Genomic DNA, 576,716 nt, shown 5'->3' with positions numbered 1-576,716 from the left:
TAAAGGGCTGGACATCCAGGTTCACACCGGATGGCCTTTGCCCGCCTCCTTCACCTTTTTCTGTCTCCTTCATTCCCTCTTCTTTCCTTGCCTTCCGAATTTCCTTCGGACCCAGCGGTCAGACTCATGTGACTTGCTTTTTAACTCTCACTTCTATGTAGTGGAGCTAGGCTTGCAGGTCTTTTTAGAAGCCTTTCTAGTCCGTTCTGAATTGGAGCGGTTCTCCCAAACTCACGGCCCCTTTTCCCCCACCCCCCGCCTCCCTGTTACATTGGAGTATGAGCCTTCCGATTTATTAACTATAAACCTAAACCTATACGTATGATCCCAGCTATAGACTTTAAACTTACGTTCTCATGCAGTTTTTACTGCCAATAGTAGATATATTGACCTAACACCACACCAGACAATTGTGGTTAACTTAAGTTTGCATAAAAAAGGACAGTTGCTTACTTATTAACAAAGTACAGATTTCTTGAATAAACATTTCTGTGAGTAACATGGATTCTGAAGCATATTTGTACCTTTGCTTTTTCTTAAAAAAATCAAGCAAGCAAAAAAGCAAACCTGCTTTTTGAAGGATCAACAGGCTGGCACACACTCTAATCACCTTGACTTTTTCCTCCTACACAGCACACATTTAATATAGTACAGAGTAGCTATATGGGATACATTTATTGTTTCTCCTTTTTTGTGAAGTACTTTTAAAGTATTTGTTACAAAATAAGCAAAATACGTTGTAATCATTGCACTTCTGAAACCAGGAAAAGTACCTGGTCTTAGGAACAATGTAAAGAAGAACTTACTCTCATGTTTTGCTCTAATCTAAGCAGTATGAATTTTTTTATACACAGGTATTACATTCTCTATATTTTTAAAAGTTTTATAAAATCCAGACAAGCCTGCAGCCTAGAACATTCCTTAGTATAAAAGCACCCCATTGTAGCAATTTAAGGGCAGCATAGAATTGAAATAATTACTTAAAATTCTTTTTTTTAATGCTCCGCGTGGTATGTGGGATCCTAGTTCCCCAACCCCAACCAGGGGTCAGACCCATGCCCCTTACATTGGATGTGTGGAGTCAACCACCGGACCACCAGGGAAGTCCCTGGAATAATTACTTTATAAGTTAGTTTTCTGTGGGACAACGTGGAAATAAAATTCTAAAGTTGCAGATTGTGCAGTCAGTGAAATAGTCAGGTAAGAGAAATTGATGGGCTATTTTCAGAGTTTAGCATTGTCAACAAGGGAAAAGAAGCTCTAAGAAGACAGAATGTTTAACTCAGGAGATAAGCTTCAACAGGCAGTCAGCTCGAAACTAGGGACTGAATCAAACTTGGGTCTTTTTTTTTTTTAAGATATATTTACTTATTTTATTTTTTAGCTGTGGTGGGTCTTCATTGCGCACAGACTTACCCTAGTTGTGGCTAGTGGGGGGCTACGCTTTGCTGGGGAGCCTGGGCTTCTCATTGCGGTGGCTTCTGTTGTTGCAGAGCACGGGGTCTAGGGTGCGTGAACTTCCATAGCTGTGGCGCATTGGCTTAGTTCCTCCGAGGCGTGTGGGGTCTTCCAGACCAGAGATCAAACCTATGTTCCCTGCACTGGCAGGTGGATTCTTAACCCCTAGATTACCAGGGAAGCTTCCCACTTGGGTCTTAACCATATCTGTCATGCCTTAACTTTCTACCCTCTGACCCAGTGGTTCTCAGTCTGGACTGTATAGTAGAATCATTTTATGTGCTTTTACATTTTAATACCCAGGCTGCTTGTGTCAGAGATTCTCTTACTTTTGATATGGATGAACCTCAGCCATAGGGGTAGTCTTTAAAGCTCCCCAGGTGTTTCCATTTAGCAATAAGGGTTGAGAACTACTATGTCAGACTACATACATAGTAGTACTACAGTCTAAAAAACTGTCCAATCTAATAAACTTGTGTTGTAGACTCTCCTAAATCAGGCCTGCACTCATGTGTCCAGCTTTCCCCCCACTGCTTCCCAACATGAGCCTCCTCGTGGTCCCACACATCAGCAGTTCAGATCCTGGCTTTTGTTAGTGATGTTGGTCTTTTCTCAGCATTGGGATACCCCCCTGTGCTCCCTCTCCAGTGACTGTAGTTTAACTCTACTTTAATGAAGGTTTTCCTGGACTGCTCTCTCTCATTCCTTAGTGGTTGGCTCCCTTTGAACTTTTCATCGACATATTGTTTAAGAGACTCCCTTTATGCTTACATCACCTGGTAGTTTAGCTTCTTTTGTGTTTGTGTTTCATTATTATTAAACTTGATGGCAAGGAGTGTTTTATTGTTTGCCCTTCTAGAGCAGTTTGCTTTGAGTCAGATTGATTTGCTTTGAAACCTCCCCAACACTGCTTGCAGCCGTAGTTTCAGGTTTGATTCCATTCTGAATGTTTCTATGTTGGTACCTTCCTCACACCTTAATTCACATCAGAATTCACGTATGTCAGTTTCTCCCATGTCTTTTCCTGACTTCTTCAGTAAGTTGATTATTTTCTCTTCTGTGGTCCCAATAGCAGTTTGTACTTATTTCTCTGTTAACACCAATCACATTGCCCCTAAGTATGTGTTTATCCACCTCCTCTATGAGCCTGCTACCCCTGGAGCATCCACATTGAAGGCTCCAGGAGGTATAATTCACACTGTATTTTTGCATACCATTGTAACCTGGTGGAGATAGAACCCCACCAACATAGCAACTGTGTTCTCTCATCTTCGTACTTTCGGGACCTAAAGTAGCACTAATTATTAGTAGGCATTCAAAAAGTGTTTGTTAAGTGTGTAAATGACTATTGTGTTATATATTATGTGAAGATAGCCATATGCATCTTTAGCATAGGTTGAATTGGCATTAATTGATTTCACCATTAAATATTCTTTATGTCCTATTATGGATTTGTTAAGGATTAATGGAATTTAAGTAATTGTGGTTATGACGGATCCCTTAAACATGTAATCTTTTTTCCAATATGCATGGAGATATATACCTTGAGTCTTTTACTCTGAACTCTGGAAGTTGACTCTTGTTATCCATAAAATATTTGTGTAACGCTAAAAGAAAAGCTGTTAACTGTCCAATTAGATAATTTTTCTTTTTCTCATTAAGTTTTCCATATGGGTACAATTGCACTACTTCAGAAGGCCAGATCTTTTAATTAGATCAGTAGGGGATGATAAGTTGTTCCTATTAATGTGCTAATACTGTGTTTTTAATTCAGTTCATGAAGTATTTATTGAGTGTTTACCATGTGCCCAATACTCTTAGGTATTAAAGAGAATATAAAAGTAGTCAATGGTCTGGACTCAGCTCTCAAGAAGTTTTTAGACTTATTGGGAGGATTGGGGAACATCATATCAAATAAGGGACTGAACACAATATTCATTAGCTAATTTAAAATATGTACTCAGAATTGATGCTGCAGTGATGAATACCATGGAAAATTAAGAGAAGATATTCTTAATCAACATTTATCACCCCCATACTGAGTATTAGTTGTTAAGGATACAAATGTGGAAGCTTTGGTTTCTTCCATTTAGAAGTTTATAATCTACTGGGAATACCCAATAAGAATATAGAGTGTATTTCCTCTTAACACTTTGTGGAGTGACAGGTATGAAGGCATGGAAATGAGAGAGGGCTTTTCTTGATTAAGGAGCTGCAAGTAGATTGTTGTGGTATGTTAAAGGGCATGGACTTTGGGGTCAGACACGTGTGGTTTGCAAACTTTTATTCCTGAGAGATCTGAGCCCTCACAGACCTTGTTTGCGTAATGTGGCAGTAGTGTGGTAACTTCGCTGCTAGTGTTAATAAAAAGAGGTACCCCCAGGTTCAGTCAGTTCCCACCTATGCTCCTTGTGACTTCCTGTTTGTCTATTAGCTGGCTGCATGAGGAGCCTTAGACAGTCTTCCCTCCAAATTAATTAAGCCATTATTGGGTCCCTTGGCAAAAACATTCTCCATTTAGCTACTATAATTTCTTGAACAGCAGGCATCCGTAGTGAAGGGGACAGGGAGAAGAAATTTGTACTGTAACCATGAGAGGTACCACTTCTACCTCTACTTCAGTTGCAGGATAAATTTCTCTTTGGTTGTGAGCAACAGAAATTGCTTTTGGCTAACTTAAGTGGAAAAGGGAGATTTATGGATACATACTGGGTAAGCGCACAGAAGTGGGAGGAAAGTCAAATATGAAGCCTTGGGAAGACCAGAGAAAGCAGCTTCTAGGATCACATGGGCCTATGGGGCTAACGCAGCCTCAGCCAGTTTCCTTCCGTGTCCAGTCCTGTTGGTCAGCCCCATGCCCATCCCTGGGGTGAACCCACTTTTAATAGTCATATCAGATCTCAGGAGTGAGACAGAGAAGCTCTCCAAAAGACAAGTGAGGTGGTATTGCCAGAAGGCCCCAAATAAGACATTTCCTACAGAGTTCACAGGATTTGGCCATGTGGAGGTCTTGATGTGTGAGCTTGATGTAAACAGTTTTTGGAATAAAAGCCAGATAACAGGGAGTTGAAGAGTGAATAGCAAGTGAGGAAGAAGGGACCCTGAGTAGAAACTGTTCAAGGAGCCTGATGGCAAGGAGGGAGAAAAGAATAGAAATACCTAGAATCTGTGGCAAGGTCAGAAAGATAAAAAAGAATTTTAAAGACTTTTAAATGGGAAAGAATGAATGTATTTTAATGTTAAAGCACTAGTAAAGAAGGAGAGATTAATAATATATGAAAGATAAGATATCCTTTTGTAACAAGATTGCTAAGAAGTGCGAGTGATAGAGTCCAGAATAAAGGTAGAAGGTGAAATGTTAGCTGGAAATATTAGGGAAGGTTTTGTAGAAGACAGATTTCACTGGGCTTTAAGGAGTTAATCTGGTTTGGATAAGCAGAGTAAAACGGAGAGGTTATGCCAGTGGGAAAATAGTATAAACTTAGCAAAAAGTAAACTAACTGGTAAGGAGCATAGGGAAGAACCTGTGTGAAGTGGGGAGGAGGGAAGAGTTGATGACGTGATCAGCTGTATAACCCTGCTCCTCTGTGTGTTGTACTAAGAGATGTGGACAAGCAAGCCTGGCCAGAAAAGATGGCAGTGTGAAGCAGGGTCAGGAAAGGCAGGACCCAAGAGTTTGGATTTGATGCAGTAGGTATGGGGAAATGGTACTGCTCTCTGGAGCAGGAGAGGCACATGATGGGTTGCAGTGCAATGGAAGGATAACAGAGACACTGGAGTATAAAATCACTGAAGGATAGGGAGAGACTGGGAGCAAAAGACCTCTAAGTCCCAGACCTGTGTAAAAGAGAGACTACTCTAAGGCAGTAACAAACATTAGGAGATGAGCATTGTGAAACAAATTGATAGGATTCAGTGAGAAGATCTGAAGGTCATTTTGGGGTTTAAAGCAGGTTAAAATTTTGGTGATGTTGATAAAATGGAGATTGGAAGTAGTTCTCTTAAGAGGCAAGGCCATTTTGACATGTTGCAAACAGACTCTGGTTTATTGCTTCGAAATAAATTGTTCTGAAGTGTTTTGCCTAACCAAAGATTTGGAAGAAGATCAGAATTGAAATGTTAGCTGTATTGTGAAAATATAGCAGCTTTTATACAGAAAGAAATTGAAACTTTGTAGGGAAAAAGCAAATAGGAAAAAACATTCATCCTTGGAAGTCAAAATGAGAGAAAGACAGGATTCATGTTAGAGAAAGATGATGCATAATTGGAGAGAGGAAGACAGTGTGGGAGAGAGAATTTCAAGCAAAAGGAGAGATCAGCAACCTCATGCTGCAGAGAGGAGAAGGCCTCTGGCTTGTTGAAAAATAGTCCCTAATAGTACCGCTAAGAAAGTAGTTTCGATTGGCAGGAGCAGTCAGAAGGCATACCACCATGGAGTTTAGAAGAGATTGGCCAGTGAAAGAAAGCTGAGTAGTTTCATAGAAATAGGAGGAGAGAAACAGGATGATAAATAGAAAAAGCAGTAAATACTTGTTTAATATGAAGAAGCAAGAGAGAAATGGTTAAGGAGGGAATATAGTACTAAAGAGGAAAGAAGTAGAGAATCTCTCTCCACAGATGGTGGAGTTAGCTTTAGGATGCTCTGGTAAGCTGAACGGACAGATGTATAGATTGAGGTCTGTTGTGATAAATGTAGGATCTAGTTAAGGGACTTGAACCAGATGACCTTTATCTTCCCAGTGAATTAGGGGGAAAGTGGAAGAAAGGCAATTAAGGTGTCTTGATCTCTTGCTATGTACCAGATTACTTTGCTTGATCCATTCCTTATATTATCATGTAAACTCTTAACAGTTCTTTGAGGGATTCGTGATAATCTGCCAGTTTTAAATTTGAGAGTGCTAAGACTTCAAGGAATACTAGTTTTTACATATTTACATATTTATTTATTTGGCTTCTCTGGATCATAGTTGTGGCATGTGGTATCTTTAATTGCGGCATACCAACTCTTAGTTGTGGCTTGTGGGATCCAGTTCTCTGACCAGGGATTGAACCCTGGCCCCCAGCATTGGGATCATGGAGTCTTACCCACTGGGCCACCAGGGAAGTCTTAAATTTTCCTCTCTCTTTTTTTTTTTTTTGGCTACACCATGAGGCACGTGGGATCTTTGTTACCCCCCCAGGGATCCAACCTGTGCCCCCTGCAATGGAAGGACGAAGTCTTAACCACTGGACCAAGGAAGTCCCTTGAATACTTATTTTTAAAACCAAATAGCTAGTGAATGTCAACTTTGAGAAATGATGCTTGGTCTGATATCAAAGGGTAGTCTCATTACCCTCTACCATTCATTCATTAATGTGAGGTGAAGAGTGTCGGGGCCTTGAGAGCATCTGTGTTACTGACTACAGTGGCTGTGTCTCAGAAGCATTTGAGGGGCTTTAAAAATTCCTGTACTTTACCCCTGTCACTCATTCCTTTATCAACTTACTCCTTGATTATCCACTATATTAGTCAAGGTTCCCCAGAAAAACAATAGGATATATGTCACAAAAAGAGTCTGGAGCATCATACAGTGCCAAAAGATAGGGAAGTACTACAAAGCAGGCGAGGAGGAAGGGGAAGGGCATGGAAAAAGAACAAGTGGCCAAAGTTTGAACAGTTTGACCAACAAAATAACTATAGCATTAAATTTTGACCCAAAGAATAAAATAAATATCCTGAGTTCATAATGATACAAGTAAATGATGAGTAAATGATTGAGAGAGAGGAGAGAATCTCCTTCATAGAAGAATTCTGGAAAACGTGTATTTTGATACGTCTTCTCCAAGAGATAGAGATTTATTCTCCTCTCTTTGAGTGTGGACTCGACTTAGTAGTATTCATTTTCATAGACACTATAAAGGAAAATATAGTAGCATTACTGTAACTACTTGAATAGTGTTCACAAAAATTTGAGGAGGACAATTGGTGGGGATGACTACTACTCTTACAACTTAAATTCTTCAGAATGGTTTGAGTAGTCTAATATAAGGATGTTTTATTGTATAATGAAAACAAAAATCTAGTTAAGTAGCACCAAGAGTAAGAAAAATAGGAGAATAAGAACACATCCTTACTAGTGTTGAAAAGCTGGGAAAGGTGTCATCTAAGGATCAGAAACATTGAGGACTTTATGCAAAATGAAAAGCACATAGGAGCAGAGCAGTTTGATGATAAAAGCATACAGCATTGAAAAGTCTGCAAACCAGTATAGATTTGAAGGGGGGAAAGCTAGAAAAGTGAGTTTTCCGATACAGTTCTGGAAAACTCCAAAGCTCAGAGACTGAAAAGTTGAGGTTGGTTGTCTTAGCCCATGTTGGTTGCTTTAACAACATACCATAGACTGGATGACTTACAAACCACAGTAACTTATTTCTCACAGTGTTGGAGGCTGGGAGTGCAGATCAGGATGCCAGCATGGTTAGATTCTGGTGAAGGCCTTTTTCCGGGTTACAGACTGCCTTCTTGCTGCAGCCTCACAAGGTGGAAGGGGCAAGCGAGTTCTCTGGGCCTTCTTTCTTAAGGGCACCAGTCTCATTCATGAGGACTCTGCCCTCATGACTTAATCATCTTCTAAAGGTTGCACCTCTTAATAACATCACCTTAGGGATTAGGATGTCAACATATGAGTTGGGGTGGGTAGATGCAAATATTCAGATGATAATAGCGGTCAAAAGGTAATTAATTACTAGATTTTGGAACTGTATTAGGAGTAATTAGAATAGCTAATAACAGTGTTTACTCCTGGGCTAACCTACTAGAACTTATTTATATAAATTAGGTGTATCCCCATTGGGCTTGAGGGCCCGAGAGAGAATCAGGATTATATCTCAGAGAACTTCTAATTGCCACTGTGAATGTGGGGCTCCTCTCTTTACAAGTTACCCACCTAGCTGCTCCCCTCCATCTCTGCACGGCACTCTTGATGGGCAGAACTCTCATTATCAGCATACATGTTCATGATCCAGAGAAGAGTGCTATTCACACCTATTAAAGCAGTGGTTCTAAGAGGTGGATGACCATTAAAATCACCTCGGCCATTTTTTAAATTTAAAAGTGATTTCTATAGTGCACCCAGAGCTGAGAACCACTTGGCTGGGGAAACCAACTTTAGCAATCAGTTCAGTTAACTGAGACTCACTGAATATTTAAGGAAAATCAAGAGGGTGAAAGAGGGACACCAAACTGAACAAATAGAGGAATCGATTTTGGGGTAAACAAATTGAACATAATAGATAATATTTGTTATTTAAAAATGTCCTCAAAGATTTTAGGGAATACAGTTTCCATAAAATAGCAATGGGGCGCTATAAAAGAGAAATAAGAGCAAGAAAGTTTTTGGAAGTTGAAAACATATTTTCTGTGATAAAAAAATTTAATAGCACGTTGAATAGCAGCATGGTTGTAATAGATTGAATGAATTAATGAACTGGAAGATGAGACCCAAGGAGTTCTTCTGAAATATGGTACAGAAGAACAAAGAAGAAAATTTTAAGTTGTGAGACATGAAATACATATCTAGAAGCAGAACTAACACCTTAAGCTAAAGTTCTGCACAATTTCAGTTAAGTCTTTGTCAGAGGGGAGATGGTGCACATTTGGTGGGTAAGAATTAAAGTATGTCACAACTTCTGTATTGATAGAAGAGACTATAGATACTGTTTTTTAATATGAAGAAAATATATTTAAATTCAGTGCTAGTATATCTTAAGTTATCGATATGTGATTCCTCTGCTGTTGGCTTTATTCTCTAAGCTTTGCTTTTCTTTGTGTGTTAATTTCATCCTCAGACTGGCTTCCCTCTTTTGGAAGATATCTGCAAGTGCAGTATTTGGAATCACATCCTTTTTCAAAGGAGTGAGAGTATAACTACCTGCTTCATCAAAGAAAAGTCCTGAGCTTTGCTTTGATTGGATCAGTTGGAGACCATTAGAGTCAGAAAAAAATATTTGCCAAGACCTGCCAAGGCCTACTGCTGAAGTGCAATGACTGGGCTGGGGAGGGGTACATACTTCAGTGAAAATCAAGGAAGTTCATGAAATGAACAGAAGAAAATGTATAACAAGTGTCCATACAATATGTTTCTTAAAATTGTTAAGGGTGTTTATGAATAGAATAGATATAAAAGGAAAGATGATATTGAGGAAAATAAAGAAAAACAAAAAATCAGCCAAGGAAAAGTAAAAAGATAGTGGAAGGGAAGAGAAGGGAAGTGGAGGGAAGAGAAAAAAACCAAAATATTGTAGCAATGCAATACATTCTTTCTCTCTTTTTAAAGGCTCTTGAATTATATAGAAACAGATCTTCAGATTTGTGTTATTTCAGACAAATAGGAACAAAATAATGCAGAAAAATTAAAATAATATAAACACATACACACTCCAGGCAAATGTTGAATGGAAGATAATGCATAATAATTTGTTATCAGACAAAGTTTAATTCCACACAATAAACATTTAATTGAAAACTAATTGATAAAACTTTATATACCTAAGGAGCTTAAAATACATACTTTTCTCAAATACTCATCTAACACATAACAAAAATATGTCATGTAACAGGGCTACACAGGAAATCTCAAATTCTGAAAAATTAGTTATTGCCAGTCATAATGCAAAGAAACAGACATACACACACACACACACACACACACACACACACACACACACACTCTTAACAAAAGGGGAACCAAAAAAGAAGAAATATAACTATTTGGAAACCTTTTTACTTTAACTCAGTTTGAAGAGGGTATAGAAGTTGAAATTATAAGGAAAGAAAATTCCAGATAATAAAAACAAGCAAATTCTGGAAAAATAAATATAAATGATTCATAACATGTGAAATGATATTCAGCCTCTGTAGTCAAGGAGGTGCAGGTTAAGCAATAATGATATTTTTTGTTGCTTTGAATTTAAAAACATAAAAGATATTGATTGTAGCCTTTTTTGGTCAGCATTGTTTTTAATAGCAAACCAAGTGAAACAAAATCCATAAATAAAAAAGGAAGAAGGATCAGTTCAGTCGCTCAGTTGTGTCTGACTCTTTGCGACCCCATGAACTGTAGCACGCCAGGCCTCCCTGTCCATCACCATCTCCCGGAGTTCACTCAGACTCACGTCCATCGAGTCCGTCATGCATCCAGCCATCTCATCCTCTTTCGTCCCCTTTTCCTCCTGCCCCCAATCTCTCCCGGCATCAGTCTTTTCCAGTGAGTCAACTCTTCTCATGAGGTGTCCAAAGTACTGGAGCTTCAGCTTTAGCATCATTCCTTCCAAAGAAATCCCAGGGTTGGTCTCCTTCAGAATGGACTGGTTGGATCTCCTTGCAGTCCAAGGGACCCTCAAGAGTCTTCTCCAACACCACAGTTCAAAAGCATCAATTCTTTGGCGCTCAGCTTTCTTCACAGTCCAACTCTCACATCCATACATGACCACAGGAAAAACCATAGCCGTGACTAGGCGGATCTTAGTCGGCAAAGTAATGTCTCTGCTTTTCAATATGCTATCTAGGTTGGTCATAACTTTTCTTCCAAGGAGTAAGTGTCTTTTAATTTCATGGCTGCAGTCACCATCTGCAGTGATTTCGGAGCCCCCAAAAATAAAGTCTGATACTGTTTCTACTGTTTCCCCATCTATTTCCCATGAAGTGATGGGACCAGATGCCATGGTCTTCGTTTTCTGAATGTTGAGCTTTAAGCCAACTTTTTCACTCTCCTCTTTCACTTTCATCAAGAGGCTTTTTAGTTCCTCTTCACTTTCTGCCATAAGGGTGGTGTCATCTGCATATCTGAGGTTATTGATATTTCTACCGGCAATCTTGATTCCAGCTTGTGTTTCTTCCAGCCCAGTGTTTCTCATGATGTACTCTGCATAGAAGTTAAATAAGCAGGGTGACAATATGAACTGAACAGCTAAATAAATGATGGCTCATCCATGCTACACAATTCTATGCAGGTATTAAAAAGAGTAAGTTAAAAAGATGTCCATAGTGTATTTCTAAATTAAAATAAAGCATATTTCAGGTTGATATAGACCATGATTAAATTTTTATAAAAAATTTTTGTGCATATGATAAGATATATATGTAAATGTACACCTATAGAAAGATCAAGAAAATTGATATCAAATTGATTACCAGTTGGTAGAGGGAGGGTAGAATGAATAGGTTGTACTGGGGACTTTAATTTTCTTCCTTGGAAAAAGGGATGTGGTTAGAGGTAATTTTTTTGTCTTTTTATTTTTCAGTATAGCAAAGAGTCAGACCTGACTGAGTGGCTAACACCTGAGTTGGATAGCATTTTAAAAATTATTTAAAATTTAACTGAAACTATATAAACTATTTAGTCATTAGTAACTTGAAAATACTACATATCAAAATTTACAGGCTATGGACAAAGTTGTACCTTGAGGAGATAGTATAAATAAATGCATTTATTAGAAAGATAAAAATTAATTCATAATGTATACAATGTGGCAAAACTTAAAATTGCGTATGAAGATATCCCATGTATCCTGTCTCCCATTTCCCCTGTGCAGTCCTTCCAGAGGAATTCTGTGCCTCATTGACTAGCTGTGCGTTATTTACATGTTCTTCTCTCCATCCCAAAGGATATATACAAGTTTATTTGTAAAATACATACATACATACATTAATTAATTAATTTTCTAGGACTGCCACAACAAAATACATAGGCTGAAGGGATTAAAAAAGAAAAATTAATTTCCTTAAAAGTTCCTGAGGCTCAAAGTCCAGAATCAAGGTATCAGCAGGTTTACCTTTTTCTGAAGCCTCTTCTTGGCTTGGAGATGGTTGCTTTCCCGCTGTGGCCAACTCTCCGTCTGTGTGGCCTGCATTCTAAATTCCTTGTCTTGTGAGGACACCAGTCATCTGGGGTGAGGGTCTATCCTAACGACCCCATTTTCACTCAACTGCCTCTTTCAAGGTCCTGTTTTCAAATGCAGTCACATTCTCGAGTATTGGTCCTTAGGACTTCCAGCATGTGAATCTGGGGGAGATACGATACAGCACATACAAACACATAAATTCATACATTTGACTATCGGTACATATAACTGCCTTGTACAGGTGGAGCTATTAGATTGAACCACCTGAAACTGCAGTTTCTAGAGGCAGAAAGTACGAAATATGGGCAATTTCAGGTGGTTCTATATGATCCTGTGACATATTTAATCAGTCTTCTTTTTGATGAGCCTGTCCTTGTCTTTTGCTACTTGAATATCCTTGAATAAGTATCTGCTGGCACATACATGAATATACTTGTAGGTAAATTTCTAGGAGTTGTTGTATTAAAAGAGTTATGTGTTTCTGTGAACCAGATGTGGGTCCATATTATGTCAGGAGGGAGTTGGTCTGGGCACTGAGCCACAGCCCTTCCTGACAGGACAAGGGCACCTCAGCGAAAGAGATGGGAGCTGTAAGGACAGAGACAGAAGTTGGGGGTGAGCAGAGTGCAAGAGATTGTGTGCTGTGAGGCACTACTCACAATAACGGAACTGTACTGATGTATTCCCAGTGGATTGTTTTGTAACTAGAAATGACTAGACGATTTTTATTATGTCGTTGTGACCAGTAAAGTCATGGCATTTGCCCTGATTTTTATCCAAGGAGTAGGATCACCCACCAGAGGAGATTTGAAGTGGGACTGGGAAGGTATTTTATACTGCTTGCATTTTATGTGTCCTTCTCATTTAGTTTAACAGTTACTAATATGTGCATAAGTATTTGCTTAGAGATGGGTCACAAAGAGTCGGACATGACTGAGCAACTTTCACTCACTCACATAGGAAAAATATTTGGAATTGATATTACTGGATTGTTAAAAGTATAAGGGCATTGGTACTTTATATACATACATCTGTGCTGTTTAAAATTTTACAAAGAGCAAGAATTATTTTTTGCAACTGAATTAAAAAAAAAAATCCTGAAAGCATGAAGTTCTCTGAATTTAATTATGATACAGTTTCTGAGCCAGAAGTTTTTGTAGTTTGTATGGACAAGAGCAAGGAAATGGTCTAAAAAATGCCAAACTCTTTATAGTAGGTATTCCTGAAGAGTGCAATTGTAGAGCTAAGTAACTTTTTCATTTAACTTTATATATTTCTAGACGCTTCAAAAATGATTTTTAAAATAATACTGTATTGAATATTTGGAGACTGCTAAGAGAGTAGAGGGTGTTTGCTATGACCAGTGCATTTTCTTGGCAAGACTCTATTAGTCTTTGCCCTGATTCATTCCGTATTCCAAGGCCAAATTTGCCTGTTGCTCCAGGTGTTTCTTGACTTCCTACTTTTGCATTCCAGTCCCCTATAATGAAAAGGACATCTTTTTTGGGTGTTAGTTCTAAAAGGTCTTGTAGGTCTTCACAGAACCATTCAACTTCAGCTTCTTCAGTGTTACCGGTTGAACTGCACTGGGAAAGGTCAGTTTTCATTCCAATCCCAAAGAAAGGCAATGCCAAAGAATGCTCAAACTACCGCACAATTGCACTCACCTCACACGTTAGTAAAGTAATGCTCAAAATTCTCCAAGCCAGGCTTCAGCAATATGTGAACTGTGAACTTCCAGATGTTCAAGCTGGTTTTAGAAAAGGCAGAGGAACCAGAGATCAAATTGCCAACATCCACTGGATCATGGAAAAAGCAAGAGAGTTCCAGAAAAACATCTATTTCTGCTTTATTGACTATGCCAAAGCCTTTGACTGTGTGGATCACAATAAACTGTGGAAAATTCTGAAAGAGATGGGCATACCAGACCACCTGACCTGCCTCTTGAGAAACCTGTATGCAGGTCAGGAAGCAACAGTTAGAACTGGACATGGAACAACAGACTGGTTCCAAATAGGAAAAGGAGTACGTCAACGCTGTATATTGTCACCCTGCTTATTTAACTTATATGCAGAGTACATCATGAGAAACGCTGGGCTGGAAGAAATACACGCTGGAATCAAGATTGCCAGGAGAAATACCAGTAACCTCAGATATGCAGATGACACCACCCTTATGGCAGAAAGTGAAGAGGAACTAAAAAGCCTCTTGATGAAAGTGAAAGAGGAGAGTGAAAAAGTTGGCTTAAAGCTCAACATTCAGAAAACGAAGATCATGGCATCTGGTCCCATCACTTCATGGGAAATAGATGGGGAAACAGTGGAAACAGTATCAGACTTTATTTTGAGGGGCCCAAAAATCACTGCAGATGGTGACTGCAGCCATGAAATTAAAAGACGCTTACTCCTTGGAAGAAAAGTTATGACCAACCTAGACAGCATATTGAAAAGCAGAGACATCACTTTGCCAATAAAGGTCTGTCTAGTCAAGGCTATGGTTTTTCCTGTGGTCATGTATGGATGTGAGAGTTGGACTGTGAAGAAAGCTGAGCGCTGAAGAATTGATGCTTTTGAACTGTGGTGTTGGAGAAGACTCTTGAGAGTCCCTTGGACTGCAAGGAAATCCAGCCAGTCCATTCTGAAGGAGATCAGCCCTGGGATTTCTTTGGAGGGAATGATGCTGAAGCCAAAACTCCAGTACTTTACCTCATGTGAAGAGTTGACTCATTGGAAAAGACTCTGATGCTGGGAGGGATTGGGGGCAGGAGGAGAAGGGGGCGACAGAGGACAAGATGGCTGGAAGGCATCACGGACTCGATGGACGTGAGTCTGAGTGAACTCCAGGAGTTGGTGATGGACAGGGAGGCCTGTCGTGCTGGGATTCATGGGGTCGCAAAGAGTCGGACACAACTGAGCGACTGAACTGAACTGAAAAGAGTAGATGTTAAAAGTTCTCATCATAGGAAAAACATTTTGTGACTGTGTGTGGTGATGAATGTTAATTAGACTGGTAGTGAGCATCTTGTAATACAGACAAATATCAAATCATTATGTTGTATACCTGAAATTAATGTTATATATCAAACAGGTTACAAGTGTAGCTTAAAAATAAAAAAAATAAAAACTATGCTGAGCAAATTACTATACCCTTGGTTTATTTCTTTTTCATGAAGTATTGTTTCACTCAAGTGCACAGTGAAAGCAGGACTTCATTGTTTCATATTCGTATGTATGTCATAGCATCTCAAGGTTGGCATTTATGAAACCTCCATGACTGATGGCTCACAGCATGATGTTGAGGAGGAAGGAGCCAACAAACATTGTTAAATTGTAATATTTCTTTAATGGCAAAGGAAATTGGAATTTCTGATAACACTTACACAAAGCAGGACACAACACAGCACCTTCATAAACAGCTCCTCAAGTTCCCACCGAGATGGAAAGCAGCTGCTGCAACCACATGCATAGAAGGATTCTTTTGCACATGAAAAGCACCTCTGTGCTATTTTGTACTATTAATACAGATTTAAAGACTTAATGAGTTGAATCAGGTAGACCACGTAGGAATTTCTTAATCTAAAATGCTGGACATGGTAAATACAAATAAATAATAGCTCATCTCGCAAAATACAGAGGGCAGAGATGCCTCAAAGCATGAATAAGATGATAGAGTACATACATCCAAGATATTAAACATAAATGCTGTAACCATAGTTTTGAACGACATGGAAAAATGCCCACCTTAAGTGAAAAACAGAACAGAACATTGCCCATGGCCTAACATTTTAATGGCCGTGACCCAAACCAGGGTTTATGCTTAATTGTGTTGTGATTCCATGGGTCATATTCAGTAGTGTGAGTCATTTTGATTGGAGAGGACTATGGATTTATTATAGATCTCATATAAAGAAATGGAACATATTTTACAACTGCATACCCACTCATCAAAACATTTTAAGTAATTGTAAAATATTTAGGAATGCATTCCATGGTAGCAGAACAGAAGTAAACACAGAAATTGAAAAGATTTTTCTCAACTCATGGACAAATAATGTTCATGCAGTGTGCCATAAAATATTTTCAATTAAGACACTAATTTCAGTTTGAAATTTTTGTGGTTAGAATTAGGTTTTTCTCTTCATCGTATCTAAAGACGCAATTTAAATAAACTTTTACCACTAATTTGCTTCTCAATGGGAAGAAAACACAACTTGCCACTGAACAGTTAAACTGAGTTTTCTCTTAAATGCTGGTACTTGTTTTTGGTGGTTTTCCATTTTTCCCATATTAGGGAAATTGGGGATGACTGGTAACTAAGTAGAATTTGACGTTACCTGCTGAAAGAAAGCAGGTGTACAAACTGCCGAAAAGGATGAGTGGTAGAGAATTTCAGATTACCCAAAGAGGCTTCTATTAACTGTTTCTTTTTATTTTTAATTTTAAGATCTGATTGAGATATAACTGACATACCATGAAGTTTACCATTTAAAATGTAATTTAGTGGTTTTTAGTATATTTATGGAGTTGTGCAGCCATCACCATAGTCTAATTTTAGAACATTTTATCATCCCCCAAAATCCGACCCCTTCTCTCCCTCCCACTCCACCATTAGCAGTCATTCCCCATCCTCTTTAGCCCCTGGCAACCACGAATATACTTTCTTTCTCTATGGATTTGCCTGTTATGGATGTTTCCTATAAATGGAAGATATGAAGGTCACAATATGTGACCTTTTGTGTCAGACTTCTTTCACTTAATATAATGTTTATAGTATAAAGGATCACCCATGTTGTAGCATGTATCAGTACTTCATGCCCTTTTATTGTCAAATAATATTCCACTGTGTAGATATATCACGTTTTATTTATTTGTCATTTGGACATTTCTCTTGTTCCAACACTTTAGCTGTTAAGAACATCGCTGCTACAAACATGTACACGTTTTTGTGTGAACATGTGTTTTCAGCTCTCTTTGCTATATATCTAGGTGGAATCACTGGGTTATAGGCAACTCTGTGTTAACTGTTTGAGGAACTGCCATACTGTTTTCCAAAGTGACTACACCATTTTACATTCATACCAGCAAAATATGAGATAACTGCATACTTCTGAATGTATGCATTTTTTCCAGCTTTATTGAAGTATGATTGACAAATTAAAGTTATATGTATTTAAGGTGTACACCAAATACCAGCCAAGTAAATTCCAACCACCGGCCAAATAAGGAAATAAATATTTAAATAAATGGGCTTCCTTCATAGCTCAGTTGGAAAAGAATCTGCCTGCAATGCAGGAGACCCGGGTTCAATCCCTGGGTCTGGAAGATTCCCTGGAGAAGGAAATGGCAATCCACTTCAGTATTCTTGCTCGGTAAATCCCATGGACAGAGGAGCCTGGTGTGCTACAGCCCATGGGGTCGCAAGAGTCGGACACGACTTAGTGACTAAACCACCACCGCCAAGGTGTACAACATAATGCTTTGATATTTGTATACATTGTGAAACAACTATCACAGTCAAGGTAATTAACACATCTATCACCTCACATAGTTACTTTTTGTGGTGAGAACGATTAAGATTTTCTCTATTAGCAAACTTCAAATATATAGTACTTTATATTAACTACAGTCACTGTGCTGTACATTAGGTCGTCAGAACTTTTCATCTAATAACTGAGTGTTTGTACCTTTTTGCCATTTCCCCCTGGTAACAAGAGTTTTACCCTCTCATTATGAGTTTGATTCTTTTAGTTCCCACCTAAAAGTGAGATCAGTATCAATAATCTCAGAAATATCAATAATCTCACATATGCAGATGACACCACCCTTACGGCAGAAAGCGAAGAACTAAAGAGCCTCTTGATGAGAGTGAAAGAGGAGAGTGAAAATGTTAGCTTAAAGCTCAACATTCAGAAAACAAAGATCGTGGCACCCAGTCCCATCACTTCATGGCAAATAGATGGAGAAACGGTGGAAACAGTGGCACATTTTATTTCTTTGGGCTCCAAAATTATTGCAGATGGTGACTGCAGCCATGAAATTAAAAGACGCTTACTCCTTGGAAGAAAAGTTACGACCAACCTAGACAGCATATTAAAAAGGAGAGAAGTTACTTTTGCCAACAAAGGTCTGTCTAGTCAAGGCTATGGTTTTTCCAGAAGTCGTGTATGGATGTGAGAGTTGGACTATAAAGAAAGCTGAGCACCAAAGAATTGATGCTTTTAAACTATGGTGTTGGAAAAGTCTCTGGAGAGTCCCTTGGACTGCAAGAAGAGCCAGCCAGTTCATCCTAAAGGAAGTCAGTTCTGAATATTCATTGGAAGGACTGATGTTAAAGCTGAAACTCCAATACTTTGGCCACCTGATGTGAAGAGCTGACTCATTTGAAAAGACCCTGATGCTGGGAAAGATTGAAGGCGGGAAGAGAAGGGAACAACAGAGGATGAGATGGTTGGATGGCATCACCGACTCAATGGACATGAGTTTGAGTGGACTCCGGGAGTTGGTGATGGACAGGGAGGCCTGGCATGCTGCGATTCATGGGGTCGCAAAGAGTCGGACATGACTGAGTGACTAAACTGAGATCACACTGTGTTTGCCTGTGTCTGGCTTATTTCATTTAGCATGTTGGCTTTCAGACTGATCCATGTTGTTACAAGTATCAGGATTTCCAGTTTTTTTAAGGCCGAATAACATGTTTGTGTAGGGCTGGGGGGCTTTCCATATGTGTGTGTGTGTGTGTGTGTGTGTGTGTGTGTGTGTGTGTGTGTTGAGCTTTCCAGGTGGCACAGTGGTAAAGAACCTTCTGCCAATGCAGGAGATGCAAATGATGAGATTTAGATCCCTGTGTTGGGAAGATGACAAGATTTAGAACCCTGGGTTGGGAAGATTCCCTGGAATAGATAATAGCAACCAACCCACTCCAGTATTCTTGCCTGGAAAATTCCATGGACAGAGGAGCCTGGTGGGCTATAGTCTGAGGTGTCGCAGAGAGTCAGACACGACCGAGCATGAGCATATATATATCACATATGATATATGAAATCATACATTCATATAGTACAGTATTTTCTGTACCCATTCACCTGTCATTGGGCACGTAGGTTGTTTTCGTATCTTTGCTACTGTGAGTGATGTTGCAGCAAATTAGAGTACAGAGATTTCTTCGAGATAGTGATTTATTTCCTTTGGATATACATCGAGAAGTGTGATTGCTAGAACATATGGTAGTTCTATTTTTAATTTTTTGAGGAACCTCCCTGCTGTTTTCCATAATGGCTGTACCAATTTATGTTTTCACCAATGGTGTCCAAGGATTCCCTTTTCTTCACATCCTTGCCAAACCTTATCTTTTGACATTTGATAATAGCCATTCTAACAGGTGTGAAGTAAGATATCTTTATGGTTTGATTTGCATGTTCCTGATGATTAATGATGTTGAGCATCTTTTCATATACTTGTTGGTCATCTGTATGTCTTCTTTGGAATATATATTCTTCCTTGAATATAAATATATTTTTAAAAGAAACTTCAGAGGATTAAGTGGCAGTGACCTTGAAAGAGCCTTTTGAGATGCTGGTAATGTTCTATATATTGATCTAAGTGGTGGTTATATGGTTGTATCCTTGTATAAAAATACATGAGGGATTTGCTGATGGTCTAGTGCTTAGGATTCTGGGCTTTTGCTGCTGTGGCCTGGGTTCAGTCCCCTGGTTGGGGAACTGAGATCCTGCAAGCCGTGCAGCACAGTCAAAAAAAAAACAAAAACAGAGAGAGAGAAAATAAATAATAGGTGATTAGAGTGAACTTAAATTAGTGACTTATTGTATGTAAGTTATATATCAATAAAAAGAAAAAAAAATCCTAACTGCATTGTCCTTTTTTCCATTTTACTGTAGACTAGGGGACTTCATTTTACTTCAGATCAGGGCTAGGCTAGTTTCTGTGGATTGCTCTTCAAGAACCACTGATTTTAAGATACAATCTGAACATATTCATTAGGCATAAAATATTCCTTTATAGTCTGGTCCAGGTTCCCTTTCTGCCCCCAACCCCCCACAGTAGAATTCTCAGATAAAACATTATAAAGCTCTGTGGTGAAAAAAATAAATGGTTGCCCCTGTGGGAGTAGGAGAAGGGATTGACAGGAAGAGTCATGAGAGAACTTTCTCTGATGATAATAATGTTCTGTGCCTAGATAGTGGTTGTGTCACACAGGTATATGCATTTGTCAAAACTCACTGATTATTATACTGAAATGTGTGCATTTTACTAATATGTAAGCTTTTTTGTTCATGGGGAAAAAGTTACCTCATGGGGAAAAAAGATGATTTGGGGACTTCCCTGGTGGCCCAATGGTTAGAACTTCGCCTTCCAGTGCAGGGAGTGCAGGTTCAAGTCCTAATCAGTGAGTTAAGATCCCACAAGCATCACAGCCAAAAAACCAGAATATGCACAACAGAAGCAGTGTTGCAACAAATTCAATAAAGACTTTACAAATGGTCCACATCAAAAAAAGAAAAAAGATGTGATTTTTGATGCAGGGGATCTGAAGGCCACACTTTGAGAACCATGTGGATCACAATAAACTGTGGAAAATTCTGAAAGAGAGGGGAATACCAGACCACCTGACCTGCCTCTTGAGAAACCTGTATGCAGGTCAGGAAGCAACAGTTAGAACTGGACATGGAACAACAGACTGGTTCCAAATAGGAAAAGGAGTACGTCAACGCTGTATATTGTCACCCTGCTTATTTAACTTATGTGCAGAGTACATCATGAGAAACGCTAGGCTGCAAGAAGCACAAGCTGGAATCAAGATTGCCAGGAGAAATATCAATCACCTCAGATATGCAGATGACACCACCCTTATGGCAGAAAGTGAAGAGGAACTCAAAAGCCTCTTGATGAAAGTGGAGAGTGAAAAAGTTGGCTTAAAGCTCAACATTCAGAAAACCAAGATCATGGCATCTGGTCCCATCACTTCATGGGAAATAGATGGGGAAACAGTGTCAGACTTAATTTTTTTTTGTCTCCGAAATCACTGCAGATGGTGACTGCAGCCATGAAATTAAAAGACGCTTACTCCTTGGAAGAAAAGTTATGACCAACCTAGATAGCATATTGAAAAGCAGAGACATTATTTTGCTGACTAAGGTCTGTCTAGTCAAGGCTATGGTTTTTCCAGTGGTCATGTATGGATGTGAGAGTTGGACTGTGAAGAAAGCTGAGCGCCGAAGAATTGATGCTTTTGAACTGTGGTGTTGGAGAAGACTCTTGAGAGTCCCTTGGACTGCAAGGAGATCCAACCAGTCCATTCTAAAGATCAACCCTGGGATGTCTTTGGAAGGAATGATGCTAAAGCCGAAACTCCAGTACTTTGGCCACCTCATGAGAAGAGTTGACTCATTGGGAAAGACTCTGATGCTGGGAGCAATTGGGAGCAGGAGAAGGGGACGGCAGAGGATGAGATGGCTGGATGGCATCACGGACTCGATGAACGTGAGTCTGAGTGAACTCCGGGAGTTGGTGATGGACAGGGAGGCCTGGCATGCTGTGCGATTCATGGGGCCGCAAAGAGTCGGACACGACTGAGTGACTGAACTGAACTGAACTGAACTGAAGTTTCACTAATTTCAGAAATAACTTTCTTACCATGAAAAATAATAATCCATAGATTACTAATGTAACATTTTGACAGTTTTCTTTAAAAATTCACGATACTTTAAATATTTTAAAGGGTGTATTTGTATTTGGTTATATAAATATTGTATTAAAAATGCTGTTTCCTTATTAGTAGAGTAATAAGTGGACAAGGATTCACGACAATATTATGTAGTTCTTTGTTCCAGTAAAGAACTTTTTCTTTTTCAGTGTCAGGAATGCAACTTTAATATCAGGAAATACTGGACATGGAAGTAATTTTGTATTGAATTAGGTTAACTGAATTGGTTAAAATGTGCTTTGAGATGGATATTTATAGTGACATATGGTAAACTGGGTGACTTTGATTTAAGGTTGTATTCCTCTTTGAGTAAACTGCTGGCTTTCACCCCAGTGCAATATATAGATTGTATCTACTTATGTGATAGGGCTCTATTGTCATTTGCTTTAAGATTCTTGATGTTTAAAAAAAAGTAACACTTTTACTTCATGTATCTTAATTGTAACATGAAACTGAAAAGTTTAAAAAAAAGAAAAAAAGACAACTGGAGGGGAACAACTGGAACAGTGATATTAATCACCAAATGCCGACTCATGTGGGTATGAGGCAAATCTGACCTTACTGGTTTATATCTGGTCAACTCTCATACCACATCCCAAACAATCTCTCCTGCAGTAAAGTATTGGTCAGCTCCCTGAATTTCACCAAAATAACTGCCTGTGCTTTCAAGTTGTCCTGATAAGAACCACCTGGGGGCACTCATTAAATTTCAGGCTACTACCTTGGAGATCGGAATTCCTTCTTTTGAGACAGATTTAGTGCATCTGGGATGAGCTGAGAATCTATATTTTTAAACTGTTACCTTCGGATTAATAGGAATGTTTAGGAAATACTGACCCACTCCAGTGTTCTTGCCTGGAGAATCCCAGGGATGGGAGCCTCGTGGGCTGCCGTCTCTGGGGTCGCACAGAGTCGGACACGACTGAAGCAACTTAGCAGCAGCAGCAGCAGCCCTGTACAAAAAAAAAGAGGACGAAGAAAACAAAAAGAAAAATCACAAAGAGATCTTTTTGGAAATACAGATTCCTGGGCCCTCCTTCAGTTCAGTTCAGTCACTCAGTCGTATCCGACTCTTTGCAGCCTCGTGGACTGCAGCAGGCCAGGCCTCCCTGTCCATCACCAACTCCAGGAGTTTACTCAAACTCATGTCCATTGAGTTGGTGATACCATCCAGCCATCTACTCCTCTGTTGTCCTCTTCTCCTCCTGCCTTCAATCTTTTCCAGCACCAGGGTCTTTTCAAATGAGTCAGTTCTTTGCATCAGGTGGCCAAAGTATTGGCGTTTCAGCTTCAGCATCAGTCCTTCCAGTGAATATTCAGAACTGATTTCCTTTAGGATGTACTGGTTGGCTCTCCTTGCAGTTCAAGGGACTCTCAAGAGTCTTCTCCCAACACCACAGTTCAAAAGCACCAATTCTGTGGCCCTCCTTAGCACTTCTCATTTGTCTGGGATGAGGCCCCCTCTTTTTTTGGTCAGGGGGAGGGCATGCTGCAGGGTTTGTGGGATCTTAGTTCCTTGAGCAGGGATTGAACCTGGGCCCACGACAAGGAAAGTCCTACCTGCTGGATGATCAGGGAATTCTCCCCATGTTGACATTTTTTAAGAGCACATACAATGTGCAGATATGAGAGCTGTCTTCCTGATGCCTTTCGTGGAAGGTCCTTGAGTAAGCCTTCAGTCACTCTCACAAGAGAGAATGGGGAAGTAGGAGATTGAAGGAAAGATAATTTTAGAATTGAGGACAGTTAGTATAAAAGCTAGGCTGAAGGCAAGTGACAGTGAGCCATCATAAGAAAGGAGAGACTCAGCTCCTGGAGATGGTCCAATGGCTGCTGTGCTACCATTTTTATGGGGGTGGAGCATGCATAACCCACTGGGAAGTGACTTTTGAAAGCAACTAGGTTCGTTAACTTTTAAGAGGTACGGAGAATTCAGGATCACCCTGTAAGCCACGGAAAATCTGCCTGCCTGGCCTAGGTTGCTAGTCCTTGTTTTATTTCATGCTGCTAATGGAAACCTATAAACATTCACCGATTTTTCTCTTGTGTAGTAAGAAGAAAACATAACTTATAGACCATCTTCTGGCAGAAGATGATAGATTTGGATCAGAAACGGGAGGCGTTGGAAGCCAGGAATCAAAAGTGAAGAGATTCTGCAAGCCCTTGGGTGAGAAAGGTGACAGGGATTGATTTATTTACTCACATGTCCCACATTATGTAATGTGAACCTGCTTTTAGGCTGATCTGGACTTCATAAATGTTAGGGAGAAAATGGAATAAGTAAGCTGCCAGAAATAGATCTAGAGCACACGCTTCTCAGGCTGATTCAGTCAGAACTTTCTGTCAGCACCTTGTCTGCACCTACTTCTACTTCTTTCCCAGGACTCTTCCCCCCCTTTCTAGAGCTAAAGCCTTAACCCGAAATGCATCATCTGTATCCATGGCTGTTGTTGTTCAGTCACTGAGTCATGTCTGACTCTGTGACCCCATGGACTGCAGCAAGCCAGGCTTCCCTGTCCTTCACTGTCTTCTGGAGTTTGCTCAAACTCATGTCCATCGACTCTGTGATGCTGTCTGAACATCTCATCCTCCGTTGTCCCCTTCTCCTCTTGCCCTCACCCTTTCCCAGCATCAGGGCCTTTTCCAGTGAGTCAGCTTTTCCCATCACGTGGCCAAAGTATTCGAGCTTCAGCATCAGTCCTTTCAATGAACCTTCAGGGTTGATTTCCTTTAGGCTTGACTGGTTTGATCCCCTTGCTGTCCAAGAGACTCTCAAGAATCTTCTCCAGGACACAATTTGAAAGCATCAGTTATTTGACTTTCAGTCTTCTTTATGGTCCAACTCTCACATCTGTACATGACTACTGGAAAAACCATAGCTTTGACTAAACAGACTTTTCTCGGCAAAGTGATATCTCTTCTTTTAAATACACTGTTTAGGTTTGTCATAGCTTTTCTTCCAAGAAGCAAGCATCTTTTAATTTCAAGGTTGCAGTCACCATCTGCAGTGATTTTGGAGCCCAAGGAAATAAAGACTGCCACTGTTTCCACTTTTCCCCATGTATTGGCCATGAAATGATGGGACTAGATGCCATGATCTTAGTTTTCTGAATGTTGAGTTTTAAGCCAGCTTTTTCACTCTCCTCTTTTACCCCTATTAAGAGGTTCTTTAGGTCCTCTTTGCTTTCTGCGATTAGAGTCATATCATCTGCATATCTGAGGTTATTGATATTTCTCCCAGCAGTCTTAATTCTAGCTTGTGATTCATTAGCCTGGCATTTTGCATGATGTCGTCTGCATAGAAGTTAAATAAGCAAGGTGACAATATACAGCCTTGTTGTACTGTTTTCCCAGTTTGAACCAGTTGTTCCATATAAGGTTCTAACTGTTGCTTCTTGGTTCATATATAACTTACTCAGGAGACAGGTAAAGTGGTCTGGCATTCCCATCTCTTTAAGAATTATTCAGCAGTTTGTTGTGATCCACACAGTCAAGGGCTTTTGCATAGTCAATGAAGCAGAAGTAGATGTTTTTCTGGAATTCTCTTGCTTTTTCTATGATTCATCTGATGTTAGCAATTTGATCTCTGGTTCCCCTGCCTTTTCTAAATTCAGCTTGTACATCTGGAAGTTCTTGCTTCATGCACTGCTGAAGCCTAACTTGAAGTATATTGAGCATTACCTTGCTAGCATGTGAAATGAGCACAGTTGTACAGTAGTTTGAACATTGTTTGGCATTGCCCTTTTTGGGGATTGGAATGAAAGCTGAACCTTTTCCAGTTCTGTGGCCATTGCTGAGTTTTCCAAATTTGCTGGCATATTGAGTGCAATACTTTAACAGCATCATCTTTTAGGATTTGAAATAGCTCAGCTGGAATTCTATCACCTCCACTAGCTTCATTCATAGTAATGCTTCCTAAGGCCCACTTGACTTGACTCCAGGATGTCTGGCTGTAGGTGAGTGACCACATCATTGTGGTTATCCAGGTCATTTATATCCATGGCTAACATTGATTAAATCCTTACCACAACTAGGCACCATGCTGTTGTCCTTTCCTTGCATTATTTCATCTTTTCTTTCTTGAAACAACCCAGTGATCTAGATACTGTGATTATGATCCACTTTCTAGATGAAATGTCTGAGTTTCCAAGAGGTTACACAACTTGCCCAGTACCTCCCAACTAGGAAATGACAGAACCAGATTTTAAACTCACCCTGACTCCAGTTCCTTACTTTCTGCCTTCAGAGAGAAAATGGGAAACTGCACTTGCAACCTCTTGCAGTGTATCAGAACAGGTAGCGCAACTTGACAGGCCTCTTTTGAAAGATTGCCAATCCCTGGGATTTAAAGGCATTAAAGTTATTGCAGAATTCTTGAAAATCAGAAAAGAGAGATAAATCACCTGTAATATTCCTGGGCTTATATAACTTTGTTTAATATTGTAATACATTTGCTTTCAGGCTTTTTGAGTGTATTTCCATATAATATATGTATTCTTTAGTATCATGGTATTTTAAGTATTAATGGAATTTTCATGCTCAAACTCAGATTTTAATGATTCTCAGCTGATAGTGTTTAAAACTTCTAGCAGTTTGAAATGAAAGAAGCCCAGCAAATGAGTAAATGAATGAATGCTTGCTTCCATATATGGGATAGCATATATTTGTGTACTTGTCACTTTTGGTTTTTCTGCATTCAGAGAGAATGACCATTGTTTTCAGTTTTGTATCATGAGCAAAGAACATGTTCTCCCAACTCAAGTATGTTTTACCTGTCTTTCCAGATCTTGCTCAAATCTGTACCCCCTTTAGGCTTTTCTTGATTTCTAAATCTGTAATGATCTTTCTCTTCTCCAGTGTTCTGAAGCACTTCCTGGCTATATCTCCCATTTGACATTCACCATGTTCTCCACCTGCTGGTTATAATATTTTTTGTCCTATCTTCTTATACTTTTTTTTCCTGTCCACAATACCTAATCCAGTGCTTTTTCATGATGTCACTTTTATTTTTTTAGCATCTTGGTATTCAAACCAAATTGCTATTAATCAGTTTCTCCCAGATACTAGAATGCCTTTAGACTTTCTGACATGTCTTTTCATGCTTTGTAGGTTCCTATCACTGTAACCATGCCAGAAATGACAGAGAATGAGACTCCTACAAAAAAGCAGCACAGGTATGAAGCCACAGAATAATACAGTTTTGGCAGATAAGCAGAATTGGTCCCCACTTTTTGAAATAGGTAGTCCTTTAGGGAACTTTAATTTGGATGTCTAGAAAACCATTACTCTTCAAAAATAGCCGTGGATAAATATAAATAGATATACAGAAAGGGGTATATAGTTAAAATTTACCTGTCCTTTGAATTCTGCTAACCGTGTAAGTGGTTAAATGACTATCAGTAGTTAAAACAATATAATACCTAAATATATGCTAAATGTTTAGTTTCTTCTGAGGTTTTTACTTGCATTCAATATTAGTCTTTGTGGTGGATGCAAAGCTCACTTAGACTGAAGTCAGTTTGAAGAGACATTTTGTGATGTTACGAACCATCATTTTGGGCAATGTTTCTGCTTAGAATTGCATAACCAGTGGTTCCATTATTAAATATTACAATCTTTGTTAGAGATTAGATAGGCATTAGAGAATGCTTATGTATTGAATAATGGTATATACGGGAAAATTGGTGATTTTAGTAGATCACCTTTTGAGAAAATGTAAGAATTTGGATAACCTAACGTATATAAATGCAAAAGATGTCTCAGATGCCAGTTGTTAGTGTATGAGTGCCAGTGCCTGCCACACTTCCCTCCCTGGGATTACAAGGTTCCTCTTTACTGTTTGTCTTCTTTACACAGTCACCCCAACCCTTAGCCAGTGCCAGAACAAACAGTGGAAATCAGCTACAGTTGACCCTTAAACATAGTGGTGATTAGGGTATAGCCAGACCTCTTATTCACAGTTCCTCCATATCCGCTGTTCATATCCATGGATTCAACCAACTCTGGTTCCTATGGTACTATAGAATTCACTGTTGAAGAAAATCTCTGTATAAGTGAACAAGTCCCAGATCATGTTGTTTAAGAGTCAACGGTACTTGGCATATCACTTTAGGAGTTGAATAGCTCCTTAATTACATTTTTCAAATAGGTCAGTTTTCAATGACTGAGTTACTTCCCAACCAATTACTTTGGGGTAAGAGAAAATAGAGAATAGTAGTTACTTTTAGCAGTTGTGAATTCTGAATTTATACTGATGTATCTGCAGTCAGGTTTTTATACCATAATCTATTATTGAGAAAATTTTCTTTAAAATGGCTTCTTATTGATTCAACAAATACAAAATCATCAAATTAATTTTTATGGTTCTCAAAATATAAAGTAAAATGTTTTCTTATTATTTTCATGTTCCTATTATCTATATTTTTTTGTTTCAGAAAGAAAAATCGGGAGACACACAATGCAGGTAGAAACAATACTTTAAATTTTATTTGTTAGCATTTTTTGTATTCAAAATGAAATTATACTGTAGCTGATTGTGTTTTCATGTTATGAGCACAGAATCATTATTCATTACATTCTAGGAAAGTATTCTTTTATTGTTTGGGATTTTATTTTTCATTTTTTAAAGTTGAAGTAAAGTTGATGTCCAATATTATATAAATTACAAGTGTATGACATAGTGACTCACAATTTTTAAAAGTTATACTCCATGTATAGTCATTATAAAATATTGGCTGTATTCCCTATGTTGTACCATATAGCTTATTTATTTTATACGTAATGATTTGTGCTGTATTGTTTTTAGTTGACAAAGTACTCCCTAAGTCTCGTGAAGACTTATAGTCTAATTAGCTATTTAGCTATTAGTAGACAGAGAAGGCAATGGCACCCCACTCCAGTACTCTTACCTGGAAAATACCATGGACGGAGGAGCCTGGTGGGCTGCAGTTCATGGGGTCGCTGAGAGTCGGACATGACTGGGTGACTTCACTTTCACTTTCATGCATTGGAGAAGGAAATGGCAACCCACTCCAGTGTTCTTGCCTGGAGAATCCCAGGGATGGGGGAACCTAGTGGGCTGCTGCCTATGGGGTCGCACAGAGTCGGGCACAACTGAAGCAACTTAGCAGCAGCAGCAGCAGACTATTAGTAGCTATTAAATAGTAGCTACTAAAAGTCCACTATTAGTAGACTAGTCTACTATTAGTATTACTAATAATACTACTATTAGCAGCTATTAGTAGTATTACTATTAGTAGCTATTAGTAGTATTACTAATTAGTCTACTACTAGTAGACTAGTCAGCTATTAGTATTACTAGTCGACTATTAGTATTACTAATAATACTATTATTCAGTTCAGTCACTCAGTCGTATCCGATTCTTTGTGACCCCATGAATTGCAGCACGCCAGCCCTCTCTGTCCATCACCAACTCCCAGAGTTCACTCAGATTCACGTCCATCGAGTCAGTGATGCCATCCAGCCATCTCATCCTCTGTTGTCCCCTTCTCCTCCTGTTCCCAATTGCTCCCAGCATCAGAGTCTTTTCCAATGAGTCCACTCTTCGCATGAGGTGGCCAAAGTACTGGAGATTCAGCTTTAGCATCATTCCTTCCAAAGAAATCCCAGGGTTGAGCTCCTTCAGAATGGACTGGAAACATCTATTTCTGCTTTATTGACTATGCCAAAGCCTTTGACTGTGTGGATCACAATAAACTGTGGAAAATTCTGAGAGAGATGGGAATACTACTGTTAGTAGCTATTAAATAGACTATAAGCTATTAATAGCTTATAGTCTATTTAGCTATTTAGCTAAATAGTCTATTTAGTCTATTTAGCTAATCCTTATTAATTTAAGGATTAGTATACCGCTGGAGCTAGTGTTTTAAGTGATTTCCCCACTGAGGAATTCCAGGTATACTCCTTATGGAAAGAGTGAAGAGTATGTGTCTGCAGAAATTTTAGAGGAGGCTAGCTGCCTACAGGAGTTGGGAAGAAATGGCTGTAGATTTTAAAGATACTTGAAATGTGACCAGTTTTAAATTAAGCTGTGGAATCCTCAATTATAAGAAGAAATATAGAAAAAAAACTTTGCTTTTATCTTAAATATCAGAATTACAGGCCATAGCCAGGTAAGCATTTATAGAAGTAATTGTGCATACATTGACAATTTGATATATTGTTTAACGTTTTATTTTCATCAGGGACTGTAGTCAGATCTAAATATATATATTGTTTCTTTTACTCTATAAATAATATCTTCCTTTCCCTAAGGAAAGGAACCTGGGGAAAACTTTATGGAAAGAAGTGTTGAACACTGATGGGACACTGCTGTTCCTCAGAATGGGAGTTCACTGCATGTCAATTCCCTTTTATCACTGTGGATAGAGTCTTAATGTTATTACTGTTGTTTTGTCTACACACATTAGAAAATATGCGCTTAGGAAACAACAAATATTATTGTTAGAGCATTCAGAAGAATGGTGAGCTCTATTTTATCACTCTGTGTGGTTTTTTTGCCCTATCAGTACATCTAAGTTTTTTTTTTGCCTTATGAGCTAAATCTTTTTATTGGAATTAAATGTCACATGGGACAATAAATATGTCCTGATAGTAATTTATTGAGAAAGTAAATCACTGTCATTCTCACTGCTAGATTATGAGGCAAAAATATATATTTGTGGAATAAGACCTACTTATGCTATATCTGAAAGGTCATCTTCTTAGAAGCACTGAAATCCTTTGTTAAAAGGAAGATTTTAGAAAATTAACAAAATGTAAACCAGTTTTTCTGTTTTCATTATCTTATAGAAACTGTTTAGATCATCTCTTGTATCTTCTTGCCTTTTTCATACAGCTTTTAAAGTTGTAGCATGCACGCCTGGAACATTTCTCACAAGTCGTCAGTTGTCTAGCTCCTAACACGGGGCAAGGTGAACAGCATAGACACCATAGAGAAAAATAAGCCACTGCCTTTTCTCATCTGTTTAAGTCACAACTAATAGCTATTTCTACTCCAAAAATGCTGTCTAGTCAGCATAAAAGGTGTTTTAAAGTTCTTTAATCTGCCTGGAAAGGTCTAATTTGCTGTTTGCTATAAAGCAGCAGCTTTCTAGTAACATAACTAGTAGCGGGTTCTTGAAATTTAGTTATCATTAGAATCTCTAATAATTACTTGAACTATATTAATGACCTAAGAGTAATATAGTATTAGTAATTTGTTTTTGTAATTTGAATTTAATTATTACAGATCCCTTTATTTAAAATCCAAATAAAAGGTGATTAAAGGTGGAGAAAGCTCTTGGAGAGGTGGGGGAGAGGGAAAAAGAAAAAAAAAGTATCGCTTGTATTGATTTCCGTAACACTAAACTTAGAATATGACATTCTTAGAAATCTTCTTATGGTTATTTGTATTCAGTAGACGCTGTTTGATAAGACTTGCTTTGAGATTTCTTTACCTAAAATTTCTTTACCCTTGGAGAATGAGGCACTTTGGCAGCAGTACTGCAAGGTTTGATAAATGAATTTTTTCTCTATCTAGTGGAGAGGCATAGAAAGAAGAAAATCAATGCTGGGATAAATAGAATAGGAGAGCTGATCCCATGCTCTCCTGCACTGAAACAGGTAAGAAATCCTCTTATACTTTAACCAATTGCTTGTGATCAGATAATTCCCTAAGTTGTTTCTGTGCTCAGAATGATTATTTTTGTTCCCTGTCAAAAAATGTTTTTTCAGAATTAATAATTACCTCATGGTTTTTCATTTGCTCAATTTTTTTATGTACATATCTCTAATTCTTTCCACACCTTCCAACAGTCTCATAGTGTAATTTCTGCATGGTCAAATTGCCATGAAATTTCATTTTCCCTATTTTTCCTTTGAGACTTTACTTCTGGAACCCTCTACCCTTCTTTTTTCAGTCTCAATTAGTTGGTCTCTTTCAAATCTTCTGTTTTTTGTTTTTGGCCAGGCGGCATGTGGGTTCTTAGTTCCCTGACCAGGGACAGAACCCACGCCCTCTGTAGTGGAAGCACAGTCTTAGCCACTGGATCACAGGGGAAGTCCTCAACTCTTCTGGTTTTAATTTCAGCTCTCATATTTTTAATTCCCACGTCTTTTTTTCTTATTGTCTTTGTTCCTTTTATGTTGTTTATGATGATGCAGTATATCTCATCTTTGAGAATAATATAAAGGGTTTTGGTTTTTAAAAATGTTTCTCCTCTGTTTTGACGTTCTGTCTTTCTTTTTGGAGACATTCCTTAAATGTTTAGTGACACCTCAGCTGGTTTTTTCACATTTGAGAAGGAGGCGTTAAAAAGCTGATTGAGCAGGTTATCTTTTGGTGGTCCTAATGGTTTAGTGATTGTCTGATGATCTAGCGTTGTTGCAGTTGTTGTTATTGAATGAAAAACTGCCAACATTTATAGATTTTCTTCTTTTGGAATTAGCTATTAATTTGTATTTTCTGGAGAAAGATCCTTTACCACCCCACCTAGCAGTGGGGATGGTGGGAAGAGGACTGACTCGTTGCCATTATTCTGGGAGCTGGGGCAGGGAGCGGGCACTGGAGAGTCTCATGTTTTAGGAGGCATCGTTTTACTTCCCCACCCACCATGTTTTTGCTTAGGAGCCTCATCTTACCCGCTTCTGTGCCATGAAAGTATCTCTGAGGCTGAAATCCTTGGGTTCAAATTTCACAGAAAAGAAACTTGTCTCCTGTGGTTGGGGAGGAGTGGAAGTCATCCAGTTGCATAGGGTGTGTGTGGGGACTGGTTCTTATTACAAAAGAAGAATCTTTCTACCAGTTTCCTCATTTTTAGCCCCATGCCTCACCCCACCTTCCATGGTCCCTGGAGCTTCCCAGTCCCAAACCATCCCAGACATTTGTTGGGGAGGGCCAGATCAATTTGTTCACTTCTCAACACTGTTTGCCTCAGCAAGTTCTTATAATTCAGTTTATTTTCATTCTTCCCTGCAAGGTGGTACCCCATCTTGCCTAAATGTGTTTTTCAGTCTTCTTAAAAATATACTTTTTGTTTCCTTGACACAAAAGCAAACGTAAGGGCTGGCATTGTGTCTCCTGATTGTTTTTCTTTCCCCATATCTCAGTGTATAGTAACTGCTCAGTACGCTTTGTTATTTGCCTAGTGAAATATTCCTCCTCTTGGCTTTTATTCCTTCAAGTTTCTCTGAAAGGAAACCATAATCATTTCTTTCTTGGTGCCCTAGAGTGTGCAGTGGAAGTCAGTATTGGTTTCTAGAAGCTGAATAGATTTAGACTTTCTTCACTTTTGCCTCATGTCCCCACCCCTGTCTGCAGTAGAAAACAGCAGGTGGGCATTATCAATTGCTTTTGTCTCAACTTTTGGGTTAAGAAAGGACATTATCTTAGTTTTAGTTTGATGTAGTCTGTTTTGTTTATTTTTGCTATTGTTTCTCTTGCTTTAGGAGACAGATACAAAGAAATATTGCTACAATTTATGTCAAAGAATGTTCTGCCTGAGTTTTCTAGGAGTGTTATGGTTTCCAGAAGTCTTTAATCCATTTTTGGTTTATTTTGTGTATGGTGTGAGAAAATTTCCAATTTTATTCTTTTATGTGTAGCTGTCCAGTTTTCCCATGTACTGAAGAGATTGTCTTTTTTCCTCAAAGTATTCTTGGCTCCTTTGTCATAGATTAATTGACCATAAATGGATAGGTTTATTTCTGGGCTCTCTATTCTGTTCATTGCTCTGTGTGTGTGTTAGGACAGTACCATATTGTTTTGATTACTGCAGCTTTGTAGTATAATTTGAAATAAAGGAACATGATACCTCCAACTTTATTCTTTTTCAAGATTGTTTCCATACAAATATTGAAATTATTTGTTCTAGTTCTGTGAAAAATGCCATTGGTATTTTAATTTTGCATTGAATCTGTAGATTGCCTTGGGTAGTATGCTCATTTTAACAATATTAATCCTTTCAAACCAAGAGTGCAAAAATTACTGGCCAATATCATTGATGAATGTAGATGTAAAAATTCTTAACAAAATATAAGCAAATCAAATTCAAAAGTACATTAAAAAATCATAAACAATGATCAAGAAGGGTTTATCCCTGTGATGCAAGAATGGTTCACTCTCTGCAGAGCAATCAATGTTTTATACCATATTAGTAAAATGAAAAATAAAAATCATATGATCATCTCAATAGATGTAGAAAAAGCTTTTGACAAAATTCAACATCTGTTTATGATAAAAGCTCCCAACAAAGTGGGTATAGAGAAAACATACCTCAGCATAATAAAGCCATATATGACAAGCCCACAGCTAACATACCCAGTGGTAAAAAGCTGCAAGCATTTATTCAGGACAAGAATGCCCACTTTTGCCACTTTTATTCATCATAGTATTAGAAGTGCTAGTCACACCCCAGTATTCATTGCAGCACTATTTACAATAGCTGGGACATGAAAGCAACCTAGATGCACATCAACAGATGAATGGGTATATATAGATGGAATATTACTCAGCCATAAAAAAGGAACAAATTTGAGTCAGTTCTAGTGAGGTGGATGAACCTAGAGCCTGTTATACAGAGTGAAGTAAGTCAGAAAGAGAAAAACAAATATCATATATTAATGCATATAAATGGAATCAAGGAAAATGATACTGATGAACATATTTGCAGGGCAGGAATAGAGATGCAGACATAGAGAACTTGGGGACACATGGGGGAAGGAGAGGGTGGGATGAATTCAGAGAATAGCATTGAAGCATTTACATTACCGTATGTAAAATAGTGGGAAGTTGCTTTATAACAGGGGAAGCTCAACCTGGTGCTCTGTGACAACCTTGAGAGGTGGGATGGGATGGAGGGGTAGGAGGGAGGTTCAAGAAGGAGAGGACATATGTATACTTAGGGCTGATTCATGTTGTTGTATGGCAGAAACCAACACAACATTGTAAAGTAATTATCTTCCAATAGAAAAAAAGTGCTAGCCACAGAAATCAGATAAGAAAAACAAAGAAAATGAATCTAAATTGGAAAGAAAGAAGTAAACTTTTACTCTTTGCAGATAACATGGTATTCTTCATAGAAAATCCTAATGATGCCACCAGGAAACTACTAGAACTCATGAATGAATTTAGTAAAAGTTGTATGATACATCTACAGGATACAAAATTAACATACAGAAATCAGTTATGTTTCTGTACACTAAGAGCAAACTATCTGAAAAAGAAATTAAGAAAACAGTCCCATTTACAGTTGCATCAAAAGCTACAAAATACCTAGGAATAACTCTTAACTAAGGAGGTAAAAACTTGTACTTGGAAAACTATAAGACACAGGTGAACAAGATTAAAGACGACACAAACAAATGGAAAGATATACCATGCTCAAGGATTCAAAGAATTAATATTGTTAAAATGACCATAATATCCAAAGTATGTTTTCAAAAATTAAAACATGCTTAAAAATCTTTTTATTGAAGTATGAAGTAAAAGTCGCTCAGTTGTGTCCGACTCTTTGCGACCTCAGGGACTATACAGTCCGTGGAATTTTCCAGGCCAGACTCTAGAGTGGGTTGCCTTTCCCTTCTCCAAGGGATCTTCCCAACCAGCGATTGAACCCGAGTCTCCTGCATTGCAGGCAGATTCTTTACCAGCTGAGCCACAAGGGAAGACCAAGTATACTGGAGTGGGTAAACTACCCTTTCTCCAGCGGATCTTCCCAACCCAGGAATCAAACCAGGGTTTCCTGCATTGGAGGCAGATTCTTTATCACCTGAGCTATCAGGGAAGTATTATTGAAGTATAGTTGGCTGATAATATTGTGTCAATCTCTACTGTACAGCAGAATGATTCAGTTATATGCATATATATATTTCTCTTTTAAAAATTCATTTCCACTATGGTTTATCCCAGGGATATCCCTGTGCTATACAGTGGAATCTTGTTGTTACGCATTCTAAATATAATAGTTTGCATCTACCAACCCCAGACTTCCAGTCCATCCCTTTCCCTCCCTCCCTCCACCTTGGCAACCACAAGTCCCATCTCAGTGTCTGTGAGTCTGTTTCTGTTTCGTGGATAGGTTCATTTGTGCTGTGTTTTAGATTCCACATATAAGTGATACCATATGGTATTTGTCCGTCTCTTTCTGACTTACTTCACTTAGTATGATAATCTCTAGTTGTATCCATGTAACATAGTTTATAGTATCCTTCTATTTGGATTTTTTTAAAAAGATATGTGTGTGTGTGTGTGTATACATATACATATATATAACATATACATGTATTGGCATGTAATATTTCTGGAAAGATACATAAGTAACTTGGTTGACTCTGGAAAGGGCTTTAGAGGACTAAAGTCAAAAGGAATGTGCTTTTCATTATATATCTCTTCATTATTTACATTTTTTGCATTATGTATATATTATGTTTTCCATTTTAAAAATTTGAATAAAGAATACATGGACTTTGATGTAAAATACAACCTTTCTGTAAAAGCTTAGAAATGGAATATACTAGGAGCATGGCACCAAAACCCAATCAAGTGCCATTGTTATCTCAACCTACTGTTTAGAATAGTTTGTAGTTGTGGTTGATAGAGTAAAGGATAACATTAAAATCTGAAATTTTTGCATGGTCTTAAAGGCCCTCTCCGGAGAAGGCAATGGCACCCCACTCCAGTACTCTTGCCTGGAAAATCCCATGGATGGAGGAGCCTGGAAGGCTGCAGTCCATGGGGTCTCTGAGGGTTGGGCACGACTGAGCGACTTCTCTTTCGCTTTTCACTTTCATGCATTGGAGAAGGAAATGGCAACCCACTCCAGTGTTCTTGCCTGGAGAATCCCAGGGACGGGGGAGCCTGGTAGGCTGCCGTCTGTGGGGTCGCACAGAGTCGGACACGACTGAAGCGACTTAGCAGCAGCAGCAGCAGCAAAGGCCCTCTCTGCCCTGTCTCCTCCCACTGTTTCCCTGTATACTTGCCTTTTGTCTCGTTCATCTCATTTGTCTCATTCTGTTCCTCCAACATGCCAAACTCAACCCTGCCTGGAGGCCTTAGTCCTTGCCAGTCCTGCTGCTTGAGCCTTCTTTCTGCAGATGTCCACAGGGCATGCCTTCTTATACTCCCTTCAAATTTTTGCTTAGACATCACCTCACAGAGAGCCTTCCTCAGCCTCCCGTTATGAAATATATTGTAGCAGAATGTCTAAGTCAGTTTGGGTTGTTCTAAGAACATCCATAGAATGAGTGACTTAAGCGACAGAAATGCATTTCTCACAATTCTGGAGGCTGGGAGTCCCAGACCAAGGTGCCAGCTGGTTGGTTCCTGATGGCCTTCTTCCTGGTTGTGTCCTCACATGGCAGAGACAGTAATCACCTCTCTCATGTTTTTTCTTCTGAGGGCAGTGAGCTCGTCCATGAGAATAGACCCTCATGACCTAATTATCTTCCAAAGGCCCCATCACTTCAGGGATTAGGGCCTCAACATGGATTATGGGGGGACACAAACATTCAGTCCACAGCACAGAGTAACCTCTGCCATCTCTGTGACTCCTTCCTTACCCTTCTTTACTATTACTTTTTTTTTTTAATATCTTAGTCAATTGTACCTCAATAAAGTTTAAAAAAGTAAGGAATAACAACATAGTTCTTCTAATGAGTCCAAGAAATAATGCATTTGAAGTACTTAACATAGGACCAGATATATAGTAGCCACAAGTACCTAACACTTATGAAGCACTTTTTCTCTATATCCCATCGGGTTCGAAGAGTCTCTCTGTATAAAGCCTTTAACATTACCACACCTTCAAAGTAGACATTTTTATTATCCCCATTTTACAAATGAACTGAGGTTTAGAAAGACTAAGTTACTTTCCCAAGTTACAAAAATGCTAAGTGGAGGAGCCTGCGTTCCCACCCATTATGCTATGTTGTGATTCTAGCATACAGTAAATATTCTAGTAAGAGAGAAACAATTCCTGCAGTTTACCCAAAGTGAAAGTGAAGTGAAGTCACTCAGTCGTGTCCGACTCTTTGCGACCCCATGGACTGTAGCCTACCAGGCTCCTCTGTCCATGGGATTTCCCAGGCAATAGTACTGGAGTGGATTGCCATTTCCTTCTCTAGGGGATCTTCCCCACCCAGGGATTGAACCCAGGTCTCCCGCATTGTAGACAGACGCAGAATTCTAGAACAGAGAGGCCCATAAAAGAGTTCCTGGAGAAGGATGCGTCTAAATTCAAACTGGAGCCTGGAGGGGAGGTGACTTGATTAAAAGAGTAAAAGACCCTACTTTATTTTTCTTCATAACACTTGTCACCACCTGATTTTATTTGTAAATATAAATATTTTTATATAATAATTCCTCATAAACAAGTAATATTCCTCAAGGTCAAGAACTTTGTCCTTTTTGTTTGTTACATCCCCAGTGCCTAGAACAGAGCCTCAATAAATACTTAATAAATAAAAGGTGAACAGTAGAAGTTTTTGAATTACAGTGCCAGTTTTAAATTGTGAAAAGATATGTATCATACGTATCGGAAAAACCAAAGCTTTAATTTTCTTCTGGCAAGTTCTTAACCTCCAGTGAAACTTTTAAATGGTTGACTTTCTTTCACAGAGCAAGAATATGATCCTGGACCAAGCCTTTAAGTACATAACAGAACTGAAAAGGCAGAACGATGAACTCCTGCTTAACGGAGGAAACAATGAACAAGGTAAAGATTTTGAGATTCTTTCTTTTCATTGTTTTTTCAGTGTTCAGGCCTTTGTGACACAGTGCAACTTACGAGACTGTATTAGGATACAGAAGGTTTTTTTGCCCCGAAACATTATTAAGACCATGTATTCAGTGGGTCTGTGAGAATAGTGTTGTAAATAAATTCAGCCTTTATTCAAGTTTATCTCTTCCCCAATTCTTACCTTGTAGGCATACACAATTTTTTATACTCTTTTTTGTACTTTCTGTTTGCTTAACTCATGAATAGTTCTGTTTCTCCTTTATTCTAGATGGATCTCCCAGCTAGGGAAAATCCCATAAGAGGATGTAGGGGGAGTCCTGCTCAGTGTAACTTAAAAACAGGTATATGCCTGTGTCAACCCTCAACTGTGAATTAACTCAAAAGGCCAAAGCATTCAGTTCATAATTGTGTGTACTGCATGTATTGTGTGACTCAGATTTCCTGATCATTTAATAGTATTAATTTTTAGAGGTGACTTTTTTAATGCTGTCAGATGAGTTCTGTTTTCCCACTTGCACTGAAGGGAAGGTTTCCTTTTGACAGCTGAAAAGAAATACACCCCAGGCAAGTATAAAGCTCTGAGGGGTAGGGCAGTTTGAGCCATGTTTCATTTATGTCTCTGAGAATAGCAGAGAGAGAATCTCCTGTGACAGCTCAGTAGGTCACCTTAAAAGGAGAGAAACAAAGGCGGAATTTGTTGAGGTGGAGATGATGCGAACCAGTGATTATTGTAAGAAATGAGGAGGATACTGGAAAGCACATCTAGAAGGTCAGCGCTCTGAATTCTTGTTTACTTTTAAGTTAGATGACAGCTTACCCCACCTGCCTCAGCCAGCTGTCTTTTATGGTCCAGGTCCTGTTTTATGCTGCTGTCGGGCAATTAGATACATAATCAATGTTTGGTAACCAATCAATGTTTGGCACCCACAAAAGGGATGATAAGGCTAGAGTGGTGTATACGTTTCTAGTGAGGGCTCCTCTGGTTTCATAGCCCAGTGTCTGAGGCCATCGAGTTACCTTAAGGAGAAGGGAAACTCAAGTGGCATGGGATTCAAGAGGAGCTGAATAGCCAGACCAGGAGTTGGGGGCCACCTGAGGCCCCTCAAGTCCTATTGTGTTGTCATTTCTGTCATCATCCTTTGTGTGTGTGTGCCTCTGCTCTCTCTTCTTTTCTCCTCCCAACAGCTTCCTCCGCATACTCACTGTCCATGTGACAGTCTCGCGCCGTGACCACAGCAGTGGCCTTGGGAGTCAGGACCACCAGGGTTTGAGTCTTGGCTTCCGTTAGTCAGCGCCAAGTCTCAGTCTCTCTATCTTAAAATGAGGATAATTGTAACATCTATCTGGTCAACTTTAAACAAATTATATGGTTATTCTGAACCTGTTGTTTTACATCTAAAAGTAATGATGACAAAGGGAGTTCCCATCTCATGGTTGTTATGAGGATTAAAAGAGATAACACAGGTAAAGCGCTTAGAGTAAAGCCCAGAACATAGAAAATGCTTAATAAATGTTATCTGTTATCTCTTGTTGTTACTATTTTTGTTATTATTAAATGAGACGGTGAATGAAAAGTACCAGGCATATAGTAAGTGTCCAGTAAGTGAGAACAGTCATCTTTATTATTTAGTCCATGATAATTGTCCTTTAATTTCTGATGTCTGTAGCACATTGGCATCTTTCTTCTGTGTCTCCTGTTTAAATACCTGAGAAAAGAAATTTGATAGTCTCAGCTCCTCCTTGTTGGAACAGAACTTTTTATTTCAGGCTACCATGTAGGGTATTGGTCTTGAGGATCAGCTGCCTTTGGTGGAGGGAGTGGTGAATGCCTACCACTATGACAAGGCAGGTGGAGCTATATAGGGTCACAGAGCATAAATACCAGCAGCCAAGCCTAACCCTTAGTAGGATCCATGAGTGAGGCTGTCTCTTTTAAAATGGTTTAGGGCATCACGGACATCTTCATTCCTCAGTAGAGTACATGGCCCTACCAAGGAAAATACAAGTTTCACCATTGATGCTTTCTTATCGCCCTCCCACCTTACTTCTTACATGTTCTACTTGGTCTCTACTGTTTCAAAGCCATTTATAAAAGAGACTGTCCGGAGTTCCCTGGTTGCCTAGTGGTTAGGATTCTGAACTTTCCCTGTGTGACATGGGTTCAGTCCCTAGTTGGGGTACTGAGATTGCACAAACTGGGTGGCAGGTGTGGTCAGTTGGGGGAGGGGGGAAAAGACTGTTACCACTATAAGTAATGTTTGTTATTTTAACATTGAAATGCTACTATATTGATATTCAGTGTTATTTTCCTAGCACGTTTCCATGATAGCATTATGTCTTTCCTTGGTTCACCTTTTTAGTTGCCCTATTCTGAATTTGGTAATTTTGAGATTTCTACATTATGAGTAATTTTTGACCTTTGAGTTGTTGATCTTTAAAGATATGTACCTTTAAAAGGATTGAGTAGAGGTTTGAGATACCATTCTAAGAAGAAGAAAGAACATATATTATAAAAGAGCTGAAGATTCTCAATTGAGGTATTCAGGTTGCTAAAATTGGAATTCAGTAGCTCAGTATACAGCTCTTTCTTAAATTAATGTAAATACTGACATTTTGAGGTAATTAAAAAATTTTTTTCTTTTTGATATTATAGCTGAAGAAATTAAAAAGCTACGTAAACAACTGGAAGAAATTCAAAAAGAAAATGGCCGATATATTGAATTACTGAAAGCAAATGACATATGTTTATATGATGACCCCACAATCCACTGGAAAGGAAATCTTAAAAATTCAAAGGTCTCTGTTGTTATTCCCAGTGACCAGGTTCAAAAAAATATCATTGTTTATTCCAATGGGAGTCAGCCTGGTGGAAACAGCCAGGGAACAGCTGTTCAGGGGATAACCTTTAATGTTGGTCATAATTTACAAAAGCAAACTGCCAATGTGGTGCCAGTGCAGAGGACTTGCAATCTTGTGACTCCTGTGTCTATTTCTGGAGTTTACCCTTCTGAAAACAAGCCATGGCATCAGACCACGGTTTCTGCATTGGCTGCCAACCAGCCTGTTCCTCTTTGTCTTCCTGCTGCTCTTTCTGCTCAAAACATTCTCGAGCTCTCCACCTCCGAAAGTGAGTCGAGTGTGCTTGGTCCCACCAGCAGCTCACTGATCGCTGTTCCTGTTGGGCCTGAACCACCCCAGCATCGTTCATCGCACACGTGTCTAAATGATCAAAATTCTTCTGAAAATAAGAAGGGGCAAGAAAGCCCCCAAGTATTGAAGAAAACAGTCCCTTGTGCCACAAGCATCTCCTCCAGCTGCTCAGCAACTGCCACTCAAGGACAGCCTGGAAGCGAGTCCTGCCTGAGCGCACAAGATCACAGAAGTGATCTTCAAACCACCCTGGTTGTTTCCGTCACCACCACAGTCTGCTCCCAGCCTCCCAGACCTGTTGGTGATTCTTGTGTGGCAAGCAGTAGCAAGGGTGCAGACTCCGCAAGTGTTACCATGGTGGTGGCCCCGTCTGTCCCTGGAGGAGGGATGACTGCCATGCCTGTAAGCACCCTTTCTGCAAACCCTATGGACAGTGGTTGGACTCTTTCTTGCTCTTTGCCTTCTTCAGCTGTCAGTGCTTCAGATTTGAAAAACATGAATAGCCTTACCCGAATTTCCTCAGCTGGAAACACACAGACAACGTGGACTACTTTGCAACTGGCGGGAAACACTATTCAGCCCTTAAGCCAGACACCGTCTTCTGCTGTGACCCCGGTATTAAATGAGTCTGGCACTAGCCCCACCACAGCCAACCACAGTAGATGTGTGGCTCCAGGCATCAGCTTGAATAATTCCTTTCTAGCAGAGGGGCAGCCAGTTGAGCAAGTAGTTGTAACCTTGCCTTCCTGTCCACCTTTACCTATGCAGCCACTGATCACCCAGCCACAAGTTAAGTCTCAGCCTCCAAAAAGTATCCTCCCATTGAATTCCACCATGCAGGTGATTCAGATGGCTCAGCCAGTGGGGTCGGCTGTTAATGCAGCTCCTGCTAATCAGAACGTTATCATTCTTCAACCACCCAGCACCACCCCATGCCCAACAGTGATGAGGGCAGAGGTTCCCAACCAAACAGTAGGTCAGCAGATAGTCATCATCCAGGCAGCTAACCAGAATACTTTGCCACTTCTCTCTGCTCCACCTCCTGGTTCTGTTCGACTCCCTGTCAATGGAGCCAGTGCTATCATAGGGTCTAACAATTCAGTGCAAAATGTTTCCACCCCGCAGACTTTTGGAGGAAAGCACCTTGTCCACATATTACCACGACCTACATCGTTATCAGCATCGAATTCCACACAAACGTTTTCTGTTACTGTATCCAGCCAACAGCAGCCTCAAACCATTTCTTTAAATGGACAGCTCTTTGCTTTGCAGCCTGTGATGTCTTCATCAGGAACTACAAATCAAACCCCTATGCAAATTATTCAGCCCACCACCAGCGAAGATCCAAATACCAACGTTGCCCTGAATACATTTGGCGCTTTGGCCAGCCTCAATCAAAGCATATCGCAGATGGCTGGGCAAAGCTGTGTACAGTTGTCTGTTAGCCAGCCAGTCCATCCTCAGACTGCTGCAAATAGTCAAATCACCCCAGCTAACTGTATTTCATTAACAACTGTAGCACCTCCCGTGACAACAGATAATTCAGCCACACCACCCAGTACTTATAACCTAGTGACTACTCCCTCAGTGAACACTGTGGCTTGTTTGCCTAACACGAAGGCAAAAAGGTTGAATAAGAAGCCGGGTGTCAAGAAACACTTAGCCACTAACAAGTCAGCCTGCTCCCTGAATCCAGTCAGAGATGGGGGCAAGTCAGATGGCCCCAGCACTGAAGGTTCCGTAGAGCCATCCTGTAATGATGGACTTCTGGAAAGCCTCCCTGGTGTGTTACCATCTGCCATTGTGTCCCAGACAAATAGTGTAAGTGTTTCTGGTTCACATTCTTTGAATGTTCTGAATTCTGAATCAGTGATGCCTGAGTCTGTACCCAAATCTAAGTCAGCCGAAGAGTCTAGCTCACCCTCTCAAGAATCTGTAACAAGTGAACAATTTACAATGGCCCCAGCAAAATCCAAAGATTTTCTCCCCATTTCGCAACGAGAGACATCTCAGGATAAGCCACCAAGTAGTTTGGCGTTGCCAGAGGCTGCCAAATCCTGCACGTCGGCCAGTGTGTTGATTTCCTCTGCGAATGATGCCCCTGTCTTGGCCTCTCAGGTTTCTCATCTGTCATCTGCCATGAGCACTACAAGTACTGACTGTGTTTCTGAGGTAGAAGTCATTGCCGACCCTTGCAGGGCTGAGCAAGAGTCATCAGGTACAGTACAAACCGCAGGTCTCTTAAAGGGGCAAGGTTTAACTGCACTGCTGTCTGGTCTTGCTAAAGAAAAAGACCCTCAGAAATCATCTCTTTCAGTCCAGGTGGACCATCCTGACTTCTCTTCAGAAAATTCTAAAATAGTTGATTCAAATGTTGAGTTACATCCCAAACAGGAGCTGCTGCTGATGAACAGTGATGATAGAGATCCAGGACAGCCTCATTCCTGCATCCCTGACCAGGAGGTTATTAATGGTTCTTTGCTCACCAGTAGGCAGGCTGACTCGCCCATGTCGACCAGCTCTGGCAGTAGTCGTAGTTTCTCGGTTGCATCTATGCTTCCTGAAACAGCCAGAGAGGATGTCACCAGCAGTGCAACGACTAATACGTGTGACAGCTGTACCTTTGTGGAGCAAACTGATATAGTTGCTCTTGCAGCACGAGCTATTTTTGACCAGGAGAACCTTGAGAAGGGAAGAGCTGGTACCCAGGTACCAGCTGATATACGGGAAGTTCCTTCAAAGCCTTCTGAAGCATCCTCTTTAGAGGGAGACCAGCCTTTCAAAACACAGATATCTAAAGAGAATGGTCCAGGACAGGTAGAAGCAACACCAAATGAATTTAATTCTCAGGACTCAATTGAAGCCACTGTGGATAGGCCCCTTGAAAAACCAAGTTGTTCTATAGGAATGAAAACATCAAATGCCTCTTTACAGGTTTCGACTTCCCAACCACCAAGCATCACCAGTTTAAGTGTGAATAATCTTATCCACCAGAGTACCCTCAGCCATCCTCTGGTCAGCTGCACTGGTTTATCCCAAACTTCAGGGCAAACAGCTGTTCCTACAACAGTGAATCTGACAGTTTCATCTGGCTCCTATGGCAGTCAGCCTCCTGGACCATCCCTGATGACCGAATACTCCCAAGAACAGCTAAATACTATGGCTGGTACCGTACCAAACACACCGATTCCAGAGCCACTCTTAAAGCCAAGTCACGAAAGCCGTAAAGACTCTACTAAGCGTGCTGTCCAGGATGACCTTTTACTGTCTTCAGCTAAACGTCAGAAGCATTGTCAGCCAGCCCCACTCCGGCTTGAAGGTCTGTCCCTGATGAGCCGAACTCCAGACAGCATTTCCGATCAAACTCAAATGATGGTTGGTCAGATCCCTCCCAACTCTTCAAACTCAGTTGTGCCTATTAGCAACCCAGCACACGGGGACGGCCTTACCCGATTATTTCCTCCTAGTAACAACTTTGTGGTCCCCGCGTTGAGGCAGACCGAGGTTCAGTGTAGTTCACAGGCTTCCATTGCTGAGCAGCAGCCAGCCCAGGCCGGCCAACATCTGCAGGCCCTGCAGCAACATGTTCCAGCTCAAGGGGTACCTCACCTACATAGTAACCACCTCTACTTAAAGCAGCAGCAGCAAGCAGGGCAGTTGAGAGAGAGGCATCACTTGTATCAGCTGCAGCGTCACGTACCTCACGCAGAGAGCTCTGTCCACTCTCAGCCTCACAGCGTCCACCAACAGAGAACCCTGCAACAGGAAGTTCAGATGCAAAAAAAGAGGAATCTTGTTCAGGGCACTCAGGCCTCTCAGCTGTCTTTACCACCCAAGCATCATGGAACTGACCAATCCCGACCTAAGAGCGGGCAGCCGCACCCACACCATCAGCAGATGCAGCAACAGGTGCAGCAACATTTTGGAACCTCCCAGGCAGAGAAGGGTTGTGAGAACCCTTCCACCAGCCGGAACCACCAGAACCATCTGAGTCAAGATATTCTGCACCAGCAGGAGGTGGGAAGCCGGCAGCAAGCCCCGGGGGTTTCTTCTGAACACGTATCTGGGCATAATCCAATGCAGAGGCTGTTGACATCAAGAGGCATAGAGCAGCAAATGGCATCCCAATCGAGTATTGTGACGAGACCTTCAGACATGACCTGTGCTCCACACAGGCCGGAGAGAAACAGAGTTTCAAGTTATTCTGCTGAGGCACTCATTGGAAAAACATCTTCTAATTCAGAGCAGAGAATGGGTATATCGATTCAGGGTTCCAGAGTTTCAGATCAGCTTGAAATGAGAAGCTACCTTGATGTTCCCAGAAACAAGAGTTTAGCCATTCATAATATGCAGGGTCGTGTGGACCATACTGCCTCAGATATCCGCCTTTCTGACTGTCAGACATTTAAACCAAGTGGAGCCAGTCAGCAGCCCCAGAATAATTTTGAAGTACAGTCTTCAAGAAATAATGAAATAGGTAACCCTGTATCATCCTTGAGGAGTATGCAGCCCCAAGCTTTTCGTATTAGTCAAAACCCTGGTCCACCACCAGTCGACCGCCAAAAGCGATTACCTTATCCACCAGTTCAGAGCATCCCAACAGGAAATGCTATCCCAACAAGGGACAGTGAAAATACATGTCACCAAAGTTTCATGCAGAGTTTACTTGCCCCTCACCTGGGCGATCAGGTCATTGGGAGTCAGAGATCCCTCTCAGAACATCAGAGGAATACACAGTGTGGTCCCTCCTCTGCAATTGAATATAACTGTCCCCCGAGCCATGAAAGTGTCCATATTAGAAGGGAGAGTGAGAGTCAGAGTAGGGAGAGCTGTGACATGTCCCTGGGCGCAATTAACACCCGGAACAGCACCCTGAATATTCCATTTTCAAGTTCTTCGTCTTCAGGAGATATTCAAGGTCGAAACACAAGTCCCAATGTTTCTGTACAGAAATCCAATCCCATGAGGATTACTGACAGTCATGGGGCCAAGGGCCACATGAACCCTCCAGTCACAACCAACATGCATGGGGTCGTAAGGCCAGCTTTGCCGCATCCGTCTGCGTCTCACGGAAATGCTGACCAAGGGCCTCCTGTACGTCAAACCAGTTCTTCAGTTCCCCAGCGATCAAGGCATCCATTGCAAGACAGCAGCGGTTCCAAAATTCGTCCACCTGAAAGGACTCGCTCTGGAAACCCAAGACATAGCAATGTCTTTGATCCAAGTCTTCCTCACCTTCCTCTGTCTACTGGTGGCAGTATGATTCTTGGACGCCAACAACCTGCTGCAGAAAAGAGAGGAAGTATTGTTCGTTTCATGCCAGATAGCCCACAAGTACCTAATGATAATTCAGTGCCTGACCAGCACACGCTATCACAAAATTTTGGTTTTCCTTTTATCCCTGAGGGTGGCATGAACCCGCCAATAAACGCTAATGCTTCTTTTATTCCACAGGTTACTCAGCCTAGTGCCACTCGAACCCCAGCCCTCATCCCTGTGGATCCCCAAAATACTCTCCCCTCCTTCTATCCTCCATACTCTCCTGCTCATCCCACGCTGTCCAATGATATTTCAATCCCATATTTTTCTAATCAAATGTTCTCAAATCCCAGCACAGAGAAGGTAAACAGTGGAAGTTTGAATAACCGATTTGGATCAATTCTGTCTCCTCCCCGACCTGTTGGCTTTGCTCAACCAAGTTTTCCTCTTCTTCCCGACATGCCCCCAATGCACATGACCAACTCTCACTTATCCAATTTTAATATGACATCTTTGTTTCCAGAAATAGCTACAGCTCTTCCTGACGGCTCAGCGATGTCCCCTTTGCTTACGATAGCAAACTCCTCTGCCTCAGACTCTTCCAAGCAGTCCTCCAACAGACCTGCCCACAACATAAGCCATATCTTAGGTCATGATTGCAGTTCAGCTGTTTAAATACCAACTGACTAAACATAAGTGTAACGAGTGAGATTACAAATATATTTGTGTGTGTGTTCACACATACATGCACAGGAAGAGAGAGATTGTGTGAGTGTATCTCCTTGTGTTTGTCTAATCAGTTGCCAGTTATCTTCTGAATGTAAGGAAGCCATGTCAGAGATGAGGCACATACTAGGTTGTCAAAAAAAATTTTATCTTTCATTTTTAACTGCACGGTGTGTGCTTTAAATTTCCCAAGCAGACTTAACATTTTCAGGTTTGATTCTCTAGATACTAATCAACTGGAAGTTGGGGGAAGTCATCTTGGCGTCATCACCTAGATTTTAAATTTGATTGTTGACAGTTGGTAAAATAGATAGTTGAGATAGTTGAGTTGCTCTCCAACAATACAGACATTTCGATAGAACACAGTGGCTCGTAACCAAATGCTGGCCAAGTGTATTCTGGAACAGTCTCTTATCCATGGCAGGTGTTGAAATAATGTAGAATGAATGTCCATGATTCAAGTCAAGCAGTTAGCAAATAGGTGAGTTATTGAATCAACCTTTATCCCCAAGGTTTGGTTTAGGTAGATGCTTCTTCCTTAATTATAACAATTCATAAATTATCTGAATTCCATGTCTTGTTTTCCAGATTAGGGAACCGTCAGTTCAGTTTAGTCAGTCGTGTCTGACTCTTTGTGACCCCATGAACCGCAGCACACCAGGCCTCCCTGGCCATCACCAACTCCCGGGGTTTACCCAAACTCATGTCCATTGAGTCAGTGATGCCATCCAACCATCTCATCTGTAGTCCCCTTCTCCTCCTGACCTCAGTCTTTCCCAGCATCAGGGTCTTTTCAAATGAGTCAGCTCTTTGCATCAGGTGGCCAAAGTATTGGAGTTTCAGCTTCAACATCAGTCCTTCCAATGAACACTCAGGACTGATTTATTTCAGGATGGACTGGTTGGATCTCCTTGCAGTCCAAGGGACTCTCAAGAGTCTTCTCCAACACCATAGTTCAAAAGCATCAATTCTTCAGCGCTCAGCTTTCTTTGTAGTCCAACTCTCACATCCATACATGACTACTGGAAAAACCATAACCTTGAGTAGATGGACCTTTGTTGACAAAGTAATGTCTCTGCTTTTCAGTATGCTGTCTAGATGGGTCATAACTTTCCTTCCAAGAAGTAAGCATCTTTTAATTTCATGGCTGCAATCACCATCTCCAGTGATTTTATCCTTTAATGTGCCAAGGTCCTGTAAAGCAAAGGTCTTCCTTAAACAAGTAGCCTTAAAAGTGGAAAGCTTAACAGCAGAGTACATAGATATTTTCCATTTTGTCCTTGAGTTTTGCATCAGGCCATAAGGATGATAGCCAGTTGTATTGGGAGATTTTGCATGTGTTCAGTTAACGATTGTTTCATTCATTGAGTTTTGTTGTAGAATTCTCTCTTTGTTCCAATTATTTGATCTTGAAATAGGTTCTTTGACATTTGTTTAATCATCAGGGACTGAGTGTGTTTGGAATCTACAGTTATTTGAGCCTTACTTTTCACATATTTCTGAACAGAGTCTTAAGTTCTGTCAGTATTTTCACTTACAGTGAGAAGATGAATTTGTTCATTGCTTTTCCTGTTGGTAGATGTGAAATGGTGCTTCAAAAAATTATCTTTATATAAGTTCACGTGTGTGAGTGTGTACCTGGACATAGATTTTAAGGTATAAACTAGCTCTTTCAAAATAGGCCTGCCATCTGAAAATAGGAAATTGGCACCTGAGACCTGCTGAAGAGTAGAACTTGATATAGAGTTTTTTTTTTAAGCCCCACTGAAGTTAATAATGAATTTTGAATTTTAAAGATATATTTCAAAATTCATGTATTGCATTTTGAAAACTTTATTAAAAGTTAAGAGAACAGTTGATGTGTAGTCATGTTTCAAGCCCATTGCTTCTTGTTATATTTTGCCAAAAATGGAATGGAGTGAGAGATATAAACTGTTCTGTCTGCTCTGTTAACAAAGTTAACCCACGGACCAGTGTTTTGGTTTTATTCTCATTAAAAAAAAAAAAAAGCCTCCTAAGGCTTGGTTGGGGAAAGAAATGGCAACCCACTCCAGTATTCTTGCCTGGGAAATCCCATGGACAGAGGCGCCTAGCAGGCTACAGTCCATGGGATCACAAAGAGTCAGACAGGCCTAAGCGACTGAACACACACAGAAGGCTTGGTTACAGCAGATAACTCTAGCAAATACCTCTACTATAGCAAAAGGGTCTCAGCAAAAGGGTCATCTGTGCCTCTTTAGCTGTTCTCACCAAACTCCCCTGCTGCTGGCAGAGGCGGCAGCCTCGGCGCAAAAATATACTGAAAACAAAGAAAATGTCTGTATTTTCTTCCTTCAGAATGGTCATGGGGAGAAATAGGAGAGCTTCATGAATAAGTTACTTAAGTAAACAGTTAAAACATTTAATTTAGAAAAATATGACATTTATAGCTTAACTGAGTTTTAAGCTTTAACATTCAAGTTTTTCCTGGTACTTCAAAGGTCTAATCTGCCAGTTTCAAGAATTGTTCTTCGAGTGTTCGGCTATTCATCCTCTCTCTTTCCTGCGTTCTTTCTCTTCCCCCTGCGTGCACGCACACACACACAGTGGCTGTTGAGTTCTGAAAAACTGGGGACTGTTAGGTAAAATCAGAACTAAGGTAACAGGCCAAGGAGAAGCTGAATTTGAACATTCAGTGGAAAGGCCTCAAGCCTGGTACTTGCAGATATTTCTCTGTTGTCTTGATTGTATTTTTCTGCTCAGCTCTCTTCAGAGATAATATTTACATTCCTCAGAACTTTCATTCCAAGCGTACAACACTGATTCCAAATGAGTCTCTACCCCTAAGAAAGGCTCGTTGACCATCTGAGGAAAGATGTGACCGTCTGCAAATAATTTGGCCCCTGCTTCCATATAGCTCTAATTGTCTTACAGACATATGCGTGTGTATGTGTTTATATACAAACTCAATTCTGAAAATGTTCAGAGCACAGTAATCTTACTTGATTTATAAGCATGATTATATGAGATTTACCAGCAGTATTTAGTATTTGATAATTAGAGCTACGTGATTTGGGCAAGGAAATTTATTATTTAATATATAACAATCTGGATTTTTTTTGGCAAACAAATGGCAGAGCATAGTTTTGGTTATAGTAAATGTTATTCAAGGCTTGCTAATATATGTCTACAGAATGTAAAGTCATTTCTGCAGATAAATTTGTAATTTCTAGAAATGCACAAACATGTATGATGCATAAGTGAATCATTGATTAATTTCTCTCATAGTGTTATTGATCACCTGGAATCAATTTCAGAAAGATGTTGATTCCTCTAAACATTTAACACAACAACTTCTGATAGGGTAAAAAATTTCATATTTCTTATCATGCAAAAATTTCTAATGTGTCAATCATGGATAAAAGATGTCATTTCCTTTTTTGGTACATAAAAGTTGTTTGGGGATATTTTATACTATCCCAGGAAGTTTGTTTTTGTTTTTATGTTAAGACCTTTGGGTTGTTCCAGCAATGGCACCCTTTTTCTAAGTAGAGAGTGCGCATTCCAGAGTGATCATGCTTTATAAAATTTAATGTGTCAGAACTGTGGAAAGAGAAGAATAAGGAGGGAATCTTCTTTTTCAGTAATTTTTCAGTCACATTTCAGGGTGAACTGCAATGAGGATTGACTTTTTAAAATTAGCCTTCTTAATATACAAATTATTTACATATTTTAAAGATAATTTATTTGCCCTGCTCTTGCCTTCTAACATTAGCCATTTCATGGAGAGGCTGATATTTACACTCCAAATAAGTGTGGAAATGCGTTTTAATGGGAGTGATGCTTTTAGAACTTGAGAGAAGGTTAGGACTCTTCTTAGCTGTGTCCTTCCTTTGATGCAGTGTACCTAGGCTCTTCTTTTCTTCTGTCTGCTCCATGTCAAACAAGTGGCAGGGAGCCCACTCGTTTCTTAGCAGAATGGTTACTCCTCTGCCTTGAAACATTTATTGGGCCCAGCGTCATTGGATCAGTGCATAATAGTGACTCATACTCCCAAATCAATTCTATTAAGGGGCAAAGAGAATTTCTCAAAACAAAAAGTAATTCAAGACTGATTGAAAATATTTTATGTGCCATATAATTTTGTTCCTTGTTTTGGAGAGCTTGTTTTTTTCTCCCATGGAGGAGTAAAGAAAGGGCAAAGGTGGTACCAAAATCAGATGGCTTTGGGTTGATATCCTTAGGAACCTAGCAGTCATTGTTCTAATTCTGCTGTCTCCAAATCTGCCTTTGTTGATCACCTATGGCTGTGTACTTCCAGAGGGCAGTAATAGCAAGTGATGATTTTTGATACACTTATGCAAATTAAAGGCCAGAAATTAGTTTCTTCTCTGATAACTTTTTGGCTGAATGAAACCATTTCTCCTTCCCCTGTGAGTTCAACAGAAAAGGGTCCTTTATAACTTAATCATATTCTCCTTGTATTCTACACTTCTGTGTGAGCCTAAGAGTGTTTCTACTAGAGTCTGTGGGGGTCATCAAGTTCAGATTGAGGTGTTCTGGGAAGAAGTGTTGAGGACCTTCTTAGACACAGAACTTCTAGCTGTGCCCACATGCCTCTACCCGGAAACTGCACTTTACCTGCAACTGTGCCTCTGGTCCTAGGACCAGCCATTGGGATGTACCACTCACCCACTCCTCTGTTATGGCAAAGGACCAGCCTGGCACATGCTGTGTGATCAAACACCTAGATGACAAATACAGCTGACGTTTCTCACTGTTGCCTTACCATTCTCTGAGCCATCTTTAATGCTGATCTTATATTAAAAAAAATTTACTAGTTAGATGCAAGACTCCTTTTAAACTCAGAGCTTGTATGTGGTGGCCATTCAATATTCTTATTTCTAGATTTGCACAAACCTTGTCAACTGTAGTCTTTTTCTGGTGCACGCATGTGTTCAGATGCTTCATAAACATGAGCCTACCCAGGTTGAAAATATTGGGGATAATATTGAAAGTGGTGTTATTTTGGATGATTGCATACTCTGTCACTAGGGATTTCATGAGACATAGAAGATAAGTCTTCATTTGTAATTTGACATTTAAAAAAATAATGAATTCTTTTTTCTCCCCCCTCAGTTGTTATGTACAGGTATACACCATACTATGTCATAGGAACTTAAAGTTTACTCCATGTCAATCCCCTCTTCACTTTTCTAGATCTCTATTCCCCCACCCCCTAAGTCTTAAAACCGTTTTTTTATCTGTGAGGTCATTGAGGCACTGGACTTGACTATATCGGTAACTTTTAGGGGGAATTGAACTGTTGATCTTCCAAAAGAAAGGGACCAGACAGTGTTGCTTAAAATGCTGCAGTTGTGTTACTGTGAAGAAAAGATTTGCTTCCACTTTCAACAGGAGATATATATATACACACACACACACACACATATATACACATATATATCCATTTCAGTAAAAGTGGGTGGAAAAATCTGAGAACATAGTTACCTTCACACATTATTTATAGATACACTGGGTGAGAAGCTTACTGTAGGGCAGTCACCAGAAAAAAACCTAACTGTAGTGCTTTCAGTATATGTAATATTTGTATCTATCCCCATGCCAGCAATGTCTGCTGTGCACTGTGTCCTTACTGTAAATCACCTGGTTTATTATTCTAATGGGAACTAATTTGTTTTGTAATGAATTCAGAGCAGATATGTATAATATGGCCAGGATTGTCCTACAGTTGTAAATAAGAATAGGTCCTGTTTATTTTGACATCTTTTTACAAATGCATTGTATTAGGGTGTGAATATTCTGAACCATGCTCTTGTTTAAAGTTTTGAAATTTTTATTGGTAAATGTAACATTTTAATGGTTGTAATAATTATTTGTATAGATATGAATATAGTATTTTATTTAAGAAAATAAACTTTGCATTTTTGCATTGTGAATTCTGTCTTTTCTGATCATTGCATGTACCGCTTCAAACCTGGTATTAAAATGATTTGTCTTGCATGCTGAAGTTTTGTATTCGAGTAATCTTGAAATTTTGCCAAAATTTCCAAAAATGATATCATGGCACATTGCCCATGAGGATTGTATTTCTGATCAAAGAATCAACCTCAAATCATAATTATGATCAGTGCTGTACTTTTGCAGTAAACTGTATACCTCTATACTTATTGTGAAAAGTAGGATTAGAATTTCAGGTCTGGAGAGAACTGAGAGATGATTCAATTTAAATTCTCCTCGTATATTTATAGTGTCGGAAACAAGCACAGAATCACTTTGGGACAAGAATTAGGCCTTTCATTACAACTACCCACATCAACTTGTCACATCTCACAAGCATGAAGTTTGAGGGGAAAAAACAGATCACTGAGGAACTTGCACAGTATAAAACTATTTACAGTTTAAATGCCTATAAATCAAACAATTTGTTCTTCAGGGATAGCCTACAGATGTGGTAAAAATTATAAATACAAGAAATGATAACCCTGAAGTTCAGGGTGATGAATCTTTCCTAGGAAAGGGGGGAGGGGGAAAGTACTGAGAGTGGTACTTGTAAAGCACTGGTCGGGTTTATTGGATTGGAGAGCAGATACCCAGGTGTTCATCTCACACCTGACATGTTTGTTTTAGGAGTGAATAAAACAGCCTAATACTAAAACAGGTAAAATAAGGACCTTAGCGCACACTTATTCCCTCATGTCCTCCGGAAAACTAGTGCTCACAGTTTCCCTGGTCGAGCTTTTTGCGAGTTCAGGTTAAAGCTCAGTATTCTGACTATTGAGGGTTTAGCATTCTTTCTGCTGTTGCCCACTGGCACTCATTTCAGGTTATAGATGAGTCACACGTTTTGATTATACAGGTAGCCCTAATAAGGCATAAAGTGTATACAGCCCATAATAGTGCGACCACTAGGCATAAATTCAATCTCCCTAAAATGAATGTGCAGATTATAATAGCTATATACCGTAACATTTTGTTAGCTTTCCGATCTAATTCGATGTTTGGAGGAAGATTAGTGACTTAAATTTCTTTAAAAGCTATCTAGGGGCTTTTCACTTTTAGGTAAAATTTAATAGCAAGTGGCAGGTTCACAATCCCACTGCACCAACTAGAACAAAGAGATAAATTAGACAAATTATTTTTAAATGTATTTTTTATTGATATCCAGTTGAATGACAATGTTGTGTTAATTACTGCCATGCATCAAAGTGACTCAGTTATATTGTGTGTGTGTGTGTGTATATATGTATATAGGTGTGTATATACATTCTTTTCCATATTTTTTCCATTATGGTTTATTACAGGATATTGAATATACAATAGGACATTGTTGTTAGAAAAATTATGTTTTAAAAGATACTAAAACCCATCGATAAAGAGGACAAAATTCCTTTGACTAGGTACATAGATCTGAACAAAACTCCAGAGAGAAAAAAAGTCCTCCCTACTGTGAGATGAGATCTCCAGCCTCTCTTTCTTCTCCTGGGGACATTGGATGAGTATGGGTTGAAAAGGTAGTGTGAAAGTTCCCACAGTTTTATGAACCTTAGGAGACAAATTCCTGCTTAATGAAGTCATCTCACCATCTAGATGCTGAAAACCAGAAGAGAACTATATCTCACTGCATCTAACTACAGCTGCATCTGAGCTCTCACTCAGCTCAACTCTAACAGAAGAAAAGTGTGATTCCTTTCTAGTGAAAAATAACTTCAATCTCTGCAGTTCATTTATGTACAATATGCAGGAAATATATACAGTGTCCAATACAAAAAATGTGACCAACAAGCAGAAGAAAAAGCAGATGCATGACAGAGAAAATCAGAAAACCCAAAAGCTGATTTTTGGAAAAGATTAAAAAGCAAACAGAGCTCCTAGAAAGACTGATTGGGAGAAAAAAAAAGAAAATATAAATAACCAATAAAATGAATGGAAAAAGGGACTTCACAAAAGAGCATACAAAAATTAAAATCATAAAACATTATTTACAACTTTATGACAACATTACTGGCATCTTAGATGAAATGGACACAATTCTTGAAAAATACAATTTACCAAAATGAATGCAAGAAGAAAACAGAAAAATTTTAACACCTATACCCATTAGCCAAATTAAATCTGTAAGTAAAAAACCTTCCTACCATATATAATTCCATTTCTATGAAATGTCCAGAATAGGCAAATCTGAAGAAACAGAAAGTGGCTTTGTGGTTGCCCAGGGTTGGGGAGTTTGGGACGTGACTGCTAATGTCCATGCGGTTTTGTTGGGGGTGATGAAAATGTTCTAAAATTTTGGTGATGATTGCCCAACTCTATGAATGCACTAAAAGCTGTTGAATCATACACTTTAAATGGGGGAATTCAATGATGTGTGAATTACATTTTGACAGCTGTTTTGTTTTTTTGTTAAGGTATTCCCACAAAAAAACCTCAAGCCCACCAAATTTTAGTGGGAAATTTCTCTAAATATTAAAGGAAGAATTAACATCAATCTACCCAAATTCATAAGAAAGAGGGATTCTTTCCAAACCTCGTTTAGGAAGTTAACATAACCAAATTGATACCAAGTCTGTCATAACATTATAATAAAAGAAAATTATAGCTCAATATCCCTAATAAACAGGTGTAAAAATTCTAAACAAAATGTCAAATTGAATCTACTGATATAAGAAAAGAATAGCGCATCATGACCAAATGAGGTTTATTTTTCAGGAGTGCAAAGTTGTTTTAACATTTTAAAGTCAATTTATACAGCTTGTTGTATTACTAGGATAAAAGAGATAAAATATGATAATTCGAACAGCTGATAAAATTCAGCATCCATTTATGTTGGTCAATCTCAACATCTGCTTTGACCTTTACTTTTTCCCGTGAGAAGAAGATAGGAAATGGCAACCCACTCCAGTGTTCTTGCCTGGAGAACCCCAGGGACGACGGAGCCTGGTGGGCTGCCGTCTATGGGGTCGCACAAGAGTCGGACACAACTGAAGCGACTTAGCAGCAGCAGCAGCAGCTAATTTCCTGCCTGCATAAGTTCAGAAGTCAGGTAGGTTGGTTACCTAATATAAATGTGCCACTTTATTTTTCAAGTAACCACATAAGCTACAGATTTGGGGGTGACACAAAAATCCAGTTTTTAACTAAGTGTGTGCTGTGTAGGTCCGGTCTGGGTGGTGTTTTCTTACATTGCTTTATCACAGGTTTGGAAAGAGACTGAAGCCTAATAGTAGTGGCGGAGAACTTACTGCTTCAGGGAACTTTCCTTCTGGGAACTCATTATTCAGTTTGGTTAAACCCCATTAAAAAAGTGCTGCTGACTGGCAAATGTGCAAATTCACATTATTATGTTTTGAAAGCCCAAGAGATAGCGTATAGTATGGGAGAAGAAAATTGGTTCGTATGTCAGTGTTTCAAACCAAGTCATATTGCTTTTTGGAGTTTTTTTGGGGGGGGGGGGTGTTTTTTTTTTTTGGTCTTTGTCCCCATTATCATTGTACCCCTAATTGAAGATTTCCCAGTTCAATGCAGTCTAATTCCACTGCCTTACTGTGGTGAAATGACACCATTCCCATCGTTAAAAAGCCACAAAATTAAAAGATGCTTGCTTCTTAGAAGAAAACCTATGACAAACCTAGACGACATATTAAAAAGCAGATCACTCTGCTGACAAAGGTCCATATGGTTTTTCCAGTAGTCATGTACAGATTTGAGAGTTGGACCATAAAGAAGGCTGAATGCTGAGGAATTGATGCTTCCAAACAATGGTGCTGGAGAAGCCTCTTGAAAGTCCCTTGGACAGCAAGGAGATCAAACCAATCAATCCTAAAGGAAATCAACCCTGAATGTTCATTGAAAACACTGATGCTAAAGCTGAAACTGAAGCTCCAATATTTTGGCCACCTGATGTGAAGAGCCGACTCACTGGAAAAGACCCTGATGCTGGGAAAGATTGAAGGCAGGAGGAGAAGGGGATGACAGAGGATGAGATGGTTGGCTTTGCTGATTCAATGGACGTGAGTTTGAGCAAATTCCGGGAGATGGTGAAGGACAGGGAACCTTGGCACGCTGCAGTTCATGGGGTCGCAGAGTTGGACACGACTGCCCGACTGAACACCACCACCACTCCCAGTCGCCAGGAGCAAAGACAGTTCAGCAGTCTTTGTTGATGGCAGTCGTAGATTCTGCCTGGTCTACTGGACCAGCATAAATCAGTTTCAGGGCAACTTTGAGAGACTTTTTGACTCTTGACAGTATTTAGAGTTTTTGAATGTGTTTTAGGAAGTTAAAAAGACCACTGTATTCTTGTGATTTCCCTTCACTCTTAATTTTGTTTCTGAACCAACAGGCTCCCAGTAGAGACCTGACAGCTTAGGCTACGTATATTTTAATTTAAAATGAAAATCTTTGGGTCTTCAGGGTTTTGCCAAATGTAGTCAGTGAATGTATAAGAAGGGCTTTGGTTCTTAACTGTACAAACTTAGAAACTGAAGCAAGAGTCCAGTTTAGGGAGCCCACATGATTCAAAGCCGCAGTTTTATTTTGGTTGGCTTTCCTAAAGCACAGTGAGTTCAGTGTCACTCAGGTTTATATAACAAACACCTGAATTTTGGAAAAACTTTCTCTTTTTGTTAATATGTTCAGGGGTTATACAATTCCAGGCTGTGTTTTGCATATACAGAAACAAATAAAAGCTACAATTTATCTTGCCTGTCTCTGTTCTTGTTACATAAACCACTTATTTCGATGTTTCAGTTTTCTCCATCTGGGAAAGGGGGATAATAGTAATAACACAAACTTCAAGGGGTTAGTGGTGGTAAGTATTTCAGGATCAGTGTATAGAATGTATATAAACCTTTGGCACAATGCCAATGACACGTTTGCTGTTTTAATAATCAGTTCTGCCAACATTAATCTTGTAGAGGTTGGAGATGAAAATTGAGGGCAATAGTTTCCAATAGCAAGATCCCACTGAAAAGGCACACCTCAGACCTCAGTCCCATGCTTGTCCTCCAGCAGGGAGGGGTTTTTGCAGTTCCTAAGAATTAGGGAGATGGAGCTGTTTTTGTTTCTTCAAGGATGAATTAAAATGATCGCCACCTCAATCATCTCTCTTTTTATGTCTCTGTCCTCTGCTTGGATTAAAACTGTGACTTTTGTTTTTCTTATGGAAAACTGAGGTTGTTGGTTCCAAGTATTTGTCTTATTTTTCTGATTTCTTCCCTTTCACTGGAGAGGACTCACTTTTCTCTTCCTCGGGGTATGACAGGCAGGTTGTGAGAGCCCAGCAGTGTAACCTTCCTGTGAGTCCAAAGTGACATTTTCAAGTACTGCCCCGCTCGGCAGCCTCAGCTCAGAGGAGCCTAAGGGTCTCTTTCATTTTGCTTTCAGTCTTCCTGAAAACAAAACCAAACTCACAACTGGACCACATCAAAAGTGTGTCCATCCTCCTTTGGCTCAGCCCCCTTCTCTGACCATCTTTACAGAGTTCTCACTAAAACAACATTCCCTAGGCTCTTCCCATCGTGTGTGCCACCAACACCACTGCCCGGTGCTTCTCCGGAAGGTAAACGACTTTCTTTCCCTTCTAATTTACTCTTAAACTTTTGTTACTCAAAGAATCAGCTGTCTTCCCCTCTGTGTCCCAATCAAGACTCAATTTACCCTTTTGTTTAATGCCAGTTTCTTAGGGATGGGTCAGGCTGAAATCTCATTGGTCCCTTCCCTTTTAAGCTTCCCAGAAAACACTTCTGCTTGAACCAGACCTTTGGTCGAATCTCAAGTTGGTCTCTCAGGTTTACGTTTGCTTATTCTTGCCTCATCTCAGCTTTTCCTTCTCCTTAATTCTTCATGCACCTAGTTATAGCATTGTTCTAGCACTCGAAAGTCAATTTGAAATTCTGACATAGTTGACACAATATTAGCAATAAGCTAATGTCTTCAAAGTTGTACGTTCCTGGGAACTATTCATAGCACCTTCTCTCTGACACTGAGCAGAGTGCCTCCAATTATTCTATTTCTCTGCTTAATCGTGTGGTAGAATTGGCAGCCACGATGGCGAGAACCTACACCTCCCTGCAGAGGTCCTCCTGGAAACCTATCAGATATTTTCTTCTAGGAGTTTGGTTTTGAGAGTTGTATCAGTAGTTTAGGGGCTACACGTCTGGGCATAAATATTGCTGATAAATATTTGGACTCTCTTTGGGTCTGCATTAGGCCATTCTCTTCTTGGAGCTCTTTGCCTGCTTATAATGAACTTGTTTCTCCTCTTTTGGAGCGTAGACCCATGATGGAAGAGACTGTGTTTAGTTCATTGCTGTGCTTGGTTCCTCCCGGTGCTTGGCCCAGATAGTTCTTGACTGACTTTTCACTGAAGCAGTGTTTCTGATTCTATATAAGTGAACAGAGAGGTGGTGAGAAGAAGATAAAGGGGAAATGGATGCCCTAAAAAGCAAGTGACTTGACAAGGTATCCCACACTGAGAGAGAAACAGGGTGAACCTCAGGCCTGAACTTGTTCTGTTCCTTGAAGAGGCCTGCCTAGATCCAGGTACTGAACTTTGTGAAAGGCCCAGATAAGCAACACAATAAAAATCATGAAACACAAATCAACTTTTTTTATTTTTCTGTGGTGGCAACATTAGAGCACCCTAACAGGGAGGGCTTTTGAGTTAATTTGGATAATCTTCTCTTTAAAGGATTGAAAAGCTCTAATTCACAAAGAATGTAAAGAGTCAGGGGAAATTAGAGGCCCAGGAACCAGCCACAATGGGATTGTATGTTCTGACTTGAAAATATTGCAGTGTTTAAATTTCTTGTCTTCTGAGTCATAACTATAATGCCGGGATAAGAAATGGGACACCCAGACATTAGCATAGCTGTAATGTGATATGACTTCAAAGCTATTATATGGTGGTTAGCTATTTTTCATCTCCAGTGAAACGGATAAGCCTTAGATGACAGGGACTTCAAGGCAATGCAAAAGAGGTAGGAGTTAAAATTCTTAGTTCAGGGGAAATCATGAAAGCTTCTAATACAGATATTTAGAAAGAGGGAAGGGTCCCCTTATACCGCCTTTTAGAAACTAATTGGCAAAGGCTGATCCACCACCCTAACCAAGCTTATTTGAATTCATTTGTTAAAGCCTAAGATTTAGCAGGTGATTAACCTTATTGGGCCTTAATATGGAGGAGACATTTGAACTTAGCCACACAAATATATCTTGTTCCCACTGAAACTGTTGGTAATTAGTCAAATCCATTTCCCCTGCATTCCCTAATCGAGGTTGTTTTAAGACTCCCACGTCCTCCAAGCTGCATGTGGCCCAGACAATAAGTAACCTGTTTGCCTGAGATGTTTTCCAGGAACCTGGAGTCAGTGGCATCTAGCTCAGCTGAACTGGCGGAAACTAGGTGGGACCCCTGACCCTCCAACTGGGCATGCGCTCTTTGGAATGTGCAGCGGCCCGTAGCCTAGTCACGCCTGCAGGAAAGATGTCGACACAGGTTTCCCCCATCACCTATTCCCGCCTCGCCACGCTCTGCGCCCCAGCCCAGCGTGCATCGGGCTTCTTTATCCCCCATCCCAGATACACCCCGCCCCGTGCCTTCGCGGAGGAGGGTCTGAGGTTCGTTCTGCCGTCTACTTGCAAGGCTGCCATGTGGATAAACCCTGTCTTTGCTGCGAGCCTCAGCGTCTCGGCGTTTTGGTTGCTGTATGTCAGGTAAAATGGACCTGGTTTCGCAACACCACCAAAGAGCATTAAAAGCAAAGCCAAAAAAAAAAAGCTGGGCAAAATTATGGTAAACAAGGGCTTGACTTTACTTCGGGCAGATGCCGGTTCTAACTTTACTCGTAATGATCTTCGTTAGTTTCACCAGAGACGCTCCCAGGCCTCCTCTGGGACCAGTTTCGTCACCTGCAGGCTGAACATCCCGGCTTTCTCTACAGATAAGGGTGGGGAGGGTCAGGGGAAACGTTTGCATAGGGCATCCCCTGAACCGTGGGAGCAGTAACTGCTGGGGAGAGGAGAAAGTCTAGGTTTTCTCTGAGATTCCCAGGGCAGAGCTGGCAGTATTGAGGTGTGACTTTGTGCACAGCCAGACTTTCCACTTGGCTGTAGCTTTGGTAGCGATTTTTCATCTGTGTTGCAGTCTTAAGGGCTGGAGACAGTGAAATGCAGCTTTAAAAGGAGAAGGAGGGGAGGGAGATATTTGTTAACTCTAGACAGTTCCTCTGGAGGTGGAGAGGCCTCCCAGCCCCTTCAGGGCATCCTGGGACTGAGGACAGATAACAGCACAGCTGGTTTCAATGAAGGGCCCGCATGGGTGAGAGATGCCATCCAAGTACGGGAACCTGCCACCCTGCAGGATTCAAGAGGTGCAGGTGAGGATCTTCTCTTCGCAGGCACTGCTCCTCCTGCCCAGCTCCATGGAGTGTCAGGTAGACGTGGCAGGTGAAAACCAGAGAGTTCCAGTACTTTGCACAAGGTCACACAGCAAGCAGGTGAACATATCTGGACTAAAGTCTAACTCAAGAATTTTTCCGAGACCCAACAGGTCCTTCTATGAAGAATGTTTATCTTTGTTTTCCCCCTTTCCCCAAGTTTTTAGACAGTCTCCTAGGAGGAGAAACCTTTGGGTATTACTGTTCCCCTGACACATACATTTGTGACCCCACAGATCATTCTGGGGGCTGCCTGGAGCCACAGAAGCAGCAGCTGCCACTGTCATTGCCCCAGGTGCTGACTCCATCTCAGCCATGGAAAGTCCCTTCCCCAGATAGACTCTGGTTTTCCACTGGCTACTCCTGCTGCTAAAATAAAACTAGGCTGATCCCTCTACCACCCAGTGCTAACAGCTGGGGCTGCCTGCAGCTTTCGTCAGAGGTGTGAAGAGCCCATTTCTTATGTGCCGTTTTGCTCCTCTGGTTGCCACGTCTCTGCCCTCCAAGTGAACTGCTCTCGTTACCCTGTGCCTCTGCCAAGATCCTCCTCACAGGCTGGCTGTCTTCCGTTACCCTCCTGTTGAACTCAGAGTTGCCTTCCCCTCATGTAAAGAGAGAAGTCCATGAGCACAGAATTTGCACACGCCTGTACTAAGTGTGGACGTGGGACCACTATGAATAACTCTGGCCACCCCCTCCACCCTGAGTTCCTATCAACCCAACAGACACAGTCAAATACCTTTCTTGTATCTTCCTACCACTGCACAAATCAGCACAATAGAAAGAGCTAACAACAAATACATTTAGGATTGATATTTATAGGAGCAGGCTTGGTCTGGGTTTTCAGTCCTGCTGCAGAGAACAAAACGGAACCACAATATGTGAGTTTATAGCACTCGGCAGACACTGTCAAAAAACAATACTGAAGAATACAGCAGCATAATCCATCCATTTCTACAGGGCCCCCCTCTCCATTTCCATGGACATATTTCCCAGACAAGCTACCGAACAGGTTAAGTGTCCTCCAGTTTATTCACTTCAGGCCACAGGGGTGCTTGAACAAACTTTGTTGTTCACATCCTGCCCCCACCTTTTTTGGATACAAAATCCTTTAGTGCATTAAAAATAAAAGAACTAGGTCAACTCAGCAAAGTTAAACGGGTTTGAAATTTGTTTTAGATGTTAGATTGATAGAACCATTTACTAGGTGGCCTTCATATAGCCTATGTGTTGAGTTCAGTCGCTCAGTCGTGTCCAACTCTTTGCAACCCCATGGACTACAGCATGTCAGGTTCCTTTGTGCATGGGATTTTCCAGGCAAGAAAACTGGAGTGGGTGTCCATGCCCTCCTCTAAGGGATCTTTCAGACCCAGGGATTGAACCCATGTCTCTTACGTCTCCTGCTTTGGCAGGTGGTTCTTTACCACTAGCGCCACCTGGGAAGCCGCATGTGGCCTATGGAAGCCAACAATTTTTAAGAAATAAAGAATAACAGAAGACCAATTACAAATTTGGGAGCATTTTAGAAAAAATGGTCACAGTGCTTCATTGAAAGCATCTCTGTTCTTAAAATTAGGGAAAGTTTGCTATTTAAACTTCAAAAATGTGTTTTGAACATTATTTTAGAGAAATAATATATTTTTAAAAGGGTGGCTGATCCATTTCTCTAATGAAAGATCGGGAAAGCAGAGGTGAGAAAGTAACTTTGATTTCACAGGCAGACATACCTTTGAACATGTGTTTGCATGTACAAGTTAAGATAGCATCTAGCCCAGGTAACAGGGGAGTTTGGTCAACATGGGACTTTCTAGGGGCAGAGCAGCCACCAGCGTGAGAGTGAGGGTGGGGACTGCTGAGCTTTTCAACACTGTCCTGGGGAGAGAATGTGAATCCAAGAGACAATCCCAAGCTGGCTGAGCTCTCTGCAGCTGGAGAGGAGGAGGGAGATGCGCTCACACTGAGGCTGGCCTCCAGAGAACCTCGGGGGGAAGTCTGGAGCCCTGATGTGCATGCCGCCGCAGGGGAGGGCCATGGTTGGTGGCACAGCAGCCTGAGAGCTGTGGCGCTGCGGAGAACACTTATGTCTTCCCCGAGGGTGATGTGGGCACGGGATGGAGCTATTTGGACTGGAGGTACCGTTGCCTTTGCTAAATCTGTTCCAGCAGCCCAAGTCTTCGTGCGAGGCCCATTGGCCCGATGCTGGTGTCACCAGTCTCCTAGTGCTGCCGGGCGTTCCTCCTGATGGTGGAAGAATTTCCCATTTCCCCTTCCACCGTGGAGCTGACCTGTGGAGAGACGGGGCCTTCCCAAGAAGGTAGAGCCTGAGTCATGGGGTCAACACACAACGGTGGGATGGAGACGCAGGGAACAGGGAAGCACCCACACCTTGGTCCCAGAGACAGTTACCTGCCCAGGGTGTGTGACGACCTGGAGCCCAGCCTGGAGTCTTCCTAATGCTTCCAGGAACCTGAGGGAAGCGCACAGCATTCCTGCAATGGAGGTGACCAGCTGGCGCTGCAGAACATCTATCCCAGTCGGGCAGGGCCTTGGAGCCACCCGTCTACCAGACTTCAGGGAATCACATCATCCCAGGACCTTGGAGAAGGAGGCTGTTGTCTGGGGATATCTAGAGCAGCGGATGTTACAGAGGTGCGCAGCCTGGGGTTTCTGGGCAGGAAATCTGGGCTGCTGGCCTCTCTGGGCAGGGAGGCAGGTGGAGGGCAGAGTGTGGCATGGTTCTGCCATGGCTGGCGAGTCTCAGGTGAGGGTAGCAGGAGTCCCAAGGTGGTTGACTTTGATGCAGCTTGCCCATGTCTAGTTCAGAGTTGCAACAAAAGGGGATGGTGGGTGTTTCTGACTCTGGAGGGCTCATCTCTGTCCACAGCTGCAACTTCTCTTCTGCTTCCCTTTCTTACAGGTTTGGGTCCCCCTTAGCTCCTCTCCTCCCTGTGGGAATGTGTACAGAGCTCACCCGTCAGTGGGCGAGTGGAGCATTTGGCAGTGGTGACTTTGCTTCAGTCCCTGTATTTTTCATGAAACAGCACCAAGATCAGTGGCTCGCTCTCCCCAGCTCTCCATGCTGGAAGGCTTAGAAGACAGGAATCTGGTCTCTCCGAACCAAATCCAGGTCGTCATCTAGGGTTAACAAAACCTGAAACAAGACGGGCAGAAAAACAAGAGGAATGCACAGTTGTGAAAAGTCCCTGTTTTCTAAGACTCACAAGTGTACTTAATTGTTTTCATGTCTTCTGCAGCGCTCTGCTCTTAATAGACACTTGTAATTCCGCAATTCATTTATTCAAGTATATATCAAGGGTCTACTAAGTGCTATTCTAGATGCTAGGGATACAGCTTAGGATAAAAGAGAGACAAAGGTCTACCCTGAGGGAGCTTACATTTGAGAGAGGACTTCAGACATGAAGCAAATGCATGAACAGAGGCTACTATGTTAGATAGCAGTATGTACTAAGGATAAAAATTAAACTGTGGAGGGAATATGGGGAGTATGGGATGGGATGAGGTAAAAAAATTTTGGGGGGTGGCTGGGGACATCATTACCACTTAGAAGGGGACGTTTGAATGGGGACCTAAAGGGAATAAAACTTTGTTGCAATAGAGTATTGCTACAAGAATTGTTCCCCCACTCTCCATTTATAGTTCCCTCCACCATCACTCTCTCTGTGATGTAGAGGGAACTCTTAGCTCTACTTGTATTATCTCTGTCTCCCCAGAGAATGTGACGATTAAAGAGAGCCTTAAGGAAGAATGTTTATGCAGTCTGGTTAAACTTCCCAAACTGGCCACTAGGAGGCGGCCCCACTCCACTCTTGAGGTTCCTTGGCTGAGACTAAAGTAAAGGGTCAGAGTGAACCCAGGAGGCCCCATTACTTGTTAAAAGAACTTGTGTGCAGGCACCATATACGTTTATTTTGGAAAAGTCAAATTTAAGATGGAAGTATGCTGGGAGTTGTCATCCTGGGTTGTTATAATATGCACAGCTTCAGGGAACGTGTGTGGGCAAAAAACGAAGGGACTGCAGATTTGAAAGAGACTGGTTAGAAAGGCAGCAAGAGGTCTGGCTGCTATCCTGAGCCACTCCAGGAACTTGTAAAGTGTTTATATTAAGGTATGTAGTGAGACTGGAGGAGAGGGAGGAATGTGGTATGAAACATGAAGGAATAACCAACCTAGTGTGGCTGAGATGGTAGCAAGTGCCACCGAAAGCGCTTCCTGGGGGAGCTGGGCACGTGAGTTCTAATCATCAGTGCAGTCCAAGCATTGTGCAACTAAAGGAAAACTATTTTATCACTGTGTCTTAAAGTTTCGAAGAGTAAAAGAACAAAATGAAGATTTAACTAGAGGATACAATGTTTTAAAAAAAAGATAATCTGTACATTGAATCATAATGAAGACTTGGAAATTAAAAATAGGAGGATGTAAGTAAGGGGGGAAGAGAAAAAAAAGAATGCAAGATGTAAAGAGAGAAGCAAAGTTTTCATAAACTCACCAAGAATGAGAAAAACAGGGCAGTAGCGGAGAGGAAGTGCCAGATGTCATGGTCGTCAAAGAAATCCAGCAGGATGCACTCTCGGTTCTTCTCCCGGGACTCGGCTGGCGTTCCCTGGGAGGAGGTGAGGCAGGATGTGGGGGAGCAGTCCCACAGTTCAACTCCTCGGAGCATCCAGAAACCTACAGTCGCTACTAGATGCCTGGGTCACTACATTATTATTAGCTTCCAAGAAAACATATGTCCACACAAAAATGTGTCCACAGATGTTCACGGCAGCAGCGTTCATAAAAGCCACAAAGTGGAAACCGCCCAAATGTGCACCCACTGAACATCTGCTAAAATGAGGCAGGTTCATACAATGGAATGAGAAGTGAAAGTGCTAGTCACTCTGGTGTCTGACTATTTGTGACCCCATGGACTATAGCTGACCAGGCTCCTCTGTCCCTGGAATTCTCCGAGCAAGAATACTGGAGTGGGTAGCCATTCCCTTCTCCAGGGGATTTTCTCGACCCAGAGACTGAACCCTGGTCTCCTACATGGCAGGCAGAATCTTTACTGTCTGAGCCATTATTCAGCAATAAAAACACATGATGTACTGATAGTGACATAATGTGATCTGTACAAGGGTGGACCTAGGAAACGTTACACAGAGAAGGCAGACTCAGACTGCATATGATTCCATTTATGTGAAATGTCCAGGACAGGTAGATCTATCGAGACAAAAGATAAACCGTTGCCTCAGGCTAAGGGGTTAGGGAGACATGGGGATGGACGTAGGATGTAGGATTTTTCCTGGGGTGATAAAAATGTTCTGACATTGATTGCGGTGGTTATGGTGATGGGGAGCTTAGACTTCCTCCCTGTTCTATGCCTCACATACATCACCAGTTTCCTAGGCCTCAGCTTTCCTATCTGTGAAATGGATTTATATACACCTGTACCTGGGTAACTGTTTATGGATGATGACTATGATAAGGTGGCGATGATACACTGATCAAGCTTTCTGTACATATTAAGCATCCATTGGGAACAGGATTGCAATGATAATACAACATGCAGTGAAGGTCACATTGGCAGTGGGGATAGGGCTTCGTGTTTAAGAAGTGCCACCCCAATAATGATGACATGGCATTTATTGAGCATTTATGTGTGGATATTTATATAAAACCAACCCCTTTTAAAAAAGCTTTCACATTAGAGAATATAAAACAGATAAACAGCAATAAGCCCGTGAAGAGGGAGGTAGGAAGGTCAGAAAAGCAAGATGGAGAGAGCACATTGTCCAGGAGACAAACACTGTTCTCTTACCTCCCAGCTGCTGAGATTCTGGAAGAAAAAATACAGGGCGGCAGCCCACACTACAGCGGTGGCGACAATGCAGAAAAACGGGATCAGGAGGATCTTCTCGGAGCTGCGAAGCTGTGGGTGAGAAGCACATGCTGCCAGGCTGCGTGCACCACCTGGTCACCTGAGGAGGGCCCGCGGCGCCCAGCCAGCAGCTACTCTTACCTTCATGATGATGTAAAAGGCCAGGTAAAGCAGCAGGTTGCCGATGAAGATGCCCAGCATGTAGGAAGCGAAGTCCCTGGGTCGGTAGATGAGTCCAAAGAGGGCGCTGAGCACACAGAGGAATTGTTGTGTAGCCAGGAAGCTGGATTTGGGGTATTACCCACCCTTCCAACCCCCACCCCCATTTCTGGTGGGAGGGGAATTAAAAAATCTTTTAACTTTCAATTTATTAAATCCCTTTCAGAACATTCATTTTAATGATTATAAAGTTCCTATCCGTGGATGTACCTAAACAGTACTCTCTGGTTGAAATGAGTTTTCTCTTTGTCCTTCAGTTGTTCACTATTATAAAAAACTGCAACCATGAATACCTTTAGACATATCCTGCTTTTTTCTTTTTGCATTTAAGATGATTAGATTACTAGACATAGAATTGCCTGAATAATTGGTTTGACACATATTACCAATTTTTAGCTAGCTGTCTAAATACTGAAGTGTATTTGGTTGGGGTTTGACCTTAATTTTGTTCCAAATTTCTGCTTGGTTGTAACAGAAATCTTTATTATGTGGGGCTTCCCTGGTAGCTCAGATGGTAAAGAATGCCTGCAATGCAGGAGATAACAGAAATATTTATTACATAGCTCTTTCTTATCTTGTGACTTTGAAAGCTTGTTTTTAATACAGACATACTGCACAGGTATGATATAGTTGGATTTCTGGCCTCTTCATTGTGATTCACTATAATTTTGACTCAGTGCCTCACCATGTTATTATTGTTTTATAGATTATCTAACATAGGTTGTCAGATGTAGTTTAGTCGCCAAGGTGTGTCCGACCCTTGTGACCCCATGGACTATAGCCCGCCAGGCTCCTCTGTTCAAGGGATTTTCCAGGCAAGAATGTTGGAGTGGGTTGCCATTTCCTTCTCCAGGGGAATCTTCCTGACCCAGGGATCGAACCAGGGTCTCCTGTACTGCAGGCAGATTCTTTACCAACTGAGCTACCAGGGAATTCCCAACATAGGTTAGGCTAGCTTAACTATCCAATATGGTAACCACATGTAGCTATTTAAATAATTTAAAGTGAATTTTCTCAGTCAGACTCCATTTCAAGTGCTCAATAACCACAAGTGGCTAATAAACATTTAAGCTTTATTCCAGAAAGTTCTGTTGGATAGTGCTAGGCTGTCACTATACACCTCTGTGCTTTCTTTCTTTCTTCTGTTAATCCTTTGCAGACACCTTTGAAAATTTTGTCTAGGTAAATAAATTTCAAAAAAAAAACCCTATTAACTTAGTTCCAGTTTCTGATTCTAAATTTGTACATTACTCTGAGAACTGATATCTTTACAGTAGTTAATCTTCTCACCCAGGGCATGCTATCTTTCTTCATTTAGCTAAGTTTTTGTCTGTATCTCCTAATGGGGTAGTTAAATGTTTTGCAGAAAGATCCTACATATCTCTCAAAGTTTATTCCTAAGTATTTAAAGTGTAAAGCTGTTATTAACCGCCTTTGTTCATTTTTTAAAGTATATTTTTCATAAGTATAGTTGATTTACAATGTTGTGCTAACTTCTGCTGTACAGCCAAGTGACTTGGGTATACACGGACAGCATTATATACACGGACGGCATTATATACACGGATTGCATTGGATGCATCCATGCTGCTGCAGATGGCGTTATTTTCATTTTTTAATGGAGGAGTATTCCATTGTAAGTATGTACCACACTGTCTTTATCCATTTCTCTGCCAATGAACATTTAGATTGTTTCTATGTCTTGGCTATTGTGAGTAGTGCTTCTATGACTGTATAGGTGCCCCTTTCTTTTTGAATGAAAGTTTTCTCCAGATATATGCCCAGGAGTGGGATTACTGGATCATATGGTAATTCTATTTTCAGTTTTCTGAGGAACCTCCATACTGTTTTCCAGAGTGGCTGCACCAGCTTACATTCCCACCAACAGTGTAGGAAGGTTCCCTTTTCTCATTACCCTCTTTAGCATTTGCTGTTTATAGACTTTTTAATGATGGTCATTCTGACCAGTGTGAGGTGGTACCTCATTGTAGTTTGATTTGCATTTCTCTAACAATTAGTGAGGTGGAGCATCTTTTCATGTGTCTACTGGCCATCAGGATGTCTTCTTTGGAGAAAACTCTATTTAGGTCTTCTGCCCATTTTTTGATTGTTTTTTTTTTAAAATTGAGTTGTATAAGCTGGTTGAATATTTTGGAAATTAAACCCTTGTTGGTCGCATTGTTTGCAAATATTTTCTCCCATTCCATTGGTTGTTTTGTTATGGTTTCCTTTGCTGTGCAAAATCTTGTAAGTCTGATTAGGCCCCATTTGTTTGTCTTTATTTTCATGTCTATTGCCTTGGGAGACTGACCTAAGAAACCATTGGTATGATTTATCTCAGAATGTTTTGCCTATAATCTCTTCTAAGAGTTTTATCAAGTCATATGTTGTGTTTAAGTCTTTAATCTATTTTGAGTTTATTTTTTTGTATGGTGTAAGGGTATGTTCTAACTTGACTGATTTATAGGTGGCTGTCCAGTTTTCCAAACACCACTTACTGAAGAGACTTTTTCCTATTGTATATTCTTGCCTCATTTGCGGAAGATTAGCTGCCTATAGATATGTGAGTTTACTTCTCGGCTGTCTCTTCTGTTCCATCGATTTCTATGTCTGTTTTTGTACCAATATCATGCTGTTTTAATTGCTGTAGTTTTGTGGTATTGTCTAAAGTCTTGGAGGGTTATCCCTCTCGCTTTCTTCTTTCTCCTCAGAATCATTCTGGCAATTCTGGGTCTTTATGGTTCCATTTAATTTGAGGATTGTTTGTTCTAGTTCTGTGAAAAATATCTTGGTAACTTGAAAGAGATTACATTAAATCTGTAGGTTGCCTTCGGTAGTATGACCACTTTAACAACATAAATTCTCCCAATCCAACAGCATGGGATAGCTTTCCATTGATTGTTTTTTAAAAAAAAATCTTTTAAACTCACTCCTAAATAAATATATAAAATATTTAGGAATAAGCCTGACAAAGGAGGTAAAACATTTATATGCTAAGAACTATAAAATGTAATAAAGGAAATTAAAAGATGGTTCAAAGAAATGGTTTTGTTCAATTTTTATTTCAACTGACTTTGTCTTATATAATATAGGAAATTTCCTCTTCTCACAATTTGAAATCTTCAGTGTACTCTAAAGTCTTGTATACTTTTCACACAGATTCATCAGTTATTAGCATTTTGCCACATTTGTTTGATTTTCCCACTCTGTCTCTCCATATGTATACATACATCTCTCTCTATATGAATATACATACACACCACTGTTGTTCTTCAAGGACTATATGAGACTGACTCAAGGTTATGTTCAGCCATTCCGTGACTTCTGTAATATCCATGGGAGACTCAGGATGGAGAGCCTTAGTGGGGAGGTACCGCCCCCTACTGGGCAGTCACGGTACTAGTGTGTCCTTGTGCCTCATTTCCCCAGACCCCGCAGGCGTTGGTGTCCCACAGAGCTCCTGCTAAGAAGAGAAAGGCCATACACCTTGTCTTGTGAGCAGACCTGGTTTGATTTTAGTTCTACAAGAGGCAGGGACAGGCCAGGTGATTCTGACCCTGTGGACACTGTCATCGGTTTTTCGTTATCGTATCTCCTGCCAGCACCCTCCACCCTGTCTTACAAAATCACCAGGACTGTAGGGTCTTCACTAAAAGGGTGGCCAAGCGAACATCACAGGTGATCACGGCCAAGAATCACCCATCTTGACGTGTCCCTCAGTGAGGCACAGTCCTTCACAGGTATGGACCTTCCCCAAGGTAACCCCTGGGGCAGCAGCATTGTGGGAAGTTTATTTTGGATGCCCATGGCCCCTAAATAAGATTCAAATTCTCATGACTTGATTCTGGTTTTCCGGGGATCCTTGATTCTGTTTTTCACATTTTTAAAAATAAGCTGCAAACACTAGATACATAAAATATAGCTAGTGTAAACGTGCTTTTGCTGCACTGTTCTACTTTGAGGTAGGTCACTTGAGGAAACAAAGGGGCTTCCCAGGTGACTCTAGTGGTAAAGAACCTGCCTGGTAAAGACGTGAGAGACACGGGTTTGATCCCTAGGTTGGGAAGATCCCCTGGAGCAGGGCATGGCAGCCCACTACAGTATTCTTGCCTGGAGAATCCCATGGACAGAGGAGCCTGGCGGGCTACAGTCCATAGGGTTGCAAAGAGTTTGACGTGGGTGAAACAACAGCATGCACACAGGAGGAAACGAAGCCGAGGTAATAATGAAGGAAAAGAAAAGGAAGAAGAATGATACATGCAGAGCAGGAAGACTGAGACCTGGAGGGAAAGAAAGAAACAGGAAAGAGACACACACACACACACCACCCCACTTCCTCCTAGTAAGAAAGAGATGCCTACTGGGTAGCATTATGGAAAGCTCTGAAAAAAGAGTTTTAAATGGTTGCATTTTTGACTGCTGGCATAGTTAATCTCTCTCTATAAATATGTGTGTATGTATATATATATATATGCATATACAGCTAATCTAATTTATCCACATAAATATAGCAAATTTGACGTTTGTCTTGTTGAACAAACGAGTTCCAGGCATCAACGTGTGGGACTCATTGCTTTAAGGTAGGCCACTGCTAGAACACGAGTGCATTTTTTTTGCAGGACGACAAATAGCTTTCTTTCGAGTCTCTAGAACAAGCACAGTCTCACACTCTCCTTAATTTCAGATTTCTCTGTAAAAATGACGGCCAAGGAAAGCTAAGCCACAGTGTTACAGAGAAATTAGTAAAGAGAAAGACATGTTTCCTAAGACTACTTACAAGGACCAGTTAACCAGGTTCCCCACGATGAGTAATACCATCCTGTCCTGGAAAGGAGGAGAGAAAACAGTGAATGAAAGACTGAGTGCACTACTTCTTACCATACGGGAAGCGTCAATTATGAGAAAACTGCGTCAGCAAAAACAGTTTTTCCATCGATATAGGAGAGCTGTGCCTATGAATGAACACTAATGCTCTAAAGGACTAAATGGCAAAGCCTCCGACTTCAAGCAGACAAGACCTCCTCCCTGTAAAAGAAGGCCTGGTAAGGAAAGCAGAAGTCTTGCTGTTTCCTTCCTGTTTTTAAGGGAGCTGGGCACATGGGATTCTTTCCCTGAGTTGTGGTGACTGGTGGGACCTAAGGCAGCTCTTGAGACACAACTGGAAGTCATTTCATTACTCTGCCTCCAAGGAGGTCCCGCAGCTCCCCGGCTCCTGGTTTCTGGACACACGATTTGAACACGTTATTGACTGGAGACGTATCAATACGTTTTAGAGAGTGATACAATTGACATCACTGTGAGAAGCTGTTAGCACCTAAAATTGACCAAGAGCTCATAATATAATTCACGATTGTCACTGTCGTTCACATTTTGCTCCGTTTGGTTTTTGTTCCAATCTTGTGTATATTGTTCGCTCTTAGCCCAGTTGGTAAAGAATCTGCCTGCAGTGCAGGAGACCCCAGTTCGATTCCTGGGTTGGGAAGATCCGCTGGAGGAGGGATAGACTATCCACCCCAGTGTTCTCGGGCTTCCCAAGAAGAACCTGCCAGCTATGCGGGAGACCTGGGTTTGATCCCTGGTTGGGAAGATTCCCTGGAGAAGGGAAAGCCTACCCACTCTAGTATTCTGGCCTGGAGAATTCCATGGACTTTATAGTCCATGGGGTTGCGAAGAGTCAGACATGACTGAGCAACTTTCACTTCACTGTGTATATTATAAGCTCAAGTGTATTACTATACATTTTTTAAAATGACATATCATGAACTTTTGAGTGAAGAAGAATTTTTTGGTGAATTTTATGCAAATACTTTCTCTGATTGAGCGACATATATACTAGTGTCTGAGAAGAACATAGTTCTTCAGAATATGGATCCAGATGATGTGATTATTAGACCAACAAAAAGACAAAAAACTTAGGGATTGATTCTGATACAGAAAGTGACAATGAAATTCATGGTGCTAGAGAGGACTTCACAGGTGTGTCATGTGTAACTATTGCATGTAATGACCTGCATAGTGCTGGTGAAATAACAGAATCTGGGGCTGGCCAAAATAAAAGTTGCCAGCCACAGGCATTAGTTTCTGCAAAAATCCCCTGGTCAAAGATTAAACTTATTGGTAGGGGAGAAAATAGAGAGGTAAGGTTCATCTCAAAGGACAATTACTCTAACATATTATTCATAATCTGCTTGTAACACTTCTGGGTGCTATCTGATTATACTTTAGTCTGCATGGCCACTCCTCTGTTTCAAAGTAGTGATTCTCTTTGTGGGTAATCTATTAAATTTTCTTAAATAAAATCTATTTAATTTTAATAAAATTAACTTTTATTTAAAATTTTTTAATAAAAATCTATTCAGTAAAATCTATTAATATTAAATAAATCTATTAAAAGAAATATCTTCCTTTTTAAAAAATTAATTCACCTACTAGAAAGACCAAAATCCAAAACACTAACACCAATTGCTGGCAAGGATATGGAGCAATAGGTATTCTCATTCATGGCTGATGGGAATGCAAAATGGTCCAATCATTTCAGAAGACAGTTTCCTAGAAAACTAAACATACTTTTACCATATGACCCAGCAATTGTGCTCCTTGGTATTTGCCTAAAGAAGCTGAAAACATGCCTATACAAAAACCTGACCACAAAATTTTATAGCACATTTTTCATTTTTTCATAACAGCCTAAACTTGGAAGCAACCAAAATGTCTTTCAATAGGTGAATGGATAAATAAACTATAGTACATCCAGAAAATGGAATATTAGCACTAAAAAGAAATGAGCCATCAAGCCATGAAAAGACATGCAGGAAACATAAGTGTATACTGTTAAGCGAAAGAGGCCACTCTGAAAAGACTACATGCTGTATTACTTCAGTCATTTGACATCCTGGAAAAGATAAGACCAAAGAGACAATAAGAAGATCAGTAGTTGGGGGGGCGTTGGGGAGGGAGGGGGTGGGAAGAATAGGTGGGGCACAGAGGCTTTGTAGGGCAGGGAACTACTTTGTTTGATACTGTAATGATGAATATATGTCACTACAAACTCATCAAAAAACCCATCGCATGTGCACCACCAGGAGTGAACTGTAATGTAAACTCCAGACTTTGAGTGACTATGATGTGTTAATAGGTTCATCAACTGTAACAAACTCGCCCCTCTGGTAGGGATGTTGATATGGGGGAAGTTGTGCCTGTGTGGAGGACGGGCATTTGGGAAATCTCTGTATTTTCTTCTCAATTTTTCCCTGAACTTAAAACCTTTTAAAATACTCTAAAAATAGTCTATTTTTAAAAATACAGCATGCATCAATTAATGTAAAAACAAAAGCACTAATTTCCCCATAAGGTTCACATCTGAGGCTTGTCTCCCATAATACTTTCACAGGTCCTAATGGGATTTTACATTCTCTCCTGAGTAAAACCCTCCAGCCTCAATTTCCTCAATTTTTAGTGCCTATACCTCCTGCCCAAGCTCTACAGGGTTTAAGACATTCGCATTTATATATTCTTTATATAAAAATCCTTCTGATTATAAACTATCAGCAGGAATTCAGTGAACGCCTATGTGCCAGGCCCAAAGGGGATCACTGGTTCTGACCACAGGCCTGGGTAAAGGCTGGGGCAGTGGATCAGAGGAAGGATGAAAGTTCTCTGGGGTCCCTGGCCAGTGAGCCAAGGCAGCTGAGACCAGCACCCTGATCCCTCTGCTCACTGTAGAAACATGTAATGTATTGAAAACTATAAGGCAGAATATTTAACAGTGTATTTTTACCAAGAGCTATAAATTTGATGAAAGCATTCCTACTCACTGTCAGAATCAAACAGTACACAAAAAGCAAACAAATGAAAACTCTAGAAAGTATAAGTTCTTGATGAAAGTGATTGGAATGACAATATGACCCAGTTGGCTTGGGACCATCCAGGTGTCATCATTAATACTGCCTTCTATTCACAAATGAAATAATCATACCTCTTTGGATGATGCTGTTATAGGGACACTCTGTCTTGACCCTCCCTCCCTAGCAATCATCACTGTTTGACAGTTTTATATATTTTTTCTTTATATATTAGCAATTTGTATGTAAAAAGGGCACCATTCCATCTTGTCTTTTAAGAGTGAGAAGAAAAGGAAGCAAGATGCCTCTTCCCTCACTAATTGGACCTCAGCCACCCTAGGCCATCTGGCCCCCTTGGTTTGGGGAGCCTTGAGTGACTGCCCTGCTGCCCTGTTGTCTGGGAGAGGGCCAAGGGACCCAAGGACATGCACGTACCATATACAGAGGCCGGCTGCGCTGCTGGATGCAGTCGGTGTAGAACACCACAGCGGCCCGCCGGAACATTTTCCAATCTGCTGGCGACAATCGCATGGTGAGAAGGCTTAGTCACTGACAATGCAGAACACTCCACTGTGGCCCGAGCTTTTGTGGCCAGGATGAAGATGTCCTCACCTCATAAAAGCCATGCTTTGCACCTAATAGGTCAGTGATAAATACTTGCTTTAAAAAATACACCCCCCCCCCACGGCCACCAGGGATTTCATGGCAGGTGGGCCTTATCTGCACAACATCCCACAGAAAGGCAAGCAAGATGGACACGGGACGAATACGCACAGGTCACTCGGGCAGCTGGCCAACCCACCTACGATCTCCTGCAGCTAAGTGTCCCTCTCTTGATGGTTTACTTTGGTGCTGTTTTCTTTACAGCAGAGATGTGATGGGGCCGCTCAAAAGTCACCTCAAAACATCTGCTCTCTCTAGACCATGGGAAATCGTAGCTTGTAAAAATTCAAATTTGTATTTCTCAGTGTGGTTAAGTCAGTAAAAATTAAACCAGGGGATACTAGGGGCTATTGAGCATGTCCAGAAAGCCTGAATGTGGATTGAAACAATAGTCAAAGGAACATAAATGGGAGAGAGAGAGGCGGGAGCTTTTTTTATTTTAATGCAATCCTTCAAAAGGATGGTATGAAACACAGTGAGTGTGCATGTCATAATTGTTATATAAACAGGACCAGACCCCCAGGTGGGGCTGTCCTGTGAGCCATCCACATGTAGCTGTCACAGGCAAGGCTGGAGTCTGCCTGAAGTGAACATTTCAGTGAGGGTGGACCCCAGGTCTATTGTGACTGCTGCTACTCTTCAAGGCCAACCCTGGGTTCAGCTGAAGCAGCTGGACTGGATACAGTCCAGGGACATGGGGGGCGTGATGGGGCCTTAGAGGGATGTGCACACACTAGCCCAGAGGAGGTGGGCTGGTTGGGGTGCATACCTGTCTCTGAGTCTCTCTCTGCACCCCCTTCCCACAAAATCCTGCCCAATCTGGAAGGCGTGTTCAGAAAGCAGACTTGGCAGGTCAGCTAGGCAGGGTGTTTTGTTAAGAAAACAAGCTAGAAAACCCCAGGAAGGACAGCTGAACATTACCTGTGTCAGACACATCTGAATCAGTGGGAAGCAGAGAAATGAGAAAAACAAAAAAAGATTTGTAAGAAGGAAGCCAAACAGGAAAACTACTGATTGTTTTATTTTCCTCTAGAAATGGATGACTTTAATTTTGTTTTCTGATTATAAAAGAAATGTTTTCTCATAAAGAACACAGACTGCTTCTGCCCGTCTCACACGTTCAGAGCATGAGTCAGACTTTTCTCTCCCTGTGTCCTTTTGTGCACCCCTTGCAGCTTATAACCCTTCCTCTCTCTGTGGTCCTTTTGGGGAGGCAAGGGACACAACAGTGATTTGGGCAAGTAGCTCTGTCGTTTTCTGTCTGGGTTTCCCTGGTGGCTCAGATAGTAAAGAATCTGCCTGCACACCCGGTTTTGATCCCTGGGTCAAGAAGATCTCTGGGAGAAAGGAATGGCAATCCACTCCTGTATTCTTGCCTGGGAAATCTAATGGACAGAGGAGCCTGGTGGGCCATAGTCCATGGGGTTGCAAAAAGTTGGACATAACTGAGTGACTAACACTATGCAATGGTCTGCCTCCTTGCTGCCACTGTTCCTGTGTCCACATTTATTTTCAGGTGAGGCTGGAAGGCCACAGGGAAAGGAGTCTGTGCTTTTGAGAAAGCAAAGGCAGTTGTCTGACCACTCTCCACTAACCCAACTTCCTGCCTCTGGACTAAATGTAGATGCCGTAGTGAATTTTCCTTTTGACTCTGGTAAATCTGTAACCACTTGGGGAAGACTCCCTAGGTACAGGAATTTAAAATCTTCAGATAAGCTATGTGAAGACTATCCTCCCTTTGCTTCTCCAGACCCACCTGCCATGTCTCTGTCCCTACCATGCCTGGGGAGGCTGACTATAGGGACCATGCAGTGGGTCCCCTTAATTCTGTTGGGTTTGGACAGTGAGAAGCCCCAGCAGGAGACTGCAGGGACAGAGAAAGGACAGTCAGCTCAGAGTACTACCTGCCTGGTGCCCGCCCTGTGAGGCTGCCTGCCAACCAAAGGACACTGATCCTTTCCTGCTGACTTGCTCTCCATGACGCCCTCCTTCCACATCTTGGTAACCACTTCCTCTGTGTCTTTTTGGGCTTGTGGATAGTAAGCTTCTCTGCTCCTAACCCCAGGTTACTTTCATTCTTCTCTACCCCACTCCTATCCTATGGAGAGTCCCTTTGTGAATAAATCATTTGCCTTTGGGCATGGCATCTTTTTCCTGTTGGGACCCTGACAAACTATTTCATGGTTATAATAGACTACATTAAATTCCTCTTTTTTAAAAAGGTATGGGGCAAAGGTGATATAAATATATTAAAAGCCCCTCTATCTATTAATGGTCATGACCATTACATGGATCTATATTCAGTTTTATTTTTCTGACTTGGAAAACCCAGGAAAATAGTGCTTAAATTATTTTCCTTTTGAGAGTTTAGTTTGTACAGTTTCATTCACTTCTGAGTATGGAGGATGGGACATGAACAGAGAGCTGTACCAGATGTCCTACACAACTAGCTCATGACGCTTCCACTGGAGGAGCTGGAGGTACCCTGGCCACGTTAACACCAAGCGTTAATCTACTGGCCATGCCAAAAGGGAAAATTAAATTGCTAAAATGAGAGATTGTTTTATTTTGTTGTCTAGTCTTAAAGCTGGGCTTCTCTGGTGGCTCAGATGGTAAAGAATTGTTTACCCAGACGGTAAAGAATCTGCCTGCGATGTGGGAGACTGGGTTCGATCCCTGGGTTGGGAAGATTCCCTGGAGGAGGGCATGGCAATTCACTCCAGTATTCTTGCCTGGAGAATCCCCATGGACAGAGAAGCCTGGCAGGCTACAGTCCATGGGGTCAGACATGACTGAGTGACTAAGTACACAACACAGTTTTAAAGCCAATTGTTACACAGAATTGCTCTTAGATCTGGGCAACAGGGGTGCCATATTTGAAAGGCCCTCATTCCTCAGTGAGTGAGGAGTCTGCAGAGCAAGGGGACTGCTCCTCCCAGGCCACATTCTGAATTCCTGGACCCAAGAATTCTAATGGCCTTGAGTTTGCTCTCAGAACCTGCATAAACTTTTCCCCTGGTTTATTTTCCTGAGGGCAGTATGCACTTCTAGAGGCAAGGAATGGCCAATTGGATGTTGGACAAGTGTGTCCATATGCCTACCTGTGAGACCCCTTAGGATGCAGGACAGAGCCAGCAGTGGGAAGAAGAGGAGCAGGGGCTGGAGACCAGCTCTCCTGTACAGCTGTGTTCTGTTCTGTATTCTAGGGTGTTCTCCCATGCACCTGAGAATTTTAAATTTGAGCTTGTACCTTTTAGGTTGTAATAAAGGTATATTTATCAGTTGTTGGTCTGCTTTCTTTCTTCTCCATAACAACAGTGTTTTTAGTTTTCTTTATAAAATAAACATTTTCATATGTATGGTGTATAGGCTTTTATTTACGATCTTGCCTTGGCTCTGAAAATATTAGGGATGAGCCTCTGTGTTTATATATGTTAGTTTTTTACTTGCCAGACTTTACAATGATGGGTGAAGTTCAGATGCTCTAATATGACTTGCTTCCAAAATGGAATGTATGCAGAAGCTGATTTCCACAGGACACTAGGCATTCTAACACGATCCATTCACAATGTCAGAGAACATTAGGCAGGTATCCTGCCTCTGAGATTGGCAAGTTGGTCTCTGAAAGTTCCAGTCCCAGAATTTGAAAAGAATATATAAATTCTTGATAGCCACTTAGCATGGTTAGAGAAATATTCTTTTTAAATACTACAGACTGAGAAATACTCTTTTCGGTGGAATTAGCGGTGTGACGATCACATTGTTCTGCAAACGCACTTTCAAAGCCTGGTGAATTGTAAAGCTTTTGAGGCTTGGAGTTTGAAGGATTCTGCAGCTCTGAGCTAGCTTAGTTTCTCAGCTGAAAACAGAACTAGTGATAATAAGTTGCTGAAATTTTGTATAGGAGAGGAAGCTCTTAGAGAAAATATATGCTAATAAACACACACAATTCAGAGCACGTGTTCATGGTGACCAGTAACACTCCCATTTAGGATAAGCAGGACAATTTTTTCTTGGGGGGGGGGGCATTAAATGGCATGTTTAGTATAGGGGAACCGGTGACTCACCTATCTTGAAACGACCCATGTAGTAGATCTGGGTGCTGAGGGCCAGAGACGCCAGAATATGGATTGCAGAGAAGATGAGCCAGAACCACATGCCATTTTTCCCGAACACCTAGAAGTAAAGATGGAAGTTACCATCATCCATTTTCCCCCCCAAAGAACTCGTTAAAGTTGTTCCGTCTCTTGCGCATGCATACGTTGCCAAAAACCGAGCTGTGTGTATATTTTGGATTTCCCTGTCCTCTGAGCTCTCGGGGATCTTACTACAGTCAGAGAAGGAGAAAGAATGGCTACCTGGCCACATGAAAAAGAAAGAAATGGAAAAGGACAGCAGTGGGTGAGGCAGCAGTTGAACAGGCAGTCAGTTGGAGGCTGATGCTTTCCAAATAACGGAAGACAACTGACACTTGTCCACACATGTTTGGGAAGTGGCTTCTGTTCTTTCAGGTCAGTCTCTGTCCCATTAGGGCCTATGTGTGTCTATTTCAGTTTTACCTAAGTCTGGTCCCAGCTCTATAGTACCACTGTCCAGGGTCAGTTATACAGGGATCTGTCACATTATCAAAAATTCTAGCTAAATAACTAAAATGCTGTGAATGGGCCAATGATGAGAGTGTGTCATGGGCCAAGGATTATGGTTAATTAAACCTGTACACTTGAGGTCCAAAAAAATAAAAAACAATAAAAAGCCTCCCAAGAGGGCTGCTGGCCATGGGGAGGGACACACCACTCCGAGGACGGTGAGTGTGATGACCAGGGCAAAGGAGGCGTAGGCGGCGTAGGCGCTGGCGTTGATGTCCGGGTGGCGGGTCTGGTAGAGCTTCAGCATGCAGAGGCCGGCGATCATGTACATGAAGGAGGTGTCTGCGGAGGAGCCGAGACAGTCAGGATCCAGGAGGCGGCAGAGCAATCTTTAGAGAACCCTGCCCTCCCGGCCTTGGAGTATTTGCTGCCCTCAGCCCGTGTGCTGACCTCCAGTGTGCTAGCCTCCCCAGACACATTCGAGGCAAACCCTACACACTCCGCTTCTCACCTCCTCCAAGAGCGGGGCTCCTAGCTCACAGAAGAAAAGTATCAGATGATAGGATGAATAACTGACTCGCAGAGATAAATGCGTATAAACGCCCCTCTCCAACAGTAAAAGAACCCCTAACGGTGACAGGATAGTGTGACAATAAAGAGAGTCCTAGTTGGAGGCAGGAGGTCCTTCTCAGCGTCCTGAAACATGACCACGCTTATTACTGCTCATGTACACAGCTTTCTAGCCTAGGGACAGGAGACACCTAGAAACTACACATGGCTTAGCTGTATGCGGGTTGTGGTGGTTTAGTTGCTAAGTCACATCCAGCTTTTTTGTGACCCCATAGACTGTAGCCTACCAAGCTCCTCTGTCTATGGATTTCCCAGGCAAGAATATTGGAGTGGTTGCCATTTCCTTCTCCAGGGGATCTTCCCCACCCAGGGATCAAACCCACGTCTCCTGCATTGCAGGCGGATTCTTTACCATCTGAGCCACCAGGGAAGTTCCAGGAGGGTTAGGGAGCTGCAAATTAAAACAACAATGTAATGTCCCATGCTACTAAAAAATGTGGCAAACTGTAAATATCTAACAATAACGCAAATTAGTGACATGGGGGAAGTGGGAACTCTCACTCAGCTAGTGGGAGTGCAAACTAATACTCTGAGGAGAAACTTGGTGCTTTTTTTAGTAAAATGGAAGATGCATAAAGCAGGTGATCCCCAAATTCTAATTCTAGGTGTTCCAGGGAACCTTTCTCACATGTTCACAAAGACACATATATGAAGATATTCATTGCAAAATTGTTTGTACCTGACCTGCCTCTTGAGAAATCTGTGTGCAGGTCAGGAAGCAACAGTTAGAACCGGACATGGAACAACAGACTGGTTCAAATAGGAAAAGGAGTACATCAAGGCTGTATATTGTCACCCTGCTTATTTAACTTCTATGCAGAGTACATTATGAGAAACGCTGGGCTGGATGAAGCACAAGCTGGAATCAAGATTGCCGGGAGAAACATCAATAACCTCAGATATGCAGATGACACCCCCCTTATGGCAGAAACTGAAGAAGAATTAAAGAGCCTCTTGATGAAAGCGAAAGAGGAGAGTGAAAAAGTTGGCTTAAAACTCAATATTCAGAAAACAAAGATCATGGCATCTGGTCCCATCACTTCATGGCAAATAGATGGAGAAACAGTGGAAACAGTGGCTGACTTTATTTTCTTGGGCTCCAAAATCACTGCAGATGGTGATTGCAGCCATGAAATTAAAAGACGCTTGCTCCTTGGAAGAAAAGTTATGACCAACCTAGACAGCATATTAAAAAGCAGAGATATTATTGCTTTGTCAACAAAGGTCCGTCTAGTCAAGGCTATGGTTTTTCCAGTGGTCATGTATGGATGTGAGAGTTGGACTATAAAGAAGGCTGAACAACAAAGAATTGATGCTCTTGAACTGTGGTGTTGGAGAAGACTCTCGAGAATCTCTTGAACTGCAAGGAGATCCAACCAGTCCATACTAAAGGAAATCAATCCTCAGTGTTCATTGGAAGGACTGATGTTGAAGCTGAAACTCCAGTACTTTGGCCACCTGATGTGAAGAGCTGACTGATTTGAAAAGACCCTGATGCTGGGAAAGATTGAAGGCGAGAGGAGAAGGGGATGACACAGGATAAGATGGTTGGATGGCATCACCGACTCAATGGGTGTGAGTTTGAGTAAACTCCAGGTGTTGGTGATGGACAGAGAGGCGTGGCATGCTGCAGTCCATGGGGTCCCAAAGAGTGAGACACAACTGAGTGACTGAACTGAACTGAGGTGAACTGAGCAAACTATTGGCAACCTTGAAGTGCTATTCAACAGAGAAATTGATAAATGTATTATATTTTTACTACATAGTGACAATCTTCAAGAATGAATGAACTGAATATCCTCGATTCATTACCGATAAATCTTGAAAACATTGAATGAAAAAAGGATGTAGAATACAGTGTGATAAATTAGTATTGTGTTATTCAAATTAAATGAAAAACTATTCAAATGAAGAAAAATTATAAAAACAAACTAGAAGGATAATATAAAATTGATCATAGTTGTTGCTTCTGAGGAAGGAGAGACTGGACAAATTTGGAAAGCAGTTCAAAACAGGACCTCAACTTTACACAATGTTGTATTCCTTTAACAAAGTAGATTAAAGCAAATATTTTAAAGTGTTGGCATTTGTTCCTTCTGAGTGGTGAGTGGTATTGTTCTCTATAGATTTCCTCTATTAAAAATGTCTTCTAATTTTAAAAGTTAAAATATGACAGAATTTCTGTGGTGTTAAGAGCTGGAGGCTAGAGGACAAACACCAAATGACTGCTTTCAAAACTCACATCCTCAAGTGTAGAGGACATTGTTAATTGCCTTCTTCCAGCATCAGCTATTCCTGCTCCATCCTAATAGCATGAAGATGCCAACTCAAATACCTCAGCTCCGTTTCTGTTCAGAAATGCATACCTCACAGCCGGTTTGCTTAGGAAAGCTCACAGCAGTTACAGGGAAGCAGTTACAGGTTACAGGGAAGCATCTCCCTTGTCTGAAGCTAACTAGCCCTCCTTTGGCACAGTGATTGGTGTAGCAACCCTGGCCCAAACTAACCCACACACAGAGAAAGAATCTGAAGTGGACTCAGGACTGTGTGAGCTATTGAGGAGTGAGGGGCTGTCATCTGGGGAGTCTGGGGAAAAGAACTTTCCTGGATTTCAAATGATCGCTCCTGGAAGCCAGCTTGCTGCCTCCTCCAGACATCATGGTATGGAGACAGGAAGCAAAGACCCAATGTAGCTATTTTTGCCACCAGAAGGAAACACAGCCAGAGAAGGCTAACATGCAGTCTGGGTGCAGCCAAGGCAGGTGGTCACAGAGAAGAGGAGCCAGGACCACCGCTGGACTTGCGCTGATAAATATACTTGTTATTTAATCTGATTTGAATTGGATTTTTTTTATTACTTTCAACCCAAAGCAGGCAAACTGCTAAGTTCAGCCAAGCTACACTGAGGGAGATTTCTAGATGCCTTGTTGGTAGATCTACCTGCCCTGCTGCCTGACGCCTACCCCACTGCCTACCTGCAGACCTAGCCATGAGATCGATACTCAGTGTTCAGCGCTTTCTAGTCGATAAAATGTGGTCAGGGAGGAAAAAATGATACTACGTGGGAAAATCATGCCCTGTGGCGAGGTACCCTCTGATCACTTCAGCACACGTAAATGTCATTTAATTCTTGCAAGCGCGACTTTGGCATTTTTGAGAGAGTCCCAGGATAAGACTCCTGTACCTCAGATCTGTGTAGCTGATGTAAATTGTGATTACCGAACTGGAAGTTGGAGTAATTGGGGCAGACGTGGTAACAAGCACTGAGCACCCCTTCCATCATCAGTGCAATGCCCATGGCATAGAAGAGACCGAAGTGTTTGGGAATCCCGTATTCCTGAAAAAGCAGGAAGCGTGGTCAGTGGGAAGATCCTCATTAGTGACTGTGCTGCAGAACCCGGCACCCACGCTCTGGCCCTGTGTGGTCCCTTACACGTGATCCATCATCACACCCGATGTCCCTCCTACTTGCAGCTCCTGTTTGGAACCTAACCCTTCCTAGCTCCCACCTCCCTCTACCTGCCCTCTACTCACCGTGGCAAAGATGTCCTTGGCTTCCAGAGCTCTTCGATGGAGAATGTCCCGGTGCAAGACTATCAGCAGGAAGAGGCAGCCCAGGAGCACGTGGCCCAGGTTACTGAGAATGTTGTTGAAGGCACTAAGGACAGAGAGACAGTGAGGGAGTCAAGGCGTCTGAGAGCTTCAGAGACTGAATGAAGGCATGGAGGCGCGAGGGAACTCAGCACTGTTTGCCACCAATAACCTTTCCATGAGACTTCAGGACTGAAAATCATCAGAGAGCATCTTTGTCCTACCTCCGTGTTAGGATGCTTTGCTTAGCCTGTGATAATGTGTCCATTTCCTCCCAGGGATGCCTGTTCAGCCTCCCTAACACCCACTGATCCTCTCCTGTCCCGGTGGCACTGGCAGGGAATGAATCCTAGGAAAGAGAGCTATTCTGCAGATGGGCAGCTGGGTCATTCAGCTAGCTGCGAGAGTGAATTCAAATACCTGGACCCATGTTATATGTCCATATTCAGCTGTGTAACTGTGAATTTCAGGATAAGTGTCAACTGGTCACAGCAGATTTCTTTCAGAAAACTGAGACTAGTTCATTCTGGATGAAGAAGCCAGGCTCCCAACTGCCAGGAAAATCCCTCTTTCCACTTCACCATGTTCTGGAGGATGGAGCACAGCCTTAGGGGCAGCAGGCCCAGCTATGAGGCCCAAATCACTCACAGGTGAGGGAGCTTCTGCAAGTCCTTGCCTTTCTAACTAAGCCTTAATATCTTTATCTAAGTGAAGTGAAAGTGAAAGTGAAGTCGTGTCCAACTCTTAGCGACCCCATGCACTGCAGCCTACCATGCTCCTCCATCCATGGGATTTTCCAGGCAAGAGTACTGGAGTGGGGTGCCACTGCCTTCTCCTATATATATATATACACACACATACATAAACACATTATGTATATACAAATATAAATATATGTATATTTATATATATAAATTCAACTCAAATTCTCAATATATAATGATATATGTGTGTGTGTGTGTGTGTGTGTGTGTATAATTTTATTTTTCACGTTTTATTGGCCATGCCACATGTGGGATCTTAGTTTATCTGAAAATGGGGGTAATGAGACTTCTCTGGTGATTCAGTGGTTAAGGTTCTGCACTGCCAATGCAGAGGGCATGGGTTTGATCCTGGCCAGGGAACTAAGATCCCAATGCTGTGCAGTGCAGCCAAGAAAATAATTTTTAAAAATGATAATAATAATTAAAAATAATCTCCTTAAAAAGAGCAATAAAACTAAATAAAAAACAGTGGTAATAATAATCATATCTATCTCATGAGGTTGTTTAGTGGATTGAATGTATTTGCAGCTCATGCCCATAGACAAGGGTCATCACAGCTAGGGACTTGATATTTTCAAACACATCCCACCTTCTCCTTAGCAGGTTATTCTTAGAGCTGTTTCCTGAGCTCCTCCCTCCCTCCACCCCATACAGGAGTGGGAGAGGAATACCTAGTCTCAAATCCTTGATTTCATTCCTGTTTACCCTTGATTAGGGCTTCCCTGGCGGCTCAGATAGTAACAAATCTGCCTGCAGTGCAGAAGACCCAGGTTCAACCCTGGTGGGGGAAGATCCCCTGGATAAAAAAATGGCAAGCCCACTCTAGTACTCTTGCCTGGGAAATGCCACAGACAGAGGAGCCTGGCGGGCTATAGTCCATGGGGTCCCAAAGAGTCAGACACGACTAAGCGACTACACTTACTTTTTGATTGAGGTAGTTTCCCACAATTGTTTCTAGTATTTTTTTAAAATACACATTCCACACCACATTACACAAAAAGGCATCTCTCCTTGCCTCATGGGCAACCAGAGGACTGGGCTTACCTCAAGACACCCAAGGGGTGAGCACAGAGGAAGTTGTAGTAGCAGATATCCTGGTTGCCAGTGACGTTGACAACCTGTAAAAGCAAAAGCGAGAAGAGGAGACGCTGTCTGCCTCCATCCCCTGAGCCTGAAATCACAGAAAGCAGACGACAGTGCTCGCAGTGATCAACTGTCAGAGATTTACAGTGTAACCAGTGCTCCTTCTCAGCAGGGGATGAGTTGTTATCTCCAGCCTCTACACAGTACAGACACATTTCGTTTAAATGCTACCATCTTGCTTTGAACTGAAATATTCTGTGCCCCTCATTAGGTGGCAAGGCAGAATTCAACTGAAAACGTTTCCTTTGTTTCATTGTAAAAGGACTCTGAAAGGATGCTAACATTGGGGCCTGCCTATCAGGACTGTCACAGTACATCCTATTTTCTCGATGAATCCTGGAAGGGTAAAGAACTGTCCCATCCTTTGTACTGAATTGATAACCACAGGGCAGGTGGACATAAGGAGATATGTGGTCAGTTTTCCATATTTATCACTATCATTAAGAACCTTCCTAGACCACAGCACAGCTGTATCTTCCGACAGAGCCCCAAAGTATTCAGAGAATATTTAGAGTATAAATCATGGTGCTCAAACCTTATAAAGTCCTTGTCCTCATCACATATTAAGTATAGAGTTGGTGAAATGTTATTAAACTGTTGACTCTCTAATGTGGGTGTATATTGGAATCATAAGGAGTTTCATCAATATTGATGCCTGATTCCACTCTGATCTAACTGCTGGGGGGTACAGCTTGGACATTGTTATTTTTTAAAATCTCACAGATGATTTGAACACACAACAAAGTTTGAGAGCCATTGTATTAGAAACACCTTTAGCCTGGTGCTATTCTAAATGTGCTTTTTCATGAATAATAGATCCTAGACAAGATCACTTATGTGACCTGGACCCTAGGATTCTACAAACATGCAGTGGGGATTCTCAAGCTGTTTTAATTATTGTTTTGTGTTTTTTTTTTAAAATTCTGATTGCCTTTACAAAATCTATTTATTTATTTTTCATTGCAAAGGATCTTTGTTGCTACACGTGGGCTTTCTCTAGTTGCAGCTAGTGGGGGCTACTCTCTATTTGTGGTGTGGGCTGCTCATTGTTGTGGCTTCCCTTGTTGTGGAGCATGGGCTTGTGGCACACAGGCTTAGTTATTCTGTGGCATGTGGGATCTTACCAGACCAGGGATCAAACTCGTGTCCCCTGCATTGGCAGGTGGATTCCTATCCACTAGGAAAGTCCTTTGTTTGTTTATTATTTATTTTATATTTCCTTTTCTTTTAATATTTTATTAGTGAAGCTGTTCTTACTTTTACAAAAAATATTTACCCTCAATGATGGGACACTGGCTAAATTAGACATCAGGTTTGTTTGTTTTGGTCTGGAACTTTACCCATCATCCCACGATGATCAAAAGTTCAGACTGGTTAAACAATAGACATAGCTGATAGAACCAAGACTAAATGAATGCAAGGTAATAATTTCAGATTGGTAGACAAAGTAATACAAGAGGTCTGTGATAAAACACTGGGGAACTAGATTTAAAGCTCAGTCAAAGACGACCCAATGGAGAAATCCTGTGGGAATCTGAATGAGAAATTAATTCTTGAACAGAGCTCTTTATACCTTTCTCTGTAAATTACAGCAAAGGTCTTTCTCTGCTGTGTGAAAGCTGGGATCTTGGGATTTGAGGCTGCACTTACTGTTTGGTAGGTGATAACCAGCTGGATCACAGGCAGTGCATAAAACACAGCAATGGTAATGATGTTCCTATGCAGACAAAAGGAACCGCAAATGGTTATTTCCAAATTAACAATGGAATTTTTGCTCTTTTATTTTCTTTAGGTATCTTTCCACCCCATAACTGCCTGCTTAACTCACAAAAGTGATTAGAAACTGATTACATGGTTCCTGTTTCTCTAAACTTCCTTTCATACAATCATTTGCATAACAGTGTAAATAATACTTCTGGTTTAACGAAATTATCGATAAAGGCCTCTCTCTCTAGGATATCATTAGATTAAAAATGATCAGAGAGTAGGTAATGGGTGATGGATCACATGAAGGGGATGTGGCTCTCTTAGCTACCTCTTAGTTCCAAAACACTGGTCCCACTATGCTGTGGAGTTCCACGTGACCCTCACTGGCTGGCTCTTGTTTCCCTCTAGCATCCTTGTCCACGTGAAAGGTCATACTTCCAGAGAAAAGAATGAGAGGAGCTGCCACAGCTGTCTGTCAGGGTTTCTGAGGGAAAAGAGGGGACCCGGCCAGGCACCTCAGACTTTCTGCCTGGAAGGAGGCTGGCTGCCTCTGTGTCGTCCATTTATCACTGGCTGATGGTATCATCTTCCCTTGGGGTGATTTCTAGCTATCCTGAGGTGCTCTAGGCATCTCATCCCAGAAATCACTGGCTCTCCCAAGGGTAAGTCCTGGTGAGAGAAGAGGGAATGGTCCCAGCTTAACATGCCTCCTGGAAGATGGTTTTGGTATCTTCCTGGAAGAGGTTTAGTGTCTCCCTAAAAACACGGGATTCCACTATTGTTCTTATGCATACTTTGTGTTTATTTCATTTAGGACTGGTTGCCTTTGATTGTGTTTTGTTTGTGTGTGTGTGTGTCTCCTTAAACACTGAAACCTATGATTTGGTTCACTTATATGAATCACGTAAGTTCACTGTGGCTTTTACAAAGAAAATTTTAATTTTACTAAAGAGAGCCATAGTCCTTCTCGTCATCTACTCACCAAAAATAAATCTTATACTTTTTGCTGACAATTCTTCGGTCCTTCCTGGACAGATCTGACAGGTAAAGGAACATCTGGGATGCCAAGTAAAAAGAGAATGCAAAACTGTACTTGGATTTCTTGCATAAAATACAAAGAAGAGCTTTACACATTTCAGTCTAATCTCTCATTAGGGATTAAAATTATTAAACAAGACTTTTCTCGTAATTTTGCTTTTCCTAGGATGCTTTTAAAAATCCTAGTATTTCCCTTGGCTTTAGGGAAACTGGCTGATGTGAGAAACCCACTGGGAATTTTGAATGCTTCTTAAATCTCAAGAATTGGTTTCCCAGTTTTCAGAGATGCCCACTGTGTGATTCTTGAATTACAGAGTTGAAACCATGCCATTCACCTTCATGTCGCTTACTGGGTACAACATAGTCTGATACATATGAATCAGAAAGAAGTGAGCTTTTACTCCTGAAGCATTTTATGTCTGGAACCAGGGAGTTTTTCCAAGTACACCCTTCAGTGGAATCTTTTCTTCCACCTGGTTGGAACCCTTCCTCATCTTTGTCCGTAATCAGCCACTTCAGACCCATGAGCATTTTAGTGGGTCTGACGTTAAATGCCACGAGCATTATGGCATTATGTGCTCTGTTCTCTTTACTGTTGTCACTTTTTCCCTCCAGAAAGGAGTGTTAATTAACTGAGTATTGCTTTTAGTAGGTAGTTAAACTTTATCTAAAAAGCCCCCTGAGAACTTTGACTTCCCCTGAAGAAAGAAAGAAAAAAAAAAAATATATATATATATATAAAGGCAATTGAGGCATTGTTGAAGTTGTATTTGACCCCTTAACTTTCTGTCCTCCGGAGGGTATGACCAGGCAGAGAGAGGTACCTTGGTGCGGATGATGTTCTTATCGCTCTCAATGTCTGGCATGGTGTCAAAGTCACTTTCCTCCACGGAGCTGTCAGTGTCTGACTGGCACGGCTGTCTACCATCAGAGGAGGACATTTGCCTGCCAGGACTGGAGCTTGACTCATCTGAAACAGAGGAGACCCTTCTGCCTTCCCAAGCTGAGAAGAACCCATGGAACCCATCTCTCTCTCTCTCTGCAAAACACAGTGCTGACTCATTCTTGGACACGTTGTGTTGGTAAAAACCAACTCCTTACCCACAACACATGTTCTCTCAATTCTTCCTCAATGGACTTCTGATTTTCCTTGTCTCCTATTTTTATGTTTAAATCACCTATTTCTAGGGCTGAATACAAAATATAAAGGCATCTGCTCTGTTAACTCTTTGGATGCAAAGATAATGTGCTTATATTTCATGTTTCATACTTTGAAATATGAACATAAATATATAAACATACACATGCATGTACTTATGTATAGCATCTACCACATGTATATGTAAGCACCCACATATCCAGCAGCTATACATTTCTCATGGATAAGGTATTCGTACACTGAAATCCCCCACATGCTGTATCTGTGATTATATAATGGAAACCACATTCTCAGGAAGAATCCTTGTGTTCCTGTGAATGTTTCCGAGAGCAGATGGGAATTTGTGCAGCTTAATGAGCACATGAGCCAAGCCTACCTTCCACTTTTATTTCTTCTGTTCAGATGGTTAAAGAAAAAAAACACAACGAAACCCTGTTCTTGCAGAGCCATAAATAAGTCTCCGGCACTGAGCCCACATGCTTCTCAAAGTTACAGAATAACAGGGCAGGAATACAGGATTCCCAGCCCCTCTATACTGACAGCTTAAAGCACACCATTCATAGACCTGTAAGCATCATGGAAGTGTGTGGAAGCATCAATGCCCTCCAACGCTAACAGGACAGGGATCAGAATTCTGTCCCCTTCAGGCCACTTAACCAGCCTGGGGGTTGCCATGTGAGTGACTGGGTGGCAGTGAGCAGGTTCAGTTATGAAGTTAGCCCAAATGGAGGATTGCTAGGCTTCAGTCATGTTCACCTGCTGCACAGCCTCATCTTCTGAGCGCCCTTACTCCACTGAAACCTGAGAATGAAACAATGGGTCAATCGATGTTGGGCTCCCTGACATCAGACTCTTGACGCATTTTCCACACCCTCCACTCAGTCTGGGTAGGAAAAAAAACCCACAGGAGTTGACAGCAATGGTCACAGAAAATTCTGCTTGAATGTGGCTAGCAGACTCAAGAAACAGATCAATAGAACCAGAAAAAAAGCTGGAAGGAAACTTCCAGATCACCCAGTCAATTAATCTTATATGATGACCGCCTTGCCCACTTTCACAGTTATTAGTGGCTGGAGGGCCACTTGTATCCTATTCTTGGGAGAATCAGGAGACACTTCCATGAATGGACTCATTGTAAAAATACCTATTGCCCCGTAATTGCTCCCTTCAGGGGTACTGGCAGCAATGGGATTTGACACCGACATATTTCCAGAGCCTGTTAAAAAGAAAAACAAAGAGGTAAACACTTTGTGTCTAGTTGCTAGAATGAAAGGACACAACTCTAAATAGTTTGATTTTCTTTTCACTCTAATATAAGGAGTCTGCAGGTCAATTTTATGGTCTGCAGGCCAAATCTAGCTCGCCACCTGTTCCTGCATGACCCTTAAACTAGAAATGGTTTTAAATTTTTTTAATGGTTGGAGGAAAATCAGAAGAGAAATACTATTTTATGACAGGTGAAATTTTAGATTTTAAGTGTATATAAAGCTCTACCAGAACACAACCACTCATTTGAGTCTGGCTATGGCTACTTTTGGCCACCAAGGCAAAGAGAAGCAGTTGTGACAGAGACTCCAAGGCCTGCAGAGCCTGAAATATTTACTATTTAGCACTTTCCAGAAAAAAAATAATGTTGCTGATTCCTGCTTAACAGTACTGCAGAATCACAAGGAGTGTGGGTCCTGGAATCACTGTGAGAAAGGTCACCCCCGAACATAAACACCAGAAATAAACTTCTGTGATTAAGGCACTGTAATTCATAGGTTTATTTGTCACAGCCATTAGCCATTAGCAGTACTCTAACTGTCCGTCTAGTCAAGGCTATGGTTTTTCCTGTGGTCATGTATGGATGTGAGAGTTGGACTGTGAAGAAGGCTGAGCGCCGAAAAATTGATGCTTTTGAACTGTGGAGTTGGAGAAGACTCCTAAGAGTCCCTTGGACTGCAAGGAGATCCAACCAGTCCATTCTAAAGGAGATCAGCCCTGGGATTTCTTTGGAAGAAATGATGCTAAAGCTGAAATTCCAGTACTTTGGCCACTTCATGCGAAGAGTTGACTCTTTGGAAAAGACTCTGATGTTGGGAGGGATTGGGGGCAGGAGGAGAAGGTGACGACAGAGGATGAGATGGCTGGATGGCATCATTGACTTGATGGACGTGAGTCTGAGTGAACTCCGGGAGTTGGTGATGGACAGGGAGGCCTGGCGTGCTGCGATTCACGGGGTCACAAAAAGTCAGACACGACTGAGCGACTGAACTGAACTGAACTGTAGACAAGGTTAGCCCTGACAGGAAAGAAATTACTGCACTCCTTGGAACAAACAATAGTGACTACAGGAGCTATGTACAGGAATACGGGTTATTTGGGACATAACACGGAGATGGAATGGACTTTCCTGATGGCTCAGACAGTAAAGGATCTACCCGCAATGCAGGAGACTGGGTTCGATCCCTGGGTCAGGAAGAGTCCCCTGGAGAAGGGAATGGCAACCCACTCCAGTATGCTTGCCTGGGAAATCCCATGGACAGAGGGCCCTGGCAGGCTGCAGTCCATGGGATCACAAAGAGCTGGACACGACTGAGCGATGAACACTTTCACTTTTTTTCAGAGATATAATAGGCGTGTCTGTTGCCGAATGGCTGTTGGCAGTTAGAGAAAAATATTTCCAAGATGGTGCTCCTCAAACTATTCCAGTGAGGTTTGGAAAGCCCCAGAGAAAACTGCCTCCTAAGCTTCTCACTGCTTATTTGAAAAGATGCTCTCCCATTGAGTTTGTCCACTTCTGAGAATTAGGAGGAGCTGAACAAAGAGAACACAAAAAGGACGCAGGCATCTAGGCAGTTTCTCTGACTCTGACTTAGTGCCGCAATATTTCCGGAAAGCCACAATCATTTGTGAAGACACCTGAGAACATTTCTCTGCTGCCTCCTAAGCTTTGTCAGGATCTGGGATATTGTCAGGCTGGTGGGAATTTCCATCATGTGTCTTCTTCCTGAGAGGTGAGATTGCTTGTATCACACTACAAGTCTGTGAGTTAACTAGTCAGTGTCTTGTACTCTTGCAGAGAAATCTATTTTCAGTGAAGACATGTAAGACAGTGTATATTCTCATTGCAAATATATTTCCATTTCTTCTTTGAAAATATCATGTTATTCTTTACATTAATGCTACAGTATGCAACACACGGAAAAGAACCAAAAGCCTCAGACAATTCATTTATTTGTCACAATCAGCTCTTTTCATCCAGCTTTCAAACTTCATTCCCACTGGTGGACAGTAAAAACATTCACAGTTTGGGGAGCCAATCTGTAGGCTTCATCATGTTTTTACTCTTTGTGGGTCTATTCCTTTCCTCCATGGAGAAACATAATTAAATCTTAAGTTCAAAACATTTAGCCAGTGATGAGGAACAAAGCAATAGCCTTGGAGACTCAATTTCCTCCCTCCTTTTGGTAGCCTAGCCAAGAGCCAGCTCAGTTGGACAGCAAGGCCTCTGGCTAATGCAACATTCCTGGCAGGCAAGGCTATTCCCAGGGCTCTCACAATGGACCTTGGCATTGTTCCTAGGCTTGGAGACTCCTTGATATAGTTCTTACTATTTAGAGAGAGTAGATGTTCCTTGGCTTTTCTTGGGCTTACCCATAAATATGTAACATGGTATCAACACCATCTGTGCTTTTCATCCAACTTCAAGGCAAAGAAACAGGTTACTTTCAGACTCTTAAGAGAGAGAGATTAAATCTTTTGAGCACAGTAAGAGTATTATGGGAAGATGCCATGTACAGTTTGACCGACTGTCCTTGGCCAAGGGCAGATTTGGCTGTCGTTTGGGCAGAGCACTTTGCTGCCGCCACTACTGAGGGTAACAAGTACTATTGCCACTATTACCACCACCGCTAGTACTGCGCCTAAGGCTTCCATACTATTGCTGCGCTCGCTGCTGCTACGACTGCTGTCACTACTGCTGCCTAACATAGTGTCTGACACACAGTAAGTTTCTGATAAACGTTAGGCAGCAGTAGTGACAGTAGTGTGTGTCAGACCCTCTTTTAAGTTCTTTCCAAGAATTCATTCATTTTTCAATAACCTTGTGACATGGGTACTATCACTATCACCATTTTATTTATTTATTTTTTTGCTTGTTTTTTTTTTTTTTTAATTTTTATTTTTACTTTATTTTACTTTACAATACTGTATTGGTTTTGCCATACATTGACATGAATCCACCACGGGTGTACATGCGATCCCAAACATGAAAGATGACAAAAAGGAGGCACAGAAAGATCAAGTCATTTGACCAGAATCACTCAGATAGTGGATAGATAATGGTTCATTGCACTGATCTCAGTTAAAATTTATCTTCTTAATTGAAAAAAAAAGGAAGGGATTTTCCTTTAATGTATGAATAACTGGCAGCGAGTGTGTTGCTTTTATAGTGCTCATTTTTCAAAAGAGACAAGGAGTTGAGGCATATTTGCATTTCCACTCATATATTCAAAAAAGGTACCTAAGCACAATATTTGTTTTTTAGTTGGGCTGCTGCTGCTCGCCTATAATTCCTTATAGTGTCTTCTTTCTATCAAGGTAATTGTGTGTGTGTGTGTGTGTCGGGGGAGGGCAGGCAACTCTCACAGAAACCACCATTCTGGTCTCTTCCTTAGGTGATGTAACTTTCACATTTCCCTTAGTATCTTTCACATTTTTCCTCTTTTCAAGCCTAAATTACCTTCTTTTAATCATTAACTTAGGTCCTTGTTTACAGTGTAATTTAAAAAAAAATTACATGTGCAAATAGTGAAAATGATACTAAAAGCATAAACCGCAGAATTTCAGATCTTTTCTGTTCCTAGGAAGCCCTCTGGTATGGGAAATAGATGCGTGCGTAGGATAATGCTTGAGTTCCACCGTGGTGGGGGGTTGAAGTGGTCTGTGGGAGGCAAAGTGTTTTTGTGTGTGTGATCAAAAGAGGCAAAAAAAATGCGCAAACTAAAATCAAAGCAAGAGTGCAAACAAAATCACTGTTTTGTTAGGCAACAACTTCACTAAAAAGAAAAAGCCAGCTGTGTAGGTTTGTTCAGACTTGGATGATTTCCGCACTCTACTCTGGCTCACAGTTGAACAGGACCTGGTTTCAGTATAGTCCCCAGTCCCTTGCACTCCAAAGCAATCACAACATCAACAATTCTGTGATGGACAAGAGCATCAGAATTTTCATTTGCAGTACAACTGTTTCAAATCTGTGCGCTTTTATATGCACAATTAAATAGGAGATTGGCCAACACAGGATAACAATATTCTGTTAACTTTTCTAATGTCTAGAAAGGCAAGAACCAAAGTACTTTCTCCCAAACTTCAAATGTGATTGATGCTCCCAGAAGGCAAGCCATATTTCTGTTTAACTGTATGGTATATAGAAAGCAGAATTAAACACAATATACCAGTTTATAGGACAGACTGAGATGTTCTGGCTGGGAATAAGCAAACATATAAAGTTGTGAATGAGCTCATCTTAATGAGGAAACTTGTTCTGGTATGTTTTTCTTTACACGTGAGCCCTTTGCCATCTGTCTGCTTTGCTAACTTAGAATAGGATATGCTTGCCTGCCTGCCTTTTATATTAATTGCTCCATGTGAGGAGAAAAACTTCATTTCATTTTGAGCAGGCTTGACTCCTTCAGGGACTTCACATTTATAACTGTCCTGCCCCCTTCTGTCTCTCGCCTTAGAAGGTTGGAAGCTAAGAAGGAGTCAGAAATGATGTGAATGAGCTGCTGTGAGGTTTCATTTTTAAGCCAGTTGACTACCTATTCCAGCTGGTGTCATGTACTAACATGTCAAAACTTAAGGAGAAAATAAGGAAGGCCACCCATCTTTTCAAGCATGTAAAAGTAAAATTCCTCTAGAAGAAACAAACAGGCAAGCAAAATCAAGGAAATTTGGAAAAATCAATCAGAGAGTCAATACGAGAGCCGAGACCCATTACTACGGATTCTGAGGATTGGCCTGTGCCCGCCCCCCACGCCCCCCACCTCCGACTCCTCTGCACTCAGCACACTGCTTGGCTTCTCCCTGCCAGACCCTGCTCTCTGCTGGGAGGCTGATTCAGTAATAGCTCCATCCAGGGAAGGATCTGATTGGTCATTTGGTTTCTCAGTCTACAGACTTGTCAGGTTTGTCCAGCTCCCCTTCTTGAGAAAGTACCCTCCTCTTAGGCTGCACGCAGCATCATGGTGACAGCTCACGTGTCCCAGAGGCCTGCGAGTGACGCTTCATCTGTCTCTCTTTCAAGGTGGTAACTGAATTTCTGAACAGGCTCTTTAACAGTGATGCAAAGTGTAGGGTTTCTCCACTGACAGAGTCCCTGAGTGAGAGAATGGCAGTTGCTCGGGCATGTCTGACTCTCTGTGACCCATGCATTGCAGCCTGCCAGGCTCCTGTGTCCCTGAAGGAAATGTTTCTAGAACACAGAGGCTTGCCTGGTGCCCCTCAGATCACCAGAGAGGCCCCTGTCTTAAGTGGCAATGGAGAATACGGGGTCCATCCAGTCACACCACAGTAATCACGCCCCTTCTCACCCGAAGCTTCTCTTTACAAACACTATTTCCACTTCATCTGGGCTCCAGGGTCTTATCTCCTTCTTCTTCCCATGAAGTATGAAAGAAATTCTTTTGCTTTTTTAGTTCAGTTGGAGCCAGTGTCAACAATTTTCAAATAAGACTTACAAACTGCAGGATAAATCAATGAAAAACAAATACAGGGGAGCAAACAGATTTTCCAGACGCAGCTGTCCTATTGTTACTACTGTAATTAAGAGATGCCAACCATTCCTCGAATTGTAGGGACCTGGCTCCATTTCCTCCACCTCAGGCACACCTAAGGTGAAAGCATCAGGCCCAGTTCCTCCGATGTCTAGCTCCACCTTGATTGAGGCAGCCAACAGGCCAAGTCTAGTGGGATCCCCTCTTTCAGACTCTGCTCCTAGCATTTTTTTCTAGGCTCTAGCCCCCAGGGCACTTCCTGTATCTCTGAGCTCAGTTAAACTTCCTGTAACCTCTGTGGGCACCCTGATCCTGGCCCTTCTGTGTCCTTGCTCTTCTCCAGAATTTCCTCCCCTGAATCTCTCACATTAGACTACAGGTAAAATCCCTCACTTGCTTCTGTCTCTTGCTCCAGACAGGTTTCTCAGTGATCTGCTTCCTATGATCAAGAGTCACTAACTGGTTCTTTCCTAGGATGGAGATTGTCTTCTCTGCTCTTTTTTGGAGCACTTGAATCTTGTCTCACCAGTGGTCATGCGCCGTCTTTCCCCATAGCCTCTCTGCATGACAAAGGTTCCTTTCATGCATGCGTGCTCTGTCACTTCAGTTGTGTCTGACTCTTTGTGACCCTATGAACTGTAGCCCACCAGACTCCACTGTCCGTGGGATTCTCCAGACAAAAATACTGGAGTGGATTGCCATGCCTCCTCCAGGGGATCTTCCTGATCCAGGGATGGAACCCACGTCTCTTGCATCAGCAAGCAGGTTCTTCACCTCTAGCGCCACCTGGGAAGCCCACAAAGGTTCCTTGCTGCTGCTGCTGCTGCTGCTAAGTCGCTTCAGTTGTGTCCGACTCTGTGCGACCCCATAGATGGCAGCCCACCAGGCTCCCCCATCCCTGGGATTCTCCAGGCAAGAACACTGGAGTGGGTTGCCATTTCCTTCTCCAATGCATGAAAGTGAAAAGTGAAGTCGCTCAGTCGTGTCTGACTCTTAGCGACCCCATGAACTGCAGCCTACCAGGCTCCTCCGCCCATGGGATTTTTCAGGCAAAAGTACTGGCGTGGGGTGCCATTGTCTTCTCCCAAAGTTTCCTTAGTAAGTAAGTAAAGTCGCTCAGTCGTGTCTGACTCTTTGCGACCCCAGGAACTGTAGCCTACCAGGCTCCTCTGTCCATGGGATTTTCAAGGCAATAGTACTGGAGTGGATTGCTATTTCCTTCTCCAGGGGATCTTCCCGACCCAGGGATTGAACCCGGGTCTCCCATATTGTAAACAGATGCTTAACCGTCTACTTCCTCCTAATTTCAAAGCCCTTTGGCATGAACATTTCTATTTTCTAACTAAGCTAGGATTTTGTTCCTGTATTCTCACCTGTGCCTGGCAACCCACATTTTTAAGTCAGTGATTCTCAGTTGGGGGTAGGAGTAGGGGGAACATTTTGCTCCCAAGAGGACATTTGACAATGTCTGGGGATATTTTCTGTTGTCAAAAGGAGGGAGTGTATTACTGAATTCTAATAGATGGAGGTGAAGAATGTGGTTAAACATCCTACAGTGTATAGGGCAGCTCCCAATGACAAAGAATCATCTGACTGTAGTGTTGAGTTTGAGAAACCCTGATCCTAGAGAAGGATAACCTAACCCTAATTCTATAAGCAGGCTTGACTGATCTTAGGTAAATAGATTCCTTTGCAGTGACTGGTTTAGAAATAAGTGTATGATCCACTCTAGGCCAATGAAACATGAAAGAAGCTTTTAGGTGCTTCTGAAAAAGCCCTTCCCTCTGGACATTGTCAGTGAGGACCCACCTCACCACCAGCCCTGGGGGAAAAGCAGAACCAGGGGAACGGCAGGCAAAAGGACCTGAGCCACTGGATTCAGTGAATCCTGAAGCCCACCCTTTTTGCTCAACTTTCAAGGAGAGGAAACACTCTTTCTTGTTTAAGTATGTTTGAGATAAACTTTGTTGTTACCTGCAGCCACATGAATCCAACTGATGCATCTTTATTTATTTATTTTTTGGATCACTCATGCATTTCTGCTTGCCATCTGAAGGGTACCTCTAGCTCTGAGCTAATTTTCAGAGCCTTCTTGATCTTGTCAACACTAAGTAACTCATGCTGATTTAGGCTTTTTAGAAAATAGGACACATAAAAGGTACCAACTTCCAGTTATAAAATATAAGTCCTGGGGATGTACGGTAAACATGGTGACTAGAGTTAATAATAATGTATTGCATATTTGAAAGTTGCTAAAAGAATTGATCTTAAAAATTCTCACCACAAGAAAAAATTATGTGTGGCAATGGATCATCTTGGGCTTCCCTGGTAGCTCAGACGGTAAAGCATCTGCCTGCAATGCAGGAGACCTGGGTTCGATCCCTGGGTTGGGAAGATCTCCTGGAGAAGGAAATGGCAACCCATTCCAGTACTCTTGCCTGGAAAATTCCATGGATGGAGGAGCCTGGTAGGCTACAGTCCATAGGATCACAAAGGGTAGGACACAACTGAGGAACTTCACTGGTGGTGATGGATGTTAATTAGATTTCTAGTGGTGATCATTTTGCAGTCTATACAAGTATAGAATCATGTTGTACACCCAAAACTTATGCAGTGTTATATGATTGGTTCTTACTAACTCTGCTTTCTGTAGAAAGACTACAGATTAGACCATTCTGGGGGGATGGGAATCAACAGAGGATTTGGAAATCACAGAAGTCAGAGAGACAGAAGTACCAGATGGGATATTATCTTTTACTTGACATCAGTTTGAATTGAAACCAGGGATTTTTCTTACCATCATTGGAACCAAAGCTTCCATCGGTGGATTTTCTCCGAAACCTGCAGACAAGACATACACATGTTCCTAAGACAGCAAAAACCTCAGCATTTTACGTTTGTTCCCATAGCCTTTGTTGCAGATTTCTCTGCTGGGATCTCAAATGGGCCTTTGGATGTACAGAAACTGGAACTCTAACGCACTGCTGGTAGAACTGTAAAATGGAGCAGCCACTTTGAAAACCCATTTGGCAGTTCCTCAAAAAAGTAATCCTACAGATGCAATGCGACCCAGCAATTCCACACCTAGGCACAGACATGCCATTTGTTTCCACATTCATTTATTTTCAGATCATTCACATGCCATAAAATTCATCCTTTAATGTGCAGAATTCAACCAATTTCAGTATGTTCGCAAAGTTGGGCAACCATCACTATTCTCTACGTCCAGAACATTTTCATCATCACCCAAAGAAATCTCAAACAATAGCAGTCACTCCCCATTCTCTATTCCCCCCTACCCCGGGGAACCACTAATGTACTTTCTGCTGCTATAAAATTGCCTATTCTGGATATTTCATGTATAAATGGAATTATATTGTATGTGGTCTCTTTGGCTTCTCTCACTTAGCATAATTCTGTGTGGTAGCATGAATGAATACCTAAGTCTTTTTTAAATGTTTAATTTTACTGGAGTATAGTTGATTCATAATGCTGCACTAGTTCCAGGTGTACAGCAAAGTGATTCAGTTGTACATACACACACATCATTCTCTTTTAGGCTCTTTTCCCATATAGATTGTCACAGAATAATGAGTAGAGCTTCCTGTGTTACACAGCAGGTCCTTGTGGATTATCTACCTTATGTATAGTAGTATGTGCGTGTCCATCCCAAGCTCCTGATTTATCCCTCCACCCCATCTTTCCCCTTTTGTAACCAGAAATTTCTTTTTGATATCTGTAAGTCTGTTTCTGTTTTGTAAACGAGTTTCATTTATATCTTTTTTAAAAATGAGATTCCACATAAGAGTGATATCATATTTTTCTTTCTCTGTCTGACTGAGTGTGATAAACTCTAGGTCCCTCCATGTTACTGCAAATGGCATTATTTTGTTCATTTTCGTGGCTGAGTAATATTCCATTATGTGTGTGTGTGTGTGTCTGTATACACACACACACACACACACGCACGCACATATACCATATCTTCTTTTTCCATCCCTCTGTTGATGGACACTTAGGTTGCTTCCATGTCTTGGCTATTTTAAACAGTGCTACAGTGAACATCTGGGTGCATATATCCTTTCAGATTATGATTTTCTCTGGATATATGCTGAGGAGTGAGATTGCTGGACCATATGGTAATTCTATTTTTTCTTCTTTATTTTTTAAACTATGAAAGTATGATAACACATTTATAAGAGACTCCAAAAATGCAAAACAAAGTTACATATAGTTCCACTATATATTACAATTATTTCTTAAAGTAGGTAAATTAAGATTTTTAGTTGGAGTTTCAACATCAAACTCTCAAAAATTAGTAGAATGTATAGACAGAAATGTAAAAGGAAAAATCCCAGAGGGATGGTATGGGGAGGTGGGAGGGGGGTTCAGGATGGGGAACGCATGTACACCCGTGGCGGACTCATGTCAATGTATGGCAAAACCAATACAATATTGTAAAGTAATTAGCCTCCAATTAAAATAAATAAATTTATACTAAAAAAAGAGAAAAATATGGAACACTTCACGAATTTGCCTGTCATCCTTGTGCAGGGGCCATGCTAATCTCTATCTCTGTCTCGTTCCAATTTTAGTATATGTGTTGCCCAAGTGAGCACTGGTAGTTCTATTTTTAGCTTTTTAAGGAACTTGAATACTGTTCTCCATGATGACTGTATCAGTTTACATTCCCACCAAGAGTGGAGGAGGGCTCCCCTTTCTCCAAACTGTCTTCAGCATTTATTGTTTGTAAACTTACAAAAGTGCTCCTTTGATTGCTTGCAGTCTCAGTTGGAGCACTCAGGGTCTTCTGCTGCAGTGCACAGACTCTGGCTGTGGTGACGGGCTCAGTAATTGTGACGGGGGGCATAGTTGCTCTTCAGCCCAATCAGGGATCAAACACACATCCAAGGTGTTTGATACATGTTTGATCCCTAGTTGCACTGTAGGGTGGATTCTTAACCACTGAACCAGCAGGGAAGTCCCTGTTGTTTGTAAACTTTGATGATGACCATTCTGATTGGTGTGTGTTGATATCTGTATGTAATTTTGATTTGCATTTCTCTGATAGTGATGTTGAGCATCTTTTCATGTGCTTTCTGGCCATCTCCATGCCTTCTTTGGAGAAATGTCTATTTAGATTTTCTGCCCATTTTTTTGATTTTTTTTTTTTTTTTTAAAACATAGAGCTGCATGAGCTGTTTGTAAATTTGGGGGATTAATCCCTTTTTGGTCACTTCATTTACAAATACTTTCTCCCATTCTTTGGGTTGTCTTTTTGTCTTGTTTAGGATTTCCTTTGCTGTGCAGAAGCTTTTAATTAGGCCCTGTTTGTTTATTTTTGTTTTTATTTTTATTACTCTAAGAGGTGGATCAAAAATAGATTGCTACAATTTACGTTAAAGGATGTTCTGCCTATGTTTTTCCTCTGAGTTTTATAGTGTCCAGCTTTACATTTAGGTGTTTGATCCATTGTAGTTTTTGTGTGTGTGTATGTGTGTGTGTGTGTGTGTGTGTGTGTACAGTGTTAGAGAATGTTCTAATTTTATTCTTTTACATGTAGCTGTCCAGTTTTCCCAGCACCACTCATTGAAAATACTTAAATCTTTTTATGGCTGGATAATCATAGCTATTGTATGGATATACCAAGTGTATTTGTTTATACTTGATGTACACTTTGACTGTTTCCACATTTTAGCTGTCATGAATAGCAATGCTATGAATATTTGTGTGAAATTTTTTTTTGTGGATATGTGTGTTAAATTCTCTTGGGTATATATCTAGGAATGGAAGTGCTTGGTATGAGGTAACTCATTAACTTTTTAAAACTATTTTCCACTGCAGCTTGATAGCAAGAACTATTTTATATTCCTACTAGCAATTTAGAAGTTTCTAATTTCTGTGACATCATTATTAACTCTTGTTATTTTTCTAGTAAAAATTTTTTATTGTAGCCATGCTAGTGGATATAATGTGATATCTCATTGTAGTCTGACTTGCATTTCCCTGATGGCTAATGATGTTAAACATCTTTTCATATGCTTATTGGCCATTTATATATTTTCTTTGGAGAAACATCAATTTAATTTAAAAAGGCCCTTTTAAAATTAGGATATTTTTATTTTTATCCTTGGGTTGGAAGGATTCTTAATATAGTTGTGGATACTAGACTATTATGGATATATGATTTACAGACTTTTTTCCCATTTTTTTGTGTTGTATTTTCACTTTCTTGATAATGTCCTTTAAAAATACAAAAGTTTTAATTTTGATGAAGTCCAGCTTACCTATTTTTTCTTTTGTTACTTGTGCTTTGGGTGTCATATCTAAGAAACTATTACCTAATCCAAGGTCACAGAGATTTACTCCTGTATTTATTTTCTTCTAAGAATTCTATAAATTTGACTCTTTTATTTAGATCTTTGTTCTATTTGGAGTTTACTTTTTTGTATGTTCTGAGGTAGTGCTGAAGCTGAAACTCCAATACTTTGGCCACCTGATGCGAAGAACTGACTCATTTGAAAAGACTCCGATGCTGGGTAAGATTGAAGGCAGGCGGAGAAGGGGACGACAGAGGATGAGATGGTTGGATGGCATCACTGACTCGATGGATATGAGTTTAAGTAAGCTCTGGGAGTTGGCGGTAGACAGGGAAGCCTGGTGTGCTGTAGTCCAAGGGGTCGTAAACTGAGTGACTGAACTGAACTGAACTGAGGTAGGGGTACAAGTTCATTTTTTTTCATGTGGAAGCCTAAGTGTCTCAGTAGTATTTGTTGAAAAGAATATTCTTGTTTCATTGAATTGTCTTGGTATATCCTTGTCAAAAATCAATTGACCATAAGTGTAAGGGTTTATTTCTGAACTTTCAATTTAGTTTCATTGATCTATATGTCTTATGTCAGTGCCAGAAGGTTTTCTTTTTAATATTTATTTATTTGACTGCACTGGTTCTTAGTTACGACACCTGGGATGTTTTAGTTGTGGCATGCGAACTCTTAGTTGAGGCATGTGGGATCTAGTTCCCTGACAAGGAATCAAACCCAAGCCCCCTGCACTGGGAGTTCAGAGTCTTTGTTCTTTTTGCCATGATTATTTTTCCTATTTGGGATCCCTTGCATTTCCATATGAATTTTAGGATCAGCTTATCAATTATTGGAAGAAAGTCAGCTGAAACTTTCATAGGAATTGTGTTGAATTTGTAGATCAGTTAGAGGAATATTGCCACATCTTTTAGTTTATATCGCTGCTATAATAAATTATCACAATATTATGGTTTACAACAATACACATTTATTATTTTCAGTTCTGGATGTCAATTCTAAAATGAGTCTTATGTGGCTAACATTAAGATATCAGCAGGGCTGCATTCCTTCTGAAAACTCCAAGGAAGAATCCATTTCTTTGCCTTTTCCAACGTCTAGAGGTAGCCTGCATTCCTTGAGGCATGGCTCCTTCCCCATCTTCATATATGTTACTCTAACCTCACCCTTCCTCATCATACCTTCTCCTAGTCTGACTCTCTTGCCTTTCTCTTATAAGGACCCTTGTGATTACATTAGAATGTATAATTACATTATACACTACACAGATAATCTAGGATAATCGCCATAATTTTATCACATCTGTAAAATCTCTTGACATGTAAAGAACATGGTCACAGGTTCTAAGTATTAGAACATGGACATCTTTTGGGGGCCCTATTCTGTCTATTATACCATTTTAACAATATTACGTCTTCTAATTCATGAATATAGGATGTCTTTTCATATATTTAGATTTTCTTTAATTTCTTTCAAGGACATTTGCAGGTTTCAATGTACAAGTCTTATATTTAATTTGTTAAATTCTTTTCTTAAGTATTTTTTTTTGATGCTATTGTAAATAGATCATTTTCCTGATTTCATGTTTGAATTGTATATTTGCTAGTATATAGAAATACAATTGATTTCTGTATATTGATCTTGTATCCTATAATTTTGGTAAACTCAGGGTTCTTTTCAGAGATAATGAAAGTTAGACAGTGGTGATGGTTGTGTAACTATGAATATACTAAAACCATTGAATTTTTAAAAGGAGCAGAGTTTACGGTTTATGAATTATATCGTAATAAAGTCACTAATGTGTTTGTTCTCTAGTTGAAGTTTTTTGTGTGTGTTATTAATCGCTTGCCTCCTTATCTGTCTTCCTTTTGTACAATGTAAGTTCTATTAGAGCAGGGATCTAGACTGTCTCATTCATCACTGAATCCCTAACCTTTGGGACAGGGCCTGGCACCCAGGAAAGGATAAGTAAACATTTGTTGAGTCACATTGTTAAGGAGAGCAGTTACAATTGGGTCTGATGGGTCTAGCTGGCAAATGAGGCTCTAGTGAAGTCCCTCTAAAAAAAAGCAAGTTTAGTGATATTAACTAGCAAGCAATTATACAAACTGGTAAAAGATGATTGGGTTTGTATTAATGGGCTTTACCCACATTTGCCCTAGGTTTTGGAGCTGATAAAATTCTTTATTAGAGAAGTTCAGTGATTTACAAAGCTAATGTGAGGCAGGCAGTATATAATGAAGAAAAGAAAAAAGAGTAAATGAGAACTATTCTAGATTGGTTGAAAAATGGCTACACTTGTTCTTGTATTCAGCCCATTCAATCAAAAATGGAGTCTGTATCTTCACCTCTTGCATCTGGACTGGGCTCATCACTTGATTTGACCAAGGACACCAAGGGGGAAGTGATATTGTGCCCCTTTAAAGCCTACACTTTAAGGAAGCCCTGCATTTTTGTGCAATTTCTCTTGGAGATACAGTAAACCAGGGCTCGACTGCTGGAGGATGAAGGGCAAAGTACAGCTGAGGCCAGTCTGGAAGAGCCAGTGCTTCTCTAACCTGCCCAGCAATTTCACATTATGACCACCCCAGCTGAGATCTCTGAAACCTAGTGCATGCGTGCATGCTAAGTCACTCAGTTATGTCCGACTCTGTTCAAGCCTATTATGGACTGTAGACTGCCGGGCTTCCCTGTCCATGGGATTCCCCAGGCAAGAACACTGGAGTCGGTTGCCACGCCCTCCTCCCGGGGATGTTTCCGACCCAGGGATCGAATCCACATCTCTTGTTTCTCCTGCACTGCAGGCAGGTTCTTTACCACTAGTGCCACCTGGGAAGCCCCAGAGCCTAGTCCAGAGTCCAAATTAGCAGAATCATCCAGCTGACCCATAGATTTATGAGCAAATATAAATACGTATTGCTGTATGCCATTGAGTTTTTATGGTTGATTTTTATGCAGTGTTATTGTGGTAACAGGTAATTAATACAGGAATCAACAGGACAAGTAATCAGTATTATGCACTTTGAATTCAATGTCTGGCAGGGTGACTGAGAGGATGGAATGAGAGACATGGATGCAGTCAGTGCTTGACTCAGAGTATCATTGCAGGGGCTCCATAAATACTTGTTAAATGAACTGTAGCTCGGAGGTGGGAGGGGAATGGAGTTGAGCCAAAAGAAAAAAAAACATTAAAAAAGAAAAAGAAACACCAGAAAAAAGCATAAAACCACTTTGGATTCTGAGCTCCCTGAGGACAGGAGCCATGTCTCTAATCAATGTTTTCACCCTCATCTCATAGCATGTGCGGCAAACACTGCAGGTATTCATAATAAGGAACAGGAGGCTCAACAAGCAAATGGTATTCTGCTCCAGGACTGGCTTCACTTACTTTTGTAGAAAACTTTGTGATTTCTGCTCAGTTCAATGAGGGAAGAGTTCAGTTAGCATTTTCTCTCATTCTGTTTGCCTAGTTAGATGCCAAGAGTTCTCATGTCTCCAGATCTCTATTTTCAGTTTGCCTGTATTTGGAAAAGATTCTATGTTTGTGCAGCTGACTGTAGCACAGTAGTCTGGAGTGGCCAAAGGTTTCAATAGAGCCTTAGGCCACAACTTTTAAAAACTGTGTTCACTTCAGCAGGCTGCATAACAGCTTTAGAGAGATTGATATCCAGTTATTAACTTAATTTTTCTGTCTGTCGTATTGTTGATTATGTCTGCTAGGTAACTAAGAGGTAAAATCCTATTTTCTAAAATCTAAAACATCAGTGGTAGAGACAGTTTTCCTAAGAGAGGCAGAAAAGATGAACTTCTTTTTCCATGACACTAGAACTCATCTGAATCAAAGTTGGCAGATTTTTGGACCCTTTTTAAATGGAATCCATGCTGGGGTGCCAGGCTTTGGATCTAGTCTCCTTAATTAGGACTGTTCTTCCTCACATGCCCTGCCTACTCCGGTCCCTTCTTGACCTGCTTGCTTTAGGAGCTAAGACTCTGGAGCCAGACTCAGCTCAGTTCAGTTCAGTTGCTCAGTCGTGTCCGACTCTTTGTAACCCCATGAACCCCAGCTCACCAGGCCTCCCTGTCTATCACCAACTCCTGGAGTCTATCCAAAGCCAGGTCCATTGAGTCAGTGATGCCGTCCAACCATCTCATCCTCTGTCGTCCCCTTCTCCTCCTGACTTCAATCTTTCCCAGCATCAGGGTCTTTTCAAATGAGTCAGCTCTTCGCATCAGGCGGCCAAAGTATTGGAGTTTCAGCTTCAACATCAGTCCTTCCAATGAACACCCAGGACTGATCTCCTTTAGGATGGACTGGTTGGATCTCCTTGCAGTCCAAGGGACTCTCAAGAGTCTTCTCCAACACCACAGCTCAAAAGCATCAATTCTTCGGCGTTCAACTTCCTTCACAGTCCAACTCTCACATCCATACATGACTACTGGAAAAACCATAGCCTTGACTAGACGGACTTTAGTCGGCAAAGTAATGTCTCTGCGTTTGAATATGCTGTCTAGGTTGGTCATAACTTTTCTTCCAAGGAGCAAGTGTCTTTTAATTTCATGGCTGCAGTCACCATCTGCAGTGATTTTGGAGCCCAGAAAAATAAAGTCTGACACTGTTTCCATTGTTTTCCCATCTATTTGCCATGAAGTAATGGACTGGAGGCCATGATCTTGGTTTTCTGAATGTTGAGCTTTAAGCCAACTTTTTCACTCTCCTCTTTCGCTTTCATCAAGAGGCTCTTTAGTTCTTCTTCACTTTCTGCCATAAGGGTGGTATCATCTGTGTATCTGAGGTTATTGATATTTCTCCCAGCAATCTTGATTCCAGCTTGTGCTTCATCCAGCCCAGCATTTCTCATGATGTACTTTGCATATAAGTTAAATAAGCAGGGTGACAATATACAGCCTTGATGTACTCCTTTTCCTATTTGCAACCAGTCTGTTGTACCACGTCCAGTTCTAACTGTTGCTTCCTGACCTGCATACAGGTTTTTCAAGAGGCAGGTCAGGTAGTCTGGTATTCCAATCTCTTTCAGGATTTTCCACACAGTCCACACAGATCACAGTTGTGATCCACACAGTCAAAGGTGAGTCAGTAAAGCAGAAATAGATGTTTTTCTGGAATTCTCTTGCTTTTTTGATGATCCAGCCAGACTGCCTGGGTTCAAATCCCATCTCCTTCATTTAGTGGCTGTGAATTCTTGGTCAAATTACTTAACCTCTTAATACCTCAGTTTTCTTAACTGTCAAATCATAATAATAATACTAGTACTTACTGTTGTCGAGATTTAGATGAAATAATCTACTTAGAAGGTCTAGTGCAGTGCCTGGCATAGAGCAAGTATTTGTTCTGTGTTAGTTGTTATAATCTAATCAATTAATTGAGCTGATAACCAGTTAGTGTATATATACTTTCCGGGTATATTTGCCTGTAGACTGGTGTTTTTGTTTTTAACATTTTTTATTTGAAAATAATTTCAAATTTTTGGAGAAGCAACGTATTGTTACCTAGATTCACTTATTGTTAGCATATTACCCCCTTTGCTATACCATTCTTTGTCTTTGAGTGCATGTGTGTGTTTTCATATATGTGTGTTAGTCGCTCAGTCATGTCCAACTCTTTGCAACCCAATGGACTGTAGCCCACCAGGCTCCTCTGTCCATGGGATTTTCCAGGCCAAAATACTGGATGGGTTGCCATTTCCTTCTCCAGTTTTCACATATAAGTATATATAAATTTGGGGTGAACTATTTGAAAGTAAATTGCATATGTCATTAATTTTTATGCCTAAATACTTCCAAGAATACACGGAAGAACTGTACAAAAAAGATCTTTGTGACCAAGATAATCACGATGATGTGATCACTAATCTAGAGCCAGACATCTTGGAAAGTGAAGTCAAGTGGGCCTTAGAAAGGATCACTATGAACAAAGCTAGTGGAGGTGATGGAATTCCAGTTGAGCTGTTTCAAATCCTGAAAGATGATGCTGTGAAAGAGCTGCACTCAATATGCCAGCAAATTTGGAAAACTCAGCAGTGGCCACAGGACTGGAAAAGGTCAGTTTTCATTCCAATTCCAAAGAAAGGAAATGCAAAAGAATGCTCAAACTACCACACAATTGCACTCATCTCACATGCTAGTAAAGTAATGCTCAAAATTCTCCAAGCCAGGCTTCAGCAATACGTGAACTGTGAACTCCCTGATGTTCAAGCTGGTTTTAGAAAAGGCAGAGGAACCAGAGATCAAATTGCCAACATCCGCTGGATCATGGAAAAAGCAAGAAAGTTCCAGAAAAACATTTATTTCTGCTTTATTGACTATGTCAAAGCCTTTGACTCTGTGGATCACAATAAACTGTGGAAAATTCTGAAAGAGATGGGAATACCAGACCACCTAACCTGCCTCTTGAGAAATCTGTATGCAGGTCAGGAAGCAACAGTTAGAACTGGACATGGAACAACAGACTGGTTCCAAATAGGAAAAGGAGTACGTCAAGGCTGTATATTGTCACCCTGCTTATTTAACTTATATGCAGAGTACATCATGAGAAACGCTGGACTGGAAAAAACATAAGCTGGAATTAAGATTGCCGGGAGAAATATCAATAACCTCAGATATGCAGATGACACCACGCTTATGGCAGAAAGTGAAGAGGAGCTAAAAAGCCTCTTGATGAAAGTGAAAGAGGAGAGCGAAAAAGTTGGCTTAAAGCTCAACATTCAGAAAACGAAGATCATGGCATCTGGTCCCATGACTTCACGGGAAATAGATGGGGAAACAGGGAAAACAGTGTCAGACTTTATTTTTCTGGGCTCCAAAATCACTGCAGATGGTGATTGCAGCCATGAAATTAAAAGACACTTACTCCTTGGAAGAAAAGTTATGACCAACCTAGATAGTATATTCAAACGCAGAGACATTACTTTGCCGTCTAAGGTCCGTCTAGTCAAGGCTATGGTTTTTCCAGTAGTCATGTATGGATGTGAGAGTTGGACTGTGAAGAAGGCTGAGGTCCGAAGAATTGATGCTTTTGAGCTGTGGTGTTGGAGAAGACTCTTGAGAGTCCCTTGGACTGCAAGGAGATCCAACCAGTCCATTCTGAAGGAGATCAGCCCTGGGATGTCTTTGGAAGGAATGATGCTAAAGCTGAAGTTCCAGTACTTTGGCCACCTCATGCGAAGAGTTGACTCATTGGAAAAGACTCTGATGCTGGGAGGGATTGGGGGCAGGAGGAGAAGGGGATGACCGAGGATGAGATGGCTGGATGGCATCACAGACTTGATGGACGTGAGTCTGAGTGAACTCCGGGAGATGGTGATGAACACAGAGGCCTGGCGTGCTGGGATTCATGGGGTCGCAAACAGTTAGACACGACTGATAGACTGAACTGAGCTGAACTGAAATACTTCCAAAGAATAAAATAGTCTCTTATATAATCACAGTGTAGTTGTCAAATTCAATACACTTAACATTGATATGATATTCTTATCTTGCCTGTATTACAGTTGTGCCAATTGATCCAATAATGTCCTTTACAGCATATTTTTCTTCTATAAAAGATCCAGTCTGAGATCAGATATTGTGTTTAGTCATCATGTGTCTTCAGTCTCAGTCAATCTGGAACATTTCCGTAGCTAATTTTTGTCTTTTGTGACATGTTTTAATACAATGTTCAACATTTTGAGTTGGTCTAGTTTTTCCCTGATGATTATAGTAAAAATGGGCTTTTCTGGCTGGAATACTACACAAGTGAAGCTGTGTCCTTTTCAGAGTATCACACCTGGAAGTGTCCATCTTCCTTTGGTCATATTAATATTCATCACCCTGTCAATCATCCAATTTCTCCTCTGTATAGTTAGTATTTTTCCCCTATAACTTCCAAGCTTTTTGTGGGGAATCACTTTGAGGCCATGCAGATATCCTGATCCTCATCAGATTTTCCTCCTAGCTTTAGTATTCATTGATGATTCTTAACCTGATCTATGCAAAATACTGATTTTCCAATTCTGGGACTCTCTCCTTATTTACCAGTCAGTGTTTGGTGTTCTGCTGTAGGCAAGGGTCCTCCCTCCTATGTCAATATTCGCTAATGGCTCCTTTCCCTAATGTAGAAATGTTTTAGTAATTTTGTTGAATTCATTGAATGTATATATGCAAGTATTTAGGTCTTTCCTTTCCTCCTACCTTCCTCCTTCCCTCCCTCCTCCCCTCTCTCCCTTTTTTTCCTTCCTCTCTCCCTTATTGTAAGGATTCATGAATTTCTTGTTTTCTCAGTGGTTTATAATTCACTATTCTCCTTAATTATTTTGGTGCTCAAATTGTTCCAGATATGGTCAATGGTTTTTGAAGTCAGTTTCAGTTGCAAAGCTTCATAAAGGTCAAAGAGGGATTCATTTCAGAGGTGGGCCTGTATCACTGAGAAGTTGTATTGCTGTGGTAGCTGTGAGGTTTTTCTACAGATGAGGCTAATCTTTGCCAATAATCTGAAAACTCTACATTGGCTTTGTTTACTTTAGATGCTCAAGAGGAGAGAGAACATTTGTTTATTGTACCTCCTGCCATTCCTTTGTAGTTATTTCACAGAGACCAGGACAAACTATGGAATTCTTAAGTTCAGGCTTGTTCAGAGATACAAGGAAAGACTGCAACTCTTTTTCACTGGGGGCTCCACTCTTGGGAAGGGAAATTTCCTTGGTCATGATTATCTCCTTTTCTCCTCTCAGGGAATATTTTGACTGTAAAATTGATGCTGTAACAGTTAAAAAGCACCTAGAATATATTGTCACAACATATTTATTACTCCTGGCACTTATTATACCACAGGATTTATTTTAGGCATTAATTCTACTTTTTGATGGAATGTTCAAAGCTGTTTCTAAATCTCCATGTTAGGTAAAACTGATTTCCTACATTCCATAAGATCTACACTGAGCATTTTCTGCTCTAAAAAATACCCAAGCTGCCTTTCTGTTGAAGTTTCACTAACTATGAAAATAGGTATCACTACCAACACTTACTCTGTGTAGGACATTGATATAAACACTGCACTTATACTGATCTGTGAGGTAAATTATTATCTCATTTTACAGATGAGGAAAGTGAAGTACAGAAAGATTAAGTAACTTGCCCAAGATCACACAGTGGCTAAGGTAGAACTGAATCCAGTCAGTATGACTCTGAAGTCTAATGTGCTAACTGCTAAGCAGAGACAGGTGAAGGGGCTTGACATTTCTTGAAGCTCTTGACATACCTGATATAATGAATGAATGCAACAAACAGGCATCCCAAGTAGAAGGAGAAGAAGATGAGGAAACTGAGAAGAATGGATTTCACATAAACGGATCCTGAGGGAAGAGAAATAGCTCTGGTCAGGATGTCCTCAGGAGAAAAGAGAACCGTGTTTGGGACAGGACAGCTTAACAGGCCCATCTGCATCATACCCATTCTTAAATCCTAAGATAATCCCATTCAAAGCAGGGAAGCTATTGGAGGTCACCTAGTCATTGTCCATAAATGTCTGCCTTTCACAGTGATGACTTCCTCAGGGAAGCTGGGAGGGACTTCCTATACACGAAATCATAACTGACTTCCCCTTCTTTCTGTAAGGAATTTAACAAAATGCTTTGATTCTCTCTTCTATCTCTAAGGTAAATGTTAGTTTTCTTGTGATGTTTCTCTGGAAGGATGACATTAGCACTGAATGACCTGATCTCCTTCCTGACAGGAATCTCTCCACTAAATGCTGGTACAAGGAGAAGAGGGCAGCAGAGCATGGTGGTTAGAATGGACATGAATCTGAGCAAACTCTAGGAGATGGTGAAGGACAGGGAAGCCTGGTGTGCTTCTGTCCATGGGGTCACAAAGAGTTGGACACAACTTAGTGACTCAACAGTAACAACCAAAACTGACCTTTAATGGAAGGAACAATGGTCACTTGAAGATTCTTTGCACGTTGTAGATTCCAAGTCTGGTTTTCCTTTTCTGATAAAAAAAGAACAAAGCACAATGGGTCAGATACTATGTTCCTGGCCTCTCATCTGAACAGTTGTTTAAAAACTATCCAGGATGAATTCTGGTTGCTAAATTTTCTTTTAGCAAGAGCTATATGAAAACCAAACCACCAAACCTTCAAACCATCTAATACTCTTTGGTTAAAACTTTCCATTTGACCTTAGTTTGGGTGCATTTTGGTAGCACTAAGTGACTTAATTTAGAATGTAGCATTTCTTAAATGAAGAAGCCTTGACCTTTCTGCTCATATCACATATAACTCAATATACCATGGAAATCTGAAGAAAACAGCTGCAAAAATAGAGAGCTCCTTCATCTTTTGGTTTGCATTTTTCTAGCCAGTGAGAATTTGTTTTTCTTATATAGCCATTAAAGGATTTGTAGTTTACAAAAACATTGGATGTTGGCAAAACTCTAGAGCTATGTAACTAAGATATTAAAAAATATATGAGGAGGCACAACCGGGAGGGGATATATGTATACATTCAGCTGATTCACATTGTTGTTCAGCAGAAACTAACCCACAACATTGTAAAGCAAATATATTCCAATAAAAATTAAAACAGGGCTTAAAAAAAGAATACATGAGAAGAAGATTCACCTGAATACCAAGAGAACAGTGTTACACTCAACAGTAAACACTCTCCACGTTGGTCACATATGGCCCATCAGCTGTTGAGGGGTCCATGTTTTCAATCAACAGCCTTTTCCATTGCCATGGTAATTAGTGGGTAGTTGCCCACAGCCACTGTATTGTGCCTAAGAGCTTACACATTGGGTAGGTTGTCAGTTGGGATAAGTTGCCCTACTTTGCTTACTTACTATCTTGAAAGGTACAATTTTGGCAGTGGGGATTGAGAATTCTGACTTTTCCTGGGGAAATGATGACTACTGATAAATATAGGTGGCTCCATTACTGCTAGCTACCAAAATGATCTTAGAAAATGGACCTCGATTTGCTGTATTAAAGTCATTGATTCATGTGTGTGTGTGCGCACGTGCACACGTGTGTGTGTTAGTCACTCAGTCATGTCTGACTCTCTGCAACCCCATGGGCTATAGCCTACTAAGCTCCTCTATCTGTGGAATTCTCCAGACAAGAATATTGGAGTGGGTAGTCATTCCCTTCTCCAGGGAATCTTCCTGACTCAGGGATTGAACCTGGGTCTCCTGCATTGCAGGGGAATTCTTTACCATCTGAGCCACAAGGAAGCCCCATTACTTCATAGTAGTAAATATTTGTTGAGTAAACAGCCAACTTACCTCATATAGTCTGAGGAAGTACAAGACTTTGAAAAGATTCAAGGTGGTAAATGGTATTTTGAAGTATCAATAATGTCTTGAGATCTATTATTTACTTCCCTTTATTTTTTTCTCAAGTACATCTCAGACTGCCTTATCAAGCCGTTGCTGATAACCCTGACTTACTAGAGATGGTTGAAAGGGATCAGAAGGGGCCAAAATGAACTTTTTGGTTACTTTCCATTCCATCCCATTATGTTTTTCTACATAGCCAAATATTCCTCACTGTTGCTTACCCTGGATGAAGAAAGATCCTCCACAGGCATAATCTTCAGGCTTTATCACAAACACCACAAAGAACTGCTCACCTGGAAAATCCTTCTTCTGCGTAAGACATAAAGATAGAAGTAGGGAGAAAATTCATAGTGGTGGGGGCAAAAAGAAGGAAAGAGAAAAAAAGTAAAGTTCACCCCTCTTCCTAACTCCTTAGGAAGGATTCACACATTCCCATGATCTACTCCAGGTTATCCATAATAAAATAATTGTTATATCCAAGAAATTATGTAGATACACTATTCTGATTTCAGTCTGTCTTGTGCCCACTTGAGTGCTTAGAATTGTATAAAATATATGTCAACAGCCTATGTTTAATAACTAATACTTACATATTAAATTCTTTAATAAACTTTATTTTTAGAGCTGTTTTAGCTTTTTATAGTGTTATAGCTTTTTGTAGTGTTTTTATCTTAAAATTCAATGATAAATGACTTTCTGAAAAGTCATTCAGTCAGCAGACAAATAAATAATTTAGGTCAGGGAAGCAAATACTCAAGTTAGGAGACTTGAGTTATAGTCCTGACTTTGACTTTCTCTGAGTGAGCTTCTCTGTGTTCCAGTTTGTTATCCATGAATGAAGCACGGTTGACAAGATAATCTTTAAGATCTAGTATATTTATACAATCTTGACTTTATATTATCCCAAATTTCTGATGTTTAACCTATCCAGAAAATGGCCCAAGACTGAATCAGGAGTCCAGAGAGACGTACTAATTTGTTGCCAAATACATTCAGAGTGAGAAAGTACTGATACACTTTGTTCTTCATTAATTTACTGTCCAGATGGTGTAAAAATCTGAGTTTCCTATTATGCTTATTTTTTGTCCTTTTAAATTTGAGACTATATAATGCTGAGGTGCTAAGGAAAAAAATACTAAAACAAGAGCAGATATTTGAGGTATCAAATATGAGACATTAAAAATTAAAGCCTGACTAATAGAAGGTTTTAGTTCTGATACTTAAATTATAATTAACCCCTCCTCACTCATGACCTGCTATTCAATAAACAGTATCTCCTTACCTAGAGAACATATCAAATTGCAGGTACCTCAAGTAAATACCACTCTAAAGGCAGGAAGAGAATCTCTTTGAAAATATGCTGACATGATGTGTATATATTTTTGCTATAAAATTATCACTGAAACAAAAATTTAATTATAATACCAAAAGGGCAAACTTCTACACAAATGTGGTTCATATTCCTTTGAACTTACCCATTCTGTCCAGAGTTAAGTCCTCTTTTGGTTACTGTCACTAGTACAAATTATCAAAATATGTGTCTTTTAAATTGAAATCTTACTATTTTCAGGTGTCTCAGTGGTAAAGAATCTGCCTGCCAATGCAGGAGATGCAGGAGATTCAGGTTTGATCCCTGGATTGGAAAGATCCCCTGGAGGAGGATATGGCAACCCACTCTAGTATTCTTGCCTGGACAATTCCATGGACAGAGGAGCCTGGTGGGCTGCAGTCCATAGGGTCGCAAAGAGTAAGCAACTCAGCATGCATGCAAACATAGCTGATTTACAATAATGTTTTAGTAGAATATATTTAGTTGTTTTAAATTGATCAGATAAACTTTATGCTAAATTGGCACCCCCTTCATTAAGTAGACTGGAATCTTTCACCCTTATCTCTGTAAGCAATCTGTCAGACACCTCTCCTGCTGCATCACAGGTTCCCAAGATTCCCCAAGGGGAACAGGGCACCTGGTAGAGTAGCATTATCCACCAGGTATAGCAATCTTTGTTTTGAAATCAATCAGAAAGGAAAGAGATTCAGTGTACACAGTGAGCGGTAGTCCTTTAGGTTTCTCTAAATTCAGTGGGTGACCAAACTGGTTCAGTAGGTAACCTGATTATAAACTGTGCATTGTCATTGATGATGATGCCCACAGAAGTGATGTCTCACCTGTAGTGTGATGGCAGCTTTCTTAGTCATGGACTGGTAGACACCATTAAATTCCACATTGTGGTCAAGATCGTATACTGGGCACTGTCATGTGCATGGGGGATAAAAAGGAAAATATCACTGTTATCATATATACATACCACATATACCACCTGGATCACAGAGGAGGGGGTCCTTACTGAGCCAGAAACCATGAAGAGTTTCCTCCCAGAACAGTCATGAAATAGTTTTCCTAAAATTTGGTGCCTTGTCCTCTGAAGTCAAGGTCACTTAATATTAATATTAAAGAGAACATAAAAGATCTGTCTTAAAGTATATCACACCTTTCCCATATTTTATTAATACTTTATGAGACAGAAAGGGCCTAATGACACAACAAAAAATTCAAAGCTTAGAACAAGCAGTAGGTTTCTGTTTTCCTTGTGCAGTTCACAACTTGGTCTTCCTTATTCTCTGTCACGATCCTCCTTCCCTCCCTTCCTTTCTTTGTTTATCTTGGTGAAGAGTCAACTTCTCTCTATCTCCCCAGATCAATGTCTATAAACACATACTGTGCACTTGCATGCACAAGATACAGCTTTTACTATTTAGCAGTCTTGTCAGCAGGACAAAGTAAAAGGATGAAATGGTGCTCATGCTCTCTCTCATTTATCCTAAGACAATATAAAACTCCATATTGGAAGGTTGACAAGTTATGAAACTCACCATGATATTTTGGACTGAGACAACAGAACATGGATAAGCCAATGTAGACACGACTTTAATGATAACTGAGTCTACGTCTTCAGGAAATTTGTATAGGAAATACTGAGAATAAAAAAAAAAAAAAGGATTTGTTAATGCTAAGGAATGTTTACAGTCGCAAACTATTTTCTCATGAATAAGGTGGTTTCCTCTAATATGAGGCATAAAGTTCAGATGTAAATCTCAGGAAGCCTCCAGTAATTCAGCTAGCCATTCATCTCTTGCATATTGAGCAGATGCTCTGTGCAGGGCTCAGATACTAGGAATACAGCCATGAGCAAGACAAAGGAGCCATTTCATACAACATTGCTGTATCATTTTTTATGATATTTATTTCTCAACTAAACTTTGCTACACTTCATTCCAATTGCAACTTAAGAAGATACCCCCACCCTTTGAATCAGAGATATGTGAAATGTAACAGGAAACGAAGTTTACCTCTGTGTGTTCATTTTGAAATATGAAGCTCTTCCTTGAAAGGCAGACAAGCTTGTTCTTCAAGAATCTTAACCACCTTCCCATAGGCAAGAATTAGCACTACACCCACCTTTCCCCTAGACTTTTTGTGTTTTGTTTTTTTTTTTTTTTTTGCCAAAGAATCTATTTCTTGGCTGGAACTCAGTGAGATGATATTTAGATTCAAAGACCAAGCCCTACATTTAGGCTCCTGAAATATGTTCACAATTTTGGGCAGGCTAAGATATCTTTAAAAGTATTTCTCAAACATCAGAATAAGGAAGCATTTATAATAGAGGTTATACTATTTACCTACTTAGATTATCAATTCACCAGAAAAATTTATTAACTCTAAGTTTTAAACACGTTGCTAATAACAAAGAAAGGGGACTTCTTCCCAGTAATTATAAATATAGTAACTGGTTGAGAAGCTTGACATGAAATACATGAGTAAGACTTTGAGGAAAACCAGACAAGATGCCACAAAAAAAGAAAACTACAGGCCAATATCACTGATTAAAATAGATGCAAAAATCCTTAACAAACTTCTAGCAAACAGAATCCAATAACATATTAAAAAGATCATTACCAAGTGGGCTTTATCCCAGGGATGCAAGGTCTCTTCAATATCTGCAAATCAATCAATGTAACACACCACAGTAACAAATTGAAAGATAAAAGACATATGATTATCTCAATAGATGCAGAGAAAGCCTTTGACAAAATTCAAAATCCATTTATGATAGAAACCCTCCAGAAAGCGGGAATAGAAGGAACATACCTCAATATAATAAAAGCTATATATGACAAACCCACAGCAAACATTATCCTCAATGGTGAAAAACTGAAAGCATTTCCCCTAAAGTCAGGAACAAGACAAGGGTGCCCACTCTCACCACTACTGGAAGTTTTGGCCACAGCAATCAGAGCAGAAAAAGAAAGGAATCCAGATTGGAAAAGAAGAAGTAAAACTCTCACTGTTTGCAGATGACATGATCCTCTACATAGAAAACCTTAAAGACTCCACCAGAAAATTACTAGAGCTAATCAATGCATATAGTAAAGTTGCAGGATATAAAATTAACATACAGAAATCCCTTGCATTCCTATACACTAACAATGAGGAAACAGAAAGAGAAATTAAGGAAACAACAATTCCATTACCATTGCAACGTAAAGAATAAGATACTTAGGAATATATCTACCTAAAGAAACAAAAGACCTACATATAGAAAACTATAAAACACTGATGAAAGAAATCAGAGGACACAAATAGATGGAGGAATATACCATGTTCATGGATCAGAAGAATCAATATAGGGAAAATGAGTACACTACCCAAAGCAATCTATAGATTCAATGCAATCCCTATCAAGCTACCAACGGTATTTTTCACAGAACTAGAAAAAATAATTTCACAAAGTGTATGGAAATACAAAAAACCTCGAATAACCAACACATCTTGAGAAAGAAGAATGGAACTGGAGGAATCACCCTGCCTGACTTCAGGCTCTACTACGAAGCCACAGTCAAGACAGTATGGTACTGGCACAAAGACAGAAATATAGATCAATGGAACAAAATAGAAAGCTCAGAGATAAATCCACACACCTATGGACACCTTATCTTTGACAAAGGAGGCAAGAATATACAATGGAGAAAAGACAATCTTTTTAACAAGTGGTGCTGGGGAAACTGGTCAACCATTTGTAAAAGAATGAAACTAGAACACCATACACAAAAATAAACTCAAAATGGATTAAAGATCTATATGTAAGACCAGAAATTATAAAACTCCTAGAGGAAAACATAGGCAAAACACTCTCTGACATAAATCGCAGCAGGATCCTCTATGACCCACCTCCCAGAATATTGGAAATAAAAGCAAAAATAAACAAATGGGACCTAATTAAACTTAAAAGCTTTTGCACAACGAAGGAAACTATAAGCAAGGTGAAAAGACAGCCTTCAGAATGGGAGAAAATAATAGCAAACGAAGCAACTGACAAAGAATTAATCTCAAAAATATACAAGCAACTCCTGCAGCTCAATTCCAGAAAAATAAACGACCCAATCAAAAAATGGGCCAAAGAACTAAACAGACATTTCTCCAAAGAAGACATACAGATGGCTAACAAACACATGAAAAGATGCTCAACATCACTCATTATCAGAAATGCAAATCAAAACCACAATGAGGTACCATCTCACACCGGTCAGAATGGCTGCTATCCAAAAGTCTACAAGCAAGAAATGCTGGAGAGGATGTGGAGAAAAGGGAACCCTCTTACACTGTTGGTGGGAATGCAAACTAGTACAGCCACTATGGAGAACAGTGTGGAGATTCCTTAAAAAACTGGAAATAGAACTGCCATACGACTCAGCAATCCCACTGCTGGGCATACACACCGAGGCAACCAGAATTGAAAGAGACACATGTACCCCAATGTTCATCGCAGCACTGTTTATAATAGTCAGGACATGGAAGCAACCTAGATGTACATCAGCAGACGGATGGATAAGAAAGCTCTGGTACATATACACAATGGAATATTACTCAGCCATTAAAAATAATACATTTGAATCAATTCTAATGAGGTGGATGAAACTGGAGCCTATTATACAGGGTGAAGTAAGTTAAAGAAAAACACCAGTACAGTATACTAACTCATATATATGGAATTTAGAAAGATGATAACGATAACCCTATATGCGAGACAGCAAAAGAGACACAGATGTATAGAATAGACTTTTGGACTCTGTAGGAGAAGGTGAGGGTGGGATGATCTGAGAGAATAGCATTGAAACATGTATATGATCATATGTGAAATAGATCCCCAGTCCAGGTTCGATGCATGAGACAGGGTGCTCAGGGCTGGTGCACTGGGATGACCCAGAGGGATGGGATGGGGAGGGAGGTGGGAGGGGAGTTCAGTATGGGGAACACGCGTACAGCCATGGCAGATTCATGTTGATGTATGGCAAAAACCACTACAATATTGTAAAGTCAGTAGCTTCCAATTAAAATAAATAAATTAAAAAAAAAAGACTTTGAGGAAAACAAACAAAAAAGCCCCCATCTCCAGGCATTAGTAAATCTATCACTTTGAAGGAGTGGCAAACCCATTAAAACTTCATTTTGCATTCCATCATCCTCTTAACTAATCTTATCCTGAGAACCAGAGCAATGAAAATAGAACTTTTCAACAATCCAAAACCTTCCAAGTAGGGAAAAACTATCTTAAGATTAAAGAGTATCAATCATTAATGCTACTGTTTGGAAGTCTGTTCATGCCTTGTAACAGATGGCAATGCTCTCAAGAACCCACTTCATTTTGCGCTTTTATTTTGGAGCTTGATTCAAATACATAGAATACAGGGCTCTTCCAAAGGTGAATACTCTGGAATTCCGAACATGTGTTCTTAGGGAACACATGTTCTTAGGGAAACCATACTTTGTTATCTCAAAGGCATTATTATGGCTACTATCACCAAGATAATCACGATGGTGTGATGACTCACCTAGAGCCAGACATCCTGGAATGTGAAGTCAAGTGGGCCTTAGAAAGCATCACTACGAACAAAGCTAGTAGAGGTGATGGAATTCCAGTTGAGCTATTTCAAATCCTGAAAGATGATGCTGTGAGAGTGCTGTACTCAATATGCCAGCAAATGTGGAAAACTCAGCAGTGGCCTCAGGACTTGAAATGGTCAGTTTTCATTCCAGTCCCAAAGAAAGGCAATGCCAAAGACTGCTCAAACTACCGCACAATTGCACTCATCTCACACGCTAGTAATGTTCAAAATTCTCCAAGCCAGGCTTCAGCAATAAATGAACCATGAACTTCTTGATGTTCAGGCTGGTTTTAGAAAAGGCAGAGGAACCAGAGATCAAATTGCCAACATCTGCTGGATCATCGAAAAAGTAAAAGAGTTCCAGAAAAACATCTATTTCTGCTTTATTGACTATGCCAAAGCCTTTGACTGTGTAGATCACAGTAAACTGTGGAAAATTCTGAAAGACATGGGCATACCAGACCACCTTACCTGCCTCTTGAGAAATCTGTATTCAGATCAGGAAGCAACAGTCAGAACCGGACATGGAACAACAGACTGGTTCCAAACAGGAAAAGGAGTACGTAAAGGCTGTATATTGTCACCCTGCTTCTTTAACTTATATGCAGAGTACATCATGAAAAACGCTGGGCTGGAGGAAGCACAAGCTGGAATCAAGATTGCCGGCAGAAATATCAATAACCTCAGATATGCAGATGACACCACCCTTATGGCACAAAGTGAAGAGGAACTAAAAAGCCTCTTGATGAAAGTGAAAGAGGAGAGTGAAAAAGTTGGCTTAAAGCTCAACATTCAGAAAACGAAGATCATGGCATCTGGTCCCATCACTTCATGGAAATAGATGGAGAAACAGTGGAAACAGTGCCAGACTTTATTTTTGTTGGGGGGGGGGGGGAGGCTCCAAAATCACTGCAGGTGGTGATTGCAGCCATGAAATTAAAAGACACTTACTCCTTGGAAGGAAAGCTATGACCAACCTAGATAGCATATTCAGAAGTAGAGACATTACTTTGCCAACAAAGGTCTGTCTAGTCAAGGCTATGGTTTTTCCAGTGGTCATGTATGGATGTGAGAGTTGGACTGTGAAGAAAGCTGAGTGCTGAAGAACTGATGCTTTTGAATTGTGGTGTTAGAGAAGACTTGAGAGTCCCCTGGACTGCAAGGAGATCCAAACAGTCCATTCTAAAGGAGATCAGCCCTGGGATTTCTTTGGAAGGAATGATGCTAAAGCTGAAACTCCAGTACTTTGGCCACCTCATGTGAAGAGTTGACTCATTGGCAAAGACTCTGATGCTGGGAGGGATTGGGGGCAGGAGGAGAAGGGGATGACAGACGATGAGATGGCTGGATGGCATCACTGACTCGATGGACGTGAGTCTGAGTGAACGCTGGGAGTTGGTGATGGACGGGGAGGCCTGGCATGCTGCAATTCATGGGGTCGCAGAGAGTCGGACACAACTGAGCGACTGAACTGAACTGAACTATTAGCAGAAATGAAAATGAATGCCATTGTGCAAGTTGTAGACCTCTACTGAAGTCTTATCTATAAGCCAAAGCATTACCAATCTTCTGCTTTTGTAAATTGCCTTAAATTTTATTAATTTAATTACTTGGCTGAGCTGGGCCTTTGTTGCTACATGCAGGCCTTCTCTAGTTGTGGCAAGTGGAGTGCCACTGCACTCTCTAGGTGCAGTGTGTGGGCTTCTCATTGTGGTGACTTCTCTTGTTGTGGAGCATGGGCTCTAGGGCACGAGGGCTTCAGTAGTTATGGCGCAGGAGGTTAGTTGCCCTGAGGCATGTGGAATCTTCCCTGACCAGGGATCAAACCCGTGTCCCCTCATTGGCAGGCAGATTCTTAACCATTGGAAGAATCACCAGTGAAGTCCCACCAGTTTTCTTTACCTCTAAATTACCATAAATCCCAAGTAAATAAACCCATTGTCTTGATATTGTACTTTTACCAGAAAGAAGCAAATGAGAAGGATCTAAAGCAATGCCTGGAATTGAGGCTAAAAATCACCTTCTTACATCCTGATTACCTAACCAGTTTCTGTAACCTGCTTCTATCTATAGGAACAGAGGTAAGCAGTGATGATGCAGGTTGACTGAGTCTGTACAATAGTTTGGATGAATTTAAAGGTACAGAAATTCTTTCCTACAGTTGAAGAAGATAAAAAATATAGGCCAAAATGGGAACAGTTATGAGTAAAATAAGACCTTACAGGTGTCAAAGAATTTGTTTTGTTTCATGAGTTTTTCTAGGTATATTTTACTCTAGCTTGTAATTTATATACAAATTGTTTGGACTTTAGTGTTTAATAATTTTTTTTTTAATGGAAAGAAGCTGCAGTATATAATCACCACTGGTTTTCAGTCTACAAAATCCATCACGACATTCAGGACTCTGGACTGGACTATTAGACTGTACTCCTTCTGCAGTTGGGGTGCAAGTTTTTCCCTTTCTATCTAGATACCTCCCATTGCGCCTCTCACTTGGTGCTTTCAAACATTTCATGAATTACGTGACCAATACTTTGAGGTCAGTGGACTGTGGTTCTGTAGCTCTCCTGTCACCGGGTGGCAGCATACACGCACTGTGGAGACTTACTGATGGGACCTGTGACTCTTAAAGGTGTGTGGGTGTTGGCTTTGGCAGCTTTGGGGAGCTGACTGTGCACATGGATTTCCAACTCGGTGTTCCGTGATGTCATCATGGCAGTCTGAAATCGGCTGGGGTGGAGGTATTTACACTGCAGAAATGGGCAAACTCTACAAAACAGGGCTTCGCTCTGAGAACTGGTTCACTAGCTCACGAGTGATGGTAATAGGTTTACAACAGCATCCATACAATATGCTAATCCCAGTTCTAGTATATCCAAGGCCACTTTTGACCAAAGTTGTATTGCAGCCTACTGAAAATTTACAAGAAACACCAGGACATTAAATAAATCTGCTTTAAACTTGGTTGTTGCATGAACCTTACTCTTTTAGAATCTATGAAAGGAAAAAGGAAAGTAGCTAGCAGTATCAGTAGAAAAGCAGCCTGAATCAAAGTTTTAATCAGTTTATTTGGTTTACAATTATGGCCTAGTGAAGAGCATAACCCAAGTATCTAAATCTTCTGATAATTTTTGTCAGCATACCTGTTCTTTCTTAGTGATGGGAGAAATGAATTTTATCCATAACACTGTAGATATTAAAATCTGTCTCATTTTTGTTATATTTTCCAGATCAGTTGTTTACTTTTGTATCTGTTTAGTGGTGGCCTTCCACTCTCTGTCTCCCCATCCCCATCCTAATTATAAGGTCCGTGCAGGCAGAAGTTGCACCTCTCTTATTCTTCATCCTTCTATCCCTGGCACCTAATACAGCTTAACACTGTACCTGGTGTGCATAGTTGGCCCACAATCTGATGAATGAAGGTTAAGACAAGGAATATCTGTAAACATGTCACGCCTCCCGTTTCATACCAGTTCAAGTGATAAGGTTAATGATGTGACTAAAATCTCAGTTATAAGAACCACATTCCAAAAATACAAATATAGCTCAAGTTGTAAAAGATTAAGGGCAACACCACATGCTAACTCAACCTGTTACCATGATTTCTTTGGGTGAGAATCATGATAACTTTGAAGCCTTCACTTACCTGAGGTTGAGAGGGGCTGGCAGTGAAGTGAAAGGCAACATTTGTCCTGAGAAATACAAGGGAAAGGGGGAAAAGTGAAAGAAAAACATAAGTTAGCAAGCAAAAGTTATTTCTTAAAAAAATCTCAAACTAGATACAAGAAATGCCCTACCCTTTGAGAAAGGTGTTCTGTTTGGGCCCATAAAAGTGACAAAGTACACTGCATGGGAACTTGGTGGTTTCAGCTGTCAAGAATGACCAAGTTGGGGAAGGGATCGATTTTATGTCTTTTATGTCTTTAAATAAACCCATAAAGTTATACCTATACAAGTAAGTACTTCGACTTTTATAGACACATTTGTCTTCAGATTCTCTTAAGATTTTATACTCAACTATAAGTTTTAGGTGTCAGAAGTGGGCTGAAAGAGAGAGGAAAAGAAGGCTTGGGGTTCTTTTGCATAATTCAGATAGAACTTAAAAATAATTTTGATGTATCCATGGCAAAAATATCACTTTAAAAAAAAAATGAATAGATAATCACCATGGGAGGGTCTCTAGGGATAGAAGCATGCTCTTCCTGCCCCAAGCACGCCACAGTTGTCTACATTTCCCTCCAAGATCAGGTCTTCTTTGGGTTAGGCATTGCCTTCTAAGACCCTTCTTAAAATACACACACCACCAAAAGCATATAATGAAGCTATTTTCTTTTCAATTATCAATTTTCTAGAAATTATTTTATTAGATATTTGCATCTTCTGTGAAAGACAGCAGTGATCCAGCACTGAGGAGAGTGAGGAGGATATGGGAAACATACATTGGTAGCATAGAGTACTGGAAAATGCAAAAACAGATTAGGTCTTCTCTGTAGTCATGCAAGGGCTTTTGTTCTTTCTGGTTCTTGGCTCATCTTTAATTGTGAGGATCACTCACACATACTCACTGTACTCTCCATGCCTGCATCAGGAGAATGGCATGAGATTTTTTCACACAACCCTTCAGTGTGACCTGCACTTCTGGAAACCTGAATTTCTGGGGCCCCTCCACAGCTTCATCCCCTGATGCTCTCTAAAGACTCTTGTTTTATCCACTCCTAATTTTTCCTTTTATAAAAATTAAACCATTTAACATTTTTACTAAAGATTCCTTTAGAAAGGGCATGTCAGGACATTTGACGCATGAAGTGTGTAATTGGAGGTGTTGTTTAGAAGTCACAGATTTCGAGCATTGTTTCTAAAGGTAATGACAAACGATTTAGGCCATTAGCAGACTAGACTTAGAATTTAGCAGTAGATATAATTTATATATATATCCACTCTCAATAGCAATCATCATTAGAGTCAAGGGTTGGTTCTGCTGAAGCATGGTTAATAACACATGAACTTATGTCACATAAAGAAGCTAAAGTTGGTGTCAAATCCAGCTCTGCGTGTGCTCTGAGACTCCTCAGCCAGAGTCAGGAACCACACGCTGTGCATGGCTCTCTGCAGCATGGGGAATGCCATCTGCAGTTACCAGGGCAACACGGGCCCTCAGTTCTGTCTGTTGCCAGGTCAGGGGAACGAAAAGGACAATGGTTTTCTTGGCTGGCAACAGACAGGTTAAGATTTCCAGAAGCAAAGAGTTGTCTTTGGCCAGAAATTTGTTTTTAAATTCTCCCCTGTCATTTGTATTCCAGTTAAGACATTGAATGTGTGGACATGGATAGGAATTTTCTATTTTTTTCCCCTTGTTCTTTCTGTTGTCTTTACTAGTACAACACATACAAACTTCAAAAACATAGTATTTTCCTTAAGACTATCCCATGTACTCTCCTCTTTCTCCTGGAGTCAACAGTGTGTGCAAAATAAACATGGTGTCTGTTGCAGATGAAAGGTTCTGCTTCCTTCCCCATAGGCCTCCAGCAGAGGTGGAGAAGGTTTATTTTATCAGGAGTCATTAAACAACAGGACGAGTCTAACTGAGACACATGTACACCTTCAGTTTTAGAGAAGGAAGTGTATAATTTTTGACTTACTTGTTTGAAAAAATTAAACACAAGAAACAAAAGTTTACCTAATAAATAAGAAACCCTAAAAACTAACTTTGTTTCCTCACTGTGGCTAGCTTGAGGAAGAGTGAAAGAGAAAAAGAACAGAGGAGTCGAGAGACGGGAGAAGAGGGGAGAGGGGTCCATGGAGAAGGGGTAGAGAGACGGAGTGCGGGAGGTAATGAAACAGAACAAGGAGAGGGAGATGGGGAGAAAGGCTCAGTGGAAAGACAAAGTCAAAAGCCAAGTCATTTTTTGAGGTGAGTTCAGAGAAGACTCTGAGATTCATATTCATCTTATTATATGACAGCAAGCCCCTAGCACAGAGCAGAGCGGGGATTCAAAACCCTCCCTTTGTTTGTCGAAGGAAATTACACTGGTTATTCACCTGGACTGTGGACTTCAGAGTATCGTTTCCCGTTATCTCCTTCCTGCCATCTGTCATGCACTGACTTGGTTTACCACAAATCTCCCCACAGCCCTCCACCATCTGTAGCCCTCCACCTCATGGCTCTGGTCAGAGGATAAACTCTCCATGCATGTGCTAAATTCTGTCCTTTCTTCTCTTCTCTGGGACTTTGCTTCTACAAAAATCGAACTGTCCTATAAACTTTATTTGCCTTGCTTCTCCTTGGTTTATAAACATACTCTAGTCTCAACCATTTTCAAAATAAATAACAAACAAATGCCCCCAACAAAGTTGTGCTGTTTCCCCTGGATTTCCCCCCTTCGATGTCATTCTGCATCCTCTCTCTCTTTCACAGACCAGCCTCTTCACAGGGCACTGTGCTCCCATCCCTCATTCACCCTTTCCCTTCCCCACTGCCATCAGGGTTCTTTCCCTATCATCTCGCTGAGATTGCCAGTCACCTCCTCTTGGCTAAATCCAGTGACTTAATCCCTAACGCTCCTTCCCTCTTTGTGACATTTGACACTGACTACCACACCTTCTGCCTTAGAATTTTCCCTCTCATGGGCTCTGTGACATCTGCTTTCCTGGGTTTTCTCTCATGCATCTGCCCATGCTGACTCAGCTTCTTCTGAGAGTTCCTGTTTCTCAGACCATCCCTTACATGAGAATCTGACCCACAGTCCTGTTTTTGATCTCCTCATTTTCCTTAACCATATATATCTTCATTCATATATGTATAACCATATGTTATAATTGCCATAAAAATCTCATATGTATGTATGTATGTATGTGTCTGCACACGCACACACACACACACACACACACACACACAGTTGCTGCAACAATGCCAGAGAATCACAAGTTTCCATATTCAGCCCAGGGCTACATCCAGAGCTCCACTCACTGAAGAGTGCTTCTCTGCTGGACTTCTGCACTTCACTGTCCCTCAAGGCATCTCAAACTCCATATATGATCAAAATGGAATGTACTCCCCTTTCCTTGACCCTTATCTGCCACATCTGTCCATAAGCCTCGCCTGAATCCTGATATCATTGTTGGAGTCATCTTGGATTCCCCTCCACAACTACTGCTCACTCTGTCTTACTGATTCTATATAATTGTAACTCGTGAAGCACTGTCTTTGCTCAAGTAACATTCAATAAGAAAACGAACAAACAAAACATGAAAAGCAATGTAAATCATTATGTAGTCTACCCCAAATATCAAAGGGCAATTACATAGGATGACGCATAGCAAAATGGTCTAAAAGCCTCTTCACCCATCCATTTCCTCAAAAATCTATTGCTATTTACGGCATAGTAGCTGCGCTAGCACACTGAAAACTCCCTCTCAAAACAGACTCAAGATCCCACTTAGAAGGCTACAGGAGGGTTGAAGGATTCAAGTACTGTATTTTTTCATGACTGTCTATTTAAAATTTAAATTTGATTTGTTTTTTTAATTGAAGGATAATTGCTTTGCAGAGTTTTGTTGTTTCTCGTCAAACATCAACATGAATCAGTTGTAGGTATACATATGTCCCCTCCTTGTTTGATCATGCCACATGTATTTTTTGGATTTGTAAACTTTCCCCATGTGTGTTATTTGACTCTTTTTCTACATTATAACTTTGTTGCTGCCATAATATATTCAGGTTCTGATAATTTTTTTATTCTTCTCTATTCAAATAAGTTCTCATTTGCCTATTTGTCTCTACCCCTGCCTCTCCATTTCATCTTCCACATGGTTACTAAAATCATCTCAAAGATCAGATTCATTAGTGGCTTCCATAACCTGCAAGGTGAAGTCTAAACTCCCTGGTACAGCATAAAGATCTCAAAGAGCAAGGATGGGGTACTGCCTGCTTCTCCCCTTGTCTCTTGTAATTCTGCCTTGGGCACCACATGGCCCAGCCTTCCACGTGAAGCTTCTCTTTGGTGGGCGCTGTGTCGCTCAGCCCTCTCTCCTGCGCATTGCGCTGGTATACATTCGACACTCTGCTGGGTACCTGCACTTCAAGTTCAGCAGGAACTTATCATCTCTTCCTTCCCTCCTCAAAATTCTCATTTTCTCTTAGAGGCACCGCCATCTACAAGTTATACGGTCATCCTTGACTCTCCCATTTCCCTCACCCCAAATATTCAATCAAGCTTTGTCAACTTCACCTCCAAATTCTTCCATTCATCTCCTTATTATTTATCTTGATCACAGCATCAGTTCTTTTAATTTCTCTACCTCCAGTCTTGCCCCCTTCAAATTTAGACACACCTATGACAATTTAGACAACTGTCCAAATTTCTTAATGGCCCTTCCAAGCTCCTCCCACCCCAGGGTCAGGTGTCTGCCTGTTCCTGCAGCCTTCTGCTCATCCCTGTCTGCAGCATCACACTCTGGCACACTGAACACCAGAGCAATGGTGTCTGGGAAAAGGAGTGAGGGAAAAACTGGTGTGTGTGTGTGTGTGTGTGTGTGTGTGTGTGTGTGTGTAGGCAGGTGCAGAAGAGTTAAGACAGTGAGGAGAAATGTTTTAAAGCATAATTTTATTTTTTAAGCTGGATTTAAATAAAGAAATGCTTCTTGGAATTGAGAAATATTTTTAGGTCAACAAAAATTCAGAAGGCAGTTTTAAAACAGAAAGTAGAAATAGCATGTTATAGTGGGAAGAACTCAGACCTGCAAGTCAGAGTCAAATCTAGTCTTGATTTTGCCCTTTCCCAGCTGTGTGAGTGTGTACAAATCACTTAACCTCTCTGGGCATCAGTTTGCTCATCTGTAAAAATGAAATGAGTGAGTTCAATCCCCAAATGTCCTTCTATTCTTAAAATTTATAATTCAAGAAAAAAAAATCCCCGGATATGTTTCATGTACCTTCTAGTCTGACACAGAAAAACATACAAGAGAAACTTCAATGTTAGGAAAGTTGAGTTAATTCTTCAGTGTTTCTCTCAGTACCTAGAGTCCAGATGTCCCCAGACCTCAGCTCTTGCCTGATCCATCATTCTATGGATTTCTGGGTTTCCAGCAATGCAGGATCGCTGGTTCTATCCCTGGGTCGGGAAGATCCCTTGGAGAAGGAAATGGCTAACCACTCCTGTATTCTTGCCTGGAGAATTCCATAGGCAGAGGAGCCTGGCAGGCTACCATTCATGGGGTTGCAAAGAGTTAGACATAACTGAATGACTAACACACAGCAAGGCTGGTGTGGGACAATCCAGGGCCAGGAAGGAAGGGACACATAAAGTTCCATCTCTTCTCTGGCTTATTTTAGTCTCAGAAAAGCACTTGTAACTATGTGCATTTTGAAACAGTCTTGAATGTCTGGTTGCTGAAGTCAAGTCACATTGTGAGAGGCAGAAACAAAAAACAATGTGAGAATAGATTTGCAGTTTCACTACATGAGAATCATTCATTAACACTCGCAGACCTGTGACCTTATGACTTCAGTTTTACAGAATTCAGTTCTCCAAAGCGTCTAATTAGCCTTAGAGATACTAGCCCTAGGATTCAGGTACACTGCTACCAAGTGACAGTGACAGGGTAGACACACAGAGGCCAATTAGTAGATGCAGGCTTCTCTGAAGCTCAAAATGCCCTCTGTTCAAGTAATATGTGCCACGTCCTTTAGGTTATGAGCACGCATTCCCATATGTTTAATATCACAAATAAATTTAAATATTAAAACAAACACAAGAACCACATTTAGAAATTGCTTAAAGGTAGTTGTTCTCAACTCTAGCTGCACGTTAGAATCACATGGAGATTCTATTAAAAATATATATATTATAATGATCAAACCTCCCTCCTAGAGACTGATATAACTGATCTTTTTCTGCCTTTTTTGGGGGGTAGGTAGGTGGTTCTTTGCTCTTGAAATCATCACATCACTTTTTTTACTCCGTAGTTAATGGAGGGACTTGTAAAATGCTCTAACTACTTCTCCATCCTTCTGAACATTCATTAATCCATCTGTCCATCTATATCCAGGTATATATACACTGTCACAGGGTACAGAGAAGACCAAGATAAATATCTGATTGCTATTAGCAACTCCACTGGCTACAGACTCCAGAATAAACTGCCTGAGAAAATTTAAGGAGAGTTTTATGATAGAGCAGAATATTCTGATCAGAAAAATAAGCTGCAAAAATACATTTCTCAATAGCTAATAATGCATTTTGCATTAAGGAATATCTCATATCATATGATATACTATATCAACTTTCTTTTATTTAGTATCAGCATGATATTTCTTTTATTATCTTTTATTTACATTCATACATTCTTTTTAAAAGATTGTACTCTTGTAAGCAACATATAAATGGACTCAAATATGCCAAGTAAGACTAGTGGGATTTAGAAAACCCGTCACATATGTATGTTGTTCATTTACATTGGGTAAATATAAACATTAATTCTCCTCCTGAGATTCTTCTGACTCTGTCCCAAAGTTCTAGTGAGAGGTCAGAGTTGGGATTGTTTTCTCAGGTAGTTTCTGGCCCTGAGAGCTCCTCATTTTTGCCTCAGAAAACCTATTCACTCCACTGAAATGGAGTCTGAACCTGAGCAGTGCTCAGACTTGTAGGCTCTAAGATCCTCAACCAGAAGAAGCCAGAGCCACTGAAGGGTGGGTGATACTGGAGATGGCAACCAAAATCTTGCCAGTGTTTTCTTATTGATTTGCAGAGGTTCTTTATGTATTCTGTATATGAGTCCTTTCTTATGTGTGTCGGAAACATGTGCTCCAGTCTATGGCTTGTCTTTCTGTTCTCTTAATGATACCTTTTGATGAGTACAAGTGAAAATTTTAATATAACCAATTTGATGATATATTTTAAGACGTTTCCTTAGAACACTGAAAAGGGAGGAAATGGTTTGAACCCTTGAGAACCCTTGAGCTTAGAGTAAGATGGGACAGGAAACTCCCTGAAGTTTTTGACCTTATTAAGGAATAACTTTAGCCTTTCTGTTAACCTTTTCACACAGATTTATGCAATATTTTACATGAGTAACCTCTGAGAGGGAACAGAACCTTAGGAGACAATGCCCTCCACTGAATTTGTTATACTCCATGTCTAAGGTAAACAACTTGAGATGATGTATCCTGACTGATTTGGTTTCAAAAGACAGTAGTGCAAGGAGAAGGAGGAAGCAGTCATTATGTTTTCTACACAAAGGACAAAGCCACGTAAAATATTATTTTCAGTCTGTATACATTCCTAACCAGAAAGAGAAAACTGTAATAGTAACAAGGAAGAGAAAACTAGCTTAAGATCTTCCTTAAAACAAAACTAAGACTGCCTTCACGAAAGTGGCACTGGAGAGGAACACAGAAGTACCCATCATTAGTGTTTGGACATCACTCTAACTTGGATGACAGACAGGAGGGGGTCCTCACAGACCCCCAGGAACGGATACGCCTGTCGGGTCCATCTCTCTCCCCTCTGCTCCAGTCCCCTTCTGCCTCCCTGTTGCACAGATTAAGGCCCTGCTGCCCAGCTGTGAGCAGGGGAGTTCTGAAGGTGCCACAGACAGTATGTCAAGTGGCTGACTTCCTTCGGGAGTGCTGATCTGGGAAGGTGGAAGCAGGACAAGCACGCACAGCACCGGAAGAGCAGACAGGCGAACAGAGAAGGGCCACAAGGAGTCCTGCTTACTGCAGCTGGAAGTGCTTGAGCTTGGTAACCAGCAGCTTGTACTGGGCACCCAGGGGCGCCATGGATGCGACGTCTACAAATATCAGTTGCTCCAGAGGTCCTGTTTCATTGGTTGCTTCGGAGGGGCAAAGGGTACGGCTCACTTCCTGGTAGTTGTAGCTCCTCTGGTATCTGCAGCAGCCAGGGGAGGGAAAACCAGCGAGAAGGAAAAGGACACTCAGTGAACAAGCAGGGAAAGAAACATTTTCTTTCAGTTCTCTCTGAATTTCTTTCCAGGTCCTTATATTTAAAACTTCATACTGGACCTACCAACAGTGATTTTTACAGCTAAAGTACTTGGCACAGAATTGTGTGACATTATAACACAGATAAGGGGACTGCTGAGGGCCCAGTTCACTTAGGCTGTGTCTGCCTCACCATATCACCCTCCTAATTCAATCAGAAAATTAATCAGATTTTGGAAGGGAAATTGTTCTGATAAAACAACCTGATTCCATTTTGCCACTCTTTAAGCCTTTGCTAAACGAATATAAAGAAAGCCCCAGAGTCCGAGTCAAGGCATCAGAGTGAGTATTTCAGTCCTCACGTTCTTAGCCTCCGAAATGATCTCACACTGTGCTCCGTGCCCATGTCGGCATGCTTTCTGGTTTGCTCTTGCTAGTGCTCTAATGCCCTATAGTGTTCCCTGCGAAAATAGAAACTCCATGAGGAAGAGACTTCATTGTTGTTTTCCACCATTGTATCCCCAGCATCTATCATTTAGTAATGCTCAATAAATATTATGGGATAAAGAAAGCACACTGGGTGAACATTGTGAAGAACGTAAGGTGTTACTCAAGGTGACTGCAAGGCCTAGCCCTGTCCTCCGTGGATGACCCACTAACCAACCAAGACATTCTTCAGGTGCTACAATTCTAGGTTCTTATCAGAGATTATCAAAGAGGAGAGAAGCTGGACAGAGCTGAACCAGTCAGGGAATGTAGCATGTCAACTGTTTGCACTCAGCATGCATACTATGTCAACGAGTTGAACATCTGATTTTTCTAGGGAAAAGAGCAGTTGAAGTCTAGGATGTTGAAGGAAAACAAATGTAATGAAGCTGTCAGGGCAAGATCCACTTACAGTCCTTGGAAGAGCAGAGGAACCTGCCAGGACAGCACCTCTTTCTGCTGGCGAACCACAACCAGGACCGGGTAGTCAAGGTTTTCGGAGGAGCTGTTCACGTACACCCGCACGGCAGTCACCTACGAGCAGGGCAGAGACACAGCAAACACAGATCACACGCGCACAGACATGTACATCACAGCTGCCACCAGAAGCTCTGAAAAACCAGTTCTTATATTTGCTGCTGACCATAACCCACTCCAGTATTCTTGCCTGGAGAGTCCCATGGGCAGAGGGGTCTGGCGGGCTACAGTCCATGGGGTCACAAAGAGTTGGACATGACTGAGCAACTAACAGTTTCACTTTTCACTTTCATAGATACTCCAAATATCCCAGCTGTCTTCTCCTCATTTATATTGTAACCACAGTCAGTTTCAACACTGCTGCACAATCCCCAGGGGAGATTAGAAAACAAACTGATGCCTGGGCCCAACCCTCAAAATTCTGATTTAAGTCATTTTGGGTGAAGCCAAATTATGGAGGTGTTGAACGGCAAGCTGAGGAGTTTGAATTGGGCAGTCAACACAAGATTAGGAGAATAAACCCAGAACAGAAAAAGAAAGATGTCAGTGTGCTTCTCTTCTTATCTGAATATAAATGGTAAATATACAAATACCTTTTAAAAGAAAAAAAAGACCTACAAGTGCCTCAACTGCTTACAAACTTTAATTTTGGCTTGTAAAATCATTCTGTGCTTTCAACCAAAATGTTATTGCCATGTTTTGTTAAAGCCTAGCAGATGGCCTGATGTTCCCCTAGCCACAGATATGATAGGGGCTGAAGAGTCTTCTCTTTTCCCTTATCCAAGGTGTAATCAATCCCTAAAAACTTTTTTAAACCAACAGCTCCTTTGTTCCCTGGTGGTTCAGACGGTAAAGAATCTGCCTGCAATGCGGAAGACCTGGGTTCAATCCCTGGATGAGGAAGATTCCCTGGAGAAGGAAACGGCAACCCAATCTAGTATTCTTGCCTGGGAAATCCCATGGACAGAGGACCCTGGAGGGCTATAGTCCATGGGGTCACAAAGAACCAGACACGACCGAGAGACTAACACAAACAGAAGGATAGTTTTAAACAACTATCATGGTTGTTTAAAAGATAGGAAATTGAATGATGCCCCTGGATCTAGATGGTTCTAACATTTTCACTTTTTATAATATTTATACTATAGACAATAGAAAAAGGGCAAAGTAAGAAAAAAGTTGATCTTCCATATGAGATGTTTTCTCCCTAATGTATTTAAGCCTTGAAAATGAAAGTGAATTCTCTTAGTCGTGTCTGGACTCTTTGCTACCCCATGGACTGTAGCCTACAGTCAGGCTCCTCCATCTATGGAATTCTCCAGGCAAGAGTAGTGAAGTGGGTTGCCATTTCTTTCTCCAGGGGATCTTCCCGACCCAGGGATTGAACCCAGGTCTCCCGCATTGCAGGCAGATGCTTTACCATCTGAGCCACCAGTGAAGCCCATTTAAGCCTTAGTGTTCTCTTGAAAAGTAGGGGAAAGAAATGAAACAAGAAAGCCTTGCAGTGAAACTCTGAAGATCTATGACCTGTTCATAATGGAAATCGAGAGACAACAGGGTATCATGGGTATCATAGATTATTACTATTCGGGTCTCATATATCATCCTTGATGAAGCCAGTTTTGCTTTTTAATGTTAACAATAGTCCAAGATTAATTTATTAATTAGATAAGAAAGCTTGCTCACAAAGGAAGTGTTTTCTTGTGCCCACATGCTACATGTTTCCATGGAAATTATGTTGCAGCTGATCACGGCCAACACCATGTCTCTAATGCAGACTTCTTTCCTAAGCTCTGGATGTTCCACAGGCACAAAGACAAACTGAAGTGGAACCTGTCACTTCCTTGACCCCTAACTTTAATATCTTCTGAATTTCTTTGCTTTTTTTTTTTTTTTTTTTTTGTGGAACTTCCCTGACCAGAAATCAAACTCATGCCCCCTGCAGTGGATGTGCTGAGTCTTAACCACTGGACCATCAGGGAAATTCTGAATTTCCTTGCTTGTTAAATGAACCACACAGCCAATCTGAGCCTGAGTCATCCCTGATTCCTACTTCCGTAGCATTCTCCATCAGTAGGTCATCAAGTTCTACCACTTCTACCAACTTCATAGTGTCCATACCCAGATCCTCCCCTCCCCCATCCATGACACCCTCCTGGTCCAGTCCTTGACCCTCATTGATGGTGCCTTATCTAGCCTTCTTATCCCCAGGGCTATACCCCCTCAGAGGCCAATTTCAGCTTGGCATTATCCTTGCTTACCAGGCCTTTAGTGGATCTGAGAATTTTCAGATTTACTTCCAAAGGAATGAGAAGAGTATTTTTATGAAAAGATAGAACAGAATGATGAACACTCATAAACTTATCACCCAGCTTTTGTTGTTCCTGTTCAGTCACTCAGTTGTGTCTGACTTATCCAGCTTTAATAATTATTTTTAAAAGCGTACCATTTTATTTTATTTACACCTTTTCATTCCAATCCCAAAGAAAGGCAATGCCAAAGAATGTTCAAACTACCCCACAATTGCACTCATCTTACATGCTAGCAAAGTAATGCTCAAAATTCTCCAAGTCAGGCTTCAGCAGTACCTGAACTGTGAACTTTCAGGAGTATGTACAAGGCTGTACACTGTCACCCCGCTTATTTAACTTATATGCAGAGTACATCATAAGAAATGCTGGGCTGGGTGAAGCACAAGCTGGAATCAAGATTGCTGGGAGAAATATCAATAACCTCAGATATGTAGATGACACCACCCTTACGGCATAAAATGAAGAAGAACTAAAGAGCCTTTTGATGCAAGCGAAAGAGGAGAGTGAAAAAGTTGGCTTAAAACTCAATATTCAGAAAACTAAGATCATGGCATCTGGTCCCATCACTTCATAGCAAATAGATGGGGAAACAGTGGAAACGATGAAATTTTATTTTGGGGGGCTCCAAAATCACTGCAGATGGTGACTGCAGTCACGAAATTAAAAGACACTTGCTCCTTGGAAGAAAAGTTATGACCAACCCAGACAGCATATTAAAAATCAGAGACATTACTTTGCCAACAAGGGTGTGTCTGGTCAAAGCTATGGTTTTCCCAGTAGTCATGTATGGATGTCAGAGCTGGACTATAAAGAAAGCTGAGCGCCAAAGAACTGATGCTTTTGAATCATGGTGTTGGAGAAGACTCTTGAGAGTCCCTTGGACTGCAAGGAGATCCAACCAGTCCATCCCAAAGGAAATCTGTCCTGAATATTCATTGGAAGGATTGATGCTGAAGCTGAAACTCCAATACTCTGGCCAACTGATGCAAAGAATTGACTCACTTGAAAAGACCCTGATGCTGGGAAAGATTGAAGGTTGGGGGAGAAGGGGATGACAGAGGATGAGATGGTTGGATGGCATCACCACTCAAAGGACATGAGTTTGAGTAAGCTCCGGGAGTTGGTAATGGACAGAGAAGCTTGGTGTGCTGCAGTCCATGGGGTCACAAAGAGTCGGACACAACTGAATGACTGAACTGAACTCCATTTCCCACACACATCTTTTTTTGATTATTTTAAATACCAAAGATGATACCATTTCATCTGTAAATATTTCAATCCATATCTCTAAAAGATAAGGCCTCCTCTTTTTAATATAACATATTACCATTATCATACTTAATAAAATTAATGATAATTTTAAAAGTTATCCAATACCAACACAGGGATTCCCTAATAGCTCAGTTGGTAAAGAATCTGCCTGCAAATCAGGAGACCCCAGTTCAATTCCTGGGTCTCGATGATCTGCTGGAGAAGGGATAGGGTACCCACTCCGGTATTCTTGGGTTTTCCTTGTGGCTCAGCTGGTAAAGAATCCACCTGCAATGCAGGAGACCTGGGTTCAATACCTAGGTTGGGAAAATCCCCTGGAGAAGGGAAAGGCTACCTACTCCAGTATTCTGGCCTGGGGAATTTCATGGACTGTAAAGTCCATGGGGTCACAAACAATTGGACACGATTGAGCAACTTCAGAAGAACACAGTGTTTGAATTTCTTCATTTATTTAAAAATTGTGTTTTTCAGTATTAAAAAAATTTTGAGTACAAACAAGATCCATATATTTCATTTGGTTGATAAGTATTTTGAATCTCTTTTAATCTAAAGGCAACACTCCCCACTGTAACACTCTTTTGGCATTTATTTGTTGAAGAAAGCTGCTCACAAAGCAGTAAAAACCTGATACACTCATATTCTGGATTTTGTTGGTTGCACCTTTTGGTTCCTTTATCCCTTGTATTTTTTACAGACTGGCAGTTAGAGCTAGAGGCTTGATTAGATTCATGTAACTTCATCTCTCAGTCTTTTCCTTGGATTTTGAATTAGAGTCCAGAAAGTTTTCACCACTCCAGACTGCTGAAGCCAGTGTTTTCTTCTAGTACTTTATGATATCATATTATTAATACTTAAATCTCTATCCCTTTGTGATTAACACTAGTATATGGTATGAGGAATGATTTTGTCTTTTTTTTTTTTTCAATATGGCTCTCCTGTTGTCCCAGCACCACCTATTAACAAGTTTATCTTTTCTCCACTGGTTTGAATCACTCAGGACTTTTCTTAATCACTGTCTTGTTCTCTAGTTTATTTGCCTGGTAGTCCCTCACATGCCTAATTCCTTGCTGTTTCTCAAAAGGGCTATGTCTCCGATATCTGCCCTTTTAATTTCTTTTTTTTTTTTAATTTAGTTATTTTACTTGGAGGCTAATTACTTTACAATGGCCTTTTAATTTCATTCTCATCCCTAATGTCCTTTTTGGGCAAGTCTTCCTTGATATTTCTCTATCCCATCCAATAAATGGATGTCCCTCTCTTGGAGGGGGCTGTGTGCCCTCTGATTACCTCAGTACAGCATGTTAATACCGCAGTAAAATAATAGGAAAAAAATGTGGCCTTTGCCCCCAATTCCTGAAACAGAGTTCCTAAAACCCTTGTAATTTCCTAAGTGATAAAGTCCTGGGTGTTCCTTGGCAGGACTGATGCTAAAGCTGAAACTCCAATACTTTGGCCACCTCATGAGAAGAGTTGATTCATTGGAAAAGGCCCTGATGCTGGGAGGGGTTGGGGGCAGGAGGAGAAGGGGACGACAGAGGATGAGATGGCTGGATGGCATCACCAACTCGATGGACCTGAGTCTGAGTGAACTCCGGGAGTTGGTGATGGACGGGGAGGCCTGGCGTGCTGCAATTCATGGGGTCGTTCATGGGGTCGCAGAGAGTTGGACACGACTGAGCGACTGAACTGAACTGAACTGAACTGAAGAGCACTAGTAGCATCTTTTGTTCTACTATTTGGTCCTATTTCTGGCTCCTGACAGAGCTCCTAAATCCCTTGGAATTTCCTGGGTGATAAGAGTTTCTTTTGTTCTAATGAAGATTCTAGGTGGCCTTCTGGATAACTTCAGAATGGGAGCTGGTTACCCAAAAAACCTAGCCATGATTAGTAGCTCAGAACTTTCGGCTCTGCCTCCATCATCCAGGAAGTGGAGGGGGCTGGAGATTGAGTTAATAATTGGTCATCCCTATGGATGAAGCCTCCATAAAAATTCCTATGATACAGGTGTGGAGAATTTCCAGGTTGGTGAATGCATCCCCAATACCAGGAAGGTGGAGAACCCCAACTCCATGGGAACAGAAGCTTCTGTGCTCAGGACACTTCTGGACTTTCCCCTATGCACCTCTTCCATATTGCTCATCTTGAGTTAAAGTGAAAGTGTTAATTGCTCAGTCATGTCTGACTCTTTGTGACCCTATGGACTGTAGCCTGCCAGGCTCCTCTGCCCTTGGGATTCTGCAGGCAAGAATTCTTGAGTGGGTTGCCATTTCCTACTCCAGGGGATCCTGTTTATAATAAACAAGTAATCTAGTAAATAAATTGTATTTCTTCTGTGAGCTGCTTAGCAAATTAATCAAACCATATGGGGTAGGGTTGTCACAGCAACCTCTGGTTAACAGCTGGTTGGTCAGCGCATGGGTAGCAATCTAGACTTGTGATCAGCATCTGCAGTGGGAGGTGGGTGGTCGCTTGGGACTGAGCCCCTAACCGATGGGATCTGATGCAGACACTAAGTAGATCCTGTCGGCATTGAACTGAATCATAGGACACACAGCTGGTGTCACCAAATTGCTTGATGTGTGTAAGATCCACACATCTGATGTTGGAAGTATTGGGTGAAGAGAAGAAAACAGAAGTTAGCTTTTCCTATAGACAACCCCAAACCTTTTTTTTTTTTTCATGTAGTCAAATTGACTCCTTTCTTGGCCATTTCTCCCATCACTTTTTAAAACTGAGACATAGATAACACCACACAAATCACTCTCAAAAGTATAGAATTCAGTAGTTTTAGTGTATTCACGGAGCTATGCAACTATCACCACTACCTAACTCCAGAATACTTTATTGCCCCGCTAAAGAAGCCCTGTACCCATTGGCAGTCACTCCTCATTCCCTCCTTCCCACAATGCCTGGTAACCAATAATTTAATTTCTGTCTCTGGGGATTTGCCTATTTCACGTAGGTGATTTCCTATTCCATATATTATGAAATAATATATATGCTTTCTTGTGTGTGGCTCATTTCAGTTAGCATGTTTTCAAGGTTCTTCCATGTTGCAGTATGTGTCAGTACTTCATTTTTGTTTATTGCTCAGTAATATTCCAATGGCATGAATAAAGCACATTTGTTTATTCTTCAGTTGATGGAAATTTTGATTGTTTCTACTTTTGGGCTATGAACATTTGTAAAGAAGTTCTTGTGTAAACAAGTGTTCTTAGTTCTTCTGAATGCATCCCTAGGAGTATAATTTCTGGGTGACATGGTAACTCAAAACACTTTACTTTTTTTTGTTTTTAATTTTCGACTGTACTGGGTCTTCCCTGCTGCACGCGGGCTTTCTCTAGTTGCAGCGAGCCAGGGGTACTCTCTGGCTGTGGTGCGTGGGCTTCTCCCTGCAATGGCTTTTCTTGCTGTGGATCACCGGCTCTAAGGGCATGCAGGCCTCAGTAGTTGTGGCACTCAGGCTTAGCTGGCCCACAGCATACAGGATCCTCCAGGACTAGGAATTGAACCCATGTCCCCTGCATTGGCAAGAGGATTCTCAACCATGGGACCATCATGGAAGTCCTCCTATGTTTAACTTTTTGAGGAACTGCCAAAATGTTCTCCAAAGAGGTGCATCATTATACATTCTAGCAATTTACATAATCAGCAATGTAAAAGTTTCTGATTTCTCCACACCGTTGTCCACACTAACTACCGTCTGTCTTCTGCTGCTGCTGGCTGCTGCTGAGTCGCTTCAGTCGTGTCCGACTCTGTGCGACCGTCTGTCTTCTAGATAATACTTAATCTTAATGGGTATGAAGTGGTATCTCACTGTGGATGTGGACCTCCCAATATTCTAACAGTTAATTTAGCTTGCCTGCCTGACTCTTCTGGGAAGCTGAAAACATCATCATTGGCACCTCTGGTGCTAGCACAATGAGTTAGCTTAGAAGCAGGCTCATTTTTCAGGTTCAAAAACCAACACCAGCATTACCCACAGCACATATGTTTAGAGCACACTTTCGTCTGGCTTAAATCTATAGTAGTCAGAACCAAGGTAAAAGCCTAAGGAAAGCTGTGAACAAGCCAGCTTTATCTTTAGCTTGTCTGCTTCCCTTCTCATTACCTACGCTGAAGACTCCTCCTCCCTTCTTATGTACTTAATGCCAGAGGGATTTCCCTCCTTTCTTTTTTTTTTCCAAACGTCACTCTAAGGCAGTAGTTCCCAAATTGTAGTGTGCTTTTTAGCATTCAAATCTCTCAAACCCAACCCCCAACATTTCTGATTCAGCAGATCAGGAATAGAACTTTAAAATAATGTGCGGGGAGATTCTGATCACATAAATTGCACCCATACTTTGGGAAGTGCTGTTCCAAAGGAACCATCTAGTGGATGGCCCTACTTGTCAACACCTTGCCAGTTGCTCTTGTGGGATTCCCTGATGGCTCAGTTGGTAAAGAATCTGCCCGCAATGAGGGAGACCTAGGTTTAATCCCTGGGTTGGGAAGAGCCGCTGGAGAAGGGAAAAGCTACCCATTCCAGTATTCTGGCCTGGAGAATTCCATGTACTGTATAGTCCATGGGGTTGCAAAAAGTCGGACACAACTGAGTGGCTTTCACTATCACACTTCCTCAAGGTGCACCATCATGAGATCACCAATGTCACCAGCATGTCTGGAAGCTAGTGTGTCTGGTGGGGCCAGCTGGAAAGAGGTCTGCTTGAAGAGAAGCAGAGCAGATGTATTACTGCCATGGTTACGCTAACCCACTCTTTATCTCCACACTCTTTTATTCCTAGTCTGGCTCTCATAATCCACTTACCTTTTTATTTTTGAATAACGATCTTACTAATTACAATTTAAAAAACCTCAGAAGAGACACAGATATAAAGAACAGACTTTTGGACTCTGTGGGAGAAGGCAAGTGTGGGACGATCTGAGAGAACAGCACTGAAACATGTATATTACCATATGTGAAATAGATGACCAGCCCAAGTTTGATGCATGAAACAGGGACTCAAAGTCAGTACACTGGGACAACCCATAGGGATGGGGTGGGGAGGGAGGTGGGAGGGGGGTTTGGGATGGGGGACACATGTACACCTGTGGCTGATTCATGTCAATGTATGGCAAAAACCACCACAATATTGCAAAGTAATTAGCCTCAATTAAAGTAAATAAATTAATTTTTTTTAAAAGCCACTGTGTTGGCTTCCCCGATAGCTCAGTTGGTAAAGAATCTGCCTGCAATGCAGGAGACCCTGGTTCGATCCCTAGGTTGGGAAGATCTCCTGGAGAAGGGATAGACTACCCACTCCAGTACTCTGGAGTACTCTAGAGAATTCCCTGGACTGTGTAGTCCATGGGGTTGCAAAGAGTCAGACATGACTGAATGGCTTTCACTTTCACCTGTTTAGGCTTCCCTGGTGGCTCAGACGGTAAAGCGTCTGCCTGCAATGCGGGAGACCTGGGTTTGATCCCTGGGTTGGGAAGATACCTGGAGAAGGAAACGGCAACCCACTCCAGTATTCTTGCCTGGAAAATTCCACGGACGGAGGAGCCTGGTAGGCTACAGTCCATCGGGTTGCAAAGAGTCAGACATGACTGAGCCACTTTGCTTATATTCAATAGACACATAACACTGTAATTATCATTCAATTAAAAATTAAAAACAAAAAACCCAACCTCAGAGATACTGGCATAATAAACTGCAAAAAATATATTAAGAGTAAGAGATAGAAAACACTGGGCAGTTTTTCAAGATGAGCAGATAATGCACCCCTCCCCCAGGAAAGGATAAAAAGTCCTGTTCAGATGTTGCTTTGCTTTTCCAGAGGCTAATATTCAACTGAGAAAGTTAGATTACCTTTGCAGCAATGAAGCAAGCCATGTAAAGGCAAAACTAAATGAAGGTATTGAATTCATAACGGACTCTGATACCTTATAAAAGACCACTCTTAAGAGCCAAGATTTCCCCTTCTGTTGCTGCTTCCTGTTGTCATGACAACAAAAGCACTTTTATATATATAACTTGTTAACTATGTTTGCTACAAGTAGGGAATTGCATTATAATTATGAGGGAAGAAGTACTGAAGTATTCCCATCTCTGATATATAGATCACAATTATGAAAGGTCTTAAAGCTTAGAGAGTCTCTTTTTAATCCTTTAGAACATGTCAGTAGGGAAAAGTTCAACATTGCAAATAATGCAGCTCTGTTGCAAAAAGAGGGTAAAAGTGAGTTTAATTCAAGATCTAGTTTGGTTTTGCTAAAATAATGAGACTTTCTTAGAACATGAGATTAAAAATCAGAAATTCAGTTCAGTTCAGTTCAGTTGCTCAGTCATGTCTGACTCTTTGCGACCCCAAGAAATGCAGCATGCCAGGCCTCCCTGTCCATCACCAACTTCCAGAGTCCACCCAAACCCATGTCCTTTGAGTCCGTGATGCCATCCAACCATCTCATCCTCTGTCGTCCCCTTCTCCTCCTGCCCTCAATCTTTTCCAGCATCAAAGTCTTTTCAAATGAGTCAGCTCTTCGCATCAGGTGTCCAAAGTATTGGCGTTTCAGCTTCAACATCAGTCCTTCCAATGAACACCCAGGACTGCTCTCCTTTAGGATGGACTGGTTGGATCTCCTTGCAGTCCACATGAGATTAAAAATCAGAAATTGCTGGTTTCCATTACTAGGGCTTCCCAGGTGGCACAGTGGTAAAGAATCCGCCTGCCAATGCAGCAGATGCAGGTTCGATCCCTGGGCTGGGAAGATCCCCAGGAGGAGGAAATGGCAATCCGCTCCAGTATTCTTGCCTGGGAAAGCCCACGGATAGAGGAACCTGGTGGACTACAGTTCATGGGGTTGCAAAGAATCGGACACTACCGAGCACACACACAGTTATTAGGCATACCATTGTTTTATGACGTGATCTCGAAAAGCTGATTCTCCATGTAAAATGGCTACAATAATATTCATTAATGGTTCCTCTTCTTCATGTCACAAACATCACAGAACAAATTTTTTATAAACAAATACAAATGATTTGGTAACTGTTTTAATAACTTATGTTCATTGGGTGTATATTGTCCTTCTGTCCCTCCTTCATTCCTTCCTCCCTCTCTCTCTGTCTTCTCTGTTTCCATCCTTTCTTCCTACCTGCCCAAGCTCCCTCCATCATTCATCAGACATTCACTAAATCAGGAGCTATAGGAGGTACTAAGGATATGCTAGAGGCAACCCTGTCCTTGTGTAGCTCATTATCTAGTCACAGAGACAGATGGTGTTATTATCAAAAGCATAATGTGATGGTGTTATAGTAGCAACATGAGCAGTGCTGTGAGCACCCAGAGGACAAAGTGGCTACCCATGCGGAGGAGTTAGAGTGAGAAACACAGAAGCTAGTCAGTCACTTACCAAGTTACAGTGAAGTGGAGACTGTTCGCACAGGTCCTGCTGTTGCCTGGCTGGTGCACATAACCTGGACTGATAGTGTTAGAGAAACTTACATCTGGGAAGGTACTCAGGGCGATCATCTAGTCCAAAGGTTCCATTTACAGAAGAGGAGCCAGAGACTTTATTTTCTGGGGCTCCAAAATCACTGCAGATAGTGATTGCAGCCATGAAATTAAAAGACGCTCCTTGGAAGAAAAGTTATGACCAACCTAGACAGCATATTAAAAAGCAGAGACATTACTTTGCCAACAAAGGTCCGTCTAGTCAAAGCTATGATTTTTCCAGTAGTCATGTATGGATGTGAGAGTTGGACTGTAAAGAAAGCTGAGCACTGAAGAATTGATGCTTTTGAACTGCGGTGTTGGAGAAGATTCTTGAGAGTCCCTTGGACTGCAAGGAGATCCAACCAGTCCATCCTAAAGGAAATCAGTCCTGAATATTCATTGGAAGGACTGATGCTGAAGCTGAAACTCCAATACTTTGTGAATAACTGACTCATTTGAAAAGACCCTGATGCTGGGAAAGATTGAAGGTGGGAGGAGAAGGGGACAACAGAGGTTGGATGGCATCACCGACTCAATGGACATGGGTTTGGGTGGACTCCGGGAGTTGGTGATGGACAGGGAGGCCTAGTGTGCTGTGTTTCCTGGGGTTGCAAAGAGCTGGACACAACTGAGCGACTGAACTGAACAGACAAAGGATCAGTATCTTGAATATATAAAGAACCCTGAAAACTCATAGAAAAACACAGTAACCCAATGGAAAAAAATGGGTAAAGAATATAAACATCAACTGAAGAGAAGAATGACCAAAGATCATGTGAAAAGATGGGAATACTGTATACTCATCAGATAGGTAAAGACAAAAGTATCACAATACCACATTTCCAAGAATGGAGAAAAATAGGAACTCTTGCATATTGCTTATGAAAATGTTTGGTACAACCGTATCAGAGAGCAAATTGGCAATATGTACTAAAGCTGAAGATGGTTTCACATTACATTCCAGCATTTCCATCCCTAAATTTGTACACAAGGAAAACTCTTACATACGCACAAGGAGTCATCAACAAGAATGAAATGAATGAACTAGAATATGGATGAGTATGAAAAACTAAAGGAGATAAATTAAGAGGAAGTTGCTGAAGGATACATACTGCATGATCCTATTTATAAAAACTTTATAAATAAGCAAAACAGTATCTATCTACTTGTCTGTCTATATTTCTGTCTTTAATAAAATATATATATACATGAAAATAATAAACACCAAATTTAAGACCATTGTTTTAAAAAACTTGAAAAAATCTGAGACTTTACCCCATTTGCCACAGCTTCATCAGTACTGATAGAAGACCCAGACTCCTGGGTTAGAGGCAAGGACTTTATTAGTCTGGTCACAACATGGGCAGAAAGCCTGCCTGACCTTTGCCCCAGAGGGGGACACCATCTCTGTCTTCTGAGGTGTTCACTATATAAATGTCCTTGAAAGAATGGTATAGAAAACTTTCAGTCCTTGCTTTCTTGTAAGATGTGCATAAATCAAGAGACCTATGAAAAATAACATCCCTATAATGGTTACTTTGGGGGATGAAGGAAGAGGACGGGCAGGGGTAAGCAGGGAATTCTGATAATCTTTTTGCTTCCTAACGTTGTGGGTACATAAGTGTTTGTTATATTTTTTCCATTCTTGTTTATTGTATGAAATATTTCAACACTATCATCATCATCCAGAAGCCCTGGTGCACTAGCATTTTGTGTTTGCCCACTTCTGAGCAACGACTGTCACTCTTACATTTTATACAGGTTCTTTGTTTTTGTTTTGGCTACACGACTTGTGGAATCTTAGTTCCTCAACCAGGGATTGAATCCCAGCCCTGGCAGTGAAAGTGCTAGGTCCTAACCACTGGACCACCAGTATTCTCTGTATACCAAATTCTGTATACAGGTTCTTTGTTATTCAGGGACGTGGCAAACAGTCTCCAAAACTTACCCTCATTGCTCTCCTGACTCATTTTGCTATAGTCTGATCTTACTAGTGATTGACCTGCTTATATTAACTTCACTGATTACAGCCTCCCTCTCCCTCTCTCTCTCTCTCTCTTTCTCCCTCTTGACTGGCTGGAGAACCTTACATTATCTTTGGTCTGATGAACATGGCTCATTTCTGCATTGCTCTTCCCTGGAAAAGGAAAATGAAGATGAAGCCAGTACTGCACTGGACAGTAATGTGCCAGCCTAGAATTCTGTGTTATTAGGTGCATGAATTTTCTAGGGCTGCCATAAGAAAGTATCACAAACTGGTTCTTAAAACAACAAAAATGTATTCTCTCACAGTTCCAGAGAGTAGATCTGAACCAAGATGTCGGCCAGGCCACGCTCCCTCTGAGACTTTGGTGGTGTCCTTTGCTTTCTTGCCTCTTGCTCATCCTGGTGGTGATGGTGGATCCTTGAGGTTCCTTGGCTAGCAGCTGCATCAGTGCAGTCCCTGTCTCTGTCATCATGGCGTTCTGTCGGTGTGTGTGTTTCACACTCTGTTCTCCTCTCTGTGCATGTCTGGGTCCAAAATCTCTCTCTTTTTATAAAGATTTCAGCCACATTGAATTAGGGCCCATCTTAATGACCTCATCTTAATCTAACTACATCTGCAAAGAGCCTTCTTCCCAATAAGATTACATTCACAGGTCCTGGGGGTTAGCAGTTCAACATTACTTGGGGAGGAGGGCATAAGTCAGTCTGTAACATTAGATTTGTAGACTTTTTAGGTGGTGAAATCTCCAGGACTCCGCACCTTTTCCTGACCAGCAGCTGATCTCCAACCTGTATCCCCTTGCCAAGAGCCTTCATGCTGAATGAAGGGCGCCGCTGACAGAGTCCATTATGTGACTACTGAGTGAAAAGAGCTGCCTTGGAGCAAAGTGACCTTGCAGTTCTGAATTCTTTTCTTACTCGAAGCTAGAAAGTCCTAGTAAATGAAGCATTTCATCCATGGGTTTCATAACTACTGCAGGGAACTGAGTTGCTTTAATCATACTTTCTTTCTTTTTTTTTTTTTTAGATAAGCATTAAAGTGATTCCTGTAGTTATTGATGTGATTGTTTAAAATTCACTTTGGCTGATGCAGCCTTAGAAAACCATCTTCTGTAAACCTCTGCTATAATGCAAAAAGACATGTAGACCTGGATTTTATTTCTGGTATGACATCTACTATCTGGGTGACTTTGGAAAAATCACTTGAATTCTCAGTTTCCTCAACCGTAGAATGGGAACAGTCACACCCAAACTATCCATCTCCCTAGACTATGGGTGACCATGTTCTGTGACCTGCCGAGTATCCGGCAGAATAGAAGGCAGAGCTGCCCTACCCGGCTCTGGGTTGGGACGGTAGTTTCCCACTCTTGCACGTTCACCAGTTAATCAGCTGTTGACTGACAGTTTTCCATGTGTGGAGACACACAGGCCCAACTACCCCGGCAGAGGAGAAGGCTGTGTAGTCCATCTCACGTAGGATATTAATTTCCTTTCACAGTCTGGCTTCCAGCTTTCCTGGAGGAGCTCGTTCATCCCATCGAAAAGAGCAATTTACCCCTTGGAAGCTATTTATTCCCTATTTTAGATTCTCAGCATTTCGTATTCAGAGCACTTTCCTAAGAATCATGCTTTACAGACCTTGTCTCACCCATGTCATTATGCCAGCAATAATCTGGACAGAAATACATTTATATACTCTTTCCTTATTTGGCTTATGACTTAAATTTTATTTTAAACATTTAAATTCCAGTAAAAACATGAGAAAACAATGACGATAGGTATAATAATTGGCAGGCTAGGAATATAGAACAATACACAGTCTAGATTGTAGCTCCTTTAGGATGGACTTTGTTCATTCAGTAAATATTTGACTCCCCACCCTGTGCCAGGCATTGTCCCAGGCACGAAGATACCTTACTAAGCAGTGTGGACATAGCCTTTGCCCTCACTGAGATCACATGTTTGCACACGGAATGCCAATTCAACAAGCAAGTGTATTAACATTCAAGTCGCTGTGGAAGTGCATGGCACAGACTTTCTGGGAAATACCTTCCTAAAGGATGAATAGAAATTAACCAGAAAAATGCAGACAAAGCAAGAGAAATGTCTAAACAAAACGAACAATACCGCAGACATAAGGAAGAAAAGAGAAGAAAGAGGGAAAGAGAAAGAGAGAGAGAGAAGGCAAGATGCAAGTCTGAAGGATTAAGGGAAAATCGGGTTTGCTGAAGTATGAAGTCCTGAAAGGCCATGATGGTCCTGAGGAGTCTTAAAGTCACAATAGGGAAGTTGGAGCTTTACTTTAAGGACAATAGAAAGCCTTTGGGAGGTTTTAAGTTCTACCACCCCTTTGCCACAACCATCCCCGGATGCCCAGTGCTGCCTCTGTTGCTGCTGAACAGCTGCCTCCCTGGATCACTGGCTCCATATCAAAGTCTGGGGAAAGCAGGTCTGATAAGCACACTGAGGCCACACGCCCAGGTCTGAGCTTGGTGGGTGTGTGAAAGGTGTGTTTGAGAAAGCAGATGCCTGCTGTTCTGCTTCCCTAGTGGAAAGAGCTCTATCTCCAGCAAGGACGCATGAAATGAGGACTTTCCCCCAAATATACAGGAATGGGGTTCAGATATTGGGCGGTCAAAACATGGCCAAATTTCACTACGCTTGGAATCCCTTTTACATGCAGCACTGAGACTATTCCACATAACAATGTTCCATAGAACACATTTTGGGAAATTCTGTGATTTTTTTTTTTTCCCCCCACAAGAACTGGTGTCAAGTCTGGTATGTCTTGAAGACTCTTAATTCACCTTAATCTCGTCGTTTAATATCATAAAACTGATGAACTGTATGAACGGCCCTACCCAATTTAGCACTCAATTACATCATATTTTCATGTTTCACATTTGCTTATTGTTCCATGTATTTGTTTTGTCTCTCTTTGAGGACTTTATCTGTGACATATTTGGAATCAAGCATGTATTTGACACTTAGTTCCGTGGTGGCTCAGGTGGTAAAGAATCTGCCTGCAATGCAAGAGATCTAGGTTCGGTCCCTGGGTCAGGAAGATCCCTGAGAAGGGAATGGCAACCCACTCCAGTATTCTTGCCTGGAGAATCACATGGACTGAGGAGCCTGGCAGACTACAGTCCATGGTGTCTTAAAGAATCAGACACAACTGAGCGACTAACAATGCTAACACATACACCACAGTTATTGTTTTCATACGACTGGAGGTAGTCCAGCTAAGGTTGTAGCCTTTCACAAATCTTAAAAACACCTCAAGATGTCAGGGAAATGGCTGTTATTGATTCTTCAGCATTATTTCTACAGATATTCCTTTCTCTCCATTTGTTTTCTTCCTGTGAGACCCCCTACTATTTGATGTCATACTTGGGTCTGCCCTCCCAATTTCTGAATTTTTCTCTTTATTTTTTCTTTTTAATTTCTACATCTCTTTAGGTAGATCCTCAGCTTTATTCTCCAGTTCTCTAATCCATCATTCACTTCAATGTTCAGCCCATTGCTGAGGTCTTTGTGTAAACAACATTATTTTTTAAACCTGGGATGTCCAGTTGGTTCATCATTATAACTGTAACCTGTTTCATCTGAACAGTGCCCTCCTATTCATATCTCTTCCAGGATATTCACTTTGCTTATGATGATGACTTATTCCTCATGTTCATTAATTCTGCTACATCTGATAAAGGTTGATGTTTCTCATGTTAGTTCCCTCTGCAAATCTGTTGTTATTTTCTCCCATAAGCTCTGATTCTCTGAGGCATCATCCACCTAAGGCAGCAGTGAGAACCTCAGAAGAGAGACGCTAAATGCAGAGTGAGTGCAGTGTGGCAGGGACACCGGAAGGGTAGAGAGCCTAAGCTGACCACACCCGTCATCACTCCTCTAGCTTCTTTGTCTCCCACCAATTTTACTTCTCCCCTTCTCCCCCACCACTTCCCCGCCATTCCTGCTCCCATCCTGACCTGCTGGCCTCTACCTGGAGAAGGCGGCAGTGGGGAAGCAGGGGCTGCTCAGAGTCAGCAGGTCAGTAGGCATGGTGGTTACCCTGCTCCCCTCCAGCCTCCACAGACATCATCCCACAAGCCAGCATCCCCAGGTGGGTGCTGCTTGCTTCCTCCCTCCTGATGATGACAAGGCCGGGCAGGTGGCAGTCCACTGGGGCCAAACCAAGGGAGGCAAGAAAGCTCTCCCCCATCCTGTTCCCTACCCATGGCCTCATAAACTGTGGGCAGCCATTTGCCTCTCAAGACAAGGGCTGGCCACCTTCTCTCCAGGGCCTCTCACAGCCTTTGCGTTAGCTCCTCCATCCAACATCCCTCCCTCAGGTTGAGGCATCTCCAGCCTGGGCTCCTGGGACAGAACCAGGGGTTTCTGTTGGTTCACCAACCTCTGAGGCATCTGAGTGTGCTCATCTCTGTGTGTGATTTCTCTTTCCTCTTTATCTTTCCTTTGTCTCTCTATTCCCTCCTTCTATTCCTTCTCCCATGAGGGGGTTAAAGAGGGAAAAATGATTATTTTTCCGATTTGAGACAGAACACAAGAAGCTACTCCCTGGCTTTTATTTATGTGCTGAATGATTGCACTGCAGGCATGCTTCTTCTAGAGCTGTTCTGGGGCCTACTTAATTAATGCTCTAAAGATGGAAAAGCACTATGAAACTGTGATAATTGTTTGAGAGTTATGATCCGACACTTAGCAGCTGTTTATTTCTGTAGTGGTATTCATTGCCAGACCGGTGCCATTTATAATTTTAAATACGTATTGTCAGGACATAAGTGTAACCTAAAGTAAACTGCTTCCTAAACAAGACAAAGCTAGTCATCTGCAAACATCTTCCTCTTCAAAATCTTCAAAGAAAATTTCCCGAGACAAGCAGAAGACATCTCAGGGAGGACCATATTTAAGAGACAAAACTATTTCTAATTGTGGAGTAAACACTGCGGCAGAGATGATGTATTTATGACTTGGGTTCTACTCTGATGCTCAGATGAAATACTTCTCATTAAATGGGCAAAGACAGAAGCCCTTGCTAGCCTAGATCTCGTCCCTTCAGTCCCTGATCACTTATGTCTGGGTCCATGTAGCTGTCTTCCAACAAACATCCTCCCTAGAGACACCCCATGAAAACTTTAGTGGAGTTGATAGTGGTGCTAGTGATAAAGAACCCACCTGCCAATGCAGAGACAAAAGAGACGTGGGTTCAGTCCCTGGGTCAGGAAGATCCTCTGGAGGAGGGCATGGCAATGCATTCCAGTATTCTTGCCTGGAGAATCCCATGGACAGAGGAGCCTGGTGGGCTACAATCCACCGGGTTGCAAAGAGGTGGACACGACTGAGAGACTTAGCACACACAGGGACAGAGGAGCCTGGCAGACTACAGTCCATGTGGTCACAAAAGAATCGGACATGACTTGGCAATTAAACAACAGCAACCAAATGCCTTGCTTGTTTTAGAGGAACTTCCTCCCCTCTATCGCACTTGTGCGTTTGGTGGGAGGAAAGACTCCCTGTAGATGCCACAGAGGCCAGATACAGGAGCCACGCTCAGATGGTTGGATGCTCTCACCTGGTACTTTCAACGGTGATTAAATGATACAAGATGAAGGGAGAGTTTAGCATTCACTGTCAGTAGTGGCATCAGTAGGGACCGTGACAACAGGGCCTAGGGGTGACCATGTCTAATGGCTGAGAAGGTGGTGGTGCCTAGGTGAGCATCTTGGCCACAACATTCCTGCTTCATGACTGTTGTTATTTCTACAGTGTATTCTCTCTTGGTCACTCTAGTGGGAGCTTGGGAACTCAGGCTGGGTGCTACCCAATATCCGTCTGGTAAATTTTTTTTCTGCTTATGTTTGTTAGTTGATTTCTGTTGATGTAGCCAAAAGCCTTGCCTGACCCCACACCCTCTTTCCTTCTCTGTCTGCTTTACTCATACCCTGCAGCTAACTTGAACTTTACTATCTACGGATCACCCTAAACCACCTCTGCACACCCAGACTTCCCTCTGTTTGCCTCTCTCATTATGCCCCACGTTTGTCCCTTTAATACCCAGATAAACACAGTCCTCCTAGAAATCTTCAATTTCTTCACTCTGGTGAAGTCAATATGGGGAGAGTTTGGGGACAAATACAAGATTCCTTTTTTGTAAGTATTAGAGAGGATCAAATAAAATGGTGAGCATTTATATGCTAATTTGGGAGGGAGCATAATATATACCACTGGTTAGGTAAATTAAAATAGTTGTGAGTCACTTCATCCACAAAAGGTCAGTTAGATCTAAAGGGACAGAGTAGTCAGTTATTCCTGTTTGCTATAGTTTATCTTCATAGCTTATTTCCGGACTCAGTGGGGATCTGGAAATACCAGTTCTCGGGATTAATACTTAATGTCTTAGGGTAACAGGTTAACTGCTTGGGTCTCCAAGCTGCACTCTCTCTGTGCAAAGGAGGAACCCAGCATCAATGATGATAAAGCACTAAAGAGATGAAGATTGGTCCACAGGGTCAGGGTAGGCTCATTGTTGGTGGGAGGATGTGGCTCCGTGAAACACTGAAGGAAGTCTGTCAGATTCACAGCTGTACTTATTGTCAACTCTGCTTGTCTGACTTACATAGGCAAAGAGATGTTTAGACAATCCTTAGAAGAAAAACAGAAATAAAAATTCTGTTTCAATTTTCAGTAATTGTAAGGGAGTCAGACATAAACCTCTTAAATTGTATGATCAAACGACCTGACTGTGGAAGTATGACTATAGTTCTTAAAAAGTGTGTTTATTGTTGTTGATAATCATAAAAGATGTGCTTTTATGGGAGGCTTTAATAGAAATATCCCAAGGAAATGTCCTTAGGAACCCAAGTTATGTTGCTGGCTTTGCTTCAAACTAGTTACATAATTTGGGTAAGTAATTTATTTTACCAGCTCAGTTTTCTCTCCTGTTAAGAGGAAGAGATTGGGTAATTTATAAGGTCCTTTCAGCTCTTAAGTTTAAATTACAATTTTCTCTTTCTTATGGTTTTGCGGGATATTTTATATTTCTTTTTGGAAAGGATAGAAAAAAGTCTCAAATGCAATCCCAATGATGCATTTCTGCAGCTAAGCAAACTTGACAAAGAAAATCTTGTTAGCATGAATAAAGGCAAAAACAGCACATGAAGTCAAGACAAATATACACTGAATCCCCAAATAATATATGTTCTTCATCCTCCACCACTGGTATTAATAAAATTCTATAGCAAAACCTTAAAAATTGAGAGACCAGCTCTCCAGTGAATGAGAGGACCCATCATGACTCTGAATCAGGAAAGAAGCAACAAGCGTATCTTCTGAAATGAAGGAGAAAGAATATTTCGCCAGTAGCAAAGCTTCAAAAAGCCAGAGAAGAGCAAGAACCTTGGACTGGAAAGACAAAAGGGATGGAAAAAAGCAGAGAGGCATAAGATACATAAAGCAAAGGGGCAACAAGAGACTGGAGGTGGTGGTAACAGGGAGCAAGGTTGGGAACAATAGTGAGGACAATGAATCCCAAAAAACGAGCTGCTTTAAGCTCTTTGGTCCAAGATAGGCCATAAATATACATGTAAGACTGAAATCCTAGGGCAGTCTTTTCAACAATGGTGCTAGAACAATTGGGTATCATATGCAAAACAAAAACCAAACAAAAATTCTAGACAGAGACCTTACACCTTTCACCAACACGTACCCCAGATGAATCACAAACCCAAATGTGAAATTCCCAACTATAAAATTTCCAGAAGATAACACAGGAGAAAATCTAGGTGATCTTAGATTTTATGACAACTTTTTAGATACAACACCAAAGGCATGACCCATGGGGAAAAATATTGATAAATGGTAATTCATTAAAGAATGACTGCTCTGTAAAAAATACTATTAAGAGAATAAGAAGATAAGCTCACAGATGAGCGGAAGATATTTACAAAACTTGTGTCTGATAAAGGACTGCTATCCAGAATCTATAAAGAACACTAAAAATTCAACAATAAGGAAACAAACAACCCAGTTTAAACGTGAACAAAAGATCTGAGAAGATGCCTCACCAAAGAATATATGCAGATGGCAAATAAACATATGAAAAGATACTCAACTGCACATGCCATTCGGAAGTTGCAAGTTAAAACAATAAGATATCATCCTACACCTATCAGAATGGCTGAAATCCAAAGCACTGACAACACAAGATGCAGATAAAGATGTGGAACATGAACTCTCATTCCTTCCTGGTGGGAGTGCAAAGTGGTTCAGCCACTTGGGAAGACAAGTTTGAGAGGTTTCTTTATTAAACTAAACATACTCTTACCATATGATCTAGAAATTAAGCTCTTGGGGAGTTACTCAAATGAGTTGAAAACTTGTGTCCATACAAAATCTGCACCTGAATGTTTACAGCAGCTTAATTCATAATTGCCAAAAATTGGAAGCAACCATTAAACAAACTGTGGTACACCCAAACAATAGAATATTTAGTACTAAAAAGAAAGAAGCTATCAAGTCTTGAAAAGACATGCAGGATCCTTGAAAGCTAAGTGAAAGGGGCAAGTCTGAAAAGGCTACATGCTGTATGATGTTAATTATGTGATGTTCTGGAAAAAGTGAAACTAAAAAGAGAGTAAAGAAAATCAGTGATTGCTGGGGTCTGAGAGAAACGAAGAAAGGAAGAGTAGGTAGAATACACAGGATTTTTGTGGGAGTGAAATTATTCTGTATAATCTACTGTAATGATGGATATATGACATGATGCATTTCTCAGCATCCACAGAACTGTACAACACCAAAAGTAAACCTAATGTAAACTATGGACTTTAATAAATAATTAAGGTCAATATGACAGCAATATTACATTAATATCAGCTCATCATTAGTGTGCCATGCTAATGCAAGATATTAATAATAAGGGAAACTGTGTGGGAGGAGAGAGAATATATGGGAACTCTCTGCATTTTCTGCTTAATTTTTCTATAAACTTAAAACTGCTTTGAAAAATAAAGTTTAGTTAAAAATATATACATATAGGAAAACAGTGAGGAGGCTAACAAAGTTGGAAATCTTTTGCATCCCAGATTAGGCAGAAAGAAAGGTTAATTTTTATCTACACTCTTCACAGTATCAAGTGTAAGTTCCCAGGAGGCCAAAGGATGTTTTTATTCAGGACAACATGTTACTTGATGATGTTAGATAAACTTTAATTTTGTCACCATTTTTGGAAAATAAGTATTTTATTCAAATACTTCAAAGTTTAACCAAAAAAAGGTGATCTTAACTTTTAAATAGGCAACATTTCCATAATTATATACTGACACCCCAACCATCCTTGGGATCAACTGTAGAAGGCTGGGTCCAAAATAAAGTTCCTTCAAAGTATGGGTTGACAGCTAGCCCCTCAAGAGCTTTTCAGTGGTTCATGCATGCAAAGTAGCTTCAGTCATGTCTGACTCTTGGCGATTCTAGGCTCCTCTGTCCATGGGATTCTCCAGGAAAGAATACTGGAGTGGCTTGCCATGCCCTTCTCCAGAGAATCTTCCCAACCCAGGGACTGAACCCACGTCTCTTGTGGCTCCTGTATCATAGGCAGATTCTTTACCACTGAGCCACCAGGGTTAGAGAGAAAATGTCCCAGGTCTTGGGAACTGTGACAGGGAAGTGGATTTCTACCAGTTTCTTATCAGGAAAGAAAACTTATATGCAGCTTTCTCTGCACACATTTTCTCAATATGACACCTTCAAGTCAGCCTCACTCTTCTTGTTCAACCAACTGAAAATTCCCTGTCAAATCTTGTAACAAAATTAACATCTGCACATAACTTCTTGCCAGTAGTAAAATCAATTTCTTTGGCTGTTATGGTCACTTCAAATAAACTGAGGGGGTAAGGGGAATAAAAATTTGAAGTAATTACTTAGTACAGCAAATTAATTTTAATTAAGGCTATTATTAATAAAATTTACTATATAAGTTAAATTTGCTACACAAGACTCACAGCTTTGCTTTTTAGGAATGAAGTGCTATCTTGTAACATGTAAATCAACTGCTTCTCCTATACAATTTTTACACACATTCTTAGAAACATTATATATAAAAGCCAAAGGATCTTAGGCTGAGGACTTAATGGAATATGATGCTCTTATTGCTGATCTTAGGTTTTGAGCAAAATACAAGTCCTTCAGTTTTCTTTCGGTTTGTATTACCAACTATGTACCAGAAAACCTCAAAGTTTCCATTTTCAAAATATTCAAGAGAAGAAAATCAATGTTTATAAATTTATTTTTATTTTAAGCAAAATAGAAAGGACTGTGAATGTATTATCTGGTAGCACACGGTATATTTGATATTTTTCTTACCAAATAAACAGAAAGGGTGGTGAGGTCCAATTCTAATAGCTCATTAGATGCGCCTTTAAATCATTAACGCACCATCTTGATGTGTTAAGATGGAACTTCAGTCAGCTTCAGTGTTACACAGTGCAGGAGGAGCTGGCTAACATTCTGGGTTGCTGCATGGCAACGAGTAATAGTATCAACAAGGTGTGATTACTTCTATTTGAAATGAAGAAAGAAATGCTAGCACTTCTAGCAACAAAGAGGTTTCATGGTATCTTCAGGTCAAGCTGACAGGAATGACCTAGGGGATATGTCAGGTAACACATGGAAACCAAGTTCCAGGCAGTGAGGAGCCCTATGGGAAACCCCTCAAAGCATACAAAAGAGAGTAGTTTTTTGGAAACAGTAATTTAAAGTTTCCATTTACTTGCTTTTATATGACAAAGAGAAATAATCTTTTTGGCAAGAAATTTCTAGTCTATAGTTAAAAAAATCTACAATCTCATACATGGTAAAAAAAAAAGTCAGAACACAGAACCTTAGTTCTTGAATAAGGATCAGAACTGCAATGTTCTCCTCTTATCAGTGGGAAAAATGAAGTTCAGGGAGGTCAAAGAATTTGCTGAAGGATCACATGTAGTAAAAGGGATAGAAAGACATAAGGGTAGAACACACAAGGATAAAACACTGCCCCAGTCAGTGCTTCCCTTGCCTTGAGTAAAAGTAAAATGTTATTTTCTTACTTTTATTATGAAATATTTATTGTATTTATTGTGAAATGTTTGGAAAGTACAGAGAAGAACATTAAAATTCTCCATAATCTCACCACCCAGAGATAGTAGATAAACAACAAGGGCCTGCTATATAGTACAGGGTACTACACTCAATATTTCATAATAATCTATGCTGGAAAAGAATCTGAAAAAGAATATACATATTTATGTCAAACTGAATCACTTTGCTGTATACTTGAAACTAATACAATGTTGTAAATTAACCATTCTTCAATTTAAAAAATTCAGAGAGACAGACAAAACTATTCTGGCTCAGAAATGAAAAAATAAATGACCTAACTCAATATTATCTTACTGTTCCTAATGAATTAATGAAACTAGACAATCGTGATCAATACATTATGTGTTGTTATGCCCAAGTCTCGAAATCTCCCAATGACCACCAGGGAGCTGGTATCCGATGCAAAAGCAAGAGAGTTTTTATTACCAAGCTGGAGCTGGGGCTCCCACTGTTACGGATGCAGTGGCTAAGGAGAAGAGCCCCAAACTCTGGGTTATATTGCTTATATAGGGTATTCTCGCGAGAAAAATTCAAAACACGGGAGTTTCCGGGTTGGGAGACGTCTAATTGGTTACCTTCTGTGGAAGGGTTAGGTATTGGGTTCTGATTGATTCCCATTTCCCGGGCTTAATTCGAATTTCCCAGGCAGGTCATAAATCCTGAAGGTAAAGTCAGGAGATCCTGATCTGGGATCTGATTGGCTCGCAGGTGGTGGGGTGAGGTCAGGGGATTTCCAAAGACTCTTTCCTCAGAACTCTAAAATGGAGTCTTTTTTAATAAAATGGGGTGGCTTAGGTTCTTCAGTGTCGCCTGGTAGGAATATATACTACTACCACCTCTGATGGCAGTCTTGCCAAAGAAGAAATAGGGCATATTCTTCTGTATCTGAACAGTCCTTCCCCTTTCTTTGTTCGTATCCAAGTTCTACTTATCTATTTTGACCTTTTCAAGCCTCATTTCCTCTGACAAAATTATCTGTAGGATGTATGACTTCTCTAAAGTCTTGTAGTCCTGGGACCAGTGCTGTCCAATAAAAACATGAGTCACATTTTGCTTTCAAATTTTCTAAAAAAAAAAAAAAATTTCTAGAAGCTACAGTAAGAACATAGAAAGAGGTGAAGTTAATTTTATTGATGTATTTAACTGAATATATAAAAATATTTGATCAATAAAATGTTAATGACACATTTTATGTTGTTTATTTCACATTGTCTTCAAAATCTGGTGTGTGTTCTACATAGCACATCTCATTTTGTGACTAGCCACATTTCAAATGCTTGATAGTCACGTGTGGATAGTGGCTAAAATATTGGACAGCACACACAGAATCCATTATACAGTTTAGCATACGACTATCAGGTCAAGGCAGGCAGAACATGGGTCCCCCATAAAATCAGACTCCTAACTGGAGTAATGTCAGCCTCTTAAACACCCTTGCTGCCACTGCTGCTGCTGCTGCTGCTGCTAAGTCGCTTTAGTTGTGTCCAACGGCAGCCCACCAGGCTCCCCCATCCCTGGGACTCTCCAGGCAAGAACACTGGAGTGGGTGGCCATTTCCTTCTCCAATGCATGAAAGTGAAAAGTGAAAGTGAAGTCACTCAGTCGTGTCCGACTCTTAGCGACCCCATGGACTTCGGCCCACCAGGCTCCTCCATCCATGGGATTTTCCAGGCAAGAGTGCTGGAGTGGGGTGCCATTGCCGTCTCCCTTAAACACCGTTATGACATGTCAATACTTTTTTTTTTCCAGAGCCACACAGGAAAAAAGTGAGAGATAACGCTATGGACTGAATGTTTGTGTACCCTCGCTCCTCAAATTCATCAGCTGAAGCCTAATCCCCACGGTGAGACAATTGGAAGTCAGGGCCTTTGGAATGTAATTAGATCATGAGGTTAGAGTCCTTATGATGGGATTAGTGCCCTTATAAGAAAAGACAGGAGAGGGACTTTCCTGCTGGTCCAGTGACTAAGACTCTATGCTCCCAAGGCATGGGGCCTGGGTTCGATCCCTGGTCAGGGAAGTAGATCCTCCATACTGCACCTAGAGATCCTGAGTGCTACATCTAAAACCCAGCAGAGCCAAATAAATAAATATTTTGTTAAATTTAAAAAAAAGGGAGAGAAGAGACAGGAGAAAGCTTGTTCCTCTCTCTGCTGTCTGGGCTACGTGAGGACGCATCTGTAAGTGCTGTTTACAAGCCCAGAAGCCAGCTCTCACCACATGCAAGTCTGCCAACACTTTGATCTTGGACTTCCCAGCCTTCAGAACTGTGAGAAATCAGTGTTTTTTTTTTTCTAAGGCACCGTCTGTGGTACTCTAACAGTCCGTGCTGACTGAGACAGTAACCAGCCACTCCGATACTGTGCTAACGAGATGAATCTCTCTTCATACACAAGCACCAGTCCAGTTCAGCAAGGAGGTGGGGGAGGACAGCAGAGTGGCTTTTCTGTTGCAGGATACATAGGACACAGGGGAGACAGACAAGATGGGGAGAGCTGAGGCATCAAGATTTTAAAGGCGTCTTTGTAAGCAGTAATATACATGGCTAGAAGTTAGTCCTGCGATGTCCTGATAGGTATTTCATCGTTCACGGGAACTGGATAGGCTTTTTGAATCAGGATCTGAAAAGCTGCTATAACTGGTTCTAGATACTGCTAGATATTAATAAAGCCAAGCTTTGTTCCTTAGGCATAGAAACATTTATGTCATTAAAAAATAAATGCCTCAGTTTAATAAACAAAATACGTCCAGAGAAACATTCCAAATTCAAAAATCTATAGCATGCGATGAATTCTGTTATTGAAACAGAAGACCTCTTGTTGGGTGATGTTCAGACTTTTATTTAAGGGCTTCTTATCACCATCTGGCTCAAACAGAAATATCTGATTGTTGTTACCACCTGTCTCTACAAGAGATTCTCATGTCCTAATAAACCTTTTAAGCTCTGTGTCGTAGTCAAACATATCCCTGGCAACTTTCTCAACAAGGTGATTTCCTCCTGGTTTGGCCCCATCCAGCCTCGTAAGGGGTATAGAACAGCCTGACTGACGCAATGAAATCCTCGCCCCTTAAAGGGAGTCTCCAGACACTGCCCTCCAGGGAACTGAAATGAATCATGATCTTGCCTAATCTGTACCTTAAATAGTTATTTTCATTATTCCTTTTTTAAACCAGTCACTCCATTTTTTCAGTGGTTTTTCTTTTAATGGCAACTGAATATTTACATTACTTTGCCTGGAAGGCATGTAGGACTTTTCCTGGTGCTTGCTTAGCTGATTAGCATGACACACTTGGCTGAATAGTTCTGGGAGACAGAGTTTGGTATGGGAGATGCAGTGGCTGACAGGAAAGATTAGCAACAAAGTCTCCCATGGCAGTTTCCTCTCTCCACCAAAGTCTAAACTTAGAATAGCCTTTCTCTTCCGAGATAAAGGAAAAGTAATGACAAACCTATCAATGGCTTGAGGAGATAAAGAAGATAAAATGAAATAAAAAATAGCCTTTTAATTTCTAAATCAAATTCTTTTTTTTTTCTTTTAGATGGCACTTATCCATACTACTTTAATTTCTTCTTCCTTTACTTACAGTGTTATAATCAGTATTTTCAGATATGTATTTATAGGAAATATCCAGGGTCTTTTCAAAGTAAAAATCTTCGTGTCCACCAGCACAAATATAAACACTGTTCTATGTATTTCTTTCAATATTTTTCATTTTTCCAATTAGAATATACCTATGTCTAAACCAAATTCTTAGTTGTGTTGAAGAGGAGTAGATGGGAAATGACCTGTGCAGGAGAGAGAGCCCTGACCAAACCTTTGCTTGGGCTAAAGGAAAAAGGTCATGGCCAAGCTTCTGTTCTTGGGTTCATAGATCTTTATTTAACAGAGTTCTTCAGTAAGTGTGGAGTTGGTGATGGAGGCAAAACTGCTTGATGTGAGACAGTAACAAAAATTGAGAGACTGAGAGGCCAGCATGTGGGGTGAGGGGTGGCCAAGAAAGTGGTAACAAGCCAGGGCCTAGAAAATAGTGCTACTATCTTGACATTTCTTCTGGCGGGGGAATAGCTGGTAAATTGTTATGACAGCGTTGCTTAGATTTCAGATTTTTTTAAAGGGTATATTAAAATTTTTTTTAAATTTAATTTTGACTGCACTAGGTCTTTGTTGCCGAGTGCAGGTTTTCCTAGTTGAGGTGAGCAGGGGTTTCTTACTGTGGTAGCTTCTCTTGCTGCAGAGAATGGGCTCCAGAGCTTGGTGTAGTGGTTATGGCATATGGGCTTCGGTGCCCCTTGGCATGTGGAGTCTTCCCAGACCAGGGATCAACCCATGTTCCCTGCATTGGCAGTCGCATTCTTAACCACTGGGCCACCAGGGAAGTCCTAGACTTAATCTATTACCTATTGATTCAATCTGTCGCCTCAGTTCAGTTCAGTTGCTCAGTTGTGTCTGACTCTTTCTGACCCCGTGGACTGCAGCACATCAGGCCTCCCTGTCCATCACCAACTCCCGGAGTTTACTCAAACTCATGTCCATTGAGTCGGTGATGCCATCCAGCCATCTCACCCTCTGTCATCCCCTTCTTCTCCCATCTTAAATCTCTCCCAGCATCAGTCTTTTCCAATGAGTCAGTTCTTTACAGTAGGTGGCCAAAGTATTGGAGTTTCAGCTTCAGCATCATTCCTTCCAATGCATTTTCAGGTCTGATCTCCTTTAGGATGGACTGGTTGGATCTCCTTGCAGTCCAGGGGACTCTCAAGAGTCTTCTCTAGCACCACGGTTCAAAAGCATCAGTTCTTTGGCGTTCAGCTTTCCTTATAGTCCAACTCTCACATCCATACCTGACTACTGGAAAAACCATAGCCTTGACTAGATGGATCTTTGTTGGCAAAGTAATGTCTCTGCTTTTTAATATGCTGTCTAGGTTGGTTGTAACTTTTCATCCAAGGAGCAAGCGTCTTTTAATTTCATGGCTGCAGTCACCGTCTGCAGTGATTTTGGAGCCCCAAAAAATAGCCTGTCGCCTACTTTCTGATTTAATCTATCACCTACTCTGCTATTCAGTTCCCTCAGGCTATTCCAAACCTTCAGTAAAATTCTGCTATATCCAACTGGATTCTGTTCATGGTATTAGAAAGAGGGGGTGCTAGTCACCTACTCTGCTATCCACTTCCTTCATGCTATTCCAAACCTTCAGTAAAATTCTGCTATATCCAACTGGATTCTGTTCATGGTATTAGAAGGAGGGGGTGCTAGTTTCCAAAATAGGGCAAAAGGGACCAAAGAAGAGAGCAAGCTACCCAGAGAAACAGAATAATGGTTTGGATGGCTAGGTCAGAAAAATGCCATCTTTGGAGAAAGCATCTGGAGTACTGGACTAGAGAGAGAGAAGGGCAATTTTCTAAAGTAAGTGGATTGAGGGTTCCACTGTCTAATTTGCACATTAAAGAGAAGTTTCAGAAAGCTGTAAGATTTGAGGACATCTGGTTCATATTATTCCATATTGGCATTAAAATAATTAAAATACTTGAGTCCCATGGTTCCCCACTGTATTTCTCAGACTAGTAAAATTTAGGGACTGTCAGTATTTTATTGCATCATGCAAAGATATTTTAAAAGCTAATTATCACCATTGTTTCACAAAATAAAGGGCATTTTAGCGTACATAAAGGCAAAATAGGAAGAGCATAACCTCAGAATGATTTTTTTGAATTTTGTTTTTATCTGAAATGATCTCACAGTCAACCTACTAAAAAGCATATATTTTATTTAGTTGTAGCTTAAAGATTCCTTAAGGTTTTTTCCTACCTATTTATTCATTTTTTCAAAAACATTAGTAAATTGATATGTGCCAAGCACTGTGCTAGGTACTAGGGTGGGGAGAATGTAGCAATACAGATATAAAAATGGATCAATATCTCATGGTTTTCTGGGAGAGTCAAGTAGGTGATCCTAACTGCAAACAGTGTGACTTGTGCTGTGGTAGGGGAACTCACTGAATACTACCGGCAAAAAGGTCCAAACAACAGCTTAAAAAAAAAAGTCACTCTATTTCTAAGCGGAAGTGTAAGAACTATTAAAGCCTGATGTTAGATCTTACTCTGCATCTGTCATTTGAGTTTCCTTACCAATGATTTAGAGGGAAACTGACAGTACACCCCAGAGATCATGAGGTTTTTCAGACTTTTATTTTTTTGAGCCAGTAACAGGGCTGGGAACATGCTTCAGTGCAATGTCAGCTGATCCATACAGCACACCCAACCAGAAGAACTGGGTTAGGAGGAATGTAAGGAGTAATGGAGAAGGCAATGGCACCCCACTCCAGTACTCTTGCCTGGAAAATCCCATGGACGGAGGAGCCTGGTAGGCTGCAGTCCATGGGGTCACACAGAGTCGGACATGACTGAAGCGACTTAGCAGCAGCAGCAGTAGCAGCAAGGAGTAAAAACTGACACCCTCCCCCTCTTGTCTACAGTGGAATGGCTCTGCACACAACCACTCTGCTTACTTTAGGATGTACAACCTGAAGGTCCGGGAGGGACAGGACAGGGTAAGAATATGGTGACATGGTCCATGGTGAAGACCAGGCTTAGGATCTGGTGCCAGACTGGAGATGGAGCACCTGCTCAGTACACGCACCGGGGAAATGTCTGGGAGTGGTGATGGGCACAGTGGTCCCTCCGGCTCAATACTACTCCAAGCTACCAGGTTTCTCAGTTTCTATCCTAAGTGAGAGTTAGGAAGGCACATCTTGGTATCTCAGTCTGGTTCTGAATTTCCCGAGGGAGTCGGGAATGCTGGCCCAACAAGGGATACATACACATTCATACAATTGTATACATACATACACACAGTCATCCACAGACATTTATGTGAAGAAGAACCGGAGACAGGTACACTGGGGAGTTTTTCTGCTGTGCCTCAAAGGGCACTGTGTTAAAGGGGGTAAGCTAACTATGCATTTTCTCACATCGTACAACCAGAGTATATGTGTCAAACGGAGAGATGTTGGAACAGTCTTTTCCTTTCCTCGTCTCACCTCAACTTTGGTCAGAAATAGGTCTAGAACTTGCACTCAATTATCCATCTTTATATAAATTCAAAACCTCCATAGATCGGCTGAGGGCTTCAGCTCTGGTATCTCTGGCCGGGTCTTCTGGCTTCTCTGAAGCACATGCGTGTGACGACGATACAGAAACGCAGGCAGTGGCTCTTGCACACACACAGAGGTTCGGCAGCTCTCGTCCATTCTCACACATTCCCATTTTAGATTCTGAGCAACTCTCCCTCCCCAGGCGCTATGGAATAGAAGGGTCTGACAGAATCAACCAAAAGAGATGAGGTTCCTTCCCCACGGGGGCTTGGGAACAGAGGTGTGGTCATTTTCTTTCTCCGCTTTAAAAATTGTGACCTCCCTAGAGAAGGGCCGGTCAGGGGACCGGGACCCGCAGACGGTGCGGGGAACCGGCGACCCTGCAAAGCCCAGTAACGCCCGCGACCAGGCCGGGGAGGCGGGAGGGGAGGCGGAGTTGTCCCCGAGGCCGGTGGCGAGGATGCAGCAGCTCGGGCAGTGACTGCTTTGAAGGGGCAAGGGAACGAGGGTTCCATGGTCCCCGAGGTCTCCCGAGGTCGACTCCCCGGAGATCCAGAGCAGCGGCGGGGCCCTGAGGTCAGGCAAGTTCCTGGGAGCGCGGGGGAGCGAGTGTCTTACCTGGCCGGGCTGGCTGGTGTAGTTGAAGGAGTAGATGTTCTCGGTGGGGAGGCTCACCACCCCGCTGTAGATGCGATCGAACTCTGCGCCCCTGGCGGGGTTGCGGGGGTCGCGGCGCAGCGCTGCGGGTGGCGCGGGGCGCCCGGGTGCCACCAACGGCAGAAGCCAGGGCAGCGCGCAGAGCAGCGCCAGCCGCGTGCAGCCACGCATGGTGGGCGCCGCGGCCCGGCCGCTCCCAAGCCCAGCGGCCCGGGGGGAGCGGGCGAGCGCAGAGTCGGTCCTCCCAAAGCCCCCGGCGGCCGCGCGCTGTTTTCAGCGCCGCGCTGGCGATGCCTGGCAAGCCCCGCCGACGAGTGCTGGCAACGCGCTGGCGAAAGGCTGATCAAATATTGATGCAGCCTCCTGGGGTCTCCACGGAAGGTCACCAGGCGGAGGTAGTGGGTGCGCAGCAAAGGGGGGCGACCGGGGGCTCCTGCCGCCTTCTGTTTCCTCCCCCCTTTCTCATTTCTGAGAATCTCTCACTTAGCCAACCAGAATTTCAACCGATCTCTTCCCCCTCAACCTCAAAAAGAAAAAAACAGCATTGGAGACATTAAAAGGAAATACCCACTAGTCTTGAAGAATAAAGACCAGCCATTGAGCAGGAAATTCAGTCCGTTTTAAATAAATATGCACCTTCCTGCAAGTGAAGGAACAGAAAGCAACAGAGCCTGTCCCCGAAGGGTTCGCATTTCCAGTCTGCTACCTGCAGAGAACTCCTGCTCGTCTGAGAGATGGTTATTAACTCTCAAGTGTCCCTTCTCGAACAGAATTCTCACTTCTCCCTTCCCAGTCACCTGCTTTATTTCCTTATCACCTCCTAATCTCAAGGAGCCTCACGTCATCACTTTCCCTCTCCCTCGCCATATGTGAACATATGTAAATAGGTACAGTCATATAAAAATAAATATGGTAAAGAAAACAGTCTTAACACTGCCTTGAGTCGAGTCCTGAAAGTTGTCAAGAAGACCCAGAGCACCTGGATTTGTGCAGAGGACACATTCTGCTCCAACTTCGGGTCTACTTTGCCTCTGCAGTGACTCTTAGATCGGCAGAATCCCCAGGATTCTGTATTGTTTTTCAAGAGAGAAACCACAACCCAAATCAAAAGGAAATACCCTTCAGGCAAAAATTAGGAGATTCAATTTAAAACAATTGAAGAGGCAGGTCAAGAGTGGGTTGAAACCACCAGGATATTGTAAAGTAATTATCCTCCAATTAAAAATAAAGTAAAATTTAAAAAAAAAAGAGAGTGGAATGAGGAGAGGATCTCTGGCAAATCCTTTTTGAGCACTAGATAATCCCAGATCAGGAGGACTCTGTTTCATTTCAGCTTCAAGTTATTTGTAAACTGGAAGAGAATATAATTGAGATCAACCTGAGGGAACATTAAAAAAAGAAGCCACAAAGAAGAAAAAAGTTAATGTTCAAAGAGTTAAGATTGCAGATTAAAATCCCAGCATTTACCATTCAATGGATAGGGTTTCTCTCTCTTTTTTAAACTTCATTGAATTCCTACAATTTATTAAAACATTAAAAAATGAGTGTAATACATTTGATATACAGTTGGGTGATCAGAAAACAATGTAGATAGATTTAGATGACTTCCTATTAAGACTTTAAAAACATTTTTTACTTAAAAAATATTTTTGAAAATCTTTGGGCATGAGGACAAAAGTGCTAATTCAAAGAAGAGTCTGGGGGGTAAAGTTTAAAATAGAACTGAGGTTCTTTTTTTTTTTTTTGAGAACCATAATTTCAAGCAGAATTTGAGTGATGTGAAACTGCTGTATTTAAAATGTCTATGTCTCTTTTTATAACTTAAAAAAGTTTCATAAACTTGGTGTTTGTAATTCCCTTTGAGATTAACTGGCCTGGCCAGTTCAAGCACTTTCTAGAGGTGAAGGATCATGGATATTTCACCCTGCTTATTTAACTTATATGCAGAGTACATCATGAGAAACACTGGGCTGGGTGAAGCACAGGTTAGAATCAAGATTGCCAGGAAAAGTATCAATAACCTCAGATATGCAGATGACACCACGTTATGGCTGAAAGCAAAGAAGAACTAAAGAGCCTCTTGATGAAAGTAAAAGAGGAGAGTGAAAAAGTTGGCTTAAAACTCAATATTCAGAAAACAAAGATCATGGCATCCGGCCTCATCACTTCATGGCAAATAGATGGGGAAACAGTGGAAACAGTGGCAGACTTTATTTCTTTGGGCTCCAAAGTCACTGCAGATGGTGACTGCAGTCATGAATTAAAAAACACTTGCTCCTTAGAAGGAAAGTTATGACCAACCTAGACAGCATATTAAAAAGCAGAGACATTATTTTGCCAACAAAAGTCCATCTAGTCAAAGCTATGGTTTTTCCAGTGGTCATGTATGAATGTGAGAGTTGGACTATAAAGAAACCTGAGCACTGAAGAATTGATGCTTTTGAACTGTGGTGTTGGAGAAGACTCTTGAGAGTCCCTTGGACTGCAAGGAGATCCAACCAGTCAATCCTAAAGGAAATCAGACCTGAATATTCATTGGAAGGACTGATGCTGAAGCTGAAACTCCAATACTTTGGCCACCTGATGTGAAGAACTGACTCATTGGAAAAGACTGATGCTGGGAAAGATTTAAGATGGGAGAAGAAGGGGATGACAGAGGATGAGATGGGTGGATGGCATCACCAACTCAATGGACATGAGTTTGAGTGAACTCCGGGAGTTGGTGATGGACAGGGAGGCCTGGCATGCTGCAGTCCATGGGGTCGCAAAGTGTCGGACACGATTAAGTGACTGAAATGAACTGAACTGAACTGAGGATCATGGAGTCTTACTCAAACACTAAGAAAGATGAGGAATTGGCCCGTTTACAAGGTGGCCCCTTCTTTAGAGGGCTGTGAGCTGTGCTTAGTTGCTCAGTCATGTCCAACTCTTTGTGACCCCATGGACAGTAACCTGCCAGGCTCCGCTGTCCATGGAATTCTCCAGGCAAAAATAGTGGAGTGGGTTGCCATTTCTTTCTCCAGGGGATTTTCCCAACCCAGGGATCAAACTCAGGTCTCTTGCATTGCAGGAGGATTCTTTACTGTCTGAGCCACCAGGGAAGCCCTCTTTAAAGGGCAAGTGTCTCATTACTAGAAAGACATTTCACATTTTAAATTGAAATGTGCTTCTCTTCACTGGTGTGAGGTCTGCTGTCTGGAGCCATAGGAATAAATCTAATGCTTCTTCCACGTGACAGCCTTGTAGGTATTTGAAGGGAGCTATGACTCTTTAAGGCTTTATCCTAATTTTAAGTAATGAATTTAGAAGCAATTTGAACAGACTGTTTATCATACAGAGCCCAAAAGATCTATTTTAAAGCCTTTATAGATGACATCTATACCAGACAACTTGAGTGTTATATTGCAAATCAGCCTATGCTATGACTGACTAATTCAAGCCCCAATCCAATGAATGACCTTAGGTAATTAACCTCCCCAGTTTCACAAGATTGCTGTAAGGATAAAAGGGAGAAAGAATATGTTTGAAATTATATTCAAAAATATAAAATGTTACACAACCAAATATTACTATATGACAGTTAAAGTTCAATAGCTAAACAATGAAACATGGTCTATCAGCCAGGTTTGAAAAATATCTACAATGCCGAGGTTTCACTGTGAGAGACTGAACATATAGACAATGGCCAGACCATATATGAAGAGACCCCTGACCCACAGCCTCTGCAACAGCCAGTCCAGGAAACCAAACCACAAACGCTGTACCAAATGGCCCCAAACAGTCAGGACTTGGTCAGTGACTGCCAACTTCTCCAAATTTAGCCCTGCTTCCAACTCAGGATCAATCAGAGGAAGCCAAATATGTTCCACAAACCGTAAAACGCACCTGACCCTAGCTTCTCCGTGCCATCAAGATCCAATCAGAGCACTGCTGAAGATGTCCTTTTTTCTGTATAAAGCTTTCCCACTTTCCTGTCTGCCTTTGAGTCTCCACCAAACACAGGTGGTGGTTCACTATAGCAAGCTCTGAATAAATAACCTCGGTTTGATTTCTTTGCTGCTGCTGCTAAGTCACTTCAGTCATGTCCGACTCTGTGCGACCCCACAGACGGCGGCCCACCAGGCTCCCCTGTCCCTGGGATTCTCCAGGCAAGAACACTGGAGTGGGTTGTTTTCTTTGGGTGGTCTTTATTTCCACAGTTTTCCTGAAAGTTCCATAGGGATGTCTGCACTGCCTGTCACCAACCAGCTCCAGATTTCGTGGAATGCTGCCCCTTGGGGCCAGTTGTATGTGTTGACCTGGTGATTCACACCGAGTCTGAACTCTGCTGTTTGCTTTGAGTACTTTGGCTATTGAGTTTCAGTTTGATACCTCAGTTTTGTTATTGGTTTCCATTTGTTTGACATCTTTGGTGGATTCAGGCCATTCTTTTATTTTTTAATCCTTTTTTTTTATGCTCTCTTTTCTACTTCTGTTTTGTGTTGTGATAACTAGAAGTGCTATTTGTCATAGAAGAGAATACAAGCATAGACCTTTTAAGCCTTTTGTTTAAGCTAGTCTTGCAGACCAATATGGTTCTCCCTGGACTGGCATTGGATTGGCATTCTTTTGGACTAAAGTTGCTTAGCCTAAATAAGACTATCCTCGTAGGGTTTTTATTGTTGCTTTCTTTTTCTTTTTTTAATTCTGAGAGTTTGACTTTGATCCATAGAGAGCTTTCTTTCTGACTCTGCACTGGCCTTGAGGTGTAGGTTGTTGGGTCTATATTTGGAAGCAGCTACCACCACACTGGAGCTCCCAGGTATCAATAGTGGTAAAGAACCTGCCTGCCAATGCAGGTAGACATAAGAGACACGTGTTTGATCCCTGGGTCGGGAAGATCCCCTGGAGGAGGGCAAGGCAAGCCACTCCACTATTCTTGTCTGGAGAATCCCGTGGACACAAGGGCCTGACAGGCTATAGTCCATGGGGTCACAAAGAGTCAGACACGACTAAGTGACTGAACACACACATGTACACCATCACACTAGGGGCTCAAAGTGCACCAGCATCACTTTCAACTGACTGTTGCTAGGTCTTATAGGGTCAGCTAAGTCTAATTCCTCTCTTTCTTCTAGAAAGACTCCTACTTTTTATATGTCATAAGTCTGCTCATTATAGTTCTAATTCTTTTTTTAAAAAATTACTCAATTAATTAAAAATTTTTCTGGACATGTGGCATGTGAGATCTTAGTTCCCCCACCAGGTTTCTAATCTGTGCCCTGTGCAGTGGAAGGCAGAGTCTTACTTCCTGGACTTCCACAGAAGTCTGTACAGTTCTAATTCTTGCACCTGTGTTTCAAATGGCATAACTGCACCAAGGATGACCTGGGCCTTCAATGGCCACTGTGTGGAACACTGGGTTTACACAAAATCTTTCATTTGAGAGGCACCTTAAAAAAGAAAATAAACTTCTCAGACTTAATGGAAAGCATTTTTTTTTAAACTGGTTTGCAGAAGACTTGAAATAAAACTGTTAAAAAATTGCTTCCCTAAAAGATTGTTTGGACAAAGCTAATTAACAAATTTGACAAACTTAACAATGTAGACTCATTACCATAGCCTAGTCCTCCCCTTCCTTGTCTTCCAGTTGCCTTCCTATAGCCGGTTCCCCCATCTCCTCTTATCTTTCTACTCTCTTCTCTTCTGCACATGTGGCATGTGAGATCTTAGCTCCCCATCTTGTCCAGACCACCTACCTTTTCTCAACAACTCTTCCAGAATCCCCGAATGCCAGTTACTTCTAAGAGCTCATCCTTCCCATAAGCTAGGTATACAGACAACAGTAAAATTTAACCTTGTACAGAGGGGGAATTAGTAACTATAGTGAAAAATTTCCCTGAACCTAAGCAATACCAGCAAATATTCATGGAAGAATTTGGAATTCTTTTGGTGCATATGACCCAGGGTTACCTGACCTATATCAACTTGTACTCATGTTGATCAGAACCTTATGATGCTAAATTCTGGATTGCAAAACTGATTGGACTGATGTGGAGAGGGACCTACAGAATCCCTCTTTCCATGATAAACCTCAGGGTCAGAAAAAGGCCCATCAGTTCAAGTCAAACTCTCCTAAACGCCATGCCTCAAACATTTCCAATAAAGATTGATTGGACCATAGACTATAATTCAATCGTCAACAAACAAAAGGATGAAACTAGAAAATATCTTCTCACAACACTATCTTTCTCCATCAAGTCCTGCCATCTTTGTTCAGTCTCTTCTTTGGAGTAAGCATAGCACACAAGTGATAGGTATTTAAGATAACCCACAGATTCTTCCTTAACTACAACCCTTGAGTCTTTGACTCAGAAACATTCCTTCCTGCTCTGTGATACCACCCCTACATATTTATTATGGAGAGATATAGTTTGCAAGTGGAAGGGTAATATTAAATGCCCGCAAGAGGGACTATTTCTGGTTTCAGGGGGTTGCCTATTCATAATTAAGTTGTGTCTGCTCTGTATAAACCTTCCCTTCTCCACTATATTTCATGTGTACTCCAGATGAAGATCTTGACACTACCGGACTCCCTATGGGCTAAAATGTTCATGGGAATTGGCATAAGAAAAACAATTTGAATGAAATCTATTAAAGTCCAGATAAATCCTACCAAACTCTTTATCCAAACTTCCCCAAAAGAAACTGCCTACAATGCAGGAGACCCAGGTTTGATCCCTGGGTCAAGAAGATCCCCTGGGGAAGGAAATGGCAATCCACTCCTGTATTCTTGCCTGGAGAATCCCATGGACAGAGGAGCCTGGTGGGCTACAGTTCATGGGGTCACAAAGAGTCAGACACAATTAAGTGACTAACACACACACACAGAGCAAAGGAAAGCCTCAAATCTGTTTTCGAGGGCCTTATATCTAAAGGCCTTTCGTAACCTGCACTAACCCTTGTAACATTTCTGTCCTGCCAGTAAAGAAACCAAATGGACAAAGATATTGATTTGTTCAAGATTGCAGGGATATCAATACAATTTTTATCCTTTCTTCCCCTTCCAGTTCGGTTCAGTTCAGTCACTCAGTCGTGTCCGACTCTTTGCGACCCCATGGACTACAGCACAACAGGCTTCCCTGTCCGTCACCAACTCCTGGAGCTTACTCAAACTCCTGTCCAGCGAGTCGGTGATGCCATCCAACCATCTCATCCTCTGTCATCCCCTTCTCCTCCCGCCTTCAATCTTTCCCAGCATCAGGGTCTTTTCAAATGAGTCAGTTATTCACATCAGGTAGCCAAAGTATTGGAGTTTCAGCTTCAACATCAGTCCTTCCAGTGAATATTCAGGCCTGATTTCCTTTAGGATGGACTGGTTAGATCTCCTTGCAGTCCAGGGGACTAACCTAACTTAAATACTATGCTATCATCAGTTCTTCCCCACATGACCTGCTTCACTGCAGCAGACTATTGCTCTGTCTTTTTCAGTGTGCATTTTCTACACCAGGATAGTCAATATCTTTTTGCCTTCAACTGACTGGACAACACTCAAATATGGGCAGCTAGGCTCCAGGGGTTCACTGATAACCCCTCTTTTTCTGTGTGGTTTGTAATCAGGAAGTAAAAGATTCAAATTGCCCTTGTGATTCAGTTCTGATAAGAATATGTAGATGATTTTCTATTTTGTTCAGAGAAGCCTGTAAAAGGAATTTCATTTACTTGTTCTCAGCCTTAGTGGAATGGGTGCATAAATTTTCGAAAAAAATAAATTGCATTGTGTCAAAACATAGTCCATTATTTAAAGCATGACCTAGTTAAAGGAGGGAAAAACATTCTCTAGTGGTGGGATGAAGACTATCCCAAACCTGTCCTAGACTTGTCATAAAACTTCCATTGAGATGACATCTAAATATTTCAGCAAGTTTTTCTAAGATTGTGACATCTCTTTATGAAATGGCTAAGTCTTCAGTAAGAGCCACTGTCTTTAGGAAGCCCAAGTATTAAACAAGCCTTCTAGAATCTGAAGAAAGCTCTTCAATAGTCTGTTTCCCTGCTGCTGCTGCTAAGTCGCTTCAGTCATGTGCGACTCTGTGCTATCCCATAGACAGCACCCACCAGGCTCCCTTGTCCCTGGAATTCTCCAGGCAAGAATGGTGGAATGGGTTGCCATTTCCTTCTCCAATGCATGAAAGTGAAAAGTGAAACTGAAGTTGCTCAGTCGTATCTGACTCTTTGCGACCCCATGGACTGCAGCCCAGCAGGCTCCCTTGTCCCTGGGATTTTCCAGGCAAGAGTACTGGAGTGGATTGCTATTGTCTTCTCCAGTCTGTTTCCCTAGACATCCCGAAAAACAATAACAACAGCAAACACTTGTCTATTTGTACATGAGTGTTCTAGACAAAACTCGGTGTTTTAAATGAACATCATGAGAACCGTCAGACACCCACCACTTGCCATAGCCTTACTCTTACTCCAGTTGCAAGGCTGACCCTTGTCCTGGTGCAATGCTGCCACTGCAGAACTTGTTGACGCTCCTGCTGAATTCATTCTAGGCTCCATGCTTGACCTTACAGATCTACATGGGGTAAAGACTTGACGAAGAATATACAATACTGCGAAGTCAGTCACTTAACTTCTTATGAATTTCTGTTGCCAGGAAATGACAACCCATTGCAGTATTCTTGCCTGGAGAATCCCATGGATGGAGGAGCTTGGTGGGCTGCAGTCCACGGGTCGCAAAGAGTCGGACACGACTGAGCTACTTCACTTCACTTCACTTCACTTCTCCCTCTCACATTACTTCTCTGTCTCTCATTAACTGTGCAACACCCTGAATTTTGCCACTCTTCTGCCCTGACCAGAAGAAGTGGAACCTCCAAATTGGCTTGCTTCAATTAGAGCCTTTCTGTACCTTGCTAAACTTTATTAGAGAGGATTCTCCCATTGAGAATCCTGATATAATATTTGTTGATGGGTCATACTTCAAAATAGAAACTGGAGATGATCACACTATCACTAATTTCAATCTATCAGCATAGTCCTCTACCTGAGAGAAAGCTAATCCAGATGACAGCATTTATAAACACTTATTATTAGAGACTGTCAACTAGCTGAGGACCAGAGAATAAACACATATACAGATAGCAGGTATGCTTCTGGAGTGGTTGGTACATGACATTTCAGAAACAAAAAGGATTTCTCACTTCTGCTGGAATCCCCCTCAAAAGTGGACAACTAGTTAAAGAATTTTTAGATGTACTTCAGCTTCCCAGTGCGATGGCTATTGTAAGTTTGAAGCCCATGGTGCCAGAGATAAAAAGATCAAATGGAAGTTAAAGGAGATGCTCTAGTAGATTGTTTTGCCAAACCAGCAGGCTTAACCAAGGTTATGCTATTAACTAAACCCCCAAAGGTAAATCTCTGGACTGAGTCAAAGAAGCCATGATCAAATATCCACATCAAAAACCCTGCCTATAATTTGGAAAAGGAAGAATGGAAGAAGTGTGATGCACCCTTCACTTAGATAACTGTTGGGACTCTCAAGATGGCCATGTGACTTCAAATGGATATTAGCTGAATTTCTCCACGACACTACTCATCCTCTTATGGTGAGGACAAAATACTTAACTATTTTAAATCAGCATTGGTGGGAAAACTTTAAAAACACAGGTGAGATTATTTTGGGGCCATGTGCAGCTTGTGAACGATATAATCCTGGAAAAACTGTAAAGGTGAGGCATGGCCAGGAACCCCATGTACACCTTCAGATGGATTTTATCCAGTTCCCGCTCTCCATGGGATTTATTTATTTTTAGGATGGGTTACAGCATTTCCTTGCTAAAAATCTTTGCTGAACATTCTTTGCAGTCTCTAAAATGCTGCTTGATTTTGTGTTTCAAACTTGGGGTATACCAACTTTTATGTCAACTGACCAAGGCACACAATTTCATGAACCTCTATGAAAGAACTTAATAAGGCATCACACTTTCTCAAAAACTATATTATCCTTACCACCCACAGACTTCTGGGAAAGATCAAAAGGACCAATGAAATCCTTAAATTAAAGTTAGGAAAACTCTCAGAAATCCTTGAGCTCTCTTGGCCAAAGTTACTCCCACTAGCCCTTTTGTTCATATGTCTTAGAGACACATTGGTTATATCCCTATGAACTGTTAATAGGAAGGCACATACTTTTGGAAATTTCACCCCTGATATTAGATTCTTTTCTGCTGCATGCAGATGTGGCAAAATACTGCAAGGGAGTCATGTGCTATACCCAGTCCTATGGTGAACTTGATAAGGTTGCTTCCCTTGACACTTCATAGACTGACTTTTCATGATCATCAGCTAAGAAATTTCATCTATTGGAGGAGAGACTGGAAAAAGTCTCTCTTGAACCTCAACGGACGGGACCTTATTAGGTACTGTTAAAAACTATTGAAATACCTTTCTAGGCCCAAGATGGAGTCACTCCTGCCAAGGGTGCCACATTAGTAAACCAAAACTTAAATAACTTTTTCATCTCTGTAAATGCTCCAGTTTACCAGAAATGTAGTATATCTAGTCAGTCAATCCCTAAGTGCAAGCCAGCTCTTGGCCTTCTCACCCAAACATGGTCAACTGTGTGGCCCCAGCTAATCATATTTTCTATTTTTCTCTTTTCCATAGCCAATAAAAGCTTCCTTCCTTCTACTCCATTTTGTGGTTCTTCACAAGGAGACTGTCTACTTCATGAAGTGTTATGTATAGTTTGTTTGCATCACCTAAGTTGTCTTCTGTAATCATTTTTAAACAAAAGTATATTAGTGAAACATTAGCAAGTCAATTTTTGACTTAACTTTTCACACCCAAAGAAACAGTTCAGTTCGGTTCGATCACTCAGTTGTGTCCGACTTTTTGCGACCCCATGAATTGCAGCATGCCAGGCCTCCCTGTCCATCACCAACTCCTGGAGTTCACTCAGACTCACGTCCATCGAGTCGGTGATGCCATCCAGCCATCTCATCCTCTGTCGTCCCCTTCTCCTCCTGCCCCCAATCCCTCCCAGCATCAGAGTCTTTCCCAATGAGTCAACTATTCGCATCAAGTGGCCAAAGTACTGGAGTTTCAGCTTTAGCATCATTCCTTCCAAAGAAATCCCAGGGCTGATCTCCTTCAGAATGGACTGGTTGGATCTCCTTGTAGTCCAAGGGACTCTCGAGAGTCTTGTCCAACACCACAGTTCAAAAGCATCAATTCTTCATTGCTCAGCTTTCTTCACAGTCCAACTCTCACATTCATACATGACCACTGGAAAAACCATAGCCTTGACTAGACGGACCTTTGTTGGCAAAGTAATGTCTCTGGTTTTCAATATGCTATCTAGGTTGGTCATAACTTTTCTTCCAAGGAGTAAGCATCTTTTAATTTCATGGCTGCAGTCACCATCTGCAGTGATTTTGGAACCCCAAAAAATAAAGTCTGGCACTATTTCCACTGTTTCCCCATCTATTTCCCATGAAGTGATGGGACCAGATGCCATGATCTTCATTTTCTGAATGTTGAGCTTTAAGCTAACTTTTTCACTCTCCTCTTTCGCTTTCATCAAAAGGCTTTTTAGCACCTCTTCACTTTCTGCCATAAGGGTGGTGTCATCTGCATATCTGAGGTGATTGATACTTTCTGCCATAAGGGTGGTGTCATCTGCATATCTGAGGTGATTGATATTTCTCCTGGCAATCTTGATTCCAGCTTGTGCTTCTTCCAGCCCAGCGTTTCTCATGATGTACTCTGCATAGAAGTTAAAGAAGCAGGGTGACCATATACAGCCTTGACATACTCCTTTTCCTATTTGGAACCAGTCTGTTGTTCCATGTCCATTTCTAACTGTTGCTTCCTGACCTGCATATAGGTTTCTCAAGAGGCAGGTCAGGTGGTCTGCTATTCCCATCTCTATCAGAATTTTCCAGTTTATTGGAGATCTAAATATGTAAGTTCTTGGTTTTGACTTTATGTTGTGATAAAGTCTTTTTTTCTTGGATTTCCATGTGCCCCTTTAGGCTGCTACTTCCTTTGCAAGCACAGCACATGGTCTCGTTTGCCTCAGACCAAGACTTTATGCACTTTAGTAATAGTATTCTAAGACTTGTTTATGCACCAAGACTTTAATTCTATAAACCATCAACGATGGAAATTCTGACACAGATACAAGCTACAAAAGGAGACCACCCTTGATTGTTCAGATACTGTACCTGACTCATTGGAGAATTTGCTGACTTATTGTTTATTCTAACAATCAGAGCAGTCTTCTTAATGGAGAGAATTATACAAGTAGAAAATATTATACAAGTAGAAAAGATTAGAAGGTGAATTTATCATTAACTTTGGCAGTATTAACTAATGTTTTGATGTAAACTCTACAAGATTTATAAATCACTCTCAACTCATTGACATGAGCAGTGGTGGACAAATCACATTTGCTCTAGATCTTGTTTGCTGGTCATGTTGGTGTCTGTGACTGAATATTCAAACAAACAATGACCAGATGATATATAACAATAGAACTTGACCCACAATCTCTGTAGCAGTCAGTCCAGGAAGCCAAACCATAACCTCTGCAACAATCTGCCTAGAATTGTCATGATTTGGTTATGTCTGCCAGTTTCCCTATTTTTTGTTCCTCACTACCAAGCAGAGATGTTTATGATTTACAGCCCAGTTTAGGTATTTCTGAGCTTCCCAGGTGGTGCAGTGGTAAAAGAATCCGCTTGCCAATGCAGGAAATGCAGGAGATGCAGGTTTGATTGCTGGGTCGGGAAGATACCCTGGAGCAGAAATGGCAACCCATGCCAGTATTCTTGCCTGGAAACTTCCATGGACAGAGGAGCCTGGTGGGCTACAGTCCATAGAGTCGCAGAGTTGGACACAACTGAACACACAGTGCTCTTAGGCATTTCTACATTTCAAAAATCAGAACATACGAAAAGTGATTCTTCTCAAGGTAGTACTGAAGAAGAATCTTCCCCGTATTAAAAAAAAATGTCATAAAGAATAGGATCAGTTGTGGAAACAAAGACTATTGACAGGAGAATAAACAGACTATTAATTCAGCATTTGGTATAGAAAGTATCATTTGCATTTGGCAGAGTCTCAAAGACAACAGGGAGTGAAAAGGTTAATAGTGAAATACCGGGAAGACTTCAGAAATACTCTGATTATAATCTGAGATGCAGAAACTGGAGGTGGGCTAAGCAGAAGTGGGGCTTGTTACGGCTTGGGGAGTTTTCTGGCTCATATTTGGACCACCCAGAGAAAGCCAGATAAACAGCTTTCTTGAGGTATCATTGACACACAACAAACTTCACATATTTAAAGCATACATATCACCTGTTTTATAGACAAAGTATTTAGACTATTTACATTTAATGTAATAATGTATATCTATTAACTTGCTTTTCTATCTCTCATCTGTTATTTCTTTTTTCGCACTTTTCTGCCTACTTTTAGATTAATCAACTATTTTTAAACACACTGGGAATAGTATAAGTGTCTTACAATAACATACTTCCTCTGACTTTTGTTATTGCTGCCATGCATTTTACTTATATATATATTATAAACCTTACAGTACATTTTTATTATACTTGTTTAAGTAGTCAATTATATACATATATTTTAAAATATTATTTATATTTTTTGGCTGCACTGAATCTTCCTTGCTGCATGCAGGCTTTCTCAAGAGTGGACTTCTCATTGTGGTGGCTTCTCTTGTTGTGAAACAGAGACTCTAGGGCGTGCAGGCTTCAGTAACGGCAGCATGCAGGCTCAGTAGTTGTGGCACACAGGCTTGGTTGCTCAGAGGCCTGTGGGATCTTCCTGGACCAGGGATCGAACTCAAGTCCCCTGAATTGGCAGGCAAATTCTTAAGCACTGGCCCACCAGGGAAGTCCAAAGTAGTCAATTATTTTTTTAAGCGATTTTAAGAGTAAGGAAAATAATCTATATATTTACTCCTGTAGCTGTTTCCAGTGCAGATTTTCCATTTTCCATTTTCATTGTATAAATTCAGATTTGCATCTGGTATCATTTTCCTTCTGCTTGAAGTATCTACTTTAACATTTCTCATAGTGTGGGTGGGGGTTTGCTGGTGATAAATTCTATCAGTTACGTGGGGAAGCATCTTTTCTTCCTTCACTTAAAAAATATATTTTTGACAGATATAGAATTCTAGGTTGACAGCTTTTTTCTTTTAATATATTAAAAGAATGTTTTAACGTATTGTTTTCTTACTTGCAATATTTGTTATCCTTATTTTTGTTTCTCTGTAATGTCTTCTGTCTGACTGCTTTTAAGATTTTTTTCTTTATCACTGGATTTGATTATTATGTACCTTGATGTAACATTCTTTGTGTTTCAGATTTTGTTGAGTTTGGAAAGCAGGTTCATGGGTAAAGATGCTGATAGGTGGATTGAATTAGTGCTGGGAGCTTATGGATATTTTCTTCATATAGCTTCAGTGTTGTCAGTGAAGTAGAGAGCAAGGTCACTGGCTGAGACTCAGGACAGAAGAGATGTTGGAGCATAAGAGGAAGTATAAAGTTGTCATCTAGGAGGGTAAGAGAATTAATGGAGTAGAGAACTATAATATGGTCTTCAGTCATCTTTAAAGGGCCATTTAAAATTTGTGATCATGAATTTAAAGTCAGTATGGCTGAGTGTTTTTCGTCTTCCAGTTTCACCTGCAAGGATATAGGCACTTAGTAAATACAGTATTGAGTTAGCCAGGATTGTGGTTTTGCCAAGTTTACAGTAACTCAGAGAAGGGCAGGGAGTTGAAGATGTATGTGTGTGGGGGGAATGATTATATTGATTGCCCATTGAATATAACTATATCAAACTTCCTCAACGAGAGCAGAAACTATCAGAAGGCAGTTCTCTGCATCGAGAAGATGTTGAACATGTACTTGGTGACCCATGTACAGGTGAGTCCTTTCAGTTGAAAACCAAGAGCTAAAGGAGGTTGCATTATTGGAGCAAATTTACTGTTAATCAATGAAATGCTTTGTGAAGATCTTGACATGGGCCAAACAGCTTTTGTTTGTCTTGGCTTCCCCCAATTAGGACAGCCTTACCTACATCAAGCTCCCACTGCTCTCTGAACACCAGACATACTGGACTTCTTCCACTCCCTTGCACTTGCCACACACCTTTGCATATGTGGCTCCCCCTATAGGAATGCTTTACCTTTCCTTGGTAATTTATTCATCCGTTTTTCAGCCCTTCTAGTAATTCAAATAGTTCTGTAAATTTAGTATCTAGTTAGTATGCCTAATGTTTAGTGCTTGTCACAGTTTTAATTTTATTTTTGTATTGTTGATAGCTATTTCCGATTATACCATAAGCTTCCTGAGGATAGGGACCCCGCTGTTAACAGTCTCTGGCACACTGGTAGGTATTAATAAACATTTTTGAATAAACACAAGTAAAAGCAAGTAAATGTGATATGTGAAGCTTGGTGTGGAGAGCTACATCTTTCTTTTCGAGAATTCACAAGAACCTGACTAATGCTATTACACGCCCATCCTCCAAAGCTTTGCCCGGAACTCTGCTCTGGCACACCCGGCCAAGGCAGGACACAGAAAATCCTTTTAATCCCTTCAGTTAAATTCAGTCGCTCAGTAGTGTCGGACTCTTTGAGATCCCCTAGTAATGCCCTGGGTTTCCTTTATAGCTCAGTCGGTAAAGAATCTGCCTGCAATGCAGGAGACCCGGGTTCGATTCCTAGGTCGGGAAGATCCCCTGGAGAAGGAAATGGCAATCCACTCCAGTATGCTTGCCTGGAGAATCCCATGGACAGAGGAGCCTGGCAGGCTACAGTCCATGGGGTTGCAAGAGTCGGACACGACTTAGCGACTTTACTACTAGTAGTAATTCTCCTGTGCTTCCCTGGTGGCTCAGAGGTTAAAGCGTCTGCCCGCAATGCGGGAGACCTGGGTTCGATCCCTGGGTTGGTAAGATCCCCTGGAGAAGGAGATGGCAATCTACTCCAGTATTCTTGCCTGGAGAATCCCATGAACGGAGGAGCCCGGTGGGCTACAGTCCACGGGGTCACAGAGTCGGACACGACTGAGCGACTTCACTTTCAGTAATCCCCTGCTGCTGCTGCTGCTAAAGTCGCTTCAGTCGTGTCCGACTCTGTGCGTCCCCATAGACGGCAGCCCACCAGGCTCCGCTGCCCCTGGGATTCTCCAGGTGAGAACACTGGAGTGGGTTGCCACTTCCTTCTCCAATCCATGAAAGTGAAAAGTGAAAGTGAAGTCGCTCAGTCGTGTCCGACTCTTCACGACCCCATGGACTGCAGCCCACCAGGCTCCTCCGTCCATGGGATTTTCCAGGAAAGAGTACCAGAGTGAGAGCAATCCTTTGGTGCAAGCTAAACTGAGAGGCGTCTGCGCACTGGCCTTGCCGGATATACGCAAGAGAATGGGGGCGGGGGCTCCGGTAACCTAGGCAACATCCCGGAAGCCGCGAGCTGAGTTAACTTGTGGCGGGCCTGACGGTTCTGCAGCTTGAAGTTTTAGTCGTGGTGGAGGCAGCTGTTGGGAAACGACAAGGCAGGTTGCAATGATGGGGCGGAGGCGTGCAGCCGCGGCCCCATGGAGTCTTAAGAACCCGGGCTACAGGGCGGGGCGAGCGGTGGTGGCGTCTTCCTGTTTCCCGGGGTTTCAGGCGTCTGGGTTGAGGATCCTTACTACAAAACGCACCTGCGACTCCTTGTGTTTTGCGAGTGCGTGTGCCTGTTAGGATACTGTCTGGGTGTGTTTGTGTCTAGCGCGCTTCGTGTAGGAGCATCCTGAGTGTGTGCGTGCGCTTCACTTTCGGTCACTTCTGCGTAGTGCTAGAAATTGATGTGCCGTAATGTATTTTTCAAGGAATTTCTGATCACGCAGGAGAAAGATCAACTACCCAGAGTACTTGGGAACACGGCAGATCGTTTAAGTCGAAAGGGTTTCTCAGGAGGGTCCCCCTGAATGAGTTCTGAAGAGTGAGAGAGAGTTAACCCCGTGGAAAGGGAGTGCGAGTGTGACAGGTGTTCCAAACTGAGCATAAGGAGAGGCCGGGACTGTATGCGAAGACGAGAGCTTCGTTTTAGGATGTGTGGGAGATGTGAGAGGAGAAAAGACTGCAAGGAAAAGTCAGCCAGGCTACCCGGAGCGAGGAAAGGGCCTGAGTGCCAAGCTGAGTTGGATTCCTCTCTGCAGGGGAGAGCTGTTAACATCTTTTGAGGGAGGAAGTAAAGTGTGGAGAGCTAAACTCTATCTATATATCTGGGTAGGAATGATTGGAGGGATAGAGTTCGAAAAGAGGTTTTGTTTCCCTTTGATCCGTTTTCCTCTAGCCAGAGTGGGTTGGCTAAATACCATCATAATTGACCCTGCTTAAAACCTTTCAGTGTTTCCTGTATGTTTTTAGGATAGTGTTCAAATTGCTGTGGTGCTCAGGGCCACGTTCTGGCCTCTGCCTTTCTCTTTGTCCTCTTTCTAACCCTCTCAAATATTTGTTAGTCAAACAGAACCTCTCAAACCCTTTGTAAATGCACTTCCCTGACCCCAACCTGGAACATTCTTTCCCCCACTTCTAACTTTTATTCATAGTTCTGCTCTCAGCTTAAACATTTTTAGGGGAGTTGGAGGAGGTGGCCTTTTCTCACTATTTACAGCAAGTTGGGTATTTCTTTGATACTGAATTTCCTTCCAACATTAGCCTTTTATTGCAATTGCACATTTAATTGTGTTCTGACACGCTAAGTTCTGTGAGCGTCCACAGTTATTCAGCTTCCTCTGTCTCTGTTGCCTGGCTCTTGGCAGGTGCTTTCAAAATAATAGATGGATGATGAAGTGGGTGAGAGAATGTGTGAAAGGAAAATCCATTAGAAATAACGAGAACCTGTAAAATGCATTCATGGTAGAGACGAAGAAGAGGAGACATGAGAGAGATACTGGAAGGAAAGAATGAATAGATTCTGGTATCTGATTGGCTTTGAGACAAGAAGGTGATGCTAAGGTTTTAAACTGGAGCAACTAGAAGGATAGTAATTCTGTAGTTCAGCATTATTCAGCAACGTTTACTGACCAAGCCAGTTACATATCAAGAACTAGAGATGGTAGGGAGCTGTATATTGGCCATACTGTATTTGAAATATTTGGGAGATGTGCGCAGAAGCCAGGTTAGAAACAAGCATTAGGGGTTTGAGGAAAGGTGTGACTCTTTGACACTCATTTTCACAGTGCATTTGTGTGCCCAGTGCACTGATAGCTTTGCTCAAGGGTGTAGGTGAAATCGCTGAGGGAAGATGTAAACTCTCCTTTGGTGATCTAGAAAGTAAGCTCTGTGACAACTGACACCATATTAAACTCATTTATTATTATGTCTCCAGTGTCCAGCCAGGGCCTGGCATGTGTAGACTCTCAAAAACAATTCTTGGACATAGAGATAGGGTGTCTGATAGAACGAAGAGAAGACTGGCATAGAACTGAGTGAAGATCCTTGATTACATAGAATGTGAGGAGGTCCTACAGAGCCTGTGAAGAAAAAGAGAAAAGAATAGGAGAGAAACCAGGAGGAAGTGTGTCATGGAAGCTAAAAGAGGGGCAAGTTTCCAGGAGTGGGCGTCCGTAGAGATGGAAAGGGCCAGAGAAATAGGAAACCAATAGGCCAGAGAAATAGGGACCAATAATTTTAGCAACTAGGAAGCTATTAGTTTTTAGATTTTCTCCAAAGAAACCCAACCCAGATTTTCTATGCTAATTTTAATTAATTTCTATGCTAATTTTATTATTTGACTTGTTAGCCCTGTAGACCATTAGCCTATCTCTGTAGTTTCACGTTTCAGCATGTAAACTATAGCTCCCTTATGACACCTGGTACCTGTAAGTGGCACAGAATCCCCTTCTTAGACCACAAAGTCTGATCCTTGGTCAATTATTGGTGATGTTCAAGAGAACACTTTACAGCACGTAAGTAGTTCCTGTATTGTAAAAGTTTGAAGTGAACTGGGGATTAGTAAATCCAAGTGCTGAAACAGGTTTCTCCTTCGTGAAGTTGGTTGGTGAAGGGAAAGTCAGAGGTGGGACAGCAGCTTCGTTATCCTGTGGTGAACTTCGCCATTCACAGGCTGGATTTTAGAGTTGGCCAGTGCTTTCATTTTCTGTTGTCCGTTTTTCAGTCACTCAGTTGTGTCTGATTCTTTACGACCCCATGGACTGCAGCATGCTAGGCTTCCCTGTCCTTCACTGTCTCCCAGAGTTTGCTCAGACTCATGTCCATTGAATCGATGATGCCATCCAACCATCTCATCCTCTGTTACCCCCCTTCTCCTCCTGCCCTCAATCTTTCCCAGCATCAGGGTCTTTTCCAGTGAGTCGGCTCTTCACATCAGGTGGCTAAAATATTGGAGCTTCAGCATAGTCCTTCCAGTGAATATTCAGGGTTGATTTTCTTTCAGATTGACTGGTTTGATCTCTTTGCTCAAGAGACTTTTCCAGCACCACAGTTTGAAAGCATCAGTTCTTCAGTGCTCAGCCTTCTTTATGGTCCAACTCTTATATCCATACACTATTATGTACATTTTCTATGTTGTATAGCAAATTATCGCAAGCTTAGTGGTTTAAAACAGGACACATTTATTATCTCACAGTATCCATAGCTTAGCTGGGTGCTGTGATTAAACTGTGGGAGTCTGTATTCTCGTTTGGAGGCTCAACTTGGGAAAAGTCTGCTCTAGGCTCATTTCCTTAGGTTGGCAGATTCATTTCTCTGGGGCTGTGTGAGTTCTCAGCTTCTGACCAACTTTCTGCTGGAGGCTGCCCACAGCTCTCGGAGTTCCTTGACACATGCTTTTTTCATCGAGTGTCACAGCATGGCAGTTTGCTTCTTCAGGGCCAGCAGGAGAGATTTCTTCTGTTCTTTTTTCCTAGGAAAAAGACTTTTATAACAGAATATAATCACTGGATGACATGTCCACATTTGCCTTATTTTGTTGGGTAAAACAAGTCACGGGGAAAAGCAAAACAGACTCAAAAAGCTAGTCATAGATCTTGCCCAAACTCATGGGGAAGGAATTGTAGAATGGCACAACTTGTTGGGGCTTCAGGAACACAAGAGACACGCGCTCATTCCCTGGGTCAGGAGGAGGAAATGGCAACCTACTTCAGTTTTCTTGCCTGGAAAATTCCATGGACAGAGGAGCCTGGCAGGCCACAGTCCCTGGGGTTGCAAAGAGCTGGATATGACTGAGTGACCAAGCGCGCACACAGCTCATTGGGAGTCATCTTAGAACGATCACAGCCTGCTTTGCTAGGCTAAATTGAAGTGGAAAAACGAGGCACTAGTATATACTGTCTTAGTCCATTCAGGCTGCTCTAACAAAATGTTGGCGACTGAGTAGCTTATAAGTAACAGGAATTTATTTTGCATAGTTCTGGAGTCTGGGAAGTCCAAGATCAAGGCGTGAGAATGGCCATATTCTGGTGAGGGTCCTCTTCGTGATTTATAGCAAGCCCCTTCTTGCTGTATCCTCACAAGGTGTAAGGGACTAAGGATCTCTTTGGAGAACTTTTTTTTAATTGCATAGACATTTATTAAGATATTTATTTGTTTATTTGCAGTAGGAATATTCTAGACTTTGGGACTATGCTCAAAGGTGGACCAAATATGTGATTTTGTGTATAACAAAACATATTTGAAATTTTCAAAGATGAACATGGAAATACAAGAGTAACTTATAAAAGTCTGTTTTCTAAGAGCACTAATCCCAGTCTTGAGGGCTCTGCCTCCCAAAGGCCCTACTTCCCAAAGGCCCCACCTCTTTACACCTTTAGGGACTAGGATTCAACATATGAATTTTGGGGAAACACATTCAGACCATAGCATGTACTACCTTCATTTGCCACTGTATTTGTTTGTTACCTGAATATGATTTCTTTGGACGTAACATTTTCTTATGCTAAAATTGTTTAACTGTTCTCGTTTACACAACTAATACTCAGGCATTTAATCTATTACTTATATTAATTTCTGTATCTCTTTGCCTAAGAAAAGCTCTTATATTTAAATATGTCGTATCCAATGGTGACCATCAGAAGTCACCATTAGTGTACAAATAGCTATGATAAAAAATACTCAAATTTTGATATTATATTGACAGCCTCACCATCTAAAGAAACAAGTATATGGGCCCTTTGATTGCTCATAAACCTTTGAATACTTCAGATTCAAGGATGGTTTTTCAGAATTGAGTCTGGTAGAATTTCAGCCTCTGAGTAAATGTAGTATTTTAAATAATATAACTTGAAATAAATTATTTTAAGAGTAACATAGGTTCATTGTAGAAAGCTTAGAAAATACGGAACCAACCAGAGATAACTCAGTTTTAGTAATGTTTTCTAAAAGGTACATCATTATAATTAGATCTGGTTTTGAGTGTCGCTCCCAGCTCTGTCCATTATTATTTGTGCGCCTTAGAGTAATATCTCAAAACCCCTGCTTTTCTCGTTGGGGAAAGGAGGTTAAACATTGTTGCTGACATCATCATCATTAATCCTTAAATAGAACTCAGTGTGTTCTAGGCAGGGTTCTAAGCACCTTATGCATTTACAGTTAGTGGCAAAGCTGGGATGTGAACCCACACAGTCTGGTTTTACACTATACTCTTAGCTACTGAGCTCTAGTGTATCTTACGGCACTACTCTCATTGGGTTGTGGGATTAAATGTGAATTGTTTAGCACAGTTTAGTCACTCAGTTGTGTCTGATTCTTTGCAACCCCATGGACTGCAGCACGCCAGGCTTCCCTGTCCATCACCAACTCCTGGAGGTTACTCAAACTCCTGTCCATTGAGTCGGTGATATCATCCAACCATCTCATCCTCTGTTGTCTCCTTCTTCTCCTGCCTTCAATCTTTCCCAGCATCAGGGTCTTTTCCAGTGAGTCAGTTCTTTGCATCAGGTGGCCAAAGTGTTGGAGTTTCAGCTTCAGCATCAGTCCTTCTAATGAATATTCAGGACTGATTTCCTTTAGGATTGACTGGTTTGATCTCCTTGCAGTCAAGTAAGTGCTTTATTAATAATGTATGTATATTAACATCATTGAGAATATACTGTATATATTTTTGCATTGTAGTTTTCACACTGAACCTTCTATGTATTTCCCTACATTCTTCATAATATAATTTTAATGAGTACGTAGTTCATCATATAGATTACTGACATTTTGTGATTCCTCTTTGTTTTTGCAGAGTAAATTGAAGATCTAAGTGGCTAAAGAGTAAAATACATTAGAAACTGTTTTTGAACACTATTAGACGTTTTCCATATTTTTTATAGCGGCTTTATTGAGATATGTCACATACCATAAAATTTAGCCCTTTAAAGTGTACAGCTTAAGTTTTTTTAGTACATTGATAGGAGTTTTGAAACCATCACAACTAATTCTAGGACATTTTCATCCCCGCCGAAAGAAACCCCATATCCACTAATCTATCACATGTCTCTATGGACTTGCTTATCCTGAACATTTCATATAAATGGAATCATATAATATGTGACCTTTGGTCATATATTGGCTTCTTTCTCTTAGCATAGCCAAGTTGTAGCATGTATTAGTAGTTCATACCTTATTATTGCTAATTGATATTATATAGTATGGATACACAATATTTTATTTATCCCTTCTTCAGTTAGTGGATACTTGAGATGTCTCCACTTTTTGTCTATTAAGAATAATGTTGTTATATATACATACAAGTTTTTGTGTGGACATAAGTTTTCAGTTCTTTTGGGTATGTAGCTAGGACTTGAATTGCTGAGTCATGTGATAACTCTGTGTTTTAACATTTTTAGGAATTGCCGAACTATTATCCAAAGTGGTTATACCATTTTACATTTCCAGTAGTGATATATGGGAATTGCAGTTTCTGCACATTCTTGTCAAAACTTATTTACATCTTTTGATTATAACTATCTTGGTGGCTGTGAGGTAGTAAGCATCTCATGGTTTTGATTTGTGTTTAATGACTGGTGATCTTAAACATCTTTTGTCATGTTTATTGGCCATTTGTAGTATGTTCTTTTGGAGAAGGCAATGGCACCCCACTCCAGTACTCTTGCCTGGAAAATCCCACGGACGGAGGAGCCTGGTGGGCTGCAGTCCATGGGGTCGCTAAGAGTTGGGCACGACTGAGTGACTTCACTTTCGCTTTCACTTTCATGGATTGGAGAAGGAAATGGCAACCCACTCCAGTATTCTTGCCTGGAGAATCCCAGAGATAGAGGAGCCTAGTGGGCTGCCGTCTATGGGGTCGCACAGAGTTGGACACGACTGAAGTGACTTAGCAGCAGCAGCAGCAGCAGTATGTTCTTTGGAGAATTATCTAGTCAAATCTCTTACCCATTTTAAAATTGGATTTTTTGTTGTTGAGTTTTGAGTTCTTTATGTATTCTGGATTAGTCACTAAAGTTGTGTCCGATTCTTTGCAACCTCAGGAACTGAAACCAGTCAGGCTCCTCTGTCCATGGGATTTCCCAGGCAAGAATATTGGAGTGGGTTGCCATTCCCTTCTCCAGGAGATCTTCCCAGTCTACAAGTTACTTATTAGATGTATGATTTGCAGATGTTTTCTCCCATTCTTTTGGTTGTCTTTTCACTTTCTTGTGTCCTTTGGAGCACAAAAATTTTTGGTTTTGATGAAGTCCAGTTTATTTTTTCTTCGGGTGCTTGAGTTTTAGTGTCACTTCTGAGAAACCATTAGCTTCATCCAAGGTTTATGAAGATTTATGCTTATGTTATTTTTCTAGGAATTTTGTGCTTTTTGCTCTTACACTTAAGTCTGTGATTCATTTTAAGTTAGTTTTTATGCTTGTTGTGAGGTAGGCAGTCTTACTTCATTCTTTTTCATATAAATATCCAGTTGTCCCAGTACCATTAATTAAAAAGACTGTTCTTTTCCCATTGAATTGATTCTTGGCACTCTTGTTGAATATAAACTGACCAAAGAGTATAGTTTCGTTTTGGTCTCTTGGTTCTGTTCTATTCCATACCTTTTAAAATGACATATATGGCTCTGACATTTACTGTGTGACCTTCATAGTCAATTAACTCTTTGTCTCGTAGTTTTCTCATCTGTAAAATGAGAAAATACTTAATGGGATTAGTGTTAGGATTAAAGGCAATGATATATGTAAACAGTTTAGAATACTCCCTAGCTTAAGGAAAGTGGTCAGCAGCTAATTCCATCATTATTACCACCACCACTGACAGCATCATCAGCATCATCACTATCACTATAATAACTTGATGTTATTCTCTACCTTGTATGTGATTCATCTCCTTTGCTGGATTGTACACTCTGAAAATAGATACCGTGTTTAAAGAGTGAATTGATGGGATATATGTATATAAGAAGCTAATTCACTTCTTTGTACAGCTTTGTAAAGCAACTGTACCCCATTTTTAAAAAAAAAAGTGAATGTGGTTGCTAACAGTATGGGCCAACTCTTGAGAAATACTTGGGTTTAGTCATCTTTATCACAGTACACTAAATGATTTTTTTTAAAAAGAGGTCTTTAAGAAAAATATTCAAGTCTTTGTTTTAGGATCATTTGGAGTAAGGGGGTCAGCTGAAAAGTTTTGTAATTTTTCAGGTGTGTAAAGAAGTTCTGGGATAGGAGTCATGTATATCTATTGCTTTTTAAAAATCGTGTATGTGTTCTCCAATCCTAGTGTTCAGGCAGTGTGAGTCTTGTTCTAATTTTGTATAATGTTTAGTCTAGTGCCCTTAGCATTGCTATTTTAAGAGTGGCAAGCAACTGTTGGCAATTTTCAGATTCTAGCTTAGTATCAATAATGACACTCGTTTAGTATTATGTGAAAAATGTACTAGAGATGGTATCATAACTCACTCATTCTCTAAAATTTAGCCACCTTTATTTTTTTCTTTTGCAATTTTTAAAAATATTTTTTCTTAATTTAAATTTATTTAATTGGAGGCCGGTTATAATATTGTATTGGTTTTGCCATACATCAACATGAATCCACCACAGGTGTACATGTGTTCCCCATCCTGAACCCCCCCTCCCACCTCCCTCCCCATACCATCTCTCTGGGTCATCCCAGTGCATCAGCCCCAAGCATCCTGTATCCTGCATCGAACCTGGACTGGCAATTCGTTTCTTATATGGTATTATATATGTTTCAGTGCCATTCTTCCAAATCATCCCACCCTCACCCTCTCCCAGAGTCCGAAGACTGTTCTATACATCTGCGTCTCTTTTGCTGTCTTGCATACAGGGTAATCGTTACCATCTTTCTAAATTCCATATATATGCATTAGGATACTGTATTGGTGGTTTTCTTTCTGGCTTACTTCACTCTGTATAATAGGCTCCAGTTTCATCCATCTCATTAGAACTGATTCAAATGTATTCTTTTTAACGGCTGAGTAATACTCCATTGTGTATATGTACCACAGCTTTCTTATCCATTCATCTGCTGATGGACGTCTAGGTTGGATGTCCTGGCTATTATAAACAGTGCTGCGATGAACATTGGGGTACACGTGTCTCTATTTTAAGGTAAATACACATGTGTCTAGTAGTGATTTTGAGTGTTAGATGCTTCAAAACGAACCCCAGCTATCTCTTGCTCTCCTTCTCCTACATTCATATTGTCCACGTGGAACTGACATTTCCTCTATTCATTGAGAATTTGTGTAATGGGCAACAAAGCTTGTGACTTGTTCTAAATCTCTGCTTTAGATTGTAACTGCTGTGTTCCTGGAGTTCTTTATTAGTCACATATATTTAGTTTGTTGACTTGCTATCATAGTTATCATATGATAACATAACATAGATGACTTTTATCATAGTTATCAGTGTCAGCATTCTAATAACTGTGAAGGGAATGAGCCAAGGCTTTTGGTAGCCTGTTCCTTTCATTATGCTTAAATATGTCTTCTGATATTTAAAAATTTATTTTCCTAGATATAATTTTCCCTCTCTGGTGATGATTAATTATTAGTTTTTCGTGTATTAAAAAATACTGATATGATTATTACTCCTAGATGTCATTTGTCCGAGTGAACCGTTATGGTCCCCGTGGAGGAGGAAGGAAAACACTGAAAGTAAAGAAGAAAACATCTGTGAAGCAAGAATGGGATGTAAGTCTAGGAAGAATAATGTGCGGTTTTCCCTGGTGGCTCAGTTGGTAAAGAGTCTGCCCGCAGTGCGGGAGACCCGGGTTCTATCCCTGGGTTGGGAAGATCCCCTGGAGAAGGAAATGGCAATCCACTCCAGTATTCTTGCCTGGGGAGTTCCATGGACAGAGGCATCTGGTGGGCTACAGTCCATGGGTCGCAAGAGTCAGACACGACTGAATGACTAACACACATAACATTACATGGAAGGAACAGACACGATGGCATGACCCTAGGCTCTCAGGATGGTTCTCTGAATGGGGTTAGCATGCAATACAGTGGAATGTGTTTCTGGGCATGTGATAGCCTAGGTCTTAGAGGAAAGAGCAGATGCCTTTGGGGAGTTTTTAAAGAATACGTATGTTGAGGCTATAACTTCCACCTCCTTTGAAGAACTGAAATCTTAAAGGAGTGGGGAGTGTGTTTTTGAAAAGCCCCCTACCTCCACTTTGAGAACTCACTGCTTTAAGGCAACTCTTAGCTAACTTATGTCACTGTTTTAAGGCAACTCTAGTTAGCCTGAAGTGTGACATTTTTTGGAACATATTTTAGATTTGCCCATAGCAACCCATGATACCATAATCATGAGATTGGTATTTTTGACTGAAAAAAAGTGGGTAGTCCTTGCTCTATTATCAAATTCTTTTTTGCTCACTTCCAGAGACTTGTCAGTTTCAGTACAAAGGTTCTCATAAGATACAAGACAAGCCTCGGGTATCTGAGGCATGATCCCTGACTTCTACCCTGAGTACCATGTGGTATTATCAAGGGGATTTTCTCTTTTGGAGCCTGGTTCTTTGATTTAGACATGAGACTTTAGGTGCCTTTACTTTCTGTTGTGGAAAGTGACTGGTCAGGGACTAGTATGCATCTTAGGGATTCTTTCGGAATTAGAATATTCTGGGTTGTAGCCAATCACTCTAGCCACATCTGCTGGGAAAACTGACAGCCTTAGAAAGTGGGAGAGATGGATTTCTCTTTGTTTAGATTGCTTTGTTGTCATCTGCTTATAAAATAGTAGAAGGATGTGACTCTAAGGTAATAAAACTGATTAAAAAGGAAAAAATCGCTTAGAGAATGTAAAGCTGTCCCCTTCAGAGTTGGGTACTTTGGGAAGTTCCATATGTAACTTCATATGCTGCTGATGCTCAAAGTATAATTAGAAGCCATCATTTGCAACTGCATTCAGAACCTTCCTCATTTCATTTGTATTATCTGCAGTGCCGAAAGAAACTTTGTTTTTTGAAGGCAGACTGAACTTGAAAGTAGTTATGGGTCTTTGGGTGTGAATGGTCAATGAGAGAGGAGAGATGAACTGAATAAAACTATTGTGGTGAAAATATTGAGACGTTTTCTGAAATAGCTTGTAAATTCGATTTAAAGGCAGTTTCAGAAGAAAATACTGTTGATCCTTGAACAACATGGGGTTAAGGGCACTGACCCTGTGCACAGTTGAAAATCCACATCTAATGTTACGTTTGGCCCTCCAGATCTGTGGTTCTGCATCCGTGGGTGCAACCAAATGTGGATCTTGTAGCACTTCAGTATGTGTTTATTGAGAAAAAATCCACGTGTATAAGTGGACCTGTATAGTTGAAACTCACGGTGTTCACAAATATACAATGGAATGTTATTCAGCCATAAAAAAGGAATGAATTTGAGTCAGTTCTAGTGAGGTGGATGAACCTAGAGCCTGTTACACAGAGTGAAGTAAGAGAAAAACAAATATCATATATTAACATATATATATAATAGAGAAAAATGGTACTGATGAACCTACTTTAGGGCAGCAGTAGAGATGCAGACATAGAGAATGGACTTGTAGACACAGTGGGGGAAGGAGAGGTTGGACGAGCTGAGAGAGGAACATTGAAATATACACATTACCACATGTGAAATAGACAGCCAGTGGGAATTTGCTGTATGACAAAAGGAGCTCAACCTGGTGCTCTGTGACAACCTAGAGAGGTAGGAGGGGGTGGGAGGTTCAAGAGGGAGGGGACATATGTATTCCTGTGGCTGATTCATGTTGATAAATGGCAAAAGCCAACAAAACATTGTAAAGCAATTATCCTCCAATTAAAAATAAATTAAAAAAAACCCTATACTGTTCAAGAGTCAGATGTAGTTTTAAGCAATATTAGTATTAATGAAATTATATTTTCTCCCATAAAAATATTTCTAAGCATACCACTCAGTTCAGTTCAGTTCAGTTTAGTCACTCAGTTGTGTCTGCCTCTTTGCGACCCCATGAATCGCAGCATGCCAGGCCTCCCTGTCCATCACCAACTCCCGGAGTTCACTCAAAGTTATGTCCATCGAGTTGGTGATGCCATCCAACCATCCCATCCTCTGTCGTCCCCTTCTCCTCCTGCCCCCAATCCCTCCCAGCATCAGGGTCTTTTCCAATGAGTCAGCTCTTCGCATGAGGTGGCCAAAGTACCAGCTTTAACATCAGTCCTTCTAATGAACGTTCAGGACTGATTCCCTTTAGGATGGACTGGTTGGTTCTTCTTGCAGTCCAGGGGACTCTCAAGAGTCTTCTCTAACACCATGGTTCAAAAGCATCAATTCTTCGATGCTCAGCTTTCTTTATAGTTCAACTCTCACATGCATACATGACCACAGGAAAAACCATAGCCTTGACTAGATGGACCTTTGTTGGCAAAGTAATATCTCTGCTTTTTACTATGCTATCTAGGTTGGTCATAACTTTCCTTCCAAGGAGTAAGCGTCTTTTAATTTCATGGCTGCAATCACCATCTGCAGTGATTTTGGAGCCCAGAAAAATAAAGTCTGACACTGTTTCCCCATCTATTTCCCATGAAGTGATGGGACCAGATGCCATGATCTTAGTTTTCTGAATGTTGAGCTTTAAGCCAACTTTTTTCACTCTCCTCTTTCACTTTCATCAAGAGGCTTTCACTATATACCTGAATTTTTGTTACAGTTATTAAAAATAATTCTCATGATCTTGTCATTGTACCTTGTATTTTGCTAAATCAGTATGAAAGGATAATGGCTTTAGTATATAAAAGACTTGAGCTAAATATTACCTGTGGCCCAAAAGTTAGGTCTTAGAGTATATCAGAAGTTTTTCACTAGACTCAGTTCTCTATATTTCTCTTGGAATTAAAACTCTACATTGCTTTGTTTCCTGTCTTACCAAACACAAGGACTGAAGTCATTTCGGAAAGGGCCAAATGGTGGGGCTGCTACTCGGAGCTGTGCAGGCTGTGCACTGCACAATGCCAAGGGCCACTGTTTGCATGGCCTAGGATATTGACAGAGCCTCCTGGAATTGTGCATTGTGGAAGCCCTGCCATGTTGTTTTGTTGCCTTTTTACTTGAATGACTTCACATTTTGTGAAGTTATGTTGTTGTTGAGTTGCTAAATTGTGTCTGACTCTTTGCCACCCCATGGACTACAGCATGCCAGGCCTCTCTGACTTTTCATAACTTATGAAGTTACACAGTACCCTCAAAATTCATCTCTTGTTATGATAGGATCTATGCTTAAAGTGTTGGCATGTACACAAATTGAACCTCTCTTGATCACACTTCATCTTTTAGGAATCTTTAGTGTTGCCTCATTCAATGGAATATAGTTTGAAAACTACAACTTCAGTTAAACTAAGTTATTTTGAATTACATGCTACCCTGTTTTATTTTTTGTTCTAATATGATGGATGCCTGCTTGTTGAATTTAGTGCTTAATTTCTATGAAACACTTAATAGTCTGTTATTTTCTTTAAGACAACTAGAAATAATCCATGTTAATCTTTAAGTTGAGAATTTAATTCTCAAAGACTCTTTGGTTTCAGGACTTTGAATCCATTTTCAGCCATTAAAATCCAGCATGTAGTACTATTTTGTAAGAAACCTTTTGCTTTTTAAAGAAAGTTCATCTTTTTTTTTTTTTTGCAGAACACTGTGACTGATCTGACAGTTCATCGGGCAACTCCTGAAGATCTGGTAAGTTTACTATGGAAAGTTAAGTCATTTGTTCAGATGTCTTACTTGATACTTGGTTTTTAACCCACAGAATAGAAAGCATCTTACAAGTTGTTCAGTTATTTTTAATCTTCAATTCAGTCGCTCAGTCGCATCTGACTCTGCGACCCCATGAATCGCAGCATGCCAGGCCTCTCTGTCCATCACCAACTCCCAGAGTTCACCCAACTCATGTCCATTGAGTTGGTGATCTTATCCTCTGTCGTCCCCTTCTCCTCCTGCCCCCAATCCCTCCCAGCATCAGAGTCTTTTCCAGTGAGTCAGCTCTTCGCATGAGGTGGCCAAAATATTGGAGTTTCAGCTTTAGCATCAGACTTTCCAATGAACACCCTGGACTGATCTCCTTTAGGATGGACTGGTTGGATCTCCTTGCAGTCTAAGGGACTCTCAAGAGTCTTCTCTAACACCACAGTTCAAAAGCATCAATTCTTCGGTGCTCAGCTTTCTTCACAGTCCAACTTTCACATCCATACATGACCACTGGAAAAACCATACTCTTGACGACCTTTGTTGGCAAAGTAATGTCTCTTTTCAATATGCTATCTAGGTTGGTCTTAACTTTCCTTCCAAGGAGTAAGCATCTTTTAATTTCATGGCTGCAGTCACCATCTGCAGTGATTTTGGAGCCCAAAACAATAAAGTCTGGGACTATTTCCACCGTTTCCCCATCTATTTCCCATGAAGTGATGGGACCAGATGCCATGATCTTCATTTTCTGAATGTTGAGCTTTAAGCCAACTTTTTCACTCTCCTCCTTCACTTTCATCAAGAGGCTTTTTAGTTCCTCTTCACTTTCTGCCATAAGGGTGGTGTCATCTGCATATCCTAGGTTATTGATATTTCTCCTGGCAATCTTGATTCCAGCTTGTGCTTCTTCTAGCCCAGCGTTTCTCATGACATACCCTACATATAAGTTAAATAAGCAGGGTGACACTATACATTCTTGATGTACTCCTTTTCCTATTTGGAACCAGTCTGTTGTTCCATGTCCAGTTCTAACTGTTGCTTCCTTACCTGCATATAGGTTTCTCAAGAGGCAGGTCAGGTGGTTTAATCTTATGTATGTCTATATAAAATCAAAAAGTTTATGTCCTTGGCTTCCTTATTTTATTTAGGGATAATTATTAGCATGTATTAGAATTTCATTTGATAGGTTCAGTTTACAGTTCAGATGTCTCTAAGTCCAGTATTGTCCTGTCCACATTTATTGTCTTTTCCTATCTGTAGATACACTAGCATTATTCACCATTACTTACACATACAAACATACTATAATAATTTATTCCTTGAACGTGCCATGTATATTTCCACATTGAGCCCCAGGTCATGCTATTCTGTGTATTTAGAATGGTTTCCCTACTTTCTTCTCCTTCTGTTCAAATTTTTTGCTTCTTTATCCTAGTCCAGGTTTTACTTAAAAAAGTTTCTACTATAGATTTGTTATTTTTTAAACAGCTTTATTCAGATGTAATTCACATAACATAAAGTCTACTCTTTCATTGCTTTTTAGCATATTCACAGAGTGGTGCAACCATCATCACTTTCTAATTTTGTAATATTTTCATCACTCCCTCCCCAAAGTAACCCTTCCCCCATTAACAGTCACTTTCTGAGCCATGCACCTCCAATCCCTGGCAACAATTAATCTGTTTTGTCTATGGATTTGCCTATTCTGGGTATTTCATATACATGCAATATAGTATGTTTCCCTGTATATCTGGCTTCTTTGTGTTAGCGTAATGTTTTCAAGTTTCATCTATATTATAGCATGTATCAGTACTTCGTTCCTTCTTATTGCCAAATACTATTTCATTTATGGATATACCATGTTTTATTTATCATCAGTTGTTGGATGTTTGGGTAGTTTTCTTTTTTTTTTTTTTGACTGTTATAAATAATGCTGCTGTGAATATGCATGTACTAGTTTCTTTGTGAACGTATACTTTTAGTCTCTTGAGTGTATACCTGGAAGTGGAATTCTAAGTCATATAATTTTTCTATATTTAATTTTCTGAGGACGTTCCAAACTATTTTCCAAAGTGGCTGTCCTGTTTACATTCTCATTAGCGTGTATGGAGGTTCCATTTGTTCCACATCCCTTGCTGATATTTGTCATTATTGTCTTTGTGGTTTTAGTTCACCTAGAGGGTATAAAGTGGAATCTCATTGTGGTTTCAGTTTGCATTTCCCTAATGACTAATGATGTTGAGTATCCTTTATATATACTTATTGACCATTTGTAGTATCTTCTGTGGAGAAATGTCTGTTCAAATCCCTTAGCTATTTAAAAATTGCCAGAGGAAATATGTGACAACTATGAACTGGGCTTAGTGAAGAGAGGGACTTAAAATATAAAATGAAAGTAAAATTCGATTATTTGTGTTTTTATTGAGTAATAGTTCTTTATATAGTCTTGATATTTCTTATCAGATATATGATTTGCAAATGTTTTCTTCCATTCTGTTGGTTGTGGTTTTACTTTCTTGATGGTATCCTTTGAAATATAAAAGTTGTAAATTTTGTGAAGTCCAGTTTATCTATTTTTTTAGTCACTTGTATCTTTAGTGTCATATCTAAGAAATCGTTGTCTAACCATGGTTCACAGATATTTACTTCTGTGTTTTCATTTAGGAGTTTAAAAGTTTTAGCTTTTACGTTTCATCCATTTTGTGTTAATTTTTGTAGAAGGACTCCATCTTCATTCTTTTGCAAATGGATATCCAGTTGTCTAAGCACCATTTATTGCAAAAACTATTCTTTTCGCACTGAATTGTCTTGGCACCCTTGTTGAAAGTCAGTTGTCTATAAATATGAGGGTTTATTTTGGACTCAAATTTATATTCCCTAGATCTCTGTGTATCCTCAGGCTAGTGCCATACTCTCTTTGAGTTTTGTAGCAAGTTTGAAGTCTTACTCTTTGAAGATGCCCAACAGTTATTTCACCTCTGAACTGTTTTACTTACTAGCTACATAAGACAGAGTATATGCCATCTAATGGCATTTATCTTTAGATGTATATGTCCAATCTCTCTGGGCATATTATCAGTGTTTTTGATGGATAAAGGCCATATCTTATATGTCTTTGTGGGCCTAGGAATCTTAATCATAGTAGGTACTCATTAAATGTTTGTTGAGGATAATAATGATGCCCAAATGACTTAAAATTCTATATTATGAAAAATTTCAAACTCATGTGAAAGTAGAGACAAAAGGAAAAAGAGCTACCATATACTGTTCACCTAGATAAAATAGTTGTGGAAATTTTGCCATAGTTGTTTCATTTATCATACCTTTTACTTCTTCACTGAAGCATTTTAAGCAAAGCCCAGAGGACATGTTATTTTGTCTACTAGCTTGTTTTATTATTTTATTTTTTGGCCGCATCCTGTGGCTGGTGGGATCTAATTTCCTGACCAGGGATTGAACCTGGGCCACAACAGTGAAAGCCTGGAATCCAACCCACTAGGCCAGCAGGGAACTCTCTGGGTCTACTAGTTTTAGATACTTCTTTTTAAAAGAATAATTTTTGAAAATTTAGGAGTTGGTGAACATTTTGATCGTGAATATAAGTTCTTTGCTCTTGAAACATTCTTTCATATATTTTTCTTCTGTATAGATCCGTCGTCATGAAATACACAAATCAAAGAATAGAGCATTGGTCCACTGGGAGCTCCAAGAAAAAGCTTTGAAGAGGAAATGGAAGAAGCAGAAACCAGAAATTTCTAATCTTGAGAAAAGGAGATTGTCTATCATGAAGGAGGTAATGATAAACTGCATTATCCATAGAATTAGACAGCGAAGAAGAGACAAGTAGATGTCTCTCTTTCCCCTCATATCTATTGACGTTGGAGAGACTTTAATCATTATCATGTCCTTATACAGTGGTCTCCCTGGAGAAGGGAATGGCAACCCACTCCAGTATTCTTGCCTGGAAAATCCCATGGACAGAGGATCCTGGCGGGTTACAGTCCATGGGGTCACAAAGAGTTGGGCATGATTTAATGACTGAGCACGCACAAAGGCACACAGTGATGTACAGGTGGTCTTTGGATGAAGGAGCAGAGTGAGGATTACAGTCTAGTTTCATAGTTTAAACTCCTGCTGGTGCACTGGGACGACCCAGAGGGATGGTATGGGGAGGGAGGAGGGAGGGGGGTGCAGGATAGGGAACACGTGGCAGATTCATGTTGATGTATGGCAAAACCAATACAATATTGTAAAGTAATTAACCTCCAATTTAAATAAATAAATTTATATTAAAAAAAAATTCCTGCTCTACAGCTTGCTGCTGCTGCTAAGTTGCTTCAGTCGTGTCCGACTCTGTGCGACCCCCATAGACAGGAGCCCACCAGGCTCCCCTGTCCCTGAGATTCTACAGCTTACTAGCTGTATATTTGAAAGAATGTTTCAGGAACAAAGCACTTATAGTCACAGTCAAAATTTTCTTACTAGCTCACATGGTCCCTAGCCATGTGGCCTTAAATTACTGACTTCTCAGCCTGAATTTCCTTATTGTAAACTGGAATAACACTACTTGCCTGATTGTATTGTTATGAGATTTCAGTGATAAAATACTAATAAAGTGATTAGTATGGTCTTTGGCACATAATTAGTGCTATATATATATATTTAGGCTGCTATAATTGTTTTTCTCGGTTCAACAGCCATGCTGTTAAATTATTTTGCAAAAAAAAAAAAAAAAGTGTGCTTGTCATTTGCTTTTATTTCGGTTAATCTTTTGCCAGATGTAGGGTGTTTGAATACGTAATCAGAGCATATAGGAATAAGCAATATGGAAAATAAGAAGAAACTACAGAAGAAAAACCTTTTTATTTGGGCTGAGATCATTGTAAAAGAAATGCCCTTTTTCTTCTTGTTCAGTGTTGGTGCTTATGACACTTGTCTGTCTGGGTGACCTACTGTAGCTTCAAGTCACATTCTATGTTTTGAGGAATTTATTAGGCTTCCTAGTGAAATATGAACGTCTTGACTTTCTATAACATGAGAAGAATTATATCTCCCAAATAAATGTTTGCACAAGCTTGTAAAAAGAACAACGGATTGAAAGAGAATGATTCTTTAGAGGTATGTATCTTTTGGTGACCTTAGATAAGTCACGTGCTTTTAAATATTATGTGGTAATTCTCCGTGAAAGAGCTGAGAACACAGATCTGGCCAGGGAAAAGGGTGACTTTGAGTCACCCAAAAGTCACTTTGAGGTGACTCTGGGCTTTTGTTCCCCCTCCCTAGTGGTCCCTGCTCACGTCCCGAATCTCTCATACCTGGTAGTTGTGGTAGAATTAGGGGTTGCAGAGGAGTGGTCAGAGAGGGTGAGTGAAGTTTCTTTGCCTTCTCTCTGTAATGCTGCTTCCTCATATTCTCATGTAATGTCTCTCAACCCTGATTCTAATTTCCATTAAAAAAAATTCCCATTCAAAAAACAGTATCTGGATTCAGACATACTTATACTCGGATATTCTGGTTCAGTGGATCTAGGATGTGGCCCTTTTTGGGTATTTTTTAGACTTTTGCTATGTAATTTTTAATATTTCACTAGGGCTGAGAATCTCTGCTATTAGTGGGATTTAGGCATTTCCATTTAACAACATATTTCGGAGGTTTTGCTGTGTTGGTATTTAGAAATCTACCTTTTCTTTTTATTGGCGAGGTTGTATATGGATGTACCACAATGTATTTATCTAGTGCTTTATTGGTGGACATTTGGGATGTGTGTTAGAGTATGGTACAGCATCTGGGAGAAAAAGGCCCCAGAATATTGTGGTTTAAAAAAATAGAAATCTGTTCTTCTGGTATGGAACAACTTAGAGGTACTTGGTAGTTGGTAGAGAGCTCTCCAGTCCTTTATTACAGGGCATCCATGTCTGACTGCACAGCGGTTGCTCCTGCTTCCTTGAGCTGTTTCCCAGGCAGCAGGAAGAGGGTAAGATAGTACATGCTGCTCCTTTTATGTATCACCCAGAAGCTCTAGCTTCTCTCCATTTTCCAAAACTTCATCAAGTGACCATTCTCACCTACGAGGGTGGTTGGGAAATTAGCTGTGTACCTGGCTAACTTGGGAGATTCACTGTTAAGGAGAAAATGGAAAGAAAGGATATTGATGGATAAGTCTGTCACCCACAGAATATTTCCTGCCTTGTCATGGAAATAATGTAACGAATATCCTTGAATATGTTTTTGAGTACATGTGTAAATATATTTGGGGCTTCCCAGGCGGCTCTAGTGGGAAAGAACTTGCCTGCCAGTGCAGGAGACATAGAGGTGTGGGCTTAATCCCTGGGTCAAGAAGATCCCCTGGAGGAGGGCATGGCAACCCTTTCCAGTATTCTCGCCTGGAGAATCCCATGAACAGAGGAGCCTCGCGGTCTACTATGAGACCATGGGGTCTCATAGAGTTGGACATGACTGAAACGACTTAGCCTCGCATGCATGCATAAATAGATTTGTAGGGTAAATTCTTGAAAGTGGAATTACTGAGTCAAAGGATACGTACATCTATTATTTCAATGTTGCTGTATTATGTCTAATAAGGGATGTCAGGGGATCAACTGAAGAGGCCTCCTTGGGCATATCCACCTGGGTGTCATCATGATGTGTTAGAGCTACCAGCACCCATTCCCAAGAAGCTCGGCTCCTAGATCAACCTAAATTAAGAGAAAAGCTCTTTGACCAGTGTAATCTTAGATTTCATTTGCTGTATGATGCACCCATGCTGTGGGCATCAAGCAAGCAAGGGTCCAAATCCAAATCAGAGACAGCAAGGCTTTGATAAGGATTTTAATCATCCCAACAATATAGTAACTAACTTATAGTCCCCTTAAATTTTCCCAGTGCTGTCTGGTTTTTATTACCAGGGAACAAAACTGTTAGCATGAGAAGTTTCTAATACTGTTTGTTAAGGGACTTTTATCTTTTGAAAATCCAAGATATGTTCTATTAATACCACTCAGAAGTTTGGCTTTGTGCTCTGCAAACCCATCTGGGGAAGTAATATATACAGATAGGCCTGCAGAGATTGATTTTCCTATCATAAGGGTGAGTTTTATCATAGAGAAGTGGTAAAGAAATCCAGAAAGAGGAAGAGAAAACCATTGCACTGACCTCTGGCCACTGAAGCCATCTGGCACTAGGAGCCTGTGCAGGGACCAGCAGGGAGAGGGTTTCAGGACAGTGGATTTACTGGAGACCTCACTATAATTAACCTCAGGTCTTAAAACAACTTTTTAAATTGAAATATAGTTGATTTACAATGCTGTGTTGGTTCCATGTATACAGCAAAGTGATTGTTATGCATGTATATGAACATTGGGGTGCATGTATGTATCTTTTTGAATTAAGAGTTTTTGTCTACTCGGGATATATGCCCAGGAGTGGGATTGCTGGATGATATGGTAGCTCTGTTTCTAGTTTTTTAAGATTTTAGTCCACAACATTTTGGCACCAGGGACCGGTTTCATGGAAGACCATTTTTCCACAGACCAGGGGTGGGGGGATGGTTTCGGGATGATTCAAGAACATATTTATTGTGCACTTTATTTCTGTTGTTATTGCATCGGCTCCACCTTAGATCACCATGTGTTAGATCCCAGAGGCTGGGGACCCCTGTTTTAAGGAACCTCCATACTGTTCCCCATAGTGGCTGCACCAGTTTACATTCCCACCAACAGTGTAGGAGGGTTTCCTTTTTTCCACACCCTCTCCAGCATTTATTATTTGTAGACTTTTTGATGGTAGCTATTCTGACTGGTGTGAGGTGGTCCCTTGTTGTAGTTTTATTTGCCTTTCTCTAATAATTAGCAATGTTGAGCATATCAGGTCTTGGTATGGTAAAGTTATTCCTCAACAATCTGCTTCTGACAATTTATATTTCTTTAATTTGATAGGATGTCAGTGCCTCTTTAAAAAACTAAAACAGTAAACTTTCAAAACTGCCATTAGGAAATATACCTTGTGTAATTTTTCTAGTGTAAGTGGTAGATTATAATGCTCCATGCATTTTCTTTCTTAAACTCTTATTGCATGTACTGCAAGATGGCTAACCAGGGATGGAAATTTAAGTTGTGATCATGTTCTCAGATATCCCGGGAGTTGTAGACAGATTTGCAGTGTGTCAACAACCTTTTAACACCATGTGTATTGGGGAAGTGGTTGTACTTCATTTATATATCAGGAAACTAAGTTTAAAGAGGTTGGATTTTGCTTGGTATCTCTTGACTGGGCCTAGGATACCAGTCTTCTGACTCCAAATGTGCTCTTTGCCTTATGCCATTCCAAAGCTTACTCTTTGTGGGAGGACAGATTCAGGACTTTATTCTCACCACCTTGAGCCAGCCAACCTGCTTGACTTTAGCAGGGGAAGTAGGGGAAAAAGAATGTGACTTGTTATTTTTCTTCATGTCAGAAAACAATAACAAAGGTCATATTATATACTTGTTTTCATGGTCCAGAGAAATTCTGGTAAGAGCATTTTTTCCCAGATGTTTTGATTTGAATCAGTGTTGGGAACTGGTCAGTTTCCAATTTTGAAACTCCTTTCAACCCAAGCATGCCATCTGGTGGCGGTGGGTAGAGTTCACTTCTTTTACTCTACTCTGTATCCTTGCTTGTAAGTAGGAAAGTTCCTGAGTTGAAAGTACATGATCAGAGACTCTGCTGTAATGGTATTTTTTGAGTTCTCATTTTTCCAGGATAAAAACTGGAGGAGAATGGATACATGAATATGTGTGACTGAGTCCTTTTGGTGTCTACCTGAAACAACATTGTTAATTGGCTATACTCCAGTACAAACTAAAAAAAAACAAAACAAAAATGGCGTGTCTCAAAAAAAAAAAAAGCAAACCAGCTTGTTTAAAAATGCAGAAGCATCGCTTTTTTGTTTATTGCCCCCCAACTCACGTCTAACATTGTGTTTTTTAAGTTGTGGGTCATGACCCATTAGTGGATTATGAAATCACTTTAGTGGTCGAAGCACCAAAGATTCACATATCTGAGTTTATGGCTCAAAGATTCATATGTTTACTGAGTTTTTCAACTGTGGATCACAACTTGTTTATGGATTATGAAATGGAGTTAGTGGGTTGCAACCATCATTTGAAAAATAGAAAATAAAAAGAAAGTATAAGAGCGGTTTTCAAAGAGTAAGGTTAAGCAAAACTTTTATTTTGGTGTGTATTCACATTTACCTTTACATGTGTGTGTGGACTGGGTCATACTTTAATAATGTATTTCTTTGGGTTGAAGCCAAGCATTTAAAGTCCTCTCATTTCCTTCTCCAGGTATTGTAGTGGCTCAGTGGTAAAGAATCTGCCTGCCAATGCAGGAGACGTGGGTTCGATCCCTGGGTGGGGAAGATCCTCTGGAATAGGAAATAGCAACTCACTCTAATATTCTTGTCTGGGAAATCTGCAGCCCACCAGCCTGCAGCCCACCAGGCTCCTCTGTCCATGAGTTCACAGAGTCGGACAGGACTGAGCGATTTCACTTACAGACTAAACAACAACAAATTGTTGTAATAGCCCCATCTACTGGTGCTTAACAATATTGCCACTGAGGATTTTAGATTATTTTTATGCTCCTGAACAGGCTTTTCCTTTGTGATTTGTTGAGTATATATGTGTATATATATATTTTTTCCTGAATAATAATATTTATCATTAACACGTCTAGATTCTTTCTGATCAATACCAGCTGCAGGATGTATTGGAAAAATCTGATCATTTGATGGCCACAACAAAAGATCTATTTGTTGATTTTCCTCGCAGGCGCACAGGTAAAGTATTCACATCAAACAAAAGTTTCTTGATCTTATTAACCACAGCTCACACCAGCTATTTGAAAGAATATCATGTTACAGTAAATGTGAGTTGCTATTATTAAAGATTTTCATATGATGATTCACTTATGGCAGTGTAGAGTGCATGTGAAGTCAATTTAAACGAAACAAAATCATCATGGCTCATTTTCCTTCTGCAGGATTTCCGAATGTAACAATGGCTCCGGAGTCCTCTCAAAGTCCCATTGTGGTCAGTCAGGACCCTGTCACCCAGGCCATCCGTAGCGAATCTGTTATAGAGCCTCAGGTAATGTGCTTTGCTCACAGCCATAATGCTCATGCTAAAACTAAGTTGATGTAGATTGGTATTGTGGTAAACATTTCAAAAGCTTTAATATCGAAATACTGAGATGTGGTTGCTAGATATATTCTTACTCAAGCATGTTGCCCTTTCAGTGAGTGATGCTTATACTAAACGAGATAGGACTGGAGAATAGTAGCTAACCTGTATTGAATGATTACCTTGGAGGTAGTTACTATTATTATCCCCATTTAGCAGATGAAACGGAGAAGGCAATGGCACCCCACTGTAGTACTCTTGCCTGGAGAATCCCAGGGACAGAGGAGCCTAGTGGGCTGCTGTCTGTGGGGTCGCACAGAGTTGGACACAACTGAAGTGACTTAGCAGCAGCAGTAGCAGCAGATGAAAAACAGACTCAGAAAAATTGAGTGACTTGTCCAAGCTGACATAGCTAGTTAGCATGAGTGATGGCACTCAAATCTAGGCTGTCTGGCGCCATAAGATTATAGTCCATGGGGTCACAAAGAGTTGGACACGACTGAATGACTTAGCATGTATGTATGCATGGGCTTCCCAGGTGGCTCAGTGGTAAAGAATCCGCCTGCCAGTGCAGGAGTCACGGGTTCAATCCCTGGATTAGAAAGATCCCCTGAAGGAGGAAATGGCAACCCACTGCAGTATTCTTGCCTGGAAAGTCTCACGGATGGAGGAGCCTGGCAGTCTACAGTCCCGTAGGGTCACAAAGAGTTGGATATGACTGAGTGACTGAGCAAGCATGTGCAGGACTCAATAATACCTGTTTAATGCAACTTTCGAAGTTATTTATATCTTCTATGAAAAAAAAGAGAATCATCAGTTAGACGGATGATCCTAGGCAATTACAAAGTCCAGAATCATATAAATGTACTGTTTGCTACTTGCAATTAAGTAGAATGTTGTACATATTTTTAATAGCTAAAGCCCATTAGCCATATCCCTAGCCAAAAGCCAGGGATATGTATGTATGTTTTGGCAGTTATTACAAAGTTAGCTTTCAGACGATCATGCGATGAGGGTGGGGAAGTAGCAAGAGTCAGGGTTAGAGAGAAAGGAAGGAGCTGGGTCATGAAGGACTAGTGAACCTGAGAGCAAGAGTAGAGCCGCTACAGGATTTTAAGAAGAGCACTGTTACGGTGAAATTGACGGTCGTGTGGAAAATGGATTGGGGAGGGAGGGGCAAGACTGGTAAGAGGGTCTTGTTAAAGACTCAGATTGGAATCTTGGTGAGAAGTGGTGAGGACTGACCCAAAGCATGGCAGTAGGGAAGGAGGTAAAGGGGAAGAGGGATAGATTTGAGAGCTCAAAAAGGGGTAGAACTGACAAGATTGGGTGACTGATTGGATGTGGTGGGTAAAGAAGAAGGATAATTTCCAGTCTGCTGGCTTGAGAATCTGAGTAGATGGTTATGCTGTTCATGGTCTTGATAATATGGCGGGAACAAGGTTTCTGGAAGAATGATAAGGGAGGCTTGCTGCTGCTGCTGCTAAGTTGCTTCAGTTGTGTCTGACTCTGTGCAACCCCATAGATGCCCACCAGGCTCCCTATCCCCGGATTCTCCAGGCAAGGACACTGGAGTGGGTTGCCATTTCCTTCTCCAATGCATGAAAGTGAAAGTGAAGTCGCTCAGTTGTGTCTGACTCTTAGCAACCCCATGGACTACAGCCTACCAGGCTCCTCCATCCATGGGATTTTCCAGGCAAGAGTACTGGAGTGGGTTGCCATTGCCTTCTCCTAAGGGAGGCTTAGGAAAATGATAAATTTTGGACATGATGGGTATTTATGTGTAGGATGTTCTCCTTTAGACATCTCTTAGGCAGTTGGACATGAATGTTGAGGGCTCAAGAGACATCTGGGTGAAGATAGAGGTTTGGAAATTAACAGCATTTGGCTTGTAATTGCACCTTGGAATTAGATGTAAACATCAAAAATGCATCAAGTGAGAGGAGAATGACATTAAATAGAGGAGAAGGACAGAAAAAGAACCAGTGAAAGAGATTGGGAAGGAATGGCTAAAAGAAGAAGAAAAACCAAGAAAATAATGGTATCCTGGAAGTGAAAAAGAAAAGTATATAAAGAAGATTTTGAAGGAAGGAAGTGAGTTGCCATTGATATCTGATGAGTGAGAAGTAATGAAAGGCAAAGACAGAAATATCCATTTGATTTGAGAACAAGTGTGTTGATGTTTACCATGTAGAGAACAGTTTACACGGAGTGGCAGGGAAGAAGCAAAGTTGAAGGGTACAAATGGTGAATGAGAAGTGAGGGCAGATCTTTCAAAAAGTTTATGGCACAAAAAGGGAAGATAAATGGTAGCTCAAGGTCAGTATAGGGTCAGGATAAGATGGGAGAGACTTACATTTAAAGGTGGATGAACTGAAGCTAGTAAGGAGAGATTGAAAATGGAGAGAGAAGGGGCAGTTGATGGACCAGAGGAGGTAAGAGAGTTTGGTTTCTAGACCACGTATAGAGGGATTTGCCTTAGAAGGAAGGACCTCTCTTATGACAAAAAGAAACAAAAGATAACGGTGTGTGTAACCGGTCTGTGTTGCTATTTAATTGTAAGGCTCTTAATGAAGTAGATGATGATGAACAAGAAGGAACTGTTAACAGCCAGTCAGAAGAAAGTGAGAATGAGTTGGATAACTCTCTGATCTCTCAGTCAAATGCAAATGCAGGAACGTAAGTATATACGGCATAAATATCTACAGTGCTTCCTTTTTTTCCCAAGGCCATCTCTCCCCTCCCCAGCTTTATTGAGGTATAATTGATAGATAATGTTGTATGAGTTTAAGGTGTGCAACTTGTTGATTTGGTATACTTATATACTGCAAAATGGCTACCATCATAGCATTAAGTGATGGGTGGTTAATACCTCCATCACATCATATAATTACCATTTCTTCTTTGTGGTGAAAACATTTGAGATCTTCTCACTTAGTACCAGTCTGTAAGTCTGTTTTGTAAATAAGTTCATTTGTATCTTTTTCTTTTTTTCAGATTCCACATATAAGTGATACCTTATGATGTTTGCTTTTCTCTGACACTTCACTTGGTCTCCTTATCTCTAGGTCCTTCTGTGTTGCTGCAAATAGCATTATTTTGTTCATATTTATGGCTGAGTAGTATTCTATTGTGTGTATACCACATCTCGATCCATTTATCTATTGACGGACACTTAGATTGCTTCCATGTCTTGGCTGTTGTAAATAGTGCTGCAGTAAACGTTGGGGTGCATGTATCTTTTTGAAGTATGATTTTCTTTGGATATATGCTCAGGACTGAGATTGCTGGATCATCTGGTAGCTCTGTTTCTAGTTTTTCAAGGAATCACCATACTGTTCTCCGTAGTGGCTGCAGCCAGTTTACAGTCCCACCAACAGTGGAGGAGGGTTCCCTTTTCTCCCCACCCTCTCTAGCATTTTTTGTTTGTAGACTTCTTGTTGATGGTCATTCTCACTGGCCTGAGGTGATATCTCATTGTAGGTTGATTTGCATTTCTCTAATAATTAGCAGTGTTGAGCGTCTTTTCATCTGCTTTTTGCCATCTGTATGCCTTCTTTGGAGAAGTCTCTGTTTAGATCTTCTGCCCACTGTTTTTGATTGGGTTGTTTGTTGCTTTGATATGTATCTAAGTGAGCTGTTTGTATATTTTGGAGAGTCACTTTATTTGCAAATATTTTCTCTCATCCTTTGGATAGTCTTTTCTTTTGTTTATGGCTTCCTTGATGTGCAAAAGCTTTTGAGTTTAATTAGGCTCTATTTGTTTATTTTTGTTTTGATTACTGTAGCTTTGTAATATTGTGTGAAGTCTGGGAGGGTTGTGCCTCCTGCTGTGTTCTTTTTCTCCTCAGGATTGCTTTGGCAATTCTGGGTCTTTTACGGTTTCATATACATTTTAGGATTATTTGTTCTAGTTCTGTGAAAAATGTCATGGGTAGTTTGATAGGGATCACATTAAATCTGTAGATTGCTTTGGGTATTATGGCAATTTTAACAATATTAATTCTTCCAATCCAAGAGCATGGGATATCTTTCCATTTCATGTGAGGTTGACTCCTCTACAGAGGTTGCAAATTCTAATATCTACCAGCTGATCAGTCACAGTTCTTAGTGGGCTCTGCAGGCCCAGATCCTCCAACTTTTTAAAGGAAAACAGAAAATATAGAAACCTAATTTTTAAATTTTGGAAACTTTCAATGTAAAAAAATAAAAAAGAAAACCAAACTATGTGTGAAACACTGTTGGAGCCAAACAAAGCACATTTTCTGCCTAGAGGCATCCCTCTGGTTGCAGTTTTCAACCTCTGCTGCTGGGACTTTTGAGAGCTGCAGTTCAAGGCACCACTAGGGGATGCCTTGTTGATCAGTTCCTGAGGACTTGATGCAGAAACTCCAGAAGAGAAAAGTTGCGGGGCGCTTCTGAGATGCTTTGCCATCATTGTCTGTGTCTCGTCACGGCAAACAGCATATGCTTTTACTCGGTAATTTTCCTTATTTGACACTCTCATTATTTGGATATTTCCATGGTTTCTAATACAAGAACTTGCAATATTTTGTAAAACATTTTTTTTCTCTCTTTGTAGTCAACCAGAGTCATTTCTTCTTTGTGATCATTAAAACCTGGCCTTTGGTAAAACCCATATCAGCTTTCTGGATTAGCCTTCAGTATCTCTATCAGGGATTGTGGAATCTTGAGGAAAGCAGAGGCACTAAGACAAAGCAGAAATTTTAAATGAGGTCTATGAGTTGTTGCATTTGTTCAGCAGTATGAAGAGAGGACTCCTTTATTAAAAGTCTACTTAATTATTTCCCATCTTTCACTATTAACCATGGAAAAGTAAAGTGTGAGTGGGTTTTCATTTGGGAGGAGGTTTGCTCTGGGTCTGTGCAGCTTCAGAATTTAAATCTCTGCTGATTTGTTTAATCAAATGTGTACCTATAATAAATTCTTTAAACACTGCCCTCAACTCAAAACTGTCTCGACTACAGAGCTGTCTTACACTGATACAGAGCAGGTATAAAAGCACCTGTACTTGTGTTATCCAAAGGAAAAAATACTTGGGGAACTTTTTACTTTTCAGGAGGAAAGGCTAAGCAGCAGATGTCCCTGTGTGACAAAGGGCTTTGTGAGCTTCAACAGATCAGGACAGAGACCCCCTGGGAGGGTAGGAGGAAACATGAAGGGGGCCCCCTGCAGAATTCTTAGGTTAGCTGCCAGAACTCCAGAGGCCAACTCTCACATATACGCAGTGGGACTGTAAAAGTTACAGGCTCAGCAGCTTTATGGTTTTCTATAGGGTCATGGGAGCTGTGTTCCCTTTTTGTTTGGTTTCCTTAAAAGATGAATGGAATGAGGGCTTTCCAAGACTTGGGGTAGTCCTCAAAATCTTAAGGTAGAACCTATGGTGGTGAAAGGTTCACAGCCCAAGGGAAGAAAGTGAGAAAAAATGCAAATTAAGTGCTGAGAAGAGACCAGGTGGCCAGGGTGTAGCTGATCCATTCAGTGATCTCAGAAAGGAAATTGATTCCAGAAATGTATATGAACAAGCCACTTTGTGTAGATTATTTCTCCAGGCCTCCTGAACTGGGGGCATTATAGTCACTATGAATGTTGATTCCCATTACCAAAATAGGTAAGAAGACACCAGGGCTAAACTGTATGTCTGTGTACCACTCAGCAGGGTATTCAGCACAGTAAACGAGATAGTAGCCTTGGAGGAGTCCGTTTCCCTTGCAGAAGACAAAGCCTCTGAAAAGGAATACATCTGGAAAAGGCCTCCCTGTAGTGAGCAGTGAGTAAGCAAATGCCCTACCGGTCTTGGAAGATCTCCTGGGTGGGAGGGTGGAGGGTGGCTGTGGCTCTCTGTGAGGACAAGGACACTGGTGGTGGAGGTACTAGGGAGTTCTCATTGATGTGAGCTGTCTTAGAGGCCACTGTTTTGATGCCAAGCTGATTTCACTGTGTTATATTGATATTCTGCTACCTTTCTGAACCTTGGTTGAGTTAGTTATAGCATTGGTTTTCTAGGGTTTTCCAGGTATCCTATCACGTCATCGGGCTTCCCTGGTGGCTCAGAGGTTAAAGCATCTGCCTGGAATGTGGGAGACCCGGGTTTGATCCCTGGGTCGGGAAGATCCCCTGGAGAAGGAAATGGCAACCCACTCCAGTATTCTTGCCTGGAGAATCCCATGGAGGGAGGAGCCTGGTAGGCTACAGTCCATGGGGTCGCAAAGAGTCGGACAGGACTGAGCGACTTCACTTTTACTTATCTTGTCATCTGCAGATAGACATACTTTTGTTTTCTGAGTCTTATATCACTAGCTTGTTTCTTTTGTATACTGCAGTAGCTAAGAGACAGTGGTAAATGATGGTGGACATAGTGGGCATTGGGCATCGGGCATCCTTGTTTTGCTCCTGATCTGTGAAAATGATACTTTTGTTTCCTCTTTAGTAAAGTGCTGGCTTCAGTACTCAGGTTTTTTTTCTTTTAAAACAAAAACAATGCTAGGGAAACATCTTTCGAATCCTGTTTTCTTGAATGTTTTTATCAGAAATGAGTGTTGAATTTTCTCAAAGACTTTTAACATTTGTAGATAATCATATGTGTTTCCTTGTTAAATCTATTAGTATGGTTCTTTATGTTATAAATGCCTTTTTGAAATATTCTTGAATTCCTGAAATAAATTCCAATTGGCATATTTTTATTATTGTGGTATTAAATATTGTTTGTTAATATTTTATTAATAGTATTCTTGTATTAATATTCATAAATGATATTATCTATAATTTTAAAATATATAGTATCAGATTGAGGTGACAGTGTTATACTTGATTTTATAAGATGCATCTGTTGGAAAGTTTTCTAATTTTTTAAGTTCTGGAACAATTTATGTAGCATTGGGACTCTCTGTACTTTGAGTGTTTGGTAGAATTCCCCTGTGAAACTATTTGAGCCTGGTGCTTTTTTTTGTGGGGAAGTACCATAATAACTTTTGTTTCTCCTATGAATATTGGATTATCTAAGCCTTCTGTATCTGTTGATGTCAATTTTGATAAATTACATTTTCTCATAAAATTATCCATTTCATCTAGATTTATGGATGTATGTCCATTGAGGTGTGCAAATAATCTCTATACTTCTGGAAAATGTCTTTTGCTTTCTTAACCAGACCTGTAATTTTTCTGATTTCTTCCTTATCAATTTTTGCTTTTATCTTTATTATAATCTTCTTTGTGCTTTTTAAAATAAGCTTGAGTTGAGAATGCAATGCATTTATTTTCATTATTTTATTTTAATTGATAAGCACATTTAAGGTTCAGAATTTTTCCATGATCACTGCCTTAAATGTGTACTATACAACCGAATATGTGGTGTTTTATTATTTTAGAAATTAATTTCAGTTTATATTTGCTCTTTTACCTAAGAATTATTTAATAGTTTTTATTGGTTTTATTTTTCCCCATTTTTAAGCTTCCAGATAGAAGAGTCTCTTGGTTTTCTTCTACAGTTGTTTTTATTTCTATTGCAGCCAGAGTGTGGTTTGTAATATTTCTACTTATGGAATTTAATGATGTTTTCTTTGTGACTGGAATATATGATCAAATTTTTGTGAATGTCCATGTGTGTGTTTGAAAAGAAGGTATATTCTCTATTAATAAAGTATAAAGTTCTTTATGTATATCCGTAAGATCTACCTTATTGATTATATTGTATATGTCTTCTATATCCTTATTTATTTTTGCCGTTAGCTTGTATTGAGAATGGTGTTTTAAAGTCTCTCACTATTACTGTTTGTTTCTTTGCATTTGATGTTTAAGTATATGTAATTCTGTTTGGAGTTAAATACCCCCGTCCTTATAAAGGTGGTTATTTTTTGATACATGGATATCCGTGTATATTATATCTTTATTGTGAATTATGGCTTTTAGCATTATAAATTGGCTAACAAGTCAAATTAGTGTCTCTTGGCTTCAGTTGTACTTTGATAACAGGAAAAAAACCTCTGCTTTTTTTCTTGTTTCTAATCTCCTGGATCTTCTTTGCTTATTCTTTTAGTTTTTCTGAATTATTGTGTTCTAAATGTGTCTTTGTATTTAACATAGAATTGGATCTTGCCTTATTAGCCAATTTGAAAATCATTTTTTTTAAATTGGTGAAGTAGGCTTATAACATGTATTGATATGATTGATATATTTGGTGTCAACTTTGTCATTATTTTATGATACTGAGTGTATTATACTTTAATTATAATTTTCCTTCTTTATGTGAGATGACTTCTCTGTTCTTTTAGAAAGTTTCATTGGCATTTAGGAAGTTGTAGTTTTTGTTCTTGCTCATTTCTTTATATCAACTTTCTGTAGCGCCTTTAGTCCCGTGTTTTCTTACTTAAGCTTTCACTGTCAGGTTTGCAATGGTGTTTTTGACTTTGACCTACTACCTGTGCAGCAAGTGGGTTATGCAGCATTCCCATTTCTTCCCTGCTTTTCTCTCCATCCTCATCCCCATTTTTGAGCTGGATTTTTTCCCTTTAACGGAGCATGAAACATTTACATACTATTTTTCCTCTTATATCTCCATTTTTGTTTTTGTTCTTGAGCTATAATTAAATGTATCAAATGCTCATCATCAGTCCCTTTATGATGTGTCCCTAGTTAACTCTTGGCTGATTCTCTCATACAAAGTTTATGCCATAGGACTTGTGAATTCAGTTTTCCTTGAGTTTTTGAAAGTTTAGAAGTTTTTGTATGGCTTTGATATTTGAAGGACATTTTGGCTGGATATAAAATCTATGGTTCCTATTTTGTTTCCTTACATTCTTAAAAATGTTACTCCATTCTTGGTTTGCTTGGAATGGTGTTTTTTGGGAAGTCTGATGCTAGGATAATTTTCTTGCCCTTTTCTTCCCCTTGTAAATAATCTGGCATTTTAATCTAGTGACTTGATTTCTTTTATCTTTAAAATTTAAATTTTGCTAAACTATATTTTAGATTACCTTTCCAGGTCAATTTTTCCTTTTCCAACACAGTTGGCCCTTTCCTATATTTATATATGGGCCCTTTCCTGTATGTAGGAAATATGTATATATTCAGTTCTTTTCTTTCTTTCCTTTTTGGCCTTAAAAGTTTTCTTTGATTATAGTTGTAATTTTAAGTATTAGTTCTAAATCACTGTTTTGTTTTTCTATTTCAGAAACTCCCCTTATATACACAAAAGGTTTTTCCTGGTTTCCCTCTTTAGGCACTTTCTCTTTGACCTTTGTAGTCTTCTTAATCTTAATTTTATTCTTTTTGTTGTTTTTCTGTAGTTCTTTAATGTGGCTTATTAAATGTTTGTTTAACAATTCTCCAGTGGACACATTGTAATTTAACCTTTATTGCTGACATAGTTTTTCTCTGATTTCTTTCTTCAGTTTAATCAGTTCTTTTATTTCTTCCTGTTCTTTGTCCATTTCTGGTTTTAGTTTTAGAATTTCTGATTAAAGAAATGCTTTTTAAAGTATATTTAATTCTACTTAAAGTATTGTATTATGGTTTACTTCTGCTTTTTTCTGCATGTTGTGGGCAGAAATTTTGTTAGCTGAAATATTTCAGTTTCAGTTTTCTGGTTTGATATACTGCCTTTGTTATACTGAACATTTTGTGGAGAGGATTGGGAGTTTGGGGTGATTTTTCTCTCAGTTACAGTGATGCACAACTTCTTTAAAGCCTTTTTTTTTTTTTTTTAAGAAAAAAAAAAGTATTGGTAGCTTAAAGGTGGCCTCTCCTCCAATATCGTGGCTCTGTTTTGTCTTGCAGGTCTTTTGCCCCTTTTTCCCTCCAGCACTCAGCCTCCAAAGTGCATCTTTCCTTTTCTGTTAACTCTCTTTTCCTTAAGAAGTGATGCCTTCCCAAGACTACCGTCTTGGCTTCTGCACACTTCCTGGTCAGGTTATGGTGGCCCAGTGTTTTTTTTTTTTTTTTAAGTATTTGCCTACTTAGAATGGACCTTTTCTTTCTAGAGGTAATGTTTGCCACCGTTAGGCTCTCAGCGCTCCTTTTCTCTTTGGAGTCATTTTGAGCTGCCTCCATTCTTTGCAAAGGTTTCCTGCAGGAGCTCAAGAAATATCTTTGTTGGAGCTTGATGCTTGTTTTTATACTTAGAGGTAGTTTGAAGTTAGTAGTATTCTCTCTCTCCCAATAATATAGAAGGTTTGGGTTGTGTGCTGTTGTATTTGCTTTTCTGTTTCCTGTACAGTGTTTGGAGGATATGTAGAGTAATTCAAGTTTAGCTGGTCACCATTTTCTTCAGAATACCTGGAAATGTGTATCATCTTTTCAGTACTTTTCTTTCAGAACCTAAATGTAACGGATCTTGTACAGAATAACTTTTATTCTTTACACTTGAAGTAAATAATTTTTTTCCTTGAGTAGGTGAAGATTAGTTTTATCTGATTAGTTGTTTGAAAAGGCAGTTTCTAACTGATGAATACCTTATGTCTCAAAATGTTGCTTATTGACTGCTGAGCATGGGGTATTAATAGAAGATGAATTAGACTTGGAATCTGGGGACTAAGCCTTTGGTTACTTACTATTTAGATCATCTCTGGTCTTTATTTCCTCAGTTGTAAAATATGAGGAGGGTAGAAAATAAGACTTCTAAGGTGCCTTCTGGTCTGAAAATTTCTGTGAATTCTGTGAGTTCTTGTGAGCACGGAATTGATTTCTCATATGATAATATTATACATTATCAATAAATCTGTAACACAATCCTCAGAAATCTCTACTGAGTCATTGGTGTTTTGAGGGGTCAGCACATTCCAAGTGAGGAAGCAATGGCTGTAAGCCTTTCTCTTACTTAACCCTTACCACTACCTTACTTCCTCTGTAGACCTTTGTATTACAAGCTAGGGAGAGGAAGAGATGATGTTGGAGGCATTCATCATGTGAAAAAAGGGAGAAAGAATTGAGAAGAAGAAATCCCAAGTGGCAAAACCAAATGACAAGGAAAATTGCTCTTTCCAGTAGGCTTGGGTAGCTTCTTTTGGATGGGATGTAAATTAGAGATGCTGATATTCCTAAGTTGTCTCTGAAATGAAGTCATTAAAATACTGTTATAATCGACGCTGCCATAAAAGAGAATTGGTGCACTTGTCCTTCTCTCCAGAGCCTGCTTTCCTAACAGTGACTCCTAATCTGAGCATCTTTTGCAATCTGAAGAGTAAGGATTTCTCAAATCAAGTCCTGGTTTCTTCTTGCTTAAGAGTTCTCCTCTCAGTTTCTCTCTTTACTCTTGGGTTTCAGCAAGAAGAAAAGCAGGCTGCATGTTCAGTGCGTGCGTGTGCATATGTGGTCGCTTCAGTCTTGACTCTCTGTGACCCTGTGAGCTAGCCTGCCAGACTCTCTGTCCATGGGGATTCTCCAGGCAGGAATACTGGAGTGGGCTTCCCCCGTGTTGGCAGGCAGGTTCACCACTGTCTCCACCTGCACGTTCAGTACTTTTCCTTGTAAACCTTGACAGATAAATATCCAGTTTCATTGCTTACAAATTCTGCTTCTCCACACAACTCAGCTTGTCTACTGCTTTATAGTAAGGACTGCCTTTTTCCCAGTTTTCAATAACATGTTCCTCATTTTCTTCAGAATCCTCACCAGAAGTGTCTTTAATATTCATATTTCTACCAGCATTCTATTTATGATGATATGTTGTTTTCTCAGATGATACAGGCTTTCTCTACCATGCTCCTCACTTCCTCTTGAGTCTTCAGTGAAAGAATCTTTAACATTCATATTTCTATCAATAATCTTTTTAAGGCAATCAGGGTTTTTCTGTTGTTGTTCAGAACTTCAGTTGCTGAGTCATGTCCAACTCTTTGCAACCCCATGGACTGCAGCACGCCAGGCTCCTCTGTCCTCCAGTTATCTCCCAGAGTTTGCTCAGATTCGTGAGTCAGTGATATGATCCATGGAAAGGAGGCTTTTTCTATCATTCACCTAAAAATTGTTCTAGCCTTTATTCATTATCCAGTTCCAAAGCTACTTTCATATTTTTAGGTATTTGTTACATCAGCACTCCATATCTCGATACCAAAATCTGTATTAATTTTCTGGGGCTGTGTTAACAAATTTCTACAAACTAGGTGGCTTCAAACAGCAGATATTTATTCTCTCACAGTTCTAGGGGCCAGAGATCCTAAATGAGTTTCACTAGACTAAAGTGACGATGTTGGTATTGCCACGTTCCCTCTGGGTGCTCTAAGCGAGAATGCATTCCTTACCTCTTTCAGCTTCTGGTGGCTGAAGGAGTTCTTTGGCTTGTGTCCACATCAGTCCAGTCTCTGCCTTCTCTTTCATGTCACCTTTTCTGCTTGTGTGCATCAAAATCTCCCTCTGCTTCCCTCTTAAGGATGCATATGATTGCATTCAGGGCCCACTTGGAGAATCCAGAATCATCTCCCTGTCTCAGGATCCTTAGCTTAATCACACCTGCAAAGTTCCTTCTTAGTCAGATAAGGTAACATTCACAAGTTCCAGGAATTAAGTTATGCATGTCTTTTTAGAGGGCCATTCTTAAGCCTACCATAGATAGTATTGGATTATTATTTTGTTGTTGCTGTTTGATACAACCTGATTATTAAAAGTATAAACATTAGGAGACAGTAATGGAGTTCAAACTGGTTTGGATTTTCCCAAGTTGTACAGAAATCTCATTATGACACTTTTCTTAGGATTTGTCCTGAAGGTTGTATTTAGACCTAACTCATACTATACAATGCAGGAGACCCAGGTTCAGTCCCTGGGTTGGGAAGATCCCTTGGAGAAGGAAATGGCAACCCACTCCAGTATTTTTGCCTGGAGAATCCCATGGACAGAGGAGCCTAGCAGGCCATAATCCATGGGGTCGCAAGAGTTGGACAGGACTTGGTGACTAAACCACCACCACCTATACTATGTTGCACTAGGAGTCTTCTTGATGCTTTGATGACTAGCCATAATGTGCTTGGACCACATTACAGGCCTTTTGTTAATTAAACTTTGTAGCAGCTAGTGTTCAATATGCTGTCCACAGGTTGCTTGAAAGCAGCTCCACTATGTTAAGGTTTTTGGAGTCACTTCCTCTGCTATTTTCAATAAGACTTCCTCTGTTGTTTTCTCATAACAGTTTCATTGATTTATAGTTCATATACCATACAATCTACCCATTTAAAGTATAATATTAACAGAATTTGAGATTCTTTTTTAGTATATTCATTGAATTGTGTGACCCATAATCAGTTTCAGAACATTTTCATTACCCTCAAAAGAAGCCCCACATTCTTTAATAGTCAGATCCCATTTTCTCCCAAACCTTTCAGCCCACAGCCTAATCTATTAAATGATTGTGTGTGTGTGTGTTTTGTAATCTCTGTAGATTTGCCTCTTCTGGACATTTTCTATAGAGAATCATGCAAAATGTGATCTTTTGTGTCAGCACTCCATATCTCGATAGCAAAATCTGTATTAATTTTCTGGTGTCTGGTGTCCATCACATGTTTTCAAGATTCATCCATATTTGTAGTGTGTTAGCACTTCATTTTTTTTTTTTTTTTTACCACTGAATAATGTTCTTTTGTGTGAACAGAACACATTTTATTCATTCATCAGCTGGTAGACATTTGGGTTGTTTCTATTTTTAGCACCCTCCCCTTTGAAATATTAGCCCAATTGGGAAATAGGCAAACAAATCAGACAACTAGAGATTGAAAAATCAGCTTTATCACTGATAAAGATGATTACAGCAAAGGCTCCTCTTTCTCACCCCCTGCACTGCAGCTCTTCTCATTCCTTCTTCCCGCCTCCCTGACACACAGGGGCAGGATCTGCTCCAGTCACTTTACTTAAGTGATGAGCAGAGACTGTGCTTGGAGAACCAGCTCCTTCATCAAAACCATGTACTTTCTCTAGAGAAAGAGAGGGGAGGATGGAGCCTATAGCACAAAACTTCAGAAAGGGCAGATCACTCTTGTTTTGGGAGCCATCCTAGCTAGGAAACTGGAAGGGAGATGAACAGTACCTTCTAACACCGAGAAGACGGGCATTTTAGTTCTTACCTTGTAAATTAAAGCAAAACAGATTTCTCTTTGATTATGAATTATTACATGTTTCTTCACATCAAGCATGTAAACAGTTGAACAAGTTAAATGATAGTACTTACTAATTCTAACATAACTTGTTGTCCTGTAATTTATAGGTTTCTCCACCAAATAAAGGAAGAAAATTCTGAGTTAATTAATAAACTATGGACTGATATTCAGCAGAAAGTAGCAACACAGTCACAAATAACAGCCTCTTCAGGAACTCCATCATCTGCTTCTCCATTAGGAGAACAAAAAGGTTTGGTTCCCCCACTGCATTATTTCTCCCAGAGTAGTAGCTTGCTTTCTTTCTTAAACCCAGTAATTTTTAAAGGAATGTTACTTGGTTTTTACTGTCTTAGCCTGATTGGTAAATACTGATTGACTTGTTGATTGAAATGCTTAAAAATATTTTTGTTGTTCACTTGAGATTCTTTTGGAATTGTAGCTGCATTGAATGCTACCAATGCTGTTAAGAGAATCCATACGAGGCTTCAACCTGAAGAAGCTACTGAGACTCTAGACTCAAGCTATGTTGTGGGACAGGTGCTAAACTCAAGGAAGCAAAAACAGCTGCTAAATAAAGGTTCAGTCTCTTAATTGACAGAATGGGTTATTATGACTCAGGGAACTCAAACAGGGGCTCTGTATCAACCTACAGAGGGGTGGGATGGGGAGGTTATACACATTTAAAAATAAATAAATTCTCTGTTTTGGAAGTATAAAGAAACAAAACAAAACAACTGTGTAACTTGATATAGCTATCTTAGCTTCTTAGTACATGTCTCTCAAATTCATCCAGTCAGATCGTGCAGAGTAAGAGGTTGTTGAATGGTAGCCATTTAGTGCCTCCTATTTTTCCATGGAACTCTAGAAGGGTGATTCTCATTCATTTATTACAGATAGTATAAATCTGGTTTAAACAGTGTAGATTCTTCATGAGAAAATGATGATACCTTCTGTAAAAAAAACCTTTTATAAATTGTGAGCAACAGTCAGACGTTTTTGTAGTTTAAGTTTTCCTGGTCTTAATGGGGAATGACTTCTGTGATTATCAGTGAAAAGAAAACCAGATTCACGTGCTCCTTCCAAACAGAAGAGTAGCGTGTTAGCAGCCAGCACAGCCTCCACAGACTTACCAAGTAGCAGTAACCCCAGCCTGGATGTCCTCAAACACATGATACATGAAGTGGAACATGAAATAGAAGAATACGAACGGTGGACAGGCCGCGAGGTCCAGGGACTCCAAAACAGTCAGGGTCTCACCGGCTTCACCCTGTCCCTCGTGAGCTCACTCTGTCGCCTGGTTCGGTACCTGAAAGAGGTAAGGTTATTAGCGTCTACTCTTCTAGTAAGCTGATGGCAGAATTGGGTAGGTTTTTCCCCTCTACACTTAAATTATTGCGTTCTCCAAATAAAGTATTGTCAAATTTGAGTAGCTTTGTTTAAAATGCCTCAGCTTTGGATTATCTGTTGGAAGGGTTTATCCTCTTAATTTTCCTCTACATCCTGATAAAGATATGCCAGATAAGTGGTGTTGATTTTAGTTTGGTAAATAGGTAATAACTAAGTGATAATTAGTTAGGTCAATCTGCTATAAATATAATTATATCTTGTGCTAATAGTTAATATTACTGTTTGGCAGTAATAGATTAATTAAACTACTAATGATGTCCTCATTCTACTTCTTTTCTCTGCTTGCTACACCCACTTCAGTTCAGCTTGGTGAGTGGTATACTTGTGATCTGTAGACACAGATCAGGAAAATTCTTTTCTGATTCCTCCAGCTCCATTTTTCTTTCTCAAGACTGCTTTGGCTAGGGACTTCCCTCATGGTCCAGTGGTTTAGAATCTGCCTGGCAATGCAGGGGACGTGAGTTAAATCCCTGGTTGGGAAACTAAGACCCCACATGTCGCAGAGCACCTGAGCCCGTGTGCCGCAACTACTGTGACTGTGCGCTCTGGAGCCTGTTTGCCACAACTAGAGAGGGCGCTGCACGATCCCTGAGTTGCAGTGAAGATCCTGCATGCTGCAGCTAAGACCTCATGCAGCCAAATATGTTTTAAAAGAGATTGCTTTGGCTATTTGGGGACTTTTGTGTTTCTATACAGATTTTAAGATTTTTTTGTCTTAGATTTGCAAAAAAATGACATTGGTAAGTTGATAGAAACTATGTTAAATCTGTAGATTACTTTGGGTCGTATAGTCATTTTGATAATACTGATTCTTCCAATCCAAGAACATGGTATATCTTTCTATCTGTTTGTGTCATTTTCAATTTCTTTTATCAGTAACTTATGGTTTATACAGGTCTTTTGTCTCCTTAGGTAGGTTTATTCCTAGGTGTTTTCCTCTTTTTGATGTGATAGTAAATGGAATAGTTCCCTTAATTTCTCTTTCTGATTTTTTATAGTAAGTATACAGAAATGTATTAATGTTATATAATACAACTTTACCAAATGTATTGATGAGCTCTAGCAGTTTTCTACTAGCATCTTTAGGATTTTCTACGTATAGTAGTAGTATTAGTCACTCAGTTGTGTCTGACTCTTTGTGACCCCATGGACTGTAGCCCATCAGGCTCCTCTGTCCATGGAATTCTCCAAGCAAGAATACTGGAGTGGGTTGCCATTCCCTTCTCCAAGCATCTTTAGGATTTTCTGTGTATAGTATCTTGTAATCTGCAAATCTGACAGTTTTACTTTTTTTTATCCAATTTGGATTTTGTTTATTTCTTTTTCTTCTCTAATAACCATGGCTAGGACTTCCCAAACTATGTTGCATAAAAGTGATGAGAATGAACATCTTTGTCTTGTTCCTGATCTTAGAGGAAATTTTTTCAGCTTTTCCCTGTTGAGTGTGATGTTAGCTGTGGGTTTGCATATATGGCCTTTAATATGTTGAGGTAGGATTCCCTCTGTGCTTGCTTTCTGAAGAGTTTTTATCATAAATGGATGTTGGATTTTGACAAAAGCTTTTTCTGCATCTGTTGAGATGATCATGGTTTTTTTCAGTTTGTTAACATGGTATCTCATGAGGATTGATTTGCAGATATTGAAAAATCCTTGCATCCCTGGGATAAATCCCACTTGCTAACGGTGTGTGATTCTTTAAGCATATTGTTGGATTCAGTTTGCTAGTATTTTGTGGAATATTTTTGTGTCTGTGTTCATCAGTGATATTGGCCTGTAATTTTCTTTTTTGTCGGATCTTTGTCTGGTTTTGGTATCAGGGTGATGGTGGCCTCATAGAATGAGTTTGGGAGTGTTCCTTCCTCAGCAGATTTTGAAATCATTTCAGAAAGATAGGTGTTAACGCGTCTCTAAATGTTTGATTGACTTCACCTGTGAAGCCATCAGGTCCCGGGCTTTTGTTTGTTGCAAGTTTTTAATTCAGATGCTGTTGTATTTAGTGTGTCCCAGAGGTCTCTTAAACTGTCATTTCTTTTCATTCTTTATTCTCTTCCATGGCAGTTCTTTCCACCACTCTTCCAGCTCACTTATCTGTTCTGCCTCATTTATTCTGCATTAATTTCTTCTAGTGTATTTCTTGTCTCAGTTATTATATTGTTCATCTCTGTTTATTCTTTGTATCTTCTAACTCTCTGTTCAATATTTCTTGTATCTTCTCAGTCATGCCTCCTTTCTTTTTCTGAGGTCTTGGGTCATCTTTACTACCATTGCTGACTTCTTTTTCAGGTAGATTGCCTAGCTCCATTTCACCTAGCTGTTCTTCTGGGGCTTCATCTTACGCCTTTGTCTGGAACATAATCCTGTGCTGTTTCATTTTGTTTAACTTTCTGTGTTTGTGGTCCCTTGGGGTTCTTGTTTATAATTTCTATTCTGGTGTCTACCTCCTAGTGGATGAGGCTTTTCTCAGAGGTTTGTGCAGATTTCCTGGTGGGAGGGACTGGTGCCTGCCACTGGTGGGTGGAGCTGAGTCTTGTACCTCTGGTGGGCAGGGCTGTGTCAAGGTGTTTAGAGATGACTGTAGACTCAGGAAGACTTTAAGCAGCCTGTTTGCTGGTGGGTGGGGCTGTGTTCCTGCCCCGTTGGTTGTTTGGCCTGAGACATCTCACCACTGGCACCGTCGGACTGTTGGGTGGAACTAGGTCTTGGCATCAAAGTGATGGCATCCAGGACAGCTCATGCCAGTGAATACCCAGTACCTCCACAACCAATGTCCTTGTTTCTACAGTGAGCCACATCCACCATCTGCCTCCCTGAGAGACCCTCCAAGACCAGCAAGTAGGTCTGGTACAGGCTCCTATGAAGTCACTGCTTTTTCCCCTGGGTCCTGATATGCATAATACTTGCCTGTGCCCTCCAAAAGTGACACTTCTGTTTCTCCCAGTTCTGTGCAGTTCCAGTGATCAAGCTCCACTGGCTTTCGAAGCTGAATACTGTGGGGGCTCCCCCTCCTGATGCCAGACTGGGGAGCCTGATGTCAGACTCAGAATTCTCCTGTGGGAGAACTTCTGTGATATAGTTATTTTCCAGTTAGTGGGTTGCCCACCCAGAGTTGATGGGATTTGATTGTATCATGAATGCACCCCTCCTACAATCCCGTTGTGGCTGCTTCTTTGTCTTTGGAAGTAGAATATCTTTTTTGTCTGTAGATAGTTATTCAGCAGTTAGTTGTGATTTTGGTGTTTTCATGATAGGAGGTGAGCTCAGGTCCTTCTACTTCTCCATCTTGTGGAGATCTATCTAAATTTGCTTTTTACAGATTTGTTTTACTGTCAGACTTGTGACAGTCTTAACATTCTTACATCTATAGGTTAGGAATCTCTAGAAGTGTACTTTTGACTCTCTGAACATATTACAGGCTTAGAAGCATGTACATTTTAGTTAATCACTTGTTTTATGAAGCTTAATCATTTAAACCTGTTTTTTATTTTTAATTATGTTTTAAGAAACTTAATTTTTGAACTGGTGATATATTTACCATGGTATGCAATTCAAAGATAACAAAAGACTGTATGGTGAAAAATCTAATTCCTACCCCTGACTTTCACTTAACATGTTTACTTCCTGTAGCCAACTGTCGTTATCAGTCTGTCCTAGAGATGGCCTACATAAATTCTAGCAGTTGGTATATGTACTTCCTTCCATTCTCTTCTACAAAAATTGTAGTTGTTTGATTCTACACATCATTCTGTTCATTGTTTTATATTAAAAGAAAGGAAGGTGATAAAGCAGTACATTTTAATGAAATATAAACCTTTTAATAAAATATTTAAATCTTGTTACTGTCACATAATATATACTTTGTAAGTATTCTCTTCTTTGATAGCTTTGATTAGAAACTTCTGGTTTGCAACATGTGATGCTATGGAGGGGAGTTTATTTGATTTTTTTTTTTGGTAGAGTGAGCTCCAACTGCGTAAAGAAGTAGAGACAAGGCAGCGACTGGAACAAGCATTAGGTGATCATCGAGAGCTCATTGATGCGCTGACAGCTGAAGTTCTTTTCCTTAGAGAAGAAAATACTGCTACCCAGGTATTTAGATGAGATCCCAAACTTTTCTGTGTTTAGTCATATAAAACATCTTTACAGATGTATGAGATTCTCTTCTAGTTGCCTTTGATTTAGTTGTGCTGGTGTGATTATTTATTACTTCTTTAGTATCCTCAACAGTAACTTTTCAAGACTATTTATTATATTGGAGGTACTATAGTAGAAACTTGAATTATAAATAGTGTAGAAGAAATATCCTGTCTTTAAGAAACTTATATTTACTGAGAAAGACAGAATCTACGTTTAAATGATAACTACTCATATTATAGTGGTTTATCCAATATGTGAAATGAGTGTTATGACAGCTGCTTTTCATTTTTAAATAACAGAGGATACCCTGTGAGGAACCCTCCTACAATATATGCCATTTAAAGTTGTTTATAGTATCTCCAATATCTTTATTCATCTTTTTGTCAAACAGTGGTTATAATTACTGATACTTTTATTTATCAGCCACAAGAGACTAGGAAATCAGTAGTAGACAAGTTGTTTGTGTCAATGGACATTAGATATAAGACATGCAATTTTTATTGATATATAGTTCACATCCAGTCTCTTTAAAACTGAAGTATAATTGTTTTACAGTGTTGTGTTAGTGTCTCCTGTACAGCAAGAATCAGCTGTATGTGTGCATACATTCCCTCTCTCTTGAGCCTCCTTCGCACCCCCACCATCCCACACCTCTAGGTCATCACAGAGCACCGAGCTGAGCTCCCTGTGCCATACACGCTTCCCACTAGCTCGCTGTTTTATGCGTGGTAGTGTATATATGTCACTGCTACTTTCTCAGTTCATCCCACCCTCTCCTTCCCCTCCTGTGTCCACAGTCCATTCTCTACGTCTGTGTCTCTATTCCTGCCCTGCAAACATATTTTTCAGTTCAATTTTTCTAGATTCCATATATATGCATTAATATATTTGTTTTTCTTTTTCTGACTTACTTCAGTCTATATGACAGACTCTAGATAGAGTTCACATACCATTTAACACACCTTTTCGTAGTGTGCAATTTGGTGGTTTTTTCTGTGCTAGTACCATTATCTAACTCCAGAGTATTTTCATCACCCCAGAGAGAAATTCCACACACGTTATCACTCCCTCTACTCTCTTCAGCCCCTGGAAACCGCAAATCTGCTGCATGTTTTTATAGATTTGCCTAATCTGAACATTTTTTCTAAGGGGAATCATGCAATATGTGGTCTTTGGTGTCTGGCTTCATTCACAGCACATCATGTTTTCAGGGTTCATCGTGTTGTCCTGTGTGTCAGTACTGCATTCCTCTTTCTTGCTCAATAATATTCTAGTCTGGGCTCTACCACACTTCGATTATCCATTCATTAGCTGAAGGACTTTTGAGTTGTTTCCACCTTTTGAGTCTGATGAATGAATAATGCTGCTGTGGACGTTCATGTACAAGTATTTGTGTGAATGTGCCTGCATGCTAAGTCTCTTCAGTCGTGTCCAACTCTTTGCGATCCTGTGGACTGTAGCCCACCAGGCTCCTCTGCCTATGGGATTCTCCAGGCAAGAATAGTGAAGTGGGTTGCCATGCACTCCAGGGGATCTTCCCGACCCAGGCATCAAACCCAGGTCTCTTACGTCTCCTGCATTGGCAGGTGGGTTCTTTCCCACTAGTGACACCTAGGAAGAAGCCCCGGTTGTGTGAGCATATGTTTTCCATTGTCTTAGGAAGATGGGCACTTTTAAAATGTACTAGTATGTTCAGCAAATCTTTATTGAGCACTTACTGTGTATCTGGCACTGTTCTAGGTGCAGGAAATAGAGTAGTGAATGACCAAAACATCTTGGTCCTCAAGGAACTTACATTCTAAATAAACTTTGCCCCCTAAAAAGTGGAGTATATTGTTAGTTAGATGGTTATTATGTATTATAAAGAAAAACAAAGCTAGTAAGAGGGATGGGAAGTGTATGGGATGGGAGAGTATAAATGGGACGGGACACGTCTGTCTGAGGAGATGAGGGAGCGAGGCTGCCAGTAGCTGAGCGAAGAGCACTCATGCACAGGAGCAGTGAGGGCTGAGGTCCTGAGGTGGGAGCGTGGCTGTTGAGCTCAGAAGCCACCGAGGAGACTAGGGTGACCGGAGTGGGAGGTGGGAGAGGGAGCACAGGAGGAGACAGGAGCAGGGAAGTCAGATCACAGGGCCCTGCAGGCTGGGTGAGGGCTTGGACTTCTGTTCTGAATGAAATAGGAAACCACAAAAGGGATTTGGGCAGAGATGTGATCTAACTCAGTTGTAAGAGAATCACTCTGGGCAGCTGTTTTGAAATTAGATCAGAGATCACCGCCCTGTGTCTGTTTATGGTGACGTTAGTGTCTCAGGACACCTCTAGGCCAAAGAAATACCCAGCAGCTCCATATATTAAGTAGTTAGTGTCAAACAACTCAGTAAGTATTTGTGCATCAACAACTTAGATGCTGTGTGAATAAAAAAATACATGAAAACTGATGGAAAAAGTCTTTTATTTTTTTATTCATGATTAAATAACCACAGTTATTTACTAACGGAACATGTATACCTATTGGGCATTGTACAGCTTCTCATAGCCTGGAATCATATTGAACACCATCACTCTTATTTCCTGTTTCATAATTATGTTTATGCAGTGTTGCTTTTTTAGCATAGCAGCTACTGAAAACTCAGCCTTAGGAAGATATGGTATCATCAAAAGGAGTGTATCTTGATCTAATGTTGAATCTGTGAACACTTCAAGCTAGTAGGTCACCAGTACCTGGCAGATATTGAGCATCAGCAGTTTCCTTGAGAATTTAAAAATGTCCTGTGATGCCCCTGTGAGTCCGTACTGGTGCTCCAGGGTGCAGGTTGGGAGCAGTGTAGCACTAGACTGTAGGTGGCCAAACACAGAAGCAGAATATTACAGACAGGAGTCCAGAATAATTCAGGTGAGACACGGCAGCTTGGTTGAGGTTGTAAGTGGGATAGGTTGTGAAAAGTAACCAAATTTTGAATATATTTTGAATATATTTTGAAGTCAGCCAGTAGGATTTGCTGATTGACAGGATATGGAGTGAAGGAGAAGATGTGAAAGAAGAGTCAGAGTTTTTGTCTGAGCAGTTAGAAGAATGGAGTTGTTATTGATGAGGTGGGAATGTTTAGGAGGAGTTTGGTTTTTTGTATTTTAAGTTTGAGAAGCCTATGTGAGTTCCTCATGGAGATGTTGAGTGAGCTATTGGATATGTGATGTGGGTTTTGGGAAAAATTTGGACAGATATAAAAATGTTTACTATATATCATTCAACAGTCCTGTTAATAATGTTTCTGACTTCTGACCACACCTGACATTTAGCAAATGTCTGTTCATGTTGGAGCTATGTATGTCTCTTTGTATATATACAGTTGATCCTTGAACTGCACCTGTTTGAACTGTGCTGGTTCACTTATATGTGAAGTTTTTTTCAATATGTGTGTACTACAGTACTACAGTCTGTGGCTGGTTGAATCTATGGATGCAGAACCTTGAATATGGAGGGCCAGTGGTAGTTACACATGAATTTTCCCTGCACAGAGTGTTGATGCCCCTGGAACCCTGTCTAGTTCAAGTGTCAACTGTAATATATAATACATATATACATATTTTATCGGAGAAGGCAATGGCACCCCACTCCAGTACTCTTGCCTGGCAAATCCCATGGATGGAGGAGCCTGGTAGGCTGCAGTCCATGGGGTCGCTAAGAGTCGGACCTGACTGAGCGACTTCACTTTCATGCATTGGAGAAGGAAATGGCAACCCACTCCAGTGTTCTTGCCTGGAGAATCCCAGGGACGGAGGAGCCTGGTGGGCTGCCATCTATGGGGTCGCACAGAGTTGGACACGACTGAAGCGACTTAGCAGCAGCAGCAGCAGCAACACCAACACTATTTTATATACATTACCATACATTTTTATAATGCTTATGTTTATCAGTTTAAATACCTGAATAATATCCTGTTGCGTTTCCTCTTTGGTCTTTTGAGGTAGCTTAAGAGTCAGTAGGTATCATCATCAGTCAATAGGTATAAAATCTATTATAAAAGAGATTTTATAAATTGAAAGCCCTATGAAAAGCTTCATTCTTACTATTGTAGCAGTGTATTTATTAACTAATAATATTCCATGATTTATTTAACTGTTCTTCTAATAAGAAATTTACAAAAATGTTTATAATTATATATTTTCATTAATGCATGGTTTTAGTATATGAATAAAAGTCTGAAATTCCTAGAGCATTTAAAACAATGATGTAGATAGACACGCCTAGGTGATTTGCTGTCTGATAAGCCAGTGATATTATTTTGTTCATTTTTCCTTAGGCGAGACTTCAGCAGTACATGATCACAACAGATGAGCAGCTTATATCACTCACACATACCGTTAAAAACTGCCCTGTGATAAGCAACAAAGAAAGTCAGGCCGTAGAAAGCGGAGCCGCAAGTCAGAGAAATATGGATAATCCAGGTGAGAAGAATAATCGTACTATTCCAGATGGGCATTAAAATACTTTCAGAGAAAACAAAACTGTAAATCTACATGTAACTATTGTCTGTTCACGGATAGATAGCATCATCATCGTTACATTTGCCATAATTATTCCAGCTTAAGTTTATTGGATACGTGCTCTATGCCAGGTTCTTTTACAGTGTTTTTCATGTATTATCTCATTTAATTCTCATAGTATAGCTCTCATTTAATTTTCAAAAGAATTTTTCACTCAGTCTTATGAGGCAGGTGTCATTGTTATCCCCATTTTTCAGATGAGAAAACTAAGGCTTGGAGAGAGGGTTGATAACTTAATAAAGTCACACAAATAGAAAGTAGCACAACTAGCTTCCTAGACATGTGGGAATTTAGTGCCAGCACATTTAATTAGAGTACCCCCGGTTTGGGAGGGGAAGAGATGGTCTTGAGAAGAAAAAAGTACTGAATTTCAGAAATTCATGACCTTAGTTCATTCATGGTGATGCTTTCAAAGCCTTTGTTCACCTCGTGTGCCATCATCGTATTGTCTTGTATTGTATTGAAGTCGCTCAGTCGTGTCCGACTCTTTGCGACCCCATAGACTCTAGCCTATCAGGCTCCTCCATCCATGGGATTTTCCAGGCAGCAGTGCTGGAGTGGATTGCCATTTCCTTCTCCAGGGGATCTTCCTGACCCAGGAATTGAACCTGGGTCTCCCGCATTGCAGGCAGACGCTTTACCGTCTGAGCCACCAGGGAAGCCCTTCTGCTGTAGGCTAAATAGGACACTGAGCATTTCTTGTTTTTTACTTTGATGCATGTCTCTGTATAGAAAGAGTTTTATGTATTTAGGAGTGTTTTCTTAGAAGTGGCTGACTCTAAAATTTAACTTGCAAGAGGTAAACTCAATGGCAAGGGCAGATCTTCAAGGGGAGTGCTTTTCTCCAAAATAGCCACTTCCTCCCAGTGCTGGCACCACAGGAGCTTGGCCTGTGAGTGACTGCTCAGTGAGGGTAAGGACTAGAAAATGAGGGCTCCAGAGGCCACGTGATTTTGCCCTCTGTGGAAATGCACCTAAGTCTAAATGCCTGAAGTGTGCTCATAATTCCTTTGAGTACTAATAGCCTCTCATCTTCAGAGGACCCAGCCGTAAATGCTCATGTATCCGTGCCATTGATGTTCAGAGGGGAAGACGTGGTTGAGTTCCCACAGGAAGATTTGCCTGTCAAACTGTCTCAGGTGCCAAACCCTCCAGAAAGTGGGAACCTGGCCAGCAATCTTCCAGGACATATATTTGAGCCAGCAGTGTTGTTAACACCACCCAGGCAGAAGAGCAACTCAGAATTCTCTCCTTTGCAGGACGGTAAGCAGGCTTCTTCTAAAGTTATATGGCAGTTGTTTTTCTTTGCTTCGTATATGTCATACAGTATGTTCATTGTTCCTTCATAAACAGAATTTGAAAAGATACTGATGACCGTATATAACCTTTTAGCTGAAGGAGAGTTTTTCAGAGTGGTTTATATCATGTGCATTATACCTATGGTGAAATGTGACAGTGAATTTCATTATGTATCTGTTCCATCAGGCATTGTAAATGTCAGTTAAACTCAGATCAAAGGACCAGGTCCTCAGCAGTGAAATGCAGAGTAAGGGGGTACCCCATTTGTCTGGATGGTCCAGGGGTATTGTTCAGTTGCTCAGTCGCGTCCGACTCTTTGTGACCCCATGGACTGCAGCACGCCAGGCCTCCCTGTCCTTCACCATCTCCCAGAGCTTGCTCAAACTCATGTCCATTGAGTCAGTGATGCCGTTTAATCATCTTGTCTGCTGTTGTCCCCTTCTTCTGCCTTCAGTCTTCCCAGCATCAGGGTCTTTTCTAATGAGTTGGCTCTTTGCATCAGGTGGCCAAAGTATTCGAGTTTCAGCATCATTCCTTCCAATGAATATTCAGGATTGATTTCGTGTAGGACTGACTGATTTCGTTTAGGACTGACTGATTTCCTTCCTCTCCAGGGAGCTCTCAAGGGTCTTCTCCCGTGCCTCAGTTTGAAAGCCTCATTTCTTCAGTGCTCAGTCTTCTTTAGGGTCCAGCTCTCACGTTTGTACATGACTACCGGAAAAACCATAGCTTTGACTATGGACCTTTGTTGGCCCAATGATGTCTCTGCTTTTCAATATGCTGTCTAAGTTTGTCATAGCTTTTCTTCCAAGGAGCTATCTTTTAATTTCATGGCTGCAGTCACTGTTTGCAGTGATTTTGGAGCCCAAGCAAATAAAGCTTTTACCTGACTCTAAATGTTAAGTTCTTTATGTCATGATACTGGTTTCTCTTACTATTCTTTCTGTCTAAATAATCTCACTTTTCTTGTGGCTTCCAATGCCTTCTATGTGCCAGGGACCTCCAGTTTTAGATCTTTGCCTAGATGATCTCTTGAGTTTCTGACCTATGTTTCATCTCCTTGGATGGATATGTAGACACCTTAAGCTTAGCATGTTCAAAATAATTCTTGATAATCCTCCTTCCCCTAAATCCATTCTCCTGATGGGCTCCATCTCACTAAACAGCATCACCATCCATTCACTTGTCCATGCTGTCATACTCTGCATTTTCCCTCACTGCTTGCTTTCAGTGCATCACTTGTAGTTCAGTTGCCAAGACATTTCTCGAATGTGTCTACTTCTCTCCTTCTTCATAGCCAACATACCTTAGTCAAAGCTACCATCATCTTTCTTCTTGACCACTACAGTTGCTTGCTGGTCTCCCTACTTCTCTTCCTGGACCTTCTAATTTCTACAGCATTTAGTAAATATAAATTATGTAAATTGAGTTGTGGACAAACCTTCTCCAGATTTCATTGCTCTTGGATTAAATTATAAAATTTCTAACATGGCTTTAAAAGCTCTGTGAGAAATGGCCCCTGTATGCTTTCTAGTCTTATATACTGTATTCCCCGATGTTCCCTTCTTGGTATGCTACGGCCAGACTGGCCTCCTTTCTTTGCTCTTTCCTATTTTGGGGCCTTCACATATGTTGTTATCTCTGGTTGCAATGTTCTTTGCTCCGCTCTCTGCCACATATGTAATCATTTAAGTGTCACTTCTTGGGCCTTCCCTGGCGGTCCAGGGTTACAACTCTGTGCTCCCAATGCCAGGGCTGCAGGTTCGATCCCTGATTGGGGTACTAACATCCACATGTAGAGTGGCCAAAAAGCCTCCCAAAACACAAAGCAAAAACGTAAATAAAAACTTTACTTCTTCAGAGATACTTCCGCATCCATCTTTAGTTTACATTATGTGTCTATACTCCCCCCAGGATTCCCAGATGTGAATTAATATATGTGTTAAAATGTGAACTAGGTAGATGGTTTTTCACAAGATTGCTGATAAAGCTCTAAGGATTATAAAAGACTCTGTACTTGATTATTAGGAATAGTATTGCTGGTATATTCCCTGTTAAAATAATTGAGGCATTCAGAAACCAAATCCTTCCTTTGAAATGCTTCTCAAATGCTAACTATTAAGTGTGGGGTGGGAGGGTGCTCATGATATGACCATAGTGCCAACTGTGGTTCAACAGTACATGTTTATTATGTTCTAACTATATCTACAGTATTGAGGAGGACTGTTCAAACTCGTCCTGCTCCACGAATTCCTCCGACTGTGGAAATAATTGAAAAGGAACAAAATTGGGAAAAGAAGACCTTACCTGTTGGCACAGACATTCAGAACTCAAATGATGAGAGTCACCTCTTCACTCAGAGGTGGAGGGCCTCTCATATGGGAGAAGACTTGCAGAGCAAAACCCAGGCTCCTTTTGTTAGCCTCTCACAGCCTCTCTGCAGTTCCCGGTCAAGCATGCAGCAATCGAGAAACCCCACACTCTCAGAAGAACCCCTGGTGCTGGGAGACGGGCAGCAGCTTAGAACAAATGAGACGTTAATACAGAGAAAGGACATCATGGCACGAATTGCGGAGTTGACCTTGCAGAATTCAGCTATCAGGGCACATCTGAATAATATTATTGGTCCAGGGGGAGAACAAGGGGACGGACTTCGGGAGTTTAACAGACAGGAGACAAGTCATGCCAGCGACACGATGGCTGTGAGTACCAATTAAGGATTGATCCAGATGTACGGGAATTTAAGTTTATTACTGGAGCATCTAGAAGTGACCCTGGATATCTTTGAGGCTGGTGCTAGAGGGCTTATGCTTTGTCATGTCCTCATCACAGAATAAGTAGAGATTATTTATCAGTTTATGTCACACACACATTAGAAGAGGACAACATAAAATTTAAATGGGGAAATGAATGAGAAACATAGGACAAAAGTAAAATGGGTGGAAAAGCTAAAATTAAGCTAGGAATGACATTTTTAATATAGAATGTAGAATAAATATGTTTTGAATGTTTGCCATACAACTACATTTTAATTGAAATCATTTTTACTCTCAAAGGGGCTCATAAAAGACAGCTGCATGTAGTTGGCCCTCAACTCATGAGTAGTTAATTTCTTAGGACACAATGCATTCTCCAATGGAAATGATGTTTTAAAGAATTACTGAAGTCAGACTTTAATGTATATGAATTATCTGGGGATCTTGCTAACATGCAGTCTCTGATTGAGTGGGTCTGAAGTAGAACCTGTGCGTTCCTAATAAATTTCAAATGATATTGGTCTGAGGATTACATTTTGAGGAGCAAAAGTCTACACACTGAACACATTTGAGTCGGTTCTAAGGAGGTGGATGAATCTAGAACCTATTGTACAGAGTGAAGTGAGTCAGAAAGAGAGAGATGAATATCATGCTGCTGCTGCTTCTGCTGCTAAGTCGCTTCAGTTGTATCCGACTCTGTGTGACCCTAGAGACGGCTATACGGAATCTAGAAAAATGGTACTGAAGAATTTATTTATAGGGCAACAGTGAAGAAACAGACAGAGAATAGACTTATGGACATGGGGAGAGGGGAGGAGAGGGTGAGATGTGTGGAAAGAGTAACATGGAAATTTACATTACCATATGTAAAACAGACAGCCACTAGGAATCTGCTGTGTGGCTCAGGAAACTCAAACAGGGGCTCTGTATCAACCTAGAAGGGTGGGATGGAGAGGGAGACGGGAGGGAGTTTCAGAAGGGAGGGGGTATATGTATACCTATGGCTGATTCATGTTGAGGCTTGACAGAAAACAGCAAAAGTCTGTAAAGCAATTATCCCTCAATAAAAAGTAAGATTTTTTTTTAAAGGCAAAAAAAAAAAAGTCTACATACTATTGTGCTGGAATTTTGTAAGTTAAGTACACTGTGGGCTGACCTGGCAGTGTAAACCTTCATTGCCTTGTTTATGGGAAGCAAAAGGACTCTTAAGTTCCAATTGTGAAACATGCCTTCATGCTGATCCCAGTGACGGGAGAGACTTCTTTTTAGCCTGCCACGAAGCCAGGGTGGCGCCTCTGAGTGTTCCGATGGGGACAAGGCCGTGGGAAGGAGCTGGCCGGCTTCGCGGATTAGGGGATCCATGGTGATGGCTATGGATTCCATAAGGGCTTTAGCAGCAGTGGACTGAGGATCTCTGTGAAGAAGGTTGGGAGAGAGTGGGGGAGGGCCGTCTCTGTCAGCACTGGCTCAGGGGGAGTGTGAGTATTGAGTCGCAGAAACAGCCATCAGAAGGGACTGGCCAAAGAAGCCGAGAAGGAGATCAGGAGTGGGCCGCGGCCATCGATACGCACCGTCTCAGTTCTAGTCAATGGAAACATTTCTGTGTTTGCAGAGTTTTGAAGATTATTTGAAGCAGGCAACTCTTGGTTTTAAAAAGACCACAGAATTAAAAACTGAGCTTACCCCCTTTTCCCACTGGGGTAACAATCAGGCAAGAGAGGACAATCTGGTTTTTATTGTGCTCACTACTCTTTTTGATATAATCAGAATTACTGAGTGATTTTTAATTAATACTATTTTACTGTCTCTTTTTAAACTAATGAGTGTAAACTGCAAATTAGTGACTTCTATTAGGAATTTTTTTTTCTCTCAAAGGGACATATTTAGCTAAATGAAATACTTAAGCGTGACATATACATTTCTTTTAGGAATTTTCACACCAAACTTTCGTGATATTTCTTGAGTGGCTCTTTCTTACCCTTACCTCCCATATTCTTTTACAGTCACCAACCTTCTGAAATCAGGTATTATAGGCCAAAAGCAGCCTGGGAGGGCTGCTGACATGTGGTCAGAAGGTGTGATTCGAGTCCTAGAAATCTTTGCCAAATAGCTCGTGGTTCATGAAGATTATAATTATAGAATCATCTGTTTCAACTACAGCAGAACCTCTTGTGTATATTGTGATTCAAACCCCAGACCTGTCTTTAAATAGGGATTACTTAGAAGCCAGTCACTAGGAGTAGTATCTGCACTTAAGTGGTCTTTGTGCAGCTCAACGAACACTAAGAAATGCAGGAAAGCTTTGCTTTGTCCCACAGTCAGTCTCATGGACAGAGGGACTAGAAGGCTTACGTGGTACTGATATTAGAAGGATAAGTATCCCTCCACTTTAGCCTTTATTTTTAAATTAAGAGATCTGTAAATTCTGTTACTGTTTGCCCATTATTCAAGTTTGCTTGTAGCAAGGACTGCTGCTGCTGCTGCTAAGTCGCTTCAGTCGTGTCCGACTCTGTGCGACCCCATAGACGGCAGCCCACCAGGCGTCTCCACCCATGGGATTTTCCAGGCAAGAGTACTGAAGTGGATTGCCATTGCCTTCTCCAAGCAAGGACTATGAATACTAATTTGCTGGCTCTTAAAGGAAAAGTTTATTTTTACAAAAAGTGAGAATTGTTTGGATTATTTTTAACATGGAGTCTGTGTCTTTTTTTGTTTTTAAAGACTTTTCCAGCAGTGCAACCTCTGACACCAAGTAGCATGGAGGAACGGATTGCAGAATTGAATCGACAGAGTATGGAGGCTCGTGGAAAACTCTTGCAGTTAATAGAGCAGCAGAAGCTGATTGGCTTGAATCCTTCCTCTCCACCAGTATCACCTGTGCAGTCACCTCTCAGAGCATGGGCTGGTTAGTCACAAATTCATAATTTAGAAGCTTAGATGCGTGGAAACTTTCACTTTCTTGACTATGAGTATATATTTAGCTAAAAGAAGTCTCAAGCCCATATATTTCAGTGGCTTCAATTGTATATAGAAAGAAACAGAACTCAGTGACAGAAATGGGACCAGAAGGCCAGTCTCCACTCTAGCTTCTGGAAAGCTGTCCATGGTGCCTGCAGTTCATCTTTGGTGTCTGAGTTCCTAAGTTGCCCTACATGTAAATGGGATTGATTACAGTACCTGATTCATTTATGGCATATGCTGCAGCTAATTATAAACATGAGCATCAAAGTGATCATTTAGAATTTCATGAAAATTACACATTATTATTCTGTGAAAGCCTTTAAAATATATTCGTTTGTAAGTTAAACTTTCTATTCATTGTTATGTTTAGGGAATGTGGAATGCTAGAAGGAATTCTAAACAATAGAAATATAACTGAAAAATTAGTTGTCATTAGTCACATTCTAAAAGGTACTGATGAAACAAAGTAGACCTCAAGTTGCTCTTTAACCAATAATTGAATTACTAAGACCCTTAAGGGGTAGAGCTGCATAAAGATTCCAGAGAGACTAATTGGGCCTGGTATACAGAGAAGGTTCTAACTGTCAGGAAAAGACAAAGCTCTGTATCAGTAAGTGTTGTGCTCCCTGAGGTGTTCAAGCAATGCTGTTTTAGAGATTCCTACGTCCTGTGGCTGGTTGACAGAGAGGGCAATGGCACCCCACTCCAGTACTCTTGCCTGGAAAATCCCGTGGACGGAGGAGCCTGGTGGGCTGCAGTCCATGGGGTCGCGAAGAATCGGATACGACTGAGTGACTTCACTTTCACTTTTCACTTTCATGCATTGGAGAAGGAAATGGCAACCCACTCCAGTGTCCTTGCGGGGAGAATCCCAGGGATGGGGGAGCCTGGTGGGCTGCTGTCTGTGGGGTTACACAGAGTTGGAAACGACTGAAGCGACTTAGCAGCAGCAGCAGCAGTGGCTGGTTGAAGTAGGTTGCCTTTAAAGGATCTACCAATAAGACTTTTACTCTCAGAGTTATTTCCTTTTTGACACTTAACAGACCCAGCAAACAGAGTGATTTGGAAAGTACTAGAAAGTGGTGGATACTGCATTTCCCTAAGGCCCTTCCTCTTTGTTTATTCTAGGCTCCTTTCACATTACAGCCTTGTCTACTGTTCTTCATAGTCAGAAAATCTAGAGGCAACTTCTGACTAGAATAAATAAGTGAAATCGCTCAACATCTATGAATACCAACTATGTGCCACCATGTTCTGGGCACTGGGGATACTGCATCGAACAGGACGTGTTCCTGCCCTGCTTGACTACACCAGGGTTCCAGTTGGGGAGCAGACAATACAAATAAATAAATATATGAGACACTGTCAGTTAATGCCAAGTATAGTGAAGAAAAACAAAGCAGATCACTCTTAAGAATAATCTTGTGATAAAATGAGACATCTATTTCAGTAGTTCTTTGAGGGTAATACTTTCATTTTTGTTGGCTTAAATGAGCCAAAAACTAAATGGTTTTTGACACCGCTCAGAGCAGACAAAGCTGATATAACTCTTTGATAAATAAGTAAGTTGAGACACAAAGAGGTTGAACGATTTGCCTGAAGTTCTAAAGCAAATAGGTAGATTTGCGACCTTGTTCTTTCCATTCCAGTGCTTATTTGTCTAAGGTGTTCTTAAGTGAAATTCTTGGTTTCACAGGAACCTCTGTGGACTATAATGATAAAGATAAAAATAAATCATTTGCCATGCAGAACCTCTTTTGTTTTCTAGGGTAACCAAGGAATATGTTATAAAACTGAAAGAATGTCATTACCCCTTAAAGCCCAGAAAGCACTAGTTTTAAGCAGTGATTCACAGGAGCATTGGCTGAGCCTTTCATGAGTAGATACTTAGTAAATATTTGTTGACTGATTATCTACTTCTGAAATATTGAAAATGTACATAATTATAGTTGCTGTTGACCACATGAACTCTTCAGCCAACTCTCGCCTCCAAATTTAATGTCTTCAGTAATGGCAGTAATGTAATAGATTTAGAAGGTTTAGTTTTACTGCATAACTCCAGACATTTTCTTTTTCGGAAAACTTTAGATAAGCCACTGTAACCAGGATCTCCTGTTCTTTAGGATAGTTCTTAATTTCTGTTTTTCGCTTGAGGATCTGACATGATACCACTTGTCTGAAAATTTTGTTTCTCTAAGAACTGGCATGCTCCTGAATTGACACTAGTAACTACAATTTTTTTGTCTCACAGTTTGTTTTTTAAAAAACCTTGAAGTGTATTTGTGGGCCATTATAATAAAAATATAGACAGAACCCTCAAATTTATAATGTAAAATTTGCAGTAAGACAAAAATCAAGTTAAATTTTAATTTTCATTGTAATGAAAGGTAATGTAACTAATATTTATTTTTATATTATAGAAGGCGGAAAGAGGACAATTGAGGTGTCTATTCCAGGAGCAGAAGCCCCAGAAAGCTCAAAATGTAGTACTGTCTCTCCTACTAGTGGGCTAAATTCGAGAAGGTAGGGTTAAAATCAAAAGCACGGTTTGTGTTTTATGCTTTTTGTGTAAAAAGGAAGTGCATAGTGTCTGACTTAGATTCAGACAGATTTACTCATGTAGAGAAAATCAAGTGATTGGGGAGGAGAATTTGGAGGGAAGAAGAAGAAGAGTAGGGAAAAATCCTTCCTTAAGTGGAAAAGCATTGGGTTGGTTATTGAAAACAAAAATGGGATAATGGCACATAGGTGGAGCACTTTATGGGTTACAAAATCTGGAGGTGATACGTGACAGTGTGGATAAATTGAGCAGTAGTATTTTCTTCTTTCCAGTGAGTGAAACCAAAGCTCCTACAGCTAATCGGGTGGTTTGCCTAGATGGGACATGTGGTTGGTGAATGGGGATGTACCTGGCTCTCTCTGTCCGCTCTACCTGCTGCCACTATACTGCTCCAAGTCTCCTTACTCTCCATGACTGCGGCCTTCTCCCCCACCCCTCCACATCTGTACTTCCTCTTTCAATGTTAAAAGCGTACCTGTATGGTACTGTAATGGTCTTTATACACTCCACTCAGACTTTCTGTAAACCTAAAAACACTCCAAAAAAGAAAATCTGCTAATTAAAACAAGGCTTAGGTTGGTGAAAATATGTTACAAATAATTTACCTCATTTGGATTTAAGTCAGCCATTCCATTTCAAGCTCTTGGCAATATTGAGAATTGTGTCTTATATCATTTTTAAAGGTTAATAATGACAGATTACTATCTCACTTTTTTTTTCCCCCTCTTAAATAGATCTTCAGGGGCTGCTAGTAATTCTTGTTCTCCTTTAAATGCCACTTCAGGAAGTGGGCGCTTGACACCTCTTAATCCAAGAGCAAAGGTATATGATAAAGTGTAACTGAAATGTGTGTGGAGGTTAGTAGGGCAAGAGTGGAAGGTGGTTGATTTCACAATGGTCATGTTTAATTATTATTTCTGTTATCTTAAAGATAATGTAAAATGCTCAGAAGAAAAGAAATACTAATTCACCTTCATTAGAAAAAACAAGCATGCACTTCTTTTGTTTTCTAGGGTAACTAAGGAATAGAATACAATTCAGTAAGATTTCAACAAAGATGGACATAATTGTTTCCTGCAGAGCATTCTAAATAGTGTGGCAAGACACACAGGGGTGTCTTGGGTGGGTTGTGGGTTTATGAGGTGCTGGTTTCCTCAGTCCTTGCTGTGGCTCTGTAGGCCTTGGGATAGCTGGAGCCCTGGGACCGGTCACTCTCCTTGTCACTCTGCCCCAGTGTGCATATCTGAGTGTGCCACAGAGAGGTTTCATGCCACATTTAGAGAGTTCCAGCACAAACAGTTAATAAATGTCTTACATATTTTTATGTGTTCTGATTTGTTACAGAAATATATAGAAATTAAGCTTTTCTTACAATGTATCCCTATTTTTTGCAAGAAGAATGTTTCTGTGCTGGTAATACAGCAAAATATATTAATAACTTTCCTTTGTTTGGTCATAGCAAATTGTGAGGATAACTATAAAATCATAAACATTACGTTTGCAAATGTGAGCTAACAACTGTTTGATGGGGGAGAATCCTCTTTGCTCTTCTTATTACTAGCTTCGGTAATTAGACCAAATAGTGAGTGCTTCAGTAAGTGTTGAGTGTTTATAGTCCAAATTAATTGATAGATTCGCATAGCCCGTTGCCTAGCACTGGAAGATTTGTCTGTTCTTTGCTGTTTCTTACATCCTAAAAAGAGCTTTAATGTAAACTATTTTATATAATATGCCCTTAATTTCTGGAATTCAGTAACAGATTTAATTTACCAAGATCAGATAACTTTTTGTTATTTTAAAAAGCTGTATGTATGACTTGCATAAAATATTGGATTGATCCTTTTTTAAAAAAATAGGCCTCCCAAATCAATAAGGAGATTTGCTGACCAGGGAATATTTGGGAGTGTCTCTGTTACAGAATAAAAATTGCCAGTATCGATAATTTTTAGTACCATTCAGTGGTATAGGATAACTTTGGTTCTTTGTACTTGGTATGAATAATTGTAAATCTTGAGTGGTCTTGTGCTCCTGATTACTTTCTAAAGCCTTTTTGCATCTTTGTTCAACAGATTGAGAAACAAAATGAAGAAGGCTGGTTTGCTCTTTCTACCCACGTGTCATAAGTGAGGTCGAGTTGTAGAGTTTGTTTTCAGTAATATATTCTTGAACTTCTTCTACTCCCCTTTCCCTGCTCCTGCTTTCAAATTTCTGTGTTTTTCTTTCAGATAAAATTTAACAAGATCTTGTGAATTAGCACTAATGGAACCAAGAAATAGAGCAATTATTTTAATTTCTGCCTTTTCAAATAGATGTCCGACAAATAGCCTTGTAAATAAAATTTGACTAGAGGAAAATTAAAATTGTGTATTCTAATAAATTCAAGGGCTTTTTCAGTATTATATTTTTATCTTTATCATCTTTATTCAGAATTTTTTGGTCTAGTATATCTTAAATGTTGTTAATTTTTTTCTGAAGAACTAAGTTGGTTTTCATGTAACTTACAATAAATAGCCTCTGTGTGACTAAATTCTGGCTTTCAGAAAAATTTAACACCCCTTTTTTGGGGAAGTCGCTGTGTCTATCACTTTTTCTATCAAGCAAATGTATGGTTTTGAAAAGTAAGCGTGGGAGTATTTGTTTATATTTGCTTAAGCAGGTAAGAGTGGTTATATATATTATAAAGTTCTTCAGTCCAGTTCACTCAGTTGTGCCCGACTCAACCCCATGGACTGTATCACACCAGGCTTCCCTGTGCATCACCAACTCGTGCAGAGCTTGCTCAAACTCATGTCCATCGAGTCAGTAATGCCATCTCATCCTCTGTTGTCACCTTCTCCTCCTGCCTTCAATCTTTCCCAGCATCGGGGTCTTTTCCAAAAAGTCAGCTCTTCACATCAGGTGGCCAAAGTACTGGAGCTTCAGCTTCAGCATCAGTCCTTCCAGTGAACATTTTCGGATTGACTGGTTTGATCTCCTTGCAGTACAAGGGACTCTCAAGAGTCTTCTCTTCATTTTATGTATAAAATTCTTATATAGTCTTCAAATGTGAAAATGTGACATTAGTTATGGTAATGTATATTAAATAAATAACAATTGAGCTTAAATATCTCAGTACAGAAACATTGATTGATGGCTTATTTAATGTTTGGAACAGAACTGAGTACAAAACATTGCTAGCACATTTTCCCAGCCTTTAATCTACTATACCCTCAGGGTAGATTTTTCTTAAGGTACCTGTTTGGGCTCACATATTGGTTGCTATTTTAAACTTGGGTTTTTGCATGGTCTCTGCTCCTTGGCTCTATGATAGGAATTCTATCATAGGTGCGACTGGGAAGGGGAAACACACTGAAACTACTTGGGGGAACTTTTTCAGACAGCACAGGTATGACTGATTAGATTTATGTGAAGTCATCCACATGCATTTGCATTATTGAAGATTCTTCCATCTGTATTGTACTTTTTAAAACTTGGTATTTAATAAATACTTTCCCTGTCTGGCATATCAAACCATTTTGGTGTTATTCCTTGTATTATTGAAATGTCACGTTATCTGCTTGGTTTGTGAATGCATTATTTTGACATACATTGGGTTGAACTTTTTGGCCAACTCAGTATTCTTTCATATTCTCCAACTTGTTGACTCTTTATTTTTTTTCTCTATATTCCTTTCAACCTCTAAGATGCCTTTGCATGACATTTTTAAAAGCTGCTTAGAGTGATTTCATGTGCAGTCAGCTGCTTAGAGTGATTTCATGTGCAGTCAGAGTTGAGAAGCAATGCAAAGAACTTTTACCGGTAGCTCACTGGCAGCCTGTGGGACTGGCATGTAAGTCTTCATCCTGTTAATGTTTGTTTTTGCTGATAAGATACAAAAGTAGATTGAAAAAACTCCAGTAATAATAGATGCAGAGTAAGGAGGCTTTCTTTCTTAGGCCTTCTGAAGTAATGCTCCTCAACTTCAGATGCCCTTAGAGTCACTGAACTGAACTGAACAGTTAAACTGCCTTTATTAGCGCCTGTTTATCAACTTTCATACATTGGAGAAGGAGATGGCAGCCCACTCCAGTGTTCTTGCCTGGAGAATCCCAGGGATGGGGGAGCGCGGTGGGCTGCCATCTGTGGGGTCACACAGAGTCGGACACGACTGAAGCGACTTAGCAGCAGCAGCAGCAGCAGTATCAACTTTCAGAACCAACAGCATCAGTGAGTCTTGAAACATGAACCCCAGCCAGCAGCATCAGCATCACCTGGTGTACTTACTAGAAATGAAACTTTGGGGGCCCTCAGTTCAGTTCAGTTCAGTTCAGTTGCTCAGTCATGTCCGACTCTTTGCGACCCCACGAATCGTAGCACGCCAGGCCTCCCTGTCCATCACCAACTCCCGGAGTTCACTCAGACTCAACGTCCATCGAATCAGTGATGCCATCCAGCCATCTCATCCTCTGTCGTCCCCTTCTCCTTCCCCCAATCCCTCCCAGCATCAGTCTTTTCCAATGAGTTAACTCTTCGCATGAGGTAGCCAAAGTACTGGAGTTTCAGCTTTAGCATCATTCCTTCCAAAGAAATCCCAGGGTTGATCTCCTTCAGAATGGACTGGTTGGATCTCCTTGCCCCCAGACCTAAAAAAAAAAAAAAGAAACTCTAATAATGTCTGTTTAAATAAGCCTTTCATGTGGCTTGGTTCATGGTCAAACTTGGGAACCATGGATCTATAGCACTGCAGACCAGTGAACTCTGCTGTGTTTGACTGTGACGTACTACTTGTATTTACTTTTAACAACCCAAACTCAGATTAGTTGTGTTTTTTGGGTTTAGATGCAAGTTTTTTGGTAACATGTCTTCTCCAATATGCCCCAGAAAGCCATTGATCACTTGCTATATTTTAATAAAGTTTTCAGTTCTCCAGATTACAGCTTGGGAGGAAAACTATATGTGGATAGCTAAATCCACAGTTGTGATATTATCATTCCTATGCTGCTGCTGCTGCTGCTGCTACTAAGTCCCTTCAGTCGTGTCCAACTCTGTGTTACCCCATAGACTATAGTCTACCAGGCTCCCCCGTCCCTGGGATTCTCCAGGCAAGAATATTGGAGTGGGGTGCCATTTCCTCCTCCAATGCATGAAAGTGAAAAGTGAAAGTGAAGTCACTTGGCAAAACCATTTGGATTAGCAGAATTTAATAATAGTTTACTGTTTGCTAAGCACTAGGCACTGTTTTAACCACATGATTTCATGACACCATAAGAACTGGACATGACTAAGTGAGTGAACAACAACACCACTATTAATATCATCCTTATTTTGCAGATGAGGAAATGTGGCTCAAGGAGGTAAGCCCTCTTTCAAGGTCACATAAGTTGGGAGTGGTGGCACTTGATGGGAACCTAGGCAGTCTTTTTTCAAAATCTATGCTGTGCTGCCTTCTTACAGTGTGTATGGTATGGAAGCACCACAATGATAAGAGCTGTTCTCTATTGATCCATTCCTGTGGCTGGTGCTGTGCTAAGCTGCAGTAGCCCCTTACCACATTTAACTCTCACAGTTAACCTATGAATTGAGTATATTTAAATACCATCCCACTCTTCTTTATAGATGAGGAAGTTGAGCTTTAGAGGTGGAATAAGTTACCCAATGTTAGAATGCTTATAAGAAGTAAAGCCCAGGACTTGAAGCTCTTTTTTAAAACAAGTATTGGACTTCTAGTAACTTAAATAACTAATATAGCCTGGTGGCTAAGGGTGCAAGTGTTGGCATCAGAAAACCTGTATCCATGTGCTAACTCTGTTACTTGGGCTGTGTCCTTTCGTCAAGTTAATTTCTCCCATGGAGGTATTACCTTTCTTATAGGATTGTGAGGATTACGTGAGATAAATGGATGTGAATATGCTAAGAACAGGACCTGATTCACAAGGATTCCATAATGACTGCCAGTTTGGGGATGTTAAAATAAATGCACTAGTCACTCTGTATTTCTAGATTTTTAAAGACATTCTATAGTGCATTTATATTTTTCTCAATATTTGGGTCCAGTGTTTTAAATTTAAAGATGTTTTAAGGCAGAAATAAAACATGTTGAGCATATTATTTGAAAATAACTAACATGCTGTTTAAAAATGTTTGTTATTTAGTCACTAAGTTGTGTCTGACTCTTTGCAACCCGATGGACTATAGCCTGCCAGGCTTCTCTGTCTGTGGGATTTCCCAGGCAAGAATACTAGAGTGGGTTGCCATTTCCTTCTCCAGGTGGTCTTCTTGACCCAGGGATCTAACCCAGGCCTCCTGCCTTAGCAGGCAGATTCTTTACCACCAGCACCATTGGGAAGCCGAATATTAGCAATAAATGCATGATACACAATTTTTGGAAAATCATTGTGTAACGTGAAAGAAACCAATATTATATAGCTATTTTTCTTATTAGCATGATAAATAATTTATATACAATAAAATACATCCATACATGTGTTTAAAGACAACAATTCATTGATTTTGGCAGATGTGTATACACACAGCACTATCAGCAGAATGATAGTTGGGCTTCATCTCCAGAAGAGTCTTCTGTCTCTCTGCAGTGTCTCTCTCCCTTTGCTCCAGCTTTAGGCAACTACTGATCTGCTTTTGATCATCATAGATCTATTTGCATTTTATATAAATGAGATCACACACACTGTAACATTTGGTACCTGGCTTCTTTCACTCATCCTAATTGAGATTCATCCAAGTTGTGTGTATCAGTTTCTTCCTTTTTACTTCTGAGTAGTATTCCATTGTATATATATTTATCCATTCACCTGTCAATAGCTATTTTGGTGGTTTCCAATTCTTTTGCTATTGTGAATATGGCTGCTATGAACACTCACATGTAAGGCTTTGTATGAACAAATTTTTTGTTCTCTTGGGAAAATACCTTAGACATGGAATGACTGGGTAAATATTTAACTTTTAAAGAAACTACCAATTGGTGTGTCTGAAGTGGTTGTGTTACCTTTCATTTCAACAGCAATATATGAGAGTTCCATTTGCTCCACACCCTTCCACATTTGGTACTGGCGATTTTTAAACTTTTACCCATCCCACTATGAAATGTATGCAGTGTGGTGTGCAACTCTGTAGAGTCTTCTCCTATGCATCTTTCCATGTGTTTATTGACTGTTCTTATATCTGATGTGAAGTATTCGAAGTCCTTTGCCATTTAAAAATTTAGGTGGTTTTTTAAAAATTGAATTATGAGTTGTTTTTTTTAATTCTGGATGCAAAGTTCTTTGTCACATATTGCGAGGTTGTAGCCATTTAAAACCAATGTTTTGTAACCAGTAACATTAGTTAGGTGCTTAAAAATAATAATCTCTGGCTGTGCCACGGAGCAGTTGGGAGAGCAAACTGCTAAACTGAGAAATCTGTCAAGCCAAGTCTGTATTTTGTACACTTAGAGTCCTGCGACCAAAGAGCCCACAGCATAAAATATTACTCCTAAAGACCAACTGAGATAACATAGTATAAAGTAAATACATTAAAATGTCTCTGTGACGTATATCTTTGCTGATGATAGCCTGTGATCAGGGAAGCTCTGAGCCATTTTGTATTATTGGGCATATCTTTCAAAGTGTTCAAGTTACCAATGAAGCGTTCTTAGGATAATAATCATAAGCTAGACATACATACTAAACTGGGATGATAAACTAGTAGGGTGCTGGGCTGTTTGGCTTTCATCCTGAATCCTGGGCCACGAAATGGGCGGGGCTAGAGGGCGAATGAGATTGAGCTGACCCAGACAGTCACCTCCGGCAGCGCATGCGCCGGCAGTCCCCTCCCGTCTGGAAGGGGTGTTGGCGTTGCTGTGGTAACCGCTGTAAACGGAGAACTGGGACTGATGGTGTGACTGGGGAAGCCGAAAGCCGAGCGCCCGTGGAGTACCTTAGGTAAGCCTGGCAGTTCCCACAACCTCCCCCTCAAATCTGTTAGTAAGGGCACAGTGAGCTCTATTTGGACTTCTCTTAAACTGAACTAGTGTTTTCCGGACTTCGTTGAAACATATTCCTTACCCTGTCTATGGATCAGTTCGCTAAGCATTTGAAGTGACAGCATTCGCAGGAATGGGGTTCCACTCTGTAGATACAAAGTGGACACGGTTCCTGCCTGCAACAAGCTCATGATCTAGCTAGGGAGGAAGACAGAGGACAGCTGGAGTCTGAGTTAGACCCCGGCTGAGCCAAAAGCCGGGGAGGTGGGGTGGTTGGTGGGAAAGTGCCTGGGTTCTCAGTCAACAAGACACCCCATCCCACACTAAGCGGTGTGACACCTGGCAGGTTGACCTGCACTTTAGTTTCCTCATCTAGGCAGGGGTGGTGGTGGTGCTTACTTCATGGAGTTCCTGTTACAATTAACTAGGGTAATACAGGTCAAGTACGTAGCACACGCAAGATACAGCAGGCTATAGTAGCATACAAGCAGGCAGCATGTCCAGGCAACCGTTGAGTTGTCCCAGTTGGCTACTGACTAAAACTTTCGGGAAGGAGGAGGGGCTGAGGAGGGCTCAGGAAGGGGGAAGGTGACAGGAGACGAACTGCAGACTTCACAGTGAAGATTTTTGTGCCACACCAAGGAATCTGAGTTCTTATTCTGCGGCAACGAGGAACCACAACGTTTTAAACAGGAAGAGCGGCACACTAAAAGCTGAGTTTTAGAAATAATAAGAGGCAGTGTAGAAACGGACCAGAGAAGGGAGAGAATGGGGCTGTGGTAATGGTAGAGGTGAGACAGGATGGGGCCCGGAACTAGGATGGTGACGGTAAGGTTAGAAGCAGAGGATGGACACAAAAGGCAGAACTGGACACTGGGCAACAGGACTTGGAAGTCAATTGCATGAGCTGGGTGAGAGGAAAGGATTCAAAGAGGAACTGCTCTGCTTTATCTGTAAAATGTACCGAACTCATGGAGTTTTGAGAAATACGTGAAACAGTAAACAGTATGTGTAAGATCCTCAGAACTGTGCTTGACACATGGTAAACATTAAAAAAACAACAACAAAAAAAACCCACGAGCTATTATTCTCTCTCCAATACAGTTGTATTTCACACTGTAGAGTAAAAACTGAGTGTCTGTTTTTATGCAGGAATCTATGACTCTCAACGTGAGCATCTCTGGCACCCTGAGTTTGTGAGAGTGGGGACTGACTCTGGAATCTAGGAAATGAATCTGAGTAATGTTACCTTGGGGAGCTCTCTGTCTGGCTTCTAGCCAACCTCCTTCTAGCAACACATATTCTATATCACTGTGTACTGTAATTTTCTCTTGTCTTTATACTTCTTCAGGGTTGACTCAAAACTTCACAGTCTACCTAGTGAGTTGGTTAACAGGATTAGCCATAGGCTGGAACAGTGAGTGTGAGTCTAATGAAAATAGATGTAAGATAGTTCTACAAATAGACTCCCAAACCTAGCTGCTGCTGCTGCTGCTGCTAAGTCGCTTCAGTCGTGTCCGACTCTGTGCGACCCCATACATGGCAGCCCACCAGGCTCCCACGTCCCTGGGATTCTCCAGGCAAGAACACTGGAGTGGGTTGCCATTTCCTTCTCCAGTGCATGAAAGTGAAAAGTGAAAGTGAAGTCGCTCAGTCGTGTCCGACTCTTCGCGACCCCATGGACTGAAGCCCACCAGGCTCCTCCGTCCATGGGATTTTCCAGGCAAGAGTACTGGAGTGGGGTGCCATTGCCTTCTTCGCCCAAACCTAGCTAGTTTAGTTGTATAAGATAGGACATGGTTAGGAACACACAAATAAGGTTTAGTGATTCTAGTTGGCCACAAATGGATTATGAAGAGTCAGTATATAATAAGCCTGCTCACCCCACCCTTGCAGATAGCATAATATTAGGCTACCTTGAAAAAACACAATGTCCCTAACCAGTAAAGTGATGGTTCATATCTTCTGGAAAGTGTCCAGATCCTTCAAAGTACATATAAAATTGGGAGGCGTATATGATGCACTGGGAATTAATTTCTTGATCTGTCCAGATGCTGAAAAAAGTTGAAAATATGTTAGTGAGGAATAGTTGAAAGAACTGAGATGCTTTAGCTTGGAAAAGAGGACCTGGGGAGGAAAGTAAACCAGCTACAATTATTTGAATGGCTATAGTAAACAGAAAAACTTGTCCTATGTGTTCCCAGAAGAATAAGGGCCAAATAGATCCAAGCTGCAGAAAGGGAGATTTTGTATAATATAAAATGAGCTTACTAAGAAATAGAAAGTACTCATTAACAGAATGTGTTCACTCTCTTGATATGTGTAAATTGAAGCTGGTGTCTCTTGGTGTTTTCTTTGATTTGTTCCTTTATTCAGAAAGTGATACATTCATCCCTATTTTATATAGTGAGTGTCAGGCACTGTTCTTTGAAAACTTTATTGACTCATTGAGCTCTCAGAACAACCTTGTGAAGGAGGTATTGCACTTTATAGATGAGAGGGCACAGAGAGGTTGAATACTGACTCAACACCCCACAACTAGTAACAGGAAGAGCCAAGACTACTTTTCTAGCGGTGCTGGGCTTGAGCTGTAGATATGTGACTTATCTTGGGTGAGAGGTTGGACCAGATTAAACCTCTTTCAACTGTCAAGGTTGTATAATCGTATTTATTGAGCCCTCGCTGTATTAAAGAGAATGTATAGTAGTGATAGTAAAATGCCCATTTTCCAGGACCTAATAAGGAGTTTGCTCTAAACCACTGATCTTTACCTCTGGTTCCTATTCTCTGTCTGCCCAAAAGAATTACAGAGGGAGTGAGACCGTAAGAATGGTATGTTGTGAAACATTTTCCAAGTGATTGTAAAGTACAGCCAGAGTTGAGAACTGTAGGTTTAAAAGATCTCATTTAATATTTACAGTGATTCTGCCAGACAACCTTATCATCCCCATTTTACATATAAAAGGACTAACAGGTTAAGGGATGTTAGGAGCTTGGACTTTGGCCAAGCTAACCTTTTTTTCTTGGCCAAACAAGTCTCTCTGTCATCAAAGCCTCACCAGGTTACAACTTCCCAATTCCTTCATTCTAAAAGAATTAAAATGAACAAAAAATCAAGAGAGGGTGTCATTATTATGTCAGTGCAAGAAAACAGATGGGTTACAGTCTATGTTCAGAAGATGAAGGTAGGTGGAGTCATCCTACCCTCTGCTGCACTGATCATGTAGTGTAGATCATAGCTGCTTTGGGGATACAGTCTTTGGAGATCAGAATGGTATAATAATGCAGGAGTTCAGCTAATTTTCATAGTAGCCTTATAAGACGTTTTCTCTACATTCTCGTTTTACAGCAGAGGAATTGATGTAAAGTTTTATTAGCTAAACTTTAGGCAAAACTGGGATTCAAACCTGAATCTAACCACAGATCTGATCCAGATAGAACTTCTACTCGGCCTGCCAGCCATGCCATAGAAGAATGCTGAGGAAACAGGCAATGTTTAGTGCAGGGAAAGGAAAACTTAGAAGAAAGATATAGTAGGTGTTTTCATCTACAAGAGCTGCAATAGAGAGAGAGGACAGAGAAAACATCTCATGTCTTTCCCCTCCTTAAAGACCTTCAGTGGCATTCAATTGCCATAGAAATAAGTTCTAAACTCCTTAGCAAAATTTAGAGACAATTATATAATCTGCTGCCTGCCTCCTCTTCAATGTCCATTTTACTCTCCTGATCTAGCCAGTAGCCTGCTTTCAGCCCTTCACAGACGCAAGCATCTCTCTGAAGCTCCCTCACTTCCCACTTCATGCCTGGCCAACCTCGTCTAATCTCCTATCTCAAATGCCTCTTTGCTAACTCCAGACATGATTTCATCTTCTTGCTATATGTGCCCACAGCACCCTAATTTTTGTAAAACTCATTACATTTTAATTGCTTTTTTAATACCTGTCTTTCTAAACAAGCTCCACTCTTAAGGGTTGTATCTTTCTAGTTCAGTACTGTAATTTAGTGCCTAACGTAAGACTTGATACAGAGAATATGTCCTCAACAAATATTTAAATATTGAAATTGGTTAGCAACACCAGGGGAATTTGATGATGGAAAGAGGAAGCAGAGGGGATGAACCTGAGGCAAGATGGCAGAGGGTTAATTTTAATGGTGGAGCATTTATGGAATGATGATGGGCTTGGGTGGTGTCCCACTGTGGACCTCTGGAAAACCAGAGGGCACCATGGTGACAAGTTTGCCTGGAGGAAGGGAGTATCTGACTCTATTTTGCCACACTGCAGAGGTCTCTGATGGTAGGTGTGGCCTCCCGCTGGTAAAGCCATTTCTGATACTGTGTACACATAAGATTGTCAACACATATGGTGTTTGGTGCTTGTGGAATTTGTTGAGCAGAAAAGAATTCTGATTTCTGTCTTACAGCCCTCTCCCTTTCTCTGTCTCAATTTTATGCTTACAGAGAAAATGAAGGAATCAGATGACCAGGATGCTGATGGGGAGAAATCAGACAGATCCAAGAGTGACAGAAGGCAGTCTCATTCCTCTAGATCTTCATCAGGAAGTAAGTAAAGATTGTAGTGTGCACTTAGGGTCTTTATTATTAAATTTAGGTAAAGTAATTTTTAAAGAGTGCATATCTAAGTTTATATGGCAGAAAAGTTTACTTGTTTAATTCCTCTACTGAACTCTTAAGTTCTTTACGGGGCAGATTCTGTGTTTTAATCATTTTATCTCTAGCTCCTAAAGAACAGAGAAGCTACTATCATCTCAATACTGATAGTGACCCATCTTCGCATCTGGTCTGGCTCCTTCCTGTCGGGTCTACGAAGTCTTTAATGGGCCCCTCTGATACAGTGCAGTGGAAAGAGAACTGGACTTCAGTTTTGAGTCCTGGGTCTACTATTTAGAGATGCTTGATCTTAGATAAATTATTTCAGCTTTCTGTACCTCAATTATTCTACCCACAAAATGACCATTGTGAGCTGTCTGAGAATTAAATTGGATACCATACATGGAAGAATCTCACATGTAGATAGAAGGGAAAGTGAAGATTTTGTAAGAGGATTTTTAAAAGACTGCCAGTTCTTTCTGACTGGGCATCATGGTGTGAGGTAGCTTAGTGGAATCTTGACTGTTTTTAGTTTCTAGCCCTAAGTCTAGCTTCAGAAATACAATTTTTACTATTCACCTAGAGGAGATCAGGCCCTGGGGAAATCAATTTACTTATAAATTGTACATTAAATTCTTTCAGTTTATCTGAGGCATTATCTGGCCAATCCATGATTTCTCCATATTATGTTTTATTTTAGGTGTTTATCTTCTCTTGCTTGGACTTTTGTAACAAGGATCTCTACTCAAGTCATCCTGACCATACCTCCACTAGAGTTATCCTCCCCAGATATCACTCTCCTCAAAAAACTTCAGTTTGCATCTCTTTTGTTTTTCCATTTACACTCCTCTCTGCTTCCTGCACAGAGGATCGTCTACTGTATAGTTTCCAGTCCTTTGCAGCATTTTCCTGAATGGATGGATTTAATGATAATGACCTTTTGTCCAGCACCGCCTGTTAGTTTTTTCTTTCCAAGCTCCACTTTTCCTATCAGTGTCACAGCCCTTCAACTAGGCTCAGAATATTCATTTTTAGAAAAATGATTTACTCCCCTTCACCTGTATTCACTCCCAATTCCATTATCCAAGCTGGCAGCCTTAATTCCTTTCATGGCAGCTTGGGTATCAAGCTTTTAATATTGTAATTTAGAGACAGGGAAATAATATTTCATTGTGATAGTCACATGGAAGAGCTAAGATATCTGTTCAATGGTATTATTGGAGAATAGTTACCCAAGGGTCCCTGTTGGGGCAATTCAAGAAATGGGGCCACGTCTAGGTGTCCAGGATTATTTCCTTTCCATCCAAATGCATGAATCCTATAGAACCCTATCCTGTTGTCTTGTTCATTGGCGTGGCCCAGCTTTCTTGCCCCATTCATATTAGTCTTGGGCCTTATTTCTCATCTTTTACCTTCATCTCAGCTAGATCTTGGCTCAGACAGTAAAGAATCTGCCTGTGGGTTCCATCCCTGGGTGGGGAAGATCCCCTGGAGAAGAGAATGGCTACCCACTCCAGCATTCTTGCCTGGAGAAATCTCATAGAGGAGCCTGGCGAGCTACAGTCCATGGGGTCGCGAAGAGTCAGACACGACTGAGGACTAACACTTCCACTTTCACAGCTAGATCTGCTAGGTGGTTCCACTTATTTCTAGCACACTCACCATTTCTGCCTTGTTATTCTGAAACTTTACTTGGCCCTTTCACCTGCTCGACATGGTATATTTGAACCACACTCATGTTTGGCCTTGATCTGAACGTTAACTTAGACCTGTTAGTAGGTCTGTTTTACTCCCATTCCAGTTCTCTTTCTCTTCTAGCTTGTTCTAAAGAGAATAATCTGACTTATTCCTGGGGTATCATTCAGAGATAACTAGTCACACCCAGAGAAGTTTATTCTTGTCTGTGCTTAGTCGCTCAGTCAGCTTTACTTATCTTTGACATGAAAGTGAAGTAAAAATTACTCAGTCATGTCTGACTCTTTGCAATCCCATGGACTATGTAGAATTCTCCAGGCCAGAATACTGGACTGGGTAGCTGTTCCCTTCTCCAGGGTATCTTCCAAACCCAGGGATCAAACCCAGGTCTCCCACATTGCAGGCAGATTCTTTACCACCTGAGCCACTAGGGAAGCCCTTAAAAGGTCCCATATAAATAATAGGTTGGTCAAATCAAATTAAATTGAAAAAATGATAGCAGCATACCAGCCAATCTTTTTTTCTTTACCTTTTACTTTCTTATAAGTCTGTTTTGACAGGAAATAAACTGGTAATGAAGTGAAAATGGAGATTAACTCACAGGAAAAGCTTGAAACAATTTTTGTAAAGCTACAAGAGTGACCAAATAAAATGTTTTTTTAAAGAATTTTTGAGTTTAAAATTCATTCAATTTAGAGTACACATGAATTGGACATATTAGCTTCTTTGAAAATAAGAAAATGTTTAATTCAAATTTACAAATTATTAAAACAATTTCTTTTTAATAGCTGCTATGAAAGAGGATCACAAGTCTATTGACAATGCCATAGGCGAAGGATTTACTGAAGGGGAAGAATCATATATAGAGGATGATGAATCATATGTGGAACGTTTGGAAGGAAGTTCAAGTTCATTTCAAGATGATTATGCAGAAAGCCTTGAAGGTAATTTTTATTAGTTTTCTATCAGTGATTGTCCCTGTTTTAACTTAACAGTTGTAAATCCATAAAAGAAATGTTTGCAAGGTATGTGGGGAGTGATAAAAGAAAGAACATAAAACATATTCTGATAGGGTGGTTTAGCAGCTCTGGAGCTGTATATTTCATTTCTGAGAATCACATACTCATACTGGATTCTTCTGGGCAGTGGGATGGTATAGGGAACGATCAACCCTACATTAGTGAGAATAACTCTTCCTTGGAACTGATCATGTGCTGTCTTTTGAGGCTGCTGTAACCAGGTGCTCACTTGTGGTACATCCTGTGCTCAGGCCAGGAGTAGTAGCTCCTGCCAGAGTATTATGGGCTAGATCCATTCTTCTTGTCTTCATGAAATATGATATTACGATTGATCAGACACTCTTCTTAGTTAAAATATTTTTAACTTTTTAGAATCTCGGTATATGGAAACTCCTGCCCCAGATGCAGAAGAGGCAGAGGAAGAAGTTAAGAAGAAAATATCAGAAAGCTTCTTCTACGATTACATGGAGCTTGTCTCAATGCCTTTTGTGACTCCGGATTCAAACATACCGCTGGATCTTCTTACACTTGTGTATCCACTCCAGTCTTGTATAATTTTGGAATTTCAGCTTTTTAGGTCAGGGGTTGGCAAACTATAGCCATGGTCTTAATTTAGACTAAGCTTTTGTTAGAAGCCAAATAACCATAAAAAGAAATAATGCTTTTCTGGCTATCATTTCAGGAGATCTGATGTGAAGGAAACCAGGAGGACTTTTATTCCCATTTATCTCTAAAGCTTGGCACCCTTCTTCAGTGCCTGTCAAGTGAAAATCATTGATCCCCCTGCTTAAAACACTAACATGGCCATTGTCAGGCCTTAGTACTTTCACATTATTTATCAGATAAATTAAAGAGAAGATAACCCTGAGGAGGAAGCAGGGAACAAAAGTATAGGTTTTAATAGGAGAATAAGTCTATAGAGAAATGTAAAAGTAGGATAATTAACAAGCGGATTTGGGGTTTGCTGTCACTTTATGATGTAGGTTTGTAAGGCACTGGTTTGAAGACAATTTCCATTAAGGCCTTTGTTTAGCAGTTTAGTATGTTTACCTTCCAAAGGGCAGTGATTATGACCACATGGCCTAAACACTGAGGTTTAGGCCCTTTATAAAAGGGGTGCTTACAGAGGTAGGGTGGAGAAGACAATGGCAACCCACTCCAGTACTCTTGTCTGGAAAATCCCATGGACGGAGGAGCCTGGTAGGCTGCGGTCCATGGGGTCGCTAGGAGTCGGACACGACTGAGCGACTTCACTTTCACTTTCCACTTTCATGCATTGGAGAAGGAAATGGCAACCCACTCCAGTGTTCTTGCCTGGAGAATCCCAGGGACGGGGGAGCCTGGTGGACTGTCGTCTCGGGTCGCATGGAGTCGGACACGACTGAAGTGACTTAGCAGCAATAGCAGCAGTACAGAGTTAGGGCAGTGTACTTCCTGACTCAGTTTTGCTTTTTATTTAAAGATTGACCAGATTGTTATTTTAGCTTCTAACTCTGTTTCTCTAATCCTGCTGCTGCTGCTGCTGCTGCTGCTAAGTCGCTTCAGTCGTGTCCGACTCTGTGTGACTCCATAGACGGCAGCCCACCAGGCTCCCCCGTCCCTGGGATTCTCCAGGCAAGAACACTGGAGTGGGTTGCCATTTCCTTCTCCAATCCTAGGTACAACTAAAACGAATTCACCCTGAAACTTGTAACCTGGAGTTTTCTCTCTTGAGGGCCTTTAAAAAAAATAAATCTGTAGCCCTTGGACCAATGAAAGTTATGCTGTTGGCCTTCTAGCCTATTTTTTAAAATGAGGTGGTTTATCAGTCATCTAGAAGCTTCTACTGACATGCACATGCTCAGAAAGCTTCCTGGACCTACTGGCATTATTTCCATGAGGATGGGGCTTTGGGCATATGTACTCTGAAAAACTTCTCGGGTAGTTTTCATTGTGCTGCCTTCTCCTGGCTGTCAACACTAGGGACTTGCTACTTCAGAATACAAGGATCTCTGTTTTAGAGAGAGATGCCAAGTTTATAAATCAGGGAGCCAGAGAGATCTTGACTTTTGACTCAGTGCATGAATCCTTTCTACTCATGCTGGATGAGTGAATGTGTAAGCTTTGGGCTTGTCTTGATCACTTTCAAAACCAGGGCAGTCACAAAGCAGCTGATCCCATTTTTTTAATAGCTTCCATTATTAGAGAGCTCTTCCAGATCTTGAATCAAAATCTGCCTTTATGGCTGTCCTGCATTAGATTTTGTCCTACTCTCTGGAGATGGAACAAATAATCTCTGTTGCTTGTGAGAAGCTCCAAGAAGTCAGCTGTCATGTGTGTGCCCCAGATACTTTTAAAATGCTTTATATATATCAGATTTAAAATTTGTGTCTTCTAAATCAATCAGTAAATGTGTAGTTTATAAAATATCACCTAAACCACAGCATAATTTGTAAAAGACACTAAACAGAACTTAAGATAGTGTTTAAACACCATTTTAAAGTGGAGGTCCTAGGTGGCTATGGACGGACAGTGAAGTCCCTAGGCCTTTGGTAAGAAGTTAAGAAAAAATGCCAGAAGAAAGGATGAAGTAAAACACAAGGAAGTTGGAGATGTATCAGAATACATTTTTTATGTTTTTCAGAGCTCTGCTTATGGACTGCCTTGTCTTCTGGGCTTAAAAGGGGGAGTTCAGACTCTAGTTATGCATTCATTCATTTATTCATTTAGTCTACTATGTTCAAGACTCTGGGGGGCATTCCAGGAAACAGATAAATGAGAAGCAATCTCTGTCCTCAAGCAGGTTGTGATTGATTTAGAAAGAGCGTGTCCGAGAAGATACAGTCTTACCCATTCTGCATTTGAAAGGGCTCTCAATCAATGCAGCTGCAAGGCAGAGTTTCCCCCTTGAAATCAGCGATGATAATATTAGATTAATGAGCATGTCTCTGATTCTCTATCATCCAAATTAGTGAGGGGATTGTACCTCATTTCTCTCTTCATAGTTACAAATGTACCTCTAGCCCTCTAGAGTGTTACACTGGTATCTGGGAAAAGGGAAAAGAGAGGAAGAAGAAGGAAAGGTGAGAGCAGTGATTAAGGAGAGGGAAAAGGAGGGTAGGCAGAACTTCCTGCCCCATACCAGGCTCTGTCAAGGCTGTATATTGTCACCCTGCTTATTTAACTTATATGCAGAGTGAGTGCAAGCATGCTAAGTTGCTTCAGTCATGTCTGACTCTTTGTGACCCTATGGACTATAGCCCGCCAGGCTCCTCTGTCAATGGGATTCTCCAGGCAAGAATACTGGAGTGGATTGCTGTGCCCTCCTCCAGGGGATCTTCCTGACCGAGGGGATAGATCCAGCATCTCTTGTGTCTCCTGCATTGGCAGGTGGGTTCTTTACCACTAGCACCACGTAGAAAGCTCTATATGCAGAGAGAAAGTGAAAGTCACTCAGTCATGTCTGAGTGTCTATACAGTCCATGGAATTCTCCAGGCCAGAATACTGGAATGGGTAGCCTTTCCCTACTCTAGGCGATCTTCCCAACCCAGGGCTCGAACCCAGGCCTCCCACACTGCAAGTGCTGAGCCACAAGGGAAGCCCATGTGCAGAGTACATTACGTGAAATGCCAGGCTGGATGAAGCACAAGCTGGAATCAAGATTGCTGGGAGAAATGTCAACAATCACAGATATAGATGATACCATTCTAATGGCAGAAAGAGAAGAGGAACTAAAGAACCTCTTGATGAGGGTGAAAAGAGAAGAGTGAAAAAACTGGCTTAAAGCTCAACATTCAGAAAACTAAATCATGTTTAGTTTGATGGGTCATCCAGTCCCATCACTTTGCAAATAGATGGGGAAAAACTGAACACAGTGACAGACTTTATTTTCTTGGGCTCCAAAATCACTGCAGAAGGTTACTGCAGCCGTGAAATTAAAAGACACCCCTTGGAAGAAAAGCTGTGACAAACCTGGATAGCGTATTAAAAAGCAGAAACATCACTTTTCTGACAAAAGTCCATATAGTCAGAGCTACGGTTTTTCCAGTAGTCATGTACGGATGTGAGAGTTGGACTGTAAAGAAAGCTGAGCACCGAAGAATTGATGCCTTTGAACTGTGGTGCTGGAGAAGGCTCTTGAGAGTCCCTTGGGCTGCAAGAAAATGAAACTAGTCAGTCCAGAAGGAAATCAGTCCTGAATATTCATTAGAAGGACTGATGCTGAAGTTGAAGCTCCAATACTTTGGCCACCTTATGCCAAGAACTGACTCATTGGAAAAGACCCTGATGCTGGGAAAGATTGAAGGTAGGTGGAGAAGGGGATGCCAGAGGATGAGATGACTGGATGGCATCACTGACTCAATGGACATGAGTTTGGCAAACTCTGGGAGATGGTGAAGGACTGGGAAGCCTGGCATGCTGCAGTCCATGGGGTCAAAAAGAGTTGGACACGACTGAGTGACTGAACAATAACAAAATCCAGGCTCTGTTAGATTCTAGTCTTTATTTGTGAGGCAGCCCCAGGTATTCTCCATAAGGCAAGAATAGCTTCATCTAGATCTTAGATCACATATTCATTTGCATTTCTTCATAAGGTTCCATTTTAGGCATTTGTGTCTTTAAATTTATAAAATTCCTTTTTCTTGTACAAATGCCCCTGAAATGTTTTCTCTCTCTTTTTCAATTTAACTATTAGGCAATGAGATAGGTATAGTTACTTGTTGTTAGTTATAATTTATATTTCATAATTCAAATTGCGCTAGTTAAAATTTGATCATTTTTTAACATCCTACAGATCCTCTTGTTAAAATCTCTGTATAATTTTTTTTTCTGAAAGTATTTACTAACAAATATGAGGAATCCTCTAAAATCAGATTAAAAAGAAAACCATGGGCTCAAAAAATAGATACTTGTCTTGTGTACCTTCAACTTTTGTGTTCAGCAATGAATTCTTGGAAAATAAGAATCTATTTAAGTTACACTGTGTAATATATTTCTTTGCAAATGATAATTTTTTAATAGGTTGATCTCATTTAATTATTATAGTCATATTTTGGATTATATTAATTTGAACTTGAGTATAGTAACAATGTACATTTGAAAATAGTTTACAGCTCAATTTTTTAAACCTATTTTGAATTAATGAAGTTATACTCTATAGCATCAATGCACACACATTCATCTATATACCTGTGTATACTAGTGATACAGAAAGGAAATGTTAGCAGGAGAGAGGAAAATGAAATTATTTAGGGAGCACCTTTGCTCCTTGGTGGTGATTTAGTCACTAAGTCGGGTCCGACTGTTGTGACACTGTGGACTGTAGCCTGCCAGGCTCCTCTGTCCATAGGATTCTCTAGGCAAGAGTACTGGAGTGGGTTGCCATTTCCTTTTCTAGGGGATCTTCCTGATCCAGGAATCAAACCTGGGTCTCCTGCATTGCAGGCAGATTCTTTACTGACTGAGCTATGAGGGAAACCTATAGTACTCAAATTGAAAGTTCAACTTTATTTTTTATTGAAAACAAAATTAAAATTAATGTGCTTTCAGGGTTTTCCTAGGAAAATTAAATTATTAACTTAGAGTATGACAATTTTCACATAATTTAAAAATAAGTTTACATTCAGTTCAGTTCAGTCGCTCAGTCATGTCCGACTCTTTGTGACCCCACGAATCGCAGCATGCCAGGCCTCCCTGTCCATCACCAACTCCCAGAGTTCCCTCAGACTCACATCCATCGAGTCAGTGATGCCATCCAGCCATCTCATCCTCTGTCGTCCCCTTCTCCTCCTGCCCCCAATCCCTCCCAGCATCAGAGTCTTTAGTTACATTAGTAATACATTAAAAAACTGTTTTGGCATAAAATTTAGCTACTAAGGGTATGGGTTTAAAAAATATATTAATTTCATTGCTTACTCACCGCCACCCCCCATGGTTACTGTGCTTTGCTTCTTTTCCTTAGCAACTTACCCACAGACATTCCTTTGGTTATGACTCCAGAAAGCGGGCCAACCTGAAACTTCTGGAAAGCAGTATCGTGATGTACATAGCTGGGAACCAGTTGATTTTTCTGAATCTGAAAACCAAAGAACAGAGCTACTTGCAAAGTAGCAGTGGAATCGGAATTGGTGTCACTGGGGTATGCCTTTGGTGATTTAGGAAAAGCAACCCAATTGTGGGTTCATTTGGAGTTTTGGGATTGCATGAGGTGCACAGCAATCTTTATTCTAAGGCGTTTTCAATTCGTGATTACAACCACTACGTTCACTGACATTAGCTTCATGCAATATTACACTTTTTATATTGATATTACTAATATTGTCATCTCATTTTGCAGATAAGGAAATGCGGTTAATAGAGGTTGAGTGACTTTCCTAGAGTCATGCAGGTTTTTTACATTAAATGCTATTTTGCCATTCTGCAAAAATACTAAGATGAATAACATGAGTGGTAGTTCATGTAATAATTAGAGCTAAATGCCAGATAAAATGCAAGTATAGAGTTGAACATTAGGAGATGAAGTGTAATTGTCTACTCAGTAATTTCAAATAGTCGACAAAAAGATGTGTGATTTTAAGTCTGTCTCATCCTTCCTCCCAGGTGTCTGTCTCCATTAGTCATTTTCTGTCTTGTATCTTCACTTTCTGCTTCCTTGGGCATCCTCAGCATGAAAGAATACAATTAAATCACCTTGTTCTCATTTTAAAAGGCCCCTCTCTGGGACTTCACTGGGGGTCCACTGGTTACCCTCGTTGGGGAATTAAGATCCTGAAAGCCTCAAGCCCTGATTAAAAAAAAAAAAAAGCCCCTTTCTAACCATGCATTCTCTTTACCTACTGACGTTTTAAAATACATAATTAGAAAGATGTATTTTTGGCTCTGCCGAGTCTTCGTTGCTGCCCGGGCTTTTCTGTAGCTGCAGAGAGCAGGGGCGGCTCCCTAGTGTGCTGTGGGGGCTTCTCATTGTGGTGGCTGCTCTGGTTGCGGGGCACAGGCTCTCGGGCACCTGGGCGTCAGTGGTTGTGGCTCCCTGGCTCTGGAGCACAGGCTCAAGAGCTGTGACACGTGGCTTTCGTTGCTCTGTGGCATGTGGGATCTTCCCGGATCAGGGGTTGAACTCGTTTCTAATGCATGGGCAGGCAGGCTCTTTACCACTGAGCCACCAGAGAAGCCCTACCCCCTGATTTTTGATCTTTCCCTCAAAGCTGAACTTCTGCTGTCTTCTTCCTATCACCTCACTAAGGTGGCCAATGACCCTATTAGTGGCCACATCAAAAGAATACTTTTCTACCTATCTTACCTGACCTCTGAATAGCAATGGCTTTTCCCTTGGTTGTTTCTCTACTCTGTGCTCCTTAAAACAGGCATCCCAGATCTGTTCTCACCAGCAACAGGCAGCCTGAGTGGTCCTCTCAGCATCACTGGTGTCAGGAGAAGGGCATCTGTTGAGATTAATCTGTGAGAGACCTCACACGGAAAGAGAAAGGAGGAGAAATGGACGTGGGTGCTCATACAAGCTGTGGGGCTGTGGGGCTCATACAAGCAGCCCCTATGAGATGCTCAAGAGGGTTTCTAGAGGGATCGTGATCCGAACATCTAATCTTTCCCTTGTGCTTCCTACTGGTTGTGAGCAGACCAGACAGAACTAGTGCAGAGCCTGGTGTGCAGAAATGGATGTAAAGTTACTGAAAGTGTGAAAGATACAATATTTCTACGTCAGATGCAGAGGAAATACAGTAAATATTCCCTGGATAAACTATTTGTGTCAATGAACAAAAATAACAGGAATGAACATATGACTCCATCCAATGTATATGGCTATCATTTGAAATGCTAAGATATGTACTGCTGGTTAGGTGAAATTTAAAAAATTGTGACACAGCTTACTCTGAGACATGAATTTTCTATTCAAGAAGGTAGGTTGATTTATATGCAAGGTGAACAGTCTGACTTAATTGTTTTCAAAGAGCGGTTCCCAGATTCAGCAGCACCGCATCACCTGGGAAAATGATGGAAGTGTAAATACACAATCTCAGATCTCAGCCCCAGTTTACTGCCTCAGACACTCCAGTGTTAAAGCTTGCAGTCTGCGCTTTAATAAGCCCTTCTTGTGATTCTGATGTCTGCTAAAGATTGAGACCCATGGTTCTAGCTCTTCAGATGGCAATTTAAAAAACTGTAGAGTTAAACATGACTCTTAATGCAAGTAATACTTAACGGCGTACTCTTCTAGTTCTCAGTTTAAATTATATCCACTGTCAAGTATTTAGTAGATATCCAGCTTTGAGTTTTCTGTTGGAGTGGATCCTAATAAACCAATTATAAAGTAACAGGTTCTGAATACTTATTAATATAACTATTTATATGAAAATCTCCCTGTTAATACTTTAGTGACCTTTTGTTTTTTATAGGTTCACCCTGATAAAACTTATTTCACGGTAGCAGAAAAAGGAGTTTTCCCAAAGATAATCATTTATGAATATCCTTCAATGAGGCCCTATAGAATCCTTCAAGGTGAGTCTTAGAATCTTTAAAATATCTCATGTTTAAGGTGAACAGAATTCTCAAGATGACCTCACGTTACTGTAGCAGTCAGGGTCTGCCAGAGAAACAGACCGGATTGGAGAGAGAAGAGAGATTTCTTTGGAGGAATTGGCTTCTATAATTGGGGGCTGGCAGATCTGAAGTTTGTAGGGAACACTCACAGCATGGAAATTCTTGGGCGGGAATTGATTCTGTCTTCAGGCAGAAGTTCTTCTTCCTAGGGGAAACCCCAGTTCTGCTTCTTCCTGCTTTCAGCTGATGGGATGAGGTTATTAAGGATGATCCACTTTTTGGTTCTTTCTTAGGATTTTCATCTCTTTGCTGACATTGCTCTTCTGCTCTTAATGTTGGCTACTTTATCCATTAGAGCTCTTAGCATATTAATTGTAGTTGTTTTAAATTCCCAATCTGATAATTCCAGGATCTATGCCATATCTGGTTGTGATGAATGCTTTATCTCTTCAAGTTGTCTTCTTTTTTTTTTTTTTTTGCTTTTTGATATGCCTTTTTTCTGAATAGCGAGACATGATGTATTGGGTAAAAAGAACTGCGGTTAACAGGCTTTTGGTAACCTGGTGGTAGGTTGCGAGGGAAGGAAAGAATTCTTTAGTTCTATGATTAGGTCTCATTTTTTTGGTGAGCCTATGCCTCTGAACTCTGAACTTCACAAACATTTCTCAGCATTTTCTCCCAGCTTAGGTGGGGGAGGATGGCTAGAGTCGGCTGAGTTGGATATTTCCTTCCGCAGGGCAGTTAGGCTGCTGATAAACCCCAGCTGTTCAGGCTCTGGTTAATTAGTTAATGAGTTTCCCCTGAGGGCAGACCTTATTAAGGCCAGAGGACTCTGGGGTATTTCAAAATGGCTCCTTTCTCCTTCCCTCTCCTGGAATCCTCTGGAGATTTTTTCTGGATATTTTTAGTTTAGGAATCTAGTCAAGCTCCTGGAGATAAATCTCACAACATTGTTGGGGCCACCTTGTGGCTGGTTCCCCTGGAGTTTTTAATTCTCAGACTTATCCACACTGAGCCTCCTGCAACCAGAGTTCAGGTTTTATTGCGGGCAGTGGTTCCTGAAGCTGTTTTGGCTGTTTCCGCTTGGAAATCTCTGCTGTGGTGACTTGCTGCTGCTGCTAAGTCACTTCAGTCGTATCCGACTCTGTGCGACCCCATAGACGGCAGCCCACCAGGCTCCCCTGTCCCTGGGATTCTCCAGGCACGAACACTGGAGTGGGTTGCCATTTCCTTCTCCAATGCATGAAAGTGAAAAGTGCAAGTGAAGTCGCTCAGTCGTGTCCGACTCTTAGCGACCCCATGGACTGCAGCCCACCAGGCTCCTCCGTCCATGGGATTTTCCAGGCAAGAGTCCTGGAGCGGGATGCCATTGCCTTCTCTGGTGGTGACCTGAGTATCTCTATATTTTCCTGTCGGTCTCTCGGTTCTCAGGGGCAGGGCTTTGCCCCGGTTTCTTCCCTCTCTTACAGATTCAAGAAGAGCTGTTGATTTTTTTCGTCTTTTCAGCTTTTTATTTGTTGTTAGGATGGAATGGTAACTTCTTAGCTCCTCACATGCATAACCAGAAACCGAGAGTCATCATTTTTATTTTGTGAAAAATTCAGTGGCAGTTTTTAAATTGACTTCTCTCTGCTGTCTAACATGTTTTTGTTAGACATGCTGTCTAACATGTCTTCCCTGCTTCATAAAATAGAATATATTCTCAATGCATCTTTCTCAGGCAAAATGTGGTTAAGACTTCTTCACCCTTACCCCTTCCCTCCATATTGTGTAATACATTCTCCAGCCAGAGGTGATGAATGGTTTTGAAATTGTTTCTTTATGGGATTCTTGACATTCTTCCACCAACGCACATCACTACGGGTGTTCTCTCTTGCTTTTTTATTTTTGAAATAATATAGTTTTGAAAGTGAAATGCTATCTCTGTTATTAGACTCCCATTCATCTCCTCATCCTTTCAGATGGAACTGATCTGGCCTATGCGTACGTGGACTTTAACTTTGATGGTACCCTGCTGGCTTCTGTCGGTGGCAGCCCTGATCACACCCTGACCATCTGGAACTGGAAAGAAGAGAAGCCTATACTGAGGACAAAAGCTTTCTCCCAGGAAGTTTTTAAGGTTACTTTCAATCCTGAAGATGACGAGCAGCTCACTACCTCGGGATCAGGCCACATCAAGTAGGTTGCGCACATGATACAGATGCTAGTTGTTTATTGTTAGGACCTTTTCTAAGAGGTTTGATCAGCTGCAGACAACTTTTGCTGATGTTAACATTAGGATACTTTTTAAATGCGTTATGTTGAAAACTAACTATAGTGCAACTTTTCTAGCTGGTTATGGAGATTTTATTACTGAAAACAGCACAGATGAAAGAAGGGCTTTGAATTTAGCCTGCTGCCTTCTTATAGGCTTCACTTCCCGAGAGAGTTTGTGTAATGTCTTACTAACATTGGCGTGCTGTGTCCAAGTTCATACTGTCTTTCAGATCCACTATTCAGTGTGTTGAAATGATTCTGTATGATGAGACAAGTCATTTTGATGTCTCTGAACTCAGTCTTCACTTGTGAAATGAGAGTCATAACAGAGAGTTGTATTCTTTAAACCTGACTCTTAATACTAAATGGTAGCAGAGCCTATTCCTGATCTCTGATATCTGGGTATTTTCACTGTATCACACACTGTTCTTTGTTCAGGATGAAGTGATTTTGTCTTTTATTTAACAACCTTCTGGCACTACTCTCAAGCTGCCCATAACTTGCTTCCAGTGTCTATGAGAAGTAATCTATCCTAAATTCTTTTTATTCCAACTTAAAACTGGTCTTTTTAAAATATAGAATAATTGAACAGATTTTTGAATCTTGAGAAGTCTCAGCTAACTCTCTGCTAACTATAGGTTGAAATTTTTTAATTTTCCCATTGCTTACTAAAGTGTACATTTTCTATGTACTATATCTTTGGAGAAAGAGAGACTTTAAAGGATTTCATGGTGTGATGTGGTATAAAAAGAAATGCAGAGGAAATGGAAACATATGATCAAGGACCTACCACAGCCTCTGAGAAGGATGTTGATTGTTTAGGCTCTTGGCTTCATGTTATTAACTTGTTAATACTGTCCATTATCTATTTTACATCCAGTTGGTAGGTCAGATTCTTTTTTCAACATGATTTTCTTCATTCTGACTATTCATTTGTTTAGGTTATAAACAAGATATTAGTAACTTAATATTTAACGATTTTATGTACTAGACACTCTTCTAAGAGTTTTTTTTTCAACAACTTCATAAGGTTGGTGCAAATAATATTCTCATTTTACATGTAAAAGAAGGAAGATACAATGTGATCAAGAAAATTACTCAAAGTTACACAGCAAGTAAATTAGAATTTTTGGAGAATATTTACATCCTCTAAAGCGGTACTGTGTAGTAGAACTTTCTTCCAGGGTGGGAGTGTCCTGTGCTGGTCAGTCTAGAGACACTGACCACGTGCAGCTACTGAATTCTTGAAACTGGTTGGTCTGAATAAAACACTAATTTTTAAATTTTATTTAATATTAATTACTTTAAATAAAAATAGTCAAACATATGGCTATTGCATAGGACAACACAACTCTGAAATGTAAGATTGACAAAGGCAGGAAATTTTTTCTTTTTGGACTATTTTGCTTGATGCTGAATTCATGTTGCCTAGAGCTTTGCCTGACAGGTAGTTGATGCTTAAAACAAATGAACTGAATGAATAGATAAATGAACTAATATGTGACTTTTAAATATGTAAATGGTTGACATTAAAGTTAAAGTAAGATTTCTTTTGGGTACATTCAATCTCTCATTGTTTGCAGGTTCTGGCAAATGGCTCTAACATTCACTGGCCTCAAACTTCAGGGTTCACTGGGTCGATTTGGCAAAACAGCTACTACTGATATAGAAGGTTACATGGAGCTCCCAGATGGGAAGGTGAGTACAGGCTGTTCTACAATAATGAAATTAATGAAGTGAAGTGATGTACATGCATGAAAGCATGCTATACAGTCTAAAAAGCATTGCCAATATTGTCAATAATAGATACGATAATTGTAAATATAATGAGCATTTAATTTTGCCTTTTCAGATTATCAGTTTTAATTCTGTGAAACTAGTCCACATGTACATATCGTTTTGTCTTTACTAAATATTATATGTACATAAAAAGTATGCAGGCATTTTCATATATTAATGCAGTGACATACTTGTCACTTTTAATTTTAATTATGTCATGGAGTTGCAATGTCTGTAGTGTTTCTCTCCCTCCTGTCTTCTTCGCCATGATGCTTCAAGAGGATTTACTGGGTCAAAGGTTATACAGTCTTACAGCTTTTGTTTTTATTACCAGATTATTGCAGAGTGTCAGACACAACTGAGTGACTATCATTCACTCACTCATTCACTATTATTCAGGAAGATTGAGACACTTTATAGTGATATCTGCAACACTGCAAAGTTTTTTTAAAAAAGCTTTTAATTTTGTATTGGGGTATAGTTAATTAACATGTTGTGATAGTTTCAGGTGAACAGCGAAGGAACTCAGCCATACATATACATGTATCCACTCTCCCCCAAACTACCCTTCTATCTAGGCTGCCATGTAACATTGAGCAGAATTCCATGTGCTATACAGAATTCCAACAAAGTAGGCTGTTGTTGGTTATCCATTTTAAAAATAGCAGTGCAATGTTGCAATTTTAGTCTATCATTTTAGTCTTTTCTTCTTATAAAACTTATAGACATATTGCCTGTAGGATAAAATTTCCATTAATATGGTATTTGGCTTCCTAGTAGGTTGAGTTGTGGGCTTCCCAGGTGGTTCTAGTGGTAAAGAACCCACCTGCCAATGCAGGAGACATGAGACGTGGGTTATATAGTATTTGTGATCATCTCAAGTATAAGAAAGTGCCAATATACAAATACTACTCTGAGAAACCAAATGGTCTAGTCATTGCCTAGTGGAAAATTATCAGTTTGAAATAATGATATATGGGAGGAAATTAAAAAGCCTTGGATGCAGGCTAAATCATTAATTATATATCTAAACCTATAAGATGATGATGTATCATTCTAGCTTCAAATTCTGCTAAGATTAGGCTAAGATAAAGATTATTAAAAACTTGGTTTGAGATATATCTTGAAAAGGCTCAGTGGAGTTGGTGTAGATGTAGGGGAGAAAAGAAGTTATTTTAAATGAGAGCCACGAAAGGAAATAGTTAAGAGTAAATATTACATATTTACAGGATTAATTTGGAGCACTCATCTTGGGAAGGAGTGGGAAATTAGATTGAAAAGTATGGTGGGCTCTTAATGTACAAGGACTTGAACAGTCAGGTGGAACTATTAAGCATTGGAAGAGCAGAGATACAAGTGGAAAAAGTTATTTATAAGCTTGGCCACAAAATGCCAAGCAAGTTAGGAAAATGGAGTCATGGAGATGAGCTCAGAGGAAGATACTGCTTTTATCCAAGAAGAGATGATGAGAGTCTGGACTCTTCTCAGGACAAATGGAAACGGAAAGCTAGACATGAGTGACATTTCAGAAAGGAATGAGTGATAGCTTTAGTGACTTTGGGTGGCTTTAGTTACTGGACAGAAAAAAAGCAAGTCTAAAGAAAGACAAGTGGGCTGAGGCTCGACAGATAGAATAGATAATAGGCAGGCTGGAGAAATAAACGAAGACGGAGTAAGGTCATAAGTGACTCTCGGTGAGAGGGCCATGGGGCTGCTGAGTCCTCGAGCAGGCAGGCAAGAATTAGATCAGAGTTCCCCAAAGGACATTTCATGCAGTATTCTTTTACACAGAAGCTCTCTGATAATAAGACTTTCTTGGTCGAATTCCTTTGTACCTAAAAATTTCTTACAGTGATTCCCAGTGAACACTTCTGTATTAAAGCTTCCAAGGGGTTCTAGAGAAAAGAAACTTGTTTGACTTTGTTTATCCTAGCATATGTCTACTGAGGCAGTGTTAATTGAGTGCCTGGTTTAGAACCCTGACTCCTGGGTAATTTGGGGCAAGGTAATTAATATGCTTCTGGTTTTTTTTTTTTTTTTTTTTACTTTGTAAGATGGGGGATAATAATAGGAATTCCATTGGCCCTATGGTTTCTTTGTGCCAGTGAGAAAAACTGTGCCCAACCCATACAACTGCACATGGTATCCTCGATAAGTGTACCTAGTTCATATGGTTTTTAGGATTAAAGAATAATGTGTGTTAAGTGCTCAAGCAGTGCCTGGCATGGAGTCAATATTCAATCAGTATTACTTACTATGTAATAGTAGTTCAGTTATCTTAAGAGTTGGTGTTTGGTGCTACATATTTTGGGATGTGCCGGATTAAACACATTAATGTGAGGTGGTTCCAGATAATTATCCTTGTTTGAAATTGGATATTGTTCTGCCATAATTTGCAGTAATGGCCTCACAATTTATCAAACATCTTTTATAACATTTGATTATTATCACTCTCATCTATCAAGAACTTTAAACATATCTCTAAATTTTGACCCAGTAGTTCCACTCCTGGTTTATGTCCTTAAGAGATGTACAAAGAAATCTGCAGATGTGTTTGAAAATTTAACCACCAACATACTGCCTGACATCATTATATAAAACTACATATTATGATAAGTGGTTGTTTCTGGGGTAGTGAATTTTCTTTGCTGTATTTTCTTGTTTTAAAAATTGAAAATTTTATTTTCATAACCAGGAAAAAAAATCTTTAAACATTTCTCACTAGCTATTTGAGGCAAATATATATATTTTTCTGTCTCAAGTACATTCTGTCCTTTCCTCACACCTGCCAGGTGCTTTCAGGGTCAGAATGGGGCAACATGCTGCTTTGGGAAGGAGGCCACATCAAAGTGGAGCTGAGTCGAGCTGCAGGCAAGCCTTGTCACCAGGGTCCCATTAACCAGATAATGCTGGACGAGGGCGAAGTCATCACCATTGGGTCAGATGGATGTGTTAGGGTAAGTTTTCTCTAAACTTGAACAGTAGCACCTGCATCAAAGTCTTGTAGGTGACCCTATGGGTTTTATCAGATTTTTATTTCTCACAAAGGTCACTTGAAGAAGGGCCAACTCATTTTAAGTAATGCTTCTCTTGTGGTAGGTTTATAGTTGCTAATTCATGTCTGACTCTTTGTCACCCTCTTAGACTTGTAGCATGCCAGGCTCCTCTGTCCTCCACTATTGCCTGGAGTTTGCTCAAACTCATGTCCATTGAGAAGGTGATGCTGTCTAACCATCTCATCCTCTGCCACCCTCCTCTCCTTTGGCCTTCAATCTTTTCCCCAGTATCAGGGTGTTTTCCAATGAGTCGGCTCTTTGCATCAGGTGGCCAAAGTAGTATAGCTTCAGCATGAATCCTTCCAGTGAATATTCAGGGTTGATTTTCTTTAGGACTGACTGGTTTGATCTCCTTGCAATCCAAGGGACTCTCAAGAGTCTTCTCCAGCACCACAGTTCGAAAGCATCGATTCTTTGGTGCTCAGCCTTCTTTATGACCCAACTGTCTATGTAAATTCTAGTCAACATTCATTAATATCTTGCCACTGAAATTTTCTGAGGGGACCTTTTGTTATTTTGATTCTGTTGTTGAAATAGTAGCTTTGGAAAATGAATTAGCACAATATTAACAGTGGACTCCAATGTCCTTCCAAAATGCCTATTATAAATGGGTCACTTTCTAGGGACAACAAGGCCAAACATTTATTTATTTATTTATTTATACTGATTTTACCGATCAGAAATACACAGGTGAGCTGATGGGGTTTGCCAATGGATGCTTCCCGCCCGTTACCCCCTATACTAATGAACTTGCTTATCCTCACCCGTGGACACTGCCCTGCCCACAGGACTAATCTGGGACATTGCTTCTGCATCTTGGTCTTTCCGGCTGTAGTCACACCTCTTCTCCCATCCCCCGTTGCTGTTGCTGGCCAACCTACAGTCTTCTGGTTTACTTTGTGGTCCCCTCAGTATGTGTTTCTTCTGGGGCCTTTCATAAGAAAATATTCTTAAGGTAGTGTTCTCAGGACATTCTTTCAGTTCAGTTCAGTTGCTCAGTCATGTCCGACTCTTTGTGACCCCATGAATCGCAGCACACCAGGCCTCCCTGTCCAGCACCAACTCCCAGAGTTCACTCAGACTCACGTCCAGCGAGTCCGTGATGCCATCCAGCCATCTCATCCTCTGTCGTCCCCTTCTCCTCCTGCCCTCAATCCCTCCCGGCATCAGAGTCTTTTCCAATGAGTCAACTCTTTGCATGAGGTGGCCAAAGTACTGGAGTTTCAGCTTTAGCATCATTCCTTCCAAAGAAATCCCAGGGCTGATCTCCTTCAGAATGGACTGGTTGGATCTCCTTGCAGTCCAAGGGACTCTCAAGAGTCTTCTCCAATACCACAGTTCAAAAGCATCAATTCTTCGGTGCTCAGCCTTCTTCACAGTCCAACTCTCACATCCATACATGACCACAGGAAAAACCATAGCCTTGACTAGATCGACCTTAGGAAGTGGTATTATCAGGAGTAAGACCATTTTTGTTTTTTTCAACTATCTGTGGTTACTCTGACATTTACTGAGCTTACTTATGGCTCAGACAATATATTAGAGCCATGTCTTCCACAGTTTGTCCTCTTACCGTTGGCTCTTTGAACCCCTGTTAAGTTTAATTTTGTTCTGTTATGCTCATTTCTCTGAGAATCTTTTATGTCCTTTATTATGTTATACAATACATTCACTATCCTTCCAAAGCATATGTCACCCCCAAATACATCAAGATACCAAGTGGAGGAAAACTTCAAGAGAAGTTGGATACTTCACAGAGGATCCCTTCATGGCCATCACTAATTTCTAAGCTTGCTTCCCCTTTGCAAAGCCCACCCTCAACTCTTCAGTCTTTTATATTGTAAATCTCTGCCTCTCGCCCTTTAGGAAAAACCCACTCCAACTCCCAGGAGTTAGTCTGACCCTAGGATACGGGACTCTCCTCCACGAGGGTACTCAATGGGACAACACCAGTCCTTCCCAAGCCTGAGTTGCTAAGTCTAGGATGATGTAGCAGAATGTGTCTGCAGAACCATCTAGCCTGGGCTTTGGCATTTCCCAGAGAAAGTCCCTCCGAGTCTCTCTACCACATTAAAAACTGTGCTGCCTCCTTCTTCCCCAGTGTTCTTTTGGTCTCCTATCCTAAGAACAACAGTCGTTACCTGAAGAGTACAGTCTAAATCCATGATAAAGAAGAGAAACATTATCTCATGAAGACATTACCTACGTACTTTTCCCGCCCCCGCCTCCCCCCGGCTTAATGAAGATTGTGCTTGAATCATTCAGCAAGATCTATGTCTCCTTTCTAGGGTCCCACCGGTCTAATATAATACAAGGCTTGTCATAATGTCTCAGTGAATGACTGAACCATTTATTCCTTACAGCCACTTTATATGCAGAAAGACCTAATAGAAACTTTGAAATAAAAGTTTCCTTTGGGCAAACTAGAATTCTTATTCAGAACGGACTTTTTCTCACTAATCTCCATAAGTAAGAGGAAATTATGATAATTCATTATTTCTCAGAGTAAAATCTCAGAGGTTAGGTTTTGTCTGGTGTTTTAATTATATCTACTCATCATTAATTTTCATGAAATAAGAAATGACTTGAAAAAAATGGGGCCTTTCCTGGCATAGAAAATATATATCCATTCTGACTTAGAAAATACATATTCAGAAACTGCTAATTCATTAAGGTATTTTCTTATTTTTTAAGATATGGGATTTTGAGACTATAGACACTGCTGATGTTATAGATGAGACTGGATTACTAGAGATTGAACCCATTAATGAACTTCAAGTAGATAAGAATGTCAAACTCTTCTCTATGATAAAAATGAATGAAGTTGGAAATAACTTTTGGTTGGCTCAGGTAAGAAACACCGTTTTCTCTTTGCTCTTGAAAGTTATCTGGACATAAAATTAACACAGTATTATAGTTTACTGTCACTGTAAATCCACAGAACTATCAAGACTGCTCTTGATAGTATAATGAAGAGTTCCCTGAATTCTGATATTTAGAAGTGAAGTGAAGTGAAAGTCACTTAGTTGTGTCTGACTCTTTGCAACCCCATGGGCTATACAGTCCATGGAATCCTCCAGGCCAGAATACTGGAGTGGATAGCCTTTCCCTTCTCCAGGGGATCTTCCCAACTGAGGTATTGAACCCAGGTCTCCCGCATTGCAGGTGGATTCTTTACCAGCTGAGCCACAAACAAAGCCCAACAATACTGGAGTGGGTAGCCCATCCCTTCTCCAGTGGACCTTCCCAAGCCAGGAATCGAACTGGAGTCTCCTGCACTGCAGGTTGATTCTTTACCAACTGAGCTATCAGGGAAGCCTAATATTTAATTGACCTATATTTTACACACAGAAAACCAGTTAGCACTTTTACTATGTTAAACTGACTACAAGGTTTATGAGATTGCTTTATTATGTGGTTGCTATTATTAAATTTCAGTCACACTTTAAAATATATTTAAGTGTTGGTATTGTTGGTCCTTTGAATCATTAAAGGAAATCCTTTAATTAGATAAAATTTCAAAATGGTGAACAACATATTATTGAGTATTTAATTTTTTAGGATTCCAATGGAGCCATATGGAAGCTTGACCTTAGCTTTTCAAACATTGTAAGTTGCCCAGCTTGACCTTAGCTTTTCAAACATTGTAAGTTGCCCGTTTTTCTCATTTGTTTCAAACTCATAGTAAAATGGTCGTTATTCTTCTTTAAAAGATACTTTATCTTTCTCCATATTTGATCATTGTTCCCATAAAAAACTTGCTCAACATATCCAAAGAATTTATATTCTCTGTCTTTCTCTTGTTATGATTTTACATAGAATCTTTTTCATATAAAATTTTTTATCTCATTAAAAAATTTACAGGAAAAGTGGCAATGACAATGCCTAACATTTTATAGTGCTTTATAGTTTTCATAAACATTTGACATTTTAACGTATATTATCTCAAATAATCTTCTCAACTGCTCAGTTTTGTAGGGAGGCAGTTGCCATCATCTCATTTTACTGATGAGGAAATAGAAACTGGCATTTAAAGTTACTTGTACCAAATCACACAGCTATCAAGTGTAAAGCCAGTCTTCTCTTTCTCCTAATTCTGAACTTCAGCGTTCTTGCTATCTTATAATGCCTTTTCTTATTTCTATTCAGATGAAGTCATACATGATACAGAGTTCTATTTGCATTTCTTTAAACTTGACTTTAATTCTGTGTTAACCTGACTTTGAACTCTAATAGAATCTCTCTGTTATCAGACCCAAGACCCAGAATGCCTGTTCTCCTTCCATTCTGGAGCCATTGAGGCTTTGGCCGTCTCTCCTGTCACTTACCTCATGGCCACTACCGGCTTGGACTGTAAGTAAGGACTCATAGCTGGCCTTTTGTGTTTTACTTTCAGTACATTTTAAAATGTGTTTGATTAAAGCATTTGAGAATTTTTCCAAAAGGGAAGCCTCCTGATACTAATGAGGTAGTTTTTGCAGAGAGGAAGGGCCCAGAATATAGCAGCCTTGGTTATTGTGAGACATAAAAGATATATCAATAAATTACTCATGAAAATACCATTCATCTTGGTATTCTCCACAGGAGTGCTTTTCCTTTTCTTTCCATGCCCTTTCTTTCTTCTTGACTTATGGTAAATCTATGTGGACTGTGAAAGATGAAACTGACTCCCTAGTCAATCAGCAGTTGTTCTCTTTAGTACAGTTGTCTCTCAGTATCTGTGGTGGTGGTGGGGTTGGTGCCAGGACTCCACTGATACCAAAATCCACAGATGTTCAAGTCCCTTTTATAAAATGGCATAGCATGTATTCATGTTTCTAAATTACCTGACTGAGGGTATACATGTAAAATTTTAACTAATGTAAAGAAAGACTATGTCAGTTGATTTTCTATGACATTTCTTGTTATAGTGCTTAGATATAAAGTGAACCATGGTAATTAAAGCTGTTACATATATATATACTATATATATAACTTGTTTCTTTAAAACTGTCTTTGTATAGGCTCTATTAGATGCTATGACTTTGCTGGCAAAACTCCTTTGCTTCAGATGAAATTCAAGCAAGGAGGTACTGCCCTTGCTTGGGTACCACGGCTGGTAAGCTTATTATAATGGATTTTACTAAGAATCTATTTGTAAATATGATATATCAGTCCTATTTCTTAGAAATATAGATATTTTATGACTCTGGATTTTAGAGCAGAATAAAAATTCAAACTTAGTTTGTCCATTCAGAATATGATAGAAATCATATCATTACTTTGCTATTGTGTTTTTAATGAAAAGTCTATCCTTATGCCACCTAAAGTTTAGAAATAATTTTGTATTAAAAAGTAATTACCTGATAGAACTTTGTGTATCTATCTTCTGTTTGACTCTGGTTCATTTTATGTACTTCTAGAATGTCTACAATGTGCTGGGCCTATTTCTAGATTCTGGGAATATAGCAGTGAACAAAAAGACAAAATACTTGCCAGCATGAACCTTTACCCCAATAGGAGAATGTTACACCCCCATGGGAGATGGTGGGAGGGACAGACAATAAACAAAATAAGTAAACTTATGTGATATGTTAAATAATGGGAAAAAATTAGACCTTTGTTCTAGTTGTCTGTTGCTATGTAGTAAACCACTCCAAATGTAGTGGCATAAAAAAAGCAATCATTTTTTTGCTCACATACTCCAGTTTGGGAATTCAGACAGGTGACAGCAGGGATGGTTTATCTCTTCTTCACAGTATCATGGCTTCAGTTGGGGAGATTTGAATGGTTGGGGCCTGGAGTCATCTAAAGGCTTCTTTGTCCCAAGTCTGGCACCTGGGTTGAAGGCTGGGTTAAGCTGTGATGCTAATAGGAGTGCTTACCTGAAGCCCATGCCAAACAGAGAGGTCATTATCACAGCATGGTGGCCTCAGGGCAGTCAAACTTCTTCATGGTGGCTCAGGGCTCCAAGATCTTATGTTCCAACAAAGAAGGCAGAAGCTGCTGTCATTTCATGACCTGGCCTTAGGAGTCACATATTATCACTTGTACTATACTCAGGGGATGAAACAGCCACAAGCACCACACAGATTCACAGAGAGAGGAAGTTCAACTATCTTTCTATGGGAGGTATATCGAAGAATTTGCAGCCATGTTTTTATAAACTGTCATGGGAATATTTAGGGAATGGTTTATCCTTAATCCTTTGAGTTGAAATCAAAGAGAAAATGTTCCAGGCCCAAAGTACATGTAGAGGTGGCTGAAATGGAGGGGACTTTCATGATGGGATCAAGATCAGAAGAAGAACTCCAGGGCAGGAAATAGAAGCAGAACAATGATGAGGCTAGATTAAGTAGGAACCATGGAGTATTGTGGAAAAAGCAAGAGAGTTCCAGAATAACATCTATTTCTGCTTTATTGACTATGCCAAAGCCTTTGACTCTGTGGAACACAATAAACTGTGGTAAATTCTGAAAAGAGATGGGAATACCAAACCACCTGACCTGCCTCTTGAGAAACCTATATGCAGGTCAGGAAGCAACAGTTAGAACTGGACATGGAGCAATAGACTGGTTCCAAACAGGAAAAGGAGTACGTCAAGGCTGTATATTGTCACCCTGCTTATTTAACTTATATGCAGAGTACATCATAAGAAACGCTGGACTGGAAGAAGCAGAGGCTGGAATCAAGATTGCCGGGAGAAATATCAATAACCTCAGATATGCAGATGACACCACCCTTATGGCAGAAAGTGAACAGGAACTAAAAAGCCTCTTGATGAAAGTGAAAGAAGAGAGTGAAAAAGTTGGCTTGAAGCTCAACATTCAGAAAATGAAGATCATGGCATCTGGTCCCATCACTTCATGGGAAATAGATGGGGAAACAGTGGAAACAGTGTCAGACTTTATTTTTTTGGGCTCCTAAATCACTGCAGATGGTGACTGCAGCCATGAAATTAAAAGACGCTTACTCCTTGGAAGAAAAGTTATGACCAACCTAGACAGCATATTCAAAAGCAGAGACATTACTTTGCCAACAAAGATCCATCTAGTCAAGGCTATGGTTTTTCCTCTGGTCATGTATGGATGTGAGAGTTGGACTGTGAAGAAAGCTGAGCGCCGAAGAATTGATGCTTTTGAACTGTGGTGTTGGAGAAGACTCTTGAGAGTCCCTTGGACTACAAGGAGATCCAACCAGTCCATTCTGAAGGACATTAGCCCTGGGATTTCTTTGGAAGGAATGATGCTAAAGCTGAAACTCCAGTACTTTGGCCACCTCATGCGAAGAGTTGACTCATTGGAAAAGACTCTGATGCTGGGAGGGATTGGGGGCAGGAGGAGAAGGGGACGACAGAGGATGAGATGGCTGGATGGCATCACTGACTCGATGGACGTGAGTCTGAGTGAACGCCGGGAGTTGGTGCTGGACAGGGAGGCCTGGTGTGCTGCGATTCATGGGGGAGCAAAGAGTCGGACATGACTGAGACTGAACTGAACTGAACTCCTGGGCATCCCTCTGTTCTCAGCTTCACCGTATCTTCCTTAAGGAAGCTCTGAGTCTAGGTCAGCTTTCTTTGCTATACATTCTCAGAGAATGTTTCTTTCCTTTAACACTTAAGTTTATAATTCCACATTCCTTTGTGTGGTTGATTAATGAAGCTCCAATAATTTGGCCACCTGATATGAAGAGCTGACTCTTTGGAAAAGACCCTGATGCTCAGGAAGATTGAAGTCAAAAGGAGAAGGGGATGGCAGAGGATGAATAGATAACATCACCAACTCAATGGACATGGATTTGAGGAAACTTCAGGAGATAGTGGAGGACAGAGGAGCCTGGTGTGCTACAATCCATGGGGTCACAAAGAGTAGGACATGACTTAGTGACTGAACAACAACAATATGTCCTCCCACTCAACCATTAATTTGTGGAAATGGGTTGAGGCTGTTTATGCTTACTCTTGGGTTGCTGCTGCTGGGTCTCTGGCACACAGTAGATAAATTGTCCTTGTTTACTTCTCTCATGGTCAGCAGTGATAATAGACTGTCCCAGAAGAGATGGAGTTTACCATAGCAGTATAAGGAATTATCGATGGGCCCTTATTTTAGTTCATTATTTAGTTAAATTACTGTAGTCTAAATAAAATACAGAAAATTCTCCAGGCAAGAGTACTGAAGTAGGTTGCCATTTCCTTCTAGGGGGATCTTCCTGACCCAGGGATCGAACCCTGGTCTCCTGCATTGCAGGCAGATTCTTTACCAACTGAGCTACTAGGGAAGCCCAATTATTTAGTTAAATTACTTAAGTCTAAATAAAATACAGAAATATCTGTAATTTGCTCAGTCATGTCTGACTCTTTGTGATCCCATGGACTATAGCCTGCTAGGTTCCTCTGTTCATGGCATTTTCCAGGCAAGAATACTGGAGTGGTTGCCATTCCCTTCTCCAGGGGATCATCCTGACCCGGGGATTGAACCTGGGTCTCCTTCACTGCAGGCAGATTCTTTACCATCTGAGCTACCAGGAAAGCCCATAATGCAGTGTAGCTCTCTTAAGTAACTAATTTTGGAAACCTTGCATTTCTTTTTTGTCCAAGATAAGCTATGGTGGAGCACAGATTACTGCAGGATTTGAAGATGGCGTTGTTCGAATTCTTGAACTTTATGATCCAAAAGGGCTCACGGTTTTTGTGGGACGGAAGAAAGTTTCGGATGCAGATATTCGTTTGAAACAGGTTTTCAAACCTCATACTGCTGCTGTCACTGCTTTAGCTTATGATCGTGATGGAGAAGTTCTAGCCACAGGGGTAAGGAGTAGATTTCCTTTTGTTTCCTATTGAATTTTTGTGGTTAACCTTGCCTTATTAGTCTTCCTACTTAATGATGTCTTCTTTCCTTATATTTCTTTCCAAGAACATATATCTATTTCTTGTTTTCTTTGTATTCACATTCTTTCAGTATAGTCTGTGCCTGGCTATAAAATATTAAAAATATTCTTACAAATTGAGTTGTAATGCTTATTTTAAATGAACAGAAATTCTCAACTGGGAATAATGCAGCATGCTTTATGTACGGTCAGTGTTTTAAATGAAGAGAATAACCATGTAAATTCATTTTGCATAACTAGGTGAGCATATGCATTGTGGAATTTTTTGTGAATTAATTCATACACAGGTATGGTGATTATTATTTTTGTTTAGAAACACAAGAAAACATGTGACAGGTTTGTCAAACATTCTCACAGGGAAAATGAAGCAAATATTTGAAATAAGAATGTTCCCAGAATAATCTGGGATATATGATCATTATAGGTATAAATATTTCTTTATACTCTCTGGAATAGATTTCGTAATAATATATATTTGGATATCTCTCTTTTTCTTAGAGTAAAGATAAAACTGTCTTCTTTTTTGAAGTGGAGAGGGGCTATAAGCCTATTGGTTATATTGCTACTCCTGGACCTGTTTGCCAGTTAACATGGTCTTCAAGCTCTCATGTAAGTAGTAGTTTGTCTTCATGTTTAAATCTCAGTTACTACATAGTGAAGTGATCTGTTAGAAAACAGTGGGTGGAATTACTAGCTCTGCTCTTGGGTCCTGCAGCGAGGGGCCAAGGAAGCTGTTCAGCTTGACTAGTGAAACATCACTCGGGAGCTCCAAGCCACCACCCTCCATACCCTCACTACCTCCTCTCTCTTCCATAATCTAATCGGTCTATTATGTCAGACTTTGCTTCAACAACAGAGACTTTATCATGAAACACAACACGTCAGAATGTGTTGACTTGGGTCTGGCAGTCCTTCTAACATTAAGTTCATTTCTAAGGTCTGAATGTATTTGTCCTCATCTTTATCGCTTTCCTGCTCCTCTGTCTGAATTTCACCTCTATTTGCTTTTCTAACTTTCATTGCCTGTTTCCTAACAGACAATGGTGATTCAGCATTGATTACTAATCTTATTAAATGCCTCTAATTTCCCTAATTTTGAGCATAGGATAATTCAGTCACCTGAAAGTTGATTGTCTAAGCCAGGTACTATACTAGGGTCCTAGCGTAATAATAATACCGATGAACTACATAGAAGTACTATGAGAATTTTGAGGATAGCATCTGTAATTTATTTTAAGAAGTTATGTTGTTCTGTGATAGAATTATTTAAGGTTTCACAAGGCAATGTGTGACTAAAATATATCAGTGGTGTAGATAGTATGTACTGTGAATATGGGGCTTTTCTGGTGGCTCAACAGTAAAGAATCTGCCTTCAATGCAGGAAACCCAGGGAGATACAGGTTCAGTTCCTGGGTCAGAAAGATCCCCTGGAGAAGGGCATGGCAACCCACTCCAGTATTCTTGCTTGGAGAATCCCATGGATAGAGGAGCCTGGCAGGCTACAGACCATGGGGTTGCAGAGTCAGACACGACGGGAGCGACTTAACTGGCACGTACACACTATGAATATAGAGCAGGGGAATATCAAGAAAGGGAGAAGTTAACATGTTATGTTGTATTATTCTATCTTAATCTTAAGGAATTGGCAGAATGTGAGTCAGAAAGGAGGTGAGTGCAAGTGGTGTAGGTGAAGGGAATGAGAGCTGCAGAAGATGCTCTGTGTTCAAGCATGAGCAGTTATATCACAACATATTTGTGCATCCTTCAATCATTTATCTCGATATCAAAGTTACAAAAAAAAGCAGCCCAACATTTTTCAGGAGTTAGGAATGATGGGTGGGGAAGGGGTGGGTTTGACTCTATAAAGAGACAGCTTGAAGGAGATCTTTTTGGTGGTGGATTAGTTTGTATTTTGCTTGCTATGGATGATTACTTGAATCTGCACATGTGATAAAATGACATGGAACTATACACACATTCTATATTAATGTTGATTTCCTGCTTTTGATATTGGGGCATAAGAAGTAACCAGTGGGAGAAACTGGGCAAAGGGTACATGATACCTCTTTGTACTATCTTAGTAACTTCCTATGAATTAATATTTCAAAAATAAGACATTTTTAAAGAAGTAAGCAGAGAAGACCCCTCTCTCCCTCCACCAGGATGAGATGGTTGGATGGCATCACCGACTCAATGGACGTGAGTTTGGGTAAACTCAGGAGTCGGTGATGGACAGGGAGGACTGGCGCGCTGTGGTTCATGGGGTCGCAAAGAGTGAGCAACTGAACTGAACTCCTTCCATCAAAACAGATAAAAAGACATTTCAGGCAGTGGTTCCAGTTAGCACTTGTATTTCTAACATTGTTTGGGAGTTACTAATGTAAAAGTAAATTACTCTCATTTCACAATATATACATGTATCAAATCATCATGTTGTTCATCTTAAACTTATACAATGTTATGTCAATTATATTACAAAGAAAGTGGGAGAAAAAATAAATTACCATTTGTAGCTGCACACTTCAGTTGTCCAAGTAGCAATAGCTGTTTGCCCCTGCCAGCTCAATGGTCAGTCCTGTAACCTTCCTGAATGCATTAAGCTTCTGCCCATTATTTTCTTTTCCAGTAGAGTACATCATTCAAATAACCATTCTACCTGCAGTTGTCACTACTGTGATCACTTAGGCAGTAGTTACAAGGGCGAAGTTATAAGGGAGCCAGATGTGAGGCAGGTAGATCTATTGGGCAGCTGTGTTCCAGAGAAGATGACCCCAAGGTGTGGATAAAAGCTAGGTAGAATTGACAAAACTTGATGAGCTTTTGAATTTCTGGGGAAAATTTTGAGGTTTCTAAATAAAATTCATTGGAGTTTCTCAAAATGTTTTCTCTCTCTCTCTCTCTCTCTCTCTCCTGTGTTTTCTGAGAGCACCATTTTTCCTATTTCCTAAACCAGGAAATCTTTCAGCCATCTCTTCCTGACCTCTGACCACCCTGCTTCACCAAGCCCTGCCCTTGGTTATGCATCTTAAATATCTGTTGAATCTGTCTCTTCTGTGTCCTCTTTGCTCCTCTCTGTTGCATCCATTAAGCTTTGAACTTGATCTTCTCTGCATAAAATGACCTCCCTCTTATCCTGACACACATCAACTCACTATTTTTTAACATACACACATAATTTACTAATGGGGGCTTTCCTGGTGGCTCAGATGGTAAAGAATCTACCTGCCATGCAGGAGGACTGGACTTGATCCCTGGGTCAGCAAGATCCCTTGGAGGAAGGAATGGCTACCCACTCCAGTATTCTTGCCTGGAGAATTCCATGAACAGAGGAACCTGATGGGATACAATCCATGGAGTCTCAAAGAGTCACACATGACTGAGTGACTAATGCTAACTAATTTACTAATATTCTAATAAGGATTTTTATATGTACATACGTAACAGTGATACTGTCCTTACCAGCTTTGAAATTGAGGTATTACTGGCCTTATTTTTGAAAAAAAAAAAAGTCTTTTATATTCTCTGGACCTGAATTGTGGTTTGTAGGAGGATTTTTAATAATGAATTTCTTCAATAGATATAGAACTATAAACTGCTAAAAAAGATAACTACCACCCCACAACTTTATACCCAGTGTTAGTATCATTCAAAAATGAAACTAAGTAAACAATAATGTGACTTTATGGATGAAATGAGCAACTCCTGTTCCCATGCAGCTTTAGGGTCATGTAAATGTTTTAAAGGCAAATGCCCAGCAGAATGTCAGGTTCACATTTCTGCATTTCCTTGTTCTCTGGTATCCTGTGCCCTCAAGTTCTAACTTTGTTGTTGGTTGCTTTGAATTTCAACTTGTGTCTGTTGTTTTTTTTTCTTCAGTCAGTCATTCAGTCGTGCCCAGCTCTTTGTGACCCCATGGACTGCAACATACCAGGTCTCTCTGTATCCTTCACCATCTCCCGGATCTTGCTCTAGCTCAAGTCCATTGAGTCAGTGATGCCATCCAACTCTCTCATCCTCTGTCGTCCCCTTCTCTTCCTGCCCTCAATCTTTCCCAGCATCAGGGTCTTTTCCAATGAGTCAGCTGTTCGCATCAGGTGGCCAAAGTATTAGAGCTTTAGCTTCAGTCCTTCCAATGAATATTCAGGGTTGATTTCCTTTAGGATTGACTGATTTGACTCTCAAGAGTCTTCTCCAGCACCACAGTTTGAAAGCGTCTATTCTTTATGTCTGAGAGAATGCCTAAAGCTCTAGAACACTGCATTCCGTTTGGCTTCTAGGTCCCATTCTGTAAGTTGGCCAATGCCCTGAGAAGAAAAAGTGCAAAGAATGTTCACCTCACCTCAACTAGCTTCTCTTTTCCTGTAATCTTGGCTTCAGAGCTATAGTTATACTGATTTCTCTGTGATGTCTTTAGTTAGTTTAGCAAACTTTTCATGTTATTGAATTGTTAGCTAATATATAGCTAATATAGGGGTTTTCATCTGTTTATAAATAAGGTTTGGCTAATATTTTCCTTCTTCATAGTTCCTCAGTTTTGTTATTAAAATTTTTTAATCTCCTAAGATGAATTGTAAAATATCCCTCTTTTTCTATTCTCTTCAAGAGTTTAAATTAGAATTTTAAATTTTTGGCAGACTTGGTAATGTATTCATCAGAGCATAGCATCTGAGGTGGTTTTTAAAAATTAATTCAGTGACTTTCATAATTGTGTGTGTGTGTGTGTTCAGTCATGTCCGACTCTTTGTGACCCATAGACTGAACCCACCAGGCTCTGTTCATGATATTTGCCAGGCAAGAATACTGGAGCGGGTTGACATTTCCTGCTCCAGGGGATCTTCTCGGCCCAGGGATGGAACCTGTATGTCTTGTGTCTCCTGTATTGGCAGTCGTATTCTTTACCTCTGCGCCACCTGGGAAATCATAGTTCTTTTAAAATTTTTAAAGTATGCTGCTGCTGCTGCTGCTAAGTCGCTTCAGTCGTGTCTGACTCTCTGCGACCCCACAGACGGCAGCCCACCAGGCTCCCCCGTCCATGGAATTCTCCAGGCAAGAACACTGGAGTGGGTTGCCATTTCCTTCTCCAATGCATGAAAGTGAAAAGTGAAAGTGAAGTTGCTCAGTCATGTCCGACTCTTTGTGACCCCATGGACTGCCAGCCCACCAGGCTCCTCCGTCCATGGAATTTTCCAGCCAAGAACACTGGAATGGGTTGCCATTGCCTTCTCCATTTTAAAGTATAATTGACATAAATTAGTTTTAAATAAACAACATGATTTGATACTCATATGATTTGCCACATACTGATTGCCACAATAAGTATAGTTAACATCTGTCACTGTACATGAGAACTTTTGAGATCTATTCTCTAAGCAACATTCAAGTCAGCAATATAGTATTATTGACGGTAGTCATCATGCTGTATATTACAGTCCCATGACTTAATTTATAATTGGAAATTTGTACCTTTTGAACCCTTTGCTTTACCCATCCCCAAGCTACTTTGGCAATGGCTGGTCTGTTTTCTGCATCTATTTTTTTTTTCCCTTAAGATTCCACATACAAGTGAAATCATAGTATATTTATCTTTTTTTCTGACTTATTTAACTTAATGTAACACCTTCAAGGTCTATCCATATTTTTGCAGATTACAAGATTTCATTCTTTTATGGCTGAATAATATTCCATTGGGTTATATAATCATAATGGAATATTTTCTTTTCTTTCTCCATTCATCCTTCCATGTACACTTAGATTGTTTCCATGTCTTAGCTATTGTAAAGAATGTTGTGATAAACATGAGGATGCATGTATTTTTTCAAGTTAATGTTTTCATTATCTCAGGTAAGTAACTGGAAGTGAAGTTGCTGGATTATATGTAGTTCTGTTTAATTTTTTGAGGAATCTCCACATTGTTTTCAATAGTGGCTGTATTGATTTATGTTACTAACAATAAGCATTCCCTTTTCTCCACATCTTAGCCAGCATTTCTTGTCTTTTTGATAATAGCTATTTTGGCAGAGGAGCCTGGTGGGCTACAGTTGATGGAATCACAAAGAACTGTGACTGAAGCGACTCATTCTGAGAGGTGTGAGGTGGTTTTGAGTTGTAATTTCCTGATGATTAGTGATGTTGAGCATCTTCTTATGTACTCATTGTCTGTCTCTGTCGTCTTTGGAAAATATATCTGTTCAGATCTTCTGCCCATTTTTTAATTCGATTGTTTGTGCTGCTGCTCAGAGTGCATGCTTAAGGGGCAAGCCCTTCAGTTACGAATGGGGTTAGCGGGGCTCCAGCCTCCTTGCAGAGTGATGGATCAGGTTTCATGGGGGAAATGGTCTGACAGGACACCTGTCCTTGCATGTTGGCTGGTGTGTTTGAGAAATCCACTAGAGGAATGCTTTTGCAGCTTTAATCCTCTTACCTTCCCCCAGACCCCTCTATTGCATCCTCTCTGTATGTATTCTTCTAGCTATTTTATAACTTGTCTGCACTAATCAAATGCCACTAGGCCCACTCTTGTTCCTCAGCTCTCAGCAGGTCAAAAACCTTGGTGTTTGGGGGCATTTCTGAGTTTACAGACCTTATTTATTAGTCCCAGAACTTTGTGCTTTTTGAGAAAGTCCACAACACCTTAGGCTCCGTACAGAACCCTGCCCAGTTCTCTGCTCTCAATTTCTTAATGGAACATGTATCTTCTGATAAGTCACTTTATAGGAGCTCTGGATACACAGATGACAGGTATCTGTTCAGACACAATCATGTAACGTGCTCTGAGCTGCTTCTTCACATTCACAGGGTACATCATAATTTATCATATGTATGTAGATTTATTTTGGGGTTCTCTATTCTGTTCCATTGATCTTTATGACTGTTTTTATGACAATACTATATTTTGATTACTATAGCTTTACAGAATAGTTTGAAATCAGGTAGTTATGATGCCTCCAGCTTTGACTTCTTTCTCAAGATTGCTTTGGCTATTTAGGATCTGTTATGGTTCCAGTCAGATGTGTCCTTGATTTAATTTTGGTAAGCACATTTTTCCCCCCTAGGGAACTTGTTTCTTGTTGTCTGTAATTTTCAGAATATTCTTAATGTCACAAGATCTATAGAGATTTTTCCCTCTTATTTTTTTATATTGGTTATTTTCCTCCTCCCTCTTGCTAGAAGTTTGTCAGTATTTCCAAGGAACTTTTCACTATATTGATTTTATTTTATTTTTTTTCATTAAGTTATGTTCTTTTATTATGATCCTATACCTACTGTGGGCTTCCCTGGTAGCTCACCTGATAAAGAATCTGCCTGCAATGTAGGAGACCCTGATTTGATTCCTGGGTTGGGAAGATCTGCTGGAGAAGGGATAGGCTACCCACTCCAGTATTCTTGGGCTTCCCTGGTGGCTCAGCTGGTGAAGAATCTGCAGTGCAGGAGACATAGGTTTGATCCCTGTGTTGGGAAGATCCCCTGGAGAAGGGAACGTGTACCCAGTCCAGTATTCTGGCCTGGAGAATTCCGTAGACTATTCTATGGGGTGGCCAAGACACAGCTGAGCAACTTTCACTTTCATACCTTGCTGGCGACGGAATGAAACAGCAACACTGCAGAGTGGTTTTAATCTTTATATTTTAACACTTGCTTCTTACAGCTACTTTATTTTATATCCCTAGCACAACAAGCTACAGGGCAAGCTGCCAAGCACTATGATTCAGAGACTATACAGTGCGCAGGCGCAGGGCGATATAACCTTTACCTTGACTTATTTACTGCAGCTAAGACTGTGTTTTGGGGAACTTCCTTATCAACTTAGAATCCGTTTTGTCCCAGGGTCTGTTCCTTTTGAGGAATCAGAGAAACATCCTTGTGTGCAAGAAATGTTCTTTTCCCACGGGAACAAACAGGATTCTTAGCTGAACATCTCGTTTGCAAGAATGTTCAGCCCTGGTTGAGAGTCTCGTTTGCAAGCACTTCTCAACCTTCCTTAAACCTAGTTCCCTACACTGGGCAGAACATCTCGTTTGCAAGAATGTTTAGCCCTGGTTGAGAGTCTCGTTTGCAAGCACTTCTCAACCTTCTTTATACCTTGTTCCCTACAATACCTACTGTATTAGGGTTTATTTTCTAATTTCATGAGATGGATACTTACATTAGTTATTAATCTTAATATGCGTCTTTATGTGCACTTCACTTCGCAAGGATGATATCTGAGCTGTGAAATCCCCCTCCTCTTCTGTGTCCTCTCCTAGGGGCATGAGTCCTGACCTGATTGCTTCTCCTCCCTACCTGACTCCTTGTGGATCTCTTTTGCAGCCTTGGTTGCAGAAGACCTTTCGATTAGTTTCTAGTTTATTTTCAGTGAGAACTGATCCACATATAGGTGTTTTTTCGATGTGTTTATGGCACGCATTGAGCCCAGTGTTGTCCTACTCTGCATGTTGTTCTCTTCTAGAAATACTAATTTCTTAGGCAGTCAGTTCAGTTGCTCAGTTGTGTCCAACTCTTTGAGACCCCATGGACTGCAGCATGCCAGGTTTCCCTGTCCATCACCAACTTCTGGAGCTTGCTCTTAATTTCTAAACACATGGAATTTTTACTTTTAAATTATTGATGAAGTGAACGAAGTGTTAGTCGCTCAGTCTTGTCTCACTCTTTGCAACCCTATGGACTGTAACCTACCAGGCTCCTTTGTCCATAGAATTCTCCAAGCAAGAATACTGGAGTAGGTAGTCACTCCCTTCTCCAGGGGATCTTTCTGACCCAGGGATCAAACCTGGGTCTCCCACATTGCAAGCAGATTCTTTGCCATCTGAGTTTAATTGCATTTTACTTTAGCTCTATTATTTTAATCTTTTGAAATTGAGGCAAATTTTATAAATATTCTTCATGTACTTATAAATATTCTCCATGTTCTTTATAAATATTCTTCATGTGATACTGTTTGTAGCCTGTTCTACAATTTCTATGCAGTTTCTGCTTATGTCTATTAACTCAGAATTTTATATAGTTAAATTATCTATATCACTTTGATTTTTTTATTTGCTGGTTACTGAGAGACTTTAAAAAATCTTTATTTTTTTCCCTCGTGGTTCTGTCGTTGTTTGATTTATACATTTTGAAGTCATGATATTAGTGAAAGTGAAAGTGTTAGTTGCTCAGTCCTGTCTGACTCTTTTCAACTCCATGGACTGTAGCCCGCCAGGCTCCTCTGTCCATGGCATTCTCCAGGCAAGAATACTGGACTGGGTTGTCATTCCTTTCTCCACGGGATCTTCCCAACCCAGGGATTGAACCTGGGTCTTAAGCATTGCAGGCAGATTCTTCACCATCTGAGCCAACAGGGAAGCCTATTAGGTATCTACAAATTTAACTCATCAATTTCCTGATAAATTAAACCTTTTATTATGAAGTGAATTTTTCATCTCTATTATTTGTTTTATGTGTGTCTTTCTGTGAACAGTTGGATTTTAAAAATATCCAATCTGATCATCTTTGCCTTTTAGCTGAAGCATGTAATTAATTTATAAGTAATATAATTATATAATAGAGATTATATAATTTACATATAATTATATAATTTCTATTAATTATATAAAGTTATAATTTGGATCAAATCTACCATCTTATTTTGCGCTTTTTAACCCTTATTTTCTTTATTTTTCTTTCCTTATTTGTCTTATTTTGGATTGTTTTTCCTTAAATAATCATTCTATTTTTCCTTTTGCTTGTTTGGAAGTTATACAGTTATTTCTATTCTTTTAATAGATACTTTACATTTTAACATATGTCCATAACTTCTGAAAGTTTAATGTTAATTCTTTACCCAAGACAATGAATGCAAACACCTTAGAAATCTTCCCTCTACCTTCCTTCTGGAATGATATTCTATTGCTGTGTATTTTAAAAATAATCTTTTAAGATATATACATATATATGTATAAATTTTTTACAATTGTAGTGATTTACAACATGAGTTTCTAGTGTACAGCACAGTGGTTCAGTTATTTTTTTTCAGATTCTTTTCCGTTATAATTTACTGCAAGATAATAGATTTGGTGGTGCCATAACAGTAGGACCTTGTTTGTCTATTTTATACATAGTAGTTTGTATCTGGTAATCCTAAACTCCTGATTTATCTCCCCCTTCCCCCTTTGGTAACCATAAATTTGTTTTCTATGTCTGTGAGTCTGTTTCTGATTTGTACATTAGTTCCTTTGTATAATTTTTTTTAGATTCTGCATATAAGCAATATCATATGATATTTGTCTGACTTACTTCACTTATGATGATGATCTCTAGATACACCTACTGCTGCTGAGTCACTTCAGTCGTGTCCGACTCTGTGCGACCCCATAGACGGCAGCTCACCAGGCTCCCCCGTCCCTGGGATTCTCCAGGCAAGAACACTGGAGTGGTTTGCCATTTCCTTCTCCAGTACATGAAAGTGAAAAGTGAAAGTGAAGTCGCTCAGTTGTATCTGACTCTTAGTGACCCCATGGACTGCAGCCCACCAGGCTCCTCCATCCATGGGATTTTCCAGGCAAGAGTACTGGAGTGGGGTGCCATTGCCTTCTCCCTAGATCCATCTATGTTGCTGCAAATGGCATTATTTCATTCTTTTTAATGGCTGAGTAATATTCCATTGTATGTATATCACATCTTCTTTATCCATCCCTCTGTTGATGGACATTTAGGTTGCTTCCATGTCTTGGCTATTGTAAATAGTGCTGCTATGAGTATTAGGGTGCATGTATCTTTTTGAATTGGAATTTTCTCCAGATATATGCACAGGTGTGGAATTACTAGATCATACAGTAACTCTATTTTTAGTTTTTTAAGGAATACCTATATTATTCTCCAAACTGGCTGCACCAATCTACATCCCCAGCAATAGTTGTAGGAGGATTTGGTTTTTAAGACTTGTATTTTTTAAATCTCACAAGATATATTCAATTAACCATTACTAAGAATCACCCACATATTGACCACTTTCTTTGCTATTTATTCCTTCTTGCATTTGGGAATTTTTCCTCTTATTTGCAGGTCTGCTATTTGCAAGCTCTCTAACTTTTTCTGGAAATTTTTCTTATAGTATTAAAGGATATTTTTGTTGGCATAGAATTCTAGATGGCAGTAATTTTCTTTCAGCTCACTCAAGATGCCATTCCAGTGCTTTCTAACTTCAGTTACTTCTACTACCTGTTGGTGTGATTGTCACTCTTTTGAAAGTAATTCGTCCTTTTTTGGCAGTGTTTAGGATTTTCTGTTTTTCAGTTCAGTTCAGTTCAGTCACTCAGTCGTGTCTGACTCTCTGCGACCCCATGAATCACAGCACGCCAGGCCTCCCTGTCCGTCACCAAATCCCAGAGTTCACTCAGACTCACGTCCGTTGAGTCGGTGATGCCATCCAGCCATCTCATCCTCTGTTGTCCCCTTCTCCTCCTGTCCCCAGTCCTTCCCAGCATCAGAGTCTTTTCCAATGAGTCAACTCTTCTGTTTTTAGTGTTCTGCAATTTTGTTTTGATGTATATAGGTGCTTGAATCTATGGGTTTGTAACTTGTATCAATTCTGGGGGGAAAATGGAATCAATTTGTCTTGAAATAATTGCTTTTGTTTTTTTCCCTTTCAGATGTGATCAAGTGTGTTAGAATTTCTTAATCTTATTCTCTAAATGTCTTGCCCTATCTTCTGTATCTTCTAACTTAAAAAAAACTAAGTCATATTTTATAGATTTCTTCTCATCTGTTTTCTACTGACTAGTTATTTATTCAGTTATCAGTATTAAAGTCACCCTGGTGGCTCAGAGGGTAAAGCATCTTTCTACAATGTGGGAGACTTGGGTTCAATCCCTGGGTCGGGAAGATCCCCTGGAGAAGGAAATGGCAATCCATTCCAGTACTATTGCCTGGAAAATCTCATGGACAGAGGAGCCTGGTAGGTCCATGGGGTTGCAAAGAGTTGGATATGACTGAGCGACTTCACTTTCTTTCACCATATTAATTTCAACTTCTGTATTTTTAGTTCTTGAAGTTTGGATTATTTTTCATATCTGTTTTGTTAGTTTTAATAGATAAAACTGTTTCCTGCAGATATTTTAAGATTTTCTCTTGTAACTTTAGACATGGTAGGCATTAATTGTTTTTTTGGCTATGTCTGATCATTTCAACATCTAAAATCTTGATGGATTTTTAAAATTTTGTTGACTCATTCCTGATGTTTTATTTCTAATACATCTGGTTATTTTATTTTCATGAATATGGATTTACCATATCTTCACTGAAAGAATAAATGAATACCCTTTTCCTTTCTTGAAAAAATTCTATTCTGAGGAGAAAAGTGTGAAAGGATATACATCAACTTCTCAGCATTCATTATACCTGTTCAGGGTGAGGGAGAGAAGTATAGAAGTTAACTTTGATTTCATTTGTGGCAATATATATGTTACTTTTCTGATTTGACTCATAAAACACAGCTCCTTTGAGGCTCTTATAGCTTGGCTACATCACATTCTCTCTTTTTATACTGCTGTTATCTTCTGACCACCTGGTCAAATCTGCCCCCTTTAAAATTTTAAGACTATGGTTATCTTTCTCTTCATCCAAAGTGTAACCAATTGTCCTGAATGATGTTAACACCATGTGCCTAGTTGATCAAGTCACATCAGCCTCTTGATCTTTTCATTTCCCATGACCTTTACAGTTTATCCACACACTCAGAGCCATCCACTGGGCACGATGACCACCTGTTGATTAGTTTACTAGAGCTTCCATAACAAAATAACCACAGTCTGTGTGGCTTAGAGAGCAGAAACTGATTTTGTCATGATTGTTTAGGTTAGAAGCTTAAGATCAAGGTGCTAACAGTTTAGACTTCTTCTGAGGCCTCTCTCCTTGGCTTGCAGATGGCCACCCTCTCACTCTGTCCTCACGTGGTTGTCCCCCTGTATCCTAATCTCCCCTTCTTATAAGGACACTGGTCCTACTAGATTAGGGCCCACTCTATAGACCCTTTCTCCAAATACAGTCACATTCTGCATATGAATTTGTGGGGACACGATTTCAACCACAAAATCTCATAAGAGCTCAGCTTTAAAAGTCAACTGTTCAGATAAGATGGTTGGATGGCATCACCAGCACAATGGACATGAGTTTGAGCAAGCTCTGGAAGATGGTGAAGAACAGGGAAACCTGGCATTCTGCAGTCCATGAGGTTGCAAAGAGTCAGATACAACTGAGCGACTGAATAATAAACAATTCAGATAGCTCATATTCTGACCTCAGCCTCTCTCATGTCCAACCTGTTCACTTGGCTACTTCTGCTCCACTTGTTCTCTGAAGGCTCCTCTTGTTCCTTCACCATTTGTTTTCCCTCACCTATTAGTCCAACTTGTCTAAAAGTGAAGTCACTCAGTCGTGTTCAACTCTTCGCAACCCCATGGACTGTAGCTTGCCAGGCTCTTCCAGCCATGGGATTTTCCAGGCAAGAGTACTGGAGTGGGTTGCCATTTCCTTCTCCAGAGGATCTTCCCAACCCAGGGCTTGAATCCGGGTCTACCGCATTATAGGCAGATGCTTTACCGTCTGAGCCACCAGGGAAGTCTTAAGACTGTTATCTTAAGTTCCTTCTATATCTGGCTTAAATGTCATGATTCTTTCTATCAATAATGTTCAGTAACACTCTTCCAATGACTTGAGCTCCTTTCTCTTTTTTTCATACATTTCTGGCAAAAACCCACCCCTGACTGTTCCCAGTTGATCTATGTTTGCCTACAGTGATTACCAAGGGCAGTTAGAGATAGTCATGCAACAGGAAAGATTAGCTTCTTCATGATTTAGTGACTCAAATGGCCTCAACACAGTTCATAGTAGGGCTTAGAGATTCTATGATGTTGTTCTTGCCAACTCTCTTTCACCCACAATGATCATTTAAAAACTCCTCCTCTCCCCAAAGCTTCAAATCTCCCACTTGCTCACTCACTCTCATTCTCAGCATCACTTACTTCACCAAACAAGTAGGAGACCTATGCCAGGAACTCCTTCACCTTCCCACTACCAAATGTAAAATCCTATTACTTCTGCAGGTACCTGTCCCCCCACCCCACCCTTTTTTTTCTTACAGTAGAGGTGCTATGTGTCTTCCTGCTTGAGGCCAATTCTCCCTTGTGACCTTGGGAATCTACTCCCACTGTTTTCAACATTTCACACTGTTTTTTCTTTTCTGTCATATAAATTTAACCCCACCTGTTTAATGAGTTACTTCCATTAATATTGAAATATATTCAAGCCCTCTTACTTGTTCAGAAAAAATTCCTTGTCCTCATGTCCTCTTCTAGTCACTGCCGCATCTTTCTCCTTCCATTTTCCTCCTGGGGATTGGTTATACCCATGAGCTGCATTTCCTTACATCCTACTTCTTCCTTCACAGGCTCTTACAAATTTGTTATCTCATAATCCCACCAGGTTAACACTTCCAGAGATACCAATGTATCCATTTAACAGTTTTAGTTCTTATCTTTCTTGCTCTCTTAGCCTCAGTTGACCTTGTTGATCTTCATTTCCTCTTTGAAATACCATCTCCCTTTGACTTTTTGGGACATTATGCTCTCCTAGTTTCTTCTCCAACATCTTGTCACTTCTTCGCAGCTTTCATTCAGGCATTATGTGTTGCTTCCCCGAGGCTCTGTCCCAGTCTCTCTTCTCATTTCTGTTCTCTTGACCTTAGTGATACCACCAAGGCCACAACTTTCTTAAAAGCCCATATGTGCCACAGGATATTTGCACATGGTGTATTCTTTACATAGCATATTCCCTCAAGCCCTCCCCCAAGTCATTATGGAAAGAATCTTCTACTCATCCTTCACATCGAGACTTAGGTACCGCCTTCTCAGGAAACCTTTTACAACCTCCTTGTGGTACCTCTGCAACACTAGTTGCAGTTATAATTTACATTTATTTACATGATTTGTTAAGTGACAAGCTTTCCCATTGGAGGTAAGCTCCATAATGGCAGAGACAATTCCTATTTTTATTATAATTTTACCTCTAGCACTTTATAAAATTCTGGGTACATAGTAGGTACGTAATAAAGAAGTATGGAATAAAATAACTGAAAGGATAAACATTTTGAATAATGTATCTATGGAGTATCAAGATGGGAATTTCCCACATGTGGTTAAATACATGATTTTGAAACTCAGGAGAGAGGTCTGGACTAGAGAGATGAATTCAGAGTCTTAATTGCTTGTGAGTGGTAATGAAGCCATGATGGCTACAAGATTTCTCAGGGAATGTTTATGGAGAGAAAGAAAAAGAGGGGAAAGAACAAGAATCTTGGGACATTCACATTAAATGAATTCAAGCAGAGGATGATTCATCAAAGGAGGCAGAGGTTGTATATGCTGTCCACATAGTGCAGATTTTCCTTGGAAATCCTAATTTTAATATTCTGCCCTTTCAGCTGACATATTTCACAACCTAATTTTTGGCTCAGAAAAGAGGGCATCTATAAAACAAATATAAATCTAATTTTAACACTTGGTTTATTAATTAATAATGATATAATTGTATTAATGTGTATAGTGATTGATAAGATTGACTTAGTTCCTCACTGTGATTATTGCTGGTAGTAGTATCCTTTTAAAATAGCTAGTATACATAGCAATTACAGTTTTTATGATTTTAAAATTATAGTTTAAAATATTTTTGAACTATGTTTCTAAAAGCTTGCCTAAATGTAAATGATCTGTTTAATCTTTGTTTTTTAGCCTGAAAGTACTTTGCTGATTATTTGTGAGGATGGCTATGTTCTTGAAGCTCCGTTTCCAGCTATAAAGGAGGACAAGGAGGACCGTGATGTAGTTTCCTATGAAATCAAAGACATGTGTTTAAAATATTTCCATTTCACAAGTGTCAAATCTAAGATTCTGGTATGAAATATCCTTGAAGCATTGTCTTCTAATTATTTTCTTTCTTATGATATAAAACAGCCCGTGTTAAGTGCTAGGAAAATATGAAGAAGTTGATACAAACTTTTAATTTAAGGAGCTTATCTGGTAGAAAGCAGCTAACTGTATTAGAAGGAGGTAATAAATAGATACTAAAATCACAGTGCAAAGAAAAGAATTTTAGGGGCATGCAGAGGAAAGAATATATGGTTCTGATGGAAGGATGAGAGGAGGTCAAGGATGACTTCATTGAGCAGACATTTAGTATTTAATGAAAGGGAAGGATTTTGAGAGGTTAAAAATGGAAAGACAATAAAAGCTGGGACAACATCCTGAGGGAAGGCAGAATTGCAAGAGTTTTGTTGTTTTCAAGAAATGAAGACTGGGCCATGAAACAGAGGGATGCAGTTTGTAGAGGAGTTTGACAGGAGTCTGTGACCACCACAAAGGACCCCTTAAATTCTAGCCAAGATGTTTTATTTCTTAGGCCACTGGAATAAATTGTTAAAAGGGTTTTTTTTTTTGTATTTTTAAATTTAATTTTTAGTTGGAGGATAATTACAATATTGTGATGGTTTCTCCCATACATCAGCTATAGGTATACATATGTCCCCTCCCTCTAGGACCTCCCTCCCACTTCCCTCCCCATCCCACCTCTCTAGGTTGTCACAGAACATGGGCACAGGCTGTCTATTTTACATAAAGGACAGACCAAGGGATGCCAAGGGAACATTTCATGCAAAGATGGGCTCGATAAAGGACCAAAATGGTAGGGACCTGACAGAAGCAGAAGAGATTAAGAAGAGGTTGCAAGAATACACAGAAGAACTGTACAAAAAAAATATTCACGACCCAGTTAATCACAATGGTGTGATAACTTGCCTAGAGCCAGTCATCCTGGAATGCGAAGTCAAGTGGGCCTTAGGAAGCATCACTATGAACAAAGCTAGTGGAGGTGATGGAATTCCAGTTGAGCTATTTCAAATTCTGAAAGATGATGCTGTCAAAGTGCTACACTCAATATGTCAGCAAATTTGGAAAAGTCAGCAGTGGCCACAGGACTGGAAAAGGTCAGTTTTCATTCCAATCCCAAAGAAAGGCAATGCCAAAGAATGTTTAAACTGTGGCACAATTGCACTCATCTCACACGCTAGTAAAGTAATGCTCAAAATTCTCCAAGCCAGGCTTCAGCAATACATGAACCGTGAACTTCCAGATGTTCAAGCTGGTTTTAGAAAAGGCAGAGGAGCCAGAGATCAAATTGCCGACATTCACCGGATCATCAAAAAAGCAAGAGAGTTCCAGAAAAACATCTATTTCTGCTTTATTGACTATGCCAAAGCCTTTGACTATGTGGATCACAATAAACTGTGGAAAATTCTGAAAGGGATGGGAATACCAGACCACCTGACCTGCCTCTTGAGAAACCTGTATGCAGGTCAGGAAGCAACAGTTAGAACTGAACGTGGAACAACAGACTGGTTCCAAATAGGAAAAGGAATATGTCAAGGCTGTATGTGGTCACCCTGCTTATTTAACTTATATGCAGAGTACATCATGAGAAGCGCTGGGCTGGAGGAAGCACACTGGAATCAAGATTGCCGGGAGAAATATCAGTAACCTCAGATATGCAGATGACACCACCCTTATGGCAGAAAGTGAAGAGGAACTAAAAGGCTCTTGATGAAAGTGAAAGAGGAGAGTGAAAAAGTTGGCTTGAAGCTCAACATTCAGAAAACGAAGTTCATGGAATCTGATCCCATCACTTCATGGCAAATAGATGGGGAAACAGCAGAAACAGTGTCAGACTTTATTTTTCTGGGCTCCAAAATCACTGCAGATGGTGACTGCAGCCATGAAATTAAAAGATGCTTAGTCCTTGGAAGGAAAGTTATGACCAGCGTAGACAGCATATTAAAAGCAGAAACATTACTTTGCCAACAAAGGACCATCTAATCAAGGTGCTGGTTTTTCCAGTAGTCATGTATGGATTTGAGAGTTGGAGTATAAGGAAAGCTGAGCACAGAGGAATTGATGCTTTTGAACTGTGGTGTTGGAGAAGACTCTTGAGAGTCCCTTGGACTGCAAGGAGATCCAACCAGTCCATCCTAAAGGAGATCAATCCTGGGTGTTCATTGAAAGGTCTGATGTTGAAGCTGAAACTCCAGTACTTTGGCCACCTGATGTGAAGAGCTGACTCATTTGAAAAAACCCTGATGCTGGGAAAGATTGAGGGCAGGAGAAGAAGGGGACAACAGAGGCTGAGATGGTTGGATGGCATCACCAACTCAATGAATAGGCTCCAGGAGTTGGTGTTGGACAGGGAGGCCTGGCGTGCTGCAGCTCATGGGGCTGCAAAGACTCAGACACGACTGAGTGACTGAACTGAGCTGAAAGGACACAGTAGGGAAAGGAAAGGGTGGGATGATTTGAGAGAGTAGCATTGAAACATATATATTGTCAGTTTTTGAGGAGAAGATTGATATGATCGGTCATATAAATTTGGAAGTTAATTCTCCAGGGTAAACCATAAAAAGGTGAAAGATGGGAGGTCAGGATGCTAGTGTTAGGGAGCTTTTGCAATACCCAGTTGATAGAGGCTAAGGATCGGAGAAGGCAATGGCACCCCACTCCAGTACTCTTGCCTTGAAAATCCCATGGGCAGAGGAGCCTGGTAGGCTGCAGTCCACGCGATCGCACAGAGTCGAACATGACTGAAGTGACTTAGCAGTAGCAGCAGTAGCAGAGGCTAAGGATATAAATCACTTTGCCACCAATGGTAAATCACCTTCTTTTACGGACTATTTCAATCCACAGAATTCATGGTTGACAATGATAGCTATGAGAAAAATTATACTTAGCTCCTCTATTAGGAACAAAGGCAAAATAATTTCTATAAAACTGGGATCAAATTCATGTTGATGTATGAGGAAATCAAACCAATACTGTAAACCAATTATCAATCAATCTAAATAAATATTATAAAGAAAACAAAAAAACCAGGATCAGTGAGAGTTAAGCAGAAAGTCATTTCAAAGATTTTAAAAATTTAATGGTAAAGATATATTCCCAAATTGATAATAATTAAAAAGAAATTTTATCTTAAAATTATGAAAGTATGATATCACATTTACAGGAGACTTGGAAAATACAGAACAAGGTTACATATAATTCCACCTTATATTACAATTATTTTTTAAAATAGATAAGAGTTTTATCAATATCAAACTCTCAGAAATTAATAGAATGAATATATAGGGAAGTAGAACGATACAGTAGACCTGGAAAGCACTGTGAACCAATTCAACATAATTAAGATTTATACAATTTTCACACAGTAGTAGGATACTAATTCTGTTCAAGTTCCCATAGACTATAAACTAGCAGACTCTGGAACATATCCAGGGACATAAAACAAGGTATAAAAATTTCATGGTCTAAAGGTATTGAAATCATACAAAATCTATTCTCTTACCAAACTGATAATAATTTTTAAGTGACATTATTTGTTGCATTAGAGCTATGAGTTTTCCTAGGGTTCTACCTTCTATTTTCTAATAGTGTGAATGAATGAATTACAGTTTTTTCTTAAATCCCTTCATCTCTTTTGCTAAAGAGATTAATAGAAATTGAAAGGAGAAAGAAACAAAAGGAGCTGAAGGAGAAAGAAAAGCAAGAAAGAAGGAAAAGGCTAGAAACAGAGATGGGCGAAGATGCGGAAGAGGAACTCCAGGAAGAAGAGGAGGAGGAGGAGGAGGAGGAGCCCTTACCCGAAATCTTTGTTCCTTCAACCCCCTGTCACATCCTCTGTGGATTTTACTCTGAGCCAGGAAAGTTCTGGGTTTCTTTGGTGAGTAATAATGTAATAAATTTTTATCTCAGTACTAATCCAATATATGTATTATTTTCTATCACATTCTTAATTCCTTACTCTGTGCTAAGACTTCAGTTGTCATCTACTATTGAAGGCTTGGATTTTGATAAATGAATGTGTTAGTTTTTATATCATCTTAAAATCTTTTATATGTCTATCTACTGTATCTTTTATCTATGACAATCACACATGTTTCAGAAGGTCAAAGGGAAGAAGAATCAAAGATAGAAGAGCAAAGAGCTAAGAGGTTTTCCAGGTGAGTCTGTCGTTTTAAAATTTTGAGTATGATGGCAGCACAATCCACTGGACTTGCTTACCTTTCATTACCTACAACTATGCTATGTAGCCACATGGAAATCTGGGTAAATGGCTGTTTTTATTAATAGATGATCACAGTGCCACCATCAAAGAAACTGGGACTTGGCTAATAAGGAAGCACAGAAAAATGGGAGACAGATACCTGGGAATGTTACCATAGTGTGACAAGTACATCTCCTAAATACATATTTTCTACTCTAATAAAATATTTTATTGATCTTATTGCAAAGCAAGATTTCCTTCACTATATAATAAATTTGTCACAAATTCACATAGAAATATATGTGAAAGGGGGCGGTCCTAAGATGGTGGAGGAATAGGATGGGGAGACCACTTTCTCCCCCACAAATTCATCAAAAGAATATTTGAATGCTGAGCAAATTCCACAAAACAACTTCTGAATGCTGGCAGAGGATATCAGGCACCCAGAAAGGCAGCTCATTGTCTTCTAAAGGAGGTAGGACAAAATATAAAACACAAAAAGAGAGACAAAAGAGGTAGGGATGGAGATCCATCCCAGGAAGGGAGTATAAAAAAGAGAGAAGTTTCCAAACACCAGGAAGCATTCTTACCGGTGGTCTGTGGCAAGCCCTGGAATCTCAGAGGGCAACGTAACCAGGAGGAAAAATAAATAAATAAATAATGAAAACCCACAGATTACGTGCCTAAAGGCAACTCCCAGTGGAGAAACAGCCCAAATGCTTGCTTCCACCACTAGCAAGTGGGGGCTGGACAGGGAGGCACAGGCTGCATTGCTTAGGGTAAGGACTGGGCCTGAATGCCCCAAGGGCAATCTGAGGGAACTAACTTGAGACAGCAACCCAGACTGTGGGATAGCTATCCTGCGAAAAGCCCTAACCTAGAGTATTGTGAAGTAAAATAAAGTAAAAATAAAAAATTTAAAAAAAAGAAGTAAAAGAGTCAATATATAATGAAAATGCAACAAATGAGATAAAAAACACTCAGGAGGGAACCAACAGTAGAAATATGGAGGCAGAAGATAGCATACATGAGGTAGAAGATAGAATGGTAGAAATAAATGAAGTAGAGAGGAAAAAGAAAAAAGAATTAAAAGAAATGAGGACAACCTCAGAGACCTCTGGGGCAATGTTAAACACCCCAACATTCGAATCATAGCAGTCCCAGAAGAAGAAGACAAAAAGAAAGACCATGAGAAAATACTTGAGGAGATAATAGTTGAAAACTTCCCTAAAATGGGGAAGGAAATAGTCACCCAAGTCCAAGAAACCCAGAGAGTCCCAAACAGGATAAACCCAAGGCGAAACACCCCAAGACACATATTAATCAAATTAACAAAGATCAAACACAAAGAACAAATATGAAAAGCAGCAAGGGAAAAACAACAAATAACACACAAGGGGATTCCCATAAGGATAACAGCTGATCTTTCAATAGAAACCCCTTAGCACAGAAGGGAATGGCAGGACATACTTACAGTGATGAAAGAGAAAAACCTACAGCCCAGATTACTGTACTCAGCAAGGATCTCATTCAAATATGAAGGAGAAATGAAAAGCTTTACAGACAAGCAAAAGCTGAGAGAATTCAGCACCACCAAACCAGCTCTCCAACAAGTGCTAAAGGATATTCTCTAGACAGGAAACACAAAAAGGGTGTATAAACTCAAACCCCAAACAATAAAGTAAATGGCAATGGGATCATACTTATCAATAATTACCTTAAATGTAAGTGGGTTGAATACCCCAACCAAAATACAAAGACTGGCTGAATGAATACAAAAACAAGACCCCTATATATGTTGTCTACAAGAGACCCACCTCAAAACAAGAGACACATACAGACTGAAAGTGAAGGGCTGGAAAAAGATATTCCACGCAAATAGAGACCAAAAGAAACCAGGAGTAGCAATACTCATATCAGATAAAATAGACTTTAAAATAAAGGCTGTGAAAAGAGACAGAGAAAGGGACTACATAATGATCAAAGATCAATCCAAGAAGAAAATATAATAACTGTAAATATATATGCAGCCAACATAGGAGCACCACGATATGTAAGGCAAATGCTAACAAGTATGAAAGGGAAAATTAACAATAATAGTGGGAGACTTTAATACCCCACTCACACCTATGGACAGATCAACTAAACAGAAAAGTAACAAGGAAACACAAACTTTAAATGATACAATAGACCAGTTAGTCCTAATTGATATCTATAGGACATTTCACTCCAAAACAATGAATTTCACCTTTTTCTCAAGTGCACATGGAACCTTCTCCAGGATAGATCACATCCTGGGCCATAAATCTAGCCTTGGTAAATTCAAAAACACTGAAATCATTCCAAGCATCTTTCCTGACCACAATGCAATAAGATTAGATGTCAATTACAGGAGAAAAACTATTAAAAATTCCAACATGGAGGCTGAACAACACGCTGCTGAGTAATCAGCAAATCACAGAAGAAATCAAAAAAGAAATCAAAATATGCATAGAAATGAATGAAAATGAAAACACAATAACCCCAAACCTATGGCACACTGTAAAAGCAATGCTAAGGGGAAGGTTCATAGCAATACAAGCTTACCTCAAGAAACAAAAAAGTCAAATAAATAACCTAACTTCACACCTAAAGGAACTAGAAAGGAAAGAAATGAAGAACCCCAGGGTTAGTAGAAGGAAAGAAATCTTAAAAATTCGGGCAGAAATAAATGCAAAAGAAACAAAAGAGACCATAGCAAAAATCAACAAAGCCAAAAGCTGATTCTTTGAGAAGATAAATAAAATTGACAAACCATTAGCCAGACTCATCAAGAAACAAAGGGAGAAGAATCAAGTCAACAAAATTTAAAATGAAAATGGAAAGATTACAACAGACAACACAGAAATACAAAGGCTCATAAGAGACTACTATCAGCAATTATATGCCAATAAAATGGACAACGTGGAAGAAATGGACAGATTCTTAGAAAAGTACAACTTTCCAAAACTAAACCACGAAGAAATAGAAAATCTTAACAGACCATCACAAGCACAGAAATTGAAACTGTAATCAGAAATCTTCCAGCAAACAAAAGCCCAGGACCAGACAGCTTCACAGGTGAATTCTACCAAAAATTTAGAGAAGAGCTAACACCTATTCTACTCAAACTCTTCCAGAATTGCAGAAGAAGGTAAACTTCCAAACTCATTCTATGAGGCCACCATCACCCTAATACCAAAACCTGACAAAGATGCCACACACACAAAAAAAACTACAGGCCAATATCACTGATGAACATAGATGCAAAAATCCTTAACAAAATTCTAGCAAACAGAATCCAACAACATATTAAAAAGATCATACACCATGACCAAGTGGGCTTTATCCCAGGGAAGCAAGGATTCTTCAATATCTGCAAATCAATCAATGTAATATACCATATTAACAAATTGAAAGATAAAAACCATATGATTATCTCAATAGATGCAGAGAAAGCCTTTGACAATATTCAACATCCACTTATGATAAAAACCCTCCAGAAAGCAGGAATAGAAGGAACATACCTCAACATAATAAAAGCTATATATGACAAACCCACAGCAAACATTATCCTCAATGGTGAAAAATTGAAAGCATTTTCCCTAAAGTCAGGAACAAGACAAGGGTGCCCACTCTCACCACTACTATTCAACATAGTTTTGGAAGTTTTGGCCACTGCAATCAGAGCAGAAAAAGAAATCAAAGGAATTCAAACTGGAAAAGAAGAAGTAAAACTCTCACTGTTTGCAGATGACATGATCCTCTACATAGAAAACCCTAAAGACTCCACCAGAAAATTACTAGAGGTGATCAATGTAAAGTAAAGTTTGCAGGATATAAAATTAACACAGAGAAATCCCTTGCATTCCTATACACTAACTGAGAAAACAGAAAGAGAAATTAAGAAAACAATTCCATTCACCATTACAACTGATTAAAGAAATCAAAGAGGACACAAATAGATGGAGAAATATACCGTGTTCATGGATTGGAAGAATCAATATAGTGAAAATGAGTATACTACACAAAGCAATCTATAGATTCAATGCAATCCTTATCAAGCTACCAATGGTATTTTTCACAGAACTAGAACAAATAATATCACAATTTGTATGGAAATGCAAAAAACCTCAGATAGCCAAAGCAATCTTGAGAAAGAAGAGTGGAACTGGAGGAATCAACCTGTCTGACTTCAGGCTATACTACAAAGCCACAGTTATCAAGACAGTATGGTACTGGCACAAAGACAGAAATATAGATCAATGGAACAAAATAGAAAGCCCAGAGATAAATCCACACACATATGGACACCTTATGTTCAACAAAAGAGGCAAGAATATACAGTGGAGAAAAGACAATCTCTTTAATAAGTGGTGCTGGGAAAACTGGTCAACCACTTGTAAAAGAATGAAACTAGAACACTTTCTAACACCATACACAAAAATAAACTCAAAATGGATTAAAGATCTAAATGTAAGACCAGAAACTATAAAACTCCTAGAGGAGAACATAGGCAAAACACTCTCTGACATAAATCACAGCAGAATCCTCTATGGCCCACCTCCCAGAGTATTGGAAATAAAAGCAAAAAAACAAATGGGACCTAATTAAACTTAAACACTTTTGCACAACAAAGGAAACTATAAGCAAGGTGAAAAGACAACCTTCAGAATGGGAGAAAATAATAGCAAATGAATCAACTGACAAACAACTAATCTCAAAAATATACAAGCAACTCCTGCAGCTCAATTCCAGAAAAATAAATGACCCAATCAAAAAATGGGCCAAAGAACTAAACAGACATTTCTCCAAAGAAGACATACAGATGGCTAACAAACACATGGAAAGATGCTCAACATCACTCATTATCAGAGAAATGCAAATCAAAACCATGATGAGGTACCATTTCACGCCAGTCAGAATGGCTGTGATCCAAAAGTCTACAAGCAATAAATGCTGGAGAGGATGTGGAGAAAAGGGAACCCTGTTACACTGTTGGTGGGAATGCAAACTAGTACAGCCACTATGGAGAACAGTGTGTAGATTGCTTAAAAAACTGGAAATAGAACTGCCTTACCACCCAGCAATCCCCCTGCTGGGCATACACACTGAGGAAACCAGAGTTGAAAGAGACACGTGTACCCCAATGTTCATCGCAGCACTGTTTATAATAGCCAGGATATGGAAGCAACCTAGATGTCCATCAGCAGATGAATGGATAAGAAACCTGTGGTACGTATACACAGTGGAATATTACTCAGCTATTAAAAAGAATACATATGAATCAGTTCTAATGAGGTGGATGAAACTGGAGCCAATTATACAGAGTGAAGTAAGCCAGAAAGAAAAACACCAATGCAGTATATTAACGCATATCTATGGAATTTAGAAAGATGGTAATGATGACCCTATATGTGAGACAGCAAAAGAGACACAGATGTAAAGAACAGACTTTTGGACTCTGTGGGAGAAGGCAAGGGTGGGATGCTTTGGGAGAATGGCATTGAAACATGTATATTATCATATGTGAAACGAATTGCCAGTCCAGGTTCGATGCATGAGACAGGGTGCTCAGGGCTGGTGCACTGGGATGACCCAGAGGGATCAGATGGGAAGGAAGGTGAGAGGGGGGTTCAGGATGGGGAACACATGTACACCTGTGGTGGATTCATGTCAATGTATGGTGGAGCCACTACAATATTGTAAAGTCAGTAGCCTCCAATTAAAATAAATAAATTTATCTTTAAAAAAAGAAATATATGTGAAAGATTACCACTAAGTTGTAAATGGTCTCAGATCCTTGGCCAGGCCAGAGTACTGCCTAGCTAAGGACTGTTGTTGTAAGGAGTGATGAGAGTTCATGCGACTCCTCTTCAACATTTCTTAGAAATATATCTTTGATAGCAATTTTTAAGGAGGCAAGCAGCAAGAAGGATGGAAAGTAGTGATGAAGGCACCTTAAGATTCCATGTATTAGCACCTTGACCTTTTGTTTTCTGTGTTTTATAAAACAATTATTGATGGATTCTGTTGTGTGGGGTTCAAGGGGTAAAGAGATAAATAGGACATGCTCCTGCCCTCTGGAAGCTTCCTCATATCAGGAAGGGTACAGAAACAACTGTAGTAGAATAGAGTTCTAGTGTCTTGAAACATGCAATAGTTACTAATTATCTAACAAACATATTTAATGCTTATTAGCTTTAGGGTTGCCAGATACTACATGGGACATGCTTATACTAAAGATAAACTTGCTGATTATCTGAAATTCAAATTTAGCCATGCACCCTGGATTTAAAGTTTTTTTCCCTAGTTTTACTGAGATATAATTAACATGCAGCTCTGTATAATTTAAGGTACATAGCATAGTGATTTGACTTGCATGTATCATAAAATGATTACCATAAGTTCATTTAATGTTTATTCTGTTTTCTTTTTGCAAAAATCTGGAAACCTGATTATTCTATACCATGCACCATTCTAAGTGACCACTTTATAAAATAAGTGCTCTTAATAATTTGTATTTTACATAAGAAAAAACCATGCAGGGAGAGGTTAGGTAACTTATTTGCAGTCATACAGTTAGAGGTGGAACAGGATCTGGACTCAGGCAGTCTAGGTCCAAGCTCTTAACCATTAAACTACACCGGCAAACAAGGTTAAGGTATGGTTCAGAGACAGTGACACTAACCCTGTTTGACCCATTTGCCAGCTCTGTGCCTGGACCACACAGATGCTGTAGAAAACCAGCCTTGTTCTGAAGCCATGACCACCATTCTCATATCTCACAGTGCTCACACTGTAGGCTGGTTCCAGTTTCCCACTTTCCAATTGATCACTAATTCTTCTCCCATCAGTCATTTTCACCTTCCCTCAATTTCTAGTCATAACCTTACCTCACGTTTTCTTTTCTTTTTGTTTCTGTTTTGTTATTTCTGATCGCACTGTGTGGCTTTCGGGATCTTAGATCCCCTATCAGGAATTCAACCCAGGCCCTGGCGGTGAAAGCACTGAGTCCTAACCACTGGACTGCCAGGGAATTCCCATCTCACATTTCACTGAGAAAATGAAAACAATCAGATGGAATTTCCTTATCTAGTCTTAGATCTCATGTTCTGTGGGGATCCATACAAGTTTGTCTGCTACTGTTAACAATTGGTGATTCATCTGTTACAACTTTCCAAGGACACTCTTCCAAATGGCCTCTTGATCCCATCTCCTCTCACTTTCTCAAAGGTTTTACTTCTGAAATAAATGAGCTGGTCTCCTGTATCCTCAATCTGTCTCTGTTTACTCACTTCTTATCATCAGCACATAAACATGCTCCTAATACTTATCAGCTTAAATTTTTTTCTTTAACATCCTTTCTTCTCATCCATTGCTCCCTTATAGGAAAACTTCTTGAAAAAGTGTGTAATCATTGGCTTCATTTCTTCATCTCCTATTTGGTCTTTAACCCATTCCAGTTGGGTTTTTATCTTCACAATTTCACATCATCAAAGATTTCCATACTGTAAAGCCCAGTGGCCACTTCTCTGTCCATTTGGCCTCTCAGAAGCATGTGATAGAGTTGACCTTCCATCTTTCTTAAAGCATTTTTTTTGGGGGGCCTGGCTTCTATGACACCACTTTCTGCTGGCCAGGCCACTCCTTTTTAGCTTCTCTTGCTGGCTTCTTCTTTGTTGAACTAGCTTTTAACTTTGAAGAACTTGAGGATGTTCGAGTTCTTGGGCAGCCTCCTTCTTAACTAGATGATTTCATGTAGTCCCATGGCTTTAAATATCAATTATATGTCAGCAGATCTCATGTTTATCTCTAGTCTTGACCTCTCCTCTCATATTCAGCCTTGAACATCCAACTTGACATCTCTACTTGGCACCTCAAAATAAACATGTCCAAAATAGAACTTTAAAAATCACACTTGCTGTATGCAAACTTGCTCTATCTCCATCTCAGTAAATGGAACAACCATCCACCCAGTTTCTAAGCCGAAACTCAGAGCTGTTGATGATTCTTCTTTTTCCTTTACATTTGATATTCTTATTTTGAAGTATATCTTTTGTAAGCAGCACAAAGTTAGGCTTTTTCTTTTTAATCCTGTAGTAAAATCTTTATTTTAATAGAATGCTGTGTCCATTTACATTTAATGTAGTGACTAATATATTTTAGATTAAATCTACTGTCCTATTATTTCCATTTATCACACCAATTCCAGTTATATATTCCCCTTTTCACCTTCTATCAGATGATTAGGTAGTTCCCCCCGACCCCTGCCAATTTTCCTCCTCTCTTATACTTTTTCTTTTCTTTTCTTTTTTCTTTTTTTATTATTATTTTTTTAATTTTTATTTTTACTTTATTTTACTTTGCAATACTGTATTGGTTTTGCCATACATTGACATGAATCCACCACGGGTGTACATGCGTTCCCAAACATGAACCCCCCTCCCACCTCCCTCTCCATAACATCTCTCTGGGTCATCACCGTGCACCAGCCCCAAGCATGCTGTATCCTGTGTCGGACATAGACTGGAGATTCAATTCTTACATGATAGTATACATGTTGCAATGCCATTCTCCCAAATCATCCCACCCTCACCCTCTCCCTCTGAGTCCAAAAGTCCGTTATACACCTCTGTGTCTTTTTTGCTGGCTTGCATACAGGGTCGTCATTGCCATCTTTCTAAATTGCATATATATGTGTTAGTATACTGTATTGGTGTTTTTCTTTCTGGCTTACTTCACTCTGTATAATCGGCTCCAGTTTCATCCATCTCATCAGAACTGATTCAAATGTATTCTTTTTAACGGCTGAGTAATACTCCATTGTGTTTATGTACCACAGCTTTCTTATCCATTCATCTGCTGATGGACATCTAGGTTGTTTCCATGTCCTGGCTATTATAAACAGTGCTGCGATGAACATTGGGGTACATGTGTCTCTTTCAATTCTGGTTTCCTCGGTGTGTATGCCCAGAAGTGGGATTGCTGGGTCATAAGGTAGTTCTATTTGCAATTTTTTGAGGAATCTCCACACTGTTCTCCAAAGTGGCTGTACTAGTTTGCATTCCCACCAACAGTGTAGGAGGGTTCCCTTTTCTCCACACCCTCTCCAGCATTTATTGCTTGCAGATTTTTGGATCGCAGACATTCTGACTGGTGTGAAGTCGTACCTCATTGTGGTTTTGATTTGCATTTCTCTAATAATGAGTGATGTTGAGCATCTTTCCATGTGTTTGTTAGCCATCCGTATGTCTTCTTTGGAGAAATGTCTATTTAGTTCTTTGGCCCATTTTTTGATTGGGTCATTTATTTTTCTGGAATTGAGCTGCAGGAGTTGCTTGTATATTTTTGAGATTAGTTGTTTGTCAGTTGCTTCATTTGCTATTATTTTCTCCCATTCAGAAGGCTGTCTTTTCACTTTGCTTATATTTTCCTTTGTTGTGCAGAAGCTTTTGATTTTAATTAGATCCCATTTGTTTATTTTTGCTTTTATTTCCAGTATTCTGGGAGGTGGATCATAGAGGATCTTGCTGTGATTTATGTCAGAGAGTGTTTTGCCTATATTCTCCTCTAGGAGTTTTATAGTTTCTGGTCTTACATTTAGATCTTTAATCCATTTTGAGTTTATTTTTGTGTGCGGTGTTAGAAAGTGATCTAGTTTCATTCTTTTACAAGTGGTTAACCAGTTTTCCCAGCACCACTTGTTAAAGAGATTGTCTTTACTCCATTGTATATTTTTGCCTCCTTTGTCAAAGATAAGTTGTCCATATGTGTGTGGATTTATCTCTGGGCTTTCTATTTTGTTCCATTGATCTATATGTCTGTCCTTGTGCCAGTACCATACTGTCTTGATGACTGTGGCTTTGTAGTAGAGCCTGAAGTCAGGCAAGTTGATTCCTCCAGTTCCATTCTTCTTTCTCAAGATTGCTTTGGCTATTCGAGGTTTTTTGTATTTCCATACAAATCTTGAAATTGTTTGTTCTAGTTCTGTGAAAAATATGGCTGGTAGCTTGATAGGGATTGCATTGAATTTGTAAGTTGCTTTGTGTAGTATACTCATTTTCACTATATTGATTCTTCCGATCCATGAACATGGTGTATTTCTCCATCTATTAGTGTCCTCTTTGATTTCTTTCATCAGTGTTTTATAGTTTTCTATATATAGGTCTTTAGTTTCTTTAGGTAGATATATTCCTAAGTATTTTATTCTTTTCGTTGCAATGGTGAATGGAATTGTTTCCTTAATTTCTTTTTCTGCTTTCTCATTATTAGTGTATAGGAATGCAAGGGATTTCTGTGTGTTGATTTTATATCCTGCAACTTTACTATATTCATTGGTTAGCTCTAGTAATTTTCTGGTGGAGTCTTTAGGGTTTTCTATGTAGAGGATCATGTAATCTGCAAACAGTGAAAGTTTTACTTCTTCTTTTCCAATTTGGATTCCTTTTATTTCTTTTTCTGCTCTGATTGCTGTGACCAAAACTTCTAGAACTATGTTGAATAGTGGCGGTGAAAGTGGACACCCTTGTCTTGTTCCTGACTTTAGGGGAAATGCTTTCAATTTTTCACCATTGAGGATAATGTTTGCTGTGGGTTTGTCATATATAGCTTTTATTATGTTGAGGTATGTTCCTTCTATTCCTGCTTTTTGGAGAGTTTTTATCATCAATGGATGTTGAATTTTGTCAAAGGCCTTCTCTGCATCTATTGAGATAATCATATGGCTTTTATTTTTCAATTTGTTAATGTGGTGAATTACATTGATTGATTTGCAGATATTGAAGAATCCTTGCTTCCCTTGGATAAAGCCCACTTGGTCATGGTGTATGATCTTTTTAATGTGTTGTTGGATTCTGATTGCTAGAATTTTGTTGAGGATTTTTGCATCTATGTTCATCAGTGATATTGGCCTGTAGTTTTTTTTTTTTTTTTTTTTGTGGCATCTTTGTCAGGTTTTGGTATTAGGGTGATGGTGGCCTCATAGAATGAGTTTGGAAGTTTACCTTCCTCTGCAATTTTCTGGAAGAGTTTGAGTAGGATAGGTGTTAGCTCTTCTCTAAATTTTTGGTAGAATTCACCTGTGAAGCCGTCTGGACCTGGGCTTTTGTTTGCTGGAAGATTTCTGATTACAGTTTCAATTTCCATGCTTGTGATGAGTCTGTTAAGATTTTCTATTTCTTCCTGGTTCAGTTTTGGAAAGTTGTACTTTTCTAAGAATTTGTCCATTTCTTCCACATTGTCCATTTTATTGGCATATAACTGCTGATAGTAGTCTCTTATGATCCTTTGTATTTCTGTGTTGTCTGTTGTGATCTCTCCATTTTCATTTCTAATTTTATTGATTTGATTTTTCTCTCTTTGCTTCTTGATGAGTCTGGCTAATGCTTTGTCAATTTTATTTATCCTTTCAAAGAACCAGCTTTTGGCTTTGTTGATTTTTGCTATGGTCTCTTTTGTTTCTTTTGCATTTATTTCTGCCCGAATTTTTAAGATTTCTTTCCTTCTACTAACTCTGGGGTTCTCCAATTCTCCCTTATGACCCAGCAATCCCACTGCTGGGCATACACACCGAGGAAACCAGAATTGAAAGAGACACATGTACCCCAATGTTCATGGCAGCACTGTTTATAATAGCCAGGACATGGAAACAACCTAGATGTCCATCAGCAGATGAATGGATAAGAAAGCTGTGGTACATATACACAATGGAGTATTACTCAGCCGTTAAAAAGAATTCATTTGAATCAGTTCTGATGAGATGGACAAAACTGGAGCCGATTATACAGAGTGAAGTAAGCCAGAAAGAAAAACACCAATACAGTATACTAACACATATATATGGAATTTAGAAAGATGGCAGTGACGACCCTGTATGCAAGACAGGAAAAAAGACGCAGCTGTGTATAACGGACTTTTGGACTCAGAGGGAGAGGGAGAGGGTGGGATGATATGGGAGAATGGCATTCTATCATGTATACTATCATGTAAGAATTGAATCGCTAGTCTATGTCTGATGCAGGATACAGCATGCTTGGGGCTGGTGCATGGGGATGACCCACAGAGATGTTATGGGGAGGGAGGTGGGAGGGGGGTTCATGTTTGGGAACACATGTAAGAATTAAAGATTTTAAAATTAAAAAAATAAAAAACTTAAAAAAAAAATTCTTCCTTTTCTAGTTGCTTTAGTTGTAGAGTTAGGTTATTTATTTGACTTTTTTCTTGTTTCTTGAGGTATGCCTGTATTGCTATGAACTTGCCTCTTAGCACTGCTTTTATAGTGTCCCACAGGTTTTGGGTTGTTGTGTTTTCATTTTCATTAGTTTCTATGCATATTTTGATTTCTTTTTTGATTTCTTCTGTGATTTGTTGGCTATTCAGAAGTGTGTTGTTCAACCTCCATATGTTGGAATTTTTAATAGTTTTTCTCCTGTAATTGAGATCTAATCTTAATGCATTATGGTCAGAAAAGATGCTTGGAATGATTTCGATTTTTTTGAATTTATCAAGTTTAGATTTATGGCCCAGGATGTGATCTATCCTGGGGAAGGTTCCATGAGCACTTGAAAAAAAGGTGAAATTCATTGTTTTGGGGTGAAATGTCCTATAGATAGCAATTAGGTCTAACTGATCTAATGTATCATTTAAAGTTTGTGTTTCTTTGTTAATTTTCTGTTTAGTTGATCTGTCCATAGGTGTGAGTGGGGTATTAAAGTCTCCCACTATTATTGTGTTATTGTTGACTTCCCCTTTCATACTTGTTAGCATTTGTCTTACATATAGCAGTGCTGCTATATTGGGTGCATATATATTTATAATTGTTATATCTTCTTGGATTGATCCTTTGATCATTATGTAGTGGCCTTCTTTGTCTCTTTTCACAGTCTTTGTTTTAAAGTCTATTTTATCGGATATGAGTATTGCCACTCCTGCTTTCTTTTGGTCTCTATTTGCATGGTATATCTTTTTCCAGCCCTTCACTTTCAGTCTGTATGTGTCCCTTGTTTTGAGGTGGGTCTCTTGTAAGCAGCATATAGAGGGGTCTTGTTTTTGTATCCATTCAGCCAGTCTTTGCCTTTTGGTTGGGGCATTCAACCCATTTACGTTTAAGGTAATTATTGATAAGTATGATTCTGTTACCATTTACTTTATTGTTTGGGGTTCAGGTTTATACACCCTTTTTGTGTTTCCTGTCTAGAGAATATCCTTTAGAATTTGTTGGAGAGCTGGTTTGGTGGTGCTGAATTCTCTCAGCTTTTGCTTGTCTGTAAAGCTTTTGATTTCTCCTTCGTATTTGAATGAGATCCTTGCTGGGTACAGTAATCTGGGCTGTAGGTTATTTTCTTTCATCACTTTAAGTATGTCTTGCCATTCCCTCCTGGCCTGAAGAGTTTCTATTGAAAGATCAGCTGTTATCCTTATGGGAATCCCCTTGTGTGTTATTTGTTGTTTTTAATATTGTTGTTTGCTGCTTTTAATATTTGTTCTTTGTGTTTGATCTTTGTTAATTTTATTAATATGTGTCTTGGGGTGTTTTGCCTTTGTTTATCCTATTTGGAACTCTCTGTGTTTCTTGGACTTGGGTGATTATTTCCTTCCCCATTTTAGGGAAGTTTTCAACTATTATCTCCTCAAGGATTTTCTCATGGTCTTTCTTTTTGTCTTCTTCTTCTGGGACTCCTATAATTCGAATGTTGGAGCATTTCATATTGTCCTGTAGGTCTCTGAGATTGTCCTTATTTCTTTTAATTTGTTTTTCTTGTTTCCTCTCTGATTCATTTATTTCTACCATTCTATCTTCTATTTCACTAATCCTATCTTCTGCCTCCATTATTCTACTATTTTTTGCCTCCAGAGTGTGTCTGATCTCATTTATTGTGTTATTCATTATATATTGACTATTTTTTATTTCTTCTAGGTCCTTGTGAAACCTTTCTTGCATCTTCTCAATCCTTGTCTCTAGGCTATTTATCTGTGATTCCATTTTGATTTCAAGATTTTGGATCATTTTCACTATCAATATTCAGAATTCTTTCTCAGGTAGATTCCCTACCTCTTCCTCTTTTGTTTGGTTTGGTGGGCAACGCTCCTGTTCCTTTACCTGCTGAGTATTCCTCTGTCTCTTCATCTTGGTTATATTGCTGCCTTTGGGGTGGCCTTTTTATATTCTGGTAATTTGTGGAGTTCTCTTTATTATGGAGCTTCTTCACTGTGGGTGGGGTTCTGTCAGTGGCTTGTCAAGGTTTCCTGGTTAGGGAGGCTTGTGTTGGAGTTCTGGTGGGTGGAGCTGGGTTTCTTCTCTCTCGAGTGCAGTGGAGTGACCAGTAATGGGTTATGAGACGTCAAAGGTTTTGGAGTAGCTTTGAGCTGCCTGTATATTGAAGCTCAGGGGAGTGTTCCTGTGTTGCTGGAGAATTTGCGTGGTATGTCTTGTTCTGGAACTTGTTGGCCCTTGGGTGGAGCTTGGTTTCAGTGTAGGTATGGAGGCATTTGATGAGCTACTATTGCTTAATGTTCCCTGAATTCAAGAATTCTCTAATGTTTTCAGGCTTTGGACTTAAGCCTCCTGCTTCTGGTTTTCAGTTTTATTTTTACAGTAGCCTCTAGACTTCTCCATCTATACAGCACTGATGATAAAACATCTAGGTTAAAGATGAAAAGTTTCTCCACCTTCAGGGACACTCAGAGAGGTTCACTGAGTTACAAGGAGAAGAGAAGAGGGAGGGGGTAGTTAGAGTTGACTGGAATGAGATGCGGTGAGATCAAAAGAGGAGAAAACAAGCTAGCCAGCCATCACTACCTTATGTGCGCTCCACAGTCTGGACCACTCAGAGGTATTTACGGAGTTATACGGGGAAGAGGAGAGGGAGGAAGTAGACAGAGGTGGCCAGGAGGATAAGAGAGAGGAATGAGAAGGAGAGAGACAAATCCTGCCAGTAACCAGTTCCTTAGGTGTTCTCCACCGTCTGGAACCCACAGAGATTCACGGAGTTGGATAGAGAAGAGATGGGGGAGAAAAGAGACAGAGGCCACCTGGTGGAGAAAAAGGAGAGTCCAAAGGAGGAGAGAGTGGTCAAGCCAGTAATCTCGCTCTCAGGTAAACTTGGGTAGTGAAGTTTGGGTTTTTAAATGTACAAAATTGACAACAAAAACCAAAGAGCAAAGATTAAAAATCTAGAGTAGAGGTTGGGTTTTCAAAAATACAATATTAAAGAAAAGAAGCAGAAGGAAAAAGGAAGAAAGAAAAAAAAAGAGAAAAAAAAACCCCACAAGAATTATTAAAAAAAAAACAACAAACCACCAACAACCACCCAAAGACTATATATGGTGTTTGCCTTAAAAAAAAAAGTCTTTTTTTTTAAAAAATAGTAATAGTAGGTTATAGAAATAAAAATTAGAGGAGAAATAGAAGACTTAACAATTTAAAAAAAAGGTTAGAAAAAAAAGAAAAAAAAAAGGAATGATTTTAAAAATAGTAAAAATATATCTGGCCCTTCTCTGATGTTGCGGGCAGTGTGGGGTCACTTCCAAGGCAGTTCCTTCTGTTTAGCTTCTTCTGTTTGCTGGTTTTTTAGGCTCACTAGTTCAGTCGCGCTGTGGGGAGGAGGGATGCTGCAAACAAATAGCGCTGTCGTGTGTACACAGTGTCTCAGCCCCGCCAGACCTGTCCCTTCTCGCGGCACACAAACCACTCCGGCTCTACGATGCTCAGCCGGGAACCGTCTGAGGCCGGCCCTAGGCTGCGTGCACTTCCCCGGTCTAAGCCGCTCAGGTTCAGCGCTCAGGCAGCCCTCAGAGGCACAGATTCGGCTGGGACTGCGCTTTGTGCCCTTCCCAGGTCCGAGTAGCTCAGGAGTTTGGCGAGCGCGATCGCTGCGACTTGTCGCCTCTTCTGCCTCTGCTGCTCAGTTTTCTGGGTGGACCGCTGGCGCCCCTTGTGAGGCAGATGGTGACTGTCCAGCACTCCCAGAAGTCTTAGCAAAGGAGCCTGCTTGCAGTTAGGTAAGTAAAGTCTCTCCGGGTCTGCAATTGCCCCTTTCCAGTCCTTATGGCTCTGGCTGCCTGTCCCCGGCGGGGGATGGTCTGCAGCCGGCTTTTTCCGTTCCGTCCTTTGTTCTGTGCTCGGTCCTAGCGATGTCTTATGTTCGAGCTTTTTGTGCGGTAGCTATCCCACAGTCTGGTTTGCTAGCCCAAGTTAGATCGTTCTGGTTGCGCGTGGGGCGTTCCTGCCCGATTCTTACAAAGCACTGCAGCCCGCGCCTCCCGCGCGTCCCTGCCCTGCCCCCACTTGCTTGTGGCGGATGCAGGTGTCTGTGCTGCTTTTCCTCTGGGGGAGTTACTGTTGGGCTTGTAATCTGTTGGTTTTAATTATTATTTATTTTTCCCTTCCTGTTATGTTGCCCTCTGTGTTTCCAAGGCTCGCCACAGACTCAGCAGGGAGAGTGTTTCCTGGTGTTTGGAAACCTCTCTTCTTAAAATTCCCTTCCCGGGACGGGCTTCCCTTCCCAGGATGGAGCTCCCTCCCCACCCCCTTTGTCTCCTTTTTCGTCTTTTGTATTTTTTCCTACCTGTTTTTGAAGACAATGGTCTGCTTTTCTGGTTGCCTAATGTCCTCTGCCAGCCTACAGAAGTTGTTTTGTGGAGTTTGCTCGGCGTTGAAATGTTCTTTTGAGGAATTTGTGAGGGAGAAAGTGGTCTTCCCGTCCTATTCCTCCGCCATCTTTACAGTTCCCCCCTCTCTCTCTCTCTTTTTTTTTTTTTTTTTTTACTATTTTTAGTGGTGATTCTAAAGATCATAATATATACCCTTATTTTAATATACATGCTCAGTTGCTTCAGTCCTGTCTGACTCTTTGTGGTCTTATGTACCATAGCCATGAAATCAAAAGACGCTTGCTCCTTGGAAGAAAAGCTATGACAAACCTAGACAGCACATTAATAAAGCAGAGACATTACTTTGCTGACAAAGGTCCATCTAATCAAAGCTATGGTTTTTCCAGTAGTCATGTATGAATATGAGAGTTGGACTAGAAAGAAAGCTGAGCACCGAAAACTGATGCTTTTGAACTGTGGTGTTAGGGAAGACTCTTGAGAGTCCCTTAGGCTGCAAGGAGATGAAACTAGTCTATCCTGAAAGAAATCAGTCCTGAATATTCATTGGAAGGACTGATGTTGAAGCTGAAACTCCAATACTTCTGCCACCTGATGCGAAGAACTGACTCATTTGAAAAGACCCTGATGCTGGGAAAGATTGGAGGCGGGAGGAGAAGGGGATGACAGAGGATGAGATGGTTGGATGGCATCACCGACTCAATGGACATGAGTTTGAGCAAGCTCCGGGAGTTGGTGATGGACAAGGAAGCCTGATGTGCTACAGTCCATGGGTTGCAGAGTCAGACATGATGGAGTGACTGAACTGAACTGTACCATAGCCCTCCAGGGTTTTTGTTCATGGGACTCCTCAGGCAATAATACCAGTCAGTCAGTTCAGTCGCTCCGTTGTGTCTGACTCTTTGCAACCCCATGAATTGCAGCACGCCAGACCTCCCTGTCCATCACCAACTCCTGGAGTTCACTCAGACTCACGTCCATCGAGTCAGTGATGCCATCCAACCATCTCATCCTCTGTTGTCCCCTTCTCCTCCTGCCCCCAATCCCTCCCAGCATCAGAGTCTTTTCCAGTGAGTCAGGTCTTCTTATGACATGGCCAAAGTACTGGAGTTTCAGCTTTAGCATCATTCCTTCCAAAGACATCCCAGGGCTGATCTCCTTGCAGTCCAAGGGACTCTCAAGAGTCTTCTCCAACACCACAGTTCAAAAGCATCAATTCTTCGGTGCTCAGCTTTCTTCACAGTCCAACTCTCACATCCATACATGACCACTGAAAACACCATAGCCTTGACTAGACGGACTTTTGTTGGCAAAGTAATGTCTCTGCTTTTGAATATGCTATCTAGGTTGGTCATAACTTTTCTTCCAAGGAGTAAGCGTCCTTTAATTTCATGGCTGCAGTCACTATCTGCAGTGATTTTGGAGCCCCGAAAGATAAAGTCTGACACTGTTTCCACTGTTTCCCCATCTATTTCCCATGAAGTGATGGGACCAGATGCCATGATCTTCGTTTTCTGAATGTTGAGCTTTAAACCAACATTTTCACTCTCCTCCTTCACTTTCATCAAGAGGCTTTTTAGTTCCTCTTTACTTTCTGCCATAAGGGTGGTGTCATCTGCATATCTGAGGTTATTGATATTTCTCCCGGCAATCTTGATTCCAGCATGTGCTTCTTGCAGCCCAGCGTTTCTCATGATGTACTCTGCATATAAGTTAAATAAGCAGGGTGACCATATACAGCCTTGACGTACTCCTTTTCCTATTTGGAACCAGTCTGTTGTTCCATGTCCAGTTCTAACTGTTGCATCCTGACCTGCATATATGTTTCTCAAGAGGCAGGTCAGGTTGTCTGGTATTCCCATCTCTCTCAGAATTTTCCATAGTTTATTGTGATCCACATAGTCAAAGGCTTTGGCATAGTCAATAAAGCAGAAATAGATGTTTTTCTGGAACTCTGTTGCTTTTTCGATGATCTAGCATATGTTGGCTATTTAATCTCTGGTTCCTCTGCCTTTTCTAAAACCAACTTGAACATCTGGAAGTTCAGAGTTCACATATTGCTGAAGCCTGGCTTGGAGAATTTTGAGCATTACTTTACTAGCATGTGAGATGAGTACAATTGTGCAGTAGTTTGAGCATTCTTTGGCATTGCCTTTCTTTGGGATTGGAATGAAAACTGACCTTTTCCAGTCCTGTGGCGACTGCTGAGTTTCCCAAATTTGCTGACATATTGAGTGTAGCACTTTCACAGCATCATCTTTCAGAATTTGAAATAGCTTAACTGGAATTCCATCACCTCCACTAGCTTTGTTCGTAGTGATGCTTTCTAAGGCCCACTTGAATTCACATTCCAGGATGTCTGGCTCTAGGTGAGTGATCACACCATCGTGATTATCCTGGTCATGAAGATCTTTTTTCGTATAGTTGTTCTGTGTATTCTTGCCACCTCATCTTAGTATCTTCTGCTTCTGTTAGGTCCATACCATTTCTGTCCTTTATCGAGCCCATCTTTGCATGAAATGTTCCCTTGGTATCTTTAATTTTCTTGAAGAGATCTCTAATCTTTCCCATTCTGTTGTTTACCTCTATTTCTTTGCATTGATTGCTGAGGAAGGCTTTCTTATAGCTTTTTGCTTTTCTTTGAAACTCTGCATTCAGATGCTTATATCTTTCCTTTTCTCCTTTGCTTTTCACTTCTCTTCTTTTCACAGCTATTTGTAAAGCCTTCCCAGACAGCCATTTTGCTTTTTTGCATTTCTTTTCCATGGGGATGGTCTTGATCCCTGTCTCCTGTACAATGTCACAAACCTCAGTCCATAGTTCATCAGGCACTTTATTTATCAAATCTAGTCCCTTAAATCTATTTCTCACTTCCACTGTATAATCATAAGGGATTTGGTTTTGGTCATACCTGAATGGTCTAGCGGTTTTCCCTACTTTCTTCAGTTTGAGTCTGAATTTGGTAATAAGGAGTTCATGATCTGAGCCACAGTCAGCTCCTGGTCTTGTTTTTGTTGACTGTATAGAGCTTCTCCATCTCTGGCTGCAAAGAATATAATCAATCTGATGTTGGTGTTGACCATCTTGGGATGTCCATGTGTAGAGTCTTCTCTTGTGCTGTTGGAAGAGGGTGTTTGCTATGACCAGTGCATTTTCTTGGCAAAACTCTATTAGTCTTTGCCCTGCTTCATTCCACATTCCAAGGCCAAATTTGCCTGTTACTCCAGGTGTTTCTTGACTTCCTACTTTTGCATCCCAGTCCCCTATAATGAAAAGGACATCTTTTTGGGGTGTTACTTCTAAAAGGTCTTGTAGGTCTTCACAGAACTGTTCAGCTTCAGCTTCTTCAGCATTACTGGTTGGGGCATAGACTTGGATTACTGTGATATTGAATGGTTTGCCTTGGAGACGAACAGAGATCATTCTGTCATTTTTGAGATTGCATCCAAGTACTGCATTTCAGACTCTTTTGTTGACCATGATGGCTACTCCATTTCTTCTGAGGGATTCCTGCCTGCAGTAGTAGATGTAATGGTCATCTGAGTTAAATTCACCCATTCCAGTCCATTTTAGTTCGCTGATTCCTAGAATGTCGACGTTCACCCTTGCCATCTCTTGTTTGACCACTTCCAATTTGCCTTGATTCATGGACCTGACATTCCAGGTTGCTATTCAGTATTGCTCTTTACAGCATCGGACTTTGCTTCTGTCACCAGTCACATCCACAACTGGGTATTGTTTTTGCTTTGGCTCCATCCCTTCATTGTTTCTGGCATTATTTCTCCACTGATCTCCAGTAGCATATTGGGCACCTACTGACCTGGGGAGTTCCTCTTTCAGTATCCTATCATTTTGCCGTCAAGTAAGATGGTAGGTGTTGCAAGAGGGCATCAGAGGGCAGACGCACTGAAACCATACTCACAGAAAACTAGTCAGTCTAATCACACTAGGACCACAGCCTTGTTTGACTCAATGAAACTAAGCCATGCCCATGAGGCCACCCAAGATGGGCGGGTCGTAGTGGAGAGGTCTGACAGAATGTGGTCCACTGGAGAAGGGAATGGCAAACCACTTCAGTATTCTTGCCTTTAGAACCCCAATAATACCAATAATACCAGAGTGGGTTGCTATTCCCTTCTCCAGGGCATCTTTCCAAACCAGGGTTGAACCTGTGTCTCTTACATGTCCTGCCTTGGCAGGCGGGTTCTTTACCGCTAGCACCACCTTTGAAACCCATAATTTCACATAAATTTCTTTTACTAGCTCTAGAGAAAAAAGATCTTTGGGTGTTTAATGCTGTGTATCCTTCCCCACACCTCATTGTCAAATTATTTATATATACACACATATATATATGTATATATGAGGTTTTTTTTTTTTTGCCTTATTGTGCCTATTTTGCCTTAAAATTTTTTTTGTTTCTTCTGTATATTTTCTTTTCAATACTATATTTTTATCATCTTTTGTCTTCCATTCTACCATCTACATCTTTTTATTGTTATTTCTTTGTAACCTTATGCATCTTTTTTTCTCATTGCTTTGAAGATTTTGTGTTAAAATGTGTAAACTATTTTTTAATTGATGTAGAGTTGATTTACAATATTGTGCCTATCTCTGGCTACACAGCAAAATGACTTGGTTATATACATATAGATATTCCTTTAAAAAAATTCTTTTGCTATTATGGTTTATCACAGGATATTGAATATAGTTTTCCTTGTGCTATAAAGTAGGACCATGTTTGTTTATCCATCTCTATATAATAGTTTCTATCTGCTAATCCTACACTCTCAGCCCTTCCCTCCCCCATCCCCTTGGCAACCACAAGTCTGTTCTCCATGTCTGAGTCTGTTTCTGTTTTGCAGACAGGTTCATTTGTGTCATATCTTAGACTCCACATATTAGTGATATAGTATGATACTTGTTTTTCTCTTTTTGAGTTACCTTCACTTAGTATCATAAGCCCTAGTTGCATCCATGTTGCTGCAGATGGCATTATTTCATTTTCTTTATGGCTGAGTAGCATTCTGTTGCACATATGTACTTCATCTTCTTTATCCATCCATCTGTCAATGGACATTTAGGTTGTTTCCATGTTTTGGCTATTGAATAGTGCTGCTATGAGCATAAGGTTGAATGTATCTTTGTGAATTATGGTTTTGTCTGGATATACGCCCAAGAGTGGGATTGTTGAATCATATAGCAATTCTATTTTTAGTTTGCATTGTAGTTTTGAATTTTATTTCTCTAGTTAGTGATGTTAAGCATCTTTTCATGTGCCTCCTGGCCATCTATATGTCTTCTTTGCAGAAATGTCTGTTAAAGTCTTCTGCCCAGTTTTTGATTGGGTTGTTTGTTTTTCTGTGTGAAGTTGTATGAGCTGTTTGTATATTTTGGAGAGTAAGCCCCTGTCTTGTCACATTGTTTGCAAATATTTTCTCCTATTCCATAGACTGACTTTTTGTTGTTGTTGTTTTTTATATGGTTTCCTTTGCTGTGCAAAAGCTTGTGAGTCTGATTAGGTTCCATTTGTTTTCATTATTATTATTATTTCTTTTTTACTTCTATTGTGTTGGGAGACTGACCTAAGAAAACATTGGTATCATTTATGTTACAGAATGTTTTGCCTATGCGCTCTTCTAGGAGTTTTATGAAATTCATGTTAAAAGGTATAAATTCTTCATATAGCTTGCTTGTGGGTCACTAGCATTTCTTGTACTTTAACACATTTTTATTCAGTTTTAGAAAAGTCTCAGACATTTATGAATGACAATACTGTTTCTAGTCCATATTTTTGGTCTTTTGAAATTCCAATTTTATGTATATTAATCCTTATCATTATGTCTCATACAGATCTTACACTCCTTTTTAAAAATTTTTACATCTTTATTTTCTCTCTCCTGCCTTAGTCTATTTTTTTATGATCCTGTTTCAGCTTCATAACTCTAGCTTTGGCTGTGTCTAATTGTTTTAAAATCAATCTATTGAATTCTAACTTCTGTCATTTTATTTTTCAGTTCTAGAATTTTCATTTTTCCCATTATCTACTTTTTCATAGATCCTAGTGACTTCTAAATTTTTCTGCCTTCAAAAGTCCTTAAATATATTAATCATAGTTATTTTGGAGTCCATTTTGGAAACACCTCTATCAATATTTCTTATAATTTTGCTTCTTGGATCTGTTTTTTTCTCTTGATTTTCAGTCAAGACTTTGTTAATACACTTAGTTGCTTTTTTGCTTTCTCTTTAATTGAATGCTAGTCTTTATGAAAAACTGTAGCATCAACTTGAGTCTCTGTATATTGCTATTATCGCCTGGAAATTTATTTTCAGTTCTGGAAAGCAACTAGAAATCCTAAGTCAGTTTCATCCAATCAGTGATTGAGATGACTTGAAATTAGGTTTTACTTTCTGTGAGGGCCAGTCTATTTCTAGTTTATTCATACAAGTGGGATACAGTGCTCTGGGATTGCAACGGAAAGCCCAGTGGAAGGTGTGTTTACAATGGCTCCTTCTTCTTGGAGGACCCTGGGAATTCTTTGCCTTTTTCTAAGCCCATGAGACTACAGATTTGCCTGCTCAGCTTCTTAATTTCTCAGCTGCCATTTTCAAGATTAGCAATTGTCTTCAGTTCAGTTCAGTCACTCAGTCATGTCCGACTCTTTGCGACCCCATGAATTGCAGCACGCTAGGCCTCCCTGTCCATCACCAACTCCCGGAGTTCACCCAGACTCACATCCATTGAGTCAGTGATACCATCCAGCCATCTCATCCTCTGTCATCCCCTTCTCCTCCTGCCCCCAATCCCTCCCAGCATCAGAGTCTTTTCCAATGAGTCAAGTCTTCGCATGAGGTGGCCAAAGTACTGGAGTTTCAGCTTTAGCATCATTCCTTCCAAAGAAATCCCAGGGCTGATCTCCTTCAGAATGGACTGGTTGGATCTCCTTGCAGTCCAAGGGACTCTCCAGAGTCTTCTCCAACACCACAGTTCAAAAGCATCAATTCTTCGGTGCTCAGCCTTCTTCACAGTCCAACTTTCACATCCATACATGACCACAGGAAAACCATAGCCTTGACTAGACGGACCTTAGTCGATAAAGTAATGTCTCTGCTTTTGAATATGCTGTCTAGGTTGGTCATAACTTTTCTTCCAAGGAGTAAGTGTCTTTTAATTTCATGGCTGCAATCACCATCTGCAGTGATTTTGGAGCCCCCAAAAATAAAGTCTGACACTGTTTCCACTGTTTCCCCATCTATTTCCCAAGAAGTGATGGGACCAGATGCCATGATCTTCGTTTTCTGAATGTTGAGCTTTAAACCAACATTTTCACTCTCCTCCTTCACTTTCATCAAGAGGCTTTTTAGTTCCTCTTTACTTTCTGCCATAAGGGTGGTGTCATCTGCATATCTGAGGTTATTGATATTTCTCCTGGCAATCTTGATTCCAGCTTGTGTTTCTTCCAGTCCAGCATTTCTCATGATGTACTCTGCATACAAGTTCAATAAGCAGGGTGACAATATACAGCCTTGACTTACTCCTTTTCCTATTTGGAACCAGTCTGTTGTTCTGTTAGAGAGAGAAAAAAAAAATGTCCTAGACTGGAAATCTCTGAAAACCATGAACTACAAAACTCTATTGTTAAATACTACTTATACTGAGTAATCCTTGAAATAAAATGGAATTCAGTATGTAGATAGAAGTGATATCTCTCTTGTGTTTTAAGTGAGAATGAATCATTGTAAGGTATTTTATTTTTATAATTGTATGGCTGAATATAAATGAATAATAGACATGCTTTATAAAACTTATCTATAATCATAGAAATTATATAAAATATATGTTTTAAGACATCTGTTGTATGTGTTAAAATTTGAAATGATCAAAAACTCCTCATGTGGCCATATGTGTCTTATGTTCAGGTACTATCTTCTATGTTGTTTCGCTCTTTTCTAGGGTGGCTATGATTCTGGTTTTCTGTACCACTGTGAATTCCCCCCAGATGACAAAAGCAGTGATAACACAGTAAGGAAAGATGAACCTTTTGATTTCCGTCTTCTTGAGGATACAGAGGATAATCCCATCACAACTATCACTTTCAGGTGACCAGAATTTCAGAATTCTTTAAAAAAAAAAAAAACTGCATCCCATTATTGTCTGTTTTTTCCATCATGAGTGTTACCATTTCTAAAGATCTGTCCAAATGGAGGAATACTCAATGGTTAGTTAGATCAAATGACTACAGTAGAGTGAAAGCTAATCCTGAAACTACTTCCACCTTTCTATCAAACATTCTGTCAGAATTTATTACACAATTGAATTGTATCCATTTTTGCTGCGTGGTCAGATAAAAAAAGTTCCAGGTTACAGTGATTCTGGAGAAATCAAAAATTGAATAATTGAGAATTAAGCATATATGCTGATCATTCTTTTAAAGACCAAATATAATAGCTCCAGATTTCAAATTGTCTCTTTCTCTTTCTACCCTTGTGTATTAGTTTACTAGAGCTGCCATAGTTTTTCAGGGCTTCAGCATCTGAATTTTGTGGGGATACAACTTTCTCCATAACATCTTTGTTGTTAAAACTTTAGCCATTTGTTGATTAATTTAAAACTAAACATTTTCAGATTAATATGAAGAACAATGTGCTTTCCTTGTGTTTCATAGTATTAACCGAGAAATGATGTTTTGTGGAATGCAAAATGGAGCGATTCGAGTTTATATCCTAAGTAAGAATGATTCTTCGTTGACCAGCATGGAGGACTACTGGCACTACAATATGCATGACAATAATTATGGACGTGTTAATGCCATCTCTACTAGCTTTGATGACCGGTTCTTGGTGACTGCTGGAGCAGATAGTAATATCTTTGTTTTCAACATTTTTTCTGAGTTTGAGTTAAAGAAAGTTGTGAAAGCCAAAGTGCCATCTCCCAGAGTATGTAACTAATAACAGTAACAGTAACTTTATTTTAATGTTTTGGTGTTAAAATGTTCACTTTCACTTAAAGATGAATTTAGATATAAATACCTTACACTCTAATCTTCCTACCAGTATTATAATTTGGCCTTTCTGGTGTCTCTATGATCAAATACTAAAGATATTGAATTTACCTTATTACTTTAGGCATTTGATTTATTATTTAAAGGTATAGAAGTCCCTCAAGTAAAAAGACTCTTTATTCTTCTCCATCACTCCCTCCAAGACTGTTAAGTCTCCATCACTTTGCAAAGTTTTGTTTTCAGGATGCAGTTTTTCTCAGATATATTTTGCTTTCTATTTATTCATTCACTTATTGAAGAAGCATATGTGAGATGTATACCATAATTTGTACCTTTGAAAGGGGTTGTAAAAATATTATCGTCTTTACTATTAGAATGTGACATTCTTATCAAAGACTCAGTCAAATTACTATATTCTTAAAAAGAATACATTACTGAGTTTGTAAAGAAGATTGAGGGTTTGGATCCCCAAATTATATCCCTTTACCCTATCACGAGACCTAAATTTTCTGTTATCAAAGTGGTTCCTTTGGCTAAAATCACTAATAACTGTTAGAATTGCTTGTAAAGAATGAGTTGTATTCGACCAAAGTTAAAACTCCTTTGAACACATCAGCTTCCTATTTAACAGGTAGCCCACTTCAGAAGAACATGCAGAGAAAGTAGGGAAGATTTGAGCAGGTGAATTTTCATTTCTATTAACCGCAGCAAAATTTGGAGAATGAACTGTTGTCTAAAGAGATCCAGCTCAGGAAGAGAAATTTTCCAGAAGACAAAATAGATGAACAAGATGAAAATCTTTATCTTTCTACTTAGTACCAACTCTCCATGGAAACCCATACTGAATAGAAAATATCCATTCCACATTTTTATAATGGTCTCCTTTTATTTATGACTGCAATTAGTGTTTAAGTCGCTGAAGCAGCCTTTAAGAAGGCAAAATCAGAAAGAATTGAATATGCAAAGTAAAAAATTAAACTCTGCACCAGTCTGAGGTTCTTAACATATTTTAGAATCACTGGGGAGCTCTTAAAAGTATAGATGCCTGAGTCCCACCCAAGAGCAATTAGGTCAGAATCTCAGAAAGTGAGTCCCAGGCATTAGTACAGATCTTCTTCAACCTATGATGCAATGGGGTTGTGTCCTGATAAGCCCAGCATAAACTGAAACTATCTTAGGTTGAAAATGCTTTTAATACATCTAAGCTACTGAATATCACAGCTTAGCCTAGCCTAACTTAAACATGCTTAGAACACTTACATTGGTGTATGGTTGGGCAAAATCACCTACCGTGAAGCCTATTTTATAATAAAGTGTTGACTATATCATATAATTTGTTGAATGCTGTACTGAAGTGAACATAATGGTTTTGTGGGTACAGCCAGTGGTGAGGGTACCGGTTGTTTACCCTTGTGGTTGTGTGGCTGCAGCAGCCGCCAGCATTGTGAGGGAGGATCTACTGCATGTCCTTTGCCAGGAAAAGGTCAAAATTCCAAACCTGAAGTATGCTTTCTACCAAATGCATATTGCTTCTGCACCATCATAAAGTCAAATAGTCATTAAGTTGACCATTGTGCGTCAGAGACCATCTGTATTTTTTAAAACTTGCCCCTTCCCCAGCCCCAGCAGTTCTAGAGTGCAGTCAGGATTAAGAACAATTGGCAGGTGTTTTGGAACTCTTTGAAGCACATCTGTTTAACTTATTTGCTGTAAACAGCTGATGTAATGAGATGGTTGGCTGTTATTAGTATCAAGTCTTGCAAATTGCAACTGATATTGGAGAAGCAAGGGGCTTAGCTCTGAGAAATAAAAAAACAAAGTTCAGTCAAGTTCTGTCCTAAGTGATTAATGGTAACTAAAATATATTCAGTTCAGTTCAGTCTCTCAGTCGTGTTCGACTCTTTGCGACCCCATGAATCACAGCACGCCAGGCCTCCATGTCCATCACCAACTCCTGGAGTTCACTCAGACTCACGTCCATTGAGTCAGTGATGCCATCCAGCCATCTCATCCTCTGTTGTCCCCTTTTCCTCCTGCCCCCAATCCCTCCCAGCATCAGAGTCTTTTCCAATGAGTCAAGTCTTCGAATGAGGTGGCCAAAGTATTGGAGTTTCAGCCTTAGCACCAGTCCTTCTGATAAACACCAGGACTCCTTTAGAATGGACTGGTTGGATCTCCTTGCAGTCCAAGGGACTCTCAAGGGTCTTCTCCAATACCACAGTTCAAGAGCATCAATTCTTCAGTGCTCAGCTTTCTTCACAGTCAACTTTCACATCCATACATGACCACTGGAAAAACCATAGCCTTGACTAGATGGACCTTTAGCCATCCCTTGTCTCTGACATTAGTCATGACCTTATGATTTCACTTTATGAAAGTCATAGATCTTGTCTTACATAAATGCAGATTTATATTTTTATGTATCAAGACTAGCACTTAAAAAATCAGCTTGATCAAAAGAGAATCATTATTTCTTTAAAACAAATGACAGCAAAACAAAGACCTATATGGTATGAAAGAGAATAGAAAATAAGTTCAATTTTACTTAAGAATAGGTTAGCTAGAAAACTAGGACTTTTTGTTTCATTCACTGGGTCATAAATCCTCTTCAGCCCCCTAAGACATTTTTCAGGACAGAACCTGTATTAAACAAAGTACTTTTAAGTGATTTACTTCATAGTACTTCTTAATTTAAGAAGAGGAGAGTCATACTTCTGATTTCATATCCTTCTCAAGGAGAAGGATTATTTTATTCTGTGTATTTCCCACTGAATGTTTCTGATAAGGTCAAGTGAAACACTTAAAATTTTTAAAATATATTTATTTGAAGTTTTTCATTGTATGTGCATGAGATATTTTGAATGAAATCAAAACATATATGAAAGGAATATGCTTTAAAAAAAGTATTTGAATATAAATGACCTTGAGGATTTCTCTTGCCATATTTTTGTTAGTAACACATGAATATTAATAATTCCTATTTGGAAGGGAAATGTGATGATATTAACATTTTGCATACTTGAGATTGGGTTTCTTTTTCTACTTACCCCTTTAACTGAAGTAAAAACAAATATAAGTTTTTTCCCTAGTTTATTTTTTTGTGAAAGTACTTTCCAGGCTTCCAATTGTTAGAAGAGAAAACCCCTCGATTTACTACTTACTAAGTCTTTTAAGGGAAGTATACAATTTAAAGGGGCTAACCTTTCATTCCTTCTCCTACAGTTTGGAATAGAAACAGAGCCAATTCCAGAAGATATTGAAGATCCTAAAGCCTATAGGTATGGGGATTTTTGATCAATACATACTAGGTCTGGGCTTTTGTAAAATACATCAACATTTTAGCAAAGTTGACCAAGCTGAATGAGTTTCCAAATTATTAAGTACTAGTTTTCCTTTTGCTATTTCTATATTAAAGGTATGTTATCTTTTAAAATTTCTATTTTCAGTATTGAGAATGCCAGAAGAAAAAGAGAACATGACAAGTTAATGAAAGAAGTAGAAGAAATCAAGGCTGGAAAGAGAGAACAGATCAAAGTTTTAAGGAATCAATTACAGAAACTACTACAGATGAATGAAGAATTACCCAAACATATGCAATTTAAACGGACAGTAAGCCTCAAATAAATTTGATTTTAATTTTAACATATGCTGTTTCTGAATAGAGACTGCTATTTGACCAACTAGGAATACTTAAAGCCATCTTTAAATTTCCCTTGCCTGGCTGGTCAGTGTTTTGGCAGCGAAACTACTGGGGAACTTGTCACACAAGTTGGTTTGGATGTAGATGAGTCTCTTTGTACCAAGTTTACTTCTGGATTTAGCTACTTCACATGCTTTTGGTAATAAGATAAATATAAATTTGAATCTGGCTACCAATCATTATCATACCTAACCAAATTATCTGTTGGATAGGCACATACTATGTAATTTGATTCTCTGTGACTTCTTTTGTATAATTCAACAGCTCTATTGAAAAGATAAAAACTGGTTCATCCACAAAGTTACTAAAAAATGACAGTATATTTGTAGCTATGGGGACAGTCTCCAAATTAAGCTGACTTTTTATTAAATTTTTCTCTTGTGCCTTATTGACAACCCCTTCTGAGCCACCAGGGAAGCCCAAAAAAGCTTCTCGGTGTGACCCAAATGGGACAACCACTTTTACCTGCTAGTAATATTTTCCCCCATTTTTGTTATCTTAAATGGAATTACTATCAAGAACCTAATCAAATAAAAGCTTAGAATTTATTTTCTTGACTATACCCATGGATTACCCAGTCCTATAATTCTAGAAGCACTTAGCCAATTTCATTTAAAAAGGTGAAATCACATTGATAAACTCATATTGGTGAAAAGACTGACTTAATGGTGAAAAGACTGACTTTATGGTTAAAAGATGTTTGTTATCGTACTAATAAAAGTATTGACACTTGCAGAATATGGATGACTTAATCCAAAATAAAGAACAACTGGGGCAAGTTCTGTGGCTGAGCATTTTACATACATCATTACTAGGAGCACCAACACATCTGGAAAAAATAATTACTTGCAATTTAGTGTGAATGAGGGCCCTGTTATTTTTCCAGGAGTGAAGTAAAGAAACATGAGGTCCCCAAGTATCCTCATGGGGGAAATGGCCCCTTTGGTGAAGAATATTCAAGCTGGACTTGGTTTTATTATCAAGTCACCAAAGACATTATGGCCTTTCCTAGCTGGGGTCACATGGGAGGGGAGGTTCAGCTGATGAACATGGGCCATGAACTTCTGCCCTGTGCACAGCGAGTTGTGTAATAGTAGTTGCTTTGGGATAGAGCGAGTTCTTCTTTTTTTTTTTTTTTACCTTGATACACTCTGCAAATGTTCTGTTAACAATCATTTCTTTATTGTGGGACCAATCTTTCAACAACAGACTGGTTCCAAATAGGAAAAGGAGTACGTCAAGGCTGTATATTGTCACCCTGCTTATTTAACTTGTATGCAGAGTACATCATGAGGAGCGCTGGGCTGGAAGAAGCACTTGCTGGAATCAAGATTGCCAGGAGAAATATCAATAACTTCAGATATGCAGATGACACCACCCTTATGGCAGAAAGTAAAGAGGAACTAAAAAGCCTCTTGATGAAAGTGAAATAGGAGAGTGAAACAGTTGGCTTAAAGCTCAACATTCAGAAAACGAAGATCATGGCATCTGGTCCCATCACTTCTTGGGAAATAGATGGGGCAACAGTGGAAACAGTGTCAGACTTTATTTTTTTTGGGCTCCAAAATCACTGCAGACGGTGATTGCAGCCATGAAATTAAAAGACGCTTACTCCTTGGAAGGAAAGTTATGACCAACCTAGATAGCATATTCAAAAGCAGAGACATTACGTTGCCAACAAAGATCCATCTAGTCAAGGCTATGGTTTTTCCTGTGGTCATGTATGGATGTGAAAGTTGGACTGTGAAGAAGGCTGAGTGCCGAAGAATTGATGCTTTTGAACTGTGGTGTTGGAAAAGACTCTTGAGAGTCCCTTGGACTGCAAGGAGATCCAACTAGTCCATTCTGAAGGAGATCAGCCCTGGGATGTCTTTGGAAGGAATGATGCTAAAGCTGAAACTCCAGTACTTTGGCCACCTCACGCGAAGACTTGACTCATTGGAAAAGACTCTGATGCTGGGAGGGATTGGGGGCAGGAGGAGAAGGGGATGACAGAGGATGAGATGGCTGGATGGCATCACTGACTCGATGGACGCAAGTCTGAGTGAACCCCGGGAGTTGGTGATGGACAGGGAGGCCTGGCGTGCTGTGATTCATGGGGTTCAAAGAGTCAGACACGACTGAGAGACTGAACTGAACTGAATCTTTCAATATATAACTCTGTTCTCATCATTGTTCATTATTTCTGAGAACTTTTCTCTGTATTTTGTGACAGTAAAATCAAAGTCTGTGGTTTCTAGAATAAGAGTTTATGATATGTAGGAGAGAGTTATGATGTGGCATGGAATGGAGGACAAACCTTAAATATCTATATTTATGTATGAAATAGGATTGCTAAGGTCCATTGATAAAAGTACCCATTTTGGTGAACAAGTCTACTTATCTGCAGGATTTTGATCTGGATTCCAAAATTCGTGCTGAGATTGGCAAGAAAACAGCTAATAAAATTCAACGAGTGGAAAAGGAATTGGCTTGGGAAAAGGAGAAACACCAGCTTGGCCTAAAGAAGCTACAGAATAGGTAGGATCTGTATTTCCTGCAAATGAAGATACTTATGAACAGATATTTGAATAAACTAGTTTCCAGTGGTTTTATGGAAGTGGTCAGATAGTCAGTCTCCTGCAGTACCTACTAATTCCTAAAACTCAAGTATTATCCTCTCATCACTGCTGCTATCTCCCTGAGCTCATTCCTTTCTTGTTTAAATCTGCAAAATTTTTACAAACCAAATTATGTCATATGTATTTATTTTTGGTTTTGACAAATTATTTATCTTATATTTAATTAACATGTATGCATGTGTGCATGCTCAGTCGAGTCCAACTCTTTGCAACCCCATGGACTATAGTCCGCTGGCCCAGGCAAGTATACTGGGAGGGGTTGCCATTCCCTTCTGCAGGGATCTTCCCAACCTAGGGATAAAACTCACATCTCCTGCATTGAAGATAGATTCTTTACCACTAACTCACCCAGGTAGCATCAAAAATAAAATAGAAGCAAAGGACTTGTAATGAAAGATGACAACTTCCTATCTGATTCTTCTCATGCATTAATGTGACTTCCCAGAGGAGACTGCTTTTTCTTTCTGCCTTTTTTAGATATAATTTACATTCATAAATGCATAAATCTCAATACATTTTTGTAGATACATAAACACAAATATCCACTATCTAGAGTAAGAACATTTGTAGCACTCCAGAAAGTTCCCTTCTGTCCTCCTCCTAGTATTTACTCTCCAGAGATGAATGTTTATCACCATAGATTAGTTGTGTCTGTGAACTTTCATATACATGGAAAGCTTCAGTATGAACTCTCTTGTATCTGGCTTTTTTATGTAGTATCATGCCTAAGATTACCCATGTTGATGCAGGTAGCAGTTTTCACTACTTTGAAATATTCTATTCAATGGTTATACCACAATTGATGCATCCATTTAACTGCTGATGGATATTTGAGTTGTTTCTATTTTTGGCTACAGTGAATAATGCTGTTATGAACATTCTTGTGTGTACACCTTTTGGTTGACATATGCACTTTTTCCCCCCCTAGATTTATTTATTTGTGGCTGTGCTGGATCTTCATTACTGTGTGCAGGCTTTCTCCAGCTGCAATGAGCAGGCTTCCCTTGTGGCTCAGTGGTAAAGAATCTGCCTGCCAATGCAGGGGACACAGGTTCAATTGCTGATCCAGGAAGATCCCACATGGTGCAGGACAACTAAGCCCTGTGCCACTATTACTGAATCAGCACTCTGGAGGCTGTGACCCACAACTACTGTGCTTACACGCCACAGTTGCTGAAGCCTCCATGTCTAGACCCATGCTCAGCACTTATTTCAGTTTGCTTGTTGATATAACATTCCAAACCTTCTGTCTTTATATGGAGTTCTCTCTGTCTCTTCAGATAAATGCCCTCTTTTTATAAGGATACCAGTCATGTTGGATGAAGATCCACCCTAATGATCTCATTTTAACTTGATTACCTCTGTCAAGGCTTTATTTTCAGATAAGGTCATATTCTGAGCCACCTGGGATGGTTAGAACTTCAACATATTCTTTTTAGGTGACCCAGTTCAACCTGTAACACTCATGCTTGCCATCACTGGGCAGTGTCAGATCTTTACATTTCAGTTATTCTGTAGTAGTGTGTCAATGTGATTTAAATGGACATTTCCTGGATGTGTGACAATTTTCACTCCCTTTTCCTATACTTACTGGTTATTTGTATATTCTCTTTCATTAGATGTTTGTTCAAGTCTTTTTGCTCATTTAAAACTTGGGTTGTGGTAGTCATATTCTGGATGAGACTTTAGTCATATACGTGACACATGTATGTAGTGACGTATCTGTGCGTGCGTGTATACATGCATGTAAAATATCTTGCTCTCCGCTGTAGCTTGTCTTTTCATCCTCATTATAGTGTCTTTTTGAACAGAAGTTTTTAATTTTGACAAAGCTCAGTTTACCGGTGCTTTTCTTTTCACTTTATCAACAGTTTCACCAATTAAAAAAAAAAATTATTTGGCTGTGCCACATGTTAGTTGCAGCATGTGGGATCTATTTTTCTGGCCAGGGATCAAATCTGAGCCCCCTGCATTGGGAGTGTGGAGTCTTAGCCAATGGGCCACCAGGAAAGTCCCTATATTTTCACTGACTTTTTATGGTTAGTGCTTTTATGGTAGTTAAGGATTCTTGGCCTATTTCCAGTTTGTGAAATAACCCTCCATTTCCTTCTAGAAGCTCTACTGTTTTGCCGTTTTCTGTCTTGGACAATTTTTGTGGGTGCTGTAAGAGAGATCAAGTGTCTTTTGTCTCTACATTGATATACAGTTGACCTACTATTATTTGTTGATAGGTACATTCTTTCCTCACTAGATTGTAGTGATGCTTTTTTCAAAAGTCAGGTAACCATTATGTTGGATCTATAAATCAACTTAGATGCAACAGAGATTTTAAAGGAATGATTACATAAATAAATTAAATCCTAAAGTTAAAAGATGAGGAAATGTGAACTGCTGCTAATAAATAGCAACAATGAAATTGATGAAGAACTTTTAAAAGATAAATCTCTGTAGGCCATAAGAGGAAGGTGAACCAGAAAGTAGTATGAATTCCTGAGCTTAATGTTTTTATAGAGAAAATAGGGTAATATATGATATACATTTATCATCTCCCCATCTATTATCTATCGTAACTACATGAAATATGTATTATTTTGTATATATACTATATGAGATAATAGGAAAATAAATTGCACTTCCTCAGAGTTTAATATGATCCACTTACCATAAACTGCAGTCTGTTTGAAAATTTTGACTCTTCTACATACTGGCAAAACCATGGTATGCTGTTAATAATGAGATGTTTAGTATTTTCATTAGAAAATTATACTTTAAGTGCTATTCAACTTCCACTACATCCTTCTTGGTATATACATGGTTGAATTTTGGACTCAACATGATATAATGGTATTATTTATCAGCATAGTACATTGTGATTTTATTTTATTGTGTAATAATTGTGTAGCATGATTGAAATGGTGACCATTACAAGTACTTATTTTCTCCCAGATTTCGTGATTCATTGGAAAACGATATTATTGTAGTTCGTGCCATTCAGAGTGATCACAAGATATCCTCCTATAGGCTTGTGAAACCCTCTAAATACTCCAAAACCAAACGGGCAAGTCAATCAGAGAGAAGACCAAGCAAATTTGAGAGGTTTGAAAAAGAAGGAACTGGAAGAAAGGATAGCCAGAGAGATACAGGTAACCTAAATGACAAGAAGGTTTTTGAGCCCATATTTATCAAAATTTCAAAATTGAATTCTCTTTTTGTGAGCAGAATCTTTGATTCCCAGTCATGTAACTAAGGGTGGATAAGAGCACCAAGTAATACTGATTTCTTGCTTCCCTTGTCCAGCTGTTCTTAAATCTAGGATTTTCCCAGATGCTAGTTTTCCTAGGAAGTGTTTGTTCTCAGACTCCTGGGCCCCACCCCAGATTGTAGGGCTAGAACACAACTCACACTCTTTTCCAAGGACATAAACAGAATGATGAACTGAGAATACAGGTGTGAAAATAAATCTCTAATCCCTGCCTCCTGTGACTGCCCACAGGGTGACTGGGGTGAGAAGGAGCAAGACAGGAATTCTGGGAACAGATGTGGAGAGCCTAGTCAAGGGTAAAGGGCACTGCAGCCTGGCCAGATGTAGGCTAGAGCCCGTGATTCAGTACTGACTTTGTTACACTCTCTTCACTGAGAAACATTTAATGGCTCCTTTCTGCTTCTAGGATAACTTCTGAAACCCTTATCACATATTTAATCCTTCTGAAACATATCTCTATTTTATCCCCAACAGCGTCTTCTCATGCTGCTTGATTGGCACATTTAGCTGATTGTCCTGCTTGCTGGTTCCTAATCATGTCTGAAACGTCCACATGCAGGTCCTTAACGAAGTGACCAATTCACTCCTATCCTCTCTGAATGCTACCATTTTGGGGGGATCCAGATCAAGTTATAATTTTATTTTATATTGAAATATAGTTGATTTACAGTGTTGTGTTCCTTTCAGGTATACAGCAAAGTGATTGTTTACACACACACACACACACACACACATACACACACATATATGTTCGTTAAGCAGATTCTTTTCCCTTGTAGGTTATTACAAAGGTTGAGGATAGTACCCTGTGCTATGCAGTGGGTCTTTGTTGGTTATCTATTTCATATATATGAAATACACTTTAATTATCAAATCTTTCTGTGGCCACCCAGGGCATGTTTAACTTATTTTTCCACAGGACCATATATTTGAAATACGAAGTAAAATGGTAACCATCCATATTATTTAACATTTTTCATGTATATCTAACGTATTATCTCTATGTAGCTTGAACAAAAATTGAATAATTCCTCTAGTAGGTACTTATAATTGATAAAACCAATAGTATTATTTTAATTAATTGTTCAGTTCAGTCACTCAGTCGTGTCCGACTCTTTGCGACCCCATGAATCACAGCACGCCAGGCCTCCCTGTCCATCACCAACTCCTGGAGTTCACTCAGACTCACGTCCATCGAGTCCGTGATGCCATCCAGCCATCTCATCCTCTGTCATCCCCTTCTCCTCCTGCCCCCAATCCCTCCCAGCATCAGAGTCTTTTCCAATGAGTCAAGTCTTCGCGTGAGGTGGCCAAAGTATTGGAGTTTCAGCTTTAGCATCATTCCTTCCAAAGAACACCCAGGGCTGATCTCCTTCAGAATGGACTAGTTGGATCTCCTTGCAGTCCAAGGGACTCTCAAGAGTCTTCTCCAACACCACAGTTCAAAAGCATCAATTCTTCGGCGCTCAGCTTTCTTCACAGTCCAACTCTCACATCCATACATGACCACTGGAAAAACCAGAGCCTTGACTAGACAGAGATGGACCTTTGTTGGCAAAGTAATGTCTCTGCTTTTTAATATGCTATCTAGGTTGGTCATGACTTTCCTTCCAAGGAATAAGCATCTTTTAATTAACTGTTACTGAAGTATAAATGACCTACAAAACTGTGTTAGTTCCAGGTTACAATGTAGTGATTCCGTATTTCTATACATCACAAAGTGATCACCGTGATAGGTCTAGTTATTATCTGTTACCATACAAAGTTATTACTACACTATTGACTATTTCCTGTGGTGTCCATTTCATCCCCCTGGCTCATTTATTTTGTAAGTGGAACTTTGTACCTCTTAATCTCCCTCACCTATTTCATCCTCTGACCCGTTCCTCTCTGGAAACCAGCTATTTGTTTTCTGTATTATGAGTCTGTTTCTGTTTTGTTATGTTTATTCATTTGTTTTGATGTTTTAGGTTCCACATATAAGAGAAATCATACAGTATTTGTTTTTCTTACTTCAGTCAGCACAACACTCTCTAGGTCATCCATGTTGTCACAAATGGAAATATTTCATTCTTTTTTTATGACTGTGCAATGTTCTACTGTGTGTGTGTGTGCCTCATATTCTTTATCCATTCACCTATCGATGAACACTTAGTTTGCTTCTATATCTTGGCTGTTCTAAATAATACTGCAATGAACATAGGGGTGCATATATCTTTTTGTGTTAGTGGAACTTTTTCCCTTGGAAAAATACCCAAAAGTGGAATCCTGGATCATCATATGGTAGTTCTGTTTTTAATTCTTGAGGAATCTCCTGCACCAACTTACGTTCCTACCAACAGTACAGAAGTGTTCCTTTTTCTCTGTCTCCTCACCAACACTTGTTGTTTGTCCTCTTTTTGATAATAGCCATTCTGACAGGTGTAAGGTGATATCACATTGTGTTTTTGATTTTCATTTCCCTGATGACTGGGCTTCCCTGGTGCCTTAGACAGTAAAGAATCTGCCTGCAATGCAGGAGACCCAGGTTCAATCCCTGGGTTGAGAAGATCCTCTGGAGGAGGAAATGGCAACCCACTCCAGTATTATTGCCTGGAAAATCCCATAGACAGAGAAGCCTGACAGGCTACAGTCCATGGGGTCGCAAAGAGCTGGACAAAGCTGAATGACTAACACCCTCCCTAATGACTAGTGATGCTGAACATCTTTTCACGTGTCTGTGATAAAGCCATTAATTTTAAGTTCTAAATTTGTGTGTTTCTGACCAGTTTTTAAATTGGCTGCAGACCACTACAGTTGGTATATATCACCTCAAATTACATGTCAAATATGACTCACTTGCTTTTCTCTTCCCCCATCATCATGAAACAGAACTCTTTCCCAGCTTCCCAATATCTGCCAGTAGTTTGTTATTCATGATCATGTTCTTTACTTGTTTAATATATGTCTTATGTCACCAGTTTTTAAAAAAATAAATTTCTAAGGAGTAAAAATTGTGATTTAGATCTCTTTATTTTGGTGTTCTAAAGTACTTATAGTGGGGTTTAATTCATAGTAATTGCTTAATATATACCATAACTGTGGATTTGGTATATTCTTGGATTTTTTAAAATGTGGCAGATTGAAAATAATATTTGAGCTTTGTCTTGATATTCCAAAAAGATTGAAGACAATTGTTGGCTCTCTGTATAGGTGGAAGTATTAGTGTGCCAGAAGAATCAGTCATAGAGAAAGGGAAGAAATTTCGGCCTAAAACCCTAAGTGAAATTATGGTGGAAAATCAAATTGAGAAAACAAGGAAACTTATATTAAAAGCTGAAAGGGCCCAAATGAAGATTCAGCAAAGAAAAAAAGAATGGGAGGAACTGTAAGTTTTTTTTTTTTAATTCTGAAATTGAACCACAGACTCAGAGTTATGCTTTTGCTTTATGATTGAATTTGATTCTATACCTGGAATAAAGTAGAAAAGTTAGAATTTATTTTCCTGTTTATGGTGTTTTTGGTTTTTCTGATAGGTACAAGAGTAAACCTGATGATGACTATGAAGATCCCAAAGATGTTCAGGCCATCAAAGAGGCCCAGCTATTTATGGGAGACTTCAATTTGAAGACAGCCTCAGACTATAAGATACCTGAGCACATGAGAATAAATGCTGCCAAGAAGGAGGAGGAACTGGGGTACCTAGACTCTATGGTACTTACCCATAGTTTTCATGACAATGAGACATTCCTTGTTTTTTTTTAAAAATTCTGCTAAGACCACCCATTTTGTTATCTGATCCATAAAGATATATAATCATAGAAGTTTAGAATTGGAAAAGGCCTGCATCATTTCCCTAGAGTAATGCCTGTTTTTACACACGAGGAAATTGAGTCCCAAAGATAAGAGATTTATCTATGATTATTAACATCACAGAACCAGTGTTCAAATTAGTTCTTTGGTTCAATACCAGTTTCATGGGTGAAAGCATTATATTTTATGGACTTTGAACCTCTGAAATACAAACACATCCTTGTTGGATATTGTTTTTGACTGCTGTGGACTACCAGAAACTTAGGAAAAGAGGCTACTGTGTTTAGCCTTTGTTTGAAGGACTGGCAGACTTTTGTAGATGACTCGATACTAAACAATTAATATATTCCATTTTTATTCTCTCTGCATTCTTTCAAACTGCTTTTAGTCATCCTGATCTCTCATACCTATTTTCATACTAAAGTTTCCTCTCCCTGTCATAGTAATTGCTTACTTTGAATTGACAAGTGATTTTTCATATTCAGAGGCTCAAAAGGCATCTGAGCTAATATTTTGAGGAGACTTTTGTATATGGCCACCTAGTATGACTCTGCACATTACCCATTTCAAGGCATCACATTGGAAAGAGTGCAAAGTCATACCACAGGTATAGTACATTTGAATATTTTATAATTTTCTGAAAAATGGAAGTCCAGTATCTTGAGGAGGGAGTGTCTCTTTCAATTTCACCGAAGCTGCTGTACTTGCCATTATCAAAGATTCCAGTATGGCAATTCTTAGCCACAGGTAAATTTTCATAGCTCACAACTATATTTTTCTGATCAGAAGGACATTTTTAACATTTTATTAGTGACTGTTTGGATTGTTTTTCTAGCTGTTTGTCTAAAGAAATTTCTGTTTCAACTATCATGTGTCATCCTTTCTCATAGAAAAATGTTTTTTCAACCACAATTTGCCAATCAGCCAACCTGAAATTTCATGGTCCAGCTAGAGGTGATGGACAGGTGTGATGTCCTGAACTGAACTGCACTATACTGAAATCTATTTTATTAAAGTAATAACATTAAATAATGTAGAACACACTAGTCCACAGGTCAGAAGATCAGAGTTCTGTTCCACTTAATCTCTGCCACTTAACAGTTAGATAAACTTGGCTAGTCATGTAAATCTCACAAAGCCTCAGTTGTATTGTCTGTTAAAAACAAATAATATTTCTACCAATGAACAACAATAAGACATGTCTAGTCTTCTTTAGAGAGTTAATAAACAGTCATTCTTTTTAAAAAAAATTAATTTATTTTTTATTGAAGGATGATTGCTTTATAAGCAGTAATTCTTATCATGGTTAAATTCAAAGTCATTGAAAAGTATCAAGCATTTTATTTATTAAAATAATTAAAAAAAATTTTTTGTGGCACCAGACATATGCCATACCATGCCATGCCATGCCATGCCATGCCATAGTCATGGCATGTTGGATTTTAACTCTCCGATCAGGAATCTACCCCACACCCCCTGCCTTGGAAGCATGGAGTCTTAATCACTGGACCACCAGGGAAGTCCCTCCTCAAACTTGTTAGAAACGGTATATTATACATCCCCTCCCTGTGGCTAGTATTTAGTGTGTGAGATATTTGGAAAACTAGAAAAAGGAGCTTGGTATGTAAATAGGGCTCCTCAAAGACATCGGCCTTACAGGCATCAGGCTGGTTTGGGTTTGTTCTTCTCAGCTTAATTTCCAATCCTCCAGGTACTTCAGATGTGGCCCCAACTCACCCAAGGGCTGGATTTGGACTTTAAATCTTAATGCTTTAAAGGTTTATTCTTAAGTATGTAAAACATGTCCTCTATTTTGTTGCGATAGCTTGTAAATACACTGTAAGTTTTATAAGACTACTGGAAGAAGTGCCTTTTGATGTTTAATTTTCATTGACCTGTATATTTATACAAAGTTACTCTTAATAGCTTTTGGGCCATCTAATTGCCTAACTGCACACAGGAGTAAGGTTGCATGTGATTATAGGCTCTGATAAGCACATTTAAGAAAGACAGACTGGGGAGGGGACTGGCGGTGAGGAAGCATCTGTGGCACCAGGAAGTGGAAGCAGGGGTGTAGCCTGGCTCAGATAAATGGAGAAGGAACCAAGGAAGAATCCAGGAATCTCTTGGTGTGGCGTGATACTGAAATTCAGAATCATGACCTTGCCTGCACAAGGAGTTACAGACATTACGTGGCCAACATACAGAATTAAAACAGGTTAAAGGGGTTTGATACTAGGTGGATACCCCTGAGTCTCTTAAGCCCGTGGGATTTGAGTTTCTATCAGAGATGGATGGTTACTCGTGTGTTCCTAACCGAAGGATGACCTTCCCCCTCCTGGGATCTGGCTGAGTACAGGGCTCAAGAAGGACTTCTGTGAGTAGTGGGAGGAGGACAGGGGATCTCAGCCTGATAAGCCAGTTGGGGGACACCAGAGGTCATATCCAGACTGTCTCCTCCTTATGGAGAGATGAAATAGGGAAAAGCCTAACCATCAGAGAAAATAACTTGGTAGTGAACAAGAATGATCAAAAAGAATTTTTTTCTCGAATTTTGCTAGGCATACCAGTCAAGGGACAAAATCAAGTCAGATTTCAGACTGCCCTTTGTGGTTGGGTTGTCATTTCACTTCCCTGCTGTTCCTTTTCTCAGGCCTACTCAAAGAAAATGCACATGAACAAGAGCATCATCTCTCTTCGAGACCTTAAGGTGGCTGTCGTCGAGGAAATACAGTGTCTGGTGCAAGAACTGAAGAACATTCAGTCGACTCTTCCCATATTCAAGCACCTGCCCATTCCCCAGGTCCCTCAGATATACCCGGAAGAAGTTCCAGAAAAGAGATTTCAGTATGATGATGAAACCCTCCTAGCTTTTAAGCAGCAACAGCAGGTGAAAAGTCAGGATGGAAAGGCCCACCAGGTGGGACAGACAGCATTTGCAGGCTCAGCTGGAGGCTTCCTCAGACTCTCTTCTGGAAAGGAGGGGGATTTAACGACACGTGACTCGTTGTCTAGAGCATCAAAAGCATCAGCATTCAGCCTGGACCTTCCAAAGTTCATAGAATTTGAAAAAGCAGATCCAACTGACGTGGAGCTGGAGATTATGAAGAGGGAGGAGATCAAACACGTGTACATGCAACAGTATTTGATCAACCGGGTAAGAAACGCAACTGCTTATTTAAAGCTGAAAGATGGAAGAGCTAGATCTAGATTCTTACTTATTTTTAACTTTTCTACATTAACCTCCCCCTAAACTCTGACCAGTCCACAACTCACTGATAGCTTGGCTTCCCTCCACATCCCTGGACTTCTGAAAATCATTCTGTTCTGCATAGAACTTTGGAGCTTATCAACTTTTTTCTTTTTGAAAAGCTATGAATCAAGGGCAAATCCATGTTAATTGGTATCTAACCAAAGGCACGCTAAAGGAGTGATGGAGCAGCTTTCAGATGATGGATGGAGCATGATTTAAAACCTTCCAGTGAAAGTGAGGCACCATCTGCCTTTCACCCCTGCTCTTTCTCTAATGTATGATTTGCCCTGTTAGTGGGAGTGTTCACAGTTAACAGCTAGCCTCAGAATCATGGAATAGCAAATATTTTTATTTCTTGGAAAATCAGGACCAGGTTGGGGCCAGTTGTGTGCAGGAGGTGCTCTGAATAGGGGAGGAAAAAGTTCTTTCTTGGATGGAAAGTTCCCTCCTGCCAGTTGTACAGAGGCCCCTTGCTCAGTGTGTCTTTCTGGTCACACTCTGAAGACGCCCCCTGTTACCTGCCCCCAGCCTTATTCACCACCAGTCCTGTTTTCTCAGTCTTCCTGTTTCTCCCCACTCACTTCCCTCCTTCTGAGTTTCCTCTGTGCTTTTCTCTTTCTTTGCTATTTCCTTCTGCCTGCAATGACTTCCTTTCAAAGTTGCCATCATTTAAAACTCGGCTCACTTCCGGACTCGCTCCATAATCTTCTGCCTTCACTACAGCCTCTTGTTTCTTCTAAACTCCATTTGCACTTAAATAACCTCATGCTTTATGTTTATTTTTCCTGCTGTTTTGTATGGTTAGTTTTGTCTTATAACTTAGATTATACAATTTTTAATTGAGGTATAGTTGATGTACAATGTTATATGTTACAGATGTATAATAAAGTGATTCACAGTTTTTAAAGTTATACTCCATTTGTAGTTACTAAAAAATATGGTGCACAGTAATCATTGTAGCTTATTTTATACCTATTAATGTCGTACCCTTATATTGCCCCTCTCTTCTTTCCTCTCCCGACTTGTAACCACTATGTTGTTGTCTATATTTCTGTTTCCTTTTTGTTATGTTCACTAGTTTGCTTTTTTTTTTAGATTCCACATATTACTGCTGTCATACAATATTTATCTTTCTCTGACTGACTTATTTCACTAATCATAATATTCCCCAGATCCATCCATGTGATTGCAAATGGAAAATTTTCATTCTTTTATATGGCGAGTAGTATTCCATTTCACATATGTATGTATCACATTTTCTTCTTCTATTCTTCTGTTTATGGACACTTAGGTTGCTTCCTAAGTGTTGCTTCCTTAGGTTGTATTTTGAGAGACCTCCTTCTCCATATTCTTGACAATATTTGTTATTTGTGTGTGTGTGTGTGTGTGTTTCATGATAGCCATTCTATGAAGTGTGAGGTTATTATCTCACTGTTGTTTTGATTTGCATTTTCCTAATGATTAGCAATATTGAGCATTTTTCCATGTGCCTATTGGCCTCTTGCATTTCTTCTTTGGAAAAATGTCTATTCAGGTCTTCTGCCTATTTTTAAATCACCTTTTTGATGTTGAATTGTGTGAGCTGTTTATACATGTTGGATATTAACCACTTATCAGTCATATCATTTGCCAATATTTTCTCCCATTCAGTAGGCTGTATGTTCTTTGTGTGTGTGTGTGTGTGTGTGTGTGGTGATTTCCTTTGCTATCTTAAAGCTTTTAAGCTTAATTAGATTTGTCTATTTTTGTTTTTGTTTGCCTTAAGAGACAGAGCCAAAAAAAATATTGCTATGATTTATGTCAAAGAGTGTTCTACTTATGTTTTCCTCCAATTATTTTATGGTTTCCAGTCTTATGTTTAGGTCTTTAATCCATTTTGAGTTTATTTTTGTGTATGGTATTATAGAATGTTCTAATTTTACTCTTTTATATATAACTGTCCCATTTTCCCAGCATCACTTATTGAAGGGACTTTCCTCCATGTATGTATGTTCTTGCCTCCCTTTGTCACTGATTAATTGACCATATGTGCCTGAGTTTATTTCTGGGCTCTCTGTTCCCTTTCATTGATTGATGTGTCTGTTTTTGTGCCAGTATCATATTGTTTGATCGTTACAACTTTGTAGTATGATCTTGCGGAGAAGGCAATGGCACCCCACTCCAGTACTCTTGCCTGGAAAATCCCATGGATGGAGGAGCCTGGTGGGATGCAGTCCATGGGGTCACTAGGAGTTGGACACGACTGAGCGAGTTCACTTTCACTTTTCACTTTCATGGATTGGAGAAGGAAATGGCAACCCACTCCAGTGTTCTTGCCTGGAGAATCCCAGGGATGGGGGAGCCCGGTGGGCTGCCGTCTGTGGGGTTGCAGAGAGTTGGACACAACTGAAGTGACTTAGCAGCAGCAGCAGCAGCAGCAGCAGCAGTATGATCTTGAAGTCAGGGAGTATGATTCCTTCAGCTCTGTTTTTCTTTCTCAAGATTGTTTTGGGTATTCGGGGTCTTTTGTATTTCCATACAAATTTTTTTAAAAATTGTTCTGTTTCTGTGGAAATTGCCATTGGTATTTTGATAGGTATTGCATTGAATCTATAGGTTGCTTTGGATAGTATAGTAATTTTAACAATACTGATTCTTTCCATCCAAGAGCATAGTATATTTTTCCATTTGTTCCTGTGGTCTTCAGTTTCTTCCATCAGTTTCTGAGAGTTTTCTGAGTATAGGTCTTTTACCTCCCTAGGTAGATTTATTTCTAGATAATTTGTTCATTTTGAGGTGATGGTAAATGAGATTGTTTCCTTAATTTCTCTTTCTGATAATTAATTTTTAGTATATGGAAATGTGAAAGATTCCTATATCCTGCAACTTTACTAAATTCATTGATGAGCTCTAGTAGTTGTCTGGTGGTGTCTTTAGGATTTTCTATGTGTATGTAATCTGCAAACAGAAATACTTTTGCTTCTTTTTCAATTTGGATTCTTTTATTTCTTGTATGACTGCTGTGGCTACAATTTCCAATATTATGTGGAATAAAAGTGGCAATAGTGGGCGTCCTTGTCTTGTTCCTGATCTTAGAGGAAACGCTTTCAGTTTTTCACCTTTGAGTATGATACTAGCTATGGATTTCTCATATTATGACTTTTATTATGTTGAGCTATGTTCTCTCTCTGCCCCCTTTCTAAAAAGTTTTTATCATAAATAGATGTTAAATTTTGTCAAAAGTTTTTCTGCAGCGAGATAATCATGTGGCTTTTATTTTTCAATTTGTTAACGTGGTGCAACACACTGATTTGTGTCTATTGAATTATCCTTGCATCCTTGGGATAAATCTCATTGATCATAATGCATGATTATTTAAGGTACTGTTGGGATCCGTTTGCTAATATTTTGTTAAGGACTTTTGGATCTATGTTCATCAGTGACATTGGGCTGTAATGCTCTTTTTTGGGTGATATATTTGTCTGGTTTTAGTATCAGGATAATACTGGCCTTATAGAATGAGTTTGGAAGTGTTCCTTTGCCTGCAATTTTTGGGGATAGTTTTAGGATGGCTGTTCACTCTTCTCTAAATGCCTGGTAGAATTCCCCTGTGAAGCTGTCCAGCCTGATTCAACTTCATTCCTGGTAATTGGTCTGTTCATTGCTGTGGTGTCAGTTGTACTGCTTTTTCATTTCTGATTTTATTGACTTAGGCCAACTCTCATTTTTTTCTTGATGAATTTGGATTAAGGTTTGTCAATTTTATCTTTTCAAAGACCAGCCTTAGTTTTATTGATTTTTTTTCCCTTCAGTCTCTATTTCATTAGATCATACAGTTCTTGAGGGAAGGGCCACATATACTTCTGATTCCTCTGAAGTGTCTAGGACAATTCCAGACATATAGTAGATATTCTGTAAAAAGTTTTGATTGATTTAATTTTAACTAGTTATTAATTTAACAAATATTTATTGGCCATTCTATGTGTAGAAACAGTGTAAGCTAGGTAGTAGGGATGCAACAATTCCCAAGCCAGACATGTACTCTATCTTCATAAAGCTTACGGGTATAAAGTGTAGTGAGAATAAAACAAGCATAACCCTTACAACCTTGTACACCTATGTGGTATAGTTGCAGAATGGTGCTGCACTAAATACAATATAGTCCTGTCTCCAAAGAAGGTTAAAAATAATTCAGATTTATTAAGCCAGCATTAAAGGGGAACCCACTTAGTCTACAGTCAAACATTAAAAGTTTAATTTTTCTTTTCCTTGGTTTGTTTTTTGTTTCTGTTTTTTAGTTCTCTGAAATTCTCTAGCAGTTTCACTGCCCCAGACCCACAGATGTCTTCCTCTTTCTCAGCCTTAGGTTGAACCCTCACTCACTATAAGCGTTACATAGTCAAGGCTTCTCATCATGTGCAGCCTAATGAAAATCATGGAATGGTGTGTATTCTTCCTGTTGTACTAATTTCTTTAAGAGAATCTGCCCTTGGGGCTGTCTTTTGCTTTCTTCATCTCCTTTGCGATGGGACAAGGGAGAAGCTGTGTCAAAATCAAAGTAAAACTGAGGATTTAAGATCATTTGAAATGGCAGTGGGATAAAGTCTAGACCAGGCCCTGAGTTACTTGAATTCTTATCTGTAACAAATTAGTTTTGGTCTCAAGGAAATCATTTTTAGTCTCAATTTCTTCATCTATAAATAAACTAAGAAAAGAAGATTGAATAAATTTCTTATGGTTCCACAATTATATTTATCTGTTTAAAAATATTTGCTATTCCATAGGTTTGAAATTTTTCAAAATAAGGTGAGGAAAGTAAAAATTTTTTAGTGCTTACTGTGTGAAGGACAGTGTAGAGATACTGTGAGGATGGAGTAGAGACAAATATAAACAATATCCATCAAGAGCTCATAGTCTCCAACTTAAACAAAGATTTAATCAAGATTTATTATAAAACTCTGATTTAAAGTAGGAAGGACATTCTTGATCAATGGGTTAATCAATGATGAAGAAATAGCTGGAGGACTGCAACTTCCTCAAGAATTCCTACCATTTAATAAATTTAATTTATAATAATTTAATACCATTGATGAACTGATTTATGTGACTACATACATACACATGTGCCTACTCACCCACCTTTATAATTTTCCATCCAAAATAAGGGCAGATTAAACAAAATGCTTTTACCCAAACAAATCAGTATTGTTGGATAGTTTTAAAGATGTACTTCTCTGTTTTACGCTTCTAACATACCTTCAAATCCTTTTCTACCTCAGATCAAAGAACTGATTGTCACCTTTGATGCAGAACTCCGTCTCCTGAGACATCAGAAACTGAAGTTAGATACTCAGATGAAATTATCTGACCTGCACCATGTCACATTATTTCAAGAAATGCTTCTCCTGAAGAACTTTGAAAAACAGGAGAACATACTGCAGGAGCGTGTTAATTCATTAGACAAAGAGGAACAGGACATGCAAGTAGGAATGGTCACAAGATTGCTAACTGGCGACAGCCTTAGTTATGGAGGGGACGCGATTCTTCTTTTCTTCTTCTTAATTTCCCCCCTTGTTCTAGTCTACATCTCCTTGTCTTCTCCTCATCCTCCTTTTTCCTGTTATTTCTGTTTGCTCTCAATTTTTGGTAACCTTGCTTAGGGAACAGTGAATCATAATTTTTAGTGAATTTGATCCGATATCTTATAAAGTAGGAGAATAAATTTTTCAAAAGTGACCCTTATGTTTTGTTTACCTATGGATTTAAAATTATTTTTGTTGTTAGTAGCTTTCATGTGAAGTTGAGTTTTAATTATATATTATCATTATGAATGAACATACTTGGAAAAGGAGTTGGTAAATTTCTTAAATATGATAGCTACTTTCAGAGTAATACATAATTGACTAGCACAGGAAATTTTCTTTATTATATAAATATGTAAATTTAAGGAGATTAATTATACCATCTATCTTTGTCATAAAGGAAGAAAGAGTCTATTAGATAATGCATACACAATAGTGATGTCAGTTTGTAGATGTATCAGCTTCACTAAGAGCAAATTTGCCTTTTTGTTTTTGGTATCTTGTGCTGATATGAAAGAGTCTTTTTTGAGAGCACATACAGAAAAATATTAGCTGACATTCACATATAAGTAAAAATTTTGAATTAATTTAGTTTTTTGAGGAAGTTAAACATCAAAAAAATCTATCTTATCTGATTCTGACCTTAATTGATTTTTACAAAAGAATTATAAATTTAACCAAATGAATGACTCTGCAAACATCAGAAATGTAAACTTCTATTAAGATTTAAAAATGTTTGTAGGCTGTAACCTTACACTGTAATGTACATTATTCTCTGAACCCGATTTATCAGGAAAATTTTATTTATTATTTGTTCATATTCTTTTTCATTTAGTGGAAAATAAATGAAACTCTTAAAGAAATGGAAGAGAAAAAGAATGAAGTAGCCAAGCTCCAGGACCAAGAAAAAGCACTCTATGCTGGTTTCCAAACAGCACTTGGAGAAAACAATAAATTTGCTAATTTTCTTATGAAAGTACTAAAGAAGAGGATTAAGCGGGTGAAGAAAAAAGAGGTCGAAGGAGATGTCGGTTTGTATTTCTTTCTTATATATGATTCTATTTTTTCTCTAGCATGAAATAGAGAAATAACTAAGGGACATATTACACACTTTTTCTTTTTTTTTTTTTTTCACTACAACATAGACAGTGTAGAGGCACTGTGGGGTTCCAGAGGAGAGGATATAAACCTTTAGGTCTCTAACCATCAGAAGTGTGTGTGCATATGGTATGAGATAGCATAGGGTAGTTTCATTTAACAAGCACTTCTTTTCATGTTTACTTGACACCTGTGTATCTTTCATAAAATTTCTCGTCATGTCTTTTGCCCATGTTTGAATACAGTTGCTTGCTTTTGTACTGTTGAGTTTTGAGAACTCTATGTGTTATATCCACTAGTCCTTTGTCAAATATGTGATTTGCAAATATTTTCTAGTCTGTAGCTTGGTTTTTCATTATCTGAATAGGGTCATTTGCAGGGCAATAGTTTTGAATTTTGTCAATGTTCAATTTGTCATTTTTTCCTCTCTTGGGTTTTGTTTTGTTGTCAAGTCTAAGAATTCTTTGCTTAGCCCTGGGTCCCAAAGATTTTCTTTTTTTTTTCCTAAAGGTTTTATAGTTTTGATGCATTTGGAGTTAAGTTTTTTTATAAGGTAGGAGATTTAGGTCAAGGCTTTTGTTTTCTCCTAGGAATGTCCAGTATTTTTTAGCACCATTTGTTGAAAAGGCTGTCTCTCTTCCATTGGATTGCCTTTATCTTTGTCAAAAATCATTTGAGCCTATTTGTGTGGACCTATTTATGTGTTTTTTTTCTTTTTAATTCTGTTCTGTTGATCTATGTGTCTATCTCTTCACCAATACTATGGTCTTGAGTATGGTGAAGTGAAGTCGCTCAGTCGTGTCTGACTCTTTGTGACCCCATGGACTGTAGCCTACCAGGCTCCTCCCTCCATGGGATTCTCCAGGCAAGAGTACTGGAGTGGGTTGCCATTTCCTTCTCCAGGGGATCTTCCCGACCCAGGGATCGAACTCAGGTCTCCAGCATTCCAGGCAGATGCTTTAACCTCTGAGCCATTGGTTTGTAAAATCAGGTAGACTAATTCCTCCCACTATTATTCTTTTTAAAAATCGCATTAGCTATTCTGGTTCCTTTATATTTCCATGTTTATTTTTTTTTTATATATATCTACAAAAGATATCGTTGGAATTCTGACAGCAATTGTGTTAAACCTCTATCAGTTTGGGGAGAATTAGTGTGCTTCCTATATTGAGTCTTCCAATGCATGAACAAGGTATGTATTTATTTAAAGCTTTGATTTGTCATCAACACTGTGTAGTTTTCAACACACAATTCATGTTCATGTTTTACCCCCAAAGTACTTCCTTTTTGTTTTTTGAGTAATTTGTTTTTAATCTTGGTGTCCACATATCCATACTAGTATATAGAAATACGGTTGCTTTGGGGATATTTATCTTGTATCTTGTAACCTGACTTATTCTAGGAGTTTTTGATTGATTCCTTGGGAATTTCTAGCTCTAAAGGGCAGTTTTATTCTTAGTCTGTATGCCAATTGCCATTTCTTGCCTTATTGCCCTGGTTAGAATATTCAGTACTATCTTGAAATAGAGTGCTAAGAACAGGCATCCTTGCCTTAGCCCAATCTTAGGGGGAAAGCAGTCAGTCTTTCACTATCAGGTATGCTGCCTATACCATTAAAACCACCTGTGGGTGTTTCTTGGATACTTTTTACCAAGTTCAGGAAGGTCTCTTCTGTTTTGTTTTTCATGAATGAGTTTGAATTTTATCAGATTTTTTACTGCATTGATGATTATGTGACCTTTTTTTTTTTCTTTAACCTGTTAAGATGGTGGATTATATTGGCTGATTACTAATTACAAAACTAGGCTAGCATTCTGAAATGTTGGCTTCCTGGGTAGCTCAAATAGCAAAGAATCTGCCTGCAATGCAGGAGACCTGGGTTCAATCCCTGGGTTGGGAAGATCCCCTGGAGAAGAGCATGGTAACCCACTCAGTATTCTTCCCTGGAGAAGAGGAGCCTGAGGGGCTACAGTCCATGGAGTCACAAAGAATCAGACAGGTCTGAGTGACTAACACTTTCACTTCCTGGTATAACGTAAAATTCTTTTTATGTATTGTTGAATTCTGTTTGCTAATATTAAGAAATTTTATGGGAGGAGAACAAGCTGGCAGAGGAGTAGGTGGACATGGAGTGCATCTCTCTCCATGGATACATCAGGAATACACCTTCAGACACAGAAGTGCATGCAGAACACCAGCTGAGAGCGGACAGGAGTTACTTGACCAGAGGAAAAGAATATATAGAACCACGCAAAACTCAGTAGGACAAAGCAACTGGGGGAAAAACAGGAGTTTTGGTAGGACTGGACCTGCCCTCGGCAGGTGGGGGAACTGAAGCTGGGGTCCGATCCCCACATCGGGGCAATTGTCTGAGTCAGAGGAGAAACATTTAAGGCTGAGAGTGAAACAGCTGATCTGTGGCAGCCTAACTGGAATGAGACTCAGACAGACCTTGCCGTAGCCATACATACCCTGGACAGGAATGCTGGTCCCCTGGAAGGCACAGGGGCTGGGAGCTGGAGTTTGGGGAGTGTGGAGCGATCCCAGGATGAGGTCTGCTGTTGATTGTGTAGAGATGGATCCAGGGGAGGTGAGGGAGGAGATTGTGATGGGAAATGCCTGTGGAGGAAAGCCGGGCAGCCACCTAAGCAAGGCGATACTGCTTAGTCATGTGTAGGGAGTGGAGCCATCACTATAGCCTCTCTCTCCGCACAGGCCAGCATCAGCAGCTGAACAACAGAGAGGCTGGCTCATCAAATGCCTGAGGCACTGCACTACAGAGTAGGACCCCACCCAGGGTGCCCCTTTAAGTGCCTGACGTGCCAATCTACAGACTAGGACCCCAGCCAGGGGGTCCCCTCTATATGTCTGATGCTCCAAACAACAGAGAAGGACCCCAGGTAAGGGAGCCCTCTAAGTGCCTGAATGGGCAGAGTTAAGGAGAAAGCCTGGCCAAAGAGGCCTTCTGATCACTAGCTACAAGAGGCTCAAAAAAAGGCTCTGATAGGACCACAACTCCCGTGGCCGAGGCAGTCCATGTCCCTGCACACTTGGCACTGCCAGGGTCCCTGCAAACCAAGCAGCTGCACCACCTTCACACTCAACTCTCACGGGGGCAGAGCTGCCACAGGCAAAAAAAAAAAAATGTCTTGTGTCTATGCATACAGGGTCGCTTCAGTAGTGTCTGATTCTTTGCAACCCTGTAGACTATGGCCTGCCAGGTTTCTCTGTCAGGGAGGGGGGTTCTCCAGGCAAGAATACTGGAGTGTATTGACCAATACTGCTTGCCATACCCTACTAGAGCACTATATTTCCTGCTGCCCTGGCCATCAACCTCCCTGAGTACCTGGTGCTGCCCGAACCTCTGTAACCCAAACAGCTGCACCAGCTCCACACCTGGCCCTCACAGGGGCAAACCTAAGTCCTCTAGGGCAGCCTCAGGAGCAAACCCCAGTGGACGAGCCACATGCAGAAGTGGAGATAAAACCACAGTTGAAACCAAGGGGCAGTGTGGCTAAGGAAGAAGGCCCAAAATCTTCCCATCAGCTGTACAAGCTGCAGGTTAAATCCACATGGTCAACTAGGCAGACTCTGTTGATGGAATATATGAAAGGTCATTGAGAGCTCCCACAAAAGAAAATGTACAAGTTCTGATAGCTGTGGACATTGGAGGCAAGAACACATAGGAGTAGGACCAGATTAGAATCTGAGCTGCCCCCACAGCAGGTCCAGAGATCAGCACAGCGTTGGAGGGCATCCTAGGGAGGTGAGGTGGACTGTGACTCCCAGCAAGGGAAAGGACTCTGATAGCAGTGACTCAAGGAAAACATTTATTATTCTTATGTTTTGACTTTCTCTGTAGATTCTTTTGGATTTTTTTCCCTTTATTCTCTCCACCTGTTGTAGTTGTTGATTTTATTGGCACTATGAAATCTAATTAAGCTTTTGAGCCTGTTTTTTTTCTCAGTCACATATTTTATTTCTGTTATAAACCTCTGCCTCTACACTGGGCTTTTGCAGTTATGTGGAGTTTTCCTTTTTTTCCTCTCTTTTTTTATTTTTAATTTTTTAAAGCCTATTACATTTATTCCTTTGTTTGCCTTTCCTACTGTTCTTTTCCCCTTGCAGTCAACCTTTAATGTATATACATCTTCTTCACCTACCTCTGTTTAACTTTGCATATCTATTCTTTCTTTCTTTTCTTTCTTTCCTTTACTCTCAACATTTTGTCAGTTTTATTTTCATTGCTTTATTCCCCAGTTGGCAGCTTGCTTTAGTTTTGTTTTCCAGTTTTTGCTTTAATTAGTTTTGTCTTTATAGATATAATTTTTGGTTTTCTTTGTTTGCCAGGTCAATCTACTGTACTTTATTTTTGTTGGACTGTTCTGATTTTGCTTATGGGTGTATATGTATATGTGTATATTCAGTCACACTTTTTATTGTTGCTATACACCTCTGCCTCTACATTGGGCTTTTGCAGTTCTGTGAAGTTTTCCTTTTTTCTTTCTTCTTCCATTTTCCTTCTCTTCTCTTTTTTATAATTTTAATTTTTTAAAAAACCTATTATTTTTTTTTACATTTATTCCTTTGTTTGCCTTTCCTACTGTTCTTTTCCCCATGCAGTTTAATCTTTAATGTATATAAGTCTTCTTCATTTACCTCTGTTTAACTTTGCATATCTATTCTTTCTTTCCTTTCCTCTCAATATATTTGTTAGTTTTGTTTTCAATGCTTTATTCCCCACTTGGCACCTTGCTTTAGTTTTGTTTTCCAGTTTGTGCTTTAGTTAGTTTTGTTCTTAACTGGTAAATATAAATTTTGATTTACCTTGTTCGCCGGACCAATCTACTGCACTTTATTTTTGTTGGACATTTTTTACTTTGCTCATGGGTGTATATGTATATGTATGTATTCCATGATTTTAATTATTATTTGCCTGATTTTGTAACTGCCATTTGTCTGGGGTTCATCTTTGGTTTCTCATTTTTGGATATTTGTTTTAATCTCATTTAATGCCATACCAAACCACGTGTAGAAACTTTGTTCCTGACCAGAGATCAAGCCCTGATGAGCCTTTGGAGTGGGAGCACTGACTCCAAACACCTAGACCACCAGAGAACTAACCCTAAGGAGTATCAAATAGTGAGAACTCACAAAAGAAACCACTTGAATACAAGACCTGCCATCACCCAGTCACCAGTAGCACCCTGTGTAGGACACCTCATCTAAACAACAAAGAAAATGAAAATACAAACCAAATAATCAGCAGACAGGATTACCACCTCACTCAGCCTTGCCCATCAGAGGAAAAACAAACAACCAAACAAAAAATCAGCACAAATCTCACCCTATACGAAGCTCACACAAACCACTGGACCAAGCTTAGGAGGGCAGAAACCAAAAGGAAGAAAGAATTCAACCTTGAAACCTGGCAAAAGAAGACCTCAAACACAATAAGTTAAAAAAAAATGACAAAAAGGCATAGAAATACTACACAAATGAAGGAACAAGATAGAAACACTGAAGTCCAAATAAATGAAGAGGAAATAGGCAAACTACCTGAAAAAGAATTCACAATAATGATGGTAAAGATGATCAAAAACCTTGAAAACAAAATGGAGAAAATGCAAGAATCAATTAACAAAGACCTAGAAGAATTTAAGAATAAACATACAGAGACAAAGGACACTATGACTGAAATGAAAAATACTCTAGAAGAATAGCAGAGTATCTGAAGCAAAAGAACGAATCAGTGAGCTGGAAGATAAAATGGTGGAAATAATTTCTGAAGAGCAGAATAAAGTAAAAAGAATGAACTGAGGATAGTCTCAGAGACCTCTGGGACAATATCAAATGCACCAAAGTTTGAAGTATAGAAAAAAAGAAAAGGTATGAAATTTTTGAAAAGACTATAGTTGAAAATTTCCCCAACATGGAAAAGGAAATAGTCAATCAAGTCCAAGAGGCCACAAAGAGTCCCATACAGGAAAAACCGAAGGAGAAACATGCCAAGACACATACTAATCAAACTAACAATGACTAAACACAAAGAAAGAATATTAAAAGCAGCAAGGGAGAAGCAACAAGTAAGATACAAGGGAAACCCCATACGCTTAATAGCTGATCTTTAAGCAGAAACTCTGCAGGCCAGAAGGGAATGGCAAGATATATTTAAAGTACTGAAAGGGAAAAAACTGCAACCAAGATTACTGTACTTGGCAAGGATCTCATTCAAAATTAAAAGATAAATAAAAAGCTTTTCAGACAAGCAAAAGTTAAGAGAATTCAGTACCACCAAACCAGCTTTACAACAAATGTTAAAGGGACTTCTATAGTCAAGAAATACAAGAGAAGAAAATAGATCTACAAAATCAACCCCAAACATTTAAGAAAATGGCAATAGGAACATATATATCAATAATTACTTAAAATGTAAATGGATTAAATGCTCCAGCCAAAAGACACACACTGGCCGAATGGATACAAAAACAAGACCCATATAAATGCTGTCTACAAGAAACCCACTTCAGACCTCAAGACACATATAGACTGAAAGTGAGAGGATGGAAAAATATATTCCATGCAAATGGAAAGCAAAAGAAAGCTGGGGTAGCAATCCTCATATAAGACAAATAGACCTTAAAGAAGATTACAAGAGATAAGGAAGGACACCCCATAATGATCAAGGATCAATTCAAGAGGAAGACATAACAATTGTAAATACCTATGCACCCAACATAGGTGCACCTCAATACATAAGACAAACACTAACAGACATAAAAGGAGAAATTGACCGTAACACAATAACAGTAGGAGACTTTAACACCCCACTCACACCAATGGACAGATCATCAAAACAGAAAATTAATAAGGAAACACAAGTCTTAGATGATACATTAGATGAGATGGATCTCACTGATATCTTCAGGACATTCCATCCAAATTCAGAAGAATACACCTTCTTCTCAAGTGCCCGTGGAACTTTCTCCAGGACAGATCACATCTTGGGTAACAAATCAAACCTCAGTAAAATTTAAGAAAATTGAAATCATATCAAGCATCTTCTCTGACCACAATGCTATGATTTGTAAGATATCAATTACAAGAAAAAAACTGTAAGAAACACAAACACATGGATGTTAAACAACACATTTCTAAATAACCAACATGTTACTGAAGAAATCAAAAGGGAAATGAAGAAAATTCTAGAAAAAAATGACAATGAAAACACAACAACTCAAAACCTAGGGGATGCAGCAAAAGCAGTTCTAAGAGGGAAGTTTTTAGCAATACAATCCTGCCTCAAGAAGCAAGAAAAAAATCAAATAGACATCCTAACTTTACACCCAAAACAACTGGAAATAGGAGAACAACAACAGCAACAAACCAAAAATTAGTAGAAGGAAAGAAATCATAAAGATCCGAGCAGAAATAAATGAAAAACAAATGAAAGAAACAATTGTAAAGATTAATAAAACTAAAAGCTGGTTCTTTCAGAAGATCAACAAAATTGACAAGCCTTTAGTCAGACTCATCAAGAAAAAAAGAGAGAAGAATCAAATCAACAAAATTAGAAATGAAAAAGGAGAGGTTACAACAAACATTGCAGAAATACAAAGGATTATGAGAAACTATTATGAACAACTATATGGCAATAAAATGGATAACCTGGAAGAAATGGACAGATTCTTAGAAAAGTTCAATCTTCCAAGACTGAACCAGGAAGAAATAGAAATTATGAACAATCCAATTGCAAGCACTGAAATTGAAGCTGTGATCAAAAATCTCCCCCCAAACAAAAGCCCAGGACAGGGAAATTGTATGAAACATTTAGAGAAGAGCTAATGCCTATCCTCTAAAACTCTTTCAAAAAATTGCAGAGGAAGACTTCCAAACTCATTCTATGAGGCCACCTTCACCCTGATACCAAACCCAGACAAACACAACACAAAAAGAGAAAACTACAGGCCAATATCACTGATGAACATAGATGAAAAAGTCCTCAACAAAATTTTAGCAAACAGAATTCAGTAGCACACCAAGAAGCTCATACACCATGATCAAGTTGGGTTTATTCCAGGAATGCAAGGATTCTTCAGTATATGAAAATCAATATGATACCCCATATTAACAAATTGAAAGATAGAAACCATATGATAATCTCAACATATGCAGAGAAAACCTTTGACAAAATTCAGCACCGATTTATGATTAAAACTCTTTAAAAAATGGTCATAGAAGGAATCTACCTCAACATGGTAAAGGCCATATATGATAAGCCTACAGCAAACATTATTCTCAATGGTGAAAAACTGAAAGCGTTCCCCCTAACGTCAGGAACAAGACAAAGGTGTCCACTCTCACCACTATTATTCAACATAGTTCTGGAAATTCTAGCTACAGCAGTCAGAGAAGAAAAAGAAATAAAAGGAACCCAGATAGGAAAAGAAGTAAAGCTCACACTGGTTGCAGATGACATGATACTATACATAGGAAACCCTAAAGACGGTATCAGAAAATTACTATAGCTTATCAGTGAAGTTAGCAAAGTTACAGGATACAAAATCAATAGATAGAAATCACTTGCATTTCTAGGAATATTCAGTATCTAGGGATAAACTTACCTAAAGAGACAAAAGAACTGTATACAGAAAATTATAAGACACTAATGAAAGAAAGATGACATAAACAGATGGAGAGATATTCCATGTTCCTGGGTAGAAAGAATCAATATTTTGAACATGACTATACTACCAAATGCAGTCTACAAATTCAATGTGATCCCTATCAAATCAGCAATGGCATTTTTCACAGAAATGGAACAAAAAGTTTCACAATTCATACAGAAAAACAAAAGACCCTGAATAGCCAAAGCAGTCTTGAGAAGGAAGAATGGTGCTGGAGGAATCAACCTTCCTGACTTCAGATTATACTACAAAGCTACAGTCATCAAGACAGTATGGTACTGGCAGAAAAACAAATATAGACCAGTGGAACAAGATAGAAAGCCCAGAAATAAACCCATGCATACCTTATTTTTGACAAAGGAGACAAGAATATACAATGGGGCAAAGACAGCCTCTTCAATAAATGGTGCTGGGAAAACTGGACAGCTACATGTAAAACAATAAAATTAGAACACGTCCTAACACCATATACAAAGATAAAGTCAAAATGGGTTAAAGACATAAATGTAAGACAAGAAACTATAAAATTCTTAGAAGAAAACATAGGCAGAACACGTGATGACATAAGTCAAAGCAAGGTCCTCTGTAACCCACCTCCTAGAGTCATGGAAATAAAAACAAAAGTAAGCAAGTGGGACCTGATTAAACTTAAAAGCTTTGCACAGCAAAGGAAACTATAATCAAGGGGAAAAGACAACCCTCAGAATGGGAGAAAGTAATAGTAAATGAAACAATTGACAAAGGATTAATTTCCAAAAATACAAGCAGCTCATACAACTCAATGCCAGAAAAGCAAACAACCCAATCAAAAAGTGGGGAAAAGACCTAAACAGACATTTCTCCAAAGAAGACATACAGATCACTAACAAACACATGAAAAGATGCTCAACATTGCTCATTATTAGAGAAATGCAAATCAAAACTACAATGAGATACCACCTTACATCAGTCAGAATGGCCATCATCAAAAAGTCTACAAATATAAATGCTGGAGAGGGTATGGAGAAAAGGGACCACTCTTGCACTATTGGGAATGTAAATTGATACAGCCGCTATGGAAGACAGTATGGAGATTCCTTAAAAACGTGGAATAAAACCACTATATGACTCAGCAACCCCACTCCTAGGCATATACTCTGAGGAAACCAAAATTGAAAGAGACACATGTATCCCAATGCTCATTGCAGCACTATTTACAATAGCTAGAACATGGAAGCAACCTAGATGTCCATCAACAGATGAATGGATAAAGAAGTCATGGTACATTTACATAATGGAATATTACTCAGCCATAAAAAAGGAACACATTTGAGTCCGTTCTGATGAGGTGGATGAACCTAGAACCTATTATACAGAGTGAAGTGAGTCAGAAAGATAATGTATTCTAATGCACATATACAGAATCTAGAAAAATGGTACTGAAGAGTTTATTCACAGGGTAACAATGGGGAGACAGACAGAGAATAGACTTATGGACATGGGGAGAGGGGAGGATAGGATGAGATGTATGGAGAGAGTAACATGGAAACTTATGTTACCATATGTAAAATAGCCAATGGGAATTTGCTCTATGGCTCAGGAAACTCAAACAGGGGCTCTGTATCAATCTAGAGGGGTGGGATGGGGAGGGATATGGGAGGGAGGTTCAAAAGGGAGGGGATCTATGTATGCCTATGGCTGGATGAGATGGCTGGATGGCATCATTGACTCGACGGATGTGAGTCTGAGTGAACTCCGGGAGTTGGTGATGGACAGGGAGGCCTGGTGTGCTGCGATTCATGGGGTCACAAAGAGTCAGACACGACTGAGTGACTGAACTGAACTGAACTGATGGCTGATTCATGTGGAGGTTTGGTAGAAAACAACAAAATTCTATAAACCAATTATCCTTCAATAAAACATAAATGAAAAAAATTTATGTCTATATTCATGAGGATCACTATACTGTCTTTATACTATATTTGGTTTTGAGTATCAGGAGAATACTAGCTTCAAAATATGAATTGGGAAGTCTTCTCCCCTTTTTTGGTGAAGGAAATGGCAACCCACTCCAGTATTCTTAACTGGAGAATTCCATGGATAGAGGAGCCTGGTAGGCTATAGTCCATCTGGTCACAAAGGGTTGGGTGTGACTTAGCAACTAAGCAACTCCCCTTTCTGATTTTTCTGGAAGATACTGTATAGAATTTATGGCAATTCTTTAAATGTTTGGTAGAGTTCTCCAGTGAAACTATTTGGACCAATAGTTTTCTTCAAAGTAGTCTTACAATTAGAATTTCAGTGTTCTTAATACAGAACTATTCACATTATCTCCTTTATATTGGGTGGGTTGTGGTAATTTGCATTTTTTGTGGAATTGGTCTGTTTCATTTAAGTTGCCAAATTTATGTGCATAGAGATGCTCATTGTATTTCTTTGCTGTCCTTTTAATATCTGCATGGTCTTTAGTAATAGTGTCTGTTGCATTCTAGATATTGGTACCTTGTTTCTTATATTCCCTTTTTTTTTTTTTTTTGCAGTTTTATTAGAGGTTTGTCAATTCAACTGATTTTTTTGAGAACAAGTCAGCTCTTTGTATAAGTGATTTTCTCTGTTTACTGCTGTCCATTTTATTGCTTTCTGTTCTTATCATTACTGTTACCTTCCTTCGGCTTGCTTTGGGTTTATTTTGTACTCCTGTTTTTTAGGTTTTCAGGTGTGAGCTTAAATCACTGAATTGACAATTTATTCTCTTTTCTAATTTAGTACTATAAATTTCTCTCTCAGCACTGCTCTAGTTGTATTCTACAAAACTTGAAGTTAATTTTCATTTACACTCAGGACAGTGTAGTTTTAAAATTTACATCATGACTTCTGGATTCCATGGATTATATAGAAGTGTGTTGTTTAGGTCCAGGTGTTTTGAGATTTTCCTGTTATCTTTCTGTTATTGACTTCTGGTTTGATCCAGTTGTGGTCAGAGAACACATTTTGTGTGATTTCAGTTCTTTTTTAGTTGTTGAGATTTGTTTTACGGTCTGACATATCTATCTTGGTGTTATGTTCTGTGAGCACTTGCGAAGAATGTATTGTACTGTTTTGTGTGACATGTTCTATTACTGTCAGTAAGATCCTGTTGATTGATGGTATTGCTCAAGTCTTCTATATCCTTGTTGATTTTCTGTATGGTTGTTGCATCAAATGTTGAGTTGAGGTGTGGAGGTCTCCAAATGCATTCATGGATTTATCTATTTCTCCTTTCATTTTTATCAGTTTTTACTTCCCGCATTTCTGTTGTTTTACGCATACACTGTTAAGATTTCTATGTTTTCTTGATAAATTGGCATATTTATCATTATTTAATGTCTTTCTCTGTCTTGGGTAATTTTCCTTGCTCTGAAGTCCATTTTATCCTATATTATTATAGTCATTTCTGCTTTGCTTTTATTAATAGTTGTATGATATATCTTTTCCCTCCTTTTAATTTCAGCTTGACTATATAGTTCCATTAGAAGTCAATTTCTGGTAGCATGTGGCTGAATAATGTTTTTCATCCACTCTGTCTTTTAATTGGTGTATCGAACCACTTATATTTGATCTATTAGGGTTTAAGTCTGCCATTTTATATCTGTTTTGTCTTTTTTCTTTTTCCTACCTTCCTGTGGGTTAGTTGAACATTTTTTAGGATTCCATTTTATTTTCTCTAGCACTTTTTACAGTAGTCATGTATGGATGTGAGAACTGGACTATAAAGTAAGCTGAGTGCTGAAAAATTGATGCTTTTGAACTGTGGTGTTAGAGAAGACTCTTGAGTCCCTTGGACTGCAAGGAGATCCAACCAGTCCATCCTAAAGGAAATCAGTCCTGAATATTCATTGGAAGGACTGATGTTGAAGCTGAAACTCCAATACTTTGGCCACTTGGTGTGATGAACTGACTCTTTTGAAAAGACCCTGATGCTGGGAAAGATTGAAGGCAGGAGGAGAAGGGGATGACAGAGGATGAGATGGTTGGATGGCATCACCAACTCAGTGGAAATGAGTTTGAGTAAACTCTGGGAGTTGGTGATGGACAGGGAGGCCTGGCGTGCTGCAGTTCATGGGGTCGCAAAGAGTTGGACACAACTGAGTGACTGAACTGAACTGAACACTTTTTAATGTATCTCTTTGTGTAACTTTTTTAGTGGTTGTGCTCTTTCTCTCTCTCTCTCTCTCTATATATATATATACATATTCATTATTTATCCCAGTCCACCAGTGTCATCATTTTACCAATTTAAGTCAAGTCTAGAATCCTTGCCTACCTCTATATCCCAGTTTCTTCCTCATCTATCATATGATTGTCTTAAATATTTCCTCTGCATACATCTGGAACCATATCAGACAATGTTATAATTTTTGCTTCAATTATCAAACATAATTTAAGCACTTGGAGGAAAGCCTACCCATATAGGCTTTATCCATATTTTTATTCAAAATTTCCTTTTTTAAAAAAGAAAAAATTCCCTCTGCTTAAAGAGTTTCCTTTATCCATTCTTTTAGGGAGGGTATACAGTGGCAATTTAAAAATTTTTTCCCATAATCTAAGTATGTCTTGATTTCCCCTTTTTCTGAAAGCCATGTTCATTGGATATAGTGTTCTAGGTTGATATTTCTTTCAACATTTGAAAAATACTGTGCCACTTCCTTCTGGCCACCGTGGTTTCTGCTGAGAAACCCTCTGATATTCAAATTGCTTATCCTCTGTAAGTGAAGAATCACTTTTCTTTCTTTGCTTTCAGTATTTTTTTCTCTTTAGTTTTCAGAAGTTTGACTGTTACGTGATTTAGTGTCGATTTTGGAATTATCCTCTTTGGAATACATTCAGGTTCTTTAATCTGTAGGTTTATGTACTTTGCCCAATTTGGGAAGTTTTCAGCCATTATTTCTTCAAGTCCTTTTAAAGACCTTCTCTTTTCTGACTCCTTCATGGCACTCTGATGCCATGACTGTTAGACTTTTCATTATGATCCCATTGGCCCCTGAGGCTCTGGGGTTTGGGTTTTGTTTGTTTCAGTTTGTTTTCTTTTTATGGTTCAGATTGACTAATTCCTATTTTTCTATCTTCAAGTTCATGGATTCATTTTTCTGTCCCTTCTATTCTACTGTTGACCCCATCCCTTAGTTTTCATCATTGTATTTTTCAGTTCTAAAATTTCCATTTACTTTTTCCTTATATAAATAAAAAGCCTGAGACTTTATATCTTTGCTTCAAGTGTGTTCATAATTGCTCACTGAAGCATTTTCATCCTGCATGTTTAAAATGCTTCGTCAGATAATTCTGTTTCTGTCATCTTGGTGTTAACATTTATTGATTGTCTTTTTTCATTCAGTTAGGGAGCTTTCTGGTTCTTGGTATGATTTTCAGCTAAAACCTGGAAACTTTCATATTATGTATTAGACTCTGTATCTTACTTAAATCTTCTGGTTTACTTGGCTTTCTCTAACACTGTTCTGCCAGAGGAAGGAATGGGTGCCTCCTCCTTATTGCCAGGTTTGAGGTACTCACATTTTATTGTCACCGAAGGGAAGGGAGATTTCTTTGTTACTTCTGTGTGCAGATGGGAGGGCTAGCTCCTCAGAGAGTCTCTACTGACAACATGGTGGGGAAGGCCTTGGCACCTCTGGGCAATGGTAGAAGTCCTGACTCCCCACCAGGCCTCTTCTGACACCACCTCTGCAGGGAGGGTGAGGGTGAATAGAATCTTATTACTGCCATCTGAGAATGCAGGTCCAGACTGTGATGGCCACAGACATCTTGGTAAGGGGACTGGTTACCCTCAGAAAGAATAAATATCTTGACTCTTTACTTGACATTTTCTGACACCATCCTAGTTGGCATGGTGGGGTGCCTTATTACAGCCTGGCAAGGGTATATTCTGTGAGCACTTGCAAATAATGTACATCGTACTGTTTTATGTGAAATGTTTTGGCTTGTCTAGGCTCCATTAGGCCTTTGCCAATGTGGGTGTGAGTGGGACCACAGTATTTTTGTGTAGTGATTCTTCGAGTTTTCTGTGTTGCTAATCTGCCTCTTTCTGGTCATTTGGCTGGAGAGAGCAGGTTCTGATTGGGCCTTCCTGTGTCCCTACCGGTTGGTATTTAAGGTTAGACTGACTTAGTCTTCTTCACCTCAGAGATATATATGGCAAAAAGAAAATCCAGGGAAATCACCACAGTGTTGTTCCTCAGGATTCGAAGGGCATAGTAGACCTGCCTCCTTCTTTCCACTTCTCAGAGTTTTCTTGTGTTCATTTTATATTTAATGTCCAGGGGCTTTAGCTGTATTTAGTGGGAAGAATAGGGAAAGTAGATCTACTTCATCTTCCTGAAAGCAGACGTCTATTTTAAAGCCTAATTGTAAACGTTGTTGATTTATTTCATAAGGTGGTACAGATCACTAATTTTAAGAGACATCTTAATTTAAGAAGTTTTCTAGTGAGTATGAGATCCACTTATCTTTATATTTTTTGATGTTCCATAAAATAGAAACTGTTAATTGTTCATACATGAACTCAAAGTGTTTTAAAAGAAAATGGAGTAGAGTTGAGTGAAAGAGGCATACAATCCTTATCTAAAATTCTTGGGAACAGATATATTTTAGTATTCAAAAAATTTATAGTTTATAAAGCATATTAAACATGATATGATATTGTTAAAGAAATAATAATTATTGACACTTGTTAAAGAACAATAAGGCAGACTTTATTCAGGGGACCACTATCATGGGGTTTTATAGTAAGAGAGAGATCAGCTCAACTCTGAATGCAAGGTAAATGGAGACTTGTAGCCAAGGAGTAAGATTGGGGTTAGTTGATGGAAAATACTGACAGGTAGGGTAATTCTTTACTAAACTGACATAACAGGATTTTTGTTGAAGGCAGGCCAGAGTGATAAGATATTAAGGCTAAGCAAAAAGGAATTTAACCAGATATTAAGGGTAGTGAATTTTACTAAACTGACTCAACAGGACTCTTGCTAAAACTCAAGTAAATGGGCCAAGGACAGAGCATGGGTCAAGGACCAGACAGAGGACTCAGAGGAGCCTGACTCAAGTTTGGTTAAAGGAGAGCCTTTGTCAGCTAACAACCCCAACAGGGTTTGGTGCAGAATCTCTAAATCAAACATTTAATATTAATACTTCCACTGTAAGACATGAATATTCACACTAAGTAGGTTAAGTAAAGATTATAACTAGTGTTACTTAGTTCAGAGAAGTTATGAAAATCCTCTCTGTTGTCAGAGCACTATGCTATATAACCAAGGGTGCATTAGGCAGGTCACAGCACAAGCAGCTTGGCAGCTTGGTCTCACCCCTCTCTGACTCGATGCACTGAACTTAATTGCATAACCTTCTGCAGGCACTTGAGTTTGCGGTCCCTGTGTCCTTAACTTTTTAAAATTCTTCTAAAAATATTGAGTAATTTCCTTATTTACCCCTTGTTTTCCTAGTAACTAACTCATTGACAATGATTTATTTTTAAAATCTGGGATTTATCTTAACACAGGAACTTCTCTACTTATTAACAGTGTTTTTCTCTCTCTTTAGATGAAGAGGAGGAAAGTGAAGAATCAAGTGAAGAAGAATCCAGCTTGGAGAGTGATGAGGATGAGTCTGGATCTGAAGATGAGGTTTTTGATGATTCTATCTGCCCAACAAGTAAGTTGGATAAAACCGTGCATTCTTTGTGACGTTTGACTATGGATGATAATATCAAAAAGGTCTTTTTTGGTTTCTCAATTGTCTCATAATATTTAAGGAAAGGTTGGTATAATAAGCATGAAGTATAGTCTAATGAATACTTTTGGGGACTCTTTAGACAATTTACTTCCTATTTCTTGAGGCTGCTATTTATGAGTACCAAATTAAATAATCTGCAGACAATCTATACTTGATTCAGTCATAGATTATGCAGAAAGTTTTATTTTACCGAGAAACAGAAAATTTATATATGTGTATGTACATGTGTGTATTTAAAACTACATATGTGTATTTTTATAAAACTCTCCCTTTTTGCCAAACCATTAAATTTTCATACTTCAAACCTGGTTTTTAAGGGCAATTTTTATGTCTCCTGGAGATTCTTGGCAATTTATATTCAATGTTTTCACTGTCTGAAATGTTCTTACAGTCTTAAGATTCTTATGTGAGTGAAAGTCCGTCAGTCATGTCTGACTCTGCAACCCCACGGACTATACAGTCCATGGAGTTCTCCAGGCCTGAATACTGGAGTGGGTAGCCTTTCCCTTCTCCAGGGGATCTTCCCAACCCAGGGATCGAACGCAGGTTTGCTGCATTGCAGGTGGATTCTTTACCAGCTGAGCCACAAAGGAAGCCCAAGAATACTGGAGTGGGTAGCCTATCCTTTCTCTGGGGATCTTCCCGACCCAGGAATTGAATTAGGATCTCCTTCATTGCAGGCAGAACATCAGTACTAACATCACAGCCACTATCATGATTATTATTATTTTTTTAAAATATTAGCTACGCTGGGTCTCAGTTGCAGCACTGGGGTCTTTGATCTTCGTTTCGGCATGCAGAATCTAGTTCCCTGACCAGGGACTGAACCCAAGCCCCCTGAATTGAGAGCTCAGAGTCTTAGCCACTGAACTGGCAGGGAAGTCTCTATCATAATTATTAATACCATTAATAATTTCTACCTGGAGCCATAAGTGTAGTGAAACCTTATTGGAGTAGATGGACATTAATAATTCTGAAGCCCCAAAGTCTACACTTACTACTGTATTCTCTAACAAATGGAGCTGCTCTTTCATTTTGTCTGTCTTTTCAGATTGTGATATAGGTCTCTTTGAACTGGCCCTTCAACTTCGAGAGAAAAGGCTGGACATTGAAGAGGCTTTAGTTGAAGAAAAAAAAATGATCGATAACCTCAAAAAGGAACATGATACATTGTCCAAAAAAGTATGTTATTCTGCCTTTTTCAGTTCTGTTTATCATCTCCCAACATGCTCCACCTCCTTCTAGCTATAATACTGCTATTTCATGGCAATGGCATGAGTTAGGGCTTATTGTTAGAAGAGAGACATTTCCCATGTTGCATCCATTTACAGACATCTTTGAGGGCCATTGCCCCTTTGATGACTGGAACTTTTTCTAAATCATTGGCCCCCAAACTTTTTTGATTATATACTTCTGGAAGTTTAAAAAAAAAAAAAAAAGGAGCACATATTCCCACAATAAATGTATATTTCTTTAGAAATTATGCCCATAAACTATTGTACTAATTATATTTCATGTATTAGGAAACATTTGCAAGAACAGAAAATAAAAAGAATAAGATAAAAATAAATAGAAATGGAAACTCCATTTTCTTTCTGGACCCCAGTAGAACACTTTGACATTCTGAGGTGTATGCATTCCTTTGGGAGTCCACTAAGCTAAACTTCCGGTACAGTTGTATTGATTTTTTCTGCCATATCTACTCAGTTTCCTCTTAGGTACTCTTTCCTAGAGGAGCATCACTTGATTCATATTCAGAAATGTTTTGGTAGGCTGCTTCTCCACTTGCAAAAAGGAAATGATTTGGAAAACTTGCAAGTATTTTAGGAGATGAGGCATGTACTTTAGAAATACTGTAGTTGGTAATTTCATTACCATAAAGGTCTTTCTTTGCTAATTTATCGAGGTCCTTATGACCAAATGAGATTTGAACCATCCTTACAGAGATACTACAGGCTGAGAGATGATTTTCCTGCAGAAAATAAAAAGGAGATGGGAACACATCCTCTGCATTTTCATTCACAAAATCTCTACAACTCTGGGGTCATAGGGACAATTGAAGAAGTGGTGTGGCTCATGACTTAGCAGAAAGAGAATAATACACACTTCTGGGGAGCAGTCTGGGATCATCTGTTTAATCCAGCCCAACAAGGCAGATCCAGCTCATATTTTTTCTTCCTCCCCAGTGGCTTCATTTATCACCTTGGGTATATATTCACCGAATCCTGTTAACATCTCGCACTTGGGGCTTTCTACAGGTAAAAATTGTGGCAACTAATCTGAATGCAGCAGAGGAGGCTCTGGAGGCTTATCAGCGTGAGAAGCAGCAGCGGCTGAATGAACTGCTGGTTGTGATCCCGCTGAAGCTCCACCAGGTGATGGGGCTGGAGGTTGCCCCTCCCTCTCTGAGCAGAAGAGCCATCACCCTCAGACTTTTCCAGAGAAAGATTCATGGGACACTGGTGGGGAGAAGGGCAGTCCTTGTCTGAGACATCTACTTGCAGAATGACACCCCAGCGTTTCTTACCCCTTCTGAGATTATTATAAAAGCATAATATCAAAACATGTATATTTCCTGGTGGTCATTATGACTTTGAAAGTCGAATTACTTCAAATCTGAAGCAATGAGGAGCCTATGACTTAAAGGAATGGTTTGGAGGTTGAAATCTTCTTGTCTCTTGGACACATGTCACTTTTCACACCTTCTTTAAATAGACGTGGACTAATGGTGTAAGAATTATCTTCCCTTATTCCTTACTTGTTAATGAGGGAGGTTAAGATAAAAGGAAAATACTTTTTTCCCTTTTCTTTGTTCATCTCTATATCCCACTTGAATTACAATTTACATTAAAATGCAGAGATCATATCAGCAAAAGCCCCTTGTAATGTATTTTGTCAGGTAAAGAGAGAAAGCTGTATTTGAGAAGAAAAAACCGAGGAGGATCAGCCTTACATATATCTTGTTTAACCTGATCCAAACTGGATTAACTGTCTGTAGCAGTTTGCCAGATATTCCAGCCCTGAAATATCTGTTCCATCCGTAGGCAGTAGATATCCAGCGTGGTCATTTTGGAAAGATTTGCTGTCCCAGAGGGATGTAATGTGACTTCTTTTTGAAAGCAGCTTCCTGCTCTTACCTTCCTCAGTGGTGAGAGTTAGGAGACCAAAGGTCATGACCTAACAAGGGATAGAAAAAGAAGCACATCCCTTTCTGTGACTTTACATTTAGTTTGGTTTTTGTCTATTCTGATACCAGTTTTGTCATGCTTTTGTAGATAGAGTATGTGCTGTATGGAGAAATACCAAGTGATCTTTCTGGAACTTTGGTCTTTTCCAACCACTCCTTGGGACGACTCCAAGAGCGAATTGTCCAGCTCCACGAGGAAAATTCCAAGCAGCAAAAACTTAACAAAGAATGCCGGGAGAGGCGTAAGCAGCTCATCCGAGAAAAGAGAGAGATGGCCAAAACGATACAGAGTGAGTAGTAAGCCCGTGGCTTACCTAGTAATGTTTATTGATTACAGAGGGAACTGTCAAGTGGTCATCTCCAGCTCTGAACACGGTAGGTCATCGCAGATCCAAACCACTGAGCAGAAATAACACCTTCCCCTTTTTCTACTTGCTCTCTCTCCTGATGCTATCAAAAAGTTACTCTCCTGTTTTAAAAAGGATAAGTCTTTTGTCATAGAAACAATTTCTCACAATTTTTAAAGGTTTTATGTTTAATAAAATGTAGAAAAATGTAAAAAAAAAATGCCCACTACCAAGCTTAAGAAATAAAGCACTGAAGATATAATTGATGGCCTTTCTCTTTCTAGTATTATTCTGCTCTCTCCTTCCCCAGGATCAACCATGAGGCAGGTACATACACATATAGATGTATTCACACACACTAGATGAAGTGTCTTTGCATGGTTTCGGTTTAATTTGCAACTCACTTTATTAACCCATTTTCTGAGAGTAATCTGTAATGCTACAGATAATTAGCCATTTTAACTGCTACTACAGTATGCCATTGGCCTGTAAGAGTTTTTCTTTGGCCTCCTGTTGATGGATGTTTAGGGTACTTGTAATTTTTCATGATTACAGACAATGTTTCAGTGACCCTTCCTGTACCTGTCTCCCTGTGCTCGGGAGGAGGTGAGTCCCCAGGAGTGGGGACTGTGGGTGAGACGGGGTGTGTGTGCGTTTTCTGCTCGCCCGGGTGTTGTCAAGTTGTCCTCCAAACTGGTTGCACTGTTTTCTCTTCCTCCTGTTTCCCTCACCGCCCGGGAGGCTGAGAATTGCCTAGGTTCCATAGTCTCATCAACACTTAGTAATGTTAGCCTTTCATATATCTGTCAACCTGGTATATGTTAAAATTGTATTTCACTGTCTTTTTGTTTCCCTAGTTCTTTGAGGTTGAACGTCTTCACATACGCTTATTTGCCATTTATTTGTGTTCTCGTATGAAACTTGCCTGCTATACACCTTGCCCATTTTTTTACTTCTGTTTTTTACTTTTCTTATTGATTGTAGGGAGTTTTTTCCCATATTCTGTCTTTATCTATTACATGATTTTGAATATTTTCTAGTATGTATCTTGCCTTTTTATTTGGTGAATCTTTTTGGGATACAGACATTTAAAATTTTAATATAATTAATTTATCAACCTGTTTATAGTTTGCGCATTGTGTGTATATATGTATGTCTTAAATCCTTTCCTATTTTGAGGTCACATCTTTCGATTGTTCCCTCTGTTGGTAGTGTTCCTCACTTTTATGTTCTTAGTTCACCTGGAATTGAGGTATATGCTATAAGATGTATGGAGTAAAGACATGGAACATATATGTAAGTGGTGAAGTATTCCAACTTTAATAACAATAAAATTATAAGTGGTATAATAGCGTCTACCTTAATGCCCCAGAACTGTACACTTATTCTTTTTTTGGCCACGTCATGTGGCATGTGGAATCTTAGTTCCCCGACCAGGGTTTGAACCGTGCATTGGGAGCATGGAATCATAGCTACTAGACAGCAAGGGAAACCCCAGAAGTGTACACTTTTAAAACATTAAAATGGTACATTTTGTTACGTGAGTTTTGCTACAATTAATTTTTTTTTTAAGAAAATTTGGAAAGGAAAAAGGGAGGAATATAGTTGTCAGTCAGTCCAAGTTGCTTGAATTTGTAGGGGTCAGTCTTCAGTGAGATGGTGGTTCTGCTCTCATGGGTGGCTGGATTATAAAATTTTAAAATACATGTTAGGACTCTATATTTGAATAACACTTATTTGAGACACAGAGTTTTCTCAGGTGTAAACCTCGCAGCCCCAGTGCTTCTCTCGTACTTCACATTCCTTTGGCTTCTGTAGCCTGTGAATGTTGTTTATATTTGGAAATACTATTTGTCAAACCAAGGGAACAAACTAGCATGAAAATGAGAGAAACTTGTTTCCATTTGAGTAACCTCTCAGTTTGGGAAAATGTGTGAAGATGAAATGAAGTATTCATATTTTGGGAGTGTTAGTTGAAATTAAAAAAAAAAAAAAAAGGTTCTGTGTAGTACAAGTTTTATTCAGTGGTTTTCAGTTCTTCTCCCATCCCTGGTTTGCTTTCTGAAAGCAAGTTGTGGGTCTGGTTAAAGACTGATCTTCTAATTCTGAAGGTGAAACTAGGAGTGGGTTCCTTTCCTATAACTCAGAGAACAAAGGCTTAACAGTGATGAGAAACACCACAGTCACTCACTGGTGCCTTCCTCCATCCCAGACCCAGTGGGGAAGAGGAGGAGAGTTTAGAACATGAGGTGGGAAGGTAAGTTCTCTCCTTTTCAAGAAGAGCGCAGCTTGCAGCCATGTGGAGGGAGATGGGGAGTAGGGGGTGTTTTGGAAGGCTTTGTGTCCCCAGGGAATTCTAGCTGTGGGAAGGGCAAAGACCAGAGTTCATGTCCTAGTACACGAGGCTGCCTTGGGAGAGGGTACCCTGATATATGGGCTAGCTAGGGGGAGTCGAGGTTCTTCCTGAGGGGGCCAAGCAGGCAGCCACAGGCTAGACACACTAGAGCAAATAATCCAATCATTATTTCATTTGCATCACTAATTATCATGGCCACCACATGATGCAAGTACATGGGGGTGCCACTCACATAGAATAGAAACGAATAACCCTTCCTGGATTGTACAAAACGGCAGTCATACCAATTATGCCATTATCATTCACTCATGGTAACGATTATACCTGAATACACATTCTTGCCCAGTAACTGAGCTGCATCATCTTGTTACATGTAAGGGCCTCCAGAATTCATTTAGGGGATTCTGGTCACAGAAAATTTTGTTACAAGGTTATACTTTCTTCAGTTCAGTTCAGTCGCTCAGTCGTGTCCAACTCTTTGCGACCCCATGAATTGCAGCATGCCAGGCCTCCCTGTCCATCACCAACTCCCAGAATTCACCCAGACTCACGTCCATCAAGTCAGTGATGCCATCCAGCCATCTCATCCTCTGTCGTCCCCTTCTCCTCCTGCCCTGATCCCTCCCAGCATCAGAGTCTTTTCCAGTGAGTCAACTCTTCTCATGAGGTGGTCAAAGTACTGATTAAAATCCCACAAATGGAATTTTCTCCAGGTTTTCCAGCATTCCCATGTTGAGGAAAGACAATAAAACAAAAGTAAAACTTTGCATGTTAGATGGAGAGAACTGTTAGGAAGAAAAAACTAAAAGGAATGGGAAAGAGTGCTGAGGCCTGTAGGAAGCCGAGTAGGAGGCTGAGGAGTTCTCTGTAAATGTGATATACTTGCTAAGATGTGGTTCTCCCTAATGCTTAGAGCACAAGTCACACTTGGTTACACCTTCAGAAATGAGTGTACTGGAAATGAGTCTATCACAGTCTCACAGCTTGTTTTCAGAAAACGGGCTATGTGGGATGAGCCACGTGGCTATATTGGGAAGAGAATTCCAGGCAGCGTAATTCCAGAGGATTCCTTATGAGAATACCCAAGTGAGCTTGGAATGTTTGAGAAGTAAGACAGTGTCTGGAGTAAATGAGAGAGGTGTGAGAGCTAACAGGGGCAGGGCAGGTGGGACCCTGTGAGCCACTGCCAGGATTTTAGTGTTTTTACTTGGAGGTGGAAACTGCTGTTCAGTACCTATTTTAGTTTTAGCACAAGATGTTACAGAGGATCAGTAATAAAAAATTAAAACCCAAAGGCTTTATAACCCGCTGGGGCCCATGAACAGTCTGAGCAGGGGCAGACCAGAGCGTGTAAGTCACCTGGGAAAGGTGAGCCTGTTTCACACGGGAATTTGAAGTTGATGACAGCCAGCACAGCAGTGTGCATTCTAAGTGAGGAAAGCGGTGGGTGCAGTGTCGCAGAGGAAACCCAACTGGTGACGTAAAGCCTTTTACCATCATCTTGCAAACGCTGTTCCTTAGGATGGTACTGTTCATTTAATAACAGTGGGAGCTTCTGAACAGCCTGACAGTGGTTGTCTTCTTTTAGAAATGGAAGAAACAGTCAGTCAACTAATGATTAGCAAGTTTGGCCGCGTGATCAATCTAGAAGCCCTTCAGACACTTTCTGTGAATACAACGCTTGAAGAACTAAAGATCAAAAAGCTTCGAAAGGAGCTATCGAACGTAAAGGAAATGAAAATGTGGGAGGTAAGGATGAGAGGGCAGGTGACCCTCTGGGCAGAGGTGAGAGCTCCTGGTGAGCTGTCAGGGGGTCCCTGCAGAGCATCTCTACATCTGTACAGCTGGAGCATCTCACAGGCCCCTGTGAGCCCCACCGAGTTCCCCCATGGTCTGTCTCAGCTTCCTTATCATTCACTTAACTGGAGGTACTGGTCTATCTTGGGATGAAAGCACCAGCACTGGAGTCTGGGGTCCAGGATTCATGTAAATATGAGGGCAGCATGGCATGAAGGGCGAGAGATTCCACTCTGAGGTCCGCATTAATGTGTAAATGCTCTAAGTGTTAGACGTGAACTGCTGCACTCTGTGCCTGGTGAGTCCCTTCAGTTGTGTCCGTCTGTTTGTGACCCCATGCACTGTAGCCCACCAGGCTTCTCTGTCCATGGGATTCTCCAGGCAAGAATACTGGAGTGGGTTGCCAAGCCCTCCTACAGGGGATCTTCCCAACCGAGGGATCAAACTGTCTCTTATGTCTCCTGCATTGGCAGGTGCGTTCTTTACCACTAGTGTGTGTGTGTGTGTGTGTGTGTGTGTGTGTGTGTGTGTGTGTGTTAGTCGCTCAGTTGTGTCCAACTCTTTGAGGTCCTATGGAGGTCCTCTGTAGCCCCCCCAGGGTCCTCTGTCCATGGCATTCTCTAGCAAGGATACTGGAGTGGGTTGCCATTTCCTTCTTACCACTAGTAGCACCTGGTAATGCTCTGAGGATCCTCCTTATATAGTTCTATGTAGCTTTTGCATGTCGTTTCCATTCTGGAAATTAGAAAAGCATCTCTAAGTAATAGATTTTATAACAAGGCATATACTGTTTAGCTGGTAGGGTCTTTTTTTTTTAATTTAAATTTTTACTTTTATTTTACTTTACAATACTGTATTGGTTTTGCCATACATTGACATGAATCCACCATGGGTGTTGGTAGGGTCTTAAATGTTAAATGCCTACACTGTTCCTGGAGCCATGAGATGAGGCAGTATTCCTGATTCAAAGAGAGGGGCTTTTACAAAGACTTTATAAGCTCACCAATCACACGGCTTCTCTAGTTTTCTGACTTAACAGCAGATAGGGAAGGAGGAGAGGTTCCCAGTGGTATCTTCTTTCCTTATCTAAGATTTGTCACTGTACTGTGGAGAAACAAATTACTCCAGTGCTGGTGTCAGTGGGACTGGATGCTATCAGGGTGGTGCTGGAGATAATATGTGTGATCTAAAATAATTTGTTGGAGCAATACGGTAACAAAGGAAAGCCACTGGCAGATGTATGGCCATTGAAGCTGGTCACCTTGAGGATTCTGGGCCAACACTGGGGGGAAAAGTGATATAGGAAAGTTTCTGGTTAAACAAGCATTCTCCCTTTTAATTAATGAACACCAGCACTCAGTCAGCATACTAATATCCTTCCTCAGAAGTGGAGTGATACGTATCTTCATCTCATTTTTGCCTACATTCATTCTTTTTTTTCCTCATCAAACCACACCTGATACATCTGCTTCTGATTATATTATTGGCTTACTATATTTCCCTATGTGCATAGGGCTTCCCTGGTGGCTCAGATGGTAAAGAATCTGCCTGCAATGTGGGAGGACCTGGGTTCGATTCCTGGGTTGGGAAAATTCCCCTGGAGAAGGGAATGGCTACCCACTCCAGTATTCTTGCCTGGAGAAATCACACGGACAGAGGAGCCTGGTGGGCTACAGTCCATGAGGCCGCAACGAGTTGGACACGACTGAGCAGCTAAACAGCAGCAGTCACTGTATGTGACAGGCGTGAGTACAATAAGCATGGTCTTTGCCCTTGTAGAATTTAGAGTCTAGTTTGTCAGGAAAAACTTCTGGCAGTAAAGAATCTGCCTGCAGTGCAGTAGACCCAGGTTTGATCCCCTGGAGAAGGGAATGGCAGCCCACTCCAGTATTCTTGTCTGGAGGTTTCCATGGACAGAAGAGCCTGGTGGGCTACAGTTCATTGTGTTGCAAAGACGCGGACGCCACTGAGTTACTAAGACTTTCACTTTCATGTGCATATCACTCCATTTGCTTGATGGTTTTGATCAAATCTGGACATTTGTTTTTTTTTTTCCTCTCTCATTCACTGAATCCGTTTTACATCTTCCTGCCCTGGTAGGAAAAGATTGCTCAGGTTCGATGGGAATTGATGATGAAGACAAAAGAACACACCAAAAAACTTCATCAGATGAATGATTTGTGTATTGAAAAGCAGCGGCTTGATTCAAGACTGAATACTCTACAGAACCAGCAGGTATGTTCCTTTTCTTTAGACCCTTGATCAGAATTAGGGATGTTCTGTAAAGGGAGCTACTCATAAGAACACTAAGTGCTGGGCTTTTAAACGAACCTTGATCTTGAATGAGTTTTGGCCCACCTGGGTCTCTGAGGACACTGAGTTGATGCTGTTTACATTATTGACTATACCGAAGCCTTTGACTGTGTGGATCACAATAAACTGTGGACAATTCTGAAAGAGATGGGAATACCAGACCACCTGACTTGCCTCTTGAGAAACCTGTATGCAGGTCAGGAAGCAACAGTTAGAACTGGACATGGAACAAGAGACTGGTTCCAAATAGGAAAAGGAGTGCGTCAAGGCTGTACATTGTCACCCTGCTTATTTAACTTATATGCAGAGTACATCATGAGAAACGCTGGGCTGGAAGAAGCACAAGCTGGAATCAAGATTGCCAGGAGAAATATCAACAACCTCAGATATGCAGATGACACCACCCTTATGGCAGAAAGTGAAGAGGAACTAAAAAGCCTCTTGATGAAAGTGAAAGAGGAGAGTGAAAAAGTTGGCTTAAAGCTTAACATTCAGAAAGCGAATATCATGGCATCCAGTCCCATCACTTCATGGGAAATAGATGGGGAAACAGTGGAAACAGTGTCAGACTTTATTTTTCTGGGCTCCAAAATCACTGCAGATGGTGATTGCAGCCATGAAATTAAAAGACGCTTACTCCTTGGAAGGAAAGTTATGACCAACCTAGATAGCATATTCGAAAGCAGAGACATTACATTGCCAACAAAGGTCCGTCTAGTCAAGGCTATGGTTTTTCCAGTAGTCATGCATGGATGTGAGAGTTGGACTGTGAAGAAAGCTGAGCGCCGAAGAATTGATGCTTTTAACTGTGGCATTGGAGAAGACTCTTGAGAGTCCCTTGGACTGCAAGGAGATCCAACCAGTTCATTCTGAAGGAGATCAGTCCAGGGTGTTCTTTGGAAGGAATGATGCTAAAGCTGAAACTCCAGTACTTTGGCCACCTCATGTGAAGAGGTGACTCATTGGCAAAGACCCTGATGCTGGGAGAGATCGGAGGCAGGAGGAGAAGGGGACGACAGAGGATGAGATGGCTGGATGGCATCACTGACTCGATGGACGTGAGTCTGAGTGAACTCCAGGAGTTGGTGATGGACAGGGAGGCCTGGTGTGCTGCAATTCATGGTGTCGCAAAGAGTCGGACACGACTGAGCAACTGAACTGAACATTACAATGAGCCTGAAGGACCAGCTTCACCGTATGCCTATTGGGTGCTATGAATTCAAACAGAAAGTACGGATTAAGGGATTTGCCTTGACCCTAGAGAGGTAAGGTTATTTAAGTGTAAATAACGATGTCAACCAGAGAAGGCAATGGCACCCCACTCCAGTACTCTTGCCTGGCAAATCCCATGGATGGAGGAGCCTGGTAGGCTGCAGTCCATGGGGTCACTAAGAATCAGACACGACTGAGCGACTTCACTTTCACTTTTCACTTTCATGCATTGGAGAAGGAAATGGCAACCCACTCCAGTGTTCTTGCCTGGAGAATCCCGGGGACGGGGGAGCCTGGTGGGCTTCCGTCTATGGGGTCGCACAGAGTCGGACACGACTGAAGCGACTTAGCAGCAGCAGCAGCAGCGATGTCAACATGCTCCTTGAATCTGCTGTCAAACATCCATTTTCAATATTGGGTATTTCCTTTGACCTAAAGTCTGAACTGAACTGAAAGTCTAAACCACGTTACATATTAAAAACACTTGTTACTTTTTATGGCTTTCAACTTGCTCTGATAGGTTTTTTGAGGCTAACATAGTAATACTTAATACATAGTATGTGGTGGGTAATACTTAATAGTAAAGTTTCTATTTAAGCCTTGCCTTCTAGGAACCAAACACAGGTATGACATATTCTAAACTAAATGCTGTAATACTGTTTTCTCTTGGTTTATACTTTTTAAGCTCCCAGGAAATGGTCTAAAACAGGGGTTTTCGAAGTGTTTCCATGAAGAATGGCATGTGCATCCCCTGCGGAGCTTGTTAGGAATGCAGATTCTGGTTCCCCAGTCAGACATACAAAATCAGAAGTTCTTGGGAGTGGGCCCAGAATCTAGAACAAGCCTTCCAGGGGACTCTGCTGCATGCTAGAATTGAAGAATCACTGGTCTGAGCAAAAGTCCAAAAGAAAGAATGAATAAAAGGCTCTGGGAGGTTTACAACTAGAATTAGAGAAGACGACTAGAATCTGAATGTCAAAGACCCTTTATCCACTAGACAGTTTTTGAGCTGAGAGTCAAGGCAGTGTCCAGCAAGGATGATGGCTACACAGAACCTTCAGAGTTGGCCATGAATACACATCTGTTGACTTGATGTGCTTTGAACGTCCAGATACCTTGGCAAGGAAAGAGTTTGGACCCAGGAAATCCAGGAAGGAAAATTATTACCTGGGTCTCTTTACATAGTATCTCGTCATAGCTTTACAGGTATGGTCTCATTCCTTTGGCAAGGTCATTGAATCTTCAAAATATCGATTTTCAAAGCTCAGAGTGGTCAAGTAACTACTAATTAATATGTGGAGAAGTTTGTTTTTTAACTGAGGTCTGTCTGCTCCCTAAGCTGACTCCGCTTCTATTATTCTTACAACACTCTAGGCATGAAGTGGGGTGTAGATGGCAAGGCCAAAGACATTTCAAAGTAAGAGTAGCCAAAATTTGTTTGGATATGGTAAGGAAAATGAGGGAAAAGCTATGGTGACTTCAGAGTGACCATCTAGACTGACTAGGCATGGTGGGGAGAGGGGCACACATTTACCTGTAACAAATGAGAGTAGCTCAGACAAATAGGGGCGCTTCTCCTCACTTAAGTCTGCAGGAGATGAATTGGGGGTCTTGGTTTATTGGGCCATGATGTCATGGCCAGTATCTGTGATTCTCTTGGTGACTGGTAGAAATTCCCTTCAGAGTCACAGCGGCTGCCTTGGCTCTGTCATGGATGCCCAAATGCCAGCCTCTTGTCCCTTTCATTGAGAAAGCAAGCAAATGTTTTCTGCTACATCTACTGAGCCTCTCCCAGCTGGAAGAGGAACTGGGTAAGGTTAGTATTTAGCTTTCATAGCCTCTGCAGTGAAGGCAGGCAAGGGGGAAGATACTAGGTGTTATGTCCCTTCCTTTAATGTGCGTTCAGATTTAGTGAGAATCTACTAATGATATGAGCTATATAGGAAAAGGAGGTATCTTACCTTGGAATTCCAGCAATGAGCCCTGTAGGGTATGAGTGACTGATAGCCAGTTAATCAGTTTCCCTCTAAAGGGGATTTTTGCATGTAAGAGTTGCTTATTAGCACAAAGGGACACATTTCCAATGGTGGGATTTCAGTGGAAGAACTGAAGGCTTCTTAAAGAGCGGTGGCTATTTTAGATTGACTGCAAGGCAGGCATGCCTAATAGAGCAATGAAGACAGAGAAATTTCCATATTCCAAATGATGCTTAAAGCAGGGAGGTGTTCTCTCTCTACAGGGCAACGCCTTCCAGGGCCCTCGGAAAGCAGATATTGAGGCAAGAGAAAGGGTCACTGAACTGATACAAGTCCAAGCCGAAAGGATTCAGGCCTTAAAGGAAGAGATTGCTCTTTTGCGTAAGAAAGGTGGTCTCCTCCTGCCCCCGATTCATCACCCACAAGAGAATGAATGAAGTCCCAGGGCCTTTAAGTTTGCTTTCTCCTCAGATCCATCCATGATTCGACACACAATTCTACAGTTCTGTTGTCTGCAACAACCCTACTGTTTTAAAGTGAATGTGTCTGAAAGTCTAAAACCAGATCCAGTCATGTAGTTTTAATGATTTACCCCCAGTTGGTTATCTCAGAACTGACTGTAATGCTCAACAGCTACTTATATTGACCTGAACCATTTTAGATGCGCCTGGAACCAATTGGATCAAATATAAAGTCTCAGGAGGCGGTATCTCAAACCATCAGAAAGAATCAGTAATGTATTCTGTTTTGTAAAATTTGTTTTTTGGTTATCTGAATGTTTAGCCGTTGGCAAGAAAATCTATCATTCAGCAAACCATGAGAAAACCTTTTCTTGATGGTTAAATCCTTGGAAAATAAACTTTGTTATCAGGTATTCTCTGAGAGGACATGAGAAAAAAACCATTTTGCTAACAAACAATATCTGGGAAAAAGAAATGCAACTTAGAATTCTGACATTGTTAACTTTGTAAGTCAGTTATTTGAGGGCTCGGGATTCAGGAAATGGATACAAAGAACAGAGCAGTTGGCCTTCGGCTGGCATAAAGCAAGAAACAATCAGCTTCCTGAATCACCCAGAGCTTTAGCAAACTCCTCAGCTCTGGGTAGAGCAGAGAAGTGTGTTTTGCAAAATGGTTATGAAGGAGGCTCTTCTCTGAAGGTGTCTGCAACTCTACCAGCATTTCCTATAGTTTCTCACATCCTGTGCCTTTTTCTTTCTGGTTCTAATTGAGTCATTTGCTGGCTTTAATACAGATAAGGAAATAATGAAATAGATTCCATCACTGAGAGATCATCTCTAATAATAACTTCTGATTGTACGTAACGTTTTGGGAGTATCTGTTTGGTTTGGGGGTAAGTGGTCATTGGAATTCATCCTAAGAATGATTTCACCAACAGTTGGACTCCTGTTAGTAACAGGTCCACTTTAACGACAGCCTCTCTGGAGGCTGTCCCAGAATATGAATTGGTCATTGAAAAGGAAAGGTAGTGAAGACAATATTGCACCAATGCAGAAAGTGACTCAGCAAAGTCAAGTCTTCCTAACCTGTGGCTAGCCTGCTGCCAAAATTATCATCAGGACTTGGGTTCCTTGTTGGAATGCATATGTTAGAGGTGGCCTGCTGTGTCTGACATCCTTTCGTAGCTTACCGTCTGTGCCTGTCAGCACAGAGCTCTGACGCAGTTGCCTCTCCACTGGACAGCACCCTTGACCACCTTCTCTGTTCTTCGCCCTAAACTATGTGTGCCCTTCAAGCATTTAAGAAAAATATGTTAGTCTTAGCTCTGAGTGTTTTAATTTTTATGTAGGAATAAATAAGAAGGGTCAGGAACCCGGGAGCCACTTAGCTGGGCCTTTCCAACCTGTGTCTCCCATGAGGGTGCAGTCAAACTGTGCATTGGGGCTGTGTCCATCTGAAGCTTGGCTGGAAATGGAAGGGATAACACCAGACCAACTCACTCAACTGGCTGGCCAGCCACCACCCTGAGCAGCTGCCTGGATACAGTGAGCGGTCTTGGAGGGGACACTGTCCCTTGCTGTGGTGAGAACCAGGGTAAGGTCCACTATTTTCCTAGGCCTCACTGTCAAATAAATGAGAGATTAAGATAAGCTCTGAGGCTTCCTCTCATTCTGAAATCCTAATTCAGAATGAATGAATTCAGTCTATAGAAAAGCCATGTCAAGGATTCATGTGTATATCAACTTAGGAGTAAAACCAGTCAAGATGATTATTACGTTTTGTCCACTTGAACCAGACAAAAATCACTAAAGTTTACAAATATTAAGCTTTCATACAGTATGTTTGGAATTTCACAATACAGTTAATTCATTCTTACTTTGAATTAGACAAGGAATAGAGGTAGCTTTAGTTTAATTTCATTGATCCCAGGCTTAGTCGTGCATCTATAACTAAGTATGAGCATCTGAATCTTTGGGAGGTTTAATATCAAACAGGAGAGCCCTGACTAGGGATAGATGGAAAGCTGTCCTTGTTTCCTGAGCAAACTGTTCTCTGCCTCTTGCTGTGCCCTTAGAGAAGGCAGCCACCTTTGAGAGAGGCCAAAATCAGTCTAAGTTGAGTTATTTGTGGGTCAGTTATCATTAAATATCAACATTGAAAGAAAAAGAAACTGTAGAGTCCTCTGTCAGAACTTCATAGGAAAATGAGTTACTCGTTTTGCCAAGACAGCCTATTCTGTTGCGCAGCTTAGGTCTCCTAGCCAAGAGCTGAACTCTGCACCCTCACTAGCTTCCACACACCTAAGTCTTACTCTTCCTTTTGCTTGTTGACTGAATCAGACTTTTAAAAGACACTACGGTAATTAACCTGAATCTAAAGAAATGCAAAATGCAATGAAACTGAAATATAAGTTGTTTTTTCTAGGTTAAAATTTAAAGGCCTAACCTTTTCCTGCAATTGGCTAAATATGCACATTTATCTTGTTTAACCTGCCTTAGAAGTGCCTTTTCTTTCCCAGGACGTTTTTGAGGAGCTAAAAGCATTCAGTGTTGTTATTTAAAACTACTTTCTGCACAGCGCTGGAGCGTACCCACTTCCATCCATAGCATTCACCAGAACTTACTTTGACAACCACTGGGGTCAGTAAGCATTAAAAAAAAAAAAACAAAAACCCCGAAGATTTAAAAAAGCCAGTGGGCTAGGTGAGTTACAGCCCAGATCTGAGAGGTGAGACTTGTCCCCCTCCTTCTCTAAGCCCTCCATGCCAGATTTTATCAGAAGTCACAATTCTGCCTGAAATCTGACTCTTCCCTGCTTCTTCAATCTTGTCTGAAGTCTTCTCTCCCCTGCTCTGTGTCTCCTTTCCTATAATTTCCATACTCCTTACAGTCCTTCATTTCATTTCTTAAAATATTTTAAAAATACTGCTTTTCTAAAAACCATGTTCCAATTTAGCTGCTGGATGGAGAAAGGCTGCAAGAACTTCTCGCCAGCAGAGGGTGTACTTGTCCAGAACCATCAAAGTCACTCCTGGGGCTTTCCTAGGACTTTGTTTATCCAATTCGTGACTAGAGTGTGAAGCTAGGGTCTGCCATTGATGACTCTTAACAGGATTAAGTGTCTCAAGTGGCAGTTCATCTGTAACTCAATTCTACTGAAATCTAGAAGATACATTTCCCTCCTGAACACAGTTAAAAGTGTGTTAGGGCTCTCAGCAAAAAGCTTTGGTCTCCATTTTACCACTTGTACATAAAAAGGTTGATCCTGCGGCTGGAGGGCAGTGAGTAAACGTTCATTTTAAACAACTAGTGAGTCAAGTCCTCTGGGTACGTTGCTGTGTCTTTGGGAAAAAGGGAAGTGAATTTTACCAGGCACCGTATATTCAGGTGTAGCACAGCACTTCACTAAATGGTATTTTAGAGAAAATACTTAGTCAACACACACCTGCATAGAAAAGACGAATCTCATTCCTTCGAGCTGCCCAGAGCTTTACCTTAAGTCCAGAGAACGGTGACTCTGCTTCTCCTCGCCCAGTGTACCCCGTCTCCCTCTTGGACAGTTACTACGCATCTGCTTTGATGAAAACACAACTGACATTCAACATTTAAAAGGACAAAATCAGAAACCTTTGCCGCCTTTTCCAGATCTCTCCCTGACGGATCTGAAAACGTTGCAAGTGGATGTTTCTTCAAATGCTCAGACTGAATCCTAACATCTGAAGAGAATGCTGACTCATACATGACTAAGCTGAAGGTTATAGGGAAGACTAAACATTTATTTAGACGTTACAGTGTTTATTTTTACAGAGATATGTTGTCACAGATTATTGCTTCTGGAAGGTTTGCTAATGCTCACAGTACTATACACATCTCAGTCTATCTCACGGGCATCTCGGGAAATCATTGCCAGCAGCACCAGATCCAGCTGCCGTCACGGGTGGCTCTAGCTCTGAGGCCGTGGCGCTGGCCTTGTTTCTCTCACGGTCACTGTGGATGGTGTGCCTAGGAGTCCTCCTTCCGCAGGCTTTTCTGTGGGTCTGCTGCACCCCTCCCCGGGCAGTGGCACAGGATCCAAGGGACATGTTTGCCTCCTCAGACTGTGTTGCTCTTCGCCTGTTGATGCCTGTTATGTTGTGGCTTATTTTCCATCTCAGACCTCAGTGGGGAGGACTTGCTGTGTCTCTCCAGAATTATAAAAACATATACATTTATTTACAAGTGCATAAATATATAAATATGGCTATTATAGAAAAATAAATACCAATTTCCTCTCTTTAAAAAAAAATAATATATAGTCTTTGTGGGATATCAGCTTCTGCCTAAATTGTAGGAGGTGGTGTTTCAAAAGACATGTGCACTGGTGGGCTAGGGGAGAGCCGCACCCCGAGTTCCTGCCCCGCATAGGACCCAGAGGGGTGCTGGGGACACCAGTCTCCTCTCCCCACAGGGCAGGAGTCGGGACTGTCCACCTCTTCAACCGGCACGAGGCCCAGGCAGCACGGGGGTCCTGAGGGGAGAGAGAAGTGGGGAACGTTAGGGTCCAGACTGCCAGGAACAGCGCTCAGTCACTGGAACAGAAGTTGGCTACATGGCCTTAAGGAGACACAGAGACCCACAGCTGTCGATACACAAGAACAGCTGCACTCCCTCTAAGGGCAGTCACAGACCTGGCATGGTCCACTTCTTACCACGTCCCACTTTTCAGTGGTGGAAGCGGAGACCCTCCTGCCTTTACCCTGTAACTGGGGGTGGAAATGAGGGGGGCTGAGCCCAGGAACTGTGCAAGACAGTCCTACTCTCTCCAGGTGTGGGCTGCCGGTCCAGCCTCCCCATGCTTTCTGGCTGTTGAGTGTCCCACTCACAACTGTGCCTGTACTGGAGCTTCATCTCCCAGAGCCAGGGTCCAGGATCTGCATCCTGACCTAGCACCCACTCCATGAAGGCTAAGAAACATCAGCTCCTTCTCTGAACCAGCCTGTGCCCAACCAGCTATCCAAAAGATGGGCACAAAGAAAGCCAGTGGCTGGGCTGGGGGGCACTGTGCACTGAGTCCCCTGGAGGGAAAGTCTGGTGGAAGCACAGAGTTCTATGATGTGAGAACTTGGCTTCTTAATGATGGGTGCAACCTCATTCCTTACTAAAGACGTAGGACCCAGCAAAGCAAGGTGTTTCAGAGTGATGAGAAAGTGCTCCTTGGTTTGATGAGAGGGGCAGCAAGAATTTGCAAATTGCCGTGAAATGCTGAGACCAAAAAGGCTTCTTTCTCTGAAATGGAGAAGTACCCTTTCTCAGTCTCTGAGCGCACAGCGTGGCCCTAACGGACACTCTCCTGCAGATCTGCTGGGCCTTCAGCAGGGAAGGAGGCGGCCAGCTCCCCTTCACACCCCCCATCCTGGATACACAAGCTGTGGATGGCCTTTACCAAGCATCACCCTCAAGCATCACTGTTCTCTCCCTGCCTCCATGTCACTCCTGGGGCATGGATGTCTATCTTATTCCGCCCTGCCCTTGGCACTGACCTGGGTGAAAAACAGGGTCCCACATGGCTTCCAGCCCAAGACTCTGGGGTACACTCCTCATGCCTGGCTGGCCCGTGGCTTCAGGCTGCTCCTGGAGGTGGTGGCAGTCCCGGTGCGGCGGGAGCAGCTGGTGAGCTGAGTCATCGGGCAGTGTATACAGGAAAGTGCCCTCGTCCGGGTTAGACCTGGGTGCTCTGCATGCACAGAAGCGGGGGGGGGGGGGAGGGGGGAGGGAGGGGAAGAGTGGGCCTGGATCTCACATCCCTGGCTGCGCCCCTGTCTATGGGCACCAGAGCTAGGCAGAGCTCAGACAGGGCAGGGGCTGCTCCCCTCAGGACATCAAGGGTGCCACATCATCACTTGCATGGGCAAGTCTAGTCTATTTCCATTTGATTCCATGTGTGTCCCGAGTATGTGAAAGGATGTGGAGTCAGGTGTCCAGGGGCCTGTGGATATAGCTAGCTGTGTGGCGCTGCTCTGGACTGACAAGGAAGGGGAGAATTTCTCAGCAGAAAAGGCATCATAATTGCAAACACAACAACTCCCTCTCAGGCTCAGAGTCCAGTGGAGCAAGCTGTCACAAGGGGATCCCTGAGGGGCGCAGTAGGGCTCCCCTCTCCGTGACTCATGCCGGGCTTGGGGAGCCAGGGAGAAAGCGAGCTCTGGGGCTCAGGAGTGGGAGGCTGGGGTACCTGGAAATCTGTGGACTGTGGGGGTCATATCCGTTGCCAAGAAAGGTCTGCCTCAGCACGCTGTTCACATCCTCCTGCTGCTCAAAGAGTGACGAGAAGGTCACATCAGAGTCCAGGTAACTTTCCCGTTCTTTGTCCAGCAGCCCAGGATTGAGCCTGGGAGGGAAGAAGTCCCAGGAGGCGGCCCGACCACCCCTCAGTGGCACCCCATACCTGTGTGCCCACGCTGCTCCCAGAGCCATGTTACCTGCTGAAGCTCCCCTGGACAGTGCTGCTGTGGCTTCATGCCTGGGTAGCCCATGGCAGCTACAGGGCAGGCCCTGTTCACGTGTACCCCGTTGGCACAGGCCCGGCCGTTGGTGCCACTGAGGTAGGGCTGCCCACTGGCCCGGTGGCCTGGGAGCCCTCCCAGTGGTACCATAGTGTACTGGCAGGAGGAGGACAGAAGGGCACTTCGAGGAAATCCCAGGTCTGCTGTATGCTCTGGAAGAACACAAGACAGAGCTATGAGTAGGTCAAGGAGGCCTGGGGCAGCTGGTAAAAAAAAGTCCCATATGAATCTCAGAAAACTCCTGAGGATTTAAGGTCAAATGAGGTAGGCAGGGAATTGACACTGCCCCAGGTGAGAGAATATTCTCTCAGAAAATTCTTCCTGTCACCTACTTCCTCACAGCTAGACTTTTTTTTTTTTTTTTTTTGCAGTAGGAAAGGGGACAGAGGACTAGGGTCTGGGAGAACAACGTGGTGAGTGAACAGAAGGAGCGCAATATTTAAATGAAGCAAGGAGACCAGCTGTGTTGCCATTTGAAGCAGAACTCAGTGGGTAACTCAGATTAACCGAGGATTAGGGGGACAGCTCAAGGCAGCTGCAGACCTGAGGAGGCAGAAGAGGCAGGGTCAACGTGTGTGTGGTCAATCGGCAGCTTCAGATAGTAAAAGGAGATAGACCCAGGTAAGCGCTAAGCCCCAGGGAAGGCCGTGAGGACAGACCAACTCCCACTCCCTCCTCTCCACCTTCCAAGACCTGTGAGCATCCTCTGCCTCTCCCATCCCTCTGGAGGACCCACCAGCAGCCTAAGCTCCCATCAGTGCGAAGCAGGGCACCTAGAATCCAGGCAGAGGCCTCCTTGGGGGCTGCAAGGCCCCGCCTCCTCTCTTCCTGCCCAGGGCTCCTTCCCCTGGGTGCTGAGGAGGCTCACTCACTCACTTTGCTTAGACCAGGCCCTCCACAAGCAGAAGGGGATGAAGGCAACGATGATGAGGACGACAGAGCCCAGGACGACCCCAACAATCAGGTAGGGCAGGTCGCTGGAGCGGGCCACCATGGCCCCCGTGCCCGCTGGCCGCTCTATGGCTTCAGGGGGTGGTGGCTGAGGTGGGGCCAGAGTTGGGGGTGGAAGTCGACCGGGCTGACCAGAAGACTTCCGAGCTGTAATGGGGACAAAACTCATGTCAGCCTCTAATTTCTTTGACATTTCTTTCACGACAAATAGGACAACAATACCCCGATTCCACAGGTGTGAGAAATGGGGTCAAACTCATAAGGCAGTGTCTCTGGTAGAGGAGTGTGGTGTCCAAGCTCAGCACAAAACAGACTTCCAATGTGAAACTGGGTGTGGCTGAAGAAACTTGACCCTTACATTTCAAAATATATCCTGAAATATTTATGGACCTAGAGTGAGGGTCAGGCTGGGTCTTTGGGGCAGAAGTGGTATAGGAACTTTCTAGAAGAATAGTTGGGGGTTCTTTGGGAAGAAAATATTTTAAAATGCATGAAACCAAAAAGAACTGAAAATGGAAGAACTTCCGTGTGAAGCTGCTATTCCTGGGCACACTGGAGATGCAAAGCCCTGGGTCTGAGCTGCGACATGGGGTTTGGGCTCCCTAGGACCGACAGTGCTTGGGAAACACCAATCCAAAGTCCATGAGGTGGCACCTCCTCACCCTTCTGCTCTCATCAGGGTGTGTCTGACGCCGTCAACTCCTTTTCCCAGCTGACTTTCCCCCGAGTTTCTGATACAGCAGTCCTCTGGGTTTCCCACAACCTCTCTGAGTGCTGCTGCTGCTTGTATTTCTCTCTGCCTGCCCGTTTCTTCCCGTCTCTGCTTCAGACCCCGACAAGTCCTCCTGGTCCCTCTCAGTCTACGCTCCCTCCTCTTCTTCACTCTGTTCTGTTCCCATAATTTCAGCCTATATCCTGCCGACTGCCAGATACCCTCATGCCCAGGGTTGGGCATGAGACCTGCTCCCTCACAGGACACCTGGCATTCCAGGGTCTCAGAAGAGCCAGACTCGGTGCGTCTCCAAGTGGTTCACACCTCGCTCCTTCCGCCCAGGATGGGGTTCTCTGCTGGTCTTCCCATCTCGATAAAGGGCACCTCCACCTGAGTGCCACCTCAGCTCAAAACCTCAACTTCACCCTGAACTCCTTTTGCTCTCTCTCAACCTCAACGCACCACGTCCCTGGTCCTCCCTATACGTCCTCAGAAAAGAAACTCACACCCACCCTGCTTCTCTTCACCTTTGCTTCACGGCCCCAGTTCTCGCCCTTCAGTTTACACAGTCACCTTCCTGACAAGTCCAACGATGACCCTTCTCCACCTCACAGCCCACGGGGTCCTGGATGATCCCACTGCCTTCCAACGTCCCTGGCCTCTTCTCTGAGCGCTGCCCCCTCTCGCTTCCAGTGCCACGCACTCCTCCCAGATGGAGGTACGTGCAGTCTTGTCCTGTCCCCCAGGCGGCTCCCTCCACCCGTCTGAAGGCTCAGTTCTTCCAGAAGACCCTTGCAAAGCCCATACAAGGGTTCTGTTCTCAGCCCTGGGCACTTTGTGTCACCTGACAGGGGACTGCTGGCTGTGTGCACCCCCCACTTCTCTGCACAAGACAGATAAGGGCAGGAAGGGCACACGGGAGAGCGAGCTGACGTCACAGGAAAACCGACTGTTTCCTTGTCTCCATCCTCCAGATCTATCTTCTCCAGATTGTTTTCTTACAATCTACCTTTCAGTGTTTGCAAAATGGAAATATCTATCCATTTGACCAAAGGCAAAAATTATTATTTTATGACTATGTTTAACGTGTATCAGTGCAGGGAGAGAGTCTGGCCTTGTAGTTAGATGAACTTGGTCCACAGAGTGCTCCGCCGCTAACTAGCTGTGTGACCTTGGTCAAGGTATAACATGTCCTGATGCTCGGTTTCTCTCATTGGGTTGTAGTTAAACTAAGTAAAGCAACCAGTGTAAGTACCAGATATTATCATAGGAATAAAGTGTTTATAGAAAGCTCTCAAGACCAGGTTCTAGTCCATGAGATCAAGTATGAGTTAAATCCCAAGTTCCATGAAACCATCATGATGGCATCCCCATTTGTACTTGATAAGAGGCACAGGCCAATGAACAGATGGGTTAAAGTGGCAAAGCTGGGGGATACTTGGAAGATAAGGAGTCATTCCGGAGAAGAGAAACCCAGCACACACAGCAGTGGCTTTGCCCAATCTGCTGGGAAGAGCAAGAGGAGAGTGGGGAATCCGGAGAGACTCACCTTTGGTCTCACAGATCATCACGTTGCTGAACTCGCTCTCCCCTCCTTCGTTGAAGCACTGCATCTTAATGTCATAGGAGGTCTCTGGCTGGAGGTGGCTGATGGAATGCCAGTATCGATCCCCTGGGGGAAGAGACCGAGAGAGTCAGACGTGGTGATCACGCACGTGTTTGCTCGCTCCCCACTGGAGGAGGTGTTCTGGATGCCCATCCATGGCCCTGTTGTGCCATCACCCTGGGAAGGAAGCATGAGGGCCTAGGAACCCAGTGACCCCAAGTATATCATGAAAGAGCCAACACTACGGGCATGCTAGCCCAGGTTTTCTCCTTTCACCAGCTTCTGGCTCCCCTGACAACAGGGGGAAAACCTCACAAGGGTTTCTCACCTTCCACCATATCCTTCTTGTAGTCACTGTCGTTGTCACTATCTGTGGGTCGGTAATAGATATAGAAGCCGTGGATTGGAGTGTTGTTGTTACTTGCTGGGATATACTGCAGGGAATAAAGAAGAAACAAGTTGACAATGGAGCACAGAGAAACCATCATGTGAGCAGAACCACTGGTGGATGGAAATGTCACCCAGCCTAGAGTTCAAAATCCACTGGGGACCCAGACATTTCTGATGATCTCCAGGCTCTCTGGACAATAACATAGAGATTACTGGTTATTTTACGTAGCCTAGGAGTCCCCAGCTTTTAGAGAAACAAACTCCCATTTCTTCAGAGCCCTCTGAAGCTTCCTGGGTATTGTGAGGGTGAGCCTCTCCGGCCCAATTCCCAGGAACACCTAAGGGGAGGTAGCTTAGGATGAGCCAAGGGAGAAAGGTGACTCCTTCCTGCCCGCAGTGCCGTCCCCTTCTGTCCAGCACACAGCTTAGTCCCGTCACTCCGCTGCCGGCTGCACCAGACCACTCACCATCCACTTGAGCATGATGGTGGTCTCGTTGACGGCATCAGTGAAGGTGATGTAAGGGCCTGCCACGGGCCTCTCGTACACTCGGCTGCTGTAGCCTGACACCATGTAGGGCCGGGAGGGGGCGCTGGGCTCGCTCTCCCCCAGCATGTTCAGAGCCCGGACTCGGAACTTGTAGGAGGTGCCTGGGGAGAGACACTCCCTGAACTGGGGGGCTGGGAGATACCACCTGCCTCCGGCTCAGCCCATGCAGGCTGAGGACCTAGAGGGGTCTTCTGGGCAGTCTTTCCCCAAAAGCAAGCCCTAAAGGACTCCAGAACTCCCACCCTCATCAGAAAAGAGCCAGGAGGTTGTTTGGGACTATTTATGGAGAGAGGGAGGCAGAAGTAGGGGCTTGTGGGGCTGAGGTAACACGACCAAGAATGGCCACGAGAGCCTGGTGGTGGGTGGGGGACAAGCAGAGAGAAGACCCTCCCAAAGCTTCCCCTCTCCTCCAGGGAGCTGGTGGCCACCAGGGGACCAGGGAGGGCAGTTGGCCAGGGCCCTACCTTTCTCTAGGCCTGTGATCTCCACTGAGAGCCGGGAGGGAGGGATGGCGCTGGTGGCTAGAATCCAGTCCCCCACTTTCTTCAGCTTCTTGTACTCCACACGGAAGGACTGGATGGGGAAGCCACCGTTCCCACGGGGAATCCAGGTCACATACACTGAAGTCTCAGAGGCCATGGAGATGGTGGGCCTGTCTGGAGCTTCTGGAGCTGGAGGAGACCATCCACGTGGCAGGAAGGAAGCGGGAGGGAGGAAGTGATGAGAGGGTGGTGGTAATGTGACTAGACTTGGCCTGCTCCCGACGGGAGCCAGCCCCACCCCACAGCCCTCCACCCTGGTGGGAAGGGAGCCAGCCCCACCCCACAGCTCTGCACCCCTGCGGGCTGCATCAGATCCCAGGGCTCCCCAGGTCACTGTCTAGGGAGGAGCTCTTGAAAAGTTCCAGTCCATTCTCTCTTCCTGTGGTCAACCGGGGAGAGGCCGGGAGTAGGTCGCAAGGACTCCCAGGCCCCACTCACTGCAGCAGTGAGCCTTCTGAGGCAGTGGCCCTGGGCCCCGGCCCGCGGGGCTGCTGAGGGCTTACGGGACAGGCGGCTGTGGTCCGGCTGGCTGCTGCTCTGGGGTCTCTCTCCAGGGTCATCCCTCTGGATCTGCTGCTCCTTGCTGGCCACGATTTCAGGTTTGGGCCGTCGTCCTGGGTAGAAATGGGTTGAGATAGCACAAGAGAGAATGTGCGTTAGGGCTCTCCTTCCATAGTCTTTTCTGCCTGAAGTTCTACCAGGGTGTCTGACAAGACCATGCAGATAACAGAGGGCATTAGAAGCGTGGTCTGATTTTTAGCTCCATTTGATGGGCATGGAATTGCACATGGCCCCCAAGTGCGAAGGGGGCGAAGGAATGCCAGAGGCCAGCTGGTGCCTCTCCTGACGGGAGGTGGGACCGCAGCCTCGACAGGGCACACAGACCACAGGGAGGCAGAAGCCAGAAGGAAGACAAAGTTCAAGGTGAACAGCTGGAGCAAGGTGAACAGGGCTTCCACCTGACCTTGTAGGACTGCTCGGGCCCATGGAGACCCTAAGCCAGGGAATACTGGACACTTACCAGTTCGGAAGGTGACCATAGCCGTCTGGCCTTCGCCTGCACAGTTGTAGGCCGCCATCTCCACCTCATACAAGCTCCCAGGGTCTAGTCTGGTGAGGGTCAGGCGGTGTTGGCTGGCTGGAATGCCAGAGATGGTCCAGTCATCAGAGGAGTTGGTGACCTGCTAGAGAAGGTGGCTGGTATAAGGACCAGCCTCTTGCATGGAACTATAAGTGGCCATGGCTTACAAGGAAAGCAGAGTTGAGCCCAAGAAGGCAGAAGAAAGGGAGGGAGATGGGCCAGGTTGGTGGGGAGATTGGCCCTACAGAAGGCAGACTGGTCCTGCAAGCCCAGGACATCGTCCTTGCTGGGCCAGGAAAGCCAGGCTCCTGGATCCCTCATCTAACCATTTCATGAAAGAAAACTCAGTGGGGAGGAGCAAAACGCCCGAATGACACTACTCAGAGTTTCTCCAAAGGCCTCTCCCCCTTTCTAAAAACATCCCCATTTAACTTCTTTCTCCTTGATCTGCTGAAACCAAACAGTACCCTCATATTCTAATGAGATGACAATGAGAACGATAAAAATAGCACCAGTGGAAACGGCCACATTTGCTGAGTGCTAGGATGTGCTGGGGCTTCCCTGGTGGCTCAGATGGTAAAGAATCTGCCTGCGATGTGGGAAGCCTGTGTTCAGTCCTTGGATTGGGACAATCCCCTGGAGAAGGCAATGGCAGCCCACTCTGGTCGTCTTGCCTGGAGAATCCCCATGGACAGAGGAGCCTGGTGGGCTACGATCCATGGGGTTGCAAAGAGTCAGAAATGACTGAGTGACTAACACTAACTTCTATGTGCTACAACACATGGTTACGTGCACCATAAAGCATGTTACATGCACCATAGTGCATTTCCATGACAGCAGTCCAAGAGACGGGTGTTAATACCGTTCCCACCTCACAAGCAGGGAGGCTAAGGCTTAGAGGGACAAGTGACTTGCCTAAGACCACATCACTAGTGAGTGCAGAACTCCAGAAAACAAGCTCATAAACGTCACCTACCCTAGAAAGTCTGGGAGCTAGACTGGTCCTGGATTCACACCCGAGCTGTGTCTCAAACCTCACACGGATTACCAGCTGGGTGAAACCCTGAGCAACTTCCCTAATCTTCCCGACCCCTGCGCTTTTCAGGCCTTAAATGAAGCAAGTTAAATCTCTCAGCCTATTCTGAAGGTTAAACCCGGTGACTCACTGAAGCTGGCACACAGCAGGTTCTCAACAAGTACCTGTCCTCCCCTTCCTCCCTCAGTGAGGATTTCAACCCTCTTTTTTTCTACTCCTGCCCTCAGGCCTAGATCAGAACTTAAAAACCATGGATGAACCATAACCACCACAGATTACTCTTTAATGGCTTCAATTTCCTAGCTCTGTAAAGAAAAAAAATCAAGGAGCTCCAGACTTCTGGATAGGCGTGGCCGAGAGGCTGTTTCCCCCTCCCCTACCCCACCTTTGAGGACACAGCCTTCCCGCCAACTGTGCACATCTCCAAGAGCCTGCTGGGGCCTGAAGCTTTGGTCTGCTGAAGGAATTAAACAGCTGGTAGGAAAAGCTCTTATCCCCAAGCAGAATATTCCAAAGTAGAACAAAACCTACTATTCAAAGGCCAGGGATGGTCTGGGCTCATTCATGTCAGGCTTCCAGGATTTGTTCCAAGGGGAGAGGTTTTTACAAACTGAGAATCCCCAATGGTGCTGGAAACCCAAACACAGTAGCCCAGGGTCTGCAGATGCACCAGGAAATGAAAACTGGCTTCATGTATGTGAAAAAGTGAAAATGAGATGAATGACTCCCAGGCTCCAGCAAGAGAGGGGGCTGAAAAAATACAACCCAAAGGCTGATTTTTGCTTTCAAAGTCCTTTCCTGTGTGATGATCTTTATGACAAGTTAGTCCCTCAAGAAGAAACTGCTTTCAAAACATAACTGTGCCTTGGCAATGTCCACCTAACAGTTCCAAGTGCCCCACAGGCCAGATCCCGACAGGAGCCAGGCCCAGCGGGGCCCTGTCCTCTTACTTCCCCTGTGCCCCTTCTCCCTGGGCCTCCCAGTGCTGGCCTCACTTCACTGGGCTCAGAAATGAAAATAAGAAATGGAATGGCAATTAGTCACTGTCATGCACACTGAGAGGGTGAATGCGGCCTCAGCCTGGTGTTTCCGGATCACCTCGTGTGGCCTCTGCCAGCCTGCCTCTTGGGGAGGCGGTTTTACGGCCACCTATTGGCCCGAAAAATATTATTCTTGCTGTCATGCTGGTTCTTGTCTCCTGGGGACCATGAGCATTTGGCCTGCCCTGATCTTTGTCTCAAACTCTGAGATAGAGGTGTCCAGGTACATGGGGAAATAAGGATTAGGACCATAACCCGCGCTCAACAATACTGCTTTTTGTTAAAAACTCATCTACCCCCTCTGCTAGCTGCCTATGAGGAGGCCAGCAGGCCAAGGGTTAATGAGAAACTGCCTCCTCTCACCCCCACCTAGGAGGCAGCCTGACCACAGGTGCCTCTGTGGACAGGTCCTGACCAGAGGTCTCCAAGAGAGCATGGAAAGGGTGAGAAGAGAGCAACGGAGCTGCCGGGGCCCAGAGCAGGAGCCCAGCTTCTGCAGAGCCTGCACTGTTCCCTGGGGAAAAGTGGTTTCATTTGGTTTTGGAGAGGGAGGAAAGTTGATAAATGTTTTCAGTTCCACAGTCATTTATCTTCCATATTTTCTACCAAGTACAACTAGCACTTTTATAAGCAACAAATAAATGCGTAATAAAATCTAGCATTTATGATACATTAGAAAGTGAAAGTGAAGTTGCTCAGTCATCTCCGACTCTTTGCGACCCCATGGACTGTAGCCTACCAGGCTCCTCAGTCCATGGAATTTTCCAGGCAAGAATACTGGAGTGGGTTGCCATTTCCTTCTCCAGGGGATCTTCCCAACTCAGGGATTGAGCTCCGGTTTCCCGCATTGCAGGCAGACACTTACCGTCTGAGCCACCAGGGAAGCACTGCTTATCAAATAAGATTTTTAAAAACCCTTTAAGGACAATAGTTTTCTACTGTCTAATGGCCTTGGGCCTCTGGTGGTTCAGATGGTAAAGAATCCACCTTCAATGCAGGAGACCGGGGTTTGATCCCTGGGTCAGGAAGATCCCCTGGAGAAGGAAATGGCAACCTGCTCCAGTATTCTTGCCTGGGGAAATCCTATAGACAGAGGAGCCTGGTGGGCTACAGTCCATGGGGTTGCAAAGAGTCCGACATGACTGAGGGACTAATACTTTCACACTTTTCAATGGCCTTAGGAAGAAAACAGCATGCACCTGGGATAAACAGAAATGTTTCCCAGGATATTTTCTTAAAGGAAATGTCCTTCTCCCCTGGGAGCAGCAGGTGAGAGTGTAAGCCCTGAACAAGGGTGGCAGCCTGGGGGCCCCATCCTGTCTCAGAGGGCACAGTGTTTAAGAAGACAGGAGGGCCCAGTTCTGTCCCTGATCCCATCAGACCCAGAGATTCCCTCCTTGACAGCCCCCAAAACATCCACCTGGACAGACTTCCTTCTGTCAACGAGAAATAGCTGAGGTCTGAACACCACGATGTGTTTTTCAGCTCAAATGCCTGCTTGCCAAACCTGAGCTGTAAGGAGTCCTGAGAACTGAGGCAGCATTTTGTAGCCCTCAGAGAAAACACTTGTTCACAAATATTTGTTTTCCTGGCTCCAAAGCTAGCTTGCCATGCCCGAGTTCCTGCAGGTATGTACCCAGCAGAGCTTCCTTAGATTAAACAACAAGACATCAACAACAAACGGCAGAGGAGAGGAGGGGGATGGTTAGCAGGAAGTCTATGAACTCTCCTTGGGACTGGAAGCTGGTTGGCGGGCCTGAGACCTAGAGGCACACCCATGGCTTCTTCCTGAGCCTCTTAGGGCCCCGGCAGCCAACTCACAGCCAGCTTCCTGGGAGGTGGTAGGAAAGTACGCTGGAGGGCACAGAGGTTGGGATCAGCCTTGGAGACCACCTGCAGGCTTCAGGAGTTCTGTGGGAGATGGGCAGGGTGCAGATACCCCAGCCAGCCTCATAGCGAAGTAGCCACAACACCCGATGTCATACCTTGCGGTGTTTCACCACATAGTAGAGGACCGGTGCTCGGCTGCTGCCTTCATGCCGAGGCCGCCACACCAGCTCGTACGAGTCAGTCTTGGACGTGCGGGGTGAGCTGAGGATGATGGGTGCCTCGGCGGGGGCCACCGGCCCCTGATCCCTGGGGCACTGTGGGGAGGCTGGCTGCTCTGATGCCTGGGGCCTCAATAGCCCTGGGTGGCCCTTGGGCGTTTGGTCGGGGCCGCCAGGTCTGGAGGGTGGCACTGGAGGTGTGACAGTGGCTGACTGAGCATCCCACCATGGTCTCAGGGTGGTACCTGGAAGATGAGCAGTGGGGAGAAGATAGGGACAAGCAGTTAGTCCCCTGGCTGCTTGCTCAGCCGTCCCCCCACAGAGAAAATGGGGAGAGAAGTCAGAGGGAAGAGATGCTAGGGCAAGAAGAGCCCTGGGCTGGGGACCTGAGGTGACATCAGTCCCCTCAATACTCTGCCAGGCTCTGTGGGGACAGAGGGCTGTGCCCCTGCCTGCCAGGGTGGAAATGCAGCCTGAGGGCCCCTCCCAGGTTTCCTGCCACCAGCCCGTTTTCCTGAGTTCACGTGTGTCTTTGGCTGAACTATCTCAATTTGCTCTCAAGGTGCTAGGAGCCCTTTCTCATATCTGTGTGTGTGTGTTGGGGGGGGTGGTATGGAGACATGTCCCCCTCTCACTGGGGGATCTGTACCATGGCACAGAGTGGGCCTCTTCCTGCTCCACTGTGGGGACCTGGAGATGTGAGCTATGAATGTAAATGTGTCTGAGACTCTCAGAGGCAGGAGGGGCCTCACTCCCTTCAGGAAGGGTCCACGGACTCTGCCAACACTAGCTTCTGTGTTGCCCTATACCAAGATCACAGGTGTGAAGCTCTGTACCAAGTTCACAAGATAAAAATCTCTGGAAGTGACCAAGCTCCATAGCAACTGTTGCCGTGGGCCTCTGGATCTAAACCCGCCAGTTCCCTGACCCCATATTAGGTAAAATACCCACCCTATTATCCATCCTAGCATCCTAACCAATCACCTAATGCCACCATTGCAGTAGGAATTTTCTGTCTTGAGGCTATAAAAGTTGGCAACTAGCCTGTGAAAGGATTCCCCACTGTTCTAACAGCATCTCCCACTCTTGTAAACTTTAGTCTCTTTTGTTTCTGCCTCATGTCCAGAAATTCTTTTCCAACCTGCACACGGACCATGACAGTTTTTATTACCTGACCTCCTGCACCACAGGAGGTTGGCTCCTGATAATGCTGACTCAGCATTATTCCTGGTTGTATTTTTCTCCAGTTGATTCTTCAGTAAGTTTTATTTCCTTCCTAGGAAAGTTCTTGAGGGCAGGGTCTTTATTACATTTCTCTGCATCCCCCACACTGCCTAGACCAGTGCTGAGTAAACAGCAGCTCAATCTATGTAGACCAGAACGTACTAGCCTGTTACTTATATGGAGATGCTTGGCCTTTGCCAAGCAATTATTAAAATTACGATCTATGCAGGTGTCAACTGAAATGAATCAAGCTAAGAAAGACAGACGTGCTTTGCTTTGTGTTAGAACAGTGGTTATCAAACTGGGTTCTATGGAACTCTAGGAACTCAAGAGATTCTGAAAACTAAAAGTTTTTTTTTTTTTAATACAGTATTTAAATGGGTTATTTGCACTGCTGAAAATCTGCACTTCTGACTTATTAATAAGTTAATGTAAATTTGAATTTAACTGTGTTAGTTGCTCAGTCGTGTCCAACTCTGTGACAATGACTGAACAACTAATATTATTAGTTGTAAGTTCAAATTTATATTAACTTACTAACAAGTCAGAAGTGCAGATTTTCAGTAGTACAAATGAACCATTTATATATTATATTTAAAGCCATTTTTATTTATTGTATACACAGGGGTTTTAACTTGGATTTAAGTTCTGTAAATGTTCAGCTGGTGTCCCAGTCCAGTGGATTGCACTCACCTGGCCTGGTGGTCTTCAGCTGGACCACAGCGTGGGCGCTCCCAACTTCATTCTCCGCCATGCACTGGTAGACACCTTCATCCTCGGGCCCCATGCTGACCACCCGCAAGGCCCGACGGGACAGTCGGAGGCGCTGGCTGGAGGTGAGGGGCACAGCGTTCCTCAGCCACAGTACGGAAGGTGGGGGGTTCCCACGCACCTCACAGGTGAGCTTGGCGCTCTGGCCCCAAGGGATGACCAGCTGGGACAGCTCCATGGTGACCTCGGGGGGTTCTGCCAAGAAACCAGAGCAGAGGTAAGGAAGGCAGAGTCCTTCAACCCAGGCGCAGACAGGCTAGGGAGGGGACCGCTGTGGGGAAAGCGTCGCTCCTTCCCCATGACACTCGTAGAGGAGAGGAAAGGCCCCACATCTCCTCCATCAGAGTCACAGCTGGGAAGGACTGCCAGCCCCTACATCCTGGTCCCTGGGAGCCAAGGCCTCTTATGCTCTCAGTTCTTCCCCACTCACTCACTCGGCATGTGATCTCTCAAAAGGCATGTAACCCTGTCTGAACCTTGCTTATGAGCTTCTAGCGAGGCTATGCAGATAAGAGATGGCCAAGGAGGAGGAGGTCTGCAGGAGGCACTCACCGAACACCTGGACGTTGTAGAGGATGACTGCGGCCCCAGGCTCCCCAACCCCGTTGTCGGCCATGCAGCGGTAGGTGCCCGAGTCTTCCTCGCTGGTGGTATCGATGAGGAGGTTGCTCAACAGGAAGCGTGTCTTGTTGTAGCTGGCAACACTGGAGCCATCCTTGGCCCAGGTAACCCTTGGGGGTGGGATCCCGCTGGCCACACACTCCAGGATGAGACTCTGGCCTTTGGTGACAACAATGGTCTGGGCCTCTGGTGGGTAGATGATGCGGGCAGCCTCGGCAGTGGAGCCTGGAGGGGCGAGGAGAGAAAGGACCGTGTGTGGGACCAGGATGGGGTGCAGAGGATCCCCCCCACCCTGCTTCAGGTAGCCCAACCCCAGGACGCAGCCTGGAGGGTTGGAACTGGAATCAAACAGCCTGGTGGGGAGCATCCTGCTGGGCTGAGTGGGACAGATCTTTAAAGCTATGGTTTGTGCGTGTGCTAAGTTGCTTTAGTTGTGTCCGACTCTTTGCAACCCTATGGACTACAGCCCGCCAGGCTCCTCATTCCATGGGATTCTCCAGGCAAGAATACTGGAGTGGTTTATCATGCTCTCCTCCAGGGGATCTTCCTGACCCAGGGATGAAACCTGCGTCTCTTATGTCTCCTACACTGGCAGACAGGTTCTTTACCACTAGTGCCACCTGGGAAACACTTTCTGGTTTAAAGATACGCATTTTTCATATCCAAAAGCTGATCAAGTATTTCATCAGGTGCTCGGCTGAGGAGGCAGAGAGCTTTATTTAATGTGAGGTAGAAACTGCACAGAACTGATGGAGAGGAGTGCTGCTCTCCTACACCGGACCTTCTTCAGAACCCCACAAGAAGCACACTCTGTGATATTTCTTTATACACCAACCAAGGGCAGCTTCAGTGTTTGTTAAGATCTGAAACTTACACAGCTGGGAGTCCCTCTTGAAGAAAAACACAGTATTACAGATACAAAACTGGGTGAGCAAGGACCCATTGAAGCTTTGCTTCATTAGCTTCATGAATCTGCCACTGGTGCCAATTCTAAACTCTAACTCCACATAAGATGTCACTCTACTGAACACATGGGAACCTGAAAAAGCGCCTGCCGCACAGGACTCGCTCAGCCAAGGCAGCCGCTGTTCTCACAGAAATGGAGAGCGACACGGGCCTCCAGGGACTGTCCCGAGAGAGATGCTGGGCGCTTCTGCAGTGCAGACAGAAGAATGCAAAGCACGCCCGGTGGCCTCACACAGGCACAAACGCTCCTGTCATTTGTCCCGCCCCAGAACACACATCCCAACCCGTGCCCCTCCTCTAAAAGTACCACAGCGGAGGAAAGCTCTCAAAAGGCAGGAGTCAGACGACGTCCCTCACAGGGCGCTGACACGACCAGTGAGCTTGGCCACCCGCGGCCCCTTGACAAGCCCGAGGGCCACGTGCAGAGAGAGGCTGGCTAAAGGAGGGACCTCCCACCGCCGCAGAATCCCAGATGTCCCACCAGCCGCTCCCGCCCCCATCCGCGAGACCCGCCTCTTACGGCGCACGCGCAGCCTGTCGCTGGAGCCTGCGGTCTTCACTTCCTGCGTCACCGGGTTATAGGCGGCGCACTTGTACATCCCCTCGTCCTCCTGGCTGGCGTTCACGATCTGGAGGTTCCCCGACGGCATGATCAGGTAGTTGTCTGAGGAGAGGACAGGGCAGGGGCGTAGGGGGGCAGGGGGTGAGTGTGGGCCCAGAACAGTGCACCCAGCAGCCCCCGCAAAGGTTCGGGCAGGTAGGGCAGAAGCCAGGAGCTGACCCGCGTCCCAACAAGTCCAAACTGAAACCGCTACTCTCCCCATGAAACCTCACACCAAGGGGTACAGAAGTGCCAGGAGTGCCACTACACAGCCAGCTAACAAACTGGCTGGCTGACACCCCACCACCACCCTGAGTTTGTACACAGGCCTGTGGAGGAGCATTTCTTATTTTCAAGGGTGCTCAAGAAGCACGGAAAGGAAGCAGGATTGGGGATCTGCCAAACACTAACTGTGTGATCTTGGGCAGGTTAATTAGCCTCCCAGATCCTGTTTCTTCACTGGTAAGATGGCATGATGTATGCTGCCTCCGAGACTCTTGTTAGGACCGAGGCCATGCTGCGTACACGGGAGATGAGCTGATCACTCCTCCAAGCCACCAGGAAGGAGGGAATTGCCTTCAGAATTTCCCATCAGTCTTTGTCATGGTCACAACTCTGAGCCATTTCTTACTGCTGAACTTCTACAGCCAAGGAGGAATATTTTAATCCCCAACCCTAGCCCTCTCCATGAATACCATGGAAGCCCTTCCCTCGGCATCACTGGCCTGCTAGGCTCTGTCTGCTTTTGCATCAGTGTGTCACAGGGGTGGGTCCCAGGGCTGAGTTCAGCTTCTGTCCTCAGGGGACAGATTCATAGTATCTGCACACCTGGCAACTAGGATAGTGTTTGACATCCTGACAGGCAAAGCATTGGTCATCAGCTCTGAGCTTTCTGGTGGCCTGCCCTTGACCATCTGGATGTCCCTGCAATCTGGCTTGTTGAGTCTGGTGCCTGCCTATCACTGGGCTGCCCCAGGTGTGAGCTGCTTAAGTAAATACCAAATAGGAAGGAAAAAGCCCTTGATTCTTGTGGGATGGGCAGGCCTCCTCCAGGGGCCACCACCAGGGACAGTAGACATTCATACTCTAATCTCTGGTTATTTCTGATGAGTGGCAGGATAGACTTTTGATCTTTTAAAAAATACTTTTTTTGTATTTTCTATAGTAAACATATAACCATAAAGTTTCATAACCAGAAAGTTAACAAAAATATTTAAAAATCTCTAGGACATTTTAAAAGGTATACATTTTGAGGTGTAGGGTCCAGCCACAGGGTCTACTTGGCCTTAAGTGCAGGTCATCTGTGGGAGGAAGTGCCCTGTGGGCACTCTGCTGATGAACACTCAGTCTCCCCTGGACCAGCTGTCATGCCCACTGTGGCCTGAGCAGGAAGCTGTGATGGCTGCAACACCAGGAAGATGGGGAGAGGGAAAACCTCAGATTCCTCTAGAGAGACTGCTCTACTGTGCAGGGAAGAGCCCCACCTCCCACCAGGGAGCCCACAGCTCTAGGAACATCTGGCTCATCAGGCAGCCTTCCAGTGCGCGCCTGGTGGCAGGAAGATGGCATGGGGAGGGACTGGAACTCCGAGCTGAGAGCTCTGATCCAGTGGCAACAGCTCAGCAACATCTGGCAGGGCCTCAAAGGATGAGGAGATTCCTTGTGATAGATTCAGGGGACCTCCACCCTGAGGCCCTTCAGTATCCCGTAGAGCTGCATATTAGGGTTGCAGATGGCTGAGCAGCATGGGGAAGGTGCTGTGGGGCATTGACAGGGTTTGGGAGGCACTGTAGAGGCACCAACTTCCCTCCTGGCCCCGACCTCCAGGCTCCTGCTTGTTTACTCACCTCGGGAGGCCTCCAGCCACTCCTGTTTGACACTGTACCGGACCTGGGCTTTTGGATGGCTCTCGGGAAGGTGGCAGGCGATGACTGCTGTGTTCCCCTCATCGACTTCAATCACGTGCTGCACATCTAACTTGAAGTCCTGGAGATCTGTGGAGAGAAGAGAAGGGGCTGGTTGGGCCTAGATGGAAGAGAGAGGTGAACAGCGCACTGTATCAGGCTGGGCTTATGCCTCAGTGTCTTTAGTCGACAGCTGCAAGAACCTCACATGCTGAGGGGTCCTCTGGGGGTGCTCTGAGTCCTTCCTCCAGCCTTTTGTGGTCTAGAGTTGACAGGAGGGAATGTGTGGCTCACAGCACTGCATGTGAGTACAACTGGGTGTATATAAGCTGCTGGTGGGTGAGTGTAGAGAATTCCATCAAGTGGTGCCTGTGACATAGACCAGCCTCTTCTCTTATATTGACCTAAGGCAGCAAGGGGCCTAGGCCCATTGGCCCCACTGAACCTGGCTAGAAATGGGTCATGGTCAAGGCACAAATGTCCTGGCACAGCTCATGAAGACTGAAAGGAACAATGACAGAGAATGCTTATGTCTTTTTTCCAGTTCAGTCAAGAATAGCCTAATCAGACATCCACATCAAAAAGTGAAAGGCCTGAGATTCTGCTTGATAGCCAATCAGAGTTACAATCAGAAGGCTGATTCCTGCTATGCATAGCTTTGTGGTCCTCCCCCAGTATCCTTGGGGATTGGTTCCAGGTGCCCCAGTGGCTACTAAAATGGAGATACTCAAATCCCTTATATAAAATTGTGTTGTACAGTGCTTATAGTCGGTCTGCGTGACCTCGGGTTTCCCATCTGCAGAAACGAAGAGCCAGCAGTATGTCATGTCAGCTAATTCAGTCTCTGGGCTGGGGATGGAGATTGTGGATACCCAAAGGGTTTTCTAAGGCAAAGAGGAATGTCTCCAGTGGGGTTTAACGGCAGTGGAATGCGGGGGAACCGAGGTCCTGACACCAGGCTGCAGTCTCTTCTAACTTGCCTTGGTGGCAGGAAGATGGGATTTAAACTGGATTGGATGGAGATCCATCTGGAACAAAAGCAGGATATTTCCCAAACAATCCAACAGCCCACACAACAAAACTCTCTTTGTTTGAAGCCAAATCACTGATGTTGCTGAACAAAATGGGCTATTTGTGCAACAAAACCACATGCCAAATTCAGTTTTCAGGACTGTAGCTGAATTTAATTTAAGAGAGGAAATAAAACTAATAGAGAATAAGATAAGAGAGATGAAAATATTTACCCAGACACTCTCTCCACAAAGGTGCTTAGAAAGCCCTGGAGGCACCTTCTCTGAGTGCTGACCATACCACATTCTACTCAGCTCCTGAGAACTGATACCATCACAGTGTAACTGCAGTTCACAGCAAGACTCCACCTGCCTTTGTGGTTCGTTCCCAGACAAGGCAACAGCAGCAGTTGGGAGTCAGGTTTCTCACAGAAGACATGAAATAACTACCAAAAACAAACTACTGTCACCAAGGAAAGCCCTGTGATCACGGCACTCAGTGAGGTCATGAGGTTTCCCACTTAACGCAACTTTCTAGAAGCTCTCAGTCAAGTCGAGCCAGAGCAGCACAGGAAAGCCCTTTTATTTCTATGAAAGGATCATTGTCCCTTTGATGCCAGTATTCAGCTGTGAACCTTTTAGGGTCAGGGACCAAGTGTTGTTGTCTTGTCCTCTGGCCTAAGTAGATGCTCAGTGAACGCTAGATGACCAAATCAATGATTATCTTGGAGCTGGGCCCCTGCAGTCAGGTACAAGATGCCCATGCATGTTATTTGTGAACTCAGATTTTGTAGTTGAGCTGGGTTGACATTGTGAGCTCAAGGGCTTAGCACAACAAATTTTCCATCAGCTTTTTATCCAAGTGTGGCCAATCTTTATCTAAATGTGGATATTTTGAAAATGGAATGTTTCTTGAGTGTTTACTTCCAGGGTCACGGGAAAGAGGTAAAACAGGTCTAATATATGTGAGATAAGAAATACATGTTGTTAGGATAAATGGCAGCATAGAAGACCTTGAGCTCACCTCCTCCCACGAAAATACCAAAACCACACCTAACTGCTGAACAACCATTAATAAAAAAGTCTGGAACCTACCAAAAAAGATATTCTACATCCAAACACAAAGAAACCACCACAAGATGGTAGGAGGGACACACTTAAGATATAATTGAATCCCATATCCCCAAGGTGGGCGACCCACAAACTGGAGAATTATTATGTCAAAGAAATTCTCCTATCGGAGTGAGAGTAGAGAGTAGAGGCAGGCTCCCCAGCTTGCGAGGTCTGGTATGATGAGCAGGAGCCCCCAGAGCATTTGGCCTTGAAGGCCACTGGGGCTTAATCGCAGGAGTGCCACAGGACTGGGGGAAACTGAGATCCATTCATGGAGGGTGCATACAAGGTCTCATGCACACCAGAACCCAGGGCAAATGTAGTGACTTCATAGGCGCCTGGCCCAAATCTACCTGCTGGTCTTAGACGGTCTTCCAGGGAGGCAGGGGATGGCTGTGGCTCTCTCTTAGGACATAAAAGCTGGTGGCGAACATATCCAGGGGTACTCACCTGAAGGCTGACATCTTGTTGGGATATTAAAACTGGGACCTGACCCCACCCAACACTGTAGGCTTCAGTCCTGGGACACCTCACACCAAACAACCAACAGGCAGGCGGCCTAAAGACTTCCTGAGAGGCTTCCCTGGTGGTCCAATGGTTAAGAATCCACCTTGCAATGCAAGGGACACAGGTTGGATCCCTGGCTGGGGAATTAAGATCCCACATGCTTCAGAGCAACTACTGAGCCTGTGCCGCACAGAGTCTGTGCACTGTGTGGTCCCATATGACTCAACGAAGATCCTAGGCACTGCAACTAAGACCTGATGCAGCCAAATAAATAAATATTTGAAAATAAAGACTTCCTGAGCACACACCGCCTTTAAATATGGTCCTGACCCCCAGAGGGCCAAGAGCCAATTCCACCCACCAGTAGACAGGCACCAGCCCCTCCCACCAGGAAGCCTGCAGAAGCCTCTAGCCCAGAGTCAAACACTGGGAGGGCAGACACCAGAAAAGCAAGAAAAATACAATCACACAGCTTGTGGAACTGAGTCCGCAAACACAGGTCAGAACCTCCCCTGGGACCTGCTGGTCCCTGGCCACAGGATGACAAGAGGGGAGTGTAGGGCTGAGATACACAGGAATCCCCTATAGAGGGCCACTTCTCCAAGGTTGAGAGACATAACCTTCCACATACATACAAATACACACAGGAGTCCCCTACAGAGGGCCAATTACCCAAGGCTGAGAAACATAACCAACCTTCCACATACATACAAACACAGGAATCCCCTACAGAGAGCCAATTCTCCAAGGCTGAGAGACATAACTAACCTTCCACATACATACAAATACAGATACAAAATGCCATGACAGGAATATGTTCCAGAGAAGGAACAAGACAAAACCCAAGAACAACTGAGGGACGTGGAGACAAGCAGTCTACCAAGAAAGAGTTCAAAGCAATGACTCTAAAGATGATCCAAGAACTTGAGAAAAGAATGGATGAGAAGCTACAAGATGCTTTTCAACAAAGAAAGTATAAAGCACAACCAGAGTTGAAGAATACAATAACTGAAATGAAAATCTAGAAGAAATACATGCGGTTCGCCAAGTAGTGTGGTAAAAATGATGACAGAATGCGTGGTTCATCTCTGTAGCCCCATTTCACTTTCCAGGCTGAACACAAGTGGTTCCTATGGGTCAAGGTGAGATTTCTCATGGATTCCTTCCTTTGGGTGGGTGTGGAGCCTTCTGGGTTTTTACTCATCTCATCATTATTTAATTTTGTGTTGGTGATGGTGGTTTAGTCTCTTAATTTGTGTCCGACTCTTGCGACCCCATGGACTGTAGCCTGCTAGGCTCATCTGTCTGTGGGATTCTCCATGGACAGAATACTGGAGTGGGTTGCCATTTCCTTCTCCAGGGGACCTTCCCAACCCAGGAATCAAACTTGGGTCCCCTGCATTGCAGGCAGATTCTTTACCAACTGAGCTATGAGTGAAGCTGAGGGAAGCTAAATTGGTGATGTCCAACCCTAACTAAATTGCAAATTCCTAGTGGGCAGACTATCAATTTTCACTCCGTGCCCCAGCCCCAAGCCCCACTGCACAGTCTTCAGGAGGCACCACGTTCACTGAGTCCTTGTTGAATGAAGAGTTTGGAAGACGGTGCTCAAGGCCAGCTTTGTCAGCATGCAACCTGTGCAGCTGTGCCAGGCCCCTCATTTGGAAGAGGCCAACGCTTGGTTTAATGCTCTTCTATCACTGCCTTGAAATTTTAAATAACATTTGACCAAGGGACCTCATGTTTTCACATTGCACTGGGCCCCCCAAAATCCATAGCCCAGTCCTGGCTGAACCTCTCAGCCAAGAGAGTGGAGGCATTTTCTCTCAGCGAGGAGGGTGGTGGACTGCGGGAAAGGGTGGACAGCCTGTGCCCAGGGAGTTCTAGCTGGATGTTACTGCCTGCTTTTCATAAGCAAAGCACCTCAGCAATGCAAAAGCCTTAATCCTCAGCACAGGTACCTGCCAAGTCAGGAGACTCCCCACACAGAGAGCTGTGAGCATTGTGAGCCCAGGGGCATCTGGAAAATTCCTCAGTCACTGAGAAGCATGTCTCTTGCATGGTCTAATAAATCTAAAACTACTCCACCAAGAGTTTTTGAGTTTTTGTTTCACCCTCTCCTTTACTTCATTCCAAGAAAATCTGCCTCAAGCAAGAATATACTTAAGCCTAACAAAGCATTTTGCAAGAAAGATGTGAGTAACTGAAAGGAGTCTGGCATCAGAATGCCATTTCCAGCTTAGCCCTGGGCTCCTGCCCTCTGTAACAGAACTTATCTGTGCACAGAGCACACTCTCCTCCATGTACACACCTCACTGACTCAAGACTGGAAAATGCTACACACCCCTAAGCCCCTCTGGGGGCCTTCTGTGCACTCTGAGGATTCACTGCTGGGTTGGAAACAGTGGGCTGTGCAGTGAGGGAGGCACAAGCTGGGCACTGGTCAGCCGGGCAGCCCTTCTGTTCTGATGCCAACATATGCACAACAGCCCAGGCAGGCAGGACCCAAGACACCCCAGCTGGGTTTCTAGCTCCCCACAAGGGCCGACTGGCAGGCGAGCCTACTGGCTTCAAAACAAGCAAGCAGCAGTTGGGTCCCCGGCCCTGTCCTCCCCCCACCCCACACCCTGAGCTTAAGCTTTAGCTGTTGCTTCACTAGACAAATGCTCCCAATTTGGCTGGTGGAGCAAAAGTTGAATTTCACTAAGGGATCAAAGGCAGAGTAATGAAGTGATGAGCGATCTGAAACTCAGAGCACCCCCTTTTCTAGTACTTTTTGGGCAGGAAGGAGGCCAGGGAGGGGCAGAGGCTTCATGATCAATAACAGCTTAATCAGCCACCAGATGAGAGGCAGATGCAGAGATCTAGTTGGCTGCATATGAAGGAAACCAGCCTGTTCCCAGGCCCCTTTGTCTGCAAAGCTGGTTTCCTGGCGAGTCCCTGCACTGCTCAGAGCACTTCCCTGGGAATAAGGGGCAGGCCCTTCAGTTACAAATAGGGTTAGCAGGCCTCCAGCCGCATTGCAGAATGATGGATCAGGTTTCATGGGGGAAATGGTTTGACAGGACACCTGCCCTTGCCTGTTGGCTGGTGTGTTTGAGAAATCCATTAGAGGAATGTTTTTGCAGCTTTAATCCTCTTACCTTCCCTCAGACCCTTCTTTTGCATCCTCTCTGTGTATTCTTCCAGCTATTTTATTAACTTGTCTGCACTAATCAAATGCCGTGAGGCCCACTCTTGTCCCTCAGCTCTCAACAGGTCAGAAGCCCTGGTCTTTGGGGCCATCTCTTGAGTTTACAGACCTTCTTTATTAGTCCCAGAACTTTTTGCTTTCTGAGAAAGTCCTAGTATCTTAGGCTCCATATAGAACCCTGCCCAGCTCCCTGCCTTCTAAGCACTCAATTTCTTAACGGAACATTTATCTTCTGATAAGTCACTTCCAGAGGAGCTTTGATACACAGGTGACAGGGATCTGTTCGGATACAGTCATGGAATGTGCTCTGACATTTCTCTTCACATTCCCAGGGTACATCAGGCTCCTACCTTCTTGCCCGTGGGGAAAAAAGAAGGAAAATAAAAACTTTTAGAGGCATGTGAGTGTGGCTGTCACCATCAGGATCATTCATGAAACTACAAATCGACAAGTTTTATCTTGAGCCCCTTTTGACTTACTTTCTCTCTTTCTCTCCACCTTCTAGCTTTGATCTTTCCTTTATGAATAAAAGGTTGAGTAGATCTATGAATTATATCACAATATTTCGTGTTTGTTTTTACATTCTCTTAATACAGAATTGTTAAATCTTCATTATAGGCTCATCCTTCAGTTCTTATATACTTTCCATGCCCCATTACATGGTGCCTTGTGCCTCCACAAAATGCCCCCATGTAATCAATAAACCTAACCTTTACATTCAAGGAGTTTCCTCATTTGATGTTCTTCTCCCTGAGTCCTCCCTTGAAAGTGAAAGTCATTCAGTCGTGTCTGACTCTTTGTGACGCCATGGGCTACACAGTCCATGGAATTCTCCAGGCCAGAATACTAGAATACTGGAGTGGGCAGCCGTTCCCTTCTCCAGGCGATCTATCTGACCCAGGAATCAAACCAGGGTCTCCTGAATTGCAGGCAGATTCTTTACCAGCTGAGCTACCAGGGAGGCATCCTCCCTTAGGGTGCAAATTAAAAGTGCAAAGAAAGAAGTCAGGTAAGACAGCACCTTCAGATAGAGGCTTCCTAGAGTTAACAACACCCCCGTCTCCATCAGCTCAGCTGAACGATCACAAACATTCTGGCTTTTAATCCATCCAGGTATTTCTTGTGTCTGGTCAGTCTTGCCCTTCCCTCCTGCCTGTTCTCAGGGCTCACAGGACAAGCCTGCACTCATCTGCTGAGGCTTGGATGTGATCCATCAATTGCGGGGGCACCACATTGGGCTCACTTGGCAGTGCTTCCAGGGCGGCTGGGCAGCCTCGTGGCCATCAGCAACTTTGGGCTGACTGATCGTTCCATCTCCCAGCTGTCCTGCTTCCAGGGCTCAACTTGTCCCTGTACTGGCTTCCTGCGTCTACAGGCAGTATTACAAAGTGTAGAAAGATTTCACCTAATGGAGTACCCCAGTGACACACTGACCCTGTGGCCTGGCCCTGAACCTTTTGAAAGGTGGCAAAGGTACAAGGTGAGTAAAATTAAGAGTGCACGACTCGCTGCTCTACGGATGGACTTGGAGGCGGTGTCTGAGCAGGGGAAGGGTCCCACACCTGCCTCCCTGGGTGGGCTCTTTGCCCTGAACTACTTCACGGATGGGAAGAGAATCACAGCATAACTCTTGGTCTCCAAGTCACCTGAGGAGCCATGGCTTGGCATGACCCCCAGATCAAGCCTCTGAAAGAAAATTCTCTACAAGTGGAAAGTCATAGTGATGGACTGCAGAAGTGGAGTGGGGGCTGGAGCCTGACGGTGCTGCCTTTAGAGATGGAACTGCCTGCTCTTGATGAGTGAATAGGGTTGACTGCGGGATGGGCAGGCCTCTGAGGCACGCATTCTGTGGAGTGACTAAGCCTATCACCAGTCCGTAGCCCTGGCACACAGGCCACTGAAGTCAGACCCAACGGGAGCCTACAAAGCTGAGCAAAATCAGCATATTCTGTAGTCAGCATCTGGCACAATACCATCCCTCCAGACATCACTATTCATTCACTCAGCCAGGCTGAAGTTGTAGAAGATACCAAGAAGATAAAGAATAGTTCCTAACCATGGGGGGCTTTAATCGAAAAGACAGTTAAAGCAACACATAGGCTGGCTATAACAATTTGCCAAAGTAGTGTCCCTAAGCGTAATCCCTGCCACCTTCACCAGTGTGCGAGCCTAGATTAGGTTACCTCGATCTCCAGGCAATTTAGAAGGGGGGCTGGTGGAGTGAGCACTTCTCCTTTTGCAGGCTGGAAGAATGGGCAAATACATTTGCTCTCTTTAGGATTTTTTTCCTGCCTGTTCAATTGCATGAATAATTTCAGCTCCAAAGCACTCTCCTGACAGCCATGGAAACATGACATGAAATTTCACAAACACACTTTCTGATGAAAGTAAAGCATGCTCTCTTTTACTTAAATAAAAACAGTTCTATGAGGGTAAAAAAAAAAAACACCTTTGCAGATGCCAAGCACATTAGTTGTTAAATCGTGTGTTTCTTTCTTTTGAATTAATGTGGGGTGTGCACCTAGATTTGAGTAGCAGGAAAAAGCTCTGGGTGGAGAAGAGATGAAAGAGCCACAGGGAAGAGGGCAGAAGATCAAAGTCAGGAGTGGAGGTGGGCACAACAGGAGACAGGGCATAGAAAGAGGAGTATGAGAGGAAGGAGAAGGAAAATAGAAAGAACCTAGTTTGCAGTGTCATTAAATGATTTGCAGTAAACTGGCCTAATGCTTCAGGAATTTCTTGGCTTGAACCAATTAAAAAATATTAAAAAAAAAAAAAAAAAGACACACAAGAACGAGAAATGCTATTAATCCTTGAAAATAAGGATGGGAGCCGCTTCTCCACTGAGTCTGGCAACCAGATGAACAGAGACGTCTGTAGACCATCCCGTTTATCTGACTCCAGAGCTGCTGTGAGGTAGGGCTGGCTAGCAGAACTAGGGAGTTTCTTTTGGATTGCATGAAGGAATAAAATGGTTTGAAAAAATACACTGGGGAGAGAGAGAAGAAGGAAAAAAAAGATTTACTTGCCAGCAATCCACATCACGCATATTTCTCTGATCAACCAAATATAAACTAGAAACTTAGCAATGGGAAAATTAATGTGAACCCCGGTGGTCTGGACTCATCAGAGCCAGAACTGGTTCCTGGCACTGTTTGGCAGGCTGGCGGCCTGTACAGGAAGAAAGAGGAGAGAAGACCGAAGCCAAGGCGTTCAGAGGAACAATGGACGTGAGCCCTTCAGTGTGTCCCTGAAAAAACAGAATTCCAGGTGGAAGAGGTAGGGGCAGTGTCTTAAGGCCAGGGGAGTTCCCGCTGCCCCCACCCTCCACACACACTTGGGAACTGTGTAGTCCTAAAAGCAGTGGTGACGACCCGTGCCATCTGCCCACCCTCTCTGACAGGGTCCTGGGAAGTGCCTGGTAGGACTGTAGCCACAGTCACTGGCGTCTGCCTTCAAAGGTTGCAGAATTTCCACCAACACCTTAACTTCTTTTATGCTTTATGCTTCTGACATCCATCAATTTTTCTAAACCCTTCCTAAATCTATTTGTATCTTCAGCTTGTTTACATCCCAAGTGTTGCTTCGTCCTTTCTTATTTACTTCCTCGAAACTTCTACTATACCACAGTCTGGGTGAAGAAATCTTTGTCTGCCTTCTGCATGCTCTTTTTGATCTTCTAGACTTCAACATATCTTATCTGGGAGCCTGCCTCTCCCTAGACATTCACTGAAGGCCAAGCGTGTGCCGCGGTGTGGTGATCACAGAGGTGAAGGGCAAAAAGACGGCGGCTGGAGAGGCCTAGAGAAGTGAACACAGGATGGCAGGGGGCTCAGAAGAGGAGACCCCACTCTAGACCTGGGGAGTCAAAGGAGGGGTCAAGAAAAGATTCCTAGAGGAGAAGATAGTTAAAGGTTGATCACCAAGAAGGAATTAATTAACCCAAGGTGAAGTGAAGTCGCTCAGTTGTGTCTGACTCTTTGTGACCCCATGGACTGTAGCCTACCAGGCTCCTCCATCCATGGGATTTTCCAGGCAAGAGTACTGGAGTGGGGTGCCATTGCCTTCTCTAGGAGATCGTCCCGACCTAGGGACTGAACCCGGGTCTCTTGCATTTAGGCAGACGCTTTACTGTCTGAGCCACCAGGGCTCCCCTTGTGGCTCAGCGGGTAAAGGATCCACCTGCAATGTGGGAGGCGTGGGTTGGGAAGATCCCCTGGAGAAGCGAAAGGCTACCCACTCCAGTATTCTGGCCTGGAGAATTCCATGGACCATATAGTCCATGGGGTCACAAAGAGTCAGATACAACTGAGCGACTTGCACTTATTAACCCAAGGGAAGTGGGAATTTTCTGGGAAAAGGAATGGAAAGGAGGTTGTTACAGGCAGCTAGAGCACCCAGGGAAAGTGAGCGATGAGCCAAGGAAATGGCAGCTTTGCTGGGTCTGGAGGAGGAGGCAGGGCTGAGAGGGGTGCTGAAGTGTCATGCCTGAGTCTTACTCTGTGATTTCTTCAAATGTTTTTAAGTAGAAAAGGAGCACCATCACTAAAAATTAAGCACAGTTTTCCCTACAGAAAAACAACATGCTGTTTCTACCTCAGTAAGTTTTTCCCCCTTTGGCTTACCATTTTCTTCCTCAGTGTTAAGTGACAGTGCTTTATTTAAACATTTTGTCCCATTTGCAAGACAGACTCACTGTTCTATAGTTCCTGGGACTATTAGTAGATTCAAAAAAATGGTTGAAAATCTATAAACAAGATCAGAGTGGAAATCCCTAAACTCTTACACACATACACACAAAAAAAGGGGAGCAAAGGAACTCATTTTCTCTCTTGATTCGTTTTCATTTTAAAGGAACCATCATACATCATGTTCTTTAAAGAGCTCCAGGGATTTCAAGCAAACTAATCAATGCTTCCCTCATCTTCCTGTGCAAAAGGCTTCTCCAAGTCTGTTCTGGCTCATTGAATCTATAGTTGTACCTGCTTAACTCACTGTGTGGTCCTTCCCTTTTCTCTTAGCTGAGAAAATGGACCTAGGATTTTATTAAAGCCTGCAGCTGAGTGTGCCAAGGATAGGTTGAGGAGAGGAATGGGGAATTCTAAGCATGTCCTTGGTAGAAGATGCACCATGGAATTTTTGAGTCTTTGTGTGTGTGTGTGTGGTAAATATTGACTGTTGCTAAATAGAGAACTAGAACCCTGGCTGTGTGGGGCAGAAAGTTGCTGCCATGATGCCCTGAGCTTACACCACACATTTGCCTGAGCGCTTGTCCCAGACCAATGGGACTAGTATTGCCCATGCCCTTTGAAGATGAATACCAGAGGAGATTCCTGTGAGGTGTGAATTTCTGCCTGTACTAGTAGAAAGCAGAGAAGAGTTACCGTGACTTTGGCCTAAAGCTGTAAGCTATTCCTAAAAAGGGTACTCAAGTTGCTCAATACCTTTTTAGGTACTCAAGTTGCTCAATACCTTTGGCATTTTAAGCTATCTTTCAGTGGGTCACAAGAGTCGGACATGACTAAAGCGACTTAGCAGTCAGTATCTTTCATTCTTGTCCAGCTGGCAAGGTAAAGCACACAGCATGTATGGGCATAAAACAGCTGTGTTTCAAGCTCGAGTTAGTTTTCCTTTTCCAACTACACTCCCATGTGGAGCTGTCTAGAGCTCCCCCAGCAAAGGAGGCAGACTCAAGCTCAGTCTGGCAGGTAGCTTCAGACCCAGCTTTCAGCTGCAGACCTCTTCCTCTCCTAGGGAAATACAGCCACCAGGTGACTGTCTCTTGTTACCCCATCCTGATTTCAGAATCTGACCACACTGACTGAAGTATCTGCACCGTCCCAGAAACAGCACTGGGCTTAGGTCTAAGTGCACAGTGTAGAGAGCTGAACTTAGCTGAAGGCCTGAGAAAGATGAGAGGACTCAAAACCCTGGAGATAAAGGTTGTCCCACACACATTCTTCAAGGCTCAACCTTGAGTCTTCCTCAATTCCCCGAAATGGAAATGAATCACTCTTCCCCTGAATTCCCATTAAGATCTGTTTATGTCTCTCAGGCAACTCATGGCTCTGACTGACTTGTTTTATGGCTAACAGAAACTGCAGTCCATCTTCTCCATCAGACTGAGAGATCCTCAACAGCCCAGAGCAGGTCTTACTGCACTGTTGTAAATTCTAAACACTCCCCAGTTCTCAGGACACCAACCTGCAAAACATCAAGCTATTGAACTCAGGGCTAGAGAATGTTTGGTTTCCTGGTTCCCTAGTGGGTTCCATGAATCTCCAGCCTGCTGGCTCGCCCGATGATTTTGGACTTTCCAGCCTCCATAATCATGTGAGCCAATCCTTTGAAATAAATCTTTTTATTTCTTTTTTCCTTTCTCTATTTCTCTGTCTCCCCATACATGTAAGCGTGCATATAATTATATATATGTTCTCCATAAAATTACACATACGCTTAGTCACTCAGTCATGTCCGACTCTTTGTGACCTCATAGAGTGTAGCCTGCCAGGTTCCTCTGTCCATGGGGATTCTCCAGGCAAGAATACTGGAGTGGGTTGCCATTCCCTTCTTCAGTGGATCTTCCCAACCTGGGGATGGAACCCAGGTCTCCTACATTGCAGGCAGATTCTTTACTATCTGAGCCACAAGGAAAGCCTTAAGAAAATGTCGACAACTGGCCTTAGTGGCCTGTTCTAATTCAGGGTCACAGCATAGAAGACCTTAAGGAAGTGTTTGATGGGACTCAGAGTTTAGGGAGCTGAGAAAGAGGAGACATGGCTTCTGTTCATGGAACTTAACCACACCAAGGACCAGGGTTAGCCCAGCCTGCCAGTGCTGTCTGGTTGCAATAACTCGCATCAGTGAACCAACAAAGGCATAAATGGACACCTCTTTGGGCTACAGTGACAATATCCACGCAGCAATCCTGTGGGCTGCTCTCAAAGTGGCAGGGAGGTAGCAATCCGCGCTGGAGAACATGTGAGGAGAGGGAGCTACAAAATTCACAGGAAACGGGTTTGTCCTCTGCCCCTGATTAGCCAGTCCTCTCTCTCGGCTCTGGCTGAGATGGAAGCTTTGGCCCCCTGGACTGTGTCATTCTAAGCACTGCTCCCAGAACGGAGCTGAGCAGCACAGAGAACGTGCCCCAGAGCCTCCTCCAAGAGGATGCTCCACAAATATGTGTTGACCACATGGGTGAGTGAATAAAGCCTGCTTCAAGATAGTACTATCATATATTCTCTCGTTTGAGTCTCTAAAAAACAAAACCATAAGGCAGATGATGTAATCAGTACTGAGCTCATTTCACAGTTGTGACCATCTGAGAGATGAAGGGATTTGTCCAAAGCTACATGAACTCTTCAGTGGCAGAGTTAAAACTTAAAAGATCCTGGGTTTAAGTTTCATGTTTTTTCCATTACACCAGTTTGGCTCTTCATTTCACTCCTGGGTTAAATTATGGTAACAAAGGGCCCCTGTCTCCTTCTGACCTCTCCTCAAAGGCACAGAGACAGCTGCTGAAGGGGAACTCCTACCTCTTCTGTCTTGCCTCTGATCTCTGATAAGAAAGATCACTCTCTGACTGGCCCTAGGGCTTAAAGACCTTAAGGAGGGGTTATGGATTCCTCACAACTAAACCAGCACCAGCTTAAGACTTCACATTAGCCAGTGTAAAGTCATAGAGCCAATTACGTATCTTCCCAGATAGAGAACATCCACTCAGTTACTGCCTGTTTCCAAGTACCAGTAGGATCTGGGGATGATAGGATAGCTGGAAGAATTAATTTAAAAGATAGGGAAAAAGATAAAAAATGAAAGTAGGAGCTTATCTGAATGGTAGATAACTGCAGTAAGGGACAGAAGACAGCTTTCCCGTGGCATGCGGCTCTGAATTGGTCATGATTACTTGCTATGCTATGTGGAGAATGATGCTAAGGCTGTCTCGGGCAGGGGCCAGAACAAGGAATGAGGTGTCCGTGGGCAACGTCTGCTTTTGGTTCAAGTGCATAGAGTGGGAGCCTCAGAGCCATGTGGAATGGTTGGCCTCTGGGTGTCAAGCTTGTGAAAAGACAGGCAAGAAGAAGAAATGAGATCAAAGTAAAAACATTTCAAAGGAATTAGACAAGATGGTCTGAAGTGAAGCATTAGCAACAAGAGAGATTCACCACAAAGAAAGCTTAAGTGAAACAAGAAAAAAAACTTCTCCATAGAGGAGAGCAGGAAGGACAGCAGGTCTCCACGTGGGCAGGACCACTCAGAGGAGAGGGTGGGTGCGCACAACCGAGGCTTCATGTGGTTCCATTTTACCTGATGCCACCAGGCAGGGGTGGAGTTCAAGTGAACCCCCTGGCATCAGAGAGAAAGTGGTCTGGACCAGGAAAGCTCTGTTGGCAGCCTCCTCCACATCCCTGGATCCCCATCCCTGGCCCCCATCACAGGAAGCCCCCAGTGATCTCTAGGAGTTCACTAAGACACAGGAGGTAGCGTCCTTCCAGGGAGGTCAAACAGCACGTGCTCTGTCTGAGGACAAGTGTTTGAATGCACACAGGAGAGGCCGGAGGAGAGGAGAAGGAAGCTTGAAACACCAACTGCAGGTGTGCATGCGTGCGTGTGTGCACGCCAGCATGCTGCTGCCCAGCCTCGCCTCTGAATGCAGACCGTGCCTCCTGTAATCCCTTCTCCAGCTCAGCCTCCCTCGCACACCAGCCAACTGGCAAAACACAGCCCCCATTCTGCTCAGGAATGTGCTTTCGGAAACTTAATCTAGCTGCTGAGTCTGGGCCAAATCCCCCATGGCATTAACCCAAAGACAGCACCCCTTTCTCCCACCTTCCCGTCACCCCATCACTGCCTCCTCCAAGTCTGGGAGGCTGTAGTTCCAGTCCACCAACTCCCTCTGTCCCAGGACACAGACCCTGCAGGCCTGCTCTCCATTTCCAGCACTTCTCCATCCATCTTCTGGTCAGGCCCAAACATTTCCCTCTGATTCATGTCTAAGTGACACGCCAATAGCTCTTGGCTTTCAAACAAGACTCGCCTCGGCTTCTGCACAAGCCCCCTCTTCTCTCACTGTGCCTCCTTGGGTTGCAACCAAACCCTTCCCTTTGTCCTCACTGCCAACTGCAGATCCCTTCAAGCACCAGAGACAGAGGGGCCAGGAATTTTTTAAAAATAAAGGCTATAAATTGTCTCTCCTCACACAGATTCACCTTGAAGTAGAAGGAGTGCTCCAAAATAAATCTTCTCCTCTCCAGCTCTCCCTTCCTCCAAACAGTGAAAGGTGCAGCCTAGCTCCTGAGTGGGCTAAGTTACAGAGTCTCCTGGATCTTCACAGGGAAGGGCTGACTATCTGCAGGGCAGCAAACCTCCTAGAGGAGCAGTGGGCCCCTTCAAAGGCACAAACGTTGCTAAAAAGCACCTCTTCTTTGTAAAGATGAACAACTGGCAGGGGCTTGCTTGCTCAGCACTAGAAGGGTGCAGTACCTTAGAGTGGAGTCCCTCTGGGATGTCCCAGGGCAGTGCACAACTGTGCTTCTGCTCTGGTGCGTGACAGAAGACAGATGAACTAGGAGCCTGCTGGAGAGGTGGTTATACAGAACGTACATGCAAAAAACACAGTGTTCACTTGAGATTAGTGCACTTTGTGTACTTTACTGGATGCACTTTATACTGAACAAAAAATGCAAATATGGTCATACGGCCAATGGAAAATGCTTGTCCTACAATGTCATAGGGGAGAGACTAAAGATAGTAACCATCTTCAGTGCTGTAAAAATATGGGTACAGATGAAGGCTAGGAGGGTATACTTTAAAATGACGACGGTGGCTCTGCGAGGATGGTGAGGAGACATTTTCTGTATATTATAAACTTTCTATGTGTCATTTTAATTACCATTAAAAAAGATATACAAGAGAAGTATGACGGTAAGAAGCACAGCTCTGACCTCAGCCCCTCTTGCTATGACAAGATGATCCCTCCCCACCTTCTCGCCTGAGTGAAGCACCCTCCCCTAGTCCACCAGCACAGCTGGGGGCCCAGGGCCTGCCTCCCTCACTGAACCCTGACTGTAACCCGAACTCTAAGCCTGCTCTCTAGAGGTGTGGCACTGAAGGTCCGTGAGTACTGCTGCAGCCACTAAGGAAAAGTGGCTCCCACTGTGTGTGGGGCTCTTAAGATGCAGCACCCCCCAGCCTTGCCCGCAGGAGGGTAGCTGGGGACCCCCTGCCTTCCTCCCCACCGCCTCTGAGCAGACGGCAGGGCTGCTAGTCTGCTTCCCAAGGAAACAGGCACACTGTGGCAGCCTCTGTCTTACCTGTTCTCCCACAGACTGAAGGCCAGAGGCATCTGGAAGCCAGAGGCAACGAAGGGTCTTTCTTCCCCCTGCTTTTCTACTTTGCCAGCTCTCACCACTCTCCTCCCAGGACTCACGCCTCACACTTCAGGGAGCCCAGCTGACTTTCAGGAGCATTTTATAAGTTTCCTGCCTCTGGTATGACCCGTAACATAAGGACCCCAGCCTCCAAGAACTACAACGTCAACGAGGGAGACGATGATGGTGATATGAAGGCAGGGTGTCTGGGACAAGGGGCACTGCTGAGGGGACATGAGGGGACAGGAGACCTCGAAGAAAGTCCAAACACCATTAAACTCTCAACAAGGTTCCCTGTTCCCTACACTTCAGCCAGCAGAGAAAGTGAAAGTGTTAGTCATTCAGTCGTTTCAGACTCTTAGTGACCCCATGGATTGTAGCCCCTCAGGCTCCTCTGTCCATGGGATTCTCCAGGCAATAATACTGGAGTGGGTTGCCATTTCCTTCTCCAGAGGATCTTCCTGACCCAGGGATCTAACCGGGGTCTCCAGCATTCAGGCAGACTCTTTACCGACTGGACCAGCAGGGAAGGGGAAGTAATTCTTAATACTGTTGGCCCTTCAACAGCAAGGGTTTGAACTGCTTGGGTCCACTTGGCCATGGGTCTCTTGCCATAATAAATGCTATAGTACCACATGACCAGAGGTTGGTTGGACCTCAGATGCAGAGGACCCCTTATGAGTTATATGTAGAGTCTCAACTGTCTAAAGGGTCAGCAACCCTAACCCTGCATTGTTCAAGGGCTAAATGTTCCCTGGCCATAGACTCAGCATATAAGAACAGGTGCTGGGGCTGCTCTGTAGCTTTCGGGAGTTCTAATCAGCCAAGTCTCATTTCCCATGGCAAATCAGGTAATGTGTGCACTAAGCTTGGGCACAACAGTATATCCAAGTGGTAATTAAATGTAAGAGTAGTAAGCAGACTTCTCCTGGCATCCTCTTTGGACGAACTGTCTCCTCATCTCTTCCTCTCTCCCTCTTTATCACACAGTTGCCTTTTCATTGTGTTCTAGTTTCTGTTCCAGGCATTTGGAATAGGCCTGCCCCTCAGAGATGCAGGAGGCTGAGAGGAAATGCACAGTATCTGTTCAGACCATGCGTAGCCCTCCGCACACTCTGACTGCAACTGCTGTGAGGATGGAGTGGGCGGGGGTGGGGCGGGCAGCAAAGAGCTGGCACCACCCCCTCTAGGACCACAGAGTGACCAGGTAGAAAGGCATGGCATGGCCCAGCTCTGGGGCCCACAGAAACAGGTCAACCATGTCAAGCCCCCTTCGGGATAGACACTCACTCCTGCTAAGGCCCCTACCCAGAGAGCACAAAGGTCCCCCAGACACTGGAGATTACTGGGCGGCCACCACTGTCTGATGAGAAAGGTCAGCTGGTAAGGCCCCTTTTATGATAAGGCTAACAGGGGGGTGTTGACTGGGACGGGGCACAGAGAAAGAGCAGGCGGTGGGTGGAGGAGCACGACTCACTGGCTAGTGTCACGGTGGCTGGCACGCTGGCCACGGCCCCTGCAGGCATCCGGGCCACACACTGGTACCGGCCCACGGTGTGGTTGTTGAGGGCAGTGACGACGAGGGTCCCGCGGGTGATGAGGATGCCCAGGGTGTCGTCCGAGCCGTTCAGTTCCCTCCCATTCAGGCGCCAAGTGGTGTTCATCCAGGGGGGCTCCACCATGCAGCCCAGGATCACGGTTCCTCCAAGCTTCTGGACAGTGGAAGAAGGCTGGACAGTGACCTGAGGAACCTCATCTGGAGGAAGAACAGGGATGCAGCAATGAACTGACACCCCCCCCAAGAAACCGACAGCACGATGTGCTCAGAAGCACAGCTCCCAGGCAGCCTTTCAGAGCTGAGCCATCCAGAGAGGGGTTGATCCTTCTCTGAAGAAACTCTGCTGGCCTTAGGTCCAGTCCCCAACCTGGCCTGGTCCCCAGAAGGTAGACTGGAGTGGCAGGATGGTGGGACGCCAAGAGCTCAAGCTTTGAACTTGAATAAGGCCTGCATCTGGATCCCAGTGCCACCGCTTCTGAGCCAGGTGACTTTAGCCTTTTGGAGTCTCAGTTTCTCATCTGTAAAATGGGACTAATAATATTGCTGGGAAGCTTACACACAATGCATATAAACTGCCTGCTGTAACCTCATATAATAAGTGCTCAATAAAGGCAGTTCAGTGATTACTGTTATTCCTCCCTAGCATATGTCTGAAATGATTAAAACAGCAAAGTCACAACCAATATGATGTAATTGAGCTCATTTCTCATCTCATAGTATTGAACATGTCCCTGAAGGTCAGTGGGAAGAAATCCAGGAGGAAGAAGGCCTTTTTAGAGGGTCCTTGTCAAATGATTCTCTCTGACACTGGGGGCAAAGTGCTCCTCCCAGGGGGCCTCAGAGAAATCAAGGAAAACACTCACTCAGGTCCGCGAAGCAGCCCGCCGCAGCCAAGAGGAGGCAGGCGAGTGTGACCTCGGGCTGCTTCCTTCTCTGCATCGTCATCATCCCACGAGGCATGTTGCATCACAAAGGGTCCAAAGCCAACGTTCCAGAAGCCACCAGAGTCACTCAAAGAGGTACCACAATCCCCTGCCACGCTCTGCTGTGAGAAAGAGAGAGAGAAAGGGCCTCGGTGAGAATGCCTGGGACACCCCCATGGTGGTGACATCCAAAGTGTGGACCTGGCTGGACTGCTGGAAGACCAAGGAACACAACATGCCATTTCTTATCTAAAATAAGCTGCTTCTAAGTTGCTCCTCTGAGCTGGAAGGTGATGTCATGGTAAGAATGCCAGAGCCGTGCCCAGGGTACCCACAGCCAGAAGGACAGGAGAGCCCAGCAGATGGAGAGGCTGAGACCTGCAGCCACGTCCCAGGCTCGGGACACTGAATGTTTAGCAACGATGCTGGAAAGGAGGCAGATATTTTCACCATGTTCCTGCAGGAGCCCAGCTGTCCATGGCCATGTGGCATGCCATGCCACTAATACGGACCACTGTGCATAGCACTGTCACAGGTATAATGAATGAACCCCGCATCCCTCATTTAGGTGCTATTACTATCACCCCCAGGTGGTGCAGTGGTAAAGAATCCGCCTGCCGATGCCGTCCCTGATCTGGGAAGATCCCCTGGAGAAGGAAGTGACAACCCATTCCAATATTCTCACCTGGAAAATCCCATGGACAGAAGAAACTGGTGGCTACAGTCCATGGGACTGCAGAGTCAGACATGACTGAGCGACTGATAGGACTCCTAGGACTAACAAGTAACATCCCTAAAGTCTCCAAGGCTCATGAAAGGTCTATTTCAACTCACACCAGCTCGTCACCAACATCTCTGTTAACATTCTTTGATTCCTGGAACCAACCAACCCTCCTCATCTTGTCTGTAACCTCTGCACCCCCCCACACACAGACACACACACACACACACACACAAATCACGTATCAGCCAAGGCCCCTGCTCCTCTCTCTGCCCCTGGTGCTGCAGTTCTAGTGTTCTCCATCTCTACCAAGTCTGCACTCCTGGCACTCTGTTGCACCTCCACCCAGAACATGTCTCTGGGGTCCAGACTGCACTGCTCCTCCAGCCACTGGATGACAGATCTCAGCTATCAGCCACTCTCTTCTTGACTGCTGAAAATTTTAATTCCTCCTCTTCTACAATATTATTTCTCATGCCTCGTTTAGGCGACGGTGTTTAAAGGATTCATCAAAATCACAGAGAGGCAAACGTATGCACACTTCTGTCAGCCTAAACCACGATCTTGCGTCTGTGCTTTTCACTGCTCTAGAAAGAACATGAGACCAACGTGGAAGGTGTGCCAACCTCCTATCAGGCAGGAAGACTTCAGAGTTTCAGGTCCCCGAAGGCAGTGTCACAATGACCTGGGCAGTGGATGCATCTTCCTGAATTATGCACACGTGGCAGTTTTCATAATTATTCCCAGGAAGGTGACTTAGATTCAAAGTGCTAACTCTTTTGGACCAGTTATCTAACCAGCAACTCTTTCCAAAACTTACAGTCAACCGTGAAAACTCAGAGGGGGGTTAAGCTGCCCAACAGAGCTGTGTTAGCTCTGGAGTTCTGGCTACCTGCATTGGCTGGTGTCAGAGCCCGTCTTGGACCTCTCAGCCCCCATTGCTCCTCACACGGGGGCTGAAGGGTAGGCTTGAGGCTCCTGCTCTGTGCTAGGAAGTACTTCAGATCTGCCTAAACCTTTCCCTTCTCCACATTCCTCTGGCTCTTCAGCTTGTCACCTGGCTGCTGAGTGAACAGGGCTACATAGCTCTGCCCAACAAGCACCCCTCCAAACCAGATCTTGAACCCAGCTCTACACTGGGGTTTGCAGTGTTTTCTAGGAAAGAGTCCTTTCCCCTTGAGTTTTAATCCTTCCCTTTGCCTAGTATCCTTGCCATCAGAGGACCACCACCCCAAGTCTCCTCCACTATTCTGGAAAAGGACAGGAACATTTTCTAAAAGAGGTTTGAAAGAAAAACGTTAAACTGTTCCTGCCAAGCATTTTTCTTCTAGGTGTAGATAGAGTTTCTGCTCTTTTTCAGACAATCCAATAGATCCGCGCTATTAGAACAGTGAAATGAAGGAAAGCTGCTAAGGCTGCGCATGACTGGGGAAGGCATGCCTGTTACCACTACAGGTACCTGGCCAAGCTCTTCTCATGAGGTATTCTTTTAATCTTCAGAATCACTCTATAAGATGGGGACCGTTATCCCCATTTTATAGGCAAGGAAATTGAGTTCCAGAGGGTAAGTAACTAGCCCAGGGTCGTATAACTGTAGGCCTGGAATGAAACCAGGTTGGGCTCATTCCAAAGTTCTGTGCTTTTAACCACAATAGTAGCCTTTTCATGTTTTTTCCTACCAGCTCTCTGCACCCAGTGGGTGCTTAATGAACTGACCTCTGAACAGGATGAGGTAGAGCAATGCGGAATTTTAACAATGTAAAATTTTAATTTTCAGATTTCTGAATCCCTGTTTGTTAAGGAAAAGTTCATTAATACAGCAAGCCTTTGGTGTCCAGATACTAGTTTTAATCACCCAGATCCTAGTTTTAATTTTCTACTTTCCCTCAATGAAATAACGTTTTTATCTAGAATATGGCATGAGTGACCAGTTACAGGATTTTAGGGAACTTGCTTGCTCATGACCTGCTCTTTCCATGCCCCAAGAAAGAAAGGAGGAAGGGATGGAAGGAGGCGGCAGGGAGGCCGAATGAAGACAAAGTAATAAAGAGCAGGAAGAAGACAAGCCGCCAGAGGAGAGGACGGCTGTTTCTCATCCTAGCGCACGGCGGCCACGGAGGTGTTTGGGTTGTAAAGTTGACAGAGGTTTTACTGAGGAAATTCGGCCTAGACCCCCTCCTGCTTAACGAGGACCAGCCAAACAATTCCTGTTACTTCTGCACCCTGCATGATTTATAAGGTTCAAAATGGAAACAGACCTCACTACTGATGCCAGCCACACCATCCTGCTTTTAAAAGCAACAAGGAGGAAAGAATGTAGCTGGGGAGGGAGGAGAGTGAGGAAGCAGGTGTCCAAAGAGGGAGAAAGGAGTTAACTCATGAATCCCCATGACAGGGTTGTAAGCAGGTACCCCTCAATGAGCCCAAAGAGGACACGTGGGGTCTCCTTCGTGTCAAAGAGAAACTGACAACAGTCTGGAGGTGGAGGGATCCCCGCAGCCTGTGATGCATCGTATTCAGCAGCTGGGGAGACTGAGCTAATTCCTGGACCAAGGGACCTAGAGGACTTGGTCTAGAAAAATAGTTGCAAAAATATAGATTTCTGAGAACCCTTTTTTTTTTTTAATGATAAAAAAGGCAAGTGAGGCTTAACTGGAGTACCTAATTGCAGTGTAACTTTGTCCCACTGTGAAATGAACAAGGTAGAATTTCAAAGTTGGGTGAAGGCAACAGTAAGGCCTGTTATTTTTCTTGGCAATGCAGTCTGTGTAGATCCGTCTTATTTTCTCTGCATATTCTCAGGAAAAGAGAGCAAGGAAAAAAAACCAGAAGAGTGAAGGGAAAACGAATTCTTGACATGACTTCCTCGCTGAGGCCTAGGTACTTTCTATTTTTAAGGGTTATTTGAACACGAAAAATAAAAGAAAATGCATCCGAGAAGCTGAACTGCTGACATACGTGTTCCCACTGAAATAATCTCCAAGCAGACGTTTCTGAAACTTTCCAAAAACAACAGCAGCAGAATACATGTCTAAGGTTGAGACCAAGCACGAGAAATTACAGCCTTGGAGTATTTATTTTGTGAGAGAAAATTACAAACAACCAAGAGTCGATCATCAGCTGGAGGAGGCCAGCTCCACCTTCTCCCAAGAGGGCCGGCGGAAGCGAGAGTGAGGCAGGGGCACCCGAGGCCATATGTCACCCCCGGTCAGCCATGCACTGCAGCTCTCGCAGAGAGAAGCCTCCAGCGTCTAAAATGCCAAACACCCCCTATGGTTGTCCCATGACCAACAAGAGGAGGAGCTGCACAGGAGAGCAAGGGACAGCACAGAGCTTCCTTCTTTGGAAGGCAGCTGTGCTCACTGCTCTCTGCCACCCATGCCACACGAGTCTTTCTTAAAATCACCCTTTCAGAGGCAAGAATGAGATCTGACAATGTTCTTATTCCATTGGCTGATGGGGGCTGGCTAGATGAAAAAAGAAGTATTCTTGACCCCAAGTTACATTTTTTCCGTATGTTCGCAACTCTGTGGAGTTATGACAGGTCTTTCCCAAGGCAGAGAGTTTTGCCCTGAGAAGGTGATGCTGAGTGCCTGGAGGGTGTGGGCTGGCAGCCCTCGGTCTCAAGAAGGAGGGTGGTCCTGGTGCACAGAGGAGTGACACTGGGGAAATCTTGGGCAAACAAGTGAACTGAATTCTCAGACAGCTGCATATGTGACTGTAGGCAGATCTAGGAAGAGCATTTAAGAAAGGGCATTTTTTTTTTTGTTTTAACATAAAAAGCTTTTACCCACAGATGTAACTAAAGGGAAATATTTTAAATTAGGAGGGACCTGAAGAAACGATAGGACTTCCCAGGTGGCGCTAGTGGTAAAGAACCTGCCTGCCAATGCAGGAGACATTTGTGGTTCAATCCCTGGGTGAGGAAGATCCCCTGGAGAAGGGCACGGCAACCCACTCCAGGATTCTTGGCTGGAGAATCTCATGGACAGAGGAGCCTGGTGGGCTACAGTCCTTAGGGTTGCAAAGAGTCAGACACGACTGAAGCAACTTAGCACACACGCAAGCACGAGGAAAAGATAATACCTCAGGAGAACACCTAACAGGTATCCGGTGTTCTAAATGAGGAAAGCCAGGGGCAGAGAAGCTGATGGACAGTCTCCCAACTAAGAATAGGGATCCAGGACTGCAAGTCAGGTCTCCTGACGCCTAGTACAACGCTCTTACTATACTGACACTTGCCTCCCAAAGACTTTCTGGGTTACATTAACCAACTGCTTTAAACTGCTTTTAGAACCAAATTTAGAATGTTTTTGAATTTACTTCCTTATGCATAAAAATGTTACCTGGCTCATTATCTACAATAGTAACTTTTTGTGTGGTCATTTTCATTCTTTTACCATTTAGATTCCAATCTAGAACAACCTCTTATTGTTCTTCACAAGAATGCCTTCAATAGAATTTTCTGCAATGATGAAAATGTTCTATATTTGTACTGTCCAAACAAGTAGCCACTGGCACTTGTGGCAATTAAGTACTTAAAGTGTGGCTAATGTTTGCTATGGTAAGTCACTTTAGTCATATTTGACTCTTTGCGACCCCAGGGACTGTAGTCTGCCAGGCTCCTCTGTCCATGGGATTCTCCAGGCAAGAACACTGGAGTGGGTTGCTATGCCCTCCTCCAGGGGATCTTCCCCACCCAGGGATCGAAACTCATCTCTTAAATCTCCTGCATTGGCAGGTGACTAAAGAAATGAATTTTTAATTTTATATTAACCAATAGGTCTAGTGGTTACCACACTAGGCAATACAGTTCAAAACCAGAACATCTACCCAGACCACTCTGAGATCACACAGAGAAGAACAACAGTGGTCAGATGGCCCTAAGTATGAGTCATGCTCTAGCCAGCTTCTGATGTATTTCTAGCTTATTCCTTATCCAAAGTTTGTGCATGTATTTTCTATTTTTAAAAAAACCTATGTGTAATGCAATATTATTATAACTCCTGAAAAGAAAAAAATATCACCATGAGCTATCCGATAGAAGACCATCTATGATCGATTTGAGCGAACTCCGGGAGACGGTGGAGCCCAGAGGAGGAGTCTGGCAGGCCACAGTCCATGAGGTCACTGTCAGACGTGACTTAGCGCAGAACAGCAAATGCAAGGTACTGTACTAGAAGAAGAGGGAGAAGGCAATGGCGCCCACTCCAGCACTCTTGCCTGGCGAGCCCCTTGGACAGAGGAGCCTGGTGGGCTGCAGTCCGTGGGGTGGCTAAGAGTCGGACACGGCTGAGTGTCTTCACTTTCACGCATTGGAGAAGGAAATGGCAACCCAGTCCAGTGTTCTTGCCTGGAGAATCCCAGGGGCGGGGGAGCCTGGTGGGCTGCCGTCTCTGGGGTCGCACAGAGTCGGACACGACTGAAGCGACTCAGCAGCAGCAGCAGCAGTACTAGAAGATGGATTCTGTCCTGAGAAACTTCAAATAAAGCTTGGAACATGGGTCAATCAGTGCAAATATCCATTAACTGCTCATTTCGCAGCCTGCTCTGCAGTTGGCTTAGGGCCGCGTGACCGTGAGACAGGTGCCGGCCATTGATGTGTAAGTGAGCATGTTCTGTGTTACTTCCAGGCCAAGACAGTTAGGGCTGCTTCTCCCTCCTTCCATTGCCAATGGACCACATCCCATGTTTCAGAAAGCATAGCTACAAGAGGGAAGAAGACAGCACAGTCTACGACAGGAGAATAAATCATTGTTGCATAGAACCACTGAAGTTTTGAGATTACTCTCATCTAACAATTTCAGCATTATTTACTTCAAAACCTTAATGGGTCACCAATTTAGTCACAAATGGGAAGTGGCAAATGAGATCAGAGGGAGGAAAGCATCTTCAATTTTAGGCCTTCAGGAAAAGTTTTTCTGGATACGGGGAGGAGGGGTTTGAAACTGGGCTTTCTGAGATATGCATATGTAAAGAGCTGGAGGGCACCGCAGAGGGTGATGCTAACCTGGTGGGAGGGGTCTGTTTGGAGGTCTGTGCCTCAAGTAGACACTTCCCTTCAACAGTGGTCTCTGAACCTTTCTGATTTTGCTCCCTCATGAGAAAAATATTCTGGGCAAATATCCCTAATACACACATATTTATTTACAAATAAAATGCACATACTATCAAACTGAAATTTAAGAGTAAAGAGTTGACTCATTGGAAAAGACCCTGATGCTGGGAGGGATTTGGGGGCAGGAGGAGAAGAGGACGACAAAGGATGAGATGGCTGGATGGCATCACTGACTCGATGGACGTGAGTCTGAGTGAACTCCGGGAGATGGTGATGGACAGGGCCTGGCGTGCTGCGATTCATGGGGTCGAAAGGAGTCAGACATGACTGAGGGACTGAACTGAAAAGTGAAACTATATTTTAATGACATGTTAATCACGACTATCTTATAATATCATTAAGCTAGTACCTTAAGGCAGAAAGCCTATTTAGGATTAGATTCATCATTAATGATATGGATGTAATCTCTTTCAAAGGGACTGCTTGAATGTTAATTTGTTGAGTTCTCATCAGATGTGATTCCACTGTTACTGTTTTTACCTCCTAATGTGACTTGAGAAAGGTCAGCTCTGCTGTTTTCATCCTGTTTGCAAGTGCCTGGATGATCAGCGTACTCTTCAACCTAGTTTCTTTGCAGCAATCTCTTTAAGCCACTTGAAGAGACTGTGAGGGTTAATTTAGTTAAAACTAAATAATATAATCTGTAAATCCACTTAACAGAGGAACAGGAGAGCTGGGGAGTGAATGATTAATGGACTGAGGTCCCTGTTGTCACGGCTTCCAAGCAATGAGGATCTCTGCTGCGCCACATCACTGCCCAGTATATAGACTAAAAGCATGATCGTCAATCCTGATACTAAATATCAGAAAAATGGAATGTCTTTCCTGTTCCTTCTACGGACAGAAACCTTTAAAAGAACCTCTACTATTTTCTTCCAGTGCCCTAATGGAATATCTTGTATTTCCCCTTTGGAGTTTGCACCCCACTTTGGGGACCATTCTAAAGGAATGAAAAGGGGCAAGGAAGAAATTGAGATTAGGTCATGACATGACTGAGCGACTTCCCTTTCACTTTTCACTTTCATGCATTGGAGAAGGAAACGGCAACCCACTCCAGTGTTCTTGCCTGGAGAATCCCAGGGGCGGGGGAGCCTGGTGGGCTGCCGTCTCTGGGGTCGCACAGAGTCGGACACGACTGAAGCGACTTAGCAGCAGCATGCCACAGAAGACTAGGAAGAAGAGATGGAAATTAACATTATAGGCAGAAGGCAACTACGATGGTTCTGAGAAGGGAAGTAAATAACCAGAGGCACTTTGAGATTAGCTAATCCCAATTCACACCGAACCCAAAATTTTAAACAAGCTGCTAACCAACATGGACAGAGCTTCTTTCTTCTCTGGGAGGTAGATTCCTTTCCCATCCAGGCAAGGGGAAAGGAAGAGTCTGGACACAGTATCTGGGAGGAATCCCCCTCACAGAGAAGCTACTTCTGCCTTCAAGTAAAGAGAAGGTCTGGTCTCTCGATTTGTCCACTGGACAATTTAATCCTCTCCCACCTCCACTGTATGAGGAAAAAGTTACTAATGGATCTCCTTTCTTTGTCACATATATCTTTTCCTGAAATGGCCTCATTTCCTCAAAGAGTTGTTTTTTTTTTTAATCTACCGTTAAAGAGAGAAAGACAGGGGAAAAAAACTCTACAAATGTTATTGCCAAAGTGGAAAAGAGAGAGAAAAGGAAAACCACTTCCTTTCTTCCACACTCGCTTCTCACTCCCCCCACCCCTATTCCACATAAATTCAATTTGACAACCCTGCTAATTGGATAAACGCAGCTCCTACACTCCTAGAAGGCCATTCCCTTTTCTTTTTTTTTGTTTTTGGAGGGCTCAAAACAGGGTGATTGTGCTGTTCTTTAACACAAATTCCATCTGCTTTATTTCTCTCTCTCCATTCACGGCTCCTCTTGAATATTTATGAGGCCTTTCCTCCTCGCCTATCCCTTCCACCCCACCTCTGCAGCCTTCTACAACGCCCCCCTCCTCCACCCCACACCTCCAGCCTCCTCTCCCTTCTCTCAGAGCAGGACAAAAACCTTCCAAATGGCCCCCCCTCCTTGCTTTAGATAAACACAGGCAGTGTCAAGTGTGAGGAGTAGAGGGAGGTGTGGAGGGGGTTCAACTGCCAGTCAAGCCCCCGGCCTTCAATGAGGCCCAGGGGCCTCCCCTAATCTGCTGCATGCTTGCCATATGGGGGCTGTGTTGCCCGGGGAAACACTAACAGGCAGAACGGAGCTTAATAGAGTCCATATTCATTGTAATGCAGTGAGATAGCTCAAGGCACCACTGCCTCTTCGGCCTAGTTTCATTCTTTCTGTTTTTTCTCCCTTTTTCCTTCTTTCTTTCTTTCTCCTTTTTAAAAGGACTGGGTCTCCAGAGAGCTCTAATCTAGAGAGGTCTGAACGCAGAAAGGCAGCAGGGAGGAAGTGAGGTGATGCTGAGATGGGGCCTGGGCTTGGCAGCAAGATGTAAGGAGTGGGAGCTCCCCAGAGAGCAGAGCAGCATCTGTGCAGGGCCTGGGGCACGTGGTGTCGCAGGTGTGCGCAGTCCGTGCCCATGTGGAGAGCCAGTGCGGTGGGTGGGCATGGCCCACCAGGGCCTCAGACCACAGACTCCTTCCTGCTTATTCAGCTTTCTATGCCTAGGTACCCACCCCTACCTACCTATCCCCCAGCACCCATCCCAGTCAGTTTAAGGGCATTCAAGTCAGCAACACCTACCTCCCCAAGCTGTCAAGCCTGCAGTCAATTCCTAGCTCTCCACAGTTGCCTTGAAAAAGTCACAATTTTGCAATAGGATGAAACCACTTTACAAATAAATCCCTGTAGGGGTTTGTAAAGGAGGACACACCAGCCTGCCAAGCTGGGGTCCAACTTTCTCCCCTGGCTGGTCTGGTGCTGCTTGTGGTCTGCCACGCCAAACTAAGGGCATATGGGGCCTCCAAGTCAATGGGGTGGGTTGTCTAGTAGATGAAGCCTTGTCGTGAGTATATCGGCCAGAAGTGAGACTTGGGGCTCCCCAAGACCAGAGGTGATCTTTCCTCAGGGCTGAAAAGGGAAGGAGGGGAGAGATGGTAACGAGAGAACAGAGTTCATTTCAACTTCTCAGAAAAAATGAAATTGGTGCCCAAGCTCTGACAGAATTCCTAAAGAATCAGTTTTGTAAGTTGTGAAACATAGGCTTTTGTTCTGTGAGCGTGAAAAATCACAAATTTAGAATCAAGATAGAAAATAAAACCAAAGAAAGACTATAAAAACTTTTACAATCTCTCCTACAGTTAAAATTTTAATCCCATGGTCTGGCACACAGGAAGAGCTCAGCGAATGGTGGTTGAAGGAATGAACCGTGTACATGCTCCTAGAGGTGTACTAGCCCCAACCAAGAACTTGAAACTCCTAACCCAACTGACAACTACAAGCAGGGTCTGGGTGGGTAACAATGGCTTTAAAAAAAAAAAAAAAAGCAAAATGCTGCTGTACCTTTGCTAGGAATGCCCCTGCCAGAGTGATACTAGCACCTACTATATGGGCCTTTTGTCACCTTCCTTGCCCAAAGTCAAGCAGGCTAGGTCAGATAAAACTGTTCAAACCAAGGCAGATGCCAGTGCTTGCTGTGGTTTGTTTTTGTCCTCTAAGCTTGCTCTATTCTACTCCCCGCGAAATGCCATCAAAAATCTGTGGTTTTTTAAGCTCAACCCCCAGGGCAGGTGGGGGAGGGGGGCGGTGAAATTGGGCAAGACTATAGGAGAGTACATAAAAGTTCTCATCATTTTTCTTTGCTTTTATCTTGATTCCAAGGCCCTGTATCCCAGCAACCCTTCAGGAAATGGTACAGTGGATATTTCCAGAGCCAGGTACACTTTCAATTCCTAGTTTTAAAACCTAAAGAGCATTTGGTTTTCTGAAATGCTACCCAGAAGTTAGTGTCAGCATCATATCCATCTAATCCATCAATTCAGTTCAGTTCAGCCGCTCAGTCGTGTCTGACTCTTTGTGACCCCATGAATCGCAGCACTCCAGGCCTCCCTGTCCATCACCAACTCCTGGAGTTCACTCAGACTCACGTCCATCGAGTCAGTGATGCCATCCAGCCATCTCATCCTCTGTCGTCCCCTTCTCCTCCTGCCCCCAATCCCTCCCAGCATCAGGGTCTTTTCCAATGAGTCAACTCTTCACATGAGGTGGCCAAAGTACTGGAGTTTCAGCTTCAGCATCATTCCCTCCAAAGAAATCCCAAGGCTGATCTCCTTCAGAATGGACTGGTTGGATCTCCTTGCAGTCCAAGGGACTCTCAAGAGTCTTCTCCAACACCACAGTTCAAGAGCATCAATTCTTCGGCGCTCAGCCTTCTTCACAGTCCAACTCTCACATCCATACACGACCACTGGAAAAACCATAGCCTTGACTAGATGGACCTTTGTTGGCAAAGTAACGTCTCTGCTTTTGAATATGCTATCTAGGTTGGTCATAACTTTCCTTCCAAGGAGTAAGTGTCTTTTAATTTCATGGCTGTAGGGACCCATAAAGGTCTGAAGACCTCGAACCAGAGTAGGTGAAGACACACCCAACTGCACAGGGCTGACCAGGACCCTGGGCACTTGCACTCCCTGCAGAGCAGCCTTCCTCTCCAACTTCTGTTCCTATTGAAACAGAAGACTCCTGTACATAGTCCTATTCCTGGTTTTTCTGACTCCACACATTGCATGTGTTACAGACAAGTGTGTGGGAACACCTGGGAGGTCACCAAAAAGGAGCAAGTGGGAACAGCTGGGGTTCTGGTACAGATCAGTGCTGGAGTGCTGGGGGAGCTCAGCAGAGCAGCCACACTCTTCCCACCCTCCCAGCAGTGAACACTCTGGTCAGTAATCTCACCACGATGTGTGTGATGTGGCGAGACCAGAATGGCAGCTCTTCAGGAAAGCAGGGACAGCTTCTCTGGTCCTGACCAATACTTTTCATTTCACTGCTCAGAGGACACCCCTGCTTCTTCTCCAAACAGACTCAAACCCATCTACTCTTCCCTGGTCTTACCTAAAACAATGTAACAATTCACCATCCACTTAGCTACCCAACCTGGGAGTATCCTCGTCTCCGAGCTCCCCCAACCACTCCCCGATTCCCTACCCCAGTATCTGATTGGTCCTGGGGACACTAACTCTGGTTGGAGCAACCAGAGAAACACCATGCAAGCCACATACAGCATTTAAAATTTTCTAGTGGCCACACTGAAAAATCAAGTAGAAATCATTTTATAATATCTTTTGTAACACAATACATCCATAATATTATCAACACATAATCAATATGAAATTATTAATAGTGTATATATTTTGTCTTATACCAAGTCTCCTAAATCTAGTGTATATCTTCTATTTACTACACATACCAGCGCAGACTACCCACCACTCAGGCACTCAGTAGGCACACTGTGTTAGTAGCTACTGTGTATCAGACAGTGCATGTTGAGGGCCCTCAAACTGGCTCCCTGATTTTCCTCTGCCCAACTAACAAGCCTCCACGTTGTCACCTACCTTCCTTCTAGAACATCAAGCTCAACCAAACAGATGTCATCTTTTACATCTTGTAAAGATGACAAGCGAACAACTACCGTTCACTGAGCAATGCCTCCTATAGGCCACAATCCATAATTTGCCTGGTTTGATATAATTCTCACAATGGCCCTGTACAGTAGGTGTACAACCATTTTATAAATGAGGAAATTAAAGCTCAGAGTGATTTAATATTTTGTCCAAGATCACACAGATGGCAAACCAGAGAGTTAAGATTTGAATGAGGTCTGGCTGGCTCTTAAAAACTCTTCACTCTACCATACTGATTTAAATAAGTGAAGGTGGAATAACCGATGGACTACTGTGCAGCCATTAAAAGTGATCATTAGATCAAGTAGCAACATGAAAAATGTTTAAAAGATATTAAGGAAAAAACAGATCTCATGTTGTTAAAAGCATTCAAGCACTTGGGTGAGGGGCCTGGCAGGGAATATGAAACAAACAAAAGCTGATTTCAAAGTTGATTTGAAAATGTGAAGGAATTAGGACTGATTTTTCGCTCCTTTTGAGTTCAGTTAAAAACAAACAAGCAAATGAGCTAATAAGACTCACATCTTTGATAGCTTCCCAAACTTGAAATATGACTAAATAAGGCTCAAACTCCTTCACACAACCTTGCAGGCTCGTTATAACTGGGCTGCAGTCAACCTTCCCCTTGTCTTCCTCCCACAAATCCTAAACCCTGGGCAAGCTGCTTTTTCACTTTCCTTCTCCCAGAAACATCTTCTCCCTTCATTATCCTTCAAAACTGACCTCCACATCACTGTACAATGCCTCCAGCGACTATTTCTCATCCCAGCTTCCACAGCAGTTTGCACACCTCCTGCAACATTTCCATGATGATATGTGGATTTGTCTGTCTGTGATGTGTCTCTTTCCCAGAATATAAACTTCCCGAAGGCAAGGATGTGTCCAATTTATCTCAGTAACCCTAGCACCTAGAAAAGCCTTGGCACATTAGGGGTTCAGTCAATGTCTGCTGAACCAAAGGGTTTATTCAGATTAGAAATTTGGGATTGAGAAAAAACATTAATCTGACCCATGAAGCTATAGAAGGAATGCAGAGACATGTTTATCAGTGGTGGAACCAAGGGGTTTTTCTATGGGGAAACGACTTTAATGGTGGCCTTTATTTTTCAAACCCAAATGGCCTTTGGATGAGTAGGCAGCCCTTGTGGAAGGCTATGTGCCCCAGCACATGCTCTTGAGGTTTCATTCAAGAGCCTTCTTTATTTTGGGAGAAGAGATAAGAAGGAGAACAAACACCCAACTAAGCCTCAAACTTCAGGCTTCCTGTAGCCCCTGAACTGCAAGGAATCCCATCTAGGATGATACTGTGATTGGGTTTCATCTAGCCAGTGTCAACATGGCCTGAGCTTGAAGCCCAGTGTGGAAGGAGGCAAGCAGAGAGGGATGGGAGAAGGAGAAAGAAAGCTGTTAAGTGAGAAAGAGGACAAGCTGAGGCCTGAACAGAAAGCATGGGGAGGGTAGGAGAGATGAGAGCAGAGCTGTGGGTAAGGCCTCTGGATATGCTGAACACGCATTCTGTGCCCAGCCCAGTGCTAGGGCACACACGCATGATCACTGTCACAGCCCAGGGAGCGCTACTGTTCCCTTTAGAGATGGGGAGAGAGGTTATTAAAACCCCTCTTGATGCTTTACCGCAAAAGGACATTAGGGCTTATCTGAAATTTGTATCATAGACAGAGCTTCTCTACTCAGTGACAACACTGAAACTCTGTAGGATCAGGTACTGAAAAACCTCAGGTTTGGCTAGGAGCTCTGCCACTTCCACCCTTGATGGGGGGGGGTGCCTTTGGGTAAATTGCTTAGTATTTTCTGCTGAAAGCCACTCACTGCAGGCCTAATTTCACACAGTGGCATTGCCACCTGGTGGGCTTTGAGATTAATGTCCTTTAAGACTTAAGGACATGTTGCATGTGAACTCCAGGCACATGTGCTATGTTCTCTTTGCTCATTGCTCCTCATAAGCTGTACACAACAAAGCAATGGCGTGATGTTGCTGCCCTACAACACATGCATCAGAAGTTCAAGAAATATTCTTTGTTGGAAAAAAGCAGTAACACTTACATTCTATAGTGCTTCACAGAACCTCCCAATAGCCTGATGAGATAGGAGATCCTCAGACGGTACTATAATTCCCAAGTTTGTGGCAAGACAATTCTAGCCTCTCCATCTCCACCCAACACTAGTCAACATTTATATCACTTACGCTAATAACCTCTCCTGCCATCCCCCCATTTATGCCCTCTCTCTGCACTTTCTTGATGATGATAATGATGATAATGATGATAATTTCTCTGTGGTGTCTCTACTTGTTCGCAGAGAAAAGGGAAAGATGCCTGTCAGACAGCAGGTCATTTGGGACAAGAAGTTATGGAGAAGTGTTTACAGAAAGGAAAACACACCCTCAGCCCTTCTGTGACCCTCCCCTCACTCCCAGCCCCAGAATGGAGCCCACCTCCAACCTCATCAGTTAGCGCACAAAACCAAAACAACCCACCTGCTCTTTTTGCATCTACCTGTTTCTAATCACAGCTTATGGCCCAGGCTATAGCCAAACAAGTAAACAATAAAGTAAAATGGTTAACAGTGACTGGAGAGGAAACAGGAGCATCCGCCTCCAAGGCTTTTGATGTACATGGCTGATGTGAGATCCAATGTAAAAGGAGTTAATTAGAGCTCCAGGAGACTGCACCAGCAGTACATAAACCAGTCCCAGACCCGAACAGCACTTACGGCAGATCTTGACAGCTTAAGTCCTATCTCTTAGGACAAAGGACTTTGGACAAGTGAGCCGTGTGTGAACACAAACCTTGCTATCATAAGCCAGCTGCAGAGAAGGCCAGAACATGGATTCCACTGAAAGGTGCCCACTGAGACAATGGAACCCTGGGAAGAACAGGATGTATTATCCCAGGAAATACACCTGAGAGCAAGTCTGCAACATACACAGAACCACAGGAAAGGCATTTTTCACAAACGATCCAGAAAATAACAGGATTTGGCTCCAAAGAAGAGTAAGACAGACAAGGCTGCTCTGCTTAGTGTTCATGTTGAGTGGAACAGATAAAACAGCTGGCAACGCCAAAGTCACTCCTGACAAGAGGTACAAATCCCAGGGTGGGCTTAAGGCAGGATTCAGATCAGTTCAGCAAAACCACACTAAGCACCCACTAGGTGCCATGCACTGTATGGAGGGTGGAGGGGATGGAGAGAAAACCAGGCAGTTTTCCATCCTTAAAGAACTTGGAAGCTAGTTAGCATTCACTTTGACAACATCTTTCTACTTTACTCAATGCGGCAGGGCCTCGAGAAAAGATCAAAGACAGACTGGGTTTTATAAAGTGCAGGCAAAGAACCAGAACTACTAGCAAAGGCATCAGTCACAACAACAACAACAAAAAAATGTGGCACACACTTGAGCACATGCACACACACACATGTGTACGCTCAGGCCCAGCACAGCACAGCAGGTCAGTCCTCCAACTTAGTCCTTTTCACAAGTGCTAAAAGAATCCCCCTTCCCATCATCCATGCTCATTCCTAGCATAGTCCTGGGAGATTTGTCCTGGGAGGAGGAGGGAAGAGAGTGTGAGGAGAAGCAGGCACCCAAGGAAACTGGCTTCCCTTCGCTAGGCACGTGCCCAGCATCCACTCTATGTCAGGCAGCAGCTGGACCAGAAGCTCTTGTCACACTGCACTTATTGGTGGAAGCACCATCATGTTAACTGTTTACTGGCTATTGGACCAAAGGCTTCAGGGATCAGGAATGTCGGTGATCTTATTACAGGAACATCTTCAGCGTCTAACACTAGGTATTCAGCAAAGACCTACTGAGTGAATGAACAACTGGAGACACAAAAGTGAAAGGGTATGGTAGAGAGGAGAGAAAAGTGTAGTCACATAGTCAAGAGGGAACTTTTTCTTAGGACTTTGACAGGTGTTGAAAATATTGATTTACTCTGTTGCTGCTGCTGCTAAATCATTTCAGTCGTGTCCCACTCTGTGCGACCCCATGGACTGCAGCCTTCCAGGCTCCTCCGTCCATGGGATTTTCCAGGCAAGAGTACTGGAGTGGGGTGCCATTGCCTTCTCCGATTTACTCTGTTAGGCAGCATAATTACCACCAATTCCAACTAAGCAGCCACCTGCAGTTGATTTATATGCCCCTTCCTCATGATTAGCAACGAAGGCCCCATACCTGTACCTTCCTCAAGACTCAAAATTGGTCTCAGGTTCTGTGACCCAGAGTGATGAGACTCAGGCTGCCACTTCTTGACCTGTGTGCTTCTGGAGCTGAGCTGATTCAAGCCAAGTGCTGGGCGAGACCAGCCCCAACTCCAACACACTCACACATCAATCCCTAACACACAGACACACATGCCCCCCACCCCTTAACAAGCTCGTGCATGCTGGCAGAAAACCTGAAGCATTCAACTGAAAAGCTGAGCCACGGGGCAAAATGGCTGAACTGCTAAGTCAGGGCCTGACGGGATCAGAAGCTGCCTCTTTTCAGCTGGCCTCTGACCCAGCTGTACTGTGAAACTGGCAGTGTCTCTCCTAGACTCTCCTGCAAGCAGGAAACCCTGACCCTGACATTCAGGAGGAGGCGTTTTGACACGGGACAATAAAATCTCTCACACAAGAATGCTGAAGCAAAAACATCACATTAGCAAATTGTCTAGAGTAACAACTGGTGCGAAGCAGCTTTTCAATGTATGACAGCAACTGATTCAATCTGAGTAACTTCCTTTAGGGTTACCTGAGGAAGGCCTTCCATTAGTCTGATCCCCGTTGCAGATTCGCTTCTGGTATTTCAACAAAAGAGGCTTAACAACAGGTAAATACCTCAGGGCCCAGACCCTGCCTCCCAGGCTTCACAGGCACCCTGCTCTGGGCATGTACACTCAGTGCCTCTAGGACAGGCCATACACACACACACGCGTGTGTGCACATGCACTAACACAGCAAACAACTCCAGCTCTCCAGCTCTCCAGCTGGTAAGTACGCTTTGGCATCATGACAGTTTACTTTTTTCCTATCTGACCTCATACAAACAGACTTTCTTCACCTCTCTGACCCCCAAATATACACATTCATTTTCTCACCCACCCCCAATCTTCCTCACTTAGAAAGCTCTTTTAAACCAGCTCAAACTTCAAATAAATACCAATCTGGAAACCTGAAGCATGCTCCAGTCCAACTGTCTGTCCTTGCCTTCTGCTGGAAGTGTGGGACCCCAACGCCCGTCAGCTCTCCCCAGCGTGTGAAGCCCAGTGGTCTGGGAGCAGGGCTGACACACGCAGAGAAAGCAAACACATGGCATCATGCCAGCTGGGTCAGGCACCACTATTTATAGCCTAACAAAGTGTGGGGGGGCGAGGGATGGGCGACGTGTCGAAGGGTCGGGTGGAAGGGGTGGGGAGAGTCTGAGCCGCTCCCCCCCGGCTCACAGCTGTGGAGGGTCCCTGCTGCCGCCCCACAGGCCCAGGTGCGCACCATCCTGTGTGACTAATACCAGGGCTGTGCTGGAGCCTCCCAGGGCAGAGTCTACACATTACCAGAGCCTCAGCGTCTAGCGCACGCTTGGCACCTAGTAGGAGCACACGTGTTGTTAATTAAATGAGCAGATGAGCTTTTTTCTTCCTGCCTACCCCATGAGGCTGCAGTTGGAGGAGCAGGAGGAGGTAGAGGGCAGGTTGGTAAGGCGTGCCTGAAACAGCACTTCTAAAAACCTGTCATGGGTTAAAATGGGCTAACAAAAAGAAGTCAGGGAAACCCTGTTAAGAAAACCAACTTAGGTGTCTTTAGTGCAGGCCTTGTCAGAGCCTTTAATATGCTATTACACACTGTGAGTCATCAAGAGGGGGACTGAGGCTGAACTCACTTAACCACAGGCCTGGACTGACTTGACCACAGGCCTGGACTGACTCGACCACATTCCTCTTTTTTCTCAGAGTACCATTAGTGAGGAGAATTTCATCAAATACACTTTGGGAAATGTTGGCCTAAGAGGTTCCTGGAGAATATCCCAAAAGCAATTTGTAAAACAGCATCCCATGTTTGTAATTTTTAAAAATCACATGTGAATATGTGGTGTACAGCTATTTGGGTTGTCACAGGATAAGGTCAGGAGACACTTAAATGTTAACATCAGTTGTTTCTGAGGAGTCGGAGATTTGCACTTTTCATGTTAAACACTTCAGAAACATTCAAAGTGGGTACATAGTTATCACTTTTGTAATTAAAAAGATAAATTAAAAATAAAACTGTCCCCAAATATTATTACATCATCGCTGAAAATTTATCTTCCCCTAGGCCTGGGACCTCATTTCCTAACAACTCCTTGGGCTATAAGATGTTGCTTTTTGCTCCATGATCACAACTATAGAGTTTCCTGCATCCATTTCTAAAGTCAATTCCTCTGGCTTGTAAAGAACCTCTCCCCAAATTCCAGGATTCTGTTGCTTGCACACAAGATGGACAAGTATTTTGGAAAAAATGAAAATACATTTAATATTCTTTTAACAACCTTCACCACAACCCTGAAATTTACCTTGTTTAGTAAGTTATATAAAATATCCGTCAAGCACTTAGTTTGCTGAAATTACGATGCAGGGCATATTAACATTTAAAGATTGCCTTTCTTTTTTCCTGCTAAATCACTAATTTCCTAATGTAACGGATTTGTAAACGTAATTAAAATTCATCCTGATTTAGTGAGCATAACACACCAGGTTCTATCACAATATGAGATTATAGCAAATATTCAGAATCGGAAGAAATATTCAATCTTAGCATAAAAGAGTATATGATAATTTGTTGAGTTACTATGTGTGAGACAGTGTGCACATGTTATCTTGTCTAATCTCTACCTCTGTGAAGTGGAAGTATTAGTTACTCAGTCATGTCTGGCTCTTGGCGACCCCATGAACTGTAGCCCGCCAGGCTCCTCTGTCCATGGAATTCTCCAGGCAAGAATACTGGAGTGCGTTGCTACTTCATTCTCCAGGGGATCTTCATGACCCAGGGATAGAACCTGTGTCTCCTGCATTGGCAGGCAGATTCTGTACCATCTGAGCCACCAGGGGGATCTACCTCTGTGAAGGAGATAGTATTGTCATCCCCATTCTACAGATGCAGCAACTGAGGCTTAGAGACCTTACGCACCTTGCTCAAGGAAAGGAGTCAAAGCCAGGGTTATCTGCTTCCTCTGCCTGCTGGTCTTGGGAGTCTCTGATAGACTCAAGCAGGCAAACCAAAAAAGGAAATTGAGGAAGGCTGAAAAAAACAAACCCCAAATCAGTCTGGGTTGGAGTCATGCACTAGCTACCATGTTTCAGGAGGGGTTGGTTCAACAGGTCCCACAATGCACTCTGCAGCCAGTTTCTGAAGATGCACTGTCCCCCACCCCATCTGAGTCAGTCCTGAGGTCTGAGCACCTCAGTCCCGTCCAAAAGTTGGCAGCAGCCCACTGAGTCTGGATCCAAGTAATATGCACCAGCATGTAGCGAGAGACAATAAAATTCTTCCGTTTCTTAATCTGGCCTCTCTCATCTTCCTTCTGTTCTTACACAATAACCATAAGACTGGAGGTTCCCAACGCTGGCTGCGTAGAACAATCACACAAGGACACTAAAACACATCAATGCCTGAGTGGCGCCTCGGGCAAATTCAGTGAGAACCTGTGGAGGTGGGGCCCCGGCGTCAGCATTTGCAGACCTCTCTCCTGGAAACTGTAATGTGCAGCCAGGGTTGGGAACCGCTGGGAGTCTCTGCCATGGATGTGCTGGTCACTGGGACAATGAAGGGCTTCCAGAAATGCCCCGGGTGCACTGGACGCCATGGTTGAAACTGTGGAACTGCGAGCTTTGTATGAAGATGTTCCCTGATGTATTATTTTTAGAGAAATTTTTGCCATTTTTAAAGCTAAAAAATTTTTTTATTCTACAAACTGAATATCTTAATATATTTTAATGAATAAAACGTTTTCTCACCGTTTCTCTCAGATCTCTCCAGATATTTTCTGGACTTTAAGATTCCTAGTTTTCTCCTCCTCCCACAGAAATAAAAACCCAAAAGGAGACCACCATTGCAAAGAGCATCTACTTTGGGGGCCAACACAACTTCCATGGTAGCAGATACTCCAACAGGTCCCTGGGAGCATAGTCATCTCTGCTGGGGCCACCCCCACTTTGGGGGGCAGGGAGGTTAGCAGGAGACTAGCAGTTTTCCAAGCATATGCACGTTAGCATTTGCACATGAAAACCTGAAATGCCATTCTCTTAGCAAACACAGAACAGTCTCAGGGGCTCACAGACCACCAGGAAGTGGAACAGGTGTGGGCCATCTAGGGGTCCCACACCCACTTGACACCAGATCACACCAGAGGGTTTTGGCTCCCCAGGAACTGGCTTTCTGACATCCCAAAGGGCTAACAACTTAGCCTTCCCCAAGGAATGGATTTTCAGTTTGGCCCCTGCCGGGAAGGAGACAGCTCCCCACCCCCACCTAGAGATGTGGGTCCCACCCCACCCCTCCCCATCTGCGGTCCTCCCACTCCAGGAATGAAGCTGCTGCTGCCCAGCATATACCCAGACTGGTTTCATCTCCTTCCAAATCCATTTTGTGTCTTAACTTCTGCCAAGAATAAAAACTGAAACACTCACATACACATCATGCGTGTATGGGAGGGGAGGACAGAGCTGGAAGGTTAAACTGAAAAAGACCAGGCGGGGAAGGGGAGGGGTAGGTTGCTGATGAAAGTCAGGGCTTGAGACCTCCCTGGGGTCTGTGTGGGCCCTGGAACACCCTGCCTGAGGCCCCTGTTGGTAAACACCCAGGGTCACGCCTCTAGTGGCTCCAATACCCACTTCACACCACCCCACCCCTGCCCAGGGGGCCGCAGAGCAGCTGAGCTGCGCAGCACTCCACAGGCCAGAAGCAGACTCTGGTCCTCACACTTGGACAGGCCGGCTTCTTGCCAACTCCCAAATGAATAAAACAGTGCTTCTGGGCCCTGGTGGTGCAGGCGGCTTGCAGACTGCTTGTGGCCACCCAGAAAAACGGGGCTGGAGCTGGAGTCGCCATGCTTAGACTCCTATCCCCCAATACTCTGGCTTGCAGACGCCTGAAGCTGGGGGCGAGGCAGAGCTCCAATCCAGCTCTCCTTTCTCGCTTGCTGCTGACTTCTTCCTTTTGGGCAAAACCAGGAGCCCCTGCACTATAGAACAATCACACCTGATCCTTCACCCACTGAGGACCCCCCAGGGTTCAGATACCAGCCCCTGACTCAACTTGGTGGCTTATATGGTAAAGAATCTGCCTGCAAGGCAGGAAACCCAGGTTCAGTCCCTGGGTGGGGAAGATCCCCTGGAGAAGGGAATGCAAACCAATCCAGTATTCTTGCCTGGACAATCCAGGCAGAGGAGCCTGGAGGGCTATAGTCCGTGGGAGTCACAAACAGTCAGACACAACTGACTAACACTTTCACTCACTTTACTCATCAACTGCCCTCTTTCCTCCCCAAATGGTGAACTAGGTACTCACATCACTTAAAACTGTCCGGATGGAACCCATCCTGACTCACACAACCCCTTGCCTGACACAAGGCAACATGTATTGACTGCTCATTCAGTATTAAGCTCTGTGGATCCAAAGATCAAGTCCAAGCTTTCTCTAAGAGCTCAGCATCTGGTAAAGGAGACACACAAACATCTCAGGGTAGCTTGGAGCAACTGAGACTCAAACCCGAGTGCCCTGGACTGGTGTTCTTTCCTTTACACGGCCTTATTAGGAGGGCATGGGGAGACGATCACACAGTGCTTTTGGCAAGGGGACTCTTGTGGCGTTCGTTTTTGCCCTATCTGCACACAGGGCAGAATAATGAAAACAAAGATTAAAAAAAAAAACAAACCCCAAACTCTTCTGTTTGTCTTGAAAATTGTTGAATCTGAATGATGGGTACACGGGGTTCATGATTCTCTTCTTTCTGCTCTTGTGTATTGAGTTTTTAAATAATACTAAAACTTGCTTTCTCTGTAGGATGACTAGAACAAGGTTGTCCCAAATCTCCTTAGTTCTTCACCAACTTGCAGGACACCCTTCCCCCGCCATCCCCCATGTCACCTCAATTAAGCCGAACAGCACTGTCAGGCAGGTTTCCACGAACATCCAGGTTCTAGTAATGGAGGGCAGTATACCCCTCTTCAATCTTCAAAGGCTCCCCAGTGTTGGGCCAAAGAGGAAGTCCCACCCCTTTCTTGCGAAAGGATTATAAAACCAGCAGCTTATCTCAAAAGCCAAAGTAGTAATAATCATGGTGGCAATAATGGTGACATCTAGCACCCCCTCTGAGTCAAGAGATCTTCCAATGAGAGAAGGTAGATAACGCAGTTCAATGGCCTCTTGCTTGGACTTGGGAAATATTGAGTCTGGGTTTTAAGCATCTTAGGGGCCCCAGGCATGGTGCTCAATAATCTGTTGGCTGATCAATTGAAAGGCCACTCTTAAACGGTTAAGAACATGTCTTTGGGGCCATGTGGAAGATGCCTGGAGGCACAAATAGCACTGCTCTCAGCAAGCTTTACTGCTGGGTCTTTGGAGAAGCAGCTCAGTGCAAAACTTCAGTGACTGAAGGGAGGCCGGATGAAGCGGGCATCATGAGTTTCAGAGGGTGGCAGACAGGTCAGAACCCCCGCCCGGGGAAGGGTCTCACACCTTATCTTGACTGAGTTTCAAAGAAACAAAGCCTTATTCTCATTTCCCCGTCTGGACCATGGTCGTCAGTGCCAGCACTTTGATTAGCCTCCTTGTGTGGGGAAAATGAGTTCTGCCTGCCTATCATGGTGGGTCAGGCTGGTCCTCTTACCTCCTGACTTTGAAAGCTGCAGAACTCAGCAGTTCAGGAGCCACCCTATTCCGCGGCCATGGAGACTTTGTCAAGAGAGGGGAGGAGGGTAGTGGTAAGTAAAATTGGGACCCTGCCCTAGTTCCCACAGGCTTTTTCTGGAGAGAAACTGCTATAGAGGACTCAGACCGCCCTGGAGACTTCCTTCCACCAGCACTCACTGGAGCCTCACGTGGCGAGGCCCACACCACACCTTCCGGCATAACCTACTCTAACAGGGACCATGCCATGGGGAGGTCCTGGCATGGCCCCCACAGTACAGAATGCCAATCCTTGTACAAAAGGGTGTGTTTTAAATATCACAAGATATTTATAAACTCAGTGCTTTTTTTTCTTCCACCAAAAAATCACGGGGAAAAAAGCCCCCCAACCCCGCAAATGCTTTGTCAGAGCATGTATTTATCTTTCGGTTTAGCAGACAAGGCCCCTAGCCTGGCTGCGCCTACAGAAGCTGGTCTGGGATACCCCATCAGGACTCTCGCTGTACCTCCTGGAGGGATAGCGTGTGACGGGGTGACTCAGGAGTGAAGGCTGGATTTGGTAGGAAACACAGGCCTCACCCTCACATGTTTACCAGTTTTCTGTCCTCAGCCTCCACAGGCAAACTGAGACAAGGGCCAAGCCTCCATGTGTCGATGGTCAATAATCAGTTACAGCCTTCCAGACGCTGGAGGGGGAGCCAGAAGACAAGAGGGGGCAGGGCGCACCACCCTGATTCCAAAACTAACAACAAAAGCAAGAACAGTTCGTCTGTAGAGAATTCATCTCTGAAGAGTTTGAGGAGCACTAAACTCTTTGGAAAAGACCCTGATGCTGGGAGGGATCGGGGGCAGGAGGAGAAGGGGACAGAGGACGAGATGGCTGGACAGCAGCACCGACTCGATGGACGTGATCTGAGTGAACTCCGGGAGTTGGTGATGGACAGGGAGGCCTGGCGTGCTGCAGTTCATGGGGTCACAAAGAGTCGGACACGACTGAGCGACTGAACTGAACTGAAACACTCCACTACACTAGCGTTCACCCTCTTGGTAACAAACCTGGACAGGTACTATTAGTCTCCACTTCCACGGGGTACAAGTAGGAAGAACACTGAATGGCAGGCTGCAGATGGGAGGGTGGGCTCGGCAAAGAGCAAGCCAGAGGAAGAGGTGGGAAGAACTGAGGTCACGGGCGTGGAGTTTCTACAGTCTGAGAGCTCACTTTCCAAGGAGGCCGTGTCTTCTTTTTCCTGTGTACTGAATTCTGAGCCACCCGCCTGGTGTCCTTCGGAGTGAGAAGGTACCAGCTGGCCGTGGCTCTGTGTTTACTCCACCCAGGGAGCAATGAAAGCTGGGGTCTAAGTTTCAGTCCCTGCTCCCCAGGGTTGGCTCCCTCTCCATTCACCACTGCCTGGTTAGCAGTTTTCAGCCTGGTTCACCCAGATGGCCCAGTTGACCCCATTCATATGCAGTGCCCTTTCCTCTGTGGTCCTGAGGCGGAGCAGGGTTGAAAGGGCCCTTTTCTCTGCCCCTGTTATAAAATCCATCATTACCCCATCCCCAGAGAGCCTTGCAATCAAGTGACTGGTGAGGACACTGAAAACTGGGGTTCCTGCCACCACACTCCCAAGAAATCCTTGCTTTTGAGGCTGACTGCAGAACGAAGCACCTCTTGGCAGGGAAAATGCTTTTGCTCTGTTTGTGCTGGATCGTTCTTCCTCCTGAATGATCACAAACCAGCCCCGGTGCTGGATCCCCCTCAGGACTCGGCAGACACACTGGGGCTCGGGCAGCGCCCTCAGAGGCTGGGGGAGCTGTGGGGCCGCCGGATGTGGTGTGAAGGAGTGCAGCCTGCCCTGCTCGCCCCAGAGGGTCACTTCCCCGCAGCTTGTCCAAAGCTCCAGAGCAAGTAAAACAAACTCCTGAGAAGGAAGGCAAACAGCCTGATGCAGGCTCCTCCTGTCTCTCTCCTTAAGAGTGGGACAGAAGGTCTGCTCCGCTGATATTTCCAGATGTGGAACCAAAACACAGGCAGCAACTGACAGTTTCCCAGCCTGGGCTGAACTCTAGTAGCGCCAGGGCCAGGCGTGTTCCATGGGCAACGACAGAGCGGCAGCATTGCAGACCCCTGGGTTCAGCACAGGTGGTCTCAGCACCTTGTACCCCAGATGGATGGGGTGGGGGCGGCATGCTCAGAGAAGGCCATGCTTAAAAAATGACTCAAGGAGATGGCTAAGTGAAAGAAGCCAGTCTGGACTACATGTACTTGTGATGCCAACTACATGATATTCTGGAAATGGGCTACAAAGACTGTACAAAGCGCAGTGGTTACCAGCAACTGGGAGAGAAAAGGAAGGAAGGCCAAAGAGGTGGAGCACAGGGGATTTTTAGGCAGGAAAAACTATTATTCTGTCTGACATTGTACTAATGGTGGACACGGGTCATTATGCATTTGTCAAAACCATACATTGTATAACAAAAAAATGAGTCTCAATGTAAACTATGGACTTTAATAATGATGTGTCAACACTGACTCATCAATTGTAACAAATGCATTACACCAATGTAAGATGTTAGTAATAGGAGCAATTGGTGGGGGTTGAGGGTATGTGGCAACTCCCTGTAATTTTCACTTAATTTTTTATTATTAACCTAAACTGCTTTTTTTTTTTTTAAGGCTATTAATTTCTTTTTAAGTTAAAAAACAATCTGGAGGGGAAGCCCTGGACCATTCCCAGCAACCTGAGATGCTATAGATGTTGGGTCTGGGGATCTCGGTGGTGTAATTTCTCAAGCACATTTATTGCCAGCATGAGACCTCTTGGGATACTGGTCCCTATTTTCACTCTTCCTTAATTTCTAAATCTAGAACCAAGTCAGAAATGACTAAGATGAAGTCAGATCTACCCCCTCATGGGCAGACATCCAAACCTGCTCTTCCTTGCACTTGCAGGCTGTCAACTCTGCCACTGCAGAGACCATGCCTGCTTCCTCTGTGCCCAGCACAGGGCCTAACTCCCACCAGGCCCCCATGTGTGGGGAACTGAACCACTCTCAAATTCCTCCAGTGCTCCTCACGTCACAGATGCAACAGGCTAGGGTTAGGGTATGTGGAGGGCGTGAGGGTGTGTGGAGTTTTCTCTGAATACAACAACAGAGAGTGTTGAGCAGAGAAGTGACCTCGCCTGGCTCCTCTTTTGCAAGCTGACACTGACTTTTCTATGAAGGATAGACTATGGGCAGGGAGGTCAGAGGTGAGTGAGGCAGGGAGAACACTTAGGAAGATATCCCAACAGACTAGGTAAGCAAATGTTGATGGAAGACAAGGATGGTGTGAAGTTGCAGGATTCTAAATACATCTTAGAAGCAAAGCCAAGATCATCTGCCAACTTATAGCGGAGTATGAGAGAAAGAACAGAGTCAAAGGGGACTCTCAAGTTTGGGGCCTAACCAGTAGAATGGAATGTGCTGAATCAGGGAAGAGGCAAAGGAGAAGCTGGGTGGAAGCTGTTCCCTCAGTGACCAGGCCTGAGGACTGGTATAGACGGGTACCTCTGGGCTGGGGCCTTGCCCCAATGTGGGCTCCTCACTTTCACCATCTTCTCATTCCCTCATCATTACATAGCCTTGGGCCACTGGGGTTCCATCAGTGCATCTTCTACCTACTCATCTTCCCAGCCACCCAATCCAGCAAGAACACTTCTTCCAATCTGTTTTTCTTTCCTTTCTTATTAACAGCCACCTTCTGTGAATGTTCACAGTGCATTTTGTGTGCTTTGTATACAGTATCTTGCTGCCTTTTTGCAACAACTTTAAGAACCTAGGTTTTCAGAGTTTAGGTGTCTAGCCCAGGGTTATACACCTAGCAACTGGTAAAGTCATGTACAAACCTGAGCCTGTCTGGTCGCAAAGCACCTCCTTAAATAGGATGCCACTCAATCTCCAACCTGGAAGTGGCCCCAGAAACATTGCTGCCCCCTGCAAAGACCATGTTTCTTCCGCACCTTTGTCTAAAAAGATTCACTCCAAGCCTCTGTTCTCTCAGGTGGGGTCCCCCTGACACTCCTCAGATTCCTCTGTTCCTTCCTCTCTCAGGATCTTCTTGACATGAGATCTTTTCTTCTCTCAACTCCTGCTAGATCCTGAGACCTTCACTGTCTTTTCCCACAAGAGAGGGAAAAGCAGCTTGTCTGGCAACCTAACTGGCTTCAGTTCAGGCCCCCACTCTTAGAGAACAAATACACTTATATGTGGAATCTATTAAAAAACAAAAGGTACAAATGAACTTATTTACAAACCAGAAGTAGAGTCACAGACACAGAAAACACATTTATGGTTACCAGGGTACAAAGGGGAAAGGAGTAAATTGGGAGACCGGCATTGACACATGTACACTGCTGTATACAAGGTGGGCTTCCCTGGTGGCTCAGGTGGTAAAGAATCTGCCTGCAATACAGGAGTTCCAGGATCTATCTTTGGGTCAGAAAGATTCCCTGGAGAAGGGAATGACTACCCACTGCAATATTCCTGCCTGGAGAATCGCATGGACATAGGAGCATGGTGGGCTACAGTCTATAGGGTCACAAAGAGTTGGACGCAACTGAGCAACTAAACATATACATAAAACAGATACCTAATAAGAAACTACTATATAGCACAGGGAACTCTACTTAATACTTTGTAATGGCCAACATGGGAAAAGAATTAATTCACTTTGCTATAACCTGAAACTAATACTGCAAATCAACTATGAAAATTGTGTTGAAAGTGTTAGTTGCTCAGTCATGCCCAATTCTCTGTGAACCCAGGGGCTTTGTGACTCCATGATCACCAGACCAGTCCACGGAATTCTCCAGGAAAGAATACTAGAGTCGGCTGCCATTCCCTTCTCCAGGGGATGTTCCTGATCCAGGGATCAAACTCAGGTCTCCTGCATTGCAGGCTGATTCTTTACCATCTAAGCCACCAGGGAAGTCCACTATGCTAAATCAACTATACTCCACTAAAAATAAAAGAAAACAAAATAAACATAGCCAGAGAAGCAGACGCAGCCCTTGGCCCAGACTGACCTCTGCCTGTGCCCTCAAGTGTCTTTTCTCCTAACTCATCTTGGGTAAGCACAGATGCCAGAGGCTTTTGAGGTGAGTAGAACCTTCTGCATCAAAAGTGTTCCTTTGTGCATTTCTCTGTATCCTTATAGTGCCCCGAGAAGGCATCTTGTGAAGATGAGGTAATAAAGGCTCAGAGTTCCCATGATTTCCTCTTGGTTATCCAACTAGTTGGTCACATAATTATATTTTAAACCCAGGTGTCCTGAGTCCCATCCCCGCACCTCCCCACACACACACACACACACACACACAGCCAGAACATCCTGGCTTCAGGTTTTCCACATTTGTTAAAGAAAAACAAGGAACCGAGGGCAACTGCAGGGTCATCACAGGCGAACCTCCTGGCTCTCTGAAGCCAGTAGGGAGAGTGAGTCGGTTTCGCTCTGCAGGTAACAGCCTGTAGAACTCTTTCTGCTGACTGGTCTGTGAGTATTTGCCTGGCAGGTACCATCTCCTGTCAGTTACCTGTCTGTCAAAGTTGCTACTTCCTTCCCCAGGGTATTTTTCTGCACAAGCTGCCACTTCTGACCAGGAAAAGTATCTGCTGGGCAAAACTCCTTTTCCCCCTCACCCCACCAAGGCCCAGAGGACCTACTTGATCAGACTTGCAGAGATCCGAGGAGCCCGTGGATTCAGCTGGCACCTGCAGTGGAAGTAGAGACTCAGACAGCCAGTTCAGATGATGTCCCAGAGGGAAAAAAAGCCGGGAGACACATTCCAAGAAGAGACCCAAGATAGCAGCAGCTTTCAGCACTGCCTGAGGAGCTGGACATCAGCTGGGTCTTAGGACCCGGCTTCCCTCATGCCTTGACTGCTGCGAAGCCAGTCAGGACCTTCCATTTGTGGCCCCAGTTTTCAATTCATGTCTCTTAAAGCAAGTCTCACAAAGGCCACCACTGGCCCCTTGTACTTTGTTAGCTGCAAAAGAAACAGTTTTCACAAGCTAAGGGAGCTCTGCTTAGAGGGAGTGATTGTCTGGATACTTTTTTTTTCTTCTCAAAGCCTGAGTTTTGGATTTAGCAGCCAGCCGTGCAATCTTGGCTCTGCCAGTTACCAGCTGTGAGACCATAACAGGTCCCTACAGTCATTTAGGCTTCAGCTCCCTTATATGCTGAGTAGGATCGTGCTGCCCATCTTCACAGGACTGCTGGGGGGTTGCAGGACAGTGCTCACAGGACTAAGCACAGCACCCTGGTGTGCAGCAGGTCTCACTAAATGGCAGGTCTTGTTCTCATCAGAAAGAGGATGGAGGCAGGCAAGGCTACCTCTTTGGCTCTGGGATCTGCTGGTCTCAGCCTGTCCTTGGGATCCATAGATGATTCCCTGAATGGGGAATGATTCTTCCCTCTTGCCCTGAAGGAAGGGCGCCTGCTGCTCACGTATGCTCGCCCTCTTAAGAGAGCATCTCCACATGTACGCAACTCTTTGTAAAATCAGGGGAACAAAGATGAACTCCATCACAATACTGCCTTCAGCAACCTGTTCGTTCTTTTCACCCACACTCAAGACCTTTGTGGTGTCTCAGTGACAGGGAATTGGCTGCCAACCTTCTTGTTCCCCTTTGGGTAGGAGAGCTGAGCTCCCCACCCCTACTCTCTCCCATTGTTGAAGACCACCCAGTGAAACATGCTGGCAAGCTGCCACCGTCCAGGCAGGCGAAAGCCAGGCCTGATTACCCAGCCTGCGCCTCTGGAACAGAAGCCTACAGAACACAAGGCACCTGACTGTGGGGCTTTCACCTGGCGCTGACGCGGTCTTCACGACGGTGAGACCACCAACGCTGTCCAGGAAGGGCTGCAGGTGACTGCTTGGCAGGCCTGTGCAATAGAAGAGCCATTAGACTCTACCTCTTGGCTGTAACACAGCGGATTTTTATGTAACTTGTTCACTACAAAACATCCATTCATAATGACAGAAGTAAACAGTCATGAGTTTCCATCACTTTATGTGGTCTCACTTGCAAAAGCAGGTACTGTGTTGACCGACTACATGACGAAATCCTCCTCACGTGAGCACAGGTGTGTAAAAAAAGGACGCGCTCCCATCACACCTCTGTGGGATGATAGTCATCAGACTGAAAAGTGGGGGAGATGCTTTGTGAAGTAATTAAGAGCAACCTCTGCTTTCACAGAAAAGTAATAAACTCAGAACCCCCCAATTTTCCTCTCCAATTAACAGTGACCCACACCTAATAAACCTGCTGGGATTGTAATGTTAGGTAAATTCAGGCTAGTAAAGCCACTTGGCTGGGACTATTCTGGAAAAATATTGGCAGGCCAGGAGAGGTGAGGGAGTTGTCCCTTTAAGAGTCCAATTTCAGCCTGGCCTGGGCAAGGGGACCTCCAAGGTCAGCTGGTTCCACACACCCTCCTCCTCTTACCTGGAGCTCCCATCCTGTCTAAGCCACCTCTTAGCAGTCAAGGAGGGTCCTGGGAAAATGGAGAGCCCAGGAACTTTTCTGTGTCCCTAAAATAAACATCTCCTCACTTCCTACTCTGGGAATGACTTTGGAACTAAGCAAAGCTACCCCAGACAGTAGAACAAAGGGCAAACAAAACTGAAAAGTGAAAAGGTGAATTCAGGCACATCTTTCTGGCATTCACAGCTAAAATCTGATGGGATGAGAAAGAAAAGGCAATCACGTGTTTCTCCTTTGCCCCCTGAAAGCTATCAGTCACTGCTTTTAGATCATGGTCGAAGACTCACATTTCTGAGATTCTGTTTTCAATGCAGAGATTCCAGTTTTTAACTTTACTAAAATTAAAAAAAAAAACAAAACTCTGAACTTGAAATAGCCTGTCTTAAGAATTCTTCAGCCTATTATCCTCTGAGGAAAAGTCCATTTGCAGGAAGGATGTTTCAGTCCTGCCAGCCCCACCTTGACCTCTAGGACAGCCTGAGATACTAGCTCTCCCCACTCCAGAAGCCTCGCTTCACTACCCAGTCCAAGATCTTTCACACTGGAGTCTGCATTGCTGTGCCTGCATGTCCCTTCCCTGCAGTCATGGAATTCTGGAAGGTGCAGGCTCTGGTATTAGTCCAGGCACTCAATAAAAAACGTGTTGAAAGGATGAAGGCTCCAACCAACACACGAGTTATCATCACCCTCCTTGTCCACTGATGTCCAAACTCAGTTTGGAGGTACATAAGCATTTCTTTGCCGTATTTTCTGCTGCTCAGCTCCTTTTAGATGATTTTTTAAAAAATTCAACCCATATTATGCACTTTCCTGTTACTAACCAGGAGAAGTAGTTGAGACTTTTCTCAACATTTTCTCTGGCAAGCAAGGTAAGTTCATTGTGTATCACGGGCTCTCATTTTTCTCCTGTGATTTCAAAACTCTTACTGCCCAGTAACTTTGTCCCAAACATCAAAGACCTTCTTTGAAGATAAGGCCAAATTCTCCATTAGGAAAAGACAAACTATTTCCTAATTTTATTTCAGAAGATGGAATAAAGATGGAAGATGGAACGACATGGAATCCCTCTAGGTTTTGTGAGATAAACATTGCCCGGTACACCAGACCAGAAGGCATTTGCTGTAATACCATTGGTAGACACATGAACACAGGGCTTTCCTCACCCACACCCAAGCAGGACTTTTCCACAGTAGTCTTAGACTCCAAACCCATAGTAAATGGTTTACATCCAACAGGTTGAACAGAATTTGGCTCAGGAAAGGAGAGTCCACTTGGTCACCCGAAGGAAAAGAAGCTCTGACTACAAGAGTATCTGAGCTGAACCAACCTGTTTTGTCCAGATTCCACTCAAAACTGGACCCTTCCAATACTGAAGGATGAGAAACATTCTATCCTCACCTGGCAACACAAACTATGAAAATATGACTGACCCAAGCAGCCAGACATATTAGACTGTGGGCAGAAAACCTCACCTGCTTCTTCTACTTCATTGCTGATAGCCTCAGATGGTGTGAATGTTGACAAGACTTCATGGGTCATGGGTTCCAGGAAGTTTGTTCCGGGCCTGAGGAAAAAGAAAGTGTCTCAAACAAAATAAACAAACACTTTGAAAGTATTTGCTTTTTAGAAGGTGCATTGCTATAAACCAGACTAATCCATTTTACAAATGAGAACACGGAGAAAAGGCAGTTTTTTCTAAATCATAGGCTTCCTTACATCTCCAGGTACCTGGCCCTTTGCTAGAAATGGAATAAACAATGGATGAAGAACAAGGATTACATTGAAACCAGTCACTGATCTTATAAAACCATTACCGTTTTCATCAATATTTACCAAATATCTGTTAAGAACACATTATGAGCAGCCCTCATACAAAGTAAGGTGGACTAACAGGGAAGGGGTTGGAGGTGGTAGGGCAGCAGGTGAGGAATGACCCCCCCACACACCAAAATCAAGGGTCATCTGATAGATGGGTCAGGCTGGAGTAGAAGGGTCCTGTCAAGGTAAGCATCATGAGACACAGCCACATGTGACAGGGCTAAGAAATTTAGATTGTAAACTTAGAGTGATGACTTGTTTATGGGACTGATGAAGGATGGATGGTGGCAGGGGGTGGGCACGCAGGGGCATTGGGTAGACAGCGGGGAGTCCAGCCATGTGTCAGCACAACTGTCCAGGGCATGCAGAAGCATGGTGATAGCAGGAAAGGAAAAGACGGAGGGATGGTAGAACAATAAAGGGAAGGGCAGGAGAGACCGGCAAGCTGACAGTAGTGATGGAGACACAGGAATTGATCGGTTCGGTGGATGGAGTCAGTGTGAACGGAGTCCACAGCAGAGCCAGGGCTCCCATCCAAGTTTCCTAATCCTCAGGGCAGTGCCACTTGAGATGGAGCCTTTAAGCCTTACTTCCTGATTCCACCTCCCCTTCTCTACCCATTTCCAACCCCGAGGGCTCCAAGGAGGCTAGAGCCCTATTTAGGAAGGCTTTTTGTAAACATGGATTTCTAGATTAAAAACAAACACCATCTTCCATCGCACCCTCCAGCCTCAAATATTTGATTTAGCCTCATAAATGAAAATATTACATGTAAAGCCTCCATGTGGGAGCACTCTCAGGATTTAGCTTGTTCCCAACAATAGCAAAGGGGACATACAGGCTGGATATACCTGTTCTCTATGAGCCTTTGGTCAAAAGTATAGAGACACTTCAGGCCTGTCTGACTACAGAGTCTACACTTTTATTGCAGCTATGTGAAAAGTTTGTATGCACATGGATGAACGGAGGCAGTTGTGTTATAGTACAGGAACATGAGTAATTTTAAAACACATTTTATTATTAGTAGATGCTTGTACAATAAATAAAAATGGCGGGGGGTGGGGGGTGGGATGGAGTACTTTGGAGAACCGTCCTTTGACTAACAAAGCCTATTCAGGGACAAACAAGCTCCCAGTTTGGGTGAGGTCTGATATACTAGAAACCCCTGCTAAATGGCTTGCTGAATCGAAGCATGGAGATGACAAGAAGTTCCATATGTTAAAGTAAATGCATTTTAAAAACAGTAACAAATCACTTTCACTTCTCTCCCTCCCCAATTCCCATTCCTCCACCCACCTTATTTTCCTAGATAGCAAGGAGGCTTGGAATTTGCAGGAAAGAAAGCAAACTCCCAATGTACAATATCTTCTGGTGCCAGGTTAATACTTTCTTATTCAGAGGCCAGAAAGTACCGGAAGCAATTATCTAGTACACTTGGGTCCTCTTCAGCTTCTTCTCGCTTGGTTAAAAGATACGGAAGGAAAAACTCTTATTTCTTAACCATCCTGGGGACTTTGTCAAAAACTGAACTCAGATCCCCAGGGTCCCATGGAAGACTATGACCACCAGGTTCACATCTCACCATCCCAGCTTACACCCTGGGGATCCCTGGCAAAGTCCACTGAATTATTCTATGAGTAAAATCTCTTACTCCTTCTTAGGGTATGGAAACCACAGGTAAGCTGGTGAAGAGAACTAGAAGCCCAAACATTTGAAAGAGCATTTCAAAGAAAGGAAAATTTCTGGACCCATTTGGAGGAGGGAAGAGAATATAAATTACCCTCTTAACACAAGTTGACCAACCAATCAACAGCTAAGCAGGGTTCTCTCTGTTCCCCCCTTTCCCATCCCAGCTGTGGTCAAGGAAGCAACTATCCTGGCTTCTATCAACTTCCTCTCCCCAGTAAAGCCAACGCTGTGGCTTGGGTGATTTCTCCTGAGAAAATGTGTCTTGTAATGTTACTCTTCTGAGATCTCTTGACAGAGGGTGAACAGGACAGTGTCTCAACCCTCAGATTTTATAGGTGTAGATGGCCTCCAGCTTCTTAAAGAGCCAAGCTCTGAGCAGTAAGTGTGGGCAGGAAATGTCAGCAAAGCAGCAACTCTTACTTCTTTCATTTTCCATACACTCACTCAAACACTCATGCCGCAGGAAAACTGTAACTCCAGCGCTGTTCCCCCCACCTCCCCCCACCTCTGTCCCAGGGACCCCAAGGTGCTTCACGGTTACCATGGGAACCTTCTGGGTTTCAATTATGAAACCATTAAAAAGTACCAATTATAAGACCTCAGAAACGTTCCTGGGAAACCTGTTACACACCTCAAAATGGTCAAACTCTTGCCTCAGATTCACTTTAAGTAAAGTTCAGAAAACAGGTCACACAGATGTTTGGGAGCCTGAGCCCCCACCTTAGTCCAAGGAGACTGTTTCATGCTGCCCTTGAGAAAACGAAGACTGATTTATTGGCTATGGGGGATGACAAACCATGACAGGGCTGGGCTGCCTGCAGGCCCAATTGTGGAATAAATCAGAAACGTGTGTGCATTCAAGAATTTTGAAAATTTCATTCATTCACCGGCGATGTTCGCCAAGTTCTGGGTAACAAAGATCCAGGTGATGAATGTGAGGTGGGTACAGGGCACCTGGAAGCGGCACAAGGGTCTGAAACCAAAACATACTTTTCACTCAGTTCACTCAAAGAGGTAACTCCGGGTCAAAAACTTATTCGAACCCATGTGAGCTTGCTGAGAAGGGATGGGGGAGCGGCAGAATACCCACCACACCCAGAAAGTGCCTGTTCGGGATTGCTGGTCTGTGGTTTGCGTATTCTTGGCTCTACCGCCGCATCTCTGGAGGCACACAACCTTCCAAGCAACCCTGCCACTGTAACCCCATCCCCAAAACAAAACCAAGCAAACAAATCCCCAGGGCTCCTTAATCTCCTCCAGTTCTCTCCCCACCCCCCAACCCCCAATTCTCCTACCATCTGGAAGAGCAAACGAACACTGGCATTCTGAAAGTTAAGCAGAGCCTTCAAAAATCCAGCAGAAAATTCTTGGGTTTCCTGCCCTTCCCCACAGCCCCTTCCCACTTGTTCCAAGGGATCATTTCCCCACCTCTCACAGTTACACAAACAAACCCCCGCAAGAGGACGTTGTGCGCGAAAACACACACACACACACACACACACACACACATTTGACCGCACGCTGCTCCAAGCCCACAGACACCTCTGGACACCCCCACTTCAGCCTCAGCCCTTCCACCTTTCCAGCGGGGGATGTTTCCCTGGCGCTGTTTTGCTCCCAGTCCGTTCAGTCTATCTAAAAAAAAAAAAAAAAATTTTTTTTTTTTAAACGCCAAGACGGTACTAAGAGGCCAAAGGGGCGTGCGATAGTTTTGTGTATTTGCAGACTTCATGTGGGTTTCTCCCCACCGCCCTGCTGCGCTCTGAGCCTGGAACTGGTGTCAACCTTTGGGGGAAGTTTGGGAGGCTGTCCCGGCCCTTCTTCCACAAGGGAAGCTTCCGGGAATGATCGGCCAGACCGCGCCCGCAGGGAACGAGACGCAGCGCTCCCGGGCCCGGAGACGGCAGCCCGGCACCCCGCAGCCAGCCTGGGCCGCAGTCCCCCGCCGGAGCCCGCGGGCAGAGCGCTCGGACCGCTCCCGCCGCCGGCGCGTCCCCATCAGCCACCCGCCGGCGCTTCCTCGGCATCGCTCGGCCTGCGGCCGCCAACCCGCCCCCTCCCCTCCCCAAACCAACAAACACAACTTTTTATGAAAAGAAAACAAACTTCAGCGACGTGACTCACCTCTGCTGCAGCGGGCTCCTAGGAAGGGCGAGCCGGGGCCCGGGGGCCAGCGCCGTGGGCGCGGAGAGAGCCACACAGCCCGGGGCCGCACCGACACGCAACCCGCACACTGACACCCAGGGACACACAAAACAGGAGGACGGCCGCAGCGGGAGCAACAAAGGAGCCCCGGACGGAGAAGTTGCCGGCCGGAGCAGGGGGGCGCGTGCGGGCGCGTGTGGCTGCGGCGGGCGTGAGTGTGAGTGTGTGCGCGCGTGTGTGAGTGTGCGGTCGTGGCGGCTGACACGGGCGGGCCGGGGCTCAGGGTCCCCGCGGCAGGGAGCTGCGGCCGCGGCGGTGGCAGGAGGACAAGGCAGGGAACGCCGCGCCCTGCGCACCCCGTCCCTCCATATGGAAGAAGCTTTTTTGGATGACTGAACTCGCAAACAATTCCTTCTTTTGCTTCTCCTGCCTAGGAGCCTCCCATTACCGCGCGCGGGGGAGGGGGAGCAGAGGAGGCGGGGAGGAGGGGAGGAGCAAAGTGGAGCCAAGAAAGTCTTGGAAAGGAAGCTGGAAGAAAAAAAGTCTCCCCAAACTCAGTTTCTCTAATACCCACTTTCTTTCTGTTGCGCCTGAATCCCGTGCTTTCCCCCAGCTTCTTTTTCTTTCCCATGCCAAAAGCAAAGTCTTCTAACTTTCTCCCACACTCACGGCTCCCCTGAACCCCCACTTGCTCTTTAGCTTCACCTTAGACCCTAGCTCGCCTACACTATCCTGTCTCTTTTCCCCAGGTCTTTTTATGATACCCATCCCCGCCCTTCTTAATGGTCTCCTTCATTCTGCAAACAAACGATTGCATAAATCATTAAAAGTAGACGTTGTTATTAAATGCTCCCCTACCCTCTACCCCCAAATGGGGCAACAGCTGTCGAGAAAATTATAAGGAAACCGAAGCCCCAGGGCTACCTCCCTTGACCTACCCGGTGGGTCGGAAGAGAGTTTGCCGCGTCCTCCTCGGTTTACAGCGCCCTGCCCTGACCTCCATTCATCATCCCAGGAAGGAAGCTTGAGGAAAAGGATGAGAGAGCTGAGGCCAGGGAGGGGGAGCGGCTGCAGAGGAGTTAGATGCCTCCCTGTGTGCGTGTGTTAAGCCCTCCCTTTAGTGTTGGGCAGATAACACTCAGAGTATCAGCTCGCAAACTTCAGCTACATCAGAACCCCCTGTAGGCTTATTAAAACCTTGCTGAGCCCGAGGCGGCAGGGTCTGGGGTGGGCCCAAGAATTTGCACTTCTGTTAAGTTCTCAGGTGATGCTCATGCTGTGGGTCCCGGGCCACATTTTAAAACCTACTTTTGCAGGATATTGAGAAGTCAAACATGCTTTGAGTTGGGGCAAATGGGGTCTTCTTAATCTGTAAGGGATGGAACAGAGATAGTGAAGGGTCATCCAGTTCATACCCTTACACTGCAGTTTGAGGACACTGAGACCCAGGGCGGGTTAAGGCTGAAATTTGTTCAAAGTGAACCTGGAGTTTGTGCCAAAGAGGGAAGAAAGCTGTTCTGAAAGTTGGTCAGGCAGGCCTAGAGTGGGGTGAATGAAAGGGCTGCAACCTGTGTGGCAGGAGCACTCCCCCCCCCAGGCAGGGGTCACCGTGTGACTCTGAGAAAGTCACCTAACCTTTCTGACTTTGGTTTTGTCCTCTTGAGTTTCTCATCCGCAAAAATTCACTTTACATTGAATATATGATTTTAATTGAACCTGAATCAAAAAATGTTTAAAAGGGTAACATAAATATCTTTCAATCAATACATTGTACTATGTTTTTTCTCATGCTTTTGGAAAATTCAGGCATGAGCCAGTTTCTTTATTGATGTATCTGGTATGTTCAGCCCCGTGTGCCTGGATTCTTGGGTCTGTCTCCAGGGGAAAGTGGATAAGGGGGATGATCCATTTTCAACAAGGTGAAAAAGACTATGAACTCCTTCCTTGAAGGAGTATTCTTCCCTCTCCTTTCTTCTCCAGTCCCCCACCCTCCCCACTTAATCTCCACCATTATCCCCCTAATATTCTCCAAGACATATTTTTCTCTCCACTCAATAACCATACTAGCTTCTACCTTATTATCCTCTTCTAGCGTTCAGGATTACAAGGCTTGGGGGCCCTCCTGGGCCATTCTCCAAGGAAATGGGCCAGCCAGCCTTCCATTGCAGTGAAAACACTGTGTCTCCCCAGAGCCTCAAGCAAAGTACGGAGTTGTCTGCTTTTCAAAGATGACTCCAAGTACAACTCCTACTGACAATGTGAGACACCAATGCATGGAACTCTTACACTGGTTCTTCCATAGTTCCTCATATACTATTCAAAATGTCTCTTATCCCTTCCCATTGTCTCCTTCTGAAGACTTTCTCCTAGGACTCTTGATTCCCTCCATTCTGGCCTTTGGGTGTCCCCTGAACTCTGAGTCAACCACTCAGAGCAAAACAGAAAGGAAAGAAGCTTGAAGTCCTTACCAAAAGTATTTAACCAAGAGAAAAGACCCATGGCCTGTACTTCTCTCCATCCCAGACAGCTCATGCAGCTGCTCCTCTTTCCCATAGAGTTCAGGCCGAATGCAGATCACAACCTAATTGAGTAGGCTTAATTCTGCAGGAGCACTAAGCACACTGTTGGCACCTCACACGTGTTTATTATTTTTATGGCTCTTTGTATTAACATAATTGTGTTTATTATTATTATTCCCGTAAGAAACTCTCTCTCTCCCTTTGCCTGGAGCAAGCTCCTTGCCTAATTCTCCCCTCTCCACTCTATCAGTTTCCTTATCCCTGCCCTCCCGACTCCACTGTAACCCCGTTCCCAACCCCCACCCCCAACCATCTCAAAACGGAGCATGGGCTTTCGATCAGGTGCTCTCTGCTACTCTTGATCTTGTTCGTGGTGATTTCCCTCTGGCATTTCACTCCTTGGGGGATTCCTGGGCCTTAATCAAGAAGGAACATTTAGTAAGGAAGTGATCATCACATTTATTATGTTGAGGGTGGGCAGGCAGAGGCTGTAGGTCACCATATAAGGTCACTATATAAGTCACCATATGACTAAGTGTTCAGAGTGAGCTGGAATGAATCACGGTGAGTGACATTAAGAGAGGATGCCCCCTCCTTAGTGTATTGCAGGCTCTCCATTTGTATCGTGAACAGAAAGAGCGCCTTCGTGGTGAAGGATATCTGGGAAGGATTGTGCTGAGAAAATTACTAACATATAGGCAAAGAGAAGGATTTGATAATTTATCCTCTGTTTTAATATAAATCTACTTTCCTGATTATAAAATGTGTTCACTGAAGAAAATTTAGAAAATACGGAAAAGCATAAAAAGGAGGAAAGTACCTTAATTCCACTACCCACAGGTAACACTGTTAACAGGGTATTTTTTCCACTCATTCTTCTCTCATTTTTGTCTTTCATCATACAAATCCATACTTCAATTTCACTGAGTACATGATTCTAACTGATTATAACTGGAAGATGTTTAAAAGGGCAGTATAAATGGATATACAGTATAAGGGAACGTTTCATGCAAGGATGGGCACAGTAAAGGACAGAAACAGTAAGGATATAAGAGAAGCAGAAGCAATTAAGAAGAGGTGGCAAGAATACACAGAAAAACTAGACAAAAAAGGTCTTACTGACCAGGATAACCACAATGGTGTGGTCACTCACCTAGAGGCAGACATCCTGGAGTGTGAAGTCAAGTGGGCCTTAGGAAGCATTACTATGAACAAAAAGCTAGTGGAGGTGATGGAATTCCACCTGAGCTGTTTAAAATCCTAAAATATGATGCAGTTAAAGTGGTGTACTCAATATGTCAGCAAATTTGGAAAACTCAGCAGTGGTCACAGGACTGGAAAATGTTAGTTTACATTCCAATCCCAAAGAATGTTCAAATTACTGAACAACTGCACTCATTTCGCATGTTAGCAAGGTAATGCTCAAGATCCATCAAGTTAGGCTTCAGCAGTACATGAACCAAGAATTTCCAGATGTACAAGCTGGGTTTAGAAAAGGCAGAGGAACCATAGATTAAATTGTCAATACTTATTGGATCATAGAGAAAACAAAGGAATTTCAGAAAAGCATCTACTTCTGCTTCATTGACTATGCTAAAGCCTTTGACTTTGTGAATCACAACAAGCTGTGGAAAATTCTTAAAGAGATGGGAATACCACCTTACCTGTCTCCTGAGAAGCCTGTATGCAGGTCAAGAAGCAACAGTTAGAACCTTACACAGAACAAGTGACTGGTTCATAATTGGGAAAGGAGTACAACAAGGTTGTATCTTATCACCCTATTTATTTAACTTCTATACCAAGTACATCATGAAAAATGCCAGGCTGGATGAACCACAAGCTGGAATCAAGATTGCCAGGAGAAATATCAATAACCTCAGATATGCAGATGATACCATTCTAATGGCAGAAAGTAAAGAGGAACTAAAGAGCATCTTCATGAGGGTGAAAGAAGAGAGTGAAAAAGCTGGCTTAAAATTCAACATTCAAAAAACAAAGATCATGGCATCCGGTGCCATCACTTCATGGCAAATAGAAGGGGAAAAACTGGAAGCAGTGACAGAGTTTATTTTCTTGGGCTCCAAAATCACTGCAGACAGTGACTGCAGCCATGAAATTTAAAGACGCTTGCTCCTTGGAAGAAGAGCTATGACAAACCTAGACAGCTTATTAAAAAGCAAAGACATCACTTTGCTGACAAAGGTCCATATAGTCAAATCTATGGTTTTTCCAGTAGTCATGTACGAATGTGAGAGTTGAACCATAAAGAAGACTGAGCACCAATGAATTGATGCTTTTGAACTGTGGTGCTAGAGAAGACTCCCGAGAGTCCCTTGGACAGCAAGGAGATCAAACCAGTCAATCCTAAAGGAAATCAACCCTGATTATTCATTGGAAGGACGGATGCTGAAGCTCTAATATTTTGGCCACCTGATACAAAGAGTCATCTCATTGGAAAAGACCCTGATGCTGGGAAAGGCAAAAGGAGAAGAGGGTGGCAGAGGATGAGATGGTTAGATAGCATCACTGACTGAATGAACATAAATTTGAGCAAACTCTGGGAGGCAGTGAAGGACAGGGAAGCCTGGCGTGATGCAGTCCATAGGCCTCCAAAGAGTTGGAAACGACCGAATGACTAAACAACAGCAATAAATTAATACCTTTATTTAATATTTTGTATTTTTTTTCTTATGCTTTGGTAATTTAGGGGTCAGTTGGCTCAGGAGGTAAAGCGTCTGCAATGTGGGAGACCTGAGTTCGATTCCTGGGTTGGGAAGATCCCCTGGAGAAGGAAATGGCAATCCACTCCAGTACTCTTGCCTGGAAAATCCCATGGACGGAGGAGCCTGATAGGCTACAGTCCATGGGGTTGCAAAGAGTTGGACACGACTGAGTGACTTCACTTTCACTTCTTCACTATACATTTGGTACTTTCATATTTTGTAAAACCATGTTCACTGTATATAAAAGTTGTGATCCTGCTTTTCAAATTTAACATTCAAATGTGATTATTTTTCCCAAGTCATTAAATCATCTCTGAAGTTCAACTTAAACATCTATGTACCATTCAAAAAGAGGTTACTTATTCAACCATCCTCCTAATGTCATATTTTTAGGTTATTTCTATTTTTATTATGATCATGCACCACAGCTGACTAAACATCTTATCATAAATCTTCATTAATAATTCTGATTATCTAAAGGTGAATTTCTATGAGTAGAAATTTTGGATCAACAGATAGAACATTTTAAAGGCTTTTGGTTGGTATTGCAAAACTGTCCTTTCATGACTCCAATATATATTTTCATCTCTCAGATTTCCACAACAATGAGATCATCAAATACAAGGCTCCAAGTGGAGAGTTGATTGAATTATCCAGTTTGGATGACTGTACAGACTAGATAAAGAAAACAATTGCCAAATATTCAGTACAGTGGAGACAGTGCTCAAGTGGGAAGAGTAAAACAATAATTTCTTACTATGTGAGCTCAATTATATTTATAATCTTATTTAATCTTCCCAACAATTCTCAGAGAAATAAGCTAACATTTACTGAGCACTTACCTCTCACAGCCTCTGTTCTGGATTCTGTGTGTACATATGATCCTGAATCCCCACAGCAACCCTTTCCTACAGGTTTGATTATCTCTATTTTACAGATATGGAAGAAACTCAAATAAATTGCCAAGATCCCTACCAACTGAGTACTAGTATTAATTCCAAAACTTGGGATTTTTGAAGTGCAACATATGGTTTCCCTGCAACCATTTCATGAATTAATTACAGGCTTCTTAGTGGAGTAAGAAAGTTGTATCAAGAAGATGATTGAATTTTGTCAAGTCATTAAGGAATCTTTTGTGGGCTACCAAATGACTGATTTTTTTTTTAAAGGACATCCAAATGCATTCAAAGAGCTAAGGTGACTTACTAACTGTAATTAATAGAAGAGTCCAAGGACTGAATACCTTAAGAGAATGCAGTTCTGATGTATGAGTTAACATATGTAGATTAAAGGCTAGATATTATAATTCACAATACTAACAGTAATTAGAAAATTGGCTTTTGTATACATTCCTATTTCCAAAGCTAATGTTTGTATAAAGACTTCTTATCTTGATCAGAGGTACTAGAAATAGAATATTTGTGCATCTAACTTCCTAGTTTCAAATTCTAGCTGTTGAATATATGAAGTTTTATTTATTCAGGCAATTTCTCAAAACATTTTCAAAATATGTGTAATACTTAATTCATTAATTTATTATAGGAAAATTAGGGAATTCCCTGGGTCCAGTGGTTAGGACTCTGTGCTACCACTGCAGAGGAACTAAGATCCCACAAGCCACGTGGCACACCCAAAACGAAAAAAAAAAAAAAAAAAAAGGCAAATTAGCCCTCATTTGCTCTTTAGTAGACCATTAATAGTTATCTGAGTTGGCCTACCTCTCCATGCTGGTTATCACAAGGGCTGCCAGAGGAGGAATGTGCCCAGTTGCTCCAATATATTTGATGACTAGATGAAGAATGATGAATAAAAGTAAAAGATTGACCTCTGAAACAATTAGTAAACAACTCAAAACAGCATATAATTAAACCCTAAATTGCATGGTTGAGGCAGAATTACAGGTGAGCCTGGTACAATGCCATTTACTCCCTATTCAAGTTGAGCTGGCTGGGACTGACTTGTCTCATCCAGCATTGCCAACTCAGGTGTTCCTACTAGCCATGTGTTCTTTAAGGAACGATTTTTCAGATGTCCTTGAGGCTGCCTACAGACCAGGGTACTATAAGGGGAGGATGACATAAAAAAGCAAGACTGTGGGATCAGTCTGGATTTGGATCCAGTCTTCAGCTGTCTGAGCCTGGATACTCTAAATCCCCCTTTCTTCATCTGTGAAAATTCAAAATAACATACATGGAGTCTCTCTCTTAGTGTATGACTCTTAGTGGGTCATCTGGTACAAGAATACCAGTTGTTTACAGCTAGCACTTCTGATTGGTCAGTTCTAATGCCTTGACCATTGTTTCACATATTTATTTAATGTAATCCTTGGTGGGTGCTCTATAAGTGGTGGTTATATTGATAAAAGTTTGAGTCAGAGGTAAAGCTGCTGCTGCTGCTGCTGCTAAGTTGCTTCAGCCGTGTTCGACTCTGTGCGACCCCACAGACGGCAGCCCACCGGGCTCCTCTGTCCATGGGATTTTCCAGGCAAGGGTACTGGAAACTGCCATCGCCTTCTCTGAGAGGTAAAGCTAGGGCAGAGAAATGGAGAGATCCGGGGCCATCCCCATGAACCGTGCTGCATGCTTGATTTTGCGCATTCCTTAAATCTCAAACAAATGGGATCTGTCTCTCGACACAGAGTTTTAAAAGACTGCACGTTTCCAAGTTGTGAGATCCTCTGATAGAAGCACAGTTCCCAGTTAGTCCCACGTGAAACTCCTCTCTTAGTCAACTCCCTCTGTCCCTTTTTCCCCTATCCCCTTCATGTATTAGGCTGAGAAATTCGGATCCTGGAGCTGCCCAGACTCCAGCTGTTTGATATTGTGAGGCTGATGGCAGCAGAGGGCAGGGGGCAACAGACTCCAGATGAAAGCAAAAATTCAAACAGAACGAGACCTCAGGTTTGATACCAAACTCAGTGGGTAACGGCCTCTGTTAAATTTGTTCAGTCAGCCATTTAAGAGGGAAGGAGTTTCTCACACATCCTGGAAGGGTATTTAGTGATGAGATACTTCCAAAGAAGGGAATCAATATATCAGGGACTGAGCAGAGCGGAATCAAATGTCAAAGCTGCCAGAGCAAGCTTAGAGACAGGTAGTGTGCTGGCTTGTTTTGCTCCCAATGTATTATTTTCTTGCTCTATCATGAGTTACTAGGGAGTTACTAGCAGTTTTGGTCACAGCAACAGAAAACCCAGCTGTGCCCCACCTTAACTCCACCCTTCCCTGCTGCTTTGGGTTTTGGGGAGTAGCCCTCGGGGCAGAGGCCATGACAAAGAAAGGGAAGTTGAGAGGAAGACAGAGCTATTGGGCTGGTGGTGCTCTCCAACTCAGATTCAGAACCCAGTTTCATCTTCTTTGCCCTCTGTTTGTTGGATTCATCAACTGAAAAATGGAATCATTTGAGACTTGGTGGGCCATTTGAGAAGCAGCTTGCCTATGAACTTCTGCCTGTGATAAGGAAGGACTAGGAAAATGAATTATACAACCCACTGATTTCCTCATTCTTTAAAAATAAAAAAAAAATCCAGAAATCTTTTCCTTATTTATCCAGGGGAGGTGAAGATGGGATCAGTCATGTCATTGCCTTATTTAAATCTTTTTAGCATCTCCCAGCTCCCTTGGTACAAGGGGACACGTGCTCCCTGCTCTGGTCCAGCCCACCTCTCCAGCCTGGCTCCCCAGTGGCCCATCTGTCTGTATCTTGTGCTCCAGCATCTCCTTGCCCTTCCTCAAAGTACCACACTTTCTCATGCTTCCCAGCCTGCCCAATTTCTGTCTTCTTTGCCTTAAACCTTTTCTTCTCTTTTATATTTACCCTCTTACTCTTTCAGATTTTCCTCTAACATCAGTTCAGTTCACTCAGTCGTGTCTGACTCTATGCGACCCCATGGACTGCAGCACGCCAGGCCTCCCTGTCCGTCACCAACTCCCAGAGTTTACTCAAAGTCATGTCCATTGAGTTGGTGATGCCATCCAACCATCTCATCCTGTCCTCCCCTTCTCTTCCTGCCTTCAATCCTTCCCAGCATCAGGGTCTTTTCAAATGAGTCAGTTCTTTGCATCAGGTGGCCAAAGTATCAGAGTTTCAGCTTCAGCATCAGTCCTTCCAGTGAATATTCAGGGCTGATTTCGAACATCACTTCCTCTAGAAAACTTGCCTGAACCTCTCCTCTCCGATTCCACTTGTCCTGCATGGATCCCTCTTCTTACCTTTATTACAACATCTATCATGAGCACTTCTCCTCTTGACTGGAATATCTTCAAGCACAAAGGCAATCCCTGTTTCATCTTTGTACCCCCAGAGCTTAGCCTGATACTTGGCACAAAGTGAATGCCCAATATAGAAATACTTCAATGAGGAATTAATAAAATTAAGTATCTCTGTCATAGAAGTTGAAGCCTAATGGATCTATATAATCTAGAATGTTGAAAGGATTCTAATAACTGGTACTTCACCTGAGGAGAAATCATAGTTATAAAACCAAAAACCAGGCTCTTAACTAAAGCACATAAAGACTGATTTGTCTTAAATATAAAACTGGATGGCTATTGCATAGTATTTTGCATTTAGATGTTAATGGTACATTTAAATGATAGCACATGACTGACTTTTAGTTGCATTTTTTTTTCTTTTTCTTTTGAGATAGAGTCACGTGGGTTGTAAGAAATAGCAGAGATTTCCCCCTAACTACAGCATAATATCTAGCCTAAATGGAGTACAATATCTTAATCAAAGGTGTTTTAACAATACCTTAACATTTGATTCTGACACATCAGTCATTTACTTTATTCAGATTTTGTCAGTTTTACTTGCACTCATTTGTGAGTAGTTGTTCGTTTTAAAAATGATTTATAGTTTATTGTGTGTATGCAGCCCAGTCCCTAAAAGTCTGGCCACAATCAGTTAAGACTCAGGACCTTGCCCAGCTGGGCCCAAAAAGAAAGGGCTTGCATCTTTTCCAGAAAGTCTGTGGCAACAGGATTTGTTCCTGATTCAGTCTCTGTTTACACCCTCTTTAACCCTTCTTTGAATGTCGTGTTCCTCCTCTGACAGGTCAAGCGAGAACCCAGTTTCTGGAGGATGCGTGATGAGTTGAAACAATTCCACCACCCACATTTTCTGCCATTGGTCAACACACCCACAGGTAGGCTTTATTATTTGCAGAATTCAGTGGAAAATAAAAATGCAGGGAGGGTCCCAGTCAAGAATCAGGGTGTCAGTTTCCCTTTCCCATACCCAGAGCAGAAAAGTGAACGCCCAAGGAGTCACAACCTCTATACAAGATACACTAGGGGATGGATTAGAGGCCCGAGTCCAGTTGTCTGTTGAGAGTGCTATAGATCTACCAACCCAGGGTGGGGACAGCCACTGCCTTGACCTTCTCTGAGATGCAGTGGGTACTTGCTGTACTCCCACGCTCCCCATACTTGTGCTCTGGCCCCCGCCAGGGGGAGGGCAACTGAGGAGCAGGTGCGTGGTGGGCAAGGCTGGGGAAAGCTAGGGTACTAGGGTTCAAAGGACGGCACAGCTGAGAACCTATCCCAGGAAGGCAGAGGGAGGCAGGACCCATGTGAGCCAAGACCCAAGCCTCCCGTGTATGCTCCATTGTCCAGTCTAACTTCATTTCCAAAATACAAATTCAAAGACAGACTTTCAAGATGATAGCCACAGAGATTAAAACCAAGCAGGAGGCCCTTCTGAGTACCAGACTCTATGTAACCACACTGGCCACATCCCCGTGAAGCTGCCTGAACACACCAAACTCAAACCTTCCTGAAACGGTAACTTTCTACTCTCCCTTGAGACTGGAATCATCTTTATTCTACAGCGGTGTCTAAGAATGATGGCATGGAGCAGTGAAACTTTCTTATATTTGATTCTCCTCAGTAAAATGAGTAATGTTAGCAAAGAAAAAATCTGCTTCTCTCTCTCACTCTTTTTTTAAATCTGTCTGATGTAAACCTACAACAAAAAAAGAAAAGTTAGTCTTAAAACTGCCTTGGTGAGTAACACCATGATCTATTTAACTGTTAGAAAAACTTGGAGATCATCTTTGGCGCCTTTTTTCCCCTTCACTCTTTTCATTCCATAGTCACCAACTTCTGTAGTGCCACCTCCAAAGTCTCCCCAGAATTTATTGCCTGCATTCAGTCCCTTCTGCAAGTGCCTTAATCCAGACTTGCATCATTTCTCATATTGCAGCAACCTCTTGATTAATCTCCCTACTTCCCATCTGCCTCCATTTGTCACATTCCTGATAGAGACATCTTTGCTGCTAAGTCGCTTCAGTTGTGTCCGACTCTGTGCAACCCCACAGACGGCAGCCCACCAGGCTCCCCCGTCCCTGGGATTCTCCAGGCAAGAACACTGGAGTGGGTTGCCATTTCCTTCTCCAATGCATGAAAGTGAACAGTGAAAGTGAAGTCGCTCAGTCGTGTCCGACTCTTAGCAACCCCATGGACTGCAGCCTACCAGGCTCCTCCATCCATGGGATTTTCCAGGCAAGAGTACTCGAGTGGGGTGCCATTGCCTTCTCCTGAGACATCTTTAGAAATAGCAAATTCAATCATGCCATATCGATTCCTCTTTCCGACCTCACCACTTTTAGGATGAAATCAAACTCCTTAGCAAAGCACACAGCACCTTTCCCACAGTCCGTAGCAAGTATCCCTTCAATATGCTCTCCTACCATTTCCCCATTCCCTCCCTCACCATATAGAACGTCCTTAGAACACTCCAGATCATTCATTTCTCTAGGTCTTTGGGTATGTGGTGCCCTGGCTTGGAATATCTTTTCTGACATCTGCACCAGACTCCTACCTGTCCTGCAAAATCGAGCTCAATTATTAGCTCCCGTGGCCCTCTGTGCCCATCTCACCTTCCCGGCATGTGAGCGGTGCCTGTTAACCAAGGACCCCTATCACTTGCTATTTACTCTTATAACACCTACTGCACTGCTTTAATAATTATTTCAAACTGTCATTTTTCTCAACACAGGGGATGACATTCACATTATGGTGTATTTTCAATTATCCTTACCTGATATGAAACTCCCCTAGTCAGGTCCTGGGCCTTAATTATCATTGAACAACTTCTGGAATATGGAAAGCAGTGGGCAAAAGAAAGGAAGGAAAAAAAAAAGGAACCTTGCAACTGCCAGTCTGTAATATTTCTTTCTGTCTCAAGCCTGGTCCCCCATGCCCTCCCCCCATCAGTTATTTGATATCTTAAGAGCCAATATAGATTGACAGCAGAGCCAAACTGACTGTGCAGACCTGGGTTCCTTAGGTGATGGAAAATCATGATTTGACCAAATCTGAAGCAGTGGCTGCATGCAGACTCAGCTTCGTTCCTCAACTTGGGGCCTTCTGATGTGGAACACAGAGATGCTGAAACTTTTCTCCCTCAGGAATGACTGATTCATAACGTTATAAAACACTTTGAAAAACAAATGGAAATGCCTAAATATATAGAGCCAGGAAACATTTCTGTTTTATGAACATAAAAAATACCTTAAAAATGAATAACATGCAGTTGTCAAAACTCATAGAATTATACGTCATTAAAAAAAAGAAAAAACAAACTACTGCATAGCTCAAATGGTAAAGAATCTGCCTGTAATGCCAGAGACCCGGGTTCAATCCCTGGGTCAGGAAGATCCCCCTGGAGAAGGACATGGCAACCCACTCCAGTATTCTTGCCTGGAGAATTCCACGGACACAGAAGCCTGGCGGGCTATAGTCTGTGGGGTTGCAAAGAGTCGGACATGACTGAGTGACTAACACACACACACTCATACTTCATAAAGAAAATTTACTCTATAGAAATTTTAAAAAATGAACCAGGATGAAGGAGGAACCCCAAATGGAATATAAACTGTAACAACTGAACCTAACTATATTACAAATGAATAACAGAATCATAATGTAGGGCTGGGGAAGAAAAGAATTAAGTACTTTGGAAATCAGTATTTTGGAAATCAGCTGGATACTGTAAAGCTAATGGCAAAAAGAACTGTACACAAATACTGTATTCTACTTAGTAAACCTACTCCTTGTGTATATATGAGGGTTGAACATATACTTAAATACACTGTAGATAATCAAAGTCAGGCTTTTCACTGTCAGAGTAATAAGTTACAAATAAGGAAAGAAGGAAGGCTGGAATGAAATCTAGGTTTCAGATGAGAGTCAGAGGTATCCGTGTGTCATGGCTGTGTGCATGTGCGTGTTTGGAGAGAGAGACAAAAGTATAGGTGTATTTATGTACCTCGTATGCTCCTAGTATTCATCTGTAGATTTCCTAGCTCTATCTGCTATGAGGCCTAAAAGCAGCGACATCCCAATAGGAGCGAACACACCCACCACCTAAATCCTGGTTTTTACATCCTATTCTCCAGTCTGAGGAATTAGGGATTCTTAAAAAAGTGTTTGATTCCAGGGCTGCAGATGCTGCTGCTGCTAAGTCACTTCAGTCGTGTCCAACTCTGTGCAACTCCATAGACGGCAGCCTATCAGGCTCCCCCGTCCCTGGGATTCTCCAGGCAAGAACACCGGAGTGGGTTGCCATTTCCTTCTCCAGTGCATGAAAGTGAAAAGTGAAAGGGAAGTCACTCAGTCATGTCCTACTCTTAGCGACCCCATGGACTGCAGCCCACTAGGCTCCTCCGTCCGTGGGATTTTCCAGGCAAGAGTACTGGGGTGCCAGTGGGGTGCCAGTGCCTTCTCCGGATTCCAGGGCTGGGGTGAGATAAATATAAGTTGAGGTAGGAGCATCTAATGCTGCTAGAGAAGCAAAGAAGTCCTCAATAAAGGGCAAAGTAGCCAACCTATAACCAAAGCTGGAATAATTTTAGCAACAAAACAAATATGGATTGTATTAGATTATAACCCATAGAACAAAATAAATATCCATGAATCCAGGTTGATATAAATAAATAGCTGAATGAATGAATGAAGTCGAATGGGGAGCTTTTCCTTAGAGAAGAATTCCAAATAATAAATGTAGAAGTAGTTAGGGAAATGGAAAATATTTATTAGAACACCACAGCAATAATTTTTCAGGCAAGACTGAGTGATGGATGGTAAAATCAGCAGACAAAAGTTTGAAGAACAACAAGGTATTTGCATAGTCTCAAACTATTGCCCCTAATATTAGTCACAACGATTAAAACCTGCCTTTACTGTGAAGAAACCCAGGAGATACCACCAAGTGATTAATGTTAACATCACTAGTGGTAAGATATATTGATATAATGCCACCCCAGCATGGTACACTGAGAAGGACATATCACATCTGTGACATTCTTGTCCCCAGATGGAAAACATCAGACAAATAAAAGTTGAGGGAGAGTTGATAAAATAACTGACCAGTTTCCTCAAAACTGTCAAGGTCCAGGAAAGACTAATGAACTGCTGCAGATTAAGAAGATCAAGGATACGTGAAAACTGAATTCAATGTGGGATCGTGCACTGACTTCAGAGCAGCAAAAGGACGTTAGAGGAAACACTGATGAAATCTAAAACAGTCCATGGTTTAGTTAATAGTATTGTAATGATGTTTCTTAGTTTTGATTACTGAACTTGGTTGTTAAGGATGATAACAATAGAGAAATTGAGTGGAGGACATAAAGGAACTCACTGGACTGTTTCTGCAACTTTTATAAAGTTACTTGAATAAAAAGTTGAGAAAATGAAGGGGGTCCATGCAGGTAAAAAGGAAGAGGGGGGATGAAAGAGAAAAGTGGGTACAGTGTGTCTGAAGTTCTCTGGCAGTGAATGCACTGTAGGAATGGAAGTAAGTTCAGAACGGCTCAACAGAGCGGGGAGGTGGGGATTTTCTTCTTTTAAATCATAATGGAAAAATCAGTTTCTCATTTTAAGTCACTCATTTAAAAACTGGAGGACCATTCAAGCGGCCATGGGCTAGTCCTGGCCTTCACAAATGTTCAGGCCTACTCTGGAGCTACAGACAGCACCTCCAGGATTTGCTCTGGATGTTTCAAAAGAGTACGTGAGTGCTTGGCCAGGGACCAGATTGGGGGTCACCAGGAGAGCCTGGGGACTTGAATCTCACAGACTCCTCAGACATATTAAGCAGGGAAGTCAAATCTTAGGGTTACTTAAGAGCGCATGGAAATAACACAAGGGGACTAGGGCTTTTGGTCCAAATGTTAAAGGACATCTATTCTCACAGTGAAGCTGTCTATGCCACTAGGACTGCATGGGTTGTCGCGGGGCCACATCTCCCCCTACGCTGAGCTCAGGTGGGTCTTGCCACATTTGTCTCTGGAATGATGACCAACTCCCCTTTCTGCCTGTCATCTAATTTCTTAGATGTATCATGACATCTTAACAGATTTGGGAGGCATTCTCCCCGTAAGTTGACCTGGGATATCTCTTGTCTACTAAAGTTAACTTTATAGTTTCATTCTCATGAAGTGAAAGTGTTAGTTGTCCAGTTGTGTCTGACTCCTTGTGATCCTATGGAACCTGCCAGGCTCCTCTGTCCCTGGGATTTTCCAGGCAAGAATACTGGAGTGGGTCGCCATTCCCTTCTCCAGGGGATCTTCCAGACCCAGGGATTGAACCTGGGTCTCCTGCTTTGCAAGCGCATCCTCTACCATCTGAGCCACCAGGGAAGCCCGGGTTCATCCTCATAGGCAATCTTATTTCCAATTTAGTTAACCATCAACTTAGACATGGTTTCCATGACCTTACACACTTCTTTCTCTCTCAAAAATATTTGAAACGAACAAAATACTGAGGCAGCTGGCTCTGAAGCTGCGCTACAGCAGTGTCAAGGTGTGAGGGGGTGACTGACATATCTGTTCTCACTGTTCGCTGGGGTTCCTGCAGCAGCTGTGAAATCATGGATCTTGGGATCAGAAGGCCTGAGATTGGATGCTGTTGCCGCAATTTCCAGTTGTATGGGTTTAAACAGATCACTAAGCCTTATGTTTCATTTTCTTATCTGTAAAACAAGGACAATGATAATACTTATCTCACAAGATTAAGAATCAATAGAGATATTATATGTGAAAATACTGTTCAAAGAATAATGTGGTTGAGTTGCTAAGTCATGTCCGACTCCTCTGTCCATGGGAATTTTCAGGCAAGAATACTGGAGTGGGTTGCCATTTCTTTCTCTGAGGGATCTTCCCAATTTAGGGATTGAACTTGGGTCTCCTGCATTGTAGGCAGATTCTTTATCAACTGAAAATGTTTAACAAATGTCCATTTTAATGTCACTGTTCCAACACAGAAAAACATACGGCATTTAAAAAATGTTAAATAAAACCCCATAGGCACAAATAGAAGCCAATAATTTCCGTAAAGCCATCCCTTTTGTTTTTAAACCTAAAACATAATTTTCTACACTCAGCCATGTAGTCAGATGTGAGATGTGGGATTCTTTTCTATGGCATCCTTAGCAGTGAGAGCCCAGCCTGGTTGCCAGGACCATAAAAACAGAAGGCTGTTGATCATTAGCCTGCGTAAAACATAGCACTTGGGCATCTCACTTGGAACTCGCTTTTTAACTTGTTTCAAGAGGTGGCGCTTAGAACTGAAAAGAGCATTGTATGTCTGAATGAGTGCACCAAAACACCAGGCCAGACTGGGATGTGGGCACCCACTTACGTGTGCAACTGCCTTTTTACCTAATTAATCCTCTCCTTGCAAGCCTGAACGTGGCCTGTGAACTTCACATTCCACTGGTAACTGGAACTCTGGATCCTACAAAACCTGGAGGCTTTAATGGAATGTTATTTGTTCAGGGTCCTTGAAGCAATGATATCTAATGGAGCAGAAGCAAAGAGAAAATGCCCTGAGCATTAGTGAGAACAGTTGATTTCCATCACGGATCTGGCCCTGTCACTGCCCTGCTTAGAAGCCTTGGATGGCTCCCCTCCTGGACAGAGTCCAAACTCTTCTCAACCAACCCGGACACATCTCTCCGCACACTCAGGCCACACCCACTTCCCCCACCTCCCACCTCCCAGGGCCTGCACTTCTCCAAGTGTGGTTTGCAGACTACCTGTAAGAAAATAAACCAGCTGTGTTTGCACAAAATGCAGGTATCACTGCTGGCCTTCAGGGCTACTGAAACCACTTTTCTGAGTGTAGAGACATCAGAACTTTGCACGTCAAAAGTAGCTCCTCTAGCCATTCTCACAAAGGTTTCGGGGACGCCCATCTAGCCACACTTAACAAGCTCTCTGTTCCTTGAACTCGGCATGCGTTTTATTTCTCAGTTCCTCTGCCTTATTCTTCTTTTCCTCTCCACAAACTTACTAAGGGAAGCGCCCTTTGTTGAGTTCCTTCTGTAAGCCAAATGCAGTCCATACATTGAGGCTTCGAGGCTCAGTCCAGACTCCTGGATTCTCTGCTGCTTTTCCTCACTCCCTCTCAAACAACGAACACAAGTAACTGAGCACTTACTAAGCCTCATGTCCCCAGTGCAGAGAGAAAATAGAAATGAATTCAGTTTAGCCTCTGTCCTCAAGACGCTCAACCAGAGTGACAGAGATCTCCTATGTCTGTGCCTCTAGTCTCTCAGTTGAGAGACTCTCAGAATCAGGGCACTGGAAAAGATGGGGTGTCAGCCAGCTGGGGCTGGGCTGGCAGGTGGCTCTATGGGCAGTAAGATGCACAGGCAACTTTGTACCTAGAATTCACCACATGCCAAGCCAGCAGTCTTTTTCTTTTGAAAGTGTCTTTCACTGAGTGAATGCCAAAGTGCTCTTCTAGCGGGTTTGATTTGGGTACAGGTTTTAACAGAGGGTAAAACTGAGGCTCTGGGGTATTGAATCTCCTTCTGTAGGTTTTTGAGTAAGGCATGGCAGAACTGAGTCCATGAGAACTTCTCTGAGTGTATGCTGGCACGGAGCCCGCATGTCAACGGCCCTTTCCTAATGTGCTCCAAGTGAGAGAGTGAATCGGTGAACAATCCATCTGCTTTATAATTTTCTAAAAAAAATAAACCACCTCTGCCAGGACTAGCCGAGAGCTTGAGTCTCTGCTCCAATACTGAGTTTCCCTCACATTCTGAGACTTTGGGCCTACTCCTCTTCCTCTGTATTTTTCGTCCCTTGTTCTCTGTTCAGATTTTTAGCTTTAATTTGGCCAAACTGTCTTTTCCCCTTAATTTTGCAAATTAGTTTCCTTTTTTTGCTAGGTTTTTCACTTGGTACTTCCAAGTTGCTTTTTCTTCTCTCACCTTATACCCCTTTTCCCACCCCTTCCCCCCTCCCTCCCCGCTGTCAGCTCCCTCCCTGTGGCCCACATCCTGAGTCTGAATGCAGGCAGGATTAATCCAGCAGAGAACATGATGTCTGAGAGCCGTGACAGATGCACTAAAGCGTGCAGCGGTGATAAAAGGCAGCTCTGATGGGCTCTGTCAGGAATCCCTCACAAACACTGAGGGGAAACGTTTGCTAACCCCTTTCCTGGCTGCAGGCCCCCGGGCCCCACAGCAGGATCATACCTAGAAAAGCCAAGGGAGAAAAGTAGAGAAACTAGAAAATCTCCTTCCCCTCCTGTCACCCGACACAAGAGACTTTTCCCCACAGCCTCAATCCTCTGACTCTTCACCTGAAAAGCCCCCTAGGTTAAAACTGTGAGCGGCCACAACCTTTGATTTAAGTCCTGGGTTATTGAAGGAATGCTGTAAGGCATCTTAGGAGAGAAGCCTGCATAACCTACTGCTGGCTTATAAAGAGCAAGATGAGTGGTAGGAAAAAACATCCCTATAAAGGGTCTGATCCAACACCCAGGGTATGTGTACAAAGGCACACGTATGTATGTATGAACGTATAAACACGCTAGTGCATTCTGCTTCTACCTCCCCTCCAAGTACACTCAATTAGCAAGGATTTGCCCAGCTCAGAGACTGTGTGGGTGTGTGGGACAAGAAATAGTACGTGATTTATTACCTAGTGAATTTGTTTACTAAACAATACAAACTTTTACCCAGATTGACTTAATTAACCAAACAAATGATTGATACACTCTGTGTAGAAGAAATAGAAAGATCAAAATACTTCCCAGTACTTATTCATGTTTCCAATTTTGTTTTGTCCCCTTGGACTTACTTGATTCCCTAGACCCACTGCCATCCTAAATGCTTCTGCATTCATCACTACTAGTCTGTTGGGACACTGAGCGCCTTCCTTGTTTCACAGGGCTGCAGCCTGGTTATTTAAACACTGTCCCACTGGTACTGTCTGTCTCTGGTTCTCCCTTCCTCCCCTTGGTTTCTGGCCCCTCCAGCTCCAATATCCAGATAGGCAGGGGCCTAGCCAGGCTAATGGTTGACTGTTGGGGTCTAATGTGGCAATAAAAACTGGCTTTCTATAAAACTCGGTTCAAATGCTCACCACTTCTGGAGAGCCTGAATTTTAGCCCTTTTCCGTTATTACTTTAGGAAAAAAATAGGTTTACCTGGTTGGTACTAAGGTGATAAGTTGCAGGGCTTTAAAGTTTCACTAGGGAAAAGCAAGGTAGTTTCATGGATCATAGCCTTCTCCTGGCGAAGGGACTTGCATAACTCAGCGAAGCTATGAGCCATGCCATGCAGGGCCACCTAGATGGGATGGATGGGTCATAGAGAACAGTTTGACAAAACTCAGTCTACTGGAGGAGGAAATGGCAAGCCGCTCCAGTATTCTTGCCTAGAGAACCCCATGGACAGTATGAAAAGGCAAAAATGACATCTCCTGATATTTCAGCCACCAGATACAAAGAGCCGACTCGTTGGAAAAGACCCTGATGCTGGGAAAGATTGAAAGCATGAAGAGAAAGGGCTGGCAGAGCATGAGATGGTTAGATATTATCACTGACTCAATGGACATGAATTTGAGCAAACTCCAGGAAACAGTGGAGGACAGAGAAGCCTGGTGTGCTATAGTCCATAGGGTCGCAAAGAGTGAGACATGATTTAGCCACCGAACAACAACAAAATATCCAATCATTCACCAAATAATATTCAAATACTATCACACGCCAAGCTCTACATGCAGTGGCAGAGGTCTGCATGGCAACCTTAGAAAGGGCTACTTTTTTGAAACACAGAAAAGCAAATTCAGTTGTTTTGTTTAAACAAATAATCTCTGAATTCTTATTATGTGCCAGCCATTCTGCTTGGTCATGGAGACATGGAGAAACAGGCCTCTGTCCTTGGACGTTCATACAGGCCTTTAGTGACAGGATTTAAGAGAAGCTCAGCCTAGTGGGCTGGGTGATCTCAGAACTGGAGGACTGGGGGAGTGGGGGAGAGGCATGAAGGGGGGGTAAACAAATCAATGAAGTCTTCCAGAAGGAGGTAGCACATTAGCTGTGGTGTGAATAAAGGAAAAAAAGGATAAGACTTTGAGCTAGGAAGCAGGGACATTCTCAGAGGAAGAAGAAATCTGACAAATGACAGAGATAAAATTGCTCAAAGGACAAAGTATTGACAGGCAAAGTTAGGGTTTTTTTAATAGTCATTACGGAGCATTAAGGTTTTTGAGCAGGAAATTGACATGCTTTGAGTTATGGCTTGTGGAAGAAGGTAGAGGATACAAACTAGAGTAATAGAGGATTAATCAGGTAATTGTAATAATCTAGGTGAGATCAAGTGAGAGTCAGAACTGGATAGTGGGAGAGGAAACTGAGAGAACAGGTGAGATGGTCAACAGGCACATGAAAAGATCCTTAACATTGCTAATTATCAGAGAAATGCAAGTTAAAACTACAATGAGGTATCACCTCACACAGTCAGAATCTCCATCATTAAAAAGTCTACAAACAATAAATGCTGGAGTGTGTGTGGAGATTTAACCCTATCATCTGAAAGAGGAGTTGAGGCCTCTGAGGGAGGGACTTCTGCAGCACCTTCCAGCCCAGGAGAAATGTAACCTCTGACTAACCAGGAGGGAGCCAATTCTGCAAATTCTGGAAGTGTAAGAAGTGGTGCTTGCAGAATTAGGGGCTCCTGTCCTATTGATTCCACACTGATTCAGGGTCCTAGTATTTTCCACCGAGGCCCCTGATTTTAACATAGCAGTCCTGCTTTGCTGAGCACTGAAATATCTCTGGAGCTCTGCAGCTTTATCTATGAGACCTGTCTTTTGCACATTCTACTCTTAGCCACATCTTTGTAAGCTACGAAAGAAGCCTTTGGGCTCACACATTCAGTCTTTAGCTGTTTACTAATGGCCTTGTTTCTCACTAGCCCTCTGCAGGGAGTCAATACAACTTACCAGTAATCAGACTCCACTCTCTTTGTGGATACTGATTCCCTCATGGTTTTTCAAAGTCTTGTCTCATTGGACCTGCCAGCATTGCCCTCCATGGAGACATTTTATCTCTTATGAAACCTTCACCACCACTGTGTGACCATATCACTGACGACGGTGTCCTTTTGACCCGCTGATGGTTGAAAGAGTCAGCCTCAGAAGCCTACTTATTGCTCCTATCCTCAGACCACTCCTGGCACTGTGTTGATTTAGGTCCGTTTCCCTGTTTTACAGATAATGACACTGAGGCTTAGGATTAAGTCTTAGGTTAAGCATTTTGTTAAAGACCACGCAGCATAGGATTTGAACCCAGGTCTGGGTCTGTGCTCTTTCCATAGGTAAATAGGGAAGAGGTGACTGATGGCTGAAGGGCACGTGGGGGTGAGCCATCTCCTGATCCTTGGCCCATAAGCCAGCCTAAACAATGCCTTGGCCCAAGAGAGTTCCCAAGGAGCTGAAGCAGACAGCGTTCGTCATTGTTTAGCTACATCATACTTATTTAGCATTTTAAAAATTTTCTGAGAAATCATTTCTATTTCCTTAATCACTCTTGAATATCTTCTTATAATAAAATACACAGAGGAAGATGCTTGTGGCTGAGAGCGGAGGCCTGTCTAGGGCAGGATTGGAGGCAGGATAAGGTCTGAAGCCTGTTTTCTGCAGAGGTGGATGAAGCATGTACTACTAGCTCTGTGCAGGCACCCTGCCCAGGGACCAGCCCTGAGGGCAGCCAGGGACTCCCTCTGTTTATCCCGACAGCCTGAAAAAGACTCTTTGCTGACAAGTGTCATCTTTCTTGATAAACATGTTAATTGTCTGTCTCAGCTCAGTGGAGACGATCCCTGGATCAGTGATACAAGTTCTAATAATATTTTCCTTTTCTGTGGTGACTTCTGGGTTCGCTTAGACGGTAGAGGAGAAAGTCAGAGGTGACCAGTGTTCATAAAACAGCAGTCTTTGCTCTCGAAATGAATGAGATCACAATGTGCTCTTCTGCTGCCCCTGATGGACACGACTGAAGCGACGTAGCAGCAGCAGCAGCTGCCCCTGATGGGCAGGTGACGACTGCCAAGTGGGCCAGGCTGACACAAAGGGAGAGCGAGGAGCAGAGGAACAAGAGCCTCTGGTCAGTGTGTGTCCTGGGCAAGCTGACGGGTGCTTGATCGTCTACCGATCACTGGTAACTCTAGCACCTCTGAGTCAGGAGCATTATTCATAATAGTATCCACCTCACAGGGAGTAAGTAATAAAAAGCAGATTAAGTACTTAGCAAGTGCCTGACAAGCACTCATTGCATATTAGCTATTACTACAAAGAAACCTATTAAGTGCACCTATTTTCTTCTCAGAGAATGGATTTATATTGACAGGACTTTTGTAGGGGTAGAAGAGTTTTGAATCCATATGCAGTTAGATCCATCAACCTTTTCCTTTCTTGTTTCTCCTCCCCTATAAGTATACACCTATATATTCTTAGAGTTCTTCTATAGTTTACTCTTTTAAAAAATATTTACAGCTTAATCCATCAGGAATGTATGTGGTATGAAGCAAGGAGATAATCTAATCTTTTTCCAAATAAACAATTTCCCCAAAGCCATGTACTGATTTCAGATAATTTTCCTCTTATATCGATTCTTCCATGTATTTGGGTTTATATACTATGAAGCAACTTCTATACTAACATTTCTCAATAATGTTAATTGTGTCCTACACTAAGAATTTCTATTTAATTCGCTTACATTTAAAATCCTGCTCAAATTACTACTGCCTTTTGAATGGACTTCATATACTGTTGGAGAAGGAAATGGCAATCCACTCCAGTGTTCTTGCCTGGAGAATCCCAGGGACAGGGGAGCCTGCTGGCCTGCCATCTCTGGGGTCGCACAGAGTCAGACACGACTGAAGCGACCTGGCAGCAGTAGCAGCATATACTGCTGGAATTTAAAATTTTAAGAGTAACATAGACCAACTTTCTAGACAGCAATTTGGTTTAAAAACGTTTATTCACCAAAGTTGTCCAACTCCTCATAATTTTCCTGACAAAAATGAATTCAGACATTTATGTATTTGTACATAAAGCTGTGCTCCCATTTGTAGAAGCAAAAAGTTGGAAACTATTTTTTGAAAGGTGTAGTGATGCAAATTATATTACATTTATAGAATGGATTATTACAAGTCATTAAAACTATAGTTTTGAAAAAAGTAATACATAGGAAATGCATTTTTATGTTAGATGAAAATACAATATTTTATATGCCAAATTTTATATGTACTATTATCTCATTATGTTTTTTAAAAATTAGCTATAGTCACAATGGTCTTTTTTCATATTCTTGAACAAACTTTTTCAGCCTCAGAGACTTTCAATATTCTGGTTCCTCTCCCTGGAAAAATTTTCTACCTATTCTTTATAAGACTAGCTTTTTTCACTCTTTGTTGCTGTTTAGTTGCTAAATTGTGTCCAATCCTTTTAGGATTCCATGGACTGTAGCCTGCCTAGCTCCTCTGTCCATGAGCTTTCCCAGGCAAGAATACTGGGAGTGGGTTGCCATTTCCTTCTCCAGGGGATTTTCCCTACCCCAGGATCAAACCCATGTCTCCTGCCTTGATTGGCAGGCAGATTCTTTACTACTGAGCCACCAGGGAAGATGGTGGCTCTTTAGGCTTTTTCAGTCTTCAGGTCTTTGCTAAATGTATCATTTTAGAGCTTTCCTAACTACTCTGTTAAAGGAGAGCTAACTCCCCTCACCCATTAGTCTTCATGTTTATGTATGTATTGGGGTTCCCTGGTGGCTCAGACGGTAAAGCAGCCATTACAGAAAACAGTATGGAGGTTCCTCAAAAAATTAAAAATGGGGCTACCATATGATGCAGGAAGTCCACTTCTGAGTATATACCCAAAGGAAATGAAATTACTGATATTATCTCCAAGATATATCTGCACCCCAGTGTTCATAGCAGCATTATTTATAATAGCCAAGACATGGAAATAACCCAAGCATCCAGTGATAGAAAATGAATAAAGAAAACGTGAGCTATATATATATATATTTCAGCTATAAAAAAGAAGGAAGTCCTGCCATTTGAGACAACACAGATGAACCTTGAGGCGTTATGCTAAAATAAGTCAGAAAAATACAAATACTGTGTGATCTCATTTATATGTACAAATCTTAAAAAACTAAATGCAGACAAACAGTAGTGGTTTGGTGGTTGTGGTGCATGGCGGGGGAGCAGCATGAAGATGGTCAAAGGATACAAACTTGTGGTTATAAGGTGAATAAGTTCTGGGGATCAGATGTATACAGCAGCATGGTAACTGTGGTTAACAATATTATATTGTGTATTTGAAAGTTGCTATGGACAGGGAGGCCTGGTGTGCTGCAATTCATGGGGTCGTAAAGAGTCGGACACAACTGAGCGACTGAACTGAACTGAAAGAAAGTATATCTTAAAAGCTCTTGCCACACACAAAAAGTATAACTATGTGTGTTGGTAACTGTGTTAACTAACCTTATTGTGGTAATCATGTCACAATATATATAAATATCAAACCGTTACATTGTGCACCTTAAACTTACCCATTGCTATGTATCAGTTGCATCTCAGTAAGTTGGGAAAGAAAATAAGCATTTCATTCTCTTACCAGGACAACCTGGGCAGAGGAGTAAGTTGCTGATGATCAAACTTAAGACTGTTGTAACACATGAAACAGTGATGAAATCCTGGAGGGTGTATTTCAGCAGCCATGGTCCCCTCTACCCCTGCATTCCTTTAAGTTCATGTGAGAAAGAGGATGAGAGTCTGGAGAGAGTGAAGTCAGTCTGGGAGAGTCAAATGCAGTTTTCTCTTCTAGGTAGATGGGGCCCTGGATAATTGGACCCAGGTGCCTGGGAGAGAGGCCACAAAGCTTTCAAGGTGTAATCAAGCCTACTTAACTTAAGATTATAAACAGCATGTGTCCTTTGCTTGTCAGAGCTCTCAGCCTCAAATCTGACAGGACTCTCCAGTTCTTCCCTTCAAACAAAAGTCCTCGCCTCCTCCTGCTGTTTCCCACAACCCAGTTCCCATGACTTTTGTTCTTCCCACTGCTGAAGGGATTCTGCTTCAGTCCCTTTTCCCAAACCCAGAATCAATCAGATGTATCTCCAATGTCAAGGTTTCCTGGCAGGAGCCCCAGATGGGCAAGAGTGGAGTCCAGGTCCTCTGCACAGATGGAGTTGGCCCGTGGAGGCCCTGCACCACACAAGATCACGGCAGGGCCATGATCTTGGCTAACCTCGCAGTGGCTGTCAAGCTCGCAGTACAATGCCTGGCATACTGGAGCTCAAAATACTACACCAAGGACACATCACAGCTGACACCTGACACTCACAGGTTAAGAACGTGCAATTTTGATGAATCTGCCCAAACTTCAGCACCCACGAAATTCAAGTCTTTAATTTTCTTGAAGTTCAAATTTGAATTTCCTCTTTGTGAGGCTAATCCATGGGGACTAGTGATTGAGCTGAGTCCACTGTTCAATTTCAAAGCAACTTGGTGTATTTATGTATATCACATGGACAGGGATATAAACTCTCCTCAGAGGACAGAAGGAACTCCTGAACATTCTCACTTATACCCAGCTGTAATTTCTGGAGGAAATTATATGCTATGCAGTGGTTCCCAAACTTTTAACCCCAGGGACCGGTTTTGTGGAAGACAACTTTTCCACAGATCAGGGGGAGGGGGATGGTTTGGGGATGATTCAGGTACATTCTATTTATTGTGCTCTGTCCATGGGATTCTCCAGGCAAGAGTACTGGAGTGGGTAGCCATTCCCTTCTCCAGGGGATCTTCCTGACCCAGGGATCAAACCTGGATCTCCTGCACTGCAGACAGATTCTTTACCACGTGAGCATCAGGAAAGCCCCGACTAACTTTTATTTCCATTATTATGACATCAGCTCCACCTCCCATCACCAAGCGTTAGATCCCGGAAGTTGGAGATCCCTGCTATAGAGGCAGGTAAAAAAGTGGAGCTCCACAAGGAGATCCTCTTGATTTTCATGGATCTGTTATGGGCCTTGGGGCTTCCCTGGTGGCTCAGATGGTAAAGAATCTGCTCACAATGTGGGATATCCAGGTTCGATCCCTGGGTCAGGAATATCCTCTGGAGGAGGAAATGACAACCCACTCCAGTATTCTTGCCTAGGAAATTCCACGGACAGAGGAGCCTGGCAGGCTACAATCCATGGGGTCGCAAAGAATCGGACACAACCAAGTGACTAACACACACATTATGGACCTTATTTTCTAACTCTTCCCCTAGCTCCTGAAACAGATAAACTCCATGTCCTCTTGCAGTCAAGATTCATTTAGTATTTTCAAGCTGTCAGAAGGTCAGTGAGAGGAACTTAGAAGAGGGTCCCCATTATGTACCTTAGCCACAGAGGTGGGCAAACCTGTGACCTGTCCTGAAACTATCCACAGGGTCACTCTCCTTCCCCCACAGGGAAGAAAGCTCCTGTTGCAGGCTGCCCATGGGTCAGCTGTTGGCAGTCCAGAGCAGGCCTCCAGAAACCCTGCAAGCCCCCCATCATGCCCACGTGGGGGTGGTTAACACAGGGCCTCCTCCCCTGTGGAGAATTAATTGGAAATGTTACACTTCAAGAGGAAAAACAAGAGTAATGGAAAAGGCATCTGTGTGTGACCAAAGCCTTAACTGGAAACAGGTTTTCTCTGCTCCCAGGCTGGGAACCCAGGAGGAGCCAGGGAGCCTGGGAGGCAGCAAGCGCAGTGTGCATCTGGGGATGGGGTGATCCTGCTGTGATCTGTGCATGAGGGAAGGTGTGCGTGTGGAGGGGGCTGGGAGGTTCAGGGGAGGAGGGGGAGAGAAGGAAAGTGGGGATGAAGAATGAGGAATGAGGCACAGCTGTGGTGGGTGGTTGCTACTTTCTTTGGGGGTTGGGGTAGGGTAATGGAGGTGGGATGAACTAAGGTTATATCTGGTGGCTTCTTTGGAAACTGGGGCTTTTGAGTAATCACTAATTTGACAAATACATGCTCAGTACCACTTTAGTTGTTTCTCCTCTCTTCTGAACTTATTCCCATCCAGATAAGCCCACCTCTTCCAAGGCTCCCAACCCCAGCTTCCCTTGGCTGCCCTCTACCAGCCCCTGTTACACTGACCTTGTTTTTATAGACAGCCATTTTTACCTCAAACCAAACTTAGGGGGACTGTAAATCCAAATATTAGAAACAGAGTTTTCTGGCTTGGTATGTCTCTGGGTGCAGTCTATTGTTTTCAAATATATTAATTAATTTCATAAACTTTTACTGAGCCCACTCTGGGTCAGAAATGATGCCATGCATGGGAAATAAAGGCACAGCCACTTTTCTCTAGAGTAAGGCGATGGCACCCCACTCCAGTACTCTTGCCTGGAAAATCCCATGGACGGAGGAGCCTGGTGGGCTGCAGTCCATGGGGTCGCGAAGAGTCGGACACGACTGAGCGACTTCCCTTTCACTTTTTACTTTCATGCATTGGAGAAGGAAATGGCAACCCACTCCAGTGTTCTTGCCTGGAGAATCCCGGGGGCGGGGGAGCCTGGTGGGCTGCCGTCTGTGGGGTCACACAGAGTCGGACACGACTGAAGCGACTTAGCAGCAGCAGCAGCAGTGAGAAACATGGAGAAGGAAATGGCAGCCCACTCCAGTGTTCTTGTCTGGATAATCCCATGGGCAGAGGAGCCTGGTGGGCTATAGTCCATGGGATTGCAAAGATTTGGACACGACTGAGCAACTAACACACACAGTGAGAAACAAATAAATTAGCAATTGGGATGCAAGGGGAAGAGTCAGAGAGAGATGAAAACTTCCTGGAGATGACATCTGGACTGACTCTTGAATGGCGCGTGGGAGTTGCAGGCATTAAAGAGGAAAGGGGAACTCAGAAAAGACGACTTATGTCACATCCCAGAACTGCTTCTTTGAAACTGGGGGGCCCAAGTTTGGCCAACTATGTAATGTCTCTAGTAATAATAACCCCACTGGGGGGTTATGAAGATAATTTAAAAAACAAAGTGCTCTATGTAGGCCAGCCTTCTGGATTCTCAGTCCCAGTGGCCTTCATCTGCCTCTTCTTTCCTTCAGGACACTCCTGAGCGACCACACCGTAAACTTCTAGGGCTTAGCTGCTAAACCTCTAAGATCTCAAACCATGAAAAGCCCTGTGTCTCTCACCTTCCCACCTCTCTCCCACCCGTGCTGATGCTGGACTGCCTCTGTATCCCCTCTGTGAACTTTAGTCCCTTGATGTTCCCCACCTCAGTTCATCTGATACATGACCTTCTTCCAGAAGTGAGAGGCCATGGTCAGCAAATAAGTGGCCTCTCTGGCTTCACCCACACCCTTACCTCAAGGCTTCTGCTTGTGTATGCCCAACCCTTGCTCAGCGGCACTGTCTTCTTCAGATTCCTGCTCCTGTCACTTATGCAACCTACAGAAAGCCTGGGCTTCGCCAATGGCTTATCAGGTAAAGAAGCCACCTGCAATGAAGGAGACACAGAGATGCAAGTTCGATCCCTGGGTTGGAAAGATTCCCTGAAGAAGGAAATGGCAAACTGCTCCAGTATTCTTGCCTGGAAAATCTCGTGTACAGAGGAGCCTGGCAGGCTACAGTCTAAAGGGTCACAAAAGAGTCAGACAGGACTGAGTGACTAAGCACACAAACACACAGAAAGCCCAGACTGCTTAGTTCCATTACACTGGATGCTTTCCAGTCTCTCAGGATCCTTGCTACTTCTGAATTATCTTTCTAATTTGTTCCTATTGAAATAAGTCAATGTATGCAAAGGGCCTAAAGAACTAAAGAGCCTCCTGATGTAAGTGAAAGAGGAGAGTGTAAAAGTTGGCTTAAAGCTCAGCATTCAGAAAATTAAGATCATGGCATCCGGTCCCATTACTTCATGGCAAATAGCTGGGGAAACAGTGGAAACAGTGACAGATTTTATTTTGGGGGGCTCCAAAATCACTGCAGATGGTGATTGCAGCCATGAAATTAAGACGTTTACTCCTTGGAAGGAAAGTTATGACCAACCTAGACAGCATATTAAAAAGCAGAGACATTACTTTGCCAACAAAGCTCTGTCTAGTCAAGGCTATGGTTTTTCCAGTGGTCATGTATGGATGTGAGAGTTGGACTATAAAGAAAGCTGAGCCCCGAAGAAGTGATGCTTTTGAGCTGTGGTGTTGGAGAAGACTCTTGAGAGTCCCTTGGACTGCAAGGAGATCCAACCAGTCCATCCTAAAGGAGATCAGTCCTGGGTGTTCTTTGGAAGGACTGATGCTGAAGCTGAAACTCCAATACTTTGGCCACCTGATGCAAAGAGCTGACTCATTTGAAGGTAAAGATTGAGGGCAGGATGAGAAGGGGATGACAGAGGATGAGATGGTTGGACGGTATCACCGATTCAATGGACATGAGTTTGAGTAAACTCTGGGAGTTGGTGAAGGACAGAGAAGCCTGGCGTGCTGCAGTCCATGGGGTCGCCAAGAGTCGGACACGACTGAGCGATTGAACTGAATTGATGCAAAGGGCCTAGCACGTGGCCTGAAACAGTAAAAGTCCAACACGTTCCCGTCCCTCTCCTCTTCCCCTGATTCCTTATCGCATAAAGGTGCTCAATCAAAACCTTTTCTATTCCTCTCACATCTCTGATTTCTTTAGGCCTAAGCTTTTACATTTTGCACCATCTTGTTCTAGTTCCTCGTTCTCAGCTTACATATAATGACTAAAAGAACAGAGCTTGGTCTGGTCTGGTCATGTCTTTAAGCCTCCATTTTCTCTTCTGTAAGAGGGAAATTATAATAGATATTGTAAAAAGTTCCCATGCCATAGGTCTGTTCAGAGGATTAACTGAAGAAGAGTGACTCTTACACTTATGCACCAGGAGACATGTGAAAAATTGTTTATAGCTCATTGCTCAGAATAGCAAAATGGAAAACAACTCATATGCTTAATGATGAGAGATAAGTAGTGTATTTTCACCCAATGGAATATAAACAATGGTGAAAACTAGTGTTATTCAGTGTCATGTAAAAAGTAGAAATCTCAGTGACATAATGTTGAGTGACCAAAGTAAATTCCAACAGACATTATAGTAGAACTTGTTTAGAAAGTTCAAAAGCAAGCAAAATAAGTCAAATTTATAAGAATATACATGTAATAAAGCAGAAAACAGAGCAAGGACTCATAGACACGGAAGTCAGGATCATGGTTTCCTCTGAGGTGGAGGGGTGGGATATGGATGAACACCTGGGTAGGTGTGGATTACTGGTAATGGTTGGTTCTTAAGTTGGGTTATAGGTTCATCATGTTCATCATTTTATTAAAGATTAAATAAAATAAGATAGGGTCATGCATGGATCAATGAGAAGAAAACCTAGTTCTAACCTGTCTCTTTAACTCCCTTCCTGTTTTCTGTTTGCTTACTAGCATCTTCATTTGATTATTTCATTAGCTCTTGAAATTCAAAATATGGAAAACTGACTTTATATTGCCTTCAAATTTGCTTAGGCTCCTTAATTCCAAATTTTTATAAATAAACTTCATCTCCTCCAGGGCAGTTTGTCCTATACCTAGATTTCTAAAAGACTCTTTGTTTCTCCTTAATTCAGCTATTTGACAAGTCTTACTTTCATCCCCAGAAAAAAATGCATCTAGAAAGGCAGAGCCAGAATTCTGCATCTGTTATACTACTTGTTGGTACAACCTACACTTTTACTCACTCACCTCTGTGATACTGGCTGAGTGTGACCCTGAGGCAATGACCTCTGGCATTGAGGCCTGAGGATGCATCTGCCCTTCCCGTCAGGGAAGCTAAAGCACCGATCCACTCTTACCGTTGCCCCTACCTTCTGTTGAGCACTGGCCTCTCCAAATCCAGGCTGCTGAGTACCCAGACCCACCCCCTGAAGTCCTGCCCAGTGTCTGGCTTTGACAAAATTTGCCAGGCCTGTTGGACAGCTCTTAAGGCCACCCGGTAGGGAGGAGGGCTACACTAGGCTCAGTGTTGGTGGGAATAAACAGCTCTTGTGAGCAGCTGGGATCAAGGTGGACTCTGCCAGATGGAATCCCTGGTTTTTTCTTTTCTTGGGCCCTGCTGAGCAGCAGTCTCCAAGAGCAACCGTAGAGTACAGCCTCAATGAGTTCATACAGCAGCAATGGGGAGGACAGGCTGGGGCCAGGAGATATGAAGGAGGTTTCGAGCACAGCCTTGACAGCCACTTCTCTGCCTGCAGAAGTGATTATTCCTAATAAGGACACAGCAGTTCCTGTTTACAGTTGTTCCAAACATCCCTCACGCCACAGCCCTTTGCGAAATATATGCCAAGGCCCAGCAAACTTTGTATTTAAAGACTCAGACACAGAGAACAGACTTGTTCTCTGGCATGGAGGTTAGGGATGTAAATGGTGGAATGAACTGAGAGAGTAACATTGAAACATATGCATTACCGTATGTAAAATTAGATAGCCGGTGGAAACTTGCTATATGACACAGGGAACTCAAACCCAGTACTCTGTGACAACCTAGGGGGTGGGATGGGGTGGGAGGTGAGAGGGAGGTTCAAGAGGGAGAGGACATACGTATACCTATGGCTGATTCATGTTGATATGTGGCAGAAACCAACACAATATTGTAAAGCAATTATCCCCCAATTAGAAAGAAATAAAATTTAAAAGTAAATAAAGGAGAACAACAACAAAAAGAAAGGCTCCTCTGACTTTACAACCGGTTAGGTCTGCAACCTTGCTGGATTCTGGTCTCTGCTCCCTTACAGAACAGACTTGCTTTCTATGTCTCAGCTCAAATGCTCTGCCTTCTTTTCCCTCTTTTGTGTCTCCGCGGGGTTCCCCTTGTGAGTCGAAGCGCATGAACACTGAACGCCTACAGACAGGACCGTTTGGTGAGATCATTAATATTTCTTCAGATGTCTGGTCACCAGACACAGGAATTCTTCAAAATGCAAAGTAGACAATTCGTAAGAGATTGCCTATAAAGGGAATTTATGTAATTTAGATCCTAGAGTTTCAGGTTCTGTGAGAGGAGAGGTTTCTTGACTGGCTCTGCTGTTCATTAGGAGGTAGGTCAGCGTAGGAGATAAAGGGTCTCAGGACACAGAAAGAGAAATCTGTAAGAAAAGTTTCCTTTCTTTAGGTAGTTTGGGGAACACTGTTTTTTTTTTGTTTGTTTGTTTGTTTTGTTTTTTCTGATACATTCAACAAACATTTATTAAGGAACCACAGTATAAAATCATGCTGTTCCAGGACTGCTATTTCCTTGAGATTTAAAAGAACTGGACTCTTGACTACTAATTTCTTTTCCTTCTTTCCTCTTCTCTTCACCCCCTCTCTACCTCCTTCATCAAAGGGACCTAGCTCTCTCTCAGGACTCTGTCACAGTACCCTCTGTGAGAGGAGCTGGGCTCTGACATTAGCTGGGGCTTGTGATGTCAACTTTGCAGATAATTCACTCTGGGACCTTGGGCAAAGGATGAAATCCTTAATCTACAGGGTAGAGATCAAAAGGTCACCTCACAGGGTGGTGATAAGAATTAAATGAGGTAATATACACCAGACACTTAAAATAGTTCGCATTTTATCATCAACAAATAATGGCTATTGTTATTTTTTGTTAACACCATTCTCTCATCTAACTGGGACTCATCACAGAAACTCATCTATCTGGAAGTCAACCAAAAAATACAAAACACGTCAAAAGAAACACCTCTGAGCAACTAAAATTAGTGTCTATGGGTTGAAATACATTTTATTTGCAGATGAGATTCTTGTTTTGAGTCTATTTAACATTGCATATGGAATCCTATTAAGCTCACAGCAGATGAGGACTGGCAAACTAAATAGGGAAGTAGGCAGAGAGCATCAGAGTGTGAGAGCGGAACTCTGATGATCAGAAACTAGAGCTACAGACTAAGACGTAAGAATTACAACCATGCGCTACTCAGGGGCATTCAGAATAGGTCAATTTATTGCACACCCAACAGACAACAGATACTCTCTTCAGTGTATTGGGCATATTGTTCAATTTAATCCTCCCAGCAATCCTCTGTAGCATCTATCTTTATTGCTATGTTACAAAGGTAATGTGGAGGTCCTAGAGCTTAAGACATTTGTCACAAAGCTAGGAAGGGGGTATACCTCAGAGCCTGCCTACATTAAAAAAAATTTTTTTATTGAAGGATAATTGCTTTACAGAATTTTCTTATTTTCTGTCAAACCTCAACATGAATCAGCCATAGGTATACATACATCCCCTCTCTTTTAAACCTACCTCCCATCTCCCTCCTCATCCCACCCCTCTAGGATGATAGAGAGCACCTGTTTGAGTTTCCTGAGCCATACAGCAAATTCCCGTTGGCTCTCTATTTTACATATGGTAATGTAAGTTTTCACGTTACTCTTTCCATACATCTCACTCTCTCCTCCCCTCTCCCCATGTCCATAAATCTATTCTGTCTGATTCTCCACTGTTGCCCTGTAAATAAATTCTTCAGTAGCATTTTTATAGATTCCATATATGTGTGTTAGAATATGATATTTATCTTTCTCTTTCTGACTCACTTCACTCTGTATAACAGATTCTAGGTTCATCCACCTCATCAGGACTGACTCAAACGTGTTCCTTTTTATGGCTGAGTAATATGCCATTGCGTATATGTACCATGACTTCTTTATCCATTCATCTGTTGATAGACATCTAGGTTGCTTTCATGTTCTAGCTATTGTAAATAGTGCTGCAATGAGCAATGGGATACATGTGCCCTTTTCAATTTTGATTTTCTCAGGGTATATGCCTAGGAGTGGGATTGCTGGGTCATATGATGGTTTTATTCCTAGTTTTTTAAGGAATCTCCATACTGTCTTCCATAGTGGCTGTATCAATTTATGTTCCCACCAAAAGCGCAAGAGTGGTCCCTTTTCTCCACTCCCTCTCCAGCATTTATCTTTTGTAGACTTTTTGATGATGGCCATTCTGATTGATGTGAGGTGATATCTCATTGTAGTTTTGATTTGCATTTCTCTAATGATGAGCGATAGTTGAGCATCTTTTCACATTTGTTAGTGGTCTGTATATCTTCTTTGGAGAAATGTCTGTTTAGGTCTTTTCCCCACTTTTTGATTGGATTGTTTGTTTTTCTGGTTTCGAGTTGTATGAGCTATTTGTATATTTTGGAAATCAATCCTTTGTCAATTGTTTCATTTGCTATTATTTTCTCTCATTCTGAGTGTTGTCTTTTCACCTTGCTTATAGTTTCCTTTGCTGTGCAAAAGCTTTTAAGTTTAATCAGGTCCCAGTTGTTTACATTTGTTTTTATTTCCATTACTCTAGGAGGTGGGTCATGGAGGATCTTGCTTTGATTTATGTCATCAAGTGTTTTGCCTATGTTTTCCTCCAAGAGTTGTATAGTTTCTGGTCTTATATTTAGGTCTTTAATCCATTTTACCTTTGTGTATGGTGTTAGGAAGTGTTCTAATTTCATTGTTTTACATGTAGCTGTCCAGTTTTCCCAGCACCATTTATTGAAGAGGCTGTTTTTGCCCCATTGTATATTCTTGTCTCCTTTGTCAAAAATAAGGTACCCATAGGTGCATGGGTTTGTTTCTGGGCTTTCTATCTTGTTCCATTGATATATATTTCTGTTTTTGTGCCAGTATTCCCCCATACTGTCTTGATGACTGTAGCTTTGTATTATAACTTGAAGTCAGGAAGGTTCATTCTTCCAGCTCCATTCTTCTTTCTCAAGACTGCTTTGGCTATTCGGGGTCTTTTGTGTTTCCATATGACTTGTGAAATTTTTTGTTCTAGTTCTGTGAAAAATGTCATTGGTAATTTGATGGGGATCACATTGAATCTGTAGATTGTGTTTGGTAGTATAGTCATTTTCACAATATTAATCCTTCCTACCCAGGAACATGGAATATCTCTCCATCTGTTTATGTCATCTTTGATTTCTTTCATTAGTGTCTTATAATTTTCTGTGTACAGGTCTTTTGTCTCCTTAGGTAAGTTCATCCCTATATATTTAATTCTTTTTGTTGCAATGGTGAATAGGATTGATTCCTTAATTTCTCTTTCTGATTTTTCATTGTTAGTATATAGAACTGCAAGTGATTTCTTTGTATTGATTTTGTATCTTGCAACTTTGCTAAATTCACTGATTAGCTCTAGTAATTTTCTGATACTATCTTTAGGGTGTTCTATGTACAGTATCATGTCATCTGCAAACAGTGAGAGCTTTACTTCTTTTCTGATCTGGATCCCTTTTATTTCCTTTTCTTCTCTGATTGTTGTAGCTAGGACTTTTAGAGCTACATTGAATAACAGTGGACACCCTTGTCTTGTTCCTGATCTTAGGGGGAATGCTTTCTGTTTTTCACCATTGAGAATAATGTTTACCATAGGCATATCATATATGGCCTTTACTATGTTGAGGTAGGTTCCTTCTATGCCTATTTTTTGAAGAGTTTTAATCATAAATGGGTGCTGAATTTTGTCAAAGGGGTTTTCTGCATCTATTGAGATTATCATATGGTTTTTATCTTTCAGTTTGTTAATATGGTATATCATATTGATTGATTTGCAAATATTGAAGAATCCTTGCATTCCTGGAATAAACCCAACTTGATCATGGTGTATGAGCTTTTTGATGTGTTGCTGAATTCTGTTTGTTAAAATGTTGTTGAGGATTTTTGCATCTATGTTCGTCAGTGATATTGGCCTGTAGTTTTCTTGGCTGAGAGAGCATAGCTTGCTGTGCTGCTCTTGTGAGTGTGGACTAAAATTCTCAGGATGAAATTACTGAATGCTGAATTGGAAGGAGATACATACAATCAAGTCCTCCAAACTGACACAAGCAGCCTCCAGCATACCACTGGGGGAGACTCATTCTTATATGCAACACCAGAGATCAAGCCCTGAGCCTTTGGAGTGGGAGCACTGACTCCAAGACCCTATAGAGAATCAACCCTAGGGAGTTTCAAATAGTGAGAACTTGCACAAAGGGAAACCACCTGAATACAAGACCTGGCATCACCCAACCACCAGTAGCACCCTGTGCAGGACACCTCATCTAAACAACAAAGATACAAACCAAATCATAACCAGACAGGATTACCAACTCACTCAGCCTAGCCCATCAGAGGACAAACAAACAACCAACCAAACAAGAACTCAGCACAAATCTCACCCTATATGAAGCTTTCATAAACCACTGGACCAATCTTAGGAGGGAAGAAACCAAAAGGAAGAAAGAATTCAACCTTGAAGCCTGGCAAAAGGAGACCTCAAACACAATAAGTTAAAAAAAAATGACAAAAAGGCATAGAAATGCTATACAAATGAAGGAACAAACTAGAAACACAGAAGTCCAAATAAATGAAGAGGAAATAGGCAAACTACCTGAAAAAGAATTCAGAATAATGATAGTAAAGATGATAAAAAACCTTGAAAACAAAATGGAGAAAATGCAAGAATCAGTTAACAAAGATCTAGAAGAATTACAGAATAAACATACAGTGACAAAGGATGCTGCTGCTGCTGCTAAGTCACTTCAGTCATTGTCGACTGTGCAGCCTCATAGGTGGCAGCCCACCAGGCTCCCCCGTCCCTGGGATTCTCCAGGCAAGAACACTGGACTGGGTTGCCATTTCCTTCTCCAATGCATGAAAGTAAAAAGTGAAAGTGAAGTCACTCAGTCATGTCTGACTCCTAAAAGGAATCAATAGCAGAATATCTGAAGCAGAAGGATGAATCAGTGAGCTGGAAGATAAAATGGTGGAAATAACTTCTGAAGAGCAGGATAAAGTAAAAAGAATGGAAAGAACTGAGGATAGTCTCAGAGACCTCTGGGACAATATCAAACACACCAACATTTGGAGTATAGGGGTCCCAGAAGAAGAAGAAAAAAAGAAAGGTTATGAGAAAATTTTTGAAGAGATTATAGTTGAAAATTTCCCCAACATGGAAAACGAAATAGTCAATTAAGTCCAAGAGGCACAAAGAGTTCCATACAGGATAAACCCAAGGAGAAACACATCAAGATACATACTAATCAAACTAACAAAGACTAAACACAAAGAAAGAATATTAAAAGCAGCAAGGGAGAAGCAACAAGTAACATACAAGGGAAGCCCCATACACTTAACAGGTGATCGTTAAGCAGAAACTCTGCAGGCCAGAAGGGAATGGCAATCTATTTAAAGTCCTAAAGAGAAAAATTTGCAACCAAGATTACTGTACCCAGCAAGGATCTCATTCAAAATTCATGGAGAAACAAAAAGTTTTTCAGACAAGCAAAAGTTAAGAGAATTCAGTACTACCAAACCAGCTTTACAACAAATGTTAGAGGGACTTCTATAGTTAAGAAATACAAGAGAAGAAAAAAGATCTACAAAATCAACCCCAAACATTTAAGAAAATGGCAATAGGAACATATATATCAATAATTACTTTAAGTGTAAATGGATTAAATGCTCCAGCCAACAGACACAGACTGGCTGAATGGATACAAAAACAAGACCCACATATATGCTGTCTACAAGAAACCCAATTCAGACCTCAAGACACATATAGACTGAAAGTGAGAGGATGGAAAAATATATTCCATGCAAATGGGAAGCAAAAGAAAGCTGGGGTAGCAATCCTCATATCAGACAAATAGACCTTAAAATAAAGATTACCAGAGATAAGGAAGGATACTCCATAATGATCAAGGGATCAATCCAAGAGGAAGGCATAACAATTGTAAATATCTATGCACCCAACATAGGAGCACCTCAATACATAAGACAAACACTAACAGACATAAAAGGAGAAATTGACAGTAACACAATAACAGTAGGAGACTTTAACACCCCACTTACACCAACGGACAGATCATCAAAACAGAAAATTAATAAGGAAATACAAGTCTTAAATGATACATTAGATAAGACGGATCTCATTGATATCTTCAGGACATTCCATCCAAATGCAGAAGAATACACCTTCTTCTCAAGTGCCCATGGAACATTCTCCAGGATAGACCACATCTTGGATCACAAATCAAACCTCAGTAAATTTAAGAAAACTGAAATTGTATCAAGCATCTTCTCTGACCACAATGCTATGAGACTAGATTTCAATTACAAGAAAAAAACAGTAAGAAGCACAAACACATGGAGATTAAACAACATGTTTCTAAATAACCAACAGGTTACTGAAGAAATCAAAGGGGAAATGAAAAAAGTTCTAGAAATCAATGACAATCAATGAAAACACGACAACTCAAAACCTAGGGGATGCAGCAAAAGCAGTCCTAAGAGGGAAGTTTATAGCAATACAATCCTACCTCAAGAGACAAGAAAAACATTGAATAGACAACCTCACTTTACACCTAAAATAACTGGAAAAAGATGAACAAGGAAACCCCAAAATTAGTAGAAGGAAAGAAATCATAAAGATCTGAACAGGAATAAATGAAAAAGAAATGAAAGTAACAAGAGTAAAGATTAATAAAACTAAAAGCTGGTTTTTTGAGAAGATAAAATTGACAAGCCTTTAGTCAGACTCATCAAGAAAAAAAAAAAGAGAAGAATCAAACCAACAAAATTAGAAATGAAAAAGGAGAGGTTACAACAAACAATGCAGAAATACAAAGGATTATAGGAGATTATTATGAACAACTCTATGGCAATAAAATGGATAACCGGGAAGAAATGGACAGATACTTAGAAAAGTTCAATCTTCCAAGACTGAACCAGGAAGAAGTAGAAATTATGAACAACACAATTGCAAGCACTGAAATTGAAGATGTGATAAAAAAAAAATCTCCCAAAAAACAAAAGCCCAGGACCAGATGGCTTCACAGGGGAATTCTATTAAACATTTAGAGAAGAGCTAATGCCTATCCTTCTAAAACTCTTTCAAAAAATTGCAGTGAAACAAACACTTCCAAACTCATTCTATGAGGCCAGCATCACCCTGATACCTGCCTACATTTAAAGCCCCACATTTCTGATACTCCACACTTGCCCCCATACAGCTCTTTAAATCTCTAAAGATCCCATGTCTGTCTGTCTGTCCTCCCTCCCTCCCTCTCTCCCTCCCTTCTTTCCTTACTTTCTTCCTTCTATTCATCCACTTGATAACTGAAACAGAGTCCCTGATGTCAGGGTGCTAAAATAAACTTACTTTGAATGATTTTAGACTCACAAGAAGCTGCAAAATTATTTCCTATGTGTACCCTTCCACTAGCTTACCCCAGTGTATTATATTAGTTCATAATCAGAGGGAAAAAAACTAATGCCAGGACAATGCCATTAAATGCACTATAGACCTTATTTGGATTTCACTAATTTTTGCAGCATCCACTTCTCAATGAACTTATAGTCTAGTATTTCTCTTATAGCAGTTTATAATTGGCATTCCTCAAATAAAATTAAGTACATATTTAAGAAGTTAAGGAAAAGTATATGCCTTTGGAAGAGATTTCATTCAAAATCACTGAAATAAAAATTTTCACTGAAAAGGGTAAACTCTTTGCTCTCTGGAATATTTACTTCTTCAAAACAATACATTTTCCAAAGCATTCTAGATAGCCAGAGGTGACACTCTCTGATTTCTCTTTATGGGATGAAACTGGCCAAGTCTTTAGTGTTATAGAAATCCCTAAAGAATTTAGCTCAAGTTCAAGGTGTCCACATTTAACTATGCAGAGGTTTTCCCACCGTGGCTCTTTTCAGTTTCCAAAATGCATCAGGACGCCACATTACACAGTGTGGGTGGGATATTTTTAAGTCTAGCTATCTCCTCAATTCCTTCCATGTGTGCCACGGACTTTAAGTGCTGGAGTCAGGCATTTCTGAACACAATTTTCCATAAGTAGATTCACCACTTCCCATTGAAGCACACACATCTGATCTAGTTTATGAGGGTGTGAGATGACTCTTTTCTCTCACTTTGAGAACACTTAAAATGATCAAAAGTTCTGATGTAGACAAGCTGGGGCCAAGAGAGTTCACTGTTTCTGCTGGCCTCCCACCAGCCAAGAGTGCAGCCCCTTAAACAGGGCTTTCAGGCTCTCTTACCTCCTGCTTATCTCATTTTTCCGCATTCACTTTTTTCTTTCTAGGCGTCCACTTTTTTCTCCCTAAATGAATAGAGGTCTCCTGTAGAGCCCTTTTACAGAGACGTCCAGCTAGATTGAGCAGGTAGGTTCCAAGCTGGTTGTGGCATCTTCTTTCCCAACTGCTTTCTTCTCCCTCTATAATCCCTATTTTTGCTAATATCATCACCATCCTCCAAGACACTGAGACTTGAAACTTCAATAATACTCTTAATGCTGCCATGTCCTTTGCCCCTCACATCTGCTCAGGGCTGTCAGTTCCATCTCTTGCTCATGTCTCCTGTCCCGTTGTTTCCATTCACACTCTCTTGAATCCTGGGCGGGCAGGAAGGAAGCTGGCTGCTTGCCTTTGCCAGACTGTGAACTCGCTGAGGGTGGGATCTGCATCTTAGTCACTTCTGTGGCTCTGAGACAGCTGTGCCATGCTTGACAGATGGCAGGCCTCTGTGCTATCTACTGAGTGGTTAACGCAGCAGCTGAATATCAGTTCTGGAGGACTCATCCCCCAGGCAGAGCTCTGCTCATTTCAGGCTGGGCTCCAAGTTCCCAGAGGAAAAAGCACAATGGGGAGGCAGGCCAGGTAGCCCGGGGAACATAGATCTCCCTACGCCTCTCACCACTTGCTTAGGCCACTCCTACCTGCCCAAGGGCCATCTTCCTCTCTCCTCTTACCCCAACTTCCCTGTCCCCACAGGGGAGCCTATTATCTGAGAGTTGGTCATTATGGATTCAGATTTCCTGTTACCTGTGCTCAGCAACAGGCAGTCCTTTCTCCTTCAACTACTGAGTTTGTTCTGCCATTTACAATCTCTTACTTTCTCTGTTCTTGCTCATTGTGTGTATATGGGACATTTATATGCAAACGTTCTGTGCATGTGTGTGCATGTGCCTATATCAGCATCATTTTGACACTTACCCATCCCAGTCATTTCACCGTTTCACCTGTAATTGAACCAGAACTCAGAGACCAAAGTGATGTCTCTGAGTTTACAGGGCCTGTTTGAGGCAGAGCCTTTGCAGATAACAGGACATCATACATCCCCTGCCTCATGGCCTGCCCTGAGATCAAACTGATCATTGAAAACCCATCCCACAGAACTACATCTTTGAGCTGCATTCTGGTGGATTTTCTTTGCCAGGTACTTTCAAACTTCAAAAGTTGTCTCTAAACCCCTAGATTTGTGTTTTATCTGCTTCAGAAGATAACCAAGATCACAGTCAGGCATTTTGCAGGATTACACATAGAACATGCATCTGGAGTATCGGCTGTGAAGTCTCCAGTATCGGCGCTGGAGTCTCCAGACAGAAGATTTGTCCCCATTGGATATTGAAGGGTCACAGAGTCTGCCAAGCCTAGGACTTCCAGCTATGCTTTGATTCACTGGAGAGACAGGGATGTGAGCCTGGATTGTGCTGGCTCCGAACCCCTTAAGCCCTGCAAAATGAGGATTCTGAAGAGGCCCTCAAATCTTTTTTGTGTTGAAGGCACTGTGTTTTTGGAAAAATACAACTTCCTGCTTTTTATGCTGAATGCAAGGTTTTTAAATCCCCAAATAATGCTCATTAAGACATCAAACAGATCTCGCATAACAATATTTTGGTGATTTAAGGGTAAGTAAATCGAAAGCATACGCATTAAATGTCCCTTACAATACACACATGTTTTAAGATTATGGGGGGGAAAGTGCTTGACAAAAGACAAACTGGGTTTCCCCAAGCCCTGAACGTTTAAACAATAGGACATTGGATGAATTTCAAACAAAACCAGGTTCTCCTCTCTATAGGAGAACATAGTAAGCCAGTTTTGTGTGTTTCCAAGGTAAATGATCTGCTTGATTCTGGAAAAGAGCAGCAGCCCTCACCCCGGCAAGCATGCCCTGCACTGTGAGCCACGGTTTTCAGTGGAAAAAAGGGAGTGAGGTAATGGCCACAGGCGCACCAGTTAACCCTCCAGAGTGGCCTGATTTATAACTGCTTTGGAAGCCTCACGATATTACATCTCTTGATTTTGTACACACAGAATGTCTCAGCCTTCCCACCCACAGATGTGTTAGGTAGTATTAAAGACTTTTCCACTGGGGCATGTGAAACCTTGGTTTCAGTCCAAGCCAAAATTCAGCCTATCCATGGGCTTTATAATTGAGGTCTAAATAGAACTTGGCATCATCCTAGGGTCTCTCAATCAATCAACTGCCATTAAATGCCTCCTAGAGCAAGGCAGTGCTAAGGTGGTGGGGGGATGGAGGAGAAAGGGCATAAAGAAAGTTCAGAAACTCAGAAGACCAAGTCCCAGTTTTAAGTAGCAAATGATCTAGTTAAAGGGCTGGGACACATGGGCAATTAACAAATGTCACCAGGCTGGCCCAGAAAAGCTCTCTGAAAGAGGAGATACTTGTGATTCGTCCTTGAGGATTGAGCTGGTTCATTCACCTGTGAAATGTTTATTTACCACCTACTGTAAGCAACACCCTGGGCTAGTACTGGGGATACAGAAGTAAATCAGACAGGCCTGGTCCTTGCCCTTGGACAGCTTGCACTTGACTTGGAAAGATAGGCATCAAGTAGTAATTGTGAGTGCCAACAAGGAAAAGAACAGGTACTGGGAGAAGCCTTCAGCAGGGGCATTTGACCAACATTACGTGAGTTGAACTGTCCTAGACTCTTGAAGTGTGGTTCATACATCAGCTTGTTATACATGCAGAATCTCAGGCCTTTCCCCAGTCCTAGTGAATTGGAATCTGCATTTTTAACTCAATGCCGGGTGATTCCTAACACACTGGATTTCTAGAAGCAGTACTAAGGTAACAGTATGCAGCAAGAGAGTATAGGACTCCTGGATCACATGAGTGTTCAAATATCTAGATTGAACAGAACAGACACCTCTTTTCCCCGATGACAGTTCTACCCCTGACTCAAATGTGGAGGAGTCTATATCTCTCGTATAGATATTGAAGGACACCCAAGGTCAGTTAACAGGCCACTCATCTTTGACTCTCATGGGGGCCCTCTTTGTCTACTTGTGTCTTATTTTCAGTTATATGTCTACTGGGTCAGGATCCTTTCATGTTCTAAAATAGGAGATCTGTTCTGTTTGGCGTCAATATTTCTCTCCTGTTTCCCTCCCTCCACTCTCTGCGCTGGCTAATGCTTTCCAGATGAGGTGCGAGCAGCTGCTAATTGTACCCGGATCAGTTTTGATTTGTGTTTCAGTCAGCAAGGCACCTCACTAATGGGTCTGAAACTTGGCAGCAGGCCTGGGACCAGTGTCAAAGGAAACAGATCCAAAAGGCACACCGAGAAAGGCAAGGAGACAGGGAGTAGATAGAAAAGGTTTGGAGGATGGAAGGAGGGGGAGGGAATCAAAGGGACAGGAGAGAACTAGAAGCTTCTTGGGGGGAAAGAAGAGAAACAGATTGAGGAAAGCAGGGGATATGGAGAAGGGGGAGGGGGCAAACCCAGGAAAAAGGGGTGGGAGAGGCACAGAGGAAAGCAGCAACGGCATCTATACCTCTGAGAGGAGGCAAGATAATCGGGCTGGGTTTTGTGATATAATCCTGGCGATGCCTGGGGTTGCTCACCCAGCTTGCTGTACATGAAACAGCAACTCTGTACACAGAGGGTATCAGATAGGGTGGCCCCCGCCTTTTTGCAGGCAGTAATCTGATGCCTCTCTGTTCTCTCTGGCCCCCAGCTTTCCAAGGGCTTGACAGGGAGCACTGAACTCTGACAGCAGCCAGTGAGGGAAGGCTCAAGTTCCAAGCCTGAGAGAGTCGGGGGCCAGACTCACCTTGGCTTTATGAGCTGAGGCCCAGGGAAGGGCCTCTCCTGGCTTGAGCTCCTGGAGCCTGATTTCCTGGAATTGAGTTGGAAAGGGGCCTTGTTAGGGGAAGCTAAGGACTAAGGCCTAAGGCCTTTCTGAATTGTGCACATTCATTGTATTTATTAAAAAAAGAAAGAAAGAAAAAAAAAAAACACCTGTGTAAGAGGAGGAAATATACTTGCCAATATGAATTCCAAATTGTTTGAGTGAAGGGAGGACCCACATATACTTGCAAATTTGTGCAGGGAAGAGAGATTAAAGGAAAAATAAGGAGACAGAACATCAAGAGGCGCAAGAACAAGGAACAGAGGATGATTGCCAGTGGATAAGCTGAGCCTTGCTTAAGGCACCAGAATATGGAGCCATACCCACCTCTGCCCTCAGCAAGAAACAAACAAGCCGGCATTTTGGAGGAAAAAATTAATACTTCAAAAAAAAAGCATTTTTGTCCAAACAAAAACTTATACAAAAAAGTTCATAGCAGCACTATTTACAATCTCTGAAAGATGGAAACCACCCAAATATCCATCAACTGATGAGCGCATGGATAAACAGAATGTGTATATTCATAGAGTGAAATATTATCCAGCCATAAAAAAGAAATGAAGCCCTGATGCATGCTACAACAGTGATGAACTTTGCAAATAATATGCAAAATTAAGGAAAATCATGTTATATGATCTCATCTATAGGAAATGTCTAGAAATGGCAAATCCATAGTGACAAATGCAGTTTAGTTGCTGTTGTAGCCTTGGGGAAATGGAGAATGGGGAATGCCTGCTTAATGAGCATGGAGTTTCCATTTGGCGTGATGCAAAAGTTCTGGAACTAGACAGTGGTGATGGTTGCAAAATTTTGTGAATGTACTTAGTGACACTGAATTATTTTAAATAATTAATAAATAATGAATTATTATTTTTAAATGGCACATATTATGCTGTGTATATTTTATAAACAAAAAAATGCAAAAAAAAAAAAAAGCACTGAAAGAACGTTATTGTGAAAATCTGAAAGAAAAAAAAATAAAAGCAATTTGTTTTCCCATAAACTTGTTCTATGGTTAGGTACAGCTTTTATTTAAACTCATGTTTGGACGGGTGTTATTGTAACTGTTGTAACATGGCCCTAAAAGGGAAAGAGAGAATAGGAAATTCTAAAGAAGGAAGGAAAAGGGTGATGGAGTTCAGTTCAGTTCAGTCACTCAGTCGTGTCTGACTCTTTGCGGCTCCGTGGCAAATTTGGAAAACTCAGCAGTGGCCACAGGACTGGAAAAGGTCAGTTTTCATTCCAGTCCCAAAGAAAGGCAATGCCAAAGAATGCTCAAACTACCACACAATTGTACTCATCTCACATGCTAATAAAGTAATGCTCAAAATTCTCCAAGCCAGGCTTCAGCAATACGTGAACCATGAACTTCCAGATGTGCAAGCTGGATGTAGAAAAGGCAGACAAACCAGAGATCAAATTGCCAACATCTGCTGGATCATGGAAAAAGCAAGAGTTCCAGAAAAACATCTATTTCTGCTTTATTGACTATGCCAAAGCCTTTGACTGTGTGGACCACAATAAACTGTGGAAAATTCTGAAAGAGATGGGAATCCCAGACCACCTGACCTGCCTCTTGAGAAACCTGTATGCAGGTCAGGAAGCAACAGTTCGAACTGGACATGGAACAACAGACTGGTTCCAAATAGGAAAAGGAGTACATCAAGGCTGTATATTATCACCCTGCTTATTTAACTTATATGCAGAGCACATGAGAAATGCTGGGCTGGAAGAAACATAAGCTGGAATCAAGATTGCTGGGAGAAATATCAATAACCTCAGATATGCAGATGACACCACCCTTATGGCAGAAAGTGAAGAGGAACTAAAAAGCCTCTTGTTGAAAGTGAAAGAGGAGAGTGAAAAATTTGGCCTAAAGCTCAACATTCAGAAAACGAAGATCATGGCATCTGGTCCCATTACTTCATGTCAAATAGATGGGGAAACAGTGGAAACAGTAGCTGACTTTATTTTTGGGGGCTCCAAAATCACTGCAGATGGTGATTGCAGCCATGAAATTAAAAGATGCTTATTCCTTGGAAGGAAAGTTATGACCAATCTAGATAGCGTATTCAAAAGAAGAGATATTACTTTGCCAACAAAGGTCCGTCTAGTCAAGGCTATGGTTTTTCCTGTGGTCATGTATGGATGTGAGAGTTGGACTGTGAAGAAAGCTGAGTGCTGAAGAACTGATGCTTTTGAACTGTGGTGTTGGAGAAGACTCTTGAGAGTCCCTTGGACTGCAAGGAGATCCAACCATTCTATCCTAAAGGAGATCTGTCCTGGGTGTTCATTGGAAGGACTGATGCTGAAACTGAAACTCCAATACTTTGGCCACCTCATGCGAAGAGTTGACTCATTGGAAAAGACCCTGATGCTGGGAGGGGTTGGGGGCAGGAGGAGAAGGGGATGACAGAGGATGAGATGGCTGGATGGCATCACTGACTCGGTGGACGTGAGTTTGAGTGAACTCCATTCATTGGTGATGGACAGGAAGGCCTGGCATGCTGTGATTCATGGGGTCGCAAAGAATCGGACACGACTGAGTGACTGAACTGACTGGCTGACTGACTGGACTGCAGAACACCAGGCTGCCCTGTCCATCATCAACTCCCAGAGCCTACTCAAACTCATGTCCATCGTGTCAGTGATGCCATCCCACCATCTCAACCCCTGTCATCCCCTTCTCCTCCCACCTTCAATCTTTCCCAGCATTAGGGTCTTTTCCAGTGAGTTGGTTCTTTGCATCAGGTGGCCAAAGTTTTGGAGCTTCAGCTTCAGCATCAGTCCTTCCAGTGAATATTCAGGACTGATTTCCTTTAGGATGGACTGGTTGGATCTCCTTTCAGTCCAAGGGACTCTCAAGAGTCTTCTCCAACACCATGGTTCAAAAACATCAATTCTTCAGTGCTCAGCTTTCTTTATAGTCCTGCATCTTAAAAAGCAGAGACATTTGTAATGGAATTAGGAGAGGAAAAGTCAAAGAAAGCCAGTTACCTATAGGGTAGAAAATAAAAGAGCAGGGATGGCTACCAAAGAGCAGTGGCTGGGATGAAGTGCGGAGAATAACTTCAAGATATTTCTTTTGGAGAAAAAGAAATCTCAGATATAAAAAGAGAGAAACAGAACAAAGCAAACCTTTGAATGGTGCCAGACAGCATGGAAAAGAAACTTAGATGAGCTAAAAGAGACTCTGAGTCAAAACAAAACAACAGAGAAACAACAGAAAATGTCAGTTCTTCATTTCATCCCCCTTTTATTTCCCATGGGATGAGCTCTTAGGGCTATGAAGTGCCATAAATATGGGGGCTAGGATCTGAGGGTGCATATTATGTGCAGATAGATCCCTCCTCTCTGTAAGGTAGACTTTCTTAACTAAGGCCATTATCCAACAACAGCTGGTCTCCCCACCCTGTGGTCCCCATCCTGGGACATGAGTAACCAGAGACTGGACAAGCCCCACTCAGGCATGCAGAAAGGAGAGCTGTGCCCTGAGCAGGCAGGCAGGCAGGATCACTTCCAAAATCTCTGCCCAGTTCTGTGATCTTGCATGTAAATGGTTCTAAATCATGTGTAGACACCTAACAAAAGGGGGTTGGTCAGTGGGTCAGGGGATCAGTCCATGCATGTTTACCACACACAAGTGTTCTATTTAAAAGAGGATTTGTTGGAAGGACTTACAAGGCCCTCCCTTGTAAGAGAGCTGTTAGATGGAAAGTACTGAGGTTGAGACAATGACTTTCTGATACTGTATCCAGGTAGATGCAATGTAAGAATTTTTAAAAAATATTTGGAAACGCACACAAAAAAGATGAAAATGAAAATCATCCACAATGCATCACTTTGGTATTTATAGCTATGCATAATTACCTATACTGAGAACAGACACGCAATGATACTGAGCATACTGTTTCACGTGAATATCTTTCTAGGTCGTTAGTCTTCAACAATATTATCACAATGAGTGTGTGTGTATGCAAGCACGTGTCCAAGTGTGTTCAAAAACTTTATGATAAAAACGAAGTAGGGAGATGGGAACAAGAACATGTTTCTAAGCCGATGGAAGCTCATTTTGCAAAGAAAGCACAGAAGTTGCATTGTATTTTGCAAAAACCATCAGTGTTTGGGAGCAATCCTGAGGAGGAGGATGAGCATGTTACAATAGACATTATACCTTCAGCCTCAGTATGAAGGAGGAGGAGTGTCTTCACTATCTTCACTGGAATGAAGACAGTAGGGATCTACAGCTCGCAGAGTGGACATATTGCATGAGCAAGAAATAGACCACTGTGCTGTAAGCCAAACACACACACACACACACAAACCAAAATGTACAAATGACAAGATCACCACCATTTTCTAAGACTTCAAAAAGAAGTTGTTGTTGTTCCTTTGTTAAGTCATGTCCAACTCTTTGCGACCCCATGGACTGCAGTCTGCCAGGCTTCCCTGTCAAGGAAGGACACCTGTAAAAGAAATCAACTTCTGGAATCTGAGTTCCTTCCTTGTGCATATCTGCTAATGCATTTGAATCTAATAAGGAGTGAGGGGTTTTCCAGGCTGAGTCTGTAAACTTTCTAGACAAAGCCCATTCTTTAACTGTATGGGGACTTTAGGGGGATATCTCACTTCCTATGCAAGGAAGAAGCTTGCAAATGCCTGCCTGGTCCTTTGTCCCAGAAAGAAGATGTTCACAGCAGGTGTTCTCCTAGGCTCTGTTAAGCAGAGGCCTGGTCTATGGAGGGGTTAAGAGGATGAATATAGGGAATGGGAAGCAAACACTGTTTTCTGAACACTGGAGTACCAGCCACTTACTAGTATAAGATGCAACTCAAGTCAGAAGTCAAGGTAACCCCCACCTACGAGGCTGCAACTGACATCATCCTGATGAAGCTTTGCTCCAGTGGCCTGAGATTTGCAGGCTTTGTCTTTTTTCCATGTCAGGCCTCTCTGCAGCCCAGAATTACACAACTGGAGGCTGAGGTACACACCTGTTTTCCCTGTAATTGAGCTTTGGGGGGCAAAACCTTTCACAGGCTAGGAGGCAAGTACAGAATCACACGTACATGTCAGTGCAGTGTCTTCGAGGCTGTGCAGTAACCTGATGAGTATGTGATCCTCCAATGGGCTCACAATGCACTCAGAATATTAGGTTGGTACGAAAGTAATTATGGTTTCAGACTCTGAATTTTGAACCATTCTAACTAGTTTCAAACACATTTTTATTACTCAAAATAGAAACCATTCAATCAACACATTTTTGCCAATGAGAAATAGGTTTGTCTTTTCCTGTGGTGTAAAAATCCATGCTTTGGGATTCAGTGAACTCTTGGAAAGCATTTTCTGCACCCTGCTGGTTATGGAAGCATTTTCCTTGCAAAAAGTTGTTGAGATGCTTGAGGAAGTGAGAGTTGGTTGGTGAGTGGTCAGGTGAATATGGCAGATGAGGTAAAGCTTCATAGCCCAGCTGGTTCAACTTTTGCAGCATTGGTTGTGCAATGAGTGGTTGGGAGCTGTCGTGGAGAAGAATTGCACCCTTTCTGTTGACCAATGCCAGCTGCAGACATTGCAGTTTTTGGTGCATCTCATCAATTTGCTGAGCATACTTAGATGTAACGGATTCATCAGGATTCAGAAAGCTGTAGTGGGTCAGGCCAGCAGCAGACCACCACGAGCCTTTTCTGGTGCAAGTTTGGCTTTGGGAAGTGCTTTGAAGCTTCTTCTTGGTCCAACTACTGAGCTGATTGTCAACAGTTGTCATATGCAATCAACTTTTTGTTGCATGTCACCATCTGATTGAGAAATGGTTTGTTGCTGTGTGAAATAAGAGAAGACAACACTTTTAAATGATGATTTTTTTGATTTGTGGTCAGCTCATGAGGCACCCATTTATTAAGCTTTTTCAACTTTTCAACTTGCTCCAAATGCTGAATGACCATAGAATGTTGAGTTCTTTGGCAACCTCTGGTGTAGTTGTAAGAGAATTAGCTTTATTGATTACTCTCAACTGGTTGTTGTCAACTTCTGACGGCTAGCCACTATGCTAATCATCTTCAAGGCTCTCATCTCCTTTGTAAAACTTCTTGAACCATCACTTCACTGTACATTCATTAGCAGTTCTGGGGCCAAATGGGTTGTTGATGCTGCAAGTTGTCTCCACTGCTTTATGACCCATGCTGACTTGAAGAAGAAAATCACTTGAATTTGCTTTTTGTCTAATATCATTTCCAAAGTCTAAAATTATATAAAATCATCAGCAAGTAATAGTTCATTAGCAAAAGACATAAAATAAGAAATGCACATTAAAATGTATAACACAATCACATTTATTTAAGAATGTATTCCAATATCAAATGACAAAGTTCAACAATGCAAAACTACAATTACTTTTGCACCAATCTGTTATTCATTTGCTAAGTTATGTCTAACTCTTTGTGATCTCATGGACTGCAGCACACCAGGCTTCCCTGTCCTTCACTATCTCCCAGAGTTTGCTCAGATTCATGCCCATTGAGTCAGTGATGCTATCCAACCATTTCATCCTCTGCCACTCTCTTCTTTTGCCTTCAATCTTTCCCAGCATCAGAGTTTTTTCCAATGAGTTGGCTGTTCACATCAGGTGGCCAAAATACTGGAGCTTCAGCTTCAGCATCAGTCCTTCCAGTGAATATTCAGGATTCATTTCTTTTAGCATTGACTGGTTTGATCTCCTTGCTGTCCAAGGGACTCTCAAGGGACTTCTCCAACACCACAATTCAAAGGCATCAATTCTTTGGCACTAAGCCTTCTTTATGGTCCAGTTCTCACATCCATACACGATTACTGGAAAAACAATAGCTTCGACTATACAGACCTTTGTCAGCAAAGTGATGTCTTTGCTTTTTAATATGCTGTCTAGGTTTGTCACAGCTTTCCTTCCAAGGAGCAAGCATCTTTTAATTTCATGGCTGCAGTCACCACCTGACTTTGGAGCCCAAGAAAATAAAATCTGCTACTGCTTCCACTTTACCCCCCTCTATTTGCCATGAAGTGATGGGACCAGATGCCATCACCTTAGTTTTCTGAATGTTGTGAGCTTTAAGCCAGCTTTTTCACTCTCTTCTTTCACCCTCATCAAGAGGCTCTTTAGTTCCTCTTCACTTTCTGACATTAGAGTGGTATCATCTGCATATCTGAGGTTACTGATATTTCTCCCAGCTATCTTGAGTCTAGCTTGTGATTCATCCAGCCCAGTATTTCTCATGATGTACTCTGCATAGAAGTTAAATAAACAGGGTGACAATACACAGCCTTGTTGTACTCTTTCCCCAATTTTGAACAAGACCATTGTTCCATGTAAGTTTCTAACTATTGCTTCTTGACCCACATACAGGTTTCTCAGGAGACAGGTAAGGTGGTCTGGTATTCCCATCTCTTTAAGAATTTTCCACATTTGACTGATCCACACAGTTAAAGGCTTTCATGTAGTCAATGAAGCAGCAGCTGATGTTTTTATGGAATCCCTTGCTTTCCCTATGAGCCAATGAATGTTGACGATTTGGTCTCTGGTTTCTCTGCCTTTTCTAAACCCAGTCTGTACATCTGGAAGTTCTTGGTTCATGTACTGGACTGCTGAACCCTAGCTTGAAGGATTTTGAGCATTACCTTACTAGCATGTGAAACAAGTACAATTGTATGGTAGTTTTTACATTCTTTGGCACTGCTGTTCTTTGGGACTGGAATGAAGACCGATCTTTTCCAGTCCTGTGGCCACTGCTGAGTTTTCCAAATTTGCTGTGCTGACATATTGAGTGCAGGACTTTCACAGCATCATCTTTTAGGATTTGAAATAGCTCAGCTGGAATTCATCCCCTCCACTAGCCTTGCTTGTAGTAATGCTTCCTAAGACCCACTTGACTTCAGAGTCCAGGATATCTGGCTCCAGGTGAGTGACCACACCACTGTGGTTATCTGGGTTATTAAGACCTTTCTTGTATAGTTCTTCTATTAGGTTGCACCAACCTAATACATTCCTAAATCCTTATTGTGGCCTACACCATGACATTCCTTCCAGTCTCTGTGACTTTACGCCCTGCAATGCCACCCTCACTCGTTTCCAGCCTGAGGGACTTCCCTGTGCCCCCAGCACACTCCCGCCTGCCTCTGGGCTTGCTGTGCCCTTCGCCTTGGATGCTGTTTCCCCTGTTTGCATGGCTCCCTTCTCACTTCACTCCAGCTCTGCTCGAATGTCATGTCATTACTCCTGAAGCATTCTATGTCCATCCAACGTAGAATAGCATCCTCCCTGCATCACTGTCTATTAACAGTAGAGAAATGTGCTAATAGAACCAGGGAAGGGGATAGAGAGGTAGGTGATGGAGTAAGGGTAAATATAAATACATCATTATAGAAACAGACATTATACAGAAAAATATCTTGTTTATCACCTGTCACTCCCACTACAATATAGGTACCAGGAGAGCAGGGGCTTTGCTTTGCTCACTGCTATATCCCCGGCACTTTAAACAGTATTACACACACAAGGTTCAGTGAACAGTAGTGGGATGAATAAATAATGGGCATGCTATCCCTTCATGCTGGCTGACTGATTACTTTTCAGTCCCTAGCTTGGAGCCATTTCTCTCATGACTCTTGATCTCTTTTTTTAACACTGAAGTCTCAAGTCACTGCCATAGTTTCAGATAGAAAATGTCTTCAAATCACCTGAATCCCAACTCAGGGGACAATGGAAGGATCTGCATGTAGAATTTCTCTGGATGTAGCTGCCTTCCCCTTGGACCCAACCCCTTCCTCATCAATCCTGAATCACCTGACTCCAGTGAATCCCCTCTTCTTTCTACACCATCAGAAATAGGTGGGGACTAGCAATGTCTCACATGTTTGATAACTAATGCCCCAAATGTTAAATGACCTCATCCAGCTGCTGACTATGTAGGGCAGCCATAGAACAGCATCTCCAGGCCTCTATCATCTTGGCTTTCACACAGAGCTGTTACCGCGACAATAACAAACCTCCCCTATCCTTTAGCCCCCACTTCTAACTCTACCCCAGGATTCTACGAACACGATGCAGTCTGTGAGAATGACCTGAGGAGACCTGACCTCCCGGCACCCACACCTCCTAATTCTGATCTCTGTGGCTGCCCATCACTCTGTCCTGCTGGACCCCAAGCAGCCCCACTATTTACCTCCCCAGAGCCCAAGTCCTGGGAGCACCTGACGACAGAGGCTAATATCCTCAGAGTGACCAACTGTGTATGACTCAATGGCAGCAGAGCTTTAGACCACTCCTGTCAGTGAGGAACTTTGTGTAAGCAGGACATTACCTCAAAATGTCCCCAAACTGAGAAAAATCAAAGGACAAATCCTTAAAGCCTGAATGGTGCTTCTTGGAAGTAAGTCAAGGTGCTCTGGAGCCAAGTTTGGGATCATAAGTGGTCAGCTTTGCTGTTCTTCTGAGGTTGTAAAGACACCAGGAAGGGGGCTGCTGCTTCTACAATCTCAGATGCTGCCACCTTGGGAATTGATAGAGGTATTCCAGTTCTGCAAGAGGGCAACTTGCTCTGCTTAGGTGCCTGTCTGGGATTCTGGCCTCATTTGAAGGAGGGGGCTAGGACGCATGAGATTGGGAGGCTATGACTGGGGCAGATGGAAGAAGCAGGATGGCTCCAGCTTGTTATAGGCACCTCATTACACATGTCAGAGCCTGGCTCCCTCTTAAGCCCTGCTCAACCAAAGAGTGGTGGCTGAATGATGCGCCCCACACCCCTACTTCCATTGAAATGCAATGTATCGGGGGATCTTCTTTTTTTTTTTTTTTAAGCTATAATGAGTTTTTCTATGACTGCCATGCCGGAACCTTTATCTTTGAGGAAAAGCAATAACAACAAAATTATGTAGACAGGAAGTACCCAGATGTCCAATAGGAAATATGACACTATTATATGCAATGGTGAAGAAATTAAAATGTTTATTTACACATGTCATCAAATCACCTTGGAATCCTCTTTTCAATTTCACATACACCTAGCCTGTGGAGCTTTGGTCGTATTCATTCACCTACAGCAGACAAATGGATAGAGTGGATGTCAGAATAACCCCACTTACCTAGCAACATAACCAGGAATGGAGAGGATCTGAACCCAGAATCTTACCACCTGTATACCCTGTCCCCCACCTGCTTTTTATTCCTGATCACTCTAAGTTGTACCAGTCATTTAAGAAACAACTTCTTGACTGATGTTCATTACAATGTATGACCAAGAAGAAACTCCTCTTCTATCAGAAGGGCTTTCTAAGCATGATAGAAAACTAGAAATGATACAAAACTAGAAAAAACTCCCAGTGGTAGACTGGAAAAGAATTTGCCTACCAATGCAGGGCTTGATTGCTGGTCTGGGAAGCTTTCACATGCCACAGAGCAACTGCTGAGTCCCCAGGCCACAGCTACTGAAGCCTGCATGCCCAAGAGCCCACATACCACAACTACTGAGCCCCTGGGCTGTAACCACTGAAGCTTGTGAGCCTAGAGCCCGCGCTCTGCAAGAAGAGAAGCCACCGCATGAGAAGCCCGCGCAACAAAGAGTAGTTCCTGCTTGCTGCAACTAGAGAAAGCCCATGAGCACCAGTGAAGACCCAGCAAACCAAAAAGAATGTTCTCTCATTGTGAAATGATGCATATATACGACTGCTTGTGTGAGTGCGTGCTAGGTTATTCTAGTCATGTTTGACCCTTTGCAACCCTGTGGACTGTAGCCTGCCATGCTACGGTCTACTCTGTCCATGGGATTCTCCAGGCAAGAATAGTGGAGTGGGTCACCATGCCCTCCTCTGGGGGACCTTCCCAATCCAGGGGTCAAGCCTGCATCTCTTACATCTCCTGCACTGGCAGGCGGGTTCTTTACCACTAGTGCCACCTGGGAGGCCCCAGGGTATGTAGTATATGTCATCTTTTTGTGGGAAAAAATGAAGTGGGAGAATAGGTGTACATATTTAGCTGTATAAAAAATAGCTATGTAAAGATACACACTTTCACAGCATCATCTTTCAGGATTTGAAACAGCTCAACTGGAATTCCATCACCTCCACTAGCTCTGTTCGTAGTGATGCTTTCTAAGGCCCACTTGACTTCACATTCCAAGATGTCTGGCTTTAGATTAGTGATCACATCATGATGATTATCTTGGTCGTGAAGATCTTTTTTGTACAGTTCTTCCGTATATTCTTGCCACCTCTTCTTAATATCTTCTGCTTCTGTTAGGTCCAGACCATTTCTGTCCTTTATTGAGCCCATCTTTGCATGAAATGTTCCCTTGGTATTTCTAATTTTCTTGAAGAGATCTCTAGTCTTTCCCATTCTGTTGTTTTCCTCTATTTCTTTGCATTGATCGCTGAAGAAGGCTTTCTTATCTCTTCTTGCTATTCTTTGGAACTCTGCATTCAGATGCTTATATCTTTCCTTTTCTCCTTTGCTTTTCACCTCTCTTCTTTTCACAGCTATTTGTGAGGCCTCCCCAGACAGCCATTTTGCTTTTTTGCATTTCTTTTCCATGGAGATGGTCTTGATCCCTGTCTCCTGTACAATGTCACGAACCTCAGTCCATAGTTCATCAGGCACTCTATCTATCAGATCTAGACCCTTAAATCTATTTCTCACTTCCACTGTATAATCATAAGGGATTTGATTTAGGTCATACCTGAATGGTCTAGCGGTTTTCCCTACTTTCTTCAATTTAAGCCTGAATTTGGCAATAAGGAGTTCATGATCTGAGCCACAGTCAGCTCCTGGTCTTGTTTTTGTTGACTGTATAGAGCTTCTCCATCTTTGGCTGCAAAGAATATAATCAATGTGATTTCAGTGTTGACCATCTGGTGATGTCCAAGTGTAGAGTCTTCTCTTGTGTTGTTGGAAGAGGGTGTTTGCTATGACCAGTGCATTTTCTTGGCAAAACTCTATTAGTCTTTGTCCTGCTTCATTCCTTATTCCAAGGCCAAATTTGCCTGTTACTCCAGGTGTTTCTTGACTTCCTACTTTTGCATTCCAGTCCCCTATAATGAAATGGACATCTTTTTTGGGTGTTACTTCTAAAAGGTCTTGTAGGTCTTCCTAAAACCGTTCAACTTCAGTTTCTTCAGCGTTACTGGTTGGGGCATAGACTTGGATAACTGTGATATTGAATGGTTTGCCTTGGAGACGAACAGAAATCATTCTGTCGTTTTTGAGATTGCATCCAAGTACTGCATTTCGGACTCTTTCGTTGACCATGATGGCTACTCCATTTCTTCTAAGGGATTCCTGCCCGCAGTAGTAGATGTAATGGTCATCTGAGTTAAATTCACCCATTCCAGTACATTTTAGTTCGCTGATTCCTAGAATGTCGACGTTCACCCTTGCCATCTCCTGTTTGACCACTTCCAATTTGCCTTGATTCATGGACCTGACATTCCAGGTTCCTATGCAATATTGCTCTTTACAGCATCGGGTCTTGCCTCTATCACCAGTCACATCCACAACTGGTTATTGTTTTTGCTTTGGCTCCATCCCTTCAGTCTTTCTGGAGTTATTTCTCCACTGATCTCCAGTAGCATGTTGGGCACCTACTGACCTGGGGAGTTCCTCTTTTGGTATCCTATCATTTTGCCTTTTCATACTGTTCATGGGGTTCTCAAGGCAAGAATACTGAAGTGGCTTGCCATTCCCTTCTCCAGCGGACCACATTCTGTCAGACCTCTCCACCATGACCTGCCCAGCTTGGGTTGTCCTGCGGGCATGGCTTGGTTTCATTGAGTTAGACAAGGCTGTGGTCCTAGTGTGATTAGATTGACTAGTTTTCTGTGAGTATGGTTTTAGTGTGTCTGCCCTGTGATAACCTCTTGCAACACCAACCGTCTTACTTGGGTTTCTCTTACCTTTGGCGTGCGGTATCTCTTCACGGCTGCTCCAGCAAAGCACAGCCGCTGCTCCTTACCTTGGACGAGGGGTATCTCCTTATTGCCACCGTTCCTGACCTTCAACGTGGAATAGCTCCTCAAGGCCCTCCTGCGCAGCCACCACTCCTCAGGTTACTCCTCCCAGCGGCCGGTCCTGGCCTCGGGCGTGGGTGGCTCCTCCCAGCTGCTGCCCCTGGCCTCGGGCTCGGGGTGGCTCCTCAAGGTCACCACCCCTGGCCTCGGGCGCGAGGTGACTTCTCCCGGCTGCCCCTGACCTAGGACACGGGGTGTCTCTTTCCGGCTGCCACCGGCCTCAGACTCAGGGTAGCTCCTCTCGGCTGTTCCTGCGCCTATGCAGCCTGGCGCTCTAGGCCGCTGCCCCTGACCTCGGACGTGGGGAAGCTCCTCTCGGCTGCGCTTAGTGAGCTGGCTCGCAGCAAATTTGGAAAACTCAGCAGTGGCCAACGACTGGAAAAGGTCACTTTTCATTCCAATTCCAAAGAAAGGCAATGCAAAAGAATGCTCAAACTACCGCACAATTGTACTCATCTCACATGCTAGTAAAGTAATGCTCAAAATTCTCCAAGCCAGGCTTCAGCAATACGTGAACCGCGAACTCCCTGATGTTCAAGCTGGTTTTAGAAAAGGCAGACAAACCAGAGATCAAATTGCCAACATCTGCTGGATCATGGAAAAAGCAAGAGAGTTCCAGAAAAACATCTATTTCTGCTTTCTTGACTATACCAAAGCCTTTGACTGTGTGGATCACAATAAACTGTGGAAAATTCTGAAAGAGATGGGAATCCCAGACCACCTGACCTGCCTCTTGAGAAATCTGTATGCAGGTCAGGAAGCAACAGTTAGAACTGGACATGGAACAACAGACTGGTTCCAAATAGGAAGAGGAGTACGTCAAGGCTGTATATGGTGACCCTGCTTATTTAACTTATATACAGAGTACATCATGAGAAATGCTGGACTGGAAGAAGCACAAGTTGGAATCAAGATTGCCGGGAGAAATATCAATAACCTCAGATATTCAGATGACACCACCCTTTGGCAAAAAGTGAAGAGGAACTAAAAAGCCTCTTGATGAAAGTGAAAGAGGAGAGTGAAAAAGTTGGCTTAAAGCTCAACATTCAGAAAACGAAGATTATGGCATCTGGTCCCATCACTTCATGGGAAATAGATGGAGAAACAGTAGAAACAGTGTCAGACTTTATTTTTTGGGGCTCCAAAATCACTGCAGATGGTGATTGCAGCCATGAAATTAAAAGATGCTTACTCCTTGGAAGAAAAGTTATGACCAATTTAGATAGTATATTCAAAAGCAGAGACATTACTTTCCTGACTAAGGTCCGTCTAGTCAAGGCTATGGTTTTTCCTGTGGTTATGTATGGATGTGAGAGTTGGACTGTGAAGAAGGCTGAGCGCTGAAGAATTGATGCTTTTGAACTGTGGTGTTGGAAAAGACTCTTGAGAGTCCCTTGGACTGCAAGGATATCCAACCAGTCCATTCTGAAGGAGATCAGCCCTGGGATTTCTTTGGAAGGAATGATGCTAAAGCTGAAACTCCAGTACTTTGGCCACGTCATGCAAAGAGTTGACTCATTGGAAAAGACTCTGATGCTGGGAGGGATTGGGGGCAGGAGGAGAAGGGGACGACCGAGGATGAGATGGCTGGGTGGCATCACTGACTTGATGGATGTGAGTCTGAGTGAACTCTGGGAGATGGTGATGGACAGGGAGGCCTGGGGTGCTGCGATTCATGGGGTTGCAAAGAGTCGGACACGACTGAGTGACTGAACTGAACTGAACTGAAAGATACGCACATAACTGGTACTGTTGGTTGTGCTGAGCAAGGGAGCTAGGTAGCAGATGTGAGGGAGATGTTTTACACGTATACTTTAAAATTCCTAAATTTTGAACCACGTGAATGTATTACCTCTTCAAAAATTTTAAAGCAATTATTTTTGTTTTTTTTGCAAAATATCAATTAATTTAATCATCAACTTATAAAAAATTAAAATCTTGAATAAAAATCTCTTTAATAAAAGCTGCAAGTAATATTTTAAAAAAAACATTATTCTTAACTCACAGTTGGATAAGGGAGAGAACAATGGAGAGTGTGAGAAAGCAGGCGATAAAGATGCCATCCAGGAGACTAAGGGGAGATGACGGGGAATGAGGCAGGAGATGACAAGGAAAGAGGAATGCATAGACAGAGTCACAAATTAGGGAAAGAGGCAAGGACAGGGGCAGCTGTAGTAGGTGCTGCCCTGGGTGAAAATGCTGCTACTGTACTTTGCCATCCACTTCTGGATGTGTTTCAGACCAAACTGTCCTTTGTTACTACTGCTCTTTGAGACTGAGTTTATTTTTCCATGGACTTCTTGGGGTTTCTCTTGTATATAAGGAATTGACAAAGGTTTGAGAAATTTACTTAGGAAACATGGAGGTCCTCTGACCCCACTAGAGAAAATAAACAAGTGTAAAGTGGTACTTAAGGGAGGATAAAATAACTGTGACTTCATGATTTGACAGGCAGTATCAATAATATGAATTGTGGCTATTCAGTGAGTTTATTGGACTTACCTGTATATGTGTACACAGGTATATATGTATTATAAGGGGTGAGAATAACTTATAATGCCACACAATTTATTCCAGTACATTTTGCTTCCTTATTAATAACAATGACTGTTCCCATAACACTTTAAACAAACCTCCACTCTAGAAGGTATCCACTACACTAGAATGGTTTACTTAAGTATTTTCTCTTGTGCACTAGTCCGTGAATTTTCTGAGAGCAGTGGGGTTTATCTTTCTTATTCTCATATTCCCAAACCTAGAACATCATAGGTGATCACTGCTGAATTTAATTCAATTCAAATTGCTAGCAGTTAGCGGTTATGCTTGGTTTCAGGCAATGAAGACCCAACAAGCGGTGGCTTAAACAAGATGTGACTTACAGGCAGCAGGCCAGCGTTAGCGCAGTGTCTGCTGGGACTCATCAAACACCTGCCGCTTTGCTATTTCTGCTCGCCAACCTGGTGTTCTGCGGTTCTTTTCTTGGGGAAAGAGGCTGCTCCAGGTGTCCACACTCATAGCACAAAGGGCAGGAGGGCAACAAGGTGCAATTGCTCAACAGCCAACCCCAGCGAGGTCTGCTCACATCTTGTTGGCCAGAAGTGGATCACGTTGCCCGTCCTGACTGCAATGGAATCTAGGAAACTGAATGGTTTAACTGATGGCACAGCCGCAGCTTACAGTAAAATCAAGGTTCTCTTGGTATGGAAGAAGGGGATAATGAACAGGAGTGTGGGTCACAAATGTGTAAAGGCCAAAAATACAAACATATTTCCAATTCTGATACCTCCCTCTCATCAGCAATGTTTCTCCTTATCTATAGATTCTCAGTGGTAATGGTCCATGCTCTCGCAAATCCTAGCCAGTTCAACTGGACTATAGAATCTCAGAGGCCCTGCATTACCTCCCTCCTATCTACCCACTTTCCCAGGAGTGATGTTCCTGGCATCTTTTAAGATTCTAAAATAACATAAGTACTTGGGGGGTGGGGTGGGGCAGTACATTCTCTGGACTCCATGGGAGTCTTCAGGGTTTAGGGCTGGATATTCCTGAGGAGCAGAATTGGATGCAAATTCCTTCTCACTCTGCTGCTTTTCTGCAATACCAGCCCCCCTCCCCACAACGCAGCAGTCCTCTGTGGATTGTATCATGGGATTGTCTCCATCAGTGCATTTCTTACAAACATCTGGCGGTACAGCCTTGCCTGTTCCAATGCTCTGAGTCCTCTCAGACCACAGGCGTTCTCCTGGATAGTCAAGTGATCTTTCCCCTGAGTCTGAGGAGGAAATCTGTGCTGGTCTCCTGAGCTGCTTTCTGAGCAGTGGAAAGTTGTTTATTCCACATAATTAATGGACAGAGAAACTGAGCCTAATTTATTTTACTCATAGGAATGCAAGTCTGTTCTTTCAAGAGAAGAATGTGTGTCTTTGCCTCACCCAAGTTGACTCACAATTTCCAAAAGGCATAGATACACTTGGGTTAAAGGTGAGGGGAAGGAGCAATTTTCAACCTAAAAGGGAAATTAAACATGTCTTTAAAAGAAATCATGTTTCTGTCTTGGTCTTACCATTTTAAGCTCTTTGTGTGATCATCTAAAATTGTTATTAAAAGGCGTTTAATGAGGATTTTGGATTATGGCTGTGTGTTACAAATTAGATTTCTGTGGCCTTTCAGAATTTTCTAGCTAGCTCTTTTAGGAACTCAACATCCTTTAACTTATCTTGATCACTGGATTTTACTCACACATCTGGAGCTAAATAGGGAACAGTACATTTCAAATGCCTGCCTGCTGTATACAGAGCAGTGCGCTGAGGACTGTGGTAAATTACAAAGGCTGTGGCTCTGAGACCCTGTCAAACTGCATTTGCAAAACTCTTTGCAGATGAGTTTTATGAATTCTTAAGAGCAAATCAGCAAAACTCATGTCTTTCTCAGCAAAGGTCATTGATTCCACACTGGTAGTAGTCACATGTTTGTGTAGTGGAAAAGGGGATCGTGGAATGGGAAAAGCATGGGCTTCACACCCAGGCATATGTCTGGATTCCAGCTCTGCTGCTGTATTTGAAAAGTTATCCCTAACAAGGAACCTCTCTTTGCTTGATTTTTCATCATAATCCTGCCTTGCAGGATTGTTGTTATGGAATGTACAGTTCTTGTCCCATGGCAAGGTTTTTAGTAAATGACCGTCATCATTCACATATAAATCTTCTGCCAGTGTTGAGCTTCCTCTGAAACCTGCTAAACTCAGAACAAGGTGGGAATTGGCCTTAGTGCTACCTTCCATGACATGAATTCTATTATCACCGTCTTGGTATGGCATCTCTTCTCTCTCACTTCCAGTTACTCTGCCTGCAATAGTTCCTCCCATCCAGACATTGACTCCTCCAGGAAACTTCCCTTGAGCGCCAGGACTGCACTAGTTGTCTGAGTGCTCCCACAGTCCCCTGGGCTCACCTCCATGGCAGCTCATAACTGACAGCATTCTAATTGTCTGCCTGCTCTGGGGGCTGGATTTTGCTTTCTTTTGACAGGGTAAAAGTCACGATAGCTGCTCTCCTCTTTTAATCAGCTTTATCGAGGTATAGTTAAAAATCCCATAAAATCCACTCACTTTTCAGTCTAAAATTTAATGGGTTCTCAGTAATTTTACAGAGTTGTGCAGTTATCACCACAATCAAGTATTAGAACAACTTACTGCTGATATTCAGTTGCTCAGTCATGTCTGATTCTTCGCAACCCCATGGACTGTAGCTCGCCAGGCTTCCCTATCCTTCACTATCTTCTGGAGCTGGCTCAAACTCATGTCCATTGAGTCAATGATGCCATCCAACCATCTCATCCCCTGTTGTCCCCTTCTCCTCTTTCCCTCAATCTTTCCCAGCATCAGGGTCTTTTCCGATGAGTCAGTTCTTCACATCAGGTGGTTAAATTATTGAAACTTCAGCTTCAGCATCAGTCCTTCCAATGGATATTCAGTGTTGATTTCTTTTAGGATTGATTGGTTTGATCTCCTTGGTGTCCAAGGGACTCTCAAAAGTCTTCTCCAGCAACGCAATTTGAAAGCATCAATTCTTCAGCCCTCAGACTTCTTTATGGTCCAACTCACACGACTGCTGGAAAAACAATAGTTTTGACTAGATGGATCTTTGTCAGCAAAGTGATGTCTCTGCTTTTTAATACGCTGTCTAGATTTGTCATAGCTTTTCTTCCAAGCAGCAAGCATCTTTTAATTTCAAGGCTGAAGTCACCATCTGCAGTGATTTTGGAGCCCAAGAAAATAAAGTCTGGCACTGTTTCCATTGTTTCCCCATCTATTTGCCATGAGGTGATGGGACCAGATGCCATGACATTAGTTTTTTGAATGCTGAGTTTTAAGTGGGCTTTTTCACTCTCCACTTTCACCTTCAACAAGAGGCTCTTTAGTTCCTCTTTGCTTTCTGCCATTTCGGTAATGTTATCTTCCTATTGGAGGTTATTGATATTTCTCCTGGCAAGTCCAGCTTGAACTTCATCCAGCCTAGCATTTAACATGATGTACTCTGCATATAAGTTAAATAAACATGGTGACAAAATACAGCCTTGACATACGCCTTTCCCAAATTTGAACCAGCCAGTTGGTCCGTGAGGGGTTCTAACTGTTGTTTCTTAACCTGCATTTAGATTTCTCAGGAGGCAGGTAAAGTGGTCTGGCATTCCCATCTATTTAAGAATTTTCCATTTTGTTGTGATCCACACAGTCAAAGGCTTTAGTGCAGTCAAGAAGCAGAAGTAGATTTTTGTTTTGGAATTCCCTTGCTTTTTCTATGATCCTGTGGATGTTGGTAATTTGACTTCTGGTTCCTCTGCCTTTTCTAAATCCAGCTTTTACATCTGGAAGTTCTCAGTTCACAAACTGTTGAAACCTAGATTGAAGGATTTTGAGCATGACCTTCTTAGGATGTGAAATGAGTGCAATTGTGTGGTAGTTTGAACATTCTTTGGCACTGCCCTCCTTTGGTATTGGAATGAAAACTGATCTTTTCCAATCCTGTGGCCACTGCTGAGTTTTCCAGATTTGCTGGCATATTGAGTGCAGCACTTTCACAGCATCATCATAGCTCAGCTGTAGTTTCATCACCTCCATGAGTTTTATTCATAGTAATGCTTCCTAAGACCCACTTGACTTCAGATTCCAAGATGTCTGGCTCCAGGTGAGTGATCCACCATCATGGTTATCCGGGTCATTAAGATCTTTTTTGTATAGTTCTTCTGGGTATTCTTGCCACCTCTTCTTAATATCTCCTGCTTCTTTTAGGTCTATACCATTTTTGTCCTTTGTAGTGCTCATCTTTGTATGAAATACTCCCTTGGTATCTCTAATTTCTTGAGGAGATCTCTAGTCTTTCCCATTCTATTATTTTCCTCTATTTCTTTGCATTGTTCACTGAGGAAGGCTTTCTTATCTCTCTCCTTGCTATTCTTTGGAACTCCACATTCAGATGGGTATATCTTTCCTTATCTCCTTTGCCTTTTGCTTCTCTTCTTTTCTTGGCTATTTGTAAAGCCTCCTCAGACAACCATTTTGCCTTTTTGCATTTCTTTTTCTTGGGAATGGTCTTGATCACTGCCTCCTATATGATGTCATGAACCTCCCTCCATAGTTCTTCAGGCACTCTGTCTATCAGATCTAATCCCTTGAATCTATTTCTCACTTCCACTGTATAATTGTAAGGGATTTGATTTAGTTCATACCTTGAATGGCCTGCTTTCTTCAGTTTAAGTTTGAATTTGGCAATAAGGAGTTCATGATCTGAGCTACAGTCAGCTTCTGGTCTTGTTTTTGCTGACTGTATAGAGCTTCTCCATCTTTGGATGCAAAGAATATAATCAATCCAAAGTCAATACTGACCATCTGGTGATGTCCATGTGTAGAGTTGTCTCTTGTGTTGTTGGAAGAGGATGTTTGCTATGACCAGTGTGTTCTCTTGGCAAAACTCTGTTAGCCTTTTCCCTACTTCATTTTGTACTCCAAGGCCAAATTTGCCTGTTACTCCAGGTATCTCTTGACTTCCTACTTTTGCATTTCGGTCCCTTATGATGAAAAGGACATCTTTTTTTGGTGTCTAGAAGGTCTTATAGGTCTTCATAGAACCATTCAACTTCAGCTTCTTTGTCATTAGTTGTTGGGGCATAGACTTGGATTATTGTGATACTGAATGGTTTACCTTGGAAACGAACTGAGATCACTTTGTCATTTTTGAGACTGCACCAAGTACTGAATTTCAGACTCCTTTGTTGACTATAAGGGCTAGTCCATTTCTTCTAAGGGATTCTTACCCACAGTAGTAGATATAATGGTCATCTGGGTTAAATTCACCCATTCCAGTCCATTTTAGTTTGCTGATTCCTAAAATGTTGATGTTCACTCTTGCTAGCTACTGTTTGACCACTTCCAATTTGCCTTGATTCATGGACCTAACATTCCACGTTCCTATGCAATATTGTTCTTATTGCATTAGACTTTACTTTCACCACCAGACTCATCCACAACTGGGCACCATTTCTGCTTTGGCTCAGCCTCTTTATTCCTTCTGGAGCTCTTTCTTGGCTATCAGAACAACTTTACCACCTCAAAGAGACCCCTTGTGCCCGTTTGCTGTCACCCCACTCCTTAGCCCCAGGTAACCAGTAACCTACTTTCTATCTGGATAGATTCATCTTTTCTGGGCGTTTCATATAAGTGGAGTCATATAATATGTAATTTTTTGTATCTCAACTTCACTTATCATGAAGTTTTTGAGTTTTATACACATTGTAGTCTGTGTCTGTAGTTTGTTCCTTTTTCTTGATATATGGTATTCTCTTGCATGCACACAGAGGACTCTGCTCTTTGGACTAGTATCCTGTGGCTACTTCAGTGCCTGCTTATCACAGTAAAATCTGAGAAAGTGTTTGTTGCTTGAATTAGGTTCACAATATGATATTATTAAAGTTGGTCTAAAGTCTTAGAGCACACACAAATGAGGGGAGCAGACAAAACACACAAGTGTCTTTGCCATGCTTTGGCGATATCAAGGCAATAGCTAGAGGGACTCCTCAGTGGCTTCTTACCTTAACGCTTCACCTTGAGTAAATTTTTAAAATTCTGGAGAAACACCACTTCTTCCACTCTCTTTGACCTTGCCAAAGGTCATTCTCATTCTCCATGCCAAAACTAAATGCTCATATTTGTCCCAATTCATACTGGATATCTCATAAGTATTTATTCACTTACTCAACACACTCACCTGTCGTGTACATTATTTTAGGTGCTTGGGATACTTCAGTGAACAAAATAGACAAAAGTCTACTTTCTTCCTGATGAATGTTTCCCCAACATCAGTAATACTTAAGGATCTGGCCCACAAAAACTTTAACATGTTTTTCAAAAATCATTATACATGATGTCAAAAAACATAAATAAATTGCTCACATAGGAGGAGATATGGAAAATTACTCAACACAAAGAAAACAGATCAGCCTCAGTAACAGTGAAACAAATTAAAATATAAACAATTTCATAGAAGTTATAATTGTAGAAACATGCAATTTAAATTATTAAAAAGAAATTTAAGTTATTATATGCAATGTAGATAGAGATATAGAAAACCAAAAATGCTCAGAAACTGCTGATACTATTATAAATGAGTTGGGTCTTTGGAAATAGATCACATCACTGATTTAGAAATTTAATTTTTTTTCAAGAATGTCCAAAGGAAGTAAATTAGGGGGAAAGTTATACCAGTGCTATTAATAAAAGGAAAACACTAATATATTCCAAATGTCCCACCATTTGTGAATAAGAAAGATATCTAAGATACCATAGGATAGAATGCTCTTATCTACTAAAAACAATAAGAAAATCGTACCCTCTGTGATATATAGAATGTACACACAAAATAACAGATAAAGAATGAAAAATGTCATGTAAGAACTGGTTATAGCTGAATAAAACATGTATCAGAAAGGAGCAGAAAGCGATACACATATTTTTTTACACCACAGATTTTCAAAACTCAGTCGCCATTCTTCCCTTCCCCACCCCTCCAGCCCCATCTTACATGACAAAGCCTGATTTCCTTGCAAAATATAGTCTTCATTTCTACCTCTTTTTCTAGTTCTTTTCATAAGTAAATCAAAAGGACATTATTCTTCTCCTTAGGTGCTGCTCCCGGGCCTAGCACAGATTCCCATGAACTATAGAACAGCAAAGTAGAAAGGACCTAGAGACAGAACAATCCACTTTTATACTGAGGCAGGAATTGCCATCCATAGAGGGGAGGATCTTGCCTAAGATCTCCCAGATATTTACTGGCCAGGATAGTATAAAACATAAGTCTCAATCTTCTTCACCACCTAACACAGTCCCTGGTACATAATAGGAAACCAAGATAATATGCTGAATGACAGACTGACTTTTATAACAGATAATTGATATTCCAGAATTCACCAAAAAGGCCCACATCCTGGAGTTCTTGGCTCTGGATACCCAGCTGAGAGTCAACATCTGTGTGAAAGATTTGAACTCATTGAGCAGAACCAAATACCAAACGAAAACAACAAAACCAAAAACCAATAAAAAACAAGAAAAGGAAACCTAAGCAGTATTCTTCCTTGGTAGAAGGCTGCTATTCTACTAAAATACTTGGAATAGTCCTAATTTTAATGGGTGTGCCTGCCATCCTGCAGATCTGGGTCCTGGACCAGTTTAAGGCTACGGGTTTATTTTGGTTTGTTTAGGCGGCCTGCTGTGGCATCTTTCTGTTATGGTTGACAACTGTGTCTGGTTGAGTCAACCCTTGGATTCTTATTTGGATTAGAACATAATGCTCATTGTCTTATTTTCAGAGGAAGCAGAGCTGGTATAGAAGGTCTATGGAGAACCTTGGGGGGTGGACACACTGACATCTCTCACTGCAGAACTGGGGCAATATGAGTTTAAAAAAAAAAACAACTGAGATGGAAAAGGGCATCTGGCTTCTTGTGTTTGTTTTGGAAGAAGCGTAGACTGGAGGGGGGAGGGGGCAGATTTCCATTCTAATGTGTGGTGTGATCCTGGGCAAGCCACTCTGATCTCTGTTTCTCCAAGGGTAAATGGCAAACATGACTAAGAGGTTCAGAGGTAGTAACAGATATGAAAAAAAATTTTTTTAATATAAAGTACTATACAAACTAGTAGTGGTAATGATGGTCATTGGGACTGAATTCATCATGAGCAATAATTTTAAAAAGAAGTGGTTGGTGTGATGCCATTTCTTTTGAAATGACGGTGAGTAGAGAAGAGTAGGGCTTCCCTGGTGGCTCAGTGGTAATCTGCCTGCAATGCAGAAGATGGATTAGATCCCTGGGTCAGGAAGGTTCTCTGAGGAGGGCACGGCAACCCACTCCTGTATTCTTGCCTGGAGAATTACATGGACAGAGGAGCCTGGTGGGCTTTAGTCCATGGGGTCGCAAAGAGTCAGACATAACCAAAGCGACTAATCAGCAGCAGGAGAGAGTGACCAGAGGAGGCCATGCTTATTAAGAGGAAGGGAAAGGCCGTGATGACAGGTTTTATACAACAAGGAGAAAGAAAAATCTTTGGCTGGTTTCCTCTTATCCATTCATCTACTTTCCAGCTACCTCTAAACACTAACTAGTCATGAACTTTGGCCAAAGTTTTAGTCTCCCTGCTTCATTGTCCTTTCCCTAATAGCAGAGTGTTCATCATGGGACTTTCAAATAGCTGTGTTGAATAGAAAGGACAACAGATTTGAGAGCCTGGGTGTGGATGGGAGAACCCCACACATTAGCTGCGTGACCTGGACAGGTTTTTCCTACCCCTCATCCCAGGTGTCCTCATCTGTAGCCAAGGGAAGAACAACCTGTTTAACTGGCCATGCGCTCTTTACAATCTGCAACGTGCATTACAAATGCCTTTTGTAGTGGTTACTTAGCCTCTTTTGGCCTCAGTTTCTGCATTTGTCAAATAGGAACAATATGGGTCTCAGAATATGAAGCTGGGACCTTTATCTATCTTGGTGGTGGTGGTTTAGTCGCAACCCCATGGCCTATAGCCTGCTAGGCTCCTCTGTTCATGAGATTCTCCATGCAAGAATACTGGAGTGGGTTGCCACTTCCTTCTCCAGGGGATCTACCCAACCCAAGAATCGAACCAGGGTCTCCTGCGTTGCAGGCAGATTCCTTACCAACTGAGCTATGACGAAAGCCCTCTGCATATAACAGGGTCACATTACTGCTCACCAAGATGAAATTTACAGGATCCAGGCTTTCCACCACAGACTGGGATATGTGACATTCTTCCTTGTGCTCAGTTGCTCAGTCATGTCAGACTTTGCGACCCCATGGAATTTTCCAGGAAAGAATACTGGAGTGGGTTGCAAATTCCTACTCCAGGGGATCTTCCTGACCCAGAGATTGAACCCATTCTCCCGCATCTCCAGCATTAGCAGGCAGATTCTTTTATCACTGTACCACCTGGGAAGACCGGCATTCTTTCTATCCCATTGTTAAATTTCACCTTTAGAGAACTGGCGATTTCCTTGGTAAGCTAAGGCTCTCCCACAGTTTACCTGACCACCCCTGTCTTACCAGAGCTTCCCACTTTAGGAAGCTGAAAGCTTCATGTGACACAAGAAGCTCTTAAAGCCAAGGGGCTTTAGGTAGGCCACCAACTCTAGATAGTCTGGCCATGATGATTAGAGGGAGATTTGGGACGAGATGAAAAAGCCAAGTGGATGGTGACAACTAGAAGACACTAAGAAGGCGCTTGTGGACCTGTGCCACTAACAGCCCTGGGGAGGCTGAGCAAGAGGAGGGGCTGTGTCCCTGGGGCCTGCTGGCTCCTGTCTCCCCTCCCAAATGGACAGCCCCTTCCATTCAACCCGCATGCGTCTGTCCTCTGCCTCTTGAATATGTCTGAAACTGGAAAACATCTGCACTAGTTTCATCTGGGTGTGATTTATAAGGACTCCCTGCAGTCCCCTCTCCCTTCTCCTCTTCACCTCTGGGGCTTGGGGGTTTGGGGTTTTTTTTTTTTTTTTACACAGGCTTGTGTTTCTTGAGACTGCATCACCTTGATTTATTATGCCCTAGACTCATTAACAAAAGACTCTGGGACAGGTCATTTATTTTGTGAGTGGCGATTTCCTGCCCTACCCCAGCCCTGCTCGGCAGAGGCCTAGGGGAGCACAGACTTATATGAGCTGCACTGTCACCATGGGAGAACAGGCTCAAACACAAGAGGATCAGAGGGCAGAAAGCGTCTCTTAAGAGTCTTTCTTCTCACTTTAATGCCTTCCTTTACTTTCCCTTTTGACAGTTCTTTCTCCTTTTCCTCCTCCAGCAAATGGGTCAAAGCTTAGCAAGTAAGTTGTGGGGTTGCCTTATGAAAGGATCAAACACTGACCTTTCTTTATTTTATATTTGAATTGTTTAACATTTATATACAAAAATATTACATATATGTTGGGCTTTCCTGGTTGCTGTTGTTCAGTTGCTAAGTCATGGCCAACTCCTTGTGACCCTATGGACTGTAGACCTTCAGGCTCCTCTGTCCATGGGATTTCCCAGACAGGAGTACTGGGGTGGGTCGTCATTTCCTTCTCCAGGGAATCTGCCCAACCCAGGGATCAAATCTGTGTCTCTGGCATTGGCAGGTGGATTCTTTACTGCAGAGACACCAAGGAATATATATACATGGGCTTTCTTGGGAGCTCAGTGGTGAAGAATCCACCTGCAATGTCAGAGACCTGGGTTTCATCCCTGGGTCAGGAAGATGCCCTGGAGAAGGAAATGGCAACCCACTCCAGTATTTATGCCTGAGAAATCCCATGGACAGAGAAGCCTGGCTGTTAAGAGGGGTCACAAAGAGTCAGACACATCTTAGCAACAAAACAACAAATACATATTACTCTATATGTGGGATACTAGTGGGCACCCAAGCTAAGCATGAATTAATTAAACTTATGTTCACTATGGTCAATATTTTTGTAGGGCGGGCCCTTATTAAAGTTAATACATTCATGTTTGGGCACTAAAAAACGGAGTTGTTAATAATTTGGAGATAGACCATCAGGCAAAAATACAATTATTCAAGATTTTCAGATAGGACTTCAGGAGGAAGATGAATGAAACTGGCATTATTTAGCCTGAAGATCAGAGGCTGAAGAATGATTTATTAACTGTTTCCAGGTCTCTAGAAGGTAGTTATATATAGGAGTGATGGTGACCAGCTGCTTTTCTGACTGCACTAAGGATAGAATGGAGGAAGTGGAATTAAAGTATAGCAAAGTGACATGACAGTGAGTGGCCATGGCTAAAGTCTGTTAAGAAAGATGTGATACTTCTGTAAGGTTGTAAGTCCCATTTTATAGATTAAGGAATGAAGGTTTAGAGAAGTTAAACAATTTGCTCAAGGTCACACAGTAAAGGACAGGATAGAATCAGGTCTAGCTGACTCCAGTGTATGAGAAGATTGACTTACAGAACAAAGACATTAGCCAAAACAAACAAACAATCTTACCTAGTTCCCTCCTAGATTGATTTGTGTTGAGAGTTTGAATCCAGGATCAGAAACAGTTTGATCCTGAAGGCTGCATTCTTAACCTCATGGCTTAGAATTAGGTGTTCAGATTCCCCTACTTCCTCCCACCCACCCATGGAGGAACTTTTGCTCTGAGGTCACTGACTCGACATTGCTTCTTGCTGCCTAGGTTATAAGAAGTACTGACAACTGAAAATAGTGTTCTGGTGTTCAGTCAATCTGTCCTATCTGACTCTTTGTGACTCCATGGACTGAAGCATGCTAGGCTTTCCTGTCCTTCACCATCTCCTGGAGCTTGCTCAAACTCACATCCATTTAGTTAGTGACGCCATTCAACCATCTCGTCCCCTTCTCCTTCTGCCTTTAATCTTTCCCAGCATCAGGGTCTTTTCCAATGAGTCAGGTGGCCAAAGTATTGGAGTTTCAGCTTTAGCATCAGTCTTTCCGATGGATATTCAGGGTTCATTTCCTTTAGGATTGAATGGTTTGATCTAAGGGACTCTCAAGAGTCTTCTCCAACACCACAGTTTGAAAGCATCGATTCTGTGTGCTCACATCCATACATGACTACTGGAAAAACCATAGTTTTGACTATATGAACTTTGTCAGCAAAATAATGTCGCTGCTTTTTAACACTGTCTAGATTTATCAAAGCTTTTCTTCCAAGGAACAAAAGTCTTATAATTTCATGGCTGCAGTCACTGTCTGCAGTGATTTTGGAGCCCAAGAAAATAAAGTCTGTCACTTACCCTTGTTTTCCCATCTATATGCCATGAAGTGATGGAACACGATGCGTTGATTTTAGTTTTTTGAATGTTGAGTTTTAAGCCAAATTTTCACTTTCCTCTTCCACCTTCATCAAGAGGCTCTTTCGTTCCTCTTCACTTTCTGCTATAAAGGTAATGTCATCTGCCTATCTGAGATTATCGATATTTCTCCCGGCAAACTTGATTCCAGCTTCCGATTCATCTAGCGCAGCATTCTCATGATGTGTTCTGCATATAAGTTAAATAAACAGAGTAACAATATATAGTCTTGTTGTACTGCTTTCCCAATTTGGAACCAGTCTGTTGTTTCATGTCCAGTTTGAACTGTTGCTTCTTAAACCTGCACACAGGTTTCTCAGGAGACAGGAAAGGTCGTCTGGTATTTCCATCTCTTTAAATATTTCCACAGTTTTTTCTGATCCACACAGTCAAAGGCTTTCACCTAGTCAATGAAGCAGAAATAGGTGTTTTTATGGAATTCTCTTGGTTTTTATATGATCCAACGGATACTGGCAATTTGATCTCTGCTTCCTCTGCCTTTTCTAAATCCAGCTTGTACATCTGGACGCTCTCAGTTCACAAACTGTTGAAGCCAAGGTTGGAGGATTTTGAGCATTACTTTGCTAGTGTGTGAAATGAGTGCAATTGTGGAGCAGTTTGAACATTCTTTGGCATTTCCCTTCTTTGGCATTGGAATGGAAACTGACATTTTCCAGTCCTGTGGCTGCTGCTGAGTTTTCCAAATTTTCTGACATATTGAGTGCAGCACTTTAATAGCAACATCTTTTAGAATTTGAAATAGCTCAGCTGGAATTCCATCACTTCCACAAGTTTTGTTCATAGTGCTGCTTCCTAAGGCCTGGACTGACTTTACAGTCCAGGATGTCAGGCTCTAGGTGAGTATAACACCGTCTAGGTGAGATAACACTATCATGGTTATCTGGGTCATTAAAATCTTTTTTGTATTAGTTCTTCTGTGTATTCTTGCCACCTCTTCTTAATATCTTCTGCTTCTGTTAGGTCCATACCATTTCTATCCTTTATTGTGCCCATCTTTACATGAAATGTTCCCTTGGTATTTTGAATTTTCTTGAAGAGATCTCTTGTCTTTCCCAATCTATGCTTTCCTCTATTCCTTTGCATTGATCACTGAGGAAGGCTTTCTTCTCTCTCCTTGCTATTCTTTGGAACTCTGCATTCAGATGGGTATATCTTTCCTTTTCTACTTTGCCTTTTGCTTCTCTTCTTTTCTCAGCTATTTGTAAAGTCTCCTCCGACAATCGTTTTGCCCTTTTGTATTTCTTTTTCTTGGCGATGGTTTTGTTTACCGCCTTATGTACAGTGTCACGAACCTCCATCCATAGTTCTTGAGGCACTCTATCAGATCTAATCCCTTGAATCTATTTGTCACTTCCACTGTATAATCGTAAGGGATTTGATTTAGTTCATACCTGAATGGCCTAGAGGTTTTTCCTATTTTCTTCAGTTTCTGCAATTAGGAGTTCATGATCTGAGCCACAGTCAGCTCCCTGTCTTGTTTTCACTGACTGTATAGAGCTTCTCCACCTTCGGCTGCAAAGAATATAATCATTGTTCTAGTTGAAGCCTTTCTCTGTCTCTTTATCTTCGAGAGAAAACATTTGTCAAGAAGCAAACATTTTACACTCCCCAACTCAAATCTTGGGTATTTAGAAGTTAATTCTTCTCTAATTGCTCAGTTAATTACTTGGAAGGTGTAGGAGTAGCTAGAAAAGGAGAGTGGGTTTTTCTACAGTCAGTCTTATTGGAAGGGGCAAGAAAAGAGAACTGGTGTGTGCTAAGTGCAGACCTGAGCGAAATGTTTTCCCATTAGTTACTTTATTTTCATCTTACTAGCAGTTCTTTGAGGTAGGTGTTATCAGCCCAGTTTTACAAATGAGGGAGGTTAGGTAACTTGCCTGAGGTCAGGTTGCCTGTGTACTAAGAGTTTGGGATCTGAACCCAGAATATCCCCCTCCAGAGCTGTGCCCCAAACACCATACTCCATTCAATGCAAAGCACAAGACAGAGGACTCAAGAGGCTCAGCCAGCAATAGATGAGAGCACAGACATGGGGTGACCCTTGAACTCAGGTTGAGCTCAACTTTTCTGCTCTCCTGGGTGGATTTCAAACTTTCGTGTGTGGAGCAGCAAACTGGACAAACAAGAAGCCATTATTTCTGGGTTCTGCTCTGCCAGGGGCCTGGGGCATGACAAGATGGTTAATGCAAAATTTGGCATGCTTTCCCTTCTTAATTTCAGCCTCCTCCCAGGAGGGAATCCGGAGGCAGGGAGGGGAATGTGAGAAAGAGAAAGGAAAAATAATAAGAGATAAGTGAGAAAAGAGAATATTTATAGGGCTTGGAACATCTAATGGAAACCAGCTGCCTGATCGGGGGTGGGGATGGAGGGTCTCTGGTTCTGCCTGCAAGGGATCATGAAGCCTTCTCTTGTGCATACCTGTTGCGCCTTCTCTTGTGTGTGATGTGGGGGATGTCTGGGCAGAAAGGGAGAAGGAGAGAGAGGAGGGTGCCAGGAGGCCTGGGTGAAGGCTGCACACTCAGAACAATGGACACAAGAGAGCCGATATCCCCTCCTGGCCTCACTTTCCCCACCTCCTGCCTTCATTTTAAGCTGGAGCTGATTCAAACCTGCTGCTCTTGGAAAGAGGCCATCAGTACAGGCTCCAACAGAAAGATGATCTGCAAGGGGATATGAGTGTGAGAGAGCGGGGCAATCAGAAGAGTGAGACAAGGGAATGGAAAAGGTGAATAAACAGGGGATGATGGAGGAGGGAGCGAGATTGAAAGATTAAAATGTTGGCTCAAGTGGGGAGCTTACAGGGAAGGGAGTGACTGAAGGACTCGAGTTGGAGCAGATCCAGGGCTGATCCTTCTGGGCCCTGTTCTTTCTCACGGATCCAGAGGCTTGCAATAAAGATGTGTCTGTTTGAGGTTTTCCAGGTCTCTTTCCCATAAATCTGTATTTTCTTCTTAATTAAAGTCTTCTGGACCAAAGGTATCATCCAAGAATTGTGTAAAGCACACAAAGATAGGAAGAGGAATCATCAATGGGAAAAGTATGGTAAGTAAAGGGCAGAGTCTGGGGCACACATTTAGAAAGATGGCAGTGAACAATAAGGCACTTTCCAGAGGCCAACTGGTCCTGAAACTAAAGCCTCAAGTATTGGAGCCTACTTTTATTTCTGGCTCTCACTTAGGTTCTTGGGAGAGGATATGCCCATGAACCAAGGAGTTGAGTATCATGTGTTTTTAACTGACGTGAGTTTAACAATATGTGTTAGGAAAAGAAAAGACAGGAAAAAAAGAAAAAAGAAAGAAGGAAAGGAAAGAGGTTCATTTAAATAGCGAGGATGATTTGCCCATCTTTCAACTCAGTGAGTAGCTGAAATGAGAGATGTGAATCCACTCTTGTCTTGGTCCTTTTTGATCTTGGTTCCTAAATATCTCTCATAACATGATCTGATTGGGTTTAAAGAATTTATTTTACAAAACATGATCCTTTAAACAAAAGTCTACTACTTTAACTCTTACCCAGCTGAAGGAAAACACCCACAAAATTACGCTGCACTTGTTGAAGGATGGTATAACAATGAAAGGTGGTATGACGATGTTGTAAGCTTGTTGAAAGATGGTGTAACAGGAAATTTAAGGGATTTTTCAAAAGTTACTTTAATTAGACCTTTTTTTTCCACCTAAAAGTACTGCCTTTAGATGTCATTGTCCATTGGGGTTGGTGAGTGTGTGAAAGTGTTGAGAGTATTTGGACCTATGGTTGATTAATGGACTGCTTTCTCCTGATTATCCCTCAGTCCACAGGTATACAATAAATTGAGAAAGCTCCATAGACCTCTGCACTCAGGCAGAGCAATAAGAGCGGGCCAGTGGAGACTCACTCCTTTCAATTGTGACTTTCCCTCTTTTGGGGTACACTCAACTCCTGCCCCTCAGCCTGAAACAAGTGGCTGCCTTGCTCCCCTATGGCACCATGCTATACGTTACAGTGAGTCCTGTACACTGTCAGTATCTCACAAAAACAAACCTCCAGCCCCCTTGCTATTTCAAGGTGGTCTTCCCTTGTGTGTGTCTAGTTCATTCACTTCATTAACGCAGTAACAAGTCTTCTGTGCCAGAAGGATTAGAGAGAAAGCCAGTTCAAAGACTAGGCTAGCAAGAACGGCAACTTTCGAATCCATTATCATTGCTTTAAGGATTTCAGGGGGAAAAGAGGCAGACTTTGAAATAAAAGGCAGGGATATTGTCCCATTTGGGAAGAAATTCCTGATCAAATTGTCAGATAGGTCCTGTCACAGACAACCTCCTCAGGCTGGCAGATTACAGCTCCATGGCAGCCTCAGCTTGCCAGCCTCTGTCTTCTAGAAATGGTGTCCTTGATCATCCACAGCTTACACACCCTGTGATTTGGAAAACTTCTATCCCATTAACTCAACCAGAAATCCCAAGACACTGGACAGAGAAGGGCTTCTGAGAACACTTAAATCTCCCTACTTTGACTTCCAGGTCAGACTGCTACTGAGTCTTTATTCTTCAAGACTCACTAGGAACATGATTCTCAACCTTTCAATGTAATGCTAGAGAAGATGCCTAGCGTTGGTTGCTCAGTTGTGTCCGACTCTTTGCTACCCCATGGACTGTAGCCTGCCAGGCTCCTCTGTCCATGGAATTTCCCAGGCAAGAATACTGGAGTGGGTTGCCATTCCCTTCTCCAAGAAGATGCCTAGGCACTCTATGATTTTGTGTGCTGGGCTCCACTGGTTTGGTACTTTTTGATCTATTATGTTCCATATTTCCAGGTCAAGGTCCGTGATTATGCAAGTCAGTGAATGTTAGTAGGAAAACATTATATAAACTCCTATTTTACAATGGCAAGTGCATTATGTGGGGCATTGACCCTTGAACCTCTAATTCTTACCATACAAGTTGGTCTAAATGGAAATACTAATTTATTTAAACAGTATAGCATACCCAGACATCAATTTGAATAAAAAGTTCTCAATACTCTAGAAAATATGAGTCCCACACATTATATGAAACATATAGGGCCATGGTGTTTTATGACCTACATGTAGATCCCAGAGAAAGTTGACTGTCTTGAAGGCCATTAAGTACCTCTACTGTGACAACTCAATCAGTGAGAAACTCCAGAGGTACACTGATCTGGATGTGAGGTGACCTTTTTTTAAGGACCCATTACCACTTCTGCTGGGTGAATTGCCAATGATAGAGACAAGGAAAACGTGACCAGTGGCAGATTTGGGGCAAGAGAGGAGTCAAAGTTTGGTTCAGTGATTGAATGAGCTATAAATTTATTTAACCATACTTCTAGCCAGTCAATTGTTTCCATTTGATTTGAAAATTTCATGGAGGCTTTGTCAGATTCTGTGCAGATAAACCTTTTCTATGCATTCCCTAATCTACCAGCCTACCATAGGTAGGGCCTACCATTCCCTAATCTACCACAGCATGCTCACTCTTGTCTAGGGACGCGCAAACAATCATGGACGGGGCTGGAACGGCACATGGAAGCTGAAGGTTGTGAGCAGTGTTGCACCAAGCATTGAGTTCCCTCAGTAGATCCTTCCAGTCTTCCTCTTCCACACATTGGCTCCTAACATACTCTTTTATATTCTCTTCTCCCTGGGTAGCCTCTCCAACCTGAAATTCTCTCACTTCTCTTTGCATGACTAAGTTCTGCTCATTCCTCAAGACTCAAATTCATTTCCTCTTCCTCTGTGCTTTCCTTGACTAAGTAGCTCACCATAATTTCCCCTCCAATAGCTCGTACCACTTATTCTGTGCTCTTTCGTCGGTTTCTGTACTATTCAGTACTCTTTGCTGGGTGTCTGGGGGTTCAGGAGTTAACCAGTGTGAATGGGTTCCATAACTCCCCAACAGAGAAGTTGTGGAAAAATCATACTGGATGTGGAAGAGAGAAATTATGGGGCTGGGAGACTCACATCAGATTCAATAACTGAAGATAGCACAGTTAGCATCCTTCTTTTCCTTCTCCTTTCTTTCTCCCAGGGGAAGAATGAAGAGACCAAGGCTTGAAACCAAGGAGACCAGACTGACCTAGATAAGGAAGACTAGGCACAGCTATAGTAAGGTGTTTGTGGTTTATAAACAAGTCCTGATATCCTAACTTGAGTGCTGGCAAACAATATTATGGAACAACAGATTGGTTCCAAATCAGGAAAGGAGTACGTCAAGGCTGTATATGGTCACCCTACTTATTTAACTTATATGCAGAGTACATCATGCGAAATGCCAGGCTGGATAAAGCACAAGCTGGAATCAAGATTGCTGAGAGAAATATCAATAACTTCAGATATGCAGATGACACCATCCTATCAGTGGAAAGAAAAACTAAAAAGCCTCTTGATGAAAGTGGAAGAGGAGAGCAAAAAAGTTGGCTTAAAACTCAACATTCAGAAAACTAAGATCATGGCATTGGGTCCCATCACTTCATGGCAAATAGATGGGCAAACAATGGAAACAATGACAGACTTTATTTTGGGGGGGCTCCAAAATCACTGCAGATGGTGACTGCAGTCATGAAATTAAAAGATGCTTGCTCCTTGGAAAAAAAGCTATGACCAACCTAGACAGCATATTAAAAAGCAGAGACATTACTTTACCAACAAAGATTCATCTAGTCAAAGCTATGGTTTTTCTAGTAGTCATATATGGATGTGAGAGTTGGACTATAAAGAAAGCTGAGCACTGAAGAATTGATGTTTTTGAACTGTGGTGTCGGAGAATACTCTTGAGAGTCCCTTGGACTGCAACGAGATCCAACCAGTCTGTCCTAAAGGAAATCAGTCCTGAATATTCATTGGAAGGATTGATGCTGAAGCTGAAACTCCGATACTTTGGCTACCTGATGTGAAGAACCTACTCATTTGAAAAGACCCTGACACTGGGAAACATTGAAGTCAGGAGGAGAAGAGAACAACAGAGGATGAGATGGCTGGATGGCATCACTGATGCCATGGATATGAGTTTGTGTAGGCTCCAGGAGTTGGTGATGGACAGAGAAGCCTGGCATGCGGCAATCCATGAGGTCACAAAGAATTGGACATGACTGAGCGACTGATTGGTGATGGACAGAGAAGTCTGGCATGCTGCAATCCATGAGGTCACAAAGAATTGGACATGACTGAGCGACTGAACTGAAACAGTATTATCAGCCCAGAAAGTTCTCAGAGATACACCAAGGCCCCAGGCTAAACTGCAAAGTAGGCAAAACTCTTCACCTCTTCTCCCATCCCTGCAGTTCCCCAACACCCTGGACACTCCCAGCCTTCATACTGTTCTTTTGGGGCCTTTAACCCTTTGTCACTAACTGAGTCTGTTCATCATAAGGAACCTACAAGGTAAAGTTAGCCTTTCTTACTACACACCAGGTACTGATCTCTTAAGCTATGCAGGTGATACCACTTGAATGGCAGAAAGCAAAGAGGAACTAAAGAGCCTCTTGATGAAAGTGAAAGAGGAGAGTGAAAAAGCTGACTTAAAACTGAAGATCTTGGCATCTGGTCGCATCATTTCATGGCAAACAGAAGAGTAAAAACTAGAAACAGTGACAAATTTTATTTTCTTGGGCTCCAAAATCACTGCGGACGATGACTGCAGCCACGAAATTAAAAGATGTTTGTTCTTTGGAAGGAAAGCTAAGAAAAACCAAGACAGTATATCAAGAAGCAGAGACATTACTTTGCTGACAAAGGTCCATGTAGTCAAAGCTATTGTTTTTCCAGTAGTCATGTATGGATGTGAGAATTGGAACAAAAGAAGGCTGAGCACCAAAGAATTGATGCTTTTAAATTGTGGTGCTGGAGAAGACTCGTGAGAGTCCCTTGGACAGCAAGGAGATCAAACCAGCCAATACAAAAGGAAATAAACCCTGAATATACATTGAAAGGACTGATGCTGAAGCTCCAATACTTTGGCCACCTGATGAGAAGAGCCAGCTCATTGGAAAAGACCTTGATGCTGGGAAAGATTGAAGGCCAAAGGATAAGGGGGTGGCAGAGGATGAGATGGTCTGATAGTATCACCATTTCAATGGAGATGAATTTGAGAAAACTCCAGGAGATAGTGAAGGACTGGGAAGCCTTGTGTGCTGCAGTCCTGGGGGTTGTAAAGAATCAGACACAAGTTAGCGACTGAACAACAACAAAGACTTCGGAAGGAATCTTCACTGTCTCATCTAACACCCTGTGCAGGATGACCTTTTACAATGTCTCAATTGGCAGCAGCCAGCTTTGGATAAAATACTTCCTCCGAAGGGAAGTTTAGTTCTTTCCAAGGCAGCCTGTTCCATTGTCCAACAGCTGTACTTGTTGGAAAGCTCTTTTTTGTGCAAAGCAGAAGTTCAGTTCCAGTTTTACATCTTAAGGGATGTGAAATAGAGTTCCTTCTCGCCAAGGCAACCCTTCAAATTACTGAACGACAGTTGTGGTTCTCACTCTGCTTCTCCTCTCTCTCCCCACTTCACACATACACACAAGCACACACATAACCTTCCCTTAATGTTCCTCATCTGATATGGTTTCAGACTTCACTACTTTACTACCTTTGATTCCCTTCCCTTTCCTGGACATCTAACTTTGTTAATATCTTTTTAAAAGTTGGGCCCTCAAGGTTGGCTATGTTTCGTTTCTAGAAATGTGCTGGTGTTGAGACTGTACCCTCCCTTGATGTTGATTTGATTGAAGTAAAGCGTTTCTTATTTACAGTGTAACTAGTATGTGTTAGGCTGATCCATTAACAAGAAACCTGTCCTGAAGGAATTCTTTTTCATCCACCGGGTAATGGTAGCTCACACCGAGACTGTTAGCTATTTAAAACTCCAAAGGTTCTTTCCTGCAAAAACCTTTATCACACAAAAGGTCCCCATCCTATTTTATACAAGTATAACTCACATTCACCTGTGGCTTTTGTTTCCCTTTTGTTATTAGGCAGATATTTTTTCCTTTTCAATCATATGCTCCTCTAGGGTCTGGTAAGAGCTTACTGATGGCCCTACCTTCTTTCATTCACTTGATGGGTTTATTAGTTAGGGTCAGCTGAACTGCTATCACAAATACACCCTGTATGTATGAAGGTTCAAGCACAACAGAAGCTTGTCCCTCATATAACTGTTCGAGGCAGGTGCTTCTCCTGGGCATAGCTCTTTTCGATGAGGTAGTTAGGGAACCCAGGCTTCTCAGACCCCTGTGACCCTGTCAACCTTCAGGGCCACATTCTCCAGCCCACAGAAAATGTGTGGAAGGACAGAGAAGAATTTTTATCAGTCAGGCCGTTAAAGAATATACAAGAGTTCCACATGCTTCATTGGGAAGAGTTTAGTTACATGGCTCTACTTAACCACAAGGGAGACTGGGAAACCTAGTCCAGCCATGTGCCTGGTGGGAGGGGGAGAGGGAGAAGATGCCTTGTAGACTGACACAGTGGCATCATTCTATTTCCACTTTTTACCACTGTTGTTCGCAGCCTTAGTTTAATTTCTGGAACTTTCATAGAACTTCTCAGGTATGTTGTTGGATGGTCACAGCAGTAAAGGGTAGTTGGGTGCGTGGTTCAGGGCAAGGACTTAGAGCCAAGTGGTCAGGGAGACCCAAAAGGTAGCATCCTGACGACTGATACATTCAGAGGACTGGGCACGAGGCCAGAGGTGACTGGGAGGGTAAAGTCTGGGTCCCTGGGTGGGGGTTAATCACAATAGTGAAAGACGCAGAAGACCAAGAAGGGAGAAACAAGAAGATGGTTCATTTGGGGTTTGGCAAGGACTTTTTAATACCACAGTCATGGCCAATATACTATACTCCTAATACTGTACGTCTCCCAGGAAGTTTATACATTGTGACGATAATACCGGTAGCACAGTTCCCAGGTGCACAGTTCCCTTACTTAAACGCTGCGTCTCCAGCTCGCCTCCAGCCACAGTAGTGCTGTCAATCCTACTTAGAACTGATCTCATAAATCACCTCCTGTGTCCATCTGGAGACAAGGCCTTCCACTTATTTCTTTATCCGCATTAGGGCAAGATTCAACTCCCACACTAGATTGTTGGCCTCCTTGGCTCATGAGATTTTTATTCAATTTTTTTTTTTTTTTTTTTACTTTATTTTCTATTTTGGGCCGCACCATGCTGCCTCTGGGATCTTAATTCCTTGATCAGGGATCAAACCTGTACCCCTTGCACGGAGTCTTAACCACTGCATTGCCAAGGGAAGTCCACGAAGTTTGTAAAAACAAAAGAAAGATGATATTTTACAGCTTCCTGGTATAATTGGGAGGAACATGTGAGATAAATCACATAAAATTGCTTCAAAAACTGAGACAGACTACACAAATGCAATGGCCAATCACTGTGATGACCACCAAAAATGGTCAGTCCCTTTCTCCTTGGAGCACAGCCTCTTAGGGATGGGTTCTTGTGCTGATATGTGTGCAGAAGGCCCTGACTTTTGGATCCTTAGCTTGCAGACTGTGCAAAGAGGCCAAGTTTGGCAGCCACAGGTGACTCACTTCAGGCGCTTTTATCTGATTTGGCTGTTAGCTAGTTAGCTTACACTGGTATAGTCTGCATACGGAGCTGGGACTTAGGTTCTTCAGATCTCTAATCCCTGCTCAGCTTCTAACTTGCTCTGTGGTCTTGTGTCTGACTCTTTTGTGACCCTGTGGACTATAGCTCTCCAGGCTCCTCTGTCCATGGAATTTTCGGGGCAAGCATACTGGAGTGGATTGCCATTTCCTACTTCAGGGGATCTTCTTTACCACTGTGCCACCTGGGAAGCCCCCTGTGGCCTTGGCTAACCTGCTTAACATCTCTGTGACACCTGGGTTTTAACTTTCAGCTCAAAGTCATGCTGATTTGCCTAAGAGGTGTTTTGTCAGGATGAGTTGATTATTACCTCTACATTGATTTTAAAATACTGAGGTAAGGACTCACAGTTTCCTGTTCAGCATGGAAGAAGCTTAGAAGTCACCACTCAGTCCTAACAAGTGAAAAGCTTAACAAACTGAAAAATCAACTGCTCTTGTTAGATCAAACAGAGAAGTAAGATCACAGGGCAAACTGCTGCTCTCCAAAACCAAGAGGCAAACAAACAGATACAGAGACTCACAAATTACTGGACAGAAACCCACAAGCAGAAGCCTCTGAGGAGCCAGGACAAGATGAACTGCTAGAGGATCAGGTTGAACACTGAGAGAGGAAAACTCCAGGAGGAGCCAAGTCACGGGCGGGGGGCAGGGAGGAAGAAACCCACACATTTTGGTCTTTTGCGGCTTTGAACTCCAGTAGCTCTACCAGGTGCTTAGAGTGAAGAGCAGAGAATAAACTCCTGGACTTCAGGATTCTATCTTCTTCACAAGGCATGCCCTCAGTAGAAACTTTTTTTTTTTTTTGCCAGGGCCTGACTTGCTGGGATTCACTTCAGTTCAGTTCAGTCACTCAGCTGTGTCTGACTCTGCGACCCCATGAACCACAGCACTCCAGGCCTCCCTGTCCATCATCAACTCCCGGAGTTCACCCAAACCCAAGTCCATTGAGTTGGTGATGCCATCCAACCATCTCATCCTCTGTCATCCCCTTCTCCTCCTGCCCTCAATCTTTCCCAGCATCAGGGTCTTTTCAAATGAGTCAGCTCTCCGCGTCAGGTGGCCAAAGTACTGGAGTTTCAGCTTCAACACCAGTCCTTCTAATGAACACCCAGGACTGATCTCCTTTAGAATGAACTGGTTGGATCTCCTGGCAGTCCAAGGGACTCTCAAGAGTCTTTTCCAACACCACAGTTCAAAAGCATCAATTCTTTGGTGCTCAGCCTTCTTTATAGTCCAACTCTCACATCCATACATGACTATTGGAAAAACCATAGCCTTGACTAGACGGACCTTTGTTGGCAAAGTAATGTCTCTGCTTTTTATTATGCTGTCTAGGTTGGTCATAACTTTCCTTCCAAGGAGTAAGCGTCTTTTAATTTCATGGCTGCAATCACCATCTGCAGGGATTTTGGAGCCCAGAAAAATAAAGTCAGACACTGTGTCCACTGTTTCCCCATCTATTTGCCATGAAGTGATGGGACTGGATCCCATGATCTTCGTTTTCTGAATGTTGAGCTTTAAGCCAACTTTTTCACTCTCCACTTTCACTTTCATCAAGAGGCTTTTTAGTTCCTCTTCACTTTCTGCCATAAGGGTGGTGTCATCTGCATATCTGAGGTTATTGATATTTCTCCTGGCAATCTTGATTCCAGCTTGTGCTTCCTCCAGCCCAGTGTTTCTCATGATGTACTCTGCGTATAAGTTCAATAAGCAGGGTCACCATATACAGCCTTGATGTACTCCCTTTCCTATTTGGAACCAGTCTGTTGTTCCATGTCCAGTTCTAACTGTTGCTTCCTGACCTGCATGTAGGTTTCTCAAGAGGCAGAGCAGGTGGTCTGGTATTCCCATCTCTTTCAGAATTTTCCACAGTTTATTGTGATCTACACAGTCAAAAGCTTTGGCATAGTCAATGAAGCAGAAATAGATGTTTTTCTGGAACTCTCTTGCTTTTTCCATGATCCAGCGTATGTTGGCAATTTGATCTGTGGTTCCTCTGCCTTTTCTAAAACCAGCTTGAACATCTGGAAGTTCACGGTTCATGTATTGCTGAAGCCTGGCTTGGAGAATTTCAAGCATTACTTTACTAGCATGTGAGATGAGTGCAATTGTGTGGTAGTTTGAGCATTCTTTGGCATTGTCTTTCTTTGGGATTGGAATGAAAACCGACCATTTCCAATCCTGTGGCCACTGCTGAGTTTTCCAAATTTGCTGGCATACTGAGTGCAGCACTGCTGGGATTATTGGAGCCTAACACCCACAGAATAAAGGAAACATCCAGCTAAAGTCCTCACTGGGCTTCCTCATGAAGGAAGTGCCCCCTCTAGCCATCCCATTCCACCAAAGGGAGGTAAAAGACTAAACACAGGTGAACTTCACAGTCCAGGGGCACAGGCTTACCAAAAGACTGACACCTAAACATAGGAACATAGAATGCTGCCTTTCCCCACACACCTTACTAAAGGCCTATTTGTCAATTTCTTTTACCCAGTACATCATATCATATCTACCTTTTGACAAAAAATTACAAGACATATTAAAAAGCAAAAGGCACAGTCTGAGGAGACACAACAACTACCAGAACAAGACTCAGATATTGGCAGGAGTGTTGATATTATCAGACCATGAACGCAAAACAACCGCAGTTAATATGCTAAAGGTTCTAATGGAGCAAGGGGACAACATGCAATAGTAATGTAATCAGAGATGGAAATGCTAAGAAAGAGTCAAAAGGAAATGCTAGAGATTTAAAAAAAAAAAGTAAAAGAAATGAAAAAATGTCTTTGATAGGCTCATCAGGAGACTGGACATGACTAAGGAAAAAACCTCTGAGTTTGAGGGTATGTCAATATGAACTTCCAAAACTGAAAAGCAAAGAGGAGAAAAGACTGAAAAAACACAGAACAGAAAATCCAAAAATAGTGGGTCAACTACAGAAGGTATACCATATACTTAATAGGCAGACCCAGGAAGCTAAGAGAACATCAAGCAAATTAAGCAACAAAATACTACACCTAGACACATCATATTCAAACTGCAGGAAAAAAATAAAAAAAGATAAAGAAGCTGAAGAGAAAAACACCTTATGTCTACAGAAGTAAAAATAAAAATTACAGCTGACTTCTCAGAAACTCTGCAACCAAGAAGAGAGTAGGATGAAATATTTTAAGTATTGAGAGAAAAAAGTCACTAACCAGAATTCTATACTCTATGAAATTGTCCTTCAAAGTGAAAGAGAAATAAAGACTTTATCAAACAAACAAAAATCAAAGAAATTTGTTGCTAATAGACCTGCCTTGTAAGAAATGTTAAAAGAAATTCTTCAGGGAGAAGAAAAATAATACAAAAACTTGGATCTACATAAAGAAAGAACATTGGAAAATGAATAATGAAGGTAAAATAAAAACTTTTATTTTTCTTATTCTTAATTGGTGCAACAGGTAACAGTTTGTTCAAAATACTAGCTCCAAATATTTGATTATAAATGCTTATGTATACATACATATGCTTACGTATGCTTATATAAAAATGAGATGAATGGTATAAACAAGCAGAAGAACAGAAATAAAGTAACAAAATCAGAGAAGAAATCAATGAAATTGAGTATAGGAGATCAATAGAAAAAAATCAATAAAACCAAAAGCTAGTTCTTTGAAAAGATCAATAAAATCATTAAGCCTCAGGCCAGGTTAACTTAAAAAAAAAGAGAATAAACAATTGCTATTAATAATAACAAAAGTGAAAGAGGAAACATCACTACATGGACATTAAAAGGATAATGAAGAAATGCTATAAACAACTCTAAGCTTATAAGTTTGATCTATAGATTCAATGCAATCTCAGTCACAATCCCAGGAAGTTATTCTGTGGATACTGACAAACTGATTCTAAACTTTATATAGACAGACAAAAGACCCAAATAGTCAACATTATATTGGAGAAGAACACATTTGAAGACCTGACACTACCCAACTTCAAGACTTACTATAAAGCTACATTAATCAAGACAGTGTGGTATTGGGGAAAGAACAGGTACATAGATCAATGAAACAGAATAGGGGGTCTAGAAATAGATTCCCAGAAATACAGCCAACTGATCTTTGACAAAACAAATGATTCTGGAACAACTGGGCATCCATATGCAAATAAATGAACGTAGACGCAGACAGCTTTCACAATGTTAACTCAAAACAGATTACAGACTTAAATGTTAAATGTAAAACTCTAAAACTTCTAGAAGATTATAATAGAGGAGAAAATCTAGATAACTTTTGGTATGGTGATTTTTTCTTACATTCAAGACCAAAGACAAATCCATGAAAGAAATAACTGATTGGCCAAACTTCATTAAAATTAAAAGCTTCTGCTCTGAGAGAGAAAATGTGAAGAGAATGTGAAGATAAAGCATAGGCTGGGAAAAAATATTTGGTGGACATTTGAAAAAGGACTGTAATCCAAAATATACACAGAACTCTTAGTTTTTAACAATAAGAAAACAAATGATCACATTAAAAAATGGACCAAGGTTTCCCTGTTGGCTCAGAGGTGAAGGCTCCGCCTGCTAGTGCAGAAGACAGGTTTGATCCTTGGTCTGGGAAGACCTGACAGGCCATGGAGCAATTAAGGCTGTGCACCACAGCTATTGAGCCTATGCTCTGGAACTCAGGAAATGAAACTACTGAAGCCTGTGCACCCTAGAGCCTATACTCTGCAAGAAGAGAAGCCACTGCAAAGAGGAGCCACTGCAAGGAGAAGCCCGGGCACCACAGCTCCAGAGCAGCCCCTGCTTGCCGCAACTAGAGAAAAGCCCTTGCACAGCAACAAAGACCCAGCATGATAAAAAATAAATGAATTTTAAAAAATGGATCAAAGACCTCAAAGACACTTCACCAAAGAAGATATACAGATGGCAAATAAGCATAGGAACAGATGTTCCACGTATGTTATCACAGATTTGCCAACTAAAATAACAATGAGATTCACCTACTCAGTTCAGTTCAGTTCAGTCGCTCAGTCATGTCCGACTCTTTTCGACCCCATGGACTGCAGCATGCCAGGCTTCCCTGATTGCCAGCTCTCGGAGTTTACTCAAACTCATGTCTGTTGAGTCGGTGATGCCATCCTACCATCTCATCCTCTGTCGTCCCCTTCTTTTCCCATCTTCATCTTTCCCAGCATCAGGGTGTTTTCAAAAGAGTCAGTTCTTCATATCAGGTGGCCAAAGTACTGGAGTTTCAGCTTTAGCATCAGTCCTTCCAATGAATATTCAGGACTGAATTCCTTTAGGATGGACTGGTTGGATCTCCTTGCAGTCCAAGGGACTCTCAAGAGTCTTCTCAATCACCACACTTCAAAAGCATCAATTCTTCAGTGCTCAGCTTTCTTTATAGCCCACCTCTGACATTCATACATGACTGGAAAAACCATAGCTTTGACTAGATGGACTTTGTTGGCAAAGTAATGTCTCTGCTTTTTAATATGCTGTCTAGAACTACCAAAATCTGAAGCACTGACAACATCAAATGCTGGTGAGGATGTGGAGCAACACAAACTCTCATACATTGCTGGTGGGAAAGCAAAATGATACAGTTCATTTAGATGATCATTTGGCTGTTTCGGTAGGTGCCGAATATGCTTCTGGAGATCAGTGAAGAAATAACTCCAGAAAGAATGAAGGAATGGAGCCAAAGCAAAAACAACACCCAGTTGTGAATAGGACTGGTGATGGAAGCAGTGTTCGATGCTGTAAAGAGCAATATTGCATAGGAACCTGGAATGATAGGTCTATGAATCAAGGCAAATGGGAAGTGGTCAAACAGGAGATGGCAAGCGTGAACATCAACATTCTAGAAATCAGTGAACTAAGAAGGACTGGAATGGGTGAATTTAACTCAGATGACCATTATATCTACTACTGTGAGCAGGAATCCCTTAGAAGAAATGGAGTAGCCATCATCGACAACAAAAGAGTCTGAAATGCAGTACTTGGATGCAGTCTCAAAAATGACAGAATGATCTCTGTTTGTTTCCAAGGCAAACCATTCAATATCATGGTAATCCAAGTCTGTGCCCCACCAGTAACACTGAAGAAACTGACGGTTATATGAAGACCTATAAGACCTTTTAGAACTAACACCCAAAAAAGCTGTCCTTTTCGTTAGAGGGGACTGGAATGCAAAAGTAGGAAGTCAAGAAACACCTGGAGTAACAGGCAAGTCTGGCCTTGGAGTACAGAATGAAGCAAGGCAAAGGCTAATAGAGTTCTGCCAAGAGAATGCACTGGTCATAGCAAACACCCTCTTCCAACAAGAGAAGACTCTACACATGGACATCACCAGATGGTCGACACAGAAATCAGATTGATTATATTCTTTGCAGCCAAAGATGGAGAAGCTATATACCGTCAGCAAAAACTAAACTGTGAGCTGACTGTGGCTCAGATCATGAACTCCTTATTGCCAAATTCAGAATGAAATTGAAGAAAGTGGAGAAAACCACTAGATCATTCAGGTATAACCTAAATCAAATCCCTTATGACTATACAGTGGAAGTGAGAAATAGATTTTAAGGGACTAGATCTGATAGACAGATTGCCTGATGAACTATGGATGGAGGTTCATGACATTGTACAGGAGACAGGAATCAAGACCATCCCCAAGAAAAAAAATATGCAAAAAAGCAAAATGGCTGTCTGGGGAGGCCTTACAAATATCTGTGAAAAGAAGGGAAGTGAAAAGCAAAGGAGAAAAGGAAAGATATACCCATTTGAATGCAGAGTTCCAAAGAATAGCAAGGAGAGAGAAGAAAGCCTTCCTCAGCAATCAATGCAAAGAAATAGAGGAAAATAATAGAATAGGAAAGACTAGAGATCTCTTCAAGAAAATTAGAGATACCAAGGGAACATTTCATGCAAAGATGGGCACAATAAAGGACAGAAATGGTAGGGACCTAACAAAAGCAGAAGATATTAAGAAGAGGTGGCAAGAATACACAGAACTGTACAAAAAAGATCTTCATGACCCAGATAATCACAATGGTGTGATCATTCACCTAGAACCAGACATTCTGGAATGTGAAGTCAAGTAGGCCTTAGGAAGCATCACTATGAACAAAGCGAATGGACGTGATGGAATACCAGTTGAGCTATTTCAAATCCTGAAAGATGATGCTGTGAAAGTGCTGCACTCAATATCCCAGCAAATTTGGAAAACTCAGCAGTGGCCACAGGACTGGAAAAGGGCAGTTTTCATTGCAATCCCAAAGAAAGGCAATGCCAAAGAATGCTCAAACTACAGCACAATTGCACTCATCTCACATGCTAGTAAAGTAATGCTTAAAATTCTCCAAGCCAGAAAAAAAAAAAAAAATTCTCCAAGCCAGGCTTCAGCAATACGTGAACGGTGAACTTCCTGATGTTCAAGCTTGTTTTAGAAAAGGCAGAGGAACCAGAGATCAAATTGCCAACATATGCTGGATCATCGAAAAAACAAGAGAGTTCCAGAAAAACATCCACTTCTGCTTTATTGACTATGCCAAAGCCTTTGACTGTGTGGATCACAATAAACTGTGGTAAATTCTGAAAGAGATGGGAATCCCAGACCACCTGACCTGCCTCTTGAGAAACCTGTATGCAGGTCAGGAAGCAACAGTTAGAACTGGACATGGAACAACAGACCGGTTCCAAATAGGAAAAGGAGTACGTCAAGGCTGTATATGGTGACCCTGCTTATTTAACTTATATACAGAGTACAACATGAGAAATGCTGGGCTGGAGGAAGCACAAGCTGGAATCAAGATTTCCGGGAGAAATATCAATAACCTCAGATACGCAGATGACACCACCCTTAGGGCAGAAAGCGAAAAAGAACTAAAGAGCCTCTTGATGAAAGTGAAAGAGTGAAAAAGTTGGCTTAAAGCTCAACATTCAGAAAACGAAGATCATGGGATCCAGTCCCATCACTTCATGGCAAATAGATGGGGAAACAGTGGACACAGTGTCTGACTTTATTTTTCTGGGCTCCAAAATCCCTGCAGATGGTGATTGCAGCCATGAAATTAAAGGACACTTGCTCCTTGGAAGGAAAGTTATGACCAACCTAGACAGCATAATAAAAAGCAGTTCCAGTGGTCATATATGGATGTGAGAGTTGGACTATAAAGAAGGCTGAGCGCTGAAGAAGTGATGCTTTTGAACTGTGGTGTTGGAAAAGACTCTTGAGAGTCCCTTGGACTGCAAGGAGATCCAACCAGTCCATCCTAAAGGAGATCAGTCTTGGGTGTTCATTGGAGGGACTGATGTTGAAGCTGAAACTCCAATACTTTCGCCACCTGATGTGAAGAGCTGACTCATTTGAAAAGAGCTTGATGCTGGGAAAGATTGAGGACAGGAAGAGAAGGGGACGACAGAGGGTGATGGCTGGATGGCATCACCGACTCAATGGACATGGGTTTGGGTGAACTCCGGGAGTTGATGATGGACAGGGAGGCCTGGCGTGCTGCGGTTTAAGAAGTTGCAATGAGTCGGACACGACTGAGCAACTGAACTGAACTTGGCTATTTCTTACAAAATTAAATGTACTCATACCATTGTTCTCCTTGGTATTTCTGCAAAGGATTTTGACACTTACATCCACACAAAACCTGCACACAGACATTTAAGTAGCTCTATTCATAATTATGAAAACTTGGAAACAACCAAGCTATTCTTTATTTGATGAATGGATAAGTAAACTGTAATATTCTAGATAATGGAATATTATTTAGCACTATAAAGAGGTGAGCTGTCATGGCATGTAAAGATGTGGAGAAAACTTAAATGAATATTTCTAAGTGAAAGAAACTGTTTTAAAAAGGACTACACACTGTGTGACTCCAACTACATGACCTGTCGGAAAAGGTAAAATTATGGAGACACAAAATGGTAAGTGGTTGCCAGGGGATAGAGGAAGAGAAAGATGATTGGACAAACCCAGAGAATTATCAGGGCAGAGAAACTGTTTTGTACACTAGTCAAAACCCACAGAATGTAAAACATCAAGAATGGACTGCAGCATTAACTATGAACTTTAGGTGATATTGTATCATTGTAGGCTTATCAACTGTACCACTGGGGTGCAGGATGGATGTTGAGCTTGGGCAAGATTGTACTGTGTGAAGAAAAGGGGTATATGGGAACTCTCTGACTTTGCCACTCCATCTTGTTGTGAACCTAAAATTGCTCTAATAAAAAATAACGTATTTTAAAAATACTGACATCAGTGCTTATATAGAGTCAAGTAAAAGTTGTTTTTGCTTATTTTTCCTTTGGGTTATATTTTATTCTTTCCAGTGGTCAAGTTTATAACCAGTATGATAAAGTTTTTGTTTTCCTCTTCGGAGATATATTTAGATAAGATGTGTGTTACATATGTTTACATAGGAGAATTCTCATCCTCAGTTCGCTCATTATCTCTCTTTCAACAGAGGCCATTACTGCCAGAGTTTAGAAACTACCCAAATTCCTGATACTAAGTATGGACTAGATGTCCGTATTTTTAGTTTGAAAGTATTGCTACTGTTCATTGTCTTCAGATTGTGTATCTGGTATTCTCCATGGCAACTGGGCTTGGGAGGGAAGAAGTGGAAGGATGAAGGGAAGGAATGGAGGGAGAATATATAAAGCCTGGGTCCTTGTGCTTTCTCTCAAAGGCTGGCAACAAGGGCATCTTTGGGGTGTAATACCAAGTCATCCTTAACTTCAGAGCCCACCCAGTCTGCTGCTGTTGCTGCTGCTAAGTTGTGTCAGTCATGTCCGACTCTGTGCGACCCCATAGATGGCAGCCCACCAGGCTCCCCCATCCCTGGGATTCTCCAGGCAAGAGCACTGGAGGGGGTTGCCATTTCCTTCTCCAATGCATGAAAGTGAAAAGTAAAGTGAAGTCGCTCAGTCGTGCCTACTCTTTACAACCCCGTGGACTGCAGCCTACCAGGCACCTCCATCCATGGGATTTTCTAGGCAAGAGTACTGGAGTGGGGTGCCATTGCCTTCTCCGGCTTCTGCCTTCCAGCTTTGCTTAGTAAATTGCAGTTAAATATTGATAACCAAAGTAAAAACACAAAACAAAAACTTGTTGGTTGACATAAAGAGCATGGATAGCTAAATTACAAATTAATGCTCAAGATGAGAACAATCTAGATCTTATCTCAATTAGGGCCCTTGGGTGACCTCATTTTCTTAATAGCCCTTTACAGTTAGGCAAGAGAGTTACCCTTACTGGAGGAAGTAGAAGTTGCTTCCTTTTTACAAACAGCCAGGCAAGTCCCAGTATCTCTGTGTCAGGATACAGACAAGAAGTCTAGGTTTACTTTCCTTTTTCTGGAGAGACTCTTCTTGGTTTCAGTCCTTTGATTTATGTAAGTCTCACAGTCTGGAAAAGAAAAGGGGGTGTTCACAGATGGCTGGCTTTTAGCTTGCTCACTTGAGATTTTTGGAGGATGCCAATGTTAGGACAGGTATAAGCTACTCTGGTTTTTCTTAGGGTTGTAAGGATTTGGAACATTTTAGAGGGTCACCTATAGGTCTTGTTAACACTTAAAATGTCTGGTCCTCAGCGATTTGCCATGAATTTTTACTTATAAAGGCATATGAAAGATTTTTAAAGTTAATATAAAATTCTAATAATGAGCCATCAACCGATATTTACAAAGAAGCTGTATTAATTTGTCAAGGCTGCTATAACAAAGCACTATGAACTGTGTGGCTCAGTCAACGGGAATGTATTGTCTCATAATTCTGGCGTCTAGAAGTCTGAGGTAAGTTGGCTAACTTCATTCTTGACATGGCATTATCCCTATATATCTGTGTCCATATTTTCCCCTTTCATAAGGACACCAATCATACTGGATTAGGGGCCTACCTTCCCGTATGATTTCATCTGAACTAATTACATTTGCAATGACCCAGTTTCCAAATAAGATCACATTCTGAGGAACTGGACGTTAGAAACTCAACATACACATTTGGGGGAATATAATTCAACACATAACAGAAGTCAAAGATGAGGAAAAGATTTTCAAATTGGATCACAAAGCAAAATTCACCTGTAGGCTATATATAGAGACCCACCTAAAATGAAGGAACCAGAATAGCTGAGAATAAAAGGGTGGACAGAGTAACACTGGCCAATGCAATGGGTCATAACCTCAACATTAAAGAAGAAAAGCTTAAGGAAGTCAAGGAATGATACTTTATAATGTTTTAACAATATAAAAAGTTAGAACACTAACTAGCAGGGAATCAACAATTACAAAGCAAAAATTCATGGAAGACAGAATGAAATAGTTCAGTAGCAGGAAATTTTAGTTCTGTCCCCCATGACAGATTAACTAGAAACAAAGGAGAATAATAACTAATTACATAATTAGTGAGGTAGATCTGATTGATACATATCAAACTATATACTAGACATAGACAGTATGCTGTTTCTATATGAGCTGTGTGGCAGTTACAATTGGCCATATTTTCAGCCAAAGAAAAACATTAATAAATTCCAAAATTTAAAATAGTGCAGAAAACATTCTGTGATCACAAACCTATAAACCTAGAATCCTAATAATGAATCAAGATGGCAAAACAAGCAAAATACCGTAAGACCTGAAAAATAAAGAAGAAAAAACAAACTCTTTTTAAAATAACTCTTGAGTCAAAGAGGAAATCAATATCAAAATTACAGAATAGTCAGAAAATAATGAAAAGTTTTAAATCTACAATAAAATCTATTTTAAGAATAGACATGGGATAGATAGATGCCACCAAACTATATAAAAAGAAAAGCAAGGGAATGAAAAACAAAGTAGTCAGGATAATGCCCATCTCTGATTGAGCTGGGGGAGGAGGCAGAGAGGGGATAGGAAGAACAATACAGGCTATTTTTAATGTTATCATTTTTATAATTATGGAGCCACCACCGAAAATAGTCTTGAGAATGCTGGGTTCATAATTATAAAAATGATAACATTTTAAAAACTAGCAGAATAAACAATGAAGTAAATGAAAGAAAATCACTGCAGATGGTGACTGCAGCCAGGAAATTAAAAGATGCTTACTCCTTGGAAGAAAAGTTATGACCAACCTAGATAGTATATTCAAAAGCAGAGACATTACTTTGCCGACTAAGGTCCGTCTAGTCAAGGCTATGGTTTTTCCTGTGGTCATGTATGGATGTGAGAGTTGGACTGTGAAGAAAGCTGAGCACCGAAGAATTGATGCTTTTGAACTGTGGTGTTGGAGAAGACTCTTGAGAGTCCCTTGGACTGCACGGAGATCCAACCAGTCCATTCTGAAGGAGATCAGCCCTGGGATTTCTTTGGAGGGAATGATGCTAAAGCTGAAACTCCAGTACTTTGGCCACCTCATGAGAAGAGTTGACTTCATTGGAAAAGACTCTGATGCTGGGAGGGATTAGGGGCAGGAGGAGAAGGGGACGACAGAGGATGAGATGGCTGGATGGCATCACTGACTCGATGGACGTGAGTTTGAGTGAACTCCGGGAGTTGGTGATGGACAGGGAGGTCTGGCGTGCTGCGATTCATGGGGTCGGAAAGAGTCGGACACGACTGAGAGACTGGACTGACTGATGCATTGACCAATGATGAGAGTGTGCTATAAAGACAATGATTAATTCACTTATGTACTAAAACTATTTAGAAATAACTGCACAACAGAACCTAGGAGAAGGCGATGGCACCCCACTCCAGTATTCTTGCCTGGAAAATCCCATGGATGGAGGAGCCTAGTGGGCTGCAGTCCATGGGGTTGTGAAGAGTCGGACACGACTGAGCGACTTCACTTTCACTTTTCACTTTCATGCACTGGAGAAGGAAATGGCAACCCACTCCAGTGTTCTTGCCTGCCGAAACCCAGGGACGGGGAAGCCTGGTGCGCTGCCATCTATAGGGTCGCACGACTGAAGCGACTTAGCAGCAGCAGCACAACAGAACCTGTAGTGTGCAATTAAGGCACTGCTCAGAGAAAAATTAATAGGGCTTGTGAGTGTGCTAAGTGTATGCTAAGTTGCTTCAGTTGTGTCCGACTCTTTGTGACCCTATGGACTGTAGCCCACCAAGCTCCTCTGTCCATGGGGATTCTCCAGGCAAGAACATTGGAGTGGGTTTCCATGTCCTCCTCCAGGGGATCTTCCCGACCAAGGGATTGAACCCGCGTCTCTTATGTCTCCTGCATTGGCAGGCAGGTTCTTTACCACTAGCACCACTTGGGAAGCCTATAGCCTTACATATATCAAATAATAAAAAGGCTAAAAATGAAAAAAGTAACATCAAAGAACTGAATGATACTAGGGATAATAATAAAACTAAAGAAAGTGGGAAGCAGAAGTTAATCAAAATAAAAGCAGAAATTTCTTAACCTAAAACAAACAAACAAAAAAAGAGTAGAGTACATTACATCTAAGAGCTAGTCCCTTGTAGGATAAAAATAATGTACTTAACTTAAGGCAAAACACAAATACATACAATAAGAAAATAAAAAATTATAAAGGAGGACAATAACTGCAAATCAAACCAAGGGAAGTTAAAAGAAACATAGAGACTACCTTTCTCAAAATTATGCAAATAAATATGAAATACTAGTAAATACATATTTTATAAAAATAAAAATTTTAAATGTCTCTAGAAGACAATAGGATATGTACACAAACAAATTGCCATTAAAAAAATAGCAAAAGTTTTAAAGAAGTAATATCCTCCAAACAACTGGAAAACAAGAAAGCATCAGGACCAGTTGAATTCACAGGAAATTCTACTACACCATTAAGGAATGGATTATTCTAATGGTCTTAAATCTTTTTTTCTGGGAAATAGAAAAAGAAGAAAACCTCTGATATCATCAATACCTGTAAGAATGAATGAACAGAAACCTCAGTTAAATAGAGTTGGGAGACCAGAAGGGGGAGCTCTCATGCCCTTTGACCATAGCAGAGCCCAACAGGAAGAAGGAAAAACTCCTCTTATTTCCGAACAAGGACTCAGCCAATGAAAAGCCATGGACTGAATTTACTACAACCCTCCCAGCTTCCTTTTTCTCTGTATTAGCAGGCTGTCTTTCCCTTCCTGTGTAGGCACTGGCACATGGCCCACCACGGTTACAGACACAAAGTTGCAATTCTCTGCTGATCCTGAATAAACTCCCTTTTTCTTTTTGCTGAAGAAATAATTGGCAGTCTATTTGTTTTAGGTCAACATTTTGTTGGCCTGGCCAGGGACCAGAGTAGACCCCTGACAGCTTGGGAGCTGGTGAGTGAACAGGTATGATCAGTATCCACGATTGAGCCCATTGGGTTCACTGCTTTTCTCACTGACCCTGGAGTTGAAAGGTATGTCTTTCTTCTGGATCCAAACTTATGCCCCCTTTTGCTTTTGAAGCTCTCCAGGTTTCATTCAAGATCTGTTTTAAGGCTTTGTTCTTTCTCAGTAAGGCCTTGTTCTTTCTGTATACAAGTACTTGTTTGGTATTTCAGTCTGATTTTGAGGTCAGATTTTTGCAACTGAAACTAGTTGAGAAGCCTTTGGCCCATTCTTTTGGAAAAGGGATCTAGAAACTAAACTCTTACTTTCTTATATTTTCTGGACTAAAGCTGAATTGCAAGCCATAGTCCAATATTTTACCAAGATAACTTAAGATCCTTACAGTTTTGCTGAGCAATTTCAATATAGTGATTCAAAACTATCAACCTGGTTTCTCTGACTTACATCAGCTAATTCATACACTTGTTGGTGAAGGCCAGGCCCAGCATTGGATGAAAACCGCTAAATAGGAAAATACTGAAAGTTTTCTAGAAATTATAACCAGGAGACCAGCCCACTAACTTAGTATGTATCAGGCTTAGACAACTGCTAGGTGACTTCATCCAGAAATTCCTAGGGCTTTTCCAAAGCCTGTTGATTGGAACAAAATTCAGGATTGCACACAACAGTCTGAACCTGTTCATTAGTGTGACAATTGACTTCAGATTATTTTTAAGGAAGATTCTAGTCTTCCCTTGAGATGTTGATTCTACCCAGGTAGCTTTTACCTTTATGTTTGCTAACGGGCTGAACTGAGACCTTTCCTTTCTAGTAAAAAGGACCAGAATGAAATGGGAAACTATATTCACTCCAGATTTGGTTAATCTGGAAAACAGCTTTCTCACACACTAGATGAGTCACCTAAAAGAAAGACCACAAAAACTCTTAATCTTCAACTCCAACAAATGAAGATTCCTAAATGAAACCAAAGCCGTCTATTTTCTGCTATTACTGTAAAGAGCTCGGACACTGGAGAAAACATTGTTACAAACCTAAGTGCTTCAGACACTTTCAGCTCTCTAATAGCCTCTCCAGTGTCCTTCCAATTGATAACAGGAGCTATGGGAATTCTTTCCATTTCTCTCTTTTTATTGGCCTCAAGAAACACTTCTCCAGATTGGGGATGAATCTCTTCCAGTCCTGACTGACACTGGAACCACACTCTTTGTGCTCAACACCACTGCTATAAAGTAGGCCCTACTATCTCAAAGTACTAAAATAGTTTAAATCATAACCTTGTTCATATGTCATTTTGCATATAGAAGCATATGTCTGAAGGATAAATTCCTAGAAGCAGAATTGCTGGATTGAAGGATATGTGCCCTTTTGAGGATTTATAACCCCCGAGATATGAGAGGGCCTGTCTTTCTGATTTTTCACCACACAGCCATCTGCATTCCTGTTTTTCACAATTCTTCTATTCTTACTTTTATTTTTATATCAGCTTTAGGATAAGTTTTGTCCCAAAAAATATCATGTAGGAATTTTTATTAGAATTGCATTAGCACCCCACTCCAGTACTCTTGCCTGGAAAATCCCATGGATGGAGGAGCCTGGTAGGCTCAGACACGACTGAGTGACTTCACGTTCACTTTTCACTTTCATGCATTGGAGAAGGAAATGGCAACCCACTCCAGTGTTCTTGCCTGGAGAATCCCAGGGACCGGGGAGCCTGGTGGGCTGCCATCTATGGGGTCGCACAGAGTCAGACACGACTGAAGTGACTTAGCAGTAGCAGAGAGAGTAGACATTTTTATATGGTTGAGTCTCTTTACAGATAATTTTCATTTGATAAAGGACTCATTTTCATCTTTAGAAACAACTGGATATTTTCTTCATAAAAAGCTCACACGTTTCTTAAGTTCATCTCTTGGTGTTTTTATTTATTTTTATTGCTGCTATTTTCAATGGGATCTTTCCTTCTATCTCTTCTGAGTGGTTACTGTTATATAGCTTTGATTTTTGTACCCAGGGTGTATCTCACCACCTCAGTGAATTTTTACATTATTTGTAATAGAGTCACTTAAGTTTGGGGGGTATATAACCATATTGTGCACTATCCCAAATGACTCAGTGGTGAAGAATCTGCCTGCCAATGCAGAAGACACTAGAGACATGGGTTTGATCACTGGGTCAGGAAGATCCCATGGAGTAGGAAATGGCGACCCACTCCAGTTGGAAAATTCCATAGACAGAGGAACCTTGTGACTCAATAATGATCATTTTATCTCCTTTCCATAGTGTATGTCTCTCTTATGGACTGAATGTGTCCTCCAAAACGTACATTGAAGGCCTAGCCCTCATTGTGGCTATATTTGGACATGGGGCTTCTAAGGAAATAATTCAGATTAAGTGAAGTCATAAGGGTTGAGAAAGCCCAGATCCAATAGGATTATTGTATTATCAGAAGAGACACCAGAGAGTTTGCTCTCTTTCTCTCAATGCCATATGAGGGTGCAATGAAAAATCAGGCATCTGCAAGCCAGGAAGAGAGACCTCACCAGAAACTGACCCTGCTGCTGCTGCTGCTAAGTCGCTTCAGTCGTTGCCTCATAGGTGGCAGCCCACCAGGCTCCCCCGTCCCTGGGATTCTGCAGGCAAGAACACTGGAGTGGGTTGGCATTTCCTTCTCCAATGCATGAAAGTGAAAAGTGAAAGGGAAGTTGCTCAGTTGTACCTTAATCTTGGACTTCTAGCCTCCAGAACTGTGAGAAAATTAATTTGTTGTTTAAGCCTCCCAGTCTATGGTATATTGTTATGGCAGCCCTAGCAAACTAATGCAAACTCTATTTTCTTTATTTTGTTAAGTTTATCGACCAGAACCAGTACAAGTTAAATAACAGTGATAATTTGGATATCTTTCTCATTTCAGCCTTGAGGGAGAATGTTTGCCCATTAGTGCTCTTTTGGGCTGAAAAGAATATAATCATATTAAGTAAGGAAATTTGTTTCTATTGTTATTGCATTTTACCACATATTTGTGGTATTTATTGGAAATTTAACAAACAACTTTGACTTGTCAAGTACCTGATCAGTAAAATGGGTTCTTTGATCATTATAAAGTTCAAGAGGAGTCTGCCAGGTAAGGATGTATCCCCATGTCACAGGGTTCAGTTGCTGGCTAGAAAACCCTATGGCTCAGTGGTGGTCTCCATGTTCTGGGGTAGGTGTACCAGGGGCACTCCCTTCCTTTCAAATATGAGGGCATTCCTAATAATTGGGATGCCAAAGGGCAGATGGATTCATCAAACTCTCCTTCAAGGTCTTAAAAGCTATGTAGTCCAATTCTTCTTATAAAATTGGGTTGGGTTTTTATTATTTAGTAAAAACATAGAGAGGTTTGGCTCCAGGAGGAAATGGCAACCCACTCCAATATTCTTGCCTGGAAAATCCTGTGGACAGAAGAACCTGGTGTGCTACAGCCCATGGGGTCACAAAGAATCAGACATGACTGAGAGACTGAGCGTGCACAAACACACACACACACACACACACACACACACACGCAGAGGTTGACTGTAAAAAAGAAATCTGGAATCCAATTTCAGCAACTAGCCTGAGAAACCTTGCAAGTTGGTACTTAGTTTGGGGTTTGGGGAAACTTAGGAAACCATGAAGTCTACCTGGATCTAGGTGTAGCCTTTGTTCTAGTTTCAGATGCCCTATGTATCAGACCTGGATGTGGGAAAACTGCAATTTTTCTTTGGCAACCTTATGTGACCTTATGTCCTTTTAGGGCTAAAAGCTTTAGCAGGTGTATGCTGTCTTCCTGTGAGGAGGCTTGAGGAGAGCAAAGAAGCAAATCACCCACATATTGCAACAAAATAGAACATCTAGGGAACTTTATAGTATCCAGACAAGCCTCCAGAGTTTGTGAGAAATAGGAAGGACTCTAATACAACAGTGAAGAACTGCTGTCCAAGTGAATTTTCTTCCCAAGTGAAAGCAAAAAGGCATTGGCTAGCTTTATCAACTGGAATACTAAAGAATGCACTGCATAAATCAATTACAGAAAATAATTTGCTTCCATTGAGGGTTAGGAACAATAAGGCATTGAAGGATAACAATGTTTATTTCTTAAAGGTCTTGGACAACCTACACTCTCAGTTTTTATTGGTTTTTCACTGGTAAAATAGTAGTATTTCAGGGACTAGTACAAGGGATAATGAGGTCTTGAGCTTTGTAATCCTCTATTATAGATTTTATGCCTTGAAGTGCTTCTTTACTTGTAGGATATTGGTTAGTTCTGAGAAGTGGTTTTGAGGAATCTATTTGAATTGTGATGGGGAGTGCCCTACGAATTTTATCAGTTTCAGCTGGAGATTTTGCCCATAATTATCAGTTGGTGATAGCTAATTCAAAGGGAACAATGGGCATGTTCTAGAATCAGTGCTAATACTGAGAGACAGAGCTTATAAAGAAAGTAAAAGATGTCAAAGAAGGTGAAAGTCACTCAGTCATGTCCAACTCTGCAACCGCATGTACTGTAGCCTGCCAGGCTCGTCTGTCCATGGAATTCTCCAGGCCAGAATACTGGAGTGGGTTGCCATGCCCTTTTCCAGGGGAGCTTTACAACCTAGGGATCAAACCCAGGTGTCCCACATTGCAGGCAGATTCTGTACCATCTGAACCTGGTTGGTTACTTTGATGACTACTGTCAAATTCTAGAATTATTTCCCCCTTTGGAAGAAAAAAATTCCAGCATGATATTTCTCTAAGGAGCCTTAGCCTAATAAATGGTTAGGAAAACAGGAAATAAGGAGAAAAGGGTATGCAGCCCCTAAACAAACATTTCAGAAACAGGAACCTCTTGAGAGTCATTAGAGATCCCCAGCAGAATTGTTTCTGGATTGATAGGGAATGATTGCCAAGATAACTCAGGTAAGTAATAAAATAGAAGTAGGGTGCTTTTGTATAAAAGTATGCTATGATTTGTGTAGAAATAAAAATAAAGAATGTATAAACACACACATATATATACTTATGTACATACATAAATATATAGGTTTAACTGCTTATAAATGCATATAATATTTCTGGCAGTATTTATCAGAAAATAATAGCATTCAGTTCAGTTCAGTTCAGTCGCTCAGTCATGTCCGACCCTTTGCGAACCCATGAATCACAGCACGCCAGGCCTCCCTGTCCATCACCAACTCCTGGAGTTCACTCAGATTCACATCCATCAAGTCCGTGATGCCATCCAGCCATCTCATCCTCGGTCGTCCCCTTCTCCTCCTGCCCCCAATCCCTACCAGCATCAGAGTCTTTTCCAATGAGTCAACTCTTCGCATGACGTAGCCAAAGTACTGGAGTTTCAGCTTTAGCATCATTCCTTCCAAAGAAATCCCAGGGCTGATCTCCTTCAGAATGGACTGGTTGGATCTCCTCGCAGTCCAAGGGACTCTCAAGAGTCTTCTCCAACACCACAGTTCAAAAGCATCAATTCTTCGGCACTCAGCTTTCTTCACAGTCCAACTCACATCCATACATGACCACAGGAAGAACCATAGCCTTGACTAGACGGACCTTAGTGGGCAAAGTAATGTCTCTGCTTTTGAATATGCTATCTAGGTTGGTCATAGCTTTTCTTCCAAGGAGTAAGCGTCTTTTAATTTCCTGGCTGCAGTCACCATCTGCAGTGATTTTCGAGCCCAAAAAAATAAAGTCTGCCACTGTTTCCACTGTTTCCCCATCTATTTCCCATGAAGTGATGGGACCAGATGCCATGATCTTCGTTTTCTGAATGTTGTTGAGCTTCAAGCCAACTTTTTCACTCTCCACTTTCACTTTCATCAAGAGGCTTTTTAGTTCCTCTTCACTTTCTGCCATAAGGGTGGTGTTATCTGCATATCTGAGGTTATTGATATTTCTCCCGGCAATCTTGATTCCAGCTTGTGTTTCTTCCAGTCCAGCGTTTCTCATGATGTACTCTGCATATAAGTTAAATAAACAGGGTGACAATATACAGCCTTGATGCACTCCTCTTCCTATTTGTAACCAGTCTGTTGTTCCATGTCCAGTTCTAACTGTTGCTTCCTGACCTGCATACAGATTTCTCAAGAGGCAGGTCAGGTGGCCTGGTATTCCCATCTCTTTCAGAATTTTCCACAGTTTATTGTGATCCACACAGTCAAAGGCTTTGGCATAGTCAATAAAGCAGAAATAGATGTTTTTCTGGAACTCTCTTGCTTTTTCCATGATCCAGTGGATGTTGGCAATTTGATCTCTGGTTCCTCTGCCTTTTCTAAAACCAGCTTGAACATCAGGAAGTTCACGGTTCACGTATTGCTGACGCCTGGCTTGGAGGTGCTCCAAGAGAACTGTGTGACTGGGAGAAGGGGTATGAAAGAACATTTTTACCTGTTTGTATCATTGGATTTTTTTTTCAGGGGCACATTTTCCAGTTTTATTTTCGTCAGCAATATTCTCCTCCCATAATTGCTATAGAACCACCAAATCCTCTTTCATCCTTTTGAATTATAAAAGGATGTATTACTAGAATTTTGAATCACATGATATATTTAAAAACTTTAAGTTAAATAAATGAAAAAATAATTTATTTTTGGTTTTTAGAAATACGAAATTGAAATGAGCCTTACCAAGAAATACAGCATAGTTTTTATTTTTCTAAATATGTATTCCAAATTTCCTTTCAGTCATAAGAGAGAGATTGTTAAAACAAACAAACAAAACCATAAAGGGAGTGAGGAACCACAGAACAGATAGACTGTGGAGATGAAACTAGGAGCTAGGAACCTCTCCGCAGGGAGAGAACCAGAAAAAGCTGGCACAGCAGGAAGACGTACAGACAGTCGGTAAGTTTCAGGGTGAGAATAGTCAGGTGAAACATTCTTGCAACACTTTGCTGTCCAGTGGAAACACAGTATACTCTCTTGTTCCACTGGTCTTTGAAATTATGGTGTATGAATAAAAAGTTCATTTTTCCATTGAAAACTACAGGTTTTCTCCTGTGTGAGAGGAATTAACAAAGGTCAGAGAAATTCGCTTAGGAACTTGGAGTCCCTTTGACATTCAAAATCAGTCTGATTGCTTCATCTTTGCTCTTTAGAGTTTGGGTTAGCTTATTTAATAATGTCAGGAGGTTATATTTGAAAGCAGTGTTTTATTTCACCTTTGAAGCTTCTCTGAACCACAAATAAATATAGTTTATGATACTAAACATGATTTTGCTGCTATTTCTAATTTTTCCATTAATACCTCAAATTTAGAGGAGACACTCAGCAAAGAGAGTAGAGCAGCAGCTCAGGGAGGAAAGGTTTATGTGTCTGGCTATAGTATTCTGGCTTGAACAATTCCAACTCGTGATATGCTAGGCAGGGGGAAGTGAAACTGGGGCCCAATCAACCTCTGAAGATTCCATCTCTGGTTTATAAAGTAATAGAAGTTTAATCTTTCCGGAGACCCAATTACCTCTATTGCCACCTGCTGGTAAACTTAAGCCTCTTTTCATCCAGTTAGTGGCTTTCCCATGCCTAACAAGCACTTTTGGGATTAGGGAGATAGATTTGCAGCCGAAGAACTTTTGCTGCTTCAGAGTGGAGAGGCTGGGTCACACCAAGTCAAGCGCTTGTGTATAGAGGACAGCAAATGACAGAGACTGCACCCATGTAAGGAGTTAGCTTCCCCTGGCAGTAGCTCCTGTCCTGCCAGTTCCTTAAGTCTGTCAACTCTCTTAAATTCATCTAAAAAACAGTACCTCCTGCACCCCTAAGGAGACCAGTTTTAAAAGACATTCAATGGTTTTAAGCTGTAATTAAAATATTTTAATTCCAACACGTATGAAGGCACTGCCTCACTTTGTCCCGGGGATGAAGCCAGCACTGACAGAGATTCTTTCATTCATTCTAGATGCAGACCTTCTTGTGCTCCTTCCATTCACATACTTCACCCTTCCGTTCCTTCAAAACCTGCATTTCATACTCAGTACCTACATGCTTAGACACAGGGCACTCAGACATACACAGCATGGATAACATAAGCATCAATGAACAGCTCGCACATTTTCTGATGTTTGTGGTAGAATAAAATCCTCACTTTATCTGGAATCTTAACTCATAGAAGAAAACATACGACATATTTTTCTATGGTACCACCTGATGACACTAATTGATCATAATGTTTGTGGCCTCTAAATTACTGTAAAATTCTGAAGTGACTTTTGTTTATTGTTGTTCAGTTGTTAAGTCATGTCTGACTCTTCAACCCCATGGACTGGGGCTTGCCAGGCTTCTCTGTCCTTCACTGTCTCCTGGAGTTTTCTCAGGTTTGTGTCCATTGAGTTAGTGATGGTGTCTAACCATCTCATCCTCTGCCACACTCTTCTCCTTTTGCTTTCCATCTTTCCCAGAAGGACATTTGGCTTGTTTCAAGTTTTTGGTGATGATGACTACAGTGGTTATAAACATGCAGATACACATTTTTATGTGAAAATAAGTTTTCATTTCACTTGGGTGAATATCCAGGAATGGAATTCCTGGATCATATGGTTTGTGCATATTTAACTTAAAAAAAAACAACAACTGGCAAACTTTTCGCATGCTTACCTGCAATGCCTAGAGTCCAAGTTGCTCTGCATTCTTGTCAGCACGTGACATTGTCAGGGTTTTCTTCTTATAGCCATTATAATCAGTGGTAACTTATCTGGTTTTAATCAGCATTTCCTTAATGATTAGTGCTGTTGACAACTTTTTATGTGCTCCAATGTCATCCAGATATCCTCTTGGTGAAGTGCCTGTTCAATGATCTTACCCATTTTTTTTTTTTCCATTAGGTTATTTGTTTTCTGTTGTGTTTTAAGAGTTCTAATATCTTCTGGATGTTTTGAGGAAGTAGTTCTCGAATCATCAAAAAAAAGTAAACTTTTAGGGTCTTTTAGTGTAGGGGTATTTTATTCTATTCACTTCTCGATTATTTACATATGCCATACACCGTTGGGTCTATAAACTAAACTTTTCCATTACCTGAAACTGAGTATCTTGAATGATGAGGTATTCCCTCAGGAGGCCCAGAGGGAAAGCTGGTGAGCTGCCCACATGGAACTTAAGGGCCACTGACTGTGGTGAATTCAGCAAAGTCCAGGGTTTAGTCTTAAGCTTTAAAGGTTCAGCCAGTGTCCCATGAGCAGATCCCACTGAGGACACTTATTCCTGCTCACAAAGATCTAAAGAAAGCAACATGCAAGGCCAGAGTGGCAGGTAGCTCACCAAGGTAGCCTTCCTCTGCTATAAACCTACATTATAGCTGTAAGCTTCCTTGGTGACCTTGGGGTTGGAGTAAGGAAAATTTAGCTATATCAATGTTTATGATGACCTTTCCAGTGGCCCATGGTGAAAAAATAAGCATAGTTTAATTTTCTTAATTGATTCAATTTAAAGAGCTGCCTTTTATTCTGAGGCTGTTTTCCACAACTTGGCCACATTCTGTATGAACTTATTTCCTTAACACACAGTGATAGCTTGCTAGCTTAGCAGACACTCAGAAAGTAAAGAGCTGTCCTCTGCTCTAACATCACCCTTATCTCCTGAATTTCTGAAACCTTGGGAGGTACTTCCCAACCTGACCCTTAGCTTCCAATTTCATTTCAATACACTTTCCTGTGTGATTACTTTCCAGATAAACCAGTCTGCTTACAATTCTCGGGGTATGAGACCATTTTCTTTGCCTGTCCATACTTGCTGTTCAGTTCCCCCTCTGCCTCTCTTTCTTGATGTCTTCTGAGCCAGCAGTGAAGATTAGCTTCTTTGGATTTCTACAGCACCGACCTTCGATAGCATTCCTGCATTATCTTTCTCTGTGGGTGATTTGTATGCTTCAGTGCATGATCAGGTAGTACGCCCCATCAAACGGCAAGCTTCTGAAAGGGGAAGAATAATTCCCATCTTTTAGAAATAACAGCACGTCTCACAGCAAATCACACTGCTTCCCATAGACGGTGCTCAATAAAGGTTTGTCAAATGAATGAAGAATGAAATGAATATATGAAAAACTGTATATTCTCTATATTTAAATTCTTGCAACAGACTTCCTCTTTTCACCCATGGTTACCTAAGTATTTTGATACTTGAGTGCCCCTCATATATTAACACACACCTCCTATATAAATATACAGATCGAGGGCTCCCTTAGGCTCTCTCCTCAGATGTATGAGTCTGTGAGTGTAGCCTGCACATCCAGCATGCCCAGGCAGATGGAAAAACAAGCAGGCACTCCCAAGTAGGGAAGTCATTTGCAGCTCCTCCCATTACTACTGGCTGAATCTCCTTATTTAAAACAAACAGAGCTGGAAGCAACAATTCAAGTGGCGACTATTAGCAAGTTCATTTATCAAAACACAGACCTAGTCTTTAAACATAAAGCAACAAGCCCTGAAAGTCCACTCCTGACCTTTAGCATCTTTGCAGCCAGAGCCTCCCCTAGCATCTCCCTTTAGGACCCTTAGGGGTCATGTCAATGACCATGTGGGTCAATACCACATGGAGGCTATTTTCAGATTTTACTTTGCTGAGAACACTTTTATTAATCTCAAAAAGACTTTTCTCTCTTTTCTTCCTATCCCACAGGCCAGTGACTCCCTTCAAAAGTAGTCCATTTTCCACTCAGTCTGTGTCTAGTTAAGGAAGTTTCTGAGGGTTGCAGAAAAAGTAGTCCTGAAGTTTAGATCCCAGTTCAGATCTCATCCCTCTCAGGGACGAGAGGACTACAGTAGAGCCAGCACAATTGCCTAGAGGAGGAAATCGGAATATGACCCAGGCAACATTAGGGAGATGTGGTTCATTTCCAGTTTCTGATGTCCACTGAGTGGTCCTGTAAGCTGGGCTGCTCAAGTGTGGGACTGTCCAAGCTGAGGGAAGGAAGTATAGTTAAACCCTTTTAATCTGTGATGCTTGTGAGTCATCACTGAGGTCATCATCGTGGGCATCAAGCCTCACTGTGCTGCAGATAGAAAAGGGATGGAAAACAGAAGAGACTTTATGGTGACCACAGGCCATAGCCTGGCAGTGCTTTGTTTTGGTTTTTTATTTTTTTTTAATATAAATTTATTTATTTTAATTGGAGGTTAATTACTTTACAATATTGTATTGGTTTTGCCATACATCAACGTGAATCCACCACAGGTATACACGTGTTCCCCATCCTGAACCCCCCTCCTGCCTCCCTCCCTGTACCATCCCTCTGGGTCGTCTCAGTGCTCCAGCCTCAAGCATCCAGTATCATGCATCGAACCTGGACTGGCGACGCATTTCATATATGATATTATACATGTTTCAATGCCATTCTCCCAAATCATCCCACCCTCTCCCTCTCCCACAGAGTCCAAAAGACTGTTCTATATATCTGTTTTGATTATTTAATGCCTACTTAATAGGTTTAGGTACAAGGAGATACTTTAGTCAAAATTATTTTGTGTGGTGCCAGGCATAGAGACATAGCCAATAAATGGCAGCTATAATGATCTATTCCTGAATTCTTATAACTGAAGATGTTATTGTATTAACTAGAAACAACTGCTGAATTCATTCTTGATCTCTTAAAAAACAGCATTGCAGACTGTTGTAGTATGATCTCAACTACATAATGAAAAACAAACACAGAAAAAAGACCTGAAGGAACTATACTAAAAGACTTAACAGTGATTGACCCTGAGTGATAGAGTTAGGGATAATCTTTCCTGCTTCTTTGCACTTTGCACTACTTTCAGACTTTCTGTGATGACCATTTATTACTCTGATGATGTGGGAACATACTGACTATTTTTTAAAATGGGATTACATTTTCAGTTACTAAAGGTAGTTGTCAACCTAATTCATCTTTCAGAAGCTTTGCCATTTTCCACTTGCGTGACCCTGCGTAAATTACTTAAACCTTTAAATCTTAGTCTCCTCCCTGTAAAATAAGGAAAGTAAGTATGTACTTTTCTTCACAGGTCGGTGTGAAGATTAAATGAGAAAACAGGGAAATAACTAGCACAGAGCCTGGCAGATGCAGGTACTCAATAATAAGTAATCTAAAACTCTGAAGTAACTCCCCCCCTTTCTTAGAATATAATTATCTTTATGAGCCAGTTTGGACCAGTACTGAAAACAGAGTAACTCCATTCACTTATTCTCACTGTTAGAGTCTGCCCACTGCACACTTTCTTGCTTTCTGCAACTATGCCTGATAATTGCTGGACCCAAATTTCAGAAGATTAATGCAGTCCTAAGGGCAATTATTTGAGTGTAAATAATAAAATTATGTGGTTAAACACAGGGACATGTGCTTTGGATTTGGAAAGACTAGATTTTAAATTTTCCTAATTACTAATTGTGTGATCTCGAGCAAGGGACTTATGGTTTTAGAGACTTGATTTCCTCATAGTTGGTGATTCTAACATTCATTGAGCCCCTAGTACATGTCTATCACTGGGCTCAGCATTGTACAAACATTATCTCATCAAATTAACACAGCATATTGGTGACATGTAATTATTATTCCCATTTTACAGACGAGCAATCAGTAAAGTAAGTTGCCTGAGGACACTCAGCGGGTTGTTGGTAGAGTTTGGATATTAATCCAGGCCGTCTATCTCCAGAGGCTGTGCTCTTACCCCATTCTTAAAATGGGGATCCAAATCTGAGCTGATGGGTTTATCACAATGGTTAATGGAATGATATTTGGAGGTGCCTATGCATAACTGGCTCTCAATAAATATATAAGGTTAAAGTAGACACGAATCTTAGGAGAACTTTAGGAGTGCTATATACATGAAATTCCCAAGGACTATATGCTCGGAAATGCGTACCTGCTATATCATACCACTGGCTTCTCCAAGTGCATTATTTGTTGTTATTTGTGCATATCTCTTTCACATTCTTTTTCTTGACACTTAGTAGAGCATCTCAAGGAAAAGGCAAAAATTTTTAAATATCCTTCAGATTTGCTACATGATTTCTTTTAGACATTGTACTGATATTTGCTTATTATTCCAATCCTAACACTAACAATAATGGTTCTCACTTATTGAGGACTTGCCAGTTACCAGCACTGGGCTAAGGGATTTGCATGATTTCTCTCAGTGTTTCCCAACAATAAACTTGTAAGTTTAGCTTTATTAGTCCCATTTTTTCAGATGAGGAAATTGAGACACAGAAGAGTCAAGAAACTTGCCCAAGTTCACATGGACAATGAATGGTGAAAGCAGGATGTAAATCCAATCCAATTTGTCTGATTCTAAAATCTCTGCATTGGATTTTACCCTTGCCTCCTCCCTCATTACCCTAGCCTCCTCCCTCTTTTTTTTTTTTTCTTTTTTTATATCTCTTTGGAGAACCATCCCACTTCCCAACTCCCTGTCCCTCCTTATCTCGATTTTGTGTGTGTGTGCGTGCCTTTGTGGAGACATGGCTAGAGAGTGGTATGAAAGATCACCCTGGGATAAGATTATTCCAAGGACCTAGTAGGAACTGTGCCTTTTCTACTTTCCTTTAAGGTTGAGGAGGCAACATTTACGATGATGAAGTTGAAATTGCCCAGTGACCTCATATCTTAGGGTTTGGATCAGCACCGTTACACCGTTGTGGTAGTCAGTAGTGCTGTATGCCAAATATTTTGCTTTTCTCTCTTATGGCATGAAGTTAAGATTAAACTTCTTGGATTCTTTATGACTGAATGTGAATATTGTGACTAATTATATTGCCTTTGAATTTTGTACAGAAGTGACATGTGACACTTTCAGGCTGGAGCCTGGGGCCTGTTTTAAGACTTTCCTGAGTATTCTTTTTCCTTCGGTGCAATCACCGGCAACATTCAAAGTGGTAGCTGCTCCATCAGCTTGGGTCTCTAAATGATACAAAAAGCAAAGATCCCCGCTAACTTGTAATGGATATGTGGCTTGAGTGAAAACTTTGTTGTTTTAAGCTACTAAGATTTTGGAGTTGTTTGCTACTTACAGCATAACTGAGTCTACCCTGACTAATACAACCAGGCTGCAAACTATAGATGATACAAAGCAGCGCCTGGACTTTAGTTTAGTAGCTGGCAACAGACTCTCCCCATGACTGTCACCAGTGTGGGGACAGAGAGGATGCCAGAGGGAGCGGAACTGAAAGAAAGTTGGGGGAGGGGGACAGAGAGAAAGAAAGGTGAGGAAGAGAGTGAGAGAGAGCACAGAACTTTCAGGAAACTACGCCTTTTACTTTGAAGAAACATCATCAAGGAACCACGAGGACTGAGATTGTCAGTATTTACAGTGCTCACTAAGATGACTGGTGGTAAATACTTGTCAAGTTTATAATATCTTGGATTACCATTTTATGAACAATAGAATCTGTAGGGATGCCTGTTTTGGGAACATTTCACTTGGTTTTAGAATTTACTTTAGTAGTAAAGTCGCTAAGTCGTGTCTGACTCTTGCGACGCCATGGACTGTAGCCTGCCAGGCTCCTCTGTCCATGGGATTCTCCAGGCAAGAATACTGGAGGGGGTTGCCATTTCCTTCTCCAGGGGATCTTCCCGACCTAGGAATCGAACCTGGGTCTCCTGCATTGCAGCCAGATTCTCTACTGACTGAGCTATAGCTGAAATTAATACAACACTCCTTGTTGGCTTTTTGAATGAGGCTAGTTTATTTCCTAGCTTTTTTTCACTCACTAGTTCAAAGTATCTAGGCCTGGGGCTTTCATGGATACCAGGCTAGGTACATTTTTTTTTTTTTAATTTACCACATCTTTGTGCTTTAAAAAGGAGTGTCAAAACTCACTCACATTCAAATGAGTTTTCACTCTTTAACCTCTTTAAAATAAGTAAATATACCAGCTCAAACTTGAGCTTACTCTGAAGATCTTTGTTCCTTTCCTGGAGGGGGCACAGCTCTATGTGTGGGAGTGGATGGAGATGACTCATTCTGGAAAGCAGCTCAGCAGCCCTCAGTCAGGAGAACAGCCAGACTCCACAGAAGGAAAGAGTGGGAGGGCAGGAGAAGGAGGAAGAAGGCGAACAGGGCTCACAGTGCAGAAAAACAGCGTGTGCTTACAGGAAGGACTGCAAGGTTACACGCCTCTCCAGGCAATTCCTAATGTTCCTTCTCCTTCTTGCCAGTCATTATCCCGTAACTTATTCCAGGAACCACTTGCCAAGAAGCCAGTGTTTCTCTCTTCACTAGACTATAAGTTCCTGGAATGTATGCACCGTGTCTTGTTCACCTTTTATTCATCTTACACCCACACTTTGTACTGTGCACGTTGGAGGTTACTAGTAGATGTTTGCTAATGAGTGAGACTTGAGGAGCTGGGACCATCCTGAAAGCTACAACCAATAAACTGACCCAGAGAGAGGAGAATTAAACTTCTGCCCTCTGCCCTGCTGTAGGGTCCACGTTGCTAACTTTTTAGTTCACACATATTCATTTGCAGCTGCTTTTTCATCTCTTATTTGATTCTACTGCTGTTCCAAAAGTTGCTGTTAAGGGACTCAGCCAACTCTCATTCCAATTCTTTATGTGCAGTGTGGTAAGAATGTCTCGAGCCAGCTTCACTGAAGAGGTCAAGGTGAACACCTAAGTCAGAGGAGGGATGGTAGATGGAATACACCCATTCAGCATCCCTCTCTTTGCCCCAGGAGCTGTCACTTGGGAGAGTTTGTTCCTACCAACAGATCACAGGTTAGAAGACATTGGAGGGCCTAGAGGCCACAAAAGGTGTCTTCTAGGACCATAGAAATACAGTTTGCTATAAGAGTTAAACTACTAAAGTCCATACACAATGGATGTGATTGTGATACCTGTGGAAGTAAGCCAGGATATCATCCCTAAATACGTGAGACAAAATGCTTGGGATACTTAAGATGCCAATCAAGTGAACTATGAGGAAATTCAGGGAAGCAGACAGTAGGACAGTACTCAGAACCCAGCCAACTGAAAGCACACTCTTTGAAGAGCCCCTCTGAATAGAATGCATCTCTCTGGGGAGTAGGATGGAGAGGGAAAATGATTAGCTTTAAGAGTTAAGGAAAAGGAAGCTTGCACAGGCACTGGACAGTGGTTCTCCTGGCCCCTGACCTTGTGAGAGTGCCTAAAGCTTCTTCAAGGAGACACGATTTTGGAACTGAACTCATACGCCTCATTCCTAAGGAGTGTGCTGATCAGGCCAAAGGGAATGACCAGTAATCTTTATCAGTTGTATTTATTAACAAATAATTAACAGACTGGCGTCGTGTTTGCATGTGTGTGCATGCGTGCGTGTGCGTGTGTGTGTATATCTGGATGCACACAGGGTTTGTGTGTCAGCTTCTAGGGGTGTGGAATGCCACTCTAATGATGCCAGGAGAATCAGGATTCACAACCTGAAAGGATGGTGATGAGTCTCTGGGACCAAGGCCATCTGTGGACCTTCTCTGCATCCCTGTGTGTCACACACTGAGCTGCCCATTTTCAGGTGCAACAGAAGATGCTCTTCAAAGACAATGGCCATCCCTTTGCTTCCTGGCATGACTGTACTTTTATCTAATGTTCTCAAATGGTTTTGACTGTGACAAAAAGCCCCGTGGCTCACCCACTCCATCATCTACCATATGAAGATCCATGCTCTCCACAAAAGACATATTTTAACCCTTTCAAGGCTTACAAGCAGATTTTTTTTGCCTCCTGTGAGCTTTAGACACCTCTTAAGGATCACTCTCTCAAACACTAGCCAACTTCTACTGGAGTTTTATGGCGGGAGGGTAGTCTCTTTTTCTTGGCAGTCTGTTCAACTCTGCCAACATATACACTGTGCTTACCATGTGCCAGTTGTGTGCAAAACACCTCCAATCCCTTCTAATGATAGATGCCACCAAAGCAGGAAGTAACTTTACAACTGCAACAGCTTCCTTTGTTTTGTTCACAAGCCTTGTCAAGAGTCTTTACTCCTTCTGTGATAGCAGAGAAGAGAAGTCTGAAGGGGCCATACTTAACCAGTGAGCAGACCCTTCACAGGGAACTAGAGAAGAGGGCTTCATGGAGCTCCTTGGCCCCGAAAATCCCCTGTTCTTGGGATATGCCTGCAATTGTCCAATTATTATGAAGTCATACCCGGACTGGAAAGTAGTGAAGTGGGGGAATGGATTTGCTCCCAAGTAGGAGATGCTACTCAGGGGAAACATCAAAGGGTAGGGCAGAGATCAAGACATCGTGATGGAATGACAAGGCCCACCAAATTCATAGGTAAAAACAAACCACTAGTAGGGAGAGGAGCACAGGAAAGGAAAATAGATGAAGAGAAACATCTCCATGGTTTTTCCTACAATCAGTTGTGGTCACAGATATCATATTTTTAAGAAAGAAACCATGTCAGTCACCTACTGGTCATAACAATGATTTTTAACCTCACATCCTGTACCTATTCCTTGTGGAAAAATAACTGAACACAATAAGCTACATTCTTTGCTTGCAGAATTCTTTTCATTTTCCTACTAGAGTTTTCAGCCAAAAATATCTGCCCTAAAGCTATTTAGCAAATATCTTAATTGAAGACCCCACAAAAGACTGTTCCAGCCCCCTTTTAAAGACAATGCCCATAAGTTGAAATGCTACTAATATATACTCATGTATGCAAACTTGCCTTCAGAAAGATGCAATTTATGATAGCATAGGGCAGCAGAAGGTCAAATTAAAAAAATGAGTATAAAATAAAACAAAACAAAAACAAGTAATCATTTAATTGTGTGAGTCATCCTAATGATATAATCTCCCAGATACTTTAGCAGCTGACAAAGACAGTGTGGCATTTAGATTAGCATGGAGAAGGGTAGTGTCATGTCCCTACTTCCAAGAAAGTTACTGGTTGTGTGGCATCCTAATTGTCCGTCCTCCTTCTGGCACTTGTCTATGGAAGGGTGGTAACAATCTGCTCCTTCTCACCACCATCCATTCAGGGTCAAGGATCCTGCCTGTGGAGGAAGCTGGCCCAGGTGATTGCAGCAGCACACTGTAGGCATAATAAGCAGACAGAAGAAATACAACCTCAGTTTTCCCACTTATAAAATGGGACTATGCATATTCCCAACTTACTTCGCTAGAATATTTTTAAATGCCTAGCTAAGGGTTCTATGGAAAGGCATGGCATAAAGTATTACAACTGCCATAATGTGTTAAGAAATGTAAATTACTTCAGGACCCTAAAAGTTTTCATACAGAGTTTTATTTTGAGCCTCATCAAAGTGCTTCTTGGTTATTCAGTGTAAAAATGATCTCAATTTTATAAAATTAAGCTATACGTGTTCCTAGAGCCTGGTCTAAAAGGTAGTGTTAAAATGAGGCTCTGATATCAGTTACCACCTAATTCTTCAGGTGCATTATCTTTGCCTCTTTGTCTTCCCCTTTCCTTCTGGAAACCTGTAATCCCACAGTGTGTGTGTGTGTGTGTGTGTGTGTGTGTGCACGCACGTGCACTGGGGGAGCTGGGGGGCTCATCTCTCAGGGAGCACACAGAAGCTGTGCCTGGATTGCAAAATAAGGCTGTGATTTCCTTTGTTCCTACTGCTGGAGCCTCCTTGGCTGATTAAGTCTGAGGCTTCTCCCAGGTTTTGTTGGTCCATGAATGGAGCCTCTTCAGTGCTCACTGGAGTGCAATACCATTGATACTTCTTCTGCCTGCCTCCCTTCCTCTCCCAGCCCACTGAGCTGATGGATTAATCCTGCTGCTTACTTGGAAGGCTCACAGGCAGAAATGCAAGCTGAGGTAGAAGACAAGGACTAAGGTTGGAAGGAACCATGGAGACCTTCTTTCTAGAGTCTGAACTTGTCATTTTGCTTAATTGGGCTTGACTGAGGCCTAGAGTAGAGCAATTAGAGGGCTGGCCCAAGTTCCATAGCAGCAAGTTAGGGAGAGCCTTAACCTTTAAGGCTTCCCAGCCTTCTTACCAAAGGCACTTTTCAGAAGGAAGCCTGCAAGAGCTCTGGTGCTCTTGCTATAGAACAATACACTGGATCTAGACACAGAACAATAATACCCTATCTACACACATCCCTCACATTCTCACAGCCAAGTGAGGGATCTGGTGACTAAAATCACAGGTCTTTGTTGGGAGTGATGAAGTGTGGGTCTAGAGTACTGTCTAATAAGAGTCAGAAAGCTGCCTTGTGTTAGCTACTGATTTGTCTGTAATTTCTGTTTTCCTGTCATATCCCTCAGTCTCACATACATGCCCCAAACCCTTGAGTCTACAGGTTCTCTATCCCCAGAGTCCTTGTCAGAGACTGGTTTCTGACAATTTTCCTCTTTAAAGATAAAACATAGCATTTATTGCTTCCTGACATACTGTATGTTTATCTGGTTGACTGTCTCCTGTCACTAAAATGTACGCATTCTTAGGGCAAGGACTTTATTTTGTTCACAAATATATCCACCTCTAGCACCTGTAATGCTGTCTACATCACAGCAAACACTCAAAAATATTTTTTGTGCAATGAATGAATAAAGGAATAAACGAAAACTACCTTCCTTTGTACAACACTAGAAGGGAAAAACAAAGTGTACCCTTGGCTAGGATGGGAGTAAACAGCCTTGCACCTTCTTTCTTCTTGGTTCTCAGTCCCTCCCCAAACCCCCTTTCCCACACCATGCCCCCAGAACTCCAATCCCTGTCCCCTGCTTTGTTCCCTTTTCAAAATAATCTGGTTCTTTTCGTTCACAACAGATTACAAACAGCTGATAGCCATTTAAAAGTAAAACCTTCCAGGGAATGTTTTAGAAAAACTCTAAACCTTAAGTTGAATGGATGAGTCCCTAATGATGGAATCACAGGTATTGGCCAACAGAGGGGAGATGGGGTAAGAGGCAGTAGGCCTTCATAGAGCCTGGTATAATCCAGCATTTTCATAGCCTTGGGATGCTACTGACCATGAAAATAGAATTCCTGAGAAACTTTGGAACTGATCATCGAATGGTGGTCAGAGAGTAGCCAAATCTTATCTGCAAATAGAGAGTGTCAGGATTTGAGAAAAATTGGTCATTTGTATGGTGGTATTCCCAGTGTAAGTGAGCAAAACATTTAAAAACTGCAATTTGGCAATATATAGTGAGAGCCAACAAATAATTAAACCATTTAATCCAGACATTTTACTTCTGTGAATTCATTCTAAAAAAGCAAAAATAAGAGAAAAGCTTTATGTGCAAAGAGTACATTGCCACGTTGTTTCTAGCAGTTAAAATTTGGGAAGAACCCTAAACTACGAATAGCAAAGAGGAAAAACACAATGTAAACTAGATAACAAGAGATCTGAGTTGCCCTGCACTAGATCTATTTACTAGGTGTGAGAACTTGGGTAAATTATTTAATATCTCCAAGCTTCAGTTTCCTTGTCTGTAAAATTCCTTCTCTATAATAACAGTGCCTAATTCATGGAGCTGCAAGGATTAAATGAGATCATTGCAGATAAAGTACCTAGCATAGTGCCATAATTTTCACTTAGCACAATCACATAGTTATTACTTTATTATTATTATTTCAATAGGTGACATTATATCTTTGTGGAATGAATTAGTGAACCAGAACTCCTAAATCTCCCAACATTCTAGATAAATGAATATTACAGAAATCATATTGAAGCCTGAGGCCTCATTATGAGTACACATCTTCTTATCGGTATGGGTTTGGGGTTTGTTGATTCCAAACAGACAGGACTTGAGGGTATCTTTGCTCAGAGGTTGCCTCACATTTTCACCCCCAATTAACCAAAAATAACTTGGCTTTGAAGAACAG

The 576,716-nt window shown here is 41.7% G+C and overlaps 5 protein-coding genes and 1 non-coding gene across 6 annotated transcripts; 3 read left to right on the top strand and 3 right to left on the bottom strand.

Moving 5' to 3' along the window:
• Positions 1–24,110: 24,110 nt before the first annotated feature.
• On the top strand, positions 24,111–47,886 carry USF3 (upstream transcription factor family member 3). The gene is made up of 6 exons (XM_052661680.1): positions 24,111–24,226; positions 27,169–27,233; positions 28,494–28,522; positions 31,602–31,684; positions 38,676–38,772; positions 41,450–47,886. The coding sequence occupies exons 2-6, from the start codon at positions 27,187–27,189 to the stop codon at positions 47,878–47,880; spliced, it is 6,687 nt and encodes a 2,228-aa protein (XP_052517640.1). The 5' UTR covers positions 24,111–24,226; positions 27,169–27,186; the 3' UTR covers positions 47,881–47,886.
• A 17,571-nt stretch (positions 47,887–65,457) lies between these two features.
• On the bottom strand, positions 65,458–167,962 carry SIDT1 (SID1 transmembrane family member 1). Its single transcript, XM_052661778.1, has 26 exons — positions 167,753–167,962; positions 135,782–135,903; positions 134,660–134,830; positions 126,589–126,634; positions 118,872–118,973; positions 118,167–118,250; positions 116,219–116,306; positions 114,579–114,650; positions 113,920–114,013; positions 101,144–101,187; positions 92,733–92,804; positions 91,254–91,399; positions 90,374–90,447; positions 89,335–89,401; positions 87,586–87,659; positions 85,721–85,844; positions 85,406–85,523; positions 81,762–81,898; positions 81,038–81,146; positions 77,892–77,906; positions 76,743–76,819; positions 73,244–73,290; positions 68,389–68,494; positions 68,188–68,298; positions 66,877–66,990; positions 65,458–65,520 (listed from the first exon to the last, which is right to left on the bottom strand). Exons 1-26 carry the CDS (start codon positions 167,960–167,962, stop codon positions 65,458–65,460), a joined length of 2,487 nt encoding a protein of 828 aa, XP_052517738.1.
• LOC128058019 (U6 spliceosomal RNA) lies at positions 102,856–102,965 on the bottom strand. Its single transcript, XR_008200388.1, has one exon. It is a non-coding gene; the product is annotated as a U6 spliceosomal RNA (small nuclear RNA).
• Positions 167,963–184,268: 16,306 nt separating the features above from the next.
• On the top strand, positions 184,269–244,940 carry SPICE1 (spindle and centriole associated protein 1). Its single transcript, XM_052640468.1, has 19 exons — positions 184,269–184,365; positions 193,869–193,964; positions 197,928–197,975; positions 201,631–201,774; positions 207,699–207,801; positions 208,005–208,111; positions 210,708–210,823; positions 213,822–213,935; positions 222,351–222,493; positions 222,683–222,820; positions 223,293–223,558; positions 227,605–227,736; positions 232,086–232,230; positions 233,368–233,592; positions 235,840–236,330; positions 239,106–239,289; positions 241,766–241,868; positions 242,640–242,727; positions 243,975–244,940. The coding sequence occupies exons 2-19, from the start codon at positions 193,869–193,871 to the stop codon at positions 244,026–244,028; spliced, it is 2,697 nt and encodes an 898-aa protein (XP_052496428.1). The 5' UTR covers positions 184,269–184,365; the 3' UTR covers positions 244,029–244,940.
• Positions 244,941–254,314: 9,374 nt separating this feature from the next.
• CFAP44 (cilia and flagella associated protein 44) lies at positions 254,315–380,780 on the top strand. Its single transcript, XM_052647342.1, has 34 exons — positions 254,315–254,426; positions 256,958–257,113; positions 257,561–257,720; positions 263,145–263,307; positions 265,580–265,682; positions 267,686–267,902; positions 269,564–269,678; positions 272,552–272,716; positions 275,510–275,665; positions 276,377–276,424; positions 277,069–277,168; positions 277,819–277,913; positions 281,391–281,600; positions 282,179–282,289; positions 297,439–297,600; positions 301,235–301,468; positions 326,376–326,521; positions 327,088–327,358; positions 330,646–330,701; positions 330,870–331,032; positions 333,513–333,643; positions 336,691–336,887; positions 340,199–340,373; positions 340,522–340,699; positions 343,452–343,955; positions 349,310–349,513; positions 350,448–350,643; positions 366,964–367,074; positions 368,207–368,337; positions 369,414–369,530; positions 370,431–370,632; positions 374,634–374,794; positions 376,943–377,077; positions 380,607–380,780. The coding sequence occupies exons 1-34, from the start codon at positions 254,315–254,317 to the stop codon at positions 380,778–380,780; spliced, it is 5,559 nt and encodes a 1,852-aa protein (XP_052503302.1).
• Positions 380,781–384,609: 3,829 nt separating this feature from the next.
• Positions 384,610–458,950, bottom strand: BOC (BOC cell adhesion associated, oncogene regulated). The gene is made up of 20 exons (XM_052637277.1): positions 458,540–458,950; positions 454,381–454,472; positions 422,001–422,182; positions 421,057–421,335; positions 403,330–403,476; positions 401,402–401,545; positions 399,847–400,140; positions 399,217–399,489; positions 397,237–397,544; positions 393,116–393,275; positions 392,598–392,708; positions 392,017–392,223; positions 391,472–391,653; positions 390,943–391,048; positions 390,558–390,680; positions 388,222–388,443; positions 387,262–387,497; positions 387,015–387,091; positions 386,323–386,516; positions 384,610–385,310 (listed from the first exon to the last, which is right to left on the bottom strand). Exons 3-20 carry the CDS (start codon positions 422,095–422,097, stop codon positions 385,123–385,125), a joined length of 3,348 nt encoding a protein of 1,115 aa, XP_052493237.1. The 5' UTR covers positions 422,098–422,182; positions 454,381–454,472; positions 458,540–458,950; the 3' UTR covers positions 384,610–385,122.
• Positions 458,951–576,716: the final 117,766 nt, after the last annotated feature.

This window comes from Budorcas taxicolor, chromosome 1 (assembly GCF_023091745.1).
Source record: "Budorcas taxicolor isolate Tak-1 chromosome 1, Takin1.1, whole genome shotgun sequence".
Classification (NCBI taxonomy): Eukaryota; Metazoa; Chordata; class Mammalia; order Artiodactyla; family Bovidae; genus Budorcas; species Budorcas taxicolor.
Note: the sequence above shows the minus strand (reverse complement) of the source record. Positions and strands in the feature narration are given on the sequence as shown.

Coding starts and splice junctions, on each gene's coding strand:
- SPICE1 (XM_052640468.1), top strand. CDS start 193,869: ATGTCATTTGTCCGAGTGAACCGTTATGGTCCCCGTGGAGGAGGAAGG. Junction 193,965..197,927: donor CTGTGAAGCAAGAATGGGAT/GTAAGTCTAGGA, acceptor TTTTTTTTGCAG/AACACTGTGACTGATCTGAC. Junction 223,559..227,604: donor TGGTTCGGTACCTGAAAGAG/GTAAGGTTATTA, acceptor TTTTTTTGGTAG/AGTGAGCTCCAACTGCGTAA.
- USF3 (XM_052661680.1), top strand. CDS start 27,187: ATGCCAGAAATGACAGAGAATGAGACTCCTACAAAAAAGCAGCACAG. Junction 27,234..28,493: donor CCTACAAAAAAGCAGCACAG/GTATGAAGCCAC, acceptor TTTTTGTTTCAG/AAAGAAAAATCGGGAGACAC. Junction 38,773..41,449: donor CGGAGGAAACAATGAACAAG/GTAAAGATTTTG, acceptor TTGATATTATAG/CTGAAGAAATTAAAAAGCTA.
- BOC (XM_052637277.1), bottom strand. CDS start 422,097: ATGCCTCGTGGGATGATGACGATGCAGAGAAGGAAGCAGCCCGAGGTC. Junction 403,477..421,056: donor AGCCACCGTGACACTAGCCA/GTGAGTCGTGCT, acceptor TTCTCTCCACAG/ATCTCCAGGACTTCAAGTTA. Junction 391,049..391,471: donor CCATCATGCTCAAGTGGATG/GTGAGTGGTCTG, acceptor TATTCCCTGCAG/TATATCCCAGCAAGTAACAA.
- CFAP44 (XM_052647342.1), top strand. CDS start 254,315: ATGCTTACAGAGAAAATGAAGGAATCAGATGACCAGGATGCTGATGGG. Junction 277,169..277,818: donor GGCCACTACCGGCTTGGACT/GTAAGTAAGGAC, acceptor GTCTTTGTATAG/GCTCTATTAGATGCTATGAC. Junction 297,601..301,234: donor GTGTCAAATCTAAGATTCTG/GTATGAAATATC, acceptor CTTTTGCTAAAG/AGATTAATAGAAATTGAAAG.
- SIDT1 (XM_052661778.1), bottom strand. CDS start 167,962: ATGCGTGGCTGCACGCGGCTGGCGCTGCTCTGCGCGCTGCCCTGGCTT. Junction 134,831..135,781: donor CCTCTGCTCTTCCAAGGACT/GTAAGTGGATCT, acceptor TGGCTGCTGCAG/ATACCAGAGGAGCTACAACT. Junction 91,400..92,732: donor GAGCAATTACGGGGCAATAG/GTATTTTTACAA, acceptor CCTCTGTTTCAG/ATGAGTCAAGCTCCAGTCCT.